Raw genomic sequence first — 576,716 nt, 5'->3', positions numbered from 1 at the left:
AGATCAAAGGTATGTGTGGAGAAACAGGTGCACAGAATTTCGGTAAAAGAATATCTTGCCAACCATTAAGCATGGGGGTGAATCAATCATGCTTTGGGGTTGTGTTGCTGCCAGTGGCACTGGAAACATTTCATGGGTCGAGGGAAGAGTGGATTCAATTAAATGTCAACAAATTCTTGATGCAAACATAACACCATCTGTAAAAAAAAAGCTGAAGTTGAAAAGAGGATGGCTTCTTCAAATGGATAGTGATTCTAAACACATGCCAAAATCCGCAACATACTACCTCAAAAGGCACAAGCTGAAGGTTTTACAATAGCACTCACAGTCTTCTGATCTGAACATCATTGAAAATCTGTGGCTAGACCTCAAAATAGCACTGCATGCAAGACAACTAAGGCTATGTGCACACCGTGCGGATTCTGCTGTGGAATTTTCCGCGCAGATTTTGCTAAATCTGCAGGTAAAATGACCTGCGTTTTACCTGCAGTTTTAGTGCAGATTAAGGCTATGTGCCCACGTAGCATTTTTCATGCAGAATATTCCTGAGCGGAAACGCACACCCTCTTCCCGGGAAAAAAGCATGCGTTTTATGAAGCGCTTTTGTAAGTGTTTTTGACGCTTTTGTTAAGCGTTTTAGCATGCATTTTCCTATGCGGTTTTGCAATACATTTGAATGTATGCGGAAACGCACGCGTTTCCACAAAATTAACGAACATGCTGCATTTTTTTCTGCTAAGCGTTTCCGCAGCGGAAAAAAACGCACCATTAGCACAACATGTGCTGATTCCATTTTGTTTCCATGGGATGCTTTTCTTAAGCGTTTCCGCAGCAGAAACGCGCGTCTAAAAATGATGCGGAAACGCTTAAAAAACGCAACGTGGGCACACAGCCTTAGTGCAGATTTTGTGCGGATTGCCCCTGCAGTTTTCACCTGCAGATTTCTATAATGGAGCAGGTGGAAAACTGCAGCAAAACCACACAAAAGAAGCGACATGCTGCTTCTTGAATCTCACAGAACTGGCAGAATTTTCCAAGGAAGATTGTATGAAAATCCATCAAGCAAGAATTGAAAGACTCTTGGCTGGCTACAAAAATATAAAAGATGATTTTTAAAATACAATGAAAATCTTTAACCTTAGTAAGCCTTTTAGAGATAATTTCATCTTCAACATGCCTAACTGTTCACAATAACAGTAATTTTGACCGGGGTGCCCACATTTTTACATGTCACTGTAGCTCAGTAGTTCTTGCTATATTCTGGCTCAAATCAGTTGTAGAATAGAGCTCAGCACGGTATGAAATTGTGTACTAACTCTGCCTCTGTAAAACACACCTGATGGTCGCAAACTCTTTCTGAAGGCCAGAGATTCTATGATTGACCTCCTAAGGCCTCTTTCACACTTCAGTTATTTGCATCAGTTAAAATCCGCCAAAAAGGCAGACAAACGGATCCGTTCTCAACTGATGTGAATGGATGGCACAGGATCCGTTTTTAGACGGATCCTGAAAATGAGGAAATTTAAAGGAACCGCTGGCCGGGAAGGAGAGCGAGAGAGAGAGAGAGAGAGAAGAGAGAGAGAGACTCCCCGCTGTCCATCGCTGATCGCTCAGCTCCATTTCTCGTCGGGCTCTTCTTGCTGGGCTTCCTGCTGGCGCCGACGAGCGACGCGTGGACGCGGACGGAGGACGTCAGGATCGCCGCGTCTGAAAGGTAAGTATCGTCCGCTGTATCGCTGCTGCATCGCTGTGAGATCTGCCTGTGTGGCAGCTCACTAGCGATCAATTAGCGATGCACCAGCGATCCTGACCGGGTCATATCGCTGGTTGGGATCGCTGGTGCATCGCTAAATGTGAAGGGGCCTTTACACTTCAAATTTGTTCCTTTTGGCATAAGGATTCTCCATGTAAAATATGTTGACATTAAATTTAGATTTACCACTTGCTCAAGGCATGTGAATTATTCCATGAGGACTAGTAAAAAAAAAAAAAAAGCTAAAAGTTCAAATCACCCCCTTTTGCCCCATTGAAAATGAAAGGGTTAAAAAAAAATATATACACACATTTGGTATCACCGCATTCGGAAACACCCGATCTATCAAAATATAAAATCAATTAATCTGATCGGTAAACGGCATAACATACCATGCATAACGTGGGATATGCATGACGATAAATACTAAACAATCATTTAAAACTGAAATATGAGGTGCCATTGAGCAACCAGTAAATGATAACTAATCTTAAAAAAAGAAAATTATAAAGTATCTATGACCAAAAAGGAACAAAATTAGGAGGCAAGACCTTCAAAAACTTGCGACTTAATTTTTACCATGCGTTTCCTTGGCACCCTATTGACCCAGATTCATCATTCGCATTTTTTAATGTCACTTTTCTTTTTACACTATTCGTTGCAAGTATTTGTGCACAATTCTTCAAAATGGAGCATGCGGTTCAAGAATTTTACACAGTCAAAAATCATTTTTTCTTTGTGACTCTTAGGCCTCGTTCATACGTACCGTTTTTTTTCGTGTTTCCGCGGCGGTATTTTCCGCGCGTTTTTGCCGCAAAAGCGCGAAAAATAAGCATCCCATGCATTCCTATGGGATTCCGCAATGCTGTGCTAATGCTGCGGTTTTTACCTCGGCGGAATCGCTTTGCGGTAAAAATCATGCATGCTGCTCATTAATTTTGCGTAATCGCGGTGATCCCGCATCCATAGGAATGCATTGTTCTGCTTACTTTCCGCATGTGGCTGTGCACACCATGCGAAAAGTAAGCAGAACATTTGCGGATGGTACCCACGGTCCGGAGGAGAGGAGACTGTCCTCCGGGCTTTGGGTACCATATCCCTGTAAAAAATAGAATTTAAAATAAAAAATATTGTTATTCTTACCTTCCGACTTCCCACGCAGCATTCACGCCTCTCTCGCCTCTCTCCACGCTCCCGGTCCCATTAAGCCTTTGCGAGCGATGACGTCCGTTCTCGCGGGATCGCGAAGTCTCGCGGTCATTCGCGCGATGTCATCGCGAAAGACCACGAGACGTCGCGATCTGCGAAAACGGACATCATTGCGGTAATTGTCGCAAAGGATTACTGGGACAGGGAGCGTGGAGAGAGGCGGGAAGGCTGCGCGGGATGTCGGAAGGTGAGAATAACAATATTTTTTTATTATTATTTTTTACATTCTATCTTTTAGTAAAAAGTTGGTCACACTCGTCAAGCACTATGTTTGACGAGTGTGACCAACCTGTCAATCAGTTCTCCAAGCGATGCTACAGATCGCTTGGAAAACGCTAGCAATTCTGCAAGCTAATTACGCTTGCAAAATGCTAGTTTTTCCACGGGAAAATCACGGGAATTTAAAATGCGATTTTCCCGCGGAATAGAATTCCGGAATTCTCGCGGTAATTTCCGCGAGAGTTCCGGTACGTGTGAACCCAGCCTCAGTGTACAATAAATAGAGATATATAATTTGCAAAATGTTGCAAAAATTGTTTGAAAAATTATGGCCTACTTACAATCAGTCCGAGGGGGGCTGTAGAACATTTTCGCAAAATTTTTTTGAAGAGTTCAAATGATGAATCAGGTGAAAATTTTAGGAAAGTCTAAACCTCACCAACAATAGCAGACCAAAAAAACAATGAATGCGTAAAAAAGTGACTTTAAAAATAGCTCAACTGAAAAGATGAATATGACACAAATGAAAAGCAGGACAAAAATTACACAAAACTAGACCTAAAAAAGGACATAAGAACTGATGAATCGGCACGTTTTTTCTATATGTGCCCACTTGAGGTTTTGCTGCCTTCAGTCTGTGCACATTACAACTAGGAAAACCATTGCTTGAACATGTCCAAACTTGTATGCTAATCAATTTCACAGTCTTTATATTGGCAGAGACCACTTTTTTAACATATACAGTGTTTCTAATTCATCATTGCACTATATACCAGTTGCTAATATATAGTTATTACAGGTTCAATGCCAATGTGTTCCTCTCAGAAGACCCTTATTTTGTAGTCAGTCTGTGTGCACGTCCAGTCCTTCACAATAAAAATGAGTTCTCTGTGAAACAATGGGCAGAACTTTTTATATTTTGCATGAAGTATCCATTCTATAATGTACCTGCAGTAACACATGTATATAGCTGTACTTTTGCTGGTCGAACAATGTATGCACACGAGTATTATGCTCTTGACCAAGAAATGCATAGCGCTTTTTTTCACTAAAAGAAAACTATATCCCTGGAGAAGTTATAATTTGTAAAAGCTTTAACAAATCAATAGCTGTGATCCACTTAACGCACACAATTCACTTCACCAGGAGAAGCAGTGCCTAGTAAATAAAATGTATAATGTACGAGAGAAGCCAACAAAACCTACACAGTCTGCATGAAGCAGAAATAGCCCACTCTTTTTAATGGATTCTTTGAATTTGTAAACATTACTTTCATCAACAGTATTACCGGAGGGAATGAAGTCAAAGTGGAGCAAGCAGCTGCTCGACAAAAGGCAACAGGAAATATGCCATGTACTGTTTACCGAGAAATCCTTAGCTAACTTGATCAAAAATACAGGAAAATTCTTATAGTCCAGAATCAATAACTCTAAAAGGTGCTGGATTATCTGAAATTATTATCTACTGTGAAGGAAGATGTATATAAAACACGTTTTTTAAAGTGAAAATCCCTCAATAATGTAGCCCAAAATAAAATGCTACGTTGGCGGACATAAACAAGAGTGGCCCCTATTCAAAAACAACATATGGATGGACCCTATGCAGTCCAATAGCTCACCATAATGCACAATTCCACCTTCTTTGAAGGTGGAACTAGACCCCCTTACCTTTTGGTCCCCTCTTGGTTGCATCAATGATATGTCCACTCCAGAAATGTTACCACAAAATCTATTATTGCTATGTCTTTAGTCAGAGGTAATTCCTAACTTTGCTCGGTCTTTAACATCTACAGTAGTTTTGTGAGGTGCTTGTTTGGACCTTCTTTATTGTTGAATACACATTGCCAACAACTAAAACTATATTTAGTTATGACCTGTCCATGGAATAGGTGATAATTTATAGATTGGTGGAGTCTTACCACTTGTACACCCACCAACTGGCATCACAGTACCCTTTTATTACCAGTAGTTCGAGGTTTTTCCCTAGAGGCTTCTTCCTGCTTAACTAGACTGACTGGTCTGTCCCTAGATGTAGGTATTGGAAGACCTATCAGTCAAAGGGATCAGAGCAGGTAGAAGTCACTAAGGACTAGCCTTGGACTGGTCAGTAGAGACACTAAGTCCATAGCCAGTATAATTTCTATGAAATGCCAGAGCGTTCAGTGTAAAGCACACAGGGCTGCAATAATACAGCTAGACTTTTGCTTCATGCTGTCTGTGTTTCAGAAAGCTAGAATCAGATGAAAGGTTCCCTTTTAACTTTAATCGACCAAGCGTTTTAAGCACTTGCATCTTAGAGATTTTTGCATAGATGCAAACCGTGGGAGTAAATATATCAATGCTATATAAATTGGTATTTTTACCTGCTTGATTTTTGCTAAAAATCAGATGATCTACATATAGGAGAATACATCCATGACACAAATAGAGCAAGAAAATGGAAAAGTGGGGGTATGCCAAGCATGGCAGAATGGAAGTTATCATACCTACTGGAACCCATTGTAGAATTTATTTGGATTCCACCTTAGATACAAAAAAGGACAACAGGAATCCTTTTAAAAGAATGTTCCTCTTCCCACCTACTCCATGCACTGGATTCGTTTGAAGTTAGACTTGGTGGAATGAACTATGGGAAGATGTACAGTGGGGGGAAAAAAGTATTTAGTCAGCCACCAATTGTGCAAGTTCTCCCACTTAAAAAGTATTTGGTCTTGTATGTCTTCCACTTTCTTATTATTGCTCCCACAGTTGATTTCATCACACCATGCTGCTTGCCTATTGCAGATTCAATCTTCCCAGCCTGGTGCTGGGCTACAATTTTGTTTCTGGTGTCCTTCGACAGCACTTTGGTCTTCACCATAGCGGAGTTTGGAGTGTGATTGTTTGGGGTTGTGGACAGGTGTCTTTTATACTGATAACAAGTTCAAACAGCTGCCATTACTACAGGTAATGAGTGGAGGACAGAGGAGCCTCTTAAAGAAGAAGTTACAGGTCTGTGAGAGCCAGAAATCTTGCATGTTTTTAGGTGACCAAATACTTATTTTTCACCATAATTTGAAAAATAAATCTTGCCAAATCAGACAAGATGATTTTCTGGATTTGTTTTCTCATTTTGTCTCTTATAGTTGTGGTCTACCTATGATGTCAATTACAGGCCTCTCTCATCTTTTTCAGTGGGAGAACTTGCACAATTGGTGGGTGACTAAATAACTTTTTTCCCTACTGTATTTTACATCTCTTGCTAAAAACCTTGTAATATGTACTTGTAAACTATAATGATAATAAAGAATAGTAAAAAATAAAATCTGCCCAGCCTCATTTCTTCAGAGAGCACCAGGAGGCACTGCAGGTATGACAACTGAGAGTCTTCACGATATTTCAATAACAAAGTATGGAAATTTACTGTTTAGATGTCATAAAATAGCTCCTAACAATGTGGTACCTACAATTATATGGTTTGTCACTCTCCAATTCAGCTATTTCTAATTCAAAGTCAGCTACGAAGGTCTGCATGTCAGCCCATAGGGAAAATGCATGAAATTGCCATTTCAAATTGCTCTGCTATGGAACAATTTGATAATTTAGAGCTGCTATACAGTTGTGGCCAAAAGTATTGACACCCCTGCAATTCTGTCAGATAATACTCAGTTTCTTCCTGAAAATGTTTGCAAACACAAATTTTTTGGTATTATTATCTTCATTTAATTTGTCTTAAATGAAAAAACACAAAAAGAATTGTCCTAAAGCCAAATTGGATATAGTTCCATACCAAACATAAAAAAGAGGGTGGACAAAAGTATTGGCACTGTTCGAAAAATCATGTGATGCTTCTCTAATTTGTGTAATTAACAGCACCTTACTTACTTGTGACACCTAACAGGTGTTGGCAATAACTAAGTCACACTTGCAGCCAGTTGACATGGATTAAAGTTGACTCAACCTCTATCCTGTGTCCTTGTGTGTACCACATTGAGCATGGAGAAAAGAAAGAAGACCAAAGAACTGTCTGAGGACTTGAGAAACCAAATTGTGAGGAAGCATGAGCAATCTCAAGGCTACAAGTCCATCTCCAAAGACCTGAATGTTCCTGTGTCTACCGTGCGCAGTGTCATCAAGAAGTTTAAAGCCCATGGCACTGTGGCTAACCTCCCTAGATGTGGACGGAAAAGAAAAATTGACAAGAGATTTCAACGCAAGATTGTGCGGATGTTGGATAAAGAACCTCGACTAACATCCAAACAAGTTCAAGCTGCCCTGCAGTCCGAGGGTACAACAGTGTCAACCCGTACTATCCGTCGGCGTCTGAATGAAAAGGGACTGTATGGTAGGAGACCCAGGAAGACCCCACTTCTTACCCCGAGACATAAAAAAGTCAGGCTGGAGATTGCCAAAACTTACCTAAAAAAGCCTAAAACGTTTTGGAAGAATGTTCTCTGGTCAGATGAGACAAAAGTAGAGCTTTTCGGGAAAAAGCATCCACATAGAGTTTACAGGAGAAAGAAAGAGGCATTCAAAGAAAAGAACACGGTCCCTACAGTCAAACATGGCGGAGGTTCCCTGATGTTTTGAGGTTGCTTTGCTGCCTCTGGCACTGGACTGCTTGACCGTGTGCATGGCATGAAGTCTGAAGACTACCAACAAATTTTGCAGCATAATGTAGGGCCCAGTGTGAGAAAGATGGGTCTCCCTCAGAGGTCATGGGTCTTCCAGCAGGACAATGACCCAAAACACACTTCAAAAAGCACTAGAAAATGGTTTGAGAGAAAGCACTGGAGACTTCTAAGGTGGCCAGCAATGAGTCTAGACCTGAATCCCATAGAACACCTGTGGAGAGATCTAAAAATGGCAGTTTGGAGAAGGCACCCTTCAAATATCAGGGACCTGGAGCAGTTTGCCAAAGAAGAATGGTCTAAAATTCCAGCAGAGCATTGTAAGAAACTCATTGATTGTTACCGGAAGCGGTTGGTTGCAGTTATTTTGGCTAAAGGTTATGCAACCAAGTATGAGGCTGAGGGTGCCAATACTTTTGTCTGGCCCATTTTTGGAGTTTTGTGTGAAATGATCAATGTTTTGCTTTTTGCTTCATTCTCTTTTGTGTTTTTTCATTTAAGACAAATTAAATGAAGATAATAATACCAAAGAATTTGTGTTTGCAATCATTTTCAGGAAGAAACTGAGTATTATCTGACAGAATTGGCCACAACTGTATCTGGAATAATACTAATAATCACCTACATTGCACATCTGGAGCTGAGGTTCTGAGTTACAGTACACATTGATATTTGCTATGGGATATTTATTTTTACTATTTCTTGTCCACAGTATTAGTAGTGAGCTTTCATCCAAAGCCAAACCCAACAAAGGTTAAGTGCACAAGTGTAAAAGATGGACATATTGCCTACGTTCCCTCTCGAAGAACCATGTGTATTGTTGTAAAAAGTATTTTGATGTATAATGTGAACATGCCTTATGGTGTTGTGTTCTACCAGACAGTAGTGAGAGTTAGAGTTAAGTTTCTGACTAGCCCAGAGTGGGAGGTGCTAAGCTGAAGAGACAGAGTTAGTTTCCTATCAGAAAGTGAGATAGGTCCCAGTGTGTGTAGAAAGAAGATTTAAGGTCTGGTCAGTGAGCAGTGCCACATGACGTGGGTGTCCCTAACATGAGAGGAGACCGTGATGGAAGATAGTGAGATCCCCGGTAGAAGCAAGGGGAGAAGTGACCGAAAGTCAGAGTGACAGATCGGAGATGGGGTCCAGGGGAAGGATGCCTAAAGGTAATGGACAAAAATGGGAAAAGAGTGCACGGGGCGGAAGTTATAAGGCATCTGTGACAGAGAAGTTAAGTACCGGCCATACTGGCAACATAGTTCCCTTGATGTGAAAGAAGACATGGAAGCATGGCTGAGTAAAGGACTCTTGCTAACCAGACTGTCAAGATAGGAATGGGCAAGATAGAGGACCAGTGAGTAAAGAGAAAGGAATTGAAACTATGTACGGAAAATGCTACCCATTGTGAAGAAAATGTTCATCAAGATATGTACCCACTATCTACTGCATCTAATCTCTGCCAAATTAGTGTTCAATAAAGAATTTATTTTTGACTGGTCATCTCCCTCACTGAACTGCAAAACTAGTCCTGGCCAACCAAAGTCATCCGTTACATGCAGCTTGAAAGTGGGTAGTGCCCTCATAGTACAAGTCCACACACCTAGCCAGGACGCCCACTTTCATGTAACATGCTGGGGCATCAGAGATGAGTACCACACCACACCCACGGCAACCGCCCAGCGTGACATTACACATGGTGTAGTTGGCAGGATTGAGTCTTGCTGCCGGAAGAGCTTGATTGACAGCTCAGTTGTCCAGTCTGGTGCTGGGGCATGCTGAGCTGTCCATGCATTGATTGATAGCTCAATTGCCCAGTCTGATGCAGTGGTTTGCTGAGCTGTCTGTGCATTGACTGACGGCTGTCTGTGTTTTAATTGACAGCTTGCCTGTCCAATCTGAGACTGAGAGGTGCTGAGCTCTCATCATGTGCTCCTGATTCCTTTGATTGCTCAACTAATTAATTGAACTGGCAGTCCCAGATAGCTGTCAGCTATAGCTTCAGCTACTGTAAGTGTCGTTGGTTTACTCTGTGCCTTGTATTTTTCTTGTTGCATGGCTTCCTGACCTTGGACCTGGTTCTGACCATCTGTCTATTTAGCCCCTTTACTCTGATCTGCTATCCAGCTGGTGTTTTGACCTCGGATTGTTAGCTGACTAAGGGCCCCATCACACATAGCGACGCACCAGCGATCCCGACAACGATATGACCTTGTCAGGATCGCTGGTGTGTCGCTACATGATCGCTGGTGAGCTGCGAAACAGGCAGCTTCACCAGCGATCAGCACCAGCGACACGCGGGTAACAAGCGGCGCATGTCGCTTAGTTACCCACTGTGTACCTTAGCTACCAGCACGCTGGTGCAGGGAGCTGGTACCAAGGTACACATCGGGTTTCTAAGCGCCGCGCGGCACTTAGAAACCCGATGTGTACCTTGGTTACCAGCTCCCTGCACCAGCGTGCTGGTAACTAAGGTACACATCGGGTTTCTAAGCGCAGCGCGCCGCTTAAAAACCCGATGTGTACCTTAGTTACCAGCACCAGCTCGCTAATCGCTGGTCTCCTGCAGCGATGCGTGCTGGCCAGTGGGAGACCAGCGATCAAAAAAATGTCCTGGCCATTCCAGAACAATCAGCGATACCCGGCAGGGGGGCCGGTCACTGGTAAGTGTCACACACAGCGATCTCACTGGTGAGATCGCTGTTGCGTCACAAAACTTGTGACTCCGCTAGCGAGATCGCTATGTGTGATGAGGGTTTAAGACTTTGTCTCTTCCCTCTGTTTATGATGTACCCTTCCTTAGTATTCACCTCGGCGTCCTTGACTATCCCTGCTTACAACTTGTCCATGAGAAGTGACTAAGCATCACAGTGTGACTTAGAAAAACAGGTGAATGAGATAGAGAGACGGATGGGGAGCCAAGGAGATCCCCATCCAGCAAAAGGTGGAGCCGTGATAAAGGATGCCGAGTGGCGAGAGAACCAACATTTGTTGGTTCGAAGTCAAGGAGAATGAATGAAGACAAAACACCTGCCTCGAAGATTGCTTGACCTCAAAATGGGTACGCAGGTCATGTATCTGAAGACAGATGATCGCCACGGGTGGTACGTGGTCTGTGTGGTTCATGAGGGGTTTTCCCGAGTGATTTTGGAGAGTGGAGAGAGGACCATGGAGGTTAGCCAGCCTGAAGGTCCACTAGTGGAGTATTGAAGAATACCCTCACAGGTATATAGGTCAGTGGTCATCCAGGTCATGGCGGGGCATTTGCATATATCCACATGTCAGAGGCTCTGTTGGCAATTGTGCCATTTCTGGATGCAGCACTGCCTCTAAGAGAAGGCAGTGCAGGGGAAAGAGAAGGATTGTCCCCAATTTCCACAGGAAAGAAGGCAGTAGGGACCTCCCCAGATAAGTAGGTGATGCTTATGGAGTTAGACACTGGAGAAGGCCGTATTGTGCCTGTTATTCCTTCATGTTTGGAGCAGTTCCAAGTTCCTTAAGGCCAAAATTCTAGCGGGTCTAGAACCAGATGGATCCAGGACCAGTGTCGGACTGGGGTGCTAAGGGCCCACCAGTAGCATTGACATTGAGGGGGCCCACTTTTCACTTGCATACAAATATTACACTTCCCTCGTTCACAAATTTTCCTATATCTCTATATAATAATAAACTGGGTAGTTTGGTTAATGAATGATGAATTGCTACTTTTTCTGTACAGAGTGAATCAATTGAATTATACCAAGTACTGCCCATATAGTGGGGTTGGGGGCCCAAATCTGCACAAGGGCCCACCGGGGGGGATTCCCCTGTCACCCTATGGGCCAGTTCGAGCCTGTCCAGGACTCCCCCACTTTAATGGCCATGGATGACCGAAGTTGTTTTATGCACTCCAATTTTGTTGTGCTTTTTGCGCAGTACCCTGAGGGACTAAGAGACGTTGCCGCCGCTGGAGGGTCCTAAATAATAACATAGTAACATAGTTAGTAAGGCCGAAAAAAGACAATAGTCCATCCAGTTCAGCCTATAAAATTCTGTCAGAATAAATCCCCAGATCTACGTCCTTCTAAAGAACCTAACAATAACTGTAAGATACAATATTGTTACGCTCCAGGAAGACATCCAGGCCTCTCTTGAACCCTTCGACTGAGTTCGCCATCACCACCTCCTCAGGCAGGGTAATCCAGATTCTCACTGCCCTAACTGTAAAGAATCCTCTTCTATGTTGGTGGAAAAACCTTTTCTCCTCCAGACACAGAGAATGCCTCCTTGTGACTGTCACCTTCCTTGGTATAAACAGATCCTCGGAGAGATATTTGTATTGTCCCCTTATATACTTATACATGGTTATTAGATCGCCCCTCAGTTGTCTTTTTTCTAGACTAAATAATCCTAATTTTGCTAATCCCTCTGGGTGTTGTAGTTCCCCCATCCCCTTTATTAATTTTGTTGCCCTCCTTTGTACCAGCTCTAGTTCTATTATATCCTTCCTGAGCACCGGTGCCCAAAACTGTACACAGTACTCCATGTGCGGTCTAACCAGAGATTTGTACAGAGGCAGTATAATGCTCTCATCATGTGTATCCAGACCTCTTTTAATGCACCCCATAATCCTGTTTGCCTTGGCAGCCGCTGCCTGGCACTGGCTGCTCCAGGTAAGTTTATCATTAACTAGGATCCCCAAGTCCTTCTCCATGTCAGATTTACCCAGTAGTTTACCATTCAGTGTGTAATGGTGATATTGATTCCTTCTTCCCATGTGTATAACCTTACATTTATCATTGTTAAACTGCATCTGCCACCTTTCGGCCCAAGTTCCCAACTTATCCAGATCCATCTGTAGCAGAATACTATCTTCTCTTGTATTGACTGCTTTACATAGTTTTGTATCATCTGCAAATATCGATATTTTACTGTGCAAACCTACCAGATCGTTAATAAATATGTTGAAGAGAATAGGTCCCAACACCGACCCCTGCGGTACCCCACTGGTCACAGCGACCCAGTTAGAGAATATACCATTTATAACCACCCTCTGCTTTCTATCACTAAGCCAGTTACTTACCCATTTACACACACATTTTCCCCCAGACCCAGCATTCTCATTTTGTGTACCAACCTCTTGTGTGGCACGGTATCAAGCGCTTTGGAAAAATCAAGATATACCACATCCAATGACTCACTTTGGTCCAGTCTATAGCTTACCTCTTCAGAAAAACTGATTAGATTGGTTTGACAGGAGCGATTCCTCATAAACCCATGCTGATATGGCGTTAAACAGTTATTCTCATTGAGAAAATCCAGAATAACATCCCTCAGAAACCCTTCAAATATTTTACCAACAATAGAGGTTAGACTTACTGGCCTATAATTTCCAGGTTCACTTTTAGAGCCTTTTTTGAATATTGGTACCACATTTGCTATGCGCCAGTCCTGTGGAACATACCCCGTAGCTATAGAGTCTCTAAATATAAGAAATAATGGTTTGTCTATTACATTACTTAGTTCTCTTAGTACTCGTGGGTGTATGCCATCCGGACCCGGAGATTTATCTATTTTAATCTTATTTAGCCGGATTTGCACCTCTTCATGGGTTAGATTGGTGACCCTTAATATAGGGTTTTCTTTGTCTTTCGGCATTTCACCTAGCATTTCATTTTCCACCGTGAATACCGTGGAGAAGAAGGTGTTTAATATATTAGCTTTTTCCTCATCATCTACAACCATACTTTCCTCACAATTTTTGAATGGGCCTTTTACTATTGATATAGTTGAAGAACAGCTTGGGACTAGTTTTACTCTCCTTAGCAATGTGCTTCTCTGTTTCCTTTTTGGCAGCTTTAATTATTTTTTTAGATAAAGAATTTTTCTCCTTATAGTTTTTTAGAGCTTCAACGGTGCCATCCTGCTTTAGTTTAAATGCTTTCTTTTTACTGTTAATTGCCCCTCTTAGGCTGGTTTTTGCGCTGTGTTTTAGCGCAAAAAAAGCACGCGTTTTTCCCCCATACTTGGTGCGCATAGGTGCGCATACACATGCGTTTGTACGCGTTTGTATGCGCATGCATTTTTTTGTAGTGTGCGCTCAGGCGCACAAAATGCATCCTGTTGCATTTTTTGTGCGTCCGACTTGCCCCCAAAAAACGCATGCAATGCGTTTTTTTACAGCAAAACACCCATTATAGTCTATGGGTGCGCATACGTACGCATTGTAATGCGCATGTATGCGCAAAAAAAGCATGCATTTTTAAAAAAACGCACCAAAACCCGCAAAAAAAGCACACAAACGCATGATGCGTTTTTTTCATGCGTTTGTGTGCGCAAAAGACGCGCTGCAAAAAAACGCAAGTGTGAAAGTAGCCTTACTTCTTTGTTTAGCCACATTGGGTTTTTCCTGTCCTTTTATTCCCACAAGGTAGTCCTGAGTCAAGGACTGAATCTAATCTAGGATGGACGTCACTAAGGAACTGTGTGTGCCTGTGTGGAATAAAAGGACTGTATCCCCGTCCTAAAGACTGATGAGGGGGCAATGGACTGTGCCCTAAATGAAAATGGCTACAATTAAAGAGTGCAATATCGTGTTCGCTTGAGGTCCTTTGTTTGGAGGTGCCAAATTGACCAGAGAGACTGGTGCCGGGTTGGTAAAAAAACTAAAGAGGACATAGATGGTCGTGGTTCCAGGGTGCAGGCACAGTGGGAACAGGTTCAGTGTGTCTCTCAAGAAAAATAAAAAAGGACTTCCTCTGGTCTGGTCTAACTTATGTGCAAGAGAGTGTATTTGGGTTTTCTAGAAAAACAAAAGAAGCTCATATGGTTTAATATGTTATTTGTGTTACCACTCCTCCTCTCGGTGAGTGATTGCTATGCTGTCTTATGGAAATTGTGTCATGCTGAGTTGTCACTGCTTTGATTGACAGTTCAGCTGTCTAATCTTGTGATGAGCATGCTGAGCTGTTGATGCATGAGGTAAATGATGATAAGACACAATTGCCAACAAATGATGTTGTTAAGACAGGATTCGGATGTGGAAGGCGAAGTGATGGACGATGTCCAATCTGTGACTGATAGGTGCGGGACTTTCTCCAGGTTATTGCCCAAGCTATTTAACTGAGCTGTCTCCCCCTAATCTCTGAGCGGTAGGAAAGATCAGCACAAAAATAGGGTCTTATCCGACAGATACGACAGGCGGTAAAATCAGATTACACTCACCTTCTAGACATATTCAAAAAGCATGTCAAATTGAATTTCAGCTGAGGCAGATCCACGGGTCAGTAATTGACCATAAAGGTACTGTCACACTTAGCGATGTACCAGCGATCCCGACCAGCGATATGACGCGGTCAGGATCGCTGGTACATCGCTAAGTGGTCGCTAGTGAGCTGCCACACAGGCAGATCTCACCAGCGATATAGCTGGGGACGGGGATCGCTACTTACCTGTCACACCAGGCGATCCTGCGTCCTCCCGCCCGGCTCCACGCGTCGCTCGTCCTCACAGCAGGAAGCGCCACAGGAAGCTGACGACGAGAAACAGTCCTAGACGTTCTCGCGCGATCAGCGATAACCAGCGGGGGAGCCGGTCGCTGGTAAGTATCAGACACAGAGATATCGCTAGCAATATCGCTATAACGTCACTAGTTATAGCGATATTGCTAGCGATATCTCTTAGTGTGACATGCCCTTAAGACATCAAAGTATACTTGTGGTCTTTCCTGATGAAGAAGTCATTTGTAAACGCATAGAATAAACCACCGTTTTGTTTTATATCCTGGGATATACGTCTCATTAGCTGTCGGCAAGTGCAGAAACCATCCACAAACTTTTCCTTCCATCTTCTGATGCCCCTAATCTCTGACAGACGTAAGTTTGTGCTTCCTGGTGAGTGTTTGCCTAATTCTGTTATTCTGAGTTCTGATCTTCTGACCCTTCTGACCCTTTGGCCTGTGTTCTGACTATCTCTTCATCTCGTCCTTTTTCTTTGACCTGCTATCTCCTGGTATTTTGATCCTTGGACCGTGACCTGACTTACACCTTTGTTTTTTCTATTGGTTATCTACGTGCTCTCTTGGTAATAAGTCCAGAACGTATGACTTCTGTGCCTCAAAGTCTATCCGTGAGTGGTGACTATTGTCACAATGTGTGGGAGAGTGTCTTGGTGTTTTCTGGGTTCTGCATGGCTAAGGATGGCCATCCTTAAAGGACAGAAAAATGTAATGAGATAGACGTATTGCCTAGGTTCCCCCTTGAAGAATATGTGTATTGTTGCATAAGTATTTTGATGTGTAATGGTGTTGTGCATTATAGTGTTGTGTTCTGCTCGACAGTAGGGAGAGTTAGTTAAGTTTGGCACTAGCCCAGAGAGGGAAGGGCTAAGCTAAAGGGACAGTGATAGTATTATATTACTAAAAGAATAATAGGAAACTAATAGACTTTAGTCTAAGCTGCTGTGACAATCCACCAGCACCCCATTATTGCAATGCAGGTTTGTCAATCTGGTCAGAGAGGACATTTCCCTGGTGGCACACTGGGTGAACTTTATGGAAGCTGAGACCCAGTCAGACCATGGGATGGAACACATGCTACCAATAATAGAAAATACCATGTGCACAACTGAAGGGGTGCCGAGGTAGGTTCCCAAACAATGTATATAGCAAATGAAAACCTGGCACTCAACTTAGTGCTGTGAAGATAATTTATTGTAGTACCAAATCAAACGTTTTGGTCAATTAGACCTTCATCAGTTACTACAAAGTAAAAGTGAGGAAATAATAATCAAATAAAAACAAAAAAAAAAAAATAACAGCTGTGAAGAGGATAAATAATCAAAGTAAGGTATATACAAGCAATAAAGGATATGGTCATATTAATGCTGCAACACAAAGAAAGTATATATCTAATATATGCAGCTGTGGCCAAAAGTATTGACACCCCTGCAATTCTGTCAGATAATACTCAGTTTCTTCCTGAAAATGATTGCAAACACAAATTCTTTGGTATTATTATTATCTTCATTTAATTTGTCTTAAATTAAAAAACACAAAAATAATTGTCCTAAAGCCAAATTGGATATAATTCCACACCAAACATAAAATAGAGGGTGGACAAAAGTATTGGCACTGTTCGAAAAATCATGTGATGCTTCTCTAATTTGTGTAATTAACAGCACCTGTAACTTACCTGTGGCACCTAACAGGTGTTGGCAATAACTAAATCACACTTGCAGCCAGTTGACATGGATTAAAGATGACTCAACCTCTGTCCCTGTGTCCTTGTGTGTACCACATTGAGCATGGAGAAAAGAAAGAAGACCAAAGAACTGTCTGAGGACTTGAGAAACCAAATTGTGAGGAAGCATGAGCAATCTCAAGGCTACAATTCCATCTCCAAAGACCAGAAAGTTCCTGTGTCTACCGTGCGCAGTGTCATCAAGAAGTTTAAAGCCCATGGCACTGTGGCTAACCTCCCTAGATGTAGACGGAAAAGAAAAATTGACAAGAGATTTCAACGCAAGATTGTGTGGATTTTGGATAAAGAACCTCGACTAACATCCAAACAAGTTCAAGCTGCCCTGCAGTCCGAGGGTACAACAGTGTTAACACGTACTGTCCATTGGCGTCTGAATGAAAAGGGACTGTATGGTAGGAGACCCAGGAAGACCCCACTTCTTACCCCGAGACATAAAAAAGCCAAGCCGGAGTTTGCCAAAACTTACCTGAAAAAGCCTAAAATGTTTTGGAAGAATGTTCTCTGGTCAGATGAGACAAAAGTAGAGCTTTTTGGGAAAAGGCATCCACATAGAGTTTACAGGAGAAAGAAAGAGGCATTCAAAGAAAAGAACACGGTCCCTACAGTCAAACATGGCGGAGGTTCCCTGATATTTTGGGGTTGCTTTGCTGCCTCTGGCACTGGACTGCTTGACCGTGTGCATGGCATTATGAAGTCTGAAGACTACCAACAAATTTTGCAGCATAATGTAGGGCCCAGTGTGAGAAAGATGGGTCTCCCTCAGAGGTCATGGGTCTTCCAGCAGGACAATGACCCAAAACACACTTCAAAAAGCGCTAGAAAATGGTTTGAGAGAAAGCACTGGAGACTTCTAAGGTGGCCAGCAATGAGTCTAGACCTGAATCCCATAGAACACCTGTGGAGAGATCTAAAAATGGCAGTTTGGAGAAGGCACCCTTCAAATATCAGGGACCTGGAGCAGTTTGCCAAAGAAGAATGGTCTAAAATTCCAGCAGAGCATTGTAAGAAACTCATTGATGGTTACCGGAACTGGTTGGTCGCAGTTATTTTGGCTAAAGGTTGTGCAACCAAGTATTAGGCTGAGGGTGCCAATAATTTTGTCTGAAATGATCAATGTTTTGCTTTTTGCTTCATTCTCCTTTGTGTTTTTTCATTTAAGACAAATTAAATGAAGATAATAATAACAAATTTGCAATCATTTTCAGGAAGAAACTGAGTATTATCTGACAGAATTGCAGGGGTGTCAATACTTTTGGCCACAACTGTAAAGCTCAGTGTGTGTGTGCATGTCCGGGATTGGCATCTGCACTGTTGCAGCTACAGCCACAAAATTTGGCACAGTCACACGTCTGGATCCCGAGAGCGTCATAGGCTATGTTGTGAGGCAAAATTTTAACCCCACGCGTTCCAATTCACCAAACAATTTTGCCCCTATGTACATAATGGGGAAAAAGTGTATGTACTGTATGTATGTATGTGTGTATGTCCGGGATTGACATCTGCACCGTCGCAGCTACAGCCACAAAATTTTGCACAGTCACACATCTGGACTCCGAGAGCATCATAGGCTATGTTGTGAGGCAAATTTTAACCCCGTGTGTTCCAATTCACCAAACAATTTTGCCTATTCTTATCATTTCTGTCATGATCCAGCGTGGATCTAACAGATTAAATGGATAAGTGAACTTTTTTCCTTTGGCTAGGTGCCAAAGTGATGTGATTGCCCCCGGTGGCTATTAGAATTATTACACATGGTGTCGTTCATTCTAAGTTGCCCCGGTGGTGGTGAGTGGTAGTGCACTTTAGTTTCTTTGGTTTAGTGCACGTAATTATAAATCAGGTGTGAGGCTCTATAAAAGAGAGAGCCAATCACTGTTGGTGAAATTGTGTTCGTCATTTGGGAAGCAAGCCTGGGTGAGGAAGGAGCTGAACATGAGTCCTGCGCAGCCCAGCCAGAGGGGACGATTGGCAGCTATGTGGTCTGCAAGAAGGGCTGGCATGGCGTGGTGGAGTCACAGTTTATGGTGACGGCAGGAAGTGCTTGCATGGCTTGGTGGAGTGGCGACTATGGAGAGAGTTGCACTCAGCATGCGGGACTTGGTTGCTGAGAGCTGGACGCAAGCATGCTTGACTTTTTGGGCAGGAGCTGAACTCATCTTTGGGACTCTGTTACTGGACTTCTGCAATTGGTGGTGGACTCTGCTCCAAGGCTGCACTATGGTAAAGGATCCAGTTATGGTAATGGATCCGGGTGGAGGAGAAGATGCACACAGGTGGTGGGCTCTGTTGCTAGGAGCGTACGCAACAGAGCAAAGCGAAGTGGTGTTTCCCCTGTATTGTCATTTTCCCTCATGTGTGTTTAGTGCAGTGGTGGGATTAGTTTCCGCACCGACCAATTCCCTAGTGAGGGTTTAGGTTCAGGGCGAGCTAGTGTTTTTAGGTTCCTGTTCGTCGCCCGGTGCGGAACCGGCATAGGGAACGTTAGGAGTGCAGGGACACTGGCTCAGGGGAGTTCAGGAGGTCTCCACTTACCTATTCCCTATTGCAGGGCCCACCATTGTTAATGTTACCCTGGTTCCCCTTTATTATTTAAATTCGCCTTACTGGAGGCGGGGTTTCCAGATTACTTTATATATACGTGTAATATCTAAATTCGCCATTTGGAGGCAGTGTATCCAGCTGCACGTCCTATTATTTAAATTTGCCCAACTGGAGGCGATGTATCCAGGGTCACGTGTGTCATATGGGTTCGCCTTGCGGTACTCACTGTCAGTATCACACAGGAGAGGATTAGACACATGGCTCAGCAGTCAGTATCACACAGGATAGGATTTGATACACAGCTCAGCAGTCAGTATCACACAGGATAGGATTAGATACACAGCTCAGCAGTCAGTATCACACAGGATAGGATTAGATACACGGCTCAGCAGTCAGTATCACACAGGATAGGATTAGATACATGGCTGAGCAGTCAGTAACACACATGATAGGATTAGGTACACGGCTCAGCAGTCGGTATCACACAGGCTAGGGTTAGATATACAGCTCAGCAGACGGTATCACACAGGATAGGATTAGATACACTGCTCAGCAGTCAGTTTCACACAGGATAGGATTAGATACACAGCTCAGCAGTCAGTATCACACAGGAAAGTATTAGATACATAGCTCAGCAGTCAGTATCACACAGGAGAGGATTAGACACACGGCTCAGCAGTCGGTATTGTAGTGTCGTGATGTCGGCGATAAAGAATTCAGAGACGTACACTGATGTGCTGGTGCTTGGCTGCTAGGCCGTGCTTTTTTTTTATTCCTTACTTCCTCCTTCCTCTCCAAGTCCCTGCCCCCGACTCCTCCTCTCCCCTACATCACTGTTACTAGGCAAAGAATGCAAACAAGGGCAACAGCCCACAAACAACAGGAGATGTGACAACATCACACCTCTTCTTTTCTCACGACAAAAAAAACTGAAACATTTGAAGAATATTGTCGTTCAAACATTAAGTCTCACTGCAGAACATAGTCTGTAAGGTGGGCAGGTGGTCTGCGATAGGTCCTAGTCGGATAGCGGTGAGACAGCCCATCACCAGATAAGCCCTGAGTATCCCCGGAGACATCCCCTGTTAGGCTTACGGCATCTCCAGTCTCTGGCAGGAAGTCGTCGCTCTCCGCTTCCTCAATAGGCGTGGTTTTTGGGACGTGGCCCCGGAGTTTTTTAAAGTGGGACACATTTCGTGTGACCTGACGACTTTGATTCCGGGCAGTAACCATGGTGCCCTTAATGCCTATAACTTGAAAGGGTTCCGGATGGAACGGTGACGCAAACTTGCTAGTCGCTTTTAACCTTTGTGCCAGGACCCAATCGCCCACCTGTATGGCCGGCTGTCTGCCTCGATGGTTGCGCTTATCTGCATACCGTTTCATCTTTTCCTTTGATATGGAGTCATTAATAGAAATCGGGGTCTGGACGGAGATTGCTGGAATGCTTGGAAGTTTGACCCGTAAGGGCCTGTTGAACAGTGCCGTTGCAGGGGGTATTCCCGTTGTAGAGTGGGGTGTAGCCCTGTACTGTCTGAGGAATGCGTTCAACTCTTGCTGTAAGTCCTTGTGCTCCATGGTAGCAATCCTTAGGGTCTTGTTGAGCGATTGCATGAGTCGTTCGACTTCACCATTGGCCTGAGGCCAGCAAGGAGTTATTTTCCGGTGTGTGAAACCCAGGTAGGTTGCGAAGGACTGAAAGTCTGTGCTATTAAAAGGCGGTCCATTGTCAGATTTCACGATCTCAGGTATGCCATATGCCGAGAAGATCTTGTCTAATTTTGGTAAAACAGCCTTGGCCGAGGTTGTAGAAACATGTTCGATGACTGGAAACCTTGAAAAGTTATCCATGATCACCAGCAGGTAGGAGCTATCTGGTAGACTGCAGAAATCGATGCTAACAGCTATCCATGGGCCGGCTGGCAGGGGTGTCATTTGTAATGGTGCACGTCTATGGGCAACTGTAGTGGCTTGGCACAGTATGCATGTTTCAACGAGTGCCTCCACCTTTTTGTCAAGTCCGGGAAACCACACTTTCTCCCGCAGTAGCTGCTTCGTTTTCACGACCCCTTGATGAGCTTCATGCGCCAGATCCAGTACCCTGCTCTGAAGTTTCTGAGGTATCACCAGGCGATTATCTCTTAAGAGCATATTTGAGTCTGATACTGATAGTGAAAGTCTCGCGTTAAAGAAAACCTCCAGGTACCCAGCTTGATCAGTAGGGTGAAGGCGGGCCTCAGCGAGAAAACTGCTCCAGTTCTTAGACCGAACCATCTCTATCACAAATTGAAGTTGGTGATCGGCATCCAGCGCTTGCTTAATTTCCTGTATGGTCATAGCTTTCAGTACCGAATGGGCGACGACAAAGTTGACATGCTCCTCCGCCAGAATCGTCACGGGGATGTCGTCTGTGGTGGGCTGTGGTGCTGGGTGTCTCGAGAAATAGTCCAGCTCCCGCCTCTTATCTGAACTGGAGATGATAGTTCTGTAAGCGGAGCAACCAGCGTTCAAGACGCAGGGGAGGCTTTGAAGAGGGCTTATTGAAAATTGGAACGAGTGGCCTGTGGTCAGTTATCACTGTGAATTGATGTCCAAAAAGGTATAAATGGAAATGAAGGCACCCCCACACAACTGCCAGGGCTTCTCTCTCAGTTTGTGAATATCGCTGCTCTGTATCCGTTAGTGTCTTGCTGGCATATGAGATTGTGGATATGTCGCCTGCGCTAGACACTTGTGTGAGAATTGCCCCTAGGCCTACTGGACTAGCATCCACCAGTAGCTGTGTGGGTTTTGACGGGTCAAAATAGGCCATGACAGTGTCGCTGGTTAGGTTGGTTTTCAATGCGTCAAAAGCTGCTTGCTGCTCAGTGCCCCATGTCCACGGAGAGTCTTTCTTTGTGAGCTTTCGCAGAGGTTCAGAAATAGTGGCTAGGTCAGGTATAAATCGCCCACAGTATGTGACCAGTCCTAGGAAGCTGCGAACATCTGACACATTTTGCGGTGGGCTAGCCGATTTTATGGCAGCCACTTTCTGTGGGTCAGCTGAAACTCCTTGTTCAGAAAATATGTATCCAAAAAAAGTTAATGATTTTTGGTTAAATTCACATTTTGACAGATTGACAGTGAGATTGCAGGCTTGGAGTCTTTGAAATACTTGTTCAAGGCGATTGTCATGTTCCTCTTGGGTTGTGCCATAAATGAGAATGTCATCACTGACGTTGAGGACTCCTGCAATGCCAGACAGAACCTGGCTGACGATATTCTGAAAAATTTCTGCGGCCAATGAGATGCCAAAGTTCAATCTCTTAAATCTGCGCAGGCCCACATGCGTGCTAAAAGTTGTAATGTACCTGGAGTCTGGATGCAATTCAAGTTGATGATAGCCTGAGTTTAGGTCAATTTTTGAAAATACCTTCGCACCATTCAGGTCTGCGAGAATGTCATCAATAGTGGGCGTGATGTGCCTTTCTCTTTGGATCGCCCGATTGGCGTGGCACATATCCACACATAGTCGGATTTTACCTGGCTGCTTCGGTTTAGGTGCAACAACGATTGGGGAAACCCAGGGGGTCGGGCCTTCAACGCGTTCGACGACATCGGACGCCTCCAGGTCTTGCAGTTCTTGCTCCACAAGCTTGCGGACATGAAATGGAATGCGCCTGTGGGGCTGAATAGAGGGCTGTACTGACCGATCTATATGCAATTTTATTTGAACATCCTTTAGCTTACCTAGGCCTTTAAAGAGATTTGGGTACTTCTGCATAATGTGGTGGGCCGAAGGACCTGTAATGCTGTTGACAAGGTTCACAAGGCCCAGAGATATTGCACTGGTACAGCTGAGAAGTGTGTCCGCAGAGCATTCTACCACATAGAAGGTGTCAGTGATGGACTTTCCTTCAGCTGCTACTTCTGACTGAAATTTTCCGCACAGGGGCAGTGCAGCTGCTGAGCCATAAGGAAAAATCTTTATATTAGTACTTTGTAGAGTAGGTTTGTTTAGGAGCTGGTTGTAGACTGTATGACTGATGACGTTGACTGATGCCCCCGTGTCCACCAGGGCTTCTACTGGATTGCCATTTACTAGGATTACTCGTTTTGGATTAGTAACTGCGTGCACAGTATTAGATCCCTCTTCCGTCACGGAGAATAAATAGGTGCTGTGGGACTCGTCATTAAACTGCAGTGTTTGGATCTTCGGTGACCTAGGTTGTGCGGTGGTATGAGGAGATTGTGGCTTGGATCTACACACCTTTGCAAAATGATTTTGCTTTCCGCAATTATGACAAGTTCCTCCCTTTGCTGGGCAGACATTCTGGTGAGGATACGATCCACCGCAGTTGTAACATGTGGCTGCCTGCGTGTGAGGCACATTTGGTTTCTGTGTAAGCTTTGCTATAGAAGATGTCGCGTCTGGCTCATGCTCGATGTTCTCTATCAGTTTAGCTTGTTTGTCTGCAGCATCATTTATACGCGCTGTATCTAGCAACTTCGCTAACGTCATGGTGGGGTCTCTGAGTGCTTGTCTCCTTAACTTGGAGGACATACATCCTTGTACGATCTGCATTTGGATTTCTTTGTCTACCTCCGCAAATTCACAGTGCGCTGCAAGGTGTCGTAGCCGGACATGATACTCAGCCATGCTTTCTGTTGGCGACTGCTTTGACTGCCTGAACTTAAAAATTTCAAATGCCGGATTTCTGTAAGGGGAGAAGTGCTTGCTTAACGCAGCTTTGCTGAGCTCATAGTCCTTGTCCTCCCCTGTATTCGGCAGAGTAGTGAATATATCGTAAACCTGCTCCCCTGCGTAGTGTAATAGCATGGCTTTTTTCCGGGTATCATCAGAGACATTCATGGCTTGCAGAAATATCTCGAATCGCTTTAGCCATTTATCCCAAGATACTGCCAGGTTTGCTTGGGACTGATGCACATCAAAAGCGGGAAATGCGGGTAGACAAGCCATAGTGAGTGTTGAGAGCCTTGTAGACTGTTCGTGGGACTGAAATACCTGTGGCTGATAAATGAACGCTTCCTCGTCGCCAGTTGTAGTGTCGTGATGTCGGCGATAAAGAATTCAGAGACGTACACTGATGTGCTGGTGCTTGGCTGCTAGGCCGTGCTTTTTTTTTATTCCTTACTTCCTCCTTCCTCTCCAAGTCCCTGCCCCCGACTCCTCCTCTCCCCTACATCACTGTTACTAGGCAAAGAATGCAAACAAGGGCAACAGCCCACAAACAACAGGAGATGTGACAACATCACAGGTATCACAAAGGATAGCATTAGATACACAGCTGAGCAGTCAGTAACACATGATAGGATTAGATACACAGCTCAGCAGAAAGTATCACACAGGAGAGGATTAGGTACACAGCTCAGCAAACATTATCACACAGGATAGGGTTAGATACACAGATACACATGTTGTTTATCAAAAGGCTCTTGAATGAGTTGAAAATAAAATACTATCAATACTTGGGTAATCGTTTAGTTAATTTGTGTTGCAAATCTGTAGTGTTGAATATATGATGTGAAATGTTTTTATGTGCAATATAATCATTATAATTTGTTATAACTAACCACAGTTGGTTACTATGCCCAGGCAACGCCGGGCTCTTCAGCTAGTATATATATATACATATATACAACGCATATAAAGAGACCACAGGTATAGCACAATAGTTGAATAGGAGTCAGAAAAGAAGAGGAAACATGCAGTGCTAAAGGTAGTTTTATTAGGTAGTTTTTGGATTAATGGAGGGCGCTTTAGTAATGTCCCATGTCAGATAGCCTTAAAGGAAAAATAGGTGCAATTACTTATAGGTACTGTACATATAGGGGGTAGTCTGAATAAGATACATACCAGTATTAGTAAGATGCTCAAAGGCAAAATGTATAAGGTATAAGGCTCTATCTGAAACATAAATTATGCCATATAAGGAGATGTAAAGCTGTATATGATGCTGGAGCTGCTGGGGTCTAATATGAAAGAGGCATTACCTTAATGGATAGCGGGGAGAAAGTGCGAGCCTGGTCCTCCGGGACACGGTATCCACCGTTTATCAGAGGAGGCTGAAGCGCGCGTAGCTAAGTGAAGGGTGGGCGAGACTGCGGCTGTGACTAGCACGGGGATAGGGCCAATGGGGGAGAGTCTGGTGATGACATCAGCAGAAGCAAGATGACCATGCGTTCCATCCTGATTAGATATGCGTTCCACTCATAGAGACATGTTGAATGAGGGGAACAAAGGGGGATGTGTGAGGAGTACTGTGTACTGCTGTGATGGAGATAGTGAGCGGTTCATATGGAGATGATATGGGAGACAATATAACACTGTAAAAAAGAAAGCAGAAAGGATACCTAGAGGGATGGAAATAAATCCAGGTTGATAGTAGTGGAGTCCATAGAGGAGGTAAACCAGAATAAGATGAATGAACTCCATAGATAATCGTGAATGTTGATCATATCAGTATAAATGACTCTAAAGCCCCTATCACACACAGCAATCTCGCTAGCAAGATCGCTGCTGTGTCACAAGTTTTGTGACGCAACAGCGATCTCACCAGCGAGATTGCTGTGTGTGACACCTATCAGCGACCGGCCCCCCTGCCGGGTATCGCTGATCGTGCTCGAATTGCCGGGACATTTTTCTGATCGTTGGTCTCCCGCTGGTCAGCACGCATCGTTGCGTGTGGCAGGCAGGAGACCAGCGATCAGCAAGCTGGAGCTGGTAACCAAGGTAAACATCGGGTTTCTAAGCACCGCGCAGCGCTTAGAAACCCGATGTTTACCTTGGTTACCAGCTCCCTGCAACAGTGCGCTGGTATCTAATGTACATTGCGGGTAACTAAGCAACGTGCATCGCTTGTTACCCGCGTGTCGCTATCCTGATCACTGCTGAGATCTGCCTGTTTGGCAGCTCAGTAGCGATCATGTAGCAACACACCAGCGATCCTGACAAGGTCATATCGTTGTCGGGATCGCTGGTGAGTCCCTATGTGTGACGGGGCCCTAGGGAGAAAAAGACAAAAATTAGTCATCATATAAAGATTACTTATCCACAGTTATAATGTTGGCAAATATATAAACAATATATTGGAGTCATGAAATAAGAGCATGATTATGACATTATAAAAATGACAGTAGGTCATAGTCTGGGTTAAGACCTTTAGGTTCCAGTGTCTCCAGAGTAAGTATCCAAAATGCTTCACAGCATTTGAGTATGGCAATCCTATCGCCCCCTCGTCTGGGTTGCGGGATATGCTCGATAACTTGAAATTTAAGCTGAGAGATGTTGTGACCATATGTGACAAAATGATGAGGAATGGGTAGCAAAAGGTTTTTACATCGGATGGTGGACTTGTGTTTAGATATCCTATCACGAATGGCCTGGGTAGTTTCGCCAACATATAGTCGTCCACATGGTCATTTTATCAAATATATGACGAATGAAGTGTCACAGGTGAAGTAATCGTGTATTGGGACGCTCTTGCCTGTTTGAGGATGATGGAAGTTGTTACATTTCAAGACATTGTTACAATGCATACAGTGAAGGCAAGGAAATGTGCCTGCTTTTTATTTTGTAAAAATCGTTGCATGGAAGCTGCATGCTGCAGCGGTGCTGCACTCTGCAGTGTGGTGTAGCTGGGAACTGGAGGAACTGCCGTAATGTCCAGCGGTGGTGGTGGATGATAGTTGACTTGTGCCGTCATCAGTTGTTGGGCTGACGTGTATCCAAGTCCTTGAGATGTGTGCAGTGGTGCTGGCGTATTCTGCCACTGATGCTGTTCTGGCCCTTGTTGCCATGTAAGCAAAGAAATGTGTGACTTCTGGTGATATCCTGACTGCGGGGGGTAGGTTTGGAACTGCTGCATGGCCTCGTTGCAAGCAGCCTGGCACGCTTTCATTGCATACAGCTGGAGTTCAGGTGGCAGGTTCTCCGACACGCCCTGCTCTATTGCGGAGAAAAAAAATGTTGCGTCGGTCTCTGAAGGTCAGTTTCCTGGCGGTCAAGGCATCTGTGCACTTCCTGGAAAAGTGTGTTCACCTGAGTGAACCCACTATCCAGTCTTTCTATTACCGACGTCATCCCATCCTGGAAGATCGAGCTTAAGTGAATAAACTCGGGCATGATTGACCACTCCCAGGCATTCTGCCGCTGGCGAGAAGTCACAACAAAACCAGTGGCAGAGGGCTGTGAGAGGGGAAATCCTGATGGACCAGCTGCCTGTTCCCCAGCCTGTGAAGCCTGCCTGGTTCCTCCATCTCTGGTCGATGATTGGGACTGTTTGTTAGCTGGTCGATGAGAGGCTACTACAACTGAGGACGGTCCAGGTTCTGTGGTGCTGCTCCAGGTTCTGTGTGGAAAATAAATTAAAAACATTACTAAAAAAAGTTTATATAGTAAAAACATTACACATGGCCATGCATACAGTTTATAGTAATACTACTATACAAAAGAATACTCATGTTCGCCGAGCAACCACAGGCCTCAGGAAAGACAGCATGTGATGGTATTTGTATTTCAATATCTTTGGAGCACCACCACTTCAAACCTGAATCTCTTCTCTCATATCCTTATTGAAGCGATCCTTCATTGAACGCCAATGGACTTTTATGCTCTTCACTGTGAAGGGGGAAGAAAAAATAAATTGTAAAACAAGGCACCTACATATACAGGTTCACTGACGCATCAGACCACATTGCAATACTTACGAAAATCCTTTCTTTCTTGTGGCATGGCATGGACCCAATAAGCCAACATCAATTTGGCCACTTGTTCCCAGAGTTGTTGAGTCAATCGTGAGTTGGAATGCTTACGATCACGGGTGGCCCACAATGCTACTCACTCATGCACAAGAGTTATCAGTTGGTCATTGTCAATAAAGGGTTTGTGTTCCTCACGTTGTGGAACCTAAACATCAAAGAAACAAAAAAATAAAGCCAAAAATAAGTTATAAGTCATACAGTTTCAAATATACAAAACTTAAACCAAATTCAATTAAAACTATGATAATGAAAAGACTACAAACACGCCGTCTTTCCTCCTCAGGAACTTGAGCCCGACGACCCTGGGAAGATTCATTTCCACTCAATATACAAAGAGAAGCAAGGCACTCACCGTCCCATCCAATGTCCTTTATTGTGGTTTACATTAAAACAAAGTAGGGGAGCCGCACTGGACGACAGCCGTTTCGCGCAAAAAATGCGCTTCTACAGTGACCCGGGATTCAAAGATAGTTCCAGGGTTCTTCCCCATGGTGTTCCCAATGTAGTGAAACCTCCTCTACGGGGAGCTGGTGAGGGAAGGGAGGTCACACACTAAGCATAGCAACGCTGAGCAATCGCACAGGTGTCACCGGTAATGAGAGAACTGTGAGACGAACCGAGTCAGAAACTATCAGGAGCAGATGTACCAGAAGTAGCAGCAATACACGTAGTCAAAATACCAAGCCGAGGGTCAAAAAGCAAACATGAGCGCGGGGTCCAAAAACATGAGATGGAAGATGTGGTTGGGGTACAAGCCGGGGATTCAAAAGCCAGACAGAGAACATAGCAGCAGAGACGAATACCAAGAGATGGGGTCAGAGGTCAGTCCGGGTCATACACGTGGATACAAGTCAAAGTCAGGAGGATCACCAAGGTACGAGGGTCAGAGGCTTTAAACTGGAAGCTAGAGCTATCACCAACACTGCTCAGCAGGCTGTGTTGGGCTGAAATAGCCCAGATAGCTCCAGAACAAGGCCGAGGAGATTAACCCCCGCATGACCAGTCCAGAGAGAGGACAGCAGAAAATAAACTCTGGACTGGACCATGGCACCCATGCCATTTCAGCATTGTTTCCATCGATTTGAGCAATATTTAGACCCCTCCAGACCTCCGGGGGGGGTGGGGCGCCGGAGAAATGCTCAAGTTTCCCATTGACTTCCATTACACTCATTCCCCAGGTCAAGCACCCGAAAATTGCAATTTGCTCGACTCGAGTAACGAGCACCCGAGTATTTTAGTGCTCGCTCATCACTACACTCCATCAGGGCTGGTTTTAGACAAAGCGGGGCACTGGGCAAAAGTTTAAAATGGGGGCCCCAAATGCTCACATACTGCACCATAACACAGAAACTTTTCTGTTGTATTTACATGCGCTGAGTCCAGGCTGTTAAATGAGCGTGATCAACAATAATGAAGTTGTTCTATGCTTGTTTCTTGGCTTCTTTACTCAGACAGTGGAAGAATGATGGGTACATATAGTCCTCGATACAGTAAAATGCAGGTCCCAAATAGTACATATAGTATAATGCACTTCCTATGGTCCTTGATAGAGTATAATGCAGCCCCCCTCAGTGTATAATGCATCCCCCGAGATAGTAATGCAGCCCCCTCAGAGTATAATGCAGCCCTCACACACAGTATAATTCATTTCCCACACACACACAGTATAATGCAGCTCCCACCTACGCACAGTATAATGCAGCCCACCATTCACACACAGTGTAATGTAGCCCCCACTCACACATAGTAAAATGCAGCCCACCCACTCACACACAGTATAATGCAGCCCCCACCATTATACACAGTATAATGCAGCCCACCCACTCATACGCAGTATATTGCAGCTCCCAAAAACACAGTATAATGCAGCCCCCCATACACAGTATAATGCAGCCCCTCCACACACATAATGCACTCCCCATGGTCCTTGATAGAGTATAATGCAGCCCCCCTCAGAGTATAATGCAGCCCCCGAGATAGTAATGCAGCCCCCTCACAGTATAATGCAGCCCTCACACACAGTATAATTCATTTCCCACACACACAGTATAATGCAGCCCACCATTCAGACACAGTATAATGTAGCCCCCCACTCACACACAGTACAATGCATCCCCCACCATTATACACAGCATAATGCAGCCCACCCACTCATATGCAGTATAATGCAGCCTCCATACACAGTATAATGCAGCCCCTCCACACACAGTATAATGCAGCCACCACCCACACACAGTACAATTCAGCTCCCCACACACAGTATAATGCAACCCCTCCACACACAGTATTATGCAGCCCCCCACTCACACACAGAATAATGCAGCCCCCCACTCACACACAGTATAATGCAGCCCACCCACACACACTATAATGCAGTCCCCACCCACACACAGTATAATGCAGCCCCTCCACACAGAGTATAATGCAGCCCTCACCCACACACAGTATAATGCAACCCCCACCCACATACAGTATAATGCAGCCCCCTACAGACAGGATAATGCAGCCTCCACCCACTCACAGTGTAATGCAGCCCCCACACACAGTATAGTGCAGCCCCCCACACAGTAAAGTGCAGCCTACCCACACACAGTATATTGCAGGGCTCCCCAACTCCAGTCCTCAAAGCCCACCAACAGATCATGTTTTCAGGATTTCCTTTGTATTGCACAGGTGATGCAATTATCACCTGAGCAATACTAAGGAAATCCTGAAAACATGATCTGTTGGTGGGCCTTGAGGACTGGAGTTGGGGAACCCTGGTATAGTGCAGCCTCCCCACACACAGTATAGTACAGATACACACACAGTATAGTGCAGACACACAGCATAGTGCAGACACACACAATATAGTGCAGCCTACCCATACACAGTATAGTGCTGATATACACAGTATAGTGCAGACACACACACAGTATAGTGCAGCCCCCCCAAACACAGTATAGTGCGGCCTCCCCACACACAATACAGTGCAAAGACACACACAATATAGTGTACACACACAATACTTACCTCTCCTCCTCGCTCTCCCGCTGCTCTGGCTTCTGCAGTGCATCTCATCAGCTCCACTGCTGGCACCAGCTGCTGAGTCAGAGGGGGAGTGATGGGAGAGGGAGCGTCATCTGACACTCTGTCCTCCATCACTGCTTTTATCTGTATTTGCATCATAAATGCCGATAAGTTGAATGCGCGATGCAGGGGGGGCTCTGGGCCCCTATTACTCACGGGCAGTTGTGTGCCGCTGTTAGCGGCACGCCACTGGCTGGTGGGGGCCCCTAGAGGAGCAGGGGCCCTAGGCTGCTGCCTGGTCTGCCTGCCCCTAACGCTATCCCTGCACTCCATACAACGTTAGAAAGCATAAACGACGTTGAACATTGTATTTAGCATTTTGAAAGCCAAATCTAGAAGTGAATCCAATCTCTAGAGAGTTCTAGGTGATATATACTGGACACCATTTAATTATCACAGTAGCTAGACTTCAAACCAACAGATAGTATTAGTGCCACCTCTGTGCTTCCACCATGCTAATAATGCCCCCACTGTGTCTCCATATATTAATAGTGTCCCCTCTGAGCCTCCATATAGAAATTGTGTTCCCTACTGTCTCTCCATATACAGTAGTACTAGTGCACACTGCGATGCTTCCTTACAATAGAATTGTCCTCCTTTAGACACTCATGTGCTCTGGCAAGAAACAAAATAAAAACATTGTGGAACCCACTTCATGCCTGTCTCATGATGAGTGGTGGTGGCCTCTTTCTTCTCTATTTTCTGCAGCATGGCGTATGCAGCACAATAGAGTAATGTCATCTCACCACCTTATGTCCCCCTATATGAAAGTGACCTCTGTCAGACTGCAGGTGAATGTCGCTCACCAGAGTGAGTGGCGAAGCGAGGAGCCAATGGGTTTCTACTGTGTCAGTTTTTAATGATATCTGCTTTAAGTGGATGCAGATCCGATGCTGGAAGTCCAATTAAAAAGTAATATTTTCTTGCTGTTTCTCTGCGCTACTATTAGATCCCTGATCATAATAGAGAAGTTTGGATAATGAGCACATTGGGAATTGTTGCTGTATATGTAGTACATTAGTAAGCCTGCAAATTCAAGTTACATTTTCCCTTCATAGGACTTATTATTTAGAGATTTTTTGTACTGTAGCTCAGCTATTCATCATATTAGAATGTTAAACCAAATTAGCATATAATCCACAGTAATAAGTGTATGAACATGCTTCCTATGTTTTCTGATAAATGGATCAGATTTCCAGAAATGATCGCAAACCCACACGTTAGTAGTACAAATATTTCTCATCAGTAATACAAGTCAATCTGTGTCTCGATGGCTTCCTTTACTCATGAATATGTTATAGTTCACCTAAAACTGACCGATAAACAAATTAATCATCCTGATTGTCTTTGTCATGGGGACAGTTGAAATTGTTTTGGTGGTTTGTTTTGTTATGCATATCTATATATATAAACGCCTTGTCGTGTCTGTCTGTAACCGAAATTGCGGGCCGCTGACTGGTCGCGGCCGCCAAGCCCCCGCCAGGCCGCAACCGATCAGTGACAGGCGCAGCTGTTTGTAACGGTAAGCTGCACCCGTCGTTGATTGGTCGCAGCCGGCAGGCCACGACCAATCAGCGGCCAGCGCAGTCGGGGGCAGCGCTCAATCAGCTGCAGGGATTATTAGTAAAAAGATAATGAAAAAAAATTAGTATCACCGAAGGCCTCAGATGTCCTTTCCACCCGCCAGGCCTCGCGGTCCTAGGAAGGCTTTGCGACTTAGACCCGCGATGACGTCACTCTCGCGAGAGCGCGACGTTATCAGCGATATAAGCCGCAAAGCATTACTGGGAACGCGAGGCCGGGAGCGTGGAAAGGACATTGGAGGCCGTTGGAAGGTGGCCATGGGTAACAAAAACAAAAACACAAACATACTCACCTTCCGACAGCCCCCGGACTCTGTCCCTCCTCTCCACGCTGCCGGCATCTTCCGTTCCCAGTAATGCTTTGCGCGAAATACCGCTGATGACGTCGCACTCTCGCAAGAGTGACGTCAGCAGGGGTCTTTGGCGCAAAGCATTACTGGGAACGGAAGATGCCGGCAGCGTGGAGAGGAGGGACAGAGTCCAGGGGGCCGTCGGATGGTAATTATATCACATTTTTTATTTTAATCTGCCGCTGGCCATATTCTAGGGTAACCCGATTCTTTAGAATCGGGCCAGCAGCTAGTGATGACAATATTCATGTGACTCCTAGTGGGATTTGACAGCTATAATATCCACACCTGCTGCTGTTATGAGTGGGGGTTCATGACTATCGTATATAGGACAAAGCATTAGCTTATTCCCCAGCTATGGCCTTGTCTAGACAGTATAGGCGCGATATAGCAGATACATTTTAGCAGTAATAAAAAAAAAATGGTGTGCTACAAATATGGTGAAATAAAGGCTCTACTATACGTATCAGCAAATTCTACCTTACAAAAAAAGCAGATTTATAGTATTCATTCAATGATGTCTTCAAAACCTGCTCACAGATGCACGCGACCTTTTTATGCACCGTTTATCCTTTTATCACTAAGTGTTATCTTTGGTTTTCCATAAGATTACAAGTAAACCTTGGGATGTATCTTAGCGCTATTTGCTATCAGAGTGCAGATGTAAGGCACAGACACATGGAAGATTCAACGCTCTATGTGCTGCTTTAGCAACATTGAAAATGTCATCCTGCTCTTTGATCAGTATAACGACAACTTAATCCCGCCAACGAGCCGTTGATCAGTGGTTGTCCAATTAATACTTTAAATAAAACCTACTGAAACAAGGTCAGGATCATATAATTAATGCTTTGCATATTTATGTCGCCATCATTTGACAGCCTGACACACTTTCTGCTTTGTAGCAGGAGCGCCTTTTTCTAGCAAACAGCAAGGGTTTTTACTATAGAAATTAAGTGGATGCATTTTTTTTTAATAATATTGCTCACTTTGCTAATTTGTATGATCAAGCGCAAGCAGTGTGTGAAACAAAAGTGACACGTTTTATCTAATATAAAGCCAAATTTATAATTGATATTAAACAAACTATACATGAAAATGCTCTAATAGCTGTTACTTAAACAAGCTATGTCTCTCGCCTAACCCATACACATTCACGCTCATGTAAGTCGACCAGTCATAGTTTTAAATTGAAAATTTGTAGGGGAAAAATAATCGGATTTATTAAAATCCATAAAGCTGAAATTTTCCTTTAAAGGTAACCTGTCAGCTGTCCTAGGCCCCCCATAATTGTCACCATATCTTTATTGAATCTTACACCTACTTTCTAACAAGCCCCTTTTCCAGGCTTATTAATTGTTGAATCACCAAAAAATCAATTTTAAAACTGCACCAATTTTATATATTTTTGTATGATTATTAAAACCACAAATGACCCAAAACAATTTTGCAGGATGAAAAAAATCAAAAATAACTAGAACAACCAAAAAAAGAAAACGGTTTGTGAAAATATTTAAACGGTATAGCAAGCCCTAGCAAGAGTTGAAAGTCAGTGGAAATACCATTTAAATACAATTACTCCATTGGGCCTTAATGAGAATTTCGGTTTTGGATCATATTTATAGGGCGTTCATGACTTTTTTTTATGGGGTAGGGGGGTTTTAAATTCACATATGTTATTTTAACTTTACACCATTTTGTGTGTTTTTTACAGTTGGCTTATGATATAGGTTGCTGAGTCTTTACTGGCTGTTTTGTGATATTCTGGTTTCATGAAAAATGGAGTGAGGACCGCTTTTGTACTATGATACAAGCACACTGAAGATTTTTACAAGTTATCACTTCCGGACTGCATTAATTATATGTCCACTATTTTTTATTTTTATTATTTATTTTTTTGTCAATAACTTGTATATATTGTTCACCTATTTATGTCCAGCTATTTTAATAATTATATTAAGGCACATTTGAGAATAATATGCATTGATTACACTATTGAAGTGCACTGCTCCACTTTCTTCTATCCTTAATAAGGTCTATTCATTGCACTTAGCATCTTGATCATCGTGCGCTGCCTTCCCTGACGTTGGATCTTCGGGCTGATGGCACTGGGAGTGCACTGCACATGCGCCGTCTTTATGACGGCCGTGGGTAATTTGCATTCCACTGCCACTCGCCTGATGATCCTGCCAGATGTTCAGGCGGCAGCACATGCGCAGTGTACTTCATGGTCCTATCACACTGCACGGTCCCGTACATCAGCACTCCAATTAGGTGTTTTATTATGTTTTATTAGCCAGCAGACTTCACCGGGTCTCTCATTGGCCAGCTTTTATTTAAATAGTCTGAACCACTTCTCTAAACCACGCCTTCTGAGGGAGTCATGACGAAACGTGCGTTGGGGCGGCAGAGACAGAGTTTCTCCAATTTTTGCCTCTCTTGTAAGCAACTTTACATTTCCTGACATAGCGATCTTTCATGGGTTTCAGCCAGCAGGCTATTAGCCTATATGGGAAGCAGTGAAGCAGTGTACCTTTGCACTTACAGTATGCACTTTATTTATCAGGTTTTGGATTCTGCTTTATTTCGGTCCTCTCATATTAATGGTGTATAACTGGCATTTGCACTTTATGGCCCTTTAATTTATCTATTGCTATTTGCACAAAAACATGTTTAAAATGATCTTGGCTATTTCTATTATGTAACTTTGATAATTGATTATGGCTTTTATGGAGTTAACGTGTTTCTGGTCATTTGGCACTTTGCAGTTCTGATGTAATTTTATTGGTACTATACATTAATAAAAACTATTATTCTGTGGATTATGCTTTTGGTTGTGATATTTTCACAAACCGTTTTCTTTTTTTGGTTGTTCTACTTTTGTATAATTACCGTATATATAATTTTTGCTGTATTCGTGGAAATGGGGTGCACTATGTAGTCTTAGACAATTTCAACTTTAAACCTGGTATTGGCTACTCTGGTACAATGGATTTCTTTCTTTTGTAGCTCGGTTGCCCCAATTCCTTTCTCTGAGCAGCAATCTTGTGACTTCCCCTTGTCTTTCGTTTCAGCTTCATGCAGAAAAATCCACCACCACAGTGCTCCTCTGCCTAGTGTTGGGAAGCTCCACCTGCTCTTCTATTCTATGGTCTCTTCCTCCAGGATGCAGATATCAGAATACAATGTCAATCATGCTAAGGGGAGGAATATCAATGCTAATGTCCCGTCAACGGGTGTTGCTTTGTAGACACTGCACCATGCGACCTGTCAATATGACCTCAGCAAAGGACTGCACAGGTGGTGCCGAGAGTCATGTAACCACTGGTAGCAGTAGGGCAACCAGAGCAGAACAGTGATGAATGGCATTTGCAAACATACCTAGCCTCATAATTAGAAAGCAGTGAAAGGTTAAAAGGTGAAAAGGGACTACCCTGATCAAGGGGAAAAGTTTTTTTAACTTATTTATTTTATGTTAAGGATTTTATAGTGTACATTCACTGAAAAATAACATTTTTACATTATTGTTCATCAGGTGCAATATCTTTCAGAAGCCTTGTGTCACACACAGATTGGGAAAGACTAAGTGCATAACAAAGGGATGAGGGGAAGGAATCCCAGACACTAGGGAAAGGGGGAGTGGAGACCCCATGGCAGATCTAAGAACACCCTACCATCCCTAAATTGGTTCCTCACCAATCGCCGAGCAGGAACCTAAGCCCTGTATTTCCCTAGAGCTAAGCCCTTGATAGTGAGGGGGTGGGATGAGCACTGGTCAGTCCCCACTGTAAACTAAAGACAAAAAGGTAGACAGACAAAGGGAATTAACTTAGCTTGAGCAGACTCAGAGAGGTAACACCAAACGTCTTTAAACTGCTCCAGAGAGGAAGTTAGCCGACTGCTATAGCTTCAAGCCTTCACAAGGGAAAAATGTGAATATCACCGGTGACCCTCTGCAGCAGACTGGGGATTTATAAACACCCAGGTCCAGGTGTGTCAACTAGAGCAGGAGGGAGGTTGCCGCTGGGTTCAAGAGTCAGAAGAATTAGGGAGGCGTCTGTAATGCCAAATGCAGAGACCTTCTGCAGCCATATGAGGAGTCTGTTGCATCTGACACACCCATGACACCTTGACAATGAAAGCTTGGCATGCTTTTCAGCAGACATCTTCTGCAGCTCGATGCCTGTTACAATTTACTAAAAACTGCAACTACTTCTACTCCCCCTCCCCTCTTTTAGTCAGACTGCCTGCTGCAGGCAGTGTCAAGATGCTGAGAATTTACAGGAATTTAGTAGATAGCAGATTCCCGCTGCAGCCACAAGAACAGGTTGTAATTTGCTTAAAGGGGTATTCCTACATCCAAGATCATATACCAATATCCCAATATGCAGTAGGTGTAATAATAATAACATTAGCAAATATCTCCAATTAGAAATGTAGTATAGCTTTTCTGATTCACTAAGTCTCTTTCCTCATGTGCAGGCATTGTAGGATCTTAGGTATCCATGGTTACGACCACTGATATAATGACAATTAGCTAGTTGCTAGTGGTCATAACTGTCATGCCCGCCATGTCAGTTATGCCTGTCATGCTCGCCATGTCTGTTGTGTCACATGACCCTTGGAGCAGTGTGCATGTGCACTGAATTCTCATGCCCGTTATGTCTCATGCTGCAAGATCCCTGGAAGCAGTGTGCACAGGCACCTCGTGACTGTTGTGCTGCAAGATGCCTGGAGTAGTGTGCACTAGGGTGACCGCAAAAAATCGATGTCGGAATTTTGTCCGTCTGGACCCCACAAAACGATTCCCCTTTCCAGATATTGAGAGAGCCAAAATTTGAGCTCGATCAAACGACGTTAAACCGTGCCGCTCGTCGCTCAAAGTTTGAAAAAATCCAAATTGAGGTTTTTTAAGATTTAGGTATTTTGCATAGTCTGTTAGACTATAAAGAATGTGACAACAACATTGCAGAAATAGCCCTGACCAAATTTTCGAACCATTTTTGGTATTTGAATGCAGAGTTGGTGGGATTATCGTTTTTTGATCCCACCATTACAGACAATGAAAAGTTGTTAATGGCTAATAAATTGCTCAGTAGCACAGATGAACCATCAGAGCATGCTAGGGTTGTAAAGCCAAAAGTTAGGAAAGAAAAATTAAAAGAGGTAGGAAGTAACCGACTTTAACGACCTTCTGACAAAAGATGAAGAACAAAAGCAATATGTCCTGCAAGTTGTAAGCAAATGCCGAGCATTATATTCTGACGTTTCAAAAACTACTTTAACAAAAGCTCTAGAATAGATTAGATAACTATGTAAAATTATCAACTCATGTAGGTTAGCGTGCTCTGAAGGTCGTTTTTTCCCCCCCATATGAGATCCGGTCACCCCAGTGTGCACGCGCGCCTTACCTCATGGCTGCACGCCGTTGCTAGGTAACCATCCGTCTCTGCTCTGATTCTGCAATCCTCTCTGTATTCCTGGAGCCCCTGATCATGTGACCTTCCCTATGTTCCAGCACTGCCTGACCCAGCTAACCTCTCAGTGTTTGTGAAGCCCCTGATCATGTGACCTTCTCTATGGTCCAGCCCAGTCTAATCTAGCAACGCTCTCTATGATCCTGGAGGATCTGAACCGGAAGTCCTTCCCTGGTCCTGACCCGGAAGTGCAGGTGCTATGGTGCTATATCAGACCGCCCCTTCCTATGGTCGGGGCCTGAGTATCGTGTTGCTTCCCTGAATGGCTGCTTGGTCTGCTTGGTCGCTACCTGTAATCTGTGCCCCTGCTCTCTGCCCTGTAGTGCGTCTCTGCACACACTCTGTGCTTGTATTCTGCCTCTTGTCCCGTGCCACGTCTTGTGTTGTCTTTTGTGCCATGTTTTGTCTCTGCTATCCTTGGACTTGTAGTACTTCCTATGTTTTCTGCCTTTGCCTGTTTTCGCCATGTCTTGTCCTTGCTATGCTTTGCCTTGTAGTACTTCCTATGTTCTCTGCCTTGCCTGTTTTGCCATGTCTGGCCTTTGCTATTCTGAGTCTTGTAGTACTTCCAAGTTCTCTGTCTCTGCCTGGTTTTCCGTACTCTGTCTTATGGTGCTCTCTTGCACATTCCATGTATAGTCTCAAGGTTCTGCCTTGACCCGGCTCTGGACTTCGGCCTACGCTCCGCTGCTAGACTCTGTCCTATCGTGCTCTCTAGCACATTTCATGGCTAGTCTCACGGTTTTCCCTTGACCCGGCTCTGGGCTTCGGCCTACGCTCCACTGCTAGCCCTTTTCTCTCTCTGACCCTGCTCTGTGCTTCTGCCTACGTTCCGCTCCTTGTTCTGTACCTTGTCTAGCTTTGCCTTGTTTCTTGGCTTGCCTTGCCTTGTTTCTTCGTGTGTCCTTTGCATGCGCCTGGCCTTCCTAGCCTCCTGTTTGTGCCTCAGCCGTGCACGACCTAGCCATGCCCACTTGCTTGTGCCTCAGCCGTGCTCGTCGGCCAGTGACAGCTGTGTCGCCTGTTATGCCCCAGCCGGGTTCGCTGGAGTCTTGCCCGCCTGTCTGTGCCACAGCCCGACCAGCTAGCCAGTGCCCCAGCTGTGCTCTCTGTGCTTCCTTGCACCCACGCTGTCTCTGCACTGTGCTAAGCGTGCTTCTCTAATAGCACATGCAGGCCCTAGCCTGCCCCTTGGCATACCTCCCCGTGCTTCTGTAAAAGTACGCGCAGGTCTTGCCATGTACCCTGTCGTGCCCTCTTGCACGCACAGTCCCTAGCCTATACCCTGCCATGCCCTCTAGCACGCACAGGTCCTAGCCTATACCCTGGCGTGTCCCTCTACACGCGCAGGACTCTGCCTCGAACCCGGACCCTGGCGTGCCCCTCTGCACGCGCAGGACTCTGCCTTGAACCCTGACCCTGGCGTGCCCCTCTGCATGCGCAGGACTCTGCCTCGAACCCTGACCCTGGTGTGCCCCTCTGCACGCGCAGGACTCTGCCTCGAACCCTGACACTGGCGTGCCCCTCTGCATGCGCAGGACTCTGCCTCGAACCCTGACCCTGGCATGCCCCTCTGTACGCGCAGGACTCTGCCTTGAACCTTGACCCTGGTGTGCCCCTCGGCATGCGCAGGACCTTGCCTTGGACATTGAACCCTGGCGTGTCTTTAAACAACCACCCTGTCTTGTATGTTGAACTTTGAACCCTGGCGTGTCCCCTACACACGCACCGTACTTTGCATGTTGAACCTGGCGTGTCCCCTACACACGCACCTTGCCCTGGACCCTGGTGTGCCCCTAGCACACACCCTGCCTGGAATTTTGCCTTGGACCTCGGCGTGTTCCCTAACACACACCATATCTAGAGATCTGTTGTGCCTCCTTGCCTGGTTTGCCTGCTCGATTCCCGGAACCTGCCATCACTGCCAGAGATCGTAAGCATGAAGACTGCGGCCTGATGTCCGAAGCTGGTGTCAACAGCCTGATGCCCTGATCCTTGCCAGCTGTCCGGAGTCCGATGCCATCGTGTCCTTGCCAGTAACCGGGCTTACCTTCTGGCACGTACCATGCCATGGACCTTGGCGTGTCATGCACGCACATTGCTGTGTTTGCCTGTTATCACGTTGTGCACTTAATGTTATCCTGAATTTGCCTTAATGAAGATACCTTGAATTCACGTATTGTCTCGTCTTGTTTCCTGCACATCCCTTGTCGTCAGACACTCGTACCTAGTGTCTACTTGAGCCGGCCGTCTGGTTCCAGCAGTCGTGGTGGCTCACCCCCTTGGTCTTGCCCCTGACACTCCCTGTATAGGGGGTGGTTCCTCACAAGGTCAGCTCACCCTAGGTGGATGGGTGCCACGACCCAGAGGGTCCACTCTACAGAAATCGACTCAGCGTAAGCTGACCTCGTCACAATAACCATGGATACCTAAGGTCCTGCATTTCCTGCACATGAGGAAAGAGACATAGCGAATCAGAAAAATTATACTACGTTTCTAATTGGAGATATTTCATAGAATCATAGAATCATAGAATCATAGAATCGTAGAGTTGGAAGGGACCTCCTGGGCCATCTGGTCCAACCCCCTGCTCAAAGCAGGATTCGCTAAATCATCCCAGTCAGATGTCTGTCCAGCCTCTGTTTGAAGACTTCCATTGAAGGAGAACTCACCACTTCTCGTGGCAGCCTGTTCCACTCATTGATCACTCTAACTGTCAAAAAGTTTTTTCTAATATCTAATCTGTGTCTCCTCCCATTCAGTTTCATCCCATTGCTTCTAGTCTTTCTTTGTGCAAATGAGAATAAAGTTGATCCTTCTACAATGTGACAGCCCTTTAGATATTTGTAGACAGCTATTAAGTCTCCTCTCAGTCTTCTCTTTTGCAAACTAAACATTCCCAAATCCTGCAACCTTTCCTCATAAGACAGGGTTTGCAGACCGGTCACCATTCTGGTCGCTCTTTTCTGAACTTGCTCCAGTTTGTTGATGTCTTTTTTAAAATGTGGTGCCCAAAACTGGACACAATATTCCAGATGAGGTCTGACCAAAGAGGAGTAGAGGGAAATAATGACTTCACGTGATCTAGACTGTATGCTTCTGTTAATACATCCTAGAATTGCATTTGCCTTTTTTGCTGCTGCATCACACTGTTGACTCATATTCAGTCTGTGATCTATTAGTATACCCAAGTCTTTTTCACATGTGCTGTCACTTAGCCCTATTCCTCCCATTCTATATATGCTTTTTTCATTTTTATTGCCCAGATGTAGTACTTTGCATTTCTCCCTGTTAAAAACCATTCTGTTAGTTGCTGCCCACTTCTCCAGTTTATTTAAATCTTTTTGAATCCTCTCTCTCTCTTCTCTAGTATTAGCTATCCCTCCTAGCTTTGTGTCATCAGCAAATTTAATCAGTTTACCCTCAATTCCTTCATCTAAATCGTTGATAAAGATGTTGAACAATACAGGGCCCAGGACAGAGCCCTGTGGTACCCCACTTGAGACATTCTTCCAACTGGATGTGCAGCCATTTACGACCACTCTTTGGGTCCGATCACTAAGCCAGTTATGAATCCACCTAACAGTTGCCTTGTCCATTCCATACTTAGTCATTTTTTCAATAAGGATTGTATGAGAGACTTTGTCAAATGCTTTGCTGAAGTCAAGATATACTATATCTACAGCATTTCCTTGATCCACCCAATCAGTGATACCGTCATAGAAGGAAATTAAGTTAGTCTGACATGACTTATTAGTTACAAACCCATGCTGACTCTGTTTAATCACTTCATTCTTATCCAGGTATTGACATACATGTTGTTTAATAATTTGTTCAAAGATCTTTCCTGGTATAGAAGTCAGACTCACTGGCCTATAGTTGCCTGGGTCCACCTTCTTCCCCTTTTTGAAGATAGGAAAAACATTTGCTCTTCTCCAGTCTTCTGGCACTTCTCCTGTTCTCCAAGAATTTTCAAAGATTATGGAGAGGGGTTCAAAAATTTGCTAATATTATTATTAGTACTCCTACTACATATTGGGATAGGATCTTGGAAATGGGAATACCCCTTTAAGTTATTCTAGATCAACGTATCTCAAATCTATGAAAGTAATAAGTAAAATAGAGCACTGAATTTTAAATTCTTGATTCAAAAGGTTAATTTAGGCAATGAAGATGTCCTCTCCAGGGAAACCAAAAATATACAGTACAGCGGTCATTAAGGTGTTTATGGATCAGTGGTGGTATACCTTGATGTCAATAAGTCAGCTATATGAAGAAAAGCTCATAGCTGATTACTACTGATCCATGCACTTTTTAGTTGTATGCAAAGTTCATATTGCCTTAACTCTTTAATAACAATCTCGTTGTGAGTCAATACATTTTGTAATGTGGCCACTAAGCATCATATTGTGCTGATTGTTGTTGTGCAGAGATCACTTTTCAGTGGTTCTCTAATTATCATCACTAACAGGATTATAATAAAAGATAAGAACTATGAATAGACATAAACAATTGGAACCAAAAGGATCATTACCAGAGCCAAAAAGCCAAAACACTGTGTACATTATGTGGCTTGAAATAGATAGAATGTTCACTTTTTTTTAACTGGGAGTGCAGCCATTCTTCAATATTTGTATTTTATATTGCAGTGGTCCGGACTCTGATAGATAGCCAGGATCACAAAATTCACTATAAGGGATCACAGCTCACCTCCTCTCCTACCAATATGGAAACCCTGATATAAGAACTCAGTGTACCAGATAAATGTGATCCCAAATGTTATGCAAAATGTTCCCAATAAAAGCTTCAACTCAATCCAAAAAAAAACAAGTCCCCACTCAGGTCTGTCATCTGTTAACGGAAATATAGGGGGCTTCCATGTTCCTGGTGGCACAAAGAATCTGGAAAAGCTAAATGGTTCCTCGTCAGCAAAATCCAGAAATTCATCGAATTCTGCACTTCCAAATCCAAATGCCCCCATCCTTCTGAGCTCCACAGTGTGCCTAAACCACAATTAGTGTCCACATTTGGCATTTCTGTAGAAATGAGAGCCCACTTGTTTTACGGGTGCATGTCTCCAGAAGCACGAGCTGGGCATAATGTACTAAGCACTACAATGTACGGGCACTACAATAGAAGATTTACAATTTTCACTCACCAACATCCATTGCTGCTTGTTTCTGGCAAACACACATGGAGTCAAAACCATCACTACACCTGTAGATAAATTCCCAAAGCGGTATAATTTCCAAAACTGGGTAACTTGAGAGGGGATTCTGCTCTTCTAGCTCTTAGGGACTCTGTGTATGGAGTCCGCAAATTGTTCTACGAAAATCTGCTCTACAGGAGGCAAATAGCGCTCCATTCCTCCTGAGCCTCGCTAAGCCGCACTGGCCAGCCACATATGACGTATTTCCAGATGCAGCAGAAATTGTGGGACAAATTTTGGTGCCATTTTTACCCATTTTCCCTTGTGAAAATTTCAAATCTGGGGTTAAAACAAAATTTTAGTGGTAAAAATGTAATTATTTTTTCTTCACAAAAAAGCGAAGAAATCCATCAAAGGGTCCAAAAAATAATTATTCTTTATTTAAACTTAATTAAAATCCATTTTCATTAATAACCGCATACGTGTTTCTGACTGATGTCCTTATTCATTGCATATATGAACTTTAAATAAAGAATTATTTTAATGGACCCTTTGCTGGATTTCTTTGCTTTTTTATAGTGAAACCTTGAAATACTACAGGATTATCCGAGCAACAGGGATCCATCTATCCAAGGGTGACCTGATTCTATGTGGACCCTACAGGGTGTCACACTGCTTTCATTTTATTTTTTCTTCAGTGGCCATTAGTATAAAATTCTGTGACACTCCATTGTGTCAGTATGATCACTGCACCCTTAGATGAATTAATTCAGAGGTGTACTGTAAAATGGGGTCACTTATGGGGTTCTGCTGTTCTGGCACCTCAAGGGCTCTGCCAAGTGGGTTATGGTACCCTCAAACCATAACAGTGAAATCTGCCTCTAAAGTAGTTCCCGATTACATGTAGGGTATTTGCGTACTCAGGAGAAATTGTACAACAAACTGAGAGGTCCATTTTTTACTATTAGCCCTAAAAATTAAAAATATGGGGCTAAAATAACATCTTAGTGGTACAAATGTACTGTACTTATTCTTTCTTCACAGCCACTGGTATAAATTTCTGTGAGGCACATGTGATATCAACATGCTTACAGCACCCCTAGATGCATTGAGACATGTAGTTTGTAAAATGACATAATTTTTCTGCTGTTCTGGCACTACAAGAGGGCTCTGCCAGTGTGACATGGCAATCTAATGTTAAAGGCCGTTCTCCATCCATCACCCTCTCTGATTCTAATCAGATTATAGGCTCCCCAGAGACCAAACTTGGAGAATCATTTAGCACCAACAATGTGATTGCCGTATATACTCGCGTATAAGCCGAGATTTTCAGCCCAATTTTTGGGGTTGAAAGTCCTCCTCTCGGCTTATACGTGAGTCATATACCGGGGTCGGTGAAGGAAGGGGATTGGTCGTGTCAGATCATACATAACCCCCTGGCGCGGTCTCTGCAGCCCCCCCGCTTCTCCCACGGTCTCAGGCACCCTCCTTCAGCGGTCACGTGGTACCGCTCATTAAAGTCATGAATATGCGCATATTTGTGACTTTAATGAGTGGTACCACATGACTGCTGAAGGAAGGAAGAGCTGCCGGAGACCGCGCCAGGAGGGGCTGCAGAGACCGCACCAGGAGGGGGTAAGTATACGCGATTTTCACCTGTCCCCGGTCCACTGCTGCGGCCACTCTGTCCTCCGCGTCCTCTGGCTGTGATGTTCAGGTCAGAGGGTGCGGTGATGTAATCAGTGCGTGCCATACCCTCTGCCTGAACAGTCACTGACAGAGGGACCAGGAAGACAGAGTGGTGCACCGCAGTGGACTGGGGACAGGTGAATATCGCCAGTGTCAGGGTCCTGAGCCAGCGTCTGGCCCCCAGTGACGAGAGGTGAGTATGTCATTTATTTTTTATTTGCAGCAGCAGCATATGGGGCCTAATCTATGGAGCATCTTATGGGGCAGCATATGGGGGCATAATGTATGGAGCATCTTTTGGGGTCATAATGGTCACCTATAAACATGCAAGATTTCTGTCTCACAGACCTTCCATTTCTTCTTTAAGAGGCTCCTCTGTCCTCCACTCATTACTTGTAGTAGTGGCACCTGTTTGAACTTGTTATCAGTATAAAAGACACCTGTCCACAACCTCAAACAGTCATACTCCAAACTCCACTATGGTGAAGACCAAAGAGCTGTCGAAGGACACCAGAAACAAAATTGTAGCCCTGCAGCAGGCTGGAAAGACTGAATCTGAAATAGGCAAGCAGCTTGGTGTGATGAAATCAACTGTGGGAGCAATAATAAGAAAATGAACGACATTCACGACCACAGATAATCTCCCTCGATCTGGGGCTCCATGCAAGATCTCACCTCGTGGGGTCAAAATGATCTCAAGAGAGGAGAGCAAAAATCCCAGAACCACTCGAGGGGGACCTAGTGAATGACCTGCATAGAGCTGGGACCACTGTAACAAAGGCAGTAACACACTATGCCACCAGGGACTCAGATCCTGCAGTGCCAGATGTGTCCCCCTGCTTAAGCCAGTACATGTCCGGACCCGTCTGAAGTTTGCTAGAGAGCATTTGGATTATCCAGAAAAGTATTAAGAGAATGTCATATGGTCTGAAGAAACCAAAGTAGAACTGTTTGGTAGAAACAAAACTCGTCGTGTTTGGAGGAAACAGAATGCTGAGTTGCATCTAAAGAAGACCATACCTAGTGGAAAGCATGGGGGTGGCAACGTCATGCTTTCGGGCTGTTTCTCTGCAAAGGGACAAGGGCAACTGATCCATGTACATAAAAGAATGAATGGGGCCATGTATCGTGAGATTTTGAGTGCAAACCTTCTATCAGCAAGGGCATTGAAGATGAAATGTGGATGGGTCTTTCAGCATGATAATGATCCCAAGCACACTGCCAGAGCAATGAAGGAGTGGCTTCATAAAAAGCATATGGAGGTCCTGGAGTGGCCTAGCCAGTCTCCAGATCTCAACCCCATAGAAAATCTTTGGAGGGATTTGAAGGTCCGTGTTGCCCAACGACAGGCCCAAAACATCACTGCTCTAGAGGAGAGCTGCATGGAAGAATGGGTCAACATACCACCAACCTTGTGAAGACTTACAGAGAACATTTGACCTCTGTCATTGCCAACAAAGGATATATAATAAAATATTGCAATGAACTTTTAATGACCAAATACTTATTTTCCACCATGATTTGAAAAATAAATCTTGCCAAATCAGACAAGATGATTTTCTGGATTTGTTTTCTCATTTTGATTCTCATAGTTGTTTTCTACCTATGATGTCAATTACAAGCCTCTATCATCTTTATAAGTGGGAGAACTTGCACAATTGATGGCTGACTAAATACTTTTTTCCCCACTGTATATCACCAGACCCAGGCTGGGAATATACACTGCTCAAAAAAATAAAGGGAACACTAAGATACCACATCGTAGATATCACTGAATGAAATATCGCAGCTGCAAATCTTTATTCATTACATAGTGGCATGCATTGAGAACAAGAAAACATAAAAATGATCAATGTAAATCAAAATTAATATCCCATGGAGGTCTGGATTTGGAAGGACACTCAAAATCAAAGTGGAAAATCAAATTACAGGCTGATCCAACTTCAGTGAAAATGCCTCAAGACAAGGAAATGATGCTCAGTAGTGTATGTGGCCTCCACGTGCCTGTTTGACCTCCCTACGACACCTGGGCATGCTCCTGATGAGTCGGCAGATGTTGTCATGAGGGACCTCCTTCCATACCTGGATTAAAGCATCCGCCAACTCCTGGACAGTCTGTGGTACAACGTGACATTGGTGGATGGAGCGAGACATGATGTCCCAGATGTGCTCAATTGGATTCAGGTCTGGGGAATGGGCAGGCCAGTCCATAGCTTCAATGCTTTCATCTTGCAGGAACTGCTGACACACTCCAGCCACATGAGGTCTGTCATTGTCGTGCTTTTGGAGGAACCCAAGGCCAACCGCACCAGCATATGGTCTCACAAGGGGTCTGAGGATCTCATCTCGGTACCTAATGACAGTCAGGCTACCTCTGGTGAGCCAATGGAGGGCTGTGTGGCCCTCCAAAGAAATGCCACCCCACACCATTACTGACCCACTACCAAACCGGTCATACTGAAGGATGTTGCAGCCAGCAGATCACTCTCCACAGCGTCTCCAGACTCTGTCACATCTGTCACATGTGCTCAGTGTGAACCTGCTTTCATGTGTGAAGAGCACAGGGCACCAGTGGCGAATTTGCCAATCCTGGTGTTCTGTGGCAAATGCCAAGCATCCTGCACGGTGTTGGACTGTGAGCACAACCCCATCTGTGGACGAGCGGCACTCGGACCATCCTCATGGAGCCAGTTTCTAACCGTTTGTGGAGACACATGCACATTTCTGGCCTGCTGGAGGTCATTTTGCAGGGCTTTGGCAGTGCTCATTCTATTCCTCCTTGCACAAAGGCTGAGGTAGCGGTCCTGCTGCTGGGCTATTGCCCTCCTACGGCCCCCTCCACATCTCCTGGAGTACTGGCCTTTCTCCTGGTAGCGCCTTCAGCCTCTGGACACTACGCTGACATACACAGCAAACCTTCTTGCCACAGTTCGCATTGATGTGCCATCCTGGATGAGCTGCACTACCTGAGCCACTTTTGTGGGTTGTAGAGTCCGTCTCATGCTACCACGAGTGTGAAAGCACAACCAACATTCAAAAGTGACCAAAACATCAGCCAAAAAGCATTGGTACTGAGATGTGGTCTGTGGTCCCCACCTGCAGAACCACTCCTTTATTGAGGGTGTCTTGATAATTGCCAATAATTTCCATCTGTTGTCTATTCCATTTGCACAACATATAAGTACTAGCCGGACTCAAGAACATGGGAAATCGGGTTTCAAGATAAAAGAGCAGCCCAAAATTTATTGTTATTTTAATTGCCAAAAGGTGCACTAGATATTACAAATATATACAGAGTACTTTACTGATATTACAGCCAGAGGTACAGATAAAGGTAGGGTACGGGTATGGGATTGCAGTTAGCTAGATGTCATGTTACCGTTTCTTATAGATTGTGCATGAAGGGAAGCTCTCAAATCCACAGGTACTTTCTTAGTTTCTGGTGCGACTCCACACGTGACGTGAGACGGCTTCCATGGCAGAACAATGACACTGGCTATAGGTGTGTAGCTAGGTTTTAACCCCTAGTTTGCCCCCTCCTATATTTCCCACTGCCCCTCTGGGTTGGACTGAAATCTCCTCCCTTGACCTCGTAGCTGAAAGAATTCCCAATATCTAGGATGAATCATAACTTCCTAGTGGGATGTCCAAACAGGACAGCTGATGTCTCAACGGGTTTGTCGGGGCTGGATCGATATGGAGAGTCCAAACTTGGGTTGGCTAAGTGGTTCTGGAGAGCCAATCTCGATAGCTCAGTGACCAGGACAGCTAGAGAAAGGTGAAATATATGGGTGTATGTGGAGGGCTCCCAGGATTCTGGTGGTATATTGGACTTAACCCTGAGGTGTACGGTACTCTCATAATTCATCTCTAGGTGTCAGTGATATTGATAGCTGGTTGATGTTGGCCGCCTTGCACAAAAGACAGCAAGGGGTCCCGGCTCTGCTCCACCTTTCCTTAACACGTGGCCTCTAATTCTCTGGCCATATGGCAAGGTCCTGTTCTTTTGGGAATTTGTGTACTTATCCCATGGGTGGGAGGCAACAATTCCAGGGGAAGAAGGAGATCTCTGGATAATATATTGGGACTGAATTAATAAATCCAAAATGGAGTCTCCCTTGTCCCTCACACTGGATTATATCAGATTGCAGTATTATTGCTATTATTGACTATTTACATATTTCTAATAAAAGCTTTGTTTACTTCTATAGGTAGTTTGTAGTTTCAGAGATTTTTGTAAAATGTCAAGCATTCCTAAAGAACATGTGGAAAAGAGGTACCAATTATAAGACTAGAACTGGTACAAGAATGCTTATTTAGAATAATATCTTGCTTCAAAAGAATTTCAGAGTTTCTGATTTCGTCTTTGCAAATGTGATTTTTTTGATCTTCTATCTGTGATATTCATTTTCAGCTTTCATTTTTAATTTCTTTTATCTTTTAGTTTTCAAGTATGACTTTTTCAGAAATTGAGTGTTTGGGCTGAAAGCCAGAGGGTTTAGCTGTGATTCAATATAAAGGGTGCTTGTCTGCCTCTATTGGTGTGTCTCCAACATAAATTTTATGCTGATTATTATGATATGTATTTTAGCATTTAATATTGAAAGAAACCTATCAGGTCAGATAAAATGATTAAAGGGAATCTGACAGTAGGTTTTTGCTACATCATCTGAGAACAGCATGCTGTAGGCAAAGAGACCCTGAATCCAGCAATGTATCACTTAGCTTACTGTTTGCATGCGTTGTGACACAATCAGAGTGTGATGGTGTCTGATGTCAATAGCCAGGAGAGGGTTTGTCATAAACAGACGGAAGATGCTGAGGTTTGCTCAAGTAACTGTCCGAGGTCAAAATACCAGAAGTATAGCAGATCAGAGCAAAAGGATTAGTCAAACGGATAGATAAATGATTTAGGCACAAAAAAAATCAAACAGAGCTGAAGTTACGGTTGATGGTTATCTGGAACTGCCAGCTTAGTTAAATAGCTGAGCAATCAAGGGAATGTGGAGCATCTGGCGAGAGCTTAGCACCTCCGAGACTCAGATTGGAAGGCCGAGCTGTCAATCAAAACACAGACAGCTCAGCACTCCTCTGCACCAGACTGGACAACTGAGTTATGTGTACAAATCCACCTTCTAGCGCCATGTCCGAGCCTGGTGGCGATATATTGATGATGTTTTTTGGCTTGGGATGGTAATCTTGATTACTTCTTACCTTTCAGATCGAACTTAACCAGATCTATCTTGAATTGCAGTTCACTCTGACTCACTCGACAGGTCAATTACAATTTTGTGACACTTTAGTGTATAAAAATGATGGGATTTTGCATACAGAGATATTTGTTATGAGTACGGATAGGAATAGTTTATTTCATTTTAAAAGCAACCATCCATGGAGAATGGTCAGTTCCCTCCCTTGGAGTCCACTGATCAGAGTGAGGAGGATAGCTTCATGTGAGGAGAAACTTGATAGTAGATTGAAGGAAATGTGTCAAAAGTTTATAACAAGGGGCTATCCTTAAAGAGAAGTCTTTACGTATGAGGATAAGGCATAAAAATTGAAACGCGAACAAGCACGCATTGGGACACATACGTGACAAATTGAGAAGACAATTCCATTTGCTTCTACATATTGTCCAGGCAGTCAGAGAATAAAGGGTATTTTGAATAAATATTGGCCCTTATTATATCCGGGAATTCCCTCAATAGTGGAATTCACTTCTCGATCAATTTTATCTTATAGGTGGGGGAGTAATCTTCGAGATCAATTAGTAAAATCGAACTTTGGTACAATGAAGGTTTTGTTGCAAAAGACATTGTGCACTCCCAGACTTGGGAATTTCCCTTGTCTGAGGTGTGCATGCTGCAGCAACATGATCAAGAGTGATTAATTTAACCACCCCCAAACAGGCAAAATATTTAAGTTGAGGGAAAGGTACACATGTACATCAAGCTTTGTTATATACATGACCATATGTCCTTGTGCTTAGTCTATGTGGGTGAGACCACGATGGAGATCAGGGCCCGTCTTAGTAAACGCAAAAGTACTATCAGGACTGGACTTACAGATTTACCTGTTCCAAAACACTTCAATTGAGGTTCAGGGTTATCGATAGTGTCCCTGTACAGAGAACAGGTGGGGATAGGCTTAAATTATTGAGAAGAAAGGAATTGAAGTGGATTTCTGAGTTGGGTACTCTACAACCTAGGGGTCTCAATATTGAATATAATATACAAAATTGCCTATCTTAGAAATCTCCTCCCTTCTATGTTCTTTCATCATTAGTATATTTTTTAATCTTACACTATTTTATGTTTATTTACCCTAGATGGCCCAATAGCACAGAGTTGATCAACTTGACGGTGTGGGAATTGAGATCAACTTGAAGCTTTGGTGGAATATATGATTGGATCATTTAATCATGTCTCCACATCTCCTTCCCCCTTCTTCTTGATTCTCCCTTTATTCCCTCTACCTCTTTCTTTACATTTGATCATTATAATAAGAATCGCCATATTTTACACAGCCACTTTAACCGCGATCACAGGACCTGGATGGGTTGTTCCCTTGGCGTCATGGGGGCAGTCTCGATATCATTACAGGGTACAATTCAAAGTACTTGTTCTCACCCACAAAGCTCTCCACAGTGCGGCACCCCCTTACATCTCCTCCCTCATTTCTGTCTATCGGCCTAACCGACCGCTGCGCTCTGCAAATGACTTTCGACTAACCTCTGCCCTAATCCGTACCTCCCACTCCCGACTCCAAGACTTCTCCCGTGCTGCGCCAATCCTCTGGAATGCTCTACCCCAAGATATTAGGATCATCCACAATTTGCATAGTTTTAGGCGCTCGCTCAAAACGCATTTGTTCAGAGCGGCCTATCACATTCAGTAATCAAAGTCATGTTATGTTTGTGTGTGTGTAGCCCATTCACTATCTCCATCTAACCCCCACCCCCTGAAGATGGCTGGACCGTCATTGTAAATACATCATTGTAAATAAAAACCTATGCTTTGTATCTCCCCCACCTCATTGTAGATTGTAAGCTCCACAAGCAGGGTCGTCTTATTTCGCTTTAATTATTGTATTGTTAACGTTGTTACTTATGACTGTTGTGTTTGAAACTGTTCAACTGTAAAGCGCTGCGGAATATGTTGGCGCTATATAAATAAAGATTATTATTATTATTATTACCATGATTACCACTGTGGCATGGATGACGCTCCTTGATGCTGTTAATTACTGCATGACGACCGCGCATGTGCACCTTGCTGGTGCGTCATCAGGCATGTGGTCATGTGACATTTGTCATGTGGCCTCTCCTGTGTGACGCTTGCTGGTGGTGGGTGTGCAGGTCTGCTGCCCAGGTATAAGAGGGAGGTGGCAATTTGATAATGGACCGATACCGATGTCAGGGTATGGTTTTATCAATGGTTATGAGAGGTTATCTTACTGACATGCCTATCTAATTAATAATATGAAGCACTTTCCTTTGCTGGTTCACTATTGGGCTTGCGGAATGTGCATATTGCATATTTATGATCTGTCAACAGGTGATTGGACCTCTTAGCTGATCACCCTTGCAAACTTTTGCAAACAATGAATGTCATAGAGGTATCTTTTTTATCATTCTAATCTTTAAGATGCTGTTTGTTATTTAGTTTTGGATATATGCACTTTATATGAATGTTTCTACTTTGGAGAGTGACATATTAAGCATGCCGAGATGAGGAGACTTAAAGCCGCAATGCTCCTCTGGTAAATATGCAAATAGTCTCTTCAGAGAGGAAGAGGACTAGAACTCTAGTGCCACCTATTGGAAGTAGCAAACCTAAAAGCCGATGTCGACCCTTTAATGAGCCTTGTCACATGACTTAGGAGAAAAGTTATGTGACAAGGCTCGTTAAAGTGTCGACATTGACTTTTAGGATTGCTACTTCAAATAGGTGGCACTAGAATTCTAGTTTGTATGAATAATGTATTTAATATAAGTGGGTTTGGCTTCTGTGGTGTTTGGTGTAGATCTGGTATCCACACTATTTAAGCCAGCCCTTTATGGTTTTTTGTACAGTATATTTGACAAAGACTTACCATAGGTCGAAATGTATTTTGATGGCAGAATAAACACTATTTCTTTGGATTTCATCACCTGGGATTGGATTCTGTTCTTTTCTACTTGATTTTGCTGCTTTTCCAAGTGGGTTCCTTGGAGTCTGAATGGTAATCCATACTTGGTGAGTTCTGTCAACCTTTCTCTTCTGTGCCTGGACAACTGAGCTGTCAATCACTGCATCCTAGAACACACATAGGAGTGTAGTTGTTACAGTAACCCCTCTTCTAGGAGGGCCACCTGAACCTCAAGTTTCCCAGGAAACTTCAGATGGAAGGCTCTGACTAAATGCTCAGCCTTCACATCTGGAGCTGGGACCTAGCTGGGATCTCTCCTCAGGTCTGAATCCCCTCCAATGGATGAGGTACTCAAGGGAATTTCAGACCCTACGAGAGTCCACAATTCTCTGCACCTCATACTTCAAACTGCCATCAACCGCAACCAGAGGAGACAGGGACGAGGGCAACACCACCAATGGGGAAAACTGCTTCAAGAGGGATTTATGAAAGACGTTAGGCATGCAGCGTGATGAAGGAAGCTTCAACCTAAAGGTCATTGGATTGACCACTTCAAGAATTTCATAGGGACAGATGAACTTTTGACCCAACTTTGCCAACGGTACCTTAAGTATAATGCTTTTAGATGACAGCCAAACCCTATCCCCAACCTTAAAAACAGGAACCACTGAACATATTGTATCGGCCTTCTGTTTTTTGGCAAATCTGAGCTGTCCCAATATTCTTTTGAACCTCCCTCCAGACACCCCCAAGTCTCTGCACCCCAGGACATTCAGAACTAATCCTAGAAAACTTACCAAAATGAGGATGAAAATTACATAATTACAGAAAAATGGAGAGGTTACAGTGGACTGATTTTCCCAATTGCTAAAGGTAAACTCAGCAAGAGGTAAAAACAAAGACCAGTCCCCCTACCGAGCTGCTTAAAAATTTGTTCCAAACATTGATTTGTTCTCTCCATCTGACTTTTGGTTTCAGTGCCACCAAAATATCTAGCAATGGCTTTCAGTGTAGCAGTAATCCCAGGATAACACTGAAGATGGAATCATGAAACTCCTGTAACAGAAGCAATCTTACGTACACAGGCACAAATAATTTGGACCCTGGAGCAGCAGACTTTACAGATCTCCTCTTTCAACTCTGAGGTTACCATAGAAGCCACAATATCCTTAGGAAGAATGGAGGACAGAGGTTCTGGAGGAAAAACTGAATCGACACTGCGAGATAATGCATCAGATTCCACATTCTTGGACCCTGGCCTGAAGAAAAACAAGGACCATCTGGCCTGTCTAGGGGTTAGTCATTTAACTAATTCAATGTAAGCTAGACTCTTGAGATCAGTGACCACAGTAACTTGATGAATTACCCCCTTCAAAAAATGCCTCTATTCCTCCAAGGCCAATTTAACATTAAGGAACTCACGATTCCCAACATCATAATTTCTTTCCGCAAACAAGACTTTTTTAAAAAGCACTTAAAAGCAGGTTAGTCAGAGTTTTGTAAATATATTTAAATGTAAGCCCAACTGTTAAATGGTGTACAGTTAAATGGTGTACAAGTAGGTTCCCAAACCGTGCTTGACTAGTAGAATAAACTTGGCACACAGGAAATTGCTTAAGTTGTCATTTAATATGATCCACGTGTTGTAGTAAAAATTATACATACAAACATCAATCAGACCTTCCTCAGTGAACCAACTGCAAATAGAAAATAGGTATGTGGTATAGACACTGTTATCCGGGATCCATGCAGGCTATTATACGACCAGCGGTGGACACCGCATCGCTGCCCCCACTCATCACAGCAAGTTAAGGTATTTTCCTTTTTTGATATAGCCATAGGCCATTCATCACAGGCTTAATAGCCTGCATGGATACCGGATAACAGTGCCTATACCACATACCTATTTTCTATTTGCAGTCGGTTCACTGAGGAATGTGTGATTGACCGAAACATTTGTATGTATAATTTTTACTACAAAACAATTTTTACTACAACACATGGATCATATTAAATGACAACTTAAGTAATTTCCTGTGTGCCAAGTTTATTCTACTAGTCAGAGTTTTGGGCCCCTGCCATAAAAAGGCCCCTACCTCGACCCTCAAAGCATCCACCTCCCCAATGAATGGTTCTTGGAGATTGGGTTGGATTAAAATGAGAGCAGATACAAAATACTCTTTTAAATTTTCAAAAGTCCTGATAGCATCCGGCGACCAAACCTTGAGATTTGCCCCTTACAAGTAAGGTCAGTAAGAGGTTTAGCAATTTGAGAAAAACCCTTGATAAATTTTCTAAAATAGTTGGCGAATCTAAAAAAACGTTGTAAAGCTTTAAAGTCATGAGGTTGACCCCAATCAATTATGGCCTGCAGCTTCCCAGGGTTCATCTTAAACCCCTATGCTGACAAGATAAATCCCAAGAATTAAATTTCCTGAACAGAAAATGCACATTTCTCTAATTTCGGAAATAAAGAGTTCTCCCTCAACCTTTGAAATCATACATGGACATGTTCCTGGTGGGAGTCCAAATTGGGTAAAAAAATTGAATATCATCAAGGTAAATCACAAGAAATCTTCCAATGCAATCAGAAAAAGTATTATTCATAAAAGGATGAAAAACAGCAGGTGCATTGGATAACGCAAATGGCATGACAAGTGTGAGGCAGTGACGCCTGTTACAGCTAGGGGGTGCTGTGTGTTCTCAACAGGATACGCACGGAGGCGTATTGAGGCTATGGGAATGCATTGCAGTCACAGGCGTAGCTGGGATTGCAATGGTGAAGCAGTGACTGATGTCACAGGTAGGGGTCGCTGTGTAGTCTCCCCAGGATGTTCACGGAGGTGGTATGAAGGCCATAGGTGTGCGTGGCAGTCTCGGGCATAGCTGTGACTGCAATGCAGACTGATAATAAAAGTAAGGCCGGAGTCACACTAGAGAAAAATATGGATGAGTGCTATGCGAGAAAAAATCGCATAACACTCGGACCAATGTTAATCTATGGAGCAGCTGCCATGATCCCATCATCTATTTTTTCTCGCCCATATTATACATGCGAGAGAAATCGCAGCATGCTGTGATTTCCACCGTATCTCGGCCAAGACTCGCCAATGCAAGTCTATGGGGGTGAGAAAAAAAGGGATTACACACGGACCATGCGTGTGACTTGCAAGAAATATGCACCGGTGTCCTTTAGAAAAGCCGGCAATTCAGTGCACTATACTGTAAAATCACACTAACAGGGTAAAATAGAATAGATAGAATACATGTATACACAAAGTATAGGTATATATGCTGTATATGCTGTATATGTCAGTGAAACACATATAAATATATATTTCTTAGAGATATAGATAGCAGAACAGGTGAAAATTCATATATGATATGACGCGGTCAGGATCGCTGGTGCATCGCTAAGGCCTCTTTCACACTTCAGTTTTTTTGCATCAGTTCAAATCCGCCAAAAAGTCAGAGAAGCTGATCCGTTCTCAACTGATGTGAACGGATGGCACAGGATCCGTTTTCAGACGGATCCAGAAAATGAGGAAATAAAGGAACTGCTGGCCGGGAAGGGGGGGGGGGGGGAGAGAGAGAGAGAGAGAGAGAGCTCCGTTTTGAAATCTTTGAGGATGGTGACGGACAGCAACTTTTGGCGGATCCTCAAAAAAAAACGGATGCAACGGACAGCAATCCGTCACAATCCGCCATTAATGCAAGTCAGTCAAAACCTGGCGGATTGTGACTGATTGTAAAAAACGGAAGTGTGAAAGAGGCCTAAGTGGTCGCTAGTGAGCTGCCACACAGGCAGATCTCACCAGCGACATCGCAGGGGTTGGGGGTCGCTACTTACCTGTCAGATGAGGCGATCCTGACGTCCTCCCGCCCGCGTCCACGCGTCGCTCGTCTCCACAGCAGGAAGCCCAGCAGGAAGCTGACGACGAGAAACAGTCCAGGACGTTCTCGCGCGATCAGCGATAACCAGCGGGGGAGCGGTCGGAGGTAAGTATCAGACATAGCGATATCGCTAGCAATATCGCTATAACATCACAAAAACCAGTGACGTTATAGCGATATTGCTAGCGATATTGCTTAGTGTGACAGGCCCTTTAAATTAAAGGATTAATTCATGGAAAAAACTGGCATGGGCTCCCGCCCAATTTTCTCCGCCAGAGAGGGCAAGCCAGTGACCGAGGACAGATATTAATAGCCAAGAGAGGGACCACTGTTTTTAGGCCCACTCTGGCTAAAAAAATCTGCCCCCTGCCACCCCAGAAAAGGCACATCTGTAAGATGCGCCAATTCCGGCACTTACCCACTCATTCCCATTGCCCTGTAGCTGGTGACATATGGGGTAATAAGGGGTTAATGTCACTTTGCTATTGTAAGGTGACATTAAGCCTGGTTAATAATGGAGAGGTGTCAATAAGACCCCTATCCATTATTAATCCACTAGTCTGAAAGGGGTTATAAAAACACACACATTAATAATAAAGACTTTTAATGAAATAAATAAACACACATTTTTCCATCTTTATTACACTCCCAATCCATTCGAAGCCATCGTTCTCCTGTAAAAAAAATTTAAAAAAGGAACAAAATCTCATACCTGTCCGCCGTACAGTCATGTCCCATGCTGCAATCCATCTGAAGGGGTTAAATAGTTTACAACCGTGACCGCTGCTTATGCGACTGGTCCGGCTGTAAACCATTGAGGAATGACTGAGAAGCTGCCTGCGCAGCCTCCCCACCTGACCGGAGATTAACTGATTAGCGTGGGAAAGTTTTTGAACATTTTCTCAAGCTGGGGAGTTTTGGATTTTGGATTTTTTACAGGAGAACGATAGCTTCGAATGGATTGGGAGTGTAATAAAGATGGAAAAAATGTGTGTTTATTTCATTAAAAGTCTTTTTTCTTAATGTGTGTGTGTTTTTTTTAAACCCCTTTCAGACGAGTGGATTAATAATGGATAGGTGTCTAATTAACTCCTCTCCATTATTAACCAGGCTTAATGTCACCTTACAATAGCACTTACTACCCCAAATGCCACCCACTACAGGGCAATGAGAAGAGAGTAGATAAGTGCCAGAATTGGTGCATCTTACAGATGCACCTTTTCTAGGGTTGCAGGGGGCAGATTGTTTTAGCCAGAGGGGGCCCAAAAACAATGGTCCCTCTCTTGGCTATTACTATCTGCCCTCAGTCACTGGCTTGCCCTCTCTGGTGGAGAAAATTGGGCGGGAGCCCACGCCAGTCTTTTCCGTGAATTAATCCTTTAGTTTAACATCTACAGCTCCAAAATTTTACACACATACACTACTAGCATTATTAGTGAGGGACATATAAAAAAATAACGGATATGCAATGGTTTATTGTATGTAAACCATTTCTCATATCTTTTCGGGTTCTATAATGATTTTACAGATGCCGACAATTTATTTTTCACCTATTCTGCTATCTAGCTCTGTATGAATATATATATATATATATATATATATATATATACAGTGCCTACAAGTAGTATTCAACCCCCTGCAGATTTAGCAGGTTTGATAAGATGCAAATAAGTTAGAGCCTTCAAACTTCACACAAGAGCAGGATTTATTAACAGATGCATAAATCTTACAAACCAAAAAGTTATGTTGCTCAGTTAAATTTTAATAAATTTTAAACATAAAAGTGTGGGTCAATTATTATTCAACCCCTAGGTTTAATATTTTGTGGAATAACCCTTGTTTGCAATTATTATTATTATTATTATTATTATTTATTGTTATAGCGCCATTTATTCCATGGCGCTTTACAGGTAAGGAGGGGTATACATAAAAACAAGTACAATAATCTTAAACAATACAAATCATTACAGCTAATAATCGTCTTTTATAAGACCTGACCAGGCCGGCACAGGTCTCTGGAGTTATCTTGGCCCACTCCTCCATGCAGATCTTCTCCAAGTTATCTAGGTTCTTTGGGTGTCTCATGTGGACTTTAATCTTGAGCTCCTTCCACAAGTTTTCAATTGGGTTAAGGTCAGGAGACTGACTAGGCCACTCCAACACCTTGATTTTTTGCCTCTTGAACCAGGCCTTGGTTTTGTTGGCTGTGTGCTTTGGGTCGTTGTCTTGTTGGAAGATGAAATGACGACCCATCTTAAGATCCTTGATGGAGGAGCGGAGGTTCTTGGCCAAAATCTCCAGGTAGGCCATGCTATCCATCTTCCCATGGATGCGGACCAGATGGCCAGGCCCCTTGGCTGAGAAACAGCCCCACAGCATGATGCTGCCACCACCATGCTTGACTGTAGGGATGGTATTCTTGGGGTCGTATGCAGTGCCATCCAGTCTCCAAATGTCACGTGTGTGGTTGACACCAAAGATCTCGATCTTGGTCTCATCAGACCAGAGAACCTTGAACCAGTCTGTCTCAGAGTCCTCCAAGTGATCATGAGCAAACTGTAGACGAGCCTTGACATGACGCTTTGAAAGTAAAGGTACCTTACGGGCTCGTCTGGAACGGAGACCATTGCGGTGGAGTACGTTACTTATGGTATTGACTGAAACCAATGTCCCCACTGCCATGAGATCTTCCCGGAGCTCCTTCCTTGTTGTCCTTGGGTTAGCCTTGATTCTTCGGACAAGCCTGGCCTCGGCGCGGGAGAAAACTTTCAAAGGCTGTCCAGGCCGTGGAAGGCTAACAGTAGTTCCATAAGCTTTCCACTTCCGGATGATGCTCCCAACAGTGGAGACAGGTAGGCCCAACTCCTTGGAAAGGGTTTTGTACCCCTTGCCAGCCTTGTGACCCTCCACGATCTTGTCTCTGATGGCCTTGGAATGCTCCTTTGTCTTTCCCATGTTGACCATGTATGAGTGCTGTTCACAAGTTTGGGGAGGGTCTTAAATAGTCAGAAAAGGCTGGAAAAAGAGATAATTAATCCAAACGTGAAGCTCATTGTTCTTTGTGCCTGAAATACTTCTTAATACTTTAGGGGAACCAAACAGAATTCTGGTGGTTTGAGGGGTTGAATAATAAATGACCCTCTGAATAAACTTTTCACAATTTAAAAAAAAATTAAACAAAGAAATAACATTCTTTTTTGCTGCAGTGCATTTCACACTTCCAGGCTGATCTACAGTCCAAATGTCACAATGCCAAGTTAATTCCGAATGTGTAAACCTGCTAAATCTGCAGGGGGTTGAATACTACTTGTAGGCACTGTATATATATATATATATATATATAGTGAGGTAGCGCTGTTATTCGGGTAGGAGATACTCGCTCAGCAGCCACAAAATCAGATCTGGCACAGATTTTCCATAAAGCAAGCATAGTCCATGCGGTTTATTCAACATCATAAACCCACAGCAGCAACAAAACTTCATATAAACAGCAGAGCGTCCATGGCAGAGTTTCACTCTTTAACCCCTTCACCCCCAAGGGTGGTTTGCACGTTCATGACCGGGCCAATTTTTACAATTCTGATCACTGTACCTTTATGAGGTCATAACTCTGGAACGCTTCCATGGATCCTGGTGATTCTGACATTGTTTTCTCGTGACATATTGTACTTCATGTTAGTGGTAAAATTTCATTCAAATAACTTGTGTTTATTTGTGAGAAAAACGGAAATTTGGCGAAAATTTTGAAAATTTCGCAATTTTCCAACTTTGAATTTTTATGCCCTTAAATCACAGAGATACGGCACACAAAAAACTTGATAACTAACATTTCCCACATGTTTACTTTACATCAGCACAATTTTGGAACCAAAATTTTTTTTTGTTAGGAAGTTATAAGGGTTAAAAGTTGACCAGCGATTTCTCATTTTTACAACACCATTTTATTTTTAGGACCACATCACATTTGAAGCCACTTTGAGGGGTGTATATGATAGAAAATACCCAAAAGTGACACCATTCTAAAAACTGAACCCCTTAAGGTGCTCAAAACCACATTCAAGAAGTTTATTAACCCTTTAGGTGCGTCACAGGAATTTTTTTGAATATTTAAAAAAAAATGAACATCTAACTTTTTTTCATAAAAAAAATAATTCAGGTTCAATTTTTTTTATTTTACCAAGGGTAACAGGAGAAATTGGACTGCAAAAGTTATTGTGCAATTTGTCCTGAGTACGCAGATACCTGATATGTGGGGGGGAACGACTGTTTCGGCGCATGGCAGAGCTCAGAATGGAAGGAGCGCCGTTTGACTTTTTCAATGCAAAATTGGCTGGAATTCAGATTGGACGCCATGTCACGTTTGGAGAGTCCCTGATGTACCTAAACAGTGGAAACCCCCTACAATTGACCCCATTTTGGAAACTAGACCCCCCAAGGAACTTATCTAGATATGTGGTGAGAACTTTGAACCCACAAGGGCTTTACAAAAGTTTATAACGCACAGCGGTACAATTAAAAAATCATATTTTTTCCACAAAAATGATCTTTTCACCCCAATTTTTATTTTCCCAAGGGTAACAGGACCCTAAAAGTTATTGTGCAATTTGTCCTGAGTATGCTGATACCCCACATGTGGGGGTAAACCACTATTTGGGCGCATGGCAGAGCTCGGAAGGGAAGCAGCGCCATTTGACGTTTTTGGCTGGAATTGAGATCGGACACCATGTCGCGTTTGGAAAACCCCTGATGTACCAAAACAGTGGAAACCCCCCACAAATGACACCATTTTGGAAACTAGACCCCCTAAGGAACTTATCTAGATGTGTGGTGAGAACTTTGAACCCCCATGGGCTTCACAGAAGTTAATAACATAAAGCCATACAATTAAAAAATCATATTTTTTCCACAAAAATGATCTTTTCACCCTCAATTCTTATTTTTCCAAGGGTAATAGGACCCTAAAAGTTATTGTGCAATTTGTCCTGAGTACGCTGATACCCCACATGTGGGGGTAAACCACTATTTGGGCGCATGGCAGAGCTCGGAAGGGAAGCAGCGCCATTTGACGTTTTTGGCTGGAATTGAGATCGGACACCATGTTGCGTTTGGAAAACTCCTGATGTACCAAAACAGTGGAAACCCCCCACAAATGACACCATTTTGGAAACTAGACCCCCTAAGGAACTTATCTAGATGTGTGGTGAGCACTTTGACCCCCCAGTGCTTCACAGAAGTTTATAACGCCCGGGCGTGAAAATAAAAAATTCGTATTTTTTCCACAAACATGATCTTTTAGTCACCATTTTTTTATTTTCCCAAGGGTACCAGGAGAAATTGGACCCCAAAAGTTGTTGTCCAATTTGTCCTGAGTATGCTGATACCCCATATGTGGGAGAAAACTACTGTATGGGCACACGTCGGGGCTCGGAAGGGAAGTAGTGACGTTTTGGAATGCAGACTTTGATGGAATGGTCTGCGGGTGTCATGTTGCCTTTGGAGAGCCCCTAATGTACCTAAACAGTGGAAACCCCCCACAAATGACACCATTTTGTAAACTAGACCCCCCAAGGAACTTATCTAGATGTGTGGTGAGCACTTTGAACCCCCCAGTGCTTCACAGAAGTTTATAACGCCCGGGCGTGAAAATAAAAAATTCGTATTTTTTCCACAAACATGATCTTTTAGTCACCATTTTTTTATTTTCCCAAGGGTACCAGGAGAAATTGGAGCTTAAAAGTTGTTGTCCAATTTGTCCTGAGTATGCTGGTACCCCATATGTGGGAGAAAACTACTGTATGGGCACACGTCGGGGCTCGGAAGGGAAGTAGTGACGTTTTGGAATGCAGACTTTGATGGAATGGTCTGCGGGTGTCATGTTGCCTTTGGAGAGCCCCCAATGTACCTAAACAGTGGAAACCCCCACAAATGACACCATTTTGTAAACTAGACCCCCCCAAGGAACTTATCTAGATGTGTGGTGAGCACTTTGAACCCAACAGTGCTTCACAGAAGTTTATAACGCCCGGGCGTGAAAATAAAAAATTCGTATTTTTTCCACAAACATGATCTTTTAGTCACCATTTTTTTATTTTCCCAAGGGTACCAGGAGAAATTGGACCTTAAAAGTTGTTGTCTAATTTGTCCTGAGTATGCTGATACCCCATATGTGGGAGAAAACTACTGTATGGGCACACGTCGGGGCTCGGAAGGGAAGTAGTGACGTTTTGGAATGCAGACTTTGATGGAATGGTCTGCGGGTGTCATGTTGCCTTTGGAGAGCCCCTAATGTACCTAAACTATTGAAACTCCCCACAAGTGACCCCATTTTGGACACTAGACCCCCCACGGAACTTATCTAGATGTGTGGTGAGCACTTTGAACCCCCAAGTGCTTCACAGAAGTTTATAACACTCGGACGTGAAAATAAAAAAATCATTTTTTTCCACAAAAATGATATTTTTGCCCCCAATTTTTTATTTTCCTAAGGGTAACAGGAGAAATTGGACCCCAAAAATTGTTTTGCAATTTGTCCTGAGTAGGCTGATACCCTACATGTGGGGGTAAAACACTGTTTGGGCGCATGGCAGAGCTTGGAAGGGAAGGAGCACCATTTGACTTTTTCAACTCAGAATTGGCTGGAATTGAGATCAGACGCCATGTTGCATTTGGAGAGCCCCTGATGTGCCCAAACAGTGGAAACCCCCAATTCTAACTCCAACCCTACCCCAACACACCCCTAGCCCTAACCCTAACCCTAATGGAAAAATGGAAATAAATACATTTTTTTAATTTTATTATTTTTCCCTAACTAAGGGGGTGATAACGGGGGGTTTGATTTACTATTTATGGCGGTTTTTATTTTCGGCAGCTGTCGCACGCTAAAAGACGCTTTTTATTGTAAAAATAGTTTTTGCATCACCACATATTGAGAGCTATAATTTTTCCGTATTTTGACCCACCGGGTCATGTGAGGTCTTATTTTTTGCGGGACGAGTTGACGTTTTTATTGGTACCATTTTTGGGCACGTGAAACTTTTTGATCGCTTTTTATTCCGATTTTTGGGACGCAGAATGAAGAAAAACCAGCGTTTCATGAATTTCTTTTGGGGGGGTGCGTTTACACCGTTCCGCGTGCGGTAAAATTGATAAAGCGGTTTTATTCTTCGGGTCAGTACAGTTACAGCGATACCTCATTTAGGTCGTTTTTTTATGTTTTTGTCGGTTTTATGCAATGAAAACTATTTTATATAAAAAATAATTATTTTTGCATCGCTTTATTCTGCGAGCTATAACTTTTTTATTTTTTCGCTGATGATGCTGTATGGTGGCTCATTTTTTGCGGGACAAGATGACGTTTTCAGCGGTACCATGGATATTTATATGCGTCTTTTTGATCGCGCGTTATTACACTTTTTGTTTGGCAGTATGATAATAAATCATTATTTTTTGCTTCGTTTTTTATTTTTATTTTTTAAAGGGTTCGCTAAAGGGGTTAACTAATGGGACAGTTTTATAGGGCGGGTCGTTACGGACGCGGCGATACCTAATATGTGTACTTTTATTGTTTTTTTTTTAATTATTTCCAAAAAATGGATTTATTGGGGGAATATTTTTTTTTTTCCTAATTTATTTGGCGATTTTTTTTTAATTATTTTTACACTTTTTTTTATTTTTTTTTTTACTTTATTAAATAGTCCCAGGTGGGACATCACTGTCCTGTGACAGATCGCTGATCTGTCACATCACAGATCACTGTGACAGATCAGCGATCTGACACAGGCACTGCAGAAGGCTTCCTCATGCCTGCACTTTGCAGGCACTGAGGAAGCCAGCTTCCTCAGGCCCCCGAAGGCCCCCGTCGCCATCTTGGATTCGGGGGCCTGGAGGAAAGGAGTCCCCCGCAGCAGCGCTGCAAACTGCGCTGCCGTGGGGGGCTCAGGGAAGCACGGAGGGAGCCCCCTCCCTGCCGATGCTTCCCTTTAACTCCCGGTACACCGCAACCAGGTCCCAGCATTCACCCCCTGTGACCTACCCTGGCCACATTATATGGTTCATAGCCACGCCCACTGGGTCACGTGACTCTGACCTCATCACAGGTCCTCCAAGCATTTACGCACTCTTTCCAACAATGCTTTAACCTCTTCGCGACCGCCCACAGTAGATAAACGTTGGCGCTTGCTGGGCTTTGTGCAGCGCCGACGTTTATCTACTGTCGGCGGTTTTGTGCCCCCCGGGACCCCCTCATACCTTATAACGCGGGGATCCCGGTGCACAATGCATGCTGGGACCCCCGACGTCATCGAGACCTGATTGGTTCAGGTCCTGATGACGTCGCGTCACAGCAGCCAATGAGAGAGCTCGCTGGGAAAGCTGCTTGTTTCCCGGCGATCTCCCTCATTATAACGCGACTTCTCCTGATCTCCTCTGAGCTCATGCTGACAGATGAGCAGAGGTGAAGCAGCGTTACAGTGTGACTAGATCGCTGCCTGGCACAGCTGATCGCTGCCTGGCACAGCTGTGTCAGGCAGCGATCTTTTCACACAGTAACGCTGCTTCACCTCTGCTCATCTGTCAGTGTGAGATCCGAGGAGAAGTGGCGTTACTATGTGCCAGGCAGCGATCTTGTCACATAGTAACGCTGCTTCTCCTCTGATCATCTGCCAGTGTGAGATCAGAGGAGAAGTGGCGTTACTATGAGTCAAAAATACAAAAAATAAAAAACACAAAAATAAAAAAAAAGTAAAGAAAAAAAAAAGCAGGTAGGCAGGCTAGAGGCTAGGTCTAGGGTTAGGTCTAGGGTTAGGGCTAGGGTTAGGGCTAGGGTTAGGGTTAGGGCTAGGGTTAGGGCTAGGGTTAGGGCTAGGGTTAGGGCTAGGGTTAGGGGTGTGTTGGGGTTAGGGTTGGAATTCGAATTGGGGGTTTCCACTGTTTAGGTACATCAGGGGCTCTGTAAATGCAATATGACGCCCGCAGACCATTCCATCAAAGTCTGCATTCCAGAACGTCACTACTTCCCTTCCGAGCCCCACCGTGTGCCCAAACAGTGGTCCCCCCACATGTGGGGTACCAGCGTACTCAGGACAAATTGAACAACAACTCTTAGGGTCCAATTTCTCCTGTTACCCTTGTGAAAATAAAAATTGGGAGCTAAAAGATCATTCGTGTGGAAAAAAAATGATTTTTTTATTTTCAAGGCTCTACATTATAAACTTTAGTGAAACACTTGGGGGTTCAAAGTGCTCACCACACATCTAGATAAGTTCCTTGGGGGGGTCTAGTTTCCAAAAAGGGGTCACTTGTGGGGGGTTTCCACTGTTTAGGTACATCAGGGGCTCTGCAAACGCGACATGACACCCGCAGACCATTCCATCAAAGTCTGCATTCCAAAACGTCACTACTTCCCTTCCGATCCCCACCGTGTGCCCAAACAGTAGTTTTCTTCCACATATGGGGTACCAGTGTACTCAGGACAAATTGGACAACAACTTTTGGGGTCCAATTTCTCCTGTTACCCTTGTGAAAATAAAAAATTGGGGGCTAAAAGATCATGTTTGTGGAACAAAAATGATTTTTTATTTTCATGGCTCTACGTTATAAACTTCTGTGAAGCACTGGGGGGTTCAAAGTGCTCACGACACATCTAGATAAGTTCTTTAAGGGGTCTAGTTTCCAAAATGGGGTCACTTGTGGGGGTTTCCACTGTTTAGGCACATTAGGGGCTCTCCAAATGCGACATGGCGTCCTATCTCAATTCCAGCCAATTCTGCATTGAAAAAGTCAAACGGCACTCCTTCCTTTCTGAGCTCTGCCGTGTGCTCAAACAGTGGTTTAGCCCCACATACGGGGTATCGGCGTATTTGGGAGAAATTGCACAAAAAAATTTGTGGTTCATTTTCTGTTTTTACACTTGTGAAAATAAAAAAAATGGTTCTGAAGTAAAATGTTTGTGAAAAAAAGTTAAATGTTTATTTTTTCCTTCCACATTCCATTCATTCATGTGAAACACCTGAAGGGTTAATAAACTTCTTGAATGTGGTTTTGAGTACATTGAGAGGTGCAGTTTTTAGAATGGTGTCACTTTTGGGTATTTTCTGTCATATTGACCCCCCAAACTCACTTCAAATGTGAGGTGGTCCCTAAAAAAAATGGTGTTGTAAATTTTGTTGTAAAAATGAGAAATCGCTGGTCAACTTTTAACCCTTATAACTTCCTAAAAAAAAAAAATTATGTTTCCAAAATTGTGCAGATGTAAAGTAGACATGTGGGAAATGTTATTTATTAACTATTTTGTGCAATATCACTCTCTGATTTAAGGGCATAAAAATTAAAAGTTTGAAAATTGCAAAATTTTCAAAATTTTTGCCAAATTTCGATTTTTTTAACATATAAGCGCAGTTCATATCTAAGAAATTTTACCACTATCCTGAAGTACAATATGTCATGAGAAAACAATGTCAGAATCAGCAGGATCCGTTGAAGCGTTCTAGAGTTCTGGCCTCATAAAGTGACACTGGTCAGAATTGAAAAAATTGGCCTGGTCACGAAGGCAAAAACAGGCTCAGGCGCGAAAGGGTTAAACACACCCCCTGGGTGGGTTTGTAGGTAACTGGCCCGCCCATCTCCTTAGTTACCTGGCGAGTTCTCCCTGTCACATTAAAGCAGCACCTCAGCAGTATCACTGCTGATCAACACATAAGCCAACCACTTTGAGATACATAATGGCCATTCAGTATTCTGCCATTTATCCTTTCTCCTAGGACATCCACACAGCGCCCCCTAGCGGACTCAGTAGTTACTACACCACTATATATATATATGTCTCACTGATATATATATATATATGACAGTATATATGTTTTCACAAATATTTGAGGCTATGGACCCATTATATGTCCATTTTGCAAGCCGGCAAGAAAATCTCACAGTACGGATGCCATATGGATGTCACACGAATACTTTGATGCGAGGAAATCGCATCTTCGCATTGCACATGGATGACATACGGATCACTGCTCAGGAAACATTTCTGCGATTCTCGTCCTTGAAAAATGGACTGCTTTTTATACGTCTAGTGTGACTCCAGTCTAAGTGTTAGTCTTGGACATGTTAGTGTCCAAGACAGAGGTAGAGAAAACCTGCTCTGGATGTTGTTTGTGAGGCAGACTGCAGGATAGTAGTTTGTGCAGTCTGTTCCATTCCAGATCCAGGTTTTCCATGTGGCTGAAAGCCAAAGGTTGCTGTGTTAAAAACCCTGCAGGAAATGGTTAGTGAGATCTGAGGAGTTCTGAGTGAGTCTCAGGTGTGTCAGGGCCAGAGTGCGCTGGTGCTTGTTGCTGTGCAGAGCAGTTGGTGTGCAGAGCACAGGACAGAGTGGAGCCAATAGGCCTGGCACTGACAGCGTACACAGTGATGCAAGTCGTCCATGGTAACTGGTCTCAGATGTGGACAGTCCTGTGCCCGGAGGTGAACTGGAGGTGGATGTCCTGTGCCTGAAAGAGGACTGGTGTGTAACGATTGCAAAACAGATGTATATGATACCTGACTGCGATCAGGAGGATATCCTGGATTGTGTACGGCTGTGAGTAGAGACTGTGATACAAACGGTGCAGGACACCCACAGGAACAAGTCAGAGGAGGACTAGCGTGTGTAGTGACTGCAATCTAAAGGATGCTGTGTATGAACTGAACACTGATAATATGCACTGAAGTTATATGCACTGAAGTTATATTCAATTGTGTGAATTTTGACTTTTATGTGTGAAGACAACACATTAAAAAGACATTTGTGTTTTGATTTTTGTGAGTAACTACCTCTTCACTGCGTACGGTGCTACCGCTGCCTTACACAAGATTTTCTAATAGATCATCTGACGTTAAAAACGCCATTTTCCGCTCATCATACTTCAAGATGCGTATTAAATTGGAAGCCCCTCTCAGACTGAAAGCATCAAAAAAGGCATCCACAGAAGACCATTCTGGTGCCTGTGGGGACCAGGAAAATGCCCAGGTCTGACGGCTGGGGGTTAATATTAATATTCTGGGAAGCGGCCAATAGTCATAAAAGTTCCCAAACTATTAAGATCAGTTCACATCTGTTTCCTTAGCCTTTACTGGTTATTATAGGTGAGACCCCCCAAAAAAATTACATGGGGTCCCCCTTATATTTATTAGCCAGCAAAGGCTTTTCAGACAGCTGTGGGCTTATATTAATAGCCTAGGAGGGTCATGGATATAAGCCCTCAGCCGCCCCAGAAATGGTGCATCCATTTGTCACTTTGAGGGCTCTGCATGATAGAAAATACCCAAAAGAACGGTCGCAAGTGGGGTAATATTTGTTGGGATGATGTCAGCTGTTTTATGGCTGCTGACATTGAGCCAAGGGGTTAGTAATGGAGGGGGCATCTATAAGACATCCTCATTACTAACCCCATAGACAAATGTAAAAAAGACACAGACAAAGTAATTGAAATAAACACAGAGTCCTTTATTTTAAATAACCCCCCTGCCATCTTTTACCAGTTTATTCCACAAAAATAAAACTAAAAAAGCAAAGTTATACTCAACTTTCCACCAATAATCCATTACTGGCCATGTCCCACAATGATTCGGATGGTTTGGTGAGCGGTCACATCAGTAATGTGATCTCTCACCATGCCAGCCAGGAACATATTGAGCATGAGAGCGCAGCTGCGTGTGACCGGCAGTGATGTTATTAAGGAACTGATATTAATAGTCTGGGAACCTTTATGGCTATTGGCCCCTTCCCAGAATATTAACATCACCCCCCAGCCATTTTTTAATATTATTTATTTAATATGCACTAGACAAAGACAGCATGTGCTGACTACATCTGTCATGAGACTCGCCTGGTCTCGCTGATCGCAGAGAGACCAGGCGACAATGATGACAGAAGAATTCAGCATTCGGCGAATGGGAACAGTGAAAACTGTATGCCTTTTTTTTCCAGGGGCCGAAACGTGTCCCACTGTTGACAGACAGATATCATCCATGTGTCATCAGTGTACACGTGAATATCACACTTTTTGTCTGTGCTGTGTTAAAAAAAGAACATGTCTGCGGGTTTTTCACATGGACATCCAGTCCATGTGAAAAACCTGACATGTGCACACCACCATTGATTACAATGAGTGTGCGAATGTCTTTATTTGTGGTCCTTAAAAAATGGACTGCAAATGAACATAAAAAGTGGACGTGTGAAGGGGACCTAATAGAGCTGTCTGATGAATCCCTTTCTGAGCCTCCTTTTTGTACTAAATACTAAAGCTTACACACAGCTGCACTTAGAGTAGAAAAACTACTGACCATAATAATAGTACTGGCAAACAGTTGACATTTTTAAGGAAGGGTTCATTAATTCATATTGCTTAAGCCAAATACTGATGCTCTGATATTACAAAAGAATTCTGGATTCATCTCACCAACCAAAGTTTTTCAACTGCTCAATGATTTAACTTTGGGCTCTTTTACTCACGGTTGTTTCGCCTCTCTGTTTATAATTTTGAAAAAGAAAGTGATTTTCAATAATATATTAAAATATTACTGAATAAAAAATGTAATTTGTATACTCTGTGCTGACAATACATTTTCATGAAAAAATTATTTGTTGCAATGGTAGTGGATTAATAACTATTTGAGCCAATGAACTTATACTGATGCGATATTCATGAACGCCTTGCATAGTGTAGAGTATATTGTTTTGCATAAAACAACTTCTTGATTAACCATTCTAGAATACAAAATTTCATTTTCATGCACATTTGTCTGAAACTTGCTGTGATATGCAAAGTTGCATGCAGGTGGTCATAAGTGTAGACTGCGAGCCAAATTTATTACATTATTCATGAGATCTTTTCCTAAACAATGCATTAGTTTTGGTTCAATAATAAGCTTTGGATGTATAAGTAATGACAACATCGCTTTTTGAGGGAAAAATTATTTTTCATACCTGCAATTTTGAAGGATAAATGGAGACTAGTGCAAACAGTGTTCTGTTTAAATTCTTTGTGCATAGGTTATTAAATAAGCACTCTCATCAAAGTTTTTATCTTAACATATTGCCATCATCATATTATATAGTACCATGCTCTTACAATTGCTCATTTTTCCTTTCTACCCAGCTATTTCATCTCTTTTCTCTGCTCTATGAAGAAGCAGGAAGTATCTTTTGACATTGATTTTGGCAACAATTTATAACTCATACAGCGAAAAGAGACCTCTTTCTACATAAAGCTTAGAAGGATGCAACTAGTCAATTTTGAATCACGTGGTGTCATAGACCTAATGGGAAAAAAAAGAACTAACTGGGAAGAAAGGCAAAATGAACAATTGTAAGTACATAGTATATATAATAGTGTGATGACAGCAATATAGTAACCTTTGTACCCCCAAAAGTGGTTTGCATGTTAATTATATAAACTGACACATCACTCCTTGATAAATGTTGGTGCTCGGATGAGGGTTACCAATCCCTATAACAAAATATATTCAAAAGAATCCGGCACTCAGAAGATAAATGTTGATCATTAATTTATTCAAAAATACATAATCCCGAAAAAAAGACATGTAACGTTTCGGTCTTTTCCTTGACCTTCTTCAGACTGGGATATGCAAGCAAAAGACATAAAGAAAGAATACAGCAAAATCAGTCTAATCCACATATGAAATTGGTATATACAGCAGATAAAGTTCCAATACATAAACACTTGGGCTGAATGAATTTATGATAACGTAAATAAGTCAGTAACAATACCATAAATCATGAAGAAAGATAAATCTCTTATACACAAGTCACATGTTCACATGTTAAGTAGCATGGCATACAAATACGACTCAATGTCCTCAATTAACTTATATATAATGGAGTCTTCTTACCGGATTATGATTATGTAATGGGTCCTATTACATAATCATAATCCGGTAAGCAGGCTCCTTTTTTTCACTGATGTGGGTATCTTGGCGGACCTAGGGCAAGTTATCATTTATACTGCATCTGTTTCTATATAAATTCTTATATATTCATCATTTGAAAGCTTTATATATAAGTTAATTGAGGACATTGAGTCGTATTTGTATGCCATGCTACTTAACATGTGAACATGTGACTTGTGTATAAGAGACTTATCTTTCTTTATGATTTATGGTATTGTTACTGACTTATTTACGTTATCATAAATTCTTTCAGCCCAAGTGTTTATGTATTGGAACTTTATCTGCTGTATATACCAATTTCATATGTGGATTAGACTGATTTTGCTGTATTCTTTCTTTATGTCTTTTACTTGCATATCGCAGTCTGGAAAAGGTCAAGGAAAAGACCGAAACATTACATGTCTTTTTTTCGGGATTATCGTATGTATTTTTGAATAAATTAATGATCAACATTTATCTTCTGAGTGCCGGATTCTTTTGAATATAGTTTGCACGTTAATAACCAGACCGATTTTTACAATTCACACCACGGGAGTCTCACAGAACTTTATACCATTAGGCAGTGAAGAAAAAATAACTACATTTTTATCACGAAAATTTTGTTTTAGCCCCAGATTTTACATTTTCACACAAGAAGTGGGTAAAAATAGCACCATAATTTGTTCCACAATTTCTAATGAAAGTGGCAATACCCCATATGTGGCTCTACAGTGCTACTTAGCCATACGGAGTGACTCGGGAGGAACGGAGCGCTATTTGCCTCCTGGAGCACAAATTTTCCAAGAACAGATTACGGACTCCACATACAGAGCCCCTAATTACTAGAAGAGCAGAATCCCCCCGCAAGTAACCCCAAGTCACAGGTGTAGTGACGATTTTGACTCCATGGGTATTTTCCAGAAACAAGCAGCAATGAATGTTGCTGAGTAAAAATTGCAAACTGCCATTGTAGTGACCAGTACACTGTAATAACTAGTATGTTGCAGTCACCAGTACATTAAGCACAGCCCATGCTTCTGGAGACATGCACCCGCCCGTTAGGTGGGTTCTCTGCTTCAGAAATGCCAAACATGTGGTCACTATATGTGGTTTAGGTACACTGTGGGGCTCAGAAGGGAGGGGGGGCATTTGGATTTGGGAGCGGAAATTTGCTGAATTTCTTTTGGCAGGTGAGGAGCCATTTTGCTTTTCCAGAGCCTTTGTACTACCAGTAATGTGGAAGAAGGGCTGGCGTTAGGGGCAGGCAGACTAGGCAGCTGCCTAGGGCACCCACTCCCCCAGGGGCCCCCAGCAAGTGTAGCGGCACACCACTCGGCGACCATCACCACCCCCTCCCCCGCATTCAACTGTATTGGCATTTCAGATGCCGATACAATTGAAAACAACAGTGGAGGAGGGAGCATCAGATGACGCTCCCTCCCTCATCATTCCCCTCTGCCTCTGACACAGCGGGTGCGCAATCATGTCACTTCATCGTGCACCCGCTGTGTCCTGGGAATTGGAACTGCTGAGACACCCTGCAGAACCTGGAGCAGTAGGGAAACAGAGAAGCGGTGAGCATTTTTTTTTTATATATAAATCACTGAGTATGTGGTGGCCATAATACTGTGGGGCTGCATTATAGTCTATGGAATATGGGGGTTACATTATATTCTCTGGGGGCTACATTATACTCTATGAGGGAGGCTGCATTATACTCTACGAACTGGCTGCATTTTATTTTATGGGGTGGTTGCATTATATTCTATGGGGTGGCTGCATTATATTCTATGGGCTATCTGCATTATTTTCTATGTGCTGGCTGCATTATATTCTATGGGTTGGCTGCATTATATTCTATGGGATGGCTGCATTATATTCTGTAGGCTAGCTGCATTATATTCTATGGGCTGGCTGTATTATATTCTATGGGGTGGCTGCATTATATTCTATGGGCTGGCTGCATTATATTTTATGGGTTGGCTGCATTATGCTCTCTGGGGGGCTGCATTATACTCTATGGAGGTTGCATTATACTTTATGAGGGGCTGCATTATACTTTATGGGGGGCTGCATTATACTCTATCGAGGGGTTCATTATAGTCTATGGGGAGCTGCATTATACTTTATGGGGCTGCATTATACTCTGTTGAGGACTATGGGAGCCTTATACTATTTAGGGGGCTACATTCTACTCTATTGGACTATGGGCAGTTTATTATACTATATGCACTACATGAACCTGCATTAAACTATCTGGAGGACTATGGGGAATGCATTATACTGTATGAAGAACTATGGGGTGCATTAAACTATGGGGTGTGCCTTGTACTACATGGAGGACTATGAGGGATGCATTATATTATATGGAGGACTATAGGGTGCATTATACTATATGGAGGACAATGGGTCACATTGCTATGACTATGGGGTGCATTATACTATATGGAGGACTAAGGGTCACACTATACTATATGGAGGACTATGGGGTGTGCATTATACAATATGAATGTGTCACAGGGTTACCGCGACAGAGCAGAGCCAGAAGACCGCAGCATCTGATGACTCCTGCTTTGCCGCTGAGAAGAAGCACTTCTCGGGTGTATTAAATGTGTTTGTTTTCTTTCAGTGGGACAGGGGTTAATCGGCCATTTGTAAATCCCTGCATTCAGCTGTGCTCGGTTAGCCACTCCTCTCTCCTATAAAAAGCTAGGCCTGCTGGCCAGGTCCTTGTCTGAGTTAGCACTTGCTACATAGATCTGGAGAGGGAGAAGCTGGTGTTTGGAGAGCTGGAGGAGTTTCTTGTGCGACTGTTGCTTGGTTTTTACACTTGGAAATTCCTCATCCTTACCTGCTTTATTTTCTTCCCCCTTCCTTCACACCCCGGTGAATACCTCTGTTATTTGTGAGAGTATATTTTGTGTGAGTGGAATTTTCTTTTATTCTTGTCTTTGTTTCCCTGTCTGTTGGGTTGGTGTACTGCGGTACACAGTAGCGCCTCTCTTCCCCGGGTGGGGGAAGGGGACAGACGCAGGGCAGCAGCTAGGAGACAGGGCAAGGGTGGAGGCCCCGGCATCCTCACCATCTGACGTATCCCGGGGAACAGGGCAAGTTAGAGTGCCCCCTAGTCTTAGGGCCAGGAAAGGTGCCCCTGGTCCCAGTTTACTCGCCAGTCCTATCATGACATTAACTCAGACCGAAAGCCTTTTTATGATCTATGATGGCTCCTATGACAGCGCTGACAGATTTATGCACGGTGGTTTCACAGCACCCTGTTACATCTGGTGTGGGGCTCTCGCGCTCCAGGCAAACCATCGTGGAGCCCAAGGTAGCACTGCCAGACAGTTTCTCTGGCGGGTGGGACAAGTTTGTTGTGTTCCGTGAGGCCTGTAAACTATATTTCCAGCTGCGTCCGGTATCCTCTGGTACAGAGGAACAACGTGTGGGGATTGTTATCTCACTCCTACAGGGGGACCCACAAGCATGGGCATTTTCTCTCCCCTCTGACTCACAGTCACTCCAGACAGTAGAGGGTTTCTCTCAGGCTTTGGGCTTGGTGTATGATGAACCTGATTGCGTCTCCTTGGCTGAGTCATCTCTGCGCCAACTTCAGCAGGGAGACCGTCTGGCGGAGGAATACTGCTCCGAGGTCCGGCGGTGGGCCACGGACACTAGGTGGAATGACCCGGTCCTCCGTTGTCAGTTCTGTGAGGGTCTCTCTGTGAGAGTAAGATATGCGTTAGCTCTCTATGAGACTCCTGACTCCCTTGAGGCGGCCATATCTTTGGCGATCCGAGTTGATAGCCGTCTTCGCCAGAGACATAGGGATTCACCTCTGTGGTCAGTACTGATTCTACTGTGGAACCCATTCAGGTGGGTGCGGCGTCCCAACCTAGTAAACTTGCATTAGTCAGGTGTAAGAGGGGAGTGTGTTTCTGTTGTGGCAAGAAGGGTCATTTTGGATGCTCATGTCCTACCTGTCCGTAGTTTAAACAACCACCGGAAATCTAGAGGGCCCGGGTGTACTCGTAACCTCGGTGGGAAAGACTCATTTTTTCCTTCCAACTATGTTATACGTGGGTGAAAATAAGGTGGATGTTTCCGCCTTCTTGGACAGTGGGGCAGGGTTTAATTTGGTCGACGCTAGGTTCATCCGGGACCAAGGCCTTGTCCCACATACCACATACCAGACCGATACCCATTATAGCTATCGATTCTGGCCCTCTAAAACAGGGGCACTTCATGCAGGTGGTCCATGACTTGCAGCTACAGGTGGGGGCCATACACTCTGAGGTGTTAAACTGCTATGTGCTTGAGGGCCTGCCCACACCTGTAGTACTGGGACTTTTTTGGCTCGCTCTGCACAATCCAGTAATTGATTGACAGACACAGGTAGTGGTAAAGTGGAGTACATACTGTCTAGGACACTGCCTGGGTATCCAGTTGGCAAGGGTGGATACCCAGTCCGTGCCCAATTACTTGTCAGACTTTGAGGATGTGTTTTCTGAACAGGAGAGCCAAGAGCTTCCCCCTCATCGTCCTTATGATTGTGCCATTAATCTGGTTCCTGGTGCCAAGCTGCCCAAGAGCAGACTCTATAACATCACAGGTCCAGAGAGGCAGGCCATGAAGGATTATATTACGGAAAGTCTGGCTAAGGGTCATATCATACCATCCTCTTCTCCCCTTGCTGCGGGGTTCTTTTTTGTCAAGAAGAAGGCTGGGAGGGTTACGTCCTTGCCTGGATTTCCAGGATCTCAATGCGATCACTGTCCATGATCCGTAACGCTACCTCTGATCCCTGACCTCTTTAATCAAATTGTTTTGGCAAAATGGTTCTCTAAGATGGACCTCAGGTGGGTGTACAACCTCATCCCCATTAAGGAGGGGGATGAGTGGATGACTGCGTTCAATACGCTAGAAGGACACTACGAGAATCTGGTGATGCCTTTTGGGTTGACAAACGCGCCCGCCGTCTTCCAGCACTTTATTATTGACATCTTTAGTCACCTAGTAGGCAGGTTTGTTGTTATCTACCTGGATGATATTCTTGTTTATTCACCTGACCTTGAGTCACACCAGCGACATGTTAGGCAAGTCCTACACATACTACGTGACAATAAACTGTATGTCAGACCAGAAAAGTGTATGATTTTGGGTGAGGAGAGCCTTTTACTTGGATATGTATTATCTGCCACTGGTTTTTGCATGGATACGACGAAAGTCCGGGCGATATTGCAGTGGGATCGTCCTGAGGATTTGAATGCCTTATGTTATGATCGTGGATGCAGCGTGGCTTACCCAGCCAATGCTCCCATGTCGTAGAACCATAATGACGACGAGGTATGCGTCCCAGGTGATCGTGGAATGTGGACAAACTGGACCACAGGGGGGACCCGGGCCTACCCAGACTAGGGAAGGGTAGCGACCAGGGTCTGTGGCAGCTGAGCTTGTGGACAGGATGGCCATATACAGGACTTAAAGACACCATACAACTTCAGCTATGAAGAAACATAAAGTTTACTTAAATAAAGCAAATGACATCAAAACAACAGTTTCCGAATTATGCACATCACGAAGGAAACACAACTCAGGTTGACAGAAGAAGCAAGAGGTCAACACGGGTTGACGCAATCCAGGGTCGCCTGGCACGGGCATACTAGGTTGGCCTCTCTCTCAGGCCTCAGGTGTAACACAGGCACAGCAGGAGAACATCAGATACCGACCTCGGGCAGACTTCAGATGATGGCTAGGGTCATCTCAGGTTGATGCAGTCCAGGGTTGTCTGGCACAGGCATACTAAGATGGCCTCTCTCTCAGGCCTCGGGCATAGCTCAGGCTCAGCAGGAGAACATCAGACACTGACATCTGGCAGCCTTCAGACAACGGCAGGAGCCATCACGGGTAGACCCCAGGGAACCGGCAGGACATCAGAACATAAGAAAGCCACGGATAGCACAGGTCCAGGAACGTTGGTGTGATGAGTCAGCTTCAGCTGAGTCGACTTTTTCTTTAGTGTGGACCCTCTAGGTCGTGGCACCCACCCACCGAGGGCGAGCTGACCTTGTGAGGAACCACCCCCTATACAGGGAGTTTCAGGGGCAAGACCAAGGGGGTGAGCCACCACGACTGCTGGAACCAGACGGCCGGCTCAAGGAAGACACAATGTGAGTGTCTGACGACAAGGGACATGCAGGAAACAAGACAAGACAAGACGTGAGTTCAAGGTATCTTCATTAAGGCAAACTCAGGGTAACATCAGGTGCAAGGCGTGATAACACAGGGAAAACACAGCAAGGTGCGTGCAAGGGCACGCCAAGGTCCATGGCATGGTACGTGCTAGGTGGCATGCCTGAGTACAGGCAAGGGCACAATGACATCGGACTCCGGACAGCAGGCAACGATCATCAGGATCAGGGCATCAGGCTGCAGACATCAGCTCTGGACATCAGGCCACAGTCATCAGGCTTACGACCTCTGGCAGTGATCGGCAGGTTCCGGGCATCCGGCAGCCAAAGCAGGGTTCAGGCAAGGAGGCACGACAGATCTCCAGACATGGTGCATGTTAGGGAACAAGCCAGGGTCCAAGGCAAAGTTCAAGGCAGGGTGCGTGCTAGGGACACACCGGGGTCCAAGGCAAGGTGCAAGACAGTGTTCAAGACACTAGGCATAGTGCATGTTTAGGGGACACGCCAGGGTTCAAGGTCCAAGGTCCTGGGCGCACTAAGGAAGCCGCCAAGATTCAAGATTCAAGGTCCTGCGTGTGCTAGGGGCACGCCAGGGGCACGGTACAAAGAATGGTCCTGGCCGTGCTACGAGGCACGCCAGGGAACATGGTTAGTGGCAGGTCCCACACGTGCTAGAGAACACGTTGGGCTTTGAAGTTCAGGACAGATGTCCTGCGCGTGCAGAGGGGCACGCCAGGGTCAGGGTCCAAGACAAAGAACAGAGCACAGAGCAAGGTACAAGCAAGACAAAGATTCAAGACAGGTCATGGAACTCAGAACACGACAGAGAGACAAGGTTCAGGACAGAGCAAGGAAAGTAAAAGACTTGTGCAAGAGTAGCACGAAAACGCACAGTGCGAGAAACAGCGTGAGTGCAAGGGAGCACGGAAAACACGACTGGAGCACTGGCAGGTGGTACCGGCTGGAGGCACAGGCAGGCGGGCACGACTAGAGGCGGCACAGCTGAGGCACAAACAGGCGGGCATGGGGCGACCAGGTGCGTGCAAGAGGGCACGCAGCCACAAGGCAGAGCTAGGCAAAGGTACAGGACAGAGACACGTGCGAAACAGCACGGCAAGGCCTGGTACGAGAGGTGCAAGAGCGCACGAAAAACGGAGACTAGACACAGAGTTCAAGACATGGTCCTGCACGTGCTGAGGGCACGCCAAGGGCAGAATTCAAGGAAAGGTCCTGCACATGCAGAGGGCATGCTAGGGTCAGGGTTCAGGACAGAGAACAGAACGTAGGCAGTAGCACAGAGCCGGGTACAAGAGAAAAGAAGCGGAGCGTATGCTAGAGCCTAGAGCCGGGTACAGAGACATAGAACTAGCAGCGGAGCGTAGGCCGAAGCCCAGAGCCGGGTCAAGGCAGTGCTTTGAGACCAGTCAGGGAGTGTGCTAGAGAGCACCATAGCAGAGACATAGAGCAGAGTACAGAGCTAGCAGCAGAACGTAGGCCGAAGCCCAGAGCCGGGTCAAGGCAGAGCCTTGAGACTAGCCAGGAAATGTGCTAGAGCGCACCAAAGGACAGAGTCTAGCAGCGGAGCGTAGGCCGAAGCCCAGAGCCTTGAGACTAGACATGGAACATAGGACAAACAACAAGGCAAAGAAGAGCTTAGGCAAGACATAGCGAAACAGGCTGAGGCAGAGAACAGAGAAAGGACTACAAGTCTAAGAATAACAAGGACAAACACAGCACAGAAGACAACACAAGACGTGGCACGGGACAAGAGACAGAGTACAAGCACAGAGCGTGTGCAGAGAGGCACAACAGGGCAGAGTGCAGAGGCACAGAATACAGGGAGCGACCCAGCAGACCAAGCAGCCATGCAGGGAAGCAACACGATACTCAGGCCCCGACCATAGGAAGGGGCGGTCTGATATAGGGCATTAGCACCTGCACTTCCGGGTCAGGACCAGTAGAGGACTTCTGGTTCAGATCCTCCAGAATCATAGAGAGGATAGCTGGATCAAACAGTGCTGGAACATAGGAAAGGTCACATGATCAGGGTCTCCAGGAACACAGAGAGGATTGCTGCAGGCAGAGCAGAGACTGTTGGTCACACAGCAACGGCGTGTAGCCATAAGGTAAAACACACATGCGCACTGGCAATGGCAGGCAGCCATGAGATGAGGCGCGCATGCACACTGCTCCAGGCATCTTGCAGCACAGCAGTCATGAGGTGCGTGTGCACACTGCTTCCTGGGATCTTGCAGCATAAGACATAAGGGGCATGATAGTTCAGTGCACGTGCACTCTGCTCCAGTAGTCATGCGGCATACCAGACATGGCGGGCATGATAGTTCGGTGCGCGTGCACACTGCTCCAGGAGTCATGCGGCATACCAGACATGGCGGGCATGATAGTTCGGTGCACGTGCACACTGCTCCAGGGGTCATGCGGCATAACAGTCATGAGGTGCGCCTGTACACATAAGCGAGACCCGCGGGGCGCCAGCAGGGACAGGACATAGGGGCAATGAGGCATGACAGGCATGACAATGGGGATCATGCAGCGCAAGCAGCATGGCTGGCATGACGGGCATGACAGTTGGTAATACAGCACCGGGCATCGGCTGGTCAGGTCCAGGACTCACTGACGGGACCGTCACCGGGGAACAGAGCTGGAGACTCCTGGAAACCATGGAGGAGGAATCCATCCAGGAACATGAGTGGGACCGGCTCAAGAGCACAACTTGGACCACCAGAACCATGGACTGTACATCTGGACACAGGCTGGACATCGGAACACGGATAGGACATCGGAACACAGACAGACATCCGGACTTAGGCAGGACATCTAGACACAGAGGAGACATCAGGACATCAGGATTCAGGTAGGACATCAGAACTCAGGTAAGACATCAGGATACAGGTAGGACATCAGGTCATCAGGACACATGTAGGACATCAGGACATCGGGACTCGAGCCGCACATCAGGACATCAGGGCAGAAGCCCGACATCAGGACATTAGGTCTCATGCAGGACATCAGGGCACCAGGCGGACATCAGGGCACCAGGTGGACATCAGGACATCAGGTCTCAGGCAGGACATCAGGACATCAGGGCTCGGATCTGAGATACAACATCAGAACACTGGCAACGGACTCTGGACATCTGGCAGCGATCGACAGGCTGCGGACATCAGGCTGCGGACATGAGGCCGCAATCATCAGGCTCCGGACATCTGGCAGCGATCGGTAGGCTTCGGGCATCGGACAGAGAAGGATAGGATCCGGACATCTGGCGGAGGACATCAGACATCGGACATCTGGAAGCAGTTGTCAGAAACCGGACATCAGGTCGCCTTCATCAGGCTCCGGACAAGAGGCCACAGTCATAAGGCTCTGGACATCTGGCAGTGACCCAAAAAAGAACTCAAGAGGTCTGATAAAAGCCCCACTGGGTTGAACTGGAGCCAGCCGGGGATTGCACCAAATAACAAGCTGAGCGCAGAGTAGCAGAAACTCAGCGGACACACCGGACTCCTAGTTCCAAGATGAACCCAGGTTAGATCACAGAAAGTCAGTTGGCAAAAAGTCAGTCACTGGGCACAGGGTTCAGGACACAGAAGGACTTCAGGAACATAACACAGCAGGATTCAGGACTAGGACTTCAAAATACAGCAGGAATCAAGACATGGACTTTGGTACCAACACATAAACAGGATAAGTCCAGGAACTCAGACATCAGCTGTCCCAAAGCTGATGACAGACTGAACAGAAATGGATCTGGGCACTCTTCCCTCAGAGCAGGCGGAAGACAGGCATCAGCTCACCTAGAACTGCTGAACACCAAACAGACATAGCAAGACTCAGAAACTTAATGTGAAGCTCTGGCAACACCCCACTGGGCAAGGGAACTTTATATAGGAACTGCCTCACAGCGACAGGCTGGGGCCAGCAATTCAAGCACACACCCATTCCTCATAAAAACAGGGGAGGAGTGGCCACGCGCACCCTAAGCACAGCCATAAAGAAATCAGCACAGCAAAGGACACCTGGCAGCGGCTGCAAGCCTGAACAGATTTGGTAAGTCATGCACAACTGCAGAGGGCCTTGCACAGCGGCAGCCAAGGACCGCACAAGCGGGTGGTCATGCTTCGCAGCGGAGCCACTCACGCATGTACGGCTATGCAGCGGAGTCGGGAACTGAGCAACATCCACACAGGTAACTGACAACAGCATTCCCACTCATTAGAGGGAAAGGAGCGAAGGGTTAAATCAGAGATATGCAGAGTAACACCGGGTAAACAGAGTACAAACACAGCAGCGTTACACCTTACAAAGGTTTTTGGGCTTAGCCAACTACTATCTTAAATTCATGAAAAAACTTTTTGGTAGTAGCCAAGAAGGGGATGGACTTCTCCAGGTGGTCCAGTCCTGCCAGGGAGGCATTTGACACATTGAAAATGTGTTTTGCTTCTGCTCCGATTCTTATTCAGCCTGATGTCACTCAGCCTTTCATTGTGGAGGTGGATGCATCCGAGGTGGAAGTTGGGGCTGTATTGTCGCAGGGGGCGTCTCCTGGTAAATGGCAGCCATGCGCATACTTTTCTAAAAAACTTTCGCCAGCTGAGAGAAATTAGGATATTGGTAATAGGTAACTCTTAGCTATCAAATGGGCATTTGAGGAGTGGCATCATTTTTTGGAGGGAGCAGTTCACCCAGTGATAGTGATCACTGATCATAAGAATCTGGTTTACTTGGAGTCAGCAAAACGTCTTACACCACGTCAGGCAAGATGGGCATTATTCTTTACCAGGTTTAACATTTTTGTTACTTTTAGGCCGGGGAGCAAAAATGCTGATGCAGATGCTTTGTCCCGTTGCTTTCCTGGGGGAGGCGATAAGTGCATACTCGTCCGTCAGGTGCTCTCCAACCATTGGAGATTCCCAGCAGACCTTGGACTGATTTGTCGGTCGATTGAATTACGGATCTACCTGGATCACCTGGAACACTGTAATTCTGGTGGTGGTGGACAGGTTCAGTAAAATGTCTCATTTATTGCTTTACCAGCTTTGCCTAACGCCAAAATTCTGGCGCAAATCTTCGTCAGGGAAATAATCCGACTGCATGGGATTCCTACCGATATTGTCTCAGGTCAGGGGGTGCAGTTTATCTCCAAATTCTGGAGGGCGTTTTGCACCCGTCTGGGGATCCATTTGTCTTTTTCTTCGGCTTTTCACCTGCAGTCTATCCGTCAGACTGAACAGGTTAATCAGAATTTAGAGCCATAGCTTAGATGTTTTGTGTCTGAGAATCAGGAGGACTGGGTTACCTACTTACCATTGGCTGAATTTGCAGTTAATAATCGCTGTGAGGAATCAACCGGTAAGTCCCAGTTTTTCGGGGCATATGGGTTCCATCCACAGTTTAGTTCGTTCAATGGTGATCGCCCTTCTGGTTTACTGGAGGAGGAACAATTTTCTTCTTCTATTTCTACTATACGGCAGGGGGCGACTAATAATTTTTAAAAGATGGGTTCCAAGTTTAAGAGTGTGGCTGATTGGAGATGTTTGGTGGGTTCGGACCTGTGTGTTGATGACTTAGTATGGCTGTCCTCAAGGAACATTAAGCTGAAGGTTCCGTCTTGGAAATTGGGTCCCAGGTTTATTGGTCCTTATAAGATCTTAGGCCTCTTTCACACTTCAGTTTTTTTCATCAGTTCAAATCCGCCAAAAAGTCAGAGAAGCGGATCCGTTCTTAACTGATGTGAACGGATGGCACAGGATCCGTTCTCAGACGGATCCTGAAAATGAGGAAATAAAGGAACTGCTGGCCGGGAAGGAGAGAAAGAGAGAGAGAATTTTTTTTTTCTTGTTTTGTCCAGCACCTAGAAAGAAATTCGGGTTAAATGAGTGTCTGGAGGATCCGCCAGATAAAAAAACGTTGCAAGCTCCGTTTTGAAATCTTTGAGGATGGTGACGGACAGCAACTTTTGGCGGATCCTCAAAAAAAACGGATGCAACGGACGGCAATCCGTCACAATCCGCCATTAATGCAAGTCAATGGGGGGAAAAAAGGATCCTCAAAAGAAAATTGAGGATCCGTTTTTTTCAAAACCTGGCGGATTGTGACTGATTGTAAAAAACTGAAGTGTGAAAGAGGCCTTAGCTGACGTCAATATAGTAGCATTCCGCCTTCCTCTGTCACCTACCTATAAAATCCATACAGTTTTTCACCGTTCACTTCTCAAGAAGTACGTGGCATCTGCAGGGCCTTCACCTCTGCCACCTTCTCCTGTCATTGTCGATGGTAATCTGAAGTTCCAGATAGTAAAGGTCTTAACTCTCATCTTGTTCTTCGGTCACTTCAGTACATGGTACATTGGAAGGGGTACGATCCTGAGGAGAGGATGTGGGTTCCAGCTTCTGACGTCCATGCGGCCAGACTGGTTCGAGCATTTCATGTGGCACACCCAGATAAACCAGGCACTGAGGTTCTGGAGGTCCCTCGTAGAAGGAGGGTACTGTCACGGGGTTACCGCGACAGAGCAGAGCCAGAAGACCGCAGCGTCTGATGGCTCCTGCTTCGTCACTGAGAAGAAGCACTTCTTCGGTGTATTAAATGTGTTTGTTTTCTTTTAGCGGGACAGGGGTTAATCGGCCATGTGGAAATCCCTGCATTCAGCTGTGCTCGATTAGCCACTCCTCTCCTATAAAAGCTAGGCCTGCTGTCTGAGTTAGTACTTGCTACAGAGATCTGGAGAGGGAGAAGTTAGTGAATGTTGCTTGATTTGTACGCTTGGAAATTCCACATCCTTATCTGCCTTATTTTCTTCCCCCTTCCTTCACACCCTGGTGAATACCTCTGTAAAGGTACTGTCACACTTAGTGATGCACCAGTGATCCTGACCAGCGATATGACGCGGTCAGGATCGCTGGTGCATCGCTAAGTGGTCGCTAGTGAGCTGCCACACAGGCAGATCTCACCAGCGACATAGCAGGGGTCGGGGGTCGCTACTTACCTGTCAGACGAGGCGATCCTGACGTCCTCCCGCCCGCGTCCACGCGTCGCTCATCGGCGCCACAGGAAGCCCAGCAGAAAGCTGACGACGAAAAATGGCCCAGGCCGTTCTCGCGTGATCAGCGATAGCCAGCGGGGGAGCCGATCGGAGGTAAGTATCACACATAGCGATATCGCTAGCAATATCACTATAACGTCACAAAATCAGTGACGTTATAGCGATATTGCTAGCGATATCGCTTAGTGTGACTGGCCCTTTACTTGTGAGAGTATATTTTCTGTGAGTGGAATTTTCTTTTACCCTTGTCTTTGTTCCCCTGTCTGTCGGGTTGGTGTACTGCGGTACACGGTAGCGCCTCTCTTCCCCGGGTGGGGGAAGGGGACAAACGCAGGGCTGCAGTTAGAAGACCGGGCAAGGGTGGAGGCCCCGGCATCCTCACCATCTGAGAAATCACAGGGAACAGGGTGAGCTAGGGCGCCCCCTAGTGTTAGGGCCAGGAAAGGTGCCCCTGGTCCCAGTTTACTTACCAGTCCTATTGTGACAGGATGACTGTGATGCACACTATATTATATGGTGGACTGTGGGGCACAGTATACCATATGGAGCACTATAGGGTGTGTATTATAATGTATGGAGGACTGTGGTGCAAAGTATACTATATGAAGGACTATGGGGTGCATTATACAATATGGAGGACTATGGGTTGTGTATTCTGCTGTATGCAGCACTATGGAGTGTGTGTTATACTGTATGAAGTACTATGCGGTGTGTATTATACTGTATATAGCACTATGGGGTGTGTATTATGCTGCATGGAGCACTATGGGGTGTGTAATAAACTGTATGGAGGACTATGGGGTATGTATGATACTGTATTGATGACTGTGGAGTGTATTATATTATGTGGAGCACTATGAGGTGTGTATTATGCTGTATAGAGCCCTACCGGGTGTATATTATACTGTATGGAGCACTATGGGGTACGTGTTATACTATGTGGAGCACTATGGGGTGTGTATTATACTATGTGGAGCACTATGTGATGTGTATTTTAGTATATGGAGCACTACTGGGTGTGTATTATACTATATGAAGCACTATGGGGTCTGTATTATACTATGTGTAGCACTATGGGGTGTTTATTATGCTATATGGAGCACGATGGGGTGTGTATTATACTATGTTGAGCACTAGGATGTGTGTATTGTACTGTATCGAGGACTATGGGGTGTATTATGCTGTATGGAGCACTACGGGGGGCGTATTATACTATATGGTGCACTAAGGGGTATGAATTATACTATATGGAGCACTATGGAGAGTGTATTATACTATGTGGGGCACTAGGGAGGTGTATTATACTGTATGGAGGACTATGAGGTGTGTATTATACAGTATGGAGGACTATGAGGTGTATTATAATACGTGGAGCACTATGGGGGGTGTATCATACTGTAAGGAGCACTATGGGGTGTGTATTATACTATGTGGAGCACTGTGGAAAGTGTATTATACTATGTGGAGGATTATGGGGTGTATTATTCTATGTGGAGGGCTATGGGGTGTGTATTATACTATATGGAGGACTATGGGGTGTATTATACTATGTCGAGGGCTATGTGAAGTGTATTATACTATGTGGTGGACTACAGGGTGTATTATACTAAACAAGCAAAATGCTGCCTATTTATATAATGATTGGATTGTTTATGCCGCAACAGAAATCATTGTTTTCAGCAGCACATGACCCGATTTTTACTGCAGATATGCTGCTTATAACCTGATACTGTATGGGGAAAGACTGATCCTCTAGTGATTGTTCTGTGTCCATAATTGTTCCTCAGCCAGTGTAAAGAGGCCGGGAAACAAGCGCCGACCTACTTCAGTATTGTCAATCACACTCGTTTAATGGCCTGAACTCAGCATATGTAAATGCTACCAAAATTTTCTGTGTTATGGTGCGATATGTGAGCATTTGGGGCCCCATGTTAAACTTTTGCCCAGGGCCCCACTTTGTCAAAAACCAACCCTGCATGGAAGCCCCCTATATTTATATTAACAGATGACAGACCTGAGTGGGGACTTGCTTTTTTTGTGAATTAAGTTGAAGCTTTTATTGGGAACATTTTACGTAAAGTTTGGGATCACATTCATCCGGTGCTCTACGCTGACCACGTAAATTGGGGTTTCCATCCCACTTTAACAGAGTTACTCTGGACTCCATCTGGCCTCTGTTTAGCGGTGACTTTCTTTCAGAGGTTCCGTCTGAATCACATATTTCAGAGATTTACATGGAAACCCGGATGCAAGCGCTCAGCACAGAGTACAGGAAACTTGTGTGCTGCGACTATTGCGATCTTTGGGAGGCAGAATTAAAAAATCAACAGCAAGTGAAGAATTGGCTTTATTTATTTTTTACGCTGTTCCTCGTGCGGTATAAGTGATTAAGCAACTTTATTCTTTGGGATGCTGCGATTACAGCGATAATAGATTTATATTGGATTTTTATGTTTGACTGGTGTCACACACTAAAAGACGCTTTTTATTGCAAAAAATTGTTTTTGCATTGCCATATTTTAAGAGCTATAATTTCCCCATATTTTGGCCCACAGAGTCACGCAATGGCTTGTTTTTTGCGGGATGCGTTGACGTTTTATTGGTACCATTTTCAGACACATGACATTTTTTGAATGCTTTCTATTCCGATTTTTGAGAGGCAGAATTAATAAAACCATCAATTCAGGATTTTTTTTTTGGTTGGGGGGTTTATGTCATTCTGCATGTGGAAAAATTGATAAGGCAGTTTTATTCTTGAGGTTAGTATGATTACAGCGATACCTCATTTACAGTGGGTATGGAAAGTATTCAGACCCCTTTAAATGTGTCACTCTTTGTTTCATTGCAGCCATTTGGTAACTTCAAAAAAGTTAATTTTTTCACATTAATGTACACTCTGCACCCCATCTTGACTAAAAAAAAAAATCAGAAATGTAGAAATTTTTGCAAATGTATTAAAAAAGAAAAACTGAAATATCACATGAAAAATGGAAGAGGAAAAAAAATTCTCCAGCGTGTTATCCACTAAAATCAATTCTTTTATTCAAGACATATTAAAATGTATGTATCAAAAATACAAATGAACAAAGGAAAGGAATTATGGAGTCCCCATAACAACCAACGCGTTTCATCCTCTTGCGGTTTTAGTCATGGTATGCCATTGATGAAATATCACATGGACATAAGTATTCAAATCCTTTGCTCAGACACTCATATGTAAGTCAAATGCTGTCCTTGTAATTCTCCTTGAGATGGTTCTACGCCTTCATTCGAGTTCAGCTGTGTTTAATTAAACTGATACGACTTGATTTGTAAAGGCACACACCTGTCTATATAAGACCTCACAGCTCACACTGCATGTCAGACCAAATGAGAATCATGAGGTCAAAGTAACTGGCCAAGGAGCTCAGAGACAGAATTGTTGCAAGGCACAGATCTGGCCAAGGTCACAAAAGAATTTCTGTAGTACTCAAGGTTCCTAAGAGCACAGTGGCCTCCATAATCATTAAATGGAAGAAGTTTGGGACCACCAGAAGTCTTCCTAGACCTGGCCTTCCAGCCAAACTGAGCAATCGTGGGAGAAGAGCCTTGGTGAGAGATGTAAACAAGAACCCCAAGTTCAATGTGGCTAAGATCCAAAGATGCAGTAGGGAGATGGGAGAAAGTTCCACAAAATCAACTATCACTGCAGCCCTCTGTGGGAGGAACGGCCCCCGTCGAGTGTCCGAGCCGGAACCAAGGGAGCCGTCATCTGGGTTCCGGGGGAAACTGTCCCCGGGGGACAGAATTCGGGGACAGACCGGTGTGACAAACAGAAAGGCTGGGGGTGTGACCAGTATAAAGGAGGCGGGGAATTCCCAGGACAATGAGTCAGCAGACCGGGGCAGAGGCAGCAGGAGACCGTGGGAGCGACTGAAAGCTAGAGCGACTTACCAGTGCCAGGGAAGACGCTCACTGAGGACTCCAGTAGGACGGTGCCAAGGCGATCATCCGAGACTTGCTGCCCCACTCCAGCCCGTGGCCACTGCGGTCCCAGTTCAACCCGCGGCTGCTGCCGCCTCCCCTCAGCCCGCGGCTGCGGCCTACCCCCGGTCGCCCGCGGCCATTGCCGCCTCGCTCCAGCCCGCAGCTGCAGCCTGTTCCCCGCCACCTGCAGCCGCCCTGCTCTCACCAGTGGCCGTGGCAAGTACAGTGCCGTCGGCGGCCACCACTGTCCCGCTCCAGTCCGCAGCAGGGGCCAGGCCTCTGCTAACCGCGGACTCCCCATCGCAGCCGGCAGCTGCGCAGGTGGCCTGTCATTCGCCACCACACATCGCTGCCACTTGCCCCAGTCCGGGGGCTGCGGCCCATCCGTCCAAGGACTCCACCGGGGCCTGTGGGGCTTAAGTGTCATCAGCGCGCCAGAACGCACTGAGACTTCGTCTACGCCTCAGCAACTGGGCCCAGCAACTACTATGCCGAAAGACCACCATCCCAAACAGCAAGGGACGTCTGGACGGCTAAGTTGACTATATAGTTAAGGACCCGTAGTCGGCTATACCGCGGCCCTATAGTGACCGGCTATTGCCGGAAGTAGTCGTGTTCTACCCATTTGTGTTTCCTTGTATAGAGCCCCTGCGCGGGCAACCCGTGTTACCCCTTTTGGTGATCAGGCCTTGACTGAGGAAAGTTCCCTCTAGTCTTATAAACGTTATTATAGAAAGCACCAAATTGTCTTGCGACTCGTCACTGCATCCTGCGTACCTGCAAACACCACATTTGGCGTAGTTGGCAGGATGCAGTCTCCGAGCGCAGACGGCGGTGCGCCTGATCAGAGTGGGGTTGCGGGCGCTGATGATGATGGGGGTCCCTGCTCCAGCATCTCCCTGGGGGCTATGCAAAGTAACTTGCCCCAGTTTGTTGGCTCCAATACGCTGCTGTGGAGCTAGCCAGAACGTATGCGGGGCCTTTTCCGCATGCACCCCATGACCCCCGATTTAGAGGCTGAGATGGCCCTTATGGCGCTAGATGGGGAAGCCTGGAAGTCAGTAATGTTGAGACCCCAGGGGCGTCGCAACACCTTCGCTAGGGTCTTGCAGATCCTGGAAGACACCCACGGGGATCCAACAGACGCGGGGGAGTTGAGAACCCAGTTGTTCAGTGGATGCAGGGGGAGGGGGAGACCATCACCCAGTATATCAAGGAGATACACACCACCATAGAAAGGAAGGACAGAATTGGGGTAGGGCCCTTGGACATTACCCTGCTTAACCTGCTAGTGACTGGACTCCGGGACCCGCTAATCAAGCAGGCATTGAGGGAACAGGTCAAAGTGAACCCACGTTTAGCCTTCTCCGAAGTGGGGAGTCAGGCCCGGGTGCGGGTGCAAGAGCAGGGGATGACGGCTCCTGTGGGGAAGGCCCGGAGCATGGAGTCTTCCGTAAGCATTGTTGAAGAACCTCAATGTATTGAGGAAATGAGACAAGAACTGAAGAGTATCTGGGGCGAGCTGGCTGAAGTGAAGAAAAGAACGGAGCCCGCGCCCGGCCGACCTGGCTACAATTCCGGGCCCAGGGGGCCTCGCAATACCCGGGGTGGCCGAGCCTCACCGCCCCGGTGTTATGAGTGTGGAGAACTAGGCCACTTCGCACGGGAGTGTCCACGGCGTGGGAAATACCCACTCCAGCAGACATTAAACTAGAGGGCTCCGGGCATGGGGGACGCAGCTCGGAGCCGGAAGTCACAACGAGGGGTGGTGGAAGTCCCGAAGAACTGGTCGCTAAGTGCCCAATAGTATGGGCCGAAGTCGAGGGTTGTGCTGTGCGGTGCCTAGTGGATACAGGGTCGCAGGTAACGACTATGCCGGCAACGTACTTCTGGCAGCATTTCCTGGAAGCGGCAAGGCCCCAGTGGGGGCCCATGATACGACTAGTGGCCGCAAGCCAACTGCCGGTACCTGTCGCCGGAGTGGTATGGCTTCAGATGACATTGTGTGGTAAATCCCTTGGCCGCAGGGGAGTGGTCCTAACCCAAGGAGAGGCTAACGACCGTCATCCGATCATCTTGGGCATGAACATACTGCGGGAGTTCGGCAATCTACTCCTCAACGATTCTACGCAGGAGACCCTAAGTCAGTGGGGTTCTCGCACGGCCCAGGGGCAGGTCTTCCAGTGGTTGGTGCGGGAGGCGCGAGTGCTCCAGAAGTGTCAGGAAGGTGAGGCGCTGGGCAAGGTCATCACGCTGGCGGCCCCCCCCGCTCGTGCTTCCTCCGGGGCAGACGGTGGTGGCTCTGCCGATCTGCGCCCTGATACCACTGGAGGGTGTGGAGGTGCAGGTGGAACCCTGTTACTCGGAGCGCCTGCACCCTGGCATCCTGGTGGCCCGCTCCCTGGCCACAGTGCGGGAAGGGACCGTCTTGGTACGTTGTTTCAACCTGGAAGATCAGGATATCGCCCTGAAGCCCCGGGCCAAAATCGCCAAACTAGTAAGGCAATTGGAGGAAATGCTGCCGGACCCCGCAGTCCAGTTGAGGGTGCAACCTGAAGATCCCTGGGCAGTAACGGTACGAACCAAATAGGCTGCCGAATCCGCGGCCCAAGAAAAAGGTCGAGTCATTCTGGAGAGAATGCGGGCTGAACTTTCCGGCCTAGCGCCAGCCCAGCTTCTCCAAGTAGAGACACTTCTTGGACAATTTTACAGTGTCTTCTCCAGCCACGAGGACGACTTCGGATGTACCACGGCCATCACGCATGGGATCCCCACGGCAGGAGCGGCCCCCATCCGGGAGCGATATCGGCAAATACTACCGCAGCTATACCAGGAAGTAAAAACTCTATTAGCCCACATGCTCCAGAAGGGGGTCATACGAGAAAGCCAAAGCCCTTGGGGACCCCTATTGTCCTGGTTCGGAGAAAAGATGGCACTCTGCGTTTTTGCGTGGATTATCGGAAGTTGAACGCCTGCACCATCAAGGATTCGTGTCCACTGCCCCGCATAGAAGAGTCTCTGTCCGACCTGGGGAACGCGACGTACTTTTCAACCCTTGACCTGGCCATTGGGTACTGGCAGGTGCCGATGTCGGAGGAAGACAGAGCCAAAACGGCATTCATCCTTCCCATGGGACAGTTCGAGTTCAATCGGTTGCCGTTTGGGCTGGCCAACGCCCCAGGAACTTTTCAGCAGTTGATGGAGCGGTGTCTAGGAGACCTCAGCTTTGAAGTCACGTTGATATACCTGGGCGATATTATTATCTATTCCGCCACGTTAGAGGACCACCTGAGGCGGTTGGGGCAGGTGTTTGGCCAGCTGCAGAAGTACGGGTTAAAGGTAAAGCCCCAGAAATGCCACCTGTTCCGCACCCAGATCGAGTACCTAGGGCATACCGTCTCGGTAGAGGGCGTCCGACCATCCCTGGAAAAGGTCGCTGCCATCCAGGGGTGGCCTACCACCGAGACGGTGAAGGACGTGCGGGCCTTCTTGGGGTTGGCCGGCTACTACCGTCGGTTCGTGAAGAATTTTGCACGCCGAGCTCGAGCCCTGCAGGACCTGCTGAAGGGGGCTCCCGCCGGGGCGAATGGACGGAAGATCCAGTGGCAGCAACCACAAGAGGATGCGTTTCAAGATCTCAAAGCTGCTCTCTCGGGCGCCCAGGTATTGGCATATGCGGATTTTTCGCAACCATTCATCCTGCATACCAATGGGAGCCTCCAGGGACTAGGAGCTCTGTTGTCACAGGTGCAGGACGGCCGGGAGCAAGTGATTGCCTACGGTAGCCGGTCGCTGCACGATTCAGAACGCAACCCGGACAATTACAGCTCCTTTTAGCTCGAGCTCCTCGCGGTAGTGTGGGCAATGACGGAGCGATTCGCAGAGTATCTGGCAGGCTCCGAAGTAGTAGTGCGGACTGATAACAACCCGTTAGCCCATTCGGAGATTGCCAAACTGGGGGCCCTCGAGCAGCGGTGGGTGACTCGGATGGCCAAATTCAATTATAAGATCATCTACAAATGGGGAGCTGAAAATGTGCACACTGACGTGCTCTCCAATAATCCGACACACCACCCCAGGGCCAAGTCGAGACGACAAATTAGAAGCAGGCGAGACGCCGTTCGCCCTCAACACCACCGTGCCTACAGTCAACACGCAAGAAGCGCCTCATCCGGGGCTCCTAGGAGGGATGCTGGAACAGCCCCGTGACAACTGGATACAGCAGCAACAAGAAGATACAGAAATTGGGCTCCTGCGTCGATGGGTGGCCACCGGTAAATTGCCCATGGGCTCAAAGACACAGACTTTGACCCAAGATATGTTGGTGATATTGTGCCAGTGGGAAAAACTAGTCATCAAAAAGGGACTTTTATATCGAAAAGCCATGTCATGAACCACGTCACCTACGATATGGCAGGTGATCGTGACAGAAGCCCATCTCAACCAACTGGCCCGGGAAGCCCATGAGAAGGGGGCTCATTTTGGTGCTCAAAAGACTTTACAATGGTTGCAGCAGATAGTGTACCACCCACGCTTGCACGCTGCTGTAGAAGAAGTTTGTCGAACCTGCCGCCCGTGTGAGCTCGCTGACCCCCCCGCGCAACGAGCCCGGTGCGAACTATTGTAACATCAGCCCCTCTGGAGCTTCTTACGGTGGACTACCTGACCATAGGTCCTGCCTATCAGGGGTATGAACATTGTCTCGTTATGGTGGACCATTTCACCAAGTTCGCCATGGTCACCCCCACCCGAGACCAAACAGCGGAGTCGGCTGCCTACGCGATTTGTAAGAACTTTATTCAAGTGTACGGCTGTCCAAAACGAATACATTCAGACCAAGGAGCGTGCTTCCTAGGAAAAATCATGGAAGAGCTACACCATCTTTACGGTATCGATAAATCGCGGACTACGCCGTACCACCCGCAGGGAAACGGAGCCTGCGATCGATTCAACCGTACACTAATCCACATGCTGCGCACCCTGGAGAGCGACCGCAAGGCCCGCTGGCCTGAATACGTCCCCAAGCTGGTGTGGGTATATAACAATCGGGTGCATCGAGTGACTGGTTACACCCCCTACTCATTGCTGTTCAGATGGGAAGGCAAAGGAATTACAGAGGTGGAATTGAACCCGGAGGAACCCCAACGCTGGACTGGGGTATCCTCGTGGGTCAGAAACCACCGGCATCAGCTGCAGACCCTCCACCGTATCGTCCATACGAAGCTCCAGGATCTAGAACACCAGAAGGGAGCACTGCCCCCACCCATTGACTTTCAGACTGGGGATCGGGTACTCGTACTGATCAACGTCCCCAAAACAAGTTAGAACCACGGTGGGAGGTGAACTCGTACCGAGTGTTGCGCCGAATAAGCCCCAACGGGCCTGTGTACGAAATACAATCTGAAGGGAACAACGCGCCTCTCACTCGGGTTGTGCACTGTAACATGTTACGATCTTGTATGTCTACCGATCCCCGCTGCTCGAACCGACCCTCCAGGTCCCTGACCCCCTGCCCACGGTCTGGGACCTGGATGACGAAGAGGACTTCCCCATCGCATCTGCGGGTCGCCCCAGCAGTGGCACTACAGTAGACCCGGAAATCCAACCAGAACCAACTATTCGACCACCCCAGAAGACCCCACTACACCCGAGCTTCGACGCTCCGAGCGGTCAAGAGCTGGCAAACCCCCTGAAGGTTACGAACAGGACCAGTTTGTATGGCGACAAGGACTGTCGTCCCAAAAAACGAACCCAAGTCTACAAAAACCCTCGCCCGAGGACTGGCGAGCATACAGGGTGGGGGAGTGTGGGAGGAACGGCCTCTGTCGAGTGTCTGAGCCGGAACCAAGGGAGCCGTCATCTGGGTTCCGGGGGAAACTGTCCCCGGGGGCCAGAATTCGGGGACGGACCGGTGTGACAGACAGAAGGGCTGGAGGAGGGACCAGTATAAAGGAGGCAGGGAATTCCCGGGCCGATGAGTCAGCAGACCAGGACAGAGGCAGCAGGAGACCGTGGGAGCGACTGAAAGCTAGAGCGACTTACCAGTGCCAGGGAAGACGCTCACCGAGGACTCCAGTAGGACGGTGCCAAGGCGATCATCTGAGACTTGCTGCCCCGCTCCAGCCCGCGGCCACGGCTGCCCCAGTTCAACCCATGGCTGCTGCTGCGGCCTGTTCCCCGCCACCTGCAGCCGCCCTGCTCTCACCAGTGGCCGCGGCGAGTACTGTGCCGTCGGCGGCCACCACTGTCCCGCTCGGGTCCGCAGCAGGGGCCGGGCCTCCCCGTCGCAGCCTTTAGCTGCGCAGGTGGCCTGTCATTCACCACCACACATCGCTGCCGCTTGCCCCAGTCCGGGGGCTGCGGCCCGTCCGCCAAGGACACCGCCGGGGCCGGTGGGGCTCCAGTGTCATCAGCGCGACGGAGCGCGCGAAGACTTCGTCTACGCCTCAGCAACTGGGCCCAGCAACTACTACGCCGAAAGATCACCATCCCAAACGGCGAGGGACGTCTGGACGGCTAAGTTGACTATATATTTAAGGAACCGTAGTCGGCCATACTGCGGCCCTATAGTAACCGACTATTGCCGGAAGTAGTCGTGTTCTACCCATTTGTGTTTGATGTATACTGTAGAGCCCTTGCGAGGGCAACCCGTGTTACCCCTTTTGGTGATCAGGCCGTGACTGAGGAAAGTTCCCTCTAGTCTTATAAGTGTTATTATAGAAAGCACCAAATTGTCACGTGACTCGTCACTGCATCCTGCGAACTTGCAAACACCACACCACCACCAATCGGGCCTTTATGGCAGAGTGGCCAGATGGAAGCCTCTCCTCAGTGCAAGACATATGAAAGCCCGCATAGAGTTTGCTAAAAAAAACACATGAAGGACTCCCAGACTTTGAGAAATAAGATTCTCTTGTCTGATGAGAAGAAGATAGAACTTTTTGGTGATAATTCTTAGCGGTATGTGTGTAGAAAATCAGGCACTGCTCATCACCTGCTCAATACAATCCCAACAGTGAAACATGGTGGTGGCAGCATCATGCTATGGGGGTGTTTTTCAGCTGCAGGGACAGGACAACTGGTTGCAATTGAAGGAAACATGACTGCGGCCAAGTACAGAGATATCCTGGATTAAAACCTCTTGTGGAGTGCTCTGGACCTCAGACTTGGCCAAAAGTTCACCTTCCAACAAGATAATGACCTTAAGCACACAGCTAAAATAACAAAGGAATGGCTTCAGAACAACTCTGTGACCATTCTAGACTGGCCCAGCCAGAGCCCTGACCTAAACCCAATTGAGCATCTCTGGAGAGACCTGAAAATGGCTGTCCACCAACGTTCACCATCCAACCTGACTGAACTGGAGAGGATCTGCAAGGAAGAATGGCAGAGGATCCCCAAATCCAGGTGTGAAAAACTTGATGCCTCATTCCCAAGAAGATTCATGGCTGTACTAGCTCAAAAGGGTGCTTCTACTCAATACTGAGCAAAAGGTCTGAATACTTATGACCATGTGATACTTTTTCTTTTTTAATAAATTTGCAAAATTTTCTACATTTCTGGGTTTTTTTCAGTCAAGATGAGGTGCAGAGCGCACATTAATGAGATAAAAAATTAACTTTTTTGAATTTACCAAATGGCTGCTATGAAACAAATAGTGAAAAATATAAAGGGGTCTGAATACTTTCCGTACCCACTGTATATCATTTAAGCAGCCATGTCTGAAGAAGGCGAGGGTGAGGAAAGGCAATTACTGTTTCAAGAGGTAGAGGATGAGACACAGTTCCCAACAAGTGATGTTATTAAGTCAACAAGTCAGGAGGACCAGAGTGCGCAAGTAGAATACAAGGTGGTGGCGAGGGATCCGCAGCACCATAACAGGCAGGAAGAGGAAGTGGTGTTGCCTGAGGGATAACTGTTCCCCAGAGCACCCACACACATTAAGTATCAAGGGCAAGGGTTAGTCGTTCCAAAGTCTGGCTTTTTTAAAAGAAAGTACAGACGATAAACAAATGGTCGTTTGCAACCTGTGCAGAACAAAGATCAGCAGGGGTCTGACCACTACCAGCCTGACCACGACTGACATGCTCAGGCACATGACATCAAAGCATCCAACTAAGTGGACTAACCACCTGGATCCACAATCAGTGTCTGCGGGTGATACCACTGTCTCTTACCCTGTGCTACGTACTTACCAATAACTTGTCCATGGGATTGCCTCCCACCCTGCACTTGTTGTTGCCCATTTGCAAGCACTATCAGTAACCATGTCCAATTCCTTGTCCTAGCACAGCGTTCAGCTGTCCCTACCTCAGGTTTTGGCATAAATATCCAGCCTCTCTCCCTCTCAGAGGCCTAAATACTAAATGGTCACATTTCCTGACTGCTTGCAGTGAAAATGTTGCCATTTAGGTTTGTGGACACTGAGGCTGTCTGTAGTCTCATGGCTGCAGCCGTCCCTTGGTACTCAGTTCTCTGCCGCCACTATTTTTTTGATCTGCAGTCCCAATGTAAGGAGAAGAACCAGGTCAGGCGTACCTTTTCTGTGAAGGATCCGGAACCTTTGGGGCTGTCACCTACGTTGCACGGGGAGAACGCTTAAGGCCTCGGACCGACCTTTGCAGTCAGTGATAGGGGGCGCGGCTAAGCTAAAAAAGCCACGGCGCACGGGAAACCAGTCACTCTTGGCGGGAGCATGCAGCGCGCAGGAGGACAGTGTCAGCGCTCCGACCTCGGGGGATCGCGTCAGAGCAGGCCTAAGTCTGAGGGGCCACAGCGTCACTACCAGAGACTGTTGACAGAGACCTGTACCGACATCGCTGACACCGCTGACTGTGAGTCACGAGGCCCGTGGTAGAGACGTAGACACGCGCCCTTACCGGCAGGAAAGCCGCTGTGAACTGTCCCCTGATAAACACGCATTCTACCGCCGTGTAGCATTAGCCTCTGCCCGGGAAAGAGACATTCTTCTTTCCATCCCTTCATCCTCCGGACCCAGAACCGTCGCCAAGACCATGAGAAATCACCGCCGTCGCCAGGACACCATCTTCTCCAGGACTATGCGGATCCTTACGTGCCACAGCCGTGGCGCCAACGTTAGCATCCAGGACTCCAACGTCTGAAGTCGCTGGTTTGATAAGTTTATTACCTCTGAACTTCTTGCCCTATTTACCTGAACCTGTTTTTTCTTAGTTATAATATTCCTGTTGAAGTAAGCCCTTTCCCCACTTCTCCCTGCTTGGGGTATCCACTGTATTATTAAACCCCTTTAACCCTTGCTCTGCCTCCGGTCCATTACTGCATCCAGCGTTCCTGTGATTACCTACACCTGCATTATACGTCTTTCCCCGAATATAAGACACCCCCGAATGTAAGACGTACTAGGGGAATAATGGGGGATGCCTAATGTAAGACATCCCCCGTTTATAAGACATAGCGGATCAGCGGTGCCCCGAAAGTAAGACGTTGTGCGGTACCGGTATAATGCATTAGGTTTAACATACCGGTACCGGTGCCTGTGTCCCCCTGTGTCCCCCGGGCAGAAGTCAGGGCCTCTCTGATTGGCCCAGCGGCTTCTGTGAGCCCGCCCGCCGGCCGCCGCCCTGACGTCACCGCTCATTGGCCAGTGTCCCCCTGCATGAGGAAGAAGAAGCCTGCCCTGCCCTGTCCCGCACCGCAGAGGAATCGCCATCCGGTAAGCAATGGCTGTGGGATACTGTACCATACCGTAATGGCAGGCTGTGGGATACTGTACAATGGCAGGCTGTGGGATACTGTACAATGGCAGGCTGTGGGATACTGTACAATGGCAGGCTGTGGGATACTGTACAATAATGGCAGGCTGTGGGATACTGTACAATGGCAGGCTGTGAGATACCGTACTGTAATGGCAGCAACCCTTCTGTATGGCAGGCTGCTGTGGGATACTGTATGGGACTGTATGGGTGACTGTGATACGGAACCATAAGCAATGCTTATACGCTATATTTTTGCCCCCAGACATGAGTGGTTCCGGTCCGAGTAAAAGGAAGAGCTACTCTGTGGAGTATAAAAAAGCCATGGTTGAAGAATCTTGGGGCAAAAATGTAGTGGAGTTCTGCAAGGAGAAGATGTTGGATCACCGACTGTTCCAAAAATGGCGTGCAGAATACACTAACCTGAGTGAGAAAGCGGAGAGTGGAATGGCTAAAAGGCGTAAGGTTGGATGTGGTCGGCAGCCAATGTATCCCGAGCTGGAAAGCCTGGTGTGTGAGTGGGTTGCTGACAGGAGAGCGAAGACATTGGTGGTGACCAGGGCTCAGATTCAGGAGTATGCCCTTGCTGTGGCACCACAGTTTGACATTACCCCTGAACAATTCAAGGCGTCACAGCACTGGGTGGATAACTTCATGGAACGCAATGACCTGTCTCTGAGAAGATCCACGACCCTCTTTAGGCTGGAAGATGCAGAGATTGTGAAACGTGCATTTGCCTACAAGAAGTTTGTGGATGACACTGACTTCTCCAAATACAATCTTTGCCACATGATCGCCATGGATGAAACTGCTGTGTTCATGGGCCAAGCAGCTCAAACCACCGTTGATCAACGAGGTGCCTCCTCAGTGTACGTTCCCTCCACCGCTTATGAAAGTGCACGTGTCACCTGCATTTTGGCGATTCGTCTGGATGGCACTAAAGTCACACCTTTGCTGATTTCAAAGGGCAAGAAGGACAAGATAGAGCGGGTTTCTGGTATTTATGTGCTGGAAACGGAAAAAGCCTGGGCCACACAAGCGGTTATAAGGAAGTGGCTTGATTTAATGCTGCCGCTTGTTATGCGAGGGAGCAAAAGAGGGATGCTGATCTGGGATGCAGCCAGCACACACCGGGCTAAAGACATGAAAAACTTCCTTCATGAGCGACGTATCGACCAGATCATGATTCCGGCAGGGATGACGGCTTATCTCCAGACTCTGGATATCGCCATAAACAAGCCCTTCAAGGACAATCTGCGTGCGGAAATCAATGACTACATTGAAAACCGTATGGAGAGGAACGTACGTGGGAACTTTGTTAAGCCAAAACTGCCTGAGATTGTGAACTGGGTGAAGAATTCATGGGATAAGATCAGTGACACCTGCATTGAAAATGCACTGCGAGCTGGCTACCTGGACAAGGCCTGCTCATTTCAGGACAGTGCCATTGCTACCCATGAGAGATATGGGCCAATGATTCAGGCGGAAATGGATTCCCGAGAGTCCCAAGAAAATCCACAGGAACCTCAGAGTGTGGATGTTTACGATGATGTTCCTGAAGATGATGACATGGTTGTCATCGAATAAATCTTGTTTTATCTTCCAGTATAACTTATTCAGACTGTTCATCGTTACCGTTTTTCATTGTTTTAAATGTTTTACATGTTATACATGGAAATACCGTCATGATACGGTTGTAACAAGACATTCTTGGCACTTTCTTGGGCACTTGGTTTAATAAAACTGTTTTGTGGTGAACACCACACTGTTCAGCTTGTTAATAAATGTTATTTTTTGGTTAAAACAAAAATTGTCATTTTTTTTTTTCTAATATAAGACATACCCCGAAAGTAAGACATAGTGGGACTTTTGGGGGTCAAAAGAATGTAAGACACTGTCTTATATTCGGGGAAACACGGTACCAGCATGTCGTGCCACTGACGCTGAGGATTGCGGGACCACATTTTCAACAGGGTTTCCTCCACCTCCTGCGTCAGTCCTACACCCCCTTCTCCTCATCATCTTCCATCTCCAAATTGTCATCCATATCAGCGACAAGCTGGAAGCACTAAAGCACTGCCTCTGTGAAGCAGCAACAGGTATTTTTGGAAAACCTACACAAATTTACCTGAGCTATTTGTGAAGGTACGCCACGTGTACGCCGATTTCCGCAAGTCAGCTATAGCTGCTGCTGGTTTGGCAGTGCTGCAGCAGCACTTGTAAGTGCCAGATCGCCAACTGGTGTGCGACGTGACCATGCACTGGAACTCCACATTACATATGTTGGCAAGGAACTGTGAGCAGCAGAGGGCAATACCAGCTACCACATGCTTGTTGATATACCGGTCAGCCTCTGCATATAACAACCGACGGGTGGGCATGGATGTCTGACATCTGTGAGGTTCTTCAAAACTTTGAGAAATCAACCAAGATGGTGAGCAGTGATGATGCCATAATCAGAATAATCATCTCACTTCTGTGTCTGCTGAAACGCTCGCTGCTCACAATTAAGGAGGAAGCTTTGCATGTGGACTAGGTGGAGATGGAGGAATAAAGTACACAGGGTAATAGTACCCAGTTCAGCCTCATCTCATTTTCTCAGCATGGATTGGGTGATAATGTGGAGGAAGAGGCTGAGGAGGATTAGGAGATGGCTGCCTACGCTACAAAGGGTACTACCCACACCAGTTTCATCTCATCTGTTCAGCATGGTTGGAATGAAGAGGAGGAGGAGGAGATGGAGAGTCGTCGTCCTGGTGGGGACAGGGAAGTCTTGCCTTTTGGGAGTCTGGCACACATGGTTAACTTTATGTCCCAGTGCCTTTCCCATGAAGCCTATTAGTGTTCCCACTCACCACGATACCCACACATTATCATGACCCCACCATGAATTCCCTTGCACTATTTTTTCACACTGTAAAGTCACATTAGCTGTCTGTTTAGCCTTTGCTGGTTAAAGTTTATAGGGGATCCTATGTTACTTTTTTCTAGGGTCCCTAGCAAACAGCTGTGAGCTGTTATTAATAGCCTGGGAACATTCCCTCTGCTGGTTATGAAAATTACGCGGGAGCCCACGTCATTTCTTTTATTTAAAATTAAAAAACAAGTACAGAAAAAAACACAAAGCACTCATTATATAGCACACTGACATATTGCTATCTATTGATTTATCTATCTTTTAATATCTTTAATACATATGTAAAACTCTTTCATTTGTATGCTGCATTTCATTTCATACATGTCACACTGACACACGGATATCACACATTTGGCATACGGACATTGCACATGGACATCACAGATGTCACATGGACATGGACCACGGATCACGCTAGTACTGTTTTTTCCTGTACATGAATCGCAAGGACGTGTGAAAGGGGCCTAAAAGATGCATTTTTTTGCAAAAACACGTTTTTGCATTGCCATATTTTGAGAGCTATCATTTTTCCATATTTCGGCTGATAGAGTCATGTAAAGGCTGTTTTTTTGCAGGACGAGTTAATGTTTTTATTGGTGCCATTTTAGGCACACGACATTTTCATCACTTTCTATTCTGATCAGTGTCAGACTGGGGTGCCAAGGGCCCACCAGTAACACTGACTTTGGAGGCCCACTTGCATACAAATGTTACATTACCCTCATTCACAAATTTACCTATATCTCTATAGAATAAGAAACTGGGTAGTTTGATTAATGAATGATGAGTTGGTGCCTTTTCCTATACAGAATCAATTGAATTATACCAAGTACTTATCACACAGTGGGGTTGGGGGCCCAGATCTGCACAGGGGCCCACCGGGGGATTCCCCTGTTACCCTAAGGGCCAGTTCGAGCCTGATTCTGATTTTTGGAAGGCAGAAGAACAAAAATCAGAAATTCAGGCATTGTTCTCTTTTTATGCTGTTCCGCGTGTGGTAAATTTGATAAGGCTGTTTTATTCTTCTGGTCAGTATGATTACAGCGATACCTAATTTATGTTTTTTTTTTTTATGTTTTGGCGCTTTTCCACGAAAAAAAACAGAAAAAGAAATAATTATTTTTGCATTACTTTATTCTGAGAGTTGTAACCTTTTTATTTCTCCTCTGATGTAACTGTACGTGGCTTGCTTTTTTACGGGACAAGGTGATGTTTTTAGCGTTACCATTTCTATTTACCGTATATACTCGAATATAAGCCAAGATTTTCAGCCCTTTTTTTGGGTTGAAAGTCCCTCTCTCAGCTTATATTCGAGTCATATACACCAGGGGGTCGGAGGGGGAGGGGCGGGGGTGTCAGGTCATACTTACCCGTCCTGGCACTGTCTCTGCAGCCTCCAGCTTCTCCGTGATCTCCCTTCCTTCCTTCAGCGGTCACATGGTACCGCTCATTAAACTCATGAATATGCGCATATTTATGAGTGTAATGAGCGTTGCCATGTGACCGCTGAAGGCAGGAAGGGAGATCGCGGAGAAGCTGGGAGCTGCAGAGACCATGCCAGGACGGGTAAATATAGCGATACTCACCTGTCCGGGGTGCATCGCTGCTTGCTGCTGTCTGGCACGTCATCTCTCAGTGACGTTCAGACAGCAGATGGCACCGTGACGTGGTTAGTGCGCGCCGCGCCCCCTGCAGTCTGAACGTCACTGACAGATGACGTGCCAGACAGCAGCAAGCAGCGATGGACCGGGGGACAGGTGAATGTGTCAGGCCCCAGCAGTGACACCGGCACCTGGCCCCAGCGACGAAGAGTTATGTCAATTTTTTTATTTTTAAATGCAGCAGCAGCGGCAGCACATGGGGGCATAATCTATGGAAAATCTTATGGGGTCAGCATATAGGGGAATAATCTATGGAGCATCTTATGGGGTCAGCATATAGGGGAATAATCTATGGAGCATCTTATAGGGGCAGCATATTGGGGCATAATCTATGGAGCATCTTATTGGGGCAGCATATGGGGGCATAATCTATGGAGCATCTTATGGGGGCAGCACATGTGGGTATAATCTATGGGGCATCTTATGGGAGCAGCATATAGGGGCATAATCTATGGAGCATCTTATGGGGCCATAACCTTTATGGAGCAGCATATGGAGCATATTATTCTATGGAGCATCTTATGGGGCCATTAGTAACCTTTGTGCAGCATTTTATGGGGCATATTTTTTGTATGGAGCATCTTATGGGGCCCATCATGAACTGTATGGAGCATTATGTGGGGCTCCTGATTCAATATGGATATTCAAAAACATTTATCCTACTGATGTATCAATTAATTTTACTTTTATTGGTCTCTATTTTTATTTTTGAAATTTACCAGTATCTGCTGCATTTTCCACCCTAGGCTTATACGAGAGTCAATAAGTTTTCCCAGTTTTTTGTGGTAAAATTAGGGGGGTCGGCTTACACTCATTGTCGGCTTATACTCGAGTATATACGGTAATCTTTTTGGTGACACTTTATTGCACTTTTCGTTCGCCGGTATGATAATAAAGCATTGTTTTTTGCCTTGTTTTCATTTATGGTGTTCACTGAAGGGGAAAGTCCACACACCCAGGCAGGACCCCATCTTCATGTAGCGTGCTAGAGCGTAGAAGACGAGTACCTCACCCACAGATACAGCCCTGCGCCGCCTTACACGGGTGCAGAGATGGAGTACTGGAGTACTTAGTTTCTCCATTGTCTGAGTCTGTGGATGCTGTTGCTTGGCGACTTGGCATTTCATTAATAAGCCTGCTAGCCACTCACACTACACTAACTTCTGTGAGGACATCACCGTGCAGGAGCTCCCGCGCTTTCCTGAGGTGAGGGAATGATGTTCTCCCTTGCACACCAGCAGAACGCGTACGCGCACGGGAGCGAGCCTGGCAGATAACGCGTGCGCGTCCTGTAGGGAGCGCGCTGGAGATGCCGCTGGTCTGAGCTGAGGCTGCAGAGGCGGCGGAGGGAGCGCTCAGGAGGACGGAGCAGCATCTACACCCAGCACAAGCAGCAGCGCAGGTCAGTCTGTCAGCAGCGCAGTGCCATTCTTCCCCCATACTGATGTGCTGCAAGGCAACAGATGCATTTTGCGGTAATCTCTTTAATTCAGCTAAGCTGTGAGTTGTCGCTGTAGTCACGTCCCCCCGTGTTCTGTCCCCTCACTGACGCCCACGGATGAGCCGTGGAATGGGAAGTTTCATGACAGCTCTCCTGCCTGCAGTCAGCGATAACCCTGCCATCGTGTGCACTGCGCCCTATGGAATGCCCAGAGGAAGTTCAGTAATGGACGTGCCCCATGTCGGTGCCCACTGAGCGCTTCCATTCTCCCTGATCGATGGCTGCGCTTTCACAGCTGAGGAGAGATGTCCTCGGGGGGTAGTGACTGGCATTAGGGACGGTGTGCTGGCTGACAGCCCCTCTCCATGTGCTGACTGCAGCCATCCGGCCCTGTCTGCTGCTCTGCTCTTAGGGATTACCCTTGTGCCCAGGCCCCAGGCAGGTGATTGCACAGGGTTTCCTTAAATAGCCACTGACCAATAACAATTTAGATCCCAGTGCCATGCTAGGGCTAGACTCTGATATTATGGCTCCAATGGATGAGTGCAAAGTAATGCATCACACTGATACTGGGGCTTAGCTCTACTTCTGTACTTGCTGTGACTTGTGGTGCTGATGTAGCAGAGATGAGCAGGGATGCCAGCCCTGGCTGTAAGCTGCCATGCTAGGGCTAGATTCTGATATTATGGCTCCAATGGATGAGTGCAAAGTAATAGATCAAACTGATACTGGGGCTTAGCTATACTTCTGTACTTGCTGTGACTTGTGGTGCTGATGTAGCAGAGATGAGCAGGGATGCCAGCCCTGGCTGTAAGCTGCCATGCTAGGGCTAGACTCTGATATTATGGCTCCAATGGATGAGTGCAAAGTAATGCATCACACTGATACTGGGGCTTAGCTCTACTTCTGTACTTGCTGTGACTTGTGGTGCTGATGTAGCAGAGATGAGCAGGGATGCCAGCCCTGGCTGTAAGCTGCCATGCTAGGGCTAGATTCTGATATTATGGCTCCAATGGATGAGTGCAAAGTAATAGATCAAACTGATACTGGGGCTTAGCTATACTTCTGTACTTGCTGTGACTTGTGGTGCTGATGTAGCAGAGATGAGCAGGGATGCCAGCCCTGGCTGTAAGCTGCCATGCTAGGGCTAGATTCTGATATTATGGCTCCAATAGATGAGTGCAAAGTAATGCATCACACTGATACTGGGGCTTAGCTATACTTCTGTACTTGCTGTGACTTGTGGTGCTGATGTAGCAGAGATGAGCAGGGATGCCAGCCCTGGCTGTAAGCTGCCATGCTAGGGCTAGATTCTGATATTATAGCTCCAATAGATGAGTGCAAAGTAATGCATCACACTGATACTGGGGCTTAGCTATACTTCTGTACTTGCTGTGACTTGTGGTGCTGATGTAGCAGAGATGAGCAGGGATGCCAGCCCTGGCTGTAAGCTGCCATGCTAGGGCTAGATTCTGATATTATGGCTCCAATAGATGAGTGCAAAGTAATGCATCACACTGATACTGGGGCTTAGCTCTACTTCTGTACTTGCTGTGACTTGTGGTGCTGATGTAGCAGAGATGAGCAGGGATGCCAGCCCTGGCTGTAAGCTGCCATGCTAGGGCTAGATTCTGATATTATGGCTCCAATGGATGAGTGCAAAGTAATGCATCACACTGATACTGGGGCTTAGCTATACTTCTGTACTTGCTGTGACTTGTGGTGCTGATGTAGCAGAGATGAGAAGGGATGTCAGCCCTGGCTGTAAGCTGCCATGCTAGGGCTAGATTCTGATATTATGGCTCCAATAGATGAGTGCAAAGTAATGCATCACACTGATACTGGGGCTTAGCTATACTTCTGTACTTGCTGTGACTTGTGGTGCTGATGTAGCAGAGATGAGCAGGGATGCCAGCCCTGGCTGTAAGCTGCCATGCTAGGGCTAGATTCTGATATTATAGCTCCAATAGATGAGTGCAAAGTAATGCATCACACTGATACTGGGGCTTAGCTATACTTCTGTACTTGCTGTGACTTGTGGTGCTGAGATGAGCTGGTTATGTGTCTCAGCTGATCAGGGTACCAGTATTATACAGTAGTTTGTGCTAATAATAATGAAGATTATTTTAAGGAGTGTACATTTTACGCTAGTAGGAAGTTGTGTTGTTAGGTATGCTCAACTTGTGCCCAGACTTCTCCGTGAGCGCCAGCTACATGGCCAGCACCACTTATAGACCAGATTCTTGGATCAGCACTACTCATTTCTTGGAGCTTAATCCACTACACCCTTTAAAGTTACCAGGATAAAAACATGGCACCCAAAGACTTCATTGAATTTGGTGTAGAAAGTCAGATTTTGTGGCCCCTTGTTTGGTCTTTTTGATTGTTGATTTTTTATTTTTTTTTGCAAATACTCATGTGCTGTTATAATTGTATATTGTTTCTCATAAAACGTAAAAGAAAAAACTAAAAGATTTTGTTTATTGATTGATGTCTCTGCTTACAAATACTAGTAGAACTGCTTATTTGTGTTTGCCCTTTACTTTATGGCTTGGTAAAGGGTAGGACCGACTGCCCGAGGAAGCCAAGGAACAGATTAAATGTCTCTTTGTATGAAGCATGGTTTTTATGGTAATGAGTACAGGACGTATCCTAAAGATCTGCCCAGCATATGCATGGTGTGCTGATGTCTCAATAATGTCACTTGCATGAAAATAAATACTGAATCTGTTGATTTGTGTGTAGCACATGTCATATGCAGGGTTGCCAACTTGTCTTTTTATTTTTTCTAGACAGTTTATCAAAAAATCACGGGCAGGGAATATTTTTCATGGACATATCAGAAAACCATCATAAATCATTCTGATGATCTACCGCCCATAATTCTGATACGTAGATATCGGTTGCAGTCACTTTGAATTGTAAAATGAGGATAATTATTATTAACATAATATTTAGTTTCTTCAGCTTCACAAAAATCACGAATGCCTTATGTATATATATTTTTTTTTTTACAGAAGGGACAAAAGGTGCCCTATTTTTATGCACCATCCTGGAATTCCTGGATGATTGGCAATCTTGGTCACAGGAAACATTTATGATAAAAAATCACGGAAGCAAAAACAAGTGTTGACATATTCCTTCATAAGAGAGATATGACGTGTGACACGTGATATCTCATCACACCCCTTTCTAATGACAAATGGGAAAACTGACCATGGGGGGGACTCGACTCTGGAAACAGCCAGGTGGGCTGCGCTGCACAGTTTCTGCAGCTCCTATATATGTGGGAATTATGGAAACTAGAGTTGAGCGAAACAGGTCGGTCAGATTCAAAAGTCGCCGACTTTCGCCAAAGTCGGGTTTCATGAAACGAAACCCGACCACAGTGTGAAGTCGGCCATGCGGTCGCCGACCCAAGCGCCAAAGTCGGGTTTCGCCAAATGCTTGCACGTGACTTTTTTCAGCCAATGAGAGAAGCGTAGCGTAGCTGGAGTGGGAGAGAGAGAGAGAGAGGGAGAGGGAGAAGAGAGAAGAAAAGAGAGATTTTGCCGCCTCTAGGGTTAAAATTCATGCCAGGTGTGTTTACAGTCCTCCACTCACTGCCGACTTTTCTCCCCATTGACTTGCATTGGGTTTCACGACTTTTCCCTATAGTCGGCCGATTTCGTTCGACTCAACTTTTGAGAAAGTCGGGTTTCATGAAACCCGACTCGACCCTAAAAAAGGCAAAGTCGCTCATCTCTAATGGAAACAGTAAAGCTTAGTAGTCTGCAGTGTGTCCAAAACTTACGAGTTATGGAACGACATAGCTCACTGTGTTGCACCGTTTCTGTAAATCCATTTCACTTCATTGGGAATTGTGGAAAATGCCTAGAACAGCCCCTTCAGTTGTTTCTGGAGTATCATACTTAGTATTGCCAGCTGTCCAGAAATTCCTGGACAGTCTGTTAAATAGTGCTCCTTTTTTCCTTCTGTCTATAAAAAAAAATTTGATAACATCGTAATATTTTGGAAACTAAGAAAGCTTGTCCAGATGTTTTATGACTGTAATTATCATCATTTTACAGTTTACTATGAATGTAGCTGATGTCTTCATATCAGAATTATGGGCTGTATCATTATCATCATAATGATTTGTTATGGTTTTTCAACTTGTCTATAAAAAAGGTTGGCTTACCATTAATTTTTAATAAACTGTCCAGACAAAAGTAAAAAATTAAGTTGGCAACCCTGCTCATACTACTGAGGTTGGTGCAGTCGCAGAGAGATAGACAGGACTTGCTGAGCCGTCAGGATTGTGAGTGACAGCTCTGCCGCCCAGTCTGCGGGAGAGTTGTGAGTATTGTGAATGGCAGCCGTCCTATCTGATACCGACCTACAGCAACCATGAAGGAGCAACACATGAAAAATGTAAACAAATTAATACATTTTATTAATAAATAAATATATAACAACCAGAGTACAATAGAAAAACTATTAAAGCAATAAAATTAAAAAATCAATACAAATTATGGGACATAGATAAAAAAAAAGACAAGAATAGCCATATTCATCCCCAATAACAACCATTATATACTCAATATTGATATGGGTTCCATGCAGTACATGATAAGGATCCAGTAGGTTTGTATCACAAGATCCAAACTGGTGGCAAAATACCTACAGTATATAATCGACCCTATCTATACTGTATATGATACAAAAAGGCTATTTACGGTAATTTTATGGCATGATAGAAAATGTATTATATAATAAGCCTAATTATTCCCATAACCTGATACGTATTTGCTATCATCATGTAAAAGGTCCCACAACTAAGCTATGAAAATGGTTCACTCAGTTGTATCTTAAGTATACAGCTTTGGCAAAATTAAGAGACTACCACATCACAACCCTGTCATGGGCAGCCCATTCTCCAGACCTGAACCCCATTGAAAACCTCTGGAATGTAATCAAGAGGAAGATGGATAGTCACAAGCCATCAAGCAAAGAAGAACTGCTTACATTTTTGTACCAGGAGTGGCATAAGGTCACCCAAAAGCAGTGTGAAAGACTGGTGGAAAGCATGCCAAGACACATGAAAGCTGTGATTAAAAATCATGGTTATTCCACAAAATATTGATTTCTGAACTCTTCCTGAGTTAAAACATTAATATTGTTGTTTCTAAATGATTATGAACTTGTTTTCTCTGTATTATTTGAGGTCTGAAAGCACTGTTGTTGTTTTTTTATTTTGACCATTTCTCCTTTTCAGAAAAAAACAAAACAAAATTTAGTGCTTGGAAATTGCTTGTCAGAAGTTTGTAGACTAAAAGAACAATTTATATTTTACTCAAAAATATACCTATAAAGAGAAAAATCAGACAAACTGAACATTTGGAAGTGGTCTCTTAATTTTTGCCAGAACTGTATATTACTTGTGGCCAAATTGGAGACAATATATGTGCTGCAATGCACCTCCCTGGACGCACTGGTGAACCAAAAATATGAACCAAAAATATGACACAGTCAATAATCAATTGCATATCAGTTACCTGTAGCTATGGTGGAGAACTGTATATGATGCTAGACACCTCGACACACGTTTCACTGCCAGGAAAATCAATGGCAAGCACGCAAATGCCATCCATGTGTAATCTTTCTACCTTCCGTGATCTACATTGTAAGGATGTGTTTCCACGATGAGTTTAGAGTGACTTTTTGACTCTGAATATTTTTGCTGCGTCAAAAATGCATTGTCTTTGGCTGTGTGACCACGGTGAGTTTTTGGTGAGTTTTTAACGCTGTGTATTTTCGCACTCAAAAATGCAATTAATAATTGCAAGTAATCTAATGTACATACTTAATAGATGCAGAAAATCTGCAACATCAAAAACTCTTAAAAATCTCATCGTTGGAGCGTAGCCTAATGGATAGAAGCTTTGTAATTTATATTTTCATTTGTTAAAATCACTGATGGTAAAAACTGACACACTGGCCGAATACTGATGCAAAGTTCTGATGAAACTATGTAATATGTTTTTGTGTACTTAAAAAAAATCACACATGTGTGAATGAGGCCTAAAAACGTTGTCTCATTAGATACACCCGGCACGTCATCCTGAAGTTACCATGGCTCTCACTCTCAGCACCCATGGAAATTGCTGATTTTGCTAGGGTAAGATCTTGATATATCAATCTTAGACCAACAGAATCATAGACCCCCATCTATGATAGTTTGCCTTCATTGGGCATATGGACGAAGGTTTATTTATCTTTCTAGCATTTATAGCACCCTTAATTCCACAACGCGTTACGGACATTATCATAACTGTCCACATTGGGGCTCACAATCTAGATTTCCTATCTGTATGTCTTTGGAATGTGGGAGGAAACTGGAAAACCCAGAGGCGATGCAGGACAGTTTTCTCCATTCTATAAAGGGCAAGCACCAAATAAACCCCATAATAATCAGTGGCGTTCCCTGCCTCTGTTTTTATGCAGATCACATATTCTGTTTGTTTTTAAAATAGAACAAGAAGTGGACACGTGACCAGAGCATAAGTAGATGAAAGCAGGCTTCCAAAGTTTGAAGACCACTGCAAACCTAGTACTTCTTACAGCTGAGTGGCTACACAATTGTGTCCGGCCTAGGCAGCGTGTTTGCGCTAAATAGCAGCAGTGATTTCTTCCCTGTTGTGAGAGATTTCTACAGTGCATCAGTGTAGGTAAAATGCAGGTACAGACTTGGGCTGAAATTCAGCCCTGGCATATGAAATCACATAGGCCCATGCTGTCCCCGTTCCCAAGCACCAGATGGGATATATTACCCTGGATTGACGAAAGCAAGATTTACTACAAGACCAATATTTCTAATGACACCCATGGCCTGCTGCGGTAAGTGACTTTGTGATCTGTCACAACTCTTAACAGTAAGAGTGTCTTTAGAACACCGATTCTGTTAGCAGCGTAGAAGACAAGGTGGCCCTCGACCAGACAGGCCCTTCTGGCATTTGCAAGATGGCCAGTCCGGCCCTGGTAAAATGTGTCAGAATCAGTCTGAAAGCCTAGCTATTCTGTTCTCAGAGGAACACAAATGCCTCATATAATTGTATACAACAATTGTAAATATTTTATTGTTGTGAAATATATTTGGTGAGGTAGGGTTTTTCATCTAAGGATGTTAATAAAATTGTCACAGTGGTGAGGAATTGAAACACACGGTCATACCACAAAATTTACATAAAACAGTAAAAATATTTGTCTGCCCCAACCTTTTTTGAGACATTCCTCGATAAGGCCTCATTCAGATATTTGTTTATCTGTGGGTTTCACAGAAAAAACACATACACATTATAGTTTACAGAGCTGTCCACATCTCCATGTTTTTTATAGACCGTGTGTCCACAAATTATAATGAAGACATGCCATTTTTGATTGACATATTGGCTCAACATTACCCATACAAGTCTATGGGTCCATGAAACTCACATGGATGTGTAGTGACCCGATCCAGACTGGGTATGTCCCTTTAAGTAAATCTGGACCCGTGAGTAGCTTCTGTACACTGCAACTCACTCCTAAGTTAGTCTTTTACTGTTATAGAAGTGTATATGAATCAAAAACTCACTAATCTCATATATTGCTCAGGTATGTATTTCAGTGTTCTGTTAAGTTCACTTTTCATTTGGTGTGTTCCAGCACTATATGCCGGTGAAATGCATGATTTATAAATTAATCTCACAATGTGAAGTGTGACACAAGAATTGAGAGTTATTCTATTGGTCAGTGACCCTGTCACCAAGGTTCAATGGGAGAAGCTACCTCCACTGTCTAGACAAGACAGGGTTCTGGAAAGTTCCCTGAAGAGTCTGGTTCAAGATGAGTCCCAGAGCAGACCCCTGGAGGTTCATCTTTCTCTTCATCTCAAGACTTACAGCCCGGCCTAATGCCTTGGATCTTCCTCTGACTTCTACAGTCAAGATGGCCAAAGACTTTTAAATCTTTTTACCCTGGGTCCCTGCTGTCCGGTTTAAGGCGTGCTTCTCCAGAAGTAGGTCGCACTAATTGTGTACATAAGAACCTATTGCTCTGCTTGCTGAGGAAATCGAGGGTCTCCCGCCTCATCGCAAATTATTCGTTATTTACTTCAAGTATATTTCTGCATGTACCGTGACCAGCTGAGAAAATGAACATGGGATTTCAGGTGTGTACATATTGCCATATATTCCCTCTTCTGCTTTTATGCCACCAAGAGACTTTGAATCTCTTAGGCTGTGTTCACACGTTGCGTTTTTTTCGCGTTTTCGCAGCAGTTTTAACGCGCAATTTTGCTGCGAAAACGCAAAAAAACAGCATCCCATGCAATCCTATGGGAGTCCGCAATGCTGTGCTAATGCTGCAGATTTTCCCGCGGCGGAATCGCATCGTGGAAAAATACGCAGCATGCTCATTAATTTTGCGGAATCGCAGCGATTCCGCCCACATATGAATGCATTGTTCTGCTTACTTTCCGCATGTGACTGTGCCCACCATGAGAAAAGTAAGCAGAACATTTGCGGATGCTACCCAGGGGGTGGAGGAGAGGAGACGGTCCTCGAGGCTGTGGGTACCATATCCCTGTCAAAAATAGAATTAAAATAAAAAAAATAGGGTTATATTCAACTTCTGGCATCCCGCGCAGCCTTACCGATGCTCCCACCAACTCCCTTTCCCAGTAATGCCTTGCGGCAAGGACCTGTGATGACGTAGCGGTCTCGTGAGACTGCTACAGTATCGCGAGACCACTACGTCATCAAAGATCTCGCAAGGCATTACTGTGAACGGGAGCATCGTGATGATCGGGAACGCTGTGCTGGACGTAGGAAGGTGAGAAAAACATGATATTTTATTTTTTTTTTTATTATTTTTAACATTAGATCTTTTTACTACTGATGCTGCATAGGCAGCCTCAATAGTAAAAAGTTGGTCACACTCGTCAAACACTGTGTTTGATGAGTGTGACCAACCTGTCAATCAGTTTTCCAAGTGATGCTACAGATCGCTTGGAAAACGCTAGCATTCTGCAAGCTAATTACGCTTGCAAATTGCTAGTTTTTCCACTGGAAAATCGCGGGAATTTAAAATGTGGTTTTCCCGCGGAATGGAATTCCGTAATTCCTGCGGTAACTTCCGTGGGAGTTTCGCAACGTGTGCACATAGCCTTATAATTACCCTCAAGTACTACTCCTAACTAATGCAGGTTCTTAAATCTATAGAACCTTAATTCTGTGTCAGAATCCAATCCTGAACTGTATTGGCCGTGGATTCCCCCCGTGAACTGTTACCATTACTCCATGTTACAGTATATCTCCCCGTTCTGCTGAAGTAAAGCAGCTGTTATCCCCGAGACCTGTTGTCTGTGGTTATTCATTCGGCTGTTGACACTGCGTGGGGGTGTATAACAGTGAACCGACTAACCCCATACCAGGGCTGTTGCAGATGACATCAGCGTGGCATCCATGTGTTGTTCGTGATTAACATTGTAATTAACAGAAGCTTTGCAATTTATTTATAGGTTCATGAAAATCATTGGTATGAACTGACACGCTAACGAAATACTGATGAAAGTTTTTTGTGTACATGAATAATCACTGACGTCTGAATGAAACCTAAGTCAAAGAGATTTCTAGCAAAGAGTGGATCATGTTTTGGTGGACCTGACGGGATAGTTTGTTATATGGTCTCCTCTTCATTTGACTTCAAGTCTTTAGTAGCCATATCAGTTAGAGAAGACTATCTTTATTCAAAGAATGGGTTATAGGATTGCACCACTTTTTTCTTGGTGAGTTATTACAAAATCAAAACAGGGAAGGGAGCCCAAGAGCTAAAAGAGTAGTCCTGTTGTTCTTTTGTGCCGAGCAACCAAAATTTCATAGGCTGTGCGACAGTTATTCATAGGAAGTAGCTCTGTATTATGGTAATGATATTTCAATAAAAGGAATAGAAAGTGAACTGTTTGCTGATTCAGATTGTGTCACAAGTGTTTTGATGAAGGCATCTTTGATAGTGATTACTGTTGGAATGTCAGCACCTTCTGTAGCAAAGTGCATTTTTTTTGTCTTGCGTTAATGGAAACCAATACTTGAATCACTTGATTCATCAGTTAATGGGAACCTCTTAGAAACTTCTAACTCCACAAACCATTGGTAAGACAGTGTGGCCCTTTAAAAGATAAGCTAGGTGATCTCTTTATGACTGAAAAGCCTTATTGCTGCAGTGCAAAATCACATTTTGGAGTTAAGCATACATCCGTCTTGAAGTGCATTGGAGCCTGAAGATGTACGTTAAGCTCCTCAGTCTCATGCTGTACTCCCTTTCTAGGGCCACTCTCCTCTGATTGACAGGTCATTTTCTCTGGTACATGGCCAACAACCTGTCAGCACCAGGGAACGCAGCATGAGATTGAGATGCTGGAAGTGCATCATCAGGCCCCCATGCACTTCCAGTCTGATGAATACTGAACTTCAAAATGCGATGTTGCATACCTAGATGTTCACGGACATTCATACCATTTTCATGTAATGGTATAGATAAGTTAAAAGCTAGCATTCATGTACATATTCACGAAGTTGAAAGGCAAAGGAGATGAGCCATTAAGACTCACTTTGCACACGCCAGCCTTAATGAACGGTTTGCTGGAATATGATATGCCAAATTCATTAAAGAATCATTTCCATATTTTTTTCTTCATTAAATGTGCGTATATATCCATGTAATATAGTGTGAGTGTATTAGTATACTCACCCATCGCTGCTCTCTCCTGTCTTCTGCGCCATTCTCCTCCCCTTCTTTGTGAAGTCTCCGCAATTGTGACTAGCCGCCTCACTCTATGTTCTACACATGAGCCTAATTCTGACGCTCCATGGGCTGCCTTTGTAAAAGTTATTTACAGGCCATGCAGAGCGTAGCATGAACTTGAAAAGTCTGCAGAGCGGTGATGTCACCTGAGAAGAGGAAAACCAGCCTGGATCCCAGAGAGAGCACTCACACTACATTACATGCAAATATACACACATTTAATGAATAAAAATCTTAACGGGGTGATCCACCACCAGGATAACCCCTTCCCAAACTAAATGTTTGGCCCTGATAAAATAATAAAGCCTTTACTCACCTCCCTTTCCGTTGCCATTCCAGCGGTGTCGGCACTCGCAGTCCCAGAGCTTTTATGCGGTGGAATGACACGTGATGCCCAGCGCCCAGTCAGCGATGACATCATTGCCTCCACCTTTGGACAAACTGAAAATGAAGTGGAAGTCCGGGATGAGCTGCAGCCCTGGCTTCCTCTTCATGTTCAGTGCGTTCAAAGGCGGAGACAATGACTCCAGCACTGTTTGGGTGCCAGGCATCACGTGTCATTCCACCGAACAGGTGCTATGGGACTGTGAGTGCCGACACCGCTGGAACGGCAACGGAATGGGAGGTCAGTAAAGGCTTTAGGCCGTGGTCACACTGGCGAGGAATACGGACGAGTGAGAGGCGTTAAAAGCACGCATTACACACGGACAAATGATTCTTTATGGGGCACCTCCCAATAGCCGTATATTTCTCGTCCGTATTCTACGGTCCGTGCCAATCGCAGCATGCTGCGATTGTCAGCGTACTACGCCCGTAGTACGCCAATGAAAGTCTATGGGTGCACTAAAAATACGCATTACACACGGACCACACATGTGACTTGCGAGAAATACGCACCCGGTGTCTTTTAGAAAAGCCGGCAATTCACTGCGCTATACAGTAAACTCACACTGACAGGTTTAATAAGAAACGAAAGAATAGATATATACACATAGAATACATTTGATTGTAAGGTGACATTAACCCTTTGTTAGATTAACCCATTCGCCACCGCTACAGGGCAATGGGAATCCCACGCATTTTTTAACAACGAATTAACCCCTTAAAATAACAACTACAACTCCAAAATTTTGCACACAAACCCGCATCTAATTATTAGTCAAGGACATATAAAGAAACATGAAATGAAATGCTTTACTGAATGTAAACCATGTGTCATTTCATGTCGGGTTGGGGAATGATTTGATAGAAGCCGGCAATTTAATTAGCGGCTATTCTGCTATGAAGAACTCTGTGAAATATAAATATATATATGTTTATCTCAATGACTTGTGTATATATATATATATATATATACACTCACTGGCCACTTTATTAGGTACACCATGCTAGTAACGGGTTGGACCCCCTTTTGCCTTCAGAACTGCCTCAATTCTTCGTGGCAGAGATTCAACAAGGTGCTGGAAGCATTCCTCAGAGATTTTGGACCATATTGACATGATGGCATCACACAGTTGGCGCAGATTTGTCGGCTGCACATCCCTGATGCGAATCTCCCGTTCCACCACATCCCAAAGATGCTCTATTGGATTGAGATCTGGTGACTGAGGAGGCCATTTGAGTACAGTGAACTCATTGTCATGTTCAAGAAACCAATCTGAGATGATTCGAGCTTTATGACATGGCGCATTATCCTGCTGAAAGTAGCCATCAGATACCTGTTCTTAGCTGAGAGGAGTGGTACCCAGTGTGGTCTTCTGCTGCTGTAGCCCATCTGCCTCAAAGTTCGACGCACTGTGCGTTCAGAGATGCTCTTCTGCCTACCTTGGTTGTAACGGGTGGCAATTTGAGTCACTGTTGCCTTTCTATCAGCTCGAACCAGTATGCCCATTCTCCTCTGACCTCTGGCATCAACAAGGCATTTCCGGCCACAGAACTGCCGCTCACTGGATTTTTTTTCTTTTTCGGACCATTCTCTGTAAACCCTAGAGATGGTTGTGCGTGAAAATCCCAGTAGATCAGCAGTTTCTGAAATACTCAGACCAGCCCTTCTGGCACCAACAATCATGCCACGTTCAAAGGCACTCAAATCACCTTTCTTCCCCATACTGATGCTCGGTTTGAACTGCAGGAGATTGTCTTGACCATGTCTACATGCCTAAATGCACTGAGTTGCCGCCATGTGATTGGCTGATTAGAAATTAAGTCTTAACAAACAGTTGGACAGGTGTACCTAATAAAGTGGCCAGTGAGTGTATATTCAAACAATGTGAAAAACATATAGCCAGCTCACCATAAAGGAGTTCCTCTTGATGCAGTAAACAGTGTTCACCCTATACTTTGCACGGATCCAGGCAGGGAGTATGCCCCAACAAATAGAAATATGAGGAGACTGGGATCCAGCAAAAGGATGAAAGTTCACCAGAATTGTAAAAACTTCTTCTTTATTAATCCATTATATCATAAAAAGTATGAGGAACTCCAATCAATTGGTAGCATTCCAGCAAGGGACTACATGTTTCAGCACTATGTGCCTTCCTCACGGTCCTTTTGCTGGATCCCAATTTCCTCATATTTCTATATATATATATATATGCATTCTATGTGTCTATATCTATTATTTCGTTTCTGTTATAAACCCTGTCATAGGGCTCCATTATATGTCCATTTTGCAAGGCGGCGAGAAAATCTCGCCATACAGATTGCATACGGATGCCATATGGATTACATACGGATGCAGACATGCGCAAAATACACAACCACACCTTGCTTACGGATGACATACGGAGCACTATTTAGGGGTCATTCATCCGTATTACGCATGTAAACTACGGACCGTATTTTGCGTCGGTTAGTGTGACCCCGGCCTTATTATTTTATCAGGGCCAAACATTTAGTTTAAGAAGTGGTTGTCCTAGTAGTGGACAACCCCTTTAAAGGTAGTGCTTCTTTAAGAGGTGCTAGCCACTAATAACATGCTCAGAATTCATCTGCTCACCTCACCAGAAGCGCAACGTCATATAGGGACTGGATTAACATTTTTGTCGCAAGAAATGGCAGCACTTTTGCTGAATTTGCCGAGTGTGTTGTAGCCATGCTCTGCCCCAACACACTACATTTAGGCTAAGTTCACACTAGATGTTTTTGTATCTTTTTTTAAGCAAATTTTGAGCTGCATTTTACAGTAGCAGCAAAGTCTATAAGATTTCAGAAATCTCATACACACACATTATTTTTTTATCAGGATTTTGTACTCTGCTTGTTTTTTGCACAATAGAGCATGTCACTTTCTTTCAGTGTTTTTCACCAATTGAAATGAATGGGTGGTGAAAAAAATGCCGAAAAAAATGAACCAAAAACGCAGGTGTCAGGTTTCGCTGCGCATTTTGTGCCAAAACCTGATTCTATACAATACAACTTTTTTTTCAACACTTTATCAGCATGCACTGGAGACAAATCTAGCATGCCAAAACCACAGCAAAAAACGCAAGAAAAACCAAGGCAAACATGCTTTTTTCTGCAGCTCCTTTCCTGCCAGGAGATAAGGTTTTGTTGCTGAAAAAACACTGAAAAAACGCCGAGTATGAATGTACGCTTAAACTGGTGTGAACGAAAATGGCAAAAGTCGCTAAATTTTGCACCAATCATCTTTGATCAAAAATATAGCTTTTTACACCAGAAAAGCTTGATGAATGAAGTCTTTCGTAGTAATCTTCATGAAGCTTTCTTTATAGTGTAGATTTTACACAAGTACTCCTACTGATACGTAAATGAAGTCACCTAACACTCTCTTGGGGCCCTTACCTGTTCTAAGGCAAGGGTTATATTGTGTGGAAACTGAATACGCCTTACTGTTCTGTCACCATGGATGCAGATATGGTATAGATGTGCTGCAAGGCAGCTAATTAGAGTGTTTATGCTTAACCTGTATGAACACTGATACAAGATCCACGCTTTTAGTCAAGCAATGACTCAAGTCAAACTTTATTTATATTTCATGTATCAATTAGTTATTATTTTCACTTTATTTTCAAATAAATTATAATAATAAAAGAAAATTTCCATTTAGTTTCACCCCATAGTTTAGAGATTTCTTTAGAAATGTAAAAAAAAAATGCAATATTGGTGGGAAATTAGTGGTATGATTGGGGAGCTGAGGATTTCTGTGTAGATATGCTTATGTGCTGTCTGATAGAGAAGAGAATGTATTAGTATTTAAGGGGGTATTCCCATCTTCAAGATCCTATCTTAGGCCTGTTTCACACGTCCTGATATTTCCATTACTGGAAAAAACAGTACTGTAGTGTGTAGCACTTGTGGCATACGTGTGGCAGCCATGTGCCACCCTTGTGCTGCATCAGTACCACACGTACTTGCACCAGGGAAACAGTGGTACTGTTAGCACTGTTCCTAGGCGCCGCGTGCTGAAGACAGCTCTCAGTATTCTCCCCGGCTCTGCTGGATCATCGCGAGCAGGGAAGAATGTTGAGAGTTATATTCAACTGATAACAGCGAGAGCAGGCGGCGGCTGATGGCACTAATACTCCCATCAGTCTACACCTGGTGCCACTAATAACAGAGCAGGCGGCGACTGATGGGAGTATTAATCAGCCGCCTGCTCTATAAATAAATGAAAAATCCGGCATGGGTTTCCCTGTATTTTTGATAACCAGCCAATCAAAACTGACAGCTGCGGGCTGCAACCCTCAGCTGTCAGCGTTAGCAAGGCTGGTTATCAAGAATAGAGGGGTCTCTATATCTTTTTTTTAATTATTTAAATAAACAATTTAAAGAAAAGGTGTGGGTTCCCCTCCACTTTTGACAACCAGACAAGCTAAAGCAGACAGCTGGTGGCTGGTATTCTCAGGCTGGTAAAGGGCCATGGATATTGACCCCCACAGCCTAGAAATAGCAGCCTGCAGCCACCCAAAAAAAGGCACATCTATTAGATGTGCCAATCCTGGCTCTTTGCCCGGCTTTTCCCACTTGCCCTGTGGCGGTGGCAAGTGAGGTATTTGTGGAGTTAATGTCACCTTTGTATTGTCTGGTGACATCAAGTCCATGGCTTAGTAATGGAGAGGTGTCTATAAGATGCCTATCCATTGCTAATCCTATAGTTGTTTGGTAAATAAACACATAGCAAGTATAAAATCTTTTAGTTGAAATTAAAGCAAAACACATTTTTCCATTTTTATTTAAAAACTAGCTGAAGAGCCCGGCGTTGCCCAGGCATAGTACCCAACTGTGGGTCCCGCTGTCTTCCTTAACATCCCCGCTCTCCACCCGCCTCCGCAGCCGCGCTCTACATCCATGTCCTGGTGTCCCTCCACAGCCCCGCTCTCTTCTTCCACAGCCCCGGTCTCTTCGTCCACAGCCCTGCTCTCCCGCTCTCTCCCTCCACAGCCCCGTTCTCTTCCTTCACCTCCCTGCTCGCCCCGTCTACAGCCCCGTTCTCTTCCTTCACAGCACTGCTCTCCTGCTCTCTCCGTCCACAGCCCCGTTCTCTTCCTTCACAGCCCTGCTCTCCCCATCCACAACCCCGTTCTCTTCCTTAACAGCCCTGATCTCCCGATTTCTCCGTTCACAGCCCCGTTCTCTTCCTTCACAGCCCTGCTCTCCCGCTCTCTCCCTCTACAGCAGGGGTCTCAAACTCGGCAGAGTAAATGGGCCGCACATTAAAAAAAATTTGAGCTGGGGGGGCCGCATTCCTTTCAAACTTAATACACCCCGTACACGCGCGGCTCCGCAAGCCTCGTACACACGCGGCTCCTCTCTGTACACCTCGTACACACAGGGCTCCGCTCCGTACACCTTGTATGCACAGGGCTCCGCTCCGTACACCTCGTACGCACAGGGCTCTGCTCCGTAAACCTCGAACGCACAGGGCTCCGCTCCGTACACCTCGAACACACAGGGCTCCGTACACCTTGTACACACATGGCTCCGCTCCATACACCTCGTACACACAGGGCTCCGCTCCGTACACCTCACACACAGGGCTCCGTACACCTACTACACACACGGATCTGCTCCATACACCTCATACACACAGGGCTCTGCTCCTTACACCTCGTACACACAGGGCTCTGCTCCGTACACCTCGTACACACAGGGCTCTGCTCCGCACACCTCGTACACACAGGGCTCCGCTCCGTACACCTCGTACACACAGGGCTCTGCTCCGCACACCTCGTACACACAGGGCTCCGCTCCTTAAACCTCATACACACAGGGCTCCGTACACCTCATACACACACGGCTCCGCACACCTCATACACACAGGGCTCTGTACACCTCGTACACACATGGCTCCGCTCCATACACCTCGTACACACAGGGCTCCGCTCCTTACACCTCGTACACACAGTGCTCTGCTCCGTACACCTCATACACACGGCTCTGCTCCTTACACCTCGTACACACGGCTCTGCTCCATACACCTCGTACACCCAGTGCTCTGCTCCGTACACCTCATACACACGGCTCTGCTCCTTACACCTCGTACACACAGGGCTCCGCTCCGTACACCTCGTACACACAGGGCTCTGCTCCTTACACCTCGTACACACAGTGCTCTGCTCCGTACACCTCATACACACGGCTCTGCTCCTTACACCTCGTACACACAGGGCTCCGCTCCGTACACCTCGTACACACAGGGCTCCGCTCCTTACACCTCGTACACACAGTGCTCTGCTCCGTACACCTCGTACACACGGCTCTGCTCCTTACACCTCGTACACACGGCTCTGCTCCATACACCTCGTACACACAGGGCTCCGCTCCGTACACCTCGTACACACAGGGCTCTGCTCCGTACACCTCGTACACACAGGGCTCCGCTCCTTAAACCTCATACACACAGGGCTCCGTACACCTCATACACACACGGCTCCGCACACCTCATACACACAGGGCTCTGTACACCTCGTACACACATGGCTCCGCTCCATACACCTCGTACACACAGGGCTCCGCTCCTTACACCTCGTACACACAGTGCTCTGCTCCGTACACCTCATACACACGGCTCTGCTCCTTACACCTCGTACACACGGCTCTGCTCCATACACCTCGTACACACAGTGCTCTGCTCCGTACACCTCATACACACGGCTCTGCTCCTTACACCTCGTACACACAGGGCTCCGCTCCGTACACCTCGTACACACAGGGCTCTGCTCCTTACACCTCGTACACACAGTGCTCTGCTCCGTACACCTCATACACACGGCTCTGCTCCTTACACCTCGTACACACAGGGCTCCGCTCCGTACACCTCGTACACACAGGGCTCCGCTCCTTACACCTCGTACACACAGTGCTCTGCTCCGTACACCTCATACACACGGCTCTGCTCCTTACACCTCGTACACACGGCTCTGCTCCATACACCTCGTACACACAGTGCTCTGCTCCGTACACCTCATACACACGGCTCTGCTCCTTACACCTCGTACACACGGCTCTGCTCCATACACCTCGTACACACAGGGCTCCGCTCCGTACACCTCGTACACACAGAGCTCTGCTCCGTACACCTCGTACACACAGGGCTCCGCTCCTTAAACCTCATACACACAGGGCTCCGTACACCTCATACACACACGGCTCCGCACACCTCATACACACAGGGCTCTGTACACCTCGTACACACATGGCTCCGCTCCATACACCTCGTACACACAGGGCTCCGCTCCTTACACCTCGTACACACAGTGCTCTGCTCCGTACACCTCATACACACGGCTCTGCTCCTTACACCTCGTACACACGGCTCTGCTCCATACACCTCGTACACACAGTGCTCTGCTCCGTACACCTCGTACACACAGGGCTCCGCTCCTTACACCTCGTACACACAGTGCTCTGCTCCGTACACCTCATACACATGGCTCTGCTCCTTATACCTCGTACACACAGGGCTCCGCTCCGTACACCTCGTACACACAGGGCTCCGCTCCTTACACCTCGTACACACAGTGCTCTGCTCCGTACACCTCATACACACGGCTCTGCTCCTTACACCTCGTACACACGGCTCTGCTCCATACACCTCGTACACACAGTGCTCTGCTCCGTACACCTCATACACACGGCTCTGCTCCTTACACCTCGTACACACGGCTCTGCTCCATACACCTCGTACACACAGGGCTCCGCTCCTTACACCTCGTACACACAGTGCTCTGCTCCGTACACCTCATACACACGGCTCTGCTCCTTACACCTCGTACTCACAGGGCTCCGCTCCGTACACCTCGTACACACAGGGCTCCGCTCCGTACACCTCGTACACACAGGGCTCTGCTCCGTACACCTCGTACACACAGGGCTCTGCTCCGTACACCTCGTACACACAGGGCTCTGCTCCGTACACCTCGTACACACAGGGCTCCGCTCCGTACACCTCGTACACACAGGGCTCCGCTCCGTACACCTCGTACACACAGGGCTCTGCTCCATACACCTCGAACACACAGGGCTCCGCTCCGTACACCTCGAACACACAGGGCTCCGCTCCGTACACCTCGTACACACAGGGCTCTGCTCCGTACACCTCGTACACACAGGGCTCCGCTCCTTAAACCTCATACACACAGGGCTCCGTACACCTCATACACACACGGCTCCGCACACCTCATACACACAGGGCTCTGTACACCTCGTACACACATGGCTCCGCTCCATACACCTCGTACACACAGGGCTCCGCTCCTTACACCTCGTACACACAGTGCTCTGCTCCGTACACCTCATACACACGGCTCTGCTCCTTACACCTCGTACACACGGCTCTGCTCCATACACCTCGTACACACAGTGCTCTGCTCCGTACACCTCATACACACGACTCTGCTCCTTACACCTCGTACACACAGGGCTCCGCTCCGTACACCTCGTACACACAGGGCTCTGCTCCTTACACCTCGTACACACAGTGCTCTGCTCCGTACACCTCATACACACGGCTCTGCTCCTTACACCTCGTACACACAGGGCTCCGCTCCGTACACCTCGTACACACAGGGCTCCGCTCCTTACACCTCGTACACACAGTGCTCTGCTCCGTACACCTCATACACACGGCTCTGCTCCTTACACCTCGTACACACGGCTCTGCTCCATACACCTCGTACACACAGTGCTCTGCTCCGTACACCTCATACACACGGCTCTGCTCCTTACACCTCGTACACACGGCTCTGCTCCATACACCTCGTACACACAGTGCTCTGCTCCGTACACCTCGTACACACAGGGCTCCGCTCCGTACACCTCGTACACACAGGGCTCCGCTCCTTACACCTCGTACACACAGTGCTCTGCTCCGTACACCTCATACACATGGCTCTGCTCCTTATACCTCATACACATGGCTCCGCTCCGTACACCTCGTACACACAGGGCTCCGCTCCTTACACCTCGTACACACAGTGCTCTGCTCCGTACACCTCATACACACGGCTCTGCTCCTTACACCTCGTACACACGGCTCTGCTCCATACACCTCGTACACACAGTGCTCTGCTCCGTACACCTCATACACACGGCTCTGCTCCTTACACCTCGTACACACGGCTCTGCTCCATACACCTCGTACACACAGGGCTCCGCTCCTTACACCTCGTACACACAGTGCTCTGCTCCGTACACCTCATACACACGGCTCTGCTCCTTACACCTCGTACTCACAGGGCTCCGCTCCGTACACCTCGTACACACAGGGCTCCGCTCCGTACACCTCGTACACACAGGGCTCTGCTCCGTACACCTCGTACACACAGGGCTCTGCTCCGTACACCTCGTACACACAGGGCTCTGCTCCGTACACCTCGTACACACAGGGCTCCGCTCCGTACACCTCGTACACACAGGGCTCCGCTCCGTACACCTCGTACACACAGGGCTCTGCTCCATACACCTCGAACACACAGGGCTCCGCTCCGTACACCTCGAACACACAGGGCTCCGCTCCGTACACCTCGAACACACAGGGCTCCGCTCCGTACACCTCGAACACACAGGGCTCCACTCCGTACACCTCGAACACACAGGGCTCCGCTCCGTACACCTCGTACACACAGGGCTCTGCTCCGTACACCTCATACACACAGGGCTCCGTACACCTCATACACACACGGCTCCGCACACCTCATACACACAAGTCTCCGTACACCTCGTACACACATGACTCCGCTCCATACACCTCGTAGACACACAGGGCTCCGCTCCGTACACCTCGTACACACAGGGCTCCGCTCCGTACACCTCGTACACACAGGGCTCCGCTCCGTACACCTCGTACACACAGGGCTCCACTCCGTACACGTACACATAGGGCTCCGCTCCATACACCTCGTATACACAGGGCTCCGCTCCATACACCTCGAACACACAGGGCTCTGCTCCATCCACCCTGTAAACCCCTCCTGTCCCCACGCATAAACTTACCTTCATCCAGTACCATGACAACCAGCACACAGACAGCAGCGTCCGTCCTGCACACACTGAGGCCCCTGATCATGTGTCCCTGACTCCTCCCCCTCCTGTGACCTCATCACAGGTCCTGTGCAGTGTGTGCACACAGAACAGCCAATGCCATCGCCGCTCCTGAATGCGTGCCTTCCCCCTGCCTCAGGGAGTGAGACATGTGGTGCACTGCGGGCCGCAGATGCCTACCGCTGCTGGCCGCGTGTTTGAGACCCCTGCTCTACAGCCCCGCTGTCTTCCTTCCTCCACAGCCCCACTCTCCATGCACCACACACGGTGACGCTGGGACCAGGAGAGAGGTGCGCAGATTGTTCGGCTGGAGTGGGCGGAGCTAGAGCGGAGCTGCAGTGCATGTGATTGGGCGGCCTGCGGGGTGTGTGGCCTAGTGTGGGTGGCCTGAGTAGGCGGAGCTAGAGCGGAGCTGCAGTGCGTGTGATTGGGGGGCGTGGCTTAGCGCTGTAGTAGGCCCCAGTAGAAGCCAGGGACTAAATTTAGGCCGGGAAGCTGCAGGGGAGAGGGGGGATAGCGCAGTTGGCGACGGGTAGCGCCGACTGACCCGGGACAGGGCTGGGAGGGTGCTGGCACTGTTCGGCCCCTGTCCTGAAGACTGTCTTCCTCACAGCCCTGCTCTCCATGCACTGTCCTGCTGTATCGTCCTCAGCCCTGCTCTCCAACCGCGTCCCATTCTGCGGCTTCGTGATTGGTTGGTGTCCCACTCTGCTGCTTCGTGATTGGTTGGTGATACACACACACACACATTCAGATTTATATATAGAGATGACAAACAGTTATTCTCGCCTAACACCCATTCCATTGAAGACAATGTTTCCTGTAATAGAACAAAAATAAAAAAACAACAATATCCCTCACCTTTCCGAAGTTCTGTCCCACACAGTAATACAAGTCTGGGGATAAATATTTTTCAACCTGGACGGTGCCAAGATGCGACTATCCAGGCTAAGAATCACTGATGAATGAGCTTCTGCGAGTGTAGTATCAGTGACTACCCGTGACCTCATCGAGGTTACCGCAGGTCACTGAGGCTGCCTTCCCAATCAAGCTGAACTGTGGTGACCTCAGCACCGTGAGAAAAAGTCACTGAGTTTACCGCAGTTCAGCTCAGTGAGTTCACCTCAGATCACCATGAGAAATAAGTTTTGAAAAGAAAACGCAGCAGTAAATTGTATCGAACACAAGTGTATATTGCACTGCATGTCTCCTCCAGTGGAAAATTCATCACTTCTCACATTACATTTATAGAACACAAGCAGTGGCATATCTGCAGTATAGACAATATAGGAGACACTGAGATTACGGTGTATACATCTTATAGGAGACACCGAGAGAGCTGTATACACATCACATTGGAGACAATGAGACTGCTATATATACAATACATAGGAGACACCGAGAGAGCTCTATACACATCACATTGGAGACAATGAGACTGCTATATATACAATACATAGGAGACACCAAGACTGCTGTACATACATTACATTGGAGACACCGAGACTGCTGTACATATAACACCTAAAAGACACCAGGGCTGGAGTATATACAACACATAGGATATACTGGGGCTGAATTATATACATTACAGGCGGAGATATAGGGCTGAAGTATATATAGCTCTGGCAAAAATTAAGAGACCACCACATTAAAACCCTGTCATGGGCAGCCCAATCTCCAGACCTGAACTCCATTGAAAACCTCTGGAATGTAATCAAGAAGATGATGGATAGTCACAAGCCATCAAACAAAGAAGAACTGCTTAAATTTTTGCACCAGGAGCAGTGTGAAAGACTGGTGGCAAGCATGCCAAGACGGATGAAAGCTGTTTTTAAAAATCATGGTTATTCCACAAAATATTGATTTCTGAACTCTTCCCGACTTAAAACATTGTTGTTTCTAAATGATTATGAATTTGTTTTCTTTGCATTATTTGAGGTCTGATTGCACTGTTTCTTTTATTTAATTTTGACCATTTCTCATTTTTTGAAAAAAAATAAATACAAACTTTATTGGAGACATGTTGTCAGTAGTTTATAAAATGAAAGAACAATTTACATTTTACTCTAAAATATACCTATAAAGAAAAAAACAGACAAACTGAAAAATTTTCAGTGGTCTCTTAATTTTTGCCAGAGCTGTACATCACAAGAGGAGACATGAGGCTACGGTATATAGATCACAGGAAGAGACATAGGGCTGCCACTGCAGACTTCTGCAGGACAGGAGTGCATAGCGCACAAACTCTGCTTACAAAGTATGTCATGATGATGGCACTAGCCAGGACATAATCTTTCATTGCACACGCTACATCATGTGTGCGCATGCTTGCACCTGCAGAGCAAGAAGAAAATAAAAAAACCGACACAGCTGCCGGCCCGATCACTTCAGTCCCCGGAACTTGCCTTAAACTGCCCGGGGGCCTGAGGTTCCCCACGTCTGCTGTACACTTTCCAGAATAGAAATCAACAGAATAAGCTTTGTGATCCAGCCAACAATGCTGGAAGACTGCTTGTCTAACACCAAGTGAAATATGAATGCAGGTTTTTTCAATCTCTGTTTGCAATGTACAGTTGATGTACAGTATACTACAGGGTGGGTCATTTTTATGGATACAACTAAATAAAATGGGAATGGTTGGTGATATCAACTTCCTGTTTGTGGCACATTAGTATATGGAAGGGGGGAAACTTTTCAAGATAGATGGTGACCATTTTGAAGTCGGCCATTTTGGATCCAACTTTTTTTTTCCAATGGGAAAAGGGTCATGTGACACATCAAACTTACTGAGAATTTCACAAGAAAAACAATGGTGTGCTTGGTTTTAGCGTAACTTTATTCTTTCATGAGTTATTTACAAGTTTATGACCACTTATAAAATGTATTCAAAGTGCTGCCCATTGTGTTGGATCGTCTGTAGATAATAGATGGCTCTAACCTGAGCTCACAATACTGTAGTAGTACAAAGTTATTTGAGATGTAGGACAGCTGTGGAATATGTTTAGTGAGCAGAAAACACAGAAACAGCAGGCAGGTAGCCCACATCTTGCCACACACTGGCCACCAGGACCTTTGACTAAACTAAAGCTCAGATTCACCTGCCTCCTGCTGCCTTCTTTCTACTCTTGAATGATATCTCTAGTGTTCTCCTGGTTAGATGCTGAAGCCATCAATGAAGAGTCGATAAGAGGTGCTGGGAGTATTCAGGTCAGAGTACCCGTGACACTTTACATGAAGAAAAGGCCATCAGGTTGACTGATTTACCTTATTTTCCTCTATCATGCTACTAGCATGGACATCAACTTAGATTAAACTGCTTTATCTTCCCCATTTATTTTCAGATTTCACTAGGAAACAGGTTTTCTTATACAAATACAGAATGTGACTGAATTTTTATTAGGGAGTTTGAAGAAGTCCGTATTGAAAGAAAAGTTTCTCTTTTAAAAAGCGGCTTGACATTTTCACATTCTGTATGATATTTAGAGAAATGCACATATATTGTGTTTTTGCTCTGCTAGCTAACCCTTGTTCTCCATAATGTATTCTTGTATTAAAACAGAAGACCTTTGTAGTCCTTAACCCCTTCACCCCCAAGGGTGGTTTGCACGTTCATGACCGGGCCAATTTTTACAATTCTGACCACTGTACCTTTATGAGGTCATAACTCTGGAACGCTTCCATGGATCACGGTGATTATGACATTGTTTTCTCGTGACATATTGTACTTCATGTTAGTGGTAAAATTTCATTAAAATAACTTGCGTTTATTTGTGAGAAAAACGGAAATTTGGCGAAAATTTTGAAAATTTCGCAATTTTCCAACTTTGAATTTTTTTGCCTTTAAATCACAGAGATACGGCACACAAAAAACTTGATAACTAACATTTCCCACATGTTTACTTTACATCAGCACAATTTTGGAACCAAAATTTTTTTTTGTTAGGAAGTTATAAGGGTTAAAAGTTGACCAGCGATTTCTCATTTTTACAACACCATTTTATTTTTAGGACCACATCACATTTGAAGCCACTTTGAGGGGTCTATATGATAGAAAATACCCAAAAGTGACACCATTCTAAAAACTGCACCCCTTAAGGTGCTCAAAACCACATTCAAGAAGTTTATTAACCCTTTAGGTGCGTCACAGGAATTTTTTTGAATATTTAAAAAAAAAAATGAACATCTAACTTTTTTTCATAAAAAAAATACTTCAGGTTCAATTTTTTTTATTTTACCAAGGGTAACAGGAGAAATTGAACTGCAAAAGTTATTGTGCAATTTGTCCTGAGTACGCAGATACCTGATATGTGGGGGGGAACGACTGTTCGGCGCATGGCAGAGCTCAGAATGGAAGGAGCGCCGTTTGACTTTTTCAATGCAAAATTGGCTGGAATTCAGATTGGACGCCATGTCACGTTTGGAGAGCCCCTGATGTACCTAAACAGTGGAAACCCCCTACAGGTGACCCCATTTTGGAAACTAGACCCCCAAGGAACTTATCTAGATATGTGGTGAGAACTTTGAACCCACAAGGGCTTTACAGAAGTTTATAACATACAGCGGTACAATTAAAAAAATCATATTTTTTCCACAAAAATGATCTTTTCACCCCAATTTTTATTTTCCCAAGGGTAACAGGACCCTAAAAGTTATTGTGCAATTTGTCCTGAGTACGCTGATACCCCACATGTGGGGGTAAACCACTGTTTGGGCGCATGGCAGAGCTCGGAAGGGAAGCAGCGCCATTTGACGTTTTTGGCTGGAATTGAGATCGGACACCATGTTGCTTTTGGAAAACCCCTGATGTACCAAAACAGTGGAAACCCCCCACAAATGACACCATTTTGGAAACTAGACCCCCTAAGGAACTTATCTAGATGTGTGGTGAGAACTTTGAACCCCCATGGGCTTCACAGAAGTTTATAACATAAAGCCATACAATTAAAAAATCATATTTTATCCACAAAAATGATCTTTTCACCCTCAATTCTTATTTTTCCAAGGGTAACAGGACCCTAAAAGTTATTGTGCAATTTGTCCTGAGTACGCTGATACCCCACATGTGGGGGTAAACCACTATTTGGGCGCATGGCAGAGCTCGGAAGGGAAGCAGCGCCATTTGACGTTTTTGGCTGGAATTGAGATCGGACACCATGTCGCGTTTGGAAAACTCCTGATGTACCAAAACAGTGGAACCCCCCCACAAATGACACCATTTTGGAAACTAGACCCCCTAAGGAACTTATCTAGATGTGTGGTGAGCACTTTGACCCCCCCAGTGCTTCACAGAAGTTTACAACGCCCGGGCGTGAAAATAAAAAATTCGTATTTTTTCCACAAACATGATCTTTTAGTCACCATTTTTTTATTTTCCCAAGGGTACCAGGAGAAATTGGACCCCAAAAGTTGTTGTCCAATTTGTCCTGAGTATGCTGATACCCCATACGTGGGAGAAAACTACTGTATGGGCACACGTCGGGGCTCGGAAGGGAAGTAGTGACGTTTTGGAATGCAGACTTTGATGGAATGGTCTGCGGGTGTCATGTTGCCTTTGGAGAGCCCCTAATGTACCTAAACAGTGGAAACCCCCCACAAATGACACCATTTTTTAAAACTAGACCCCCCAAGGAACTTATCTAGATGTGTGGTGAGCACTTTGAACCCCCCAGTGCTTCACAGAAGTTTACAACGCCCAGGCGTGAAAATAAAAAATTCGTATTTTTTCCACAAACATGATATTTTAGTCACCATTTTTTTATTTTCCCAAGGGAACCAGGAGAAATTGGACCCCAAAAGTTGTTGTCCAATTTGTCCTGAGTATGCTGATACCCCATATGTGGGAGAAAACTACTGTATGGGCACACGTCGGGGCTCGGAAGGGAAGTAGTGACGTTTTGGAATGCAGACTTTGATGGAATGGTCTGCGGGTGTCATGTTGCCTTTGGAGAGCCCCTAATGTACCTAAACAGTGGAAACCCCCCACAAATGACACCATTTTGTAAACTAGACCCCCTAAGGAACTTATCTAGATGTGTGGTGAGCACTTTGAACCCCCCAGTGCTTCACAGAAGTTTACAACGCCCAGGCGTGAAAATAAAAAATTTGTATTTTTTCCACAAACATGATCTTTTAGTCACCATTTTTTTATTTTCCCAAGGGTACCAGGAGAAATTGGACCCCAAAAGTTGTTGTCCAATTTGTCCTGAGTATGCTGATACCCCATATGTGGGAGAAAATTACTGTATGGGCACACGTCGGGGCTCGGAAAGGAAGTAGTGACGTTTTGGAATGCAGACTTTGATGGAATGGTCTGCGGGTGTCATGTGCGTTTGAAGAGCCCCTGATGTACCTAAACTATTGAAACTCCCCACAAGTGACCCCATTTTGGACAATAGACCCGCCACGGAACTTATCTAGATGTGTGGTGAGCACTTTGAACCCCCAAGTGCTTCACAGAAGTTTATAACACTCGGACGTGAAAATAAAAAAATCATTTTTTTCCACAAAAATGATATTTTTGCCCCCAATTTTTTATTTTCCTAACAGGAAACAGGAGAAATTGGACCCCAAAAATTGTTTTGCAATTTGTCCTGAGTAGGCTGATACCCTACATGTGGGGGTAAAACACTGGGCGCATAGCAGAGCTTGGAAGGGAAGGAGCACCATTTGACTTTTTCAACTCAGAATTGGCTGGAATTGAGATCAGACGCCATGTTGCATTTGGAGAGCCCCTGATGTGCCCAAACAGTGGAAACCCCCAATTCTAACTCCAACCCGAACCCCAACACGCCCCTAACCCTAGCCCTAACCCTAGCCCTAACCCTAGCCCTAACCCTAACCCGAACCCTAGCCCTAACCCTACCCCAACACACCCCTAGCCCTAACCCTAACCCTAACCCTAATGGAAAAATGGAAATAAATACATTTTTTTTATTTTATTATTTTTCCCTAACTAAGGGGGTGATAACGGGGGGTTTGATTTACTATTTATGGCGGTTTTTATGTTTGGCGGCTGTCGCACGCTAAAAGACGCTTTTTTTTGTAAAAATAGTTTTTGCATCACCACATATTGAGAGCTATAATTTTTCCGTATTTTGACCCACCGAGTCATGTGAGGTCTTATTTTTTGCGGGACGAGTTGACGTTTTTATTGGTACCATTTTCGGGCACGTGGAATTTTTTGATCGCTTTTTATTCCAATTTTTGGGACGCAGAATGAACAAAAACCAGCGTTTCATGAATTTCTTTTGGGGGGGTGCGTTTACACCGTTCCGCGTGCGGTAAAATTGATAAAGAGGTTTTATTCTTCACGTCAGTACGGTTACAGCGATACCTCATTTAGGTCGTTTTTTTATGTTTTTGTCGGTTTTATGCAATGAAAACTATTTTATATAAAAAATAATTATTTTTGCATCTCTTTATTCAGCGAGCTATAACTTTTTTATTTTTTCGCTGATGATGCTGTGTGGTGGCTCGTTTTTTGCGGGACAAGATGATGTTTTCAGCGGTACCATGGATATTTATATGCGTCTTTTTGATCGCGCGTTATTACACTTTTTGTTTGGCGGTATGATAATAAATCATTATTTTTTGCTTCGTTTTTTATTTTTATTTTTTAAGGGGTTCGCTAAAGGGGTTAACTAATGGGACAGTTTTATAGGGCGGGTCGTTACGGACGCGGCGATACCTAATATGTGTACTTTTACTGTTTTTTTTATTATTATTTCCAAAAAATGGATTTATTGGGGGAATATTTTTTTTTTTTTTCTAATATATTTGGCGATTTTTTTTAATTATTTTTACACTTTTTTTTATTTTTTTTTTACTTTATTAAATAGTCCCAGGTGGGACATCACTGTCCTGTGACAGATCGCTGATCTGTCACATCACAGATCACTGTGACAGATCAGCAATCTGTCACAGGCATTGAAGAAGACTTCCTCATGCCTGCGCTTTGCAGGCACTGAGAAAGCCAGCTTCCTCAGGCCCCCGTCGCCATCTTGGATTCGGGGGCCTGGAGGAAAGGAGCCCCCCGCAGCAGCGCTGCACATTGCGCTGCCGTGGGGGGCTCAGGGAAGCACGGAGGGAGCCCCCTCCCTGCCGATGCTTCCCTTTAACCCCCGGTACACCGCGATCGTGTTTGATCACGGTGTGCAAGGGGTTAACGTGTCGGGGGCGGTCCGTGACCGCCCCTGACACATTGTGCCGGGTGTCAGCTGTGATAATCAGCTGACACCCGGCCGCGATCAGCGGCGCTCACCACGTGGGCGCCGCTGATCGCGGTAGACGTACTATCCCGTCCACGGTCATACGGGCCCGGGTACCGTGGACGGGATAGTACGTCGGATGTCAGGAAGGGGTTAAAAAAGACAATTATGTATGTCTACTGTGAAGACAATAGGCAGAGGTTATTAGTGTGGCAATCCGCGCTGCCGTGTTATAGAAACCTTTGCCACTGAAAGGAGCGAAGTTTGTGCATTAAGTACTGTTGGGGTAGCTATTTTGGGAGGGCTAAATTAACCCTTCACGGTTGAGCCAGTGATGTCCAAATTATTCCACAGAGTGTTGCTATCTACTCAAATGACCACACGGAGACGGGGGTCTCTGTACGGGAGGATCGAGGCAGATCACTAAGCCCCTTTATTTTAGTCACTTTTATAATATTTTGCTTTATTATGCAAAGTTCTCAACTACCAATAACATCATTTCACTTTGTAAGCCAATAATATTGCAAGAAAACCGGAAACTACATATATGTCCGTATCCAAATAGAAAGTAGTATAATGGCATATTCTTCAGAGTTTTACACCCCGCCTCCCTTATTTTGCACCTGATGGGAACAGTCTGGTTTCATGACAGTTTGAACTTTTACCTAATTACAAAATTTATCTTACAGCAACAAAAACGGAGAAACGAAACCTTCAGGAAAAATGGAGAAGTGAAACTTCAGCTCTTATTTTAGTAATAACCCTTCACATTCCCCCCTAGATAATTTTTGTTAACATATGCAGCATCAGAGGTGCTATCCCAAGCTAACAGCTTGAGGAGTACTGGTCTTCACATGACTGATGCCGTGTTACCAGTCATGGTTGTCGCGGTGCATCCGTCCCCCCTGTATACTGCAGTTCACGAATAACAGTTTTTGATGACGGTGGTGGAGATCTTTTGTAGGTAACTATGTGCTTGGCTTCAACATCTTCATGAAGTAGCCTTTTGAGATCGGTGCAGAGAAGAGCATCATTAGCTGTGTTAGTGCAGAATTTCTTATACATACAGAAATACACCAAAGAACAAGTTTTAGTATCACACATACCACAAGGATACAGGCAGCAATGTGTAACAAGCTTTGTAAGATCCCAGCTGTCCAGCCCCCAATTCCCTTAAACCAATTGGCTGGATTGAGAAAGGAGAAGGTGTCTGACCACTAACTGTCCTTATTACGATCATTGTCTTTATCGTATTGATCTCTGAGTCATTGAATATCTTCTAACTTTAACTTTTAACTTCTACCAATAATAATATGGAAAATGCGAAAAACCAAAACATTATGCCCCTTCATTTGCTATTGGCTTGTTTAACCAGCTTGCAGTGCGATGCGCGAATCCAAATCGGTCTTCCTTCTAGTTTCACTGATATAGGGGTGATGAGGAGAACTTGATAGGGACCGTCATACAAGGGTTCTAGTCCGTGCTTCCTGACATGCCTCTTCACGACTACCAAATCACCAGGCTTCAGGTTATAACAGGTGTCGGTTTCTGCTGAATCTGGAAAAGAAAAGAAAACTAGAACATAGGTGTTAGCAATATTTTTACTAAGCTGAATAACATATTGAACAGCACGGTCAGTTTCTTCTGATAACTGCTGAGGCTGGAAATTTGCAACTGCGGCCTAGCACCAAACAATCTCATATGGGGACAGGCCATGTTTTGCAATAGGGGTAGTACGAATATGGTATAGTACAATGGGTAGGAGCTCTGGCCATGGAGCTGTCGTCTCCTGCATCCTTTTGGTCAATTTTCCATTCAGTGTGCCGTTCAGCCTCTCAACTTTCCCACTGGATTGTGGGTGGTAAGGAGTATGGAGGGCTACAGTGGATCCAAGCATTGTCAGAACTTCATGGTACACATGAGAAGAAAAGGCCGGACCTTGATCACTTTCAACAACTTCTGGAACCCCATATCTGCATATAACTTCCATCACCAGTTTCTTTGCTGTGTTCTTTGCAGTCATGTTGGTAACGGGGAATGCTTCCGGCCAACTGGAGAACCGGGGCCCAGTAGAATTTTTGCACCAGTGCGAGGGCCTGATTCTTTCCTCGATGTGTAGGCCCATGTGCCCATGTGGCAACAGCAGGGTACATCCGATTAGGGAGACACACAAGTCGGTCCTTTTTCCAGAGACCATTATCCATACGTACCCCATCAGTCTTCCATTGCTTCACTTCTTCCTTTGGAGACATTCTCTGCATCGTCATTAAGCGGTCTCGCAGGGTCCGACAGAAAACTTCAGTCTGTTGTAGATCATCAGGTTCTCATAGGGTCAATACTTCTTGTAACTGTTTACGCTGAAAGCGTGTGGTCACCATAGTTGGTATGGTTCGTTCAACTGGTAAGAGAGCGGCGGCTTCTGCTTACATATCCGCAAATGGGTTGCCAACAGTCTGTGGACTGGTCCTAGGACCGTGCGCCTTAACTTTGATAATGGCCACCTGAATAGGTAATTTGATCGAGTCCATGAGAGCTTTAACAGCTTCAGCATTTTTCACTGGAGTTCCGGCAGTAGTAATAAACCCTCGATTGGCCCATAGGGCCCCAAAATCGTGAGCAATACCAAATGCATACCGTGAGTCCGTGTATATATTAGCCTGTCTGTTCTTGGCCAAAGTACATGCAGTAGACAGAGCCTGGAGTTCTGCTTCTCGTGCTGACTGTGAGGGCGGGAGTGCAGCTGCGTGCACTACAGTGTCCTCTGTGGTAACAGCTTATCCCGTGTGGAATCTACCAAACTCGTCAGCATATCTTGAACCATCCGTGTATAACACCAGATCAGGATTTGGGAGTGGATTCTCACTGACATTTGGTGGAGTAGCTGTTTCTTCAGTCAGAAGTTGGGAACAGTCATATTGGAAGTAATCCTCATCACTGCCATCTTTCCTTATAGTTCATTATGCCGTCTTTTAAGGCATTGTAAAGGGGTTGCATTATGCGGGATGCATCCGGTATCCACTGACAACAATAAGTGCATAGTCCAAGAACACGCTGGAGTTCAGTTTCATCTAGTTTCATCTTTTGGGAAAGGAAGGGAGCTGACAGCTATTTTTCTTTCTTCTGCGAGGTGTCTGGCACCCTGAAGGAGACAGTGACCCAAAAATATCACTTGACCAAGGCAGAACTGAAGTCTCGAGGCCGAAACCCGACAGTTCAGTGCTGCCAGATACTTAAGGAGGCTAACAGTGGCAGAAATGGCAAGAGACACCTGCTCATATTTTTTTTGCAAACTGGTTGGGACTGTTTTGGGCCCCCTGTGGCATCTGTGGGAAAGGCATGAAAAATACAGATTTCCTCACTGTATTCATCTACATAGGGATTATACAACATAAGAACCATCTGACCATCATCTTGGAATTGTATTCCGGAGCGGAACTGTGATAATGAATCTGCCCCTATTAAATTTACAGGACATGTGGGAAAGATTACAAACTGAATAGTAACCTCGGGGAAGGGTTTTATGGGGTTTATAAAAGTATATTAATTGGGTCTGCCATCTACCCCGATTAAAACAGCGGCCTGTATGACAATCTCTCTGAAAGTGTCCGAATCGGGCAGCGCCAGCATTGGCAGGGAGGGGCTGGGGAGAAAGGTTCTCAGTCATAGGATTAGGAGCTGAAGTCTGAGGGGGGGCCAGAGCTTGCTGTGTGCTCGCAGCCGCGCTGGGCGCGATGGTGGGGGCTGCTGTTAGAGCAGGGGCTGTCACAGCTGCCGCTGTTGATTTATTTTTCTGTTTCCTTGCTGCAGCAGAATGGGTTAAATTCTTCTGAAAACTTTTTTTATCACTTTCAATGCATTGTCCGGAGTGGAATTCTCAACGTCAGGTCTAACTGAAATTATTGCCTCTTGCAATTCGGGTCTGAGGCCGGACATCAAAGCTGCCACAAAAAGATGTGTATGAGCTTCATTATACAGTGAGAATCCCAGATCTCTAAATACTACCATAAGACGCCTATAGAACTTCTCGGCAGTCTCCCCTTTGGCCTGTGTGATATCTGTGAGAGAGAGATAGCTTGGTCCGCTAATTTATCTTGTGCCCAAACCTTTAAAGCATTGCAGAAATCAACACCACTCTCATAGGTTCCCCCATCCAGATTCACATTATACATTATGCCACCCTCAATAATTGGAAAATACCCCTTCCCAACTTTTACTCGAAGTATGTGTAATAGATCTCTTCGGGGAGTGGAATAAATCTCTCGATTTGATGCCATTTGCCTGTAGAAAGCCATGGGGGAAGTCTCTGGATTGGGTAATTGATTGCAAAGAGTGTCTATTTGTGATGGGGTGAAGGGAGTATACTCATAACCACTAGCAATATTAGACATAGCGGGGACTGAGGCTGGCGGTAGATGATAATAGGTACCATCAGCAAAGGTGGGGGCTGCTACTCCCGGTCTCCTTGTACAATTGTCATCTAGCAGGGAGACCTCTTTTTTCAAGTCATCACTTTTAACTATTTACATGCCTGACACATTAGTATCAATCTTAGTCTCAGTTCCTTCTTTAATCACTTCCTCACACCACAGTCACTTTCTTGAACCACAATACATCTAGTCCCTATCATAATTATAGACAATTTTTCCTTCTTCAGCATAGCAGTAACAGAAACAATCAGAATTCACTTCCTCTCTTCTTCCTAACACCTTCGTCACACAATTCATGTGCCAAGCCACAAAATTCTTCTTTTCCTTCCACAGATTCCCTCATTTAGAGCTAAATATCCTTACTTCAGTTGTGCACAGTACTGGCGGCCGTTTCAGTCTCTGTTCCACCGGGTCAATAATCCCCCTCTGGGATTGCCCAAAATTCGCGGTACTCAGTGAAAGGAGGAGGGCGTCTCAAACTATCCCTCTGGACACCTCTGGTTATATATATATATATATATCTATATATACCTGAGTTACATATCCTATCCAGTCTTCGATCACTTCACCACGCCTGATTACTAACAATGATCAGGACTTCAGGATATTTTGACTATAAAGAGAGCCACAATCACTGGTCAATCCGGGGTGTCCGTCCCTTATGAGTTACGGTTCGAGCACTGGGCCCCCAACGGGACTGCACCTCTATATTATTCCACCCATGAATCACCCCACCACGGGGACAAACCTCAGATCCTCTTTGCAGCAACAAGCACAGGAAAACCACACCAACCGTCAGTCTGAACAGTATAACTGCCAACTTACCGTGGTTGTCGTGGGGGATGATCAGTCCCAATTTTCCAGCACCTGTGTCCGCTCCGAGGGTCCTTTGTCTTGTTGTTCTCCGGGGGCAGAAGTGTCCCTATTCGGGGGCCCAACATTGGGCGGCCAGCTGTCGGGGTAGCTATTTAGGGAGGGCTAAATTAACCCTTCACGGTTGAGCCAGTGATGTCTAAATTATTCCACAGAGTGTTGCTAGCAACTCAAATGACCACACGGAGACAGGGGTCTGTGTACGGGAGGATGGAGGCAGATCACTAAGCCCCTTTATTTTAGTCACTTCTTTTATAACATTTTGCTTAATTATGCAAAGTTCTCAACTACCAATAACATCATTTCACTTTGTAAGCCAATAATATTGCAAGAAAACCGGAAACTACATATATGTCCGTATCCAAATAGAAAGTAGTATAATGGCATATTCTTAAGAGTTTTACACCCCGCCTCCCTTATCTTGCACCTGATGGGAACAGTCTGGTTTCATGACAGTTTGAACTTTTACCTAATTACAAAATTTATCTTACAGCAATAAAAACGGAGAAACAAAACCTTCAGGAAAAATGGAGAAGTGAATCTTCAGCTCTGATTTTAGTATTAACCCTTCACAGTACATGCAACTTTGCATCATGATGGGCTCAGAATTCCTATTCCACCATTCTGTTCCTCTGTATTTCTTAAATTTGAGCAATTTGATACACTTGGATATCCAGCAGAATGAGTAAGGTTAAGGTTACGTGTTTGCTGTGAATAGAAAAGAGGATTTTTTTTCAGAAACAGCACCACAACTTTCACTTGGCTGTACTTTAGTATTACAGACTGTTCTCAGTCACTTAATATTTTTTCCTAATCTTGAACAACCACTGTAATAGCTAAGGCTAAAATTCAGTGTTGAGCTGCCCTTCTCCTATCATATCCATGTTTTTCTATATCACCAGTGTAAAAACCTTTAGAAAAAAAGGAAATGCTAGTATTTACAATGAAAGCAGACAAGTGATTGCTAAAATTGTCACTTTAACCCCTTCACCCCCAAGGGTGGTTTGCACGTTCATGACCGGGCCAATTTTTACAATTCTGACCACTGTACCTTTATGAGGTCATAACTCTCGAACGCTTCCATGGATCCCGGTGATTCTGACATTGTTTTCTCGTGACATATTGTACTTCATGTTAGTGGTAAAATTTCATTCAAATAACTTGCGTTTATTTGTGAGAAAAACGGAAATTTGGCGAAAATTTTGAAAATTTCGCAATTTTCCAACTTTGAATTTTTATGCCCTTAAATCACAGAGATAAGGCACACAAAAAACTTGATAACTAACATTTCCCACATGTTTACTTTACATCAGCACAATTTTGGAACCAAAATTTTTTTTTGTTAGGAAGTTATAAGGGTTAAAAGTTGACCAGCGATTTCTCATTTTTACAACACCATTTTATTTTTAGGACCACATCACATTTGAAGCCACTTTGAGGGGTCTATATGATAGAAAATACACAAAAGTGACACCATTCTAAAAACTGCACCCCTTAAGGTGCTCAAAACCACATTCAAGAAGTTTATTAACCCTTTAGGTGCGTCACAGGAATTTTTTTGAATATTTAAAAAAAAATGAACATCTAACTTTTTTTCATAAAAAAAATACTTCAGGTTCAATTTTTTTTATTTTACCAAGGGTAACAGGAGAAATTGAACTGCAAAAGTTATTGTGCAATTTGTCCTGAGTACGCAGATACCTGATATGTGGGGGGGAACGACTGTTTCGGCGCATGGCAGAGCTCAGAATGGAAGGAGCGCCGTTTGACTTTTTCAATGCAAAATTGGCTGGAATTCAGATTGGACGCCATGTCACGTTTGGAGAGTCCCTGATGTACCTAAACAGTGGAAACCCCCTACAAGTGACCCCATTTTGGAAACTAGACCCCCCAAGGAACTTATCTAGATATGTGGTGAGAACTTTGAACCCACAAGGGCTTTACAGAAGTTTATAACGTACAGCGGTACAATTAAAAAATCATATTTTTTCCACAAAAATGATCTTTTCACCCCAATTTTTATTTTCCCAAGGGTAACAGGACCCTAAAAGTTATTGTGCAATTTGTCCTGAGTACGCTGATACCCCACATGTGGGGGTAAACCACTATTTGGGCGCATGGCAGAGCTCGGAAGGGAAGCAGCGCCATTTGACGTTTTTGGCTGGAATTGAGATCGGACACCATGTCGCGTTTGGAAAACCCCTGATGTACCAAAACAGTGGAAACCCCCCACAAATGACACCATTTTGGAAACTAGACCCCCTAAGGAACTTATCTAGATGTGTGGTGAGAACTTTGAACCCCCATGGGCTTCACAGAAGTTTATAACATAAAGCCATACAATTAAAAAATCATATTTTTTAAACAAAAATGATCTTTTCACCCTCAATTCTTATTTTTCCAAGGGTAACAGGACCCTAAAAGTTATTGTGCAATTTGTCCTGAGTACGCTGATACCCCACATGTGGGGGTAAACCACTATTTGGGCGCATGGCAGAGCTCGGAAGGGAAGCAGCGCCATTTGACGTTTTTGGCTGGAATTGAGATCGGACACCATGTCGCGTTTGGAAAACCCCTGATGTACCAAAACAGTGGAAACCCCCCACAAATGACACCATTTTGGAAACTAGACACCCTAAGGAACTTATCTAGATGTGTGGTGAGAACTTTGAACCCCCATGGGCTTCACAGAAGTTTATAACATAAAGCCATACAATTAAAAAATCATATTTTTTCCACAAAAATGATCTTTTCACCCTCAATTCTTATTTTTCCAAGGGTAACAGGACCCTAAAAGTTATTGTGCAATTTGTCCTGAGTACGCTGATACCCCACATGTGGGGGTAAACCACTATTTGGGGGCATGGCAGAGCTCGGAAGGGAAGCAGCGCCATTTGACGTTTTTGGCTGGAATTGAGATCGGACACCATGTCGCGTTTGGAAAACTCCTGATGTACCAAAACAGTGGAACCCCCCACAAATGACACCATTTTGGAAACTAGACCCCCTAAGGAACTTATCTAGATGTGTGGTGAGCACTTTGACCCCCCCAGTGCTTCACAGAAGTTTACAACGCCCGGGCGTGAAAATAAAAAATTCGTATTTTTTCCACAAACATGATCTTTTAGTCACCATTTTTTTATTTTCCCAAGTGTACCAGGAGAAATTGGACCCCAAAAGTTGTTGTCCAATTTGTCCTGAGTATGCTGATACCCCATATGTGGGAGAAAACTACTGTATGGGCACACGTCGGGGCTCGGAAGGGAAGTAGTGACGTTTTGGAATGCAGACTTTGATGGAATGGTCTGCGGGTGTGATATTGCCTTTGGAGAGCCCCTAATGTACCTAAACAGTGGAAACCCCCCACAAATGACACCATTTTGTAAACTAGACCCCCCAAGGAACTTATCTAGATGTGTGGTGAGCACTTTGACCCCCCCAGTGCTTCACAGAAGTTTACAACGCCCGGGCGTGAAAATAAAAAATTCGTATTTTTTCCACAAACATGATCTTTTAGTCACCATTTTTTTATTTTCCCAAGGGTACCAGGAGAAATTGGACCCCAAAAGTTGTTTTCCAATTTGTCCTGAGTACGCTGCTACCCCATATGTGGGAGAAAACTACTGTATGGGCACACGTCAGGGCTCGGAAGGGAAGTAGTGACGTTTTGGAATGCAGACTTTGATGGAATGGTCTGCGGGTGTCATGTTGCCTTTGGAGAGCCCCTAATGTACCTAAACAGTGGAAACCCCCCACAAATGACACCATTTTGTAAACTAGACCCCCCAAGGAACTTATCTAGATGTGTGGTGAGCACTTTGACCCCCCCAGTGCTTCACAGAAGTTTACAACGCCCGGGCGTGAAAATAAAAAATTCGTATTTTTTCCACAAACATGATCTTTTAGTCACCATTTTTTTTATTTTCCCAAGGGTACCAGGAGAAATTGGACCCCAAAAGTTGTTGTCCAATTTGTCCTGAGTACGCTGACACCCCATATGTGGGAGAAAACTACTGTATGGACACACGTCGGGGCTCGGAAGGGAAGCAGTGACGTTTTGGAACGCAGACTTTGATGGAATGGTCTGCGGTTGTCATGTGCGTTTGGAGAGCCCCTGATGTACCTAAACTATTGAAACTCCCCACAAGTGACCCCATTTTGGACACTAGACCCCCCACGGAACTTATCTAGATGTGTGGTGAGCACTTTGAACCCCCAAGTGCTTCACAGAAGTTTATAACACTCGGACGTGAAAATAAAAAAATCATTTTTTTTCCACAAAAATGATATTTTTGCCCCCAATTTTTTATTTTCCTAAGGGTAACAGGAGAAATTGGACCCCAAAAATTGTTTTGCAATTTGTCCTGAGTAGGCTGATACCCTACATGAGGGGGTAAAACACTGTTTGGGCGCATAGCAGAGCTTGGAAGGGAAGGAGCACCATTTGACTTTTTCAACTCAGAATTGGCTGGAATTGAGATCAGACGCCATGTTGCATTTGGAGAGCCCCTGATGTGCCCAAACAGTGGAAACCCCCAATTCTAACTCCAACCCGAACCCCAACATGCCCCTAACCCTAGCCCTAACCCTAGCCCTAACCCTAGCCCTAACCCTAGCCCTAGCCCTAGCCCTAACCCTAACCCTAGCCCTAACCCTAACCCTAGCCCTAACCCTAACCTAACCCTACCCCAACACACCCCTAGCCCTAACCCTAGCCCTAACCCTAATGGAAAAATGGAAATAAATACATTTTTTTTATTTTATTATTTTTCCCTAACTAAAGGGGTGATAACGGGGGGTTTGATTTACTATTTATGGCGGTTTTTATGTTTGGCGGCTGTCGCACGCTAAAAGACGCTTTTTATTGTAAAAATAGTTTTTGCATCACCACATATTGAGAGCTATAATTTTTCCGTATTTTGACCCACCGAGTCATGTGAGGTCTTATTTTTTGCGGGACGAGTTGACGTTTTTATTGGTACCATTTTCGGGCACGTGAAATTTTTTGATCGCTTTTTATTCCGATTTTTGGGACGCAGAATGAACAAAAACCAGCGTTTCATGAATTTCTTTTGGGGGGGGTGCGTTTACACCGTTCCGCGTGCGGTAAAATTGATAAAGCGCTTTTATTCTTCGGGTCAGTACGGTTACAGCGATACCTCATTTAGGTCGTTTTTTTATGTTTTTGTCGGTTTTATGCAATGAAAACTATTTTATATAAAAAATAATTATTTTTGCATCGCTTTATTCTGCGAGCTATAACTTTTTTATTTTTTTGCTGATGATGCTGTGTGGCGGCTTGTTTTTTGCGGGACAAGATGACGTTTTCAGCGGTACCATGGATATTTATATGCGTCTTTTTGATCTCGCGTTATTGCACTTTTTGTTTGGCGGTATGATAATAAATCATTATTTTTTGCTTCGTTTTTTATTTTTATTTTTTAAGGGGTTCGCTAAAGGGGTTAACTAATGGGACAGTTTTATAGGGCAGGTCGTTACGGACGCGGCGATACCTAATATGTGTACATTTATTGTTTTTTTTTTTTATTATTTTAAAAAAATGAATTTATTGGGGAATATTTTTTTTTTTTTTTACTAATTTATTTGGCGATTTTTTTTAATTTATTTTTACACTTTTTTTTTAATTTTTTTTCACTTTATTACATAGTCCCAGGTGGGACATCACTGTCCTGTGACAGATCGCTGATCTGTCACATCACAGATCACTGTGACAGATCAGCAATCTGTCACAGGCAGTGCACAAGGCTTCCTCATGCCTGCGCTTTGCAGGCACTGAGGAAGCCAGCTTCCCCAGGCCCCCGAAGGCCCCCGTCGCCATCTTGGATTCGGGGGCCTGGAGGATAGGAGTCCCCCGCAGCAGCGCTGCACATTGCGCTGCCGTGGGGGGCTCAGGGAAGCACGGAGGGAGCCCCCTCCCTGCCGATGCTTCCCTTTAACTCCCGGTACACCGCGATCGCGTTTGATCGCGGTGTGCAAGGGGTTAATGTGTCGGGGGCGGTCCGTGACCGCCCCTGACACATTGTGCCGGGTGTCAGCTGTGATAATCAGCTGACACCCGGCCGCGATCAGCGGCGCTCACCACGTGGGCGCCGCTGATCGCGGTAGACGTACTATCCCGTCCCCGGTCATACGGGCCCGGGTACCGTGGACGGGATAGTACGTCTCATGTCAGGAAGGGGTTAAATACTTTTTATGAGGTATTAATCAAGGATCAAGAAAATCCTTTTTTACCACTTGTGTCTTTTAAGGATTTTCTATATTCCTGAGACTTTATTCACATGTGAGGTTTTCATGTTAATGTTCTATTCGTTTTTTGATGGATAGAACATCTACCCATCATAGTCTATGGGCCTTGTCCCTTGTCCGAATTATGTCCATGATTAGTCCAATTGGTGGATCAAACATGGGGTTTGTGCTTCAAATATTAAGTTATACAGCAATATATGAAAGATCATCAAAATAAAACTTAATTTGGATATATATTTCGGCTTAGGAAATACTGTCAAATCACTGCAATAATATTTCCTAAAACAGATTTATAACTTATATAGCTTAGGTTTAGTTTATTGCCGACATCACTGCATTAGCGGACTGTAATGTAGAAATCATCCCACCGTTTTAGAAAGTTCAATATTGGCCTCCAGCTGCAAATAAATGATTTTAATGTCCTTCATGGTACATGTGCTTTTGATCCTACTGATTTTAGGCTGTAATTATATTCGTTGTTTTCACCTTTGTCATCCACAACATTTAAAGAGTAACTGTACTTTCAAGTAATGTTTCTGAATAAACTGTGCTGTGTGCGTACTTGAGAAATAACACTATTTCTGGCTATTAGAAGACTTTTCTTCTGAATTTTCACCAATTCTATCCTCTGCAGGTTCTATCTCTTAATTTGTAGTTCACCCTGAGCTGATGAGAGTAGACTTACTGCTATTTCAGAGAGAAGAGTTTCTGCTCTTCATTCCTATTTTTAGTAAACAGAGAGAAGCAGCAGCAGCATATTGAAAATTATACCACAGTACAGAGCTGTGTAGTTGTGAATCCAGCTTTGAAATTAGGTAAAAGACTTGATAGAAAGCTCAGCACAATGTTTCTGTATCTCATTCTGTTTGTGTCTTCACTGTGCACCCCAGTGCTCCTCCACTGTTCTCTTTCAATAGAGTACAATAGGTGGCGTATCTATTCATATAATTGCCTTGTAATGTTTTCATTTCCTGTTCTGTCCAGATGTCACCGTATCCCAGAATTCCAAGCGGAGGAAGTTCACCTACGGCCATATTGGGACACCCAAGTGATGGGTGTCTCAATATGGAAACTGCTGCTAGTACCAACCTATTGCACGGTACCATCAACGGAACACCTTCGCACCACACACACACATACACTCTATACGCCTTATGCACCACACACACACTCACACACACTATATGCCGTACGTACCACACACACACACACACACTATACACCGTACGCACCACACACGCACACACACTATACGCCGTGCGCACCACACACACTCACATTCACACACACACACATTCTCTCACACTCACACTCACATACACACTCTGACAGTCATACTCACTCATACACACACCTGACACTCATACACTCACACACACTCACACTCATTCTCTCACTCACACACTCACACTCATACACTCTCACACTCATACACACACTCACACACACTCACTCACACTCGCTCACACACACTCATACACTCATGTACTCACACACTCACTCACACTCACATACTCACGCAGCCTCTTGCACGGTACCACCAGCGGAACACCGTCGCACTGCGCCTGCGCGAATTCTGCGCAGGCCCAGTGAATCATTCGGCTGATCCCGGCGGCAGATGCGAGATGTGTCTACAGGCAGAGGAAGCCGATCACATTAAAGGGGTTTTCCCACGAGCAAAAGTTCATTTTAAAAATTGTCTGTGTCTGACCTTGTACAGAGCATACCACATCTCTTGGGCAGGGGAGGAAGCAAAAGACAATACTGACATTACAGCAGGGGATCACAGAAGATTCATTTTGTAAGGTAAAATATTTCACTATTTTTAAACAATATTTTACCTCACAAAATGTATCCTCTGCGATCTCCTGCTATAATGTCAGTATTGTCTTTTGCTTCCTCCCCTGCCCAGGAGCTGGTATATTCTGTACATGGTCAGACACAGGCAATTTTTAAAATGAGCTTTCTTTTGTGGGAAAACCCCTTTAAATAGAAATATAGAAATTCCTCCTGATATGTTGCGCACTGACTGTTTAGTGATGGGGTACACAGGTCAAACAAGAGATGACATGAGAGGAGAAGACAGTGTCATGATCCCAGTGCAGGTTTTTGGAGCTGCACACCTGGGGTTAATGTCTGGAGCTCGGTGCAGGTTTTGACCTGCACACCTGGGGTTAATGATTGTGGCCTCTTTCTGGTTCTGGGAGAGCTTCTTAAACCCCTGGGAAGCTTCAATCCCTGCCAGTTATACTTTTGCCTTTGGCCTAGCGTGCTGACCCCTGTGTGCCTGTTTGTTGCTATAGCTTGTTTATATGGTTCTGACCCAGTTCTGTTTCCCGTTGTGAGTTTGCCTGTTGATTTTGTACTGCGTTATTATCTCTGTGTATGACTCATTGCCTGTGACCTGACTACTCTCTGCTCGCCCCTCTTGTACCTTTGCAGCTATCTCTGTGTGTGACTCATTGGCTGCATCTTGACTATTCTCCTTGTCTATGCCCCCTGGTAACTTTGTCTCGCAGTTACCCTGCTAGGAGTTATCTTGCAGCTTCTAGCTCTGTGGAGTTTATGCCACGCTCCTAGCAGTCATGTGCTTCAGATCCTGCGGCTCTGAAGTACGCATTTACTCGGCTGCTGCCCGCGCCACAGGTATCTTTGAGCACTGTTCGCTTTACTCAGGACACGCGCACTGGCTCAGTGAGCAAGTTCAGCGCGGTGTTCCTGACAGACAGCAGATGGGGGAGAGAGAAAGCGCACAGGGGTGAGACAGACAGAGCACAGGGAGAGACAACTCAAATGGGACAGCACATGAGCGGAGAGCACAACACAGGAAGGAGAGTGACAGCAGACAAGGGGGATAGCACATGGGGTAGACAGGTCAAAGAAGAGAGCACAGACGGAAGAAGTCAGCACATGGGAAAAGAGAGAGTGGGTAGGTGGGTGAGCACATGGGGGGACAGATTCTCATCGCTGCAAAGCCTGCCCCCATCGTGACATTACCACCCTCCCGATGCGATAGCATCAGGCCTCCATCTAGTTCTTAATAAGCAGTCATTCCATATTGTCTGAGCAAGACGGAGTTGAGGCACGCACGAGGGAAATAGTGTATCATGAAGGGAGAAGGGAGAAAAAAATCATATTTCTGTATCATGCGGGGAGAAAGAAGCATAAGTCGCTGATAAGGTATATTATACAAATTCTTATATTTGCAAACAAAAACCTCAGTTGCATGCTATATGCAGGGTAGTACCACACAATGGTGGCCTGCCCGCAATAAAGATACACACCAACTTCAAGAAAGTGGAGAAACATAGGAGAATAAGGAGTACACCGGTGAATAAAATAAAAAAGTTTCAATTTTTATTAACCCTTTAAAAACCACCGATACGCTTTTTAATGGCGGCAGTTAAGGGTGCTTAAATCACAGCTCATTCACAGTGAATTCACGGTGCTGTGGAAAAAGTGTATAGCGCCTCCCAGAGTCGGAATTTCTCTGGGGTCTTGGCAGCCGGGGGTAGCCGAGACCCCAGAGAACATGATTCAGGTTGGTTTTATCAACTCCGGTGTTGCGATCGCCGTTATTAACGGTATAACGGCCACCACAAAAAAAGTACGATATGCCATTTAATTTCTCTCTCCTCTGATGTGATTGCACATCAGAGGAGAGATAAATAGGGTCCCCGATCCCCCCGGTATCTCCCTGGGTCCTCCTGCTTCCCTCCACGGCTGCCAGCATCTTCTTCCAGTAAGAAATTGGTGGGCGCATGCACAGTGCGCCCTCCGAGATTGGCCGGCCGGCACCCGGCAACAATAGGGAGATTTTTCCTATTGGTTCATATTGGTCACTGTGATAGACCCTATCACAGTGATGTGACCAAAATAAAAAAAATACTAACTAACCCCCCTTTATCGCCACCTTTGTTAGGAAAAAATAATAAAATAAAGAAAATGTATTATTTACATTTTCCCATTAGGGTTAGAGTAGGGTTAAAGTGAGTTCGGCTAGTTAGGGTTAGGGTTGGGGCTACTGTTAGGGCTCGGGTTAGGGTTGGGGCTAAGATTAGGGTTAGGGTTGGGATTAGGGTTAGGGTTGGGATTATAGTTAGGGTAGGGTTAGAGTTGGGATTAGGGTTAAGGGTGTGTTAGGGTTATGGTTAGGGTTAGGATTAGGGTTAGGGGTGTGTTGGGGTTAGGGTTGTGGTTAGGGTTATGATTAGGGTTGGGATTAGGGATAGGGTTTGGATTAGGGTTGGGATTAGGGTTGGGATTAGGGTTAGGGGTGTGTTGGGTTAGGTTTGTGGTTAGGGTTATGGTTAGAGTTGGGATTAAGGTTAAGGTTGTGGTTAGGGTTATGGTTAGGGTTGGGATTAGGGTTAAGGGTGTGTTGGGGTTATGGTTGTGGTTAGGGTTGGGATTAGGGTTAGGGGTGTGCTGGGGTTAGGGTTGTGATTAGGGTTATGGCGACATGGCGCCACCATTGATTCCTGCCAATTTTGCATTCAAAAAGTCAAACGGTGCTCCCTTCCATTCTGGACTCTGCCGTGCTCCCAAACAGTGGTTTACCCCCACATATGGGGCATCAGTGTACTCAAGACAAATTGTACAAGTTTGAGGGGTCTAATTTCTCTAGTTTCCAAAATGGGGTCACTTGTGGGGGGTTTCTACTGGTTAGGTACATCATGTGCACTGCAAACGTAACATGATGCCCGCAGATCATTCCATCAAAGTCTGCATTCCAAAGCGTCACTACCCTTCCAAGCCCAGACGTGTGCCCAAACAGTGGTTCCCCCCACATATGGGGTTCCAGTGTACTCAGGACAAATTGGAAAACAACTTTTGGGGTCCAATTTCTCCTGTTACCCTTGTGAAAGTAAAAATTTGGGGGTGAAAAGATCATTTTTGTGGAAAAAATATGATTTTTTATTTTCACAGCTCTATGTTATAAACTTCTGTGAAGCACTTGGGGGTTCAAAGTGCTCACCACACATCTAGATAAGTTCCTTAAGCGGTCTAGTTTCCAAAATGGTGTCACTTGTGGGGGGTTTCCACTGTTTAGGCACATCAGGGACTCTCCAAACGTGACGTGGCGTCCAATCTCAATTCCAGCCAATTCTGCATTGAAAAAGTCAAACGGCGCTCCTTCCCTTTCGAGCTCTGCCTTGTGCTCAAACAGTGGTTTACCCCCACATATGGGGTATTGGCGTATTCAAGAGAAATTGCACAACAAATTTGTGGTTTATTTTCTCTTTTTACACTTGTGAAAATAAAAAAAATTGGTTTTGAAGTAAAATGTTTGTAAAAAAAAAAAGTTAAATGTTAATTTTTTCCTTCCACATTGCTTCAGTTCCTGTGAAGCACGTAAAGTGTTAATAATCCTCTTGAATGTGGTTTTGAGTACCTTGAAGGGTGCAGTTTTTAGAATGGTGTCACTTTTGGGTATTTTCTATCATGTACACCCCTTTAAATGTAATGTGGTCCCTAAAAAAATGGTTTTGTAAATTTTATTGTAAAAATGATAAATCGGTGGTCAAATATTAACCCTTGTAACTTCCTAACAGAAAAATTTTGTTTCCAAAATTGTGTAAAGCAGACATGTGGGAAATGTTATTTATTAGGTATTTTGTGTGACATATTTGTCTGATTTAAGGGCATAAAAATTAAAAGTTTGAAAATAGCAAAATGTAAAAAATTTTCGCCATATTTCCATTTTTTTCATAAATAAACGCAGGTCATATGGAAGAAATTTTACCACTAACATGAAATACAGTATGTCACGAAAAAATATTCTCAGAATCAGTGGGATCCGTTATAGCGTTCCAGAGTTATAGCCTCATAAAGTGACAGTGGTCAGAATTGTAAAAATTGGCTTGGTCATTAAGCTGCAAATTGGCTCTGTCACTAAGGGGTTAATGTAGTTCATAACAATTAGAATATAACATGACACCTATCAGGAAACAACAAGACCCATGGAGAGACTACTCACAAATCCATTGCTTCCTGTGATGCTAAAAAGTGCAAGTGTGCATTATAATATATGAGTCAAGGTAAGGAACCACCTAGTAACATTCTTCAGTAGAAAGGTAAATAGAAAGCTCAAATTGGGCAGGTTCTTACTCAGATGAGATGAGTAGAGCCCCTAGCCAGGTGCTAATGCCCCAATGCATGTTTTGCGTGTGTATGACGCCTTTTTCTCAAGGGGATCCACTGTTCTCTTTCCATAGAGTACAATAGGTGGCGTATTCTTAATATTCTTAATAAGCAGGCAATCCATATTGTCTGAGCAAAACGGAGTTGAGGCAGGTGTGAGGGAAATAGTGTATAATGAAGGGAGAAGAAAAAATGAAAAAAAATTTTTTGGCACAGCTTTGAAGAAAACCAGGAATAAGTCCAGCCTGTGGTAGCAGTTCACACGGAAAACAGATTGGGATAAATCCTTGCATTTAAAAGAAATAGTATGGTTTCTCCAGCGATCAGTCCAATGGTGGGGTAAAATATAACTTTTATTTTTCCATTAAAAAGGTTCCATGTTTCTTCAGTAACAATTTTGCATATAGTCAATCCCTTTTGGACGACATGTTTCGACCTGGAGGAAGACACATTTAGTGTCGAAACATGTCCCGATTATTGACTGGGGGTCCCTGGATATTGTTAAATGGGGACCTGGTTGTTCTGAAAATTGTCTTTCTACTGTGTCTGTCATCTGTCAGTCTGGAGGGTATTCCAGAGTACCTGAAGGTCTTTGAGGATGTGTTCTCCGAAGAGGAGGCTGAGGTTCTACCACCACACCGCCCATTCGATTGTGCCATTGATCTTGTTCCTGGTGCCAAATTGCCCAAAGCCCGTCTGTACAATCTCTCCGGCCCTGAGCGGGCTGCTATGAAGGAGTATATCTCTGAAAGCCTCCGTAAAGGGCATTTTCGGCCATCTATCTCTCCTGTGGCAGCGGGATTCTTTTTTGTAAAGAAAAAAGGATAGTGGTTTACGCCCATGCCTCGATTTTCAAGAACTGAATAAGATCCCCATAAGAAACACTTATCCTCTCCCACTGATACCTGATTTGTACAATTGTCAGGGGCCAGGTGGTAAGTTGGACATCAAGGGAGCATACATACAATCTCATCCGTGTGCGGGAGGGGGATGAGTGGAAATCTGCGTTTCTCACCTCTGAGGGTCAGTTTGAAAATTTGGTTATGCTGTTCGATTTGACTAATGCACCAGTGGTATTCCAGAATTTCATTAGCTATGTTTTTTCTGACTTTATTGGACATTTTGTGGTAGTTTATCTTGATGATATACTCATGTGTTCTTCTGATAGACAAAGTCACATGGGTCATCTTCATGCGGTTCTCCAGAGGCTCAGGGAGAACGCGCTCTTTGCCAAACTGGAGAAGTGTTCATTTTTTACTCAAGAATTGTCCTTTCTAGGGGTCATTCTGTCCGCTGAGGGGTTTCTTATGGACCCTAGGAAGGTACAGGTCATTGTGGATTGGGTGCAACCCAGAGATCTCAAGTGTCTTCAACGATTTTTGGGTTTCGCCAATTACTATAGGAAATCCTTCAAGGGGTTTTCTTAAGTGGTCAAACCCCTCACTGATCTCACTCGAAAGGGGGCTGATCTCAAAACTGGTCAGCTTCAGCTATGGCGGCGTTTTCTTTGTTAAAAAACCATTTCATAACTGCCCCGGTACTGGTTCAACCTGACTTGTCTAAACCATTTATCATATCATAGAAGTGGACGCCTCTGAGGTGGGAGTGGGGGCTGTGTTGTCCCAGGGGCCCACCACATTAACTAACTTAAGACCCTGTGCCTTCTTTTTAAAATTTTTTTCCTCTACTGAGAGGAATTATGATGTGGGTAACCTGTAGTTGTTGGCCATTAAATTGGTATTTGAAGAATGGAGGCATTTTTTGGCGGGGGGCTGTCCATCGTATCACTGCCATTACAGATCACAAGAACCTGTCTTACATCGAGTCCGCCAAACGTTTGACTCCGAGACAGGCAAGGTGGTCACTTTTTTTCCCGATTTCAGTTTTCCATTACTTTCAGACCAGGGTTCAAGAATGTGAAGGTGGATACTTTGTCATGCAGTCTAGATCCAGTTTCACCTCCTGAGCCTCCTTCCATTCTTCAGCGCGGGGTGGTGGTGGCTGTGGTGTCCCCAAGATTGGAATAGGAGATTCGTGAGGCCCATTCTCTTGCTCCGTCGTCCATACCTGAAAATAAGCTCTTTGTGCCTGTCCAGTATCAGTTATGGCGCTTCGGGAGTTCCACGATTCGTCTCTGAGTGGGCATCCTGGAATCTCGGACACTCTTAAAGCCATCACAAGGCTGTTCTGGTGGCCCTTGTTGACTTCTGATGTCACTGGGTTTGTGTCCTCCTGTGAAACTTGTGCCCGCACAAAAAAATCTAAAAATCAGTCTGCTGGTACTTCTCCTTTCTTCTGCAACTATGTGTTTCACCCTCATTTTGGTGAGTTTTCCCGGCTGAATTCGGGGTGTCCTGGGGCTGATTCGGGGGAGGTCTGGAGGGAGGTTCAGAGAATCATTGGAGAGGCTCAGGGCAAATATAAATTTTTTGCGGATAAATGACAATCTATGTGGCCGGCTTATCAGGTGGGGGATAAGGTTTGGTTATCCATCAAAAATATAAGGCTGAGAATTCCCTCTGCGAGGTTGGGTCCCAAGTTTATTGGTCCATATGAAATTTTAGAGGTGATTAATCCTGTGACCTTTCGCCTGCATTTGCCTCAGTCGTTGTGGATCCCCAATGTGTTCCATAAGGCGCATCTGAAGCCATTGGTGCCTTCCTCTGGTGTCTCCCGCTACCTGTTGTGGTAGATGGCCAGACCAAGTACGAGGTGGAACAGGTGGTGGATTCTCGTATGCTCCGCTGTTCACTTCAGTACTTGGTCCATTGGAAAGGGTACCGTCCTGAGGTACGGTCCTGTGGCCCCCCATTGAGAGGGAGGTACTGTCATGGTCCAGTCCAGAGTTTATTTTCTGCTGTCTTCACGCTGGACTGGTCATGCGGGGGTTAATCTCCTCGGCCTCGTTCTGGAGCTCTCTGGGCTATTTCAGTCCGTCACAACCTGCTGACCAGCGTTAGTGATAGCTCACGCTTCCAGTGCAGAGCTTCTGACCCTTGTACCTTGGTGATCCTCCTGCCTTTCACTTGTAGACACGTGTATGACCCGGACTGATCTCTGACGCCGTCTCTTGGTATTTGTCTCTGCTGCTACGTTCTCTGTCTGGCTTTTGATTCCCCGGCTTGTACCCCGACTACGGCTGCTGTCTCACGTTTTTGGACCCTGCGCTCATGTTTGGCTTTTTGACCCTCGGCTTGGTATTTTGGCTACGTGTATTGCTGCTACTTCTGGTATGTCTGCTGTCAGGGTCCTGACAGCGCCAGCGTACAGCCTCCGCTAAGCAGGGACTCACCCGCACCGTAGGGACCCCTGGGGACAAGAACAGCCGGAAAATAAAGATGCACAGGACCTGAATGTAGAAGTTTAGCAAGCCGGCACAGGACCTACGGTCATGTGAATGGTCATGTGACTGCAAGGGGCGGTGTCATGAACTCATTTTGTGCTCCACCAGTTGAGAGTTCCCCTTCCGTTCTCCCTCTGGTGGTGACAGGAGGTAGTGCTGTTGGTTTAAGTGGTAGTGATCTGCCACCTGATGAGGAAGATAACGATTGGATCTCTGGAGTATCAGACTGGATATAAGACAGCCGACGCCCTATCCTGGTGCTGGTGATTCAGTCTGCTTCTCAGGTCCTGGACTTCAGCTCTCTTCCAGTCTTCTCAAGTTAAGTTTGTTTTTTTGCTAATGTTCACACTTGCGCTTGTTGGTCAATTCAGTTTTTTGTGTAATCAGCCTGCCCCTGCTGGGGCTATGCTGAATTTCCACTCCTATTAATCAGTATTTGCCAATCTGCTTTTTGTTCCTTATTAGATTAGCCTCTTTTTTGCTCTGTCTCAGAATATTTCAGAGTGCTGATATAGGTTTAGAAGTCTAGTGACTTCAGGGTTAATTTTGCTATCAGAAGTGTTGGACAATATTTTTGTAGGTTTTTTTTGGCAGATTGCAGACAGTGTCTTTCTTTTCCTGTCCTTTTTAGTTAGCCGGGCCCCATCGTTTGCTCAGCCTATTTTCCTGCCTTTGTTTGTATTTTCATCTTGTTTCACCGTCAATACATGTGGGGGGGCTGTCTTTCCTTTGGGGTCTGCTCTGGGGCAGTTAGTTTTCCTCTTTTCCTGCTTTAGGCTTATGTAGTTCTCCGGTTGTGACGAGGCATTTAGGACCATCGTAGGAACGCTCCACGACTGCTGCTAGTTGTGCGGTTAAGTTCAGGGATCTGCAATCTGCATAGTTACCAACTTCTCTAGTTTTCTGAGACTTAGCTTGTTGTCTTTTTTTCCTCCTCGTTTATCCATTTATAACAGGGCGGGGCTTAGCGTCCTGCTTTCAAAGAAGGTAGAAAACTCAAAGTCGGGCAAAGCGGGGGTCATGCACAGTACAGGCAAGCGAGGTACAGGAGTGATAAACAGACAGGAGGTCAGACAAAGCCAAAGGTGATACACAAGATATCAGTACAGTACCAGGGATGAGACAGAACGGATAGTCAGGGCCAAGCAGAGATCAAAACCAAACAGACGTAGAAGGTACCAAGCAGAATCCAAAGCAATATCCAGAGAACAGACCGAGTCATACACAGAGAATCATGCAACCAGAACACAGCACTAACACACTCAGGGGTCACCACACAATGCCAAGGGCGAAAGTATAACTGACGGGGGATGGGAGCTTCCTGAGGCTATAAGAAGCCTCCCCAGAACCAATGAGAGGCCACCATAATAGGTCCTAGGTGTGCAGGTGAGAGTCTGCACTGAGGTCAGAACAATAACCCCAGCAGTGCTGGTCACCCAGCACTGGTATCATGACAGTACCCCCCTCTCAACGGGGGGCCTCTGGACCCCCAGGCTTGCCCGGGTATCTAGCATGGAACGCCGAACCAGACGATCCGCATGCATCAACCGGGCCGGCACCCAAGACCTGTCCTCCGGCCCATACCCCTTCCAATGAACTAGGTACTGTACTGACCGCCGTACCAACCTAGAATCTACAATGTGACCAATCTCATATTCCACATGTCCCTCAACCGAAACCGGAGGATCAGCGGACTCGGATTGTCCCCGGACTGCTTCAAACGGTTTCAGTAGAGATCTTTGGAAGACGTTAGGGATCTTGAAAGAGGGTGGAAGGCACAGCCTGTACGCTACTGGGTTGATTTTTTCCACAATCTTGTACGGGCCAATGAATTTGGGGCCCAACTTGGCTGACGGAATCTGTAACTTAATGTTTCGCATGGAGAGCCAATCTTTCTCTCCAACCTGAAACATGGGACCAGGTGTTTGTTTCCTGTCCGCGAAAAACTTATACCTACCTTGAGACCTAGATATGCACCGCTGGACTTCTGCCCATGTATCTTTTAACCGCTGAACAGAGTCCTCAGCCCCGGGGCACCCCGTATCCAGATGAGAAAACTCACCAAAATGAGGACTGAACCCATAGTTGATCAAGAAAGGGGACATACCAGTGGATTGACTCACCCGACTATTGAAGGCAAATTCAGCCAACGGCAGTATATCACACCAGTCATTCTGTCTAGCAGAAGTCAGACATCTGAGGATCTGTTCCAGAGACTGATTAATGCGTTCCATCTGACCATTACTCTCAGGATGGTATGCAGACGAAAAGGACAGAGATATCCCTAATTTTTTGCAGAAAGCACGCCAAAACTTAGCCACAAACTGCACCACGATCAGACACACCACATTCAGGGGTACCCCATGCAAGCGGACCACATGCTGCACAAACAATCTGGATAAGGTCTCAGCAGAAGGTAATGCGGACAGGGGTACAAAATGAGCCTGCTTTGAAAATCTGTCCACCACTACCCATACCACAGTATTATCCCTGGAAGAGGGAAGATTGGTAATAAAATCCATGGACAGATGGGTCCACGGCCTTTCGGGAACTTCCAAGGGCATCAGCTCCCCCGCCGGCTGGCTATGGGAGCTTTTAGAACGAGCGCAGACCCCACAACCAGAAATGAATTTCTTTATATCAGAACCAAGGGTAGGCCACCAGAAGATCCTAGCCACCGCCAGTCGTGTGGCTGATATACCAGGGTGAGCACACAACTTGGATTCGTGGAACTCTTGCAAGAGTTTAAGGCGAAGTTGCTCTGGGACAAACAACTTGCCCCCTGGCTTGGCCGCAGGAGCCAGTGACTGGGCCCCCTCAATTTCCCATTCCAATTCAGACGAGATCCCTGCTAACACCACCCCAGGGTGCAGGATGGAGGACGGTGGCTCAGGGGCAGACACAGGGTGAAAACTACGAGATAAGGCATCAGCCTTGACATTCTTTGACCCTGGACGGAATGTAATAGTAAACTGGAAACGAGAAAAAAAAAGTGACCAACGGGCCTGTCTGGGCGTTAATCTTTTAGCAGACTCAATGTATGACAACTTTTTGTGATCAGTGATCACAGTAACCGGGTGACTGGCCCCCTCCAAAAAGTGCCTCCATTCCTCAAACGCCAACCAGACCGCAAGAAGCTCTCTTATTGCCTACATCATAGTTTCTTTCAGCAGCAGAGAACTTCCTGGAAAAGAAAGCACATGGCCTGAGGTTGGTTAGAGTGGCGGACCCTTGGGATAACACTGCCCCCACCCCCATCTCGGAGGCATCCACCTCCACCACAAATGGTTTGGAAGGATCTGGCTGTACCAAGACAGGAGCAGACATAAAACATTTTTTCAGCGTCGCAAAGGCCTCTTTTGCGAGTGAGGACCAATTTCTCACATCCGCACCTTTGCATGTTAGATCCGTGAGAGGTTTGACCACTTGCGAAAACCCCTGGATAAATTTGCGGTAATAATTGGCGAACCCCAAGAAGCGCCGAAGACCCTTAAGATCTCGGGGTTGCACCCAATCCGCAATGGCCTGCACCTTCTTGGGGTCCATGCGAAAACCCTCACCGGATACAATTAATCCCAAAAAAGACAATTCTTGCACACAGAATACACATTTCTCCAATTTGGCATACAGATGATTTTCTCTCAGTCTTTGGAGAACAGTTCGTACATGTTCCAAATGAGAATGCTTGTCGGAGGAGTATATCAAAATATCATCTAAGTAGATAACGACAAAACGACCAATGAGATCCGAGAATACCACGTTGATGAAATTCTGAAATATGGCGGGGGCGTTGGTAAGACCAAACGGCATGACTAAATTTTCAAACAGTCCCTCGGTCGTGAGGAACGCGGTTTTCCATTCATCCCCCTCTCGGACCCTTATCAAATTATATGCCCCCCGAAGATCCAGTTTAGAAAACCACTTTGCCTCTGATAGTTGGTTACACAAATCGGGAATCAACGGAAGGGGGTAAGTATTCCGTACCGTAATCTGATTAAGCTCCCGAAAATTGAGACAGGGACGTAACCCACCATCTTTTTTCTTTACAAAAAAGAATCCTGCCGCCACAGGTGAGACTGAAGGATGTATGTGTCCTTTGCGCAGACTTTCAGCAATGTACTCCTTCATAGCCAAGCGCTCAGAACCGGACAAATTAAACAGACGGGCTTTAGGTAATTTAGCCCCCGGGACCAGCTCAATAGCGCAGTCAAAGGGTCTATGTGGCGGTAACATCTCGGCCTCGCTTTCGGAGAATACATCTTCGAAGTCCTTCAGGCATTCTGGAATACCTTCCAGCTCGACAGACGATACAGACACAGATTTAACAGGTTCAACCAGCAGTGCGGATTTATCACATAACTTAAAATCATTAAACCCCTATTGAACAATCTCCCCCATTTTCCAGTTAATAACTGGGTTATGACGTTGTAACCAGGGCATGCCCAACACCAACGCTGCAGGTAGATTGTCCAGAACAAAACAACTTAGGTTTTCCACATGAGTAGCGCCCACTCTGAGCGAAAACAAGTTAGACATAAAGAGAATTCCCTCCTTAGTGAGGGGAGAGGAGTCAATGGCCATCACCTTGATCGGAACCTTGAGCCTAACTGTCCCTATCTTACAGTGTGTGACCAATTGGGAGTCAATGAGGTTAATCGATGATCCGCAGTCCACGAAGGCTGTAGAGGAAAAAGAACTACTGTCCACAAACAGTTCCACATGCAGTAACACTTTAGAAAACGAGGAAAAGGGTACCTGAGGGTCTGAGTAGTCTCCCCGTTGACTACCCAGACCTAGTCATTTCCTGCCGACCGGGTTGAAGACGGGCAATCAGGACACTCCCTTTTCCAATGTCCCGTTTTACCGCAGTAAAAGCATAACTGCTTGTCCTTCCTGCGTTTCCTCTCCGTATCCTTCAGGGAGAGGGCGCCTACATCCATGAGCTCAGGGGCAGTCTCTTTTCCACTGGGGGACAATGGAGTTTCCACCTGCATCACCCCTCTGGCCCGCAGCCTGCGGTCCATCCAGACGGCCTGGATCATGGCTTCCTCTAGAGATTTAGATGGGGGATGTAATGCCAAGGCATCCTGCAGCCACTCGGACAAGCCTCTGCGAAAGAGTCCTCGGAGTGCGGCGTCGTTCCAAGAGACCTCTGCGGCCCAGTGGCGGAATTCAGTACAAAACCACTCGGCTGAGTGTTTCCCCTGACAGACGCTCATCACCATGTCCTCTGCCAGTCGCACTCGGTCAGGCTCATCATAAATGTGCCCGAGGGCCTCAAAGAATGCATTCACAGACACTCTCTCAGGGGCAGTGGGAGGAAGAGAGAAAGCCCAAGCTTGTGGGGACCCTCTTAACAGAGACATAATGACCCCAACCTTCTGACTTTCGTCCCCAGAGGAACGTGGTCTCAAACTAAAAAGAAGTTTGCACCCCTCCGAGAAGACCCTGAACTCCTTTTTGTTTCCAGAAAAAAAGTCAGGCAGTTTAACAGGTGGTTCTGGGGACACCAAAACAACATCACTCGCCCCAGCCCCCAGAGACCCAGCAGCTAGAGCTCCCCGCACTGTCTCAGAAACCTGCTGCTGAGAATGAGCCAGAGCTTGCTGCTCCAGAGATAAACCCTGAAACATCTGACTCAGACTTTTCATCTGGTCAGCCAGAGACTGTATGGGATAAATAACTCTCTTCATAAAACCCCTCCAAAAAACTTAATGGTCAGTTATAATGTCAGGGTCCTGACAGCGCCGGCGTACAGCCTTCGCTAAGCAGGGACTCACCCGCACCATAGGGACCCCTGGGGACAAGAACAGCTGGAAAATAGATATACACAGGACCTGAATGTAGAAGTTTAGCAAGCCGGCACAGGACCTACGGTCATGTGAACGGTCATGTGACTGCAAGGGGGCGGGGCTTAGCGTCCTGCATTCAAAGAAGGTAGAAAACTCAAAAGCGGGGGTCATGCACAGTACAGGCAAGCGAGGTACAGGAGGGATAAACAGACGGGAGGTCAGACAAAGCCAAAGGTCATACACAAGATATCAGTACAGTACCAGGGATGAGACAGAACGGATAGTCAGGGCCAAGCAGAGATCAAAACCAAACAGACGTAGAAGGTACCAAGCAGAATCCAAAGCAATATACAGAGAACAGACCGAGTCATACACAGAGAATCATGCAACCAGAGCACAGCACTAACACACTCAGGGGTCACCACACAATGCCAAGGGCGAAAGTATAACTGACGGGGGATGGGAGCTTCCTGAGGCTATAAGAAGCCTCCCCAGAACCAATGAGAGGCCACCATAATAGGTCTCAGGTGTGCAGGTGAGAGTCTGCACTGAGGTCAGAACATTAACCCCAGCAGTGCTGGTCACCCAGCACTGGTATGACATCTACATAGTAACATAGTAACATAGTTATTAAGGTTAAAGGGAGACTTTAAGTCCATCTAGTTCAACCCATATCCTATCCTAACTTGCCCTAACATGTTGATCCAGAGGAAGGCAAAAAAAACCCATGTGGCAAACAGAAAGCTTCATATTGGGGAAAAAAATTCCTTCCCGACTCCACATACAGCAATCAGACTAGCTCCCTGGATCAACGCAATATTAAGGAAACTATTGTATATACCCTGTAATATTATACTTTTCAAGAAAGGCATCCAGTCCCTTAAATTTTAGTAGGGAATCACTCATTACAACATCATATGGCAGAGAGTTCCATAGTCTCACTGCTCTTACAGTAAAGAATCTGCGTCTGTGAGTATGCTTAAACCTTCTTTCCTCCAGACGTAGAGGATGCCCCCTTGTCCCCGTCACAGGTCTAAGAGTAAAAAGATAGTTTCTGACTCGATTGCCTGACCATTCTCTCATTACCTGTGACACCTGTGCGGTTGCTTAGTGTTGCTACGCTTAGTGTGTAACTCTTCCCTCACCAGCTCCCCCTGGCGGAGGTTTCACTACAGCATCTTTCTCTGTATATGACAGCTGATTTGATCATCGCGATCCATCTGGGGCTGTTAACATCTTAAATGAACAAAAAAACAAGCGCAAGAACGGACAATCGCCCGAGGGTGAACGGGTTAACCTAAAAACAGTTCAGCCAGCTCATTTTACTACTACCAGCCCATATCAGTACCCCACCTCCACCTTGCTGTCGTTTGAATCAAAATGGAAGTTTGTGTCAGAGCAGATTCAGTAATGGACTCATCCATCTGGTCTTCCAAGAGTTACTCTCATCTCATCAGTCCATAAAACCTTTGGAAAATCTGTCTTCAGATATTTCTTGACCCAGTCTTCATGTTTCAACTTCTCATTAATTGAAAATCTGAGAATCTCATTAACTGGAAACTGCAAATATAGATTAAACAACAGCCACAAGATGGATTTCATTAACAGAGGTATCATTTTAATCAGTATTACGGCGCCGACCTAACACTGTTGATTACTGAGCACAATCCTGCTGACAGGTTCCCTTTAAAAAATTTTGACTTTTAGAGTCAGTTAAATCTGGCCTATTTTACCTGAATTCAAGCTGTCTAATAATTCTGCACACCTTGATAAAGAATGTTGATATCCATAGGTCACACCCTCCTCATTGCACAAATACTCATCACCTGATATACTTCATCCAATAAGCATACTCACTTGCCTAATAATTATGCACACAGTGTACAGCATTCTCTCTAAGCGCTTTCATTTTTTCAACTATACAACAAAGCATCCTGGTTGTGGATTGTGTGTCTTTTACAAACATCTCTAATTACAGATTTCTTAGTTAATCAGGTACCACATGCAGGATCCATGTCTATTAACTATAACAGACAGGTCTACAAGAGCATCTGTCCAGGCCCCAATACATACTAGATAAAAGTTAACCGATCCTGCTGATTTTTGTGGATCTGCCGCCTATCTAATGTGAAAGATTGGGCTGTTGGAATTCAATAGCCTTCTACCTTTCCATGAGAAGATAAGCCACTGCCAGAGAATCCAGGAATGTTCAAGAGATTTAAGGTACTGTCACACTTAGCGATGCACCAGAGATTCCGACCAGCGATATGACGCGGTCAGGATCGCTGGTGCATCGCTAAATGGTCGCTAGTGAGCTGCCACACAGGCAGATGTCACCAGTGACATAGCAGCGGTCGGGGGTCGTTACTTACCTGTCAGACGAGGCGATCCTGACGTCCTCCCGCCCGCACCCGCGCGTCGCTCGTCGGCGCCACAGGAAGCCCAGCAGGAAGCTGACGACGAGAAACGGTCCAGGACGTTCTTGCGCGATCAGCAATAACCAGCGGGGGAGCCGGTCGGAGGTAAGTATCAGACATAGCGATATCGCTAGCAATATCGCTGCTGCATCACAAAACCAGTGACGTTACAGCGATATTGCTAGCAATATCGCTTAGAGTGACAGGCCCTTTAGGAGAGATAGCTGTCTGCGAAGATGGTTCAACCAACAGCTATCTAATGTGTATGGTCAGCTTTACACTGGTCGATGAAGTATTACTCAGCTAGTCCACAGTTTAATATAAAGGTACAGTGTAAGGGCAATTTATAACAATGACATTCATTCGAAAAATCCTAAATGACACTCCAGTGACGATGGATTAGATGCCCTGAGTAGGGTTCCAATCCGTATGAGTAGTAGTATTAAGACTTAGCGATCAAGAGGATATGTTGCAAAATTAGGTCCGTAGATCAACAGCTAGTAGATATAACGTTTTGGTCCGTATGGACCTTCATCAGATAAATGCTGTATTGTTGTAGTGGAGGGTGAGTAGTCACTACTGAATGGAGATGAAAAATATACGGACTGAAAGTAGTAAAGGAATGTCTGCGCCTGGGCATGGTGGCTAAAAGCCATTGTCAGGAAGTGCTGAGCCAGATGGGATACGCCTTGATTACCTACAGGAAGCAGTAAGGCAAGTTGGCCCAATATCTATTCTAAATGGGAACATAGGTAAAATAGATTTTAAGAGAATTGAGGAGTAAAGGCATCAGTAGTATTTCATATAGAATCTCATATAATATGATCCAAACATTATTGTAGCCCAGGTAAGCCATTAGTAGCAACACTATGAAATCTTGTCATTCTGAAATTCTAGAATTTGGGAGCAGACGTTCCCAAAGTTACTTACTGTAAATAGCCATGTTACTAGCCATGTTAATAAAGCTACTAGTGTGTTGTACTTATAAATTATTTATGAATGAATAAGGTGGCAAAAAAGAATTTAGTGGAGATTTTGTTTCCACTGTTGCCTGTTCTTCAACATTGCTTATTATTTTTCCTTCCTTCCAACTTCCATCGGAATGCAGAGCATTTTTTTTCTAAAAATGGGTAAAAGGGCGTTATATTTTGGATCAGCCACTTATACTCCAGAACTATAGAACCTTGAGCCGCTTTTCATTCACATGTAAAATATTGCATGTCACATTGATGAGCAAGCAGCTAATTGGTCTAAAGACAACAATATAGTGATTTGCATACCAATGCTTTCGCTGTGCTCCAATGTTTGCAGAAAAGTCTGACAACTGAGTGCAAAAGTTTGCCAGGGAAAGTAAATGGAGGAGCTGTTTTTGTATTCCCCACAGATGCTACCCAAGTGCAAATAACTTTCTCAGATGCTTTTTTTCTGTCTCTTAGTATACAGAGCTGCGCTCATCTTCTGGTAGGTCATTTCGAACAACTTTCGTATGTCTCGCTGGGCAGCAAAAGTTTAGCCTTGTAAATGCCAAGAAATGATAGTCCCTTTCTCTAAAGTCTCTTCATGTCATTATAATTAAAGCATTTATCTCATGTACATGGAAGTATTTGTCATTTGTCCTTGAAGATTTAAACTTTTAGGTTAAGTAAATCCACCAGAGGTCCATATAGATGCCAATTTTGTCCGTGTTATTTTATAGTGACTAATATTTTTAGCATTTCTTTTTTTTTTATCCATCATGTGAACACTTGTCTGGAAAATTCTGATTGAAAAACAAGGTTTGCCTCCAGTGTTTTGCACTCTAGCGAGTAGAAAGGCATCTGAATAGCTATACTGAAGTAAGAGCAGGACAAGAATAAAAGCCATTAGCCCAGTGAAGGCTGCGGAATACTGTGGGAGGTCATGAGCTATGAAAGATGTCATGAATCTGGAACCCTTTGCAGTGGGCTCGCTATTCAAACAATGCAGCATACATCATTTTGTCTGATAATATTTCTCATGCTTTCTCACACTCTTTTAGTAGGGGCCCGGGACACTACTTTTTGTCCTAAGCGATAAGGATAAACAATGATTTCTATTCTTTTGTTCAGGCGTCATGGCGTGTCTTTGATTGCTGCTGCTTACACTTGTAGGTATGCAGCTTGAGGAAGTATATTGTAAATTTTAGGGTTTGCGCCAGGCAGCGTTCAAGGGTCTGACCATGTGTTTCTGTGTGTTCAATCCCCTTCTCCAACCACACGTTTTCTTTATATTATTACGGTCAAGATACAAACTTGCTTGAACTTAAGATGTATAGCTAAGGGATTTGTAACAATATTCTGTGAGGTAGATTAAAGCTGGTCGATGCTTTTTGTCTGTTCCTTAAAGGCTGGGTAAGCCTTTTCATTTATTTACCTCAAAAGAAAAGGGCCCGAGGAAGAAAAAAATTGAACAAAGACTGTCTGTTTTGCGTGTCCCACTTGCTGGGCTGTTGTCTTTCCCCTTTTCTCCGGAGGAAGGGTAGAGTTGGGTCAAAGTTGAAGAAAACTGAAAGGACATTGAAGCCTAACTGTTGAAATCTGAATTATATGGTCCGAGTGCGAGTGTGTGTGTTCACTGGAATTCTTCAAGCAGTGGGTACTTGAGGTGACAGATGGCACGGAAGCAGCATACAGAAATGCACGCTTCATGTTTCACACCGCAATGAGCTTCTACTCTGATGAATGCCATTAGTAAACATATCTTACATGCTGTCCAAGAAGAAAAGGAAATTGTGAACAATGAGTACATATTCTGTATATAGTTGGTGTAAGACGTCAGAGAAGAAGAACAACCAACACCATTACAGCAACAAGTGTATTCACGGGAGACTTATTTATTTTTTATTTATTTAGCTCACTTATATAGCACCATTTTTCTACAGCGCTCATTGCTCTCAATGGGGATCACAATCGAAATTCCCTATCAGTATGTGGGAGGAAACCCAAGAACCTAGAGGAAACCCATGGAAATATGGGGAGTTTTTGCAAACTCCTTGCAGTTGTCTTTGCTTGGATTTGAACCCAGGATCCCAGCACTACAGTGTTAACCACTAAGCAACCATGGCTGCCGAGTGTACCTGTAATTGTCTTTCTGGCTGAAACATCACTCTACGTGTTAAAAAGTAGGTGTTGTATAAAAAGTATTGTCCAAGTTTCTCCTATAGTGTCTCAAAGTATGCCTTACAAATTAGTATTATTTTTTTTATCACCATAATTTTACATGTACAAAGTATACTTACAAGAATATTGAGTTCTGTGGTATTTTCTATCGTGTATAGATATGCCTTGGTATATACAGTTGTGCTCAAAAGTTTACATAGCTAGGCAGAATTTTTGCTTTCCTAGCCTTTTTTCAGAGAATATAAATGATAACACCAAAACTTTTTCTCCACTCATGGTTAGTGGTTGGGTGAAGCCATTTATTGTCAAACTACTGTGTTTCTCTTTTTAAATCATAATGACAACCCAAAACATTCTAATGACCCTGATCAAAAGTTTACATACCATGGTGATTTTGGCCTGATAACATGCACAAAAGTTGACAAAAATGGGTTTGAATTGCTCATAAAGGTAACATCCTCACTTGTGACCTGTTTGCTTGTAATCAGTGTGTGTGCATAAAAGCTGAGTGAGTTTCTGAGATCCAGACAGACTCTTCCATCTGGCGTTTCTGGATTGTAAGTCAAGGGGAAAGCAAAAGAATTGTCAACGGATCTACGGTAAAAGGTAGTTGAACTGTATAAAACGGGAAAGGGATACAAAAAGATATCCAAGGAATTGATAATGCCAGTCAGCAGTGTTAAAACTGTGATTAACAAATGGAAAATTAGGAGCTCTGTAAAAATAAAACCACGGTCAGGTAGACCAGCAGAAATTTTGCCCACAAGTGCCAGGCAAATTGTTCGGGATGCAAAGCAAAACCCAGAAATAACATCAGTTGAAATACTGAACTCTCTGAAAACTAGTGGTGGTTTCAAGATGCACAATAAGGAGGCACTTGAAGAAAAATGGGCTGCATGGTCCAGTCGCCAGAAGAAAGCCATTACTGTGCGAATGCCACAAAGTATCTCACCTACAATATGCAAAACAGCACAGAGGCAAGCCCCAAAACTTCTAGAACAAGATAATTTGGAGTGATGAGACCAAAATTTAACTTTTTGGCCACAACCAAAAACGTTACATTTGGAGAGAGGTCAACAAGGCCTATGATGGAAGGAACACCATTCTAACTGTAAAGCACTGAGGTGGATCGCTGATGTTTTGGGAATGTTTGAGCTATAATGGCACAGGAAACTTGGTCAAAGTTGAAGGAAACATGAATGCAGCACATTATCATCAAACACTAGAGGCAAATTTGCAATTATCAGCCCGTAAGCTGCGCATGGGACGTACTTGGACGTTTTAACATGACAACAATCCAAAACACAAGGCCAAGTTGACCTGTCATTGGCTACAGCAGAACAAAGTGAAGGTTCTGGAGTGGACATCTCAGTCTCCTGACCTCAATATCATTAAGCCACTCTGGGGAGATCTCAAGCGTGCAGTTCATGCTAGACATCCCAGGAATTTACAGGTGCTGGAGGCTTTTTGCCAAGAAGAGTGGGCAACTTTACATCTGAGAAAATAAAGAACCTCATCCACAACTACCACAAAAGACTTCAAGCTGTTATTGATGTTAGAGGTATTGAGAAATGGGGTATATGAACTTTTGATCAGGGTCATTTGCATGTTTTGGGCTGTCATTATGATTCAAAAAGAGAAAACACAGTAGTTTGACAATAAATGGCTTCACCCAACCACTAACCATGAGTGGAGAAAAGGTTTGGTGTTATTCATATTCTCTGAAATAAGGACAGGAAAGCGAAAATTCTGTCCGGGTATGTAAACTTTTGCGCACAACTGTATTTGCTCAAAAAGTTTTTTTTGTTTATCTTTTCACTTATCTAACATTTTATGTCTGGAACCTTTTTTGGATTTATACTGTAAGGTAGGTAACCGGGATTATGGAATAGGATCAACTTTTGGGACGTAAACCTTCTAAGCTTCTAAGCATATGTGCCCATCAGAAGGCACAGATGCATTGTAGACCCAGCCTAAATTGTACTTGGAAATAACAGCTTTGACAACATTTTCTCAAAGAAATCTCACTAACATTCATCTTCTATTTTCATTGCAGCTTCCACAGAAATTCTCAGATTTCTTTACAAGAATAGTTTTACGTTTAAAGTTAGGTGGACTATCTTGGTTTACTTTTGGACCAATTGTACTTTTCATGATAAATTTACTTAAAGCATAAGTGGTGCACAATGGCACTTAAAGGTGTGCCTTCAGATTTATAGAAAAATGAAAGTAAATGACCCTTAAATCACCTGCATTGGCGTTTTCTCCATCAATAATAGCACAGATCACCTACAATTAAGGCCTCCTACACATGTACATGTCTCCGGTACGTGTGGCATTCATTTTTACATTCATCAGGGACATGTATCTACACATACCCATTATAACCTATGGGGCTGCATACATGTCCATGTTCTCACACGGACCATTTATCCTTGTGAACCACACGTAGACATGTCTGTTTTTTTCAGTACAGATGACAAGGGGAAATACAAGTCACTGGAAACTTGTAGATGTATACAGCACACTGATGACATCCGTGTGACATCGTTTGCCGTCTGTGTGATACGTACCTGAATAGAATGCAGAATGGAAATTAGAGATTTTTAAAGATATAGCTACATAGTTAATAGATGGATAACAGATGGATAATATATAGTTCATAGATAAATAGATAATTGTTAGATAGATATATGTTACATAAATAATTAGTGCCTTGCATATGTAGCTTGTATGTAGCTTGTATTAACCTAATACCTGTAGATCTATTAACCTAATAAATAAACAAATAAAAAAATGAACATTTTTTGGTAATCAGCAAAGGTAAAGTAGACAGCTGAGAGCTGATATTATCAGGCTGGCTTGCCTAGCATAGTCCTAGTGAGTCCAGAGAAGTTCAGCGAATCATCCACACAAAGCCCTGTTGGATTCACTTGGACTACGTCGGATTTGCTTGGACTATGTCGGACCTGCATGGAAACTTTTTATGGTGAACAAGGGAAAGTGTATTTGTTTTATTTCTCTGTGTTTTGTGTATATTTTTTTCAGGTTTCCATTTGCTGGACTACGTTTGATTTGCTGGACAACATCGGACATGCGTGGGATTTTTTTAATATTATTATAAAGTGGTAAACCAGGGAAATTATGGGTTAGTGTTTATTTCAATAAAGTATTTGCGTGTTATTCTTTAGTAAAGAGGGTATCTGATACACACCTCTCCATTACTAACACCAGGGCTTGAAGTCAACTGTATTTTTGGACAATTCACAGCTGACATCAACCCCATGCACCATTACCTTGTTTAACAACGCACCAGGGCATCGGGAAGAACCAAGGCGGAGTCCCAGAATTGGAGCTTCTCATGTAGTGCTCCACTTCTGGGGTGACTGTCGGCTGGTATTTTTAGGCACGGAAGGGCACAATAACCATGGACCATCCCAACCTGATAATATCAACTCTCAGCTGCTTGCTTTACATTTTCTGGATGCCAAAAATGGGGGGAACCCCAAGTAATTTTTTAAATGTATTTATGAGGTTATTAGATGTACAGTAAACTACACATGCAAGACACAAATTACCTTATTTTTTCGTACTATAAGGCGCATCGGACCGTAAGACGGACCCCAAATTTTCAGAAGAAAAATAGGGAAAAAATGAATGCGTGAAATGGTGGTTCGTCTTACAGTCTGAATTCAGCTTACCAGGGGAGAACGGCAGCACTGGTGGAGCGGGGTCAGAGGAGGTGTTCGTTGGTCCGGCGATGATCTGACTCCCATTCCAGGCTGGTGCGACAGGTTTGTCGGTGCTTGGTGGTGCGGGGACTCCGCCAACATTTTGTGAGAGCCCGGAGCCCCCGCACATTCATTGCTGCAATACATTGTCCTCCGGGAAATCCCATCCCAGGCTGGTGCAGCAGGTTTGGCGGTGCTCAGTGATGCGGGGGCTCTGCTGACATTTTGTGGAAGCCCGGAGCACCCGCATATCCATTGCTGCAATGTGCTGGCCTTCACGAAAATGGCCGCCGAAGGCGGTGCCTGCGCAGATCGAGATCTCGGCACTGAGATCTCCGGGCCACCACATTGCAGCATTGGATGTACGGGGGCTTCGGGCTTTCACAAAATGTCAGCGGACCCGCACCGCCGAACCTTCCACAGCAGCCTGGGATGGTAGTCAGAGCATCGCCCTGCAGCGTTGGACCACTGAACACCACCTCTTCCCAGCACAGGGCCAGGAGAATCGCCCAACTCCTGCTGCCTCAACATTCCAGGTAAGTACATTCAGACTAGAAGACACACCCTCATTTTCCTCAAAAATTTTTTGGGAAAAAGTGCATTTTATACTTCGAAAAATAAGTTATATATGTGACAGATATAGTTATGTATTTTTCTACTAGATATCTGTCTCTTAATGGTTATCTCCATAGTTACCACTTATTACCTATCATAAGTGTTTCTATTATCTTTATTATCCCTTCTTGGTTTGCTCCGTTCCATTTTCCCATTTTGGTTGCCTTATTATATTCTGGGTGGAGCTTTAGATATTATCCCTTCACTGCACTTCCTTGCTGGCTATACTTCAAGGTGGATTTGTGTTAAAGAGTTTCATTTCTTTAGCTAAGGGATTTTTACTGCTTGAAGCTATTCTAGTTTCATTAATTTTTTAAATTTTCTTTACAATTCCCTCTCTGCTCTTTTAGTAACATGTTTTAAGTTTCTAACTCTGGGTTTTCGTGTTCACCTCCACACCTTCCTCTCCTTTTTTTTGGCAGTGTGTTGTGGCCTCCCTTCTCATTCCTCTGGAGTTATGAGAATCCCCTCAATGATCTTTTAGGGAGTCAGGTCCAAGGTGGTGTTTTTAGTTGTGTGGCTATGGATTGACAAGTCTGTTCAGGGACCAGCAGGGTGTAGGTGTGGCTTCTCTCTGTAATTAGTCTTCCATACTACCTTTACCCGTGAGTGAGTGTCATACATGCATAACATTACCACATTTTCCCAGCAGTTGCCTAGGTTTGAGAAATACCTGGCTGGTGGTGGTTTTACCTGCAAAAATCAACTTACAGATGTGCTGGAAGTTCATTCTTAAGGGGATTGTCTTTAAAAAGGCATAAATCCATGTGTTAGCTTTGAATTTCTGCTGCTGAAAATCTTTTAATTAAACACATGCGGTTGGCAAAGGCTTAAATGAGTTGTCCATTACTCAGACGTCCTCTTCTTAATTACAGTATTCGTCATATAAAATATTACCAGCTTAAACTCACCACCACTTCACTAAACTCACTGTTACTTCCTTTGGGCAAAGGTGAAATCCAGAAGAAGCGAGACCTACTGCCCTATGATGCAATTTGGATGTCAGTTACGTCCGAAGCAAGTGATAGTGAAGTGATACATTAGCAGTCAATGATTGGCTCACATAACATTGTCATGTGAGCTCTGAAAAAACAGGTGCTGATTTTGCTCAAATGGCATCAGCACCAGAAGAGAGTACAGGCTGTTATTATTTTACTTGGGGGAATATAGTGATTGAGTACAGTTTGAGAAGTAGATAGCCTCTTTAAGGTAGCATATTCACAACTTTTTGCACAAGGAGCACAGCAGTGGTGTATCTATTAGTATCTTACAGCAGTCGCTGCTCAAAGACTTAGCTCATCTTCATTTATTGTGAAGAGCTGAACATAACCTATGAGACCTAATGCTCAGCTAACTTCTTCTGCCCCATCATTTTATCAATCAGTAGGAGGTCCCACACTAGACTTCACTGATCAAGACATTTGACTAAAACTTTTCCTGAGGACAGGAAGTATGAGTTTAAAAAACCCCGCAGTGGCACGTGTGAAAACTGCAAGTTTATTTTATATATACAGTCATGGCCAAAAGTGTTGGCACCTTTGAAATTGTTCCAGAAAATAAAGTATTTCTCCCAGAAAATGATTGCAATTACACATGTTTTCTTATACACATGTTTATTTTCTTTGTGTGTATTGGAACAAAGAAAATAAAAATGAGAAAAAAAAAGCAAATTAGACATAATGTCACTCAAAACCTCCAAAATGGTCAGGACAAAATTGTTGGCACTCTCAACTTAACCCCTTCCTGACATCCGACGTACTATCCCGTCCACGGTACCCGGGCCCGTATGACCGTGGACGGGATAGTACGTCTACCGCGATCAGCGGCGCCCACGTGGTGAGCGCCGCTGATCGCGGCCGGGTGTCAGCTGATTATCACAGCTGACACCCGGCACTATGTGTCAGGGGCGGTCACGGACCGCCCCCGACACGTTAACCCCTTGCACACCGCGATCAAACATGATCGCGGTGTACCGGGAGTTAAAGGGAAGCATCGGCAGGGAGGGGGCTCCCTCCGTGCTTCCCTGAGCCCCCCACGGCAGCGCAATGTGCAGCGCTGCTGCGGGGGGCTCCTTTCCTCCAGGCCTCCGAATCCAAGATGGCGATGGGGGCCTTCGGGGACCTGAGGAAGCTGGCTTCCTCAGTGCCTGCAAAGCGCAGGCAAGAGGAAGTCTGCTTCAATGCCTGTGACAGATTGCTGATCTGTCACAGTGATCTGTGATGTGACAGATCAGCGATCTGTCACAGGACAGTGATGTCCCACCTGGGACTATGTAATAAAGTAAAAAAAAAATTAAAAAAAAATGTAAAAATAAATTTAAAAAAATCGCCAAATAAATTAGTAAAAAAAAAAATAAATATTCCCCAATAAATTCATTTTTTGAAAATAATAAAAAAAAAACCAATAAAAGTACACATATTAGGTATCGCCGCGTCCGTAATGACCCGCCCTATAAAACTGTCCCATTAGTTAACCCTTTTAGCGAACCCCTTAAAAAATAAAAATAAAAAACGAAGCAAAAAATAATGATTTATTATCATACCGTCAAACAAAAAGTGTAATAACGCGCGATCAAAAAGACGCATATAAATATCCATGGTACCGCTGAAAACGTCATCTTGTCCCGCAAAAAACGAGCCGCCACACAGCATCATCAGCGAAAAATTAAAAAAGTTATAGCTCACAGAATAAAGCGATGCAAAAATAATTATTTTTTATATAAAATAGTTTTCATTGCATAAAACCGACAAAAACATAAAAAAAGACCTAAATGAGGTATCGCTGTAACCGTACTGACCCGAAGAATAAAACTGCTTTATCAATTTTACCGCACGCGGGACGGTGTAAACGCCCCCCCCAAAAGAAATTCATGAAACGCTGGTTTTTGTTCATTCTGCGTCCCAAAAATAGGAATAAAAAGCGATCAAAAAATGTCACGTGCCCGAAAATGGTACCAATAAAAACGTCAACTCGTCCCGCAAAAAATAAGACCTCACATGACTCAGTGGGTCAAAATACGGAAAAATTATAGGTCTCAAAATGTGGTGATGCAAAAACTATTTTTACAATAAAAAGCGTCTTTTAGCGTGTGACAGCCGCCAAAAATAAAAACCGCCATAAATAGTAAATCAAACCCCCCGTTATCACCCCCTTAGTTAGGGAAAAATAATAAAACTAAAAAAAAGTATTTATCTCCATTTTCCCGTTAGGGTAAGGCTGTGTGCACACGCTGCGGATTAGGTGCGGATTTTGTAAAATCCGCAGGTGAAACCGCAGGTCAAAAGACCTGCGGTTTTACCTGCAGATTGCTCTGCGGTTTTGTCCTGCGGTTTTTCATCTCAATAGAGGAGATGGCAAACCGCAGGAGAATCCGCAGAAAGAATTGACATGTCAATTCTTTCTGCGGATTGAAAACCGCAGATAATCCGCGCGGAAAATTCCGCACCGTCTGCACTGCGGTTTTTGATTCCCATAGGGAATCATGGTACTGGGGTCCGCAGCAGCCAAAACCGCTGCGGAACCGCAGCAAAATCCGCAGCGTGTGCACACAGCCTTAGGGTTAGGGCTAGGGTTAGGGCTAGGGTTAGGGCTAGGGCTAGGGTTAGGGCTAGGGTTAGGGCTAGGGTTAGGGTTAGGGCTAGGGTTAGGGTTAGGGCTAGGGTTAGGGCTAGGGTTAGGGCTAGGGCTCAGATTAGGGTTAGGGGTGTGTTGGGGTTAGGGTTGGAGTTATAATTGGGGGTTTCCACTGTTTGGGCACATCAGGGGCTCTCCAAATGCAACATGGCGTCTGATCTCAATTCCAGCCAATTCTGAGTTGAAAAAGTCAAATGGTGCTCCTTCCCTTCCAAGCTCTGCCATGCGCCCAAACAGTGTTTTACCCCCACATGTAGGGTATCAGCCTACTCAGGACAAATTGCAAAACAATTTTTGGGGTCCAATTTCTCCTGTTACCCTTAGGAAAATAAAAAATTGGGGGCAAAAATATCATTTTTGTGAAAAAAAATGATTTTTTTATTTTCACGTCCGAGTGTTATAAACTTCTGTGAAGCACTTGGGGGTTCAAAGTGCTCACCACACATCTAGATAAGTTCCGTGGGGGGTCTAGTGTCCAAAATGGGGTCACTTGTGGGGAGTTTCAATAGTTTAGGTACATCAGGGGCTCTCCAAACGCACATGACACCCGCAGACCATTCCATCAAAGTCTGCATTCCAAAACGTCACTGCTTCCCTTCCGAGCCCCGACGTGTGTCCATACAGTAGTTTTCTCCCATATATGGGGCGTCAGCGTACTCAGGCCAAATTGGACAACAACTTTTGGGGTCCAATTTCTCCTGTTACCCTTGGGAAAATGAAAAAATTGCGGACTAATTGATCATGTTTCTGGAAAAAATACGATTTTTTTATTTTCATGCCCTGGCATTATAAACTTCTGTGAAGCCCTTGGGGGTTCAAAGTGCTCACCTCACATCTAGATAAGTTCCTTAGTGGGTCTAGTTTTCAAAATGGGGTCATTTGTGGGGGGGTTTCCACTGTTTAGGTACATTAGGGGCTCTCCAAAGGCAACATGACACCTGCAGACCATTCCATCAAAGTCTGCATACCAAAACGTCACTACTTCCCTTCCGAGCCCCGACGTGTGCCCATACAGTAGTTTTCACCCACATATGGGGTATCAGCATACTCAGGACAAATTGGACAACAACTTTTGGGGTCCAATTTCTCCTGGTACCCTTGGGAAAATAAAAAAATGGTGACTAAAAGATCATGTTTGTGGAAAAAATACGAATTTTTTATTTTCACGCCCGAGCGTTATAAACTTCTGTGAAGCACTGGGGGGGTCAAAGTGCTCACCACACATCTAGATAAGTTCCTTGGGGGGTCTAGTTTACAAAATGGTGTCATTTGTGGGGGTTTTCCACTGTTTAGGTACATTAGGGGCTCTCCAAAGGCAACATGACACCCGCAGACCATTCCATCAAAGTCTGCATTCCAAAACGTCACTACTTCCCTTCCGAGCCCCGACGTGTGCCCATACAGTAGTTTTCTCCCACATATGGGGTATCAGCATACTCAGGACAAATTGGACAACAACTTTTGGGGTCCAATTTCTCCTGGTACCCTTGGGAAAATAAAAAAATGGTGACTAAAAGATCATGTTTGTGGAAAAAATACGAATTATTTATTTTCACGCCCGGGCATTATAAACTTCTGTGAAGCACTGGGGGGGTCAAAGTGGTCACCACACATCTAGATAAGTTCCTTAGGGGGTCTAGTTTCCAAAATGGTGTCATTTGTGGGGGGTTTCCACTGTTTTGGTACATCAGGAGTTTTCCAAACGCGACATGGTGTCCGATCTCAATTCCAGCCAAAAACGTCAAATGGCGCTGCTTCCCTTCCGAGCTCTGCCATGCGCCCAAATAGTGGTTTACCCCCACATGTGGGGTATCAGCGTACTCAGAACAAATTGCACAATAACTTTTATGGTCCTGTTACCCTTGGAAAAATAAGAATTGAGGGTGAAAAGATCATTTTTGTGGAAAAAATATGATTTTTTAATTGTATGGCTTTATGTTATAAACTTCTGTGAAGCCCATGGGGGTTCAAAGTTCTCACCACACATCTAGATAAGTTCCTTAGGGGGTCTAGTTTCCAAAATGGTGTCATTTGTGGGGGATTTCCACTGTTTTGGTACATCAGGGGTTTTCCAAATGCGACATGGTGTCCGATCGCAATTCCAGCCAAAAACGTCAAATTGCGCTGCTTCCCTTCCGAGCTCTGCCATGCGCCCAAATAGTGGTTTACCCCCACATGTGGGGTATCAGCGTACTCAGGACAAATTGCACAATAACTTTTAGGGTCCTGTTACCCTTGGAAAAATAAGAATTGAGGGTGAAAAGATCATTTTTGTGGAAAAAATATGATTTTTTAATTGTATGGCTGTATGTTATAAACTTCTGTGAAGCCCATGGGGGTTCAAAGTTCTCACCACACATCTAGATAAGTTCCTTAGGGGGTCTAGTTTCCAAAATGGTGTCATTTGTGGGGGGTTTCCACTGTTTTGGTACATCAGGGGTTTTCCAAACGCGACATGGTGTCCGATCTCAATTCCAGCCAAAAACGTCAAATGGCATTGCTTCCCTTCCGAGCTCTGCCATGCGCCCAAATAGTGGTTTACCCCCACATGTGGGGTATCAGCGTACTCAGGACAAATTGCACAATAACTTTTAGGGTCCTGTTACCCTTGGGAAAATAAAAATTGGGGTGAAAAGATCATTTTTGTGGAAAAAATATGATTTTTTAATTGTACCGCTGTACGTTATAAACTTCTGTAAAGCCCTTGTGGGTTCAAAGTTCTCACCACATATCTAGATAAGTTCCTTGGGGGGTCTAGTTTCCAAAATGGGGTCACTTGTAGGGGGTTTCCACTGTTTAGGTACATCAGGGACTCTCCAAACGTGACATGGCGTCCGATCTGAATTCCAGCCAATTTTGCATTGAAAAAGTCAAACGGCGCTCCTTCCATTCTGAGCTCTGCCATGCGCCGAAACAGTCGTTCCCCCCACAAATCAGGTATCAGCGTACTCAGGACAAATTGCACAATAACTTTTGCAGTCTAATTTCTCCTGTTACCCTTGGTAAAATAAAAAAAATTGAACCTGAAGTATTTTTTTTGTGAAAAAAAGTTAGATGTTCATTTCTTTTTAAATATTCAAAAAAATTCCTGTGACGCACCTAATGGGTTAATAAACTTCTTGAATGTGGTTTTGAGCACCTTAAGGGGTTCAGTTTTTAGAATGGTGTCACTTTTGGGTATTTTCTATCATATAGACCCCTCAAAGTGGCTTCAAATGTGATGTGGTCCTAAAAATAAAATGGTGTTGTAAAAATGAGAAATCGCTGGTCAACTTTTAACCCTTATAGCTTCCTAACAAAAAAAAATTTTGGTTCCAAAATTGTGCTGATGTAAAGTAAACATGTGGGAAATGTTACTTATCAAGTTTTTTGTGTGCCGTATCTCTGTGATTTAAGGGCATAAAAATTCAAAGTTGGAAAATTGCGAAATTTTCAAAATTTTTGCCAAATTTCCATTTTTTTCACAAATAAACGCAAGTTATTTGAATGAAATTTTACCACTAACATGAAGTACAATATGTCTCGAGAAAACAATGTCAGAATCACTGGGATCAATGGAAGCGTTCCAGAGTTATGACCTCATAAAGGTACAGTGGTCAGAATTGTAAAAATTGGCCCGGTCATGAACGTGCAAACCACCCTTGGGGGTGAAGGGGTTAATACAGTCATATGTTAAAGTTTGGGCACCCCTATTAATGTTAACCTTTATTCTTTATAACAATTTTGGTTTTTGCAACAGCTATATCAGTTTCATATATCTAATAACTGATGGACTCAGTTATATTTCTGGATTCAAATGAGGCTTATTGTACTAACAGAAAATGTGCAATCTGCATTTTAACAAAATTTGACCAGTGCAAAAGTATGGGCACCTCAACATAAAAGTGACATTAATATTTCGTAGATCTTCCTTTTGCAAAAATAACAGCCTCTAGTCGCTTCCTGTAGCTATTAATGAGTTCCTGGATCCTGGATGAAGGTATTTGTGACCATTCCTGTTTACAAAACAATTCCAGTTCAGTTAAGTTTGATGGTCGCCGAGCATGGACAGCCCGCTTCAAATCATCCCACAGATGTTCAATGATATTCAGGTCTGGGGACTGGGATGGCCATTCCACAACATTGTAATTGTTTCTCTGCATGAATGCCTGAGTAGATTTGGAGCGGTGTTTTGGATCATTGTCTTGCTGAAATATCCATCCCCTGCGTAACTTCAACTTCGTCACTGATTCTTGCACATTATTGTCAAGAATCTGCTGATACTGAGTTGAATCCATGCGACCCTCAACTTTAACAAGATTCCCGGTGCCTGCATTGGCCACAGAGCCCCAAAGCATGATGGAATCTCCACCAAATTTTACTGTGGGTAGCAAGTGTTTTTCTTGAAATGCTGTGTTTTTTAGCCTCCATGCATAACGCCTTTTTGTATGACCAAACAACTCAAACTTTGTTTCATCAGTCCACAGGACCTTCTTTCAAAATGTAACTGGCTTGTCCAAATGTTCTTTTGCATACCTCAGGCGACTCTGTTTGTGGCGTGCTTGCAGAAACGGCTTCTATTGCATCACTCTCCCATACAGCTTCTCCTTGTGCAAAGTGCGCTGTATTGTTGACCGATGCACAGTGACACCATCTGCAGCAAGATGATGCTGCAGGTCTTTGGAGGTGGTCTGTGGATTGTCCTTGACTGTTCTCACCATTCTTCTTCTTTGCCTTTCTGATATTTTTCTTGGCCTGCCACTTCTGGGCTTAACAAGAACTGTACCTGTGTTCTTCCATTTCCTTACTATGTTCCTCACAATGGAAACTGACAGGATAAATCTCTGAGACAACTTTTTGTATCCTTCCCCTGAAAAGCTATGTTGAATAATCTTTGTTTTCAGATCATTTGAGAGTTGTTTTGAGGAGCCCATGATGCCACTCTTCATAGGAGAATCAAATAGAACTACTTGCAAGTGGCAACCTTAAATACCTTTTCTCATGATTTGATACACCTGGCTATGAAGTTCAAAGCTCAATGAGGTTACAAAACCAATTTAGTGCTTCAGGAGGTCAGTAAAAAGTAGTTAGGAGTGTTCAAATCAAGAAAATGATAAGGGTGCCCATACTTTTTCACCGGTCAAATTTTGTTTAAATGCAGATTGCACATTTTCTGTTAGTACAATAAACCTCACTTGAATCCAGAAATATAACTGAGTCCATCAGTTATTAGATATATGAAACTGAAATAGCTGTTGCAAAAAACAAAATTGTTATAAAGAAAAAAGGTTAAAATTAATAGGGGTGCCCAAACTTTAACATAGGACTGTATTTGGTTGGACACCCTTTGCAAAAAATAACTGCAGTCAATGAGACTTCTGCACCTCTGGACAGGTATTTTGGCCCACTCCTCAAGAGCAAACTGCTCCAGTTGTCTCATGTTTGAAGGTTACCTTTTCCAGACAGCATGTTTCATCTCTTTCCAAAGATGCTCCATAGAATTTAAGTCAGAGCTCATAGAAGGCCACTTTAGAATAGTCCAATGTTTTCCTCTTAGCCATTATTGGATGTTTTAGCTGTGTGTTTTGGGTCATTATCCTGTTGCAAGACCCATGACCTGTGACTGAGACCAAGCTTTCTGATACTGGGCAGCACATTTCTCTCTAGAATCCCTTGATAGTCTTGAGATTTCATTATACCCTGCACAGATTCTAGACACCCTGTTCCAGATGCAGCAAAGCAGCCAGAGAGCCTCCTCCATGTTTCACAGTAGGGACAGTGTTCTTTTCTTGATATGTTTAATTTTTCCTTCTGTAAGCATAGAGCTGATGTGCCTTGCCAAAAAGTTCCATTTTTGTCTCATCTGGCCATAGGACATTCTCCCAGAAGCTTTGTGGCTTGTCAAGATGCAGTTTGGCAAATTCCAGTCTGGCTTTTTTTTCAACAATGGTGTCCTCCTTGGTCGTCCACTTTGGCTCATACAACGATGGATGGTGCGATCTGACACTGATGTTCCTGGAGCATGAAGTTCACCTTAATCTGTTTAGAAGTTTTTCTGGGCTGTTTTGTTACCATTCGTATTATCCGTCTCTTTGATTTGTCATCAATTTTTATCCTGGGCCACGTCCAGGGAGGTTGGCTACAGTCCCATGGATCTTAAATTTCTGAATTGTATGGGCAACTGTAGTCACAAGAACATCAAGCTGCTTGGAGCTGGTGTTATAACTTTTACTTTTAACATGTTTGTCTATAATTTTCTTTCTAATCTCCAGAGACAACTATTTCCTTTGCTTCCTCTGGTCCATGTTGAGTGTGATACACACCATGTCACCAAACAGCACAGTGAGTATCTGTAGCCCTCTCACAGATCCACTCACTGATTCCAAGATTGTAGCCACCTGTGATGCTAATTAGTGGACACTCCTTGATTTAACATGTCCCTTTTGTCACATTATTTTCAGGGGTACCATAATTTCTGTCCAGGCCTAGTATATGAGTTTTATTTTTTAAAAATTCGGTGGAAGCATGGTTAAAAAGCGATGTCTGACTTTCATTTGTTCATTTTCATAGATTTTTGATTATTACTTTTGCAGATTCAAGTTATTTTTGTGACCATTGTGGGTTTTTCTGTCATTAAATGAGGGGTACCAACAATTTTGACCGTGTGTACAGACACACAATGCAAATATTGAGTCAACTTCTTCCCTTTTTATCTGGTTTCAGGTGTGATTTTCATATTGCCCACATTGGTTACTTGCCACAGATGAGTGCGAATGAGCATCCCATGCTGGAAACAATTTTGGAAAGGTGCCAACAATTTTGGCCAGCCCATTTTTCCAGTTTTGTGTGAAATTATGTCCCATTTGCCTTTTTTAATCATTTTTTGGGTTTTCCAATACACACAAAGGAAATAAATGTGTGTATAACAAATCATTTTCTGGGAGAAACTCTTGCTTGCTGGAAAAATTTCAAGGGTGCCATCACTTTGGCCATGATTGTATATATATTGGGAGAAAAAAACATTTCAGAATCGTTAAAAAGTACATGTAACACAAAAACCTAATTTAAACACTCATTTTCCAATGATAGCTACCCTTTAAGATCCATTATCATAATCTAAGGCAAGTCGACCTATAGCTAGATTTATTTGCAATACAGTTTTTACATGTAGCTTAATAATAATAATAATTTTTATTTATATAGTGCCAACATATTCCGCAGCACTTTACAATTAAGCGGGGACACGTACTGTACAGACAAATTCAATACTAGTTAAGACAAATTAAAACAATGACATTAGGAGTGAGGTCCCTGCTCGCAAGCTTACAATCTACAAGGAAATGGGGGGGGGGGACATTAGGTGAAAAGTGCTTGTTATTTCAGGTCTGGCAATTATAATAAATAGGGACTTTCATATAAAGCTGCATGATCCGGTCATCAGCCCGTATGTTTAAGTGCAATAGTCAAGTATCAAGGGCAGTTATCATGTGCATGGAGGGTGTGGAGACAGATGAATAGTAAGGTGCAGATTCAGAATAATATTTGCAAGGAGGGAACAGGGCAAAGTTAGTTTACTGAGTAGTTGATATGGTAGGCTTGTTTGAAGAGATGGGTTTTCAAAGTGCGCTTGAATAGGTCGGGGCTAGGTATCAGTCTGATCGTCTGGGGAAGTGCATTCCAGAGAGCTGGCGCAGCACGAGAGAAGTCTTGGAGACGGAGGTGAGAGGTTCGGATTACAGGGGATGTTAGTCTAAGGTCATTTGTAGAACGGAGAGCACGTGTAGGGCGATAGACAGAGATGAGAGAGGAGATATAAGGCAGTGCAGAACTGTGGAGAGCTTTGTGGGTGAGAGAGATGAGCTTATACTGGACCCTGTAGCGAATAGGTAGCCAGTGTAATGACTGGCACAAGATGGATGCATCGTTGAAACAGCAGGACAGAAATATGACCCTGGCTGCAGCATTCAAGGTGGGTTGGAGAGGAGAAAGTTTGGTAAGAGGGAGACCGAGAGTTGCAGTAGTCCAGACGAGAATGAATAAGAGCGACAGTAAGAGTCTTAGCAGTTTCAAAGGTGAGAAAAGGTCGGATTCTGGAGATGTTTTTAAGATGCAGGTGACAAGAGCGAGTGAGTGATTGGATATAGGGAGTAAAGGAAAGTTCGGTGTCGAATATGACCCCAAGACAGCGGCATGCTGCTTGGGAGTTATGGTTCAACCCTCCAGGGTTATTTCGATGTTAGGTAGAGTGAGGTTATTAAAGGGGAGAAACACAAGTGTTAGGCGTCGGATTTTTGAGACTGCACAACAGGAATCCAGAGCTGTACATCCAGCGGTCTCCCATTCCCCTCCGACCGCTCAGGGACCTACTCAGCAATCCCGGCGATCCAGGCATCCTGTTCAGACTAGATCTGTGAGTCTGGATATTGCTGCCACCTCTGGTGCAGCAATGGTAGCGCAACCTGCTTTGCAGGGAACCGCTCCAGAGGCTAAGTCCTCTCGCCGTGCTACTGGGCATGCCCGCAAGATGACCTCTCAGTGGAGAGCAGGGGTCACGTGCTCAGGTCCTGCATCGGATCTGATTGGTCCTTCCCAGAGTACTGGAAGGTCCCGGAAGCGCATGGCTATAAAAGGCCCGCATGGCGGCTCGGCCATGCGCTAGTGTAGACTAATATTGCTATGTGTGAATGGGATGGATGCATGTGTCTGGTGACTGACTTATTTGAAACCCCTACCCTCTGATAATACGAGTGTGGACAGAGTGAGTGTTTCAGTCAGTGCCAGGTAGTGGCAGGCTATGCGCCACTGTGCTTACCACGCCATACACTAGCGTCTGACGGTGACCGGCTCTCTGGCACCGTCGTTAAGCGGCTTCAGTTACCGCCGTGCTGCAGACAGCAGCACCTCTTGGCGTTCGTGACTGCGACGCCACACGCCGGCAGCCTGTGAGGTTAACAGGTCCGGCGTCTACGCCTTACTTTCTCTAGGGCATCTCTGTGCCTTTAACAGAGACTGACCTAGCACCTCGGGTGACGCTAACCCGAGTGCAGTGCTCCGCCTCCTAGTGAGTCTGCTATTATCCAGCAGCGGTCTTTACATCTACCGCACGGTGGACCCCGGGCGGCGAACTCACCTCCTATTATTTATATTTGGTGCGTTCCGCTGTCCCTAACAACAAGAAGTTCAGTTTTGGAGAGATTTAGTTTTTGATAGAGGGAGGACATGATGTTAGAGACAGCAGACAGACAATCCTTGGTATTTTGAATTAGGGTAGGGGTGATATCAGGGGAAGAAGTGTATAATTGGGTGTCATCAGCATAGAAATGATACTGGAACCCAAATCTGCTGATTGTTTGTCCAATAGGGGCAGTGTATAGAGAGAAGAGGAGGGGGCCTAGGACTGAGCCCTGTGGGATAGTAAGGGGACAAGGAGAGGAAGAGGAGTCGGCAAAAGATACAGTGAAGGAGCAGTCAGAGAGGTAGGAGGAGAACCAGGAGAGTGCTGTGTCCTTGAGGCCTATAGAGCGGAGCTGAGCTGGTGATCCACAGTGTCAAATGTGGCAGAGAGATCCAGGAGAATCAGCAGTGAGCAATGACCTTTTGATTTAGCTGTTTTTAGATCATTAGAGACTTTAGTGAGGGTAGTTTCAGTAGAGTGTAAATAGCGGAAACCAGATTGTAAGGGGTCAAGAAGAGAGTTATCCAAGAGATAGCGGATTAGAAGGGAGTGGACCAAGTGTTCCAGGAGTTTAGAGATGAAGGAAAGGTTAGAGACAGGTCTGTGGTTAGCAGTGCAGTTCTGGTCCAGGGATGGCTTTTTAAGTAAAGGGGTTATGATGGCATGTTTAAATGAGGAGGGAAATATACCTGAAGAAAGAGAGAGGTTAAATATTTTAGTCAGGTGAGTGGTGACCACTGGTGAGAGAGACTGCAGGAGATATTTGCACAAGATAATTGGCACCAAACAGGTCTTCGATTAACTAACTGCTTGGAGCTCCAGTCCCGCATTTTTTTTTATTGCAGCTTTGGAGTGGTGCCAATATTTTACATTCCATGCCCCTAATCTCATACTTACCAGCAGCCGTCATCATCTTTTATCAGTGCTGCTCTTGTCGTCTTATGTAGATTGTGACCTGTCAGATCTTTCCAGTGTTTTCTTACTTAGTATAAAGGCCCTTTTACATTTAGCGATGCACCAGCGATCCGACCAGTGCTACAACCCGGTCAGGATCGCTGGTGCATCGCTAAATGATCGCTAGTGAGCTTTCACACAGAAAGATCTCACAGCGATGCAGCAGCGACGCAGCGCACGATACTTACCTTTCACACACAGCGATCCTGGCGTCCTCCCACCCGCCTCCAGCGTCGCTCGTCTCACACAGCAGGAAGCCCAGCAGGAAGCAGACGACGAGAAAAGGAGCCACCCGATCTCGCGCGATCAGCGATGGAAAGCGGGGGAGCCGGTCGGAGGTAAGTATCACACATAGCGATATCGCTAGCAATATCGCTATAACGTCACAAAATCAGTGACGTTTTAGCGATATTGCTAGCGATATCGCTATGTGTAAAACCCCCTTTAGTCTGAGAGTCATAATGAGGTTAGAATGAGGCTGTCATAGACATACATTTTGAGCTTGTGCCCGTTACCCTTGACTTCCGGTCAGTCAGAAGATAACGGTGCGAGACCGGAAAGTTGCCAGATAGAGCTGGAGACAACGGTTTGTGAGTATAATACTAGGGTCAGAGAACATACATTAATGGTACCACTCCAATGTTGAAATATAAAAAAAACAAGCGTGTGGTGTGAGTGGTGCTTTAAGAGATGACATAAACAACAGTCATTTGAAGAATGGTAAAAAATTATTTTAGCTTACTATTTAGACTTCATAAATTAAGAGAATCACTTATTTATAACTTAAATATTCACTTAATAATTGCAGTAGACAAATGTGAAATTTTCCTTGAGTTACATGGCCTAATTTTAAATTCTGAAATACACATAAAATATAATATTAAGCTTTAAAAATTAAATAATATATTCTTAAAGGGAACCTGTCACCTCATTTTTGGCCTGTGAGATGTGGCCACCGCCATCAGGGGCTTATCTACAGCATTCTGTAATTCTGTAGATAAGCCCCCGATGCAACCTTAGGCTGGTTTCACATTTGCGCTTTTGTGCGCAGTGCATGCGCACCCGTGCGCATGCGCACTGCGCACCTATGTTTAACATGACGTGCGCATGGTCTTGCGCACACTTGCGTTTTCGTGCGCATGCGTTTTTTTGTCTTTCGCGCCAGGCGCGCCAGACGCAACATGTTGCATTTTTTGGTGCGCCCTGTCTCGGCAAAAAAACGCATGCACACGCTTGCGCACGGAATGCGCAAAAACAACACATTGAAGTCTATGGGAACGCATGCGTGCGCATGGTCTTGCGCACGGTTGCGGTTTTTTGCGCATGCGTTTTTGAGTTAAACAAGTCTAGAATGTTCTCTAGACAATGGAAAAAATGACACACCTAAAAACGCATGTGCATAAAAAAATGCAAACGCATGCAAAAACGCATGTAAAACGCAAGCAACGCTGCGTTTCTTTGACGCATCAGCGTGCGCATGACGTTAAAAAAACGCGCGTTTGTTTTGCTTTTTTCTTTGCGTTTTTTATGCGCCCGATGCGCTGCGCAAAAAAACGCTAATGTGAAACTAGCCTTAGATTATACTCACCCGGTGGTCCGGACCGGTCCGATGGGTGTCGCGGTCCGGTCTGGCGCCTCTCATCTTCTAGCGATGATGTCCTCCTCCTTACTTCTGCCGCTTCTCCTGCGCAGGCTTTCTTTATCTGACCTGTTGAGGGCAGAGTAAAGTACTGCACTGCGCAGGTGCCGGACCTATCTGACCTTTCCCAGCACCTGCGCACTGCAGTACTCTGCTCTGCCCTCAACAGGGCAGATATAGCATGCCTGCGCAGGAGCTGCGGCAGAAGTAAGAAGGAGGACGTCATCGCTAGAAGCTGGGTGGCGCCGGACTGGACCCCCGGGTGAGTATAATCTAAAGGCCCCATCTCACTAAGCAATCTCAGTAGCGAGATCGCTGCTGAGTCACAACTTTTGTGACGTAACAGCGATCTCACCAGCGAGATTGCTGTGTGTGACAGCGATCAGCGAGCGGCCCCCCTGCCGGTATCGCTGATCGCTGCAAGAAATCTCTGGACATTTCTTTGGTCGCTGGTCTCCCGCTGGCCAGCACGCATCGCTGTGTGTGACAGGCGGGAGACCAGCGATCAGGTATAAAAAATAATAAAAAAAATAAAAAATATAGTTATTCTCACCTTCCGATGTCCCGTTCAGCCATCCGGCCTCCCTCCACGCTCCGGTCCCAGTGATCCTTTGCACGAATGACCGCGAGACTTTGTTATCCCGCGAGACCGTGACATCTCGCGGTCATTCATGCAAAGGATCACTGGGACCGGAGCGTGGAGAGAGGCCGGAAGACTGCGCGGGACATCGGAAGGTGAGAATAACTATATTTTTTATTTTGATTCTATTTTTTACAGGATGGCCAGCGATGCCGGGCGCTCGGCATCGCTGTGCTGATCGCTGGTGAAGCTGTCTGTGTGACAGCTCACCAGCGATCACATAGCGACTTATTAGCGATCCTGACACCTTGATATCGGTGTCGGGATCGCTGGTAAGTCGCTTAGTGAGACGGGGCCTTAACTCGTTTTTCTTATCTTTCAGGTTTCATCGGGGGCTTATCTACAGCATTACCGAATGTTGTAGATAAGCCCCTGATGGCGGTGGCCGCATCTCATAGCTGAAAATGAGGTGATAGATTCTCTTTAAAGAAAAACGTTTTAAAAAATCATTAAGAAGATATGCTTCTATATTACAGTAGAATAATTGTAGGCATAATACTGTATGTGTGGGATAGTGGCACATGTCATCAAAATATAGTTTTTGTCAGATGTTTTATGTGGACTGACCCTTGAGTCTGATAATGTCATTCTAGCTTTACTTTACTAAGTCGCAAAAAATCCATGATAGAAAATGAGTTCTGTTTATGTGTCAGGTCTTTGGCAATCATAAGATTGATGCTATTGCAATTAAAAGACAATTTACTGTGCCTGTTGTAATAAGGAATATTTCTTTCCTTCAGTTATCACAGAAAATCCATTTTCATAACATAGTAATTTAAGTATCCAGTACAATATACCATAACACAAATCTTAGTTTTGTTATCCTATAATGTTACATGGATCTCTTACCAGGTAGCAAAAACTGGTCGTAATTATATCTGATTCAGCATAACAATTTATTATTTATAATAATAAATATTTGTCATGTTATACTATGACTTTTTACTTCTTCTTATTATTATTATTAGTATTATTATTATTATTATTTACATTGCTGGCCAGGTCTCATCTGAATGGGGAGTGAAAGAATTAAAGTGAACCTAACAATTAAAGTGAACCTGTCACATGAAAAAACGCTATTAACCTTCAGATACAGGGTCAATCTGCAGGTTAATAGTGTTCTGAACCTGCCCAGGAGCGCACCCACTTTGAGCCCTGCTGTAGGGAGGAAATTACGGTAACGTTATTTCCTCTCGGCAGCATTTAACGTTTAGTTATAGGGGTCACACTAGTGCGGGTTCAGTCAATGCTCTGTGTATAGAGAGTGGTGGCTGTAACCGCACTGCACTGACTGACAGCAGCTCAGTGCCGGGAGCACGGTTACAGCCGCCGCTCTCTATAGACAAAGCACTGACTGAACCCATGGCACTGGCAGGGTTGCAGTGTGCTGAAGCATCATGTTTGTGTTTGGATATTGACCACATAGCGTATTTTGCAGCCATACATTAATTTAATACTAAAGGTCTGCAGGCCCAATTTTTTGAGGTTTTTTTTGCAGTATACATTGGGGGGTAGCCCCCTCCATATTGAGGACTAATATGCGAGTGATTGGTGGGAATCCTAGTAGAAGAGCATCCAGTGATGTATTTTATGACACTGTTTCTAAACATAATAATAAATCTAGTCCACTGTTTTTAAATTAAACTATTGAGGAACATACAGTATCTCTTATTCACATAGAATTTTTGTTACTTTCATAATATACTGGTCCTGGTACGTAAATGAGCCTATTCCTGTTGACACTAGAGCCACAGGTAAGACTGATGGTGCAGGATAATATTTTGTGATAGCGCAAGAAATACCCAAAAGGTAAATAAGCCCTAATTAAAGGATGCTTTAAAACATTACTTTTATTATACTTTGTTAAAAAATAGTAGTAAATAAATTAAAAAACATTTGTGCAATTTCACTATTATAATCTCTAGAGTCTATTTGATTCATTGATCAATCTAAGGCTGTGTTCACACGTAGCTTTTTTTTGCGTTTTCGCGGCGATTTTAAACGTGCGATTTTGCCACGAAAACGCAAAAAAAGCATCCCATGTAAAAAATAGAATTAAAATAAAAAAATCGTCATATTCTCACCTTCTGACGTCCCTCGCAGCGTCAGCAGGCCTCAGCAATGCTCCCGGCAACTCCCGTTCCTAGCGATGCCTTGCGACAATGATCTTTGATGACGTCGCGATCTCGCAACACCGCAACGATATCAACTACACACTGTTCCTCTTATGGTACATGCTCTCCACACTGCCCTCTACTTTCATACTGTGCACCCTCATCACACTCCCCCTCCCTGGCTTATGGTCCACTCCTGGCTGGGTGTCACGCTTACCGTGACAGCAGTCAGGAGTGGTGTGCCTGTCAGGTGGCAGAGATCCCTGTTCAGAAAGATAGTGCACTGGAGGCGTGGTAGTCACAGAAGCTGGGCCAGAGAGCAGCGTCAGATGAGAAATCCTGCTCCAGGACCTGCGGGAAGGGAGGAGAGGCAGAGAAGCTCTCAGTGCCCGCAGGACCTTCCTACCATGTGACTGCACATCAGGGGAGTGGGCGGAGCTCACCTCCGAGATGCAGCAGCGCTGGACAGAGGAATCAGCGCTACAGAGATTAATCAATAACCGTAATCAGACGAGCCAAGGGGTCATACACGGGTCAGGCAACTTAGTACAGGAGCGAGAATCAGAGGGTAGTCAGGAGAGGCAGAGGGTCAGAACACGAGATAGCAGCAGAGGTACCAGAGGAGCAAACGTAGAGAGGTCAAGACATAGTCAGGGGGTCTTACACGGGTTGGGCAGACAGGTACAAACTCAGAATCCAAGAGACGTAAACCGAGTCCAAAACAGGTCATACACCAGGCAAACGTACAGGAACAGGCGAGAGGCACAAACGGAGCAGGGTTGGGCACACTCACACAAGGAGTATAAACGACAGGGAGGGGTGCTCACCTGAAGCTATAAAAACCCTCCCTGGCCCCAATGAGAGGCTCTCCCTATTAACCCCTGCACCACCTGTCCAGGGTCCTGAATAAACCATGACACTGGGTTCTTACACTGTCACCCTGTGCTAACCTCCCCCACACTACTCAGTCTTTATTCTGGGCCCACTTACACTGATTTCTCCCCATACTTTCTCCTCGCACTATTCCCCTCAGTAGTCTCACTCCTCACATTTTCCCCTCCCTACTAATGTTATCTCTTCATATATTTACACCTTCACTCTCCATACTGTCTCCTCACACATCCCCTCGACTCCCCATACTGTAACCGTGTCTCCGCACCCATTCCATCACCCTCTCTCCTTATACTGTGTCTGCATACATTTTTCCCCCTCTGTACTCATACTGTACATGCACCCATCCCCTCCCTTGCTCCCCATATCTATCCCCCATTCACCATACTGTGTCTGCACCGATTCCCCCACTCACCATACTGTGCCTGCACCCATCCCACTCATACATTTCCCTCTCGCTCCTCATACTGTGTTCGCACCCATCCCCCACTCATGCTATGTCCGCACCCATCCCCCTACTCACCAAACTGTGCCTTAAATTTTCCCCTCCCCTGTTAAACTAAATCTCCCACACCCCTCCTCCCACACTAAATCACTCCCACACCTCCCTCACACTAAATCTCACCCATCTCTCATCTCCATACTAAATCTCCCCCCACACTAAATCTCCCCATAGTAAATTTTGCACAGTTAATCTCACACACACACACACACACACACACACACACACACTAAATCTCCCCACACACAAAATCCCCCCCTTCCCTGTTACACTTAATCTTCAGTGTCTTCAGCCACACTGATCTGGTCCACTTACCACCAATGTTCTTCGTACCTCTGCTCGCCAGCGAGTGACGTCAACAATGTGATCACATGACCTAATCATACTGCTGATGTCACTCTGTCCCGGTAGTCAGAGCTTCAAAAGTACTTATGTCTGAAAGACGCGAGGAGTAGAATTGTTCATTGGGAGTCAGCATGCTGCACCTTCTCCGAGCTGTCTGTCAGCTTGAAACAATAAAGAGATAGGAGATGTGTCTCAGACTAGCTAAGCTGTAGTTACAGATCCCAGATGTGTCTTAATAAAGGTGAGCTAAAACGCATCCTAGCAAGAACCATGGAGGAAAATGAAGAGTTAAAGAGCAGAAAAGTATCATCTATAGGTATTGACTAACAAATCATTTTTGCTTTAAATTGTCTTGTGTCCAAAAATCTTTGTCAAGAAGTTCGCCACACTAGTCTTAATTCAATAGATCAATGCAATGTCTGTAAAAGTGCATTAGTATGGCCTATAGTATAACATTTGTTCCCTCTTTTCCCTTCTCTGGGCATTGCTTTTTGTTTTCTCTTGTACTTTATTACAATACTTGCCTGTGTTCCCAGTACAGGGGTCTATAGTATCTACAGGAGTGAATGCATTTGTTTTGAATAAGGTCAGGAGGACTTGGACAAAAGCAAGGTTTGCAGGTGCTGTGAGTTGACTGGCATGGTGCCAGGCTGGAATATAAAGCAGGTCTTATGTGTGCCTGAGGACCAGATTAGAGATGAATTCACATGTAATTAGTAGGAATCACCTTGTATTTTTATTGTCCTACTGATTGTTCAGCTGTTCATTTGTACCTCTTGTGGGTTGCTTCAAGTTACACAACTCCTTTCTTCTGGAGTTGGAACATTTGATTAAAATAGCTTTAGTAAAATGTTTGATCCATGTGTGCTGTACAGTATTAAATAGTCAATATGTTGGCAGAATATAAAGTGGCTATACATACAATAAGGGCACAGACATCAACACATCTTACAGCTATCTATGGCATAAACAATTGGTCTAGAATATTTGTAAAATACAATAAAGAAAGTGCAACATTCCAACAGAATTCAATGTACATGCCAGTGTTACCTGATTCTAGCTAGTAGGATCCAGGTGATTATATGATTTTGCTTATGTTACCATGTAATTTTATTTGCTTGCTTAACTGCAAGATTTGTACCTGCCACTCCCTGCCCAGGTAACTGGAGCTGTTAACATCCCTGTTCCGAAGTAACATTACACGGAGGAAACCTGAGCACTGTGAATTGCTTTGTGTTCTATTCATTGTGACCATTATTGAAAGCATAATAAAATGGACTATGTGTACACTACTGTGCTTTGATATCATGAATATCACCGGTTTTCACTAGGATGCGCTTTACAAAGTGCTTTGAATTGTTATTGAGTTGATAGAGCGCCATTCAGATCCTGGAATGTTCTGTATGGCTATACTGTATATCAGGGAAGACTAATACAGCGTTTTCTTGAGAATGAACGTCTACTTTTAAAAGGGATTTTGTTTATCATATATTGTATATTAAGAGACTTGAGGTTAGCAACTCGGTTTCCCAAAGAAATGATTTCCGAAAATGATCTAGAACTTGCCATGGCAGGCAAATAATTAGTGCTATTAAAGGAAACCTGACAGCCTGCCCAAGTCCCTCAAACTGCCACCACAAATTTATTGCTCGGTTTTTACCCTTCTTAAGAATATGTTTTTATTATCTATTTGATTTCTGCGTATTGCAAAAATAATATAACTGTGCTAGTGATATAACAATTAGGACTCGCTCTCATCTGAAAAAAAACCCAACAAAAAACGCTCCGATCTTGATACAGATAAGTTGGGTGAATGTCATGTGAGTACAATGCAATTTTTCTCAACTAGCATTTGTATGACATGCGTATGCAATCTGTCTGCAGTGCGTGTATAGCATCATCTTTTATATACAGTATTTCTCTATGTAATTTAAAGCTAGGTTTCCAACTAATAAAGCAACTTACAGTCATGGCCAAAAGTTTTGAGAATGACACAAATATTATATTTTCACATGATCTGCTGGCCTCTGGTTTTTATGTGTGTTTGTCAGATGATTTTATCACATACAGAAATATAATTGCAATCATATTATGAGTAGCAAAAGGTTATATTGACAGTTAGAATGAGTTAATGCAGCAAGTCAATATTTGCAGTGTTGACCCTTCTTCAGGACCTCAGCAATTCTCCCTGGCATGCTCTCAATCAACTTCTGGATCAAATCCTGACTGATAGCAGTCCATTCTTGCAAAATCAATGCTTTTATTTTGTCTGAATTTGAAGGTTTTTGTTTGTCCACCCGTCTCTTGATGATTGACCACAAGTTCTCAATGGGATTAAGATCTGGGGAGTTTCCAGGCCATGGTCCCAAAATCTCTATGTTTTGTTCCCTGAGCCATTTAGTTATCACCTTTGCTTTATGGCAAGGTGCTCCATCATGTTGAAAAAGGCATTGTTGATCGCCAAACTGCTCTTGGACGGTTGGGAGAAGTTGCTTTTGGAGGACATTCTGGTACCATTCTTTATTCATGGCTGTGTTTTTAGGCAAGACTGAGAGAGAGCCCATCCCCTTGGCTGAGAAGCAACCCCACACATGAATGGTTTCAGGATGCTTGACAGTTGGCATGAGACAAGACTGGTGGTAGCGCTCACCTGGTCTTCTCCGAATAAGCCGATTTCCAGATGTCCCAAACAATCGAAAAGGGGATTCATCAGAGAAAATGACTTTACCCCAGTCCTCAGCAGTCCACTCCCTGTACCTCTGGCAGAATATCAGTCTGTCCATGATGTTTTTCCTGGAGAGAAGTGGCTTTTTGCTGCCCTCCTTGAGACCAGGCCTTGCTCCAAGAGTCTCCGCCTCACAGTGCGTGCAGATGCACTCACACCTGCCTGCTGCCATGCCTGAGCAAGCTCTGCACTGCTGGTAGCCCGATCCCGCAGCTGAAACACTTTTAAGAGACGGTCCTGGCGCTTGCTGGTCTTTCTTGGGCGCCCTGGAGCCTTTTTGGCAACAAGGGAACCTCTCTCCTTGAAGTTCTTGATGATGCGATAGATTGTTGACTGAGGTGCAATCTTTCTAGCTGCGATACTCTTCCCTGTTAGGCGATTTTTGTGCAGTGCAATGATGACTGCACGTGTTTCTTTAGAGATAACCATGGTTAACAGAAGAGAAACAATGATGCCAAGCACCAGCCTCCTTTTAAAGTGTCCAGTGGTGTCATTCTTACTTAATCATGACAGATTGATCTCCAGCCCTGTCCTCATCAACACCCACACCTGTGTTAATGGAGCAATCACTGAAACGATGTTAGCTGGTCCTTTTAAGGCAGGGCTGCAATGATGTTGAAATGTGTTTTGGGGGATAAAGTTCATTTTCTAGGCAAATATTGACTTTGCAAGTAATTGCTGTTAAGCTGATCACTCTTTATAATATTCTGGAGTATATGCAAATTGACATTAGAAAAAATGAAGCAGTAGACCTTGTAAAAATTAATATTTGTGTCATTCTCAAAACTTTTGGCCATGACTGTATATACCTAGAGATAGATAGATAGAGATAGAGAGGTTAATTAGCCACAATAAACCTATTAATTAAATAAATAATTGGTTTCATAACCAGACAAGGTAAAGCAGACATCTGTGAGCTGATTTTCATAGGCTGGGAAGCTCCATGGTTATCTGGCCATTCCAAACCTGATAATATCTGCCCGCAGCTGTCTACTTTCCCTTAGCTGGTTATTAAAAATAGGGGGAACCTCACGTCATTTTTTTTAAATTATTTATTCATTTAATAGGTTAAATAAAGCTATATACCTTTTAGTGCCACATGATAGGCACTAAAGTGTTATGAATGGGTTACCGAGGAGGATGGCAGGAACAGGCTAAGCCACCAGAAGACCAGAGAGGTTGGTAACTAAGCGGATTGCAGACCCCTGATCCTATCCGCACAACTAGCAGTAGCCGTGGAACGTTCCTACGATGCTCTAGATGCTTCGCCACAGCCGGAGGACTAACCAAGCCTAAAGACAGAAAGATGAAATCTAAACTGCCCCGGAGCAGATCCCCAAAGGAATAGACAGCCCCCAAACATATATTGTCGGTGAGACAAGATGAGACACAAACACAGGCAGAGAACAGACTGAGCAAACGGTCGGGCCCAAGCTGTCTAGACAGGACAGGACAGAAAAAGATACTGTCTGCAATTACGAACAAAACCCTGAAAAAGTCCAACACTTCTGATATACAAAAAAGCCTGAGATCACACAATCTCACCCCCGCTAGATCAGGAATCTGGAATAAACTGGCAGCAAGCAAAAAGGTACTAACATAACAGGGGACTGAACAAGCTGCAACATATGAAGCAGGGCACAGCACTGCCCCCAGCAGGGAGCACGCTGAACCCTAGCAGCAAAGGAAAAAACAGGCACAACCAGATTAGATACAAAGGATTAGCAAAAGAATGACATAGCTGAACATGCAGATCAGGCAGGGGACAAAAGAGCTCCAAATGCACACAGAGGAAAAAATCACCAGCAACCTTCAAGAGCAGCTAGCTCCATTATATGCTCCCAGCCAGCAATCCCAGATTCCCAATTATCATCGTCAGGTGGAGAACCTCCAGCCAACTGGCCAGCTCCACTACTCTCAGTAATCACCAGAGGAAGCTTCGGCTCAGAAATCCGAGCAAGGGAGTTCACAACACTAAAGGTTACTAGTTTATTATATGTAGGGTGCATATATCTACAGGATATGTACAGTGGGGGAAATAAGTATTTGATCCCTTGCTAATTTTGTACATTTGCCCACTGACAAAGTTATGAACAGTCTATAATTTTAGGAGTAGGTTAATTTTATCATTGAGAGATAGAATATCAAAAATAAAATCCAGAAAATTACAATGTATAAATTATATAAATTTATTTGCATTTTGCTGTGAGAAATCAGTATTTGATCCCTGTGGCAAACAAGACTTAATACTTGGTGGCAAAACCCTTGCTGGAAAGCAAAGCAGTCAGACGTTTTTTGTAGTTGATGTTTGTGCACATGTGAGGAGGAATTTTGGTCCACTCCTCTTTGCAGGTCATCTCTAAATCATTAAGATTTTGAGGCTGTCGCTTGGCAACTCGGAGCTTCAACTCCCTCCGTAAGTTTTCTACGAGATTAAGGTCTGGAGACTGGCTTCTTTTTAAGCCACTCCTTTGTTGCCTTGGCTGTATGTTTTGGGTCATTGTCTTGCTGGAAGACCAAGCCACGACCGATTTTTAATGTCCTAGTGGAGGGAAGGAGGTTGTCACTCAGGATTTTACAGTACATGGCTCCATCCATTCTCCCTTTGATGCAGTGACGTAGTCATGTGCCCTTAGCAGAAAAGCACTCCCAAAACATACTGTTTCCACCTCCATGCTTGACAGTGGGGACAGTGTTCTTTGAGTCATAGGCAGCATTTCTCTTCCTCCAAACATGGCGAGTTGAGTTAATACCAAAGAGCTCAGTTTTTGTCTTATCTGACTACAGCACCTTCTCCCAGTCGCTCACAGAATCATCCAGGTGTTCACTGGCTAACTTCAGACAGAACTACACATGTGCATTTTTGAGCAGGGGGACTTTGTGGGCACTGCAGGATTTTAAACCTTTATGGCGTAATGTGTTATCAATGGTTTTCTTGGTGACTGTGGTCCCATCTGCCTTGAGATCATTAACAAGTTCTCCCGTGTAGTTTTAGGCTGATCTCTCACCTTCCTCATGATGAAGGATACCCCATGAGTTGAGATTTTGCATGGTGCCCCAGATCGATGTCGATTGAGTCATTTTTTGTATTCTTCCATTTTCTTACTATTGCACCAAGAGATGTCTCCTTCTCACCGACCATCCTTATTTATGGTTTTGTAGCCCATTCCAGCTTTGTGCAGGTCTATGATCTTGTCCCTGACATCCTTATAAAGCTCTTTGGTCTTGCCCATGTTGTAGAGGTTAGAGTCTGACTGAATAATTGAGTCTGTGAACAGGAGACTTTTATAAAAGTGACTATGTAAGACAGCTGTCTTTAGTGCAGGTAACGAGTTGATTAGGAGCTGGTCTGTAGGAGCCGGGACTCTTAATGGTTGGTGGGGGATCAGATACTTATTTCTCACTGCAAAATGCAAATAAATTTATATAATTTATACGATAATAATAATAAAATTTATTTCTATAGTGCCGACATATTCCGCAGCACTTTACATTTCAGAGGGTGTGATTTTCTGGATTTTTTTTTGTTATTCTATCTCTCAATTGTAAAATAACCTACCCTTAAAATTATAGACTGTTTCATGTCTTTGTCAGTGGGCAAACGTACAAAATCAGTAAGGGATCAAACACTTATTTCCCCCACTATATCTATCTATTATGAGGGTTCTGGCTGTGAATTTACTGCACTTAGCTGATGAAATTTCCTTGTTCCTTTGAGATATGTACAAAAAAAACGGATGGCACACGCAAGGTCCGTCTGCCTTCTTTTTTTTTCTTGTACCCATTGACTTTTATTGTCGAGTCTCGTCTGATATACGCAGCCATTCGCAGAATGCTGCAATTTTTTTTCTCGTCCAGAATCCACTTGAGAAAAAAAATTGCAGATCAGCACTGACTCATTAAATAACATCGGCGCGGATCTTTACAGTGGTTTCCACAGAATTTCATTTTGTTCAATATTGAGGAGATTACCCATATGGTGTGCTGCAATGTGTGCTATATGTTTACAGACTTCCCAGAGGAAAATAAAAATTTTACATGTCAGAAAAACAAATTTGTGACATTGTTAGAGGAAAAGGTGCATAGTCTTCAGGAGAGAATAGCTACACTGAAGCTCATCAAAGAAGATGAGGATTTCCTTGACAGAGCAGAATAATCTCTTCAGAATGTTCCAAGAGAAGAACTTCTCAGTGTTCAAGCAGAAGAAGAACATTGGAAGCATGTGACCCAAAAAAGCAGTAGGATGAGGAGGCAGTCAGCACCCATACCGCTGTAGAACCAATACCAGGTTCTCATGCAACACAACTATGAAGATGTACATCAAAAAAGTGCTTTGCCCACACAGAACACCCCAGTAAGAAATCAGAAGTCTCTGGAAGGGAGAAAAAGAAGCATTGTGGTGAAGAAGAAAATAGGAGTGATGGTTGTGGTGGATTCCCTACTCAGAGGAACAGAAGCCGCTTTCTGCCGACCAGATATTATGTCACGAGAAGTGTGCTGTCTTCCAGGTGCCCAAATCAAAGATGTGTCTGATAGGGTATCAAGACTCTTCGGTGCTAAAGAGGAATTTCCATGTTTATTAATACAGGTAGGTACAAGTAACAAAGCAAGAAAGGACCTGGAAACTATAGCCAGAGACTTTGAAGACCTAGGCCTGCAAGTGAAGGAACTGGGAGAGCAGGTCGTCTTCTCATCCATCCTCCCAGTGGATGGACATGGACCAAGGATATTGAACAGGACTGTACAGGTGAACAACTGGCTACATCGATAGTGCCGTGAGCAATGTTTTGGGTTTCTTGATCATGGAGTGCATCATCTGTATGATGGACTCCTTGCTAGAGATGGGTTGCATCTTACGAAAACAGGAAAACACGTATGTGGTAGACGCCTTGCTACATTCATCAGGAGAGGTTTAAATTTGAGCAATTTGGGATGGGAAATATACGGCCAGGAACAAACATGTAGCTAATGAATTATTTTGAGAACCCTGCTAAGAGAAGTGGAAAGGAAGAACAAAAACAACAAACTCTGAATGAAAATAGAGGAGCAAGAGAAGCCAAATACAAACTAAAATGTGTCTATACAAATGCACAGAGCATGGGAAACAAGCAAGGAGAATTGGAGCTACTAACACAGGAAGAGAGATATGATGTCATAGGCATCACTGAAACTTGGTGGGATGATACATATACGTGGAATACAAACCTTGAAGGCTACAACTTATTTATTAGAAACAGGATTAATAAGAAGGGAGGAGGTGTTGCATTGTATGTTAGGAAAGCGTATATCTACACGAGATCCAAGCTTAAGAGACTGGTAGCACTGTAGAAACTGTTTGGATAAGAATTCAAGGAGAGAAGAACAGAAAGGACACTATTGTAGATGTTAACTATAGGCCACCTGGTTAGGCTGAAGATATGGATGAACTCTTTTTATATCAGATGTCTCTGTTTTCAAAAAAGTACGACATATTGATCATGAGAGATAACTATCCAGATATTTGTTGGGTATCTGTCTCAGGCAAAAGTACTGGGTCCAGAAAATTCTTATATTCTCTTGCTGACAACTTTATCTTTCAAAAGGTAGAGATAACAAGAGGATCTGCAATCTTAGACCTAATTCTTACCAACAGGGAGGAAATGGTTGAGGAAGTAAAGCTGGCTGGGATTTTAGGAGGCAGGGATCATGCTGTCCTTGAAGTTTGGATTACAAGAGGAAGAAGACCAGCGAGGACTTAAACTTTAAGGTTGTACTTCAGAAAGGCAGATTTTAATGGACACAGAAAGAGGCTAGTAAAGGTCCAATGGATGGATGTTCTAAAAGACAGAAATGTCCAAGAAGGATGGGAAATTTTGCTAAATGAAATTCTCACCGCACAATCTGTAACAATCCTGAAAAGAGAAAGAATTGGAACCATTTAAAGAGACTAGGATGGATGAACACAGAACTTAATCACTTGAAAAGAAGGAAAAAAGAAATGTATCTCAAATGGAAGGGGGAGGCTTATCTAAATTAAAATATAATACTGTTTGCAGGGAATGCAGGGCAAGAGTTAAAAGGGCTAAAGCCAGTAATGAAGTGACGCTTGCAAGGGAGACTGTTATGAATGAGTCACCGTAGGAGGCAAAAATAGAAATGCTAGCTAAGTCCAGAAAACCAGAGAAGTTGGCAGCTATCGGATTGCAGACCCCTGAACCTATCAACACAACTAGCAGTAGCCGTGGGGGGTTCCTACTATGCCCTAGACCCCTCGATCACAGCCGGAGGACTATATAGCCTAAAGACAGAAAGGGAAATCTAAACTGCCCCAGAGCAGACCCCAAAGCAAAAGGCAGCCCCCAACATATAATGACGGTGAAGCAAGAAGAAAGAACACTAACACAGACAGAAAGATAGACTGAGCAAAGACGGGGCCCAAGCTAACTAGATAGGAAAGGACAGGAAGGCTGCTGTCTGCAATCCGTGGAAAACCCTATGAAAATAAGAGCCAACAATCTGACAGTGAAAAAGGCCCTGAAGACGCTAGGCTTCAAAAAGCTATGTCAGTACTCAGGAATATTCTGAAGACAGAGCAACCGGCAAAAGGAGATTCAGCTCACCCCAGCAGGGAATGGCAGAATCCAGAAAAGCAAGGCAAACAAAAACAAAACACAAATGCTAACAGGCAAAGCAGAAAACTTAGCTTTAGAGGAGCAGGAATCAGACTGGTCTCCTAGAAGTCCACAGAGAAATCACCCGCAGGGCAGAAGGGCGTCGGCAGCCTTATATCCAGTCCGTGACTCCACTCAGCCAGTCATCATCATCAGGCTCAGGTGCCTGATAATCAGACTCATTACCTTCCTTTACCAGAATAGGGAGTTCACCAGACCTCAGTGACGAAGGGGAAAATGAACTCACAACAGGAGACCAAAAGTAGCAAAAAAGGATTTGAAGGTTGTGTCAGAATCAAGAGAAAAGTCAAAGATGCTATAGGATTTTTGCAGGATGATAATGATGAAGTGGTCAAAAATGATGTTGAGAAGGCCGAACTTTTAAATTCCTATTTTGCGTCTGCAAAACGCAATATCAACTAATCTTCACGGTGTCATTGAAGGAATAAAAGAATTCACACTAATCATAAACTGTGAGATTGTCAGGGAACACTTAGCTAATTTAAATGAATTTAAATCTCCTGGTCCAGATGAATTACATCCTAGGGTACTGAAAGAGTTAGCAGAGGAAATTGCAGACCCACTAGCCAGAATGTTTGAAAAATCCTGTAAAACAGGAGACGTCCCAGAAGATTGGAGAAAGGCAATTGTTGTCCCTATCTTCAAAAAAGGAAAGAAGACAGAGCCAGGAAATTACATGCCAGTGAGCCTTACTTCTATACCAGAAAAGATCTTTGAACAAATTATTAAACAGCATGTATGTAAGTACTTGGATACGAATACAGTAATTAATCAGAGCCAGCATGGGTTTGTAGCAAACAAGTCATGCCAGGCTAATCTAATTTCCTTCTATGATGGAATCATTGACTGGGTGGATCAGGGGAATGCGGCAGATATAGTATATCTCGACTTCAGCAAAGCATTTGATAAAGTATCTCATACTATCTTTATTGAAAAAAATGACCAAGTATGGGATTGACCATTCTATGGTAAGGTGGATTCATAACTGTGGCTCAGTGATTGTATTCAAAGAGTGGTAATAAATAATTGCACATCCGATTGGATAAGTGTTTCAAGTGGGGTACCACGAGTCTGTCCTGGCTCCATTGTTGAACATTTTTAGAAATGATCTAGATAAGGGAGCCAATGGTAAAGTAATCAAATTTGCAGACAATGCAAAGCTAGGAGGGATAGCTAATACTAGAGAAGACAGATAAAGGTTTCAGAAGGATCTAGATAAGCTGGAACAATGGGCAGTGACTAACAGAATGGTATTTAACAGGGAGAAATGGAAGATTCTACATCTGGGCAAGAAAAACAAAAATTACATCTATAGAATGGGAGGAATAGAACTAAGCAACAGCAGGTGTGAAAAAGACGGGCATACAAATAGATCACAGACTGCAAATGAGTCAACAGTGTGATGCAGCAGCAAAAAAGGCAAAAATAGTTCTAGGATGTATTGAGAATCATAGAGTCTAGATCACGTGAAGTAATTCTCCTCCTCTACTCCTCCTTGGTCAGGCCTCATCTGGTATACTGTGTCCAGTTCTGGGCACTACATTTTAAAAAAGACATAGAAAAACTGCAGGAAGTTCAGAGAATAGCTATCAGGATGGTGAGCGGACTGCAAAGTATGTCCTACGAGGAACGGTTAAAGGATCTGAGAATGTTTAGCTTGCAAAAAAGAAGGCTAAGAGATGTAATAGCTGTCTACAAATATCTGAATGAATGTCACAGTCTAGAGGTATCATCCCTATTCTCATTTGCACATGGAAACACGAGAAGCATTGGAATGAAACTGAAAGAGAGAAGATACAGATTAGATATTATAAAAACTTTTTGACAGTAAGGATGATCAGTGAGTGGAACAGACTGCCACGAGAGGTGGTGGTGAGTTCTCCTTCAATATAAGTCTTCAAACAGAGGCTGGACAGACATCTGTCTGAGATGGTTTAGTGAATCCTGCATTGAGCAGGGGGTTGGACACGATGACCCTTGAGGGCCCTTCCAACTCTAACATTCTATGATTCTGATTGGTACAAATGCAATGATATTTTTATCGGATTGCACATGTCCGATTTATACACTGATGTACGCAATCTTGCTTCATCAGCGCGCTGCACATGCCCAGAGAGGCTGTGGTAGTACAGCTGGGAATTTTATCGGTCCAAGAATTGGGGCCGCAAACTGTTTGCCTTGCTCCGGGTGGCAATCTACGCTACACCAGTGATAAGGTACACAGGTGAAATAGAGATATGACTTTTTAGATTGAACTCAGGTGCGACAGGAGGAAGACAGGATGCATGTTCCTTTCAAAGTCCATATGGGTTTATTTGCTTCATAAACCCGGAAACACCAACAAAAAGGAAAACAGCCTTCAGAGCAGCCACAAATAAACAATCTGTGTCCATAGCACAGACCTCTAGCTCTTCCGAGAGCTATGTGGGAGTTCCTGCTCTCCAAGACACCAGGCATCGCTAACTCACATGGCCAGGTCACATGACCTAGACGTCACACAGATCCTGGCAGGATTCTGCTCCCTCAGTCCTGGGGTAAGGTTCAGCACTCAGACTCAGTCTGGAGCCACATACACAGGAAGACTTCTCCCTCTCTGCACACAGACCATGCGTCAAACAACAGCCTCCATTGCATAAGCTGTAACCACACCCACAGAGGAGGTATATGAGTAGCCAGACCCGCCCACCATAACTACCCGCAACCCGGACCCATGTGCATTAAACTACATCTAAGGGTTCACATGCACTAAAGCAAAATACGTTGGGTTACATCGCAGGGAGAACCCATCTCTGCGACACATACCTCTCATCGATTACATGGCCATTAGCCTCCTAACAAGATAGGAAATCTGCATATATAATGCATTATATATATACAGTTGAAACAAGAAGTTTTCATACACTATATAAAAAGACACTATACATATTTTTCTCAATATCTGACATGAAATCAAAATAAACCTTTCCCGTTTTAGGTCAATTAGGATTACCATAATTATTAATATTTCCCAAATGCCAGAAAATGAGCAAGAGAGAGAATGTTTTAAGGCATTTTTATTACTTACTGCAAAGTCAAAAGTTTACATACATTTCATTAGTATTTGGTAACATTGCCCTTAAACTGAATGACTTGGGTCAAACGTTTGGAATATCCTTCCACAGGCTTCTCACAATAGTTGGTCGGAATTTGGGCCCATTCACCCTGACAAAACTGGTGTAACTGATCCAGGTTTGTAGGTCACCTTCCTCGCTTTGCCCATAAATTTTCAGTAGGATTGAGATCAGGGCTTTGTGATGGCCACTCCAAAACATTGACTTTGTTATCCTTAAGCCACTTTGTAACTATTTTGGCAGTATGCTTCGGGTCATTGTCCATTTGAAAGACTCATTTCTGCTCAAGCTTTAACTTCCTGGCTGATGTCTTCAGATGTTGCTTCAGTATTGCCACATAATCTCTTATTCTCATGATGCCATCTATGTTGTCAAGTGCATCAGTCTCTCCTTCAGCAACACAACCCCATAACATGATGCTGCCACCCCGTGTTTCAAAGTTGATATGGTGTTCTTAGGCTTCCAAGCTTCTCCCTTTTTCCTCCAAACGTAACGATGGTCATTATGCCCAAAAAGTTAAATTTTTGTTTCATCAGACCACAGGACATGTCTCCAAAAATTAAGGTCTTTATTCCTGTGTGCATTTGTAAACATTAATCTAGCTTTTTTATGTTTCTTTTGGAATAATGGCTTCTTCCTGGCAGAGTGCCTTAGCAGCCGATGTTGATAAAGTACTCGTTTCACTGTGGATATTGACACAGTCTTACCAGCTTCTGCCATCATCTTCATAAGATCTTTTGCTTTGTTCCTTGGGTTGATATGCATATGTCAGACCAAAGCACATTCATCTCTGGGACATAGAACCCGTCTCCTTCCTGAGCGGTATGATGGCTGGACATTCCCATCTTGTTTGCATTTGCGTATAATTGTTTGTACTGATGAACGAGGCACCTTCAGGTGTCTTGGAATTGTACCCAAGGATGAGCCATACTTTTGCAAGTCCACAATTCTCTTCCTAATATCTTGGCTGATTTCTTTAAACTTTCCCATGATGCTACATAAAGAAGCAGTATGTTGTCAAAACATTTCCAAACACATGACATCATCATATGGGCAGTCCAGAATTGTTTAAAGGCATAGTCATCTTAGTGTATGTAAACTTTTGACTTTGCTGTAATTAATAAAAATGCCTTAAAATATTATCTCACATTATCCTGGCATTTGGCAAATATTAATAATTATGGTAATCCTAATTGACCTAAATCGGGAAAGGTTAATTCTGATTTCATGTAAGATATTAAGAAAAACAAGCATATGTGTCATCTCATATAGTTTATGTAAACTTCTGGTTTCCACTGTATTGCATTCGTGTATGAATATTATTGAGTAAAATCATGACAGTCTCTGAAAATGGAACTGTCACATGATTTGACAATACAAACTGCAAACCTTACTAAATCGAGCTCTTAGCATAATGATGCTGTGTTTACTTTGATAATCCATGAGAGAATGGCTGTATATTCAAGTTTAATTAAATGTATTTTCATCAAGCTTCATTGACAGGTCCACCTACTCCTGCTGCTAAAATCTCACACAGCTCAGTATAAGCTTCAGCTATCGGTCAGACTGGGTGGGTGAAGAATGAATACACTATTTCACTTTCATTCTATAGCTGGATTTTTAACTGGATTTTTAAAATGCTCATTTTAATATCAGAAATATAGAGCAATTTTGACACAGATTTTTAAAGTAAATACACCACCCTCATAAGGTCTTAGATCAGTGTAATAATGTATGTACACTTCTCAATGTTGAAATCACGAATCCAAGAAGGAAAATCATGGAGTTACAGAAATCACAAGAGCAGTAGACATGTTAAGGATATACATTTAAGAAATGTGAAGAATATTGGAGATATAATTCCATGTCAATCATTTGTATCCTATTTGGCATGGGATTATAAAAACCCCTTCAGTGTGACGGGGGGGGGAGCAGTGAAGAGCAGCTGCTGTCACACAGCATTACAAGTGTTATAAAGACAATTAAACTGCACTGGGCATCTTATGTTTCTAGTTTATGAGGGCAGGGACAATACAAAAATGTTTTATCTCCCTGGAGTACCCCTTTAAAGCTTATCTACAATCACAAAACAAGTGTCAGGATCCCAGATCAGGTTTTGACCTGTACATCAGGGGTTAATGTCTTGAGCTCAGTGCAGGCTTGACCTGCACGCCTGGGGTTAATTATTGTAGCCTCTCTTTGGCTCAAGGAGAGCTTCTTATAGCCCTGGGAGTTATACTTTTGCCTTTGGCCGAGTGTGGTGACCCCTGTGTGCCTGTGCCTTCTGATTGTCTTCTAGCTTGCTTATATGGTTCTGACCCGGTTCTGTCCCCTGTTGTGAGTTTGTCTCTTAATTCTGTACTGCTTATCTGCTTCTCTGGTTTCTGACTCATTGCTTACGTTCTGACTACGCTCTGCTTGTCCCTCTGGTACCGCGCTGCCCTCTCTGTGTATGACCCTCGTTTGTCTGATTTGAGGATCCCTGTAGTAGAATCCTGCATTTATCTCCAGCAACAGGACGCTAAGCCCCGTCACCCTGCAGTCACATGATCGTAGGTCCTTCACTGCTTTCTACCTTCAGTGACACAGGTCCTGTGAGCCTGGAGCACACATCGTTACCACTGCTGCCCCGCTCCACAGGTATCTTTGGGCACAGGTTTATACTCAGGACATGCGCACTGGCTCAGTGAGGAAGTGCAGTGCGGTGTTCCTAACAACAAGCTTTTAAAATAAGACTATATTTCAGTATCTGGTTGTATTTAGTAAAGAATCTAATGAATAATTCTAATTCAAGAGAACTTGTCAGATAGCTTGAGAAAGCTAGCGCGAAACGCGCGTCGGGGTTTCCTGCCCGTACCCTAAGGTAAACATGCTTTAGCAGCAGTTTTTCATCATTGCTTGGATACATGCTGGGTTTATTCTTTATTGTCACTAGCGCATATTTATTCTATATTGCCCAGTACCTCCAATTTGGCTTGTCTATTGCACTCTTGTAAGCATGTAACAACCGCACTATTATATTTAGCACTTTTTGTACCATTGCGTTTTCACTAGTAATTAGGCCTGCACATTTTTGTGGCTTTACTGCTTGCAAAGGAATTACAAGAGTATTTTAAGCATTATATATACATGTGGCATTGCTGTTTGCCCAAGGTGCGGTTTTTTGTGTGTCACGTCCCCCTTTTATAACAATAGGGATTTTTCTGTGTATTTTTTCTGTGATATTTCATTATGTCATAATAAAGTTTGGAATTTTTAGGCATTGCTTCCTTTTCGTGTTGGATGTTCTTTAGATAATATATTAGCAAATGGTCTAGGTAGAATACACAAAAGAGATGCTGACAATGTGTTATGGTTGCATGGCCATCCTAACTATTTGCACTGTATATCTGCATGATTGTAACCTGTACTGAAATGTAATCACGTCCCTTTTGGAGGCCTCTCAGATTTATGAAGAGGATCAAAAATCCAACTGTTAAGGTACTGTCACACTTAGCGATGCACCAGCAATCCCGACCAGCGATATGACGCGGTCAGGATTGCTGGTGCATCGCTAAGTGGTCGCTAGTGAGCTGCCACACAGGAAGATGTCACCAGCGACATCGCAGGGGTCAGGGGTCGCTACTTACCTGGTCAGATGAGGCGATCCTGATGTCCTCCTGCCCGCGTCCACACGTCGCTAGTCGGTGCAAGCAAAAAGCCCAGCAGGAAGCTGACGACGAGAAACGGTCCAGGATGTTCTCGCGCGATCAGCGATAACCAACAGGGGAGCGGTCGGAGGTAAGTATCAGACATAGCGATATCGCTGCTACGTCACAAAAACCAGTGACGTTATAGCGATATTGCTAGCAATATCGCTTAGTGTGACAGAGCCTTTATTGCATGGACTTACAGTATGTGTGCCAAGGTTAAACTCTCAGATTGGGCCATATATAAACAGATTATCTGTGTCTCATTCGGCTCAGTTAATCAGATTGATGGCCCAGACAAGATAACATTTGGAGATTAAGCAAATTTGTCTGTTTTTTTTCATAGAGTTTTCTTTTTATTCTCTTAGCCCTGTGTGTAGTTATTACGCTGACACTAGGCATTTTGCTGTTTGTGAAGGCCTTTCCAGAGTCAGATTCTTTTTCACTTTCCACAGGTCACGTTTTTGCCCTGACCGATTGTGTATCTGCCTTTGTCCTAGAGATTAGTTTATTAGCGTAATTGTCTGACCCAAAATGCCAGTGCGCGTCTGGCTGGATTGTTTCCTATTCAGTGTACAGGAAATTGGGTTCACAGTAAGTGGACTGCAGTACTTTGTGTGTAATGACATCTGCTGCTGCAGATTTTATTTGTGTGTACAACAATTTTTTCTTAGAGGACCTTTAAATCTGTTTTTCCTATTATTATTTATTGTTAAGTAATGTACAGGTCCCATAAATGATGCACAATGGTCTTTGTTTATTTTTAGATTACTCTGGGGAAGAATTTAGAGCCCCGAAATTTTTTACTTTTAAGGTCCTTTTGCAGATATGTGTTCTATCCATGTTTTTCACAGATACACCACGTACCTAGTAAAGTATATTGGGCTGTTCACATATGTATTTTTTTTCACATGCTAATGTGTCTATACAAAACTCACGGAGGCATGTCCGATTTTTCTTGGCTCACAGATGAAAAGTGGCGCTACAGGTCTGAGAAAAACACTGATGTGACATTGTCCGGTCAGTGATTAACATATCATGTGATTAAACACAAGGGTGTCTCATTTAGAACATAGAATTTCATTCAAAGGTCATCGCGCGATATTTGATACTATAACATGAATACGGGCACTAAAAAAACCCAACCAGAGTATATTTAAGCCTAAATCTTTATTAACTTAGAATTTAATAATGCCAAATTTGCTGCTAGAAAATGCAGGAATAACACTCAGTATTTCATTATTAACCGTAATTACCACTTTAAAAGTATATAGTAGTGGTTATAACAATTGATATCTAATTGTATCAATGATTACATGTATAAAAACTTCATATATTTAAAAAACACTTATTCATATAGTGTACATGAGGAATTACCAATTATAAAGTGGCAAGTGCAATCAATCATAGCATTAGGTATAACAACGACCAAATGATATAATAAGCAGTTAATATCCTGATATGTAGCAGATATACAGTCATGGCCAAAAGTATTGACACCCCTGCAATTCTGTCAGATAATACTCAGTTTCTTCCTGAAAATGATTGCAAACACAAATTCTTTGGTATTATTATCTTCATTTAATTTGTCTTAAATGAAAAAACACAAAAAGAATTGTCCTAAAGCCAAATTGGATATAATTCCACACCAAACATAACAAAGAGGGTGGACAAAAGTATTGGCACTGTTTGAAAAATCATGTGATGCTTCTCTAATTTATGTAATTAACAGCACCTGTAACTTACCTGTGGCACCTAACAGGTGTTGGCAATAACTAAATCACACTTGCAGCCAGTTAACATGGATTAAAGTTGACTCAACCTCTGTCCTGTGTCCTTGTGTGTACCACATTGAGCATGGAGAAAAGAAAGAAGACCAAAGAACTGTCTGAGGACTTGAGAAACCAAATTGTGAGGAAGCATGAGCAATTTCAAGGCTACAAGTCCATCTCCAAAGACCTGAATGTTCCTGTGTCTACCGTGCACAGTGTCATCAAGAAGTTTAAAGCCCATGGCACTGTGGATAACCTCCCTAGATGTGGCCGGAAAAGAAAAATTGACAAGAGATTTCAACGCAAGATTGTGCGGATGTTGGATAAAGAACCTCCACTAACATCCAAACAAGTTCAAGCTGCCCTGCAGTCCGAGGGTACAACGGTGTCAACCCGTACAATCCGTCGGCGTCTGAATGAAAAGGGACTGTATGGTAGGAGACCCAGGAAGACTCCACTTCTTACCCCGAGACATAAAAAAGACAGGCTGGAGTTTGCCAAAACTTACCTGAAAAAGCCTAAAACATTTTGGAAGAATGTTCTCTGGTCAGATGAGACAAAAGTAGAGCTTTTAGGGCAAAAGCATCAACATAGAGTTTACAGGAGAAAAAAGAGGCATTCAAAGAAAAGTACACGGTCCCTACAGTCAAACATTGTGGAGGTTCCCTGATGTTTTGGGGTTGCTTTGCTGCCTCTGGCACTGGACTGCTTGACCATGTGCATGGCATTATGAAGTCTGAAGACTACCAACAAATTTTGCAGCATAATGTAGGGCCCAGTGTGAGAAAGCTGGGTCTCCCTCAGAGGTCATGGGTCTTCCAGCAGGACAATGACCCAAAACACACTTCAAAAAGCACTAGAAAATGGTTTGAGAGAAAGCACTTGAGACATCTAAGGTGGCCAGCAATGAGTCCAGACCTGAATCCCATAGAACACCTGTGGAGAGATCTAAAAATGGCAGTTTGGAGAAGGCACCCTTCAAATATCAGGGACCTGGAGCAGTTTGCCAAAGAAGAATGGTCTAAAATTCCAGCAGAGCATTGTAAGAAACTCATTGATGGTTACCGGAAGCGGTTGGTCGCAGTTATTTTGGCTAAAGGTTGTGCAACCAAGTATTAGGCTGAGGGTGCCAATACTTTTGTCCGGCCCATTTTTGGAGTTTTGTGTGAAATGATCAATGTTTTGCTTTTTGCTTCATTCTCTTTTGTGTTTTTTCATTTAAGACAAATTAAATGAAGATAATAATACCAAAGGATTTGTGTTTGCAATCATTTTCAGGAAGAAACTGAATATTATCTGACAGAATTGCAGGGGTGTCAATACTTTTGGCCATGACTGTATATGATTTAACTCTGGTTTCAGAGCTGTAATAGAATATAAAGAGGGATCTGTTACAACTGATTAGAAATTGGCAAGTGCAATCAATCTAAATAATAAGTGTAAGAGTAATCAAACATTGTAATGCATGACTAATTACGGTAATACCCTTGTATGTAGTAAGTGTATATATATATATATATATATATATATATATACACTCACTGGCCACTTTATTAGGTACACCATGCTAGTAACGGGTTGGACCCCCTTTTGCCTTCAGAACTGCCTCAATTCTTCGTGGCAGAGATTCAACAAGGTGCTGGAAGCATTCCTCAGAGATTTTGGACCATATTGACATGATGGCATCACACAGTTGGCGCAGATTTGTCGGCTGCACATCCCTGATGCGAATCTCCCGTTCCACCACATCCCAAAGATGCTCTATTGGATTGAGATCTGGTGACTGAGGAGGCCATTTGAGTACAGTGAACTCATTGTCATGTTCAAGAAACCAATCTGAGATGATTCGAGCTTTATGACATGGCGCATTATCCTGCTGAAAGTAGCCATCAGATGCCTGTTCTTAGCTGAGAGGAGTGGTACCCAGTGTGGTCTTCTGCTGCTGTAGCCCATCTGCCTCAAAGTTCGACGCACTGTGCGTTCAGAGATGCTCTTCTGCCTACCTTGGTTGTAACGGGTGGCAATTTGAGTCACTGTTGCCTTTCTATCAGCTCGAACCAGTATGCCCATTCTCCTCTGACCTCTGGCATCAACAAGGCATTTCCGGCCACAGAACTGCCGCTCACTGGATTTTTTTTCTTTTTCGGACCATTCTCTGTAAACCCTAGAGATGGTTGTGCGTGAAAATCCCAGTAGATCAGCAGTTTCTGAAATACTCAGACCAGCCCTTCTGGCACCAACAATCTTGCCACGTTCAAAGGCACTCAAATCACCTTTCTTCCCCATACTGATGCTCGGTTTGAACTGCAGGAGATTGTCTTGACCATGTCTACATGCCTAAATGCACTGAGTTGCCGCCATGTGATTGGCTGATTAGAAATTAAGTCTTAACACACAGTTGGACAGGTGTACCTAATAAAGTGGCCAGTGAGTGTATATGTGTAACGCTAGGTTATAGGACCATAATAGAGTATAAAGTGGCAAATGCCATTAATCTGACTGCATATATTATAAATGGAGAATCATAACAAAATGTAAGCCTGTTATGCAGTGCATCATGGTAGATGATAGATGTTGCTGAGCAAAACAAAATTCAGAGTAACTAATTGCATTTACATGTATACTGCTCAAAAAAACAAAGGGAACACAAACAGCCTGTTGCAAATGGAATAGTATTCCCTTTATTTTTTTGGTGATTGAGGTGAAGTCACCACCACCCCAACTCGCGTTTTGCCCTTTCTTCATCAGCGGGCGTCAATTTTTACATTCATATTCTACAGCCCATACATGGACTTTAATACCTAGGTTATTTGTATGTCTCCTGACATAAACTTGGCATATAGGAGCCTTTTAGATTGGTCAGGAGACCCATATGGATTGGGTATTGATGTCTGAGTACAGACTGTGAAAAGCAAATTTAATATTTCCCTAATCAAAACCTCTATTTTCTCATTGTTTTTATTTTCAATAATGCTATGTTCTTTCTCCATTAATAGTGGGAGTTGACCGTCTTTCATTGGTTTTACTGTAGATTTCAAATAATCTGTTCCCTTTCTCCTGTTTTTTCCACCACAATTAGGAAGGGATCCCAACATTAAAATATTTATTTGGGATTCTTTTGTTTCCTCTTTAAAGGGAATCTGTCACCCCTTTTTTCGAATATGAGCTGCCGGCACAGACATTCTGTAATGCTGAAGATAAGCCCACAATGTAACCTGAAAGAGAAGAAAAAGGAGTTATATTCTATTCACCCGGGGGGGGTGGTCCGGTCTTGGTCCGACGGGTGTTGCGGTCCGGCGCCTCCCATCTTCATACGATACCATCCACTTCTTTCCTTCCTGTCGTGGCTCCGGCGCAGGCGCACTGCTCTGCCCTGTTGAGGGCAGAGTAGAATACTGCAGTGCGCAGGCGCCGGACCTCTCCCGGTGCCTGTGCACTGCAGGACTCTGCTCTGCCCTCAACAGGTCAGAGCAGTGCGCCTGGGCAGGAGCCACGACAGGAAGGAAAGAAGAGGACGGCATCATATGAAGATGGGAGACGCCGGACCGGACGGCGACACCCATCGAAGGCACCGGATGCCGGGGTGAGTATATTCTAACTCTTTTTTCATATCTTTCAGGTTACATCGTGGGCTTATCTACAGCATTACAGAATGTGTCTGTGCCGGCAGCTCATATTCGAAAAAAGGGGTGACAGATTCCCTTTAAGGCTCCCTTTGTGATTTTGGTGATAGACAAAGAATGCATCATATAATTCTTATTCTAAATAAACACAGCATGAGTCTATACAATGACAAATCTGGTGAAAGATCCAAAGCCAATGTTTATATCGCAGTGAACACTTTCCTCCTTGGAAACTGGAGTCTATTAGGGCTTATTCACACACTGGGTTTTTGCCACCGAAACATTGCAGCATTTTACAGTACCAGCAGCGTAAATGAGATTTCTAAAATCTAAGGCACTTGTTGCTTGTTTTTTCCTTACAGATTAGAACTATCAAAGCATTTTTTCATATCTTCAGGATGTCAATTCTTTAAGCATTTTTTGCAGCGTTTTTCACCCATTCAAATGAATGGGGAAAAATTGTACTCAGAAACACACGTTTAAGGCTGGTTTCACATTTGCGTATGGAGGAGTTGCGTCGGGATGTGGACTTCCTCTGTGAAGCACTGCCCACGGCCGCACCTCCTCTGGTCAGCTCTGCCTCTGTCAGTATTCGGCCTGCGTACCCTATCTTTAGCATTGGGTACGCAGGCCGTGCGGATGTATGCGGATGCCTCCGCATGCGTCGTTTTGACGGTGCGGCGACCTGCCCCGAAAGCAACGTGTTGCGGAGGCATCCGTATACATCCGTACGGCCTGCGTACCCAATGCTAAAGATAGGGTATGCAGACCGCATGCCGACGGAGGCGGAGCTGACCGGAGGAGACGCGGCCGTGGGCGGAGCTTCATGGAGGAAGTTTGCATCCCGACGCAGCTCCTCCATACGCAAATGTAAAACCAGCCTTAGGCTATGTGCACTCGGTGCAGATTCTGTGCAGTTCTGCAGCAGATTTGGCCCTGCAGATCTGCAAGTGATGTACAGTACCATTTAAGGCTATGTAAAACAAAAAACCCTTTGCACATGCTGCAGATTTTTCTGCGCAGATTTGGTGCAGATTTAAAACTGCAGCATGTCACTTCTTTTGTGCATTTCTGCAGCAGTTTTTCATCTGCTCCATTATAGAAATCTGCAGGTGAAAACTGCAGGGGAAATCCACACAAAAACTGCACTAAATCTGCACTAAAACTGCAGGTAAAACGCATGTCATTTTACCTGCAGATTTTGCAAAATCTGCGCGGAAAATTCCACAGCAGAATCCACACCGTGTGCACATAGCCTTAGGCACCGTTTTTCCTGCCAACACTAGTAGTTGCAGCAGATTTTTATGTAGCAAAAACCAAACATGTGCACATAGCCTTTATGCAACTTGGGGAGTACATTCACACATACTGCAATTTAGACTGAAAAGTCAGGATTTTGCGGCAAAACCGGATTTTACCCTGTGTGTTGGAAAGGATCAAATCCGTACTGGAAAGCTGTAGAAACAATTAACTTGTAGGGCATTTTAATTCCATGCCAAAAGTTAATTCAACTGTGGATTTTTTTCTGCAGTGTGCAGATTGATTTGCTGAAATCTCAGCTACTATTATGCTACTGTAATGCTGCAGATATGTTGGACACAGACAGAAAATGAAAAAGTGAATCTGCTGTGTGGGAACACAGTGATTATATCTGTGAGCCCTCTAAGGGGAAATATCGATATTATCTAAAGTGTATTTGTTAAACAAGTCAAAATAATACGTTTGTAACCAGATATTTCTGACTAACGGCCCATTTACACTGCCTTAGGCCTGTTTCACACTTGCTTTTTTTTGCAGCGCGTTTTTCCCGCAAAAAAACGCATTGAAAAACGCATACAAAAGCATACAACTGCTGCGTTTTTTTCAAGCATTTTTATGAGCATGCATGAAAAAAACGCAGCGTTTTTATGCGTTTGTATGCGTTTTTAGTGCGTTTTTACCGCGTTTGCGTTTTTTTCCAACATTAGGTGGCCCCTCACACTAACCCAAACCATGACTTTACTAACCCTTACCCTGACCCTAACCCTAACCCTAACCCTGACCCTAACCCTTAACCAAACCATACTTAACCCTAACCCTGACCCTAACCCTGACCCTAACCCTAACCCTAACCCTTAACCAAACCATACTTAACCCTAACCCTGACCCTAACCCTGACCCTAACCCTAACCCTGACCCTAACCCTAACCCTGACCCTAACCCTAACCCTTAACCAAACCATACTTAACCCTAACCCTAACCCTGACCCTAACCCTAACCCTGACCCTAACCCTTAACCAAACCATACTTAACCCTAACCCTGACCCTAACCCTGACCCTAACCCTAACCCTTAACCAAACCATACTTAACCCTAACCCTGACCCTAACCCTGACCCTAACCCTAACCCTAACCCTGACCCTAACCCTTAACCAAACCATACTTAACCCTAACCCTAACCCTGACCCTAACCCTTAACCAAACCATACTTAACCCTAACCCTGACCCTAACCCTAACCCTTAACCAAACCATACTTAACCCTAACCCTGACCCTAACCCTGACCCTAACCCTAACCCTAACCCTGACCCTAACCCTTAACCAAACCATACTTAACCCTGACCCTAACCCTAACCCTAACCCTGACCCTAACCCTTAACCAAACCATACTTAACCCTAACCCTGACCCTAACCCTAACCCTGACCCTAACCCTTAACCAAACCATACTTAACCCTAACCCTGACCCTAACCCTGACCCTAACCCTAACCCTAAACCCCCTTAACTAACCCTAACTCTAACCCAAACCCCTAAATTCCATGGTTAACAAAAAAAAAACGCATGTGCAAAAAAACGCATACATAAGCATGCCAATGCGCACATATGCGCACCCATAGACTTATATTGGGTGTCTTGCTGTAAAAAAACGCATTGTGCGCGCATGCGTTTTTTTGAGGCAAATCGGACGCACAAAAAATGCAACAAGTTGCATTTTGTGCGCCCGAGCGCATACCGCAAAAAAACGCATGCGCGGTAAAACGCGTACAAACGCATGTGTATGCGCACATAAGCGCATCCCATGCAAAGTATAGGAAAAAAAAACGCATGCGCTATTTAGCGCTAAATTACCGCGAAAAAAAACGCAAATGTGAAACCAGCCTTATCCAAGTCATTAAATGACCTATGATCGGCTATATACAAGCTGAACATCGGTCATTTAATGATCTGTATAGACCAACTATAAGACTGTGTTCCCACAATGAGATTTTAGTGCATTTTTGATTTTGCACAATTTCTGCACCTATTATGTAAATTAGGTAACTTTTTTCATTATATTTTTATGTATGTTTTTTAAGTTGTGTTTTTATAGCGTTTTTGACTCCGCGTTTTTCGTTACTGTTTGGTGTGTCATGCTTTAAATAAAGCTGCTTTGTTCTTGAGACTTCCTGTTTTTTTGCTTTAACAAAACTTTATTGACATGCTTAGGTGCAGATAACACGATTTTTTGATGCGTTTGTGCTGCGTATTTTCCTCATTTCATGTAAGTCTATGGAGAAAATCCGTACAGAAAACTCAACATATCCGCAAGAGAAATTAACATGTTGTAGATTTGAAGCACATACTGCAGGTGAGTTTACACAGTGTTAAAAGCAAGCAGAATGTGCTTGAGATTTTTACATATCTTTTCCACTTTGCTGGAACTGGAGGACGCTGCGTTTTTGATGCAGCAAAAACACGCAGCGTCAAGAACGCACCAAAAGCTCATTGTGAGAATGTAGGCTAACTCTATGTGCACAGAGTGTTTGTTGATCAATTGGTTCTGGAGACAGAATATCATCATTATCAGCAGCGCATCACCTGTGTTCGTCAGATGATGTACTGTCAAGAATTGATTTTTAACTTCTTAACGACCCCCGATACGCCTTTTAATGGTGGCAGTTAAGGGTACTTATGCCTCAGTGCCGCTTTTTAACGGCGCTGAGAAATAAGTGTATAGCGCCACCCAGAGTTAGAATTTCTCCAGAGTCTCGGCTACTGGGGGTAGCTGAGACCCCAAAGAACATGATTTGGGTCGGTTTTAACTGACCCCTGTGTTGCGATTGTCGTTTTGCCAAATTTCCTTTTTTTTCATAAATGAACACAAGTTATATCGAAGAAATTTGACCAATAACATGATGTCATGTCGGACACTGTTCACACCAGGGTGTCCGGCAGACAGCGGTAATACCCTGTTGGGTATTCTGTTCCAGTCGGGATAGGGTTAACCAGGTTGTCATGCTGGCTGAGGGCTGGGCCACGCCCTTGGTCTTTAAATAGTTCATCCTGACTATGGGCGTCGCCGACTATAGCTTTTGCCTAGTGCTAGCAATACCGGTCAGCAGTGGTGGTGTTGGAGCGTCTGATATCTGGTGTAGTATATCCCTCAGTGGTTCTTTCTCCAATCTGTTATATATATATTTGGTTGCCCTTGCACTTTATTGTATCCCTTTGTGTATTAACTGTGTGGTGTTTCTTTTACCCCTGTCCATACGTATTTGTGGGGTCTGGTGTCTGGTCCCCTCACTGGGTGGAGGGAGGTGGGTTCAGCTTAGGGCTGGACAGGAGACAGGGACAGGGTGGAGGCTCAGGCAGGCACACCTTCAGTGTAAACCCTGGGTAGAGGGACAGACAGGGTTCCCCTAGTCTTAGGGACATCGCAGGGGTCCCGGGGTTTTTGCCTAAAGTAACCTAGGCATACCATGACATTATAGTCGGCCCAAATAATAAAGTGAAGAAAAAAAAGAAAAAAAAAAAAAAAGTATAGATAGGGAATATAGGGGTTACTTACTATGGATCCTATACTTTCCCTAACCAAGCAGCTGGAGGCTCTATCCATACAGGTCACTGATCTCAGGGGGGCGGTCCAGCAACAAGGCCTGTCAGCTCCTGCAGTACCTGCTGAGGCTGCAGCCAGGGCAGCTGAGCCCAAGTTTCCCCTTCCTGAACGATTTGCTGGTGATCGTGGTAAGTTCACGGTGTTTCGTGAATCATGCAAATTGTATTTCCGTATGCGTCCACATTCCTCAGGTAATGAGGCTCAACGCGTGGTCTTGGTGATTTCTTTGCTGAGTGGTGATCCACAGGCTTGGGCCTTTTCACTCCCTTCAGACTCACCGGCATTTGAATCTGTAGATTTTTTTTTCTCTGCTCTGGGTTTGATCTATGACGATCCGGATAGATTAAACTTAGCAGAGTCTAAGATACGCTCACTGCTACAGGGTGATCGACCAGCTGAGGATTACTGCACGGAATTCCGGCGCTGGGCGGTGGACACGCAGTGGAATGACCCTGCGATTAGAAGTCAATTTTTGCATGGGGTTTCTGGAAGGGTTAAACAGACTCTCCTAATGTACGAAACTCCCGCCTCTCTGGAGGCTGCGATGGCACTTGTAGTACGCATAGACCGACGTCTCCGTCAGGGGGCGCTGGTTTCGTTGCCTCCGGGAGGTGGGGGAGTGGTCGGTGAGGTTGCCGTGGGTGAAGCCGTGGAACCCATGCAGATCGCTGGTATAGCACAGTCACCGAGTAACAAGCCTAAACGTCCTTGGCACAGAAGGCAGGGGCTCTGTTTTTTTTGTAGCAAAGGAGGACATTTTATTAACGCTTGCCCCCTGGTACCTAAGAAGGGCGCGCCGACGGAAAACTGATAGGCTCAGAGGGTTTGGAGGAGTCTAGTCTGAGCCTTTGTGTATCCTCCGTCATGGTTTCCCAGTGTATGCTCCCTGCTAGGGTGGTACTTGGGGGGCAAATGCTCTCTATTACAGTATTTATTGATAGTGGCTCAGCTGCCAATCTCATTGATGAGAGGTTCGCGCATACAGCGGGATTTCCGGTGGAGAAATTGCCGAACCCCATCCGGGTGGTTACCATCAATGCTTCCCCGTTGTCTCAAGGGGAGATCAGAGTGTGTGTTGGATATACAACTCCACATCGGAGTATTACACTCAGAGCGGGTAACTTGTAAGGTGCTTAGTAACTTACCGGCTCAGATGGTTCTGGGCTTTCCATGGTTGTCAATGCATAATCCTGTTATTGATTGGAAGACCCAGGACATAATTCAGTGGAGCAGGGAGTGTCAGGAGAGGTGCCTGGCTACATGTATTTCCGCTTTGACCCCCAGTATCCCGGAGCCGTTGCTGGATTATGCGGATGTATTTTCTGAGAAGGGTTGTTCGGAACTACCACCGCATCGCCCCTATGACTGTGCTATTAGGTTGAAACCAGGGGCCAAGTTACCTAAAGCTAGAATGTTTAATATCTCAGGTCCCGAGAGGCTAGCTCTCAAGGAATACATTGCGGATAGCCTGAGCAAGGGTCATATTAGACCTTCCTCTTCTCCTCTGGCTGCTGGCTTCTTCTTTGTTAAAAAGAAGGATGGCGGTTTACGCCCGTGTCTGGATTTCAGAGAACTCAACCAGATTACTGTCCGTGATCCTTACCCTATGCCACTTATACCCGATTTATTCAACCAAGTGGTTGGTGCCAGGTGGTTCTCCAAACTGGACCTCAGGGGGGCGTACAATCTTATAAGAGTCCGTCAGGGGGATGAGTGGAAGACAGCGTTCAATACCCCTGAGGGTCACTTTGAGAGTTTGGTAATGCCGTTTGGGTTGACTATGGCACCGGCGGTCTTTCAACACTTCATTAATGATGTCTTCTCTCAGTTGTTGGGGAGGTTCGTTATAATTTATCTTGACGACATCCTCATTTTCTCTCGCGACCATGATACACATATAGAGCATGTTAGACAGGTTCTGCAGTTGCTCAGAGAGAACAGGCTCTATGTCAAGCTTGAAAAATGTGTGTTTTTCGTACAGGAGCTACCGTTCTTGGGTTATATAATCTCCGCCTCAGGTTTTAAGATGGACACCGCAAAGGTGCAGGCGGTACTACATTGGGATCGGCCTGATAATCTTAAGGCGCTTCAGCGATTTCTTGGCTTCTCCAATTACTATAGGAAATTTATTAAGAACTTCTCTATGATTGCCAAACCACTGACTGACATGACTAAGAAGGGTACCGACTTTTCTGACTGGTCTGAGCCTGCGGTACAGGCGTTTGAATTCCTCAAGAATAGTTTTGCCTCAGCGCCCATTCTGGTGCAGCCCGATGTCTCCTTACCGTTTGTCGTGGAGGTGGATGCGTCGGAGGTTGGAGTGGGGGCTGTACTGTCTCAGGGCCCTTCTTGGGCCAAGTTGCATCCGTGTGCCTTCTTCTCCAAGAAGCTGTCGCCTGCGGAGCGTAATTATGATATTGGCAACAGGGAACTATTGGCCATCAAATTGGCATTTGAGGAGTGGCGACACTTCTTGGAGGGGGCTGTTCATCAGATTACTGTGATAACCGACCATAAGAATTTGCTTTATTTAGAATCTGCGAAGCGCCTGTCCTCCAGACAGGCTCGCTGGGCATTATTCTTCACCCGGTTCAACTTCATTGTTACCTATCGACCTGGGTCGAAGAATGTTAAGACAGACGCTTTATCCAGGTGTTTTCCTGGTGGAGAGTTAAGTGAAGAGCCGGTGCCTATTCTCCAAAAGGGTGTGGTGGTATCTGCCATCACGACAGAGATTGAGGCAGAGATTGCGGAGGCTCAGGAGGTGGTACCGCCGGGGTTGCCTGCTAATAAATCTTTTGTGCCGCTACATCTACGCTCTAGAGTGTTGGGCGAACATCACGACACGGTACTGGCAGGTCATCCAGGGGTTAAGAGCACTCTGGAACTGGTATCGCGTTGTTTTTGGTGGCCTAAAATCCGGCAGGATGTGGCCTCATATGTGGCTGCCTGTACCACGTGCGCACGGGCCAAGACTCCTCGTTCCCGTCCCGCTGGTAGCTTGCAGCCTCTCGGGGTGCCCAGTAAGCCATGGACTGAGATTTCCATGGATTTTATTACTGACTTGCCCGCCTCGGCAGGGAACTCGGTCATTTTGGTAATTGTTGATAGGTTCTCCAAAATGTCACATTTCGTTGCTTTACCGTCTTTGCCCAATGCTAAGACTCTTGCTCAGATATTTATTCGCGAGGTGGTCAGACTTCATGGTGTCCCGTCTGACATTGTGTCTGATCGAGGTACACAGTTTGTGGCAAAGTTTTGGAGAGCTTTTTGTTCTCGCCTTGGAATCAAATTATCTCATTCATCGGCTTTCCACCCTCAGTCGAATGGACAGACTGAGCGGATGAACCAAAACCTGGAGCAATACTTGCGCTGCTTTATTTCCGACAATCAGGAAGAGTGGTCAGCGTTTCTTCCTCTGGCAGAATTCGCAATAAACAACCATTGCCAGGAATCGTCTGGGGAATCTCCTTTTTTTTGTGTGTATGGTCAACATCCTCAATTTTGCACCTTGCGTCAGGGGTGCTCAGTTGGCGTCCCTGAGGAGGACCAGTTGGGAGCTCAATTGTCGTCTGTTTGGAGGAGAGTCAAGCAGCGCTTGTTGAAGGTGGGTTCCAGGTACAAACGGGTGGCTGACTGCAGACGTGTGCCAGGTCCGGACCTGTGTGTGGGTGATTGGGTGTGGTTATCTACTAGGAACATTAAGCTCAAGATATCGTCACTTAAGTTGGGTCCCAGGTTCATTGGCCCATTTAGAATCTCCGCAGTGATCAACCCCGTGGCATTTCGTTTGGAGTTGCCGGCTGTGTATAAGATTCATAATGTATTTCACAAAGCATTGCTAAAGAAGGTCGTGGGTTTGGTGGATGGTTCCCCCGGGCCACCACCTCCCGTCTTGGTGGATGGCACGTTGGAATTTGAGGTGTCCAAAGTGGTGGACTCTAGGGTTGTGCGTCGCACTCTACAGTACCTGGTCCACTGGCGTGGCTATGGTCCTGAGGAGAGGACATGGGTGCCGGCCTCTGACATTCATGCTGATCGACTGGTTACTATGTTCCATCGTCGCCATCCGGACAAGCCAGGTCCTCGACATGGTGAGGTTCCGGAGGTCCCTCGTAGAAGGCGGGGTACTGTCATGTCGGACACTGTTCACACCAGGGTGTCCGGCAGACAGCGGTAATACCCTGTTGGGTATTCTGTTCCAGTCGGGATAGGGTTAACCAGGTTGTCATGCTGGCTGAGGGCTGGGCCACGCCCTTGGTCTTTAAATAGTTCATCCTGACTATGGGCGTCGCCGACTATAGCTTTTGCCTAGTGCTAGCAATACCGGTCAGCAGTGGTGGTGTTGGAGCGTCTGATATCTGGTGTAGTATATCCCTCAGTGGTTCTTTCTCCAATCTGTTATATATATATTTGGTTGCCCTTGCACTTTATTGTATCCCTTTGTGTATTAACTGTGTGGTGTTTCTTTTACCCCTGTCCATACGTATTTGTGGGGTCTGGTGTCTGGTCCCCTCACTGGGTGGAGGGAGGTGGGTTCAGCTTAGGGCTGGACAGGAGACAGGGACAGGGTGGAGGCTCAGGCAGGCACACCTTCAGTGTAAACCCTGGGTAGAGGGACAGACAGGGTTCCCCTAGTCTGAGGGACATCGCAGGGGTCCTGGGGTTTTTGCCTAAAGTAACCTAGGCATACCATGACACATGAAGTATAATATGTCACGAAAAAAACAATCTCAGAATCAGTGGGATACATTGAAGCGTTCCAGAGCTATAACTTCATAAAGGGACAGTGGTCAGAATTGTAAAAATTGACTTGGCCATTAAGTACCAAATTTTCTCTTTCACTAAGGGGTTAATGCTAGCATAAGTGATACAACCAAACCATGAATAAACATTCTACTTGTTCATCCGGAAATTCATGGCATGTTTACTTAGGCTGATAATAACAAGACTCTTTCAAAGTTATCTGGTCATATAAGTGGGCCTTAAAGGCCCCGTCACACACAGCGAGATCACTGATTTCGGGCCGCAACAGCGATCTCGTCAGCTATATCGCTGTGTGTGACATGCATCAGCGAACAGGCCCCCCCGCCGGGTATCGCTGATCGTGCAGGAGTGTCTTGGGCCATTTTTTGATCGTTGGTCTCCCACTGGCCAGCGTGCATCGCTGCGTGTGGCAGCGGGAGACCAATGATCAGCGAGCTCCTAGCCCTGTAAGCAGATGCTGGGAGCTGTTATCCAAGGTAAATATCTGGTAACTAGGCACGCGCGTCACTTAGTTACCCGCTGTGTACCTTGGATACCTGCGTGCTCGAGCAGGGAGCTGGTATCCAAGGTACACAGCAGGTAACTAAGCGACGCGTGCGCTTAGTTACCCGATATTTACCTTGGATACCAGCTCCCAGCGCGAGCACGTAGGTATCCAAGGTCCACAGCGGGTAATTAAGTGACGCACGCACTTAGTTACCCGATATTTGCCCTGGTTACCAGCGTCCTTGCTGGTCCTAATCGCTGGTGAGTCTGCCTGTTTGGCAGCTCACCAGCGATCATGTAGCAAGACACCAGCGATCCTGACAAGGTCGTAGCGTTGTCGAGATCGCTGGTTCATCGTTTAGTGTGACGGCACCCTAAGACACGAAAGAATCTGAGCATAGTATGCTTAAATTTATTTATTGGCATCAGGTCAAGAAAAATGTCTGCTTCCATTGTCACTACATTACATATACTAAGAATAGAATGCCTGCCCCGAAATATTTGAATTTGTTTTTTCTTTTTATTAGCTGTCCCATCCTTTTAGAATTGATTGGTGGTCCCTTCAATCAAAAAGGGCAGCTGCATTCCTGTTCATAGGACTACACCTCAGTACCTCTTCAATCCTTTGAAATGTTATATTTACAGCTTATTTGCTTTGTTGTCTTCTAAAGGTGTGCCTACTCTTTTAACAACTTTCTCTTGCATGCTGTAGTCCTTTGTAGAAAATAGAAATAAACTTGTACTTGTTGTCTCTCCAACAGCACTGTAGCAGTGATGTCTTCTACTGGTCTCCTTGTGCTTATCTGACTTTGTTATACTATGTTCTGCAGCTTGTTCAGCTTATTATACTGTTAATGTGCAACACTGTGACAATTACATTGTAGCAAATAAGACATTATGACATTATGTAGAGAATAAGACATTTTGAGATCATTAAAACCGAAATACAGGCGCTTCTCACAAAATTAGAATATCGTCAAAAATGTATTTCAGTTCTTCAATACAAAAAGTGAAACTCATACATGAAATAGATCACTCTGTTTGTAATGATTCTATATAAAGTGTTTATTTCTGTTAATGTTGATGATTATGGCTTACAGCCAATGAAAACCCAAAAGTCATTATCTTAGTAAATTAGAACTAGCTTGGCCCGTGTGAAATTTTCGCACATTGGTCGTTGGGGGCGCATGCAATTTCAGAAAAAGCAAGCTTGTCAAATGTAAATTTATTTCATGAGCTGATGAACACAGACAGGTATTTATGTATGTAGATTGGTAATACCATAAATTGGTTTGATAAGTAGAGGCCAAAAAATGTTTTCCGGTTGAGGTGCCACCTGCAGGACATTGTGATCAAATCGTGGATGTGTGGTTTGTTTGGCTCTTTTCTTGCTGAAGGGGGCAAGTTTACCTTTCACATGGTGTATTATTTGTGTGTGTGGGTGCAGTATGAACGGGGATACAAAGGAATCACCGAAAAACAGTGTTTAGAAATAATAGAATAGATACTTTATAACACCAGCTTGAAAAATTATTTTAAAATCTGAAATGTTGGCCTACTGAAATGTATGTTTAGTAATTGCACTCAATACTTGATCGGGGCTCCTTTTACATCAATTATGGCATCAATGCGGCGTGACATGGAGGCGATCAGCCTGTGGCACTGCTGAGGTGTTATGGAAGCCTGCTTTGATAGCAGCCCTCAGCTCTTCTGCATTGTTGTGTCTGGTGTCCCATCTTCCTCTTGACAATACCCCATAGATTCTTGATGGGGTTAAAGTCAGGCGAGTTTGCTGGCCAATCCAGCACAGTGATGCTGTTGTTTTTAAACCAGGTATTGGTACTTTTGGCAGTGTGGACAGGTGCCAAGTCTTGCTGGAGAATGAAATTTCCATCATCAAAAAGCTTGTCGGCAGAGGGAAACATGAAGTGCTCTAAAATTTCCTGGTAGATGACTGCGCTGACTTTGATCTTGATAAAACACAGTGGACCTACACCAGCAGATGACATGGCTCCCTAAACCATCACTGATTGTGGAATCTTCACACTAGACCTCAAACAGCTTGGATTGTGTGCCTCTCCACTCTTCCTCCAGACTCTTTGGGCTTGATTTTCAAATGAAATGCAAAGTTTACTTTCATCTGAAAGCAACACCTTGGACCACTTGTCAACAGTCTAGTTCTTTTTCTCCTTGGCCCAGGTAAAACGCTTCTGGTGTTGTCTATTGGTCATGAGTGGCTTGACACAAGGAATGGAACACTTGTAGCCCATGTCTTGGATACATCTGTATGTGTCATGATCCAAGGTGGATCTGACAAGTAAATGGACAAAGTGAACTTTTTTCCTTTGGCTTGGTGCCAAAGTTGGTTGATTGCCCCCGGTGGCCATTAGAATTATTACACGTGGTGTCGTTCATTCTAAGTTGCCCCGGTGGTGGTGAGCGGTAGTGCACTTTAGTTTCTTTGGTTTAATGTGCACTTAATTATAAATCAGGTGTGAGGCTCTATAAAAGAGAGCCAGGTGTGTTCAATCACTGTTGGTGATATTGTGAGTTAGTCATTCTCAAGGAAGCCTGGGTGAAAGGAGGAGCTGAATGAGAGTCCTGGGCAGCCCAGCCAAAGGGGTTGAGTCAGCTATGGAGTCTGCATGGAGGGCTGGCATGGCGTGGTGGAGTCGCAGTTTATGGTGTCAGCAGGAGGTGCTTGCATGGCTTGGTGGATTGGCGACGATGGTGAGAGTTGCACTCAGCATGCTGGACTTTGTTGCTGAAAACTGGACTCAAGCATGCTGGACTTTTTGTCAGAAGCGGTACTCATCTTTGGGACTCTGTTTACTGGGCATCTGCAACTGGTGGTGGACTCTGCTCCAAGGCTGCACTATGGTGATGTTTTCGGTTATGGTGATGGATCCAGGTGGAGGAGAAGATGCACACAGGTGGTGGGCTCTGTTGCTAGGAGCGTACGCAACAGAGCAAAGCTAAGTGGTGTTCCCCCTGTATTGTCATCTTTCCTCATGTGTGTTTAGTGCAGTGGTGGGATTAGTTTCCGCACTGACCAATTCCCTAGGGAGGGTTTAGGTGCAGGGCGAGTCAGGGTTTTAAGGTACGCGTGCGTCGCCCGGTGCGGAACCGGCATAGGGAACGTTAGGAGTGCAGGGACTCTGGCTCAGGGGAGTGCTGGAGGTCTCCACGTCCCTATTCCCTATTGCAGGGCCCACCATTGTTATTGTTACCCAGGTTCCCCTTTATTATTTAAATTCGCCTTACTGGAGGCGGGGTTTCCAGACTATTGTATAAATACATGTAATACCTAAATTCGCCAGTTGGAGGCGGTGTATCCAGCTGCACGTCTTATTATTTAAATTCGCCCAACTGGACGCTGTGTATCCAGGGTCACGTGTGTCATATGGGTTCGCCTTGCGGTACTCGCTGCGTCCAGACACACGTGACCGTGACAGTATGTGGTGGCTCTTGTAGCAATGACTCCAGCAGCAGTCCAGTCCTTATGAATCTCCCCCAAATTTTTTAATTGTCTTTTCTTAACAATCCTTTCCAGGCTGTGGTTATCTCTGTTACTTGTGTACCTTTTTCGACCACACTTTTTCCTCCCACTCAACTTTCCTTCAACAATTTTTCCGTTACAAACAGATGAAACATGGAAATATGAAGCACAAATATTCAATATTTTATCCGTGTTTTGCGGAACTCCATAGACTTTATTGACAGATTCTAATTCACAAAATCTCGTGAGAATAGAATGTGCTCAGTCTCATGGACCCTTTTTTTGAAACTGCTGTACAGTATAGTGCATATGCCTCAATGGAACTCTATGACCAGGTTCACACGACCGTCTAAGTGGTGTCTGTAAAATGGGCAACACACGGTCAGCAGTACGACCAAGGCTATTCATTGGGCTAATGCAGATGAGCAGTTTTTTTTCTCTGACCGATTCTGCGTGTGAAAAGAAATTGCAGCATGCACTAGTGTCTTCTGTAAATCGGATAAATTGATCAATTCAAGTGTATGAATGCATGAGAAAGATCGGATGCCATGCAGAGTCACAATATAGTGTCCATTTTTATGGATAAATTGCAATTCTGTAGCATAAGAGATTGTAAATGGTCTTGTAAATGATTAACAAACAAATTGCACATGGATTGCACACATGAGAAAAAAATGAAGTTTTCTGGATGACGCTCTTATGGTTTTTTATATGCTTGTGTGAACCTGGCCTATGGGTCAGTGTACTGTCCAAGAAAAAAAACAGACCGCTCTAGGACGTGTCACTCAGATCTAAACAAAGACTATTACTACATGTCTTCTTTTTGAAATGTACTGACAAGTAAAATGTTTTATCTATTATTACTGCAATGAGAACTAAGCAGATGTTCTGCAGGGTTTTTTTCTGCTCACAGTTCTGTAGAAAATCTTCCACTGACCTAATTGTTCATGTATCATGTCTGTGCTTCTAAATATTTAGGCTCAGAGCACAATATGAAGTACGCACACATGGAGTATGGTGGATCGAACAGCAGCACAACATGTCATTGTGGAGAGAATCTGAGAGGTAGCACTGATATTGATTGTTGGCCGTTGTGATGAGTCTGCCAATTGAATTAGGGGGAGCTTCAATACTAGGCACAATCCATGGACGGAATATTGCTATTTTAGGAAAAAACATACTAACAAGAAAGAAAAATAGGTCTAAGATCCCAAAATATTAAAATATGCAAAATCTTCCTTAGAAATAGAAAACAATAGTGAAATATAAAAGACAGGTAGCTGGAGACAATAGTAAATAAATGGGCAACACCCAGAGCAGGAGAGGACAAAATATACATACTGTATATTTGCAAAGGTATCTAAAAGGGCACAGTGAAAAGAAATATAGTATAAGGTAATCCAAAGTATATATAATAATAAAGGAGGCATGAAGGGAGAAAATAGGTCTAAGTACAAATACAAAACACTGTACCCATAGAAATAAAGTCCTCTCTCGCTGGGATGGCACCGACCCCGATGGAGTATTTCTTAATATGTTTTGCGGAAAAAGCAAATTGATGTGCCATTTGGCCATCCTGTAGTTGTGATTAATCATTTAATTTTATACCTTCTTTTATGTGTCAGTATGGGTCCATATCATGAATATAATATTTTGGGTTGCTAAATTAAGCTATGATTTATGAATGGTTTACTTCCATTAAGGTCTCATGCAGACGACCGTATTTTTGGTGCGAGTATGATCCGTCAAACCATTGGATCACACTTGGACCAATGTTATTTTATGGGGCCTGGCACGTGTCCAATTTTTTTTTTTTCGATTTGCATGCGATATTAGGATCGCACTCGTCCATGCAAATCAGTAAGTCTGTAGAAAAAAAATCGGACTGCATTCGAATGACATCTGAATACAGTCTGATTTTCACAGACTGACAGAACGGAGAAGGTAGAGAATTTTTTACCATCTTCTCATATGAGAAAATTTGATTACAATATCATTACACTCTGATCAATCTCTGATCAGAGTGTGATTAGCATAATTGACCTAATTCTCTCAGATGAGAGAAAATACGGTTTTGTGACTCTAGCCAATAAGTGATATAGACTGGTAAGCAATATACATACTGTGTATATAGACTGGTACTTGAAAATGTAGCCAAACTGTATGACATAGTTATCATTAATGTACTGCGTACTGAAATGTGTCACGTCTACTAGATCTGGTGTTGGGCGCTCCGTCTTCCTCCTGCCGTGGATGACTCTGCTCCTCTATTACTATGATAACCCAGCTTGATCCAGTGATATAATGCTTACTGGTCTCAAAAATCTGCTCAGTATTCTGGTAGTTGGCATACACGCCACTACTCTGAACATCTAGACTTTGAAATTTGCGACAAACCAACCTCTTCTACATTGCTGGTTACTTCTCTAACCACTGGCCAGTTCTGCTACATTACTGGTTACTTCTCTAACCACTGGCCAGTTCTGCTACATTGCTGGTTACTTCTCTAACCACTGGCCAGTTCTGCTACATTACTGGTTACTTCTCTATACCACTGGCCAGTTCTGCTACATTGCTGGTTACTTCTCTATACCACTGGCCAGTTCTGCTACATTACTGGTTACTTCTCTAACCACTGGCCAGTTCTGCTACATTACTGGTTACTTCTCTAACCACTGGCCAGTTCTGCTACATTGCTGGTTACTTCTCTAACCACTGGCCAGTTCTGCTACATTACTGGTTACTTCTCTAACCACTGGCCAGTTCTGCTACATTGCTGGTTACTTCTCTAACCACTGGCCAGTTCTGCTACATTGCTGGTTACTTCTCTAACCACTGGCCAGTTCTGCTACATTGCTGGTTACTTCTCTAACCACTGGCCAGTTCTGCTACATTACTGGTTACTTCTCTTTACCACTGGCCAGTTCTGCTACATTGCTGGTTACTTCTCTAACCACTGACCAGTTCTGCTACATTGCTGGTTACTTCTCTATACCACTGGCCAGTTCTGCTACATTGCTGGTTACTTCTCTAACCACTGGCCAGTTCTGCTACATTGCTGGTTACTTCTCTAACCACTGGCCAGTTCTGCTACATTGCTGGTTACTTCTCTATACCACTGGCCAGTTCTGCTACATTACTGGTTACTTCTCTATACCACTGACCAGTTCTGCTACATTACTGGTTACTTCTCTATACCACTGGCCAGTTCTGGCACATTGCTGGTTACTTCTCTATACCACTGGCCAGTTCTGCTACATTGCTGGTTACTCCTCTATACCACTGGCCAGTTCTGCTACATTGCTGGTTACTTCTCTTACCACTGGCCATTTCTGCTACATTGCTGTTTACTGGGCCACACTGTTGGTTAGAAAAGTAGTCTTTTCCATCTGGGCATCAGTCAGCAGTCTTTGCCTTGTCTAATAATAGAGCCATGTCTGTAACAGAATATGTGTAGTCCGTGAAGGCGTGTGATTGCAACAGTAACTTGAAATAAAGTTTCATGCAGGCAGCTGTGAATAGACGCAATGTTTTTTGAAAGCAGAGAGAAATTGTGGGAATTCCATTTCTTTATAGTGGTAATTGCACCCACAGCAAGCTCTGGCAACATGAAAATAACTGTGCTGCACAGAGCTTTATAAGATAATGAGAATCCCAAAATCCTTTACTTCTGTGATATGGGGACATCAATTATATAAATATATTAGGGCGCACCACTGAATACACAAGATATCAACAATAGGATGTTACATCATGTAGAGTAGCCGACTAGTAATAAAAAGGAAGAAAAAGACAATGCATATCGACGAGCACCCTCTTCTCCCACTCTTGACACACTGATAGCAACACCACAGAAGAATTGCTAGCATAAGCTTCCAGTATCCATTGTTTCAGATGCTGCACATCTCGTATCTTCACAGCATAGACAATTGCCTTCAGATGACCCCAAAGATAAAAGTCTAAGGGGGTCAGATCGGGGGACCTTGGTGGCCATTCAACTCGCCCACGATGACCAATCCACTTTCCAGGAAACTGTTCATGTAGGAATGCCTGGACCTGACACCCATAACTGATGGCATGGTGTGGTACATGGGATACGAAGATAGTTGGGCTATTCTTCATCAATGGAACCCTCAATGCCACTGGATATCTGAAATTGCTACATGATGATGTGTTGTCCTCTTTATGCACTGCCTATGGCACGTTCCCTGAGTTTTTCCAGCAAGATGGTGCACCACCACATTATGGGTGTCAGGTCCAAGCAGTCCTACAAGGAATCTGACCCCCTTAGACTATAATTTCTTCTGCGGTGTTGCTATCAGTGTGTCAAGAGTGGGAGAAGAGGGTTGCATTGACAATCCAACACAATGGCCAGCACTTTGAACACATTTTATAAGTGGTCATAAACTTGTAACTAACTCATGAAAGAATAAAGTTACGTTAAAACCAAGCACACCATTGTTTTTCTTGTGAAATTCTCAATAAGTTGGATGTGTCACATGACCCTCTTCTCATTGGAAAAAATAAAGTTGGATGCAAAATGGCCGACTTCAAAATGGCTGCCATGGTCACCACCCATCTTGAAAAGTTTCCCCTCCCCATATATTAATGTGTGACAAACAGGAAGTTGATATCACCAAACATTCCCATTTTATTTAGGTGTATCCATATAAATGACCCACTCTGTATACAATGTTGTCAAAGCCAAATGCCAGGAAGTATAAAAACAAAGCAGCTTTATCTAAAGTATACAAGTGTAGAAAAGTGGGCACCACATAAAATGTAAGAGAATACTGATATTAGATATTATAGCTGGGTGCAACACATGTGCTGACTGCACTGTAAAAAAAAAGAAAAGAAAAGCAAGAAAATAGTGCACACACAGCCTGTACTATGAATAAGAAAGGCTTTATTATGACAGAAATGCCAAGCAGACAGACAAATAACCATTAAAACACCATTAAAATCATGTTCAAAAAACATGCAAGGAAATTGAGCAGAGAGATTAAAACGATATGCTCATATGTATTAAATGTTTAACAAAATATACCCATACATATACATAAAAGTACATGTGGATACACCACCGAATAAGCACAATACAGAGCAGACTCACAGGAGGTGGTGCAAAGGAGTGCTCATCGGCAATATAATAATTTAGGATAATCAAATAAGGCTGTGTGCCCACGTTGCGTTTTTTAAGCATTTCCGTCTCGGAAATGCTTAAAAAACGCTTAAAACCGCATTCCCATGCAATCCTATAGGATTCCGCAGTTGCTGTGTCCATTAACTCTGCGGAATTGCGGCGATTCTGCTGCCATAGGATTGCATTGAAACGCTCACTTTACGCATGTTGCTATGCCCACCATGCGTGAAGTGAGCGCTTCATGTGCGGATGGTACCCTGGGTCTGGAGAAGAGGAGACTCTCCTCCAGGCCCTGGGTACTATATTCCTGTAAAAAATAGAAGTAAAATAAAAAATAGGGATATACTCATCCACTGTCGGCCCCCAGAGTCCTCCCGCCTCTCAGCCACGCTGCCAGCATCTTCCGTTCCCAGGGATGCATTGCGCGAATGACCTCTGATGACATAGCTGTCAAGACAGAAGTTGCTGCCAGCACCGCTAAGGGCCGGGAGATCTCCGGGGGCCGACAGAGGGCAAGTATATCTCTATTTTTTATTTTTTTTTATTACTTTTAACATCCTATCTTTTACTACTGATGCTGCATAGGCAGCATCAATAGTAAAAAGTTGGTCACACTTGTCAAGTAAAAAGTTGGTCACACCTGTCAATCACTTTTCCAAGCGATGCTTCAAATCTCTTGGAAAAGCGCTAGCATTCTGAAAGCTAAAAACGCTTGCAAAACGTTTCTGTTTTGCGGGAAAACGCATGCGTTTTACCCGAGGCAGGGAGTTGCGGAAATGCGGACAATTCCGCAGCATTTCTGCAACATGGGCACATAGCCTTTCAAGTAAAGTCATCTAGATTGATATTTATGATATTTGCGATATTCATGATACAATCTGACTCCTTTACTTGTAATTTGATTATCCTAAATTATTATATTGTGTGATAAAACACTCCGGGATCGCCTTTGCTGGGGTCAAAGGTCACGTGCGTTCAGCATGAAACTCAGGCGCACAGCTGGGGTCTGGGTATAACTGACGCTGGGTCAGGTTTATTAAAGGTGAAAGTAATGCATAAAGAAAAAAAACATAAAACAAATCCTTGCCTGTCCGGCACTAACTAAACAAAGTACAACCTAGCTACCAACTGGCGGGCTTCTCCCATCCAACCAAACCACAGATGCAGTGGGCACTGCTTTCACTCACGTGTGTCTCACACAGACAAGCTGTCTGTATTCCCAGGCTGAGACACTCACACACCCACCTGGCATCCTTTTATATCCGCCCTCCCATTATTCATTAGTAACCAGGTGAGATACTGACCAGACTAGGCCACATAGGAAAGATATCTGGGCGAGATATACCTGCGCTCATCCACTATTCCCACATGATTCTCACAATTGCCGATGAGCATTCCTTTGTACCACTTCTCCTGTGAGTCTGCTCTGTATTGTGTTTATCCGGTGGTGTATCCATATGTACTTTTATGTATACGTGTATATGGGAATATCTTTTTCATCTGTCTGCTCAATAATGTCCTTGCATGTTTTTTTTGTACATGATTTTCATGGTGTTTTTTTGGTTATTTGTCTGTCTGCTTAGCATTTCTGTCATAATAAAACCTTTCTTATTCATAGTATAGGCTGTGTGCACTATTTTCTTGCACTTCTTTTCTTTTGGTTTTATTTTAAGTATGACACACCAAAGAGAAACAAAAAACACGACATCAAAAATTCGACAAAAACTCATATAAAAAGCGCATTGAAACACAATGAAAACAAAAACACAAGTAACTAATTTACTTAATATGTGCAGAAATGCTGCACAAAATTTGCAACATCTAAAAATGACCAAATACTCTGCTTGGGAACCAAGTATAAACATCAATAGCTTAACAAGCTATTTGAAAAGTGTGCCGTTTTGCAGGGAGCTTGCACATTGGCACAGTTTTTGTCCTTATCACTGCTATGTCTTTACCACCTGATAATTGTAACCCATGGCCTTTCCATTACTATGTCTTTGCAGATGGCAGTACGGAATAATGATATATATCCTTAGCTCTGGCAGGGCTTATTTATTATTTAACGCTCACTAGCACTAATCTTGTAATGCAGAGCACATTCTGCACAACTGAAAAGAAGAAATCTTAGCAAGATGAAAGTATCTTACATGCACCTGTGCTTTGACGCAGAGGGGCACAATGTGACTCTTGTGTCTTGTACTCAGCATATTTGAAGGTTGTGTCATCACCTTTGTTAACGCAACCTGCAAATCTACGTAATAATCTCACAGGGAATCATAGACCCTGTGTCAGAGCACTGAAACCTTGTTTCTTGTTGTGTATCTTCCACCTCACTACCAGGATTTCTTTGATGTTTTGTTGCTTTAACATACCTATTGTTATTCATGTATATAAGATTAGGAGCAGACCTGTGAGCAATAAATAGTTTCAAGGACCAATAGCTCCTCAATAGCTGCTGGTGGCTTTCTATTTCTGTTTTACATCCACGTTTTGGCTCTTGGAAATTCTCTAGACTTTTTTGTCTATAGACTATCATTAGACAATATACATACAGTATACTGTATGCAGCTACATGTCTTCCAAGACCTGGGACATTTGTTTCTATTGCTAGTTGCCGTTGTATCCATCTTGCAGGAGGTGCTGCTGATTGAGGAGATGCTATGGCCAATATCACTTGGCAGCACAGGTTCTGTCCAGCCAGGTATACTAGTACCAGTGTGGCAGGTACCAGTGATGCTGCCCAGTCAGACAGAATGGGTGTTTGCCTGCCAAAAAGCTCTGCAGGGGTAATAAGCTCCCAGCTGTGGCCATTGTGGCAGTACCACACACTACTGAAACTCTTAACAAACTCATAACGGGTGTCTGTTATGATTGGGTCACCGAGGAGGAAAGCAAGACCAAGCTAAGTCACAGAAAACCAGAGAGGTTGGTAACTAAGCTGATTGCAGACCCCTGATCCTATACACATAACTAGCAGTAGCCGTGGAGCGTACCTACGATGGTTCTAGATTCCTCAACGCAGCCGGAGAACTAAATAAGCCTAAAGCAAGAAAGGGGAAATCTAAACTGCCCCAGAGCAGACCCCAAAGGAATAGATAGCCCCCAAACATATATTGTCGGTGAGACAAGATGAAAACACAAAAGCAGGTAGGAAAATAGGCTGAGCAAACAAAAGGGGAAATCTAAACTGCCCCAGAGCAGACCCCAAAGGAATAGATAGCCCCCAAACATATATTGTCGGTGAGACAAGATGAAAACACAAACGCAGGTAGGAAAATAGGCTGAGCAAACTAACTAGACAGGAAAGGAAAGACACTGTCTGCAAGCATGCAAAAAACCCTGCAAAAAATGCCCAACACGTCTGATAGAAAAAATACTGAAGTAACTAGACTTCGCCCACTATATCAGCACTCTGGTATATTCTGAAAGCAGAGCAAAGAGAGGCCAGTCTAATAAGGGACAAAAACAAACTGGCACAAACAATAACATAAGGATGGAAATTCAGCATAGCCCCAGCCAGGGCTGGCTGACCACACAAAACTGAAATAGACAAAACCAAATCAAATGTGAACAATAGCAAAATAACACTTAGCTTGAGTATGCAGGGACTGAGGTGGATACTAAGACCTCAGGAGGCAGGAAAAAAATCACCAGCAGGGATAGAGGGAGTCGGCTGTCTTAAATCCAGTCAGAAACTCCCAATGTCCAGTCGTCCTCCTCATTATCAGGTAGCAGGCCTCAGTTAATTAGATCAGCTCCATTACCTCCTGTAACCACCAGAGGGAGCCCGGAAAGAGAACTCGCGACCCCTATGAAGCTGTGCACACTCGACCTCCACTCCATTCATTTTCTATGGAACTGCCAGAGAAAGCCAAGCACTATATTCGGCTTATTTCCTGTAATTCCTTTGATAGTGGGTAATTTGTTTTTCTGTTCATAAGCCATTAAGAGTTTTATCACACCAATATTTTTTGTGCTTTCAGCTGTAAGTGCAAAATGAATTTTACACACAAGTAGAGTGGTAGGAAAATTAGGATGTTATAGCGTTTAAAGTGGAATAACCATATCAGACATATATGGCATGTTCACAGAATATTCCATTAGTGTTAGAAAAATGGATGTTTAATCGCCTATAGAAGGGAATGGAGAAATTATGGCTACCTCTCCATTCTCTGTAGCCTCAATATACGGCTCCACTTTCAAGAAAGGTGTGTATCCAAGATGTGGGACTCTTGTTTATCTGGTAGATGTGCCATGTATACCTGATAGATAAGAGTCCTGTGGATATGTTATAAATGTCTGTGATGGGATACTACTTTAACACTGTTCTTGATAGTGCCTTTGGATACTACAATGGCTGTCTTTTGTAATTTTGGCCGTTGCCAATATTGGTTTGCAACTTGTTATGGATTGTGTAACAACTCACACGGGGAAATAGGTAAAACATTAGAAACTGCAATTGACCCAGCCAGTTCCTGTACAGATGTGAGATTCTGAACCCACCGACCTTAGTGGTTCCTACTTGGGCTGGAATAGCCCTAACAGAATAAAAGAGAGCAGCTCAGACTTATGCTGACAAAAAGGCTGTTGAGTGCTTCACGTTCCTCTTAAGGAACCAGAGGGCAAAGCAGTGTGTGATGTGCCTACTGAGGGGAAGGAGTGCTGAGATAGAAAGAGATGCCAGAGTGAGTTAAAACAAACCACAAATTACCTAATTATTATTTATATAGCACCATTGATTTCATGAGAAATTAGAAGAAAAGGTACGTACTGCTAGAGAGTATGCCGCCTGCTTCCCAAACAAGAAACAGACGATATGTGGAGGATGAAAAGCATAATCAGCAGAGAGATAAATGCTAGCTGGTCTTTCACTGACTGGCATAAAGAACAGCAGTATGGCTGGACATCAAAATTAAAATATCACCAGCAGGAAACACCAACAGGGGGAAAGTATATATTTAGCCGCACCCGAAAGGTGATTGGGCTGACAAATGAATAAATGAAAATACCTGTTAACTTAAAAACTAAAGCAAAGATAACTGATAATAAACACCCAGAGAAAAGGTGTAACTTCTGTGGCTCCACGGATAGGAGCTGACCACAAAGCACAGGTTGAAGGGTTCAAACCCAAACGCATGGCACAACCTTGATATCTTTAGATTGGTTGGAACCAGTATAGCATCTGCATGGAATTTGTATGGTATCTCATCTTACCGCAATTGCCTCCTATATAAAAAAAAAAAAAACTTTTGTAGATTGGTGCATATCTTAAAAAATTGATTGCGCTTAATGGAGACATATTTTGTACACTGCTGATAGTCATGGCCGAAAGGTTTGGCACCCTTTAAATTGTTCCAGAAAATGAAGTATTTCTCCCAGAAAATTATTTCAGTTATACATATTTTTCTAAAGATATGTTTATTTCCTTTGCGTATATTGGAACAACGCATACAAATAGAGAGAAAAAGGAAAATTGTAAAAAAAAAGTCACACAAAACCCCAAAAGTGAGGAATTTTGCACCATTCTTCTTTTGCAAACTGCTCCAGGTAATTGAAGGGTGCCTTCTCCCAACAGCAACAGAAATTTTAAGATCTCTCCACAGGTGTTCAATGGGATTTAGATCCGGACTCATTGCCGGCCACTTCAGAACTCTCCAGAACTTTGTTTCCATCCATTTCTGGGTGCTTCTTGACATATGTTTGAAGTCAATGTCCTACTGGAAGACCCATTACTTATGATGCAAACCCAGCTTTATAACACTGGGTACTGCATTGCGACCCAAAATCCTTTGGTAATCTTTAGATTTCATGACGCCTTGCGCACAGTCAAGGCACCAAACACCAGAGGCAGCAAAGCAACCCCAAAAACATCTTTGAATCTCCACCATATTTGACTACAGGTACTGTGTTCTTATTTTTGTAGGCCTCATTACATTTTCAGGAAACATTAGGATGTTGCTCTTGTCCAAAAAGCTCTACCTTGGACTCATCTGTCCACAAGACCCTTTCCCAGAAGTATTTTGGCTTATTCTCCTACATTTTGTCAAACTGTGGTTTAGCTTTTTTGTGTCTGTGTCAGCAGCGGGTTCCTCCTGGGTGTTCTGCCATAGCGTTTAATTTAATTTAAATGTTGACGGATAATTCGAGCTGACACTGATGCACTGTGAGCCTGCAGGACATCCTGAATTTCTTTGGAACTTGATTAGGGCTGCCCATCCACCATGCGGACTATCCTTTTTTGCAACCTTTCATCAATTTTTCTCTGCTGTCCACATCCAGGGAGATTAGTTACCTTGCAATATGCTGTAAACTTCTTGATTATGTTGCACACCATGGACAAAGGAACATCAAAATCTCTGGAGATGGACTTGTAACCTTGCGATTATTGATATTTTTCAATTATTTTTGATCTCAAGTCCTCAGACACAGTTCACATGCTTGAAACAAAGTTGCTTACTCACATTGTTTGAAAGGTGTCAACAATTTTGTCCTGCCTATTTTGGGGGTTTTATGTGAAATTAAGTCCAATTTGCCTTTTTTTCTCAGATTTGGTTTGTCACTCCAATACACACAGGAAATAAATATGTGTATAATAAAACATGTGTAATTGCAATAATTTTCTCGGAGAAACACTTAATTTTCTAGAACTATTTAAAGGGTGCCAATACTTTTGGCCATGACTGTATGTCGCTGCTATTTAAACCTTGAGGAAATTTTTTAAACATGTTACTTTTTTATACTATATAGTATACCTCTTTAAAATGATAAATTGTGGTCATTCCTAATTCTAATTATAAAGGTAAAAAGACTAACAGTTAAGTTATGCTGGTAAATGTTGTTGTGTGTGCCAAGATTCATATGTTCAGAGTCAGCCTGTTATGCTGTGCATTTTTTGTCTGGACTCAGACAGTTGGAGAAGAGTAGGACGATGTCACTCAAAATCAGTCTGGTGTCTTCACACGCTGGCATCAAGCTGAAATAATGGGAGTTGGTGGTACTTGTATCTCTGCCTCGTTTCACTTAGGATGTGATTGTGTGAATGCTGCCACTACCAATCTCATCACTTTAACAATATTCACTCTGTGAGCATGAGGTTCCATGAAGTCTATAAAAAGAAATGACTTTAATTCTGTTTTCTTTTCAATGTTTTTATAAAAAAAAAAAAAAAAAAAAAAATGAATGCACCAAGGTTCATTCACAACCTGAATAATAAAATAAAAGATGAAACAAGTGATCTTCCGTGACTGGCTAAAATATTATCCTGCAAGATATGTCACAGTTAAAGGGAACCTGTCACCTCATTTTTCACATATAAGCTGCGGCTACCGCCATTTGGGGCTTATCTGTAGCATTCTGTAATGCTGTAGATAAGCCCCTGATGTAACCTGAAAGAGAAGAAAAACAAGTTAGATTATACTCTGGGGGGCGGTCTATTGCGGTCCGGGTCCGATGGGTGTCACAGGTCCGGCACCTCCCATCTTCTTGCGATGATGTCCTCTTCCTTGCTTCTGTCGCGGCTCCTGCGCAGGCGTAATTCTCTGCCCTGTTGAGGGCAGAGCAAAGTACTGCAGTGCGGAGGTGCCGGGAAAGGTCAGAGAGGCCCGGCGCCTGCGCACTGCAGTACTTTACTCTGCCCTCAACAGGGCAAATCAGTACACCTGCGCAGGAGTCGCGACAGAAGCAAGGAAGAGGACGTCTTTGCTTGAAGATGAGAGGCGCCGGACCTGGACATGCGGCACCCATCGGACCGTTCCGCCCCCCCAGGTGAGTATAATATAACTTGTTTTTCTTATCTTTCAGGTTACATCGGGGGCTTATCTACAGCATTACAGAATACTGTAGATAAGCCCCAAATGGCGGTGACCACAGCTTATATGTGAAAAATGAGGTGACAGATTCTCTTTAAGGTCTGACCTTCATCACTCACAAGTGCTATCACCACTGCAGCAGTCCTGGGTTTCTCCTGTATCGTTTTATCACATCTTGATCCATGTCTTTCTGCAAAAACCATCTGTACACCTGAGAGAGGTTAGCGTCAATGACTGAAACGTTGTACACTTACTTTTGAATTGCAAATAAATTTCCTTTTCTCATATTTTTGATTACCTAATTCACTCTACTAGTGCACCATCCAGTCAGCAGTTTTGTGGTGTAAGCAGAAATTGTCAACTCATTAATAAAGACCATGGTCTTGGAATGGGATGGCTAACATGCTCATATTTGTGTAGTGATCTGGTGTACACATACAGTCATATGTAAAAGTTTGGGCACCCCTATTAATGTTAACCTTTTTTCTTTATAACAATTTTGGTTTTTGCAACAGCTATTTCAGTTTCATATATCTAATAACTGATGGACTCAGTACAATAAACCTCATTTGAATCCAGAAATATAACTAACAGAAAATGTGCAATCTGCATTTAAACAAAATTTGACCGGTGCAAAAGTATGGGCACCCTTATCATTTTCTTGATTTGAACACTCCTAACTACTTTTTACTGACTTCCTGAAGCACTAAATTGGTTTTGTAACCTCATTGAGCTTTGAACTTCATAGCCAGGTGTATCAAATCATGAGAAAAGGTATTTAAAGTGGCCACTTGCAAGTAGTTCTCCTATTTGATTCTCCTATGAAGAGTGGCATCATGGGCTCCTCAAAACAACTCTCAAATGATCTGAAAACAAAGATTATTCAACATAGCTTTTCAGGGGAAGGATACAAAAAGTTGTCTCAGAGATTTAACCTGTCAGTTTCCACTGTGAGGAACATAGTAAGGAAGTGGAAGAACACAGGTAGAGTTCTTGTTAAGCCCAGAAGTGGCAGGCCAAGAAAAATATCAGAAAGGCAGAGAAGAAGAATGGTGAGAACAGTCAAGGACAATCCACAGACCACCTCCAAAGACCTGCAGCATCATCTTGCTGCAGATGGTGTCACTGTGCATCGGTCAACAATACAGCGCACTTTGCACAAGGAGAAGCTGTATGGGAGAGTGATGCGAAAGAAGCCGTTTCTGCAAGCACGCCACAAACAGAGTCGCCTGAGATATGCAAAAGCACATTTGGACAAGCCAGTTACATTTTGGAAGAAGGTCCTGTGAACTGATGAAACAAAGATTGAGTTGTTTGGTCATACAAAAAGGCGTTATGCTTGCGCTGTATTGTTGACCGATGCACAGTGACACCATCTGCAGCAAGATGATGCTGCAGGTCTTTGGAGGTGGTCTGTGGATTGTCCTTGACTGTTCTCACCATTCTTCTTCTCTGCCTTTCTGATATTTTTCTTGGCCTGCCACTTCTGGGCTTAACAAGAACTGTACCTGTGTTCTTCCATTTCCTTACTATGTTCCTCACAGTGGAAACTGACAGGTTAAATCTCTGAGACAACTTTTTGTATCCTTCCCCTGAAAAGCTATGTTGAATAATCTTTGTTTTCAGATCATTTGAGAGTTGTTTTGAGGAGCCCATGATGCCACTCTTCATAGGAGAATCAAATAGGAGAACTACTTGCAAGTGGCCACTTTAAATACCTTTTCTCATGATTTGATACACCTGGCTATGAAGTTCAAAGCTCAATGAGGTTCCAAAACCAATTTAGTGCTTCAGGAAGTCAGTAAAAAGTAGTTAGGAGTGTTCAAATCAAGAAAATGATAAGGGTGCCCATACTTTTGCACCGGTCAAATTTTGTTTAAATGCAGATTGCACATTTTCTGTTAGTACAATAAACCTCATTTGAATCCAGAAATATAACTGAGTCCATCAGTTATTAGATATATGAAACTGAAATAGCTGTTGCAAAAACCAAAATTGTTATAAAGAAAAAAGGTTAACATTAATAGGGGTGCCCAAACTTTTACATATGACTGTACCTTTGGCCTTATGGTGTAGAATAAACACATAAAGAAGCAAATATGTAAAAAGAAATCTTATAGTGCACAGGCAGATTTACCTCTAAATAATAAGCCATAAATTCACAATGGCAGCCCCGGTTTTGCCAGACTGATTATATTATTTCTCTTATTTATGTTTATGACTCAGTCACATTATATATGACACATTCATTCCAGGAATCATAAGCCGGCATGTTTAATGCACAATTTTCTTGAGTTTGAAATGCATGAGCTGAACTCTTTTGCTGTATTCTTTGTTTCTAGACAAGCTGTCTCTATTTTTATGTATATTTCTAACATTGCATCTGCAGCATTATCAAATGTCAAGAACAATTATGTTTTGTCATTGGATGCTTGCTTAACAGTTCATTAAAAAAAAGAAAAGCTTTTTAATGTATGCATTTTCCTTGGCAATTGGGTCACACTGCATAAACTTCCGGAGAGAATCATCATTATCAGCACAACTTTTATCAAAAGAAAATGTAAAATAATCGGGACCAGACCTTCATTAGAAAATATAATTATGAACACACCTACAGTCATATGTAAAAGTTTGGGCACCCCTATTAATGTTAACCTTTTTTCTTTATAACAATTTTGGTTTTTGCAACAGCTATTTCAGTTTCATATATCTAATAACTGATGGACTCAGTTATATTTCTGGATTCAAATGAGGTTTATTGTACTAACAGAAAATGTGCAATCTGCATTTAAACAAAATTTGACCGGTGCAAAAGTATGGGCACCCTTATCATTTTCTTGATTTGAACACTCCTAACTACTTTTTACTGACTTCCTGAAGCACTAAATTGGTTTTGGAACCTCATTGAGCTTTGAACTTCATAGCCAGGTGTATCAAATCATGAGAAAAGGTATTTAAAGTGGCCACTTGCAAGTAGTTCTCCTATTTGATTCTCCTATGAAGAGTGGCATCATGGGCTCCTCAAAACAACTCTCAAATGATCTGAAAACAAAGATTATTCAACATAGCTTTTCAGGGGAAGGATACAAAAAGTTGTCTCAGAGATTTAACCTGTCAGTTTCCACTGTGAGGAACATAGTAAGGAAATGGAAGAACACAGGTACAGTTCTTGTTAAGCCCAGAAGTGGCAGGCCAAGAAAAATATCAGAAAGGCAGAGAAGAAGAATGGTGAGAACAGTCAAGGACAATCCACAGACCATCTCCAAAGACCTGCAGCATCATCTTGCTGCAGATGGTGTCACTGTGCATCGGTCAACAATACAGCGCAAGCATAACGCCTTTTTGTATGACCAAACAACTCAATCTTTGTTTCATCAGTTCACAGGACCTTCTTCCAAAATGTAACTGGCTTGTCCAAATGTGCTTTTGCATATCTCAGGCGACTCTGTTTGTGGCGTGCTTGCAGAAACGGCTTCTTTCGCATCACTCTCCCATACAGCTTCTCCTTGTGCAAAGTGCGCTGTATTGTTGACCGATGCACAGTGACACCATCTGCAGCAAGATGATGCTGCAGGTCTTTGGAGGTGGTCTGTGGATTGTCCTTGACTGTTCTCACCATTCTTCTTCTCTGCCTTTCTGATATTTTTCTTGGCCTGCCACTTCTGGGCTTAACAAGAACTCTACCTGTGTTCTTCCACTTCCTTACTATGTTCCTCACAGTGGAAACTGACAGGTTAAATCTCTGAGACAACTTTTTGTATCCTTCCCCTGAAAAGCTATGTTGAATAATCTTTGTTTTCAGATCATTTGAGAGTTGTTTTGAGGAGCCCATGATGCCACTCTTCATAGGAGAATCAAATAGGAGAACTACTTGCAAGTGGCCACTTTAAATACCTTTTCTCATGATTTGATACACCTGGCTATGAAGTTCAAAGCTCAATGAGGTTACAAAACCAATTTAGTGCTTCAGGAAGTCAGTAAAAAGTAGTTAGGAGTGTTCAAATCAAGAAAATGATAAGGGTGCCCATACTTTTGCACCGGTCAAATTTTGTTTAAATGCAGATTGCACATTTTCTGTTAGTTATATTTCTGGATTCAAATGAGGTTTATTGTACTGAGTCCATCAGTTATTAGATATATGAAACTGAAATAGCTGTTGCAAAAACCAAAATTGTTATAAAGAAAAAAGGTTAACATTAATAGGGGTGCCCAAACTTTTACATATGACTGTATCTCCACTGCACTTTTATTTTAAATTACATTTCTGCAATGCTGTTTTACTGTAGTAAGGCTAGTTTCACATTAGCGTTTTTTTGCGCAGCGCATCGGGCGCATAAAAAACGCAAAGAAAAACGCAAAACAAACGCGCGTTTTTTTAACGTCATGCGCACGCTGATGTGTAAAAAAAACGCAGCGTTGTTTGCGTTTTACATGCGTTTTTTGCATGCGTTGGCGTTTTTTATGCGCATGCGTTTTTAAGTGTGACGTTTTTTCCATTGTCTAGAGAACATTCTAGACTTGTTTAACTCAAAAACGCATGCGCAAAAAAACGCAAGCGTGCGCAAGACCATGCGCACGCATGCGTTCCCATAGGCTCCAATGTGGTGTTTTTGCGCATTCCATGCGCAAGCGTGCGCATGCGTTTTTTTGACGAGACAGGGCGGAACCAAAAATGCAACATGTTGCGTCTGGCGCGCCTGGCGCAAAAGACAAAAAAACGCATGCGCACGAAAACGCAAGTATGCGCAAGACCATGCGCACGTCATGTTAAGTATAGGTGCGCAGTGCGCATGCGCACGGGTGCGCACGATGCGCTGCGCACAAAAGCGCTAATGTGAAACCAGCCTAATATGGTTGCATAGATGTAAACTGGATAAACATTTGATAAGCGTATGGTTCATCCAATTTTTATTGTTTCTTGTAGTGCCCTTGACCTTATGTAATTTCCTGTATTTTCAAATCGCTCATTTCAGCTCAGATCTCGATCTGCACATGCGCAGCCTCCAGCGCCATTTTTTTTGAAGACTGTGTGTTAGGCATCGGGTTCCTGTCACTGCACAGCAGGAATCCCGAGCCTTGCATTCATCTGTCTCTCATTCCTCTCTGGCCACAGAGAAGGCTGCTCAGCAGACTCGTCGATCCAGGTGCTCTGCTGAGATCAGCTCTGTAGGTTTGGTTGCTGCTGCTACCACCTCTGGTCCAGCTATAGCAACGCATGCTGGTCAGCAGCGAGCTACTCCAGGGACTAAGTCCTCCTTTCGGTCCACTGAGCATGCCCGTGGGACGATCTCTCATTGCAGATCGGAGGTCACATGCTCAGGGCCTTCTCCAGCTCAGATTGGACCATCAGGAAGGTCCCGCAAGGATGCGGCTATAAAAGGTTCAGCCATGCGCTAATATAGAGAAAGATTTAGACCATGTGGAGTGAGAGTTGTATGCATGTATGGATGTCTCTGGTGAATGACTCATTGGAAATCGCTACCCTTGGTACGCATGTGTTGTGTAGCCTAGCCTGTTAGCGCCCAGGCTGAGGAGCAAGTAGGAGGCAGAGTCAGAGACTAGCATCAACGCCAAGTGGTGGCTTGGTCTGTACGCCACGGTTCACTTGGTCGACACTCCATGGTCGCCAGCGTCACTTAGTGGCGTCCGCAGATGCGACACCGCACGCTTAGTAGGTCTAGAGGGACTCTGACCCTGTGTCCTTGGGGCTGAGTTCTGTGACCTGATACTGAGCATTTACCTTGCTCAGCTCTGTGAGCTTTAACAGTCTTCGGCATTTATGTTCAGCGGTAGTGTGGCTCTGTGAAGCAACAGAGTCCGCCCCTGTACACACCGGGTGACGTTAACCCGCATGTGTTCCTCTATTATACCACCATATTTCGAATCCCCTGGCCCCAGCGCATGAACTGTGCACTGCGGGGATTTGCCAGCTACTGAGCTAGAGACGGCGGGTATGTATGCGTTATACATACTTCTAGTCAGAGTCCTTCCAGTAGGCGCGACCTTGCTTCCTTATACTTTTATGGAGAGAGGCCAATCCCTCTAGTCGGCCACGACCACTGGACCTCCTTGTCACTAGACAGATAAGGCATAGCCTCTCTCAATACAAGTGTATGGGGCAAGGCCGCACCCACTAGATGAGCCCTGGCCGGGAGTATGTATAACGCATACGTTCCTTCTGATCCCAGCTCAGAAACCGGCGAATTCCCACTGCGCTGGGGGGATTCAAAAGTCTGCTCTGGTGGTCTTTCAAAATTTCATAAATGAAATTTTTTGCCCTCTGGTAGGTAGATTTTTTGTAATTTATCTGGTTGACATTGATTTTCTCGTGTAGTCAGGAGGAGCATTGTGAACATGTCAGACAGGTTTTCCAGATTCTAAGTGACAACCATTTTTTTGTTAAACTATAGAAATGTCAATTTTAAATTCAGCAGGTCCAGTTCTTAGGACATTATTATCTGCATCAGAGTTTCTGATGGACCCCGTTAAGGTGCAAGCCGTCCTTGATTAGGTCCAGCCAAGAAATTTGAAAGCATTTTAGAGATTTCTTTGCTTTGCAAATTTTTATTGGCAATTCAGTACAAACTTTTTGGTCATAGCCAATACTTTAACTGACATGACCAAGAAGGGGACAGATTTTTCTTGGTCAGCCGAGGCAGTAATGTTTTGTCGGCTCTCAAGACAGCTTTCTCTAAGGCTCTTGTTCTCAGTAAACCCAAGGTCGATCTACATTTCTTTGTCGAGGTTGACTCTTCAATAGGGATGGGAGCTGTTTTTTCACAGAAAAAAGAGGGTATCTATGTGATTTTTACTCCCAAAAGTTCACTCAGGCAGAATTCAATTATGATATGTGACTGAAAACTTCTAATGGTCTTTGAGGAATGGAGACATTGGATGCAGGGGGCAAGACATAAGGTGATTATCTTTAGGGTGTGTGCACACGCTGCGGACCTGCGGTTTATCTGCGGATTAGCCTGCGGTTTTGCCCTGCGGTTTCACCTCTACAATGGAGATGATGATAAACCGCAGCGGAATCCGCAGAAAGAATTGACATGTCAATTCTTTCTGCGGATTAGAAACCGCAGCAAATCCACGCGGAAAAATCTGCACCATCTGCACTGCGGTTTCCATATCCCATAGGATATTATGGTACTGTACACCGCAGCAGAAACTGCTGCGGATCCGCAGGGCCAAAACCGCTGCGGATCTGCAGCAGAATCCGCAGCGTGTGCACACACCCTTACAGATCATAAGAACCTGTAGTATACTGACGCTGCTAAGTGCTTAAACACTTTTTTTACCCGGTTAGATTATGTTTCCTTTAAATCCCCAGATTTAAGAATGTCAAAGATGATGCTATGTCCTGTAGCATTGTGCCAGAGTTGAGGGACGAAAATCCTGTCAAGATTCTTAGTGAGGGGTTGGTGGTTGATCCTCTGGGGGAAGAGCTCAAGCAGCGCATTCAGGATGCTCAGGACAGAGCTTTATGTCCCACCCTCTTTATGCAAAGCTCTTTTTAATTAAGTGTATGAGTCCATTTTAACTGGCATCCGGATTTGTTTTCCTTTTGTAGGTCTCTTTCAAACTTTTTTTTGTGGCAGAATACTATTATACTAGAATAATAACTATAATACTATATAATATAATAAGAATATAATATAATGCAATAACTATAATACTAGAAAACTATAATATTGCAGATTATGCCCCTAAAATTCAGAGTCTGTGCCAGGGCTAAAGCCTATCATCAAACTCCAGTGGGTTATCTCCCTCCTTCCGTAGCCCTGGACCTACATGTCCATGGACATCGTCAATGATTTGCTTAACTCTGGCGGTAATACAGTTGTGTGGATGATTGTGGACCGTTTTAGCAAAGTGGTTCATTTGTTCCCACTTCGAAAGTTGCTAACATAGAACAAATTTTCAAAAAAACCACAGAAAACAGATACAGCCTTACCATCGCCAGGCTAGATTACCAATACACTTAGCAAGGTGCAGCAGAACCCCATGATAAACGTGGGAGCAGCACAGGTTCAAAATACTGATGCAGACAGCCACCCACTCGCAAATCTACCAATTCATGGAGGAGGTAGCTGTGTAGTATTAAACATATACCAAGATGAAGCTTGCATAGGGTGCCAGTTACACAGATATGTGTGATGCACAGTGTCTGGCTTACAGCCTATTGATGATGCCCATTCTTTTAGATTAAGCATGCTGTTCAGCACTATATCAATGCACTCCACAAGGACAGACACACCAGTATACCCAACCAACACTAAAGGGCCTGGCTGCATCCTGCATAAAAATGAAAAAAGTTCAAAGAAAAAGATGAATAATGTATAAGATAAATACATTACATGGGTAATGGTCGATATTTTGGTCAAAATAGGTAACCTTGCAACTTGCATCAATAGAGAGAAGTCACAAGTCACACTTGTGAGTCCTAACACTAAAATTAAAAATGGCTGCATCCCGCTAAGTGCATTGGTAATCTAATCTGGTGTTAGTAAGGCTGTATCTCACTTCAAAGGTTTCTGGCAACTAAGACCCTAGCAACTTTGATCGTTCTCATATTGTTAAATCGCTTGGTGTTCACAAAAACATAATTTTCTGATTGAGTGGTTCAATGTCTGGCTAACTTTTGGCATAGCTTTTGCTCCAGATTGGATATCAAGCTGTATTTTTCCTCAGTTTATCAACCTGATATTAATGGGGAAACTGAAATGATGAACCAAGAGGTGGAGCAGTATTTAAGATGCTTTGTTTCTTCTACTCAGGAAGACTAAGTGGAGTTTGCCAAGTTTTCTCTGAATAACCGTACCTCGACGACTACCTGGACCTGGTCTTTTATGTTTGCTGCAGAGGTTTTCATCCAGTGTTTGGGAACTTTTCAGGTTTACAGTTCTCTGTAACAGAGATTTTCTTCCCTTTTAAGTAAGGTACAGAAGGAGTTCCACAAGCATCTTTTGGTAGCTGGTCAACGGGCCAAAAGGCATGCTAACCGCAGACGTAGGAAGGCTCCCGTATTGAATTGCAGCTTTCTGTGGCCTGGAGGATCAATAATTCTTTCCATTCTTTTAAAAAAATGTGAGGTGACACCTAGTCCTTAAAACATAATTGAGGTGGAGTTGGAGGAGGATTGGGAGTATGAGGTTGAACACGTTGGTGTCAGACGCTGTCTGCAGTATCTTGTTAAGTAGAAGGGTTATGGATCTGAAGATAACTCCTGGGTTGACTCAGTGGATATTCTTGCTGATCACCTGGAAGTTCTATCAGTGACGTCGGATGATGGTGGCATAAGAGGGACCGTCTGCTCCTCATAGGCGGGGGGGTACTGTCATGGCTCAATTTGGGAATTCGTGACCTGTTGCTTCGTAGTCAGTTCTTCTAGCTTCCGTGAGGACTCGCCATCCAAAATTCATTCAGGACTTTTGTGATGTTTTTTTCTGAGACTGTGATGTTCTTCCACTTCATAGGTCATGTGATTAACTTCAAGATGGATTTTTGCTAAGGAGTTCCAGCCCTTTAGCGAGGGGTTTTACCCTGCTAGATTTACACCACTTTGTGTGCCTGTTTGTCTACCTTCCCAACACATTTTCCTTTTACCACTGTTAGGTTTCTGGGAGGTTATTCTAGTTTCATTTATCTTATGGTTCTCCTTACTATCCCCTTTCTCCCCTTTTATGAACGTGCTTTAAGTTTCTTACCCTGAGTTTCTTACCTTTCTCTCCCAATGTTGGCAGTTTGTTGCGGCTTCCCCTTTCATACCCCAGGAGGCACGAGAAAACCCTTGATGATCTTTTAGGGAATCGGATTCGATTTGGAATTTTTAGTTGTGTGGTTAAGGATTTACTAGTCTGTACAGAGACCAGCTGAGTGTAGTTGTGACTTCTCTCTATAGTAATTCTTCCTTACCTTTATCCATATGTGAGTTTGGTTTGACAAAATGGTTGGGACAGGATCGTGATTCCACGGTACCTCTATTTGATGACGAGCTGTGGCATTCCCTATGCCTGAAATCTTACAACAGTTATGGCTTGGAATAAGTTTTCTGGAATGTTGTATGGAATTTGCTCCCGATTCATTTGCAGGAGTTCATCTCTTCTTCAATAAGGAGCACCTAACTCCCACAAGCCCCCTCATCAAGGCCATCAAGAAAAATGTCAGTCTTGATGAATCCCAGACTTTGTTTTCATTGGTTCCTATGTGTGCTTAATTTTCCTTTGAGAAATTGCACACTTGGTATATTTCCTTAAAATTACACCTGAATGCTAGTGACCTCATCAGAAGGACTTCATGTATGCAGCTTATTTTCATAAGTCCATTTTAACACAAAGGTATTGTTCAAACATGGCAGCTACTCTACCTATTAGTTGACTAAAATTAATTTTAACTAAAGCTACATTTACACTGAAAGATAGTCATGAACGACAGTTCTTAAAAACGCTTGTTTCATGATCATCTTGCAGTGTAAACAGGCTGCTGATCACCTGATGAGCGAGTAATATGCTCGATGATTAGGTGAAATGATCTTTTTCCCAGCACAAAAAAAAGAGTTATTCTCTGTGGTGCATCGTCTTGTGTAAACAGGATTACCTCTTCCGTGAACCATGGCGGCCTGTGCGTTCGTAATGACTTATTGCACACCACTCAATGTACATTGTATACTTTTGTTTGCCTGTGTCATCAGGCTATTAAACGACCACCGATTGGTAACCGTTTACTGATCATTGGTCGTATTGTCTCACCCGTTGGTCCGTGGTAACGAACCTTAACACTTTAAAGTCTTACCACATTTTTGTTATCATGAGTTGTATTGCAGCTATCATATGGTCCTTCTTAATTCTAAATTATTTCTAAACATTTCCAATTTATCTTCCCGAGTAATATGCATACGTTTTTTAAAGAAAAGAGACAGATGCAACAATGCTAGAAAACTAATATCCTGTTCGGTAATTAGTTTTTCTCTTTACGTTTTACACAAAATAGTACAATTATTCTGTTCTTTCATTATCTTCAATAGAACAGATTGAAGAATAAAAAAAATAATTTGGAAAGAATGTCTCTTGTCAGCTATAACTAAAATGAAAGATAACAGATTTATACATTTTGAATTCTTTTTTGTCAAGCCCAATCATCATCAATGGATCCTCTGATGTAACATTCAGAAGTTGTTTTTTTTTTAAATTCATGTGAAATATATACCTTTTAAAGCACATAAAGCATTTTCAAGTGTCTCTTGTGGATTTATTTGGGTTGGCTTTTATTTGTGATCAATATAAATTGCCTTATGTACATCCGGGAACTGAACACAGTGGTAGGATTTTGCTGTCAAAATAACATTATGGTTGAATAGACATCTCACCATTTCTGTTTCACACACAAATTACAGTATATACCCTGTGATTTAATTTCAGTGATAGAATGCATTGGCAACCACACGCAGTTCTTAAAAAAAGATGTTTATTTCATGCTGCAAAAGTACGGTAGAATATTAGAATTCTAAAAACACACACTTTGAAACCCACACATTACTTTTTAGAAAAGTAATTTCTGATTTAAACAATTAATTAGGTAGTCCCCTTTTTCCAGCTCTGTCTTTGCTAGACACTGCAGTTGTGATAGAAACACTGATTTATCTGCTACAGATCTAGCAAAACTTGGAATGTTGAGCTGTGTTAACCCTGGCCACACCACTGATTGGTAGCTTTTTATGTACATTGTATAGTGACAGAGAGCTGCTAATCAGTGGTGGGTGGTTGAACTAGAATGCACAAGGCCAGTTGTCCGGTAGTGATAATCTCCTGCTGATTAAACACTGATTGTTATTAAAAAAGCAAAACATAGCCTAGTAAGTGACACATCACTGAAATCAGACCCTCTTTCCCTACATCATGGTGCTCTCAAATTACATAGCACATCCCTGTTGACAAATTCCCTTTAGAAAAATTAGAAAATTCACGGTTCTAAAAAATGCCTACTCTTAAATAAAAGGGGGAGCTCCAGATTGGTGATAAGTATGCTTTAAAAAAAATTATTTTCAGCCTATCATGATGCAGTGGGAATTGATCTTTTAGGGCTGTGCAACAAGAGCGTGAACCCATAGCCTTAGCAATGATTCCTAGTTGATCGTCATCCAGCACTGTTAGGTTCCTCTGTCGATCACTAAGCTTCCTTTTTCTACTGATTAGTTGCAGTGTTCATAAGTTTGTGCGGCCAGAACAGGATACAGTGAATTGTTCCTGTTCCTGTTTTACAGCCATATGACTGCTGCAGCCAATCACAGGCCACAGCTATGAAATGGACAGTTACTCGTTGCAGCAGGGAAATGCCTTCCCTGTTGGAAAAGGCTAGCAGGAGTCCCAAGGAGCATTAGATTAGGGAAGGGATAGAGTGGGTATACATGATTATTCTTTTTGGGATTTGTGCATTTTGGGACTTTTAAAAAAATGGAGAGGATGGGGATGGTGGGTAGGTGAACCCTTTTAATATCTCTACAAGAATATTGCATATTTTTATTCAGAAAAGTTAGATCTTTGTTAATTAGGGAAATACATTCACAAGTAACTATCTGCTCCGTTCCCTCTGTAACAGTTCTGCGGGCACATAGCATGTCAGAGTTTCATTTTGCATTCTATCTGTGAAGGAAACACCAGGCAAATTTACAGAACAGAGAATACTGTTTTATTGAAGAAGTTGGCATGAAACATGAAGAAAACATGAAATGCCCATTATTGCCAGGGTATTTAGATTTTTGGCTCAGCTGGCATCTTTTTAGAATGCAGTTACTTGGGAAAAAAACAGATTTGATGGCACATAAAAATACATGGATACTATTTTTCTATTTCAGGCCAGGGATGAATCAGTCATTGATCCTTCTACGTGTGCCTAGCAGCCTGATAATGAACATTTATTGTAGACCCAGACCTTCTTTTCATGGCTGCATTTTCAGGGTTGATTAATTTCAAATTAAAATGGAGTCTCTTCTGGATGTAGGAAATTTCCCCCTCCTTGCCTCTTATTTTCATCATTGCCTTGAAACCACTTAACAATTTATAGATACATTAGCTGGAATTTTAGGAGAAGCAAGAGCAGAGAGGACATTTTTGAAGATGACATTTGCTTTTTTTATGGCAAAAGCCACGTCAGCACCTACCAACATTCTTCTCGATCTTACATGAATTCTGGATACTAAAACTGATTTATTACAGTACCTCTCTGTCACTTGAGGGCACTTTGGGAATTGGGGAATCTAGCCAACAACTGCTCATAGAAGAAACTAGCATAACATATTTGGGCAAAAAGATTGGAAGGAAGTATTTGTAGAGCCTTATCGACCATTAGTATGAAAATAAAATGAGAGCTATCTCTTGGGCATGTGCTCCCATTTTCCTTGTTTAGCAGGTTTACTGTAATTTTACTAAATTCATATGAACTTGAGAGAAACTAAGAAAATCATCACACAAGGTCATGGTGCATGAAGGGAGGAGAGGTGTAGCGTATTTCCCAAACATTTGAAGTTACAGGTTAGCCTTTGTAAGCAAAAATTTTTTTTACTGGTTTCATGGGATATAATGTAGTGGCAGCTAGCACATCCATGGGATCTAGTGGCATTATTAAATGCTAGATTGCACAGATTTATACAAATTAGAACGGAATACATTATTCCTGCATCATAAACGGTCCTCTAAAATTGTATCGTAAAGGGACAAAGAAAATTTCCAACTTGGAACACTCACTGAATAATGATGTCATGGTCACGTGTGTCAGGACGCAGATGATGCGTCCCTGGATACACCGCCTCCAGTGGGGCGCATTTAAATAATAAAAACGTGCAGGTGGATACGCTGCCTCCACCTGGCGAATTTAGGTATTACACGTTATACATACAATATCTGGAAACACCGCCTCCAGTAAGGCGCATTTAAATAATAAAGGGGGACCTGGGAAACATTAACAATGGTGGGCCCTGCTATAGGGAAAAGGGAATTGGAGACCTCCTGAGCTCCCCTGAGCCAGTGTCCCTGCACTCCTAACATTCCCTATGCCGGTTTCGCACCGGGCGCCGCACGCGTACCTTAACGCCCTTGCTCACCCTGACCCTAAACCCTCACTAGGGAATGGGTCGGTGCGGAGACTAATCCCACCACTGCACTAATAACACACATGAGGAAAGAGACAATACAGGGGAAACACCACTTAGCTTTGCTCTGTTGCGTGCGCTCCTAGCAACAGAGCCCTCCACCTGAGTGCATCTTCTCCTCCACCCGGATCCATCACCATAACAGGATCCTTCGAAAACAGAGTGAACACACTCTCACAATATCACAGGCAGTGATTGCACCCCCTAGCACACCTTTATAGGGTGTCACACCTGATCCCTAATTAAGTGCACAAAAACCTAAAGTGCAATACTGCTAACCACCACCGGGGACAGTCAAGACACCTTGGAACTTTCCAAAGTAAAAAAAGTTCACCCAGTGATTTAAAACTGTCAGATCATGACAAATGACATACAAAACATCAGAGTGTGGATCCAAAAATAGAGGTAAAAATTCAATATTTTATTCAGATATAAATATTACCACATAAAATTTCATGTAAGCAAAAAATACAGGGTTCAAAAAAGAAGGGAAGGAGCAAGCAAACAAGTACTGTATATACTAGTGTATAAGCCGACCCGTGTATAAGCCTACCCCCCTAATTTTGCCACAAAAACTGGGAAAACTTATTGACTCGCATATAAGCCTAGGGTGGAAAATGCAGCAGCTACTTGTAAATTTCAAAAACAAAAATAGATACCAATAAAAGTAAAATTAATTGAGACATCAGTAGGTTACCGTATTTTTTGGACTATAAGACGCACCGGACCATAAGACGCACCACAATTTTCAGAAGGAAAATAGGGGAAAAAATAATGTGTCAAATGGGGGTCCGTCTTACAGTCCGATTTCAGCTTCCCTGGGAAGGGATCTGGCACAGGTGGAGGAGTGGTCACAGGGGTAATTCAGTGGTCCAGGCTGGTGCAGTGGCTCTGTGCTGGTGCAGTGGCTCTGTGCTGGGGCAGGTGGGCTGTGCTGGGGCAGGTTGGTTGTGCTGGGGCAGCTGGGCTGTGCTGGGGCAGCTGGGCTGTGCTGGGGCAGCTGGGCTGGGCTGTGCTGGGGCAGCTGGGCTGGGCTGGGGCAGCTGGGCTGTGCTGGGGCAGCTGGGCTGTGCTGGGGCAGGTGGGCTGTGCTGGGGCAGGTGGGCTGTGCTGGGCTGGGACAGGTGGACTGTGCTGGACTTGGGGCAGCAGGACTGGGCTGGGGCAGCTGGGCTCTGTGGGATGAGGGTGGGGGCGGACTGTGCTCCGGTGCAGGGGCGGCGGCTCCGCCGCCATTTCCTCGAAGCCCGTAGGCCCCTGCACATCTGTTGCTGGCTGCTGCCATGTTGCGGTGGCCTCCGGGAACATAGATGCCTGGAAGATGGCCACTGGTCCGGGGACGGCGCATGCGCAGGTTCAGATCTCGTCCCCCGAGATCTCAGGACGAGATCTGATCCTGCGCATGCGCCATCCCTGGACCAGCGGCCATCTTCTTGGCGTCCATGTTCCCGGAGGCCACCACAACATGGCCGCAGCCAGCAACGGATGTGCGGGGGCCTCCAGGCTTCGAAGAAATGCCGTCGGAGCCCCCCACGAAGCACAGAGAGCCGCTACCCCAGCACCGGAGCACAGCCCACTGCCACCACCGCACCACAGAGCCCCGCGGCATCCGCACCAGCCATGGACGGATGTAAGTATATTGCGACCATAAGACACACCCCCCACTTCCCCCAAAATTTTTTGGGGAAAAAAGTGCGTCTTATGGTCTGAAAAATACGGTAAATGTTTTTGAATATCCATATTGAATCAGGAGCCCCATATAATGCTCCATACAGTTCATGATGCACCCTGTTATGAATGGGTCACCGAGGAGAAAAAAGCAAAACAAGCTAAGCCACAGAAAACCAGAGTGGTTGGTAACTATGCAGATTGCAGATCCCTGATCTTACCACACAACTAGCAGTGGCCGTGGAGCGTGCCTACGATGAAACTAGACGCCTCGTCACGGCCGGAGGACTACATAAGCTTAAAGCAAGAAAAGGGAAAACTAACTGCCCCAGAGCAGACCCCAAAGGAATAGATAGCCCCCACACATGTATTGACGGTGAAACAAGATGAAGGCACAAATACAGGCAGGAAAATAGGCTGAGCAAATGATGGTGCCCAAACTAACTAGACAGGAAAGGAAAGGGAAGACACTGTCTGCAACCTGCAAAAAACCCTACAAAAATAATGTCCAACACTTCTGATAGCGAAATTAACCCTGAAGTCACTAGACTTCTCCCACTATATCAGCACTCTGAAATATTCTGAGACAGCGCAAAAAGAGACCGAACTAGTAAGGGACAAAAAGCCAATTGGCAAAATACTGATAAATAAGAGTGGAAATTCAGCTCAGCCCCCAGCCGGGGCTGGCAGACCACACAAAAAACTGAATAGACCAACAAAATCAAGTGTGAACATTAGCAGAAAAACTTGGCTTTAGATGACTGGAACAGAGCTGAAAACCAAGAGCTGACAAGCCAGAAGGAATCACCAGCAACTGAATAGGGCATCGGCTGTCTTAAATCCAATCTGAGAATCCTGAGATCCAATTGTCATCCTCATTCTCAGGTGGCAGATCTCCACCGATCAAACCAGCCGAACCACCTCCCATCACCACCAGAGGGAGTCCAGAAGGGGAACTCACAACTGGTGAACCCGAGAATGAACTCACAACAGCGCCCTATAAGATGCTCCATACAAAATACTCCCCATGTAATGCTGCACAAAGGTTAATAATGCCCCCATAAGAAGCTCCATAGAATAATATGCCCCATATAATGCTCCATAAAGGTTATGGCCCCATAAGATGCTCCACAGATTATGTCCCCATAAGATGATCCATAGATTATTCCCCCATAAGATGCTCCATAGATTATGCCCCATAAGATGCTCCATAGATTATGCCCCCATAAGATGCTCCATAGATTATGCCCCCATAAGATGCTCCATAGATTATGCCCCAATAAGATACTCCATAGATTATACCCCAATAAGATGCTCCATAGATTATGCCCCCATAAAATGCTCCATATACAGTGGGGAAAAAAGTATTTAGTCAGTCAGCAATAGTGCAAGTTCCACCACTTAAAAAGATGAGAGGCGTCTGTAATTTACATCATAGGTAGACCTCAACTATGGGAGACAAACTGAGAAAAAAAAATCCAGAAAATCACCTTGTCTGTTTTTTTTTCATTTTATTTGCATATTATGGTGGAAAATAAGTATTTGGTCAGAAACAAAATTTCATCTCAATACTTTGTGATATATCCTTTGTTGGCAATGACAGAGGTCAAACGTTTTCTGTAAGTCTTCACAAGGTTGCCACACACTGTTGTTGGTATGTTGGCCCATTCCTCCATGCAGATCTCCTCTAGAGCAGTGATGTTTTTGGCTTTTCGCTTGGCAACACGGACTTTCAACTCCCTCCAAAGGTTTTCTATAGGGTTGAGATCTGGAGACTGGCTAGGCCACTCCAGGACCTTGAAATGCTTCTTACGAAGCCACTCCTTCGTTGCCCTGGCGGTGTGCTTTGGATCATTGTCATGTTGAAAGACCCAGCCACGTTTCATCTTCCCACTGTATTATGCCCCATATGATGCTCCATAGATTATGCCTTCATATGCTGCTCCATAGAATATGCCCCCATATGCTGCCCCATAGACTATGACCCCATATGCTGCCCCATAGCATATGCCCTCTTATGCTGCCCCATAAAATATGCTCCCATATGATGCCCCATACGATATGCCCCCATATGACCCAATAAGCTGCTCCATAAAATATGCCCCCATATGTTGCCCCCATAAGCTGCTCCATAGAATATGCCTCCATATGCTGCTCCATAGAATATGCCCCCATGTGCTGCTCCATAGGATATGCCCCCATGTGCTGCTCCATAGAATATGCCCCCATGTGCTGCTCCATAGAATATGCCCCCATATGCTGCTCCATAGACTATGCCCCCATATGCTGCTCCATAGACTATGCCCCCATATGCTGCTCCATAGAATATGCCCCCATATGCTGCTCCATAAAATATGCCCCCATATGCTGCTCCATAGAATATGCCCCCATATGCTGCTCCATAAAATATGCCCCCATATGCTGCTCCATAAAATATGCCCCCATATGCTGCTCCATAAAATATGCCCCCATATGCTGCTCCATAAAATATGCCCCCATATGCTGCTCCATAGAATATGCCCCATATGCTGCTCCATAGACTCTGTCCCCATATGTTGCCCCATAGAATATGCCCCCATATGCTGCTCCATAGAATATGCCCCCATATGCTGCTCCATAGAATATGCCCCCATATGCTGCTCCATAGAATATGCCCCCATATGCTGCTCCATAGAATATGCCCCCATGTGCTGCTCCATAGAATATGCCCCCATGTGCTGCTCCATAGAATATGCCCCCATGTGCTGCTCCATAGAATATGCCCCCATATGCTGCTCCATAGAATATGCCCCCATATGCTGCTCCATAGAATATGCCCCCATATGCTGCTCCATAGAATATGCCCCCATATGCTGGTCCATAGAATATGCCACCATATGCTGGTCCATAGAATATACCCCCATATGCTGGTCCATAGACTATGCCCCCATATGCTGCCCCATAAAATATGCCCCCATATGCTGCTCCATAGAATATGCCCCCATATGCTGCCCCCATAAGATGCTCCATATATTATGCCCCCATATGCTGCTGCAAAAGAGAAAAAAAAATGCCATACTCACCTCTCCTGCTCAGGACCCGGCACCTGAGATATTCACCTGTCCGGGGTCCATCACTGCTCACCGCTGTCTGCCCTTCCTGTGTCAGTGACTGTTCAGCCAGCAGAGGGCGTAGCGTGCACTAACCACGTCATTGCACCCTCTGCTGCCTAAACGTCACAGACAGAGGACGCAGCAGACAGCGATGAGCAGTGATGGACCCCGGACAGGAGAATATCGCTATACTTACCCCCTCCTGACGCGGTCTCTGCAGCCCCGCTTCTCCACGGTCTCCTTTCCTGCCTTCAGCAGTCACGTGTTACCGCTATTCATGAGTTTAATGAGCGGTACCACGTGACCGCTGAAGGCAGGAAGGGAGATCGTGGAGAAGTGGGGGGGCTGCAGAGACCACGCCAGGGGGGTAAGTATGATCTCTGACACCCCTGCTCTCCCTCCCCCGCCGACCCCCAGGTATATGACTCATGTATAAGCCGAGAGGGGGACTTTCAGCCCCAAAAAATAGGATGAAAATCTCAGCTTATACACGAGTATATACAGTATGTAAACCGAGCCTTAGGTATACATATATAGAGGTGGGGAGGTGGCAACACTATTACTGTATGTGTTATGAGCTAAGCCCAGAAAACCGGAGAGGTTGGTAACTAGCGGATTGCAGACCCCTGATCCTATCCACAACAACTAGCAGTAGCCGTGGAGCGTGCCTATGGTGGTCCTAGATGCCTCGTCACGGCCGGAGAACTAAATAAGCCTAAAGAAAGAAAGGGAAAATCTAAACTGCCCCAGAGCAGACCCCAAAGCAATAGACAGCCCCCAACATGTATTGTTGGTGAAACAAGATGAAAACACAGACACAGGTAGAAAGATAGGCTGAGCAAACGATGGGTCCCTCGCTAACTAGAAAGCATAGGAAAGAAAAGCTGCTGTCTGCAATCACGCAAAAAACCCTGCCAAAAAGAATATCCAACACGTCTGAGAGAAAATGGCCCTGAAGTCGCTAGACTTCAAATCACTATATCAGCACTCAGGTATATTCTGAAGACAGAGCAAAAGAGATCAACTGATCAGAGACAAAATGGGGATTCAGCCCAGTCCCAGCCAGGGCTGGCTGAACACAAAAACTAAGTAAACCAGACAAAAACTCATATGAACAATAGCAGAGAAAATTTAGCTTTAGAAAGGCAGGAACCAAACTGGAAACCAGGAGCCACAGTCAGGAAAAATCACCAGCAAGAAACTATCGAGTCGACTGCCTTAAATCCAATCAGAAACTCCTGATGTCCAATCGCAGTCCTCTTCCTCAGGTGGCCGGTCTCTGCCATTTAGATCAGCTCCATTACCTCCCTTAACCACAACAGAGGGAGTCCAGATAGAGAACTCACTACTCCTCTGTCAGCACAGCCAGCTCCATAACCCTCACCAGAAGCCAGAGGCAAACCCGAAAATGAGCTCACAACAAGTATGTCTGAATTGAATACATCCTCTCTGCAGCCTAAAAGTGCAAGTGTCAACATGTAAACCAGTAGTATTATCCCATAAAGGTCAATAGTAAAGTGCAAACATAGAAAAGAGATTTTCTATAAAGGCTGCCTAACCCGCTGTAAACAGCATAAGGTATTCAGAAAATCCTAATGGCTGCAGAAACTTGCTGAAAACAGCATAAGATGTCAGAAAAATCAAGGTAACAAAAGGTCACTCTTACCCATAGTCCCTCTTTCAAAGGATCCTGGAACATGCAGCCCCAACGCGCATTTCGGTTTGGCTTCCCCGGGGGCTGACATCAGGCGATCATGCCTGCATGTTGTGGAGGCCCTAGATCCTGCCCCGCAGTGTGAATACATTATAACACACACACTGCGGGGCAGGATCTGGGGCCTCCACAACACGCAGGCGTGATCACCTGATGTCAGTTCACACACAGCACGCACTGCGCATGCCCGAGAACTGTTTACAGAGCAGGTGCCGGCATAGGAGACAGAAGGAGGCGGGGAACAGAAGCTGAGCAGGGGCATGATGGATGGCTATAGGAGGCGGGGCACAGACGACAGAGCATGGGTATGATGGACGGCTATGGGAGGCGGGGCACAGATGGCAGCACAGGGGCATGATGGATGGCTATGGGAGGTGGTGCCGAGATTCTACATAGACTTGATTGACGGCGGGGAGGCGGCTGCTTCAGGGGGACACACCATACCTATGGGAGGCATTACAGGTATGAGGACCTAATTTATAAAAGTTAATATTTTGGAGTTACTGGGGGTCAGAAACAGAAGAGCCACCTTCACAGAATGCAGTCTTAGTGCTGCTGAAGGTGGTTCTTTTAGTTAAAAACACCCAGGGGGGTTACAGGTTCCCTTTAATCATGCAGAGCCAGGTGGGGAGAAGCCATCGGAGGTCCACATTGATGACTAGTCATCTAGTTCTGGCCACATGTTTAAAGTGTGTATTTTCTGAAATGCCACAGCACTTCATAGTGGAACATCAATATTTGCCTGTGGCTCGGGCAGCATGAATTACATGCTAGCTTCCCTTTAAAGGTCTTTTTTACCATAACAGATTATCAACCTGTCCACAAGACAGATGATTTAGTTGTTAATTAGGTCAGAACTGGCCATTAACAACTTATTACCAATTTTATGGAGAATCCTGTTTGCAGAAATCATTTCTGTATAATTACTGTATTTTGCTATCTCTGTCAATCCTTTAGACATTGTATGCAGCATACCGTAAGTGTGCAAATGGGATTTCAGCGCCCTATTCTTGGCACTGGTGGGCGTGCGAACAGGTGGTCCTTCAGTGATCAACCACATACCACCTAACCTGTAGGTTTATCAGATTGGTGTCTTTAAATTTGCAGAAACTGACTAATTCTTAAGTAATGCATTTATAGTAATTTAAGGATATGCATATTTTAAATACCGTATATACTCGAATATAAGCCGAGATTTTCAGCCCATTTTTTTGGGCTGAAAGTCCCCCTCTCGGCTTATATTCGAGTCATATACACCGGGGGGTCAGAGGGGGAGGGGGTGTCAGGTCATACTTACCCGTCCTGACGCTGTCTCTTGAGCCCCCAGCTTCTCCCCGTGCTCTCTCTTCCTGCCTTCAGCGGTCACGTGGTGCCGCTCATTAAAACTCATGAATATGCGCATATTCATGAGTTTTAATGAGCGGCACCACGTGACCGCTGAAGGCAGGAAGAGAGAGCGCGGAGAAGCTGGGGGCTCAAGACACAGCGTCAGGACGGGTAAGTATAGCGATACTCACCTGTCCTGCGTCCATGGCTGCTTGCTGCTGTCTGTCATCGGTCAGTGACTTCAGACAGCAGAGGGCGTGGTGACGTGATTAGTGCGCACCGCGCCCCCTGCAGTCTGAACGTCACTGACTGATGACGTTGCAGATAGCGGTGAGCAGCCATGGACGCAGGACAGGTGAGTATCTGACACCCAGCGACGGAGAGGTGAGTATGTCATTTTTTTTATTTTTACATGCAGCAGCAGCAGCACATGGGGGAATAATCTTTAGAAGTTTCTAATGGGGGCAGTATATGGGGGATCAATATGGAGCTTCTAATGGGGGCAGTATATGGGGGATCAATATGGAGCTTCTAATGGGGGCAGTATATGGGGGAACAATATGGAGCTTCTAATGGGGGCAGTATATGGGGGAACAATATGGATCTTCTAATAGGGGCAGCATATGGGGGAACAATATGGAGCTTCTTATGGGGGCAGTATATGGGGGAACAATATGGAGCTTCTAATGGGGGCAGTATATGGGGGAACAATATGGAGCTTCTAATGGGGGCAGCATATGGGGGAACAATATGGAGCTTCTTATGGGGCAGTATATGGGGGAACAATATGGAGCTTCTTATGGGGGCAGTATATGGGGGAACAATATGGAGCTTCTTATGGGGGCAGTATATGGGGGAATAATCTATGGAGCTTCTTATGGGGGCAGCATATGGGGGAATAATCTATGGAGCATTTCCCACCCTAGGCTTATACTCGAGTCAATAAGTTTTCCCAGTTTTTTGTGGCAAAATTAGGGGGGTCGGCTTATACTCGGGTCGGTTTATACTCGAGTATATACGGTAGTTCTCACGTAATTCTGTTTTGATAAGAATTAGGATAAATACATTTTTGGCAGCCTATATTCTGTCAATGAACTGTGTTCTGGTGGATTTCCAAGGCCGTAACTAGGGATATGAATTCCTTTGCACTTCTGCTCTTTGTCTTTCTCTGTATTCCCATTACTGATATATCATCATTATGAAGAACATGCAGTCATCGTTGGCCCCTATCTCCTTCCTCTCATGTCCTGATTCTGCACTGAAGCATTACAATGAAACACTTCAAAGTGCCCTGGATGAAACTGAACCTCCTATGCATAGAACAACTAGGCACAGATGGCGACAACTCTGGCACACGCTGCAAACACGCTTCCTACAGCTGTGCTCCAGGTGCGCCGAATGTCTGTGGAGAAAAATTAAATCTGCCCGAAGATTTCATCCATTATAAGTTTATGCTTAAAACATATGATGCAACACTGCCCTTCACTTCTCCAAACAAACCTATTTCAACACCCTCATCACCTCACAATCCAATAACCCGAAACGTCTCTTTGACACTATTCATTCCCTACTCAACCCAAGAGTACAGGCCCCAACCACAGATCTCCAGGCTGACGATCTGGCTAATTATTTCAAAGAAAAAATTGAGCATATCCGACAGGAAATTATCTCCCCATCCCCTTATACCATGCACTGTCCTCCCTCCCACACTGCTTCTAGCTCACTCTCTGATTTTGAACCAGTAACAGAAGAAGAAGTAATCAGGCTCCTTGCGTCTTCTCGCCCTACCACTTGCACCAGTGACCCCATTCCATCACCTCTCCAGTCCCTTTCCTCTGCTGTCACTGTAACAAAAATATTTAGGCTCTCTCTCTTTTCCGGTATCTTTCCTTCCTCATTTAAGCATGCCATTACTTAAAAAAAATCCCTCAGCCAAAACTGTGCCGCTAACTATAGACCTGTCTCTAATCTAACCTTCATCTCTAAACTCCTGGAACGCCTGGTTCACACCCAACTTATCCCCTATCTCTCAGATAAATCTCTCCTCGACCCTCTATAATCCGGTTTCCGCTCTCTTCAGTCTACTAAAACTGCACTCACTAAAGTCTCTAATGATCTTCTAACAGCTAAATTTAATGGTTTCTACTCCATGCTAATTCTCTTGGATCTCTCCGCAGCATTCGACACTGTGGATCATCAGCTCCTCCTCACTATGCTCCGTTCCATCGGCCTCAAGGACACAGTTCTCTCCTGGTTCTCCTCCTATCTTTCTGACTGCTCCTTTACTGTATCTTTTGCTGGCTCCTCCTCCTCTCATCTTCCCCTTACTGTTGGGGTTCCTCAAGGATTGGTTCTAGGCCCCCTCCTCTTCTCTTTGTATACTACCCCTATTGGTCAAGCAATCAGTAGATTTGGGTTCCAGTACCATCTCTATGCTGATGACAACCATTTATACACTTCTCCTGATATCACACCTGCCTTTTTGGAAAACACCAGTGATTGTCTTACTGCTGTATCTAACATCATGTCCTCCCTCTATCTGAAACTGAACCTGCCAAAAACTGAACTTCTCGTGTTTCCTCCCTCTACTGACCTACCTATGCCTGACATTGCCATTTCCGTGTGTGGTTCCACCATTACTCCCCAGCAACATGCCCGCTGTCTTGGGGTCATACTTGATTCCGAGCTTTCAATTACCCCCCACATCCGATCCCTGTTTCAATCTTGTTATCTGCACCTCAAAAACATTTCTAGAATTCGACCATTTCTTACTTTTGACTCTGCAAAAACTCTTACTGTTTCTCTTACTCATTCTCGTCTGGATTATTGTAACTCTCTACTAATCGTTCTCCCTCTTACCAAACTCTCCCCGTTCCAATCTGTTCTTAATGCTGCAGCAAGGATCATATTCCTCACCAATCGTTATACCGATGCCTCTACCTTGTGCCAGTCCTTACACTGGTTACGCACTCCAGAATTTAGTATAAACTTATTACCCTCACCCGCAAAGCACTCCATGGCTCAGCACCACCCTACATCTCCTCCCTCGTCTCAGCCTACCACCTTACCTGTGCCCTCCATTCTGCTAATGACTTGAGGTTAGCATCCTCAATAATCAGAACCTCCCACTCCCGTCTCCAAGACATTTCACGTGCTGCGCCAATTCTTTGGAATGCACTACCCAGGTTAATACGATTAATCCCCCAGTTTCAAGCGTGCCCTAAAAACGCATTTGTTCAGATTGGCCTATCGCCTCAACGCATTAACCTACATATCCCTGTGTGGCTCATTCAAAAATTTATTACCATATCCAGATTCGTCGCATCATGTTCTCACATGCTTTTTGCATTTAATAGCCCTCTGTGTCTGTACTGTTACATATTTAGACTGTTAACTGGTTCATGCAGCAACAGGAACATCCGATTCTTACGCTATGGCTGGTCCAAACAATAAAAGCAATTGTAACAATTCACCTTTCGTGTCTCCCCTTTTTCCTTATAGATTGTTAGCTTGCGAGCAGGGCCCTCATTCCTCTTGGTATCTGTTTTGACCTATGTGTTTATTGGTATGCTTTAATGTCTATTGTCTGTAGAAGTCTCCTCTATAATGAAAAGTGCTGCGGAATATGTTGGCGCTATAGAAGTGAAATTATTATTATTATTATTATTATTATTATTATTTATTATCATTGTTAGATTCATAGATAAAACACAACATCATGCTTTGTGAAGATGACTTATATGTAAGGTTTCAAATTTGCTAAGCAGCAATTCAAGATTTTTTCCATTTCTTTGGGCAAATTTGACGACCTACAGTATATGAAACTACCATCACTTTTTTTGCTGTGAATATCACTTTTCTGTACACATGCCATGGTTTTATTTTCAGCTAAAAAGGAATTACCAAATCTATATATGGTAATTTTCATTCTCTTCTAATTTTGATATATTTGGTAAAGATTTTATTTAGGTCCTCAATTTTCGTTCTTTCAATAATTCATCAGCAAAGAAGTCTACACAATTGCTTCCAGTCTGTGTTCAGAATCAAGAATTATCTTTGTATTGCAAGCTTGTTCTCCTAAACACTACACACAAATGCATATATGCACACACACAAATACACACTAGGTCACCATGGTGACAAGATTGGCTATGGGGATTTGGTCCTCCTGCCCTATGTGCATTTAGCAAGTGGTGCTTTTAACTAGAGCCAAATATATAGAGGCAGACTGTCAATAACCATCCCAATCAATTTTTCTTTCCAAAGTTAACCATAGACAGCTCCTGCTGGGCAGAGAGGCACACAGAAGTTGTGAGACAATGATAATTTAGGAGCCCCATACACAAAAGTTAGTTGTTGGCCGAACTGTTCAGCTTATCGTTCAGCTGGAAACTATTTCCCCCAACTCCTCCATACACGAGCCCTCGCTTTGCTAAGTGCTCCTGTGTTCCCTTATGGAGAGCTGCTGGTGGAGGCTTATATCGCCGAGAAATAAAAGGATTGACAATCTAAAGGTACTGTCACACTTAGCGATGCACCAGCAATCCCGACCAGCGATATGACGCTGTCATTGTTGCTGGTGCATCGTTAAGTGGTCGCTAGTGAGCTGCCACACAGGCAGATCTCACCAGCGACATAGCAGGGGTCGGGGGTCGTTACTTACCTGTCAGACGAGGCGATCCTGACGTCCTCCCGCCCGCGTCCACGCGTCGCTCGTCGGCGCCACAGGAAGCTGTTATGAATGAGTCACCATAGGAGGCAAAAACAGAAATACTAGCTAAGTCCAGAAAACCAGAGAAGTTGGCAGCTATCGGATTGTAGACCCCTGAACCTATCAACAACAACTAGCAGTAGCCGTGGGGGGTTCCTACGGTGCCCTAGACCCCTCGATCACAGCCGGAGAACTATATAGCCTAAAGACAGAAAGGGAAATCTAAACTGCCCCAGAGCAGACCCCAAAGCAATAGGCAGCCCCCAACATATAATAACGGTGAAGCAAGATGGAAAAACACACAGATAGAAAGATAGGCTGAGCAAATGATGGGGCCCGAGCTAACTAAATAGGACGGGATAGAAAAGCTGCTGTCTGCAATCCGCCAAAAACCCTATCAAAACAAGAGCCAACAGACTGATAGGGAAAAAAGCCCTGAAGACGCTAGGCTTCAAAAAGACTATATCAGTACTCAGGTATTTTCTGAAGACAGAGAAAAAAGGAATTCAGCTCACCCCAGCAGGGAATGGCAGAAATCCAGAAAAACAAGGCAAAACAAAACCAAAACACAAATGCAAAAAGCAGAGCAGAAAACTTAGCTTTTGAGGAGCAGGAATCAGACTGGTCTCCTAGAATCCCTCAGAGAAATCACCCGCAAAGCAGACGGGCGTCGGCTGCCTTATATCCAGTCAGCAATTCCAGCCACCCAGTCATCATCATTCTGCTCAGGTGCTTGGTAATCAGCCTCACTACCTTCCTTCACCAGAAGAGGGAGTTCATCAGACCTCAATGGTGAAGGGGAAAATGAACTCACAACTGGAAGTCCAGCAGGAAGCTGACGACGAGAAACAGTCCAGGACTTTCTCGTGCGATCAGCGATAACCAGCGGGGAAGCGGTCAGAGGTAAGTATCACACATAGCGATATCGATAGCAATATCGCTATAACATCACAAAAACCAATGATATCGCTTATTATGACAGGCCCTTAAAATTGGACATGCCGTTTCCTTATCTCATCATCTGATCTAGATTCTGCCAATATTAGTCTAATGTGTATGGGGACATTAAAGTGGTTTTCCAATATCTAAGATCCTATCCCAATATATAGTAGGTGTAATATTAATGTTAGCACATACTTCCAAATAGAAATGCAGTATAGTCCTCCTGATTCGCTATGTATCTTACCTCATGTGCAGGGCAATGCGGTAGCTATTGTGTATAGCAAATTGGTATGGAGATATATGTATACTTATATTAAAACTTAGCTTTTAATGTTATATTAATAAAAACAGTGTGTCAAATTAAGGTGCCAAATAAAATAGTGATAGTGTCTGTGCAACCGTGCCCATAAAATAAAATTGTATTAAGACGCCTCCTATTGTCCAGATATGAGCGGATTACAATCCTCTTTGTTGTCTATATAGGCCAGGTATTAATAATACCAAACACTAGCCAGAGAGCATCTCAATATAAACAACACAACACTTTTTAGAGGTTGTCTTAGGTACCTAAAACATCAGTCCTATACTCATTTCCAATATTTAAGGACAATTGTCATTAGAGTGCGAATCATATAAATAAGATATCTATTTCCCCAATATCAGATATCTAATACATTGACATATTTTTTAGGGTCAAAAGGAACAATATATCGCATCTATGGAGTCCAGTATAGTGTAGTGCCTATATTCCACCAAAATACTGCATATTAACTACTCTCATGATGCATTATTAATATGTCCTTATACTCATCTCATGTGTATTAGTCCTATACACTGATGCCTGTATATGCCCTCTTGTGGAAAAGGCCTCCAGTCTTTAAAAGAGCTTCATGTCTGCATTCATCTGGACTGCCTTAATCCAACGCCGTTCTCCCAACGCGTTTCATCTAATCAGGACTCATCAGGGGAGTTTGTGGAGTTCAAATAGAAACGGTAGCTAAGATATACATGGTTACGACTAGTGATGAGTGAGTACACTCTTTGCTCGAGTTTTCCCGAGCATGCTCGTGTGATTTCCGAGTATTTCGGAGATTTAGTTTCTGTTGCCGCAGCTGCATGATATACTGCTCCTGGACAGGCTGAATACATATTAGGAATGCCTGTTGGTTAGGGAATCCCCACATGTATTCAGGCTGTCTAGCAGCTGCAAATCATGCAGCTGCTTCAACACAAACTAAATCTCCGAGCACGCCAAAATACTCAGAGATCACCCGAGCATGCTTGGGGAAAACCCGAGCAACAAGTATGCTCTCTCATCACTAGTTATGACCACTAATAACTAACTAGCTGTCATTATATTAGTGGTCATAACTATGGATACCTAAGATACTGCAATGTCCTACACATGGGGAAAGCGGCATAGCGAATGAGAACTATACTACGTTTCTGATTAGAGGTATTTGCTAACATTATTATTATTACACCTACTACATATTGGGATAGGATTTTGGAGATGGGAATACCCCTTTAAGTATGTTTCAACTGCTTAGCACAGGCTGATGCAAGCATTGAAATCTTGGAACATCCAAAATTAGACTGTTCATATTCTGCTTGCCCACACTAGTGGAGCATGCTCTAGGTGAGCAGGGGCACTGCCATTACTGATGGATGGATGGATGGAGGGAGACACTGCTGTGGCACTGGGAGGCACAGATAAGGGAGATCAGAATATGTAGATGAGCTGTTTTGACTAAAGAAAGTAGAGGGAAGACATTGTTTTGATTTTTAGGAGTAGCATGGAGCATGTACTATTTCTTCTGAGAGAAGTGTTTTTCCATGAGTTTTTTTGAAAAATACAAATGAAACACAACGGAGTTTAATAATAATAATAATAATAATAAATTTTATTTCTATAGTGCCGACATATTCTGCAATACTTTCCATTTTAGAGGGGACTTGTACAGACGATAGACATTACAGCACAACAATAATCACATAGCTCATAACAGAAACCAAGAGGAATGAATGAGGGCCCTGCTCGTAAGCTTACAATCTATGAGGGAAAAAAGGTAGACACGAAAGGTGGGTGGTAACAATTGCCCTGATTGCTTGGATCAGCCATAATGTTAAGTGTGTAACATTACAGACACAGAGGGCTGATAGATGCATAAAGCATGATACGGGGAACCTGGTTATGGTAAAACTTTTGACTGTGCCACACAGGGATAGTAAGGTTAATGTGTTGAGGCAGTAGGCCAATCTGAATAAATGCGTTTTCAGGGCACGCTTAAAATTATAGGGATTGGGGACTAATCGTATTGACCTGGGAAGTGCATTCCAAAGAATTCGTGCAGCACATGTAAAGTCTTGGAGATGGGAGTGGAAGGTTCTGATTATTGAGGATGATAACCTCAGGTCATCAGCAGAACGGAGAGCGCGGGTAGGATGGTATACTGAAACAAGGGAGGAGATGTAGGGTGGTGCTGAGCCGTGGAGTGCTTTGTGGCTGAGGGTAATAAGTTTGTACTGGATTCTGGAGTTGATGGGTAACCAGTGTAATGACTGGCACAAGGTAGAGGCATCGGTGTAGCGATAGGTGAGGAATATGATCCGGGCTGCAGCATTTAAGACAGATTGGAGGGGGAGAGTTTGGTAAGAGGGAGACCGATTAGTAGAGAGTTACAATAGACCAGACGAGAATAAATAAGAGAAACAGTAAGAGTTTTTGCAGAGTCAAAGGTAAAAAGAGGTTGAATTCTAGAAATGTTTGACACAGCGTTTAGACAATTGCTGTTGTTTTCTAAAACGGCAGGTGTGATGTCAGGAGAGGAAGCGTATAATTGGGTGTTATCAGCATGGAGATAGTACTGGAAACCAAATCTACTGATTGTTTGACCAATAGGCGCAGTGTACAAAGTGAATAGGAAGGGACCTAGAACCAATCCTTGAGGAACCCCAACAGTAAGTGGAAGATGAGAGGAGGAGCCAGCAAAAGATACAGTAAAGGAGCGGTCAGAGAGATAGGAGGAAAACCAGGAGAGAACGGTGTCCTTGATGCCGATGGAGCGTAGCATAGTGAGGAGGAGCTGATGTTCCACCGTGTTGAATGCTGCAGAGGGATCCAAGAGAATTAGCATGGAATAGTGGCCATTAGATTTAGCTGTTAATAGATCATTAGAGACTGTAGTCAGGGCTGTTTCAGTAGAGTGTAAAGAGCGGAAACCGGATTGGAGAGGGTCGAGAAGAGAGTTATCAGAGAGATAGCGGATCAGACGGGAGTGGACCAGGCGTTCCAGGAGTTTACAGATGAAGGGAAGATTAGAGACAGGTCTATAGTTATTGGCACAGTTTTGGTCGAGGGATGGTTTTTTAAGTAGTGGATGTATGATGGCATGCTTAAATGAGGAGGAAAAGATACCAGAAGAGAGATGTTAAATATTTTAGTTAGGTGAGTGATGACAGCAGGGGAAAGGGACTGGAGTAGATGTGACGGAAATGGGTCACTGGTGCAAGTGGTTGGGCGAGAAGATGCAAGGAGCCTGCTTACTTCTTATGTGACTGGTTCAAAATCAGAGAGTGAGCTAGATGCAGTGGGGAAGGGAGGACAGTGCATGGTATGAGGTGATTGGGAGATAATTTCCTGTCGGATATGGTCAATTTTTTCTTTGAAGTAATTGTCCAGATCATCAGCTCGAAGCTCCGTGGTTGGGGCCTGCGCTCTTGGGTTGTGCAGGGAATGAAAAGTGTCAAAGACGTCTAGGGTTATTGGACAATGAGGCGATGAGGGTGTTGAAATAGGTTTGTTTGGAGAGGTGAAGGGCAGTGTTGTATGTTCTAAGCATAAACTTATAATGGATGAAATCTTTGTGTCGATTGGATTTTCTCCACAGACGTTCAGCACACCTGGAGCACCGCTATGGAAACGTGTTTGCAGGGTGTGCCAGGGTTGTCGCTGTCTGTGTCATGTTGTTCTATGTATAAGAGGTGCAAATTCATCCAGGGCACATTGAAGTGTTTCATTGTAATGCTTCAGTGCAGAATCAGGACATGAGAGGGAGGAGATAGGGGCCAGTGAAGACTGCAAGTTCTTCATAAGTTTCTGGGTGTTAATGGCCTGTATGTTTCTATAAGTATGGACAGTGGGGGTGACCTGAGCGGCCTGGCAGTTCTTGATAGAGAATGAAAGAAGGTTGTGGTCAGAGAGTGGGAGAGGGGAGTTTGCGAAATCATCCACTGCACAAAGCTGGGAGAAAACCAAGTCGAGGGAGTTTCCGTCTTCATGCGTTGGAGAATTAGTAAGGTGCGAAAGGCCAAATGAGGAGGTTAGAGATAAAAGGTGGGTAGCAGATGGGGGGGCAGAGCAATGGGGATGTTGAAATCGCCCATGATGAGGATAGGGGTGTCACAGGAGAGAAAATGTGGAAGCCAAGTGGCAAAATGATCCAGAAAATGATGGGAGGGGCCGGAAGAACGATACACCGCCACTCGCATGGAGAAGGGGGTGTAGAGTCTGACAGCATGGACCTCAAAAGAAGGGAAGACAAGTGAGGGTACTTGAGGGATAACCTGAAAGGTACATTTTGGTGATGGGAGCAGACCAATGCCTCCACCTGCTCTTTTGTCTGATCTTGGAGTATGAGAAAAGTGTAATCCCCCATATGAAAGAGCAGCAGCAGCGGTAGTGTCTGACTGCTGGATCCAGGTTTCAGTAAGAGCCAGGAAGTTAAGAGAATTTAAAGGAAGAAGTCATGGATGTAGGAGAGTTTATTACACACTGAGCGAGAATTCCAAAGGGCACAATTAAGAGAGACAGAAGCCATGCAGGGAATATTAATAAGATTAGAGGGGTTTCTGAGTGTAGCAGTTGGGGATTTGACTTTCTATAACATTTGGGACCAGGGTTGGGAGCAATGTCTCCTGCGACTAGGAGAAGGAGGATAGAAAGAGTGAGCTAAGTGATTTGTGGGAGCGTCTCTTATGTTGGATGGTGGGACTGACTGGATCTGTGCAATTCAACAATGTGAAAAGAGCACGAGTGCTATACATAGGAGAGGAAAGGAGTGAGGGGACGATATGGATGGAGTGTAGAGAGTTAATGCCAGGGCGGTGGATGTGTGAGAATGCAGCGGCCAGGATATAAATTATACAAACGCATATGGTATCTACTGTATTTGTTGTAATCCAAATGTACAGGGGATAGATGTATATAAATGTCTTACCTGTCTCCTGCCCTGTCTATCTGCCATGTTATAACTGCCTCATACTTTGATCAAATGTATTTCGATTAAATGTGCATAAATGCCCCCTGCATGAGTTTAAAAGTGTTTCCTATTTAAAGGAATAACTTCACTTCAAGTTCCATCCACTGGAGGTGGCACTACAGAATCGAAATGTCTGATCTACACTGTTATGGTGTCACCCATTGAATTGTTTGAAATTTATGGAAACAGAATAGAATAGCAATATATGCCGTTTCCGTAACACCAGATTATTGTCTATGGAAGTTACAGAATCAGCTGCTCCTGTGCTGCACCTCCCATGGTTGTTGCCTGGGCAGAGTTATTCACATTTAAACAATGAAAGGCTGAGATAGGATTAAATCTTTAAGTGAGTGATGGCATATAGCTAAATAAGCCATCACTTAATGATCAATAGGGGTCCTTCATGCTTGAAATTTGTGGACATCTGACCTCCTACTTAAATAAACAAAGCTTTTCCTTGCTGTCTTGCAATATTTAGTGGTTGGATACTAGGCCAGATATACTGCATGTATGTTATTTGCATGGTATTTCTTAAATTATAGAAAGTAATTTATATCATCACTATTTACATTCCACATTCTTCGAACATTGTAACAGTAAAAAATATATGCCACAATTTAGTATTTTATCATGATGAGTGGCTCACAAATCTGAAAGAAAAAAAAAAGTTTGTAACAATGAAATGTAGCTACTATGTGACTTCAGGATATGATTTGTTATTGATCACATTATACACTCCTACGAGCTTACCTCGTCTTTATTATTTGTGCTCATTTTTCTTTTGATGCTTGTTTTAGGTGGGTTCCCTACTGCCATATCTTGGTTTAAATAATTAATTCAATAAAAAGCTGCTGTTTGAACACTAGCATACTTGCTAACATTTATGGTTACGTTCCCACGATGACTATTGGGGAGATTTTAATGTTGTAGATTTTTTTTTATCATTTGTACACCTATTAGCTAAATTACGGTAGTTTTTTTTTACGTGTATTTATTATGTTTCTGACACTCCGGTTTTTGTCTCTTTTTGGTGTCATATTTTAAATGATGCTACTTTGAATTTGATACTTCCTGGTATTTGGCATTGACGAAACTTTATTCATGCAGTCATATGAGGATTACATGCGTTGTTAGTGTGTTTCCACAGCAGAAATGCATTAAAAACACATGGGTGTTTTTACCTGCAGATTTTCCACATCTAATGCAATTCCATGGGGAAAATCTTCACCTAAAACTCAGCGTACCTGAGAAGAAATTGACAAGGCGATGATTTGATACATGTACCACGGGTCAATTTACGTTGTGTAAAAAAAATAAAATAATAAAGCATCGTGGGCATGAGGTTTTTAGAAATGTCACACATTTTGCTGTAACTTCAAGACGCTTACATTTTTTTTTGCACAGCAAAAATACACAGTGTGAAAACGTAACTAAAAGCTCATCATGGGAAGTTAAGCACACTTCAACTTTGACAAAGCATAGTTTGTTAATAGGGGGATTAATATAGAGCAAGGTCTGTATGAGTGTGACTTGGCATGGGACAAGGTTTGTCAGAATAGTTTTTTTTTTTTTTTTTTAAATAATTATCATATACAGTTCTTACTATAATGACCTTACAGTGAGGATAGTATAGACAGAGGAGATTCCCCACAATAATGATTTGAGATGCAATTTTCTGTGAAAATTACAATTTTTTTTATAAAGCCTGGATGAATTCAGACTGCAACCACCATCATTTAGAACCAATATCACATCCTATGATTTATACCCCAGAACAAGATCCCTTAACTGACATCCAAAACTATAGTTCACATTCCAGAAGAGATACTAGATCAAACCTTATATTTCAGACCCTTAAACCAAAATCTATATTTCAGTTCCTAGACAATGCCATTCAAACCCCAAACCAGATAAAATGTGGACTATCCACAGGCACTCCTGCTCCTACATAAGAGTAGCTATTTTATATAGATTAGATAAAATTGATATATAGAATGCAAATCAATATAAAGCAAAGGAAAAAACTCTTTACAAGTAAAAATTGATATTGTAAAAATAAAACAATTTGGTGAACTATAACGCAGTAACGTAAAAACATAATATATAAATCACTAAAGAAAAGTGAATTTCGCCATGAGTTTTCCAGGTTGGTTCCTGGGGCCCTCATGAAGCCTCTGAGCCGTAATCTAACATTTAGTAACTTCATCTTGCAAATATATGGTACAAATTAATACTCTTAACATTTTGCAAATGTGATTTAAACATCATTTCAAAAGTAACATGTATTAGGCTAGGGCTACATAGTAACGTTGGCCGTAACATAAGCCGCTCGGCCATAGGTCGCTGAGTGCTACTGCTACAGTGCAGCATAGTGCAAGTGAGCACAACAAGCAAGTCGCCAGTTGGAACCAGTTGGTAATTTTACAACTTGCTTGTTGTGGCACCTTGCAGGTAGCAATGTGACCCCATTCCCTAGCACTATCTTGTCTCTATAAATATTGAAGTGTAGCCGCAGCCTGATGGAGAAAAAAGCTGGAACTTGGACAGGAGGACAGTGCAGAACAGAAAGCATTCTCTATTCATATTTTATTTAATAGACATTCTGCTGTTCTACCAGCTTCATCTAAGCAATGAGAACATGTTCTAAAATGCATCCAGATATTCCAGTAAAACTAAGCACAACAGGCTGGCTCTTTGTCATACTTTCCAGTGCGCTTTAAAAGCTGGTGTCACATGACGCTATTATAAACCTTCGTAATCAGACATGTTATTTTCATAAAATAATTCTAAAAAGTTTTATAGTTGCTTTTCTTTGAAAGGAGAATGCCTGCTTTTATTTTTGGACATTAAGGACACTGTCATTCAAAATCTCTTTTTGTATTTGTTGCAGAAAAAAAAAATCAGTTTTATTATGGCAGCTTGACACATTTTACTTTTTATGACTTTGGCTTTAGTTGTCTTTTACATGGGGAGACACTATTTTTTTTGTTAGTTTTCATCAGTCTTGTTTCGCCTGAGCTTTGTTGGCAGCAGTTCTCAGTGGGAGGTCAGGAAGAAATGAGTCTTCAGGAAAATTTAGTGTTTATTAGGTCAAGCGCTGTAGTGAATCACTGTGCAGAATTAATTTAGTTTCGGCTTGGTCAATCAAATGGCATGGTCAGAATAGTTTTCTTTCCTATGATCTTGCCATTTCTTAAGTACACAGAACCTTGACCTACAGATGAAGAATTTGTATTGGAAAAACCTTGCAGGAAAGTTACTCCAGACTTGCCTGAGATATAAGCACTTATGTGATGGACGCATAAGGACTCCGCGCATTATGAGACATTGAGACATAGTCCTAGTCCTACACTCATGTGTTCTTTCCATGACCTGGACAGATTTTTTATCCAGAAGTAAAGAGTGATGGCGAAACTTACCCAGATCTTTCAAATTGTGCAAAGAATATAATAAGGCTCCGTTCATGTGTAAAGCTGTCATCAGTTTGTAATGGGTCCAGAATTAAAACAGCTGGATCTGTTACAAGTGGACCTAAAATGGATGCACACTCTGGTTTCTGCTTTGCATCCTTTTTTGTTTTGTTTGTAGTTTTTGCTAGAAGTGATCTGGCCATGTGCAGTGCTAGTTGACATAACAGATGACCATATGTTATGAATGATCCTTTTCCTATTAACTTCAATGTTAAAAAAAAAATGGATTCAGTTTCTATCTGATTTTTTGGCTAAGCAAAGATTTGTGCAAAATATTTTTTTAATCCAAAATAAAATTGCAGCTGGATTACAGTCAAACAAAGATATTTTAGGACATTTTTATCCCCATTCAAATGAATGGATCATTTTATTTCCCAAAACAGATCCAAAAACGGAAATCCGTACTGGACATGTCAACATAGCTTTAACGGGACTCCGTCAGCAGGATTTCCACCCTCAAACTATTTATATAGGTATGCAAATGAGGTTTAAGTGCTTTCAGCATGCATCCCAAGCCTGTGTCAATCCGACTATTCCCCGCCCAGCGCTGTCTCTTCCTGCTTAGCTGACAGCTTCCTTGCTTGAAGTCACACAGTAAACAAGCTGTCAGATAAGCAGGAGGATGTGCGCTGGGCAGGGAATAGAGCCGGAGTGACAGAGGCTTGAGAAAAGCTTCCACATGTCAGAAACACTTCAACCTCATTTGCATATCGATTCAGACTGATTTCTGCGGAACAGAGAAATGGAATGTCTAGGTAAAGGCTTTGCTGTATTTGTGTTTTAAAGAGACAGGTGTGTATATAAATATTTTTGGGGGCGAAATCCTGCTTACTGGTTCCCTTTAATGCCAGTACTGAATCCATTTCAAGAATACTGATAAATAACGTCTAATTATCCACGGTAACAAATACCGCAGTATTTTGGGACTATATTGAGACTACCATGGAGTACTAGTGAAAAAAAAAAATGTTTTTAAACACATATCCAACTTTGGAAAACCTATTAGGTGTGAAATGTCACCACTATCAACTTCTATAGATAGCGAAAGCAAAGATATACTATAAGTACTTATGAATGACCATGTAAATATAAGAGATGAAAGGATGGTAACCAATTGAGTGTTTTTATATTTGAATAAATGTGATGAATATTTGTTGTCTATTCTGAGGGTATGTTAAACGGAACCTGTCAGCAGGATTTTGCACAGTAACCTACACACTTTCAGGTTGGCACCGTTATACTGAATAAAATGATACCTTTGGATGATGAAATCCGTCTTGTGATTATTTTTTAATCTTTATTTTCAGTTTTGAGTTAAGCAGCTAACGGATCACATCTACTAGATCACCTCTATATACACTGATAGCTGATACTGCGCATGCGCGGCAGGCGCCATTTTCAAATAGATTTTTTTTTGAATATCAGGATATACAAAACCATAATAATTATATGCACATTACAGATGCGATTATGTTGCAGCGCAGATGCCGTGGCTGGCACCTGCCTGCAGAAGTTTTTTTTTTCTTCCAGTAAGTATATATAATATTCATTATGTAAATTAGGGGGCAGGCCAGTGAGGGATAAGTGACCTGTCAGAAACCATACACATGAATGACTAATCAGAGCATCAGATGAAGACCCCCACACACAGGACGTCCCAAAGCACGAGCATATTATTAACTCAAAACTGAAAATAAAGATTACAGAACAACCACAAGATGGTTTAATCAACCCAGGTATCATTTTAATCAGTATAACGGCGCCGACCTGATAATGTCTGTAGGTTACTATGCACAATCCTGCTGACAGGTTCCCTTTAAGATGAACTAAAATCCAACATACCCACTTTGCAATAACGTATTAGGCTGTGTGCCCACGTAGGCGGTTTTTTGTTTTTGAAGCGTTTGTCCCGGTCAAAACGCTTCACAAACGCTTAAAAGAAGCATCTCATTCATTTTAATGCATTTTGCACTGTTTGTGCCAATTGATGCGTTTTTTTCCGCAAAGGAAACGCTTAGCGGTTAAAAACGCAGCATGTTCATTCATTTTACGGAAAAGTCAGCGTTTTTGCTATTTTCTAAGCGTCAGAAGACGCGCGGAAAAAACGCATCAAAAACGTGCGGTTTTTAAGCAAAAAACGTGGAAAACGCGCAAAAAACGTGCGTTTTATTTCCACGTGTTTTCTGGGAAGGTGTCCGGTTTTGAAGCAGAAATTTTCTGCGTACGTGGGCACACAGCCTTAATGTTCTTTGCCAAGAATTTCGTCCAGGGGTTATAGTTGAATATCTGAAAATAATATTCAAGCGTGCCCCCTAGAATATTGATTTACTAAGGCTGGTTTCACATTAGCGCATTTTCAGCGCGCGCACGGCCGGGGGTAGCTCCGCCCCCGATCCGGCTCTCTGCCCGGCGTGCCCGCCCCTTGCTTGTAGCGCCGCCTCCTAGCGGACAGCGGCGCCTGCGATCGGCGCACCCTATCTTTAGCATAGGGTGCGCAGATCGTGCGCAGGCCGTGCGCTAGTTGCGCTTTGACCTGCGCTGCGCACTTTTGACGGTGCGCCGTGCGCGCCAAAATCAAACTTTTCGGATTTTGGCGCGCACGGCGCACCGTCAAAAGTGCGCAGCGCAGGTCAAAGCGCAACTAGCGCACGGCCTGCGCACGATCTGCGCACCCTATGCTAAAGATAGGGTGCGCCGATCGCAGGCGCCGCTGTCCGCTAGGAGGCGGCGCTACAAGCAAGGGGCGGGCACGCCGGGCAGAGAGCCGGATCGGGGGCGGAGCTACCCCCGGCCGTGCGCGCGCTGAAAATGCGCTAATGTGAAACCGGCCTTAGTGAGGCAAATTCAAAAAAATAAAACCCTGAACTCCACCTGACCTGCTTTCTGACCATGTTTGTCTTTTTTGGCAGACACAATAGTATGTTGGGCTGTGCAATTGTGTCCAGAAAAAAGGATGAACACTGTTAGAAACCATGCAAACAATAGGATAAAATACAGTACATGCTATATGTACATCCCTGGTCAATTTTTAACTCGGTACAATAATCCACTGTACTTACCTGTATACGCTTACCATCATAGGATTGTTACTATTAGTCTATGTTTATATGTTTAGTATTTGGTCAATATTTTACCTAAGAATCTGTAAGCCAAAACCAGGAATGGAACAATCAGAGGAAAAGTATAATAGAAACACGGCACCACTTCTGTATTTATCACCCACTCCTGGTTTTGGCTTACAGATACTGATGTAAAATACTGACTAAATATTAAATATGTGAAAAAGGCCTTACAGCGAATAAAATAGCTTTTTGCAAGATAATGGCACCAGTTAAGAGATAGAACATATTAGTTACTAAGTGAACAGTCTATGCTTGAGATTGGTGTTGAAAGCAGGATAAATGGGCAAGCTTAAGAAGCTGGGCTATTTTGTCAAGGGCCAAGTTGTGTTACTGGATTGTGTCAAAGTGTTTAGTACCTACCAAAATTATTCCAAGGAAGGACAACTGGTAAAATGACAACAGGGTCAAGGAAACCCAAAGATCATTTATACATTTGAAAAGCAAGAACTACAGTTATGGCTGAAAGTGTTGGCATCCTTGAAATTGTTCCAGAAAATTAAGTTTTTCTCCAAGAAAATTATTGCAAGTACACATGTTTTATTATACTCATGATTATTTCCTTTATCTGTATTAGAACAACACACAAAAAATGAGAAAAAAGGCAAATTGGACATCATGTCACACAAAACCCCAAAAATGAACCAGACAAAATTGTTGGACCTTTCCAAAATTGTGGGTAAACAACTTTGTTTCAAGCATGTGATGCTCGTTCAAGCTCACCTGTGACAAGTAACAGGTGTAGGCAATATAAAAATCACACCTGAAACCAGATAAAAAGGGGAGAAGTTGACACGACCTTTGCATTGTGTGTCACACTAAGCATGGAGAGCAGAAAGAGAAGAAAACTGTCTGAGGTCTTGAGAACCAAAATTATTGAAAAATATCAGCAATCTCAAGGTTACAAGTCCATCTCCAGAGATCTTGATGTTTCTTTGTCCACGGTGTGCAACATAAACAAGAAGTTTACAACCCATGGCACTGTAGCTAATCTCCCTGGCAAAGAAAAATTGATGAATGGTTGCAATGCAAGATAGTCTGGATGGTGGATAAGCAGCCCCAATCAACTTCCATAGAAATCCATGCTGTCCCGCAGGCTCAGGGTGCATCAGCGTAAGCGCTAACTATCCGTCGACCTTTGAATGAAATGAAGCGCTATGGCAGGAGGACCCCACTGCTGTCACAGACATAAAAAAGCTAGACTGCAATTTGTACGTGAGTAAGCCAAAATCCTTCTGGGAAAGCATCTTGTGAACAGATGATTTGTCAAAGACACTTGCCACTCATTGAATGTTTTCAACAGGAGTATTTTATTAAACGTGTACTAACAAGACCTTCATCAGTCCTCTGGACTATGAGAGACTGCATGCAGCAGCGCTTAGAGGAAGTCTGCGGCATCCACCACTTAGACATGAAGTGCTTATTACATACTGTCCTCTCGTTAGAATTATAATGCAATGGTGTTTGATGGAGTATGGAAAAGTTTTATTTTCTAATGGAGGAGGCTGACAGACTGTTCTTCTAGTCAAATGCTGTTCCATTAGCATTCCTTTTATATCCAACAAGAGAGGACTATGTATTAAAGAGAGGGCATTTTGAATAACAAGAATACACTATGCAAGGGACAGCACTTTACGTAATAGCAGAAGAAGCTATATAACAAGTGAAGGCACCATGTGTAAGTAGAGAGGATGGTACGTAATAAGGGACAGTGTTATACATAATAGAGGAAACTATGTAACTAAGGTAGGCACTGCATAATAAGTCAGTTCACTATATACTAAGGGACATAATAAGGCTACATTCCTGTATTGCTGTGCAGTGTCGGTGTGCTGCATGCTTTTACAGATGCATTGAACATGTGCTATTCTGATCCTCAAAATTGGATCAGAACAGGACATTTTCTTACCCTCACAGATCTCATTTTCAGCTACATGATTTTACAGATAACATTATCACTCTGCATCACACAATGCAGATACAGAGCAATATCTACATCCAGGCACTTACCCCTGATGTCTCGTCTAATTAGAGTCGTTTTCTGCTGTTTCTTCTCCATCAGGTTAGACCCTCATGATGACAGCTTCTAATTACAACTCGTTTTGTCGTGATGATCGTTGCAGCCCTGAAAATAACAAGGTCACTCGCATTATATAGATACCTGTGGCTCCCCCACACTGCACCCCTGAATACAGATATGAACTCCACCATTAATATATTATTTGCCATACACCAATCAAAATATCAAGTGATAAGCAGCACCGTGTCTCCCATTAACTATAATCTCCGCCACCCAATAATATATTCAGTCTGTGACTCTCCCCAATTACCTTTAAGGCTATGTGCACACGGAATGTACACTAGCTTTTACAGTACAAGCAAAGTGACTGAGATTCCCGAAGTCTCATGCACACGTTGCTAATTTTTTCCTTGCAGATTTGCAGCAGATTCAAATCTGCCTAATGTCAATTCTTGCAGCATATTTCACCCATACTAATGAGTGGGGGAAAATACGCAACAAAAACGCATCAAAAACATAGCAAAAAATGTATTTTTGTATTTTATGTGGCGTTCTTCCTGCCAACACATTAGGATATGCAACAAAATTCTCTCCTACAAATCCTGAACGTGTGCACTTAGCCTTAGGGTATGTGCACACGTAGTTTTTAGGTTTTTAGGTTCACCTCTCCGTCCGTTGCCCCGCAGCTTTGTCGTCATCAGCAACTTTCCCTCTGTCACAGGAGCGCACTGCTGTGCATCAAGCCGCGCACTCCTGTGTCAGAGAAAAAGCGCTGGGCAGGAAGCAGAGGATGGATTCCTGCAGCTCCACTGTCATTTTCTTCTGTAGGCAGCCGAGATGCAGTTATCGCTCCTTGCCCGCTGCACATGATGAGGGTAATCTGGCCATGTGCCCCACAGAGCCTTGGGCTCATAGAAACAGCCCAGATTGCCCTCATTATTAACCGCTCTGCAAGGACCCCCCTCCACCTCCGGGCCCTGGTGCAGTTGCACTGGCTGTTTGTCCGCCTCTGATATATATATTTACATAGTGTATCTTTATTTTTTTTTCACATGAATATAGTGTTTTTTGTATTATAATTCCTCTTACAATTAAAACATGACATTTTTTAAACATGATGAGTTGCACACCGATTTCAGCTTCAGTAGGGTTGGTGGGATTAGTTAGTGCCAAGATCTGACACTATTATGTACACCTTGTTTTATTTTTGTTTTTAGTGCTAAACTGTGGGACAAAAAAAATATTTTTTATATACCGCATTCATTATTTTTTTCTTTTTATAGTTATGATTGTTTCCTTTGAACAGTTGTATCTAATTCAAGAAATGTAATGTATGCTGCTTGTCTTTTTTTTTGAGTCATTCTTTATATCACTTTAAGTATAAGTATTGAGTGATTTACTGGAAGATGACATATCTGTGAGCAAGAAAAAATGTGGAAATCCTATGTCAGCATATAGCTGTCACTTGCAAGATATGTCTTATATTTTATTATGTTTTCAAGTTCCAGTAAGAACATAAGTGATATGCATCGTCAAAAGAACCAGGTCACTCTGAACAGTCTTCTGCCTAAGGGATGGTTTAGTGAATAGTCTTCCTATAAATTGTTGATGCAAGTGTATTTTAATGCATCTATTTTTATGGGGAATAGCATCTCTTCTTTTTTCATAGACTCTTTGTAATTGTACCCTAAATAGACAAAGGGTCCCGTTACACATAGCGACGCTCCAGCGATCCCGACAACTATACGACCTGGTAAGGATCGCTGGTACGTCGCTACATGGTCGCTAGTAAGCTGTCAAACAGGCAGATCTACTCAAGGACGCAGCAACAATACGGCGATCCGTATAACGACCTCGGCGGTCGTTGGGACCTTGTCACACAGCAGCTATTCTGACGACTCAGACCTCGATAGGCGTGCTTCAACGAGGTCGCTCGTCGTTGTTATGGCGTCAAACACAGCGATGCATGCTGGCCAGCGGGACGCCATTGATCAAAAAATGGTCTAGGACATTCCAGCATGTTCAGCGATATCCAGCGGGGAGGCCGATCGCCGCTATGTGTCACGCATAGCGAGATCGCTGGCGACGTCGCTGTTGCGTCACAAAACCTGTGACGTTTTAGCGATCTCGCTAGCGATCTCACTATGTCTGACGGGGCCTTTATGCCTCATAGTACTAAACAAACATTTCAACAAATGCAAGGATCCAAATTAAGATTGAGCCACATACAATATACCTTTGTAGCTAAGATGGTCCAAGATAATACATACAGTGAAGGAATAATTATTTTATCCCTTGCTGATTTTGTAAGTTTGCCCACTAACAAAGACATGAACAGTCTATATTTTAAGGGGAAGGTTAACTTTAACATTGAGAGAATATAAAAAACAAAATCCAGAAAATCACATTGTATAAATTATATACATTTATTTTATTTGCATTTTGCAGTGAGAAATACATATTTGATCCCCTACCAATCATTAAGAGTTCTGACTCCTACAGACCAGTTAGATGCTCCTAATCAACTCATTACCTGCATTAAAGACAGCTGTCTTACATAGTCACCTATCACCTTATAAAAGACTCCTGTCCACAGACTCAATTAATCAGTCAGACTCCAACCTCTACAACATGGGCAAGACCAAAGAGCTTTATAAGGATGTCAGGGACAAGATCATAGACCTGCAAAAAGCTGAAATGGGCTATAAAACCATACGTAAGGCACTGGGTGAGACGGAGACAACTGTTGGTCCAGTTGTATGAAAATGGAAGAAATACAAAATGACTGTCAATCGAGATTGAGTTGGGCACCATGCAAAATCTCACCTCGTGGGCTATCCTTGACCATGAGGAGGAGAGAGATCAGCCTAAAACTACACGGGGGGAACTTGTTAATGATCTCAATGTAGCTGGGACCACAGTTAGCAAGAAAACCATTGGTAACACATTATGCCGTAAAGGTTTAAAATCCGGCAGTGCCTGCAAGGTCCCCCTGCTCAAGAAGACACATGTGCAGGCCTGTCAGAAGTTTGCTAATGAACACCTGGATGATTCTGTGAGTGATTGGGAGAAGGTGTTTGGAGGAAGAGAAATGCTGCCTATAACCAAAAGAACACTGTCCACACTGTCAAGCATGGAGGTGAAAACATGTTTGGGGGTCTTTCTCGGCTAAGGGCTCCTTCCCTCCGCCAGGACATTAAAAATGGGTCATGGCTGGGTCTTCCAGCAAGACAATAACCCAAAACATACAGCCTAGGCAACAAAGGTGTGGCTCAAAAAGAAGCACTTTAAGGTCATGGAGTGGCGGCCTAGCCAGTCTCCAGACCTTAATCCCACAGAAAACTTATGGCAGGAATAGAATCTCCGCGTTGCCAAGCGACAGCCTCCAAATCATAATGATTTAGAGATGATCTGAAAGAGGAATGGACCAAAATTCCTCCTGACATGTGCACAAACCTCATCATCAACTACAAAGAATTCTGACTGCTGTGCTTGCCAACAAGGGTTTTGCCACCAAGTATTAAGCCTTGTTTGTCAGAGAGATCAACTACTTATTTCTTGCTGCAAAATGCAAATACATTTATATAAGTTATTCAATTTGATTTTCTGGATTTTATTTTTGTTATTCTATCTTAATATTAAAATTAACCTACCATTAAAATTATAGACTGTTCATGTCTTTGTCAGTGGGCAAACTTACAAAATCAGCAAGGGATCAAATAATTATTTCCTTCACTATACATGTTCCAATCTCAGATTCTAAAATTCATGCCATTCTAAAATTTGGTTATAATTATTAAAATCCTGATTTCACTGCCCTTTACCAGTGTCACGTTATGACATACTGATCGGTGCACTTTACCAACTTATTTCTATTTACTTGGGTTCTGTTCCCCAGTTCAAGCATGTATATACATATTAGGATCATTATTAATTTGCATTAATGATCCCACTGGCAACATGCAAGACAAATGAGCAGAATTAAGGGGTTGTCCAACCCCTTCTATTCTCTTACCAATAGTTTCCAACGCTAAAAATAAACTGTGTAATATCCACCCAACCAATTCACTTTTTGCTGCTACTTTTTCGTTTTGTTGCTTTCTTTTATATATTGACTCCAGCAATTTACTTTTCAGGCAGATTACATTTTGCATAAAATTTTTAAGATAACGTTTGACCAATTTTCGTGGCAAGCTTTAGTCATAAGAGGCAGCCATCTTTCTTTTCTGTATCTGACTTGCTCATATGTATCAGAATTAGGCTAGGGCTGCAGAATGGCTATAGTCAGGAAAGGGGAATTCTCAATAACATTTGTGCGATACGTCTCCATATTGCTTTCCTGCAACTATTTTATCCACATCTTAAAGGGAACCTGTCACCAGGTTTGGCCGCTGGGAAAGGTCAGAGAGACCCAGCGCTTGTGCACTGCACTACTTTACTCTGTCCTCAACAGCGCAGATAAGTACGCCTGCACAAGAGCTCGATGCTGGGGAGCAATGAAGCAACAGGAGGGTGGCATCGCAAGAAAATGAGAGGCGCTGGACCCGGACCTGCGAAACCCATCAGACTGGACTGCACCGGACCGCCCCGAGTGAGTATAATAAAACTTATTTTTCTTATCTTTCAGGTCAGATCGGGGGCTTATCTGCTGCATTATAGAATGCTGTAGATAAGCCCCGAAAGACAGTGGCCGCATCTTATATCGGCCAAAACTGCTGACAGGTTCACTTTAATCAATCAATGCTGAGACTAATAAAGCTTTTTGATATTTTACATTTTGTATGCAGCCATTTTTGTAGTTTTTGTGTATTTTTGTTGCTCAAGACTGCAACAATAAATAATTATGTGGTAATTTGGCCCATTGGCTTGCTGACAAAGCCTGCAAGTTTGTATTCACATCATAAGGAAGTTGCAGCCACATGCAAGTTGTATTGAGGTCTAGGACAAATGGGAGCTCTGACCAAAAATCCAAGAGGTTTGTATTTTTCATGACAGTTGTGTCATAGTCTGTCTCCACATGACCCCCTTTGACAATTATTAGATACCAATGCCACAGTCCAGCATGAAAATCTTCATGCAGACTGTTCAAAGTTACCATATATAATAGAAGAGTAGTAGACATATGTGGAGGCCAAGTATCAATAATATGTGTAATGGCCATAAAAGAGGATCAATAATATAAACCATATATCATGATCCACATAATTGAAACAGGACAAATGCAGGACAACTGCACATTTACTAAAAAGTACCAAACAAAAAAGCAGTCAAAAGATCCATAAAACTATGATATTTATTAAATATAATATTAAAACATTATTGGATATGGACACACAGTGTTTGGACAGGGAAAAGGAACAGCATATAAATGAACACGATGGTCATGAAGGGCCAACAAAGCTGCAAACACCCCGCCAGGATAATAGAATGCAGAGCTAGATGGTATAGCTAATACAAGTCAGGAGGTTATATAGAATGTAATATAACAAATCATACAGCAAGTGCTACAATCCTTCATAGGGAGTATACCCTGACAAGGTGCAAATACGCACATACAAAATTAATGTATAGTACACAACATGATGGTAACATAATAAACTGCATTACTATACCTGAAATACGGGGGGGAGAGCAGCAAGGTCGGTCCTATCCCCGACGCGCGTTTCGGAGTTAAAAGAACTCCTTCCTCAGGGGGCGTGGAGAGTAGTATACCCATCGGGCATTATATTGCACGCCCGCCGGAAGTCATCAAGGCGCGCGCTGTCCGCCATTGGCCAGCTGGTTCAGTGCTACGGCAGAGCCGGAAACACGCGGGCCCACGTGATCCAGCTCTCCGAGCAGAGACCGCCCACCGGCCAACAGACGGACAAAGCGCACGCGCAGAGATGACAGCAGGCTAAAGCGGCCATATTTAAACAGGGCAAAAGATGGGGCAAACAAAAAATAATAATAACAACTGAATATTTTGTGGAATGTGGCGAAATGCAGTGTTAAATGACAAACCAGTAGCCACGTAGTATTAGTAACAAATAACCAAGATTTGCACTAAGTCTATAACACTGACCTATAGAAACAGCAAATGGCCAAAGCCACAAGTAGATGGCCGCATGATAGGTGCATATATATGGGCCAATTCAATGAAAGAAGATTGTTTGGCTCATAATTGACCGGATCCAAAACTAAAGCTGTAGTATACAGGACCCGGTCTCCATGTAAGAGTGCAATTATCAAAATTAGCAAGATTTGAATACAAAAATTCACTGTATGGCAAGATGTAGTAAAATCATCAAAATAAGCCACCCACACACAAGAGGTAAATTATATAGAGAATTACCCCATAGCACGGAATGCCACAAAATACAAAATATATACAATATTACAGAGTAATACAAAATACACTGAGCTGTTATATAGCATAGCCAGTAACAGAAACAGTATCACTGCAGTATTACATATATATAGCCCCATAAACACATATTACATGTAAAAATTATGTGTTTAAATACTCTAATAAATGATACAAAAATCTCAAAATTGTGTCAAATTAAATAAGACAACAAAAATATACAGCATCCATTAAGCAGCTTGATGTTGCCAGACGATCTACGAACTCTTTCCACCGTTACGGATAACATCCAGTCATATTCAGAATACTATAATGATAAAAACAGAATTTAAAAACAAATAATAGAACCATAGTGTCCACAAATACCAACTCAAAAAGGTAACTACAAATATGGGGTATAGGAAATATTTTCATTAAGGCCACGTGGATGGATGGTGTCCAAAGTCCAAATCCATCTCGTTTCAGACCTCGCCAAGCGATTAGATAATTTGCCACCCCTTATGTTAATATTAAGAGCTTCAATGCCCCTTACTTTAAGGAGTGTAGCATTACATTGATGGAATTTCTTAAAATGCCTGGGTAAGGTCTTTAGACTTAGATCGTCATCACACGTGGCAGCAGCCACTATACCTAGGACATGTTCCCTCGTGCGTACCTTTAACTGCCGTGTGGTCATCCCCACATAGATTAGACCACAAGGGCAAGTAGCGTAATAAATCACGTACCGACTGGTGCATGATATATGCTGCTTGATAGAAAATGTCCTGGTACCATCATGATTGGTAAAAAGGGTACTCCTCTCAATATTGGGGCAAGCTATACATCTGCCACAGGGAAAACAACCATTTCTCATTGGTATATCATCCAGAAAAGTACGCAATGGACGATCAACATAGTGACTCGACACCAGCTGATCACGTAAATTCCTTGCCCTTCTAAAAGTAATGGATGGATATTCGGGGAGGAATTTATTCAAAATTGGATCAACCGCAAGGATCGGCCACGCCTTATTCATTGCGTCACGCATCATCTTATGCTGGGGGGTGAAAGGAAGTGATGAATCGAACAACATCACTCCCCTCCGTCTTATTGCGCCACCTATATAATAAATCATTACGACTCATATGTTTGGCACGTTGATAGGCCCTCTTAACACTCCGTCTACTGTATCCACGAGATAGAAAACGAGCTTTCAATTCATTAGCACGATATTCAAAATCCATATCAGTGGAACAGATACGACGGAGACGTAAAAACTGCCCCACTGGAATAGCTTTAATAAGATGACGCGGATGGCAAGACGAGGCGTGAAGTAAGGTATTACTAGATATTTCCTTACGGTGGATGTCCGTCTGGATGGTGCCTTCTGTATCTTTTCTAATGGAAACATCCAAAAAATTGATCCTAGACGGATCCCAGGTCAGAGTAAGCCTAATGTTAAGATCATTGTTGTTCAAATCAGATATAAATTGTAGAAGGTCGATGGAGCTGCCCTGAAAGATAAAGAAGATATCGTCGATATAGCGTGCCCATAATTGGACACGCTCGATCAACCCCTGTTTATCAGACAGGAAGAGGTCCCTCTCCCACAGCCCCAGGAAGAGATTGGCATAGGATGGCGCAAAGGCCGCACCCATTGCAGTCCCCTGAAGCTGCAGGTAGAAGGACCCCTTGAACACAAAAAAGTTGTGTGTGAGAGTGAACTCTAAAAGTTCCAAGATGAGGTCCCTAAGTGCCACCGAAAGTGTGGAAGTAGTTAGAAAGAATTTAACGGCACGTAAACCATCAGCGTGCTTGATATTGGTATATAGGGACTCAACATCAGTGGAAACAAGAAGAGAATCACTCTCCATACAGAGTCCATCGACCTTCCGCAATAAATCTCCAGTGTCCTTGAGGAAAGACGGAAGACTGGATACCAACGGCTGAAGATGATGGTCAATCCATTTATTGATGTTCTCAAGGAAATTCCCTCGACCAGATATAATAGGTCTGCCCGGTGGTGACTTGATGTCTTTATGAATTTTAGGCAGGAGGTACAATGTGGCTATGGTAGGCTCTTTAACAGTGAGTGCTGCGGCCAATTGTTTGGTGACAGTGCCATTGATCACAGCCTTGTTGATGATCACATTCAACTTAGCAACAAAGGCCGAAAGGGGATTATATGTGAGTTTTTTATAACATACCGAGTTGTTTAATTGGCGTAATGCCTCCCTCTCGTACATTGCTATAGGCCAGATCACTACATTGCCACCTTTATCAGCATTCTATTATCCTGACGGGGTGTTTGCAGCTTTGTTGGCCCTTCATGACCCTTCGTGTTCATTTATATGCTGTTCCTTTTCCCTGTCCAAACACTGTGTGTTCATATCCAATAATGTTTTAATATTATATTTAATAAATATCATAGTTTTATGGATCTTTTGACTGCTTTTTTGTTTGGTACTTTAAAGTTACCATATAGCATTAGCATTATTGTTTGTGCCGGTGACCGATAGAAATCTGAAAGGATCACATGTGATTGACACGTGCAAGCAAGGTAAGTGGAGGAATTTGCTGTTGAAATGATTGCTTCAAATGGGAAACATTTTATTGTTGACCTTGGATAAGTAGCATACATTATCATAAATGTTGCAGCAGTTTTGAGTATCCCATAACTAATTTATCAGGAACTAGTAAAGTCCCTGATGGAGGGAATACATCACTTCCTTCATGCTGGTGAGTATTTTAAAATATAACATCAGTAGGAGACCAAGTCTGAAGATGTCTCTCATGTTTGGGAGATTCATTGTGCTGTCCAATAATATTCAACAAAACAGACAAATATGCCAGATCTAGAAATAGGAGCAACACATTTTCTGTATTCCCTGTTTTGGGATACTTTCACTATTGCGACAAATAATAAGGGAAAATCATCTCCCAATCTGAAGTAATGCTAAATTTGTATACCATGGGCTAGTCTTTACACAGCATTTACACTGCAAGATGACCGTGCACATATGTTGTTAGAATTGAGATGTGTTTTTTGCCCTTTATATGTTACTAGCTGAAGAGTCCGGCGCTGCCCGGGCATAGTAACTAACTGTGGTTATAATTATCCTCCATCTCATAGTCTCCCGTGCCCATATACCCATCATACATATCCACGATCCCATAGGCCCGTGCCCATATACCCATCATACATATCCTCCATCCCATAGTCGAGTGCCCATATACCCATCACACATCCTCCATCCCATAGTCCCATGCCCATATACCCATCACACATCCTCCATCCCATAGTCCCATGCCCATCATACTTATTCGCCATTCCATAGTCAAGTGCCCATATACCCATAACACATCCTTCATCTCATAGTCCCATGCCCATATACCCATATACATATCCTCCATCCCATAGTCCCGTGCCCATATACCCGTCATACATATTCTCCATCCCATAGTCCAGTGCCCATATAACCACACATCCTCCATCCCATAGTCCCATGCCCATATACCCGTCAAACCTATCCTCCATCCCATAGTCCAGTGCCCATATACCCATCACACATCCTCCATCCCATAGTCCCATGCTCATATACCCATTATACATATTCGCCATCCCATAGTCTAGTGCCCATATACCCATCATACATATCCTCCATCCCATAGTCGAGTGCCCATATACCCGTCACACATCCTCCATCCCATAGTCCAGTTCCCATATACCCATCATACATATCCACGATCCCATAGGCCCGTGCCCATATACCCATCATACATATCCTCCATCCCATAGTCGAGTGCCCATATACCCATCACACATCCTCCATCCCATAGTCCCATGCCCATATACCCATCACACATCCTCCATCCCATAGTCCCATGCCCATATACCCCTCATACTTATTCGCCATCCCATAATCGAGTGCCCATATACCCATCACACATCCTTCATCTCATAGTCCCATGCCCATATACCCATCATACATATCCTCCATCCCATAGTCCCGTGCCCATATACCCATCATACATATCCTCCATCCCATAGTCCCGTGCCCATATACCCATCATACATATCCGTCATCCCATAGTCCCGTGCCCATATACCCGTCATACATATCCTCCATCCCATAGTCCAGTGCCCATATACCCATCACACATCCTCCATCCCATAGTCCCATGCCCATGTACCCATCACACATCCTCCATCCCATAGTCCCATGCCCATGTACCCATCATACATATTCGCCATCCCATAGTCCCATGCCCATATACCCATCACACATCCTCCATCCCATAGTCCCATGCCCATGTACCCATCATACATATCCTCCATCCCAGAGTCCCGTGCCCATATACCCGTCATACATATCCGCCATCCTGTAGTCCTGTGCCCATATACCAATCATACATATCCTCCATCCCATAGTCGAGTGCCCATATACCCGTCACACATCCTCCATCCCATAGTCCAGTGCCCATATACCCATCATACATATTCTCCATCCCATAGGCCTGTGCCAATATACCCATCATACATGTTCGCATCCCATAGTCGAGTACCCATATACCCATCACACATCCTTCATCTCTTAGTCCCATGCCCATATACCCATCATACATATCCTCCATCCCATAGTCCCGTGCCCATATACCCATCATACATATCCGCCATCCCATAGTCGCGTGCCCATATACCCGTCATACATATCCTCCATCCCATAGTCCAGTGCCCATATACCCATCACACATCCTCCATCCCATAGTCCCATGCCTATATACCCATCACACATCCTCCATCCCATAGTAACATGCCCATATACCCATCATACATATCCTCCATCCCATAGTCCCATGCCTATATACCCATCACACATCCTCCATCCCATAGTCCTGTGCCCATATACCCATCATACATATTCGCCATCCCATAGTCGAGTGCCCATATACCCATCATACATATCCGCCATCCCATAGTCCCGTGCCCATATACCCGTCATACATATCCTCCATCCCATAGTCAAGTGCCCATATACCCATCACACATCCTCCATCCCATAGTCAACCATTATGACATCATAATGAGGGGCAGGGCTTGATACACACACACACTTTTTCCCCATTATGTAGATAGGGGCAAAATTGTTTGGTGAATTGGAACGCGTGGGGTTAAAATTTCGCCTCACAGCATAGCCTAGGACACTTTCGGGGTCCAGACGTGTGACTGTGCCAAATTTTGTAGCTGTAGCTGCGATGGTGCGGATGCCAATCCTGGACATACACATACACACACACATACATACACACACTTGAGCTTTATATATTAGATTAGAAGCGCTCGCTATATGATTTAGTTGCCGTATAAACAGGCTGCCAATCACCCTGAGCCAATCATTCATTGTGTGAAATGATATTTTGTGCAGCGCAAAAAAAATCCCCGTTCTCTGTTATGTCCTGTGTAAACAGGACTCGCATTGCTGAGAGCTGTAGCACTCGCTGAGTACTGAGCGATCTATTCCAGATTGTTCAGTGTATCGTTTCCTTTGATCTGCCTTTGTAAGCTGGCAATTAAACCACTGCCAATCTATAAAAGTTTACCGATCTGCGCCAGTCGATCCATTTACGCTAAACTTTAGGCTATTTTTGCAGCAATGAAAAGTGTAGATTGCTGTATGGAATATAGCTGTATGCCTCACATTATTTTAATGGTAGTCAGTGGCAGATGTATGAATGTGTATATGTTCAAAGATGCAAAATCTAGGCCAAAGCTGCACAGATCTAGACATTACAATGTGCAAACGTAAATGCTTAAAAAATAATTATACTTGGTAGTAAGGTAACAATTCTATCCGCATTGTCGGAATGCCAAGTGTATCTTAGTTGTTGCTTATTAATATCATGCACTGGTCCGTTCTGTAAATCGGAGCAGATTAGTGCATGCTACGGTTTTCTTGTCCCCGCGGATCTGCGGCCGTGTAGTAAATTGCCCAGTGCAGGAGCACCTAGGCTACAATTGGCCTGTGTGCGGTCCCTTATAAACATCTTCATATGAGAGTGCTCGGTGCACGTCTCAACCTCATTTAACATTCCCCTGTGCATCCGACCTTATATACCGAATTATTTTACCCAATCCTATTTATAGGTTATGTAATGCTTTTTTTTAGTTATTGTGTCAGTAAATAGTTTTTTTTAGGTTATGGCTGGATATAATTTGCTCCTGAATACATGGAGCAGATCCATTGTTTTGGCACAGAGAGTGGAAGTTAAACCTCTTTTGTATTGTCACGAACCCTCTGCTGGGAGGTCCGCATGGCCGGCGATTGGCGGACAGTCTCCTCTCTCTGAATGTCATCACACACACTCTGGTGACAGCAGGGATCAGCAGCACACTTGTCAGCAGGATTACAGGCGCGTACCATGCCATCAGTGTTCTCGCAGTCACCGGAGGGAAATCACCACCTATTTCATGGTAATTACCACTCCTAAAATGTGGCTGTAAAGTGAGGAATCACGGTGCCGATTTTAGCATGTGGACCTGTAACCTTTTAGCTGGTTTTGCACCTGAGGATACTCAGGTTACTGTTTTCTATTGCTGATACTTGATGTGTCCATGTTTGCTGTTGTGTATTCTATTATATGGCTACTTATGGAATGAAGTAGATGACGAGGGGTCTGGGTTTTCCTTTATCTCTGTTTCGCAGTGTTTGTGGGGATGATTTCTAGAAACTCTAGTTTGGATACCACAGGCTGTGTGCACAGATGAGCCCGGAATCCTCCAGTGTGGCTAAGCCCCGGCAGCAGCTTGCACATCCCTCATCTGCTCTGCTATGTGCACACATTTGGATTTAGCAGTCCTCCGCAGACCCTCCAGTAGCTCCGTTTCTTCAGATTAGAAAGTCCTTTGTAGGAAAACAAAGACAATAGGATGTCCCCTTTCAGAGGTCCAGTCACAAACTTCTCTAGTATCATCCATCATGGTGCTACGACATCAGGAGGGGACTGTATTCAGTAGCTTTTCTATTATGCCCTCAGTTCTGCTATTCTAAATGGTTGCCATTATCTGTATGGCTTTTATGACCTCCCTTTCAAGTGCAATGCTGGATGAATGTACAGTTCTGTCACAGATATTCTTTTTACAGGATTCCTTTTTATTCCCACGCATTATGTTTTATCACAAGGGGGCTTTCCCCCAATTATTTTTCCTGATGAGGCCCGTATCCTCGGTTAGTTGAATTTTAGACAAGGTTACACTCCTGATTGCCCTGTTTTTTTTAAAGTTCTTTTCTATTTGTAAAGCTACTAATAGGATTTTACTGAAAATAAAAGAGAAAATTAGACAAATGTTTATTTTTGTAATTTGCTTTTTTTTTCTGGCTAACAAGAAAACTCCCTCTAAATTTTCCATTGCTGTCATTTTGAATAGCTGTTTGGTCAGTAAATAAGAACGCTGATCATTTGCTAAAGGTTCACTGACTGTACCCTTTTCCTGCACATTTGTATTGTTTGAGCTGAATGGAAAAATAAAGCATTGTCACTAGGTATTAGTGAACCCGAGCGGTGAAGTTCGGGATTCGTACAGTGCCTAGGTGTCTGGTGCTGAACTTCAAATACGGACTTCTCCTGGAAATTCATTTTACACTTCGGAGAGAGAGAGAGAGAGAGAGAGAGATATTTTCCAGCTCCAAAGTTCAGGTCCCCATTGATTTCTATGGGTTCAGGTTCAAGTTTGGGTACGGTTCAGGAACTCAAACCAAACTTTGGAATAAAGTTTGATTGAACCCGACGAATCCGAACTTCCACGGGTCCAATCATCCCTAATTGTCACGTGTGTGCTTGCCTCAGTACTTACCTGATAGCTGCCAGGGAATGCAGGGTCTTGAAGAATTGTTTAGGCAGCATAAAATGGTGAAGGGAAAAAAAACCAAAACAATAATTTACAACTAATAATACAAAACAACAAGCATCGTAAGACCTGTTCACTCTGCATTAAGGCTGTGTGCCCACTTTGTGGTTTTTAAGCGTTTCCACGGCGCTTTTAGACGCGCGTTTCTGCCGTGGAAACGCTTAAGAAAAACATCCAATGTAATCATAATGGAATCCGCACATGTGCTATGGTGCATTTTTTTCCGCTGCGGAAATGTTTAGCGGAAAAAAACGCAGCATGTTCATTCATTTTACATTACTTACAATTGTATTGCAAAAACGCATAGGAAAACGCTTAACAAAAGCGTCAAACGCTTACAAAAGCGCTTCATAAAACGCATGCGTTTTCCCGGGAAGAGGGTGTGCGTTCCCGTTCAGGAATATTCTGCTTCAAGAAAGCAACGTGAGCACATAGCCTAAGGCTATGTACCCACGTATGCAGAAAATTCCTGACTGAAAACCGTACTCCTTCCCAGAAAACGCGTGTTTTTTTCCGCAAATTTTTTTGCGTGATGTTTGTGCGTTTTTTATGTGTTTTTTTTCCAGAGCGTCCCCAGTCTCATAGAAAATAGTTAGAAATGCGGATTTTTCCACGAAATTAATGAGTGTGCTGTGTTTTTTACCGCGATGCATTTTTTTTCGTGGAAAAAAACGCATCAATATGCACAAAAAGTGCAGAATTCATTAAAATTTATGGGATGCTTCTTTTAAGCGTTTTTTAAGCATTTTTGCCTGTAAAAACACTTAAAAAACGTTTACGTGTGCACACACCCTTAGAGCGTTGTTAACTACACCTAGTTTTCGATCCTCCTACACTGTTTAATGGTTGTTCGTTTGGACTGAATAGGCAAATGTATCCCCACAATATTTTACTAGGTTTACTGTATAATGCACATATGTTAATGTGTTGCAAGGAAATTTATAAAATCTCATCCACTAGTCTGTATTAATCCACGGGTAAATTCTGCAGCATCTTCGTCCCATGTGGACCTAAAGAAATGTTCAACTTTTAGAGTAGACCCAGAACAAATCCTGTAACGTAAAATAATAAAGATAGTGCGTAGAAGAGTACTTTGTGTAGTATGTTGGTTTCAGTACTCGCAAAAGACGTTGGTTTGGCGTTGAAACACATAGAACTGAAGGTTTTTATTAGCATTATCACGTCAAGTGAATTTCATTCCAGAAGTAAAAGCCTATTTCAACATTTTTCTTCTACCTTGGTTAAAGACTGATAGTACTCAGCCTCCCCATATCACAGCCGCTGCTCAGGTCTCTGTACTTTGGCTGAAGCAGTGACATCACATCAACAGCTCACATCACCGCTGCAACCAGTTACCGACCTCAGTAACTCATGGCGTCTACATCAGTAGGCCTGCTGAGCTCAGTGACTGACTGCAGTGGTGTAATCTATCCACCGCAGTCAAAATACAGATGCATGGAGTGGTGCCAAAGTGGTATGGAGTGAGTACTTTTGGCCTTTGTTATTTTACATTACAGGAATTGTATGAGGCCATTTTTCTAAAAATGGAAACCCCCATTAACAATAGGCCTAATTTCGAAGTCTATTTTTCATGCATGTGTTCTATTTTTTTTACATGGACAGAACACATACAACTCAGGCTATGTGCACACGCTGCGGTTTTTGCTGCGGTTCCGCTGCGGTTTTGGCCCTGCGGAACTGCAGCAGTTCCGCAGACATGGTACAGTACCATGTAACCCTATGGGTTTTCAAAACCGCTGTGCTCACGCTGCGGTTTTTTACGCGTGGTTTTGTTGCGTTTTTTTTTCCGCAGCATGTCAATTGTTTCTGCGGATTCCGCTGCGGTTTCACACCTTTAACATAGTAGAGGTGTGAAACCGCAGGGCAAAACCGCAGGTCACTTTACCTGCGGTTCCGTGGGAAAAAACCCGCAGGTGAATCTGCAGCGTGTGCACATAGCCTTATAGTCTATAGTCTATGGGCACAACATAGCGCAAAATTACCACTGACAGGTTATATTCACACGTTCAGTATTTGCTCAGTTTTTTATCTCAGTATTTGTAAACCAAATTCAGGAGTGGAACAATCAGAGAAAAAGCATAAGGGTATGTGCACACGTTGCGAATTCTGTTGCGGATTTTGCTAAATCCTCAGGTAAAATGACCTGCATTTTACCTGCGGATTTAGTCAGATTTGCTGTGGATTTTCTGCAGTTTTTGTGTGGATTTCAACTGCGTTTTTACACCTGCGGATTCCTATGATGGAAGAGGTGTAAAACCGCTGCGGAATCCGCACAAAGAATTGACATGCTGCAGATTCAAAACTGCAGCAAATCTGCGCGAAAAAATCTGCAGCATGTGCACAGTGTTTTTTATTTTACATTGAATATAATGGTACTGTACACCGCAGGAGAATCTGCTGCGGATCCGCAGGGCCAAATCCGCTGCAGATTCGTAGCATAATCCGCAACATGTGCACAGACCCTGATGCAAACCCCTGCAACTCTTCTCTGTTTTTCGCTCACTCCTGGTTTTGGCTTATAAATACTGATGTAAAATACTGACCAAATACTGAATGTGTGACTGTTACAGCAGCCAAGAGGTCGAAACCATGTGATAAAATGGAATAGGAAAAAATGTGGTGTGGTGCGATGTCTGTGTCAGAAGAGAAAATTTACATTAAACTCACATTTTAGGAAACACTTGTGTTTATTTTCCGGAGTGCCGTTCCAATGCTGTTGACTGACCAGAAATATTCATTGCAAAAAAAATGGTAATTTGGGTAGCTTCAGGTTTTTTGGTTTGGAGAAAGTAACTAACCCGAATCGAGATGGAAGTTGGCAAGACCGAGACCCCGGAGAACATGATCAGGGCTGGATTTTCCTGTGCCCGATCACATGAGGGCCGTTAATCAGTGAATAACGATCACACAAAAAAGTGTGTCGGCTGTTTCAATAATTTCTCTATCTTCTGACATGATATACATGGCAGAGGAGAAACAAATGATGACCCTCCCGGTACCTCCATCATCCCCCTGTCACTCCTGATCAGTTCCCTCGGCATGGCATCATCTTCCTGGAAAAAAAAATGGCAGGCCCATACGCAGTGCGCCCACCGAGATCTGTCAGCCAATACCTGGCTACAATAGGAAATTTTTCCTTTTGGTTTCTTTTGATCACTGTGATAGACCTTTGGCACCCATGATATTTGGTGTATACCCGAGCACCCGATTCAAACTTGAGTTGTGAGCACTTGCGGTCAACACTAATGACGACATATTCAATATGACGACCTTATCAAATTCTTTGTCATACCTGTGGGTTAAAAATGCTCACTATACTCCTGCATAAAATCTTTGAGGGGTGTGGTTTCCAAAATAGGGTCACTTGTGGGGGTGGTTTCCACTGTTTAGGCACAACAGGGGCTCTTCAAACGCAACATGGCGTCTACTAATTATTCCAGCAAAGATTACACTGAAACAGTAAAATGGCGCTCCTTCCCTTCTAAGTCCTGACATGCGCCAAACTGTAGAATTCCCCCACAAGTAAGGTATTGGCATATTCAGGAGAAATTGCTCAACAAATTTCGGGGTCCATTTTCTCCTGTTACCCTTGTGAAAATAAAAAAGTTTGGATCTAAAGTAATTTATTTGGGGAAAAAAATTAAATGTTCATTTTCCAGGACGTCCACCTGACAGCACTATGGAGGACGTCCTCCTCCTCCTTACAGGGACAGGAAAGCACATGAGAGGTTAAAAGGCCATGTCCCACCCCCTTTCCCTCAGTGTTTTTCCTGTCCCTGCACGGAGGGACACGCGAGAGCTTACCGGAGGGGCCCAGGGGATCGTGGGGCCGGTCCAATCCTTCCCCTGTCAAGAGGTCCCGGGGCCGAAACTTCCCGGTGGGGAGTCCCTCGGCTCCAAAGGCCAGGAGCAGGACGACGCTCCTGGAGGGAGCCGTTCCTCCCGGTGGGGGGGCTCTCGGCTCCAGGACGGGTCGGCTCCCCGCAGGCGGCTGGCCGTGCGGGCACCGACAGAAGTGGGCGCAATCGGCCGTGGCGGGCCGAGTACCCGCAGGACGACGCCGACGGCTGGGCAGTGGAGGCCGGAGCGCCATAGCAGGAATGGAGGCGGCTCCCTGCACGCGCCGAGCGCGGTCGCGCGCAGATGCCCGGCAGGAAGTGGAGGCGCGGCTTACCAGCGTCACATCCGGTGACGTCAGACGCCGGTTTCAAATCCAGGGCGCGCGCGCTCCTGGACCAAAGCGTTCTCCAGAGTCGTCACAGGTCGTGCCAGGCTGTGTGACTGCATCGGACGCCAGGGGATGGAAGGCAACACTGCATCTGGTGGAGGGGTAAGTGCGCATAGCGCAGACCACCCTCCCCACCCGTCCCCACAGCCCAGATCTGATGAGGTGCCCCTTATGTTATCAGGAAAAGGGAACCCCGGCTGAGTCCCCCTCGGGGAAGGACCCGGCGAAAGCCACCTCCAAATCAGTCAGATGTCCGGTGTGCAGAGTAAAGCTGCCAGACACCTATAGCAAGACCCTATGCGGTCCCTGTACCTCCAGGGTCATAGGCGAGGAACAGCCATCTCTACTTTCCGAAATGAGGTCGCTGATAAGGGAAGAGATTCAGGCCTCTACAACCCGGCGTCAATCCCCCAGCCCTGGGCCAGGTCGCAAGCGTCCGAGGTGGGAACCAGTCCCAGTATCAGAGGCGAGCCCTAGCGAGGAATCCGATTTCCGGGACTCAGATCAGGAGGAAGAAGGCGAGATCCTGGGGGATAGTCAGGAGCAGAACAGAAAGTACCTATTCAGACTGGAGGATACGGACGAGCTGGTACACACGGTCAGAAATACCATGCAGATGGAAGAAGTCCCTAAGCCACAGTCCAGACAGGACTTAATGTTTGGAAGACTGGTGTTCCGCAAACAGGTGGTGTTCCCTGTGAGCGAGCACATCAAAGCAATGATCCTGGAGGAGTGGAAAGAAGCAGAGCGTCGGTTGACAATCTCCCGAAACTTTAAAAATAGACTGCCCTTCGATCCCGAGGAAACTCGGGCGTGGGAAGAAGTCCCTAAGATCGACGTCCCGGTCGCCAAGGTTACTAAGAAGTCGGCTATCCCAGCCGAGGACTCATCCGGTCTTCGAGACCCGATGGATAGAAAGGCGGACGTCTTGTTAAAAAGAGCATGGGAGACGTCGGCGGCCCTGATTAGAGCCAACATAGCAGCCACCTCGGTGGCTAGGTCTATGTTCCTGTGGTTGGGGCAGTTGGAAGAACACCTAACCAACAAGACCCCGAGGTCAGAGATACTAGCATCTCCTCCTCTCTTGAAATCAGCCACGGCGTTCCTGTCGGATACGTCGGCGGAATCCGTTAGGTTTGCGGCCAGAAACAGCTCCCTCTCTAATGCGGCCCGGAGAGCAGTCTGGCTTAGATCCTGGTCGGGGATAACCCTTCTAAGGCAAAGTTATGTGCCATCCCTTTCTCGGGTCTGAGGGTGTTTGGTCCAGCCCTGGATAATATCCTTGAGCTGGTGTCCGATAAGAATAAGGGATTCCCGGAAGAAAAGCCCAGGCGGTCACAGTCCTTTCGGAGAGGCTCCTTCTTCAGAGGACAGTCAGAGTTTAGGGGCCGGGCGAGGTCTAATAGAAGCTCCTACAAAGGCTCCTTCAGCCAAAGTGGGAGGAACAGAGGTCCCCCATTTGCATCGACATCTAGATCGAGGAGACAATGACGCCATAGGCATTGGGGGGAGACTTCGCCACTTTGCAGCAAACTGGTCACGAGTGACCAACAATCAGTGGGTCCTCAGAACCATCAGAGAAGGTTACAGGATAGAGCTCTATTCTCCTCCCCCCGACAGATATATTGCCCCCACTGTCGTCCAGGAGGACTCCGCAATGTGGTCGGATCTTCAGGACATGTTAGACTCAGGGGTCATAATACCAGTTTCACCGTCAGAAAGAGGGAAAGGGCACTACTCTTCCCTGTTTGCAATCACAAAGAAATCCGGCGAGGCCCGCACCATCATAAACCTGAAGCCACTAAATGCTTGGGTCAGATACAGGAGGTTCCGGATGGAATCAATCCGATCCGCAATTCCTCTGATAGACAGGGACGCAGTTATGTGCACCCTAGACCTAAAAAAGGCATACTATCAGGTTCCTATTCATCCCTCATCCCAAGGCCTACTAAGGTTCGCGATCAGTTCACCAGCCCGGACCTGCCATTTCCAGTTCCAGGGTCTTCCATTCGGGCTGGCCTCAGCTCCCAGGATCTTTACAAAGCTGGTGGTAGAGGTGGTGGCCTACCTGAGAGATCAGGGTATTGTGATTGTGCCGTACCTGGACGACTTCTTACTGGTGGCAAGATCCAAAGAAGCGCTCATCCGAGACAGGATCCGAACAACTACTGTGATGGAGTTCCTGGGCTGGGTGATCAACTGGGAGAAGTCGGACCTCACACCAGACACCAGAAAGGTATTCCTGGGAGTCCTCCTAGACTCAGCCGACAGAATATCCTGGCTACCCGAGCAGAAGCAGAAGTCCATTCAGGCCAGAACCAGAGGCCTGTTGAAGCGTCAATGCTCCATAAGGGAAGCAATGGAGGTCCTGGGCCTCATGACGGCCTGCATCCAGTGTGTCCGTTGGGCCCAATTCCACTCGCGGTTGTTACAAAGAGATTCTCGCGAGGTGGGACAGGAGTCAGGCGTCGCTAGACAAACCCCTAAGGCTCTCAGGACGAGTAAAGGAGTCCCTTCGCTGGTGGTTACAGGCCAGGAACCTTCAGGTGGGCGTGCATTGGACAACCTCTCCATACGTGGTAGTCACCACAGACGCAAGTGCGTGGGGATGGGGAGCCCACATAGAAGGGAAGATCTTCCAGGGGAAGTGGCCAGCAAGCATCAAGGCCAGATCCTCCAATTTCAAGGAACTCTTCGCGGTCTGGGAAGCGTTGCGGAGAAACCGGTCGGGACTAAAGAGTCGTCATGTAAGCATTTTATCCGACAATACAACGACAGTGGCATTCCTGAAACACCAAGGAGGAACCAGACATCAACCACTACAGGCACTGGTGGAAAAGATATTCACGTGGGCAGAACGGACAGTTCGATCCGTGACCGCGGTACATCTAGAGGGTTCCCAAAACGAAGTGGCAGACTACCTGAGCAGACAACAGATCCATCCGACAGAGTGGGAATTGAACGTAGAGATCTTCGACCAGCTTTGTCAGCGCTGGGGGAACCCCAGTATAGATCTCTTCGCAAGCCGGAAGAACTCGAAGGTTCCCAGATTCTACTCCCTAAATCCGATGGACCATCCAGAGGGCGTAGACGCCCTGAGTCAGACTTGGGGAGAATCCCTCTCTTATGCGTTCCCACCACTGGCCCTCATACCGGCAGTGCTCAGAAAGATACGCGAGGACCACGCAAGAGTGATATTGATAGTGCCATACTGGCCGAGGAGAAGCTGGTTTTCCCTTCTGGGAGCCATGGCAGTAGAAGATCCAGTCGAGCTGCCCTTGTGGGAGAACATCATCCACCAGGGCCCGATCCACCACCCGGACCCAGCAAGACTCCATTTATCGGCTTGGATCCTGAGAGGGACATCCTGAAGGCAAAAGGATTGTCGGAGCAGGTCATATCCACCCTACAGGCCAGCAGGAAGCCGGTGACGTCAGCAATTTATCGGAAGATATGGAAGAGATTCTGTCTGGAGGGTGGCAGGTCCGAGCTCGTGGCAGGTACCCCTGATCTCCCTAACATACTAGGGTTCCTGCAGGCAGGTTTTAATAAAGGCCTCAAGCCCAGCACTCTAAAAGTCCAGGTTTCAGCTTTGAGCGCCTTCTTCGATTATCAGTTAGCTGCACATCCCTGGGTGATAAGGTTTATAAAAGCCACACAGCGCCTGCGCCCCACGATTAGGCAGCTCACCCCGCCATGGGACCTGGGCCTGGTACTTCGGTTCCTCTGCTCGGACACTTTCGCCCTTAGTGAGAAGATAGCCATCCCTGCTCTCACTCGTAAAACGGCCTTTCTAGTAGCCATTACCACGACCAAAAGAATAGGGGAGATCCAGGCCCTATCCACTAAGGATCCATACCTCCAGATAAGAGAGGATAGTATAATCCTAAGGTTAGACCCGGCATTTACCCCGAAGGTAGCCTCTACAAGAAATCTGAACCAGGAGGTAGTGTTACCCTCTTTCTGCGATAATCCCCGAAATGAGAAGGAGCGGCGGCTCCACTCGCTAGATGTGAGGCGCGCAGTTATAGAATACCTAGAGGCCACCAATAGTTGGCGTGTCGACCCGAACCTGTTCGTTCTCTTTGGAGGTAGGAATAAAGGGAAGAAGGCCTCTAAGGCGTCCATCGCGCGTTGGATTACCTCAGTAATCTCGGACGCCTACCAGGCTGAAGGCGCCAGCCCGCCTGATTCCTTAAAAGCCCACTCTACGAGGGCGGTATCGGCCTCATGGGCCGAGCGGGCGGGGGCGTCAGTTGATCAAATTTGTCGAGCGGCAACCTGGGCTAGTCTTAATACATTCTGCAAACACTACAAACTAGATGTGTTAGCTGGCCAACAAACCGCATTTGGGAGAAAAGTTCTCCAAGCAGTAATCCCACCCTGAGGAGGTGCTTTGGTACTCTCCATAGTGCTGTCAGGTGGACGTCCTGGAAAATAGGTATTAGACCTACCGGTGATGATGTTTCCAGGAGTCCATCCTGACAGCACGGGTAGTTCCCTCCCTGTTATGTTATACTATGTTGTATTATGTTATGTCATATGCTGTAATATGATTGTTTCATTAAACCGTTACTAGCATCATCCACCTTGTGGTACTTGTCAAATCACTGAGGGAAAGGGGGTGGGACATGGCCTTTTAACCTCTCGTGTGCTTTCCTGTCCCTGTAAGGAGGAGGAGGACGTCCTCCATAGTGCTGTCAGGATGGACTCCTGGAAACATCATTACCGGTAGGTCTAATACCTATTTTTCCTTCTATATTGCTTCAGTTCCTGTGTAGCACATGAATAGTTAATAAACTATTTGAATGTGGTTTTGAGCATTTTGAGGAGTGCAATTTTTAGTATGGTATCACTTTTGGGTATTTTCTATCATATAGGCTCCTCAAAGTCACTTCAATTGTGATGTGGTCCCTACAAAAATCTTTTTGTAAATTTTGTTGGAAAAATTAGAAATCGCTGGTGAAATTTTAACCCTTCTAACTTCCTAACCAAAAAAAGTTATGTCTCCAAAATTGTACTGATGTAAACTAGACATTTGGGAAATGTTATTAACTATTTTGTGTGACTATTATGTAACTTTCTGATTTAAGGGCATAATAAAAATATATTTTGAGGGATGTCTGCTGTTTTACTGAAAAACAATAGATTTCACAATTAAAATATTACAGCTATCATAAATATTTTAATGTTCAGAACTACTGCACTTTGGAGGAGCAAAGTGTGAGACTAAACATTAGATATCCTTATTGCCCACAGGTGTTGTCAGCATCCTTCTCTGACAGCTAAGTAGTGGTGAGCCATAAGCCCACACAAAGAGATGCCAATGGAGTGCACATGCAAGGTGCTCTTTGGGGAAGTGAAAAGGAAAATTAATGATCTACGAATAACCTTCCATTCCTTCTGGTAGAAAAAATTATTCTTGTTGCTGCCGCCAAAAGGTTGGTAACCTGCTAACTTCTGGAGCCCATGAATTAAATATAAGGTGCATTTGACTAGCTGAGGGCCTAATTAGAAGAAAGGTTACACAATCTGGAAGGAATGCCATAGGTTCCTTTGGTTCTTCTCTGTGCATGAGGACAATTTGAAGGAATAGTTTGACTGTTTGTATAAAAAAAAAATGTCAATTGAAGATAACAAATCTTTCCTCATCAGTGAAAGTGTAGTCATTTTAGGTAACCTTGATGGTTAATTGGTTTCAACACGTTCTATGTTTTCAAGGCTGAGCACATGTTGCTGGGAAAGAGACACAGTTTTCAAGTTGTATTAGCATTGCGATACATCACGTTAGGCGCATCGTAGGATGTATTTTCAAGCATGAAAAAGTAAGCAGTTTGAAAGCAAGATTGTGAATTTCATAGTGTCACTTTTACTGCTTATCAACCCAGTAAGGCCAGCACACGGAGAAAAGAACTGCAGTAGGGTCACAGTTCCCTGCAGCTCCATACTCTGCTGTAAGAGATCACTGAAATACCTATTATTACTGTGAGTACAATGTGCTGCTGAGATCAAAGGTTGGAGATGTCGTGGCATCAATTTATATGGCTAAATCATCAGTGGAGGGGCAGGCGCCTGTGAATCGATTCCTCTTATATTCTAATTCCATAAATGTTTTACTATTTTTCATAAATTAAAACTTTTTCCATGGTTTCGAGATAATTTCCCCTTCCAGAAACCACCTATTACATGTATTCACGTTCACTAGACATGGGCTGATCAATTCTCGGGACTCCAGTGCATCGAGCAATTAATAGTCACTGGCTGGTAAGCTCGAGACACTCTTAACTTCTGGGATCCCCAGTGCAGCTTTTGCTTAGCTTGGCAGGTGCAACTTTCATCTTTGTGGTATGACACAGATGACGTCACGTTAGCCCAGCTAATCAAGAGCCACCCTGGGTATTTCAGAATGTAAGAGATTTGCCAGCTTCCTGTCCTGCCACCAGAGATTACTGACCTAGCCAATAGAGCTGAACCTAATCAATCTGCACATGCCTATCCTGCACCATGTTTAGGATTTTTGTGCATAAAAGCAGCCTATATAACTAGGCAAAAGAAGAAAAGTGCTTTCAACAAATTGCAAATTATGACTCAGTGCCTTGGCGTACTGGTAAAACGTCTCAAGAAGGTCGTCTGACTTTGTAAAATTATTCCATATGTTCTGAAACACGTCAAACAACCTCTGCTAACCAAAGGATAAGGCGTTCTTCAGACTTCCATTTTTCTCAAGTACAAAAAAACTGACTGTTTACTTTAATCAGACTCTGATCAGAGTTTGACCACAGTTTAATCAAACTGTGGCCCATATGTCATCAGTTTTTCTCATATATAAAAAAAAGTTTCTCTATCGTCTTCTTTCTGATAGTCCGTGCCATCTGAGTGCTGTTCGATTTTTTTCACAAACCCATAGAGTTGCATTAACCATTTTCACCCTTAGATCAAAATCATAAATGTCTCCTTGATTCTAGGTGATTTTCTCTTACTGGCTAGTCACTTCTCATCAAAACCAGTGATGGAGCGCACTGTCACTGCGCATTAAAAAAAAATTGCACAGTGACAAGATCCTACTTGGCATATCTCTGAATTAACACCCGATGTATGTTCAGTAGAAACAGATGTGGCTGATGACGCTTCATTTCAGAATGGGGACAGAGCCTGCGGTAGTCACTCCAGTCTCTGTCCACCAGTTGGCGTTTTGTTTGAGCATCCCAACATGCACTGGGAATTCTCAAAAAATGTCTTAAAACCGGAAGTTGATTAAAACAAAGCATTTAGATAGTAGACAGGGAATGGTAGAGAAATAATTAGATTATTACGATAACTAGACATTTAGGAGTAAATCAGTGTTAGGGCCCCGTCACACATAGCGACTCACCAGCGATCCCGACAACGATATCAAAGTGTCAGGATCGCCGGTGAGTTGTTACATGATCGCTGGTGAGCTGTCAAACAGACAGCTTCACCAGCGATCAGCACCAGCGATACCGAGCGCGCGGCGTCGCTGTGTACTTTAGTTACCAGCGTGCTGATGCAAGGAGCTGGTAACTAAGGTACACATCGGGTTTCTAAGGGGCGTGCGTCACTTAGAAACCCGATGTTTACCTTGGTTACCAGCTCCCTGCATCAGCGCGCTGGTAACTAAGGTACACATCGGGTTTCTAGGTGCTGCGCGCCCCTTAAAAACCCTGCGTTTTCCCTAGTTACCAGCTCCTGCTCGCTGGTCTCCTGCCTGTCACACGCAGCGATGCGTGCTGGCCAGCGGGAGACCAGCGACCCCAAAAATGTCCAGAGGTTTCCACAGCGATCAGCGATACCCGGCAGGGGGGCCGGTCGCTGATAGCTGTCACACACAGCGATCTCGCTGGTGAGATCGCTGTTGCGTCACAAAACTTGTGACTCAGCAGCGATCTCGCTAGCGAGATCGCTATGTGTGACGGGGGGCTTTAGTTTCCAACCATCCCTGAGGCTATGTATGACATGCTTCTTTTCTCCCCTTGTGTTTGTACAAAGTTACAGTAGATGTTTTTGAATGTAAGATATCAATCAGTTTCGGTGGAGTGGGAGGATACATTGCCTTTATTAATCGTAGTAATGGGAGTCGTAGTAAAGAAGTATAACAACATACTGTCTCTGTATGGAGGAAGCAGAAATGTAGAATTATGAATAACCAGATTTTCTGTACTTTGCTTGTGTTATATATATTTTTTTTCTTCCCTGCAGCTTCATGATCACAGCTCCAGTTGTTGGTAGTGAGGAAATGTCTGCTTATGCCAGTTTATATTTTAAGCAGGCTCTTCTCCCATCTAAAGTCTAGATGGAAATGTTAAAGATCAGACTTTGTGGAACTGCTTACATCGTTTCCATGGCAGGTGACTGAAAGATGGACAGTCTATACTGTACAGCTTTTTGTTGTCTCAGGGATAAAATAGTGTCTGGAGAAGAAGGGACAAGACACTCTTTAGGGACCCTGAACAAATCGAAAAGAAAAAGAGATTAGAAAGCTAAGATAAGCGTCAGAAAAGTCTAGGACAAATACTGACTATTGTATCGTGCTTCTTTTATTCTATGATACAGTGAGCGTCAATGGTTATCTTCTTTTTCTTCTTTTCTAATTTATCGTTAAACTTGAATTACTTTGTAAACGGACACACAATCTGCAAGTGCTGATATAAATCTTATTTCTGCTATGAAAATCAGGCATTTAAATTCAATAGCACTGGTAGAATTTCAGTCAAGTCACAGCCGAAATTGGCTCCGTCACTCTACAGTATACAGTATGCTGCACGACTTTCGGATTTGCACTAGTTTGTTTTATTACTATGAAGATTTCTATATTTTGTAAGCTTTAAATATTATCATAGTAACTGTATGTACATCACCAAATAGAGGTATGTTAAACCCCTTTATATCAGAGACTCAGCACACCAGCTTCTTCCCATCTATAGGTTTCACCTGTCTGCTTCTGGGTGGGGCAAAAATATCTTGCCCCAAGAAGAAGCAGACAGGAGAAACCCATGGTTTAGTGGAAGCTGGACTGCTACATGTTTGATATATTTTTCTGTGTTTTTATCGCATCTATTCTTGTGGTCAGTTATAGCATTATAGTGTATGGGTAGTGACAGATGCCATAGTAGTATTTGGCACCCATAGGATAGTATGGCACCCATTTAACAGATTTGTCATAGACTATAATAGCATCCAATTTACAGGTACAGCGTGAGAAGATATTGAAAAGATTAAGGGTGACTGATGCTTAAACGTGGCATTTATTACCTACTAGCTGAAGAGCCTGGCGTTGCCTGGGCACAGTAACTAACTGTGGGTCCCACTCTCTCCCTTAACAGCCATGTTTTCCACCCACCATCACGCGCTCTCTCCTTCCGCAGCCCCGCTCTCCACCCGCCGTCCCGCTCTCACCCTCTGCAGCCCTGCTCTCCATGCGCATCCCGTTCTGTCCCTCCGCAGCCCCGCTCTCTCCCTCCGCAGCCCCGCTCTCTCCCTCCACAGCCCCGCTCTCTCCCTCCACAGCCCCGCTCTCTCCCTCCACAGCCCCGCTCTCTCCCTCCACAGCCCTGCTCTCCATTCGCCGTCCCGCTCTATCCTTCCGCAGCCCCACTCGCCATCCGTGTCCCGCTCTCTCCCTCCACAGCCCTGCTCTCTCCCTCCACAGCCCTGCTCTCTCCCTCCACAGCCCTGCTCTCTCCCTCCACAGCCCTGCTCTCCATGCACCGTCCCGCTCTATTCCTCTGCAGCCCTGCTCTCCATCCGTGTCCCGCTCTCCCTTGCAGCTCCTCTCTCCACCCGCACCCCGCGCTTTCCTTCTGCCACCCCATTCTCCAGCCGCAAGTGGGCGGGGCTATATGGAGTGGGCATGGCTTGATACTAGAGTTGAGCGACTTTTGGTTTTTTAGGGTCGAGTTTCGTTTCGTGAAACCCGACTTTTCCAAAAGTCGGGTCGAGCAAGATCGTCCGAATATAGGGAAAAGTCGGGGTCGTCCCGAAACACGAAACCCAATGTAAGTCAATGGGGAATAAAAGTCGGCAGTGAGAGGAGGACAGGAAACACACCTACAGTGCCCATTTGAATGCCAAAAGCATCAATTCTTCTTACTTAAGCTTGTCAACCTTAATTAACTTCATAATACAAGTTACGCACTGAAAAATGGGGGTTATTTGGCTAAAGTTGTGGGGGGGGAGGGCTGGCTGCAGGTTTTCATGTGCCCTGGGCGAAAGAGCGCCCCTTTAACACATACCACAACTCATCATGCTCCGATACGGCAGAGAAATAGCGGTATAGTACAATGAAAAATACCTCACTTTTTACATCTCATGACGAGGCCCATCTATTTCTCCATACAGAATCATTGGTCCCATATAATGTTTGAAACAGTATATGATGAGCTCCACATAATGCTACAGTATATGTTGGTCCCCATGGATGAAGCTCCACTGTCTTATGGGCCAAAATAATGCTCCAAACATAATGGGCCCCATTTCTAATGCTCTAGTGTATAATGGGCCCTGTAAATGCTGCTCCAGTGTCTGATGTCCACCTTTGGAATGTTCCAGTGTATGGTGGGCCCCATCTATCATTCTCCAGAGTATAGTGCTCCCCAAAAATTGCTGTCCCAACATTGAAAACAATCAAATAAGTCTCCTCGCTAGGGAATCCCTGTACTTGTCTGGACTCCTCGTCGTCCCCATCTTCCATCTCACTGCACAGTATTTCAACTTTGCAAGTGCTGTGATCCTGAGCAAGCAGGGGGGGGCCCACTCGTTGGTGACGGCACTGGCACAGGGCCCCTGATAGTACGGTGGTGTGTCTGATGGCGGGTGGGCCGAACCTGCACTTTCATCTGCAGCTTCCTCTTTGTCACCGTGTAAGATGGAACTGTATATGGGAAGGGTAACCTGAGTTTCATCAGGGTCAGATTCAGGTCGTGTAGCGTGCGAGGGGAATGTAGTTAGTGGTCTGGGTCAATGTACCAGCAGATTCATCGAGCAGTGGCTGGGCATCAGTGCACTTGTGTCGCCCCCAGGAGTACGGTCGCCACAGTGGCATTACCTTCTTCCTAGGGAGTGTGATGTCATGCTTGGGAGCAACGAACGATCTCTCGAGCAGGTTAACTGATTGGGCGGCGTTATTCCCACGAGTCATGACCCTCCAAACAGCGTTCATGAAGGCAAAGTGTTTGTTTTACGTGGGCAGTATGGTTGCAAAGCTGAACCTTAAAGGAATGTCCAGAAGGGCACCACCAGGAGTGGAGCCTACGGTTAAATTCGACTCCACCTGGGAAACCTCAACCATGCCAGCTACAGAACAGATGCACACATTGCAAGCTTAATTCCGTTAACGAATGAGACTCCGTCATGCCCCGCAGTCCGAGTCCGGCTTACTAGAGGGACACGTGAGGCTCTGGCACATGAGATTGGCCAATAACTGGTGTGTCATGCCCTTACATGTCCGTGGCTGCATGTGCGCTACACTGAAAAGGCCAGCGTTTGTCGCTTACAGGTGCAGATAACCCGCTGAACAACGTTAGTGATGGGGATCACTGATTACAATTATTACCCGCGAACAATGATTTCCCAGTAAGTGCAGGTCAACCGCAGTTCCGGAATTAGGCCTAACCGTCATTCCTGAAAAAATGAAAAACTTACGTGTGCAAACCACAGGTGCTGTAGCATGCTTAACAGCTCGCCAGCCGTTCTCACGCGCAGTATGGATTACACGTGATTGCACAAAGGTGAGAAAGGGTACCGTATCCCCAGATAACATGTATGGATAGCGTACACATTCAAAATATATGTCTATACATTAAGAGGCAGGCTCAGACGGTGTTAGGCCCAGTATGGATTGCACGTGATTGCACAAAGGTTAGAAAGGGTACCGTATCCCCGGATAACATGTATGGATAGCGTACACATTCAAAATATATGTCTATACATCAGGAGGCAGGCTCAGACTGTGTTAGGCCCAGTATGGATTGCACGTGATTGCACAAAGGTTAGAAAGGGTACCGTTTCCCCGGATAACATGTATGGATAGCGTACACATTCAAAATATATGTCTATACATCAGGAGGCAGGCTCAGACGGTGATAGGCCCAGTATGGATTGCACGTGATTGCACAAAGGTTAGAAAGGGTACCGTATCCCCGGATAACATGTATAGATAGCGTACACATTCAAAATATATGTCTATACATCAGGAGGCAGGCTCAGACGGTGTTAGGCCCAGTATGGATTGCACGTGATTGCACAAAGGTTAGAAAGGGTACCGTATCCCCGGATAACATGTATGGATAGCGTACACATTCAAAATATATGTCTATACATCAGGAGGCAGGCTCAGACGGTGTTAGGCCCAGTATGGATTGCACGTGATTGCACAAAGGTTAGAAAGGGTACCGTATCCCCAGATAACATGTATGGATAGCGTACACATTCAAAATATATGTCTATACATCAGGAGGCAGGCTCAGACGGTGTTAGGCCCAGTATGGATTGCACGTGATTGCACAAAGGTTAGAAAGGGTACCGTATCCCCAGATAACATGTTTGGATAGCGTACACATTCAAAATATATGTCTATACATCACGAGGCAGGCTCAGACGGTGTTAGGCCCAGTATGGATTGCACGTGATTGCACTAAGGTTAGAAAGGGTACCGTATCCCCGGATAACATGTATGGATAGCGTACACATTCAAAATATATGTTTATACATCAGGAGGCAGGCTCAGACGGTGTTAGGCCCAGTATGGATTGCACGTGATTGCACAAAGGTTAGAAAGGGTACCGTTTCCCCGGATAACATGTATGGATAGCGTGCACATTCAAAATATATGTCTATACATCAGGAGGCAGGCTCAGACGGTGTTAGGCCCAGTATGGATTGCACGTGATTGCACAAAGGTTAGAAAGGGTACCGTATCCCCAGATAACATGTATGGATAGCGTACACATTCAAAATATATGTCTATACATCAGGAGGCAGGCTCAGACGGTGTTAGGCCCAGTATGGATTGCACGTGATTGCACAAAGGTTAGAAAGGGTACCGTATCCCCAGATAACATGTATGGATAGCGTACACATTCAAAATATATGTCTATACATCAGGAGGCAGGCTCAGACAGTGTTAGGCCCAGTATGGATTGCACGTGATTGCACAAAGGTTAGAAAGGGTACAGTTTCCCCGGATAACATGTATGGATAGCGTACACATTCAAAATATATGTCTATACATCAGGAGGCAGGCTCAGATGGTGTTAGGCCCAGTATGGATTGCACGTGATTGCACAAAGGTTAGAAAGGGTACCGTTTCCCCGGATAACATGTATGGATAGCGTACACATTCAAAATATATGTCTATACATCAGGAGGCAGGCTCAGACGGTGTTAGGCCCAGTATGGATTGCACGTGATTGCACAAAGGTTAGAAAGGGTACCGTATCCCCAGATAACATGTATGGATAGCGTACACATTCAAAATATATGTCTATACATCAGGAGGCAGGGTCAGACGGTGTTAGGCCCAGTATGGATTGCACGTGATTGCACAAAGGTTAGAAAGGGTACCGTATCCCCAGATAACATGTATGGATAGCGTACACATTCAAAATATATGTCTATACATCAGGAGGCAGGCTCAGACGGTGTTAGGCCCAGTATGGATTGCACGTGATTGCACAAAGGTTAGAAAGGGTACCGTATCCCCGGATAACATGTATGGATAGCGTACACATTCAAAATATATGTCTATACTTCAGGAGGCAGGCTCAGACGGTGTTAGGCCCAGTATGGATTGCACGTGATTGCACAAAGTTTAGAAAGGGTACCGTATCCCCAGATAACATGTATGGATAGCGTACACATTCAAAATATATGTCTATACATCAGGAGGCAGGCTCAGACGGTGTTAGGCCCAGTATGGATTTGACGGCCCAGATTACACAGCGGAGGAGCAGGGAGAGGTAAAGATTGCAAATGCTGGGGCCCTGCCCAAGCAAGGGGGGCCCACTCGTGGGCGTCGGTACTGGCACTGGGCCCCTCATAGTACGGCGGTGTGTCTGACGGCGGGTGTGCACCACCACCGTCAGAAACACTTGATTGCACTATGAAGGACCCTGTGCCAGTGCCCGCGCCCAAGAGTCGGCCTACCCACCTGTCCAGGGCAACGGCACTTGCACGGTGTCGTGCGCTAGGTGGTGACCCCGGCCATGGGGGGGGGAGGCAGCACAGTTAGGGAGTTTTAGAAAGTGGCATATGTTGATGTTGGACATTCAGCTGATGCAAAAGGTGAAATAGGTCAAGTCCCAGGAAGAGGTGGACCAAAGCAAGCCATTTTTCTGTCACCCTATGTGTCATCAGGGGAAGGTGGGACAAAATCCTTGGAAACCCATGCGTGGTTCATTTTAATGAAGGTTAGATCATCCACATTTTGGGTTGACAGACGGGTCCTTTTTTCTGTCAGGATTGATCCAGCTGCACTGAAGACTCTTTCTGATAGCACACTTGCAGCTGGGCAAGCAAGCTCCTGTAAGGCATATTGTGCCAATTCAGGCCAGGTGTCCAGTTTAGCGGCCCAATAGTCAAAGGGGAATGACCTGTGTGGGAGAACATCGATATGGGAGGAAAAGTAGTTTGTAACCATAGTTGACAACTGCTGTCTCCTGTCACTTTCCATCGATGCAGTATTACCAGTTGTGTGAGCGGTACTTGAAAAATCAGTCCACAACATTGTCATGAAACCCCTGTCTCCAACGCCACTTCTGCTGTGTGCACCACGAACACCTCTGCCAAGCTGCCCCCGGCCCGTACGGCTCGTGTGAGAACCATCACCGCTGCTGTGTGCTGGGAATGCCTCAAGCAACCGATTTACCAGAGTTGCTTGTTTATTAGCCAATATTAGGTCAAGGTTCTCCTGTGGCATGATGTTTTGTAATTTGCCTTTATAGCGTGGATCCAGGATGCTGGCCAACCAGTAGTCGTCATCGTTCATCATTTTGGCAATGCGTGGGTCCCTTTTTAGGATCTGCAAGGCATAATCTGACATGTGGGCCAATGTTCCCGGTGTCAATGATGCACTGCGAGTGCTGGTTGGAGGAGCACTTTCTGGCAAATCCACATCCCTCCAGTCACGCACAAACCCTGTACCAGACCTTGCCACGCCAACATTTTCACTTGCCCCACGAGATGCATCCTCCTCCCCTAAGTAATCATCCCCATCATCCTCCTCCTCTTCTTCCTCCACCTCGTCCAGGAGAGGTCCCTGAGCAGACAATGGCTGAATGTCATCAAGGATTCCCTCCTCCTCTTCCTCCTCATCAACATTGGCTGCAGACGCCTGCTCCTTAAGGTGCGTCAAAGTTTGCATGAGCAGACGCATAAGTGGGATGCTCATGCTTAGGATGGCGTCGTCTGCGCTTACCAGCCGTGTGCATTCCTCAAAACACTGAAGGACTTTACAGAGGTCTTTCAGCTTCGACCACTGCACACCTGTCAACTCCATGTCTGCTCTCAAAGTGCCTGGCCGTGTATCCTCCCACAAATGCATTATGGCCTGCCTCTGCTCGCACAGCCGCTCCACCATGTGCAGGGTGGAGTTCCACCTTGTTGCAATGTCGATAATGAGGCGGTGGTTGGGAAGGTGGAGCAATCGCTGCAGCTTCTGCATACGAACGGAGTGTACAGGCGACCGGCGGATGTGCACGCACAGTCTTCGCACCTTCTGGAGCAGGGCTGTTAACTCCGGATAATTTTTGAGGAAGCACTGCACCACCAGGTTCAAGGTGTGAGCCAAGCAAGGTATGTGGCTGAGTTTTGAAAGGGCTATGGCTGCCACAAAATTACGGCCGTTATCACTAACTACCTTGCCTGCCTCAAGATGTACACTGCCCAGCCATGACTCAGTTTGTCGCTTCAAGTACTCGGCCAGCACCTCGGCAGTGTGTCTGTTGCCCAAACACATCATCTGCAACACAGCCTGCTGACGCTTTCCACTAGCTGCTCGATAGGGGGACACATCGTGTGCAACAGTGGCAGCTGCAGATGGAGTGCTCGTACAACTGCGCTCTGTGGACGAGCTTTCGCTTCTGGAGGAGGAGGAGGAGGGTCGAACGCCTACAGCCAACTGTTTCCTATACCGTGGGCTAGGCAGCACTGTCCCACCACCGCTGTCCCCTGTGGACCCTGCATCCACCACATTAACCCAGTGCGCAGTGATGGACACGTAACGGCCCTGGCCATGCCGACTGGACCATGCATCAGTTGTGAGGTGCACCTTTCCGCTCACTGACTGCTTGAGTGCATGGACAATGCGGTCTTTCACATGATGGTGGAGGGCTGGGATGGCTTTGCGAGAGAAGAAGTGGCGACTGGGTAGGTCATAGCGTGGTACTGCATAGGCCATGAGTTCGCGGAAAGCTGTGCTTTCCACCAACCGAAAGGGCATCATCTCAAACGAGATTAGTTTGGCAATGTGGGCATTCAAACCCAGTGTACGCGGATGAGAGACTGAGTACTTTCTTGACCTACTCATAGTGTCTGGGAGGGTGAGCTGGACTTGAGAGCTGCATATGGTGGAAGTAGCGGTGGACAGGGCGGACTGAGAGAGGGTTGATGATGGTGATGGAGTTGGTGTTCTTTCTGATGGCCTAGAATCAGTCTTTCGTTGATATAACAGTGGGATTCCCTGACTGCTGTGGCCTTGCAACGACACTTCAACATTTGCTGCTGTGCTAACCGGTGGGCTTACAGTGGGGGAAACAATGTAGCATTGCTGACTACCTTCGTTGTGATCAGTTGCACATGTGGCACTTGAGGTTTGGTGTTGTGTCCACGCTTGCAAGTGCATGCTGGTTAAATGTCTAAGCATGCAACTGGTATTCAAATTTTTCAGATTTTTCCCTCGGCTAAAGGTCTTTGCGCACTTCTTACAGATAAACTTGGCCTGATCATGAGGATTTTGGTCAAAAAAGTGCCACACTGCACTCTTCCTACTTTGGCAGACATTTTGCGGCCTAGCACGCTGTGATCTTTTGACCCTCTGGACAAGCTGTCCAGCAACTCTTTTGATGTTTGGAACCTGTCTTTGGAGTGCTCCGGGCCTGCCAGATAACAGCTGTTGCGATGTCGATGTCTGCTGTGGATGCTCCTCATCTGAGCTATTGTAAGCAGCACCCTCTTCCCCCAATGGATGCCAATCTGGGTCAACAACTGGGTCATCCATCACCTCCTCTTCTATGTCATGTGCACCTTCCTCTGTGTCACCGTGTATGGTGGTATAGTGTGCGGGAAGGGGCACCTGAGTCTCATCAGGGTCAGAATCTGTCTCTGTACACTGCGAGGACAATGTAGTGCTCTGAGTGAATGTACCAGCAGAATCATCCATCAGCGGCTGTGCATCAGTGCACTCCATGTCAGATTCATCTTGGCCTGGGTAATTCACCATTTGACTTGATAATCCAGGCATGGTATGTGAAAACAGCTCCATGGAGTAATCAGTAGTATGGCCTGCGTCATCCTTCAATCTTGGTTGGGGTGAAGGACACAAGGAAAGGTGTGGTTCATGAACATGAGCCTCCAATGACGACTCAGTGCTTTTACTTTTTACAACTGAAGAAGAGGAGGCGATAGAGCTGGAGGCTGAGTCAGCAATGTAAGACAAAACTTTTTCCTGATGCTCTGGCTTTAAAAGCGGTTTGCCAACTCCTAGAAAACTAAGCGTTCGAGGCCTTATGTAGCCAGACGATGACGCAGGCTCAACACCTCCTGCATTCGGTCCTATTTTGCTCTTGCCACTATCATCAGATCCACCACCAACACCATCATTACCAGCTGACAACCCCCGCCCAATTCCACGGCCTCTTCCACCAGCCTTCCTCATTTTTGGTAGAAATGTAGACAAAATCCAACAAACTATATAGTAATGTAAAACAAGGTACAAGGTATCTATAGGACAGGGGAGATTTTGAATTTCTGCAGACACTTGTGGACACTGGACACTTTTGGATTGTGTGAGGCCCAATGAATATCTGAGCGCTATGTGACAGGCTCGATGGCACAGCTGTGACCAAAGTGACTAGAGGATAAGGGAGATTTTGAATTTCTGCTGACACTTGTGGACACTGGACACTTTTGGATTGTGTGAGGGCCACTGATATCTGAGCGCTATGTCACAGGCTCGATGGCACAGCTGTGACAAAAGTGACTAGAGGATAAGGGAGATTGGATTGCTGTTAAAAAAGCAGTTTGCAGAGCAGTGGGTAAACAGCAATGCCAGCCTGTCAGGAAGCCTTAAAAGGCAGCCCAACAACCAACACCACTGATACACCACAATATAGCCTCCCCTTGCACTGCACACACAGTGACTGGTGTGTTGTGCAGGCCAAATCGCTAGCAGCAGAAGCAGTTTTTTTTTCTTCTCAGCAGGACAAAAAAAAAAATTGGGATTGCTTTTAAAAAAGCAGTTTGCGGAGCAGTGGGTAAACAGCAATGCAGGAATGTCAGGAAGCCTTAGAAGGCAGCCCAACAACCATCACCACTGATACACCACTATATAGCCTCCCCTTGCACTGCACACACAGTGACTGGTGTGTTGTGCAGGCCAAATCGCTAGCAGCAGAAGCAGTTTTTTTGTCTTCTTCCCTGCCTAACGCTCTCCCTACAGAATCAGCAGCAACCTCTCCCTATACTGAGATCGGCAGAAGTAAGATGGCGGTCGGCGTGCACGCCCTTTTATACCCCCTGTGACGCCCACCAAAGCAAGCCAATCACTTGCATGCCCTTCTGAAAGATGGTGGTGACCCCTGCCTATGTCATCACGTTGCCCACAGTGTCCGTGGATCCTGATTGGCTGAAAAAGAGCGCAAAACAAACTTTTGAAACGCGACATTGGCGCGTAAGTCGCCGACCTCGTGGCCGACCTCATCCTAGGGTTGGGTTTCGTTTCATGAAACCCGACTTTGCCAAAAGTCGGCGACTTTTGAAATTTTTCGACCCGTTTTGCTCAACTCTACTTGATACATACATACACATACGTACACTCAGCTTTATATATAGATAAGAATAATGCATCTGTTAAATGAATACGTCACCCATAGAGTAATAAAGGAACATTTTTTTTGCACATGCCAATGCTAAAGGAAATATGTCATGAAATTCAAGTTGCTTGAACCACCTACAGCACAAATGAGACACTGGGTGACTTATTGCCGTCGTGTATGTTTTACTCTTAAATGGAATACGTTATCAAAATTTTTTTTTTAAAAAATTGAAAATGTTTTAATCAAATAAAAAAAGTATATGCATATTTATATTATATTTTTAGATTTTATTCATAATGTATTGTAACAGTGCTCACTCAGGAGCAATCTTAAGTATTACATGAACCGTTTCTGGTTAAAGTGTGGCTGGTTTATTGCGGTCCTCATAAACCACATTACAGGAAACTCAAAAACAGCCCTTATCCGGCTCAAACTACAACATAAAGCATAAAGTCCAGACAATTCTGCTGGTTAGCAGGCCTGGCTTGGAGTCTAGCGTCTTAGGGGTACTTCACATTAAGCGAGATAGCTGATGCGTCACTGATTTTGTGATGCATCAGTGATCTCGCTGTGTGTGGCACGCATCAGCTACCGGCCCCCCTCTGGGTATCTCTGATCGTGCAGGAATGTCCTTGGCCATTTTATGATTGTTGGTCTCCCGCTGGCGAGCACGCATTGCTGTGTGTGGCAGCAGGACACCAACGATCAGCGAGCTCCCAGCGCTGTAAGCTCATCAGCTGCTCACAATCAATCCGTTATGGCTGCTTAACCCCTTTTAGTCCTATTAAATAATTACTTCAAGTTTATCTCCCAGCCACTTGGTGTCTGATGGCCAACTTACAGTATTAATATATTTTATATAACATTAATATATGTTATAATATGTTAAGCTGGTATAAAATCTTAATAATTTACAAAGTTTTAATATTTTAAACTTTGGAACACTAGGGAGGGCAGTTGGTGAAATTTGCCAGGATCTGCTCGCATGTGTCTGATGCCACTCTTCTTCCCCCCCCCCTTCTGGGCATTTGTAAAAGGATGAGAGAAGTTTAGGATCACAGTGCAGAGACATTTTGCTGAATGACTGAAATCAGGGTCTGTGCCTCAACATTACGCAGCTCTCAAATTATGTGGCAAATGCCTGTTGACAGATTCTCTTTAAATGATGGGTTTCAGATGGCCAATCTGAGGCTAGTCTTTGGGCAGCTTCTCCCCAGTCTGGTCCTCTAGACTGACAGTTGTCTGCCTATATTTGGGTATTTGGAGAGATCCTACAGTCTGGCAGAGCAGGGCAAGGAATAGCCGCTGAGACCTGCTTTTTATGAATCATATGAGAAACCTGGTTCACGATCAGTTTAGAAAGCATGTTGTCTCTGAAACGCTGCATGTTTCAGAGTAAAACACACACAGTTGCCATAACTAAGCCAATGTCTTATTCATGCTGCCTGTGATGCCAAAACTGTAATTATTAGAATAAAGAAAGGCAGTTCAATTAAATTCAGACAAGCATATGGCCATTTAAAGCATGTAGAGGTAATACTGCCTGTTTCCATACTGTATGAAAAAAAAATATATGCGAAAAGGAGCCAAAGATAAAAATGGGGTCACATTTGATGGGTCACAAATTTTTCTTAACACAACTAAATGGTGTTGTGTTAATAACAATGGCAAGTTATTTCTGGATGACAGCACAGGTAAGTTGCTGATTCCTGAAAGCACAGTGAGTTAATCAGTATTCTTATTGGAATTGCTAATGAGCGATGCCACTACGACAGGCATTCTATTGTATTGCAGATGGTTTAAAGACAAGTCTGACAAAGACTTGGGTGTGGAAATGGACATTTTAGGAATTAAGTTCACAACTTCCCAGCATTGCCCTTTCAGACTAAATCCAGTGCTAATAATGCACTTCTTCTACCTAAACAATGCTCCCATGCAAAGTGGAGATAGTTTAACTTCTATAACTCTGTGTGCTTGCTTAACATGATATTCTACTCTCTCTCTCTTCAGTTCATACCATATCATTTTGTAGAGTATCCTTTTCTACGAAAATTAAAAAAAGGCTAGAAATAAGTCACGCACACACACAATTATCGCAAAATTATTCAAATCTTAAATCTAATCAGACCTGAGACTTTATTTCAGACCTACATAGAATTTAATCTCCAGGCTCCAAGAGCTTGGGTTTGAATTCTCTCTTGGCTGCCTTCTAATGTGACAGCACCTCCCCCCTTCATCATTAGAGATGAGTGAATTTGTTCGGATTCGGTTCTGAATACGATCGGACTCGAATATTGTTTTTGCAATATTCGTCGAACACAACCAAACGTCATTAGAGTCAACGGGAGTAGAAGTTACCGAATATGTTCGGAACCGATCATAAGACAAACATTAGGCACGAATAGTGTTCGAATATGGGCCGAATATGTCAAAATCAGATTTGGGGCCAAAAGCCAAACAAATTCACTCATCTCTATTCATCACTAAACATCCCTCCGTGTAACATTTTCTCCATAATACTTGACACAGATGCCTTAGTTAGATAGCTTTCAAAAAAAATCTGTCATTTGTATATGTGAGGAATGATAGTATTTTTGGGCATTATATGAACAAGTTCAGAAGCAGTAGCAGCATTGAGGACATTATGCAGAGTACTGAGCAGTGTAGCTATGAATCTAGCGCTAGGTTGAGGTACAACTTTTACTTGTGTATCTTTGCATTTTTATGACTGCCTTTCCCTCTTTCTCTCTTTCCCTTTTACATAGAGGTTAATAGTCATCTGTTGTCTGATTTTGATCTGATGGCAGTTTTGTATTGTCTTGAGCAAGATGAATTTTAGCTTTTTTTTTAGTGAGTTAGGGAGAAGTGGCTCCATAAGGTGGATGATAACTGGCTTATAATGGAGAAATAAATATATTTTTCTGATAAGAAAAAGCGCAAAGTATTTTTTTTAATTCATATTAGTACCGACACATCTTTTTTACCTGCAATGTTAGTGTGTGGATGAATGGTTATAGATTGATATTTAATTATTTGAACATATGCAGGATGTCTGTGTAGTTGGTCATTAAGTATTTGTTTAGTAGCAGTAGCAAATGTGTTCTAATGATCTGTTTACATACAATCTAATTAAAAACCATCATCAGAATTAATAAGTTGAAGTGTTTGGGCAATCTTGAATGGGGGTTTGGATTCTGTCTTTATAATATATCCCATAGTCTCCTGCTGTCATCTTATGGATCCAGTGCATCAAAGGAACATCAGATGACATCCTGTTCTAGTCGTCAGGATGCTGCCACCAATCACAGACTGCAGCAGTTCTACAACACGGGAAGGGTGATGTCATCACGTCCAGTGCAGACATAGGTGACAGCGCATGACTTTCGCACATTCTGCTATTTTCACAGAATCAAAGCCTCTGGTCAAGATTGTATTTAGGCCACACAAACATTTAACATTGTCTGACACTGTAGTAAAATTGTAATGACAGAAATGACAACAACCCGTCTTCATGCAGTCTGTATGTGGAACGCTAATTATACATTTTTAGGAATGTCTGCTTCTTAGTAATGCGTAAGTAAGACTTTTTATTAGAAGTAAGTGAACTGTAATCAAACTAGGTGAACACAGGGAATACAGTGCCCTAGTTTGAAGAATTACAAAACTGTGTTATTAATATGTGAAAATCATATTTTTCCAATTTGCTTATTTCTTTTTGTTTTCCTGCATAGTGATAATTCTTGATGAAAAAATTATATGATTCTTCTGTGGTCATCTCTCGATGATTATACTATAATAATTGCTATGTATTTTGCAAAAATTATTGAGAGGTATAGCACAGCAGTTTCATAACATATTATTTGTTTTCATTTTCTTCCTTGCCTTCCAAGAGCCATAACTTTATTTCTTTCCTCAGCAAAACTATAAGACAAGTTATTTTAATGACACCATTCACTTTACCATATAATGTTTTTAGAAAAGGGAAAAAAACGTGGAGCGGAATTTAAACAAATACAACACGTTCTCCATTATTATAATTTTAACATCAAATTTTGATTAAAAATCATAGCGGCGGCTTCACTGTCCCCACTTTTACACGTATAAGTAATCAACAAGGGGTGAGAGAGCAGTCGCAGCTCTGACTTCCTCTTGATTACTTATAGGTTCAAAGGCGGGGACAGTGAAACCGGTGCTGATTGGTCGCTGGACTCGCGCAATGTAACCTCCTCTCGTGAGCCCCGGGAGAGCGAGTTTCGACACCGCTAGAACGGTGCCAGCACTGGAGGTAAGTGTCCGTGTTTTTATTTTAACAGGGGCAAACAGAGTGAAAAGGGGTTGTTCTAGTAGTGTACAATCCCTTTAACATTGTTAATAACAAATTTGTATAGGTTTTGTCATGTTTTCCTGCTTTTTAAAAATTGTTTGTGTTCCTATTTTCTAAGAATCATAACTTTTTTATTTTTCTATCAATTTAGTTGTAATATGACCTACATATTGCAGGAAAACTCTAATTTTATTACCTTTTTTTAATCTCTTTTTATCTATTTTTTTGGGTGAGGTGACTTGGAAGTACCACAAATAAGTGGAATAAATATTACGATATTTTGTTAATTTGGACAATTACATACTTAGGCTGGTTTCACATTTGCGTTTTTTAGCGCTGGAAAAAAACGCTAACCTGCGCATGCGTTTTTTCCCCTATATTTAACATGGGTGCGCATACCTGCGCGCTTGTAAGCGCATGTATGCGATTTTCATGCGCTGCGTTTTTTTGGGGTGTGCGATTGGATTTTCCAGACGCATCATGTTGCATTTTTTGGCCCTGCAAAAAAGCGCATGCGCACATATGCGCACGTTTTGCGCTAAAAATGGCCATTATAGCCTATGGATGCGCATATGTGCGCACTGGCATGCTCATGTAAGCGTTTTTTTGCATATGCGTTTTTTTTTTTAACCATGGAATTTAGGGGTTTGAGTTAAAGTTAGGGTTAGTTAAGGGGGTTTAGGGTTAGGGTCGGGGTTTAGGGTTAGGGTCAGGGTCAGGGTTAGGGTTGGGTTTTGGGTCAGGGTTAGGGTTTAGTATGGTTTGGTTAAGGGTTAGGGTCAGGGTTAGGGTCAGGATTAGGGTTAAGTATGGTTTTGTTAAGGGTCAGGGTTAGGGTCAGGGTTAGGGTTAGGGTTAGGGTTAGGGTTAGGGTCAGGGTTAGGGTTAGGGTCAGGGTTAGGGTTAAGTATGGTTTTGTTAAGGATTAGGGTCAGGGTTAGGGTCAGGATTAGGGTTAAGTATGGTTTTGTTAAGGGTTAGGGTCAGGGTTAGGGTTAGGGTCAGGGTTAGGGTTAGGGTTAGGGTCAGGGTTAGGGTTAGGGTCAGGGTTAGGGTTAAGTATGGTTTTGTTAAGGATTAGGGTCAGGGTTAGGGTCAGGATTAGGGTTAAGTATGGTTTTGTTAAGGGTTAGGGTCAGGGTTAGGGTTAGGGTCAGGGTTAGGGTCAGGGTTAGGGTTAGGGTCAGGGTTAGGGTTAGGGTTAGGGTTAGTTAGGGTTTAGGGTTTGGGTTAGGGTTAAGTATGATTTGGTTAAGGGTTAGGGTCAGGGTTAGGGTTAGGGTTAGGGTTAGGGTCAGGGTTAGGGTTAGTAAAGTCATGGTTTGGGTAGTGTGAGGGGCCACCTAAAAATGTTGGAAAAAAACGCAAACGCGGTAAAAACGCGCTAAAAACGCATACAAACGCATAAAAACGCTGCGTTTTTTTCATGCATGCTCATAAAAATGCTTGAAAAAAACGCAGCAGTTGTATGCTTATGTATGCGTTTTTTCAATGCGTTTTTTTGCGGGAAAAACGCGCTGCAAAAAAAAGCAAGTGTGAAACTAGCCTTAGCGATACCAAATGTGTACATTTTTGTTTATTTTTTAAGATTTTAGTTTTGTTTTAGGAAAAGGCTATGAATTCAACTTTTTTTATGTTTTTCAAAATATCATTAACATTTCTTTATAGTTTTGAATAGCACGAATAGGGGACTCAAACCTGCGATTGCTTGAAACAAGGGTTTTCCGTAGTACCCTAGCTAGCATAACAATGCCATTGTCACTGGTGTCATGCTGATTGACAGTTAACTTCCACTGCCTAATTAAGGGAAGCCTGCTGTCAATCAGCATGACACCAGCAGTCCTGCTTTGTCAACAGGAGGAGAAACTGCTGCACTGGTGACAGGGAGTAACTGAATCTCTGGCAGGAGCAGTCAGTGACCGGTGCCAGGTACACCAGGCAGGTAGTTGCCTCTGTTAGCAACTACATGCCTTTTTTATAGTTGTGGATATTCTCTTTAAGATTAATATATTTGTATTACCGTAATCATTCACTTTGTGAGTGGTGGAATTTGATCTGTTAGGTCATCTGTTTTTGCCCTATAAATAAAAGGTTAATTTTATATGAACAAAATGAAGAACATACAAAGCTGTGCAAATGGTGGTTACACTGAAAGATAGCCACAACTAAATATAATCTGAAACTGACATAAATAATGTGTTGTCGTAGTCACATAAATAAGGCAGACACATGGAGAAGAGTGGAAGAGTGTCTGTAAGGACTTTCCTGTGTGCCTATTCGCCCTGATCCAAGATGGAGTCTTGGATCTCGCCCTGTCATGGAACTTCCTGTCTGTCCTGATTATTTAAGTCTGCGTCATCTGCTCTCCTGTGCCTGAGTATTTTTTTGCTGTCTGGTTCCTGAGTTCCTGCCCATCTGCTATTGGACTCCCTATGCGACTGCTGCTCGTTGCTCTGCCTCTTCATGTTCTGCTGCCTACAGCCCTGCTGTGCTCTCTACTGTCTGGACTTCTGATGTGGAGCTAATCTCACTTGGAACTGCTGTGGCTAGTAAGGAATCCTGACTTTGCCATCTCCTTTGGGTCTGTGTCTGTTTGGGCTGCGTTACTGTTACTTTTGCGGGACTTCCAACCCTATAGGTACATATAACGACCTTCTGTTTTTGCCTCTCCTGGTCACTCTGGATTTCTACTTCTAAATTCCATGTGCATTTCACCTATATGTTTGCTAGACTTATGCACCCTAGTGCCGTCTGTATGCTTAATTACTACGATTTGCTAGACCATTATTAATATGGTGTACGTTACATATCTGCTGTTAGACTCCTATGTTCAGTGCCCTGTGCGCACTTGAGTATTAGTGTGGCACCCCAGGAGTCTGGTTGCCACAGTGGCATTGCCTCCCTCACAGGGGGTGATGTCATGCCTGGAAGCAAGGAAGCAGTTTTTTACCTGCATTGTTCCATATTGTGCTGTGTTTCTGTTACAGTTGCAGGAAGTACTCGGTTTAGTTTTGTCACTCTTATGAAATATTCATATTTGCATCCACATTGGTCTCAGTCTCATATTGTCCCTTGTAATCAGATTCCGTAGTACCCATATAATTATTAGTGTCATTGTGCAGGAACTGCATACTGGCACTGTGTTCACCAATATATAATTATAGAGTATCCTGCTCTAACACTCCACAGTCTATTGTGAGCAATGAATTTCATCTAAACTTCAATGATTGCTGCTTACAAAGAAGCCCTCCCATTAACTTTTTTCTCTAAACATGTGTATGTAGTGTAGTGTGTATGTCACTCACCTGACAACGGTTTCTCCGATATCTAGTGCCAATCTGGTCCTCTTCTGAGTGACATCACCACTCTTCAGACTATCTGGATCGCTCTATGGGTGAGCCGGAAGTCTTTTACAATGTAAGTCTATAGAGCCTGGTTCTAATGCTCCATAGGCTTCCGTTGTAAAAGCCACTTCCCGATTATGCAAAGCTCAGTGTGACTTGAAAATTTTGAAGAGCAGTGACTTCAGTCAAAAGAGGAGCGGTGGCTGGATGCAGGAGAAGATGTCAGTAGGTGAGACTAACACTATAATACGTACATATATACACAGGTTTAGGAGAAAAAGTTTGTTTGAGGGCTTCTTTAAAGATAACATTTCCATGCGCACGCGCAAGATACCATTTCCATGCGCACGCGCGAGATACCATTTCATTGCGCACATGCGATATTTACGGAAAATATTGCATACAACAGCCGAGGAAGTGTGGAGTGAGGGAACAGAGACAACGCCTATCGGACCAGATTGAACAGATTAACATACAGCACGGGAGAAATAAAAAAAGTATTGATGGGTGATACATGGGGAGTCAGGGGGTTTCAGGAGTAGTTGGGGAGTGCATTGCTGACACTCAGTTAACTGATATTTTTAGCTGGTAGGCCAAAAAATGTGGTGACAGGTTCCCTTTAAGAGGGAAGTGTACCATTGTACCTTATAGTCCCATGTTCAGCCACACACAGGTTGCACATATTGTATGTCCTCCGAGTATGCTGTTACTGCATGCACAGTAATTAGAAGAAGAGGCGAAACTATGATGAGTACAGGGGTTGCAACTGCGCCCGGGCCTTGGGATCTAGGAATAGCACTACTATTAAAGACCAATGATTGTTGGGGGCCTTGCCAGAGGTTTTACATTGAGGCGCACAAGCTTCAAGTTATGCCACTGATTAGAAGTGTTAGGGCGCATACTCACTTGCGAGAGACTCGGACGATTCTCTTGCGAGTCTCTCGCATAAAAACCTGGCACTGCCGCCGGCACTCGGACCGGAGCGTGCGGCTACATGTATTTCTATGCAGCCAAACGCTCCAGTCCAAGTGCCGGCAGTAGTGCCAGGTTTTCATGCGAGAGACTCGCATGAGAATCGTGCGAGTCTCTCGCAAGTGAGTATGAGCCCTTAATGTGCAGCTTGCATGCTCTGAAAATCAGATCCTCTATCAGAAATGGATGTGACAAAAGAGAATGACACTTGCCAGTTTAGCTTTGCAGCTTCCTAAAGATATGAATGTGAGAAGTTTGTGATTCATATTTACTTGAACACTGTTATGGTATTCATTCATATTTCTCTGAAGTGTGAATTTCCAGGGGTAAGCTTTTTATACAAATTTATTTCATTACTCTAATTATTATTTATAATTATTGAGATTGAATTGTTTGATTTTCTTTTGATTGTATTCATAAATTTATTGTATTTTAAAGACTAGCATGAAAATAAATACAGCTACTTTCTGTGCGTGTTAAGGTATATATCACCATTAGGGCATGTTTCCATGGGCACAAACCGTCAGCACTTGTCTGCTCCGTCTAAAGTGCTGCCGTCTTTTGTACAATCGGTGATTCCGCATGTGTTCATTGAACCACTCGGAATCACCGCATCCTATACATTGGATTGTGATTTTTATCTTGCGGAGACTGAGCGTCTTCGCAAGATAAATAGACATGCTGCGGTCTGGAAAGACGCGCCACATGGCCGGTCACGCTGGGAAGCCGGAGGCGTCCCTGCACGCATAGTGGACATGGGATTTCCTAAAATCCCATCCACTATGCTGTAACATCTGGCCTCTGCGGATGTACACAGCGTCCAATCTGCAGCGTTTACTGACCGTGGAAACATACCCTTAAAAATATGATTTTGAACTGTAATACTACTATTGCTATGCAGACTATATTGCTATGCAGACTATATTTATAAATTTTAGATACTTAACTCAATCTTTGATCAAATTGTGTGAGCCTAATTGCCAGTGACATAGTAACCACTTTAGATGAGAATCTACAAGAGATGAACAGATCATTTACCACAACCCCATGCTCCAGCTTAGTTTTTTTTGGCCATATACAGGAGCTTCTGTGTTCATCAGCATTAGCGGATTCTGTACGATGCACAGACAATGTCTTGTGAGCCCAGCAAAACATGGGTCAAGCCTGGGATCCCTGAGGGTAAGGAAAATTGTGCAGCTCCTGTACACTTTTGGGAACACTGAACTGAATCGTTAACTAAGAATATATGAAGCAATCCGCTCATCTCTACTACCTACACTACCAAATATACCTCTCCTTGGTCTAAGGGCCCCGTCACACACAGCGAGATCGCTAGCGAGATGACTGATTTTGTGACGCATCAGCGATCTCTCCAGCGATATCGCTGTGTGTGACGGGGATCAGCGACCGGCCCCCCTGCCGGGTATCGCTGATCGTGCATGATCGTCCTGGGCCATCTTTTGATCGTTGTTCTCCTGCTGGTCAGCACGCATCGCTGCGTGTGGCAGCGAGAGACCAGCGATCAGCGACGCTGGTTTCCAACGTAAACATCGGGTAACTAAGAGCCGCGCGGCTCTTGGATATCCGCTGTTTACCCTAGATACCAGCGCACGCTGGTATCTAGGGTAAACGGCGGGTATCCAAGAGCCGCGCGGCTCTTAGTTACCCGATGTTTACTTTGGATATCAGCATGCACGCTGGTATCTAGGGTAAACAGCTAGCCGTGCGGCTCTTAGATACCCACTGTTTACATTGGAAAACAGCTTGCTCGCTGGTCCTGATCGCTGGAGGGGCTGTCTATGTGACAGCTCACCAGCGATCAGCCTAATGATGTCCCAGCGATCCCATCCATGTCGGATTGTTGGTGGGATCGCTGGGACACCGTTATGTGTAACGGGGCCTTAAGTCTACAAATGTAAAGGACAAGAAGAATTGACCTTGAACATGTGGGTGTAGTGCATTTTAAAAAAATGACAGCACTTCATTACCTAGTTTCTCTGTAAATTAAGTGACCAGTCAAAGTAATTTCTCCATTCCAAGTTTGTTGCACAGATTAAGATAGCCTGCACTTGATTATTATTCACTCCTAAAGTCAATAAATGGAATAGCAGGGCACCTATTCTCCATTCAAATTCTCCTGGACACAGTCTTATAGTAAGGGCTCATACTCACTTGCGAGAAATACGGACGAGTGCAATCCGATAAAAAATCAGATTACACTCAGACCAATGTTATTCAGTAGGTGACATCTCATTTGCGAGTTTTTTCTCACCCGAAATCTTACTTAAAAAAATATAACAGCATGTTGCGTATTGGTGCGATTCTCGGACGAGACTCATCATTGGGTGCGAGAAATAAATCATACAGCACTCGCACCATGCGAGTACTGTCCGATTTTTATGCACCGGTGTCATTTGAAAAGCCGGCAATTCATATGCGGCTATACAGTAGAATCACACTGACATGTTATAATACAAAAGATAGAATACATGTATACACGTAGAATAGGTGTATATATATATCAGTGACACACACATACATATATATTTATATTTCATAGAGAGATACATAGTAGAATAGCCGGTAATTCATTTATCAGCTTTTGTGAAATCATTGCAGAAGCCGACAGGATAGGATACATGGTTTACATACAGTAAACCATTGCATATCGGTGAGATTTATATATGTCCCTAACTAATAATGTTATTAGTGTGTGTGTGTGTGTGTGTAAAATATTGGAGCTGTAGGTGTTAAATTAAAGAATTAATTCACGGAAAAAAATTGCGTTGGCTCCCGCGCAATTTTCTCCGCCAAAGAGGGAAAGCCAGTGACTGAGGCCAGATATTTATAGCCTAGAAAGGGATCATTGTTATTGCCCCCCCCCCCCCGGCTAAAAACATCTGCCCCCAGCCACCCCAGAAAAGGCGCTTCTGTTTGATGCCTCTCTTCCTATTGCCCTGTAGTGGGTGGCATATGGGGTAATAAAGGGTTAATGTCACCTTGCTATTGTGAGGTGACATTAAGCCTGGTTAATAACGGAGAGGTGTCAATAAGACACCTATCCATTATTAATCCAATAGTATGAAAGGGATAAAAAAAAACACAGACATTAAGAATAAAGTCTTTTAATGAAATAATTAAACACACTGGTTTTCCATCTTTATTAAACTCCCAATCAAAGCGAAGCCATCGTTCTCCTGTAAAAAATAAAAAAGCAACAATATCCCATACCTATCTGCCGTACAGTCATGTCCCACTCTGCAATCCATCTCAAGGAGTTAAATAGTTTACAACCGGGAGCGGTGGTAATGCTACCGGCCTAGCTGTAAACCACGGAGGAATGAATTAAAAGCTGCTAGCCTGACTGGACATGAACTCTGTAGCGTCGGAATGTTTCTGAACATTTTCCCACGCTGCCGAGTTCACCTCAGGTCAGACGGGGCCTCTGGGCAGCCTCAGTGACGTCAGCGCTAGAAGATTATTTTGTTTAAAAATGATGTGTACAGTTTTTTTTTTTTTACAGTGCTATTTTAAAATGAGATTTAACATAGCGAGAACTGCTGTATGTAAAAGCTAATGTTAAAATCGCATTGCATACGGATTGCATACAGATGTCAAATGGATGTTCCGTGGAAAAATCGCACAGAAATCACATGACACTCGCATAGCACTCATCCGTTTTTTCAGTCCAGAAATCGGACCATTATTTTTCTCGCAAATGGGTATGAGCCCTAATGCTATTTCCAGGGGAAAAAACGTATTGAAAGTCTCCTATTTGTAAGTTGGTGGGGTCCTAGTGTTGAGATCTACAGCATTGTAACAAATCACCATTGGATAGGTGATAACTTTGTAGCCTAGAATGCCCCTCGGTTATGTGCACACGTTGAGTATTTGATTAAAGAAATTTCTTCAGCGTTTATGCATTCCTAGTAATTTGTTGTCAGCAAAAACACAACTGTGAAAATGCACGTTTTTAATGCTATTTTGATGGGTTCCTGTTTGTGTTTTTTTGCATGCTTTTTTATGTGTTCTACAGCAGTAAATACTTTTTGGAGCTAAAGATATTTGAAAAAAAGACAAAAAAGTTTTGTGGTGTACAGTAATTTCATTGTTCAACACTTTGTTTTTCATGCTTTGTTGCCCCGTCCCAGGCTAAAAATACCAGCCCTCTGCTGCCTCAAAAATCGTTCATCATATTTGAAGCACCAATTCTGGCACTTAGTGATGCCCTAGTACAGTCACATTGGGGTAATGGGATAAGGGGTTGGTGTCAGCTGCTGTCGCTGACACCAAGCCCTAGGTTTACTAATGAAGAGGTGTCAGCCAGACGCCCTCATTACTAAACCTGTGAGTAAAGAGTTTAATTAACACACACCAAGACTAAAACACTTTATATACCGTATATACTCGTGTATAAGCCAACCCGAGTATAAGCCGACCCCACTAATTTTGCCACAGAAAACTTATTGACTCTCATATAAGCCTAGGGTGGAAAATGCAGCAGCTACTGGTAAATTTCAAAAATAAAAATAGATACGAATAAAAGTAAAATTAATTGAGACATCAGGAGGTTAAATGTTTTTGAATATCTATATTGAATCAGGAGCCCCATATAATGCTCCATACAGTTCATGATGTGCTCCATAAGATGCTCCATACAAAATACACCCCATATAATGCTGCGCAAAGGTTAATAATGCCCCCATAAGATGTTCCATAGAATATGCCCCCATAAGATGCTCCATAAAATGCTCCATAGATTATGCCCAATAAGATGCTCCATAGATTATGCCCCATAAAATGCTCTGTAGATTATGCCCCATATGATGCTCCATAGATTATGCCCTCATATGCTGCTCTATAGATTGTGCCCCCATATGTTGCCCCATAGATTATACCCCCAATGCTGCTCCATAGACTACGCCCCCCATATGCTGCTCCATAGAATGTGCCAACATATGCTGCTCCATAGACTATGCCCCCATGTGCTGCTCCATAGAATATGCCCCCACATGCTGCCCCATAGAATATTCCCCCATATGCTGCCCCCATAAGATGCTCCATATATTATGCCCCCATATGCTGCTGCTGCAAAAAAAATGTCATACTCACCTCTCCAGCTCAGGACACGGCACCTGAGAGATTCACCTGTCCGGGGTCCATCGCTGCTCACCGCTGTCTGCCCTTCCTGTGTCAGTGACTGTTCAGCCAGCAGAGGGCGAGGCACGCACTAACCATGTCACCGCTCCCCCTGCTGCCTAAACGTCACTGACACAGGATGCAGCAATCAGCGGTGAGCAGCGATGGACCTCGGACAAGTGAATATTGGATATACTTACCCCTTCCTGGCGCTGTCTCTGCAGCCCCGTTTTCCCACGGTCTCCGGCAGCTCTTCCTTCCTTCAGCAGTCATGTGGTACCGCTCATTAAACTCATGAATATGCACATATTCGGGAGTTTAATGAGTGGTACCACGTGACCGCTGACGGCAGGAAGGGAGACCGTGGGAGAAGCGGGGGGCTAAAGAGACCTCGCCAGGGGGGTCAGTATGATCTCTGACACCCTCGCTCCCCCTCCCCCGCCAACCCCAGGTATATGACTCGTGTATAAGCCGAGAGGGGGACTTTCAGCCCCAAAAAATGGGCTGAAAAACTCGGCTTATACACAAGTATATACAGTATATAAAATTGAACGTATGTTTGTGTGTGTATAACTAATCACGAAGCATCTTTCACTTCACCAGAGCTGTTTAAAAGCTGAGCTGTGATTGGTTGCTATGAGCAACAGTTTTCCTTGCAACCAATCCTTAAGCATCTTTCATTTCACCAGAGCTGTTTAAAAGAAGCTGAGTTGTGATTGGTTGCTATGAGCAACAGTTTTCCCACTCCACGACACCTCTGCAGACACTAACCGGGTGGGAGAAATCTAGCATCCCAGGAACATAAGCTCCCAGCCATTGTCTGCCCCCCAGAAAGGAGCAGAGAGCACATGACAGAAATGAATCACCCCCGTGCCCATATACCCATCACACATCCTCCATCCCAGTCCCATAGGCACATCTTCCCTCGTAAAGGGATCTCCGGTATGGAAGTTAGGGCAAATCCCTCAGCGCTCTGATTCTGACCCCAGACTTCTATTAAAGGGATCATTGGTATGGAAGTCAGGGCAAATCCACTCAGCGTTCTGATTCTGACCCCATGCCTCTCTTAAAGGGATCACCGGTATGGAAGTTAGGACTGTTCCACTGAGCTCTGTGGTTCTGACCCCAGGGTCTCTTAAAGGAATCATTTGTATGGAAGTTAGGACAATTCCACTAAGCACTCTGGTTCTGACCTCAGGCCACTCTTAAAGGGATCTCTGGTACGGAAGTGAGGGTAAATCCACTCTGCGCTTTGGTACTGATCCCAGGCCTCTTTTAAAGGGATCCCCGGTATGGAAGTCAGGGCAATTGCCTTCAAATGCTCTGGTACTGATCCCAGGCTCTTAAAGGGATTTCCTGTATGGAAGTTGGGGCAAATCCCTCAGCGCTCTGATTCTGACCCCAGGATTCTATTAAAGGGATCATTGGTATGCAAGTCAGGGCAAATCCACTCAGCGCTCTGGTTCTGATCCCAGGCTCTCTTAAAGGGATCCCCAGTATGGAAGTTAGGGCAATTCCACTCAGCACTCTGGTTCTGACCCCAGTCTCTCTTAAAGGGATCATTGGTATGGAAGTTAGGGCAAACACTTTCAGACTCCCTACAATCTTCTCTGTCCCCAATCTCCTCTTTTTCCTGTCCTGATCTGGCTGTTCATCACTACAACAACACTCTTACAACCACCCTTGACCAGGTAGCGCCCCTCACCCTCAGAACCTCCAAACACAGAGTAAAACAGCCCTGGCTCACATCGCAAACTCAATTTCTCCAAATATGCTGAACGCCAATGGGAAAAACCCGCACACCAGAAGACTTCATCCACTTCAAATTTATGCTAAGAACCTACAACTCTGCCCTACACCTCACCAAACAGACCTACTTCACCACCCTTATCTCACTAGCCAACAACCCCAAGAAACTTTTTGACACCTTTCACTCCCTCCTCAGGCCAAAAGCACAAGCTCCTATCTCAGACATTTGTGCAAATGACCTGGCCTCCCGTTTTATTGAGAAAATAGATAATATCCGTCAGGAAATCCGCTCCCAACCACCAAGTGCTGTGACTCCCATCCCTTCCTGCATCTCCCCTGGCTCACTTTCCATATTTGATCCCATCACAGAAGAAGTCTCCAGACTCCTGTCTTCTTCTCGCCCAACTACATGCACTACCGACCCCATTCCCTCACAACTCCTCCAGTCTCTCTCTCCAGTCATCACAACTCGCCTAACTACAATCTTTAATCTCTCCCTCTCCTCAGGCATTTTCCCATCCTCCTTCAAACACTCTATCATTACTCCATTTTTAAAGAATCCTGCTCTCGACCCATCCTGCACAAACAACTACAGACCAGTCTCCAATCTCCCCTTCATCTCTAAACTTTTGGAGCGCCTAGTCTACTCCCGCCTTACCCGTTACCTCTCCACTCACTCCCTCCTAGACCCTTCACAGTCTGGCTTCCGACCCCTACATTCGACTGAAACTGCACTCATCAAAGTGACCAATGACCTTCTGACTGTAAAATGTAACGGTGAACACTCTCTCTGCTCATTCTTCTCGTCCTTTCTGCAGCTTTCGACACTGTTGACCACCGTCTCCTACTCCATAGGCTCCAGTCACTAGGCATTAAGGACACTGCTCTCCTGGTTCTCTTCCTATCTCTCTGACCGCTCCTTCATTGTTTTGTTTTCTGGCTCCACGTCATCTCCTCTTCCTCTCGCTGTCGGGGTACCTCAGGACTCAGTCCTTGGCCCCCTTCTCTTCTCTCTCTACACGGCCCCAATTGGACAGACATCAGCAGATTTGGCTTTCAGTACCATCTTTATGCTGATGATACACAACTATATACGTCATCCCTTGACCTTACCCCCGCTGTACTACAGAACACCAGTGACTGTCTGTCCGCAGTCTCCAACGTCATGTCCGCTCCCTGTCTGAAACTTAACCTCTCAAAAACTGAACTACTTCTGCTCCCGCCATCTACTAACCTCCCTAAATCTGACATTTCCCTCTCCGTGGGTGGCACCATAATAACACCCCGGCAGCAGGCACGCTGTCTGGGTGTTATGTTTGACACCAACCTCTCCTTCACATCCCATATACAATGTCTTGCCTGCTCTTGCCGCCTACACCTAAAGAACATCTCCAGAATTTGCCCTTTTCTCACCATGGAAACAACAAAAACCCTCACTGTAGCATTGATCCACTCCCGCCTGGATTACTGAAACGCTCTATTAATTGGCCTCCCCGCTACTCGACTTTCCCCTCTCCAGTCCATACTTAATGCAGCAGCCAGGGTCATCTACCTAGCTAATCGGTACTCGGACGCGTCCGCTCTTCGCCAGTCCTTACACTGGCTGCCCATTCATTATAGGGTCCAATTCAAAGTACTTGTTCTCACCCACAAAGCTCTCCACAGTGCAGCACTCCCCTACATCTCCTCCCTCATTTCTGTCTATCCGCCTAGCCGACCCCTGCGCTCTGCAAAAGACTTTCGACTAACCTCTGCACTAATCCGCACCTCCCACTCCCGACTCCAAGACTTTTCCAACACTGCGCCAATCCTCTGGAATGCTCTACCCCAAGAAATTAGGACTATCCACAATTTGCACAGTTTTAGGCGCTCTCTCAAAACACATCTATTCAGAACAGCCTATTATGTTCACTAATCAGTCATTTTATGTGCAAGTGTGAGTATGTAGCCCATTCACTATCTCTGTCCCCCACCTTCTCAAGATGGCTGGACCATCATTGTAAATACATCATTGTAAATACACACCTGTACTTCGTATCTCCCCCACCTCATTGTAGATTGTAAGCTCTCATGAGCAGGGTCGTCTTATTTTACTTTAATTACTGTATTATTAACGTTGTTACTTATGACTTGTGTTTTGAAACTGTTAATCTGTAAAATGCTGCGGAATATGTTGGCGCTATATAAATAAAGATTATTATTATTATTATTATTATTAGGGCAATTCCACTAAGCGCTCTGGTTATCACGCCAAGCCCGTCTTAAAAAGATCCCCGGTATGGAAGTGAGGTCAAATCTACTCTGCGCTCTGATTCTGACCCCCGGTCCCTCTTAAAGGGATCCCCGGTATGGAAGTGAGGGCAAATTCAAACTTCGCTTTGGTACTGACACCAGGCCTCTCTTAAAGGGATCTCCGGTATGGATTTTAGGGTAAATCCCTCAGCGCTCTGATTCTCACCCCAGGCTTCTATTAAAGGGATTATTGGTATGGAAGTCAGGGCAAATCCACTCAATGCTCTGGTTCTGATGCCAGGCCTCTCTTTTCAATGGATCCCCGGTATGGAAGTTAGGACCGTTCCACTCAGCGCTCTGGTTCTGCCCCCGACCTGATGGCCTGATGGGATGATGTGGGATATTAGGGGTAGTACAGTGGCTCTGGCTGATGGGATGATGTGGGATATTAGGGTTAGTAGTCCGGTGGCTCTGTTTGATGGGATGATGTGGGATATTGGGGGAAGTAGTCCAGTGGCTCTGGCTAACAGGATGATGTGGGATATTAGGGGTAGTAGTCCAGTAGCTCTGCTGGAATGATGTGGGATATTAGTGGTAGTAGTCCGCCGGCTGTGATGGGAGGATGATGTGGGATATTAGTGGTAGTTGTCCAGTGGCTCTGGCTGACGGGATGATGTGGGATATTAGGGGTAGTAGTCCGGTGGCTCTGTGTGACGGGATGATGTGGGATATTGAGGGAAGTAGTCCGGTGGCTCTGGCTGACGGGATGATGTGGGATATTAGGGGTAGTAGTCCAGTAGCTCTGATGGAATGATGTGGGATATTAGTGGTAGTAGTCCGGCGGCTGTGACGGGATGATGTGGGATATTAGTGGAAGTTGTCCAGTAGCTCTGGCTGATGGGATGATGTAGGATATTAGGGGTATTAGTCCGGTGGCTTTGACGGGATGATGTGGGATATTAGGGGTAGTAGTCCGGTGGCTCTGATGGAATGATGTGGGATATTAGTGGTAGTAGTCCGCCGGCTGTGATGGGATGATGTGGGATATTAGTGCTAGTTGTCCAGTGGCTCTGGCTGACGGGACGATGTGGAGTAGTAGTCCAATGGCTCTGGCTGACGGGATGATGTGGGATATTAGTTGTAGTAGTCCGGTAGCTCTGGCTGACGGAATTATGTGGGATATTAGGGATAGTAGTCCAGTGGCTATGATGGAATGATGTCGGATATTAGGGGTGGTATTCCGGTGGCTCTGATGGAATGATGTGGGATATTAGTGGTAGTAGTCCGGCGGCTATGACGGGATGATGTGGGATATTAGTGATAGTTGTCCGGTGGCTCTGGCTGACAGAATGATATGGGATATTAGGGGTAGTAGTCCGGTGGCTTTGAAAGGATGATGTGGGATATCAGTGGTAGTAGTCCGGTGGCTCTGGCTGATGGGACGATGTGGAGTAGTAGTCTGATGGCTCTGGCTGATGGGATGATGTTGGATATTAGTGGTAGTAGTCCGGTAGCTCTGACTGCCGGGATGATGTGGGATATTATAGTGAATGTGGCTATGCGCAGTCGGCGGGGCTCTACACTCAGCTATGTATGTATGTGTGTGTATATATATATATATATATATTCATTATAATTTGTTATGACTAACCGTAGTTAGTTACTATGCCTCGGCAACGCTGGGCTCTTCAGCTAGTATGAAATAAAACCGACACAGACACTTAAATTAACAATATACTTACTAGAGGTCCGATGGTGATCCAAAGGTTAAAGTGATGTCCCACGTTGTCACCAGGGAGCCTTCACACAATGAACCTACATGTGCTGTAACCAAACAGTGACTAGCAGAACTCTGCACGCACCGCGATACCTGGCGGCAGGGACAGCATGTAGGGTTATTAGGGCTCATACTTCTCTTTGAGAGAAACGGACGAGAGCAATCCAATAAAAAATAAAATTGCACTCTGACCAATGTTAATCTGAGGCACAGCTCATCTGCGATTTTTTATTTTTTTTCTTTCTGAGCAGTCCTCTTATATCGGACGAGGCTCACCAATGCAAGTCTATGGGAGAAAAAAACAGGCGGCGTACGGACCATGCAAGTGCCGTCCGATTTTTACACATCCATGTGCTTGAAAACCTGACATTTCATCAGCTGCATACCATAAAATCACAGCGTGACCCAACAGAATAGATAGATATATATATACACTCACTGGCCACTTTATTAGGTACACCTGTCCAACTGTGTGTTAAGACTTAATTTCTAATCAGCCAATCACATGGCGGCAACTCAGTGCATTTAGGCATGTAGACATGGTCAAGACAATCTCCTGCAGTTCAAACCGAGCATCAGTATGGGGAAGAAAGGTGATTTGAGTGCCTTTGAACGTGGCATGATTGTTGGTGCCAGAAGGGCTGGTCTGAGTATTTCAGAAACTGCTGATCTACTGGGATTTTCACGCACAACCATCTCTAGGGTTTACAGAGAATGGTCCGAAAAAGAAAAAAAATCCAGTGAGCGGCAGTTCTGTGGCCGGAACTGCCTTGTTGATGCCAGAGGTCAGAGGAGAATGGGCATACTGGTTCGAGCTGATAGAAAGGCAACAGTGACTCAAATTGCCACCCGTTACAACCAAGGTAGGCAGAAGAGCATCTCTGAACGCACAGTGCGTCGAACTTTGAGGCAGATGGGCTACAGCAGCAGAAGACCACACTGGGTACCACTCCTCTCAGCTAAGAACAGGAAACTGAGGCTACAATTTGCACAAGCTCATCGAAATTGGACAGTAGAAGATTGGAAAAACGTTGCCTGGTCTGATGAGTCTCGATTTCTGCTGCGACATTCGGATGGTAGGGTCAGAATTTGGCGTAAACAACATGAAAGCATGGATCCATCCAGCCTTGTATCAACGGTTCAGGCTGGTGGTGGTGGTGGTGTCATGGTGTGGGGAATTTTTTCTTGGCACTCTTTTTGCCCCTTGGTACCAATTGAGCATCGTTGCAACGCCACAGCCTACCTGAGTATTGTTGCTGACCATGTCCATCCCTTTATGACCACAATGTACCCAACATCTGATGGCTACTTTCAGCAGGATAATGCGCCATGTCATAAAGCTCGAATCATCTCAGATTGGTTTCTTGAACATGACAATGAGTTCACTGTACTCAAATGGCCTCCTCAGTCACCAGATCTCAATCCAATAGAGCATCTTTGGGATGTGGTGGAACGGGAGATTCGCATCAGGGATGTGCAGCCGACAAATCTGCGCCAACTGTGTGATGCCATCATGTCAATATGGTCCAAAATCTCTGAGGAATGCTTCCAGCACCTTGTTGAATCTCTGCCACGAAGAATTGAGGCAGTTCTGAAGGCAAAAGGGGGTCCAACCCGTTACTAGCATGGTGTACCTAATAAAGTGGCCAGTGAGTGTGTATATATATATATATATATATATATATATATATATATATAGAATAGATAGACATAAAGATGTCAGTCACATATATTATCACTAAATAAATTATTTTCTGAAAAAAATAGTGTAGGATCTCCAGAAATTTTACTTAGTTGAAGTCAGTGGGTGAAAAACGTGGCAAAAGCGCACAAAGAATTGACATGCTGCGGATTTAAAAGCAGCACAAGTCCAGAAAGGAAAATTACTGATCATGTGCACAGCACTTCAGGATTCTCAATGACTTTGCTGACATAATGATTCCCTAGTGTATGTGGGCCAATTTCGTGCGGAAAAACCGCCGCAAAAATGCACAGTATGTACACAACGTTAGGCCTTTTCTATCTATAGAAGGTATGTGTTCTCAGATAAAGCTGAAGTAAAATGTGTCATAACTTTTAGTAAGAATATAGTGGATAAATTGGGCATTCATTATGTTGCATACGATATATGAAATAAGCAACAGTATTGTGCTTTTAAGTGTTCTAAATATGAGTGTTTTGCCATTAGTTCCATTTTTGCATTGTACGGGTCTCTTTAAACATGTTTCTGGGAGACCAACTGTTCCAACAGTAAATGATTTGATCTTGCATAATGAGTGGATGTCTGGGGACAATGAGTGGGCTAATGCTACCAGAAGGACTTTGAAGTAGAAGAAATGAATGCAAGTTTCATGACCCCAGACAGATTTCTCCCAAGGCACCAAGACTTTATGTTTTCCATCTAAAGCTCAATTGTATCTGTCTGGTATTTTTAAAGCATATTATGTGTCTCACAGAATATTGTTGCTATAATACCAACTATTTGTGTCATAAATACATTACATGTGAAGAGATTTTGAAGTTAATTGTTGTTATGGATAGTTGCATTGTTATATTAGTCCTCTCATCTCGAAACCTGTTTTCATCTTCCTGATCAGGCCAAATTTTACAATTCTGACCAGTGTTACTTTATGTGTTAATTACTCTGGAACACTTCAAGGAATCCCAGTGATTCTCAGATTTGTTTTTTTTTGTGACACACTGTACTTTATCTTAACCCTTGCTGCTTCACAGGAATTATAGCAATGTGGAAGGAAAAATTAACATTTTAATTTTTATCCCAAAAATGTGTTAATTTAGAACCAACTTTTGCATTTTTACAAGGGTACCAGGAGAAAATGAACCATACAGTTTGCTGTGCAATTTCTCCTGAGTACTCTGACCCAACTGTGGAGGGAAACTACTGTTTAGGTGCATAGCAGGGCTCGGAAGGTAAGGAGCACCATTTGACTTTTGGAACTCAAAATTGGCTGGAATAGATACTATGTCACTTTAGCAGCATCCCTGATGTGCCTAAACAGTGGAAACCCCCCACAAGTCATTCCATTTTGTAAACTACACCCCTCGAGGAATTTATCTAGCAGTGTGGTGAGTACCTTGAACTCACAGGTGCTTCACGGAATTTCTTAAGGTTGAACTGTGAAAATGAAAAAAATAAATTTTTCCCACAAAAATGTTTTAGTTCCAAATATTTAGTTTAATTTCACAAGGGTAGCAGGAGAAAGTGTACCAAACAATTTTTTGTGCAATTTCTCGAGAGTACGCCGATACCCGATATTTGGTGGATAACTACTGTTTGGTCGGTGTCCATTTTTTTGGACTCAAAATCGGTTTAAAATGGACTGAATCAGACTCCTAAAATATATAATAACTTGGGTACAGTAATTTAATGCTGTATGTACTGTAATTTTTTTTCATAAGAATTTAGGAAAGTTATGAAATGTCCTATAAATGTCTGTTCTATTCCTAATTAAAGAATATAGTTTTTTAGTTGAGATGAATCTGTGCTGCACTTAATGCACATGCTCTGTAGTGAGGCAGTGCTGTGAAGTTGGAGTTGGGGAAATCGAGGCGTTAGAGGTTTGGCTTACCCACTCCACAGCTCTACCCCTGATGTAAGTTATCTAGTGCTGTGATGAGCACCTTGAACCCACAGATGCTTTTCAGAAAGTGACTATGTTGAGCTGTGAAAATGAAAAAATACATTTTTCCCACAAACAAGTTTCTTTTGCCCCAAATTTTTCATTTTCAGAAATGTAACAGGAGAAAATGGACCTTGCAAATTGTTGGGCAATTTCTTCTCAGTTCGCCGATATCCCATATGTTGTGGAAAACTACTGTTGGGTGTACGGCAGGTCTCAGAACGGAAGGATTGCTTAGTTTTGGAGCACAAAATTGTTTGGAATAGATAATGGAGGCTATGTCGCGTTCGCAGAGATCCTAATGTTTCTAAACAGTGCAAATCCTCCACAAGTGGCCCTACAACCCTCAAGATACTTATCTATATGTGTATTTAGCATATTGAACCCACAGGTACTTCACAGAATTCTTCAATGTTGATGTGTAAAAATAAAAAAATACATTTTTCCTGCAAAAATGTTGCTTCTGTCCCAAAGTTACAAATTTGCACAGAATGAACAAATGAACAGCAGGTAAAGAATTGTTTTTTTTTTTTTTACTCTGTTCCTCGTGCGGTATAAGTGATTAGACTGCTTTATTCTTTGGTCAGTGCGATTACACAGATACTAGATTTATATCTTTTTTTATGTTTGGCTGCTGTCACACAATAAGAGACGCCTTTTATTTGCAAAACAAAGTTTTTGCATCGCTATATTTTGAGAGCTATAATTTTTCTAGATTTCTGCCAACAGAGTCATGTAATGGCTTGTTGTTTGGGAGTCGAGCTGACATTTTTATTGGTACCATTTTCAGACGCATGACAATATTTGATTGCTTTCTATTTTGATTTGGGGGGGGCTGAATGAACAAAAACCAGGAATTCAGGATTTTTAAAAACTTTTTTATGCTGTTCACATTGTGGTAGAAAAAGTGATAAGGCTGCTTTATTCTTTGGGTCAGTACAATTAAGATACCACATGACATTTTTTATGTTTTGGTGCTTTTACACAATAACTATTTTTTAGAAAAAAGATTTGTTTTTGCATTGCTCTATTCTGAGAGCTATATATTTTTTTATTTTTCCACCTATTGAGCAGTATGGCAGATTGTTTTTTTTTTTTTGAGAGACAAAATGACATTTTCGGCAATACCATTTTTATTTACTTTCGACTTTCTGATCTTGTTATAGTCCCCTTTTTGTTCAGTGGTATTGTGACGACTCCTGGAGTGGACCCTCTGGGTCGTGGCACCAACCCTCCCAGGGCGAGCTGACCTAGTGAGGACCACCCCCTATACAGGGAGTGTCAGGGGCAAGCCCAAGGGGGTAAGGTACCACGACTGCTGGCACCAGGTGGCCAGCTCACAGGAGACACGAGTGAGTGTGTCTGCAGGAACGTGTAAAGCGTGGACACAGGGACACGTGGTGTACCGGACGGTACAGGGTGAGTGTAAAGAGGCACAGAGAGTACTCGAGAGCACAAGGCGTGTACACGGGAGTGCGATAGATACAGGATAGTGCAAGACAGGTACACGAGAGCACGTATGGAGTGCAGCAACTAGTACGTCCGGGTGTGAGCAAAGCAGGATGCGTGCAAAGCAGCACATCAGAGTACTGAGTTAGGCAGCAGGTGTGCCAGGAGGTGTAACAGAGTACAGGAACAGAGTGTGTGCCAGGAGGCACAACTGAGCATAAGACTGAGCACAGGATCAGAGTATGTGCCAGGAGGCACAACTGAGCATAAGACTGAGTACAGGATCAGAGCATGTGCCAGGAGGCACAACTGAGTATAAGACAGAGCACAGGATCAGAGTGTGTGCCAGGAGGCACAACTGAGCATATAAGGCAGAGTGCAGGTTCAGAGCGTGTGCCAAGAGGCACAGCAGAGTACAAGGCAGAATACAGGTTCAGAGCGTGTGCCAAGAGGCACAATAGAGTACAAGACAGAGGACCCAAATACAGCGCACAGCCAGGCTGGGACACGGCAGACCAAGCCAGGAAGTACAACAATAATCAGGCACCTCCCATAGGAAGAGGTAGCCTGATATAGCACATGATCACTGGGGCTTCCGGGTCAAGTCCTCCAATACTATAGAGAGGACAGACCTGGAGACAGAACTGAGAAGAGTGCACGTGCGCACACAGAACATAGTGGACACAAGAACCTGAGCACGAGAGGTGCGCTTGCGCACCCGACGGGACCCCCGGAGCGGCCGCAGCTCCGGAAGAGGTGACGTCGGGGCCGAGGTCCTGCCCCCAGGTGAGCGCGGCGTGACAGGTATGATAAAAATGCATAGTTTTGGCCACATGTTTTTTTTTTGCTTACTGAAGGCGTTAACTAGTGGGACACTTTTATTGGTCAGGTCGTTGCGGCAATACTAACTATGTGCACTTTATTTGTTTATTTTTGTTTTTATATACATATATGTATTTATTAGATTAATATTTGTTCTTTTTTTTGGTTCTTTATTTTGTAATTTTTTTTTTTTTTAAATATTTTTACGATTTTATTAAAACTTTTTTTTTCTTTTTTTTATCTTGTCCCAGGATGGGACATCAGCTTTCCTTGCCCCGATCACTGATCTAAAGGGGGTTTTACACATAGCGATATCGCTAACAATATCGCTAAAGCATCACCGATTTGGTGACGCAGCAGCGATATCGCTATGTGTGATGCTTACCTCCGACCGGCTCCCCCGCTGTCCATCGCTGATCGCGCAGCTCCATTTCTCGTCTGGCGCTTCCTGCTGGACTTCCTGCTGGCACCGACGAGCGATGCGTGGACACGGACAGGAGGACGTCAGAACCGCCGCTTCTGGAAGGTAAGTAACGACCGATTGATCGCTGCTGCATCGCTGTGAGATCTGCCTGTGTGGCAGCTCACTAGCGACCATTTAGCGATGCACCAGCGATCCTGACCGCGTCATATCGTGGTTGGGATCGCTGGTGCATCGCTAAATGTAAAGGGGCCTTAATACTCTGCAATGCTTTAACATTGCAGGACATTAGATCATGCGCAGGGAGGAGGTGTGTCAGCTTCTGCTCTCTGTACAGCTCCAAGCCACTCTACTTTGGTGACCCCGAGGACATCTCGGCCAAAGGTCACAATGGAGACTATCAGCACAACGCAATTTCAGTTGCATTGTTTCAATCAGAGTAGAGCGGGAGCTCCCTTCTTCTGCTATGCCAACTGATGTCGCTGTCACTATTGACAGCGGCATCAGAGGGGTTAAACGCTTGCCATCGGCGCTAGCACCGATCGTGTGTGTTACCTCGGGTTTTCTGCTCTCCCGCGCTTTTGATCGCATCGGCACTCGGAGAAAGCTTGTGCAAGCGTCACGCACATGTACGGCAGTTTGTGGGAACGCACCTCCTGAAGTGCCGAAAATGTACAGTGGATGTCGTGAAGGGGTTAGATCTGTTGTGCTTTTTTGTATAGATTTTTAAAAGTGGTCAGGGCATATTGTTTGTTCTAGGATGTCTATTTACTAGCGATGTCTTTTTACATTTGTTATGGTCCAAATTTTAGAGCTTGCCTGGGTGGTTGGTATGGATCAGCTTTGTATAAACTCTTAATGTCTGCTGAAAGTACAGATAATTACAATAGGCCATTTTAGACTGACAAATCATTAAAAAGTTATTCCAATTCTGTTTCTTTTGTGAAAAACACAGGATATGAGCCAGGTGATCTTGTATATAAAAGAGTAGGGAAAGATAGCTGTCGTCAATCGCTTCTTCGGCCAACACCTATCTAATGTGTATGGGAGCCTCTAGGATATTTAATGCTGCATAGTATCTACTGTAATTTATCTACATTTTGGATTCAACAGCTAGAGATTGAATAGGCTATCACTGGAAGAAAACCTAGTTGGGACAGATTTATCAGCGTACTTATGCCAGACGGTTAACTGACAGAAGAGCACTGAAAAATATAGCGTCTTTTCCCCCAGACAAACAAATGTGTCATAAATGTGTATGGGGCTGCAGAGTTGTACCGAGCATATCTCACTTAGCATACACAGCAGTGCCTGCTCATTGTGTCAGAATTGATAGCTCAGTCTAAATGATAAAAGAATTCCCAGTCTAACTTACTTTTAATTTTTCTGCATAGATGTTTCACATAACTTTTTGGCGTTAAAGGAGTTAAGTCTGTAATCCCTTTTAAGATGAAATGAAAAAGAATGAAGTTAAAAGAGGTTGATTGTGGCTGACAGACTCCTCTCTCAATATGACATGTGGCAGCAGTGAGGTACACCACACCAGAGCCCCTAATGGTATCTGGAGGTAACACCTTCCATTTTTGGAGGCTAGAAACTTCTTTTAGCATTTTACTCTGTGGCTTTCTAGTGTAAATTGTAAAGTGCTCTCATGAAAACCCTTGTGATCATTTTTGGACAGAGAGACCCAAAAGGTCTAAAAGGTTGTGTCCCAAGTGGACAACAACATTCAATTGCTTAGGTATGAGAGATAAAATAAAACCAATCTTATTGATGTTGTAACCTTGTAGCATCATTACTTTGGTAATGGTTCTCTTGGCCTGCTTTCTTCTCATGACACCTGAAATGTATCTTAAGGTTCACCAAGTGATCTGTACTAGAGAGTGATGCGTCTGCTGTACACTACCGTTCAAAAGTTTAGCGTCACTTAGGCTGGGGTCACACTGTGTTATGGCACTCCGTTTAACGGACTGCGTTACACCGCGGTATAACGCGGTGTAACACAGTCCGTTAATGCTGCCATTGACCCCCATTATGTGGCGCATCGCGACGCATGCCGTAAAGTGGCACGCATTTGCGATGTGCCGTCATTCACTGACAGAGCCTCGGACACGGGCTGCAGCGTCTGAGGCTCTGTCACCATTAGCGCTGATGAATCATCAGTGCTAGCGGTATAGCATAACGCATATCTCGTTATGCTATAGCGTTAACGCAGCCCGTCAACGCTATGCGTTGAACAGGCTGTGTTAACGCGATGTGAACCTGGCCTTAGAAATTTCCTTATTTTTGAAAGAAAAGCACAGTTTTTTCCAATGAAGCTAACATTAAATGATTCAGAAATACAATCTATACATTGTTAATGTGGTAAATGACTCTTCTAGCTGCAAACGTCTGGTTTGTAATGCAATATCTTCATAGGTGTATTGAGGCCCATTTCCAACAACCATCACTCCAGTTTTCTTATGGTACTTTGTGTTTGCTAACTGTGTAAGAAGGCTAACGGATGGTTAGAATACCCTTGAAAACCCTTGTGCAAGTATGTTAGCACAGCTGAAAACAGTTTGGCTGATTAGAGAAGCTATACACCTGACCTTCCTTTGAGCTAGTTGAGAATCTGGAGCATTACATTTGTTGGTTTCATTAAACTCTCTAAATGGCCAGAAAAAAATAACTTTCATGTGAAACTCGACAGTCTATTCTTGTCCTTAGAAATGACGGTTATTCCATGTGAGAAATTGCCAAGAAACTGAACATTTCCAACAACGGTGTATACTACTCTCCTCAGAGGAGAGCACAAACAGGCTCTAACCAGAGTAGAAAGAGAAGTGGGAGGCCCCGCTGCACAACTGAGCAACAAGACAAGTACATTAGAGTCTGTAGTTTGAGAAATCGACACCTCACAGGTCCTCAACTGGCAGCTTTATTAAATAGTACACGATAAACTCCAGTGTCAACGTCTACAGTGAAGAGGTGACTCCGGGATGCTGGCCATCAGAGCAGAGTGGCAAAGAGAAGCCATATCTGAGACTGGCTAATAAAAGGAAAAGATAAATATGGGCAAAAGAACACAGACATTGGACAGAGGGAGATTGGAAAAAATTGTTATGGACAGACGAATCCCAGTTTGAGGTGTTTGGATCACACAGAAGAACATTTGTGAGAATAACAGAAAAGATGCTGGAAGAGTGCCTGACGCCATCTGTCAAGCAAGGTGGAGGTAATGTGATGGTCTGGGGTTGCTTTCATGCTGGTAAAGTGGGAGATTTGTACAAGGTAAAAGGGATTTTGAATAAGGAAGGCTATCATTCCATTTTGCAACGCCATGCCATACCCTGTGGACAGCGCTTGATTGGAGCCAATTTCATCCTACAACAGGACAATGACCCAAAGCACACCTCCAAATTATGCAATAACTATTTAGGGAAGAAGCAGGCAGCTGGTATTCTATCTGTAGTGGAGTGGCCAGCACAGTCACCAGATTTCAACCCCATTGAGCTGTTGTGGGAGCAGCTTGACCATATGGTGCGCAAAAAGTGCCCATCAAGCCAAACCAACTTGTGAGAGGGGCTTCTGGAAGCATGGCGTGAAATGTCTCCAGAATACCTCAGCAAATTAACTGCCAAAGGTCTGCAATGCTGTAATTGCTGCAAAGGGAGCATTCTTTGACGAAAGCAAAGTTTGAAGAAAAAAATTATTTCAAATAAAAATCTTTTTTTCGAACCTTGTCAATGTCTGGACTAGATTTTAAATTAATTTGGCAACTCATTTGATTAATAAAAGTATGAGTTTTCATGGAAAACACAAAATTGTCTGGGTGACCCCAAACTTTTGAACGGTAGTGTATATTAGGCCTGACTCCGCCTAACAAATGGGATTTAGTTAAATCTCCAACAGAGCCTTAGGCTGTGTTCACACGTTCAGGTTTTTGCAGCGGTTCTTACCGTGCGATTTTGCCACAAGAACGCAAAAAAAACAGCATCCCATGCATTCCTATGGGATTCCACAATGCTGTGCTAATGCTGCGGATTTTCCGGCGGCGGAATCGCATTGTGGAAAAATCCGCAGCATGCTCATTAATTTGCTGAATCGCGGCAATTTCACCCACATAGGAATGCATTGTTCTGCTTACTTTCCGCATGTGGCTGTGCCCACCATGCGAAAAGTAAGCAGAACATTGGCAGATAGTACCCACTGTCCGGAGGAGAGGAGACTGTCCTCTGGCCTGTAAAAAATAGAATTAAAATAAAATAATCGGGTTATATTCACCTTCCTGCACAGTGTCCCTAGGCTTCAATGATACACGCGGCAGCTCCCTTCCCAGTAATGCATTGCGATGACCTTTGCTAACGTCGCGTCTCGCGATGCTGTAGCGATCTCGTGAGACCGCGACGTCATCACAGGTCATTGCCGCAATGCATCACTGGGAATGGGACCTGCCGGAGCATTGCGGAGGCCTGGGGACGCTGCAAGGGACATCGGAAGGTGACTATAACCAGAATTTTTATTTTATAATTTTTAACATTAGATCTCTTTACTGCTGACGCTGCATAGGCAGCCTCAATAGTAAAAAGTTGGTCACACTCGTCAAACACTATGTTTGACGAGTGTGACCAACCTGTCAATCAGTTCTCCAAGCGATGCTACAGATCGCTTGGTAAACGTTAGCATTCTGCAAGCTAATTATGCTTGCAAATCGTTAGTTTTTCCACGGGAAAATCACGGGAATTTAAAATGCGATTTTCCCGCGGAATGGAATTCCGGAATTCTCACGGTAACTTCCGCGGGAATTCCGGTACGTGTGATCCCAGCCTTGGAGTGCAATGACATGAATGGAATTCAAATAAAAGCACTTTGAGCTTTTTTTCTGAAAGTGTTTTTTTTAGATGGGTACAGAAATGTAGCCCACCAATGTGAGCAAGTGAAAAGATGGAGACTTTCAGAAAAAAAAATCCACAGTTCATCTGAAATCCATTTGTGTCATTGTAGTCATAGTCTGTGGCACCTTTGGAGTTCCCTCTAAATCCTATTTTTGGTGGGCTTCAGGTAAATCCCTGAATGCACTGCAGAAACAAATTGTGAGCGGGCTAAGATTATACAACATTTGTAGTATTTATTTAGGGTGGAATATTTGTAATGATGTGGCTCTCATAATTCTTTTTTGCTATTAGTACTGCAAAATGGCCTTGTTATGTTATGTTATGGCCTTATTAGGCAATGTTATACAACTGGTGAAATAAGTGTGGAACATGTCACCAATTTTCTAAGTACCAAAAATATATTTCTAAAGGTGCTTTTGACCTGAAATTATTACCAGATACTGGAAGCAACCCATCCAATCCACAAAGGCCAATTAATCAAACCATTGATGTCCATAAATTAAGCTACATGTAATAATGACAAATGACCCCCCCCAGCTATTAGTGGCACTCGATGATAAAATAGGCCATCAAGTGTGCGGAAAGATGCGGGCTCCACATGTGAGCCTGCACGAAAGGCAGGGAAACAGCAACACAACCTTTGATGTACCTGAACATCAAAGGTTATGAAGGGGTTAAATAGCCATCTGTTTTTCTTTGATCCGTTTTCCATTGACTTCAATGTACAAAAAAAACAGATGCAGTTGAAATCATTTTTTTTAACTGGACGAAAAGGTTGTGTCAGCACAACTTTTTTGTCAACAGATTTCTGCTGGATCCGTTCTAACAGTTGATTACTGGAATATGAACATAACCTAAAATAAAGTGACCAACCCTTAAAAGGGGTTATCTACTGTAGGTGTAGCTCTTCCTTTCCGACTTGTGCCATAATGATATACACATGTCAGAATCCCCCCGTTTGTGACAGGTTCAGGCGTTGAACCCGCTCCTTTCCATGCACATGACAGCTGATCTATACAGCTGACATGTGCCCACAACATCCACAGTTGGAATCACTGGCTCCGCTCATTGGTGACCCCGTCACATGATCACGGGTCACCAATGGGTCTGCATAATAACCAGAGAAATGCAGCAGACCTCTGTGGTTGTCATTGCCAGATTGCTATGAGCGCTGCCTGGGGTCTGCACTCTTAGAAAGTGAGCATTTCTGCTACACACAGGCGATCTGATCATTGCCTGTATGTAGCAGAGGCGATAAAAGTACTGCAGCTTCTAGTCTCCTATGGAGACTATTGAAGGATGCTAAAAGTAAAAAAAAAAAAGTTTTTAAAAATATTAAAAAAATAACAAAATATAAGTTCAAATCACCCCCCTTTCGCTCCCATTCAAAATAAAACAATAAAAAAAATCAAATATGCACATTTGGTATTGCCACATTCATAATCACACGATCTATCAATATAAAAAAAGAATCCCATCACTAAACGGTGTAACGATAAAACAAATCAAAACGCCAGAACTACGATTTTTTTGGTCGCCGCCACATTGAAATAAAAGTCAATAATGGGCAATCAAAACATTACATCTATACCAAAATTGTATCAATAAAAACGTCAGCTCGGCACACAAAAAATAAGCCCTCACCCAGCCCCAGATTATGAAAAATGGAGACGCTCCAGGTCTTGGAAAATGACGCCATTTTTTTTAAAACAAATTTTGGATTTTTTTTTCAGCACTTAAATAGAAAAGAACCTGAACTCGTAATGACCCGGTGAATCATAATGGCAGGTCAGTTTTAGCATTTAGTGAACATGGTTAAAAAAACAGCAACTGTGGAATTACACTTTTTTTTTGCAATTTCACCACACTTTTCTTCCCATTTTCCAGTACACGATATGTTAAAACCAATGGAATTGTTCTAAAGTACAACTTGTCTCGCAAAAAAACAAGCCCTCACATGGCCGTATTGAAAGGAAAAATAAAAAAATGTATGGCTCTGGGAAGAAAGGGAGCAAAAAAGGAAAATGAAAAAACGGAAAGTGGCCAGGGGGTTAAAGGGTTAATGGTCAACGCAACATGGTTCCCATAGTTCACACTCCACAATCAGATCATTGCATGTCAAACTGCTTTTGCAATAAAGGCTTTTAGGTGGTAAACGCCTTTTAAAGAATGAGTTTTTGCATATTGAGAAGCATAAATAATGATACAACTATTAATAAATTTGACCGTACAAAGTAACGATTCCCTGATGTTTCATGTTTGATTGGGTATCACTTTTTGCAAGAAGAATTATGCTCTCGACACATGTATGTGTTTCATACTAGAATAATCACAACAGAATAATTGTGCGGAGACTAATGTTCAGTGTAACAGGATTTTCTTGCGAAATAAGGATTTGTCACAGAAATCAGTTACACCTTGCTGTTGTTCAGGTTTTCGAAATCTTAGCTGGATTTCTTGTTTTTTCAATTTTGTGTACGAGTGGATTTATTCTCCATAAATCTGTGCCTCATGACTTGGTATTCATCTGCTTTGATCACACTAGGAGACTAAGATAATATCTTAATTTGGTAATAAATGCAAAGCTAGATTACAGTGCACTGAGTAAAAAAGAATCTCATATCAAAGTATTGTTTTTGGTCTATTCCAGCATATACAAAGAGAAGTATACGAGACATTGCTATATACTGTATACTCCTCAAAATTGAAATTACAAAACCAAGAAGGAAAAGTCATGGAATTATGGAAATCACATACTGTATGTTAGTGACATGCAAATTATGAAAAAATGGAAACAACATTTTCAAAACATCTCAATTTATTCAGTATTGAGTAAGAACACGAGCTCACACATCTTGGCAAGCTATCAATGAGGTTATTAATGGTCGTCTTAGTATTTTTCTGCTACGCTGAATGCTCTTGGGCTCTCAGATCACCAAGATCCACTACTGGCAGCTCCCCTTTCAATTGTTCACCAATGATGTCCTAATTGTGCTCGATGGGACACAAGTCCTGAGACTCTAGAGTCATTTGGTAGCACGTTTAGTCTACAACTTGCTGCCTTTCATTGTCATTTTCAAAAATGGCTCCTGAGACACTTAAGAAAAATGGTAATATCAATGGTTCCACGATTAAATCAATGTAATGCTGATCTGCTAGTGTACACCAAACAGCATAACCCACAATGTAATCCCACTAGTAGGACCTATGTGTCATGATCCAGGTTGGATATCACAGATAAAAGCACATGAAACCTTTTTTTCCCCTTAAGCTGTGTGCTTAAGTTTGGTTTTGCCCCCGGTGGCCATTAGGGTCATTGCACTGTGGTGTCTTTTGTTCTAGTTTGCCCCCGGTGGTGGTGAGCGTTATTGCACATGATTATAAAGCAGGTGTGATTGCTAGCTCTTTCCTATAAAAGAGTGTCAGGTGTTGCAATCACTGTTGGTGATATTGCTCATTCCAACCAAGTCTGGCGGAGGAAGGAACAACTGAGAGGAGTTCCTTGCAGCTCAGGCAGAGCTCTGGTGTAGTAGCTTCAGGTGGAAGCTGAATTCTGGTGGTGGACTCTGTTGCTTGGAGCAATAGCAACAGAGCAAAGCTAAGTGGTGTTACTCCTGTTTTGTGACTTTCTTTTTGTGTGTTTCAGTGCAGTGGTGGGATTAGTTTCTGCACCGTCCATTTCACCAGTGAGGGATAGGTGCAGGGCGAGCTAGGGTTCTTAGGTTCCAGCTCGGCGACAGGTGTGGAACCTGTATAGGGACTGTTAGGAGTGTAGAGACTGGCTCAGGGGAGTGCAGGAGGTCTCCACGTCCCCGTTCCCTATCGCAGGGCCCACCATTGTAATTGTTTCCCTGGTGTTTCCCTTATTATTTAAATTTGCCCTGCTGGAGGCGGTGTATCCAGTTTTATGTGTAATTCTGAAATTCGCCTGCTGGAGGTGGTGTATCCAGCTGCAAGTTTTATTATTTAAATTTGCCCTACTGGAGGCGGTGTATCCAGGGTTGCGTGTGTCATATAAATTCGCCCTGCTGGAGGCGGTGTGTCCAGTCACACGTGACCATCACATTATCATCAACCCAACATTTTTCTCTAGTGAGCCATGGGCCAAGTTCAGACCAGTGAGCAGTTGCTGCTGGCCCTCACAGAGATGAGTGAGGAGCTGAATGATGTGCTTCAGCAGCACCTGCAGCGGAATTATGGGTCTGAGGCCTATCCTCTGCCTCAACTAGAGGGTCCATATATGGCTTTGGCAAGGATGTGCCATGGAGTCCCTGCTGGGGAGCAGGACTTGCTTATACAGGCAGACGTACCCAGGCAGGTGGGTGGAGTCGGTGTCCCCATGGTGCTGCCTGGTGTTCCCCAAGGTGAAGGGGTACGTCCCTGTAGTGAGCAGACTAATGATTTAGTCCGTGGCACTGACGCCAAAAATTCTGTACTGTCAGAGAAGCCGTGCCCCCCTGGTCATGTGGAGGAAGACGACCTGGGAGTGTATATTTCCTCCTCGCCCTCAGAAGGTACTATGTCAGCAGAGGTGATGGTTGGCGAGATACCTGAGGGCATACCGGTGCTTGTTAACAGTGGAGCAGAAGTCAGTCTGGTGGATGCTCAGTTTGTCCAGACTCATGGTCTGAGGTGTGAGACGCCGGACAAACCCATAAGCGTCCAGGCCATTAACTCTGTCCCACTGAGCCAGGGGGGGTTAAACCAAGTCGTAGAGGACATTGTGCTGCATAGTGGACATCAACATGAGTCCCAGTCATACTACGCCTTGGAGGGAAAGCTAGCACCTATCGTTGTGGGTCCCCCTTGGTCTAAAAAACACAACCCGGTTTCAGATTGGCGGACTAGGGAAGTTGTCAGCTGGGAGCAGTCGTGTGAAGGCTGCTGCCTAGGGGCTACTGTCCCTGCCATCTCTCTACAATCATTCCCTTCCTCTCCAGTGAGTACAGCGGAGATGCTGCAGGAGAGTAGGGGCAAGGCTCAACCCTCGCCATTAGCCAACCCTGAGAGACGCAGACCTCGTAGTAGGAGGGGTTGGAGGGTGGAGTTTCCCTTGGTGAATTACGGGGCTGTGAGTATGGTGACACAGGGGGATGCCTCTGTTGTCAGTTCCAGAAAGTGTTCACCCTATTTTGACAAACGAATGTGTGGCAATAAACGTTCAGGTCCGGACCTGTGTGTGAACGAGCATGTATGGGTGGCCACCAAAAACATCCAGTGGAAGTGTATTGCGGGGGTCTGGAATTCTCAGGTGATCGGGCCGTATCTGGTGTCGGCTATCCAGGGCCCAGAGTCTTACCAGCTCGAGTTACTCCCAAACATGCACATACACAACTTGTTCCCCAGGTCAGCGCTTCGGAGATATGTGGTGCCTCCAGAACATACATTGCCAATACCAGCGGTGCTCGTTTGTCATAAACCTGAAGTGCAGGTAGTTGCAGGTGTGAACTCTGGATCTGGGCGTCCCCGCTGTAGGTGGTTCCATGATGAGGAGAGGTCTTGACGGTCCAGAGGCCCCTCATTGAGGGAGGGTACTGTCATGATCCAGGTTGGATATGACAGATAAAAGCACATGTAACCTTTTTTTTCCTTAAGCTGTGTGCTTAAGTTTGGTTTTTCCCCCGGTGGCCATTAGGGTCATTGCACTGTGGTGTCTTTTGTTCTAGTTTTCCCCCGGTGGTGGTGAGCGTTATTGCACATGATTATAAAGCAGGTGTGATTGCTGGCTCTTTCCTATAAAAGAGTGTCAGGTGTTGCAATCACTGTTGGTGATATTGCTCATTCCAACCAAGTCTGGTGGAGGAAGGAACAACTGAGAGGAGTTCCTTGCAGTTCAGGCAGAGCTCTGGTGTAGTAGCTTCAGGTGGAAGCTGAATTCTAGTGGTGGACTCTGTTGCTTGGAGCAATAGCAACAGAGCAAAGCTAAGTGGTATTACCCCTGTTTTGTGACTTTCCTTTTGTGTGTTTCAGTGCAGTGGTGGGATTAGTTTCTGCACCGTCCATTTCACCAGTGAGGGATAGGTGCAGGGCGAGCAAGGGTTCTTAGGTTCCAGCTTGGCGAAAGGTGCGGAGCCTGTATAGGGACTGTTAGGAGTGTAGAGACTGGCTCAGGGGAGTGCAGGAGGTCTCCACTCCACGTCCCCATTCCCTATCGCAGGGCCCACCATTGTAATTGTTTCCCTGGTGTTTCCCCTTATTATTTAAATTTGCCCTGCTGGAGGCAGTGTATCCAGTTTTATGTGTAATTCTGAAATTCGCCTGCTGGAGGCGGTGTATCCGGCTGCACGTTTTATTATTTAAATTCTCCCTACTGGAGGCGGTGTATCCAGGGTCGCGTGTGTCATATAAATTCGCCCTGCTGGAGGCGGTGTGTCCAGTCATACGTGACCATCACATTATGTGATGATTCCTCTTGAAGGCCTCCTCATAGGGTTGCCCACATGGTCTTGTCAGATTTAAACAAAAGCATGTAATGATCCATTTGGTGAAGTTAAATATCCCATGCGAATCCTATGACCTCATTGTATACATAAACTTCCACAACGTCCGGAAGCTTTCATGTCCAGCGGAAGCCTGCATGGGTCGGCCTCTCAGGAACTGAAGAGATCCAATTTCCATTATCCCAGTCGAACGACCCAGACTGAGTTGGTGACTGAGAGACGAGAGCAGGCAGAGAGGCTGGAGCAGGCAGAGATGTAGGAGCAGGCCGGGGAACTGGAGCACGCATAGGGGCGGGAGCAGGCCGGGGAACCGGAGCACGCAGAGGGGCGGGAGCAGGCCGGGGAAGGGGTACAGTCAGGGGAATGACTTCTTCCTCTTCAACGCTCTCCTGAGGAGAAACGGGCGGCCCAGGGGGAGTGTACCGACCTCCTGAAGTGAAGTGTTCTAAGGCCAGCAACTTCATCTCCCTGTCCACCTGGCTCCAGAATACCAGGTGGATTTCATGCTGGATGAGGCCCAGCTCTGGGCACAGAGTGGCTTCCCAGTGAGCCACGGTCATCACGAGTACTTCCCTCCTTCCTCCATGGAGAATCTTCCCTGTGGTGGCCCCTTTGGTAGTGAGGAGGAACACCTCATCGGAAGAGCAGTCTCGGGGCATGAACACATCATCTGATCATGTCGTCTCTTACCAGGTAAGATGTCCCTCTTCCTGGCTCGTGCCTTCTTCCTTTGCGTAGCTCCACCTTTTTTGGGATGATCCCAGGATGAGACACCTCTTGGAGGCCGTTTCTTCAGTGAGCCAGGCATAGGATTTTCGCACTTTCTGACGCTGACCACTCCCATGATGGACCGGATCTCCCCTCTTTGAACCCCTGTAATCACCATTTTGGAATTCAGGTTGCCATCCGCAATCTTGTGAATCGGGCCAACATCCGCCATTTTGGAGTTCAAGTTGTTGTTCTCTATCTTGTTTGCCTTTAAGGTAGTTAACTCTCCAGTTGCTGGTTCCTTCTTTTTCTTTGCTTTCTTTGGCTTCTCAGCGTTTCTTATTTTCTTAAGTTTCCTAATCTTCCAGGACCGTACCCTGCACGTGTTTGCCTCTGCTGTAGGCCAGAACTGAGTTCGAAACAGGAGGGAGAGTGATGTGTGCTGTGTCATGGAGTTGATTCTGTACTTACTTTTACTTCGAGTCCTCGTTACCTGTTTGTCCTTGGGACCGGATCCAGCTACAAACAATAGAGGAGACCTTGGGTCTGGGTTAACAGGTTCGGCTTACTGTGCATTTTGGTTACACTTGGCTGCAGCATACAGAATAAGACATAGTCTCTTGTTAGTGATGTTCCCTTGGTTTTGTGATCTATCAGTCCTTGTCCCCATCCTGTCCTGAGACCTACCATCTTCACCTCACTCTGCAACCCGGCTGACATCTTCCTCTTCAGGGAGGTAGAGGCATGACTTTCTATACCTCTTCCGAACCTTAGGTTCAAGACTGTCCCGGGGTCCAGAGGTGACCGAAGCTGTGGCCTCATTCTTCTAGGAAACTAATACTGACCAAACACTCCAAGGTCTGCTGCATCTGCTTCTTGGAACCTGTTTCCCTGTCTGTTCAGCCTTCCTTCTCTCCATTTCACTCCTTCATTGAAGTTGAACCTCTGCTGTGTGAGTCATGGACTCTGGCTAGACTGTCTGACTGACAGTCTGACTGTTCTTGTACTAGATCTGACTGACTATATAACCCAGAAAACATTTTCTATAAAACTGCTCTTACCAATTGATGATCTAATTCCAATGTTAACTATCTAGTGTCCTATGCAATGTAATGCAAACTGTATCCCTATCTGCTGTATTTTGTATGGTTCCCCTATTGGACAGACCTACCACATTCCCAGGGATGGTCTTACAGGCAAACCTGCAAGAGAACCAAAGTACAACTCCGGCCATATAGATAAAATATAACATAACTTTTTATCACACAAAACTATTAACACAACACACTTAACTCTCGTCTTGACTTGGCATCTTCTTCAGCCCGCCAACCTACTTCAAGCACTTGGACCAATGCATTACTATAGGACAGTGCAGCTCAGCATGCTGAGAGTGACTCCGGAAGTTAGATCATACGCCCCTATACAAGTCTATGGGTGAGTGTGTCTGAGTCCGATGTTTCAATGGAGAAGAATTAAGTTCTCTGTCTTCTCCACACCTGGGCTCCTATTCTCGCATGCAAGAGAATCAGATCACACTAAGATGACACTCAGCTCAAACTCTGACAGAATTTGATCATAGTGTTATTTGCATAATCGAGGTAATTCTCTCTCATCAGAGAATTATCGCACGTGTGACCACGGCCTAACCCGTGATATTTCGGGCTGCGTTGGGATTTTAGCTTTTCTGATCGTGTTTTCAAGCCATTTTTCCCCATTTACTCTCAGTGATATTAAAAAACAGGGCTAAAACTACATTGTAATGGAAAAGAATTTCATTTTATTTTCCACTTTTCATTAGTTCTTGTAAAGCGCCTGAAAGGTTATCCTACAGGATATGCTATTTTGTATAATATAAAGGATGCTCTTGAGAACTGAATTTAGCCTAAAACATAGGTTTCTGAGTGTGTCTTGTAAAGCTGAAAAAAACATTCTCTTCAGTTCTGTTTATTTTATAAAGATATATAAAAGGTAGACATTTTACTAGGTGATATGTATCGACTCTTCACATATAATACTTCTATTTTAAGGAGGTGTGGTGTATCTAGGTTTCTGTTTGTGTCGTATTTTTATCCACTAATATAAATTTGTGATGCATTTTTTTTCTACAAAAAGTTTTACTTTGATGCAAAATTGCATCATCGTACCTATATAAAAGTGGTCAGTGGCATTTTGACAATGTACCAGGTACTTACTTTCAGAAATATGTAGCTATTGGGTGTTAATAACAATTTTTTTATTTTTCTATTTAGATTTTATTTGTTCATGTCAAAAGAATGAAAATTGACTTGGCTGCCAGGTACACAATATGTTAAAAGCTTTCTGGCAGCAAAAGGGTTAAAGAGGTTGACAACTACACTTTTATTAATGACATATTCTTGGAATTGACCAATGACATATCATTGGGATAAATCAATGTCTGATCAGTGGGGATGTGACACCTGGTACCCAAGCTGATCAGCTGTTATCGCCAGCGACGGTAAGGTTTCTGATGATGCCTGAACACAGTAGGTGCCCTCTGTTAAGCTTATATTGGCCGTGACTGAGTATTGTAGATCTCCCCATTCAAATGATTAAGGGGTGAATCTGCAGTACCCGGCCATGGCCACTATAATGATGATGGAGCTATTGTTATCTGGCAGCATCCAAAAACTTCCAGACGATCAGCTGTTACCATCAGCAGCCAGGGTACTGCAGAAACAAAGCAGATCTAACAAACTATAGTGGCCGCAGCACGGTACTTCATATCCACCCCCTATTCTAAAACTTCTTGCCAGCACAAGTGGGGGAGCCGTGTATCGCATCCCCACTGATCTGATCTCAACATTATAGCAACTTTTATCTGTATAATCACTGCCCTTTTGGGAATAAATCTTAAAATTATCAGTTTGTCTCCATGCTCTAAGAAACGAACTATGCGCCTCTTTTAGATAATCGCTACTGATTTCAGGGGTTTGCCACGGACCCTCTTAATTTAACTCTGTGAATTAAGAAAAGCGTGGATGGTGGCAGCGTGGTGTGTGCGATTGATTAGGCTAGTTTGCAGGACAGAAGGGTCTTATATTGCTAAAGGGGGGCTGCGGCCACAGCATTGATAATTCCCTTACTGCGGTAGCCTAATTGTCCGTGCACAACAAGCAGCCCGTCCGGCGACTAATTATCCGAGGTGCTGTTCCCTGACTGACCTGAGGGTAAGGGGGGCGCCGGAGAGCTGCGAGTTCCAAAGTGGAACTGAGAAAGTGGGATATACATAAATCCCCGCAGTTCTAGGAAGGTTGTTAGCAGTGGTGGGGCGTCCAAAATACCCCCTGCGGTAAATTGTTAGAGCAAGATTAGCTTGCTGTATTTTTTGTCACGTGGTGCCGGTGGTGGGATAACTAAGATAAGCCCCCACTGTGCCTGTGATAGCCGTGTGCCGGCAGTGTGTCGCGTTCCTCCGTCCGCTGATACACCCGTGTCAGTGGTGGGATTGTGACATATTGGTGACACAGGGTCCGCTGTCCGTCGCGTTTTGGTTGCAGCGGGACCCCCGTTCGTCACATATTGCGTCACATAGTGCGTCTGCATTGTGATTGCTATAAGTGTGTGCTAGAAGTGTGAAGATTAATTTAAGAATTAAAACCAGAAGGATGTATACAGACTGTGCCCTGCTACCTGCCACCATCGCACTCTAACAAGCATCTCTATTCTTCCGACAGGTATGTCCATCCACCCAGCTCTCCTGCTCTCCTGCTGTCTGTCTATGAAGGACACACAGTGCGTCACCCAGCTTTGCACATAGACTTGCCTCTGCACCTAGCATTCACATGGTATGTCCATCCACCCAGCTCTCCTGCTCTCCTGCTGTCTGTCTATGAAGGACACACAGTGCGTCACCCAGCTTTGCACATAGACTTGCCTCTGCACCTAGCATTCACATGGTATGTCCATCCACCCAGCTCTCCTGCTCTCCTGCTGTCTGTCTATGAAGGACACACAGTGCGTCACCCAGCTTTGCACATAGACTTGCCTCTGCACCTAGCATTCACATGGTATGTCCATCCACCCAGCTCTCCTGCTCTCCTGCTGTCTGTCTATGAAGGACACACAGTGCGTCACCCAGCTTTGCACATAGACTTGCCTCTGCACCTAGCATTCACATGGTATGCCTTTCAGCTAACCCCAGCTTACCCCAGTGTTATTTATGACCTTGTTTACTCTGGCTTGATCATATACATCTGGTCCACTCTTAATTGTCTGGCCAAGATGAGCAGAGACCACTCCTCTCTGCTTCACACCTGACTGCACTTAGTTGTACATATATTGCAGAGTACAAGTCTGCATAGACTTCAGTCTGCATTGTGATTGCTATAAGTGTGTGCTAGAAGTGTGAAGATTAATTTAAGAATTAAAACCAGAATTGAACCAGAAGGGAACTGAAGGTAACTGGACACAGTCACTGTAAACAATGTTTCTGTTTGTTTTCACTTTCACCCCAATAATCCTTCACTTACTGCTAATTCCCCTAATCCCTACTCCTAGTAAGGAACTGTTCATCTCTTCTTCAATCCTCCCCATCCACCTCACCTCCGCCTCAAAACTGTTCCTTAACATACAATCCTCTGTCTCCAAACACAGACAGCCCCCTCATGCCCTCTCCTGCTCCCACCTGCTAACACTTTCTCTGCTCCTTCTCACTGCTGGTGATATCTCTCCAAATCCTGGTCCTCCTCACCACATTCCCACAGTCATTTCTACCTCCCATCCACGCTCTATCACAACCTTCCGTAACCTCTCCAACCTTATACCCATTCACCCAGCCCCCGCTTCCCCAGTCCCACTAACAGGAGCTCTGTGGAACGCTCGCTCTGTCTGCAACAAGCTTTCCTACATCCATGATCTTTTTGTTACTACCAAACTCTCCTTCCTCGCCATCACCGAAACCTGGCTCACCCCTTCTGACACAGCCTCTCCTGCTGCACTTTCGTATGGCGGCTTCCACCTTTCTCACACCCCCCGCCCCAGCAGAAAACATGGTGGAGGAGTTGGTTTTCTCCTGTCAGATACCTGCTCCTTCACCCCAATCCCACTGCCACCCTCTGTTACCCTCCCTTCCTTTGAGGTGCACTCTGTGCGCATCTACTCCCCCTCCAACTGGCTGTCATCTACCGCCCCCCAGGGCCAGCCACCACCTTCTTTGACCACTTCACCACCTGGTTACTTCATTTCCTTTCCGCGGACATCCCTACTATCATCATGGGCGACTTCAACATCCCCATTGACACTTCCCTCTCAGCTGCCACTAAACTTCTATCTCTCACTTCCTCCTTCGGCCTCACTCAATGGTCTTCTACAGCCACCCACAAAGATGGCCACACACTGGACCTCATCTTCACCCGCCTCTGCTCCCTATCTAACCTCTCTAACTCACCTCTTCCTCTCTCTGACCACAACCTGCTCACATTCTCTTCCCTCTTCACTCCATGTCTACAATCCCCACCCCACAAACTTTCACACCCTCGCAGGAATCTTAAACACCTTGACCTACACTCATTCTCTGAATCCCTCCTCCCTCTTACAGATATAAGTTCCTTACACAATGCAGATGACGCTGCCGCTCTATATAACACCACAATAGCTGTAGCTTTGGAATCCGCTGCCCCACTTACACATACCAAAACTCGCAAAATCAACAGACAGCCCTGGCACACCAGCCTGACCAAAGAGCTGAGGCGAGCTTCCAGGGCTGCTGAGCGCAGATGGAAAAGATCCCACTCCAACGAGCATTTCATCGCATTCAAACAGTCCCTCACTACTTTCAAGACCACACTCGCCACAGCTAAACAAACCTACTTCTCATCTCTCATATCCTCCCTGTCTCACAACCCTAAACAGTTATTCAACACCTTCAATTCTCTCCTCCGCCCCCCAGCACCTCCTCCCTCCCCACTCATCTCAGCTGAAGACTTTGCCTCATTTTTCAAGCAGAAAATTGATAACATCAGGGACAGTTTTGGTCAACAACCCCCAGAGCCCTTCCTCCCGACTTCCCAGCCCTCCACCTTCAAAACCAACTTCTCCACCATTACAGAAGATCGACTCTCCACTCTACTCTCAAGATCACATCTCACCACCTGTGCACTCGACCCGATCCCATCCCACTTCATCCCAAACCTCACCACAGTCTTCATCCCAACCCTAACCCATCTCTTCAACCTATCACTAACAACTGGTGTTTTCCCCTCAAGCTTTAAACATGCCTCCATCACACCTATCCTCAAAAAGCCCTCTCTTGACCCATCCTCTGTATCTAGCTATCGCCCTATATCACTTCTCCCATACGCCTCCAAGCTACTGGAACAACACGTCTACCTTGAACTGTCCTCCCATCTCTCTTCTTGCTCCCTCTTCGACCGCTTACAATCTGGCTTCCGGTCACACCACTCCACTGAAACTGCCCTTACTAAGGTCACCAATGACCTCTTAACTGCCAAGAGCAAGCGACACTACTCTGTCCTCCTCCTCCTGGACCTGTCGGCTGCCTTTGACACAGTGGACCATTCCCTATTATTACAGACCCTCTCATCCCTCGGCATCACAGACTTGGCCCTCTCCTGGATCTCATCATACCTAACAGACAGGACATTCAGCGTCTCCCACTCACACACCACCTCCTCACCTCGCCCCCTATCTGTCGGAGTCCCACAAGGTTCAGTCCTAGGGCCCCTGCTGTTCTCTATTTACACCTTTGGCCTGGGACAGCTCATAGAATCTCATGGCTTTCAGTATCATCTTTATGCTGATGACACACAGATCTACATCTCTGGACCAGATATCACCTCCCTACTAACCAGAATCCCTCAATGTCTGTCCACTATTTCATCCTTCTTCTCCACTAGATATCTGAAACTCAACATGGACAAAACAGAATTCATCATCTTTCCCCCATCTCACGTGACCCCCCCTACGAACCTATCAATTACAGTAAATGACTGCCCACTCTCCCCAGTCCCACAAGCCCGCTGCCTCGGAGTAATCCTTGATGCTGATCTCTCCTTCAAACCACATATCCAAACCCTTTCCACTTCCTGCCGACTTCAACTCAAAAATATTTCACGCATCCGTTCATTCCTCACCCAAGAATCTGCAAAAACCCTAGTCCATGCCCTCATCATCTCTCGCCTTGACTACTGCAACCTCATGCTCTGCGGCCTCCCCTCAAACACTCTCGCACCCCTCCAATCTATTCTAAACTCTGCTGCCCGACTAATCCACCTGTCCCCCCGCTATTCCCCAGCTTCTCCCCTCTGTCAATCCCTTCACTGGCTCCCAATTGCCCAGAGACTCCATTACAAAACCCTAACCATGACATACAAAGCCATCCACAACTTGTCTCCTCCATACATCTGTGACCTCGTCTCCCGGTACTTTCCTGCACGCAACCTCCGATCCTCACAAGATCTCCTTCTCTACTCCCCTCTTATCTCCTCTTCCCACAATCGCATACAAGATTTCTCTCGCGCATCACCCCTACTCTGGAACTCTCTACCACAACATATCAGACTCTCACCTACCATCGAAACCTTCAAAAAGAGCCTGAAGACCCACCTCTTCCGACAAGCCTATAACCTGCAGTAACCACCGATCGACCAAACCGCTGTACGACCAGCTCTACCCTCGCCTACTGTATTATCACCCATCCCTTGAAGATTGTGAGCCCTCGCGGGCAGGGTCCTCTCTCCTCCTGTACCAGTTATGACTTGTATTGTTTAAGATTATTGTACTTGTTTTTATGTATACCCCCCTCACATGTAAAGCGCCATGGAATAAATGGCGCTATAACAATAAATAATAATAATAATAATAATAATATTGAACGTCAACATCAGAGACACTCTCACAAATCACTTAACCATCTGCTCACTCTTTCTATCCTCCCAGCTGCAGGAGACATTGCTCCAAACCCTGGTCCCCCATGTTATAGAAAGTCAAACCCCCCAACTGCTACACTCAGAAACCCCTCTAATCTTATCAATATTTCCTGCCTGCCATCTGTCTCTCTTAATTGTGCCCTTTGGAATTCTCGCTCAGTGTGTAACAAACTCTCCTTCATTCATGACTTTTTCCTTTCTAATTCTCTTAACCTTCTGGCTCTTACTGATACCTGGATCCAGCAGTCAGACGCTACCGCTGCTGCTGCTCTTTCATATGGTGGACTACACTTCTCTCATACCCCAGGATTAGACAATAGAGCAGGTGGAGGCGTTGGTCTGCTCCTATCATCAAAATGTACCTTTCAGGTTATCCCTCAAGTACCCTCACTTGTCTTCCCTTCTTTTGAGGTCCATACCGTCAGACTCTACACCCCCTTCTCCATGCGAGTGGCGGTGGTATATCGTCCTCTCGGCCCCTCCCATCAGTTCCTGGATCATTTTGCCACTTGGCTTCCACATTTTCTCTCCTGTGACATCCCTACCCTCATCATGGGCGATTTCAACATCCCCATTGCTCTTCCCCTCTCCCCATCTGCTACTCACCTTTTATCTCTAACCTCCTCATTTGGCCTTTTGTAGCTTACTAATTCTCCAACGCATGAAGACGGAAACTCCCTCGACTTGGTCTTCTCTCTGCTTTGTATAGTGGATGATTTTGCAAACTCCCCTCTCCCGCTCTCTGACCACAACCTTCTTTCATTCTCTATCAAGAACTGCCAGGCTGCTCAGGTCACCCCCACAGTCCATATTTATAGAAACATACAGGCCATTAACACCCAGAAACTTATGAAGAACTTGCAGTCTTCACTGGCCCCTATCTCCTCCCTCTCATGTCCTGATTCTGCATTGAAGCATTACAATGAAACACTTCAAAGTGCCCTGGATGAATTTGCTCCTCCTATACATAGAACACCACAACACAGACGGCGACAACCCTGGCACACCCTGCAAACACATTTCCTGCAGCGGTGCTCCAGGTGCGCCGAACGTCTGTGGAGAAAATCCAACCTACTCAAAGATTTCATCCATTATAAGTTTATGCTTCGAACATACAACACTGCCCTTCACCTCTCAATACAAACCTATTTCAACACCCTCATCACGTCACTGTCCAATAACCCTAAACGTCTCTTTGACACTTTTCATTCTTTACTCAACCCAAGAGTACAGGCCCCAACCACGAAGCTTCGAGCTAACGATCTGGCCAATTACTTCAAAGAAAAAAATGACCAGATCCGACAGGAAATTATCTCTCAATCCCCTCATACCATGCATTGTCCTCCCTCCCCCACTGCATCTAGCTCACTCTCTGATTTTGAACCAGTTACAGAAGAAGAAGTCAGCAGGCTCCTTGCATCTTCTCTCCCAACCACTTGCACCAGTGACCCATTTCCGTCACATCTACTCCAGCCCCTTTCCCCTGCTGTCACCCCTCACCTAACTAAAATATTTAACCTCTCTCTCTCTTCTGGTATCTTTCTCTCCTCATTTAAGCATGCCGTCATACATCCACTACTTAAAAAACCATCCCTCGACCAAAACTGTGCCGTTAACTATAGACCTGTCTCTAATCTTCCCTTCATCTCCAAACTCCTGGAACTCCTGGTCCACTCCCGTCTTATCCGCTCTCTCTTTGATAACTCTCTTCTCGACCCTCTCCAATCTGGTTTCCGCTCTTTACACTCTACTGAAACTGCCTTCACTAAAGTCTCTAATGATCTACTAACAGTTAAATCAAATGGTCATTACTCCATGCTAATTCTCTTGGATCTCTCTGCAGCATTCGACACTGTGGATCATCAGCTCCTCCTCACTATGCTCCATGCCATTGGCCTCAAGGACACCGTTGTCTCCTGGTTCTCCTCCTATCTCTCTGACCGTTCCTTTACTGTATCTTTTGCTGGCTCCTCCTCCTCTCACCTTCCCCTTACTGTTGGGGTTCCTCAAGGATCAGTCCTAGGCCCCCTCCTCTTCTCTTTGTATACTGCCCCTATTGGTCAAACAATCAGTAGATTTGGTTTCCAGTACCATCTCTATGCTGACAACACCCAATTATACGCTTCTCCTGACATCACGCCAGCCTTTCTAGAAAACACCGGCGATTGTATAAACGCTGTGTCTAACATCATGTCCTCACTATATCTGAAACTGAACCTGTCAAAGACTGAACTCCGTGTGTTTCCTCCCGCTACTAACGTACATATACCCGACATTGCCATTTCCGTGTGTGGTTCCACTATTACTCCCCAGCAACATGCCCGCTGTCTTGGGGTCATACTTGACTCCGAGCTTTCCTTTGTTCCCCACATACGATCACTGGCTCGCTCTAGTTATCTGCACCTCAAAAACATTTCTAGAATTCGACCTTTTCTTACTTTTGACTCCGCAAAAACTCTGACTGTTTCTCTTATTCATTCTCGTCTCGACTATTGGAACTCCCTTCTAATCGGTCTCCCTCTTACCAAACTATCCCCCCTCCAATCTGTCTTGAATGCTGCTGCCAGGATCATATTCCTCACAAATCGTTACACCGATGCCTCTACCTTGTGCCAGTCATTACAATGGCTACCCATCCACTCCAGAATCCAGTACAAACTTATTACCCTCACCCACAAAGCTCTTCATGGCTCAGCACCACCCTACATCTCCTCCCTTGTTTCAGTATACCATCCTACCCACGCTCTCCGTTCTGCTGATGACCTGAGGTTAGCATCCTCAATAATCAGAACCTCCCATTCCCGTCTCCAAGACTATACACGTGCTGCGCCAATTCTTTGGAATCCACTTCCCAGGTCAATACGAGTAGTCCCCAATCCCCACAATTTTAAGCGTGCCCTGAAAACGCATTTATTCAGACTGGCCTATCACCTCAACACATTAACCTAATCTATCCCTGTGTGGCACAGCCCAAAGTTTTACCATAACTAGGTTCCCCGCATCATGTTCCCACATGCTTTATGCATCCATTAGCCCTCTGTGTCTGTACTGTTACACACTTAACATTATGACTGGTCCATACAATCAGGGCAACTGTTACCACCCACCTTTCGTGTCTCCCCTTTTTTCCTCATAGATTGTAAGCTTGCGAGCAGGGCCCTCATTCCTCTTGGTAATCTATGTGATTATTGTTATGCTGTAATGTCTATTGTCTGTACAAGTCCCCTCTGAAATGTAAAGTGCTGCGGAATATGTCGGCGCTATAGAAATAAAATTTATTATTATCTGAAGTTGATAGCCTATCCTGAGGATAAGCCATCAAAAAAAAAATAGTGATTTATGCTGTTTAATAAATTTGGCACATCTATAGACTGTTCAGGCAAACATTACACCACAAATTAGTTGGTTTACTTTATGCCAGAAAGTTGTGGCAAAATTTTGGTGCATATTCCACCACATTCCTTTGCATGTGCATCCACACCTGTTTCCCCTAAACCAGGCTTTCTTGCCAGACGAGTTGGAAAAGTTGCCTAAAACACGTGATTCAAGCCATGCTAGAAAATGTTTTGCTGCAGAAAAGCTCTATTACTGCCATATTTAGCTTCAGAAATGTCTCCCAGCGAATTTCAGTTTTTGTAACTAGTAACTCGGGACAGAACTAAGTTTTCAAGTTTTAGTTTCCGTACTAATGGCTTCTGGATTAGGAGGGGACCTCCAGTGTTGAAGATTTACAAGCTGTGGCAAATGGGACACATTCCTAGTCGCAACTGTGACCAGATTACGAGAATATATCATTTAGAAATGCTTATATCCATGCTACTGGTATATTGTAAACTACTTACTTAGAGCTCAAAGTGAATAAATAAAGCTTTTAGGATTCACATTAAACATTGCCTATATTTAACATTTCAGAGTTTCGCTTAGGGGCTAAAAATACATTAGGCTCCAAGCACTTTGGCCTGAAGTTCATAAATTAGGTCTAGAAATATACTGCTTGGCTTAACTTCTTTGAGATTGGGTGAATGGATTGAAAATGAAAATGAAATTGAAGTTAGAATAGCTAAATAAATTAATATATATAAATGATCCTTTCAAGATGTAAGGTTCATAAACCTACAGTAACAAAATATTTGAGGTGAATAGTTCTTTGTGCTTAAATCATCTTTCAGGTTTATTGGTAAAGGTTGTTATATGCACTCATCAACAGTGAAATTACAGCATCAAGAAGGCAAAGTTGTGGTATTATGAAAATCACAGGCTTGATAGACCTGATAAAGATATGCAAACAATAAAAAAATGGAAGCACAATTTTCAAAACATCTCAATTTATTCATTATCGATGAGATTTTCGTAATCTCACGACTTTACCAGCTTAGTCTTGCAATTTAAGTATTGAGGAGAGGACAAAAATCTCTGACAGGCCATCTTTCAATTAGTTGTGGAGCTGGTGAACATTGGAGTTCCAGCTCACAAGCAGAGAGGGAGTTGAGCTGCCATGACAAGTATAGTCCCTGATTGAAGTTGGAGCTATTTTGAATAAAAAGTAAATAAAATTACAAAAATTATCTATTAAAAAATATTTCCACAATTCTTTACAAATGAGTCTTCATGAAGGAAGGCGGACATTGATATTTATGATTTTCACTGGGAATATCTTCAAGTCACGGTAGACATTAAAATGGCATTGGCACCTACCTTCGCAATAAGGCAAGCTTCTGGGAAAACATAGAGTGAATTCTATTAAGCTTTTTGGACACTGGCTTATTACATCTTTGGGCTGGAGCCTTGTAACTTGTGTTTAGGATCAAATCAGATCAAATTCGATAGTTACCATGGTATTCCTGCCAATTGAATTAGTCAATTTAGCTAGATACTGCACTGTGCTCTATTGCGGTATACAATAAAAGCAATCATGTAATTGCGGATTCAAGTATCCTCATCTTCATAAACATTAGATCTAGAAAATATTGTAGTTTTGTTATTTCAGTCATAACACTTACACCAAAATGCAAAACAGGCAATTAAAATGTATGTACCCCCAAAAATGGTATCAATGAAATCTATAGCATGGGATGCAAAAAACAAGCTCTTATAAGGCTGCGTTCACACTTTGCGGTTTTTTCGCGTTTTTGCGGCAGTTTTTAACACTCGATTTAGCCGCAAAAACAGCATCCCATGCGATCCTATGGGATTCCGCAATGCTGTGCTAATGTTGCAGATTTTCCTGCAGTGGAATCGCATCGCGTAAAAATACGCAGCATGCTCATTATTTTGCGGAATCGCGGCGATTCCGCCCACATAGGAATGCATTGTTCTGCTTACTTTCCTCATTTGGCTGTGCCCACCATGTGAAAAGTAAGCAGAACATTTGCGGATGGTACCCACGGTCCGGAGGAGAGGAGACTGTCCTCCGGGCTCTGGGTACCATGTCCCTGTAAAAAATAGAATTAAAATAAAAAAAAATCGGGTTATATTCACCTTCCGATGTCCCACACAGCGTCCCCAGGCTTCAGCGATACACGCAGCAGCTCCCGTTCCCAGTGATGCATTGTGATAATGACCTTTGCTGACATCGCGGTCTTGCGATACTGTAGTGGTCTCGCGAGACCGCGACGTCATCAAAGGTCATTGCCGCAATGCATCACTGGGAATGGGACCTGCCGGCAGCATCGCGATGATCAGGGACGCTGCGCGGGAGGTCGGAAGATGAGAAAAACACGATTTTTTATTTTTTTTAATTATTTTTAACATTAGATCTTTTTTACTACTGATGCTACATAGGCAGCCTCAATAGTAAAAAGTTGGTCACACTCATCAAACACTATGTTTGACGAATGTGACCAACCTGTCAATCAGTTTTCCAAGCGATGCTACAGATCGCTTGGAAAACGCTACCATTCTGCAAGCTAATTATGCTTGCAAATCGCTAGTTTTTCTGCGGGAAAATCACGGGAATTTAAAATGCGGTTTTCCCGCAGAATGGAATTCTCGCGGTAACTTCCGCGGGAGTTCCGCAACGTGTGAACTTATCCTTAATGTCCATTGATGTGAAAATTAAAAAACATACATTTGGTATTTTCACAATCATCCTACTCTACATATTAGATGTCAAAGTCATTTTTATGGCACAATTAATGCCATAAAAACAAAATAAACCTTCACAGAATTGTGTGTTTTTTTTCATCATTTCATACCATTTTTAAAATTTTCAGTTCATTGCATAGTAAAATGGATTCAAAATTACAATTTATCCTGCAATAAGCAAGCCCTCATGCGGCAATATTAATGAAGAAATCAAAAAAGTTATGGCTTTTGGAAGAAGAGAAGGAAAAAATGAACTAATTAGTTTAACAAGAAGGAGTTAAAAATCCTTTCATCTGTCTTATTTAGAGAATTGTTTTCTCCAAAGTCATCGGCTTCAATTCAACAAGACTGACGTGAACAATGCCAATCTTGTTCAGGGGCCGCGTTGGAGCCAGATGCTCCTGATTCATTAAGAGTTACGTGCATCTTAATGAATCTGGCATGTTTGAAAAGTTCAGGGACTGGAGTAAGATTTCTCGAGTAAGGTACGCCACAGCTCGTGGTGAATTTGACGAGCTGTAGTGTCACACCCCATTCCACCCCATCCCACCCAAGGTCTATCTGTTGTGGCAGAGCTGAGCAAACCTTGCATGAAAATCAACTTTTTTGTGCAACATTGAGATGTGCAAACATTTTGGGTGTTATCTCAATATTTTACATCAGATTTCTGGTGAAAATACTTTGAATCGGGGTATTAATAAGTCTCTTACTTTCAAAGGCCATACTCTGTTGTTTGTGACAGGTGCAGACACTATTATTACAGAAACTATCTGTAGCAGACTGTATTAGGCGATTTCTTGTACGTTTAACATCATCATAACGACTTATCCGAGCATGCTCGGGCATTATCCCAGTATCTTGGGCGTGCTCGTATATTGTGTCTGAGTCCCGAGGCAGCATGATTTGCGGTTGTTAGACAGCCTCAACAGGTGGGGATTCCCTAACAACCATGCAATCCCCACATGTGTTGAGGCTGTTAACAGTCGCGAATCATGCAGCCGCAGGGACTCGAACATAATATACTAGCACGCCCGAGATACTCGGATAACACACGATCATGCTCGGTTATCCAAGAACGTTCACTCATCACTAGTGTTGAGCGATACCATCCGATATCCAGAAATATCGGAGTGGATTGGATCGGCCCGATAAACAAGAAGTATCAGGTATCGCCGATTCCGATACCGGAAGTCCCATTCAAGTCAATGGGACAGAAATATCGGATTAAAAAAACCCCCTTTCTTTCCTTGTACGTACAGTTCGGGAGGGGGGAAGAGTGTGGGCGGACACTGTGCGTGTCTGTGTGTGCGGGCGGTCTCTGTGTGGGCCTCTCGGGGGTCTGTACGGGCCTAACGGGGGTCTGTGCTGGCTGCCGGCGGTCTGTATGGGCCTGCCGGGGGTCTGTACGGGCCTGCCGGGGGGTCTGTGCGGGCCTGCTGGGGGTCTGTGCCGGCTGCCGGGTGGTCTGTGCTGGCTGCCGGCGGTCTGTACGGGCCTGCCGGTGGTCTGTACGGGCCTGCCGGGGGTCTGTGCCGGCTGCCAGGGGATCTGTGCTGGCTGCCGGCGGTCTGTAGGGGCCTGCCGGGGGTCTGTGTGTGTGTGCAGGCATCGTCCAATGGGACTACAAGTCCCATCGGGCGATGCCTGCTACAATGACAGTGATTGACACATTAGCCAATGATGGGACAGTAGTAGTCCCATCATCTGGCTAATGTGTTGAATGTAAAAAAAACCCCACAAACATACATACTACATACATACAACATTCATACAACATACATGCTACATACATACTACATACATACATACTACATACATACTACATACTACATTCATACAGCATACATACATACTACATACTACGTACATACAACATTCATACAACATACATACATACTACATACATACTACATTCATACAACATACATACATAAAACATGCTACAGATATACTACATACATACTACATACAATACATTCATACATTCATACATATAGACATACGGTACATATAACATAGAGTACATACTCACCATTACTTGTCACATTGTTCCCCGAAGCCAGTGTCACCTGTGAAAAAAATATGAAAAAAACAAACCACCAAATACTCCCTGTTCCGCAGAAATCCACGAGTATCCCACGACGATCTCCCATGGAGAACAGCAGTATCAGCTGATGCGACCGTTCTCTAGGGGCTCCAGGAATCCTATGACTGGAGGTAGGTATCCTTCCGCACTGTATTCCTCTGCCACTGTAAAAAAAAATAGTCCCTAGTCTCACTTTTGGCATTGCTGTGTGAGAAAGTTCCCACGCAGCTTTTGCCATAAAGTGAGACTAGGGACTATTTTTTTTACAGTGGCGGAGGAATACAGTGCGTAAGGATACCTACCTCCTGTCATTGGATTCCTGGAGCCCCTAGAGAACGGTCGCATCAGCTGATGCTGCTGTTCTCCACAGGATATCGTCATGGGACACTCGTGGATTTCTGCGGAACAGGGAGTATTTGGTGGTTTGTTTTTTTCATATTTTTTTCACAGATGACACTGGCTTCGGGGAACAATATGACAAATAATGGTGAGTATGTACTCCTATGTTATATGTTAAATATGAAATATTTGCTGCCTAGTTCCCCTTCAGATTATCAATGAGCTTTGTCAGCGGACTAGTTTTTCTTATATTTTACTCAACTTTAGGAAACAGAAATTAACCATTTCTTTAACACCTCTGCATTTTTGCATTCTCTCATTGCTTTCTATGACAATTATTTATTATTATTTATTATGCTTTGCTTATATAGCAATATCATATTCCACAGCTCTTTACAGACATTATCATCACTGTCCCCGCTGGGGCTCACAATCTAGATTCCCTATCAGGATGTCTTCAGAGTGTGGGAGCAAACCAGAGAACCCAGAGGAAACCCACACAAACACGGGGAGAACATACAAACTCCTTGCAGATGTTGTCCTTGGTGGGATTTTAACCCATGACCCCAGCGCTGCAAGGCTGCAATGATAACCACTGAGCCACCATGCTAACCACAGAGCCGCCGTGATAATCACTGAGCCACCATGGTGCCCTCTGTTCATATGCAACTTTTTTGCAGCATTTTGTTATGCAAATAAAAAGCTACTTTTTACAGTACCAGCAGCACAATGAGATTTCAGAACCTCGATGCACACACTTGATTTTTCCTCACTTACTTTGAGAGCTGGAGTATTTTTTTTTTTAATCTGCGGCACGTCAATTCTTTCAGCGTTTTTAATTTTTTTTTCATCCTTAGAAAGCAATGACAACGTGATAAAACACTGCAAAAATGCAACAAATGTTTTCGAAGCGCTTTTGAAGCATTTTGGTGACCAAAACTAAACTTTATTAACCCCTTCATCACCCAGCCTATTTTGACCTTAATGACCTGGCCATTTTTTGCAATTCTGACCAATGTCCCTTTATGAGGTAATAACTCAGGAACGCTTCAACGCATCCTAGCGATTCCGAGATTGTTTTTTCGTGACATATTGGGCTTCATGATAGTGGTATATTTAGGTCAATAATTTTTGCGTTTATTTGTGAAAAAAATGGAAATTTGGCAAAAATTTTGAAAATTTTGCAATTTTCAAATTTTGAATTTTTATTCTGTTAAACCAGAGAGTTATGTGACACAAAATAGTTAATAAATAACATTTCCCACATGTCTACTTTACATCAGCACAATTTTGGAAACAACATTTTTTTTCGTTAGGAAGTTATAAGGGTTAAAAGTTGACCAGCAATTTCTCATTTTTACAACAAAATTTACAAAACCATTTTTTTTAGGGACCACCTCACATTTGAAGTCACTTTGAGGGGTCTATATGGCAGAAAATACCCAAAAGTGTCACCATTCTAAAAACTGCACCCCTCAAGCTACTCAAAACTATATTCAAGAAGATTATTAACCCTTCAGGTGCTTCACAGGAACTAAAGCAACATGGAATGAAAAAATGGACATTTTAATTTTTCCAACCAAAATTTTATTTTAGCATCAGTTTTTTCATTTTCACATGGGTAACAGGATAAAATGTATCCTAAAATTTGTTGGGCAATTTCTCCTGAGTACACTGATACCTCATATGTGGTCATAAACCACTGTTTGGGCGCACGGCAGGGCTCAGAAGGCAAGGAGCGCCATTTTACTTTTTGAATGTAAAATATGCTTGAATGTTTAGCGGTTGCCATGTCTTGTTTTAAGAGTACCTGTGTGCCTAAACATTGGAGCTCCCCCACAAGTGAGCCCATTTTGGAAACTAGACCCTCCAAAGAACTTATCTAGATGCATAGTATGCACTTTGAACCCCCAGGTGCTTCACAAATTGATCTGTAAAAAAAAAAAAGTACTTTTTTTTTTCACAAAAATTTTATTTGGCCTCAGTTTTTTCATTTTCACATGGGCAACAGGATAAAATGGATCCTAAAATTTGTTGGGCAATTTCTCCTGAGTACATCAATATCTCATATGTGGTCATAAACCACTGTTTGGGCGCACCGCAAGGCCCGGAAGGGAAGGAGCGCCATGTGACTTTTTGATTGGAAAATTAGCTCCAATCGTTAGCGGACACCATGTCGCATTTGGAGAGCCCCTGTGTGCCTAAACATTGGAGCTCCCCCACAAGTGACCCCATTTTGGAAACTAGACCCCCGAAGGAACTTATCTAGATGTGTGGTGAGCACTTTGAACCCCCAAGTGCTTCACAGAAGTTTATAACGCAGAGCAGTGAAAATAAAAAAATAATTTTTTTTCCTCAAAAATGATTTTTTAGCCTGCTATTTTTTATTTTCCCAAGGGTAACAGGATAAATTGGACCCCAAAAGTTGTTGTCCAGTTTGTCCTGAGTACACTGGTACCCCATATGTGGGGGAAAACCACTGTTTGAGCGCACGGCATGACTCAGAAGGGAAGGAGCGTCATTTGACTTTTTGAATGGAAAATTAGCTCCAATCGTTAGCGGACACCATGTTGTGTTTGCAGAGCCCCTGTGTGCGTAAACTTTGGAGCTCCCCCACAAATGACCCCATTTTGGAAACTAGACCCCCTAAGGAACTTATCTAGATGCATAGTGAGCACTTTGAACCCCCAGGTGCTACACAGAAGTTTATAACGCAGAGCCGTTAAAATAAAAATATTTTTTTTCCCTCAAAAAATAAATTTTTAGCCTGTTATTTTTTATTTTCACAGAGGTAACAGGATAAATTGGACCCCAAAAGTTGTTGTCCAGCTTGTCCTGAGTACGCTGGTACCACATATGTGGGGGGGACCACTGTTTGGGCACACGTTGGGGCTCAGAAGGGAAGTAGTGACGTTTTGAAATGCCGACTTGATGGAATGGTCTGTGGGCGTCATGTTATGTTTGCAGAGCCCCTGATGTACCTAAACAGTGGAAACCCCCCACAAATGACCCCATTTTGGAAACTAGATCACCCAAGAAACTAATATAGATGTGTGGTGAGCACGTTGAACCCCCAAGTGCTTCACAGAAGTTTATAACGCAGAGCCGTGAAAATAAAAAAATATTTTTTTTCCTCAAAAAATTATTTTTAGTCCACTATTTTTTATTTTCACAAGGGTAACAGGATAAATTGGACCCCAAAAGTTGTTGTCCAGTGTGTCCTGAGTACGCTGGTACCCCATAAGTGGGGGGGACCACTGTTTGGGCACACGTTGGGGCTCGGAAGGGAAGTAGTGACGCTTTGAAATGAAGACTTGATGGAATGGTCTGTGGGCGTCATGTTACGTTTGCAGAGCCCCTGATGTACCTAAACAGTGGAAACCCCCCACAAGTGACCCCATTTTGGAAACTAGACCCCCCAAGGAACTTATCTAGATGTGTGGTGAGCACGTTGAACCCCCAAGTGCTTCACAGAAGTTTATAACGCAGAGCTGTGAAAATAAAAAAATATTTTTTTTTCCTCAAAAAGTGATTTTTAGCCCACTATTTTTTATTTTCACAAGGGTAACAGGATAAATTGGACCCCAAAAGTTGTTGTCCAGTTTGTCCTGAGTACGCTGGTACCCCATATATGGGGGGGACCACTGTTCGGGGACACGTTGGGGCTCGGAATGGAAGTAGTGACGTTTTGAAATGCCGACTTGATGGAATGGTCTGTGGGCGTCATGTTACATTTGCAGAGCCCCTGATGTACCTAAACAGTGGAAACCCCCCACAAGTGACCCCATTTTGGAAACTAGACCCCCCAAGGAACTTATCTAGATGTGTGGTGAGCACGTTGAACCCCCAAGTGCTTCACAGAAGTTTATAACGCAGAACCGTGAAAATAAAAAATCTTTTTTTTCACAAAAATAATTATTTTAGCCCCCATTTTTTTATTTTCCCAAGGGTAACAGGAGAAATTAGACCCCTAAAGTTGTTGTGCAATTTTTCCTGAGTACCCTGATACCCCATAAGTGGGGGTACACCACTGTTTGGGCACACGTCGGGGCTCGAAATGGAGGGAGCACCGTTTGACTTTTTGAACACAAAATTGGCTGGAATAAATGGTGGCTCCATGTCGCGTTTGGAGAGCCCCTGATGTGCCTAAACAGTGGAAACCCCTCAATTCTATCTCCAACCCTAACGCCAACACACCCCTAACCCTAATCCCAACCCTAATCATAACCCTAACCACAACCCTAATCCCAACACACCCCTAACGAAATCCCAACTCTAACCCTAACCACAAGCCTAACCGTAATCCCAACCCCAACCCTAATCCCAATTCCAACCCTAACCCTAAATTCAACCCTAACCCTTAGTCCAACCCTAACCCTTAGTCCAACCCTAACCCTTAGTCCAACCCTAACCCTTAGTCCAACCCTAACCCCTAGTCCAACCCTAACCCCTAGTCCAACCCTAACCCCTAGTCCAACCCTAACCCCTAGTCCAACCCTAACCCCTAGTCCAACCCTAACCCTAGCCCTAACCCTAGCCCTAACCCTAGCCCTGGACCTAACCCTAATGGAAAAAAAAAAAATATATATTTTATTATTTGTCCCTACCTATGGGGGTGATAAAGGGGGCGGTGATTTACTTTTTATTTATTTTGATCACTATGAAAGTTTATCATAGTGATCAAAATAAATGAATGAATCTGCAGCGTTGCAGATTCGATTCGGCGCACTGCGCATGCGCCCGCCATCTTGCAAGATGGCGGCGCCCATGACGCTGGACGGCAGGACACCGGGACAGATAGCGGGAGATCGGAGGCACAAAGGAGGGTGAGGGGGTGATCGGAGGGTGAGAGGGGATGATCGGAGGGCTGGGGGGGCGGAGAGAAGGCGGGGGGGCAGATCATGACGGCGGCTGCCGATCGGTGCCGTCAGAAGGTGGCGGCAGCCGATCGGTGCCGTCAGTCGGTGTGGGGGGGGTCGGGTCTCGGTGTCCAGCCATGTCCGATGCTATTTCAGCATCGGCCATGGCTGGATTGTAATATTTCACCAATTTTCATTGGTGAAATATTACAATCGCTCTGATTGGCAGTTTCACTTTTAACAGCCAATCAGAGCGATCGTAGGCACGTGGGGGCTAAGCCACACCCCCCAGGTGTTAACTCTGAAGGGTCCTTTGTGTGCGGGTCGGGTGACCTTTCAGTGACCCCGGTCACCCGACCCGCAGGGGGGCTATTTATAGCATGACGCCTACGTAGGCGTCATAGGTCGTTTGGGCACTGCTTTTCATGACGCCTACGTAGGCGTCATAGGTCGTGAAGGGGTTAAACATGTACTATAAGCAAAGTACACATGTAATCTGCACCGCAAAAACATGTAAAAATGCAGCAAAAATGACACGAAATAAGCATTTTCAATGTAGTATTTCTGCTGCCAAGAAAGGTTTTGACTGCAGCCATAAAGCAGCAAAAATACTGCTTTGTGAACATAACCTGTGGGTGAAAAAAAAAAAGCTGCAAAAACACTTAAAGAATTGACATGCTGAAATTTTAAAAATGTTCCAATACTCACATTCAGTCAGGAGAAGCAAAGCTGTGTGTGCATGAGATTTCTGAACTCTCAAAGTTTTTATTAGTACTGTAAAATGCAGAAAAAAACAGCAAAACATGCAGAAAAAATGCCCCGTGTGAAAATATCCTTAGGTTATGTGCATATATTACAGTAGTTCTTGCAGCAGATTTTTCTGCTGCAAAAACCAGAGTTTTGGCAGGAAAAACGCCGTGTAAAGCACAAGCTGGGTTTTACTGTGTTTTCAGCATCTTTACTTTTTCCCCATTAGTTGGGTCAAAAAACATAAAAAGAATCGATATGCTGCAGATTTTTAAAAAAGCTCTTTAAAGGCTTATGGTATATCGCGAAGGAAAAAGAAGCAGCATGTTCACGGGATTTCAGAAATCTTTCACGTTGCTGATACTGTAAGGCTATGTGCACACGCTGCGGATTCAGCTACGGATTTGTAAAATGACCTGCGGTTTGACACCTGGAAAATGGAATAGGTGGCAAACCGCAGCGGAATCCGCAGAAAGAATTCACATGTTAATTCTCTCTGCGGATTCAAAACGGCAGCTTTTCCGCAGTTGAAAATCCGCAGCATGTGCACAGCGGATTTTAAATTCCATAGACTTACATTGTACTGTACACTGTCTGCAGAACTGCTGCGGATCCGCAGAGGCGAAATCCGCAGCAAAAACCGCAGCGTGTGAACATAGCCTAAAACTCTGCATTTTTTTCCCCCGCTGCAAATACATGGAAAAACTGCAGCAAAAATCTAATGTGTTAACAACCCCTTGTTCATTTTCACAGCACGTTCATATGTAACAATCTTCATTATTTCGAGATATTCACTGTCATATAGCACATTTTGGTCTCAAGTTGTATCCTCAAACCAAAAATATTAGCTTTGTGTTTGAACAACATGTGCTATTTTCACCATTAGTTTACCGTTCTCTTCATAAAAAGTGTTACTTCTGGAAAAGTCATGAAATCTTTCCAGAATTTCATACAATTTGTTGTTGGCTCAGGAAGTTCAGCAGTGCTAATTTGAATGCACACGATATCGCTGGAGTCAGCTGTCGTAGAGATGCAGGCAAGTAAAGGATCACTGTCGGACCTCTAGTAACTTGATGTTTGCCTCCCTGGTACAATTCCGGGCACTGCCCCCAAGGAAAATGACAAAATTGTTTCCTTACAGTGCATACAAACATCAGAAAATGTTCAGGGTTTACACCAATGTTCAGCATTATGTTTGTAGAAGAAATGAATTTCAATCACTTTTATGCAAATTGTCTCATCAGAGAGGAACAGGACTTGACCTGTCGTGCCACCTGTTAATTTCACTTACACATTTGTGTTTTGGGGGGGATGTACATAATTTTTGGCTTTGTTCTTTGAGGCTGTGTTCCATATAATTAAATATGAATGTGTTTTTTCTGTTTCAGCTGCTATCTTTATGACACTTGGATTCATATTGTGAAGGAATCTGTTGTGCTAAGAAGAAAGACTTCTGTCTCAACAGGAGTAGATCAAGACAGTTTAAAATAATGCAGAAAAAAAGATTATTCCCAAGCCGAGCACCTCTGATACTTGTCTTGTGCCAAGTAATTACAGCACTGGAGGTACCACTTGACTGTAAGTATCAGCTGACTTTTTAAGATTGTTGTAGCTCTCAGTATGCGTGTTGTAGACTCTCATAGGCTCCAGCTTAGCAAAAATTGGTATTTCTTAAAGGGAACCTGTCAGCTGCCCTATCCCCCATACACTGCCACCATGTCTCTATAGCAAACTATTTTTTCATTTTAAGAAGCTTTGTCCTGTGCCTTAGCGATTGATTTATAATTTTCACATCAAGCTTTAATACACTCTGGCACCATGCAAATCCATGAGGCTTAATAGTCTCTGGATTTTGATCCCCCTGGAATAAACCTCCTTAAACACACCTCACCAGCTGTGAAAGTGTGACTGAGGGTACCGTTACACTTAGCTATGCACCAGCGATCCCGACAACGATATGGATCGCTGGTGCATCGCTAAGTGGTCGCTAGTGAGCTGCCACACAGGCAGATCTCACCAGCGACATAGCAGGGGTCGGGGGTCGCTACTTACCTGTCAGACACGGCGATCCTGACGTCCTCCCGCCCGTGTCCATGCGTCGCTCGTCGGCGCCGCAGGAAGCGCCCGACGAGAAATGGTCCAGGACGTTCCCGTGCGACCAGCGATGAGCAGCGGGGGAGCCGGTCGGAGGTAAGTATCAGACATAGCGATATTGCTAGCAATATCGCTATAACGTCACAAAATCGGTGACGTTACAGCGATATTGCTAGCGATATCGCTATGTGAAACGGGGGCTTGACTTGACTAAAAGCAAACAATAAAGCTGGAGAGACAAAAAGCACAAATAGGGTCTTATCTGATAGCCAAGTGGTATAAAATATTGTAGGTACGCTCACCTGATAGGGTTGTGATAGTCACAACACCTATAGCAACATGTAAAGGCTGCAGCAGGACCACCAAGGAGATACGATGCAGTGAATGAGGAATACGGTGGTTCAAAGTCCGTCCTGCACAAGGTTTCAAAAATGTGATCACACATGGATGTGAAGCATTAATGCGGTTTGTCAACGAGTTTCAATGTTTCCAAGTGTCTTCATCTGGTCCAAGCTTTTCCTCCTTGTGTGATTGTATGATTGTAATTTTGGAACCTTGGACAGCCACACTTTGAACCACTGTATTCCTTATTGACTGACATGACTTGTGTGTGTGTGTGTGTGTATGTGTATGTGTGTGTGTATATATATATATATATATATATATATATATATATATATATACATATTTACATATACGGAAGGTGAAATAGGTATTGAACACAACACCAGTTTTTGAAATATATTTCTAAAGGTGCTATTGACATGAAATTCTCATCAGTTGTCATTAACAACCCATCCGATAGACATCAGCAAAGAAATCAAACCAAAGATGCCCATAACTGAATTTATCTGCAATAAAGTGAAATGACATAGGGAAAAAGTATTGAACACGGTTAGTAACATTTGATTACTACTTCGTACAAAAGACTTCGTTGGTGATAACAGCTTCAAGATGCCTCCTGTATGGAGAAATTAGTCGCAGGCATTGCTCAGCTGTGATTTTGGCTCATTCTTTCACACCAAAACTCTTCAAATCATAGGAAAGAGAAGTACGGCTGATTATGGCGCTCAGACCAAGACAGACACTTGTTTTGGATGGAAAAGAAACTTCTTTACTTGGTCATTATGTCCTCACAAAGCTTTTCGGCTGTGAATCCGCCTTGCATCACCTGTATCACCAACAAGTGTCTGTCTTGGTCTGAGCGCCCTAATCAGCCATACTTCTCTTTCCTTGTATTTTACACCCTTCTGGGTGAGCGGCTTGGTGCAGCACGGACCCAGCAGGCTTCCAGCCATCCTGCAAGACCTGAAAGACGGAGGACCTGTGGTGACATCATCATCACATGACGCCCTTGTGACCAGCTAACCTTGGAACCTGGAAGCCAGGATGACGAACGGTGCACGATAAGCACTGCAGGCTCTGCAAACGTGGTTATGCCAGCATCATAACCACGGTAGGTTAGTGTACTTTGTCCGTAACCTACTCTATTTGCCCAACAGGTATCACACCAGGTGCGCCCCCTCCTCTCTTCTATTTTGTTTCTACTCTTCAAATCCTGACTGTTCCATGGGCTCCATCTATGAACTCTGAGCTTTAGTTCCTTCAATAAATTTTCTATTGAATTCAGGTCAGGTGGCTGGGCCATTCTACCAGCTTTATTTTCTTTCTCTGAAACCAATTGAAAGTTTCCTTGACTGTGTGTTTGGGATCATTGTCTTGCTGAAATGTCCATCCTCATTTCATATTCATCATCCTGATAGATGGCAGCAGATTTTTATCAAGAATGTCTCTGTATATTTTTCCATTAACCCTTCCTTCACTTATATTTAATGTTTACCAGTGCCATATGTTAAAGAACAGCCCCACACCATGATGTTCCCACCTCCAAACTTCACTGTTGGTATGGTGTTTTTGCTGTGATAAGCAGTGCCTTTTGGTCTCCAAACATGGTGTGTATTATGGCATCCGAAGAGTTCAATTTTGATCTCATTGGACCAGATTATATTCTCCCCGTATTTCTTAGGCTTTTTTAAATCATGTTAAGAAGACTTTAAATGGGCTTGAACATGCTTTTTGTACAGCAATCTTGCGTGGTGAAACGTGGATACAGGCAATGGAGATTGAGTGCATTACTTATAGTTTTCTTTGAAACAATAGTACCTGCTGATTTAAGGTTATCCTTGGCTCTTGGACAAGTCATCTGATAATTCTTTTCACTCCTATGTCTGAAACCTGGACATGACCGGTTTATGGTGAAATTATGTTCTTTCCACTTTCAGATTATGGCCACCTCAGCAGTTATTGCTATAACCTTTAATAGTTGAGAAATTCTTCTGTAACCAATGCCATCATTATGTTTTGCAACAATAAGGTTGCAAAGGTCTTGAGACAGCTCACTGGTTTCACCCATCATGAGAGGTTTCTTGTGTGGCACCTTGGTATTGAGACACCTTTTTTTAGGCCAGCAGTTGAACCAGCTGATATTTTTTTCACTAAGTAGCAGGTTGCTTTCTAATTACTGATAGATTTCAGCTGGTGTCATGACTTTCCATGTCTTTTTGCACCTCTTTCTTCATGTGTTCAATACTTTTTTCCTGTGTCATTTCTCATTATTACACATAACTTAAAAGGAATCTGTTGATAGGATTTACCCTCTTAAACTGTCTATGTGGGCATGCAAGTCATAGGAACCCGAGTAAACTGATACCTTGATATCTGCGATCTGATGTCTTATTTCTGAGAAATGCTTGTTTTTCTTATATGTAAATGACCTCTTCCAGGCCGTGGGGGAGGACCTTGTCTGCAAGAAAACTCAGTCTCCTGAGCTTATTTTAAGTAAAAGGGAGAGTTACCTGTGTGATATGTAATACCGCTCTCTGCTCGCTGACATCTGGTGTCAATTTCATGTCAATAGCACCTTTAGAAACACATTTACTTAGAAAATTGGTGACATGTTCAATACCTGTTCCACCTGATTTATGTGTGTGTGTGTGTGTATATGTATGTGTGTGTGTGTGTGTGTGTGTGTGTAAATATATATATATATATATATATATATATATAGAGAGAGAGAGATATATACCTCACCATTGAAATTACAACACCAAGAAGACACGTATTCAGGGGAATTTGTAGTTATATTCCGCGCTGCCGCAAGAAAGTATTCCAGGAGATAGATGTCAAAGATTCACAGTGGTTTATTCTACGCGTTCCGGGGGTCTCATGCCCCCTTCGTCAGGAAATACCACATAGTATGTGCAGGCATCACACAAAGATATAGTTGAGACAGGACGCTGGGAATCCCAGTGTCCTGTCTCAACTATATATACGTGTGATGCCTGCACATACTAAGTGGTATTTCCTGACGAAGGGGGCATGAGACCCCCGGAACGCGTAGAATAAACCACTGTGAATCTTTGACATCTATCTCCTGGAATACTTTCTTGCGGCAGCGCGGAATATAACTACAAATTCCCCTGAATACGTGATTTCTTCTGGTCGTTGAGGACCTGTGGATCTGCAGCAGCCGCCAGACTATATGCTTTCTCTCATCCTAATCAGGTGAGCAAATTTCTTAGTGTAATCTCTCTCTGTAACACGGATAAGACCTTATTGCGCTTTTGTGTCTCCTTTTCTCTGCAATAAACACCAAGAAGACGTCATAGATTTATGGCCACCACAGAACTGTAAAATTTTAACATCTCAATATATTGATTATCAATTATGAGCGCAACATGCAGAAAAGCACTCCCTTTTACACACCTTTTCCTGCTATTAGTGAGGTTATTAATGGTTAACTTTAGCAAAAACTTTCCAAAGACATCTTGTTTTTGCAAGATTATGCGCCCGCCCATAAATCATGTCTTGTCCTGCTAAAACGCAATGAAATTGGCTTTTAAATTTGGTCTCATATGATTATTATCGCTTTCGGAAACTCAAAAAAATAATTGAAAAGATGAAAATTTATGAGAAACGAAATGGTAATTGATGCTGTGGAGTGTTTTGCAGCACAGGATAGCAATTTATTTTCTAAAGGGCTAGAATTAATGTTTGATGCACTAAATGTATAGAGTTGAGAGGTGGTTATGTTGAATAAAATAGTGCTACTTGGAAAACATGTGTTTGTTCTAGGCTAGGCAAGCTAAATATTAGTGTATGTGTGTATATATGTGTATGTGTATATAATATATAGCTCTGGAAAAAATTAAGAGACCACCACATCAAAACCCTGTCATGGGCTGCCCATTCTCCAAACCTGAAGCCCTTTGAAAACCTCTGGAATGTAATCAAGAGGATGATGGATAGTCATCAAACAAAGAAGAACTGCTGAACTTTTTGTGCCAGAAGCAGTGTGAAAGACTGGTGGCAAGCATGCCTAGACGCAAGAAAGCTGTTTTTAAAAATCATGGCTATTTCCTAAAATATTGATTTCAGAACTCTTCCTGAGTTAAAACATTAGTATTGTTGTTTCTAAATGATTATGAACTTGTTTTCTTTGCATTATTTGAGGTCTGAAAGCACTGGCGTTTTTTTTTTTAAATTTTGACCATTTTTCTTCGTCATAAAAAAATTACTAAATTTATTGCTTGGAAATTTGGAGACATGTTGTCAGACGTTTATAGACTAAAAGAACAATTTACATTATGCTCAAAAATATACCTATAAAGAAAAAAAATCAAACTGAAAATTTGAAAGTGGTCTCTTAATTTTTGCCAGAGCTATAAAGAGACCACTGCAAAATTTTCAGTTTGTCTGATTTTTCTCTGTATAGTTATATTTTTGAGTAAAATGTAAATTGCTCTTTTATTCTATAAACTACTGACAACATGTCTTCGAATTGCCAAGGACTAAATTTTATATTTATTTTCAGAAAATGAGAAATGGTCAAAATAACAAAAAATGCAGTGCTTGCAGACCTCAAATAATACTAAGAAAGCAAGTTCATAATCATTTAGAAACAACAAATCTAATTTTTTAACTCAGGAAGAGTTCAGAAATTAATATTTTGTGGAATAACCGCGATTTTTAATCACAGCTTTCATGCATCTTGGCATGCTTTCCACCAGTCTTTCACACTGCTATTGGGTGACCTTATGCCACTCCTGGTACAAAAATTTAAGCAGCTCTTCTTTGTTTCATGGTTTGTGACTATCCAGCTTCCTCTTCATTACATTCCAGAGGTTTTCAATGGGGTTCAGGTCTGGAGATTGGGCTGGCCATGACAGGGATTTGATGTGGTGGTCCTTCATTGATTGACCTAGCTGTGTGGCATGGGGCATTGTCCTGCTGGAAAAACCAGTCCTCAGAGTAGGGGAACATTGCCTGAGCAGAAGGAATCAACTGTTTTTCCAGGATAACCTTGGATGCTGGTTGATTCATACGTCCTTCGCAAAGATTAACCAGCCCAATTCCAGCCTTTCTGAAGCATCCCCAGATCATCACCGATCCTCCATCAAATTTCACAGTGGGTGCAAGGCACTGTAGCTTGTACGCCTCTCCAGGTCTCTGTCTAACCATTATAGGTGTTGGGCAAAGCTGAAAACTACACTCATCAGAGAAAATTACCTTACTCCAGTCCTCTATGGTCCAATCCTTATGGTCTTTGGCAAACTTCAGCCTGGCTCTCCTTTGCGTCTCATTGATGAAAGGCTTTTTTCTAGCTTTAGGGTATGTGCACACATTGCATTGCAGATTCTACCGCGGATCCGCAGCAGATTTGGCCCTGCGGGTCCGCAGCAGATTCTGCTGCGTTGTACAGTACCATTAAAGTTAATGTAATTTGAAAAATGCGTGCACATGCTGCGGAAAAATCAGTGCGGATGAGCTGCGGGTTCATTTCTGCAGCATGTCACTTCTTCGTGAGGATCTGCAGCGTTTCTGCACCCATTGACTTCCATTGATCTGCAGCAAAACTGCAGGTCTCAAAAAGATCTGCGGTTTTGCTGCGGATAAAACGCTGCAGATCGGGAGGGGGGGAAAGTGTGGACGGGGTGTGGGCAGTGACTGTGTGCTTGTATGGTGCGTGGGCGGTGACTGTGTCCGTGTATGTGTGTGCGAGCTATGTGTGTGCTGGGGTCTGCGGGGCTCTCTGGGAGGTTACTGGGGCTGTGCGGATCTCGGGGGGGGTCTGTGCAGGGGGTTATCGGGCCTGTGCGGGGCTTGGGGGGGGGATCTGTGCGGGGGGTTACCGGGCTGTGCCCGGGCTCGGGGGGTCTGTGCAGGGGGTTACCGGGCCTGTGCGGGGCTCGGGGTCTGTGTGGGGGGTTACCGGGCCTGTGGGGCTCAGGGGGGTCTGTGTGGGGGGTTAGTGGGGCTCAGGGGGTCTGAGCAGGGGGTTAGCGGGCCTTTGCGGGACTCGGGGGGGGGGGGGTCTGTGCGGGGAGTTACCGGGCCTGTGCGGGGCTCGGGGGGTCTGTGTTGGGGGTTACCGGGCCGTGTCCGTGGCTCGGGGGGGTGGTCTGTGTGGGGGGTTACCGGGCTGGTCCGTGGCTTGGGGGGGTCTGTGCGGGAGGTTACCGGGTCTGTGCGGGGCTCAGGGGGTCTGTGCGGGGGGCTAGCGGGGCTCATCGGGTTGTCAGGGGGTCTGCGGGGCTGTGTGTGTGTATGTACGCAGGCATCATCCGATGGGACTACAAGTCTCATCGGGCAATGCCAGCTACTCTGTCAGTGAGTGACACTTTAGCCAATGATGGGACAGTAGTAGTCCCATCATCCGGCAATTGTGTTGCATGTAAAAAAAAACCCCATACAGAATATACAACATATAGAACATACAGCATACAACATACAGAACTTACAACATACAGAACATTACAACATACAGAACACATAACATAGAGTACATACTCACCAATCACCTAATTCCCCAAAGCCATCGATCACCTGTAATAAAAATAAAATAATAAACCAACCTATACTCACCTTTCTGCCGTAGTCCAATTAATAACAAGGGTCCCATGACGATCTCCCGTGGAGAGCTACCACAACAGCTGATGCGACCACTCTCCAGTGGCTCCTGCACTGAAATGACAGGCGGGGGTAACCCTCCACTGTGTATCCCTCCGCTGCCGGGAAATAGTCCCATAACCCTAAGACAATCCCTAGCCCATGCCCTAGCCCTAACCCTATCCATAATTCTCACGCAGCATTGCTGTAAAGTGAGACTTTGAACTCAGGTAACCTCAGTGATGGACTGCAGGAGCCTGCGGTCACATCACCTGATGTCACTGTTCTATAGGGGAGATCGTCGTGGGACCCTCGTTATTAATTGGACTGGGCAAGACAGGGAGTATAGGGTTGGTTTATTTTTTTTCTTTTTATTCTAGGAGACCGAGGGCATCGCTTAGATCTGAGAGAACAATAAAAATATGAAAACCGTGTTTTGCTTTATTTAATTAAAATACTTTATTCTTATGTGTCTTTTTTAACCCTTTATTAATATAAGATTAATAATGGATCGGTGTCTTATTGACGCCTCTCCATTATTAACCGGGCTTAATGTCACCTTCCAATGGCAAGGTGACATTAACCCCTTATTACCCCATAACCCACCGCTACACGGGAGTGGGAAGAGAGGGGCTAAGTGCCGGAATTGGAGCATCTTATAGATGCTCCATTTCTGGGGCGGCTGCTGGCTGGTATTTGTAGCCGCGGGGGGGCAATATCCATGGCCCCTTCCTAGGCTATGAATATCAGCCCACAGCAGTCTGCGTAACCTTTTGGCTATAAAATATAGGGGGACCCCATGTAATTTTTTGGGGGGTCCCCCCTTTTTAATAGCCAGTAAAGGCTATGCAGACAGGTACGGGCTGATATTCATAGCCTGGGAAGGGTATTACCCTCTTCCCAGGCTACAAATATTGGCCCCGGGCTGTCGGCTTTCCCCCCTAGCGCAGAAAATTGTGCGGGAGCCCACGCCATTTGTTTTCCATTTTTAAATATATATGGCGATATATCTATAGATATATCTATGGATATGTCTATACATATATGTATGAAAAGATCTATGGAAATATCTATAGATAAATCTATGGAAATATCTAAGGAAATATCTATAGATAGTTAGATCCATATATCTATCTATCCCATATCTATCTATCTAGCTATCTATTATCATCTGTCTATCTGTGTGTGTAATGGAGTATGGGTTGGACAAATGTAAAAGAGGAGGTTGGACAGAAATGACATCACAAATCTTTTTTTTTTTCTTGTTAAATAACATATCTTTATTTAGCTTACTAAAACGCATACAAATCCGCAGTCAAAATCGCACTGAAAAACCGCATCAAATCCACTGCAAAAACGCATCAAAACCAGGGCAAAAACGCATTAAAAACGCACCTGCGTTTTCTGCCAAGAGCTGGGGTTTTTGTGCGGAAAACTCCGCGGGAGAATCCGCAACAAGTGCACATACCCTTACATGACTTGAACCCTGCCTCTAGGAGCCTGTTACAACCTGTTCTTGCCGTGCACTTCACCCCAGCTGCCATTAGCCATTCCTTTTGTAGGTCACTTGATGTTATCCTGCGGTTGCTGAGTGACATTTGAATAAGATGATGGTCATCCCGGTCAGTGGAGAGTCGTTTTCGCCCTTTGCCGCTCTGTAGTTTTGTTGTCACCAATGACTGTTGCTTGACCTTGTTGTAATGGACTGCTGTCTTAGAAATTTTAAGGATGAATGCAACATGACAGTCACGGTATCCCCCTGCTAGTGAAGCCAGAATTGAGCCCTTCTTTTCCTCACTCAAGACTTTTCTTTTCAGCTCCTTTGACATGGTTAAAAGTTATTTTTTCATTCCTATTACTTTTGGGATATTACTAGCCCTTGTTTTGCCATCCAGCTTGTCCTATTGCAAGAGGATTGTGAACACCACAGCAGGATTTTTTATACTTTCCTTTGTTAAATAAGATTTGGTTCAGGTGATCACCTAATCAGAAGCACTTTAAGTAGATTGAGTTGTACTCTGGTTGTAATTCAACCGAGACTGGAATGGAATGGCTGTCAGACATGTAGAGAAGCAGATTTTTATAAAACTGTGCAGTGGTCTCTTAATTTTTACCAGCGCTGTATAGATCTACCCTGTTTCCCTGAAAATAAGACACCGTCTTATATCAATTTTTGCTCCGAAAGTTGCACCATGTCTTATTTTCGGGGGGGTGTCTTATTTTCATGAGAAACATTCCAGCGCGCTCTACCCTTACATAAGGAACGTTCTGTAGCGTAAAACCAGTAGTCAGACATATAGACCGTTCAGCAGAAAAGTAGACGACAAATCAAATTAACACACTACGGTACGGTACTGTAATTGCCTGACTCTCACACAGGGCCACAAAACATAAGGGCTCTAAAATGGCTCCCACACACTTTCTGGACACTGTACCCCTACTGTAACAATCACCCACAGCAGTTCCTTTACCGTAGCAGCCCCATCATCATTTTGCAGCCCCAAATATTCCCATCATCCCATTGCAGCCCTCATCATCCCTTTACAGTCCCCAATACAGCACCCCCATCATTCCATTACAGCCCCCATCATTCTACAGTACAGTATTGCAGCCTCCCATCATCCCACATCATCCCACTGCAGCCTCCCATCATCCCGGTATCCCACTGCAGCCTCCCATTATCACAGTATCCCACTGCAGCCTCCCATGTGTGTACCGTACACACACACCCTTATACAGACACAAACACACCCATACACACACACACACTTTCACTTTCTTACTGGTTTCCTCCGCGGTGCTGCTTTCAGTGCTTTGGTGGTGCAAGAGCCCTGGGCCAATCAGAGCGCAGGAGCCCAGGGCCAATGACAGCCCAGGAACAATCAGAGGCTATGGATGACGTCAGCTGGCCCATGGTTCCTGCGCTGTGATTGGCGCAGGGCTCATGGGCGGAGATCGGCACACAGCTCCGAGGCTGTGATTAACTCCTGCGAACAGCGCGTCTGCAGTGGCGGGCACCGGACAGCGGGAGTGAGACACAACTGCATGCCCCATGCACAGAACAAGTTATGCCTTATTTTCAGGGGGGTGCCTTATATTAACAGGCACAGTGCTCCCCCTAGCATGCCTTACTTTCGGGGGCGCCCTATTTTCAGGGAAACGGTATATTTGTATATATTATATAAGCATAAATCAGCAGTGTCCAGAGACTGAGGACTTTGGGAATGATGGCAAGTATGCATCAAATTCCCGTGCAGTATTATTAATGTAGTAATATTGCAGTTCAGAAATCATGCATAGTATATCAATATTGATAATAATCCAAGCAAACTTGTAACAATTTTATTAATCTATCTTCGTCTACAAATCTCTGATTAATTTAACCTCTATAAGGGTCATAGCTTCACTTTTTTGTGTCTTTGCTCTAAATTCCTTCTAGGAACTTGTCCCTATCTGTTTTTTTTGTACCTGCATTGTACCATACAGAGTTTTATCTCTGTATGTGCTGCGCAAATGACTTACTAGTAGTCATGAATGTTGAGCTTCTCCAATAAATAATATTGGTGCCCATACTATAAATGCACCAACATCTTAGGTTAGGATACATAATGTCAGAGCCAACCTTGGTGGCTTCTTGTGCATATGCTAATGAAGCATCTGTGAGCTGCCCATGTGTCAGTCTCCGCTAGAGCTGGCTTGAGATTATTTATCCTGGCCTACTGGACACCAATCAGCCTAGAGTGGCAGTGTTTTCATCCCAATGGCTCCATTTGATTATAAGATAGTGATTTGCTTACAATACGTGCAGGGATAAACTTATTTTATTTCTAATAGAAAAATAGGTGTATTTTAGAAATACTACAGTATAAGCCTTTGGTAGGAGAATAGAGTATAGGGACCAACGAAGTTCCCTTAAATTTCTTTCACCTAACTAGAGGTAAATTTTAGTATTCTGTCTATCTGGAATATTGAGTTCTGCATTAGGGCCCCTATCAAAGAATATTATGACATTTTACATTACATTTTAGATCTTTAGATGTTATCAGTATAGGTAAAAAAAAATGTATATTTTATACTCACTAACAGTCAATTCTCTTGATTTCTGTTTATCTTTACAAATACTGATTCTCTTTTGGATAAAAGTGCAAGCCAAATGTAAGTTTTTGTCCTTTGAATTGACTTATGCAGCATGTTGAAGAAGTAGTTTGTTTTGCTGCTTTTTCTTTGTGTTTACACTGGACTTGTGATTGCTGTGGTTATTCAGTTATTCACCGTATATGTTAAGCCTTTTTTTTTTGCCCTATTGTTTTCCTTGTGCATTGATTTTTTTTTTTGCAAAATATTACTATTCTTGAAAATTTGTTCTTTCTCTTCAAATGAAGCTCATTCACACTCTAATGGCCCATGTTAACAGTCTGAGAGGCTACAGGCTAACATTCATAATATTCTCCTGAACGTGTGCCATTTCTAATTCCTTGTAGCCTTGAAACTATTATCTGAATATTGAGTACCTCCATTTACTTGTCAATTCTTATTTTTATTAACATTTTCAAAGGTTGAGATTCACTTGAAGAAAATTTGCTTTTTTTGTCATTATTTTAGGCACTATTATTGTTTATTTGTATGCTATATTAATAAGGCTATATTGTTATTATTATTAATATGCAATTTTACATTACAGTGCCTCAGCCTCCAACCATTACTCAGCAGTCACCAAAAAACTATATTGTGGATCCAAGAGAGAACATTGTGATTCAGTGTGAGGCAAAAGGAAAGCCTCCACCAAGGTATGTTGTCTTTGTATGGTCCATGATGGTGTTAGAAGAAGTCAATAGCTCCTGGAGTCTGTAGATCTGCTATATATTAGTCATTCAGCCTTGTGCATTCTTTCAGCAAGGTAAATGTGAAATTGAATGTCCAGCATTAGTCCGAGCTTCACATTGCGTTATTCCATCAGAACACATCACATCACCCTAGTGGGAATAGGAGTAGACATGAGGCCTTCGGACATGACTATGTTCACTGAGATGATCGTTCACAGAAGATGAAAGTCATTGAGCTAACAAGAACGAGGAAGACCAGGATGTCGTTTTAACGTATATTATTTACTTGCATCTCTTATCTAGCTTAGTTTTGGCAAGTATTCAGGCTATGAATGTTATAAATAGGCTAGGAAAGTTGGATTTATGGGTTATTCAGAAAAAAAAACTTGTTCAACTTCAACATCTGAATTATTAAGATAAATCATATGAGAACTCATTGCACTTTATGGCCATCTTGGTATAACAGAAGTTCACAGTTAACTAATGTAAACCCCTTCAGTGCGCCCTCTTTATGTTTTTTCAATACATTTTTCTTATTAATTTCAATACAGAAAATCTGAGCCAATAAAATATGTGCAGCGTTATGTACATGTTTGGCAGTTGAACAGTTATTCAACGTCTTTGTACATCTATATACTGAATGGGTTTGAAGATTATGATTGGGATACCCCTTTTAATGATTAAATAAAAACGGTCAATCTTTTCAGTGATTTTTTTGGGGGATATTACTATATCTGTGCTATACACTCCCTGACAGAAGTTATGTCGCTTATCCATGTTATGCAAATAAAAGCTTATAACCTGACGTTAAATTCATCCATTGGTTGTATTAATTATTCTTTTGAAAGCTAAAACACTCCGAAATGTGGTTTAGGTTAAGAAAATAAATTGCCATCAATGCAGAAATATTGATCATTTAATGGACACAGAATGGTCAGATTTTGGCAAGACAAAACTTTTGTTGCCTGGTCATATAATGCACCCAATCCTAGTTTACATCCTCACCTGTGCTCAGTAAATGATCGGTTAATTAGTGGGTGTGCATAAAAAGAAACCCAGCACCCCAGACCTTCACTTGAGCTGCATCTTGACCTCTGACAACATGCCAAAAATCTACCCTGCGACCAAAGCCTGGATTATCAAGAGGCTGAAGACCAGATCCACTGCAGAGGTGGCTGGCACCTTTAATGTGTCTCAGCATCAAGTAAAAAGAATTAAAAAAAGATTCTAAGAGACTGGAGATGTGTTTGACAAGCCCAGGTCCGGCAGACCCCGCAAGACAACTGCTCAGGAGGAACGTTTGTTGGTTAGAAAATCCAAAGCAAGCCCCTCTTCCACTGCAGCAGAGCTCCAACATGCAACATATATTTGTATTTTAATTTAATTATTTGTTTGAATATCACATTACTTTCTGTGGCTGACAAAACTTTTGTCTTGCCAAAATCTGACCATTCTGTGTCCATTAAATGATCAATATTTCTGCATTGATGCCAATTTATTTTCTTAACCTAAACCACATTTCGGAGGGTTTCAGCTTTCAAAAGAGTAATTTATACAACCAATGGATGAATTTAACGTCAGGTTATAAGCTTTTATTTACATAACATGGATAAGTGACACAACTTCTGTCAGGAAGTGTACATATAGATAATATGGAATAATATCTGTGGCATAGGTACTGAAGATGGTGCTTACACATGGCGCATACCTAGTGCAGCTTTACAAGTATATTCCATTGTTAGAACAGTTAGAATAATCTAACTTTATTTTTCATTGAAAACATGTTGATAGCATTAACACTGTGCCCTGCAGCTTCACCTGGACTCGCAATGGCACACATTTTGACACGGAAAAAGATGCACTGGTGATAATGAAACCCAACTCAGGAACTATTGAAATTAACATCATGAATGGTGGAAAGGCAGAAGCTTACGAAGGGGAGTACCAGTGTACAGCTAAAAATGACCGCGGTACTGCTGTATCAAACGTTATCATTGTCCGTCAGTCGAGTAAGTTACTCATGTAATCCATCATCTCGTGCGACAATGTACTTTATGTTAATTCATCTTTTAATTGACCACCTCAATTTATTGTTACACATTTTTACACATTTATTGCTTCTTACTTTTTATATGATGCTGTTTTTGCTTTTTGTCATTATCACTTTTTTCCTGGTTAATATGTGTATATATTTACAGGGATTGACCAGCCAATTACAATTTATTTAAAAGGCATCATACATGAATAAGAAAAGAATCTATACTGTATGTAACGAGTGATGGAAGTATCCTGCGCTGCTGGATAAATGACAACCCACGATGGAGAAAGAAATGTTGGTTTAATGTCAACGCATTTCAGAGTTATCAGACTCCTTCAGATCGACCAAACCATTTGTGGTTGTCCTAAAGAAGGAGTCGGAGTGACTCTGATACGCATTGACATTAAACCAGAATTTAATTCTCCATCGTGGATTTTCATTTATCCAGCAACACAGCTACTGAAAGCTATGCATTTTTACTTGGTGTGTCTTACACAACCCTATAAGATGAGCATTATTACCTGTTGAACCTATTTTACTATTTGAATAAGACCCTATTGAGCTTTTGCCTCTTGTATCTAAGAATCAATGCTCAGCCTCTTCGATCCTCTGCTGCTTCCGTCTCTGCGCTTATCCAGTTTCTGCTCTTCTCCTCTTCCTGGTCTCATCTAACCATACCAGAAATGCCCTCTGTCAAGCACCAGCCTGTTGGGCTCAACAGACATTCCCTGCTATTCTTGGTGTGTTGCGATAGGACCAGGTAACAGAGGTCAGCAGGAACCTGGTAAAAGTCTGATCTACAGGTGTTGGGGGTTGGTAAGGAAAAGTATTGCTTTTATCATCTGGCCAACCTCTATGTCACAATTCATAGTCATTTTTGCTGATTCTTTTCTTTATTTTAGCTCTGTATTTAATTTCTGCTTAATTATCTTGCTTTTCTTTTCTTTGATTAAAGACATCTTTAAATTCCTCAAAGCCATCTTATTAGAAGGTAACGGCAAACCACAGCCCTGGTTATGTACTGCATGGAAGTACAAACTTATCCTCAAATTTTCCTGTTTGTTGGACCCTAAAATAATACAATCTCATTGCTGAGATTGTAGAACACAATGCCACCAGAATGTAAACCTGGGTAATGCGTCATAATAGACAAGGAAAATATGCTGCACTGCCCACGGATCCACACCGTACGCTGATTGATGTGCTGGGTTTGATTCCAACACAATTATTTTGCCAAAATTGGAATCAAATTCTGAAGACTTTCTTTTTTTTTTCTCTTTTCAATAACTGTCAGATCACTGTCATGACTTTGCATCATTGATATAATTTTTTGAATATTTTGGAGAAAACCTTACCATTATTGGTGCAGTAGATGTTAGTTTATGGAAATGCCCGGTGTATACAGTGCTCTTGTACGTTACCCAGTGTTTATCTCTGACAACTATAATACCTTTTCACCCACTGCACAAATTCCCTGTGTGTCATAAATGCAAATCCTTTTTATTCTCCTTTATTTAAGCCATTTACTGTTCCACCCAAATGTTCTGTTATTGACCAAAGTTCTTGATCATTAATGTTGCCATTTCCAGAATTACAGCTACTCTGAACATATGAGTCTCATGTCTGGCCTACAAGTAACTTGGAGAGTTAAATTAAACATTGCCAACTGTGCGGCAATTTGTTGTGCCATTATTTGGTGGTATATGGGCACGGGGAAGAGCTTCTTCTGTTATTGGTTATAGTCCGTCATAGATAGCTTTCTCAGCATGGCCTATGTGATGCTTACCCAGGATGTTAGCAAGTTCAAAATGCTTATATTGTATTCTCCACACAACCGAGAGAAAGATTTAAATGGGAAATCACAGTTTGAGGACTTTCCTCACAGCGAGACATGAACTTGTTGTACAATAATAGAGTGCACAACAGTCCGAATTATTCCAAAGTGCACATTACAGAAGTCTTTCCTATATCACTCTACATAAAGTGAGGGATGTGGGAAATATTCTTTTCACCTTCATCTTAGGTCCCCTTTGTATAGGCACATGTTAGGATAAGAGATGAAGAAACAGTCAAAGGCAAACCAGATGTCACAAATTGACTGGCCCTGTGTGACACGACCCAGCAATCGGTCGGTCACGAAACAGAAAAACAAACAAGGGAACACCGGGTACACAATTACAATGGTGGGCCCTGCGATAGGGAATGGGGAAATAGACACCTCCTGCACTCTCCTAAGGCTGTGCCCTGGTCTATCCTGACGTCCCTATATGGCTTCTTTAAAACCATCGCCGAGCAGGATACCTTAGCCTTCACTTGCCCTGCACCTATCCCTCAATAGGGAATTGGTAAGTGTGGACACTGGTCCCACCGCTGCACTAATATAATACCAAGGGAAGATATACAAACGATATACAAACGAGGTAAGACAAACACTTAGCTTTGTCTGCTGTAATGCACCGAACAGCAGAGTTAGACACCAGATCGCAGCATTCAGCTGAAGCACTACTGCACTCAGCCAGCTTCTGACTCCAGCTTGGTTGGTCTCCAAAGAGAAAGTGTATCACCAACAGTTAGCTGAAGCATCAGGTGACCTTTTAAAGGAAGATGGGAGTGGTCACCAACTGCATCAGCAAATTGACCAGCCATGTAATTATACCAGTGGCCACTGGGGGTAAAAACTGATGTTAACCCCCGATGGCCTGAAAGGAAAAAAATTTATATATGAGAATCCTAGATCTGACACAGATTCAAAAATGGATCGTGACACCAGATCACCAATTGCAGAGACATACTTTGACCATGGCTTGGGCAGAGCTTCCTTCCATGGGTATGTGCATAACAGCACCTTTTAGATGCTTGTGTATCCATAGAGTTTTTCCTGAAGCGTCTTTTTTGACATGTTCTCCCTCATTTTTGCAACATCTGTCACTGGCGTTTTTTTCCTTTAATTTAAATAACAAGCGGCTTGTAAGTGGATGCCGCCCAAAGAATGAGCATGGTACTTCTTTTAACTGCATCTTGTCTTTCAAAGCCTGAAGTGGCTAAAAGAATTGACAAAAGACCCTACACAGTAGCAGAAGAGATCAGTGAGGAGAGGAGGATGTGTTCTGTTTTCACCTGTAGGACACCTCCTTCTTATGATTGGTCATCCTCATGCAGGAGAATAAATACATGTCCCAGGACAGAAATCACTGGTAGCGCCCAATTGAACGTAACATAAATTATAACCTAAACTTTACAAGCTAATATCTCCACAATGGAGAGGACTAATTATAGAATAAAATATGTTAAATTCATCTCTGCAGATGCTATCCCATGATATGGCTGGTTTAACATGCTTAAACTGGTGAAAGGTACTCTTTAACGACCACAGTTTTTGAATTTCTGTTTTTGCTCCCCTTCCCAGAGTCATAACTTTTGTATTTTTAGGTCAATATGGCCATGTGAGGGCTTGTTTTTTGCGGGACAAGTTGTACTTTTGTACATCGCCATTGGTTTTAAAATATCTTGTACTGGAAAACAGGGAATACAAATCCAAATGTGGTGAAATTGCAAACAAAGTGCAATTCCGCATTTTTTCTTACCATCTTCACTAAATGCTAAAACTGACCTGCTATTATGATTCTCCAGGTCATTCCGAGTTTACAGACACCCAACATGTCTAGGCTCTTTTTTATATAAGTGGTGAAAAAAAATCCCCAAATTTGTTTAGAAAAAAAGGCATAATTTTTCAAGACCTGTAGTGTCTCCACTTTTTGTGATATGAGGCTGGGTGAGATCTTATTTGTTGTGCTCCGAGCTGTCGTTTTTATTGATAAAATTTTGGTGTAGAGACGATCTTTTGATTGTACGTTATTGCATTTTATTTCAATGTAGCGGCAACCAAAAAAAAGTAAATTCTGGCGGTTTTATTTTTTTTCTCGTTATGTCATTTAGCGTTTTTTTTTCGTTGCATTAATTAGGTGAATTCTTTTTTTGTATTAATAGATCGGGCAATTCTGAATGTGGTGATAGCAAATATGTGTATTTTATTGTTTTATTTTGAATGGGGCGAAAGGAGGGTGGTCTGAACATATATATATATATATATATATATATATATATATATATATATATATATATATATATATATTTTTTTTTTTTTTTTTTTTTTAATATTTTTAAAACTTTTTTTTTACTTTTTACATGCTTCAATAGTCTCCATGGGAGACTAGAAGTTGCAATACTTTGATTGCCTCTGCTACACAGACGATGATCAGATCGCCTGTGTGAAGCAGAAATGCTCACTTGCTATGAGCTAACTAGTTTATGGTAATCGATTGGCCGGGATTAGTGGCGCTTCCTGTAAGAGCAAGATAAATGCAGCTGTCAGAGATTGACAGTGGAATTTAACTAGTTAACAGCCGCGGGTGGATCGCGATTCCACTTGCGGCTGTTGCGAGCACATGTCATCTGTATGGATCAGCTGTCATGTGCCCGGAAAGGTACAGGCTCAGTGCCGGAGCCCTCTACAAACAGGGGAGTCTGACATGGGTGTACTATTACACCAGATGTCAGAAAGGGGTTAAAGACATCCAGTGCACATACCACAGAGCTTTTCTAAGAAAATTTGGAGCAGAAACTGAGCAGACACTCTCCAAATCCTCCTTCATTAAAACTTCTCAACAACTTGTAGGTTGTGTTCAGTTTTTGCTTCAAAAACTCTGCAGCACATATGTTTGAAATAGCTCCAGTCGTATTCATTAGCCTCCCGTTACCCACTGTAGATGTACATCCTCCAAGTACAATAACACTGTGGGACAGTTGTTATGTTGATGGCTGATATGTTTGTAACCGTTTGTTATGTCATATGATAATGGATCTATGGGTAAAGGATGCTACAAGCATCCATTTTTCTAATGGCATCTGGTAAACATAAACATTCTTTTGCTTGATACTATGACAAAGAATAGTATTTTCTATACTATACTGTACCATACCATTTTTCATAGTAACATACACCGGGCTGACAGACGTAAAGGGGAAACTCTGGGACATTTTGACAAAAGAATCATATTGACATGTCACAAGCTTTCCTAGTTCTATAGTCATGAAAAACTAAGTACATGCTGTTTGAATTCTATGGTTTTACACATCAGGACATAATAAAAGACTCCTGTTCTTGCTAAGGTCTTAAAACGTAATAAATCCAACAACACATAATTATTTACACCGTGTCATAATTTAGTTAACAAAAAGTTAGGCCAAAATACCAAACCAATGTGTGTATACCTTTACTTCATCTATATAAAAAGAGTATGTAGCAACCATGTACTACTAATCCAATGCCCTTGATTAATTGCTCACCAAGTGTGACCACTAGAGATTACTAGATCTGTCAAAAACCAATGTTGCCATATTGCACAGATTTTACAGGGAAATTCAATTTGCAGCAAAGTTATTTACCACAAATTGAATGTTCGTTATTTTGGTATGGGCTCCCTTGTTTAAAAAATTAATACTCCCCTCACCGCTCACCTGCCCCCCTGTCCAGTCCTTGGTGCCTCTTTTACCATTCCCCAGTGATGCGCATTCTCTTAAGCAGATGGCCAATGAGCATGCATGTGATAGTCGAAGTAGTAAAGAAGGGTTGCTTTTTTAACAGTTTGCCTGGTCCACTGTGGCTGATCAAAATAGCTGCCACAGCTGGTCACCATTTAACCTCAATTTCCATGTAACAAATTGTAAAAGAAATATGAATTATGGAGAATACGACTGTTTGTAAAATGCAAGTAGAATTCATTTGCACTCAAATAAGTATGCTCATGTCTAATGACCGCTTTTATATAAGCAGAATATCTAGCAGATTACTGGTCTGGAGCATTCAGGCATTTGTTAACACACTGCCAGGGAAGAAAAACGTCAGCAATGGCCTCAGACAAACAATTATTGCTGCCCATCAGTCTGGGAAGAGTTACAAGGCCATTTCCAAACATTTTGGAATCCATCATTCTACAGTGAGAAAGATTATTCACATGTAGAAAACATTCAAGGCAGTTGATCATCTTACAATGAGTGGACATCCCAACAAATTTTTCCCAAGATCGGGCCATTCAATGCTCAGAGAAATTGCAAAATTCTCAATAGCTTCTGCTAAAAATGTTCAAGTTTGTGATAGTACAATTACAAAAAGACTGAATATGTATCCCTTGATTGGAAGGTTTGCCAGGACAAAGCCGTTTCTTTCTAAAAAAGTTGCATGAATAATGTTTTAAAACAGCATCTTAACAAACAGCAAGACTCCAAGAGCAATGTCCATTGGACAGATAAAGCCAAAGTGGAGATGTTTGGCAATAATGCTCCGTGTCATGTTTGGTGAAAGCCAAACCCAGCATATCAGCACAAGCATTATCATACCAGCTCATACCCGTGCGGTGATGGAGAGGTTATGATTTGGGGTTGTGTTGCAGCTAAAGACCTAAGCACCTTGCTGTCATTGAGCTGACTTCTTTGTATAACAAACTCTTCTAGAGTAAAATGTGAGGTCATCTATCCAAAAGCTAAATCTTGAGCAAAACATGACAATGGTACCCAGCACATCAGGAAATCTACATCACAATGACTGAAAATAAAATCAATATGTTGCAATGGTCTAGCCAAAGTCCACACCTCAACGCAATTGAAATGCTGTGCCGCGGACCTTAAGAGCCTTGTGCAATAACCTATGCCCACAAAACTCAATGAAATTGGGCAACATTGTGAAGAAGAGTCAGCCAGAATTCCTCCAGATTGATGTGAGAGACTGATAAGCGTTTTAGTTAAATAGATAATGACACGGTGTAATTTGTGATATGGTGTTGTTGTTCATCTGAGATTGTATTACATGATTTTAAGACCTTGTAAGGACCAGATGTTTTTATATCCTGATATCTAAATCCATAAAGTTTGAAGAAGGTGTACTTAGTTTTTCTTCACTAGTTATATGCAACAACCAATCCCATATATAGTATACCGGTATATAGGAAAAAAGAAGAGATCCCAACAATGAAGATAAAAAACAGTATTTTATTAATCACCATTAAAATTACATATAAAAACTGAAGTACGTGGCGAAACACACGTCGGGGTGAGGGGATGCCACGAGCACTACTATTACAAGGTAATGGTTTGCCATGATAATTCATCGATTGCATATTTGGACAGGGTATATACACTGTGTATCATATGGTGACATTGATTTCACTTATTCTATTTATCCTTTATGTGTTCCCTAATCACCTTGCTTAGGGACATCGTATTCTTACTTTGGCAATCTGTGTTATACCTTACCACTTTGTGCAACCTGGAGTTTTTTTTTATTGTTTCTGGAGAGTTTTTTTACTGGTTACTATTACACCTATGCCGATATATCTTTAGTTATATTAATTGATACGTCATTATATAATTTTTGGATTATACGTATATTCAGGTCTCTTTCTATTTATTTCAACATTTTTTGAGTACTTTATTGTAGTTCAGTTTATATTCCCCCTTGAACATATTTTTCTTGTGGTGTTCTCTGGCGTCCCCTAACGGCATTTTGCTTTTTTATATGAAAGGTAAGTTTAATGGTGATTAATAAAATATTGTTTTTAACTTCATTGTTGAGATCTCTTCTTTTTCTTATATATACTATATATGGGATTGGTTGTTGCATTATTGTGAAGTGCCCCGGGTACAATTGGAAATATGTTGATCTGATTTCACTAGTTATATATTGATATTAACTCCGCACCTTTATTCATGACTTTGTAACCATTACTGACAATATAGTAGACCCATACCTAAAGTATGCTACAGGAAGATCATTTATACCACCATTTCTCAAAGCTGAACCACCTGATGATGTAGCTATATGTGTGCAGTCACTTTATTTTCAGACTTTTCACTGGATAGTGAAATGATCTTGCAAAAGTGACAACTTTGGGGTAGAGAAATATACAGTATATGATACTTGTATTATTTTGGGTAACTTAAACAATAAAGGTCTGTAGGTTTCTTTAGTTAGTATTTGTATTTAAGATATAATGGAATATTACAAAACAATTCACTAAGTTTCTTTTTCACAGGATCACCACTGTGGACTAAGGAGAAAATAGAACCTATTGTTATTCAACAGGGTATGCCTTTGGTTTTGCCATGCAAACCTCCAAGGGGACTACCTCCACCTATCATTTTTTGGATGGATAACTGTAAGTAATCTTATTGCTTATAGATTTAAATGTGTTTACTGTGTTTCAAAATAGCCATACTACCCTTAGTAAAAATGTTGGTGTCTGTAATCCACTACTATAAACATTGTTAATCTTAAAAAAAAATGTTCCTTGTATAAGTACCAGGTACTACTTGGTTTCAAGTAATGCATTTGGTTTGGTCAGCATGATCAATAATGCAGGGAAATCTGGACAAATAGCGCTTCATAAAAAAGGGAAGAAAAATTGAGGCGTGCCGAGTTAGAATTCGTCAAGAGCAATTATCAAAAAGATGCTCCGTCACCTGAGCGAGTTGTGCAAGCAATAAGCACAACTTTCTATTGCACTTTTCCGTTCTTAGACCAGTGAGATAGGAATCAACAAATGTAGAATTTTAAAAGAAGTATTCTCCCAAGGCAATGGAAAGCATCTGAAATAGTGAATGCTTAGGGTCAAAATATGTTGCGTTGCTATATAATTAAAATACCTATCTTTATTACCACTATTTCGAGTGTTCTCCACTGGTTTGGGGGACTACAAAAAGCACTCTCAAGAAATTGCATTTTTCTTAAAAAATCTGCACATGATAAACATAATATACAATTTTACTGCAATTCAAAACTCATACTGTGTATGCAAAGGCAAAACCAAACGTAAGACTTGATTGGTTTTCTTTTATTGTCATTAGTTCTCGTTGTACTTTTTCCTTTTTACTGATTTTCCTATGTTATAAAATGTAACATTAAGAAAGTGGGCATAGCGCAGTAATTCACAATATTCTTTTTATCAGTTTTTCAGCGGTTGCCTCAAAACGGTAGAGTTTCCCAAGGTCTCAATGGTGACCTCTACTTCTCCAATGTTCAGCCAGAGGACACACGAGATTTTTACATCTGTTATGCCAGGTTTAACCTTACTCAGACTATCCATCAGAAGCAGCCCATTTCTTTGAAAGTTCTAACAAGTAAGAATATTCTCTATGTTGTATTTTCCTTCACTTTTAAGGTATGTCCAGGGCTAGGTTTATCAATTTCAGGTGTAAAAAATGGTGTGATAAATTGTATTGAAATATTTTATTAAGACTAGTTGCATGGATCTGTTGTTCTCTGTATTTCTCACGGATGCCCATTACCCTCTTCTGGTGACTTTCTGCAATATTCATTTCATCACCACAGATCTGCCATACACTGGCAGGCTGTGAAGGGTTCCTTTTGACAGTGCACAGGCAAGTAAACACACTCCAGATTTAGTAGTCCCAAAATCTACTTTTTGGAATTTCAGTACATTCTAAAGCTGTACCTAGATTACTGAGAACACTTACCAAAGTACCCCTAGGTTTCCAAAGACAATAGAACCTCAAAGAGAACCTGTCACTATGTTTTGGGCCACTAAGCAGCAGTAAATAGATGAAGACTGAGGGTTGAGTATTGCAGTCATGCCCAGGTCAAGAACAGCCATTTTGACATTAAGGATTAAAAGAGTTAATGAATTACCAAAGATGATTTTTGGACTCTCCTCCACTAGCATTGATCACATACATTTTTTTGCTAATGAAGCCAAGTACAGTACCCTTTCTTCACTCCGTAGAAACCCCCAGTTTTGATACACCATCCTGCCATGTGGCCTAGAACCCAGTGAACGGTTCTATTTGAGTCATAATATTTCTTTAGCAGCTTAAAGATACAACATTTTTATAAATGCAAAAGAAAATAGTAGGGACATTAAGTATCAATGAAGTCCATTTTGTTTATCGTTTTTTTCCTGAAATTAATTGAAAATTATTATTTTAAAGCTAAAATAATATTTTATATAAGGAAGTTTCTGATTCCTTCAAAGTATTTGTACTTTTTCATACACTGTGTTGCTGAGAAACATTTGTGCTGTTTTATTTTTTAGTGGATGCTATGAATGAGAGTTTAGCTGCTAATTTAACTGAAACTGATTTTTATGGTGGTGAGTTTTGGTTAAAAAGAAAAGATCTTATTTTGTATCTCCTTTAATATTATAATGAACCCCCACCTTAACCATCTATATAAATTCTTCTTTCTGCCTTGTCCATGTCTCTATTCCCCTTTTTACTATATTACTTTGTATTTCTGTCATCTAGAATTATTTAGAGTAATACCAGTGATGAAAGAGGATACAGAGTACGCATTTTGTGCTTCTGGAAAGTAGTAGATGATTCTCCAATTCATATAGTTGTACTTCTAAATGCGCCTATAGCTGAACTCCTCAGGCTGTAATCAACATAATGGAGCGAAAAATACACATTTAAAAATAAAACGGCAATCTTTTCATGACATTTGAATTGGTTTTAAATATAGCAAATTTCCCAGGAAGATTATTCACCGAACGTAAAGTACAAAATGTTGTAAAAGTAGCTGTTAGGGATTACGACACCAGTTATTATATTGTATTTTTTGCTAAAAATAAGGCGTGCCACAGTTCATTGACTATGACACACACTATTTTAACAGACTTCATAGCAGTGATCCTGCAATCAGACAAAAATACGTGTTTTCATAGGCGTACAGTCATGGCCTTGAGATTAACTTGGATTTTGGTTTCCTGTAGTGTTTTTAGATCTTTTACGCAGAATTTTTTCATACTTTTATTGACAAATTCACCGAGAAGTTTATGTAAAGGCTCTATTTCTAATGTTAACCCTTATTTCAAGAATTCTTCAATTTGCCCTGGCATGGTGGAAATCAGCTTCTGGGCCAACCTCGACTGATAACTCATTCTAATCAGTGCTTGGAGTTCATCACAATTTCTGTGGTTTCGTTTTTCCACCTGCATTTAAAGATTGACCACAGGTTCTCAATGAGATTGAGATCTATGTAGTTTCTTGATCACAGACCTAAAATTTAAATGTTTTGTTCATTTAGTTTAGTTATCACTTTTGCCTTGTGACATGATGCCCCATCATGCAGGAAAAAGCATTGTTTATCTTCAAATTGCTCCTGGATAATTGGAAGAAGTTGCACTTGGACGATGTTTAGATACCATTCTTTATTCATGACAGTGTACTTAGGCAAAATTATGAGTGAGACAATTGCCTTGGTGCACCCACAATGAGGTGAAAGCTTTTGGGGGATGGTCTGGTGTCAAGAAGAGCAACAAAGAGATTACTTCTCTTTAAGAAAAACCATCAAAGCAGATTAACATTCTGCAGAAGGAAAAAGGATTGGATTGCAGAGGACTGGGGTAAAGTTCCTTTCACTGATGAATCCTGTTAGGGAAATCTGGAATAATGATTGTCTGGAGAAAAAAATGTGAGGGCTACCATGAGTCCTGTGCAGTGCTAACAGAAATTAACCTGAGACCATTCATATGTAGGGTTTGCTTTTCAACCAAGGAAGTGTGTTCACTCACAATTTTGCCTGAGAACAGAATATGGGATGGTGTCTAAACATCCTCCAAGAGCAAAATATTCCAATGATTCAGAAACAATTTGGTGAAGAACAATGTTTTTTCAAGCATGATAGATTACTATATCAAAAGGCAAAAGTGATAACTGACTCAGTGAAAAAAACATTTAAATTTTGAGTCCATTGGTAAGAAACTCCATAGATCTGAATCCTATTGAGAACCTGTGGTCAGTCCACAAAAAGATGGTGGACAAACAAAAACACAGAAATTGTGATAAACTCCAAGCACTGATTAGGATATCAGTTAAGATTTAGCCCATAAGCTAATATCAGGCATATCAGGGCAAATTGTAGAAGTCTTGAAAAGTAAGGGTCAACACTGTAAATGTTGAGTCTTTGCATAAATTTGATGTATTTGTCAGTAAAAGTGTAAACATTTCTGAAATGCTTATAGTTGTACTTCAGGAACCATAGAAACATCTAACTAAAAGATGTAGAAACAACGAAGGAGCAAAGTTTGTGAAAAACCAAAATTTTGTGTCAGTCTCAAAACTTTTGCCCATACTGCACATAGAATAGAGAATGTTCACAGAGAAAGAAAAAAATCGGTGGATCAAGGAGCCTAGTGCTTGTTTCCCCCTTTTTAGTCATCCATTGTTAGTGCCAATGCCAAAGAAACCGCGTAAGTCTAATTACAGGGTGGGTGGACGGACCGACGTGAACTGGAGCCCTACATGAAGTCCATCGCAGCAAAAGAAGTATATGGTGCATAAGCCCTTGCTTTTTCCATTTATATTATTCTTGCTAAAGCGGTAAAAGTTCACTAATGACCCACACGCCACAGTAGTGCTCTCATTTTCCAAACACTGTAGCATGATTTGAATTCTGCTACACCAGTTAGCTCGGCTAATTGTAAATCATTTTTTCAACTTCTGAATAGAAGCAAAGAAAATAAAAGTGCTAAGTAACAGAAGCTGCATGAGACCATACCTCCAAAGAGTGCACATTAGGACACGTCTTGATTAGGTCTGACCTTTAGTTAGAAATCCATTTAGACCAGTAGGTATTGTGCTATTAGACTACTGTAAATTACGGTACATAGCTCTGTGAGATTTCTTTGGACACATTTTTACAATTAAAGACAAACACAAGAAAACACTGCAACTTGGATACAAGTGCATTAAAGGGAACCTGTCACCACTTTTTTGGCCTACCAGCTAAAAATATAATGTAATTGAGTGTCAGCTATGCGTTCCACAACAAGTTGTGGAACCCCCTGACTCCCCATGTATCACCCATAAAACCTTTTTTATTTGTCCCGCGCTGTATATAAATCTGTTCTGTCCCGTCCGATGGGCGTTGCCTCTGTTCCGTCACTCCACCCCTCCTTGGCTTGCTGTACGCATTCTTCGCTGTGAAGATCACAGATCGCGTACAGATTTTGCGAGTGCGCATTGAAATGTGACCTCACGCGTGTGCAGTATGCTTTGCCCAACTGAGGGCAAAGCCGAAAATCAGTAGTGCGCATGGCCGCAAAATACTTCCGGGACATAAGAACCAACTGCGTATGTCGGCACATGCGCACGACTAATTTTCGGTTTTGCCCTCAGTTGGGCAAAGCATACAGCGCACGCTCGAGGTCACATGTAATGCGCACATGCAAAATTTGTATGCGCTCTTCACAGTGAAGAATGTGTACAGCAAGCTGAGGAGGGTTGGAGTAGCGGAACAGAGGCAGCGATCATCGGACTGGACCGAGCAGATTAACGTACAGCGCGGGACAAATAAAAAAGGTTTTTATGGGTGATACATGGGGAGTCAGGGGGTTTCAGAACTAGTTGTGGAATGCATAGCTGACACTCAATTAAATGATATTTTTACCTAATAGGCCAAAAAAGTGGTGACAGGTTCCCTTTAAACTGTATGGATAGCATACATTATATTTAAAATGTATACATACTGTACTACTTCACATTCTACATCTGCGTGCATCTTTTCACCTTTGGCACATGACTACTGTAATTGGTATCACTTCATTAACAGATTAATATTTTATTGTGATCCCAGCTGGAAATATTTGGGGCAGGAGCTTAATCTTAACTTTTAAGTTTCAGGGCTACAAACTTGAATTCCACCAGGGTCATATTTCAGCTTTCTAACTTAGGCAAAAAATGTCCCAAGGTTTGCATAATCAAGCAAAACTGTATGTTATATTCCCTCGTCAAGCAATTGCATGGAAGCTAACATAAATAAGACATGAAGCTCCATGGGGTGGTTATGTTAATCATTCGATGGTGCGCACTTGTGAGTTTTCATTACAGTAAAGCTACTTCTGGCCTGTCACTAGAATTTCTTCATTTTCTTAATCATTTTCAAAAATAGGCATTAATCCAAATCAGTTAAGAAATAAAACTTAGACGGGTGAAGATGAGTAAACGTAATCCTCATTTCTGTAACTGTCTCTTTCTATCCCCGTAGTGTAATTTGCATTACTAAAATTAAAAAAACACATTCAAAGACGAAATTTGCATGCTGTGTGTAATAACATTAGTATATTCCCTGCTAGAATTCATTTCCTATCTGTCTCATTTTGAAACTATGTGTTATAACCATCGAATTTTGTCCTTTATCTTATTTTTTCTTTTTACCATCTAGATAGCCCTGTGGATAACAGACCTCCAATATTTTTGACCCCCAGTGGCCAGACAACTAATAAAACCGTGCTAAAGGATGATGTGCTCTTGTTGGAATGCATCGCTGAAGGACTGTAAGTTGTTGCCTGAATGTGCTACTTTTCTGGGGTTGTGGTCGGTCATCGGACTTGTAAGCTATGCAGGCTCCATAGTTGCAGTCCATTGTGTCATAGATTTCTGTAGAGGTATAATTTTAAGCTTCTGGGCCCAAATGCAAAATCTATCATAGGGTCCCCTCCTACCATGAACCAGTTACAATACTTATGTGGGTGTAGCTTCAATCTCAGAAACACTTTATTGTACTTCACTATTAATCATCGACATCTCCCATTTGTGGCTATTGTGGTGAAATGGGGAAATTTGATTTATTTCATGTATGAAAAAAAATTTTGGGACTCATATTCACTTTTTAATGCTCTGAGAAATGCTTCATTGCTACCTAGATACTAACATGTAACCGTATAGATAGACAGCACTAAATCTTAAATAGTGTATAAAATGCACACTACTTAGGCCGGATTCACATCACGTTTTTTGCGACTAGTGTTGAGTGATACCATCCGATATTGAGAAATATCGGATCGGATAGGATCGGCTGATATCCAAAAAGTATCGGGTATTGCCGATTCCGATCCCGGAAGTCCCATTCAAGTCAATGGGGCCGAAATATCGGAATTAAAAAAAAACCTTTCTTTCCTTGTAGGTTAATTCTACATGAAGAAAAACAACTAAGAATAATGTAGAATGTATTGGGGGAGGTGGAGGAGACATTAAAGGCATAGAGGTTTAGCCCAATCAAATGGAATAGCAGGAATAATTTATTTTTTTTAAGACGTTCGGAGTTACAAAGATATTGACTATGTTAACCTCTTTTATATTTTGTCAGATTTGTATGTTTCACTACTTCCATGCTCTTCACCTTCTTTTTTACTTCTCTCACACTTTCTCCTTCATCAGCAGCAGCATCATTTTCATCAACTTCTTCACCTTATTCATCTTATTCTTCTTCACCTTCTTCCTATTATTCTTTTTTTTTACATTCTTCATATTCTTCTTATTCAACTATTATTCTTCTTCAAATTCTACTTCTTCATCTTCTTCCTATTCTTCTTCTTCATCATATTCTTATTTGTGACAGTCATTCCTGTAGTTGTTATCTATAAAAGTTTGAAGATTACACCTTCCGTTCTGCCTGTCACAAAAGATTTACAACAGGATTTGTCCACGTTCAGTTTGGCCTGCAGCAGCAGGCATTTTCCAGGGGCACCACAAGGAGGAACGGACTCACCCCCATACACTGCTTAGTCTTCTTCTGCTTATAATTTAGATAATATAATTTGCTCTGATTTTTAGTCTTATGCTTAATGTTCTTCTGCTTTTGGTTTTTCTGCTTCTTGGTCTTCTGTCTCTTGTTGTTCTGCATCTTGGTGGTTGTCTTCATGTTCTTTGTCCTCTTGGTCATCTTCAGGGTCATCTTTTTGGTCTTCTTCGGTGTGGTCTTCAGGGTCGTCGTCTTCAGGGTCGTCGTCAGGGAGATCCAGAGTGAGATCCAAAAACCATTTCCACAAGCTCGAACTTGGAAAAGTAGCAGAAGATACAAGAAGGCTGAGGAACTGCTGAGAACCAGCTGACGGTACTGGAACCCGGATGGTTAGCAGAAGGAACAAGAGCAAATGGAACTAGCGAGGACCAGCTGACGGTGCTGGAACCCGGAGGGGCAGCATAAGGAACAATAGCCAATGGCACAACCGTGGACCAGCTGACGGTGCTGGAACACGGTTACTAAGCAGGAGGTACCTGTGCTAAAAAGCACTACCAAGGACCAGCAGACGTTGCTGGAACTCGGATACTGAGAAGGAGGCACCTAGGCCAAAGGCACTGCCGAGAACCAGCTGACGGTGCTGGAACCCGGATGGGTAGCAGAAGCTGCAAGAGCAAATGGAACTAGCGAGGACCAGCTGATGGTGCTGGAACCCGGAGGGGCAGCAGAAGGAAGAAGATCCAATGGCACAACCGTGGACCAGCTGACGGTGCTGGAACACGGTTACTAAGCAGGAGGTACCTGTGCTAGAAAGCACTACCAAGGACCAGCAGACGTTGCTGGAACTCGGATACCGAGAAGGAGGCACCTAAGCTAAAGGCACAGCCGAGAACCAGCTGACGGTGCTGGAACCCGGATGGGTAGCAGAAGGTACCCATGAAAAACAAAGTTGCAAGGCCGCGAGCCGGCCGCAGTTACCGAAACCCACAGTCCTTACAGGGGGTGCTTGTCCTATTGGCACTATGGAACCAGCCTTTATTACCAGAAACCGCAGCCCACATAGGAAGCACCTAAACTGCAGGCACCATAGACTCGACTAACCCGACCGCAGCATGACAGGACAGCGAGTTGGTGGCAAAGTGACGTTGACACTACCCGGAAACAGCAGGCATGCTGGAACCAGGATGGGCAGGAGGGAGTACCCGTGCCAAAGACACTTCTGAGGAGCAACTGGCGATGTTGGAGCCCAAGGTCAATCAGGGTGTAGGCTGAGGCCTAATTTCATCAAGTTTAATATCTGTTGTAGACTACTACTGATTTCTAACGTGCTCCAACTAGGCCTCTGGCTCCACTCTGTCTCTAGTATTTCCCCTGGCCTCCAACCCCGCCAATTGCTGCTCAGAAGTGGCGTCTGCACAATCAACACTTGTTCCTGTGTTACTGGGGTTCAGTAACGTCAGCTGTTCCCCTGATGTGTGTCCGGCAATGTCTCCTGCTCTGTCCACATTCCCACTAATAGTAGTGGGAATGTGGACAGAGCAGGAGACATTGCCGGACACACATCAGGGGTTGAGCTGACGTCACTGAACCCCAGTAACACAGGAACAAGTGTTGATTGTGCAGACGCCACTTCTGAGCAGCAACTGGCGGGGTTGGAGGCCAGGGGAAATACTAGAGACAGAGTGGAGCCAGAGGCCTAGTGGGAGCACGTTTGAAATCAGTAGTAGTGTGAATGTGGAGGCAGCAGGAGATATTGCCGTCCACACAGCAGGGGAGCAGCAGGCATTACTGAACCCCACTAACACTGGAGCATGTGTTTCTCTCTGTGCAGATGGCACTTCCGAGCAACAACTGGCTGTGTTGAAGCCCAGGATGAATCATGGAGTAGGCTGAGGCCTAATTGCAGCAAGTTTTATATGTGATGTAGTTTGATTGTGGAGGCAGCAAGAGATATTGCCGTCCACACAGCAGGGGAGCAGTAGGCATTACTGAACCCCACTAACACTGGAGAATGTGTTTCTCTCTGTGCAGACGGCACTTCCGAGCAACAACTGGCTGTGTTGAAGCCCAGGATGAATCATGGAGTAGGCTGAGGCCTAATTGCAGCAAGTTTTATATGTGATGTAGTTTGAATGTGGAGGCAGCAGGAGACTTTGCCGTCCACACAGCAGGGGAGCAGCTGACGTTACTGAATCCCACTAACACAGGAGCTGGTGTTTTTTCTGTGCGGACAGCACTTCCGAGCGACTACTGGCTGTGTTGAAGCCCAGGATCAATCATGCAGCATGCTGGGGCCTAATTGCAGCAAGTTTTATATAGTTTGTAGACTACTACTGATTGTAACCGTGCTCCACTTACGCCTCTGGGTCCACTGTCTCTAGTATTTCCCCTGGCCTCCAACCCCACCAGTTGCTGCTCAGAAGTGGCGTCTGCACAATCCACACTTGTTACTGTGTTACAGGGGCTCCGTCACGTCAGTTGATCCCCTGATGTGTGTCCGGCAATGTCTCCTGCTCTGTCCACATTCCCACTACTAGTAATGGGAATGTGGACAGAGCAGGAGACATTGCCGGACACACATCTGGGGATCAACTGACGTGACTGAGCCCCAGTAACACAGGAACAAGTGTGGATTGTGCAGACGCCACTTCTGAGCAGCAACTGGTGGGGTTGGAGGCCAGGGGAAATACTAGAGACAGTGGAGCCAGAGGCCTAAGTGGATCACGGTTAAAAATCAGTAGTAGTTTGAATGTGGAGGCAGCAAGAGACTTTGCCGTCCACACAGCAGGGGAGCAGCTGGCGTTACTGAACCCCACTAACACAGGAGCTAGTGTTTTTCTCTGTGCAGATGGCACTTCTGAGCAACAACTGGCTGTGCTGAAGCCCAGGGATTACAGTTCAGGTGGGAGAAACATGAATACAACAGGAGACCTGGATACTGTTGCCAACCAATTATTTATTCTGGAAGAGGACTGGCAAATTCTGGCGAGATCCAGGCCTTGTTCATTTTCAGAAAAGTAAGCCGGTCAATGTTATCGGAGGATAGTCGCGTGCGACGGTCTGTTAGTACACCAACTGCGGCACTAAAGACGCGTTCCGATAATACACTGGCAGCAGGGCAAGCCAGCACCTCCAATGCATACTGGCTAAGCTCTGGCCATGTATCCAGCTTAAAGACCCAAAACTTGAAGGGGGAAGAGCCGTCTGGGAGTACACTGACAGGGCAAGGTCACCTTCTGATGGAAACGTTGCCTCCTGCTGACTGGAGCCGTCTGTGATGGTGTAGACATTTGTGGCGGGCACACAAAACTTTGCCACATTTGGGCCATACTGGTCTTGCCATGTGCTGAGGCGCTGCCTCTGCTCCCTCTTTGTGCAGAGCTTCCTCCACTTCCTCGATGCACAGAGCTGCTTTGTAAAGCACTAGCAGCACTGCTCTCAGGTGGAATGGAGAACATGATGGACTGCACCAGTGTGTCTTGGTACTCCCGCATTTTACGCTCCTGGTTCAATGGTGTTATGAGGCTTTGTAAGTTGTCCCAATAGCGAGGATCTAGGAGGGTGTACACCCAATAATCAGCCGTGTTGAGAATGTGGGCGATGCGGCGGTCGTTTCTCAGGCACTGCAGCATGAAATCAACCATGTGCTGCAGACTCCCAACTGCCCAAGAAACGCTGTCCCCTGCTTGAGGCGTCAACTCTGCCTGCTCTGCATCACCCCACCCTCGCTGTACATACTGACTAGAGCACTGTGTACCTCCCTCCTCTGGAGAGATGTCTTCCTCCTCCATTGACTCCTCCTCATCCTCCTCACAAAGTGTCCCCTGCCTAGGCCTTTGTGAGGAACCACGTAGCGCAGACTGTCCAGAAGCAGATGGCATTTGTGACTTCTCATCCTCCACCTCTTCCAAAACCTCCTCCCTTAGTGCTTGCAGTGTTTTTTGAAGCAGGCAGATGATGCACTAGTCAGCATGACTGTCCCCCTTATCTGCACTCGCCATCCACGTGGAATCATCGAAGGCACGCAAAACAAGGCAGATGTCCTTCATAGAGGCCCACTCAGTGGTGCTGAAGTGTGACCGGCACACAGTGCGACTTGTTTGCGCCTGATGCAGCTGGTACTCCATTACTGCTGCCTGCTGCTCACATAACCGCTCCAACGTATGTAGCATTGAATTCCACCTGGTGGGTAGGTCACATATGATGCGATTTTCCGGAAGGCGTAATCGGCGCTGCAGAGCAGCAAGGCGCGATCTTGCCGTGCTGGAACCAGGGCTGTGGAGTCGGTAAGCCAAACCTGCAACTCCGACTCCGACTCCTCAATTTCTCTTACACCGACTCCGACTCCAACTCCGACTCCGACTCCCACACATATTGCTTATATTTAAGTGAAAAATTTATTGTAGTACAATGTGAACCTCAGACATTTAATCATTTTTATGATCCCATAATCAAGATATTTAGATAGAACAGAATATATATTGGTGTACTACCCGGTTTTCATTCTTTTTGGTACAGATACGATATGGATAGACAGATATGGATAAATGGATAGATAGAGCAGATTTCTAATCTGCTTTTGCTATTGAAAACATTATCTATGAGCTCAAAAACCTTTCAGGTCATGCGGTTTTTTAAAAAGATGATCAGCTTTTGCAGCTGAAAAACGTATCCTCAAAAAACACAGGAAAAACGCTGTGTGTGAATGTAGCCTTAGATCAGGAATAGAATAGCCATTTATAGGACATTTCATAACTTTCCCAAATTCCTATGAAAAAATATTCAGCACATCCTGCATTGAATTACTGTACCCAATTTATTATATATTTTAGGAGTCGGAGTCGGTCCATTTTATACCGACTCCAACTCCGACTCCGACTCCACCAAAATGAGCACCGACTCCGACTCCACGACTCCGACTCCGACTCCACAGCCCTGGCTGGAACGCCGCAAGTGAGTGCACTCTATGCGGACCTTGTGCAGCAGTGCATCAATATCCGGATAGTCCCTCAGAAAGCTCTGCACGACCAAGTTCAGCACATGTGGCAGACATGGGATGTGAGTGAGGTTGCCTAGGCCCAGAGCTGCCACCAGATTTCGGCCATTGTCACACATTACCAAGCCTGGCTGGAGATTCGCTGGCAGAAACCACACGTCGCTCTCCTGCTTGATGGCATTCCAGAGCTCCTGCGCTGTGTGGCTTCGATTCCCCAAAGAAATTAATTTCAGTACGGCCTGTTGACGTTTGGCCACGGCTATGCTCATATCGGTCGTAACAGGCTCCTGCAGCGCTGATTCTGAGGAACTGGAGTATGAGGAGGAGTCAATGTGTACAGACTGGATTCCTGCAATCCTTGGAGTTGGCAGAACACGTACAGCGCCACTCTCAAGATCTGTACCCGGCTCCACAACATTGACCCAATGGGCAGTGAGGGAAAGGTATCGTCCCTGTCCATGGTTACTGGTCCATGCATCGGTGGTCAGGTGGACCTTGCTACTGATGGCGTTTAGTAGCGCATGTTTAATTTTTCCCTCCACATGCTTTTGCAGGGCATGGACGGCTTGCCTGCTGAAATAAAAGTGGCTGGGCACGTTGTATTGTGGGACTGTCAATGCCATGAAGTTCCGGAAGGTGTCAGTCTCCACCAGCCTGAATGAGAGCATTTTAAGGGCCAGTAATTTGGCAATGACAGCATTCAGAGCCTGTGCTCGGGGATGGTTTGCCGAGTATGGCCGCCTTTTCTCCCATGCCTGTGCTACAGATGGCTGTAGAGTGGCCTGGGAGTGTGAGGATGAATGGGAACGTGGTGCTGTGGGTGGAATGTCACTGGGTCTCTGGACAACAGTGCCAGAGTTTCTTCCATGGCGATCCTGTGAGGAAGCCGAACCAGCTGTGTGAGCTGGAGGAAGAAGCTACAACACGAGCTGAAGAGGTGGTAGGTGGTGCTGTAGGTTGGCCTACGTCTTCAGTGTGTCTCTGTAACTCCACCACGTGCTTGGTCCGCACATGTTTCCACATATTTGTGGTATTGAGGTTGCTGACATTTTTTCCTCTTTTGACTTTCTGATGACACAGCTTGCATTTGACAAAGCAAATGTCATCTGCAACTGTGTCAAAAAAGGACCACGCACTGCAAGTCTTGGGCGCGCCCGTTTTGGCTTTTGGAAGAGGAATGCTCCTAACGGGTGCCGAAGTGGAGGCTACAGGCAACCAAGTCTGCCCCCTCCCTCTCCCTCCTGTTTTGGCCGTTCAGGGAATCTCTTCCTCAGAGCTGCTCCCACCACCTTCCTGTTCCTCACGCCATGATGGGTCAAGGACCTCATCATCTACACTCCCCTCTTCAAACACCTGCTTCTCCTGGGTAGTCTCGCCAGCACCGTACGCACCAGAAAGTGGCACCTGAGTCTCGTCATCATCTGATGCGTACTGAGGTGTGCTGACCATAGGCACTGGCCCACCCGCCTCTTCAGATTCAGAGGGACAAAGCAGTTGCGCATCACTGCATACTCCCTCTTCTTCACATTCTTGAATGCTGCTTAGCTGGCCCCCTCTTTCCAAGCCAACAGATTCAGAGAACAGAAGTAGAGACTGTGATGGCTCCTGTCCAGGGCTCTCTGACTGCCTGGGCACTTTGTCAGGTGGTGAAGAGACAGATGGTTGCTCTTCAGTGCTCTGGCCCTGAGAGGACGTGGAAGTCATTGAAGTCGATGCGTTAGCTGCCATCCATCTGACAACGGCTTCAATTTGTTCCTCCTGCAGCAGTAGGGTACGGCGAGGTCCTACAAAGCTGCACATAAAGGACTGTTGCCTGCTAAAACTGGGGGATGCTGACTCACTGGTGCCCGCAGCAGGCACAGAATCCCCACGTCCTCTCCCTGCAGAATCCCCACGTGCTCTCCCTGCTGAAACTCCACACCCACGTGCCTTACTCCCTGCCTTCTTCATCTTGGTAGACTGATAAAGATAGGCAGAAAAGTATAAAGGGGGGGCTTAGTGTGCTTATTCCTGAACAGCTGCTAACAGGTATAAGAAACACTAATTTTATAAAGTGTGTGTGGACTACACTTTAATATGAGCTAATGTGGCCTACACAGCTGTCAAATGGAGTGTTTGGTGAACTTTATTTTGTTTTTGTTTTATCAAAAAACAAAGGATGTGACCAAAGATTTGAAAGCGATAGTATCACAAACTTTTTGGAGCTATTACAATGCAGGAAGGTAACCTACAATGCAAAAGATGAGGCTCCAAAAAATAGGGTAATACTAATCTGGCTGAGGCTGAAGGGCACAAGCCAGAAGAAAGGCTCCTCTATCTACTCCTATATAGTGTTTGCAACCAACCAATGTAGATGGATACAGATGGATGCACACTAATAGGAGAATTAAAAATTAGCTGCAATAAAACAAAAATATGTATGAGGCAGTGACGCACGCTGAGCGGCCTACAACCAGACGTAGCTGTAGGACACAATACAGCGTGAGCTGTACTCACACACAGAGACCTCTCAGACATCCGTGAACAGTGCAGATAAGTGGGCACTAGCACTGAAAGGCTGCAGAAAGGCTCCGCTGTCTACTCCTGTAGTGTTTGCAACCAACGTATATGGATACGGATGGATGCACACTAATAGGAGAATGAAAAATGAGCTGCAATAAAAGAAAAATGTGTGAGGCAGTGACGCACGCTGAGCGGCCTACAACCAGACGTAGCTGCAGGACACACAACAGCGTGAGCTGCACTCACACACAGAGACCTCTCAGACAGACATGAACAGTGCAGAAAACTGGGCACTAGCACTGAAAGGCTGCAGAGAGGCTCTGCTGTCTACTCCTATAGTGTTTGCAACCAACCAATGTAGATGGATGCAGATGGATGCACACTAATAGGAGAATGAAAAATGAGCAGCAAAAAAAGAAAAATATGTATGAGGCAGTGACACACGCTGAGCGGCCTACAACCAGACGTGGCTGCAGGACACACTACACAGCGTGAGCTGCACTCACACAGACCTTGCAGACAGCTGTGAACACTGCTGCAAGGCAAAAGAAAGCTACAGTGGTTGATTATGTAGCCTGGGTAAAGCACAATATGATTTGGAAAATTGTTATCTCTAACTGTTCCTCACAGTCTTGAACACCAGCCTGTCCCTAACTGAATTCACAGCAGCGTGAACCCGAAATGGCGGCCGCTTTTATAGTGCATCATGACATCATTTCAGCAGCCAATCACAGCCATGCCATTAGTTAACATGCCTACATGCCTAACAGGATGTGCCCACACGTCTGAGGATTGTCATTGGCTGAATCAAATCAAACTGGCTCATAGCATTATGAGAACTTCCAATTCCGGTATTCGATATGCTAAAAGTATCGGAACTCAGTATCGGAATTCCGATACCGTGAATATCGGCCGATACCCGATACTTGCGTTATCGGAATGCTCAACACTATTTGCGACTTGTCAGTGGCTCCTTCGAAGCTTCTGTTTGAAGCCCTGAAAAATGGTATTCTGATGTATCTGCCATTGGGACATTGACTTTAATGAACCAGATGGAGTCACTTTGTGCTCTGACTAACCTCTTTCCCTTTTTGAGGTCGGCACAAAACTGTGGGTAACTGTGCTTTTGTGCCCGCTTGAAAAAGGCAGACACTGCCAAAATTGAGGTCAGAGATAACACAGTGACCCCATCTGCTTCATTAAATTAAAGTAAAAGGCCCTGTTGGTGGTGTGGCATGGCTAAGGGTTGTATAGTTGATGGGAGGTATGTGACTCACAGATGGGTGCGCTCTGTAATGTAAGCCCTAATTAATATCATTCTATTTCTGATGTTTTACAAGGACCTGTGGTGAGGTCACAATCACGTAACCAGTCAGCTGCTGGGTTCGTGGATGTTTCTAGAACTTTATAAGCTAGACTACTCTTGAAACCCAGAGCTGTATGTGGGGAGAACTAAGCCTCCCGTGTGTGCTGAGGCTCCAGGACTGAGTCTGAAGTAATGGACATTTGTGTTATCTTTTTGCCTAAGCTAAAGGCTATCTCTTTTGTTATGTGCTGCTTTATGGGTTTATGATGCAGTAAACCCCATGAACTTTAAAGGAACCTGCCTCCTCATTGTCTCCCGCTGCACCTGAGCAAGTAGAATCCCTACAATTGGTGCTAGACGTGGGGCAGCGGTCCCAGCAGAGACTTGAGACAGTTGCTGCATGTCCTGGCTCAAGTTTTCAGCGAAGCAGCAAGCTCTACCTGGATTAATGGAGGACCTGCTGAAACACCTGGTCCAGTCCCAGGCACAGCAACAGGAGACCAACAGGCTGTGGTTCCAGCAGAGCCAGCAGGAGCAACGGCAGCAGTTCCAGCAGAGTCAGCAGGAGCAACGGCAGCAGTTCCAGCAGAGCCAGCAGGAGCAACGGCAGCAGATGCAGCTTCTGGCAACCGCCATCCAGGAGGGCAGGACGAGCGCCCCAACCCCAGGTCTGGCTGATGACACCCACGTCAGGAAGGCGGTAAGACGCGCATTAGAAAAAATGACCCCTGAGGATGATGTTGAGGCCTTCCTGACAGTGTTTGAGAGGGTGGCTGAGAGGGAAAAACTTCAGCCAGAGCAGTGGGCAGAGGTACTGGCCCCATACCTGACGGGGGAGCCCCAGAAGGCGTACTATGATTTGACTTTGCAAGATGCCAAGGAGTATCCCAAACTAAAAGCTGAGATTCTCGCACGTTTGGGGGTGACAATGACTGTCAGGGCACGGCGAGTTCACCGGGATTTCTGCCTGTTTTCGGCACTGTGGGGTAAGGGTTCTGAGTTTGCTAGCAAGAACAGGAAACCAATGAACCCTAATAAGGTATCGCCACCACCAGAGGCAGACGGGTTTCGTTTGTGTCCTTGTGGGGGATGAGGAGGAAGGGTCCCCTGTATCTGACATTCCGGAGTTAGGGGTGGCCGGTGAGAATTTTGGGACTGTCCAACATAGGGACCCAACGCTGAGAGATGCCTTCAACAATGTTACCGTCATTAATGGGGTTGCACAAGAGCCGGGAGCAGACACCAGATTCCCCTATTTTATGATGAGTGGGGACTTGTTATACCGGGTCACGAAAATAAGGGAGGAGTTGGTAGAGCAGTTAATAGTACCAGGCCCCTATAGACGGAAAGTGTTGAACATGGCCCATTCACACATCTTGGGGGGGGGACACCTGGGGGTGGAAAAAATGCAGGAACGGGTTGTGCAGAGGTTCTATTGGCCTGGGTGTCACCAGGAAATAGTAAACTAGTGCAGGTCCTGCCCCACATGTCAGTTAACGGCCCCACCCCTCATTTCCGGAGCCCCCTTGTGCCATTGCCCATTATTGAGGTGCCATTTGAGAGAATTGCCATGGACGTGGTCGGTCCCTTAGTTAAGTCAGCCCGGGGCCATCAGTATATATTAGTCATCCTGGACTATGCCACACGTTACCCTGAGGCAATTCCCCTGAGAAACTCCTCCGCGAAGAGTATAGCCCGCGAGCTGGTCCATGTGTTTTCCTGGACGGTTTGCCGCAGGAGATCCTGACCGACCAGGGGACACCTTTTATGAACAAGGTGATGAGGGAGTTGTGCAGGGTTCTGCAAATATCCCAGCTGAGGACCTCAGTGTATCATCCACAGTCAGATGGCCTTGTTGAAAGATTTAACAAGACACTGAAGAGCATGCTAAGAAATGCCATAGAAAAAGACGGTAGAGACTGGGATTGTCTCTTACCGTATCTACTGTTTTCTATCCGTGAAGTTCCCCAGACCTCCACAGGGTTCTCGCCCTTCGAGTTGCTGTATGGCCAACATCCGCGAGGTCTCCTAGATAAAGCCAAGGAAACCTGGGAAGCAGAAGTCATGCCCCACAGAAGCATTATTGAGCATGTGGCACTGATGCAGCAGAGGATTGCAAAGGTGATGCCCACCGTAAAGGAACACCTCCACCAGGCACAAGAAGCTCAGGCCAGGGTCTACAACCGGTCAGCCAGAGTGAGGCAGTTCAACCCGGGTGACCGAGTTCTCGTGCTGGTTCCGACAGTAGAGCAAGTTCTTGGCCAAATGGCAAGGGCCATATAAGGTCATAGAGAAACTTGGGGAGGTAAACTATAAGATCCATCAACCCGGAAGACTTAAACCATATCAGATTTACCATGTCAATCTCATCAAGCCGTGGCAAGATAGAGAGCCAGCGGTAAATCCGTGCTTGCTGGGCAACCTAGAAGGTGAGGTTGGAGCAGTTACCATAGCGGAGAAGTTATTGAAGGCCCAGAAACAGCAGTGCCGGGAGTTACTCCAGAGAAACAGGGACCTGTTTTCAGAATTGCTGGGGTGTACGAAGGTCGTGAAGCATGAAGTTCTGACCAAGCCACATGTACGGGTGAACTTGAAGCCTTATCAAATTCCTGAGGCCCATCGAGAAGTAATCTCCAAGGAGGTGCAGCGTATGTTGAAGTTCGGGGTCATTGAGGAATCCAAGAGCGGCTGGTCGAGCCCGATTGTCCTCGTCCCAAAACCAGATGGTGAATGGAGGTTCTGCAATGACTACTGGAAGCTGAATGAGGTCTCCAAGTTCGACGCATATCCCATAGCACGCGTTGATGAGCTCATTGAAAGACTTGGACCTGCCAGGTACATCACCACCTTGGATTTGACCAAGGGATATTGGCAGATCCCCATGGCACAGGAAGCCAAGGAGAAGACTGCATTTTCTACACCAGATGGGTGCTTCCAGTATGTCCGGATGCCGTTTCGCCTGCAGGGAGCTCCGGCAACCTTCCAGAAGGCTATGGATAGAATCCTTGCGCCTCATAAGCTAATGACCTGGCCTCCCACTTTACATAAAAAATAGATAATATCCGTCAGGAAATCTGCTCCCAACCACCAAGTGCTGTGACTCGCATCCCTTCCTGCATCTCCCCTGGCTCACTTTCAACATTTGATCCTATCGCAGAAGAAGAAGTCTCCAGACTCCTCTCTTCTTCTCGTCCGACTACATGCACTACCGACCCCATTCCCTCACATCTCCTCCAGTCTCTCTCTCCAGTCGTCACAACCCACCTTACTACAATCTTTAATCTCTCCCTCTCCTCGGGTATTTTCCCATCCTCCTTCAAACACACCATCGTTACTCCATTACTAAAGATACCCGCTCTCGACCCATCCTGCACAAACAACTACAGACCAGTCTCCAATCTCCCCTTCATCTCTAAACTTTTGGAGCGCCTAGTTTACTCCCGCCTTACCCATTACCTCTCCACTCACTCCCTTCTAGACCCTTCACAGTCTGGCTTCCGCCCCCTACATTCGACTGAAACTGCACTCATCAAAGTGACCAATGACCTTCTGACAGCAAAACGGTGACAACTCTCTGCTCATTCTTCTTGACCTATCTGCAGCTTTCGATACTGTTGACCACCATCTCCTACTCTCTAGGCTCCAGTCACTAGGCATTAAGGACACTGCTCTCTCCTGGTTCTCTTCCTATCTCTCTGACTGCTCCTTCAGTGTTTTGTTCTCTGGCTCCACTTCATTTCCTCTTCCTCTTGCTGTTGGGGTACCTCAGGGCTCAGACCTTGGCCCCCTTCTCTTCTCTCTCTACACAGCCCCAATTGGACAGACCATCAGCAGATTTGGCTTTCGGTACCATCTTTATGCTGATGACACACAACTATATACATCTTCCCCCGACCTTACCCCCTCTGTACTACAGAACGCCAATGACTGTCTGTCCGCAGTCTCCAATAACCAGGGCCGGCCCGAGAGATTACGGCACCCTAGGCGAAACTATTTTGTTGCGCCCCTACTATTCTTGGCAGTAAAACTTGGGATATAAATTTAGGAGCAAAATAAACCACAACAACAATGATTAATTAACTCTCTCCTAACTCTTTAATCTTCTGAGAAGTTGTATAGGACAAATATATACAAAGTAATCAATAACACAAAACAAAAACGACCATAGGTAATTAAAATTTTTGGTTCCTTGCCTTTTTTTGAAAAGGATGACACTAAGTCACCGAGATTAATTTGTTTAGCAACTTCAGATTCTATCGAAATTGTTGCCAAACCAACCAACCTCTCTTGCGTCATATTTGCCCTTAAATATGTACACTTTTCTTTCCATCCCTAAAACTTTTTGCCTTTTGAAAAGATTTTTTATAATTTTTTCTATTTTTTCTCTGGCGCCCCCTATGGGTCGGCGCCCTAGGTGGCCGCCTAGTTTGCCTATACGTTCGGGCCGGCCCTGCCAATAACATGTCAACTCTCTCTATCTGAAACTCAACCTCTCCAAAACTGAACTTCTTCTGCTCCCGCCGTCTACTAACCTCCCTAAATCTGACATTTCCCTCTCCGTGGGTGGTACCACAATAACACCCCAGCAGCAGGCGCGCTGTTTGGGTGTTATGTTTGACACCAATCTCTTCTTCACATCCCATATACAATCTCATGCCCGCTCTTGCCGTTTACACCTAAAGAACATCTCTAGAATCCGCCCTTTTCTCACCATGGAAACATCAAAAACCCTCACTGTAGCATTGATCCACTCCCGCCTGGATTACTGCAACACTATATTAATTGGCCTCCCCGTCACTCGACTATCCCCTCTCCAGTCCATTCTTAATGCAGCAGTCAGGGTCGTCCATCTGGCTAATCGGTACTCGGACGTGTCCACTCTTCGTCAGTCATTACACTGGCTGCCCATTCATTATAGGATCCAATTCAAAGTACTTGTTCTCACCCACAAAGCTCTCCATGGTGCGGCACCCCCCTACATCTCCTCCCTCATTTCTGTCTATTGGCCTAGCCGATTGCTGCGCTCTGCAAACGACTTTCGATTAACCTCTGCACTAATCCGTACCTCCCACTCCCGACTCCAAGACTTCTCCCGTGCTGCTCCTATCTTCTGGAATGCTCTACCCCAAGAAATTAGGACTAACCACAATTTGCATAGTTTTAGGCGCTCCCTCAAAACACATTTGTTCACAGCGGCTTATCACGTTCACTAATCAAAGTCATTCTATGTGTAAGTGTGCGTGTGTACCCCATTCACTATCTCCATCCATCCTTCACTCCCTCAAGATGGCTGGACCTTCATCGTAAATACATCATTGTAAATACACACCTGTACTTTGTATCTCCCTCACCTCATTGTAGATTGTAAGCTCTCACGAGCAGGGTCGTCTTATTTTGCTTTAATTATTGTTTTGTTAACGTTGTTACTTATGACTTGTGTTTTTAAACTGTTAAACTGTAAAGCGCTGCGGAATATGTGTTTTCTGCACTAGCACCCGAGATCTCGGGGTTCAGCCTCCATGAGCAGTATGGACATGACAGTCTCACATCGGCAGTAGTATTGGCAGTGCCGACTTGCTTTTTCTTTACACGTTTATTAATATCTGACCATGCCCCACTCAGATGGATGAGGGAAACAAAGGGTAAGAATGCTAGGGTTACCTGCTGGTTCTTAGCCCTGTAAGACTTCAGCTTTCATGTAGAACATAGTGCCGATCCCCTCTCACGAATCCCTTGTCTAGTAGGTGAAAGTGCCAAACCCCATGGCTTTAGGCAGAGGTGGGAGGTATGTGGCGTGGCTTGGGGTTGATGGGAGGTTTGTGGCTCAGAGATGGGTGCGCTCTGTAATGTAAGCCCTAATTAATATCATTCTATTTCTGATGTTTTGCAAGGAACTGTGGTGAGGTCACAATCACGTGACCAGTCAGCTGCTGGGTTCGTGGGTGTGGCTAGAACTTTATAAGCTAGACTACTCCTAAAGCCCAGAGCTGTATGTGGGGAGGACTAAGCCTCCCGTGTGTGCTGAGGCTCCAGGACTGAGTCTGAAGTAACGGACATTTGTGTTCTCTTTTTGCCTAAGCTAGAGGCTATCTCTTTTGTTATGTGCTGCTTTATGGGTTTATGATTAAATAAACCCCATGAACTTTAAAGGAACCTGCCTCCTGATTGTCTCCTGCTGCACCTGAGCAAGTAGAATCCCTACAGCAGATACCCCTGAACCTACCTTTCATGGCTTCACATGGAAGCATCGACGAAACCGATGACGTGTGACTAGAACATGATGTGAACATAGCATTAATGTCTCTAAAAGGAAAACAGCACAACTAAATAATGCAAATAACTTTCACATAAAACCCATCAAAATAAAAAAGTGTATGGAAATAGAATTTCATTAAATGGAATATCTCATGAAGGCAACACCTTCTCTTTAAAAAAAAAAAAAAAAAAAAAGGCTGTGAAGGTCCTCTGCCTAGATACTATTGCCATGGAGGTTTTTCCAAGTAGTAACACAATTCACCTGCACTCCGGAGAGGGAGTTGCTTCCAGGTCTTTCATCTGGTTATCGGAGAAGGAATCCCAATAGGGACTGTCTTTTAAAGTCTTTAAATATTATATTTGGTTGCTTTTATGTTATTTCAGTCAAAAAAATTTTGAATGTTGACTCCTTCATGCCGCAGCCCTTTTTCCTTTTTTTGTGTTTCTGGTTTTTGCTCCTCTTCTTCCCAGAGCCATAACTTGTTTATTTTTCTGTCAATATGTCCGTTTGAGGGCTTGTTTTTTGTGGGACAGGTTGTACTTTTGAACGACACCATTGGTTTTATCATAATCTTGTACTGGCAAATGGGAAAATAATTCCAAGTGCAGTGAAATTGCAAAAAAGTGCAATTCCACAACTGTTTTTTTTTATTTTCTTTTTTACTATGTTCACCAAATGCTAATATTGACCTGTCATTATGATTCTCCAAGTCATTAGGAGTTCATAGATACCAAACATGTATAGTATCTTTTTTATTTAACTGCTGAAAAAAATATCCAAAGTTTGTTTAAAAAAAAAAAAAAAGCGTGATTTTCTGAGACCTGTAGCGTCTCCATTTTTTGTGATCTGGGGCTGGGTGAGGGCTTATTTTTTGTGTGCCGAGCTGACGGTTTTATTTATTGTTACCATTTTGGTGTGGATACGATTTTTTGATCTCCCGTTATTGCATTTTAATGCAATATTGCACCGACCAAAAAAACATAATTCTGGCGTTTTGACTTTTCTTTCACTACAATGTTTACCGATTTGGATTAATTATTTTTATGGATTGGGCGTTTCTGAACTCGGCAATAACAAATTTGTGTTTTTTTGTAAATTGTTTCATTTTGAATGGGAGGGTGATTTGAACTTTTATACTTTTTTATATTGTAAAAAACTTTTTTTTTAACTTTTCTCTTGCTTCAATAGTCTACATGGGAGACAAGAAGCTGTGATCTTCTAATCACCTCTGCTGCACACAAGCGATGATCAGATCGCTTGTGTATATCAGAGATGCTCACTTGCGCTCATAGCAGTCCAGCAATGACAACCCACGGTCATATGACATGGGCGCCAATGGGCGGGATTAGTGATGCGCTTCCGGCGCAATCACATAAAATGCTGCTGTCAGAGATTGACAGCGGTATTTAACAATTTAACAGGTTAACTCTGCGGGTGGCTCGCAATTCCACCCGTGGCTGTTAGGGGCACATGTCAGCTGTTTAAAACACCTGACATGTGCCGGGAAAGATGCAGGCTCAGCACCAATGCCCACATCAAAAGGAGGTACATGACATGCGCTGTACATTTACGGCGCATGTTGTGAAGGGGTTAAAGTAGTACCAGCTTTACAGAGCCTATAGGAGTTACCTGACTGATCTAAATCTGCAAAGTAATGCAACATTGCATCTCTCTATGAGAAATATAGGGTTAACATTCCTATAGGAGCCTTACAGATTTTTTTTAAAAAGTGATACCCATCAGTAAGCAAAACTGCATTTGTAATGAGAGTCTAAGGACCTCATGGATTAACTCTTGGAAATCTGCATCTTCCACAGACTAGGCTATAATTACATATATAAAAATCCATATTACATCTTATTCGGGAGGATGTAAACTTACCACTGAGGACCACTATAATGATGCCAGAACATCCTTTATTCCAATGATGACCTACCCTCCTATTATAGCAGAAGAATGTTTTTCTATATGAAATATGTGGATAAATAAAACAATAGCCGCCTTTAAGATTAGTCACTTGAAGGCCAGCTTAACCTCATACTCTGATCTTCTTTACTGTCATGGTAACCACAGCCCTATTGACAGGCGTCTGCTCTGAAATATTAGTCTGTTCCCATGTAGAGATAGAAACACAGATGCTACATTAGAGCAGAAAAATATTCAGGATTGAGAGTCCTCAGTGGCTAACACGGTACAAAGATATACATCTTTCCTGTATCACATTAGAGCAGGTCATCTCAGTTCTCTTCTTAGTCCACAGTCTATTGTTACACTTGTTGGCATCAGTCGTGCAAACTTTTCAGTCTTGTGCAACCTACTGGCCATGGCGTGGACTGTAAATGAAATATTTATATTTCAGTGGACACATAAAAATTGTGACCCACTGGCCTATTTTTCAATATTTTGGCAGCTGTAACATGGGGATTATAAGCAGAACAGTAAAAAGGATTAAAAGCTGACATTGTGTAAATGCACCCAGACCCCCAGAGCAGCGACCTCATATTGTGCACTGTGAATGCTGCTACGTCATTGTTTAAATGTAGCTTGGCATTTTTAACATTCAGATTTGATTTTTTTTTTTACATATTGATACTAAGTATTAACCTATGTAATGTTTGCAGTGGACTATGTATAGATGTGAAACGCAGATGACAATAATGGAACTCTTTCAGCACAAATGTCAGTTCTGAGAACCGATACATCTAATGCAGTGTAGTATTTTTTCTGTATCAGATGGTCTTGGTAAAAGAAAGCTTTGTATGCCTCCTAATAATATGCACTTAAAAATGCTCTAACAGACCGCAGTATGGATTTAAAGACTATTGAAGCACCTCAAATTATTATATAAATTAATTTAATAACATAATATTACTAGGAAATAAATATTACATATACCATAATGTCATATACAATGGGGAAAAAAGTATTTAGTCAGTCACCACTTGTGCAAGTTCTCCCACTTAAAAAGATGAGAGGCCTGTAATTGACATCATAGGTGAACCACGACTATGAGAGTCAAAATTGAGAAAACAAATCCAGAAAATCACCTTGTCTGATTTGGCAAGATTTATTTTGCAAATTATGGTGGAAAATAAGTATTTGGTCACCTAAAAACATGGAAGATTTCTGGATCTCACAGACCTGTAACTTCCTTTTTAAGAGGCTCCTCTGTCCTCCACTCATTACCTGTATTAATGGCACCTGTTTGAACTTGTTATCAGTATAAAATACACCTTTCCAGAATGCCAAGAGTGTGCAAAGCAGTAATCAAAGCAAAAGGTGGCTACTTTGAAGAACCTAGAATATAAGACATATTTTCATTTGTTTTTTTCAGTTGTTTCACACTTTTTGGTTAATTATATAATTCCACGTGTGTTAATTCATAGTTTTGATGCCTTCAGAGTGAATCTACAATTTTCATAGTCATGAAAACTCTTTGAATGAGAAGGTGTGTCCAAACTTTTCGTCTGTACTGTATATTATCACGCAGGATAGATTTTAAGTATGATTTTACATATAAACACACGCCTTCCCCTCGTTTATTTGTACGGTCACTTCTGAACAGACGATAGCCCTGTAAATTAACCGCCCAGTCATGGCTCTCGTCCAGCCATGTCTCAGATATTCCCACCATGTCATAATTATGTTCTAACAAAATTAATTCTAATTCCTCCATTTTGTTGGCGAGGCTTCTGGCATCAGAATACATGCACTTTATGTATCTCTCTATACCTCTATTCTTTCTTAAATTATTAACTGTTCCAACCCCACCCCCAATTTCATTATTTGTGCCCAGGTCTCCATCTGCACTGTTTCCCTCCTATAAAAGGAATACCCTCCCCCCCAGTCCCTAGTTTAAACACTCCTCCAACCTTCTAGCCATTTTCTCCCCCAGCACAGCTGCACCCTCCCCATTGAGGTGCAGCCCATCCCTAGTATAGAACCTGTAGCCAACTGAGAAGTCAGCCCAGTTCTCCAGGAACCCAAACCCCTCCTTCCTACACCAATTCCTGAGCCACTTATTAACCTTCCTAATCTCCCGTTGCCTCTCTGGTGTGGCACGTGGTACAGGAAGTATTTCCGAAACTACCACCTTGGAGGTCCTTGTCACGTGCCCCGTCCTGAGTGACACGGCCAGCAGGCCGGTAACTGATACAACAGGGCGCTGCACGTGTGAATTTTCCTATGTGACGTGGCCAGCAGGCCGGTAACTAATACAATAAGACATTGGCGGAAAAGGGGTAAAACCTGGGTAACAATAACAATGGTGGCCCTGCGATAAAGAATAGGGACGTGGAGACCTCCTGCACTCCCCTGAGTCAGAGTCTCTACACTCCTAACGTTCCCTAGGCCGGTTCCGCACCGGGCGCCGATCAGGAACCTCCAAACCCTGACTCGCCCTGCACCTAAACCCTCACTAGGGAATTGGTCGGTTGGAGCAACCAGAGTCCACCACTTCCATGCAGCTGGCCAGAAACTGAGTCCCGCAAATGGGTCCAGCCTTTCTGCCAAAAAGTCCAGCATGCTTGAGTCCAGCTCTCAGCAACCAAGTCCAACACCGTGAGTGCAGTTCTACACCGCAACTGCCACTCCACCAAGCCATGCAGGCAAACTCACAATGGGGAACAGAACCGGGTCAGAACCATATAAACAAGCTATAACAATGAACAGGCACAGGCACACAGAGGTCACCACACCAAAGGCAAAAGTATAACTGACAGGGATTGGAGCTTCCCAGGGGTTTAAGAAGCTCTCCCAGAACCAAAAAGAGGCCACAATCATTAACCCCAGGTGTGCAGGTCAAAACCTGCATTGAGCTCCAGACATTAACCCCTGACGTGCAGCTCAAAAACCTGCACTGGGATCATGACAGTCCTTGCTTTAAGCTTGCAGCCTAATTCCCTGAAATCATCTTTAAGGACCTTCCACCTACTCCTAACTTTTTCATTTGTGCCAATGTGCACCATGACCGCTGGATCCTCACCAGCCCCTCCCAGTGATCTGTCAACCCGATCAGCGATGTGTTGGACTCGAGCGCTAGGTAGGCAGCACACTGACGATCCCTGTCTTTGTGACAGATTGCCCTATCTGTTCCCCTAATAATTGAGTCCCCCACTACCAGCACCTGTCTGGCCTGCCCTGCTCTCCTATTTCCCCCCTTACTGGAGCAGACACTCCTCCAGCTTTCAGAGGACATGCCATGCTGCAGCAGTGCTACTCCTGCACTGACACTCCCCTCATCTGCCAACTTAGCAAACTTATTGGGGTGTGCAGATCAGGACTAGCCTCCCTGGCACTCTTCCCTCTACCTCATCTTCTAACTGTCACCTAGCTAGCTGCTTCACTGTCCTGCAGCTCCAACCTAGCATCTTCCCCCCCCCCCCATCTATCCCATTGAGCGTCTGCTCAGTGAGCAGAAGACTCCTTTCCATATTGTCTATGGATCTCAGTCTTGCCAGCTGCACATTTAGATCCAGTATCTGAGCTTCCAAATGCACAACGTGCTCACATCTCGGACAGCAGTATACCGGCTGGTCAAGGATTTCATACATGTGGCAAGACGTACACTGGATGGCATTGCCAATAGTGGAGCACATCCTAATGGGGATTGCAACAGACAGAAAAGATAAATAAAAATAAATAAAAAGTATTAATAAAATATAACAGTAATTCAGTAATACCTCCCTTGGAAACTCCCTGAATCCAAAGTCACTGAATCACCAGTCACACACTTACCACAGTTCGCACTTACACTCAGGTCACACTCAGCTCGTTTACACTCGCTCAGGCAGAAGATTTAAAAGATTTTTTTTTCTCCCTTTTACCAGCAAACCACCCTGCTGCACTTCCAAAAGGAGTTGAGCCCCAACCAGCTGCCCCTTATAAACCCTTAATTATAAACCCCCACCCTTAATTAACCCCTTGTGAATATAGTTACACCTCAAGATTTAAATACAATATAGTTAACCCTTAAAAACACAGATAGTAAAATAAGAGATTAACCCTGTAGAGAGAAAAAATAGGTTAAACAAGCCCCCCAAAATTGATCAGGTAGAAAAGCACTCAGCAACCCACAATTCAGCAACTCACACCAATTCACATAGGTATTTGTTAAAGGTTTTCCAAATACCTCTTCACTGAATCACAAGTCACACACTTACCACAGTTCACACAGTTTACGCTCAGGTCACACTCAGCTCGTTCACACTCGCTCAGGCAGATTTAAAAGAGATTTTTCTTTTCCCCTTTTACCATCAAATCACCCTGCTGCTCAATGCACTTCCAAAAGGTGGGAGAACTTGTACAATTGGTGGCTGACTAAATACTTTTTTCCCCACTGTATGCAGGAACAATACAGCCTTGCCGTATACTTCCCTGTGTATATTTATTCTTAAAAACCATTGTATTGCAATGTGCAATCACTCCTATCCAATAGGGTTAGGTCTGCGAGGTTCAGTATACTGGCCAAACCAATCCTATTAGGGCAGATTTTTTCCATGTGCCCACTGGAAATGAACTATGAACATGGTGTGAATTAAGCCGTGTGTAGTTTTATCTGGAAGCATGTGATCTACAGTGGTTATGCAAAGTATTCAGACCCCTTTAAATTTTTCACTCTGTTTCATTGCAGCCATTTGATAAATTCAAAAAACTTCATTTTTTTTTTCTCATTAATGTACACTCTGCACCCCATCTTAACTGAAAAAAAACCCAGAAATATAGAAATTTTTGCAAATTTATTAAAAAGGAAAAAACGAAATATCACATGGTCATAAGTATTCAGACTCTTTGCTCAGTATTGAGAAGAAGCACCCTATTGAGCTACTACAGCCATAAGTCTTCTTGGGAATGAGGCATCAAGTTTTTCACACCTGGATTTGAGGATCCTCTGCCATGCTTCCTTGCAGAGAGAAAATAAATATACCGGTCCAAGGGAGCGCAGAAAGCCAAAAATATATTTAAAGATGCTCATTTATTAATAAAATTCGTCCACAACGCTTTTCGACAGATAAATCTGTCTTCATCAGGTGGCAATTTTTTTGGCTTTTTGCGCTCCCTTGGACCGCTATATTTATTTTCTCTCAGTCTCTTTCCTCATCCAAGGTACCCGGTGGGAGCAGCATTGCTCTTATATCCAATTTGGAAACGTGCAGCTGGCGCTCCATCTGACCGTCCTTTCCACTTTCTGCATGCTTCCTTGCAGATCCTCTCCAGTTCCGTCAGGTTGGATGGTGAACGTTGGTGGACAGCCATTTTCAGGTCTCTCCAGAGATGCTCAATTGGGTTTAGGTCAGGGCTCTGGCTGGGCCAGTCAAGAATGGTCACAGAGTTGTTCTGAAGCCACTTCTTTGTTATTTTAGCTGTGTGCTTAGGGTTATTATCTTGTTGGAAGGTGAACCTATAGCCAATTGTGAGGTCCAGAGCACTCTGGAATAGGTTTTCATCCAGCATATCTTTGTATGTTTGTACTTGGCTGAATTCATGTTTCCTTCAATTGCAACCAGTCGTCCTGTCCCTGCAGCTCACTGCTTAGAATTACCACCCAAAAGTTCTATCTTTGTCTCATCAGACCAGAGAATCTTATTTCTCGTATAGTCTGAGAGTCCTTCATGTGTTTTTTTTAGCAAACTCTTTGCGGGCTTTCATATGTCTTGCACTGAGGAGAGACTTCCATCAGGCCTTTCTGCCATAAAGGCCCAACTGATGAAGGGCTGCAGTGATAGTTGACTTTGTGTAACTTTCTCCCATCTCCCTACTGCATCTGTGGAGCTCAGCCACAGTGATCTTGGGGTTTTTCTTTACCTCTCTCACTAAGGCTCTTCTCCCGCGATTGCTCAGTTTGGTTGGACAGCCAGGTCTAGGAAGACTACTAGTGGTCCCAAACTTCTTCCATTTAAGGATTATGGAGGCCACTCTGCTCTTAGGAACCTTGAGTACTGCAGAAATTCTTTTGTAACCTTGGCTAGATATGTGCCATGCCAAAATTCTGTTTCTGAGCTCCTTGGCCAGTTCCTTTGACCTCATGATTCTCATTTGGTCTGACATGCACTGTGAGTTGTGAGGTCTTATATAGACTGGTGTGTGCCTTTAAGAATCAAGTCCTATCAGTTTCATTTAACACAGCTGGACTCCCCTGAAGGATTAGAACCATCTCAAGGAGGATCACAAGGAAATGTAATGTTGCAACTAATCCTAAATTCAACTCTACTTTGCCGCTTGTTGGCACCACATCTACACTGTTTTCTTGACCAACCAGAAAGAAACCAATAAATTCAAAAGTCAACATATACATAACATTCTGTTCTTTCTAGCTTACCAAAAATAAACATCTGGTTTATTAAGATACAATGCTGTGTCTCCAAATTGGTCTCCGTCTTAATTAGCCAGACGTGATAGGATTCTGATCATCCTTCTTTTCTTATGGGGAACAGTCCACAACATGTCTTTAAGAAGAGTCCCAAATGTAAGAGGTCTCACCTTTATGACAACAAAACTTTGTATCATCTACTTTCCTCAGAGCATGTTCCATGTTTCTTTGCTAAAATAAACTCCACACGTAATTGAGGAGAAATGACTCATATCCAATGTGTCTACTCATGGCGTTCTCCGCATTCCATAGTTCCTTGACTAAATCTCATCCAATCAGTCGAAGCTGACACAGCTCCTGTAGTTTCCATTTTTTGTTGCGGTCATATATCCACCCTGGTCTTCTTCCCAAGACCGAGTTGGTGGGGTTGAGCATAGTGGCATCTGAAACCTGCTGTGCATGCCTCATCAATGGTCTGCTGGTCTATCTGTATACCTCTTTGGTTGTGGAGTCCTGGATGGTGTGTTAGAACACCAATCCCCTGCAGCTCCCCTGGTTCCGCCAGCTGAGTAATATCCCATCACTGCCACCATAATGTGGAGACACAAGGGGTCAGTAGGCGACGCGGTCTGGTAGCCGAAACCAAATGGACCATGGATTGTCCCACTGCACGCCAGCTCTCCTTTTACCATGGGCATAGCGCTACTCGGACAACACAGGGAGAGAATAAAAGTGTGGCAATACTTTATTGAACCAAAAAACTGGCAGACAACACAGAACAGTCCCAGCAAAATACCCCAAGATGGTGCACATTACAGAGTCTCACCCGTCTGCTGACTCACCGGGATAATGGCAGCTGTTGCTTCAGATCTTCCAAGGTTGATTCATCTTCCAGGGTCAAATACCCCACCTGTTGCACGCACACAGAGGGGAGGAAACGACAAGCTTAGAAAGATGATAATCCAATAATAACACCAGAAGCACAAAAAAAGAATAACCCCTAAAATTTAGCTTTTAATTCAATGACTAAAAACATTAGTGAAAATGACTAAAAGAAGGAGTAGTAGAGGACAAAAAATGAAGGGAGAAAAAATACTGTTTTTAGTTCTCTTCAGTATTCAAATAATGGGCCAATGGCTAAGTTACCCTAGTCAGCCCTAATTTCACCCTTCCTAGCCGCAGAGGTTGGCACCCTAGTTGTAGACGATATGGCGCCCCCGCTCAATGTCGGTATCCCTAATAGCCCCTACGTCTCCCTGCATATACAAAAAGGGACACAAAAAAGAAACACACACACACACTTATAGTACCGAAAGAATAAAGAGACAAAAATAGTCTCATAGATAATACTAAATTGCTATGAACTTATCTCGTAGTATTTCTAATAGTATAAGAACCCCAAAAAGACTTATCTCGGAGTCAAAAAAATATAATGGGGTTAATATCCAGCAGCTTAGAGAGGGACTTATCTCATAGTCACAAAAATGCTAATAAGCTGCAAATGGCAGACCCAATTACCAGATAGCAAAATTAAAAAACGGCTACAAGAAAAAGCACATCACATTGAATAAACATTGCACACTAGAGGCAGTGAAAAAAAGCCTATATAGCACATGCGGCAGCCATTACCTTGCAAGTGAGGGTAAAATCACCCTAATTCACAAAAATACAATAAAAAATAATAAGGCTACCATATTCATCTCTGATTATACAGCGTGGTACACCAATATTCAAGTAGCAATGCATACAAAGTCACATAGCATAATTAAAATTATTACAACTAGGGTGCCAACCTCCGCGGCTAGGAAGGGTGAAATTAGGGCTGACTAGGGTAACTTAGCCATTGGCCCATTATTTGAATACTGAAGAGAACTAAAAACAGTATTTTTTCTCCCTTCATTTTTTGTCCTCTACTACTCCTTCTTTTAGTCATTTTCACTAATGTTTTTAGTCATTGAATTAAAAGCTAAATTTTAGGGGTTATTCTTTTTTTGTGCTTCTGGTGTTATTATTGAATATATAATCCCACTGATTAATTTTGAGGTCTGCCAAAGATGATAATCCATTCAGGTACAAGGCCAGTTGACCGGAGGGTCACAACCTGGCTTATCTGAACATCTCCATGGAGCCAGACGACTGGCAGGACCCAATCCTCGCTTTCTCCAAATGTATCCATGGTTCAGCGATGGTCAATGGAGCATATCTGTATTCTTCCAACCAGGGCCGAGATCCCCTAGTTTGTCATCCTGTAGAATGATAAATCTATGTCCCTTGTGATGGAGCCATGATATCTGCAGTCCTGTAGAGTCCCTGGATGTTTGGATGTCTTGGCTGAATCTCTGGCTGTCTCTCTGTCTCCCTGTCTCTCTATAAAGAGGCATGTAACCTCTTTTTATAATTAAAAAGTGTCCTTCATTCAGTATTTACATAAAGGGTAAAAGTGGAGATGAGATCAAGCATTATTTGGTTAATTAATCTATTTGCATAGATTTTCAACCACTGTTATCAAAGTCAACAAACTATCTGGCCTAGACAATGCATAATTAGCATATCAGTAAATATCACTAGTCATCAAGGATAAGAGCACAATGCTATATTAAATGTCAACTTACAAGTCAATATTACAGGCTTACACAAGCAAAAGTCTTCCTGACCAACCAGAAAGAAACTATAAATTCAAAAGTCAACATATAGCTAACAGTCTATTCTTTCTGGCTTGCTAAAAATTGACGTCTGTGTCTCCACAACTGCGGATGCCGCTGAGCAACATATACACGCTTCAGGGAGACATTAATATGAGGCCACATTTACACGTTTGGTATTTAATCAGTATCAATATCTGTAAGCCAAAACCAGGAGAGGAACAATCAGAGGAAAAGTATAATATAAACTTGTCAACACTTCAGCAGTCTGATGCAAGTTGCAAGCAAGTTATAGTTTATTTCTTACCTGGTTTGCATTTGGTGATATATTTGTCGCCTGATGCTTGATTTGTTCTTATTTTTGTTTGACTGTTTCACTTGAGATAAAAAATTGTCCTGCCATGACTTATGACCTAAAGGACCAGTATGAAGCTGTAAGGTCAGACGCATGGCTATATATCATGACTATGCTAGGCTCTGCATACTTCCTTTTTACACCTGTTTTATTGACTCCATATTGTTGCAGTCCCTAAACAACCCTTTAAAAATGACAGAAAAATACCAAACATAAGACATCTTTATATAATGAGGCATGTTATTGTGGCAAGGAACAAAAGAAAGCTTTGTTTAGTCAGTAATCAAACTATTGTATTTCTACAATCTGGCTGCACATTCATCTATTATGTGCTGTGTCACTCCGTGGCCTTTTGTGTCTTCTGCCTCATTTCATTTAGTGGAAAGCAACATTTGTGTGTATTGCGAGAACACACAGATAGCATTTTATGACATGGTAATTGCTCATTTTCCTATAACAAGAAATTGCCAGAAGCGCCTTTCAGTGAGTTGTTTTTCAAATTCCTGATTTACAGCTTGCATGACTTCTAATAAATTAGCACACTGGTCATTTGACTAAATAATAAAAGCTTTAAGAAGTCTTCTATATCACAGTAAATGTGACAGTTATGTTTTTTTTGCATTTTGAATTGAACTAATAGAACGAATAATACAATAAATGTGTGTATGGATTTTTAACCACTTGAGTCCCCCAAGAAGCATAATTTAAGGAATACTTTCCCTGGTAGTGCTGCTCAGCCTCATTTATTTGAGGGTCAGCGTCGGGCATGGTCACATTACTAATTATGTGAATAAACTTAATAGGACTAATTGGTAGGACCCAGTAGAAAGTATCAGACAGCCCCATTACGCTCACCTATAAAGAGTCTTTTGTGATAACAAGTGAAATTGCAGAAAGTCTTCTACAATATTATAATTATAATCAATGCAGATAAATACACCACATTCCACCTTATTATGCAATTGGTATTTTTCTTTGATTTTCTTACATGGTCAATTCAAGTGAGTCGGTATAATGTTCAAATCACAACCATTAGAGCATATATTACATTTTATTGCAGAAAGCTCCCCAATGACAACAGTATTTTTTAAACTAAAAAAACTCACAATGCACTGCTCCAAATTATTACACACAGCAGGGTTTCCAAATATTTTATAGGTTGTAAAGAATTGAAAATGGTCATTTGTTGAATTTGCAGCATTAAGAGGTCACAGTTACTGAAATCAAAAGCTTTTTCAATAAAAAATATCTTAACAGGCCAAGTTACGTATTAACATTGGACCCCTTCTTTGCTATCACCTTCATAATTCTTGCATCCATTCAACTTGTGAGTTTTTGATTAGTTTCTGCTTGAATTTCTTTACAGGATGTCAGAGTAGCCTCCCAGAGCTGCTGTCTTGATGTAAACTGCCTCCCGCCATCATACATCTTTTCCTTGAGGATACTACAAAGGTTATCAATAAGGTTGAGGTCAGGGGAGGATGGAGGCCACATCATGAGTTTCTATCCTTTTATGCCAATAGCAACCAATTACTCAGAGGTATTCCTTGCAACATGATATGGTGCATTGTCATGAATGAAGATTATTTAGCTACGGATGGCATAGTTTTTTTTGTACCATGGAAGAAACTATGTACTTAGCCGAGGTCTTTTCACACTTACAGGGACCCTAAAGGGGCCTACACGCTCTATCCCTATGATTCCGTCCCAAAACATGACTCTGCCACCTCCTTACCTGTTGTCAGGGCCGGTTTTAGAGAAAGTGGGGCCCTGGGCAAAAGTTTAAAGAGGGCCCCCAAATGCTCACATAATAATAATAACAATAATATTAATGATAATAATCTTTATATATTCATCCACTCAATGCCGACTTTTATTCCCCAGTGACTTGCATTGGGGTCGGGTTTCGGACAAAACGCCGACTTTTTTTTTTTGCTTTGTCGGACCAGTTTCATCCGGCTCAAATTTTGTTTCATGAAACCCGATCTGACCAAAGTCGCTCAACTCTATTAAAGATGACACATTTCTGGCAAATATAGTGGGAATGGAAAGTATTCAGACCCCTTTAAATTTTTCACTCTTTGTTTCATTGCAGCCATTTGGTAAATTCAAAAAAGTTCATTTTTTTCTCATTATTGTACACTCTGCACCCCATCTTGACCGAAAAAAAAAAAACAGAAATGTAGAAATTTTTTAAAATTTATTAAAAAAGAAATACTATAATATTGCATGGTCATAAGTATTCAAACCCTTAGCTCAGACACTCATATTTAAGTCACATTCTGTCCATTTCCTTGTGATCCTCCTTGAGATGGTTCGAATCCTTCATTAGAGTCCAGCTGTGTTTAATTAAACTGATAGCACTTGATTTGTAAAGGCACACACCTGTCTATATAAAGGGGGCTTTACACATAGCGATATAGCTAGCAGTATCGCTGAAGCGTCACCGATTTTGTGACGCAGCAGCGATATTGCTAGCGATATCGCTACATGTGATACTTACCTCCGACTGGCTCCCCCGCTGGCTATCACTGATCATGCGAGATCGGCCTGGTCCATTTCTCGTCATCGGCTTCCTGCTGGCGCCGACGAGCGAGCCATGGACGCAGGCGGAAGACGGACACCCTCGCCGCGTCTGAAAGGTAAGAGCCCCCGCTGCTGCATCACTAGTGAGATCTGCCTGTGTGGCAGCTCACTAGCGACCATTTAGCGATGCACCAGTGATCCTGACCGGGTCATATCGTGGTCGGGATCGCTGGTGCATCGCTAAATGTAAAGGGGCCTTAAGACCTCACAGCTCACAGTGCATATCAGAACAAATGAGAATCATGAGGTCAATGGAACTGACCAAGGAGCTCAGAGACAGAATTGTGGCAAGGCACGGATCTGGCCATGGTTACAAAAGAATTTCTGCAGTACTCAAGGTTCCTAAGAGCACAGTGGCCTCCATAATCCTTAAATGGAAGAAGTTTGGGACCACCAGAAGTCTTCCTAGACCTGGCCGTCCAGCCAAAATGAGCAATAGTGGGAGAAGAGCCTTAGTGAGAGAGGTAAAGAAGGACCCCAAGATCACTGTGGCTGAGCTCCACAGATGCATTAGGGAGATGGGAGAAAGTTTCACAAAGTCAACTATCACTGCAGCCCTCCACCAGTCAGGCCTTTATGGCAGAGTGGCCCGACGGAAGTATATATATATATATATATATATATATATATATATATATATATATATATATATACAGGTGCATCTCACAAAATTAGAATATCATCAAAAAGTTAATTTATTTCAGTTCTTCAATACAAAAAGTGAAAAAGTGAAACTCACTATATAGTCATTACAAACAAAGTGATCTATTTCAAGTGTTTATTTCTGTTAATGTTGATGACTATGGCTTACAGCCAATGAAAACTTAAAGTCATTATCTCAGTAAATTAGAATACTTTATAACAGCTTAAAAAATGATTTTAAAATCCGAAATGTTGGCCTACTGAAATGTATGTTCAGTAAATGCACTCAATACTTGGTTGGGGCTCCTATGGCATCAGTTACTGCATCAATACAGTGTGGCATGGAGGCGATCAGCCTGTGGCACTGCAGAGGTGTTATGGAAGCCCAAGTTGCTTTGATGGCAGCCTTCAGCTTGTCTGCATTGTTGGGTCTGGTGTCTCTCATCTTCCTCTTGACAATACCTCATAGATTCTCTGTGGGGTTAAGGTCAGGCGAGTTTTCTGGCCAATCAAGCACAGTGATACTGTTGTTTTTAAACCAGAAATTGGCACTTTTGGCAGTGTGGACAGGTGCCAAGTCCTGATAGAGAATGAAATTTCCATCGCTATAAAGCTTGTCAGCAAAGGGAAGCATGAAGTGCTCTAAAATCTCCTGGTAGATGGCTGTGCAGATTTTGGTCTTGATAAAACACAGTGGACCTAGACCAGCAGATGACATGGCTCCCCAAACCATCACTGATTGTGGAAACTTCACACTAGACCTCAAGCAGCTTGGATTGTCTGTCTCTCCACTCTTCCTCCAGACTCTGGGACCTTGATTTCCAAGGTCTAGTGTGAAGTATCCACTAGGTCGACTCTTTGGCCACAATATTCAAAGATATGTGTGGAGGAAAAAGGGTACAGAATTTCAGGAAAAGAACATCTCGCCAACCATTAAGCGTGGTGGTGAATAAATCATGCTGTGGGGTTGTGTTGCAGCCAGTGTCAAGGGAGCATTTCATGGGTATAGGGAAGATTTAATTCAATAAAATTGCAATAAATTCTTGATGCAAACATAGCACCATATGTAAAAAAAAGCTGAAGTTGAAAAGTGGATGGATTCTGCAAATGGATAATGATCCTAAACACGCGGCAAAATCCACAATAGACTATCTCAAAAGGTGCAAGATTAAGGTTTTACACTGACCTTCATAGTCCCCTGATCTGAACATTATTGAAAACCTGTGACTAGATCTCAAAATAGCAGTGCATGCAAGACTACTCAGGAATCTCACAGAACTCGAAGAATTTTTCAAGGAAGAAAGGATGAAAATCCCTCAAACAGGGAAAGACTCTTGGCTGGCTACAAAAAGCGTTTACAAGCTGTGATACTTTTAAAAGTGGGTGCTACTAGGTACTAACAATGCAGAGTTCAAAAACTTTTGCATAAGCTTAGTTTCCTTATTGTAATTTTTAAAATGTAAAAGATGACAATATATATTTTTTTCCTAATATGCTAGGGAAATGTGTCATCTTTAACTTTAGGCCTTTTAGAGACCATTTCATCTTCAACATGCTTAACTGTCACAATAACAGTGATTTTGAACAGGAGTGTCCAAACTTTTACATGCCACTGTAGGTTAAAGCACAACCTAAAGCCTCTGAATGATCATACACCTTAAGGTTCTCGGGACTCCAGAGGCACCAGCAGCTTTAAATACCTGTTTGCTGGTTTGTAATGCTATTTTACCAGCTGCTCTCTTAATCCGACGAATTTGACTGGCAGAAACCTTCCTCATTATGCCTTTATCCGCACAAACCCGAGATTATCACGCTTAAGATTTCGTTAAATATCTAATGTTTTCAGATCTTCTCCAAGGCAGCTTTTTAGCAGCAGAGATAATTGGACTCACCTGGCAAACTAATTATCACTGGTATTTGAGATTTATTTAAGTGATCCAAAGAGCCCTGAGACACAACACCATCCAGAGTTTATTTGAAAAACAGAAAGTTGCATCTTTATAACACAGATCCAATTTGCATAATCATTTGGAACACGATGTAGTAGTGTTTCAGTAAAACCTTTATAGAGCCCTGCAGAAATGGAGAGACTTGTGATCTATCAATGAATTCTGATCAAATGTGTCCTGTATCATTGTTGAGACTGGCGTCATTTACTGCTCTTGCTTAATCCCAAATAACTGTGTCATTAAAGAAGACACAAAAATGATTAGAATAGCTTTACAAACAAATAAGTTGTTCTCTAGCATTTACTGGTCATCACAGTCCAATTGCCCTAGTCATTTTGGAGTTAGACTGCCTGCAGTGCCTGATACATTATTAGAGAGGGATGTCATTGAAACCATACAGTATAATTTGCTATAATTTTCAGAGTCCAAATATTGGGACTGAGAAAAGCTCATGTGCATAATAACCTTCATACAGTAAATATTCTTTCTGTAGTTGTTAGTCCAGCCCTACATTAAATACTAGTTTTCTGTCCACCTACAGGGCTTTTCTACAGCCCAGGGCGTGCATCAATAATCACTGTTAGTAGCTCATCATGAATTCAGTCTGCAGTCGGTTGTAATCAATGTTTTGAGGCATTCTGGGAATTTTTTTGTTCCTAATTTATGTCTAGGGCTGTCAACAAATTATTGAAATTTTGAAATAGCATGGAAAATAATGTGATTAACTCCTGGTCTACTGGTTACATTTTTATACACTTGACAGTGTTTTTTTTTTTCATTTTATCTTTTCTGATGGGAAACTTTTCCTGCTTATACATGTAAATAATGATTCTGTGTTGGTACTAAATAGTAGAGAAGTGTAAATGCAACAATAAAGGGGTCGTCTAGTTCAAATAGTCTGATATTTTCTAATATTTTCTAATATGGGATTCTGAGACAACAAAAGTGGGCTCTCTGTTCAGTATCCTCATTTCTGGGCTAATGTGGAGAGTGGTCTATACCTTTGAATATCCTCTCCTGTGTTGCTTTAAATGAGCACTGGTTAATGTTTTATTTTCCATGTGATGGTGCTGCAGGGAAATTGAACACTTATTACCAGGGTTCCATATAGATTACAGCTGAGTGCCGAGACCCCAATGGAGGAACACTTGTGATCAATGTTTTTTCAAGGGACCCTTCTATCAAGTACGAATTATTCAACCTTTCTAATGCCATAGATCTGATATTGACCCTGTACATTGACACACAGAGTCCTATTGGCATCTCATGAGGCACCATGGTCTTCTCTAAAAGCACAACTTCTTATGAAGAATGCAAAACATGTGTAATATGACATACATTTAAGCCTGCTCCAGGATGGATGTTAAAACAAACCTCTAGTATCACTTTGTATATGATTAAAGACACAAAGAAAAAAGAGTGGCCAATTAGGGGCTATAATAAGGGTGTGTGTTATATTAAGTTTCCCAGTGGTGGGACCCCCTAATGATGAGCAAGTTATCACCCATTTCGTAAATAGGTGATAACTCTTTCTACCTTGGTACAACCCCTTTAAATGAAAGCTGTACTTTCAACAGACTTTACATGACTCAATTATTCAGGTGAATATAAGAAGCTTTGTAATACCGTATTTTTCGGACTATAAGACTTTTATGCAAAAAGTTGGGGAAGAAAATGGGGGGGTGTCTTATAGTCAAAATCTACTTACCAGGAGTGTGGTGGCAGCAGTAGTTGGGCGATTCTGCCAGCCCTGGGCTGAGAAGAGAGGGTATTTGGTGATCCGACGCTGCAGGGCAATGATCTGACTCCCATCCCAGACTGGTCCGGCAGGTTTGGCAGTACGGGGGTTCCTCCGACATTTTGTGAATGCCTGGAGCCCTCACACATCCATTGCTGCAATGCGATGGACTCCGGAAAATGGCCACTGAAGGCGGCCCGTGTGCAGATTGAGATATCTTCCCAAGATTTCAGGAGACTACATCTCAATCTGCACATGCGCTACCTCCAGCTGACATTTTCCCAGAGGCCACCGCTTTGCAACAATTGATGTGCAGGGGCTTTGTGCTTTCACAAGATATCGGCAGAGCCCCCATACCACCGAACACCGCTGAACCTTCCAAACCAGCCTGGGATCAGAGTCAGATCATTGCTGGACCACCAAACACCCCCTGTGACCCCGTTCCACCAGTACTGCTTATTTCCCCCCCAGTAAGCTGAGTTTGAACTGTAAGACAGACCCCCATTGTTAGGTGTTGGGTTCCTGCCTTTGCACAGGAGGGAACTCGAGCCTTGCCTTCTGCCGTCTCCCATTCCTCTCCAGCCGGAGAGGAGGCTGCTCAGCAGAGATGTCGGTCCCAGGGCCTTGCCCAGGCTAATGCTAGGCATCTGGTTGCTTCTCCTGGCTCTGCTATTGTATCATGCGTGAGTCAACAGCAAGCAGACGCTCCTGGGACTAAGTCCTGCTTTTCCCCTACTGAGCATGCCCGTGGGACGACCTCTCATTGGAGGTCGGAGGTCACATGCACAGGTCCCGTTCCTTCTCGGATTGGTCCACTGGGAAGGACGCCGCTATAAAAGAGTTGCATGGCTGCTCAGCCATGTGCTAGTATAGACAGTTTTTATAACTTGTGTGTGTGATGATGGATGCATGGAACTGTTGAATGACTCATTATGAAACCCCTCCCTTTGATACGCATGTTGTAGGGTTATCTTAGTTTGAGTCAGCGCCTTGTAGTGGCTAAGCCTAGCGCCACAGTGCTTCCTAGTCACAGCACTTCTCTCAGCGCCATATTGTGCCATCCAGCACAAGGCACCTAGTGGCTGCATCTGCCAGCGCGTCGCCGTTCGCAGGTCTAGTGCTTTCCTCCTTAGTCTGGGTGGTTAGTGGCTTCTGCCAGAGCGGTGCAGTGCACACTAGTGCGTTATTTCTTTGTTTGTCTCTTGCTGGCTCGGCTGCAGCGGCGCCGAGCGCTAGTGGGCTAGAGGGACTCCAACCCCGTGTCCTTGGGGCGCAGAGTCCTGTGTCTGTATACTAGCGCTCATCCGGCCGAGCTCTGTGAGCTTAACAGGCTTCGGCATTTACATTGTGCAGCACCGCGGTTCTGTGAATCAGCAGAACTCGCTCCTGTACACACCGGGTGACGCTAACCTGCATGTGTTCATTTATTATTTGCTGTATAACCTCCGCCATTATTGAGCAGCAGCTCTACATCTCTGCACGGTGGACCCCAGACTGCGAACGCATCTCATTATCATCTTTATTGTTTGGTGCGTTCCGCCAGCCTAACATCCATGTGGCGCATTCATTTTTTTCCCCTATTTTTCTTCTAAAAATTTGGGTTGCGTCTTATGGACCGTTGCGTCTTTTATAGTCCGAAAAATATGGTACATCTTATCAGAGAATTCCATTTCTTTCACCACTTAAGACCCCCATACACATTAGACAATCTAATATTTATGTGGTGCCAGACAACTGAATGTCATGGAAGATGTCGATCGGGCATATTCGATTTTGTACTGCCGATTGCAAGGTTCTCCTGGAGATAAGTTACCAGCCAACGTTTCAGCCGGCATCTTTCTCATAGGGAACACATGAGCACTCGTCCGAACAAGCTCTCCTGTGTATGGGAGAGTCGGCTGAAATGGCTTTCAACTGAACAATCAGCCATATGTGTATGGCGACCTTCACTAATCATCTATTGAATTCCGTATTGGCATAGACAAGACGCACTGCCAACACAGTGAGATGTCAGGTTACAGCTTCTGTCATACCTCCTAGAGTTGGGAGGAGTGAAGAGCAGAGTAAGAAAACAATAGTGTACAAAAATGAACAATTAGAAGAGACATTACTCCTCATGTCACAAGTTATATATGGACATATTAGTGTAAACTATCTTATGTGGTGTATTTATTCTGCAGACCTACACCTGAGATCCGCTGGAATAAGGAAGGAGCAGAATTGCCCAGCAACAGAGTTTTTTATGAAAATTTTAATAAAACTCTAAGAATAATTGGTGTTTCAGAAGAAGATGCTGGCAAGTACAGATGTTCTGCCCAAAATAACAGAGGGTCCATTCACCATGTCATTACTGTTATTGTAAAAGGTAAGTGATACCCACACTGAATAAGCACGCACACTGCTGTAGGATCAGAACCCAGTAGAGCCTCACTATCCACACGATAGATTTAATAGAAGATACTGTTTCAGCAGAGATTTTTTAGGTGCTTGATACATTTACTTATAACTCTAGAATAGAAAATGGCCCCTTCTGGGAGCTTGAGCTTACTCCATTGAAATCGGACGTCATGTTGTAGACTGAACACTGGGATAAGGGGACAGGTCTCGGCTTCAGACAGGAGGAGGAGAGAAGATGGAGGACGATCAGAGTGCGGCAGACCGAAATGTGGAAATATGGAAGTGATATGGCGCTTGCAGGCCATGGTTGCCATGGATATGGCTCTCTAACCCCTCGCATCACATGGGGAGCTATGTGGTGAAGCAACTTCCGGCGCTCGTGTTGCGTGCGCATGCACCGTGATGTTTGTCCCCGATGTGGAACAGCTGATGTAGGCATATATATAACACCATTGACACACATCATGTCACGGCCCTTCGAGGAAGCCCACACAAAACGCGTGTAGGGACTGTGAGTCTTGAGTCACACTGGGATCCATATGGGTAAGGATCACTCCTGAGCTAGCCATTATACTTATAGCCTCTCAAAGGTGTATTAATACATTTTATCACTTTGGGTCTATTCTTCAGGAACTCTAATATTTTGTGTTGACTCCTAGATTTTTTTTACCTGAGTCTTTTACAAATGTACCTGTTACTTAATATTACTATTTATATTGGTGAAAAATATTTTACTAAATGTTGTTGTTTCATGTAGTAATAAAAATCATTTTGTATTAATTATAGACACACTTGACTCTATCTTTGTAGTCGACAAAGATATCTAGGAGTGTCCTGTCGCCCTATAATAGTTTTGAGGTGGCCAATTGGCCCTGTATTACATTCTATATATTGAATATTGCTGTGATGTATTTGTTTGCACACTGTATACAGAAGCATTTATTAAAGTTTCTTCTAGGTATGTGACTTGAAAGGTTTTTCAGTTAGTAATGACTTGAAGCATTGTGCACCTTTAGAGGTGTGCAGGTCCTGGCAGCTTTCTTTCCTGCCCTGCACCAATCAGCTAGATCAATGTTGAGCTGATGAATAGCGGACAGTTCTCCCAGTGGTTGGGAGGATCGCTGTGTCAGCATTCTCCACAATCATAGGATGTTGCCTCCTTGCTACTGGTTTAAAAAAACTCTAAACTTTGTGATGAAAAAGTTCATTTTGTTTGTCTCCTCTTTCTGAAACCCATAACTTTTTTTTCTTGTTGAGCTATATGATGTTTTGTTTCATTTTAGTATTACATACAATGTTTGATTGCTTTTATTTCATTTTGGGGATATGAGGTGACCAAAAAAGGGCAAATGATTTTTTAATAGAGTTTACTGTATGGGCTAAATAATTTCATATTGTGATAGGCTAGAGTTTTATGGATGCCGCAATACCAAATATAAAGAATGGGAAAAGTGGGTGATTTAAACTTTTAAGTACATGTACTTCATATATCAGGAAGAGGTTAGCCTTAATTTTTTCTTTGTTTTTCTTTTGGACAGAGGGGTGTGGCTGAGGACATTTTATCAGATTTTAAAAACAGTTACAAGTATTCATTAAGATATGGTCTAAAGTTACAATATTCCGTAACAACTTAATATCCACACTTGAGGAGCCAATGTACTTTGTCTAAAGGGCTTTCTTTTATTTTTTGCCTATTCTGTGCAAAATTCGTACAAGTATGTCATTTTTGTGAATTTGGCACACTTTTAGCATTTTGTGATTCTTGACGATGACAACCCCTTTTTAAATAAAGTACCGTAGCCCCCTTCATAATATAATAGCATATACTCACCTCCCATACTGGCGCCATTCCAGCAATGTCATCTTTGGGTCTCCCAGGGCTCTCGTGACATTGGCTTCAACGCTCTCGTTATATTACAATCATGGGCCACTATTGGCTGTAGTGCGCTCACCTCTTTGGTCCGAACCTTGGACAAATGGAAGTAGTGAAATCGCAAGAACCTAATAGTTGCTCATGTGACTTAATAGTGTCTCAGGAGGCCCGGCACTGGCATTGCCGGGTCCCGATATGAGAGGTGAGTATATGTTATTTTCATTTTATAAGGGGTTCTACTTTATTTAAAAAAGGATGGTCTTTGATAACCTCTTTAAGGAAGTCTATACGCCTGTGCAGGATGAGCTGTATATAGGATGATGCTAGAAATAGTAGCAGTAATGTCTTGGTGGTTGTGTTTAGTGTATTTCTGGGTGGTAAGAAGAGATGTGATTGATGATCTGCAGGCATGCACAAAAGATTGAAATTAATCTATTTTTACCATCTACATTTTCAAGTTTTTCTCAAAAGCTGATAAGATATATTAAGCTCTCTAAACAGAGCGGGGCTTAAAAGACTCATATTTTTCCAGCGTTATTATCCTTTTTTTTCGAGTAATGTTGGAGAAGAAGCTGGTTACCATGGTAATCGTCAGTAATGCTTTCTATTCTTGTCCGAGCAATTTACTCTACAGAAAAAAGCACAGAGCTTCCTATGCCATTGCCTTGCCTGTGCAAACAGAGCAGATATGTGCCATGTACACTTGACCCCGTCCAGGAAGTGTCTGACTTGAATTAAATATAAGTCTTATTTTCTAGCTTGCTTTGTAAGTTCCCTTTTATTGTACATGAGCAATACAGATGTGTAGATGCTGATTCTGCATAAATAATGCTGATTATGTGTAAAAAAAATAACCTTGTCACAGATTCAGAAGGGATAGGGCCACATGTTGCACTTTTAAGAAACAAGGGTTTTTTGAAAAGAGCGTATGACATCACTGGGTAAGGGCCCCATGCACATTAGACTAATGTCATCTATCAACAGGTTCGGCTGACGCGCTATTGTGTATGGGGTCACCGGCCAACTGATGGTCAGGAGTGATGTTGATTGTGCATATCCAAATTTGGTCTGACATTGTTCTTCTTGAGATAGTTGAAGTGTCAGCTGGCGGCTTTCTCATATAGAACTCAAGAGCACTCGGCCAAGCGAGCGCTCCTTTGTGTGGGAGTTTCGGCTGAGATGTCTGTCAGCTGAATGATTGCCCGAAGCATGGTTTCGCCAACACCCATTTATATGGCCAGCCGTATTATCATCTTGGCACATTATTACCTATCTACAGTATGCGTGATAACTTGCTGATTGCTGGGAGTTCCATTATTGGCACCCACACCAATCCCTAGAATGGGGCTAGTAAGGACTGTTTGAATGAAGTGATGGAGATGCCTGCCACTTTTCCGCTCATTGTGTTTCCTTTCATTCCTATAAGAAATGAATGAAGTGAATGTGCATTCTCAATGCTCCATTTAAGAGGCACATCCGACCACTGTACTTGAGTCATGACTCATTGGGACCCCCAGCAATCAGTAAGTTATCACCTATCCAGTATGTACTGTAGGTGATAACTTGCTAAGATGGGAGGAATCCTGAGAGGCCACATTCACATGTTCAGTATTTGTAAGCCAAAACCAGGAGTGGGTGATAAATCCAGAAGTGGTGACGTGTTTCTATTATACTTTTCCTCTGATTGTTCCTCTCCTGGTTTTGGCTTACACATACTGATGTAAAATACTGACCAAATACTGAATGTGTGACTGTAGCCTAATGGTATTGCCCTTTAAAGGCGTTACTGTATGAATTTCTATGCGTAAAGAAACAAACAAATCTCCAAGTATGATTAACAAGGAATACATTAAATAATTATGCACATTCCATTCTGATGTCAACCTACCGTACACTCAGTGGCAGCCCCAACATCACACACAAGATGTTTCTGATCACAATTTTGTAGACTATAGAATAAGTACTGTAATGATATAGCATGGAGCCATATTGTCCTCTCTCCCTGAATTTCCATTTCTCTGCCCCAGTGCTCCAGTCACTAATGAAATATTCATTTCTTTTCTAGCTGCACCTTACTGGATCACTAAACCTGAAAATCTCATACTGTCACCAGGAGATGATGGAACATTGATCTGCAGGGCTCATGGGAATCCCTCCCCAAGCATTACATGGTTAATAAATGGAGTTGCAATTGAATGTACGTAAATAATTCCTTCAGATTCCTATAAGATAATAAAACATACATAAAGAACATGGACTCACGGTATACGACATCTTCAGAAAAAATGCTGTGTTCCCATCCTATCCCTAATTTATATGTACAGTTTTCATGTAGCCAGACTAAGGATGATGCAGATGTGCATATTTATGCATTGTATACAATAGAGTATGTCTTACTGAGAACAGAAAGACCCCCTAATGTAATATTCAACAGCAATTTACAATCGTCATAAGTGATGCCCTTGTCCCGTAATATTTAAACTTATGAAATGAACACACTTTATGTTGTCCCAGGCAATGGCTGCATAACCCTTCTGTTGTATTTGCAGTGGCTCCTAATGACCCAAGCCGAGTGGTAGATGGTGATACTGTTATTTTCACAAAAGTGCAAGAACGGGCCAGCGCTGTCTTCCAATGCAACGCTTCAAATATTTATGGATATGTACTGGCAAATGCATTTGTGAACGTACTTGGTAAGTTTTTTTTTTTTACTTTTTAAAAATTATTTTAAAGGGAACCTGTCATGTCACCAAATGCTACTGATCTGAAGATAAGGGGTAAATCTGCAGGTTAATAGCATTCTAAAGCTGTACGCGCACCGCACTGAAAGCAAGGCTTCAGGGAGGAAATTAACTTTATTCCTCCTGGCAGGCTTTGGCTTTCAGTCACAGTTCAGTACATAGTGAGTGGCGACTGTAAGCACAGCCCAGTACCGACTGACAGCCAGCCTACATTGATACGCTGCATAGAAGGTTGTCAGTCAATGTGCTGGGGCGTTCTTACAGCCACCACTCACTTTGTACTGATTGGTGACTAAGCGGCATACCTCTATGACCATAAAGTCATTCCTTCCTGGTAGCCAAGCTTTCAATGTGGTGGGCGCACATCTTTAAGCTGCAGGTTAACCCAATATCTGTTTGTTAATAATTGGGGATATGACAGGTTCCCTTTAATGTTACTAACTGATAGTTACTTTAGAAGTTGCAAATGATGTATTATTGTGTGTGTTTAGTTTATTATTTTGTAGTTTGCATTAGAAGTTGTATATAACTTTATATGATGTCTCTACTCCCCTCTTCTAAATTGCGTCTTTCATAACTTTTATAGTGCTTTATAAAATGTAATATTTACCATAATGTATTTATTTCATTTATTAGCTGAGCGGCCAAGGATTCTTTCATCACAAGTGGTTTATCAAGTCATTGCCAATAGACCTGCCTTGCTGCACTGCAAATCTTTTGGTTCTCCTGTTCCAAATATAGAATGGTAACAAAGACAGATTACTTATGAGATTGTATCAATTTCTTTTAAAGACTGTGCAATAATAAGACTTGTGTAAAAAGCAGAGCGATTACGGCAACATAGACACTATTTTGTTTTCTTCTGCTGAGCCTTATAAGACTCCAATTGTAGAATATGGAACTATTACTGTACTCTTACTCTACTGTCACTACTTCAAGAGGACTTTTCATCAAATTTTTAGTGGTGCACTGGACACAGAATGTAATAGTGGTTGCAAATCGGAATAGAATGGATTTTTTAAAATTATTTTTAATTTTGCTTCTCTGTTGTGGAGATATTTATTAGTATGTGAAATTTATAATGATGAACAACCTGATCTCGTGGTCCAAACTCCTGCATGAATCAATTGGGAAGGAGGGGTAACGCAGCTGAGTTTAGATGTGTCACATTACAAACCCTTATATCAGCTTTCCTAGCACTGTCAGCTCTGCTATACTGTCTCTTCCCCACACTGCCTGTCCAGAGATATATCAGTAATCTCACTCATATCTGTTGTGCTCAGCTTACAATCATTATGCTGTAAGAACAGAGCAGGTTCTCATTGCATCTCACACCATGAGGATCTCATAACAGGCAAGAGTGACATGTGTGAGATGTAATAATCTTTGTTTGACATGATTAAGGACCTTAACCTGTTTGTTAGAAAACTAAAATGGCACAAGTTTTTTAAACAAAATGATAAAAAAACTTGCATTGAGTATGACATTCCAACAGATATGCTTCGGGATGTTCAACTTCTGGCAGATCTTGATAATGTTCCGGCAACGGACAGGGGTTTGGGTCTGTTCACTCTCACTTAAAAAATCCCAGTAAAAAGATGGCTCCAGTTGGAGGTGATCTGTCAGCTATAGATGTGTTTTTAAATCTAAGCACCAAAGATTTAAAGGAGTACACTCAGAAACAATGCAGGCACAACCTCACAAAAAGTCAAATGAATGCCCTTCGGGGTTTAGAAATGGATAAATCCCTGATATTCAAGCCCTCCGATAAGGGGGGGAATATTGTTTTGATGAATGTGGAAAAATATGAGAACATGTGCCTCTCTCTCCTTAATGATGAAACTACATATGTACAGGTGTCACAGAACCCCACATCCAGATGTATTGTTGATCTAAAGACTATTCTATCTAAAGCTAGAACTGATAATCTGATTAGTCATGATGAATATTCCTTCCTTCTCCCCCAGCACCCGGCGATGGCTACTTTCTACGCTCTACCCAAAATCCGTAAGGGCCTGGACCCCCTCAGGGGAAGACCCATCGTGTCTGGAACTGGGACCTATGTCAGAACATAGGGGTATATATTGACAATATTCTTAGACCACTTGTCATCTCACTCCCCTCATATATCAGGGACACGATGGATCTTCTCCGAAGGCTGGAGGGTATCTCCCTTGAATCGGACATCTATTTGGCTAGCATCGATGTGGAGGCCCTGTATTCCTCCATTCCATATGAAAGTGGTATAAGGGGAGTTCAACACTTCCTTGCCACAAGAGGGCGCCAATTTCAGGCCCATAATGAGTTGGTGGTGACCCTCCTGGATTTTGTTCTCCACAATAACTATTTTTGTTTTGATCAGCTCAGGGGCACCACTATGGGCAGCCCTTGTGCGCCCAGTTATGCAAATTTGTTCCTGGGCTGGTGGGAGGATAACTTGGTGTTCACTGAAGTCCATGAGAAATATATGGCCCACATTGATATGTGGGCCAGGTTTATTGATGATATCTTTATCTTGTGGAGTGGCACCAAGGAATTATTTCAAGAATTCATGCTGTCGCTGAATTGTAACAACATTGGGCTCAAGTTCACTTCTGATATACAGGAGAGACAATTACCATTTCTGGATGTAATGATTACAAAATCCACTAGGGGTGACAGTTTGGAAACATCTGTCTACAGGAAACCTATCGCCACCAACTCACTCTTGAGGTGGGAGAGTCACCACCCATACCCCCTCAAAAGAGGAATTCCTAAGGGTCAATACCTTAGGTTAAAACGTAATTGCTCTGATAATGCTGATTTTAAGGTCAAGGCAGACGATCTAATACAAAGATTTCTATCCAGGGGGTATCCAGACCGGGTGTTGAGGGAGGCATATCGATTTGCGAGCCATCAACCAAGGACTACGTTGTTAACTCCCCACAATAGAGAAGAGAGGGTACCAAAAGAAATTAGACTAATTTGTTCTTTTGATAATGGGGCACCGGCAATGAGACAGATCATTAAGAAACACTGGGACATTCTTAAAATGGACGAGGACTTGAGAGATGTGATTGGGGAAAGTCCCCAAATCATGTATAGGAAGTGCCGAACCCTGAGTGATCGTTTGGTACACAGTCAATTTGCCCCACCGAAACAGGAAATGTGGCTACCAAGGAAACCGGTAGGCTGCTACAAATGTGGGAACTGTGTGGCATGTGATTCTGTTGAGGTGGGGAGGGAATTTTTCAATTCTAGTACACAGCAACACTATCAAATTAATGAATTCATTAACTGTAAAACTAAAGGTATTATTTACAGGGCTCAATGTGATTGTGGAATGACCTATATTGGGAAAACGATCCGAGAATTCAGAAGGCGTATCGGTGAGCATTTGGGGGATATTCGTAACCAGTGGGATACCCCCATCGCTAGACATGTAAATGGCACACATGGAGGGGATACTGGCACCATCCGCTTTATGGGAATTGATAAACTCAAGATACCTCCACGGGGGGGACGATTTTGATAAAATGCTGCTACACAGGGAAACAAGGTGGATTTTTCTATTGAATACATGCCATCCCCTTGGTTTGAATGAGCAGTTAAATTTTGGCTGCTTTCTATATTATATTCCTTTTCTCATCTACTTGGTGGATCTTTTGGTCTGCCGAAAAGTCTAGTACATTGTGGAAAGTTTGCTCCGTGCCCTGCGAGCTATAGAGTCAGACTAAAAAACAGGATTGCTTAATTATCATATATGAAGGGAGATTATCTCTTCTATATCTTTTTGACACTCCTTTCTGTTTTACTGTATCCTGGGCTAAACTTGAAAGTAAGTCTACACAAGGACAATTCTGAAGGGAGTGTATGTCAACCATTAAATCATGTACTGATGTGGAGTTCCTCTGGGGATACTAAGTGTACATTCTGTATACCTACTTATCATTATATATTTTTTTCTGATATTTTGGCCCCTCTTGTCGATTCGCCCAGATAATTGGTTCACGAATTCTATTGATTCTTGAGTATAATTTATAATTATACTCGGTGGATATTAAAAAATCTTCCATCCCACAGTCATGTAATTGATAACTCATTATAATATTTATAGGACGGTATTTTTCACCCTGTTCATTTTGGACTTTTAAATATAAGATCAGTGCAAATGATATACACAATTTGCGTGAATATCCCTGATTGCCTGACATCTCTTTAATGGGATTGCAGTGCTTTCCTTCCAAAGTCATTCATTTAGTGTGCGGTTTATGCTTAGCGTATCGGGGAGACTTGCTGCATTTATTGCCCTAGGACACCATTCACACTCTGATTGCATTAAATGCGATTATGGTAATTATATGCACAGTGGCAGTCCTGTGTTTTGGAACATAGGAGGAGGCTGCATTAACCTTTTTATGATACCATTCACACTTTGGATGCATGAAATATGATATTGGAAACAATGGGTAATATGGCTGTTTCCCTGCATGCGTCCTGTATTTTGGAAAACAGGTTAATATCGGTAGCAGCTGATGGAATGCAGGGGGCTAATATCAGTAGCAGCTGTATTTATTGCCCTAGGACACCATTCACACTCTGATCGCATTCAATGCGATTTTGGTAGTTATGTACACAGTGACAGTCCTATATTTTGGAACATAGGAGGCTGCATTAACCTGTTTATGATACCATTCAGACTTTGGACGCATGAAATAGGATATTGGAAACAATGGGTAATATGGCTGTCTCCCTGCATGCATCCTGCAGTTTGGAAAACAGGTTCATATTGGTAGCAGCTTATGGAATGCAGGGGGTTAATATCAGTAGCCGCTGTATACAATATATTGCCCTAGGACATCATTCACACTCTGATCGCATTAAATGCGATTCTGGTAATCGGTAGCAGCTGATGGAATGCAGGTGGTTAATATCAGTAGCAGCTGTATTTATTGCTCTAGGACGCTAATCACACTCTGATCGCATTAAATGCGATTCTGGTAACTGGTAGCAGCTGATGGAATGCAGGGGGTTAATATCAGTAGCAGCTGTATTTATTGCTCTAGGACGCTATTCACACTCTGATCGCATTAAATGCGATTCTGGTAATCGGTAGCATCTGATGGAATGCAGGGGGTTAATATCAGTAGCAGCTGTATTTATTGCCCTAGGACGCTATTCACACTCTGATCGCATTAAATGCGATTCTGGTAATTGGTAGCAGCTGATGGAATACAGGGGGTTAATATCAGTAGCAGCTGTATTTATTGCCCTAGGACGCTATTCACACTCTGATCGCATTAAATGCGATTCTGGTAATTATGTGCACTGTGGCAGTTTCTGTTTCACGCGTCCTGTATTTTGGAACATAGGAGGAGGCTGCATTAACCTGTTTATGAGACCATTTACACTTTGGACGCATGAAATATGATATTAGAAACAATAGGTAATATGGCCGTTTCCTTGCATGTGTCCTGCATTTTGGAAAACAGGAGGTTAATATCGGTAGCAGCTGATGGAATGCAGGGGGTTAATATCAGTAGCAGTTTGCGTTCTGACGTCAGACGCTGGGGTGGAGCATACCAATAATGGAGTCTTTATCAAGAGTCCATGTGCTTTCCCCTCCAGGACTCCACTTGGTAGTGACAGGGACAGTCACACTAGTTTGTTAGGCACCTCGCCACTGCAGGGCCTGTGGACTTAACGTACAACACTAATTCTATATATCCTTTCCTACTGCTTTATATCTATCTGACTCCCCTGATGAATCCCCACCATTGGGGAAGAAACGTGTAGGGAGCTTCAGTCTGTTTTTCCCCTTATAAGTGGGGGTGTCCACTACAGGATCCACTTGGGGCCTGTCCTTGTTAGGACAGGAGTATTGCTGGGGCACGACAGGGAGTGCAGGGGAATACTTTACATTAACACTGGTTTTCCCATGTCTCAGCTCCCCATGAGTGGATCGTCTCTCCAGCAGGATATGCCCTGATGCTGGAATGCTATATCTAATACCAATTGTGAGACCAAACCATTTTTTATTGAGCACTGGTTCACATGAGCACTTTTTTGTAATGTTTTAGTGTGTTATGTCCTTTTAATGGTTCATTAAAGGTTATGTTTTAATTGAATTTATGTGGGATACTCTCTAGGCTGTGTGCGAGATGTAATACAGCCCTGATCTCATTGCACAGCGATTAAAAGTTGCTTTAGCACAGCAGACATAAGTGTGGTTACTGACATGCGCCTTAATTAGGCGAGCTTATTAGGATAGTTTGTAATGTGATACAGCTAAACTCAGCTGCACTGCCCTTCCTCCCAACCTGACTCATGCAGAGGTTAGACCAGGAGATCAGAGCTGTATCATTAGGCCAGGAGATCAGAGCTGTATGCCATGTATCTCACATGCTGAGAAATCTTCTCTAAGCTATTGTAGGACGTGTTCTTCTTTCCTTTGGGTGTTGCTGCCTGCTTATGATTGGTCCGCATAATACAGGGAGAAGAAGTGCATGATAACACCCAATGGACTTGAAAAAAGTTAACTCATTAGTTTCCAAATACTTTGCTGATATCTCATCAATGGAGAAATAAAAACGAAAACAAAAACATTTTATTCTGCTCTGCAGCCGCAACTTATATCATGTGTCTGATTCAACATGAAATATTTATGTGATAGGTCCTCTTTAAGTTTCATATAGACAAACCCTAGCTATTGCTGTGTGGAGCATTTAGAAATGACATGCTGATATTAGCAGGGTGTAGAATAAAATGAAAACATTATTGTTGCTAATATTAAACAAAGGTTTATTTTCATTCTTTGCCTTGTTCCTCACCATTTCTGAGATGACTGTTAATGTTGAATTGACCCAGCTATGGGGCTGGTAAAAGACAGGCCTTGTGTGTGTATGTATGTACATATATATATATATAGCGCGAGTGATGGGTCCGATTTGGTTAGTCATGACCTAAACAAAGTCTCCAAATTAGTGAAGGCTTGAAACACATACTAAAGTACAAGGTCTTTTAGTAAAAGCAAAGTAACTCAACAACTGTAGACTTCATACGAGCAACACAGCACTGATCCTTATTAGCACATCTATCACCACTTGTAGTGCAGTGAAGAGCACAACATTTTATTAGCGTGTAAGATGAGTGGATCTGTTTATAACACTTGCAATTATTCCCTTTATATCCAGGTTTAAGGGCGTACAGTCCAGTGTTCTACATGGAAGTGACTACGTCTTCCATAATAACGGGACACTGGAAGTCCCAGTGGCACAGAAAGATAGCAGTGGCACATACACGTGTGTAGCAAGAAACAAATTGGGTACAGACCAAAAAGTCATTACCCTTGAAATTAAAGGTAAGAGTTACACATCAGGTAATGTATACATTGGGCCTTCAACTATGTTGTCACATTTCTTATTAATATTCTGTTTTATTTCTAGATCCAACTATGATAATCTCCCAACCTGAATACAGGGTTGTGCAGCGATACGGCAATGCTTTCTTTGAATGCAAATTCAAGCACGATCCTACGTTAGTAGCGGAGGTGATGTGGCTGCGGAATAACAGTGAACTGCCGGTTGATGAAAGGTATTTTTGAAGCTCTATAACAGCATACTCTATGTTTGCCTTTTTCGTTGCCTTTAAATGATGTACCGTCGTAATTTTGGCTAGATGTATTATGTAATGTTTCCTTGTATACAAATATGCACGCATCCATACATTATACACTACATACAGGGTTCTAACACCATTCATACAAGCTGTCTTACGATTCACAGATACACTTTTGAGAAAGAGCGGCTGATGATCAGGAACGTCACTGAGAAGGATAAAGGCTTGTACACGTGTGTTGCCAACACTACGCTGGACCGAGTTTCAGCTAGCGCAGAACTTTCTGTTGTTGGTAAGATATTTTATCTCTTTTTTAGTGAACTGATTTGCTTTTTTCCTTTGATTTGTTTAACAGCACAGCCTTTCTTTAGCTACAGGTTATGTGTGCTGTGTTCATGTGACTTCCCAATATATTAAAGTGTTGGCATGTTGCTAAGACTGTTGCTTCCCCTCTTTCTTTTCTGAGAATGGAGAAGTGACACCACTGTTTAAAGGATACTTTTATAATTTACCCATCCTTACACGTCATGCAGATCACTGGACATATAGGTCATGAGACCCCACTGATCGCTCAAAAATAATCTCAAGCACAGCTCAGCTGTGCTCCTGCACTAGCAATAACACTGCGTGGTGTCTATAGACTCCTTGTAGAGGTCTCAGTACTTCTGCGAAGTGCACTCTAGATTGTTTTTTGGGGCGATCAGTGGGGGTCTGAGGAGCACAAGACCACATCCTCACTGATGTGCAGGACACTTAAATCAATGGATAGATTAAAAAAAGAAGATAGGTGCTGTTTCAGAACTGCAACCACTTCACTGTCTATCCTTGGATAACAGCACAACTTACCACTTGCTGTGCAGGGAATATTGACATGGCCTCATTAACGTGACGTGGGCCACGCTTAAATTTCCTGTACAGCCAATTGCTGGAAACTGAAATATTATTTCTGATTGGGTATATTGCCCCAACATATCCCGAAGCATCATGTATCGATATACTATATACAGTATATTTATAAGGCTGTAAAGGAATTTGCTTAAAAATACAGTGGGTACAGAAAGTATTCAGACCCCTTTACATTTTTAACTCTTTCTTTCATTGTAGCCATTTGGTAAATTCAAAAAAGTTAATTTTTTTTCTCATTAATGTACACTCTGCACCACATCTTGACTGAAAAAAAACAGAAATGTAGAAATTTTTCCAAATTTATTAAAAAAGAAAAATTGAAATATCACATGGTCATACGTATTCAGACCCTTTGCTCAGTACTGAATAGAAGCATCCTTTGAGCTAGTACAGCCATGAGTCTTCTTGGGAATGATACAAGTTTTTCACATCTGGATTTGGGGATCCTCTGCCATTCTTCCTTGCAGATCCTCTCCAGTTCCGTCAGGTTGGATGGTGAACGTTGGTAGACAGCCATTTTCAGGTCTCTACAGAGATGCTCAATTGGGTTTAGGTCAGGGCTCTGGCTGGGCCAGTCAAGAATGGTCACAGAGTTGTTCTGAAGTCACTCCTTTTGTTATTTTAGCTGTGTGCTTAGGGTCTTTATCTTGTTGGAATTTGAACCTTCGACCAAGTCTGAGGTCCAGAGCACTCTGGAAAAGGTTTTCATCCAGGATATCTCTGTACTTGGCTGCATTCATGTTTCCTTCAATTGCAACCAGTCGCCCTGTCCCTGCAGCTGAAAAACACTGCTATAGCATGATGCTGCCACCACCGTATTTCACTGTTGGGATTGTATTGGGCAGGTGATGAGCAGTGCCTGGTTTTCTCCACAGATACCGCTTAGATTTATCACCAAAAAGTCTTATCTTTGTCGTCTCAGACCAGAGAATCTTATTTCTCATAGTCTGGGAGTCCTGCATAAGTTTTTAGTAAACTCTATGGGCGCTTTCATATGTCTGGCACTGAGAAGAGGCTTCCGTCGGGCCACTCTGCCATAAAGGCCCGACTGGTGGAGGGCTGTAGTGATCGTTGACTTTGTGGAACTTTCTCCCATCTCCCTACTGCATCTGTGGAGCTCAGCCACAGTAATCTTGGGTTTCTTCTTTACCTTTCTCACTAAATCTCTTCTCCCACAATTACTCAGTTTGGCTGGAAGGCCATGTCTAGGAAGACTTCTGGTGGTCCCAAACTTCTTCCATTTAAAGATTATGGAGGCCACTTTGCTTTTAGGAACCTTGAGTACTGCAGAAATTCTTTTGTAACCATGGCCAGATCTGTGCCTTGCCACAATTCTGTCTCTGAGCTCCTTGGCCAGTTCCTTAGACCTCATGATTCTCATTTGGTCTGACATGCACTGTGAGCTGTGAGGTCTTATGTAGACATGTGTGTGCCTTTACAAATCAAGTCCTATCAGTTTAATTAAACACAGCTGGACTCCAATGAAGGAGTAGAACCATCTCAAGGAGGATCACAAGGAAATGGACAGCATGTGACTTCAATATGAGTGTCTGAACTAAGGGTCTGATACTTATGACCATGCGTTATTACAGTATTTCTTTTTTAATACATTTGCAAAAATGTCTACATTTCTGTTTTTTTTCTGTCAAGATGGGGTGCAGAGTGTACATTAATGAGAAAAAAAGAACTTTTTGCAATTTACTTAGTGGCTGCAATAAACAAAGAGTGAAAAATTTAAAGGGTTCTGAATACCTTCCGTACCCACTGTATATATTGCTGTGTGTGTATGTGTGATATATATATATATATATATATATATATATATATATATAATATATATATATAATATATTGTAGCATGATGGTTATTATGGTGAGTTGCCATTAAGGGGAATCTGTCAGCAGGTTTATGCAATGCAATCTGAAGACATCAGGTGATAAAGGCTGAAACAGAGTTCAGGGATGTGTCACTTGTCAAAGTGCTGCTGTTTACTAACTGTGAAGGATTGATCACTAAGAGATTATCATTGCTGGACTAGTCCAGTAAGGCCCCCTCCTGTGATAAGCACCAAATTAGACTTTGTACACAGAGAGCCTGGTGTGGGGACGGGGTTAAATTTCTCAGCTCTGCTTTATTCTAAATCTAAAAGATCTGATTGTGTCGGAACGGTTGCATCAAGTAATCTAACTGATACATCGTTGGATTCAGTTTTTCTTTTCCTATATCAGGCTGCTTTCAGATGACGTAGCAAAAACTTGCTGACGGATTCCCTTTTATGTAATGAGAAAATAGCTTGAGTCTACCACAGTGGCTGTACATTCGACTCATTTGGGGAATACCTCTATGATTTTCATGGCTGGGGGTTGCCTTTATGAGACAACCATTTTAAATTTCAGAGTTTTGATTGTCTAGGAATTAAAGCACATAAATTGACACTTGTCAGAATAGTCCAGAAGGTCAATGTATAAGCTCTTTCCATCTGCTTATGTAAGATTTATAAAGCTTAAGTACATATTTACCAAATGCCAAGTTAATCGCTCACAGATGTTAGCAACTGTTTAGCTTTTATACAGCATTTAAGACTTCCATGGGTCTCTTGTATAAAAACTAGCAAAGTCAAAATATGGAGGAGCTACCCTCTGCAACAAATCATGTAAGTGGAATCTGCCACCAGGTTTTTGCACCCTAACTTGAGGGTAGCATCATATAGAGACAGAGACCCTGATTGCGGCAATATGACATTTACAAGGCAGCTTATTTTAGTTTAGTTTATATAAAATCACTGTTTTATCACCAGGAGATTATCACTGGAGGACTAGTGAACCTGCTGCCAGGTAGTCGGGCATATTCATGAGCTCTGTATAGCCCCGTCCCCACCACTGATTGGCAGCTTTCTATATACACTGCCAATCAGTGGTGTGGGAGGAATGATACAGAGCTCAACATTCAGAGTACTGGTAGATCTGCAGCAGATAAAACTGTGATTTCAGAATATGGACTTGGTATATTACTGAAAGTTTCTTGGTTCTGACTAGCGTTTGACTCTTTATACATTATAGGGTCCATGTAAATGTGTTCTCTTATCCCAAAAGTACTCTGGATGGCACAGATGACAGGGCAAATATACAAGAGTTTGGTACATGGATACACATAGTGGCCAGAACAGCACTCATAGACAGGAGTATGGTAACCTGATCAGGCACCACCAATCATCTCTACATACGTCATATCAGATGGGTGGGAGATTTCATATTTACAGGACAAATTCATTTAAAAGCCCAATGTGTTATTTATGGACTAGTCGGCGTTGCTGTAATTCTGCATGTTTAATAATACGCTACTGTCAGCTCAGTAGGTGGTGTCACAGTGTGAATGTTATAAATCTGACGAAGGGTTACTGGAGTAAGGACCAGAAACAACCAGTCACATTGCTGCTTCCAATTTTCATTCTGTGTTTGAGAAATAACATTTGGAATATAATTGACTTTTCAATGGAACAGTTTTGTCTCTGAATGACCGATGTATATGAATACATTTAGTGGTGTAAAACTTCTTTTTTTGCAACACCGGCGAACATAAAAGGGGTTGTCTAAGAAAAAATAAAAGGCCACTGAATACCTGACGACCAATTATTATGTCCAGGGGAAGCCACCTTTAGCTCAGCGTGAAACTTTACATGTTGACCATTCTAATATAGTGATGACCATGTAATGCATGGAAATGGTGGTTCCACCATAATAGGAACTACCCCATTCTGTGGCTGCCTTGTTTCCTAATTAGAGGGAATCTGTCAGCAGGAATTTTGTGTGACTTCAAGCAAAGAAGGTGTCAGACAAGCAGGAGGAGGCAGCACTGGGGAAGGAATAGAGCCGGAGTGACACAGGCTTAAGAAGAGCATTCCTATGCTGAAGTCTCATTCGTATATCGGTTCAAACGATGAGTTCTTAGTAATAGACAAATGAACTGTTTAGGCAAAGGTATTGGTAGATTTGTCTTAGAAAGAACTACATTTTAATATAAGTAAATTAGGGGGAAAAACACTACTGACAGATTCCTTTAAGCACATGGACCTGGCTTGACATCAGGAGACAACCCCTTTTAAAGGCTGTCGTTAAACACTGCGATTGCGGCACACTGTCACTTCAATAAGGTAAAGTTCATGTTGTGTATGGATGATGCTCTCACACTACCCTTCACAAATATTTCCTAGGATGCCAGATACCTCAGTTTTTTCTAGCTGTTGGGTTTAAAAGACAGAGACTAATGAAATTACATTGATTAATTTGTCACTCGTGTAGTCACCAGTATGAAGATTTATACCCAAGGCTATTCAGCCTTCCTGAGAAATGATGAGTCAGTGACTTATGCAGAAAATCAATGGAGTTCTAAGAAGTAGCAATACATTTTTAGTTTTATTTATTTGGTCAGTTCATATTTCCTCCCTGATGTAGAGATAGATAGATAGATAGATAGATAGATAGATAGATAGATAGATAGATAGATAGATAGATAGATGTGTATTTAGACCAAGGCCACACTTAGAATTTCTGTTCCACAAATGATTGATTTTAAAGGGAACCTGTCATCTGATTGCAGCTGCCCCAACTATAGGCAGGATGAATCCGAGCTTGGCTGTATGCAGGTTTTATATACTTTGTATATACTTTAAAGCTCTACCTGCAGAGCAGACTAGACTGGACCGGTACTGCCCCAGCCGGCTATTCCCAGCACCGCTGCAGGTGTTTAACAAGTCTCTCCTTCATGTGCACATAAAGACCTGTCAGTCACCTGCAGTAGCGCAGGGAAGAGTCGGTCACATGCTGCGCTGGACTAGTTTAGTCTCCGGCTATGGTCCTTGGCCAGATCCTTAAAATATATTTTCTCTGAAACGCGGGTGTGTTTCATATAGAATTCTACCTAGCTGAAATCGTACAGCCAGGCTGATTCATACTGCCTGTAGTATACAATTATTTACTTAAAGAGCTATATCAGGAGTGGTTTGTGGTCTCTGTAACTATTGATCGACAGGTGCATTTCTCAAGATTGCATGTAGCTCCATATATTCCTTTGGATTGCAGTTGCTGCTCAATTGTTAAAGGGGTATACCCATCTCCCAGATCCTATCCCAATATGTAGTAGGTGTAACAATAATGATATTAGCAAATACCTCCAATTAGAAATATAGTATACAGTAGTTCTTCTGATTAGCTATGTCGCTTACCCCATGTAGGCCATTGCAGTAGCTTAGGCATCCATGGTTACGATCACTTATATAGTGACAGTTAGCTGTTAGTGGTTGTAACCATGGCTACCTAAGCTGCTGCTATGCCCTGCACATGGGGTAAGCAACACAGTGAATCAGAAGGACCCTACTACATTACTAATTGGAGATATTTGCTAATATTATTATTACACCTACTACATATTGTGATAGAATCTTGGAGATGAGAATACACCTTTAAACTCAATCAATAGCACTACAAAAAGTAACAGTGTAGACTAGGACTTACTCCAGGGTACAGAATAGTTCCACAAGACTAATATATTAATCATTGCCTTACCCAAATATATTAAATAGAAAGCAGTTTCAGGAAAGAGGAAGCAACTATATATACTGTATATTTATATCTCCGATAAAGTCTCCAAGTGATCTGCATGATCATGATAAGGCAGCCATTGTTTATTACTAACATGTTGTTAATATCCCTTACAGAACCTACTCCACCACCTCCAGTAAAGACGGGTAAACTGGCAACCCTATCCATATATACACTGACGCACGTCACGCTCCACCATGTGCATCTTCCATGGATGATTATGCTGCATGAATGTTCCCGACCTTAGAGGAACACTCCATGCGGAACTCATGCAGTGATGTGACCAGTACAGGGGCTGAGCTGCCTATCATGGAGTCCACCAACACTAACGAGAATGTATCATCCATAAACATTCCCTTCAGGTCCTGTACTGTTCACAGCAGTGTATCAGTTTTGGCTATAGTGTTTCTTTAATTTACATGTATATTTTAAAGGGGAAATATACTTTTCACAAAGTGCATGTGGTGTAGTCCTATTGGCAAAAGAGGCGTAAATCGGGAGTTTAAATTATACACATTTAAAAGCCTCTATTATGGGTGCTCAGACTATTACAGCGAGACCAAACTCATCAGAAATGCCTGTAACATCCCAAATTGTTCCCATATGTTGGACTACATCATTTCAAATGAAAACTAATAATTCCCCTTCATCTCAGACAGTATTTTTTTTGTTATATGCTGGTTATTATCGTGCATGGCCTATGCTGCAGTCAATTTCCCTTTTCCTTTTTTAAAGTATCCATTGTATGTAGGCATTTTTAGTTCTAGTGGGAGTGATGTAGTACATGTGTGTACTGTGTACGTATTAGATGTGTGGTGCAAATGTTTCTGGTCATACTATGTGTTTGCGGTCATCAAAGGGTTACAAGCACTCAAGCCTAATTCACTGTCTTGGGATGGAAAGGGTGCGCCCCGTCATCTAATAAACCAAATAAAGTGAAGGCATTTTACTGACCAACTGGACCACCCACTGATCCTCAGGATAAACACTTAAAAGGTTATTCCTTTCTTCATAGATGGATAATCTCAAATAGTACATTTGCATTTTCCTCCCCATTAAAACTTTCCATCGTTTTGAGACGTTAGCACTTTTCTTTTTGTTTACATCCCATTGCCTAGGAAACCGACCACCGCTGCTGTTTCCTTTGTAAGCACTGCACTGATGCTGTCTGGGATTAGGAGGTAACAGCACTCTCCAGCGATCTTGACCAACTTCAAACAGTGCTTACAAGCTAGAAAAGAGCTTGTAAGCACTGTGTATGTTCTGCGGTCTGTGGTCGGTCTCCAAGGAAACGAGATGTAAACAAAAGAAAAGTGAAAAGTAAATTTTTAATATCTCAAGAACAGCTTAAAATTTGAATACGCAGGAAAATGTAAAACTGCGTGTATTTATAAGCACTATCTGAGAATACAGTACCTTTTTCTGAAAATCGGAATAACACCTTAAAAACTGTGAAAGGGCCACAGTACACAATCAGCACTGCAGCCCCATCATTCTCCGGATCAGTAAGGGACCAAGAAGATGATTGAAAGGTGACTGCATATTCTAGTGATATGTCATTAGAATATTAGCTGGGCATACCCATTTAGGATTAACTGCTATAAAAGAGCCCTATTGTGTGCCCTATAGTGAAGAAATTTCAGGATATTGCCTTAATTAACCAACAGGCTGAAAACATTCTTTTTTCTATGGCTTCTCTAACGTCTGTTATAGGTGGATGCATTTTATTTGTTTTCATTTTCTCCTGCTCTATAGAAAATCTATGCTTATATCCTAGCATCATGCATCCTTGATTTCCACTGCCGTCATGTGTAATTGTATTTTCAGCTGCATGTCAATACATTTACGTCTTGCTCCACATGAATTAACAGATTTGCTTCAAAGATCTGGCTGGTTGCATATTTCAGAGCTGAAGAGGAGTACAATTTGCTTCACCTAATAGAACATTTGACTTTCAGATCGTCCGGATCCACCAGATGATTTAGAATTGACGGATCGGCTTGATAGAAGTGTGCAGCTCTCTTGGGTACCAGGGGATGATAATAACAGCCCCATTACAGGTAACATACTGTAGCATACATGAATGTACATAGCTCTCATTTAAGGGAATCATTGGTCACCTGGTTTCTGCTACCTAATCTGAGAGCAGCATAATGTAGTGGCAGAGCCCCTGATTCCAGCGATGTGTCACTTACTGGTCTGCTTAGTTTAGTTTTGATAGTATCCCAGTTTTATCAACAAGAAATTATCACTAGAATAAAACAAAGGGGTGTTTCCAGCACGTCCATCCGGTTTAAACAAAACTTTATTGGAACAGTTTAACATTCATTGCTAAAAGTGAAGTAGGCACTCTCAACCTGATGCCTTTCTGGCACAGGTACTGGAAACACCCCTTCATTTTCTTCACTTGGCTGAGATCACCAGCAGGTACAACACCCACCATCTACATTTGTTTGCAACGATTTTGATAATCTTGTGACGTGTCTGACCTTCTCCCCCTCCACACACAGAATATCACAAGAGGACTAGTAAATCCGCTGCCAGGTAGTCCTTCATATTCATGAGCTCTGTATAACCCTGCCCCCACCACTGATTGGCAGCTTTCTGTGTGCAGTGTGCGTGGGAAGAGACCTGCCAATCAGTGGTGGGGGCAAGGATATGCAGAGCTCAGCATTCAGAGAATTGGTAGACCTAGAATCATAGAATGGGTCATCTGGTCCAACCCCCTGCTCAAAGCAGGATTCTCTAAATCATCCCAGACAGATTTCTGTCCACCCTCTGTTTGAAGACTTCTATTGAAGGAGAACTCACCACCTCTCGTGGCAGCCTGTTCCCATCATTGATCACCCTAACTGTCAAAAAGTTTTTTCTAATATCTAATCTGTCTCTCCTCCCATTCAGCAGATAAAACTGTGATTTTATCAAAATGACAGCAAACATCTCAGTAAGTGACACATCATTGGAATCAGAGTCTCAGCCCTATATTATATTGCTATCAGATGGGGTCTTTAGGCAGATTATATTTTAATCCAGGACTGTTTTCAGTTGGTTTTAAGCTTCAAAAAGAATTAGTCTTAAGGGGGTTTTACACATAGCGATATCGCTAGCAATATCGCTAAAACGTCACCGGTTTTGTGACGTTATAGCGATATCGCTAGCGATATCGCTATGTGTGATACTTACCTCCGACCGGCTCCCCCGCTGTCCATCGCTGATCGCACGGCTCCATTTCTCGTCGTCTGCTTCCTGCTGGGCTTCCTGCTGTGTGAGACGAGCGACGTGTGGAGGCGGGTGGGAGGACGCCAGGATCGCTGTGTGTGAAAGGTAAGTATCGTGCGCTGCGTCGCTGCTGCATCGCTGTGAGATCTTTCTGTGTGAAAGCTCACTAGCGATCATTTAGCGGTGCACCAGCGATCCTGACCGGGTCGGATCGCTGGTGCATCGCTAAATGTAAAAGGGCCTTTAGACTTCCAGTTGATTGTTAGATGAAAAGCATCTACAATCAGATGGTAGTATCTGATAGCATTATTCTTTTTTTTTACATCAGAAATGAATTATTTCATCCAGAACGTAAGGGTACCATATTCCAAAGATTCTAGATTACTATTCACAGATGATGAGAAACCAAGTTCACCTGCAGTCAAATAATTCCAAAATAAAATACAAGGATATTGCTCATTTTAAAACAATATACCGTAATCTTTTTTTTCCATAATTTCGTCTTCATTTTTTTCTTGTTTAATCTAAAGCAAGACCTATTAGGAACACTTGTTCATAATAATCTTTCAGTATAAATGCACCTTTAATTTATAGGTTAGACAACTTGGTTTTTTTTTAGCCTTTCAACTATTCAGTTATAAAATGGGTGAAATAAATGTCTTGTCCTTAGAATTTATCATTGAGCATGAAGATTCAATACATGAACCTGGAGTATGGCGCGTCCATTCTAAAGTCAGCGGTACACAGGCCACAGCAACGTTGAGCCTCTCTCCATATGTCAACTACTCCTTCCGCGTGATAGCGGTCAATGAAATTGGTCACAGTGACCATAGCCAGTCATCAGAACGTTACATGACAAAACCGGCAGGTATGTAAGCTGGAATAAAACACATTTATCTTAGCGGAAAACAAAGCACACCGTGATAAATAGGATATTTCTCTTTCTCAGAGCCTGATACCAATCCCTCAGGTGTAAAGGGTGTCGGTACAGAACCAGACAACTTGGTGATCACATGGAAAGTAAGTGTAACACTTTTTTTTTTAGATATATTCTTTATAGTGTTATCAATATGACGTTTTATCTTGTCTCCTGAACCTTGTAGCCTATGAAAGGCTTTGAATCCAATGGACCTGGTCTTCATTATAAAGTGAGCTGGAGGCAGAAAGATTTTGATGAAGATTGGACATCAGTCAATGTAGCAAATGTCTCTAAATATATAGTGTCTGGCACTCCAACCTTTGTACCATATGAAGTAAAGGTTCAAGCTTTAAATGACCTTGGATATGCTCCAGAGCCGGCTGTTCTAATTGGACATTCAGGAGAAGATCGTAAGTATCCTAAAAGTTTTTAGGTCTTAAACAAAAATAGTTATAAATCTCGTATTCTTTCATGCCACATACTAATTTCTTTGTTCTCCTTCATCAGTTCCAATGGTTGCTCCAGGTAATGTTGAGGTGGATGTCATTAATACTACTTTGGCAAAGATTTGGTGGGATTCTGTCCCTTTGACGTCTGTTCGAGGTCATCTTCAGGGATATAGGGTATGAGTTTGATTTTATTTGATACTGAAAATATACATAGAGATGTAGTTAGATATATTGATAGACACACTGGCGCATTTTCCTACAAACATTGAAAAATATTTGGTTGAACAGCATATTACATCCTGTCATCGGCACTTTGAGTATTTCTAGTTTTTTAAGGTAATACAAAAAACTGCATAATTTACAATTGTAGTCAAGATTCTTTAATTAAGCATCTATGAATCTGGACTTGTGTTTCATATGTATGAAATATATATGTAATTGAAGTCATATGAGTATAATCTGCCTAAAGAAAAATTCATGGCAAAAGGAAACTTTGCCCGGACCCTGTTCATAGAATCATAGAATCGTAGAGTTGGAAGGGACCTCCTGGGCCATCTGGTCCAACCCCCTGCTCAAAGCAGGATTCGCTAAATCATCCCAGTCAGATGTCTGTCCAGCCTCTGTTTGAAGACTTCCATTGAAGGAGAACTCACCACTTCTCGTGGCAGCCTGTTCCACTCATTGATCACTCTAACTGTCAAAAAGTTTTTTCTAATATCTAATCTGTGCCTCCTCCCATTCAGTTTCATCCCATTGCTTCTAGTCTTTCCTCGTGCAAATGAGAATAAAGTTGATCCTTCTAAAATGTGACAGCCCTTTAGATATTTGTAGACAGCTATTAAGTCTCCTCTCAGTCTTCTCTTTTGCAAACTAAACATTCCCAAATCCTGCAACCTTTCCTCATAAGACAGGGTTTGCAGGTCTGTTGACCTATTCAGTTCGAGATCTAGCTACACTGTTTCCTTGTGTAAACTTTTAGACTGGCACATGGCAGAGTGGCAGGGGACATTAAACCTTCACCTGATAGACACACTTTTCTGGCATTAATGTTTTGTAAATGGAACAGTAAAAGCTAAATTTGTACACCGTGTAATCAGGACCGGGACTATGTATTTTGGTGTCCTAGGCAGATGAGGCCAATGGTGTTCCCACCCCCCAGCAAAGGGGGTCAGAGAGTAAGGTTACATAACCAGTGGTGCCCACCATAACACCAAGTGCAAAGGCAACAGGACCCCTAATGCACCCCCCTCCCCTATCTGCTGCTAATAACAGAAACGATAACACAGCACTCGGGGTAGCTTACTATTACCTGGAGACCTACAGGCGGGTATTTTCCTCTCATACAGCCATTAATCAGAGGATTGCATCCAGTGCATCCTACTGCTGGTCAGCATCATGAGTACTCAGAGCAGAAGAGGACCAGGGAGAGAGCAGCATTGTTAAGCTACCAACTGTGCACGTCTCCCAAGCCCTCCTCTACCCATTAGTGCTCCATCAGTCTAAGACGCTCATAGGTCAATGTATCCTGCTGCCGAGCAAGGACACCCCACAAGCAATGATAAGTGGCACATTGCTGCATGGATGGTTCTTATATTTTAATAAATACTAAAAGATTTTCTCCCTCCTGCTGTCGCCAGTTGGCATCCTGGCAAGTCACCTTTCACTACCTACCCGTTATACCAGCCCTGCATCTACTCACTCTCCCACTAGGCAGAAAATAATAGAGTTTTGGTGACAGTTTCACTGTAAGCATATTGATATCCTAAGAAGACCAGTTGCCTGCAAAAATCAGCGTACAAACGAAAAGAATAACTATAGAGTAAAATAGATGGTGTTTTACTTTGCTTGTGATTAGATAGTGTCGTGTCATGGCCGGCGCCCTTGAATGGTGTCCCCTTACCCCTCCATGCAGGGACACCGGCTTACTCACCACCCCAGGGGCACCAGCAGCAGCGCTAGAGATAGCGTTTGTAAATGTTTTTATTTCTACCTGCTCTTCTTGCATTTTTAAAGTGTATTAATTGCTCCTAATAAAGCTCACCATAGATAGTGCTTAATATAATAGTTGCATGCATGCAACCTGACCGGTCAGCAGCAGGTTATAGAGCAGGAGGAGATAAACAGTGTTACATTGCTTGGTTGGAAAACATTCAGTCTGCTTCCCCCATGCACAGCCATACATGAGAAGCTGTTCGTCTGATTGAGACCACCCTGGGGCCTGCTACCCCAGAATGAGCAGAGATTTCTATGATCGAGTAAAATATAGGTTATGCCGGATTTTTCACAACAATCCTACATGTTTAGCTTGTGAAGCAAGTAGAGTAGCCAGCTCACCTGGAGGTGGGTGCATGGATTCGATGCAGCATCACTCAAAGCAGAATAAAAAGGGAAAAATTCCGGCACTATCAAGGGGATGAAAAAATATAAAAGCACCTTTATGTTTTGCAAGGAAAATTAAAATAATTCAAAACATCAAAAAAGGAACAAACTAACACATTTCGAACACGATATGCAGTCTTAATCGCAGCCTGAAGTAAGTAAGTAAACGACCATGATGCATAGGTAAGAGAAACAAAAAAAAAAGCAAAATCAGGTGAGAATTTAATCCCTTTCGTCACAGAACAAATTACAGCATACATATGCCAACATGCAACGGATTCTTAATCACAAGAAATACAGTTGTGGCCAAAAGTATTGACACCCCTGCAATTCTGTCAGATAATACTCAGTTTCTTCCTGAAAATTATTGCAAACACAAATTCTTTGTTATTATTATCTTCAATTAATTTGTCTTAAATGAAAAAACACAAAAAGAATTGTCCTAAAGCCAAATTTGATATAATTCCACACCAAACATAAAAAAGAGGGTGGACAAAAGTATTAGCACTGTTCGAAAAATCATGTGATGCTTCTCTTATTTGTGTAATTAACAGCACCTGTAACTTACCTGTGGCACCTAACAGGTGTTGGCAATAACTAAATCACACTTGCAGCCAGTTGACATGGATTAAAGCTGACTCAAACTCTGTCCTGTGTCCTTGTGTGTACCACATTGAGCATGGAGAAAAGAAAGAAGACCAAAAGAACTGTCTGAGGACTTGAGAAACCAAATTGTGAGGAAGCATGAGCAATCTCAAGGCTACAAGTCCATCTCCAAAGACCTGAATGTTCCTGTGTCTACCGTGCACAGTGTCATCAAGAAGTTTAAAGCCCATGGCACTGTGGCTAACCTCCCTAGATGTGGACGGAAAATAAAAATTGACAAGAGATTTCAATGCAAGATTGTGCGGATGTTGGATAAAGAACCTCGACTAACATCCAAAGAAGTTCAAGCTGCCCTGCAGTCCGAGGGTACAACACTGTCAACCCGTACTATCCATCGGCGTCTGAATGAATAGGGACTGTATGGTAGGAGACCCAGGAACACCCCACTTCTTACCCCGAGACATAAAAAAGCCAGGCTGGAGTTTGCCAAAACTTACCTGAAAAAGCCTAAAATGTTTTAGAAGAATGTTCTCTGGTCAGATGAGACAAAAGTAGAGCTTTTTGGGCAAAGGCATCAACATAGAGTTTACAGGAGAAAAAAAGAGGCATTCAAAGAAAAAAACACGGTCCCTACAGTCAAACATGGCGGAGGTTCCCTGATGTTTTGGGGTTGCTTTGCTGCCTCTGGCACTGGACTGCTTGACCGTGTGCATGGCATTATGAAGTCTGAAGACTACCAGCAAATTTTGCAGCATAATGTAGGGCCCAGTGTGAGAAAGCTGGGTCTCCCTCAGAGGTCATGGGTCTTCCAGCAGGACAATGGCCCAAAACACACTTCAAAAAGCACTAGAAAATGGTTTGAGAGAAAGCACTGGAGACTTCTAAGGTGGCCAGCAATGAGTCCAGACCTGAATCCCATAGAACACCTGTGGAGAGATCTAAAAATGACAGTTTGGAGAAGGCACCCTTCTAATATCAGGGACCTGGAGCAGTTTGCCAAAGAAGAATGGTCTAAAATTCCAGCAGAGCATTGTAAGAAACTCATTGATGGTTACCGGAAGCGGTTGGTCGCAGTTATTTTTGCTAAAGGTTGTGCAACCAAGCATTAGGCTGAGGGTGCCAATACTTTTGTCTGGCCCATTTTTGGAGTTTTGTGTGAAATGATCAATGTTTTGCTTTTTGCTTCACTCTCTTTTGTGTTTTTTCATTTAAGACAAATTAAATGAAGATAATAATACCAAAGAATTTGTGATTGCAATCATTTTCAGGAAGAAACTGAGTATTATCTGACAAAATTGCAGAGGTGTCAATACTTTTGGCCACAACTGTACATTGTATGATGGATACATTAGAAAATCACGGAAGATCACATTAAGGGAGCAGAACACAGTGGAACGAAAAATAGTCTCACTACCTAATAATGAAAGAATAAATCTTGTGTTATATTCACTCCTAACGGGACTCTTGGATCCATTTTAAATATACAGTATACTTCCCAACAAAACAATATGCTGCAGATTTTTTCCTCTTTTTCTACTTGTTCAGCTTCTCCTCCACTATTACTTGCTGCTCTTAGATTTTGCAGCATCTCCACACTACCTGGTGTTTTATTTAACCTTTACAACATGAGATGTCTTCTTCTCTACACGTGCATTATAGGTCTACTACTGGAAAGCACAGAACAAAACCATCAGAAATCGGAGGCACATAGAAAAGTGGATGCTGCCATTTGCTGGAAATAGAACGCATGGAATGCTTCCTGGTTTACAGCCCAACACTCACTACTTTCTCAATGTCCGAGTGGTCAATGGCAAAGGCGAAGGTCCTTCTAGCAAAGATAAATACTTTGAAACTCCGGAAGGAGGTAAGGGCGTCTTCGATACAGTTATGTTGAAAGTGAGATCGATTCATTAAGACTGGAGATTATCTCTCTGGTCTTGATGAGGGGCATGTGAGAGCAAACGCTCCTGATTCATTAAGAGGAGTGAGCCTCTTAAAGGGGTTGTCCACTACTTGGACAACCCAATCTCAATCCGTATGTTTCCCCCTTGTAAAATAACAACACTTATACTCACTGCCCTGCCGGTGCCGTACCAGCAGCACCATTGTTGCGTCGCCGGTGGTGAGTTGGTATTTTACAAGGGGGAAACATACGGATTAAGATGTGGTTGTCCAAGTAGTGGAAAACAAATTTAATGAATCAGGCGAGGCACGTAGTGGCATGTACCTCTATGTGCGCCTTTCTCCAGTCTTTGCTGCAGTAATATTTGTGGCATAGCGAACGTCGTCGCTCATCATGGGTTTGACAAGTGGGGGTTTTCATGCCCGCAGCTAAGCTCTGCCCACTTTTCAAATGATGGGCTGAGAATGGTGTGAAAACTCTTCAAGTCACGTTTTTTTTCGCGCAAACACACGTGCGAAAAAAATGCGACTTTTCAAAGTGTTTTTCCAGAAATCTGGTGAAAAAGCTTTGATGAATTGCTCCCCTATGTGTTAATCAATTGGTTAAGTTCGCAATATTAGTACAAACTCTATGAAATTGTTACTATTAGCCAAACATTTAAAAAAAAAAACAAAAAAACATTTACTGTACAATTATTTGATTATAAAGGATTGGATTATAATAACACTTGATACCAGTGATAATAGGGGAAATCATACCCACTAATATAATGGGGTGCCCTACTAAATTACTGGAGACTGTCAGACTTAAAGGGGTATTCCCATCTCCAAGATCCTATCTTTCCCACCCATCTTTCCTGAACCCCCAGTCACCCTGTATCTCTCTATCACTGGTATGTGTTCTGGCTGCTGCAATACCATCATCACCCATCTTTCCTGAACCCCCAATCACCCTGTATCTCTCTATCAATGGTATGTGTTCTGGCTGCTGCAATACCATCATCACCCATCTTTCCTGAACCCCCAATCACCCTGTATCTCTCTATCACTGGTATGTGTTCTGGCTGCTGCAATACCATCATCACCCATCTTTCCTGAACCCCCAATCATCCTGTATCTCTCTATCACTGGTATGTGTTGTAGCTGCTTTCTCACCTTATTTTTTTGATTGTAACACACAATTTGGCCTTATCTGTCCATTCAAATCTATCTCCTTTTGCATTTTCTTTCCTGACTTCTAATTAATCGTCTCCTGTGTCTGTCCAGTCTCCCTTGCTGCTCCTCCCTTTCTGATCACACCTGGGCCCTTTCATGTGCTGTTAAGTTAGTATAAATTCAGACTCAGAGGTCTGTCTGGACCTCGGTCTGGCTGTCATTCCAAGGATGTCTTCTAAGGATAAATTCTGAAATATGCCTGAAGTGAGCCTGAAGTGACCAGACGGTACGACTAACCACTGCGTTTAGATGTACTAAATTTCTTTTGCCTTCTAAGTTACTCTCACCATGCTGACAAATGCTCTAACCGTTTTGGCTCCATTAATCCTCACTCTCCTTCGCTATCCACAAACCCCAGCACCCGCTAACCAAATAGTAATCTCTCCTTCCCTCTTGCCTCCCCACCTGACCTCCTCTGCTGAACTGCTCCTCAACCTCAGAGCTCTACTAATAAAATACAAAACAAGCCACCCACCCTCCTTCTCCCACATGCTCTCCCTCTCTCTGCTTCTCCTTACTGCTGGCGACATATCTCCCAACCCTGGACCCCCACAACTCATACCTTCCATTATTACCCCCTTCTATTGTTCCAAAACAAACACAAACACCAGAAATCTTTCCCACCTCAAATCCGTGCCCATCACAACCACCACCCTGCTCCCACTCTCTGGATCACTCTGGAATGCCCGCTCCGTCTGCAATAAACTCCATGTGATTCACGACCTCTTTACCTCTCGTAATTTTTCCTTCCTTGGCCTCACCGAAACATGGCTGACACCCTCCAACACCGCCTCCCCTGCTGCGCTTAGTTACGGCAGCCTCCACTTCACCCACACTCCTTGCTCTGGCAACAGACATGGCGGAGGAGTGGGCCTTCTCCTTTCTTCCAACTGCACCTTCAACCCAATCCCACCTCTTCCCTCCCTTGTCCTCCCCTCTTTTGAAGTCCACTCTGTCTGCATATATTCTCCCTCCAACCTCCAAGTGGCCATCATATACCAACCTCCGGGCCCGACCACTGACTTCAATGACCAATTCTCTACCTCTCTGCTGACATTCCCACCATCATCATGGGTGACTTCAACATCCCCATTGACACCCACCAGTCAGCTGCCTCCAAACTCCTCTCCCTTACTTCATCTTTTGGACTTACTCAGTGTTCCTCCTCAGCCACCCACAGAGTCGGACACACATTAGACCTGGTCTTCCCCCGCCTCTGCTCTCTTTCTAACTTCACCACCTCCCCTCTCCCTCTATCTGACCACCATCTACTCACTTACTCATTCCTGTCCTCCTCACCTGTCGCCCATGTCCAGCAGTATGTGCACCCCCGCAGAAACCTTGCACATCTAGACACTTGCACACTCTCTGACTCTATCCTACCACTGTCCTCCATATCTTCACTCCACGACACAGACGCTGCCACTACTTTCTACAATGCCACTCTTGCATCAGCCATCGACTCTGTCGCTCCTGTCATGCATAAGAGAGTGCGACGAATCAATAGGCAACCCTGGCACAATAACATCACTAAAAAGCTTCTGCAAGCATCCAGAATTGCAGAACAGTGCTGGAAGAAAACGCATTCGAAAGATGACTTCACGTAACTCAAACAAGCAACACTTGCATTTAACTCTGCCCTCACCTCTGTTAAACAGGCCTACTTTACATCCCTTGTATCTTCCTTATCCCACAACCCCAAACAGTTGTTCAATACTTTTCACTCCCTCCTCCGCCCACCACTGCCCCCTCCGACTTCCCTAATCTCTGACGATGACTTTCCCGGCCATTTCAAAAACAAGATAGACCAAACACGGCAAGTCTTTATTGCTCAACCACCACAACCCCTTTGCATACCAGACCAATGCCCAAACCCCATAACCTCCTTATCTAACATCACTGAAGGGGAGCTTGCTCATCTTCTCTCCAAATCACACCACTCTTATCCCATCCCTAACTCACCTCTTCAACCTATCACTAACTTCTGGTACTTTCCCTTCTGCTTTCAAACATGCCACAATCACGCCTATCCTTAAAAAGCCAACCCTCGATCCAACAGCCACGTCCAGCTATCGCCCAATACTGCTGCTCCCATTCGCTTCCAAACTCCTGGAGCAGCATGTCCACGCTGAACTTTCCTCCCACCTCTCATCTACCTTGCTCTTTGACAATCTACAATCTGGCTTCTGCCCCCATCATTCCACTGAGACAGCCCTGACCAAAATTACCAAAGACCTACTTACAGCCAAAGCTAACGGACAATACTCTATACTTCTCCTTCTAGACCTGTCCTCTGCTTTCGACACAGTTGACCACTGTCTCCTACTACAGATCCTTTCTTCCTTTGGCATCAAAGACCTCGCCCTATCCTGGATCTCCTCATACCTCTCCAACTGCACATTCAGCGTCTCCCACTCCCACACTACCTCCTCATCCCACTCTCTCTCTGTTGGAGTCCCCCAAGGCTCTGTTCTAGGACCCCTACTCTTCTCAATCTATACACTTGGCCTGGGGCAACTCATAAAGTCCCATGGATTCCAGTGCCACCTTTATACCGATGATACTCAGATCTACCTCTCTGGCCCAGACATCACCTCTCTGCTCTCCAGAATCCCAGAGTGTCTATCAGCCATATCCTCCTTCTTCTCCCCTCGCTTCCTCAAACTCAATGTAGACAAATCTGAACTAATCATCTTTCCCCCATCCCACAGATCTTCCTTACCCGACCTTTCTATGATGACATCACGCTTTCCCCCGTAACGGAGGTCCGCTGCCTCGGTGTAATCCTTGACTCTGCCCGGTCCTTCAAACCGCACATCCAAGCTCTCTCCACCTCCTGTCGCCTCCAGCTCAAAAATATCTCCAGAATCCGTCCCTTCCTCAACCCTCAATCTACTAAACTACTTGTGCATGCCCTCATCATCTCCCACCTCGACTACTGCAGCATCCTTTTCTGTGGCGTGCCTGCTAACACCCTTGCACCTCTCCAGTCCATCCTCAACTCTGCCGCACGACTAAATCATCTCTCTCCTCGCTACTCCTCCCTTCTCCCCTCTGCAAATCTCTTAACTGGCTCCCATTCCCTCAGCTTATCCAATTCAAATTACTAATACTGACCTACAAGGCCATCTACAACCTGTCTCCTCCGTACATCTCTGAACTAATCTCCCGATACTTCCCCTCACGTACTCTACAGTCCTCCTAAGACCTCCTTCTCTCCACCACACTTATTCGCTCCTCACCCAACCGCCTCCAAGACTTCTCACGAATAGCCCTCATCCTCTGGAATTCCCTGCCCCAACACGTCCGGCTATCATCCACACTCGGATCCTTCAGACGGAACCTGAAAACCCACCTCTTCAGGATAACCTACAGCCTGCAATGATCCCCGCTGCCTCCTCACCACTACTGGAGCTACCGCCTGTGATTGTTAGTTTGTTTACTGTAAGTGATATCTGTAATTCGTATGTAACCCCTTCTTATGTACAGCACCATGGAACCAATGGTGCTTTTTAAATAAATAATAACCCTATCTCAATATGTAGTAGGTGTACTAATAATAATATTAGCAAATACCTCCAATTACAAATGTAGCATAGTTCTTTAGATTTGTTGTCTCTTTCCTCATGTGCAGACATTGCAGGACCTTAGGAAATTATGGTTACGACCACTGATATAGTGACAGTTAGTTGCTACTGGTCATAACCATGGATACCTAAGGCCCTGCAATGCCTGCACATAAGGAAAGAGACAAAGCAAATCTGAAGAACTATACTACATTTCTAATTGGAGGCATTTGCTAATATTATTATTATTACACCTACTACAAATTGGGATAGGATCTTGGAGATGGAAATACCCCTTTCAGTCCCTCGTACACTTTAGATAGCTGTTGGTCGAGCGATGTGTGGTCCTATCATTTGGCCGACAGCCATCACAGCCAACTCTCCTATACAAGAGAGCACATTCAGCCAAGCCCTCCTGTATTCCTATGTGAAAGCCCCTGGCTGACACTTCTGGTGGCTTATGTTCAGGAAACAATGGGATTGGCAGTCCGAAATTGGACCTGCCTGATTTACATCTTCCTCAACCGTCATTTGGCTGGCGCCCCCATACATTGAATTAGGGGCCTAACCCATTGATATGAGTGGGTAGGTCAGACATTATTCTAAGGCGTATGGGGGCCTTGATACATAAAATTATTGAACGATGGATAGAGGTTGAAACCGTATGTGGTACAGTGGGACGGGAGAGGCTTTTAGTTTACAAATTGCAGCACTAACCTGGAGTCCCGATACTGGGGACTACAGCCACTTTTCACATGCCAACAAGATGAGGGATAGCTATAATATGTACACAGATTCATCTCATCAGGAGCTTGTCATATACCTGTTCAGTCTGTGCCATGTCCCTGAGGGGTACTTATGCTGTGTTCATACTGTGCTGTTAATCAGCAGCACAGTGTATGATTTTAGCTTAAGGAAAATATTCAGAATTGAGAGTCCTCAGTGGTTGATACCTTTTAATGGCTAACTGAAAAGATGGTAATACATTGCAAGCTTTTGAGACTACTCAGGTCTCTTCATCAGGCATAGACTAATACAAAATCTGAAGGGTCACATATTTATGCACAATACAGCACAGAAAAAATGCAATAGATGAGACAAGTGACGTGAAGCAGAATTATGATTATGGGAGAGGGAGAGACATAAATATTGCTCCAGTTCATAGATAAGGAGTCTGGATGTTTTATTGTCCTCTGATTGGGGTCTCCTAATGTGTTGTGATGCCCCCACAAGGTCTTAGAAGCAAATTCCTTAATTGATGTAAAAAGACATAAATCCATGCGACACATTCATTCCAGCATTGAGAGTGTCAAAGGTCTTCAGGATTACAAACCCAATTCTTCATACCTACAATACCCATTATGCACAAAACCTTTGTCACAAGACTTCTGAGAGACTAAGGAACCACCTTTTACATGTCTGCTACAGCATAAGGAGTAAAGTCCAGGGGCAATTTGAAACTCTGAGGAAAACACTTACAGAAAGCACAGAGCAAAAATTACAACAATACAACAACAAACTACGGACCTTTCTGGTTCATTACAAAGAAAAGAAACTACACAGATTGCGCCTCAATTCAGGACTCTATACAAACAGATACAAAACAAATACAAAACCTGACAACTTGGACAACCACTCCATTCCAGACACAAAAGCATCTAACTGTGTCATCAATCTCTCAGATTATAAACCCAACAAAGTGGAACTGGCCGTACTTTCTAGAGGACTCTCATTTTGTCCCACTAAGGCCCTAGATAAAACTGAACTCTGCAGTGATATGGAACATTATTTCAGGAGACTGCGCCTGAGGGAATATTTCAATGATACAGAAGATTCAGAAAACACTCAGACCGAAGGAAAAGGGATCCTAACAACTAGGAAAAGGTCAGACTGGACACCTCCACCTGGACGCAACCCTGATTTAGATAAATATATAAACTCCTTCAGACATTTGATAAAATCCAAAATCATAGACACCAACAGGAGACAAGCATCCAACATCAGTGCCCGGGAGAGAAAGGCCATACGGTCTTTAAAAACCAACAAAGAAATCATCATTAAACCTGCTGACAAGGGAGGTGCAATAGTCATGATGAATACGTCAGACTACATGAAGGAAGCAAACAGGCAACTTATGGACACACGCTACTATAGAAAATTGGAGTCGGATCCTACACAGTACTATTACAAGGAACTAAACAAGTTGGTATCTTGTCTGCCTGACCAGTCCATAAGAGCCGGTGATGACCTGATACCAGAGAGTCCAAGAATAGGGACATTCTACATGCTTCCCAAAATCCACAAATCTGGAAATCCAGGAAGACCAATTATTTCATGTGTGGGCACCCTCACTGAGCAGGTATCTGGATGGGTAGAGGGTATTCTTAAACCACTGGTGAAGGATACACCTAGCTACATTCAGGACACAACTGACCTATTGAATAAACTAGCAGCACTAGGTCCTCTACCAGAAGGAACAATCCTGGCCACCATGGATGTGGAATCTTTGTACTCTAATATCCCACACCAAGATGGATTAAATGCCTGCAAATTCTTCATGGAAAACACAGGGGCTGATGCTGATGCTGTGGTGAAACTTATAAAATTCATCCTCACCCACAATTACTTTGAATTTGACAACAAGATCTATCTACAGGAGACTGGCACAGCTATGGGAAGTAAAATGGCTCCATAGTATGCAAATCTTTTCATGGCCAAGCTTGAAAGTGAATTTTGTCCTCATGCCCCATCAGGCCCCTGGCCTACTACCGCTTCATTGATGATATTTTAATCATCTAGACGGAGTCTGAGCAACAGCTAAAGATGTTCCACGAACAGTTTAATCAATTTCATCCCACCATCAATTTAACACTCAACTACTCCAGCACTGAGATTAACTTTTTGGACACCATCATTAAGCTAAAAAACAATGAAATGGAGACATCCCTGTATCAGAAGCCAATCGACCGTCCAACATACCTTAAATGGGACAGTTTTCATCCAAAACTCATAACGAACTCTATTATCTATAGCCAAGCCATCAGATGCAATCGTATATGTTCCAACCCCATGGATAGAGACAAACACCTTGGTCGCCTCAAAAAGACCTTTTTGAATCAGGGCTACCATCCAAGAACAATTGAAAACCAAATTACAAGAGCCACCAGAATGTCAAGGAATTACCTGCTACATTACAAAGCTAAAGAAGAAAATAACCGGGTGCCTCTAGTAGTCACCTACAACCCAAATCTGGAAGTGCTAAGGGGAGCTGCACGGAAATTACAACCTTTACTACAAAAAGATGCCCGATTACAATCCATTTTTCCAGACCCCCCACTACTGTGCTTTAGGCAGCCCCCAAATCTAAGAAGCATCATTGTCAGAAGCTCCCTGTCCTCTCCAACAGCTGGAGGAACCTTTCCTTGCAACCAGAAAAAATGTAAAACCTGTCCATCTATAATGACCACGGACAAGATAAAGATCCCCAATTCATATCAGGACTACAAGATCCCAGGTACTTTCAGCTGCATTACATCTAATGTGGTGTACTTAATTATTTGTACTAAATGTCCAACTGGGGGTCTGTATGTGGGGGAGACAGGGCAAAAGCTTATAACAAGGATGAATGCTCAACCTCACACAATAAGAGAAAAAAGAATGGATCTACCTGTGGCAAAATATTTTTGTATGATGAACCACAACACCAGGGATATGAAATTACTGGTATTGAAAGGTAACTTCACATCTCAGGTAACTTCACCTCCAGATTTGGGTTGTAGGTGACTACTAGAGGCACTTGGTTATTTTCTTCTTTAGCTTTGTAATGTAGCAGGTGATTCCTTGACAATCTGGTGGCTCTTGTAATTTGGTTTTCAATTGTTCTTGGATGGTAGCCCTGATTCAAAAAGGTCTTTTTGAGGCGACCAAGGTGTTTGTCTCTATCCATGGGGTTGGAACATATACGATTGTATCTGATGGCTTGGCTATAGATAATAGAGTTCTTTATGTGTTTTGGATGGAAACTGTCCCATTTAAGGTATGTTGGACGGTCGATTGGCTTCTGATACAGGGATGTCTCTATTTCATTGTTTTTTAGCTTAATGATGGTGTCCAAAAAATTAATCTCGGTACTGGAGTAGTTGAGTGTTAAATTGATAAATTGATGGTGGGATGAAATTGATTAAACTGTTCGTGGAACGTCTTTAGCTGTTGCTCAGACTCCGTCCAGATGATTAAAATATCATCAATGAAGCGGTAGTAGGCCAGGGGCCTGATGGGGCATGAGGGCAAAAAATCGCTTTCAAGCTTGGCCATGAAAAGATTTGCATACTGTGGAGCCATTTTACTTCCCATAGCTGTGCCAGTCTCCTGTAGATAGATCCTGTTGTCAAATTCAAAGTAATTGTGGGTGAGGATGAATTTTATAAGTTTCACCACAGCATCAGCATCAGCCCCTGTGTTTTCCATGAAGAATTTGCAGGCATGTAAACCATCTTGGTGTGGGATATTAGAGTACAAAGATTCCACATCCATGGTGGCCAGGATGGTTCCTTCTGGTAGAGGACCTATTGCTGATAGTTTATTCAATAGGTCAGTTGTGTCCTGAATGTAGCTGGATGTATCCTTCACCAGTGGTTTAAGAATACCCTCTACCCATCCAGATACCTGCTCAGTGAGGGTGCCCACACATGAAATAATTGGTCTTCCTGGATTTCCAGATTTGTGGATTTTGGGAAGCATGTAGAATGTCCCTATTCTTGGAGTCTCTGGTATCAGGTCATCGCCAGCTCTTATGGACTGGTCAGGCAGACAAGAAACCAACTTGTTTAGTTCCTTGTAATAGTCCTGTGTAGGATCCGACTCCAATTTTCTATAGTAGCATGTGTCCATAAGTTGCCTGTTTGCTTCCTTCATGTAGTCTGACGTATTCATCATGACTATTGCACCTCCCTTGTCAGCAGGTTTAATGATGATTTCTTTGTTGGTTTTTAAAGACTGTATGGCCTTTCTCTCCTGGGCACTGATGTTGGATGCTTGTCTCCTGTTAGTGTCTATGATTGTGGATTTTATCAAATGTCTGAAGGAGTCTATATATTTATCCAAATGAGGGTTGCGTCCAGGTGGAGGTGTCCAGTATGACCTTTTCCTAGTTGTTACGATCCCTTTTCCTTCGGTCTGAGTGTTTTCTGAATCTTCTGTATCATTGAAATATTCCCTCAGGCGCAGTCTCCTGAAATACTGTTCCATATCACTGCAGAGTTCAGTTTTATCTAGGGCCTTAGAGGGACAAAATGAGAGTCCTCTAGAAAGCACGGCCAGTTCCACTTTGTTGGGTTTATAATCTGAGAGATTGATGACACAGTTAGATGCTTTTGTGTCTGGAATGGAGTGGTTGTCCAAGTTGTCAGGTTTTGGATTTGTTTTGTATCTGTTTGTATAGAGTCCTGAATTGAGACGCAGTCTGTGCAGTTTCTTTTCCTTGTTATGAACCAGAAAGGTCCGTAGTTTGTTGTAGTATTGTTGTAATTTTTGCTCTGTGCTTTCTGTAAGTGTTTTCCTCAGAGTTTCAAATTGCCCCTGGACTTTACTCCTTATGCTGTAGCAGACATGTAAAAGGTGGTTCCTTAGTCTCTCAGAAGTCCTGTGACAAAGGTTTTGTGCATAATGGGTATTGTAGGTATGAAGAATTGGGTTTGTAATCCAGAGTCCTTTCGGAATTAGATTCTCGTTTTTGCATTTAGATAAGAAAAAAATGTCGCCGTCCATTTGTGCACGTTTCTTCAGAAGTGGTTTTAGTTCCATAAAGATGCGGTACATTCTGATATCCTCCATTTTGATACAGGAAAGATGTATATCTTTGTACCGTGTTAGCCAGTGGATAGAAAAATATTCAGGATTGAGAGTCCTCAGTAGTTGATACCTTTTAATGGCTAACTGAAAAGATGGTAATACATTGCAAGCTTTCGAGACTACTCAGGTCTCTTCATCAGGCTAGACTAATACAAAATCTGAAGTCACATATTTATGCACAATACAGCCTAGAAAAAATGCAATAGATAAGACAAGTGACGTGAAGCAGAACTATCAATATGGGAGAGGGAGAAACATAAATATAAACATTGGACCAGTTCATAGATAAGGAGTCTGGATGTTTTATGGTCCTCTGATTGGGGTCTAGTTCTTTGTTGCCCCGCAAGGTTTTAAAAGGAAATTCCTTAATTGATGTAAAAAGACATAAATCCATGCGACACATTCATTCCAGCACTGAGAGTGTCAAAGTTCGTCATAAATTTGTACTCCCAAACTCGTCTCTCTCTCTGAGATGTGAAGTTACCTTTCAATACCAGTAATTTCATATCCATGCTGCTGTGATCAGGGATACAGAAATGTTTTGCCACAGGTAGATCCATTCTTTTTTCTCTTATTGTGTGACGATGAGCATTCATCCTTGTTCTAAGCTTTTGCCCTGTCTCCCCCACATACAGACCCCCAGTTGGACATTTAGTACAAATAATTAAGTACACCACATTAGATGTAATGCAGGTGAAAGTACCTGGGATCTTGTAGTCCTGATGTGAGTTGGGGATCTTTATCTTGTCCGTGGTCATTATAAATGGACAGGTTTTACATTTTTTCTAAAGACGTTCCACGAACAGTTTAATCAATTTCATCCCACCATCAATTTAACACTCAACTACTCCAGTACCGAGATTAATTTTTTGGACACCATCATTAAGCTAAAAAACAATGGAATAGAGACATCCCTGTATCAGAAGCCAATCGACCGTCCAACATACCTTAAATGGGACAGTTTCCATCCAAAACACATAAAGAACTCTATTATCTATAGCCAAGCCATCAGATACAATCGTATATGTTCCAACCCCATGGATAGAGACAAACACCTTGGTCGCCTCAAAAAGACCTTTTTGAATCAGGGTTACCATCCAAGAACAATTGAAAACCAAATTACAAGAGCCACCAGATTGTCAAGGAATCACCTGCTACATTACAAAGCTAAAGAAGAAAATAACCGAGTGCCTCTAGTAGTCACCTACAACCCAAATCTGGAGGTGCTAAGGGGAGCTGCACGGAAATTGCAACCTTTACTACAAAAAGATGCCCGATTAAAATCCATTTTTCCAGACCCCCCACTGCTGTGTTTTAGGCAGCCCCCAAATTTAAGAAGCATCATTGTCAGAAGCTCCCTGTCCTCTCCAACAGCTGCAGGAACCTTTCCTTGCAACCAGAAAAAATGTAAAACCTGTCCATTTATAATGACCACGGACAAGATAAAGATCCCCAACTCACATCAGGACTACAAGATCCCAGGTACTTTCACCTGCATTACATCTAATGTGGTGTACTTAATTATTTGTACTAAATGTCCAACTGGGGGGTCTGTATGTGGGGGAGACAGGGCAAAAGCTTAGAACAAGGATGAATGCTCATCGTCACACAATAAGAGAAAAAAGAATGGATCTACCTGTGGCAAAACATTTCTGTATCCCTGATCACAGCAGCATGGATATGAAATTACTGGTATTGAAAGGTAACTTCACATCTCAGAGAGAGAGATGAGTTTGGGAGTACAAATTTATGACGAACTTTGACACTCTCAGTGCTGGAATGAATGTGTCGCATGGATTTATGTCTTTTTACATCAATTAAGGAATTTCCTTTTAAAACCTTGCGGGGCAACACAGAACTAGACCCCAATCAGAGGACCATAAAACATCCAGACTCCTTATCTATGAACTGGTCCAATGTTTATATTTATGTTTCTCCCTCTCCCATATTGATAGTTCTGCTTCACGTCACTTGTCTTATCTATTGCATTTTTTCTAGGCTGTATTGTGCATAAATATGTGACTTCAGATTTTGTATTAGTCTAGCCTGATGAAGAGACCTGAGTAGTCTCGAAAGCTTGCAATGTATTACCATCTTTTCAGTTAGCCATTAAAAGGTATCAACTACTGAGGACTCTCAATCCTGAATATTTTGGTATTGAAAGGTAACTTCACATCTCAGAGAGAGAAGAGTCTGTGAGTATAAATTTATGACGACCTTTGACACTCTCAATGCTGGAATGAATGTGTCGCATGGATTTATGTCTTTTTACATCAATTAAGGAATTTGCTCCTAAGACCTTGTGGGGGCATCACAACACATTAGGAGACCGCAATCAGAGGACAATAAAACATCCGGACTCCTTATCTATGAACTGGAGCAATATTTATGTTTCTCCCTCTCCCATAATCATAATTCTGCTTCACGTCACTTGTCTCATCTATTGCATTTTTTCTGTGCTGTATTGTGCATAAATATGTGACCCTTCAGATTTTGTATTAGTCTATGCCTGATGAAGAGACCTGAGTAGTCTCGAAAGCTTGCAATGTGTTACCATCTTTTCAGTTAGCCATTAAAAGGTATCAACCACTGAGGACTCTCAATCCTGAATATTTTTCTATCTACTGGCTAACACGGTACAAAGATATACATCTTTCCTGTATAGCTTAAGGAGTAATTTCACCTAATTTATTTCAGTATGGGGAACTTGGTTTATTAACATTGGGAAACACTGATTTAATAGACTACAACAAACTTTCACACTTACAGAAGTATCCAATGCACCAGAGTAAGCCGAAAAGTACAAGCAACTTTCTACTGACTGTTTTGTGGCTGCAGTGTCGTGTTATTTTGCCTAATACATGTATATATTATGAGCAATAAGGAGTCCTTTGAGGAATATCTCTGGTGCCTGGGATACTTCTGTTAGATCTACTGGCAATCGGTTTGTGAGTTGCCCCAAGTAAGCCGGGAGCTGGAGGCATGCAGCATGGGATCCGTATAATAAAATGTTCACACTTAGCTTGTGCTGTCTCTATAATGATAGGATAATGGAATGATGAGTGAATAAGGTTAGGTAGTAATTTTGGAACTGGAGAATCAGTGGGAACCGCAAGGAAGGTTGAATTTCCCCTGCCACTCCATAATGGATAGCATAGGATAGTAGGTGGTGGATGCTTGCTCCATAACCGTTCAATAGAATCAATACTTGTACACTAAATGGACTATACTGTTGTGTGTTCACGGATCATTTCTAAAAAAGACGAAAGGTAAGAATGAACCTTATTGGGCGGTGTATGCTGTCAATTTTGCATTGCAGTACTTTAACAGCGTCCGATTCTGTAGTATTTAGTTGCAGATGTATTTTATGTCCATGTGCTTTTTTTCGCCATTGAGGTTCAGATCCATATTAAATGTTTCATGGTAAAATTATTAGTAACTGTGAATAATTTAACCATCAAAAAAGTAAACTTGTTTTTGTTTTAATAGTTCCTAGTGTGGCATTTTTACATATATCGCACCGAACTCCTGATTCATTAACACTGATGTGGAACCCACCGGCACATCCAAATGGGGTCTTGACTCAATATACTTTAAAGTACCAGTCAAGTAAGTCTTGTACCTGAGAACAGACATTTTTTGTATTTATATTTGCAGTGCTCTACACCTTTAAAACCTCATATCTGTACATAAAATTGCTCCATAAATACCTATTGCAGCAGTCTTATTGTCAAGTTTCATAGTCATATTCTATCATCATCCTACTATTCACTCCATATGTTATTGGATCTGGTCTTTAGGAATGAGGATAGGTACATTGGATTGTTGAAGAAGATAATATGGAGGGGATAATATTTTTTAGATCCTAGGACAGCTATGGTACAGTTTATAGGTACCGGAATACATCTAGGCTGTGATGTCCCCTGTGTGTACAGTATACAGACCTGTGTGTGGACTCAGAAGTGACTTTACACCCACTAATGATTCTTGTTTGCCTTTCAGTAAATGCCACACATGAATTAAGCCCGCCAGTAGAAATTACAATCCTTGCAAATGAATCAAGTTATATTCTAAAAGATTTAGTGCAGAATACAAGATACAAGTTTTACTTCTATGCGCACACTGCTGTTGGACCGGGAAGTCAGAGTACTCAGGAAGCAATAACTGCAATGGATGAAGGTAAGATGGGTATGTACCTGTATAGACATACTCTCCGAGCTTAATTTATTTGTTTGCTATTATTATTTTACTGTCCCATCAGGAGAGAAGGGCAGGGATGAGCACTCAGAAGTCCAGAACGCCTCTGGAAGAATAGTGTATTGTCTCCCCTCTAGTCATGAGTGAGCGTGCTCCGGTAAGGCGTTATCCGGTCATGCCTATGTGTGCTAATAGATTATTAGCGTTCTCGAATACTATGTTCCAATCTACACACCTGTATGTCTCACAGCTGTTAGACAGCCTGAACATATGCAGGGATTACCTAACAAACAGGCAAGCCCTTCATGTGTTGCGACTGTTGAACAGCTGTGAGACATGCAGCAGCGGTGACTCGAACATAGTATTCGAGCACACCTAAGACACTGAATTAGCACATGAGCATGCTCAGATAGCACCTTATCCGAGCACGCTCGCTCATCTCTGCTCCCCTTATAAAATGACACACAACATGCACACCTTGTACACACAGCCGACAAGCGCACAGGGTTGTTAACTTCACTTTTTAGTTTCTCTGGATGGCTTACTAAAAAATCATGGACAGACAATGTTTTTTACAGACACATTGGAAACCCATAGTAACTCATTATGATTATAAGAGATCCATGCCTATAATTCTAATATAAAGATATAAGCTGCAGTCACTGTAAACTGTAAAACACAGTAATAAAAAAGATGTATAAGATTCTTCAGCTTCAAAAAAATCACAAACTGGGCAAAAAAATGTCCAATTTTTATTGACTGTCCTGGAATATCTGGACAGCTGTCATCCCAGCAAGTGCCGCACATACATGCCAAAAACTTATTAACAATTTATACGTATTGTCTCTCACATCAAACAAGCTCAGTACACACCATGGTCTCACATATCAGACAAGCGCAGTACACACCATGGTCTCACATATCAGACAAGCGCAGTACACACCATGGTCTCACATATCAGACAAGCGCAGTACACACCATGGTCTCACATATCAGACAAGCGCAGTACACACCATGGTCTCACATATCAGACAAGCGCAGTACACACCATGGTCTCACATATCAGACAAGCGCAGTACACACCATGGTCTCACATATCAGACAAGCACGGTACACACATTGTCTCACACATCAAACAAGCTCAGTACACACCATGGTCTCACATATCAGACAAGCTCAGTACACACCATGGTCTCACATATCAGACAAGCGCAGTACACACCATGGTCTCACATATCAGACAAGCGCAGTACACACCATGGTCTCACATATCAGACAAGCACGGTACACACATTGGGCTCACACATCAGAAGCGCAGTACACACATTGGGCTCACACATCAGAAGCGCAGTACACACATTGTCTCACACATCAGAAGCGCAGTACACACATTGTCTCACACATCAAACAAGCTCAGTACACACCATGGTCTCACATATCAGACAAGCACGGTACACACATTGGGCTCACACATCAGAAGCGCAGTACACACCATGGTCTCACATATCAGACAAGCTCAGTACACACCATGGTCTCACATATCAGACAAGCTCAGTACACACCATGGTCTCACATATCAGACAAGCGCAGTACACACCATGGTCTCACATATCAGACAAGCGCAGTACACACCATGGTCTCACATATCAGACAAGCGCAGTACACACCATGGTCTCACATATCAGACAAGCACGGTACACACATTGGGCTCACACATCAGAAGCGCAGTACACACATTGGGCTCACACATCAGAAGCGCAGTACACACATTGTCTCACACATCAGAAGCGCAGTACACACATTGTCTCACACATCAAACAAGCTCAGTACACACCATGGTCTCACATATCAGACAAGCACGGTACACACATTGGGCTCACACATCAGAAGCGCAGTACACACCATGGTCTCACATATCAGACAAGCTCAGTACACACCATGGTCTCACATATCAGACAAGCGCAGTACACACCATGGTCTCACATATCAGACAAGCGCAGTACACACCATGGTCTCACATATCAGACAAGCGCAGTACACACCATGGTCTCACATATCAGACAAGCTCAGTACACACCATGGTCTCACATATCAGACAAGCGCAGTACACACCATGGTCTCACATATCAGACAAGCGCAGTACACACCATAGTCTCACATATCAGACAAGCACGGTACACACATTGGGCTCACACATCAGAAGCGCAGTACACACATTGGGCTCACACATCAGAAGCGCAGTACACACATTGTCTAACACATCAGAAGCGCAGTACACACATTGTCTCACACATCAAACAAGCTCAGTACACACCATGGTCTCACATATCAGACAAGCACGGTACACACATTGGGCTCACACATCAGAAGCGCAGTACACACATTGGGCTCACACATCAGAAGCGCAGTACACACATTGTCTCACACATCAAACAAGCTCAGTACACACCATGGTCTCACATATCAGACAAGCACGGTACACACATTGGGCTCACACATCAGAAGCGCAGTACACACCATGGTCTCACATATCAGACAAGCTCAGTACACACCATGGTCTCACATATCAGACAAGCGCAGTACACACCATGGTCTCACATATCAGACAAGCGCAGTACACACCATGGTCTCACATATCAGACAAGCGCAGTACACACCATGGTCTCACATATCAGACAAGCACGGTACACACATTGGGCTCACACATCAGAAGCGCAGTACACACATTGGGCTCACACATCAGAAGCGCAGTACACACATTGTCTCACACATCAGAAGCGCAGTACACACATTGTCTCACACATCAAACAAGCTCAGTACACACCATGGTCTCACATATCAGACAAGCACGGTACACACATTGGGCTCACACATCAGAAGCGCAGTACACACCATGGTCTCACATATCAGACAAGCTCAGTACACACCATGGTCTCACATATCAGACAAGCTCAGTACACACCATGGTCTCACATATCAGACAAGCGCAGTACACACCATGGTCTCACATATCAGACAAGCGCAGTACACACCATGGTCTCACATATCAGACAAGCGCAGTACACACCATGGTCTCACATATCAGACAAGCACGGTACACACATTGGGCTCACACATCAGAAGCGCAGTACACACATTGGGCTCACACATCAGAAGCGCAGTACACACATTGTCTCACACATCAGAAGCGCAGTACACACATTGTCTCACACATCAAACAAGCTCAGTACACACCATGGTCTCACATATCAGACAAGCACGGTACACACATTGGGCTCACACATCAGAAGCGCAGTACACACCATGGTCTCACATATCAGACAAGCTCAGTACACACCATGGTCTCACATATCAGACAAGCGCAGTACACACCATGGTCTCACATATCAGACAAGCGCAGTACACACCATGGTCTCACATATCAGACAAGCGCAGTACACACCATGGTCTCACATATCAGACAAGCTCAGTACACACCATGGTCTCACATATCAGACAAGCGCAGTACACACCATGGTCTCACATATCAGACAAGCGCAGTACACACCATAGTCTCACATATCAGACAAGCACGGTACACACATTGGGCTCACACATCAGAAGCGCAGTACACACATTGGGCTCACACATCAGAAGCGCAGTACACACATTGTCTAACACATCAGAAGCGCAGTACACACATTGTCTCACACATCAAACAAGCTCAGTACACACCATGGTCTCACATATCAGACAAGCACGGTACACACATTGGGCTCACACATCAGAAGCGCAGTACACACATTGGGCTCACACATCAGAAGCGCAGTACACACATTGTCTCACACATCAGAAGCGCAGTACACACATTGTCTCACACATCAAACAAGCTCAGTACACACCATGGTCTCACATATCAGACAAGCACGGTACACACATTGGGCTCACACATCAGAAGCGCAGTACACACCATGGTCTCACATATCAGACAAGCTCAGTACACACCATGGTCTCACATATCAGACAAGCGCAGTACACACCATGGTCTCACATATCAGACAAGCGCAGTACACACCATGGTCTCACATATCAGACAAGCGCAGTACACACCATGGTCTCACATATCAGACAAGCTCAGTACACACCATGGTCTCACATATCAGACAAGCGCAGTACACACCATGGTCTCACATATCAGACAAGCGCAGTACACACCATAGTCTCACATATCAGACAAGCACGGTACACACATTGGGCTCACACATCAGAAGCGCAGTACACACATTGGGCTCACACATCAGAAGCGCAGTACACACATTGTCTAACACATCAGAAGCGCAGTACACACATTGTCTCACACATCAAACAAGCTCAGTACACACCATGGTCTCACATATCAGACAAGCACGGTACACACATTGGGCTCACACATCAGAAGCGCAGTACACACATTGGGCTCACACATCAGAAGCGCAGTACACACATTGTCTCACACATCAGAAGCGCAGTACATACAGTAGACTCACACATCAGAAAAGTGCAGCACACACTATGGACTTGCACATTAGACAAGCGCAGCACACACATTGGACACAGACATGATGCACACCGCACACATGAGACATGTGCAGTGCTCCCATCAGGAACACATTACATACATTGGATTCACACATCAGACAGCAGCATCACGGACTGGACACGGATGGTGATGGAGTTGCAGTGGGTAGAAGTACTGAAGACTATAATGACCCATCGTTATTTTTATAGCATTTCCTTACAGGAGTTAGATTGGGTAACAAACATGTTTCTCGAAAATGGCTAAATTTCTAAAATGTATTTTCCCTCAGAGTGCATACACCATGTCCTAAGTATAATTTATTTAGTCTCCTTCTATTTCCATTTAAAGCTGGTTTTCCCCCACCTGCTGTGGGTGCAGGCAAAGGTAAAATGTAATGTTGCATGTTTTTCTACATTTGTGAAAACCTTCCATCAAAATGCTAAGAGGATCAGCCTTGCATTAAAAGAAGCCATTTGTGCGGATGTGATCGAATGTAGAGCTAAGAGTCCTTGGCTTATAAATGTGATGTTTGAGTTATAGCATCTGAGGATGTAGACGCTTTAGTTATCGAGGACTTGCCACCATTTTTTCATCTTTTTTTTTTTGTACCTGTGCATATAACAAGCAAGGACAGCATAACAATACTATGCGATTGTGGATAAAGTCTATCTACTACTTGCGTCTTTGGCCATATGACATCTCACACTTTAGCATCATGCTGGGATATTTTTTAAGATTTGTATTTCATATGCCAGTGTTAATCTAATTTGTGCTGGACACTAAGATGTTAATCTTCCTCCTGATAAATTTGTTTCATCCTTCCCTGTACTTGCTGCAAGTTGTAACTCAAATCTACACTTACTCATTCATACATTGATCTAAATGACAGGCGCAAGTTTCCTTCCATTTTTAATAATTCCATTGAACTAATTGTGGCCCCACTACATCAGGATGTCACCGCTCCCTTTTATTATCACTTTTATAAATGTTAAGCCACAAAAAAAGTCTAAAACTTTAATGCAGATATTTGCTGAGTCAAAATCTGCAAATTTTTTTATGGCAAAAAAACTGATTCAAAGCTAAAGATAAACATCCTCCAATTATCCCCAGTTATTTTTACAGATACTAGTGAGCATCAGGCAAAATATTTGCAAAATGTAATATCTGTAGTGTGAAACAAGGCTCTAATCTCCAGTTTTAAGAGTTTCAAAATGTGCAAATATGCACCACCAGATGGCAGCACACGCACAGGAGAAAAAGCTGATGAAGGAATTAAGTGTTAAAATCAAATTTTCTGCAGACTAACCTAATACCATCTTGGCGGAATTGCCTGCATTTCAGGTGCCATGTCACCTCTGATTAATTAGGTACATGATCAAAACAGCGTCTGGTGAGCAGGAGACTGGATAGTTGGAAACACATCAGGGAATTACTGTAATTAATGCTTAATGATTACCCAGATATTAGGATTCCGTTTATAAGGTAATTCACTAATTGAACTAGTTGAAATTCAAAGAATGTAATTTCCCTTTGCAGACAATTCAAGGATTTTCTATATATTGTATGCAAAGCTCAACATTGCTGGGTGAAATGGTACCGAAATTGTAGATCTATTGTTTAAGACATTTGTGATGAACATCTATAGAGTGTCTGGTTTGGCTTTTATCCTAAGTCGTGTGGCAAGGCTCTTTAAAGGGTCAATATTGATTTTTAGGATTGCTAATACTTATAGGCAGTACTAGAGTTCAAAATCTATTCCTCTCTGAAGCAGCAATGTGCATAATTAATTTCCCAGAGGAGCATGCATGGCCTATAAGTCTCCTTACGCCACCTTGGCACTCTCCACAAGGAGATACGTGACCCCTTAGACACCCGTCAGAAGTCTCTCATCCAGCCAAATCGGACATCTTGGATTGCACTGATGAGGGGCAAGCACCCTTAAATATGTAAAACAACTATATAGAAGAAAAATGCCATGACTATATTGATCATAAAAAAACTAAAAATACCAAGCAAAATATATAACGCAGAAAGATATTCAAAGTACTGATAAAAAATCAAATATGTGTCTGCAGATAGAATGCCTGGATTGGTCATGTGGCAAGGCTCATGTAAAGGTCTTTATTGACTTTTATAATTGTCACCCCAATAGGCGGCACTACTGTAGAGTTCAAGCCCTATTCCTCTTTGAAGAGGCTTTTTGCCTACACTTCCATATTCAATTTCACGTTTTCTTGATTTCCTAAGTACACACAGATCATACAATGCTCTGTAGTGTGATGGATGCTGTAAATGATGTTGTATTCCTACACGGTAATCTGGATATATTGTTTGAATGAGCATCAGTTGTAAAATATGGAGTATGGCTAAGTAGTTGAATGTATGATGTATCATGTATAGAGTTGAGCGATACCGTCCGATACTTCAAAGTATCGTATCGTATGGTATCGGCCGATCTTTAAAAAAAGTATCGGTATCGCCGATTCCGATACCGGAAGTCCCATTCAAGTCTATGGGACTTCCGGTATCGGAATAAGAAAAACCCTTTCCTGCCCTTGTACAGCCTCTCTGGGGTCTGTACGGGCCTTTCGGGGGGCTGTGCCGGCCTGCCAGGGGGTCTGTGCAGGCTCCGGTGGTCTGTGCCGGCCTGCCGGTGGTCTGTGCAGGCTCCGGGGGGCTGTGCCGGCCTGCCGGGGGGCTGTGCCGGCCTGCCGGGGGGCTGTGCAGGCTCCGGGGGGCTGTGCCGGCCTGCCGGGGGGCTGTGCCGGCCTGCCGGGGGGCTGTGCAGGCTCCGGGGGGCTGTGCCGGCCTGCCGGGGGGCTGTGCCGGCCTGCCGGTGGTCTGTGCAGGCTCCGGGGGTCTGTGCAGGCATCGTCCGATGGGACTACAAGTCCCATCGGGCGATGCCTGCTACCATGACAGTGATTGACACATTAGCCAATGATGGGATAGTAGTAGTCCCATCATCCGGCTAATGTGTTAAATGTAAAAAAAAAAAAAAAAATTACATGCTACATACATACAACATGCATACTACATACATGCTACATTCATACTACATACTACATACATGCTACATTCATACTACATAAATACTACATGCAACATACATACTACATATATACTACATGCATGCTACATACATACTGCATGCTACATACATACCACATATATACTACATACATACTACATGCATGCTACATGCTACATACATAACACATATATACTACATGCATGCTACATACATACTACATGCTACATACTACATATATACTACATGCATGCTACATACTACATGCTACATACATACTACATGCATGCTACATACATACTACATACATACTACATATATACTACATGCATGCTACATACATACTACATGCTACATACTACATGCATGCTACATACATACTACATGCTACATACTACATATATACTACATGCATGCTACATACATACTACATACATACTACATGCATGCTACATACTACATGCTACATACATACTACATATATACTACATTCATACTACATACTACATATATACTACATACATACTACATACATACTACATACATACTACATGCATGCTACATACATACTACATGCATGCTACATACATACCACATACATACTACATGCTACATACATACCACATATATACTACATACATACTACATATATGCATCATACATACTACATGCTACATACATACTACATATATACTACATGCATGCTACATACTACATGCTACATACATACTACATATATACTACATTCATACTACATACTACATATATACTACATACATACTACATACATACTACATACATACTACATGCATGCTACATACATACTACATGCATGCTACATACATACCACATACATACTACATGCTACATACATACCACATATATACTACATACATACAATACATTCATACAATACATACATAGACATACAGTACATATAACATAGAGTAACATACTTACCAATACTTGTCACATTGTTCCCCGAAGCCATTGTCTATTCCGGGATAAATATTAACATAACAAACCACAAAAATACTCACCCACGATCCGAAGCAGTCCACGAGTGTGTCCCACGACGATCTTGGGTAGAGAACTGCAGCATCAGATGATGCTGCCGTTCTCTACGGGCTGCAGGAATCCAATGACGGAAGGTAGGTATCCTTCCGCACTGTATTCCTCCGCCACTTAAAAAAAAAAAAGTCCCTAGTCTCACTTTATGCCATTGCTGTGTGGGAAATTCCCACACAGCAATGGCATAAAGTGAGACTAGGGACTTTTTTTTTTTAAGTGGCGGAGGAATACAGTGCGGAAGGATACCTACCTTCCGTCATTGGATTCCTACAGCCCGTAGAGAACGGCAGCATCATCTGATGCTGCAGTTCTCTACCCAAGATCGTCGTGGGACACACTCGTGGACTGCTTCGGATCGTGGGTGAGTATTTTTGTGGTTTGTTATGTTAATATTTATCCCGGAATAGACAATGGCTTCGGGGAACAATGTGACAAGTATTGGTAAGTATGTTACTCTATGTTATATGTACTGTATGTCTATGTATGTATTGTATGAATGTATTGTATGTATGTAGTATATATGTGGTATGTATGTAGCATGTAGTATGTATGTGGTATGTATGTAGCATGCATGTAGTATGTATGTAGCATGCATGTAGCATGCATGTAGCATGCATGTAGTATGTATGTAGTATGTATGTAGTATGTATGTAGCATGTATGTAGCATGCAGTATGTATGTAGTATATATGTAGTATGTATGTAGTATATATGTAGTATGTAGTATGTATGTAGCATGCATGTAGTATGTATGTAGCATGTAGTATATATGTAGCATGCAGCATGTATGTAGTATGTATGTAGTATATATGTAGTATGCATGTAGTATGTATGTAGCATGCAGTATGTATGTAGCATGTATGTAGTATGTATGTAGTATATATGTAGTATGTATGTAGCATGCATGTAGTATGTATGTAGTATGTATGTAGCATGCAGTATGTAGCATGTATGTAGTATGTATGTAGTATGTATGTATGTAGTATGTATGTAGCATGCAGTATGTATGTAGCATGTATGTAGTATGTATGTAGTATATATGTAGTATGTATGTAGTATGTATGTAGTATGTATGTAGTATGTATGTAGCATGCAGTATGTATGTAGCATGTATGTAGTATGTATGTAGTATATATGTAGCATGCATGTAGTATGTATGTAGCATGCATGTAGTATTTTTTTTTTTTTTTTTTTTTTTTTTTTAACATTTAACACATTAGCCGGATGATGGGACTACTACTGTCCCATCATTGGCTAATGTGTCAATCACTGTCATGGTAGCAGGCATCGCCCGATGGGACTTGTAGTCCCATCGGACGATGCTTGCACAGACCCCCGGACATCAGCACAGCCCCCCGGCAGGCCGGCACAGCCCCCCGGCAGGCCGGTACAGACCCCCACAGGGTGCACAGACCACCGGCAGGCCGGCACAGCCCCCCGGCAGGCCGGTACAGACCCCGGGCAGTCCACACAGCCCCCCGGCAGGCCGGCACAGCCCCCCGGCAGGCCGGCAGAGACCCCCGGCAGGCCCGAAATGACGGCGCATCATGATGCGCACACACCGCGCATCATGATGACGTCAGGCCGTCAATCAACTGAACTTCCGATTCCGATGCCGAATTCCGATATTGAAAAAATATCGGAAGTCGGTATCGGAATTCCGATACAGCAAGTATCGGCCGATACCCGATACTTGCGGTATCGGAATGCTCAACACTAATCATGTATGAGCATCAATTATTACTGCCTTCAGTATCCACACAAAAGTGGTATATGAACAATATTACTTCTCGTAACGAATTATAAATATGCATTATCCTCAAAATAATATGTCTTGTTTTTCCCATCCACTTTTTGGGGGCTATTTTATTGAGTAAAATTCCCGGTCAGATGCCTCTCACCCAGCAGTACCTCGAAACACAGTGTCTGCAAGTTGAGATTTTGATTTTGGCTTTGTGAGAATCATGTGGGAATAGTGGATGAGGGCAGGTATATCTCGCCCAGATACCTTTCCTATGTGGCCTAGTCTGGTCAGTATCTCACCTGGTTACTAATGAATTATGGGAGGCGAATATAAAAGGATGCCAGGTGGTTGTGTGAGTGTCTCAGCCTGGGGACACAGAGAGCCTGTCTGTGTGAGAGACACAGGTGAGTGAAAGCAGTGCCCACGGTAACTGTGGTTTGGCAGGACAGGAGAAGCCCGCCAGTTGGTAGTTAGGTTGTACCTTGTTTAGTTAGTGCGGGACAGGCAAGGATTTGTTTTATGTTTTTTTTCCTTTATGCATTGCTTTCACCTTTAATAAACCTGACCCAGTGTCAGTTATACCCGGAACCCGGATGTGCGCCTGAGTTTCATGCTGAACGCATGTGACCTTTGACTCCAGCAAAGGCGATCCCGGAGTGTTTTATCACATTGTGGTGGAGAATCCGGGCATCATGTTGGACGCATGAACATGGAGGACGTGGTGAAAGCGCTGGTACAGTCCACCGCCGTCCAGCAAGAAGCTAATCGGGTGATGATGGCCCAGCTGAAGGAGTTGGTGGACTTGACAGCTACCGATCGTTCGCTTCTCCAGCAGGTGGCACAGCGCCTGGCAAGCTTGCCTGAGGTTGACCTGGAAGCCGAGTCGAGAGTGATTCACGTGAGTCGGTACTGGCAGAAGATGACGACCGAAGATGACGTCGAGGCATACCTGACCTCGTTTGAACGGACGGCGGTGCGGAAAAAAGGTCCGAAGGCCCGCTGGGCCGGCCTGATTGCCCCGTTTCTTTCCGGTGAGGCCCAAAAGGCTTATTATAACTTAGAACCTGAAGCCGCGCATGACTTTGACAAACTGAAAGCTGAGATCTTGGCCCGGCTGGGAGTGACGACCGCTGTCTGTGCACAGAGAGTGCTTCGATGGACTTATCAGCCGGATAAACCACCGCGGTCACAGTTGTTCGACCTGATCCATGTGACGAAGAAGTGGCTACAACCCGAGGTGCTGACAGCGCCAGAGATAATCCAGAGAGTCGTCCTGGACAAGTACCTGAGAGCTCTACAGCCAGCTCTGAGGAAGTGGGTAAGCCATGGAAATCCTACGACTGCAGATCAACTGGTGGATCTGGTTGAACGTTACTCCGTGGCAGAAGGACTCCGAGACGACGCTACCCCACCTCGTTCTTCATCATCTCCACGTGGAACTGGTAAGACTGTTCCAGGGAGGAGGGGAGAAGGAAAAATCCCTAAGACAGTGGGGGAGGAAAACGGGACTGCCTGCACAGCAAGGCCGAGAGTAACGAACTATGGTCTAAGCAAGGGGCCCGTTAGGTGTTTCCGCTGCCAAGAGATGGGCCACATTGCTGTGAACTGTCCGGTCACTGCTGAACCCATGCAGTGCGACGTCACAGACTCTAAAAACCGCATGTCTATGGTTGCACGGGTAGTGAGTGTGAATGCCGGTCAAAAGGATGTGGAAAAACACTTGTGTGATTTAACTGTTGATTTGCAAAAATGTGGTGGCATTGTTAGACTCAGGAAGTGTGGTGACTCTGGTGAAGGCTAGTCTGGTGTCAGCCCCGACTGGACCATCAGACAAATTTTCTGTAACGTGTGTGCATGGAGACACCTGTTCATACCACACCACGGTCATATGCATTACTACTTCCTATGGGTCTGCACAACATAAAGTGGGACTGGTCCCTGCATTACTGCATGATGTTGTCTTGGGCCGGGACTTTCCCCACTTCTGGCAATTGTGGGAGAATCAGTTGATGCCCCAGGGTAATAGTGTACATGGTTCTTTTCCCAGGGCGCGTGTGGGTCCCGAACCCCTGGATGAGGTCCCCCCGGAAGACTCAGGGAAAGATTCTGCTGGAAATGACCTGCAGTTCCCGTTTTCAGTCATGGCGGGTGATACGGAGGAGACCGGGGAAGAGGAGGACGCCGACAGCCGTCCACCTCCCCGTATGCTGGATTTGGAAGTTCAGAAAGATGACTTCCAAAGCGAGCAAATAAAGGATCCTACCCTTTCTCAGGCTAGGACAAATGTAAAAGGGATAAATGGGGTACCTGTAGAACCTGGCTCTAGGCTGGCATATCCTTACATGGTCCTAGAGAATGATTTACTATATCAGATAGAGAAAAAGGGGGAAGACACGGTGCAACTATTAGTTGTGCCAAAACCCTACCGGCGGCAGGTGCTGGACCTGCCCCACGGACATGTGATGGGAGGTCACCTGGGAGTCCATAAAACCACTGAACGGATATTACACTGTTTTGTTTGGCCAGGCATGCATCACGATATTCGTGTATATTGTGAGTCTTGTCCTGACTGCCAAGTCTCTGCGCCTAAACCCCGGTTCTGTAGCCCTTTGGTACCCCTACCTATTATTGAGGTCCCGTTTGAGAGGATTGGGATGGATTTAGTTGGGCCTCTTCCACGGTCTGCACGTGGACACCAACATATCCTGGTCATCTTTGATTATGCCACTCGTTACCCGGAGGCCATCCCTTTGCGTAACACGGCCACCAAGACGATGGCCAAGGAACTGGTGCATGTGTTTAGTCAGGTCGGTATACCAAAACAGATACTCACCGACCAGGGGACTCCCTTTATGTCCAGGGTAATGAAGGAGCTCTGCCGGTTGTTACAAATCGAACCGTTACGCACATCTGTGTATCACCCTCAAACAGACGGGTTGGTCGAACGGTTCAATAAAACTCTGAAGCAGATGCTGAGAAAGGCGATAGACAAGGACGGGAAGAACTGGGACTATTTACTTCCGTATTTGCTTTTTGCCATCAGGGAAGTGCCCCAGTCTTCCATGGGATTCTCGCCTTTCGAGTTATTGTACGCCCGACGTCCTCACGGACTGTTAGACGTTGCCAAAGAAACCTGGGAGGGTCAGGTCACTCCGTTTAAAATGGTAATAGATCACATATCCCAAATGCATGACTGTATTGCGGCTGTTATGCCTATCGTCAAAGAACACATGATGCAGGCTCAAGGAGCCTAAAAAAGAATCTATGATAGGGGCGCCAAGATCCGTACGTTTGCACCCGGAGATAGGGTGTTGATCCTGGTCCCCAGGGTGGACAGTAAGTTCCTAGCAAAGTGGCAGGGCCCCTTTGAGATTAAGGAAAGAGTTGGTGAAGTAAACTACAAGGTATACCAGGCAGGTACATGATAAACCTGTTCCGGTTTCCGTTTAAATCTGATAAAACCCTGGAAAGATCGGTCTGCTTTGTCAGTGGAGCTGGCCCGTCCCGTCTGCTCGCATACTGTACCGGAGGTACGGGTTGCAGAGACTCTCTCGGAGCCGCAAAAGACAGAGGTCAGGCAGTTTCTACTTCACAACCAAAAGTTTTTCTCAGAAAAACCCAGGCAGACTACGCTAATGAAACATGACATCGTAATGGAACCTGGTGTCACAGTTCACGTGAAACCCTACAGAATTCCGGAAGCGCGCCGTGAAGCCGTTTCCCGAGAAGTGAAGGCAATGTTAGAGTTAGGTGTCATTGAGGAATCGCACAGTGCTTGGTCCAGCCCGATTGTGTTAATTCCTAAACCGGACGGCACCATCCGGTTCTGCAATGACTTCAGGAAACTGAATGCGGTCTCAAAATTTGATGCCTACCCTATGCCCCGGGTCGACGAGTTAATAGATCAGTTATGAAAAGCCCGGTATATTACGACCCTAGACCTAACAAAGGGGTATTGGCAGATCCCTCTGGTGGAAGCGGCCAGAGAAAAGACGGCATTTGCTACGCCGGAAGGTTTATTTCAATCTGTGTATATGCCGTTTGGACTGCACGGAGCAGCGGCGACCTTCCAGAGACTGATGGATCGAGTCCTGAGGCCACATAGGCAGTACGCTTCGACCTATTTGGATGACATTGTCATTTACAGCTTGGACTGAGAGACTCATCTCCAGAAAGTACAAGCTGTGATTGACGACCTGTGGGAGGCAGGTCTAACCGTGAACCCCAAGAAATGTCACATCGGGCTAGAAGAAGTCCGGTATTTGGGGTATGTAATTGGGAGGGGTATTGTTAAACCCCAGGTCGATAAGATTCAAGCGGTTCAGGACTGGCCGCAACCAGTCAACAAGAAGCAAGTGCAAGCCTTTCTGGGGATCGCCGGCTATTATCGCCGGTTCATCCCCAATTTTGCAGCCATCGCTACCCCCTTGACGGATCTTACCAAAGGGAAAGATTCCATCATGATTAATTGGAATTTAGTGGCTGAAGAAGCCTTCCATAGCCTAAAACGGGCACTTTGCTCTCAACCCGTACTGGTGACTCCGGACTTCCGCAGCGAGTTTGTGGTACAAACTGATGCCTCTGATACCGGTATCGGGGCCGTACTGTCACAAGTGAGGGACGGAGTGGAACACCCAGTCCTCTATCTCAGCAGGAAGCTGAATAAGCATGAGCAAAAGTATGCGGTAGTGGAAAAAGAGTGCCTAGCCATTAAGTGGGCTCTAGAGGCCCTCAAATATTACCTGATGGGCCGAAAGTTCAGGCTGATCACTGACCATGCCCCTCTCAAGTGGATGCACTTGCACAAGGAACGGAATAGCCGGGTGACCCGGTGGTTCCTTGCCCTGCAGGCCTACACTTTTACGGTGGAGCACCGCCCAGGGGTACAGATGGGGAATGCAGATGCCCTGTCCCAAGTGCATTGTTTGGTGGGTGTCATTGCTCGACCGGAGTGGTCTGAGCAGAGGGGGGATATGTGAGAATCATGTGGGAATAGTGGATGAGGGCAGGTATATCTCGCCCAGATACCTTTCCTATGTGGCCTAGTCTGGTCAGTATCTCACCTGGTTACTAATGAATTATGGGAGGCGAATATAAAAGGATGCCAGGTGGTTGTGTGAGTGTCTCAGCCTGTGGACACAGAGAGCCTGTCTGTGTGAGAGACACAGGTGAGTGAAAGCAGTGCCCACGGTAACTGTGGTTTGGCTGGACGGGAGAAGCCCGCCAGTTGGTAGTTAGGTTGTACCTTGTTTAGTTAGTGCCGGACAGGCAAGGATTTGTTTTATTTTTTTTTTTCCTTTATGCATTGCTTTCACCTTTAATAAACCTGACCCAGTGTCAGTTATACCCGGAACCCGGCTGTGCGCCTGAGTTTCATGCTGAACGCACGTGACCTTTGACCGCAGAAAAGGCGATCCCGGAGTGTTTTAGCACAGCTTTTATCCTAAGTCATAAATCACTAGTGAGGCCACATCTAGAATATGGGATCCAGTTTTGGGCTCCACATTTTAAAAAGGATATTCAGAAGTTAGTGTCAGTTCAAAGGCAGATTATTACAAGGGATGGAAGGCCTCTCATATGAGGAGAGGTTGGAAAAGTTGAGCTCGTTTAGCTTAGAAAAAAGACACCTCAGAGGAGATCTCATTTACATGCATAAATATATGTGTGGCCAGTACAAAACACTATTTATAGCACATGACTTATTCCTTTGAAGTATCATACTGAAGACCACAGGGCACTCATTACGGGTGGAAGTAAGGCAATTCTGGCAGCTGAACAGGAAAGGGTTATTTACAGTTGGAGCAGTCAGACTGTGGAATGCCGACCACAAGAGGTAGTAATGGCAGACACTATAACAGCTTTTAAAAAAGGGCTGGATAATTTCCTCGATACACATAACATTGTGGGCAATAGTTAAATTAATGACAAATGTAAAAATGGTGAAGAAAGGTTGATCTTGATGGAACTAGGTATTTTTTCATCCTATGCAGCTATGTAACTGTGCCATGTAACAAGGCCCGTTAGAGAGTCAATATTAACCTTTAGGATCGCTACTTCCTATAGGTGGCACTAGAGTTCTAGTCCTCTTCCTCTCAGAAGAGACAATTTGCATATTTCTCAGAGGAACATTGCAGCTTAAAAGTCTCCTCATCATGGCATGTCAAACTTGACATGTCAGTTTCTGCAAGGAGAAATGTTACCTCTTGGATTGGGTAAAATGTAATATTTTATAGAGGGAACCTGTCATCAATTTCATGTTGCCATATCCATGGGCAGTGTAAATAAGTGGCTATTGCAGTGGATATTGTTTTACACGGCAAGACTAAGGGAGAAGTGTTTACAAGGTGGCTCCGTTCCCACTTCTCCATGCCCAGGTTATGTTGAAGAAACAGAAGGGCACCACTAAGCGGGCACATCTACCCATTCCTGGCTCTTTCTCCAACTGATTCTCAGAAATGCTGCAGTGATGTGGCATGAAAGATTAACCATAACAATGAAGAAGGCTTTCTGCATCGTTAGGGCAAAATTGGGACAAAAAATGTAGCCCCTTTTTTTCTAATCTCATACATACTCATTCAAGTGAATAAAGATTAGCAGCCATAAAATACAAAGCTCATGGACAATAGTCATTCCGTTTCTAGCCAAGAAAAAAAAATCATTTCTTAAACTTCATTAGATTGCATTTGCAGGCCTCTTCAAAATAAAAGCATCTGCTATTGGTCGTTATTTTAATTGAGTCCTGAATGAGGAATGGGACAATTAGGGGGGTAAACCCCCTAATTGCTGCGTAAAGCAGCACTGATTTGTACAGATTTTTACATCTCTTATCAAATTCAATAGTAAATCTGTCTTTTAAGTATATGTATTATAAATTACCGTAATTAAAATAGGACACTAAAACAAATGTGAAACAAAACACAATACAATGATGTCACCAATGATGTCTGATTTCTGCAATAAACGATAATGTTTGTGAATGCTGTCAAAAATAAAGTGTTAATAGTTTATTTTTTATTAATTAACAAAATGTAAAGTGAACAAGCAAAAGAAATCTAAATCAAATCAATATGTGTCGTGACCACCCTTTGCCTTCAAAACAGGATCAGTTCTTCTAAGCACACTTGTGCAAAGTCAGGGATTTTGCAGGAGTTCCTAACTTAAGTGTATGAGCCACCAATTATACAAAACAAGGTGATAATGATCACCATTTTCATTTTGTTAGTTAATATTCTGCAATATTCAAGCACAGAACATGGGCTCTTCTAGTCCAGCGCCAAAGTTAGGGTTCAGCAGTCCAGCCAACTAGCTTTGTGCAAGTCTTAGTGAATTTAAATGGGAAATATACTACATATTTGCAATTATTGCCGTTTTCACATGGAAAATGTTCTTATTCTTAAAACCAGACTGTCCTGAAAGATTATATGGCATAGGCCATATTATGTTATTTTTCTCCATGAGCCTGGTAAATAGGAATAGGAAATGGTGACAAAACCGAGTGAAGTGCTCTTCAAATCATGTGGAATAGGCTGGCCCATCCAGCTTACAGGGCCTTACTTAACTACTTTAATACTTTATTGTTAAACTGAGGTCAGGAGACACAGAGCTTTGACCACAAATAAGGTCCACACATCACCACATTCTTTGCTAGTGAGACCCTTGATAAAAAAAACTTCAGAAGGCCTGGTCTCGTATGATTGCTTTACTCATCTAGTACTCCGTGATGTATTTGACCACTATGATTTCACACGGTGGCTGTGTACCCGTTGTTGTTTTACTGTTTATTGGTTTTCATCCTTTATCACTTCTCTGTTAATTTGCTTGTTGAAAACCTTAATGAAAAATGTAATCCTTTCTTTATAACACATGCAAATGAGACAGTAATTAAAGTTACATCATTATGTATACTTCTGGGACTATGTATTTAAAATAGAGATGAGCGAATTTGTTCTGATTTTGGCCCCGAATCTGATTTTAACATATTTAGGCCATATTACAACACTATTTGTGCCGAATGTTTGTCTTATGATCGGTTCCGAACATATTCGGTAATTTCTACTCCCGTTGACTCTAATGACGTTTGGCTGTGTTGACGAATATTGCAAAAACAAAATTCCAGTCCGATCGTATTTGGAACCAAATCCGACCAAATTCTCTCATCTCTAATTTAGAAAGCACACTCAGTGGTATTCATGACACATGCCAATAGCAAGCAGAGGAACCTTCCTAGTGTGCATGAATAATCTCTGCCTCAAGGCTATGTTCACACAGATATATTTTCAGTCTGAATATTGTCTGTGGAAAAATATGACATTATACGGACAGCACTAGGACCAATGTTAAAAATGTGGCTGTTCAGTTGACAGTTTTTTTTCAAGCAAACTAAATGTCCAGGAAAATCACAGAATCAAAGCACTATTTTGTATTTCTAATGGAACTTGCCTTTTCAAGTCTATAGGTGCATAAAAAGATTGGATCCCATACAAATCATCGATATAGCATCCGATTTTTACAGATACATTTCAATTCTTAACATAAGAAACTGTAAATTTCTTTAAAGCAAATCTGTCACCAAGTTTGTCTCATATGAGGTTAGACCAGTACCTTTCTGCCCTGATATTCAGCATTCTAATATGTGGTATATATGCCCCCAATCCGGACTGCGAGACAAGGAAAAGACCTTTTATAATATTCACCTATGGGGCGGTTGGGTCCGATGGGCGTCGCTGTCTTGGTCTGGTGCCTCCTCTCATCTTGCAATGCCATCCTCCTTGCTTCGTGTGGATGACGCATCCTACATCAACCGCACCATGTCCCCCTGCATCGCGCTCCTGCGCAGACGTACTTCTGTCACGTCAAGGGCAGAGCAAAGTACTGCAGTGCACAGGTGCCAGGAAAGGTCCAAGAGCCCCAGAGCATGGGCACTGCACTACTTTACCCTAGTCAGAGAAGTACACCAGTGCAGGAGCACGATGCCGGGGACACTTTGTGGATGATGTAGGACACGTTATCCACATGAAGCAAGATGAGAGGGGCGGATTGGGGGTTAATATACAGCATATTAGAATGTTATTTATCAGGGATGAAAGCTGGTGGTCTTATCTCATATGGTCCAAACCTGGTGACTGGTTCCCTCTAACTGTTGATGTATGAAAATAAATGTTATTTGGTGACATATGGATAATCATGAAAAATACTCAATTTTATTTTCATGCAGTAAAAACTATTTTTATTTTCTCGTAAGAACTTAGCCTTAGGGCTCGTTCAATCAGGCATATGATCGGTCAGTGTGCACCACTCACGCACACGAACCCATTATAACTCAGTGTGCCGATTTTCCACAAAATTCGATAGTGAAAAAAAATTAGAGCATTCACTACTTTGGCCCATTTACAGCTTAGAATAATGTATGCAATAAAAGAAAGCTCCAGCATCCATCCGCAATGTATGAGCTGACAAAGCTGCAAACGGAGGCAGTCACGGCCGCTATTTGCAGTTGTGATATGTCCGTCTACGTCTAAACCTGGCCTTACACGTATGAATGAGAATTTACCTAGCAATATTTAGCAGTCTACACTAATACACATCGCTGCCATCTAGGTGTACAATCATTTGGTGAATGTGCTGTGTATTTTTATTTAATTTGTCATTTATTGTGATAGTTATAGATACAAATACAATTCACACAAAAGAAAGGTGGCAATCATTACAATTGGGTGTTTCTTGATGTTAGAGGCAACATGTGAATAGTCGGGATACGATGCATGACTAGGTGCCTTGCTAGCAGCTGTTACAATTCACTTCACAGCTTTCTAACACTTTCCTTCCACTGGAATAAGCATGAATTGCATGAATATGTGTATTAACAGGTAATCGAGTGATGTCATTGACAGTAACCAGTGCATTTCTCTCTCTGCTTCTCTCTCACTCTCCATGCTGGTGCTGGATAATCGGCAGAATCCTTTTTTGTCACTTCCACTGTTACGTACACTGTCCATCCAACGCACTTCAGGGGTATTGTCTTTCTTCTTCTTGTGTGGTAGATTCTATTGTAGATATGCACTAGTTCTGCAGGTAGTATGCATGCAGTATTACCTTATGAAAAAATTCAGTCCACTAAATTAGACCGTGTCATATGTAGAGAAGCTTATTACAAGCCTGTGCTGTGCATGTTACTGGGTATTGGTTCTGCCGCCTTTTGCTTGCATGGGGCTGCCGTGCCAGGAGAAAGCACATGCTGTTACAGCTTTATTCTAGATGTGCAGCTTCAGTATCTGCTTTCTGTCTCTTCAAGGTGCACGGCAGAATATAGACTTTATATCTGTGATAGTAGAGTGGGCAAAAGAATGATTTACAGCTGTATTCCATGCATTAAAAGAAACCAGTATATGAGGAAATGCATTATTGTATAATCCACTAATGAACTTCTCAGTCCCTATCATCACATACAACTAGAGTTATGATTACATTGCTAATGGTTCTTATTGTGTCATCGGAAAATGAACAATTGTTTAATCCGGGATTTCTGTTTCATGTATTTTTTTAACAAATTTTTAGCACTGTGTTTTTTTTTTTTCATTTCATGATCTTAATTAGGCTAGTTTCACATTAGCGTTTTTTTGCGCAGCGCATCGTGCGCATAAAAAACGCAAAGAAAAACGCAAAACAAACGCGCGTTTTTTTAACATCATGCGCACGCTGATGCGTCAAAAAAACGCAGCGTTGCTTGCGTTTTACATGCGTTTTTGCATGCGTTTGCGTTTTTTTATGCACATGCGTTTTTAGGTGTGACATTTTTTCCATTGTCTAGAGAACATTCTAGACTTGTTTCACTCAAAAACGCATGCGCAAAAAAACGCAACCGTGCGCAAGACCATGCGCACGCATGCGTTCCCATAGACTTCAATGTGTTGTTTTTGCGCATTCCGTGCGCAAGCGTGCGCATGCGTTTTTTTGCCGAGACAGGGCGCACCAAAAAATCCAACATGTTGCGTCTGGCGCGCCTGGCGCAAAAGACAAAAAAACGCAAGTGTGCGCAAGACCATGCGCACGTCATGTTAAACATAGGTGCGCAGTGCGCATGCGCACGGGTGCGCACGATGCGCAGCGCACAAAAGCGCAAATGTGAAACCAGCCTTAAAAAAAAATCTTTGAGTTTTCACTTCAACCACTGGGGCTCTTTTAGTCTCATACTACATGGAAGAGTTTTTCAACAGGCTCGTTCACCAGGCTCTCCCAAAGAGTTAACCCCTATATACACCGCTAACAATGCAATATTTACCATTCACAATATATGATATTGTAACATGGCATGGGGCAATAGCAGGGATCGAGGTACAGGTCTCTCGTGCCCCGGCACGCTACATGAAGGTGGGGGTCAGGCCGCATGTAACTGATGTTGTTGCTGGTTGGTCAGGACCAGATGTTTGACAGTTCAAGGAGGGAGAGCACCAGTTTAAAGTGAACTGTTTACTGAACACTAACTTGGGGAGAGTTATATACAGTAGATAGAGGGTACATATCTTTACAATGCATAACATTATGCTCACAAATGCAGTCCTTTTCTATTCTTTTTTCTTTACTTGTTCTCTGTCTTCAGAATTCCTCACTACATCACCACAACCCAGCTCAACAATACAGTTCAACTAGCAAGAGTCCTAAACTCAACCGTTCTTTCCCCATAGGGGAGCAACTTCGTGCCAGTGTGGCTGGTACTTATCTTTGATGCTGACGCTGTGAAACTCTCACCCGGGTCACTATCTTCGTTTCGCAAACTATGTTCTGTCTAAGCCCTTTACTTATAAACTCTGGGCCTTCCTGCTAGATGTCTCCTCCCAGGAACAGTCTCCGATAAATTGTTATGTCTCTCAGTTACTCTTCCTCGTTTTTTCTCCGGATCATGCTATCCCTCTCCCAGTCTCCTCTCACTTCTAGAGGCACACAAAAATTGTAGCAGTACTCACACCAGACCTTAGGTCTCTTCTATATGCACTCTGGTCCCTATGTTATTTTCTAACAGGAACTGTCTCATGTTGCTTCAGCATAGCCACATCCCACTCTGGGATAGTCCCAAACAAACTGTCTAACTAACATAAACATCATCAACGCATATCACTATTCACATTATAACAATATAATTGTCTCTTTGCATCCTAATGTGGGCAATATGTCCATCTCCTTACAATATCAGAGCTGACGCTGATCTCCCTACCTTCACAATGAGGATGAAACAAGACTTCAGTCCAGCTAGTTTAACCTTACTCCACCAGTTATTCATTTCCTATTGCTAAATTGTTTATAATCCTTAATGCATTTAATGACATTTATTGTGGTTAATGTACATGGGGATTTTCTGAAGTAACAGAAAAATAGTCTTAAGTAATCCCAATGACCAGCGTAAAAAATGGAACGTTTCTAAGTTTTACTTTAATAAAAATTGTAAAAGGATAGAAAGGAATTTGCCATTTTTATTACATGTTAAACAAAAACCTAATTTAAACAATTGGTTATTTCTGATGACACATTTCCTTTAATTTCATCTTGGAGACTTGACCACTTCCAAAATAATATCAGGGTTATTTGTACCCAATTGCCTACTAAGTGGATTAACTTTACATAGTCATATGCCTGGAACCTGTTAGATGCTCACACAAAGTTCCTTCTATTCCACATTATGCTACCATATCTAACCTCGGAGGCAATGGCTAGGATCAATATCTCCTCATGTGGGCTAGCTGCAGTGCTCTTAACGGTTAAGCAAAATAGATAGAATGCATTTTTAGTAATGTGACTACCAATATTCAAATATAATGCATATGTAAGGAGAATAAAAACCCAGCATGTTAATAAGCATTTTTAAAAAAAAAAAAATTGCAGCTTAGTATCTTAGGCTGAACAGAGTGAAATATGCATGCAGTATGAGATGGACAAGTCTGAATTTTTGGAGATATAAAATTTATTTTAATTAAATAGTATTGAATAGTAAATAGTAACCTAAAAGCTAAGGATACACAGTAGACATTCATGTCACTGGTTGGGAAACCAGTGAATTTCTGTAACAATATATGTAGACATATTATAGGTTATAATAAAAGATGAATAAGGTCAAACATGTCATGACCAAGTCAAACTTCATTATTAGCCACGAGGTTGGCCTTTACACAATTTTTAGTTGTAACAATGGCTGTTAAAATAACTCTTTTGGTTGTATGTAAAAAAATGCAACATTTCTGCATACTTTATATATCAGTTTTTTACTGTTTTCTCTGCTCTGTGTCATTGGGTGGAGATATTTTCATTTCCTCCAGAACTGGTTATTACCATATGTAATTATTACTTTTTCCCTACATTAAGTGGAACCTGTCATATAAAATAACATATGAACCTGCAAGTAAGGGGGTTATTCTGCCCGTTAATAGCATTTCTACACTGGCTGCACTGAGAGCCCCACTGCCGGAAGTAAATTAACTTTATTCCCCTAGCAGCCTTGCTCTTTCAGTCATAGAGGTGTCGCTGGCCTGGTTTCAGTCACCGCTCATTGCTTAGAGAGCGGTGGCTGCAACGAGCCCCTGACACTGACGGACAGCTGGCTCTAATGCTGAGCTGGCTGTCAGTCCGTGCTAGGTGTGGTTACAGCAACTGCTTTCGAATGAGCGGTGACTGAAACCATCTCTAAGACTGAAAGAGCGAGGCTGCCAGGGGAATAAAGTTCATTTAGTTCTGTGTTATGAATGGGTCACCGAGGAGGAAAAACTAAACAAGCTAAGTCACAGAAAACCAGAGAGGTTGGTAACTATGCAGATTGCAGACTCCTGATCCTAACCACAACAACTAGCCGCAGCCGTGGAGCTTTCCTACGATGATCCTAGATGCCTCGTCACGGTCGGAGGACTAAATAAGCCTAAAGCCAGAAAAGAGGAAAACTAACTGCCCCAGAGCAACAGTAGGTACTGTTGTGAACTCATAATTGGTGGAGATCTGCCACCTGTTGATGAGGATGGCGATTGGATCTCTGGAATCTCAGACTGGATTTAAGACAGCCGATGCCCTATTCTAGGGCTGGTGATTCTGTTATGAATGGGTCACCGAGAAGGAAAAACTAAACAAGCTAAGTCACAGAAAACCAGAGAGGTTGGTAACTATGCAGATTGCAGACCCCTGATCCTAACCACAACAACTAGCAGCAGCCGTGGAGCGTTCCTACGATGATCCTAGACGCCTCGTCACAGCCGGAGGACTAAATAAGCCTAAAGCCAGAAAAGGGGGAAACTAACTGCCCCAGAGCAGACCCCAAAGGAATAGACAGCCCCCACACATGTATTGATGGTGAAACAAGATGAAAACACAAACACAGGCAGGAAAGTAGGCTGAGCAAACGGTGGGGCCCAAACTAACTAGAAAGTATAGGAAAGGAAAGATACTGTCTGCAATCTGCCCAAAACCCTACAAAAATAATGTCCAACACTTCTGATAACAAAATTAACCCTGAAGTCACTAGACTTCTCCCACTATATAAGCACTCTGAAAAATTCTGAGACAGAGCAAAAAAGAGGCCAATCTAATAAGGGACAGAAAGCAAATTGGCAAATACAGATAAATAAGAGTGGAAATTCAGCACAGCCCCAGCTGACGCTGGCTGACCACACAAAAAACTGAATAGACCAACAAAATCAAGTGTGAACATTAGCAAAAACACTTAGCTTGATATGACTGGAACAGAGCTGAAAAGCCAAGACCAGAAGCTAGAAGGAATCACCAGCACTAGAATAGGGCGTCGGCTGTCTTAAATCCAGTCTCAGATTCCAGAGATCCAAATCGCCATCCTCATCAACAGGTGGCAGATCTCCACCAATTATGAGTTCACAACAGTTCTGGCAGTGGGGCTCTCAGTGCAGCCAGTGTCAAAATGCTATTAACTGTCAGAATAACCCCCTTTACTGCAGGTTTATAGCGTTATTTTTTTTGAATAACTACTTTAATATTGCCACAATAAAGTCTACTGAGTAGTCCTATGCTCAAGTAATACTAATATTGAAGGAATTCAGCGCAAACGATTGTTAATTCCGCGCGGTCCTTTCTAAGGCCAAACAGTTCAGTGCAGCTTCCCACCTACTTGTTTTACATCTTTCATAATGGCTGTAATGCCAGAGCTGTCAACTGAGGAGGAGGAGCATGGAAAAAGAAGGAAAACAAGTAGGTTGGAAGGAGTACTGAAGTTCATGGATTACCCAATGGTGCACCAAGCTCCTGCGCTTGGTTTGAACAGTCACTTTGTGCTGCATTCTCACTTTAATCGACATGTGTTGATTAAGTACAATACATTAGAGTCATATATAGCATGCTCTAAGATGGATGGAGCTCTGGTTGGAGTCAGGATGACTAGATTACCGTGATAAAATCTCTTTTCTTCTCCAGAAATTGAGCACTAAGTAGTGATGCATGCCTGCAATGTAGAAATGTTGTACATTTATGAAGATTAATCTCTGTCTCCTTACTCAATATTCAGCTCAGCCCGTTATTCCACTGATCAAGAATATCACTGCTGCGGAAACATCAGCTACTGTCCTGTGGAATTTTGAGAACGTAGATACCAGGCTCTTTGTTAAATATGTAGAATTGAGTAAGAACCTATTTAGATAAAAATGACCATACATTAAAGTAAAACCCCTTAAAATCGATTCCAAGTACATTGTATTGCCACTCAAGCTAAATCCTACGTATAAATGATTGAATTTCATAATTTGTGTGAAGATTACTTGCCAATTTTTCAGAGTTTCCCTAGAGAATATCTGATCCTTAATGGGAATACACTAGTGGTGAGTGTTCTTCCTATAAAAGAATGTCCCCTTATGTTCATTATTCTACCCAAAAGCCTAAACTGATGCATTGGGTGAAGTTTATATTATTGAATTAAAATCCATTTACCCTAAGTCCATACATTTGAATCCCAATTGATTGGACCCATGGCTTCAAATCCATTATCATAATGTCTAATAATAAAGATTTCCTCGCATGCTTACGTTAGTGCAATTGATCAGAACCTACATTTTCTTAAGTTATTCCTATGTTGTCTGAAATTCTCCTAGACAAAGAAGATTGGAAAGAGGAAACTATAAATGGTACTCGGAGCGCCTTTGTATTAAAGGGCTTATCTCCTGGAACATCATATAAAGTTCAAGTTTATTCTGATGATCATACAGATTTGTATTCAGAAGAAACTTTTCAGACAGGTCCAGGTGAGGCATTTGTGCAGCAACTCATGTGCCTCACATCTTTTAGGGAAATCTCCATCTTTGTAAAGGAGAAAAGCTGGCAGTTTTGTAATTTTCCATCATAATTTCAATGAGAGAACATTCAATAAAGTGTTACATACTTCCTCTTTGTTCATGTTATATATATTGTCATCTGAAAGCGTATACAAATAACATTAGATTTGGGGTTCTTCTTATTGTTATTTAATTGCATTATCACCCATCTGTTTATCACATATTTTGTGCATGCAATAATGAGGAAGTACATGGGGCCAAAGTATTTTGGAGTAGATCAGAGGTCTCAAACTGCATTCCTAAAGGGCCGCAAACAGGTCATGTTTTCAGGATTTCCTTGTATTGCACAAGGTGCTGGAATGATTATCAGTGCAGGTGATTAAATTATCACCTGTGAAATACAAGGAAATCCTGAAACCATGACCTGTCTGCGGCCCTTGAGGAATGCAGTTTGAGACCTCTGGAGTAGGTGATGTAACATACATTATGTGGACAAACGTATTGGGATACACATACTAATTATTAAATTCATTTTTTTATTCAGTCCTTTTGTCACATGTGTAGGATATCCAGCAACTAGCCATACAATCTGGCTTTACAAACATTTGCGAAAAAATGAGTCCTTCAAAAAAGCTTGTGTAGTAGGATGCCACTATTGCATCATGAAATTTCTTCTGTTCTAAATGTTCCATGATCAACTGTGAGTGGTATTTGTAACAGTCTGGGTAGTGGAAGCAATGTGCTGAGGCACAAGCAAAGCCTAGAGGGTTGTAACTAGGTGCCTCACCAAATCCGACCTTGGCTACACGATGGCATACGATACCACGAACCGAGGAGAGATGGCAGGGGGACCAGGTGCTACATGAGGACTAACCTCAGGTAGATGGCATGGCAGCTGATCCCCTAGGGGCAGGAACCAGGGGCGGCCCGAAGGAAGGAACAGTAGATGCCGTTAGGATCTGTAAGAATGCAGGAACCACAGCTGCAGACGGGGACTGGTTGAAATACAGATGAGCACTGACAGGTGCGGGCTGGACCGGCTGATGTACAGATAAGCACTGGCAGTTACGGACTGAGCCAGCTGATAAACAGATGAGCACTTGCAGGTTTGGACTGGACTGGCTGATGTAAAGATAAGGACAGGCTGATGTACAGATGGGCACTGGCAGGTGCAGACTGGACCGGCTGATGTACAGATGCGCGCAGTCAGTTGTGGACTCTGGACAGGCTAAAACTGAGAAAGACAAGCTAGTACAGGCAGACAGGTATGGGACAGATAGACTGACGGGTACTGGGGACCTGATAACTAGCAAGTGTGCATAGGACTAACTAACAACGTTGCTCGGGCACCTCCATCTTGGAGGAGGTGACTTAAATATAAGATGTCTACCAGCTTTTGGCTGAGGACACATTAGGACAGCGCGTGGCCCATTGAAGAAGGAGGGAGCGCAAGTGCCTAGAAATCTGCACGTAGTACGTGCATACCGGGCCTCAGGAGGGAAGAAGGAGGAAGTGCAGGACAGGGGCTACGGTGCTGAGTAAGTTGTCGTCTCTCCCAAGGAAGAGGGGCAGCATGCAGAGACGCCGGCGCTACAGTATTATTCAAAAGTGGATGTATCTAGGAAGCATATGAACTCAGCCATGATGTGACAGGTCACTTAAAGTTATGGAGCAGGATCACTAAGTGCTGAGGCGTATAGAGCATAAAAGTCACCAACGCTCTGCTGACTCAATACCTGCAGAGTTCTAAACTTCCTCTAGTATTAACATCAGCACAGTAACTGCACTGGGTGCTTCATGTTTTCAAGTGTTTTTTTCAAGTGGCAATCATTGGATGAAGTGGTGCAAAGCGCACTGCCACTGGAGCAGTCAAAAATAATTTGGTGCAGTAATGAATCATGCTTCTTTATCTGGCAGAATCCAAAAAAAAGGAAGTGTAGACCCAAGATACAATAAAATAAATTTTATTTATCACATAAATATAAAACCAGTGATAAAAAACTGCATACACATAGGGGAACTGAAACTGAACAGAATGAAGTCCAAGCGGTCTACATCAGCGAAAACTAAATATAATCTCACATAAAATTAATAACAGGTGTAGGGCAACATAGCCACATCACATATAGATTCAAAACTTGGCATACTAATATAAAAGAGTAAAGTGCCAAGTGCAAAAAATAAATTAGGACTTAAACTGATGGGTCATGTAAGAAATGAAAAAGTGCAGGTGCCTGATATACAGCCAAATTGCTGCATAGTCATCAGCAGACCATCATTTATAACTGACTGTCAGTAAATTATAAAGTGTCATAGTGCAGAGATGGATTAGGTCATAAGCTAATAATTCATATGATACTGAAAGATTGCAAAGTGCCCAATGTATCGCCAATTAGCTACATAACCATTAAGCTGGACATCCACCATAACTGACTGTTAATGCATAATCATAATTACCGTGGTCTAGACCGAACAGGGAGGAGGCCCCGACGCGCGTTTCGCTTGCCGCTTCTTCCAGGGGGACATGTTTCATTTCTTACATGACCCATCAGTTTAAGTCCTAATTTATTTTTTGCACTTGGCACTTTACTCATTTATATTAGTATGCCAATTTTTGAATCTATATGTGATGTGGCTATGTTGCCCTACACCTGTCATTAAATTTTATGTGAGATTATATTTAATTTTCTCTGATGTAGACCACTTGGAGTTCATTCTGTTCAGTTTCAGTTCCCCTATGTGTATGCAGTTTTGCATCACTGGTTTTATATTTATGTAATAAATAAAATTTATTTTATTCTATCTTGGGTCTACAATTCCTTTTTGTGACGACTCCTGGAGTGGACCCTCTGGGCCGTGACACCAACCCTCCCAGGGCGAGCTGACCTAGTGAAGACCACCCCCTATACAGGGAGTGTCAGGGGCAAGCCCCAGGGGGTGAGGCACCACGACTGCTAGCACCAGGCGGCCGGCTCACAGGAGACACGAGTGCGTGAGTGTGTCTGCAGGAACGTGTAAAGCATGGACACGGGAACACGTGGTATACAGAGACTTCGTTCGTCCGGGTGTGAGTGAAGCAGGATGCGTGCAAGGCGCACGAAAGAGCACTGAGTCAGGCAGCAGGTGTGCCAGGAGGTGTAACAGAGTACAGGAGCAGGTGTGTGCCAGAGGGCACAACTGAGCATAAGACAGAGCGCAGGATTGGTACATGTGCCAGGAGGCACAACAGAGTAAGAGACTGAGTACAGGATCAGAGCATGTGCCAGGAGGCACCACTGAGTATAAGACAGAGCACGGAATCAGAGTGTGTGCCAGGAGGCACAACTGAGTATAAGACAGAGCACGGAATCAGAGTGTGTGCCTGGAGGCACAACTGAGGATGAGACAGAGTACAGGGTAAGAGCGTGTGCCAGGAGGCACAACCGAGTATGAGACAGAGTACAGGGTCAGAGCATGTGCCAGGAGGCACAACCGAGTACGAGACAGAGCACAGGGTCAGAGCGTGTGCCAGGAGGCACAACCAAGTACGAGACAGAGCACAGGGTCAGAGCGTGTGCCAGGAGGCACAATCAAGTACAAAGCAGAGGACTTGAATACAGCGCACAGCCAAGCAGGGACACGGCAGACCAAGCCAGGAAGCACAACAATAATCAGGCACCTCCCCGAGGGAGAGGTCGTCTGATATAGCACATGACTACTATGGTTCCGGGTCAGGACCTAGCCAGAAAGCACATGACCACTACAGGTTCCGGGTCAGGTCCTCCATTACCATAGAGAGGACCGAGCCCTATACAGCACTGACAGGAGCGCACAAGCGCAAACGTGACATGTAGGAGGAGACCCGGGGACGAGAGCTGCGCGTGCGCACCCGACGGGACCCCCGGAGTGACCGTGGCTCCGGAAGAGATGACGTCGGGACCGAGGTCCCGCCCCCAGGTGAGCACGGCGTGACAGTACCCCCCCCTTTACGCCCCCTCTTTCTAAAACTGGAGAGGAACTTAGACAAAATCTGGGGTGCGTGGATATTCTCCCTGGGTTCCCATGACCTCTCCTCGGGGCCAAAACCCTTCCAATCGACCAAGAACATGGTTCTCCCTCTTACCTTCTTCATGGCCAAAATGTCATTCACCTCAAACTCATCCCCCAAGCCAACAGGCTGGGGTGTGTGGCCTGGAGAAGGATGAAATCGGTTAAGAACAACAGGTTTTAGGAGAGATACATGGAAGGAATTGGGAATACGGAGTGAAGGAAGCAGCTTCAATTTGTAAGCAACATCATTAATCCGCCTGAGGACCTCAAAAGGACCAATGTAACGGGGACCCAGTTTGTAAGATGGTACCTTAAGGCGGACGTATTTGGTGGAGAGCCACACCTTGTCACCAGGGAGAAATGGAGGAACGTCCAGGCGCCTCTTGTCAGCGTGTAATTTCATTCTGTCCCGTGCTTTCTCGAGAGCGGTTTTGGTCTCCTGCCATACCCTGGAGAACTCCACAGACAGAGAATCAGCAGCAGGTACCCCCGAGACAGGAAGTACCGGTAGAGGCACATTGGGATGCTGTCCAAAGACGATGAAGAAAGGAGACTTGGTAGACGATTCACTGGAGTGATTATTGTAGGCGAACTCAGCCCAAGGAAGTAGACCGACCCAGTCATTCTGATGAGCATTAGAAAAATGCCAGAGGTAGGATGTAAGGATCTGGTTGGTACGTTCCACCTGCCCATTGGTTTGGGGGTGATAGGCGGAAGAGAAATCCAATGACACTTTCATGAGTCCACATAGAGCTCTCCAGAATCGGGAGGTGAATTGGACCCTCTGTCTGACACGATGTGCTGGGGGAAGCCGTGAATCCTGAAGATATGGGAAATGAAGATCTTCGCCAAGTCAGGAGCAGAGGGTAGTCCGGGAAGAGGAATGAAGTGGGCCATCTTTGAAAATCGGTCTACAACCACCAAGACCACAGTACAACCGGAAGAACAAGGCAGATCAGTAATGAAATCCATGGCTATGTGCTGCCATGGAGCCGACAGAACGGGAAGCGGGAACAGAAGACCGGAGGGTGGTTGTCTGGGTCTCTTGATCTGGGCACAGGACGGGCAAGATGCTACAAAGCCTTTAACATCCTGGGAGAGTGAAGGCCACCAATAATGGTGAGAGATTAAGTCCAAAGTCTTTTTGACACCAACGTGGCCGGCAATCTTGGACGAATGTCCCCAATTTAGCACTCGTTTTCGGTTATTCTCAGCCACAAAGGTTCTTCCCGGAGGTAACGTGGTTAACTTGACAGGAGCCACAGTAATCACTTTGGATATATCAATGATATGAGAGGGTTCTTCCTCTGCATCAGACGACACGAATGATCTTGACAACGCATCCGCTCTAACGTTCTTATCACCGGGTCGAAAATGTAGCTCAAAGTCAAAGCAGGCGAAGAATAGGGACCACCTGGCTTGCCGAGGATTGAGCCTCTGTGCGGACTGGATGTACGCCAGGTTCTTATGGTCCGTGAAGATCTTGAATGGATGTATGGCACCTTCCAGTAAGTACCTCCACTCCTCCAAGGCCAACTTAATGGCCAATAGCTCTTTGTCGCCAATCGAGTAGTTCTGCTCGGTGGAGGAAAATACTTTAGAAAAGAAGCCACAGGTGACAAAACGTCCAGAAGAGGATTTCTGCAGAAGGACTGCGCCAGCCCCAGAAGAGGATGCGTCCACCTCGAGAGTGACAGGTCTACTAACCTCAGGTCGGTGAAGCGCCGGAGCAGCGGCGAAGGCTTGTTTCAATGACTGGAATGCCTCTTCAGCCTCAGAGGGCCAAGCCTTTGGGTTAGCTCCCTTGCAGATAAGGGACGAGATGGGGCGAACCAACGAGGAGAAATGAGGAACAAACTGTCGGTAGTAGTTCGCAAAACTAAGGAAGCATTGGATTGCCTTCACCCCATGGGGCTGTGGCCAATCGAGGACGGCGGACACCTTTGCCGGATCCATGCATAGACCTGATTCTGAGATAATGTACCCCAAGAATGGCAGGGACGTTTGCTCGAAGGCACATTTCTCGAGCTTGGCATAAAGGCGGTTCTCCCTCAAGCGCTGGAGGACTTGACGCACGTTCTTTCTGTGGGCGGAGAGGTCTGGAGAAAAAACGAGGATGTCATCCAGATATGCTGTACTCCTGCGTGGTAGTCTATCCCGGAAGACGTCATTCACGAACTCCTGGAACACCGCTGGGGCATTGCAGAGGCCGAAGGGCATGACCAAGTACTCATAGTGACCGTCTCTGGTGTTAAAGGCGGTCTTCCACTCATCCCCGGAACGAATGCGGATCAAGTTGTAGGCCCCACGAAGATCCAGTTTGGTGAAAATTCGAGCTCCTCTAAGTCGGTCAAAGAGCTCCGGGATCAATGGCAATGGGTACTTGTTCTTGACCGTGATATCATTCAGGCCTCGGTAGTCTATGCAAGGACGGAGGGAGCCGTCCTTCTTTTTTACAAAGAAAAATCCCGCTCCCGCGGGCGAGGAGGACTTACGGATAAAACCTCTCGCAAGGTTCTCCTGGATATAGTCAGACATAGCTTGGGTCTCAGCAGGGGATAGCGGGTATATCCTACCCCTGGGTGGTGTAGAACCAGGAATGAGGTCAATCGGACAGTCATATGGCCGATGGAGGGGCAGAGTCTCGGCCTCCTTCTTGTCGAAGACATCTGCAAAGGACCAGTAAGCCGACGGCAGACCTGTAGGTGCCGGGGATGGACCGGCAGAGTTCATCGGACAGACGGGCAACAGGCACTTCTCCTGACAGAACGGTCCCCACCGGAGTATCTCGCCCGACCGCCAGTCCAGGGTTGGCTCATGAGTCCGTAGCCAAGGGAGGCCTAGAAGAAGTGTTTAAGACATGGTAGACAAGACGAGGAAGGAGATCTTCTCCAGGTGCAGGGCTCCAGTCTGCAGCTCGATCTCTTCGGTGGCCTGGGTAACAGTCTCCTGCATGGACGTACCATTGACCGAAACAATCGACCGAGGAGTCTCCAGGGATCTGACAGGAATCCGGTATTTTTTAACCGCCTCAAGTGTGATAAAATTCCCCTCCACGCCAGAATCCAGAAAAGCCTCCTCAGAATAACGCATGGCACCGAGATTCAATAATATGGACACGAGCAGGGGAGGAGAGGAATCACGTACACCTAGGGAGGCCTCTCCTATCAACCCTAGGCGGAGAAGTTTCCCGGCTTCTTGGAGCAGGAACGGAGGAGGTGAGAGGAGCTCCTCTCTCTGGCTAATTCAAGGGCACGTTCCTGAAACCGCAGGTCAATGCGTGTCGCCAGAGAGATCAGATCCTCTAAAGAGGTGGGGGTATCCCGACCTGCCAGTACATCTTTGATCCGACCGGACAGGCCACGCCAAAAGATCCCTACGAAAGCCTCGTTGTTCCAACCGAGTTCGGAGGCCAAGGTACGAAAACGGATGGCATACTGTCCCACCGGTAGCGTACCCTGATGGAGGTTAAAGAGGGACTCGGTGATAGAGGCCAGCCGACCCGGCTCGTCGAACACCTTGCGGAAGGTGTCCAAAAAGGTGGAAAGCTGAGAGACGAGTGGGTCATTGCGCTCCCAGAGGGGGTTCACCCATGCTAACGCCTCCCCCTCTAAGTGTGAAACAATAAAGGCAATTTGGGCGCGCTCAGTGGGATAGTGCTGCGGCAAAAGCTGAAAATGTAACTGGCATTGGTTCAGAAATCCTCAACAAAACTTGGGGTCCCCGCTATATCGGGGTGGCTTGCCAAGGCACGGCATCGGGTGCGGGGCCGAGGACTGGGCAGAAACGGATTGTATGGCCGACAAACGGGACTACATGGATTTCAAAAGGGCCATAAACCTGGTCTAACTCTCCCGTAGGAACACCAGTTCCTTTTGGATAGAGGTGGTGGTACCAGTGGGGTCCATGGCCTGATTATACTGTGACGACTCCTGGAGTGGACCCTCTGGGTCGTGACACCAACCCTCCCAGGGCGAGCTTACCTAGTGAAGACCACCCCCTATACAGGGAGTGTCAGGGGCAAGCCCCAGGGGGTGAGGCACCACGACTGCTAGCACCAGGCGGCCGGCTCACAGGAGACACGAGTGGGTGAATGTGTCTGCAGGAACGTGTAAAGCGTGGACACGGGAACACGTGGTATACAGAGACTTCGTTCGTCCGGGTGTGAGTGAAGCAGGATGCGTGCAAGGCGCACGTCAGAGCACTGAGTCAGGCAGCAGGTGTGCCAGGAGGTGTAACAGAGTACAGGAGCAGGGTGTGTGCCAGAGGGCACAACTGAGCATAAGACAGAGCGCAGGATTGGTACATGTGCCAGGAGGCACAACAGAGTAAGAGACTGAGTACAGGATCAGAGCATGTGCCAGGAGGCACAACTGAGTATAAGACAGAGCACGGAATCAGAGTGTGTGCCAGGAGGCACAACTGAGTATAAGACAGAGCACGGAATCAGAGTGTGTGCCAGGAGGCACAACTGAGTATAAGACAGAGCACGGAATCAGAGTGTGTGCCAGGAGGCACAACTGAGGATGAGACAGAGTACAGGGTAAGAGCGTGTGCCAGGAGGCACAACCAAGTATGATACAGAGTACAGGGTCAGAGCATGTGCCAGGAGGCACCACCGAGTATGAGACAGAGCACAGGGTCAGAGCGTGTGCCAGGAGGCACAACCAAGTACGAGACAGAGTACAGGGTCAGAGCATGTGCCAGGAGGCACAACCAAGTACAAGACAGAGCACAGGGTCAGAGCGTGTGCCAGGAGGCACAACCAAGTACAAACCAGAGGACCTGAATACAGCGCACAGCCAGGCAGGGACACGGCAGACCAAGCCAGGAAGCAGAACAATAATCAGGCACCTCCCCTAGGGGGAGGTCGTCTGATATAGCACATGACTACTACTGGTTCAGGGTCAGGACCTAGCCAGAAAGCACATGACCACTACAGGTTCCGGGTCAGGTCCTCCATTACCATAGACAGGACCGAGCCCTATACAGCACTGACAGGAGCGCACAAGCGCAAACGTGACATGTAGGAGGAGACCCGGGGACGAGAGCTGCGCGTGCGTACCCGACGGGACCCCCGGAGTGACCGTGGCTCCGGAAGAGATGACGTCGGGACCGAGGTCCCGCCCTAAGGTGAGCACGGCGTGACACTTTTTTTTTGGATTCTATTATAGTTTGAAGTGTACCCTTAGTAATTTTGGTCTATTTTTGGGATTTGATTTCTTTATCTGGCAGTCTGATGAATGAATATGGATATTGCAGATACGTACCTGACTACATTGTGCCACTTATAAAATTTGGTGAAGAAGGATTAATGCTGTGGTGTTATTTCCCAGGTGTAGGACTAGGTCCCCTTAGTTCAGTGAAGAGAGAGCTTAATTCTACAGCTACAAAGCACCAATATATTTGGGACAATTGTATGCTTCCAGCTTGTGTGAATTGTTTTGAGAAGGCTTTTTACTGTTCAAGCATGACTGTGCCCCAATGCACAAAGCAAGGTCTATAAAGGCATGGTTGGATGAGAACAGTGTGGAGGACATACTCTGGTCTACACAAAATACTGATTTCAATCCTTCTAACACCATTGGGGTGAACTAGTATGTAGATTAAAGGCACCGTCTCACATAGCGAGATCGCTAGCGAAATCGCTGATGCATCACCGATTTTGTGACGCAACAGCATTCTCGCCAGCGATCTCGCTACATGTGACACACAGCGGCGACCGCCCCCCCCCGCTGGATATCGCTGATCGTGCTTGAATGTCCTGGGCCATTTTCTCATCGTCGGCGTCCCGCTTGGCAGCATGCATCGCTGTGTTTGACGCCGACGAGCGACCTCATTGGCGACGCAGAACTCAGGGCAGCAGGCTGGAATCGTTCAGAATAGCTGCTGTGTGACAACGTACCAGCGATTGTTACCAGGTCATATCGTTGTCGGGATCGTTGAAGACATCTGCCTGTTTGGCAGCTTACTAGCGACCATGTAGCGACACACCAACAATCCCTACCAGGTTGTATCATTGTCGGGATCGCTGGTGCGTCGCTATGTGAAATGGGACCCTAAGAGCCAGACCCTCTTTTCCAACATCAATGTCTGACCTCACTGCTCTTCTGGATGAATGAGCAAAAACACACTCTAAAAAGCTGGAAGCTGTTTTAGTTGCAAAGAGGGGACCAAATCCATACTATTGCCTACGGAATTTGAATAGAAAGTCATAATTGGTTCCTGTATATGTAATATGTAGGTGTCCCAATATTTTTGTCAATATAGTGATTTCTAATGCGTGGGGGATTCATCCTCCGTTAAGCATTTCATACACAATACACAGAACACTCCTTTCATGTATGGTTAACAAAAGTAAAATTTAGGGTGACAATATATGAAGATTGTTCCCCCAAGTTCATATGCAAAATACAGAATGTACAATCTGAAGCTGTAAACAGTTGAAAGAATTCAATAGGTTTCAGTATCTGATATTTATATTACTCTCTTATATAGCTCCATCATATTCCTCAGCATTTTACATGCATTATTATCACTGTCCCCATTGGGGCTCACTGTCTATATTCCCTATCAGTATGTCTTTGGAGTGTGGTAGGAAACAGGAATATATGAAGGAAACCCACGCAAACACGGGGAGAACATACAAACTCTTGCAGTTGTTGTCTTTGGTGGGATTTAACTTAGGACACCAGTGCTGCAGGGCTTCAGTTCCACTAAGCCTGCTGGTCTACTGGGATCAACATCCAACAGGGAAGGTACAGGAGCACTGCCACCAAACCCACATAAATGGTTTTAGAAGTAATTGGGTCTAGATGCCTTTCTTGATAAATATAATATTACAGGCTATAAATATTAGATTCTGTTACGTGCCATTGATCCAGGGATCTAGTCTGATTACTGTATGTGGAGTCGGGAAATAATTTTTCCCCTAATATGGAGCTATCAGTATCTGACCCATGGCTTTTTTGTCTTCTTCTGGATCAACATGTTAGGCAATAGAGAGAACTTGAAGGACACAAGTCTACCTTCAACCTTATGAAACTATAAAATACGTTTAGGTTGCTAACTTTCCTGATAAACTTCCTCTGCTCTGATGCACCCAATTCAAGGGCTTTGAGAACAGTGGATTCGTTTTCGGGTGTGCAGAGATTGTAGCCATCTCTTTAGTGGAACTAGATGGAGGTCAAGAGTGATGTTAATGAGCAGTACTAGCTTGAAATTATTTAATTGATCAATTAAGTATCAATCTACTAATTGCTGACAGAATTTGCATTAAAAGGCTAACACCGAACCTTTGGTCCATATTTTGCACTGGGGCACAGGATTGTCAAAAACTGGCCCACAGCCTAAAAATTGTATTGAAACAAGAATATTCCATTAAAAAAGCAATTGTATAGGCGTCTTTTTAGCGTTTTTCTCAAAGGCAAAGGTTAAAACAGGCTGCAGCTCCCAGGATTAAATATATGATTTCACACTGGAAAGTTCTGCAATGTGTACGGATAGGTCGACTGCTATGAGAGATACAGTAAGCCTTTGCTGTTCACAAAGTCGAGATTATTCTACAGTCATTAGGGTTCAACTTTGTCCACAAAAGCTAATTTTCCTTACTAATACGCAATTACCATAAGTAACAATTATTTCTTTGTTGGAATGAAAATATATATATTTTTACTATGTGTAGAACACTAATATGTGAGGTTCACTATTGAACATAGTTTGGATACATTGACCTCTACAGAAGACTTTTTTTTCATAATATTAACTTGCCCTTATACAAGCCATGGAAATGACTTATTAATTAAGATTTTCTGAAATCTTACAAATTAGCTTCCGATAATAATCATAAAGCATCACAATCTTTTTGTAAACTGTGTAGCCTTAATGGCATAGTACAAGGCTGTCAATGGACTGTGTAGTGGTCTTGTAGTCCTCTTTGGTAATTTTTATTCCACGTTGTGTGTTTTTATGTTTTTCTGTACAGTAAGGCTAGTTTCACACTTGCTTTTTTTTGCAGCGCGTTTTTCCCGCAAAAAAACGCATTGAAAAAACGCATACAAAAGCATACAACTGCTGCGTTTTTTTCAAGCATTTTTATGAGCATGCATGAAAAAAACGCAGCGTTTTTATGCGTTTGTATGCGTTTTTAGTGCTTTTTTACCGCGTTTGCGTTTTTTTCCAACATTAGGTGGCCCCTCACACTAACCCAAACCATGACTTTACTAACCCTAACCCTGACCCTAACCCTGACCCTAACCCTTAACCAAACCATACTTAACCCTAACCCAAACCCTAACTAACCCTAACCCTGACCTTAACCCTGACCCTAACCCTGACCCTAACCCTTAACCAAACCATACTTAACCCTAACCCTGACCCTAACCCTTAACCAAACCATACTTAACCCTAACCCAAACCCTAAACCCTAACTAACCCTGACCCTAACCATAACCCTAACCCTGACCCTAACCCTTAACCAAACCATACTTAACCCTAACCCTGACCCTAACCCTGACCCTAACCCTTAACCAAACCATACTTAACCCTGACCCTAACCCCAACCCTAACCCTAACCCTAAACCCCCTTAAGTAACCCTAACTCTAACCCAAACCCCTAAATTCCATGGTTAACAAAAAAAACGCATGTGCAAAAAAACGCATACATGAGCATGCCAGTGCGCATGTATGCCCATCCATAGGCTATAATGGCCATTTTTAGCGCAAAACGTGCGCATACGTGCGCATGCGCTTTTTTGCAGGGCCAAAAAATGCAACATGCTGCGTCTGGAAAATACAAACGCACACCCCAAAAAAACGCAGCGCATGAAAATCGCATACGTGCGCTTACCAGCGCGCAGGTATGCGACCCCATGTTAAATATAGGGGAAAAAACGCATGCGCACATATGCGTTTTTTTCCAGCGCAAAAAAACGCAAATGTGAAACCAGCCTAAGAAAACAATAAGCATTTGATAATAAATTCTGCATTTGATGGGAAACTCATATAGAAATGTCTGACATTTCAGTCTGAAAGTCGTAAGTGACGGTTTCTCTTGTATCTGATTCTTTCTTTTTTTCTCTCTTTAGTTATTTTGGGTAGAGTCTAATCTTCATTTTCTTTTAACCATGAATTTTTCTATACTTCTAATTTTTTTTAGCCATGGCCAGTCGGCAAGTTGACATAGCCACACAGGGATGGTTTATTGGTCTGATGTGTGCTGTAGCCCTCCTGATTTTAGTCCTGCTGATAGTTTGCTTTATCCGAAGAAATAAAGGTGGAAAATATCCAGGTAAAACAGGAAAATATTTTTTAAAGATTTGGAGAATTGGTTCCATATAATAATTTAACTTTATGGATGTGATCATTGATCTGGATAGTCACACAATCGTATGACAATGCTGAATATTCAGAACGCTGGTAGTGGGAGAGAGGCAAGTCAAAAACATAAGGGACAATAACAAACAGGACAATCGTTCATACGGGTGGTTTTCCTAGGGACGGGCATACCGCACAGGGGCCCAAGAGTTTCTGTCACAGACTCATAAAGGGGCCCATGTACTGTTCTTACACAAGGGTGGTCTTCAGTCTATGTCCACTACTGGTTTTTCCTCAACATTTTCCAATGCAAACATGGCCTGGGCCAGCATTTAAGTAGGGAATATTTTGCCAACAATAATGTAAAATGTGTGAGAGGAGGGAGAAGAATGATTACAAGTCCTTGATATGTAAAAATGAAAGTGAGTGAACCCCAATCAAATTCCTGTATTGGCAATGGGCGTTCATTACGGTATTTTATGTGTCCTTGGAACAGGGTAATCAAAATCCACATCTAATGATATAGTGGTAATAGTAGGACATTCCCAAAGAATCCTTAAATTCCACTTCATGAAAAAAAGAGACAAAAAGTCTGTATATTTCTGCTAATTCTTTTTTTGTTTTCCAGAGTAAAAAATGAAAGATATTGTGATTAGAAATGTGCTCATTGTGGTAGCATGCCGTAGATCATTCTCATCTGTTTGCCTCTAATATAGCTTCGGACACTATTGTAAGCGAGATCGTGAGAAAGCTGTTGTTACCTTACGAATTATGGAATTGGCCTTTGAACATTAATCCGTGTAGGTGCTATATATTGTGTTCCTGTTACCTGTTTATAATTGCCTAGGGCCGACACAAGCTATTCCTGAAATGACTTTAGTGTCCACAATGCAAATAACATGGCAGAGCAGTCAGTGGAGCCAAGTGATTCATGGCAAACGACTTGTTTCTGGATAGATGTCTCCATTTAATAAGCAGTATGCTACGTATGCAATCATTCATTCGTTCCTTCATTCATTTGTCTTACGCTCCATCTTTTTTATTATAAATAGTAAAAGAAAAGGAAGATGCCCATGCAGACAATGAGATACAGCCCATGAAAGAAGATGATGGAACATTTGGTGAATACAGGTAATGAATTTTTCCGGGCACAAATATATGCTTTAATATTTAGCCTTTATAAGAAGATGTAGACAAACAGAAACCTGTTGATAGAAACTAGCCTTAAAGGGGTTTTGCACTACTGTGATAGTGATGACCTTTTCTTTTGGATAGGTCCTCAGTGTTAGATCAGTATTGGTCCAACACCCTGCACACCTACTGATCAGTTGTTACCAGGTCCAGTAGTGACTGGATGTAAACAATTTACTGAGAATATCACAACTGCTTAGAGTTTTTGGTGGCTGCTCCCATGTAGTGCAGATCAAGTCCTATTAGTACCCAGCTGTAGTAATCAACACCGGCCACTATACAGTATATGGAGATGTGGTGTTCTGTTCCATACACTGTTGATATATCCGGCCACTGCCACTGCCAAAGTTGGTAACAGCTGGTTATGCCAGTTGTAGGATCCACACTGATGTGATATTCATAACCTATCAATAGCATAGGTCATCAGTATCATAGTCATGAATAACACCTTTAAAAATAAATTAATCCACCAGAGGATGGACACATGATTTGTAAAAAGCTTTGACAGCAACATTTTCAGAAAAATGACTAGTATGTGCAAAGGAAATGTAGCATTCTGTAAAGTGCGCAGGGCGGTAGTCATGATTGAGGGACTGTGTTGCCACGCCCTTACTCACAAAATACAAGAACACCACCTTACAAACACATTTAAATATACTCCTTTCAGACATTGTCTTTAGGGGGAGAGTCGTATGACATTTCCGGTCACAACCTTACTATTCCTCTGGTATTATTCAAGGAAAAAATAAGGATCTTAGTAAAAAATTATAGATGTGCATACATAATTTACTGCAGACATTTTCTCTTGGTGAAAAAAACACTGCATAAAAAATGCACGTTTTTACCACATTTTTGTTGGCGTGTTTGATGATGATTTTGATTTTGTTATGCTATTTTACTATTAATTAGAATGGGTGAAAATTGCAAGCTGTGCATGAGATTTCAGAAATCTCAGTCACTTTGCAGGGACATTAAAAATGCTGCATTTTTCATTAAAACCATAATGTTTGAACATACAGCTTATTGCAATTTCTCTTTCTTGGGTGATTACGGTATGTATTCTTTGCTATTTATAGGATATTTAGGTTACTTGGAAGGAAAGTGTGAACAATAGCAATCTTACAATACAGTGGCTTATAAAAATAGAATTTTCCTTTACATACATGTGATCCTGTAAGTGAAATTATACAGCGTCTTGGCATCACACAATCAATGGAAATCAGAATTAGAGAGAATGGAAAAAATGCCTTCTCTTTGTGCTTCTCTGTGAGCTTGCGGACAGGTTTCGGAAAATCAGGTCATTCTTTTCGTGAACTTCCAGCAGTTGTCAGACCAGTAACATAGCCCATAATTACCTTTTCACATTTTATCTGGACAGTGTTAATATACAAGTCCAGTTGTTGCAAATTGGAATAATTTTTTGTGTTTAATCGTGATCTGAATAATTACCACATTGCTAAACTCAGATTCTTGTCTAACAGTGATGCCGAGGACCACAAACCTCTTAAGAAAGGAAGCCGGACCCCGTCAGACAGAACCGTGAAAAAAGAAGACAGCGATGATAGCTTGGTGGATTATGGAGAAGGAGTAAATGGGCAGTTTAATGAAGATGGCTCTTTCATTGGACAATATAGCGGCAAAAAAGAAAAAGAACCCGTAGAAGGCAATGAAAGTTCAGAGGCTCCATCTCCTGTCAACGCTATGAATTCCTTTGTGTAGTCATCTTCAAGTGGTCATATTCTCTTTTGCAAGCTGCCACGTTCCATTCGATGCACTCAGCTTCCATTCAATGGTCCACGCGACGTAGAGATATCCATGCGTTGAACAGTACTTTCTAAATGCAAGGACTTGTAAGTGGTCCTGGATGTCGGTGTCATGGTACAACATATTCATCCTTTTTTTTGTTCAGGGTGTATTGTTTTTCTACAGAAATGTGCACAGAATCTACAATGTAGCAAAATGAAGTAAGCATAAAGTCCTGTTTCTTTTCTGAACCTCTAATGCATGAAATGGTCCACCTGTCACTTACGAGCCAGTGTATGTAAGCCATGGTATGGTCCTTTGTTATACAGTCCTTGGTCAGACACTCGGGTATAGAGTCCGTTTCTTTTGTCAGTATTCTAGTAGTGTGACAATGTGTAGAACGTCAATGTCTACGTGGACATTGCTGGTGAAGTTGGTGAACTTATTGTATACTCAACCATGTCTTTACAAAAGACTGGAACGTAAATATATCTATATGATGGCTAAATGATTTAAGTATGACACTTACATTCGCTGATGCTTACCCAGACCCAAATATATGCGCTCTGCTCCCATTATTTTATAGCCCTTTCAACATATAAAGTATTATACGTACAGTGTTGTATTTTGTACACCGTGTATAAATCAGGCTATAATCGATTCCATAAAATGATTAGCTTTGCAATGCATTCTGGGATTTGTATTTTTCACAGTCACTGAGGGGACGTTAGAAGACCACCTGGCTTCATGAAACCCCCCTGCATATTGTTCAGTGCCTTTATTTGATATGCATTCCATGATGCACTGCTCTGCTGGGTATGTTAGCACAGACTGATGAACTACAGTATCGTTTTTGCCAAAAATGTAAATTGTGTAAATGATAAAGACGTTATAAAAGCATTATTGGAAAAAGATTTAAAAAAATCTCTATAGTACACTGTAAAATGAAATTGTCTGTATGCTGCTGCAGGTCCATTGTTTACTGACGTCGCTATGAACAGCAAAGTGTCCATAGCACCAACCGCGATCATATGAGAAAGGAAAGCACAGCATGCGCTGGGATCCATCTACACGAGCCCATTGGCTTCTCCCAAAGTCTCAGCGAATATCGGCACCTAGGACTTGTACGCAAATGTCTCCTTGTGATCCCATTAGAGCTAAAGCGCAAAACGCTAGAATGAAATCCTGCAAAAGAGAACAGTCCTCTCAATGATAAAGGAGGGATGTTATCCATGAAGAGTCCTATCCCTGGTGACTACGCAACCTATTCCAATACTGTGGTTTAGCTTCATATGAAATTATATAACAGCCTATGGTTGAAGCAATGCTCAGTTTCATTTGCCAATATATTGCATTTTCATAACTTGCATCAAGTTTAATTTTAAGTGAGCTTTTATATGTAGATATTTTGTTCAATTTGTATATATACAGAAAGATTAGACGCTTCTATGCTTGTAGATGTGACAGAGAAATAAAGTAAGGTTATGTAGTTATGTACTGTATAAGAAGAAATATAGCCAATGGAGTGCATGGTAATTTTCAAGGCATCTACTTAAATGCATATATTTTGCTGTGAAATGACATAGTGAACTATTGTATTTACTGCAGACTTCTGTAACTTGTGCCAGTATGTTACATTTACCATTCCTCCTCTCAGATACTATAGGAAAAAAAGCACAAGTTTGGCAGCTGGGTATACACTCCTGACCCTTCCTCAGCTTACATTCTGTATCAGCCCTTTAACCTCTAGAATTGCAATATATTTTAGTGTCTTAAAAAGGTTGTCCGGTCTAAAATGAAAAGTCTGCAGTCACTCTGTGTGACTGCCGACTTTTGAATCACCCCCACTGTGCGCTTCGAGGATTTGACGGTTTCTGAGTCAGGAACGGCGGTGATGTATGCAATATGCATACTCCCGGGCAGAAGCCTTAGAGTGAGCACAGCCTCGCTCCATACAAGTGTATCGAGCATTGTGCGGCAGTCTAGTGGCCACCGCCATCCAGTGAGTACCGCCATCTAGAGGAATCTGCCTTGCTCCATACACATGACTGCATCCACTAGATGGGTTCTGCATAGGGCATACATCACCGCCGTTACTGGCTCCAAAACTGGCCAGTCCTCGCAACTGAGGGGGTTCATTTTAGACCAGACAACCCCTCCTGGAGGAGTGCAAAGAAATGATACAATTCTTATTTCAAAGCACAACTAGGCAGTATCCGGTGATAAAGAGACTTCAGTAGCTTATCGGTGGCTGTAATGGTCTTTTATCAAGGGGAAATCACTGTGACATAATTCTGTGTTGTGTCAATTTATATAGCAAAAGATGTGTCTGCTTGTCAAGGTTACCTGTCTGCGTCCTTAAAAGTAGCATATTCTTCATAACGTGACTCTGCCACGCTTTAGAATTGACACAAGAGAGCATGAGAATTGTGCCTTAGTCCTTGATCAATGACCTCCAGACAAGTAACACATGCTAACACAAGCTGTGCATGTTGTGGTTCACCTGCAGACTCTCTTGTGTAAAAATAACATTTTATATATTAATAAATGTATTCAAGTTTCAGCTGTTGTGTGATTGTCATTTTACATTTCTTCTGATATGAATTACACTGTAAAATGTAAAGAATGGGATACTTGGATATCTGCCACGTCTTCTCTAGCCTTTGGTTCTTGGCATCAGTCAAAACTCTGCAAATTACACCTATTTTCTGACACCAGTATATGAAATCATAGACAGATGAAGCAAAACTGACTTGGGTTAAATAGATATTCCAATAATTCAGTATGCCATAAATGTCTGATAGGTACTTTAGAACTCGCACTGATTATAGTGGAGTAAATGGGAAGATATACTTATAAAATGACCTATTGTTTTTGTGTTAAATTTATTATTTTAAAAAATTAGGCAATTTTTTTCATATCACATTCTATATAAAAAAAATAAATATCTTGTAATTTTCAGACTGGCAACTAGGGATTTTTTTTACACTCCTACTTCCTGTTCTTCATGTAGAGTTTTCAGTTGTCTCATAATCATCAGAGGCAGGATTACAATGGCAGGTAACTCCCCTATACTCAGCTGATAAACCAGGATCCACCATTCACAACAGTTGATGTCTTATCTGACCTTGCTCCCCCTTCCTTCACAATGACTTTTGCAAAGGCTCATAAGACGCTTTAATACAGAAGACTAGTTCTGAGTCAGTCTTTTGCTGGTAATATAAATCTGGATTTTCTTTTTTAAACAGATCATCATGTGAAAAGTAAAAACAAATATCAATAAAAAAAAAATAAAAAAATTAATATTAACAGATTTAGGACATGCTCACACTGGCGTATAAAAATCAATCCCATTCTCATCCAGAAGAGTTGGACGAATGGAATCCACATGATTTATCTTTTGTCATGCAAGTGCTATGCGAGTGTGCGATTATTTTCTCGGCTCACATCCATATGCTATCTGTATGACATGCAATCTGTATGCAGTGTATTTTTAACATAATCTTTTATATAATATAATGCTTTCATATAATATAATACTAACTTAAAGCGGGATACTATTGAAGAGAAATAGCGCAATAGTGCATTATCCAGAGTAAGTATATCAATCTAAAAATAATACACTCACCAGGTGGAGCTTGTAATAAGCATGGAGGATTCCCTGCTGCAGGAACCACAGACCCACGAGGGACCGATGTAGAAGATGCAGGATAGGAAAAAAAGTGGTCAGACAATCCGCGCTGCAAATCACTATGAACAATTATTATTACAGTGGTCTTTATTCAACGCGTTTCAAAGTTTCACAGAACTTCCTCAGGAAAAAAACACATGCAAGTATCATGAAAAGGTTCTTAATTAGAAAAAACAGTACACTTGTCATTCATGTGCTCGGCATCTAACAGGTCACCTGATTCAAAAGGATGTCAAAGTTCATTGCTTGAACACATGATAGACACTTAATAAACAAAATATATATAAATTTCTGTTATAAAATTATTATAATACTTGCATTATAAAATGACTAATATATATTAATTCCTTTATTAACAGTAATCAGCGGAAAAAAATATTAAAAGAAAATTTAAAAAGAAAGGGATTAGAACCTCCAAAAACAGGGAAAAAAAGGAGAGATGCCTTATATATATATTATCTTCCAGCAAGAACTGTGCAATAATATATATATATATATATATATATATATATATATATATATATAGAAATAAGACCAAAAAATGTCTTTTGAAAGAATATTTTATTCAGAAATTTCATGGTATAAGTTTGTTTTTCTATACATGTTGTTGGATTTGGCATCGTTTGTGCAGTTTCATGGTGGCTCTCTTGAGAGGATGTTCTCCTTGTAAGGCAGTTCTTTTTTTTTTCCCCCGTTTTTGGAGGTTTTTATCCCTTTCTTTTAAATTTTCTGTTAATATTTTTTTCGCTGATTACTGTTAATAAAAGAATTAATATATATTAGTCATGCAAGTATTACAATAATTTTATAACAGAAATGTATATATATTTTGTCTATTAAGTGTCTATCGTGTTCAAGCAATGAACTTTGACATCCTTTTGAATCAGGTGACCTTTTAGATGCCGAGCACCTGAATGACAAGTGTACTGTTTTTTCTATTTAAGAACCTTTTCATGATACTTGCATGTGTTTTTTTCCTGAGGAAGGAGTTCTGTGAAATTTTGAAACGCGTTGAATAAAGACCACTGTAATAATAATTGTTCATGGTGATTCGCAGTGCAGATTGTCTGACCACTTTTTTTCCTATCCTCCATCTACTAACAAAGCGAGTTTACAAAAGTAATAAAGCACTCTAATATACAAATATAGATCAATAGATTATAGAAAGATATTTGATATATACCTTATTTTTCAGATTATAAGAAGCACCCCAAATTTTGAGGAGAAAAATAGGGAAGAAAACCTTTTTTTTTAATAAAATGGTGGTGCTTCTTATAATCCATGCGTCTTATTGCTTACTGGGGGTGTTGGCTGTGGTGAAGCGGGGTCCCAGGGTTGCTGCTGGAGGAGGCAAGAGTGGAGCGTTGCTACACGCTGGGAAGAGGGGGTGGTCCGATGTGTGGCTCTCCGCTGCGGGTGTCCGGTGCCGCTGCGCTGTGTGCGCTGCTGCCGCTGCCCTGTGTCCGTTGCTGCCCTGCCCTTGGCGGTGCTGCTGGGGGCTCTGCCGATATTTTGTGAAAGGCCATAGCTCCCAGCAGTTCCATGGTTTCCTCCTGTGTGGTGGACTCCGGAAAAATGGCCGCCGGGGGGCGTCACCTGCGCAGATGGAGAACAAGGCACCAAGATCTTGGGAGATGAGATTTCAGCACTGAGATCTCATCTCCCGAGATCTTGGTGAGCTACTTTAGTTGAACAGAGGAACACAAAGACGTCACTTTCTGCCGACAGACTGAAACTTCACTTCCTGTCTCTGGATTGAAATTCTGGCCGCAATCTCTATTTAGAGCAGACGCTTTAGCGTGGCATATCACGCCCAAAGGAATTTCCTCTGACATGAATTGGATGCACTACTCTTTTTCAACATGTGCTTATCGAGGACAACTTCCTACTAATAACAAGCTAAGTGTCGTGGGTACCTGGGATGTTATTCCAGGTACAACCACCAGAAAGCGAGGAAGTGAGGACAGAAGCTCACCGTAAGCGAGGTGTTATGAATGGGTCACTGAGGAGGAAAACAAGACCAAGCTAAGTCACAGAAAACAAGAGAGATTGGTAACTACGCGGATTGCAGACACCTGATCCTAACCACACAGCTAACAGCAGCCGTGGAGCATACCTACGATGATTCTAGATGCCTCGTCACAGCCGGAGGACTAAATAAGCCTAAAGCAAGAAAAGGGGAAATCTAAACAGCCCCAGAGCAGACCCCAAGGGAATAGACAGCTCCCACACTTGTATTGACGGTGAGACAAGATGAAAGCACAAACACAAGTAGGAAAATAGGCTGAGCAAACAATGGGGCCCACACTAACTAGAAAGGAAAGGAAAGATACTGTCTGCAATCACGCCAAAAAACCCTGCAAAAATGTCCAACATTTCTGATAGCAAAAAATACCCTGAAGTCACTAGACTTCTCCCACTATATCAGCACTCAGGCATATTCTGACAACAGAGCAAAAAGAGGCCAATCTAATAAGGGACAAAAAACAAACTGGCACATACAATGACATACAGCTGTGGTCAAAAGTATTGCCACCCCTGCAATTCTGTCAGATAATACTCAGTTTCTTCCTGAAAATGATTGCAAACACAAATTCTTTGGTATTATCTTCATTTAATTTGTCTTAAATTAAAAAACAAAAAGAATTGTCCTAAAGTCAAATTGGATATAATTCCACACCAAACAAAAAAGAGGGTGGACAAAAGTATTGGCACTGTTCGAAAAATCATGTGATGCTTCTCTAATTTGTGTAAATAACAGCACCTGGAACTTACCTGTGGCACATAACAGGTGTTGGCAATAACTAAATCACACTTGCAGCCAGTTGACATGGATTAATCGTTGACTCAACCTCTGTCCTGTGTTCTTGTGTGTACCACATTGAGCATGGAGAAAAGAAAGAAGACCAAAGAACTGTCTGAGGACTTGAGAAACCAAATTGTGAGGAAGCATGAGCAATCTCAAGGCTACAAGTCCATCTCCAAAGACCTGAATGTTCCTGTGTCTACCGTGCGCAGTGTCATCAAGAAGTTTAAAGCCCATGGCACTGTGGCTAACCTCCCTAGATCAGGACGGAAAAGAAAAATTGACAAGAGATTTCAATGCAAGATTGTGCGGATGTTGGATAAAGAACATCGACTAACATCCTAACAAGCTCAAGCTGCCCTGCAGTCCAAGGGTACAACAGTGTCAACCCATACTATCCGTCGGCGTCTGAATGAAAAGGGACTGTATGGTAGGAGACCCAGGAAGACCCCACTTCTATCCCCGAGACATAAAAAAGCCAGGCTGGAGTTTGCCAAAACTTACCTGAAAAAGCCTAAAACGTTTTGGAAGAATGTTCTCTGGTCAGATGAGACAAAAGTAGAGCTTTTTGGGCAAAGGCATCAGCATAGAGTTTACAAGAGAAAAAAGAGGCATTCAAAGAAAAGAACACGGTCCCTACAGTCAAACATGGTGGAGGTTTCCTGATGTTTTGGGGTTGCTTTGCTGCCTCTGGCACTGGACTGCTTGACCGTGTGCATGACATTATGAAGTCAGAAGACTACCAACAAATTTTGCAGCATAATGTAGGGCCCAGTGTGAGAAAGCTGGGTCTCCCTCAAAGGTCATGGGTCTTCCAGCAGGACAATGACCCAAAACACACTTCAAAAAGCACTAGAAAATGGTTTGAGAGAAAGCACTGGAGACTTCTAAGGTGGCCAGCAATGAGTCCAGACCTGAATCCCATAGAACACCTGTGGAGAGATCTAAAAATGGCAGTTTGGAGAAGGCACCCTTCAAATATCAGGGACCTGGAGCAGTTTGCCAAAGAAGAATGGTCTAAAATTCCAGCAGCGCATTGTAAGAAACTCATTGATGGTTACCGGAAGCAGTTGGTCGCAGTTATTTTGGCTAAAGGTTGTGCAACTAAGTATTAGGCAGAGGGTGCCAATACTTTTGTCTGGCCCATTTTTGGAGTTTTGTGTGAAATGATCAATGTTTTGCTTTTTGCTTCATTCTCTTTTGTGTTTTTTCATTTAAGACAAATAAAATGAAGATAATGATACCAAAGAATTTGTGTTTCCAATCATTTTCAGGAAGAAACTGAGTATTATCTGACAGAATTGCAGGGGTGTCAATACTTTTGGCCACAACTGTAAGAGTGGAAATTCAGCACAGCCCCAGCCAGGGCTGGCTGACCACACAAAAAACTGAATAGACAAAGCCAAATCAAATGTGAACATAAGCAGAGAACAATTTAGCTTGAGAAGGCAGGAACTGAGCTGGAAACTAAGACCTCAGGAGGCAGGAAAAAATCACCAGCATGGGAATAGGGAGTCAGCTGTTATGAATGGGTCACCGAGGAGGAAAAAACAAAACAAGCTAAGTCACATGCAGATTGCAGATCCCTGATCTTACCACACAACTAGCAGTAGCCGTGGAGCGTGCCTAAGATGTTCCTAGATGCCTCGACAAGGCCGGAGGACTAAATAAGCCTAAAGCAAGAAAAGGGAAAACTAACTGCCCCAGAGCAGACCCCAAAGGAATAGATAGCCCCCACACATGTATTGACGGTGAAACAAGATGAAGGCACAAACACAGGCCGGAAAATAGGCTGAGCAAATGATGGGGCCCAAACTAACTAGACAGGAAAGGAGAGACACTGTCTGCAACCTGCAAAAAACCCTACAAAAATCATGTCCAACACTTCTGATAGCAAAATTAACCCTGAAGTCACAAGACTTCTCCCACTATATCAGCACTCTGAAATTGGCAAAATACTGATAAATAAGAGTGGAAATTCAGCACAGCCCCCAGCAGGGGCTGGCTGACCACACCAAAAAACTGAATAGACCAACAAAATCAAGTGTGAACATTAGCAGAAAAACTTAGCTTTAGATGACTGGAACAGAGCTGAAAACCAAGAGCTGACAAGCCAGAAGGAATCACCAGCAACTGAATAGGGCGTCGGCTGTCTTAAATCCAATCTGAGACTCCTGAGATCCAATCCTCATTCTCAGGTGGCAGATCTCCACCGTTCAAATCAGCCTCTCTACCTCCTGTTACCACCAGAGGGAGTCTGGAAGGAGAACCCACAACTGGTGAACCAGAGAATGAACTCACAACAGTCGGCTGTCTTAAATCCAGTCTAAGACTCCAGATGTCCAATCCTCATCCTCATTATCAGGTGGCAGGTCTCTGTTAATTAGATCAGCTTCATTACCTCCTACCACCACCAGAGGGAGCCCAGAAAGAGAACTCACAACTCCTCTGTCAGCACAACCAGCTCCCTCACCATAAACCAGAGGCAGACCAGAAAATGAGTTCACAACACGAGGACTTGCAGTAGCAGCGCCAACACCATTAGGTTGCAGTAGAGAGGTCGAACCCGCCGAGTCATTAACAGCCGAGAACACAGTACCAGAGAGGAAGACAAGAGCAGAGTCTGAGGCAAGCCAAAAGGTCAAAAATCTGGTTGGGAGCGCTTTATCAAAAGGTTGAGATGGGAGCACAGTCGAAAACACGCCAAAAGGTCAGAGCCGGACAGGACCAGAGAAAACACACGGAAAACAGCGGGGCAAGTCAGAGTACAAATCGGGACATACACTGTGGGGAACAGGCACACGGACACCCGCTAAGTAGGAGGTAGGGAACGGGGCAACACTAACACGGCTAGTCATGAAACAGAGGATACACACTGGTTGCACTGCGTCAGCTGCTCTAGCCGAAGACCGGAACTATCACTGACATGGACTATCGGCAGTCACATCAATACCCACCCCCATACTAGAGAGAGGCAGAGAAGGTTAACCCCCACATGACTAGGCTGGGGAAAGAAAAGCAGAACGCAAACCCCACCCTGGATCATGACACTAAGAATGATTCTGTGTTATATGCCTAATGAACCTTTGAGACCATCAAAGGGGAAACACATTGAGATTTCTTAATCAGTTTTATTCACTTAGACTGTTTTTCATATGAGTTTCTTAATTAGCTTTATTCTCTTAGACTGAGTTTTCATATATAGCTGATAATATCAGCTGTCTGCTTTACTTTTGTTGGTTTCATAAACTAGGGGGACCACACATTGTTTTTTTTTTCATTTATTTATTTATGTTCAACATGTCTAGAAAGCTGAACAATAAGCTCTACATGAAATGCACCAAAGGGCCCAACTTCCTGGCAATGTCTTCTGTGGTTTTGCCCAACTTAGATATATTAAGTCCCCTTCCCAAAAGTTATTAACCCCTTCCTGACCTGTGACACAGCGTATGCGTCATGAAAGTCGGTGCCAATCCGACCTGTGACGCATATGCTGTGTCATGGGGGGATCGCGTTCCTGCGGGTCGGGTGACCGGGGTCACTGAAAGGTCACCCAACCACAGGTACAGGACCCTTTGTACTTCACCCCAGGGGGGTGGCTTTGTCCCCCCCATGGCTACGATCGCTCTGATTGGCTGTTAAAAGTGAAACAGCCAAACAGAGCCATTGTAATATCTCACCAATGAAATTTGTTGAAATATTACAATTCAACCATGGCCGATGCTGCAATTTGATTGGCCATGGCTGGAGACCGAGATCTGACCACCCCATACTGACGGGGCTGATCGGCCACCGCCGTCAGCATCTGCTCCCCCTCCCATTCCCTCCACTCCCCCCTGCCTTCCGATCCCCCTACACCCTCCCAGTACCTCCTGAGTCCTGGCATCCCTCCTGGTGTCCCTGCTGAATCCTGCATTGCGCCACCATCTTCCAAAATGCCGGCCGCATGCGCAGTGCGCCCGCCGAATCTGCCGGGTGGTAGACCCTATCACTGTTATGAATGGGTCACCGAGGTGAAAAAAGCAAAATAAACTAAGTCACAGGAAACCAGAGAGGTTTGTAACTATGCAGATTGCAGATCCCTGATCCTACCACACAACTAGCAGCAACCGTGGTGCGTACCTACGATGTTCCTAGATGCTTCATCACAGCCGGAGGACTAAATAAGCCTGAAGCATGAAAAGGGGAAAACTAACTGCCCCAGAGCAGACCCCAAAGGAATAGATAGCCCCCACACATGTATTGATGGTGAAACAAGATGAAGGCACAAACACAGGCAGGAAAATAGGCTGAGCAAACAATGGGGTCCAAACTAACTAGACAGGAAAGGAAAGGAGAGCCACTGTCTGCAACCTGCAAGAAACCCTACAAAAATCATGTCCAATACTTCTGATAGCAAAATTAACCCTGAAGTCACTAGACTTCTCCCACTATATCAGCACTCTGAAATATTCTGAGACAGAGCAAAAAAAGACCAAACTAGTAAGGGACAAAAAGCCAATTGGCAAAATACTGATAAATAAGAGTGGAAATTCAGCACAGCCCCCAGCCGGGGCTGGCTGACCACACAAAAAACAGAATAGACCAACAAAATCAAGTGTGAACATTAGCAGAAAAACTTAGCTTTAGATGACTGGAACAGAGCTGAAAACCAAGAGCTGACAAGCCAGAAGGAATAACCAGCAACTGAATAGGGCGTCGGCTGTCTTAAATCCAATCTGAGACTCCTGAGGTCCAATAGTCATCCTCATTCTCAGGTGGCAGATCTCCACCGATCAAATCAGCCTCACTACCTCCTGTTACCACCAGAGGGAGTCTGGAAGGAGAACTCACAACTGGTGAACCAGAGAATGAACTCACAACAATCACAGTGATTAAAATAAAAAAAGTAAATTAACCCCTCGTTTATCACCCCCATAGGTAGGGACAAACAATAAAATAAATTTAAAAAAAAATTCCATTAGGGTTATTGTTAGGGTTAGGGTTAGAATTAGGGTTAGGGTTAGAATTAGGGTTAGGGTTAGAATTAGGCTTGGGATTAGAGTTGGGGTTGGAATTAGGGTTAAGATTAGGGTTAGGGGTGTGTTGGGGTTGGGATTATGGTTAGGATTGTGGTTAGGGTTGGGACTGGGTTGTGGTTAGGGGTGTGTTGGGGTTAGGGTTGAGTTCGAATTGAGGGGTTTCCACTATTTATGCACATCAGGGGGTCTCCAAACGCAACATGGTGCCACCCTTGATTCCAGGCAATTTTGCATTCAAATAGTCAAACGGTGCTCCCTCCCTTCCGAGCCCCAACGTGTGCCCAAACAGTGGTTCCCTCCACATATGGGGTACCAGCGTATTCAGGACAAACTGGACAACAACTTTTGGGGTTCAATTTCTCCTGTTACCCTTGTGAAAATAAAAAATTGCGGGCTAAAGAATCATTTTTTGAGGGAAAAAATGATTTTTTTTATTTTCACGGCTCTGTGTTATAAACATCTGTGAAGCACTTGGGGTTCATAATAGTCACCACACATCTAAGGAACTTATGTAGCTGTGTGGTGAGCACTTTGAACCCCCAAGTGCTTCACAGAAGTTTATAACGCCCGGGCGTGAAAATAAAAAAATGATTTTTTTCCACAAAAATGAAATTTTTGCCCCCAATTTGTTAATTTCCTAAGGGTAACAGGAGAAATTGGACCCCAAAAGTTGTTTTGCAATTTGTCCTGAGTAGGCTGATACCCTATATGTAGGGGTAAAACACTGTTTGGGCGCATGGCAGAGCTTGGAAGGGAAAGAGCACCATTTGACTTTTTCAATGCAGAATTGGCTGGAATTGAGATCAGACGCCATGTTGTATTTGGAGACCCCCTGATGTTCCCAAACAGTGGAAACCCCCCAAATTATAACTCCAACCCTAACCCCAACACACCTCTAACCCTAAACTCAGCCCTAACCCTAGCCCTAACCCTAGCCCTAACCCTAGCCCTAATGGGAAAATGGAAATAAATATATTTTCTTTTAATTTTATTATTTTTCCCTAACTAATGGGGTGATAAAGGGGGGTTTGATTTACTATTTATGGCGGTTTTTATTTTTGGCAGCTGTCATACGCTAAAAGACGCTTTTTATTGTAAAAATAGTTTTTGCATCACCACATATTGAGAGCTATAATTTTTCCATATTTTGACCCACAGAGTCATGTGAGGTCTTATTTTTTGCGGGACGAGTTGACGTTTTTATTGGTACCATTTTCGGGCACGTGACTTTTTTTATCGCTTTTTATTCCGATTTTTGGGACGCAGAATGAACAAAAACCAGGGTTTCATGAATTTCTTTTGGGGGGTGCGTTTACACCGTTCCGCCTGTGGTAAAATTGATAAAGCGGTTTTATTCTTCGGGTCAGTATGGTTACAGCGATACCTCATTTAGGTCTTTTTTTATGTTTTGGCGCTTTTATGCAATGAAAACAATTTTATATAAAAAATAATTATTTTTGCATCGCTTTATTCTGAGAGCTATAACTTTTTTATTTTTTTGCTGATCATGCTGTATGGTGGCTCGTTTTTTGCGGGACAAGATGACGTTTTTAGTGGTACCATGGATATTTATATGCGTCTTTTTGATCGCGCGTTATTGCACTTTTTGTTCGGCAATATGATAATAAATCATTATTTTTTGCTTCATTTTTTATTTTTTAAGGGGTTCACTAAAGGGGTTAACTAAAGGGACAGTTTTATAGGGCAGGTCGTTACGGATGTGGCGATACCAAATATGTGTACTTTTATTGTTTTTTCTTTTTTATTTCCAAAAAATGAATTTATTAGGGAATTTTTTTTGGTTTAATTTATTTAGCGATTTTTTAAAAATTATTTTTACACTTTTCTTTTTAACTTTATTACATTGTACCAGGTGGGACATCACTGTCCTGTGACATCGCTGATCTGTCACATCACAGATCACTGTGACAGATCAGCAATCTGTCACAGGCACTACACAGGCTTCCTCCTTGACTGCGCTTTGCAGGCACTGAGGAAGCCGGCTCCCTGCAGGTCCCCGTCGCCATCTTGTATTCGGGGACCTGCAGGGATGGAGCACCCCGCAGCAGCGCTGCACATTGCGCTGCTGTGGGGGGCTCAGGGAAGCACGGAGGGAGCCACCTCCCTGCCGATGCTTCCCTTTAACCCCCGGTACACCGCAATCGTGTTTGATCACGGTGTGCAAGGGGTTAACATGTCAGGGCGGTCCGTGACCGCCCCTGACACGTTGTGCCAGGTGTCAGCAGTGATAATCAGCTGACACCTGGCCGCGATCAGCGGCGCTCACCAAGTGGGTGACACCTATCGCATTAGACGTACTATCCCGTCCTTGGGAATTAAGTCCCAGGGCACATGGACGGGATAGTACGTCACATGGCAGTAAGGGGTTAAGTACAAAACTGGTGATCAGCTATGGGTGGTGATAACAACAAAGTCGGTCTCACTCCCTGGAAGGACTTAGGTAAATACTAAATGTACTTGTTAATTAATAAATTAATAAGCAAATGAATGAAAAAAATTACCTGAGGGAAAGCAGACAAAAGGGGGCTGGTGTTTTTATTCAGGGAAGTGGCCAATATCAATAAAGGTTCCCAGCCTATTAATATCATCTCACAGCTGTCTGTTCAGCCTTTACTGGTTATTAAATAGTGGGGACCCCCCAAAAAATACTTCGGGTCCCCCTATTTTTAGTAACCAGCAAAGGCTAAACAGACTGCTGCGGGCTGATCTTAATAGGCAGGGAAGGGGCCATGGATATTGCCCCCCTCCCAGACTAATAACAGCAGCCCTCAGGTGCCCCAGAAATGGTGTATCCATTAAATATGCCAATTCTGACCTTACACATGTTGTCAAAATTGTTGGTACCCGTCATTTAATGACAGAAAAACCCACAATGGTCACAGAAATAACTTGAATCTGACAAAAGTAATAATAAATCAAAAATCTATGAAAATGAACAAATGAAAGTCAGACATTGCTTTTCAACCATGCCTCCACAGAATAAAAAAAATAAAACTCATGAAATAGGCCTGGACAGAAATGATGGTACCCCTGAAAACATCAACATCAAACAACATCACAACATCAGACAACATCAAACTTGAACAAATGCTTTTCAGCAAAAAAAATTATATATACATATATAAATATACATACATTCATTTTAATGGGTTTTTCAGACTCCACATACATGACACCATATGCGACAGCAGCTTGCTGAATCCTGACCGTGTTGGATCTGTCGCTCTTTTCCCAGCTTGAGGGTTCGTCAGGGGGCTACAAACATGCAATTTGTTGTTCACGTGCTGACAAGCTTTCCATCCGCTTCTCTCAATAGAACATTGAGAGAATGTTCTTTTGAGAGCATTAGTAAAAGTTCCTGGACAAACATGATACATTGCCATCAACTAAACGCTGCGAAGGTAGCGAAATATTACACAATGGTGACTCATGAGATCTAAAATCAATTGTATTTTAAGTCCTTCTTACTGTAATAGTTTCCTCCAAATGGATGTACTTAATTCCCTGTCATTAAAGGGAAACTGAACAAGTAGGACTAGCCAATGCCAGTGATTGAGATTATAGTCTTAATTCCAGGCATAGCGAATAAAGCAGATTACAAACATATAGGATTAAAGTTTCATATAAGTCAGAGGTCAGCGGAAACTAATGTTTGCATAAAATTTGCGTAAATAGTTTAAAAAGAAAAAAAATATATACTGTACAGTGTATGTTCATCATCATGATTCATCACCATGTTTAGCGACAATTGTATACAATAATATAAATAATTAATGTTTATTCTTGAAACACAGATTATAACTTTTACAAGCCGCACAATGGAGGAAAATGCATTCATTCTTATGTGCTGCTCATTTATACAGCACCCTCAGGTGTAAAAGATATAATTCCAACTTCATAAGAACTGCGCTTTTCATAGAGTTTTGGAACTTCACTGCATAAATCAACTACAAACTCTGAAATCCTTATATTTAAGATTACAGAAGAAAAAAAAAGACTATTTATTTACTGTTAGTTTTATTTGTAATAGATACAGTATACCATTGTAATCAAACTAATTCACCCCTATGCCTGATGAATATTAGCTTATCTCTTATAGACAACTGCCTGCATTTCACTTAAGGGGCCTTTACAAATAGCGATATCGCTATGTGTGATACTTACCTCTGACCGGCTCCCCCGCTGTCTGTCCCTGATCGCGCAAGATCGCGCAACTCCATTTCTCGTCGGGCGCTTCCTGCTGGCGCCGACGAGCGACGTGTGGAGGCGGGCGGCAGGACGTCAGGATCGCCGCTTCTGAAAGGTAAGTAACGACCGCTGCTGCGTTGCTACATCGCCGTGAGATCTGCCTGTTTGGCAGCTCACTAGCGATCATTTAGCGATGCACCAGCGATCCTGACCGGGTCGTATCGTTGTCGAGATCACTGGTGCATCGCTAAATGTAAAGGGGCCTTTACAGTGGGGACAATAAGCATTTGATACACTGCTGATTTTACAAGTTTTCCCACCTACAAAGAATGGAGAGGTCTGTAATTTTTATCGTAGGTACACTTCAACTGCGAGAGACTGAATCTAAAAATAATAAACAAAATCACATTGTATGAGTTAAAAATAATTAATTTGCATTTTATTGCATGAAATAAATATTTAATCATCTAACAACCAACAAGAATTCTGGCTCTCACAGACCTGTTAGTTTTTCTATAAGAAGCTCTCCTACTCTGCACTCATTACCTGTATTCATTACACCTGTTTGAACTCGTTACCTGTATAAAAGACACCTGTCCTCATACTCAATCGCACTCCAACCTCTCCACCATGGCCAAGACCAAATAGCTGTCTAAGGTCACCAGGAAAAAAATTGTAGACTTGCACAAGGCTATTATGAACTACAGGACAATAAGCCAGCAGCTTAGTGAGAAGGCAACATCTGTTGGCAACTTGGCACAATTATTAGAAAATGGAAGAAACACAGGATGACCGTCAATCTTCCTTGGTTTGGGGCTCCATGCAAGATCAAGGGGTAAGGATGATTCTGAAAAAAGTAAGGAATCAGCCCAGAACTACATGGAAGGGAACCTGATCAAGGACCTGAAGAGAGCTGGGTCTCAATTCCCTCACCGTGTTAGGAGAAAGAAGAAGGATGAGTACAACCCCAAGAACCTCTGTCCCAACCATGAATCATGGTGGTGTGGAACATCATTCTTTAGGGTGGTTTCCTGCAAAGGGGACAGGACAACTGCACCATATTGAAGGGAGAATGGATGTAGTAATGTGGAAATTCACCACATTCTTTCAGTAAGAGCATTGAAGATGGATCATGGCTGGGTCTTCCAGCATGATAATGACCCGAAACATACAGCCAGGGCAACTAAGATGTGGCTTCGTCAGAAGCATTTCAAGGTTTTGGGGTGGCTTAGTCAGTCTCCAGGCCTGAAACCAATAGAAAATCTTTGGAGAGAGCTGAAACTCAATGTTGCCCAGTGAGATGGAGAATGGTTGCCCAGTGAGATGGAGAATAATACATATAGGAGGAATAGAACTCCCACACACCACAAAGAGCATAGAGGAAGGAGTTTCTCCAACAGCTCCAGGAGGGGTAAGACCCCTGGTGAGAGAGATACAAGAAATAACACTAGTAATAGTCAAGACAGTCAAAATACTATAGATTTTAGGAAGAATAATACGGAGATAGCACCTATTGGGAACAAAATGCAGACAGAGACAAAAACAGTGTCTAGGCACGGTCCTGAAAAATCCAGCACACAGGGACTGAACCTAAGATCTACGGTGACTGTGAGCACTAATGAAATTGAGACAATGGATGAGGAGGAAATAGATAGCAAAGAGGAGTCAAGCCTTTTTCCAGATGAAATATTGGATGATGAGGGTTTCATCGTGATAGAGAAATTACCTAGCAGCATGACAAGATTAATCAATGGGGATAGGAATATAAACAAAGAAGCATCCAATAACGAGCCAGCTAGCAGCAATCAAGTCATTACTGTAGCACAAGTACATAATAATGCAGAGGATCCAAAACCTGTTGGAACTGGAACAGTTAATGTTGATGAACATCTTAACAAAATCAAAGAACTCATCGATAGAATCAACAGAGAGAGGCCCCTAGACCCAATCATATTACATGACAATAATAAGCCATTGAAAAACAATAAAAACTCTGTACCCGACTTAATGATTATTACAGAAACTGATCAGAACCAGGAGGATTTAATCAGTATAGTAACACCAACACCTATAGAAACAGGTAGCAATACCCCTACACAAAAGGTTATATTAGACAACTCAAAAAATCAAAATAATGGCATAGTTCCTTTTTTAGCTGCTGTAAACGTAACAAATCAAAATATAACAAAATTTTTCAGTCCCGCTCTTGGAAAAAGAAAAAAAGAGGAAAAAGAGGAAGAGGAAATAAAGAAAAAAGCAAAGATCACTTTCCGGGATTGAAACAGATAACGGTAACTAATAATAATGTCATTAATTTATCAGATTATTCATTGACAGAAGAAGAAAAGGAGCTTCTGAATAAGGGCTTACTTTTCTGCCCCACAAACCAACCAGACGATTTTAAACTTTTTATAGATGTGCATCAGTATATTAGGAGGTTGACTCTCAAAAGGCATTTCTTATTAAAGCCAGATGACACGAAAGATAACAAAAGTGAAGCACCATCTGATCCTACTCTGAAAACAAAATCCAATTTCTATCCCTTGGAAAGTAGGGGTCATATACTAGAGACGTTCCAAGACTTACTATTAAAAGATCTTAAAAAGGACACCTTAATGAAGAAAGCCGGCAACTTAAGGGGGGATAAGAATAATCTCACGAAGAAAGAGAGAGAAGCCCTGAAAAATTTGGGTAAGAATAGTGAAATAGTAATTCGGGCAGCCGATAAGGGGGGCGGCATAGTGATACAAAACACCAATGATTATAAAAAAGAAGCATTAAGATTATTGTCGGACACTAAATACTATGAGAAAGTAAAAAATAACCCGTACCCCACATTAACAAAAATACACAATCAAAAAATAAACATGGCATTCCAACAGGGGATAATTAATAAGGACTTAAAGAAGTTTCTAATAAAAAGGCAACCCCCCATTCCATTCCTATACCACTTGCCCAAGATTCATAAAAGCTTGGACAATCCCCCTGGGCGACCAATAATCTCAGGAATTGATTCCCTGACAAGTAACCTTGCCACCTATATTGATAGAAATTTACAGAAATACGTGGTGAAATTAGAAAGCTATATTAAGGATTCTACGGATATGATCAGGATTTTGGGAAGAATCACATGGAAAAAATCATATAGATTTGTCACCATGGATGTTACATCATTGTACACGAATATAGGTCATGAAATAGGATTACTCTGTATTGAATACTACCTAAAAAGAGACATACAATTGGATATAAGGAACATCAACTTCATTCTGGATGGCCTAAATTTCATATTAAACAATAACTTTTTCACCTTTGATGGTGACATGTACCATCAAAAGTATGGTACAGCTATGGGTTCGAAAACAGCTTGTTCGTACGCTAATCTTTTTATGGGTCTTTTTGAAGACATACATATATATGGAAACAAATACAAGAATGGCTTGGTTTTATATAAAAGGTTTATTGATGACTTATTCCTGATCTGGGACACGGAAGTTGGTGACATGGAGGAGTTTTTCAGTGACATCATTAATAACCACTGGGGGATAAATTTTGAACGAACAATACATGAAGAAAGCATCAATTTCCTGGACCTAACAATTTTCTCTGATGGCACAAGGATACATACAAAAACATACTTTAAGCCTACGGACAGGAATTCATATATTGACTTCAGGAGTGGACATTACACAAAATGGCTGCGTAATATACCGGCCAATCAATTTAGAAGGATTAAGAAGAATTGCACTTCCAAGGATGACTACGCTTCTCAATCTGAAATACTCAGAAAAAGATTCCTAGAGAAAGGATACCCAAAAAAATTGATATCCAGCACACAAAAGCACAGTGGAGAAATCCCGCAAGAAACCCTCCTTATACAGAAAGACAGAAAAGGGACAGAGAAGAATAAAGCATTTAATTTTATAACGACTTATAATAATTGTCACAAGTCAATCAAAAAATGCCTTCATAGACACTGGCACTTACTTCTAAGTGATCCAATATTAAAATCCATTGTACCTGACCAGGAATTACTTTCCGCAGGGAGCCAAACATTAAAGGGATAATAGCTCCTAGTAGGCTCAAACAGAAGACAACCACGAATTATGCCAAAGTACTGCAGAAAAAGACATCAAAATGTAGAAAAAATAGATGCCTTTGTTGTCGGAGCATCCAACAGACAAGCAGCTTTAAATCCGCATCAACGAATGAATCCTTTACCATTAAACATGACATGAATTGCTCTACAGAGTTTGTAATTTACCTGCTTGAGTGTCCATGTGGCATGCAGTATGTTGGCAGAACTATCAGACCACTTCATGAGCGGCTAAACAAACATCGTTCAAATATAAAGAGTGGGTATAGAGCACATGGAGTGTCATTCCATTATGACACGTATCATAACAGAGATGCAACAGCAATCAAGATAACCCCGATCGATCATATAGCAGTGAATATACCCAACAGATTCGAGCTGCTCAAAAAACGTGAAAAAAGCCGGATTACTTACCGGTAATGCTCTTTTAATGAGTCCACGACAGCACCCACTGGAGGTATCGGATCCGCCCATTTGGAACAGGAAACCCTACAGGAAAGATAAAAGGGGCGGTCCGCCTTTCCTCCTCAGTTTTACGTTTCAGAGTACCAGAAGGACCGCCAAGGATTAGGCAATGTTCTCTTATTTTAACATCTTTCTTATCCATTATTTGGTAATACTTTAACTATTGATATCTTTAGGGGGGGAAGTGAACGGGTGCTGTCGTGGACTCATTAAAAGAGCATTACCGGTAAGTAATCCGGCTTTTTACTCTTCGCCACGACAGCACCCACTGGAGAGATTCCAGAGACCATCACCTGGGTGGGACCACCGTGCCAAGGATAGTCCTGCCAAAGCTTAAGTCAGAGGTTGACGAAAGATCAAGTCTGTAGTGGTTATAGAAGGTAGAAGGGGATGACCAAACTGCCGCCTTACATATAGTTTCAATCGGAACATCTCCCTTTTCCGCCCAAGAGGTTGCCATTGCCCTGGTGGAATGCGCCCTGATGTTCCCTGGAGGATCTTCGTTTTTTGCGGAGTAGGCTAAACGAATGGCCTCTCTGATCCACCGGGAAATGGTGCTCTTCGTGACTCCATACCCCTTCTTACAGCCCTGAAATGAAACAAATAGGGCCCTACTCTGCCTCCAACTGTTGGACCTCTCAATACATTTTAGGACAGTTCTTTTGACGTCCAGAGTATGGAACCTCTGCTCTTCCGGAGTAGAGGGATTTTTATAGAAGGTTGGGAGGAGTATCTCCTGAGATCTATGATATTTTGTTGCCACTTTTGGCAGGTAGGCAGGGTCTGGTTTTAATACCAATCTGTCTTGGTATTCTTGAAAAAAAGGTGGATCTATTGACAAGGCCTGAATATCACCCACTCTTCTAGCTGAGGTTAGTGATACTAAGAGGGCCATTTTAAGTGCTAAGTATTTGAAGGGTATTGTGTCGATCGGCTCAAAGGGGTCTACCGTTAGGGCGTCTAAGACCAGATTTAGATCCCATGTAGGGACGGAGGGTATGTGGATTGGAGTTATTCGTTCACATGCTGTAATAAAACGAGTTATCCATTTGTTGCCTGCTATATTATGGCCATATAGTGCTCCTAATGCCGATATTTGTACTCTCAGTGTATTTACTGCTAAGCCTAAGTCTTTCCCCTTCTGCAGAAATTCCAAGATTGGGATTATCGGAACTTCTGTTGTATGAGGTACTGTATGGAATTGAAGAAATTTTTTCCATATTCTAATGTAAATCTGGGTCGTGGACTGTTTTCTACTTTGTAGTAGTCTAGCAATTAAGGACTCCGAGAATCCTCTTGTCCTCAATAACTGCCTCTCAAATTCCACGCCGTCAAGTGCAAGCTGAGCACTTGAGGGTGGAAAAAGGGGCCTTGGGAGAGTAGATTGGCAGTCGGAAGGACCCAAGGATCTGTTATCGACATAATCTGCAGCCACGAAAACCACGGTCTTTTTGGCCAGAACGGTGCTATTAAGATTATTCTTGCTTTGTCGTCTCTGATCTTCCGAATTACTTGAGGTAGGAGGATCAATGGAGGGAACGCATACGCTAGGTTGAAATTCCATGGAACTAGAAAGGCGTCCAGTATGTTTGGGTGATCTGACGGAGATAGGGAGGCAAAGGTTTTTATCTGCCTGTTCTCCCTTGTGGCAAAAAGATCCACCTCGGGTTGTCCCCATGCGGCTACTATGTCCCTGAAGACCTTCCGATTGAGGCACCACTCTCCTTGTCGTAGAGTGTGACGGCTTAGGAAGTCTGCCTTTTGATTGCTCTCGCCTCTTATATGAAGGGCCGAGAGGGACAAAAAATAGTTTTCTGCTAAGTTTAAAATTTTTGCCGCTGAAGACATCAGAGTCTCTGATCGAGTTCCTCCTTGTCTGTTTATATATGCCACTGTGGTGGTATTGTCCGACAGGATCCTTACATGCTTCTGTTGGAGCTGCGGAAGGAAGTTGTATAGAGCATAGAACACTGCAGTCAGTTCTTTTAAATTAGATGAGTAATCACATTCCTCTTTACTCCACCTTCCCTGATAAAACCCATTCTCCATGTGGGCTCCCCAGCCCTGGGGACTGGCATCGGTGGTTACAATACAGGATGGAACTATAACCCATGGGACTCCTGAACATAAATGGTCATCGTCTAACCACCACTCTAGGGAAGTCAAGACTTCTTGTGACAGGGTTATTTTGCTCTGTAAACGACCACTATGTCGCTTATCCTCCTGGAGGATCTGGTGTTGTAGTGTACGGACATGGTACTGGGCCCACCGGACTGCCGGGGTGCAAGAATTTAGTGATCCTAATAGTGACATTGCTCCTCTTAAGGATACACGTGGTTTATCTATAGCTGCTTGTTTTTTTTGTTTTGTGAGGATGATTTTTACCTGGGCTAGTAGACATCTCTGGGTCAAGGAATCTAGTTGAAATCCTAGAAATGTCTGGAGAGATTGCGGATCGAGTCTGGACTTTTGGATATTGATGATCCAGCCAAGGCTCTGAAAAGAGGAGACTGCGTCAGTCACGCGTTCAGTACATTGTTTGACTGAATTCCCAATTACTAGGAAGTCGTCTAGATATGGTACAATTAGTGTGTCCTTTTGGCGAAGGTAGGCCATCACTTCTGCCATCACCTTGGTAAATATTCTTGGTGCCGTGGAAAGCCCGAAGGGCATGGCCGCGTATTGGAAATGACGAATCCTGCCCTCGACTTCCACTGCGACTCTTAGGTATTTCTGGAATCTGTTGTGTATAGGGAGATGATAATAAGCATCTTTTAAATCAATCCCTGCCATTACGCAATTTGGGAAAAGAAGCTTTATAGTGGATCTAATCGATTCCATTTTGAACTTATAATTTTTTATAAATGAATTTAGCTTCTTTAAATTAATAATGGTTCTAAATGTACCGTCTGGTTTAGACACCAAAAACAGGGGAGAGTAAAAACCTCTACCCTGTTGTTCCTCAGGGACGTCAACTAAAACTTTTTTAGCTAGCAGGACTCGAATCTCGTCTTCGAGAGCCTTTTGCTGAAGTGAGGAATTAAGGCGAGTTATAACAAAGAACTCATAGGGGATTCGAAGGAATTCAATCTTTATTCCTTCCTTGATTATATTCAAAATCCATGGGTTTAACGTAATTTGTTCCCATTTGGTAAAAAAAAATTTTAATCTGCCCCCAACCGGTGGGTCTAAACTTTTAATTTTTTTCTCTCCTATATGTTGGCCCTCTGAAGATGGTACCCTTCTGCTTTTCGTCTTTCGTGGCCCATCTCGTTCTGTCCGATTGTCTTCTTCTCCCGAATGGCCGTCTTTTAAAGGTTTTCCTATAAAACGGAATGGGAGAATCACTGAAGGCCTTTTTTCTTTCTTTTGCCTTGGCGAGAATTTCGTCTAAGGCTTTTCCGAAGAGGAACTCACCCTCGCATGGGGTTGCACTAATTTTGGATTTTGATTGTGCATCCCCTTTCCAGCTTTTTATCCAAAGCGCGCGTCTGGCGTTATTCACCAGGGCTGCCGACCTTGCTGCAAGTCTTAGGGTGTCCGCTGAAGCGTCTGCCATAAAGGCAGCTGCCCCTCTTATCAACGGGATGGCTGCACGCAGTTTCTCCCTTGACACTCTTTGCTCAATCTGCTGGTCTAATTGATCTAGCCATACCAGCATTGACCTAGCAGTACATGTGCTGGCTATTGCGGGTTTGAATACCCCAGTGGTGGACTCCCAGGACCTTTTGAGCGAGGATTCAGCCTTTCGGTCCAATGGGTCTGCTAACAATCCTGCGTCCTCAACCGGGATCGAGGTTTGTTTGGAAGTGGAGGATATGACAGCGTCCACCTTTGGTATTTTAGACCATTTTAATAGATCTTCATCAGTGAACGGGTACTTCCGTTTTGAAGCGGATGGGAGAAAACCCCTCTGGTCGTGTTTTTCCCATTCCCTTTTGATGAGATCTTTAATTGCCGGTATTACTGGAAATGATCTCCTCTTTTTTTCTGCCAATCCCGCAAACATAATGTCCTGCGCGGTCTGGGCTCCCCTTTCCTCTTCACACCCCATAGTATTCCTAACCGCTTTTACCAGGTTATCTACGCTGTCCAGAGGAAAACATGCGCGTCCTTCCGCCTCCGAGGATGATGATGAGGACGTGGATGCGGAGCCTGAGTTTAACCCCTGTTCTTCCTCTGACTCTGAACTGACAATAACCTGTTTTCTATGCCTGGACTCTGCGGGAGTGCTGGCGCGGTTGATGGCTTGTATTTCCTCCCTAATTATGGCTCGGATATCCTGAGAAGATATCGTCGGCCCCTGCCTGGTCTCTTTCATGCATTGTTTGCAGAGTTTTTTGGGGTAGGAGTCAGGGAGAGGCTCTGAACATAATGCACATTCTTTATGTTTTGTTTTTCCTTTTTTCTTTGACTGAAACGGGAGGTCAAAGGTAAAGAAAGGGGGGAGGGGGGGGGAGGAGAGGAGGTTAGCTTAATAGGTAGAGCATATGCTTTGCACACTCACCCAGTGAAGCTTAATACCGGTTCAGATGGCTGAGACGGTTTGGATCGGGTTTCTGCTGCCTCGCTCCTGCGGGCAGTCTCCGTCCTGGCGCTGCGGTCCCTGGTGGAGTTGCCCCCAGCTGAATCCCCTGCTGGGGTTTGCGACTCTGCGGGGGACGACATGTTCCAATGTTGCAGCGCTGCAGCGCTGTTTTATCTGTATCGTTGCCCCGGAAGTCGCCCTGTCACAGGGCGCATGCGCCGCGTCATCGCCATCTTACCCCGGAAGTTCAACCATTACTTCCGGGGTATGGGAGCGTCGGGCGCCGGCCTGCTCCCGCGCCACCGCTATTAACACACGCGGCTCGCGCGCACATGGCCTCACCATCCACGCTATACCCCCACCGATGGGAATGGGGGGGGGAAAATCTCCCGGATGCCAGACCGGCGCGCTCCCTGGTAAGACCGGGCGGCCCTCCCCGGACCCGGCCATTACCACTATGCCACCAGACGAGGGGGGAGCCGTCAAACGGAGTCTCCCCCGACGCTGCCTCCGGACCGCAGCCCCTGCCGTTCCCGAAGAGACCGCACAGGCGGATGCATGGCCCAGGTAAGATCCTGCAGGATCCTGCTCCATTTGGAACAGGAAACCAAAACTGAGGAGGAAAGGCGGACCGCCCCTTTTATCTTTCCTGTAGGGTTTCCTGTTCCAAATGGGCGGATCCGATACCTCCAGTGGGTGCTGTCGTGGCGAAGAGTAAAATATTGGATGTTTAAACTGGACACATTAAAACCGAGAGGGCTAAACATAATTTCAGAACTAATATAAATTATAATCCCCCAACCCCCCCCCTCTCTTGGTCACATCCTGAGTGGGTAAGAAAGGCGCACCATAGTAGGAGGAATTCCTGCATCCTTATGTCACACACTTAAGCAAACCTCACTTTATTTTTTCATTCTATCTTTTTTCATTTTATTTATTTTTTCATCTGACTACTTTTTTGATCGCACGGGTATATCTAAACACTTAATGTCTCACATACACCTAATGACACATTTATTTTGTTTAAATATATATCAAAGTTGGTATCCTATCTAGAATTTCACAATTCCCTAATTTAATATGCATAAGCTCATAACAATTTATAATTTTTCCTGATATTACAAAAGACAATGTCATTTATGCCTGCATGGAGACCTGTGACTTGAACCCAGGTGTGCTAGACCAAAAGACACACGTTTCATGGGTGACACCACCACAATTAATATATAAAATAGTGACCATAACTATACGGAAGATGATAGATACTTTCTTCAGGCCATTTTTAATAATACGATTATATAATAGTAATTTTTAGATAATTCTTTATTGATAATAAATAATAAAAATAAAAATGAAAATAAAAATAAGTTTTTTAAAAGCAGTTAATTTTAGAAATAATCCATTTTATTTAATAGTGGCATCGCTCCTTGATTCCCTCCTACAAAACAAAAATAAAGAAAATTGTTCATTGCAATTTTTTATAATAATTTTTTAACAAACCATAGTATCACATATTTAACAGGATAGTTTTGTGAAAAAATAGTTCATAGAACCTATGTTCCAAAGGCACTGATACCAGCAGAACGGTGGCGCTCAACATAAGTCACAAGAGAAAAAAATGAAACCAGTAAACACATGGGTTCTACTACCCTGAAAGTCGGGAGATAATATTTTTTAAAAAAAATTTTTTTGTTTTTGCATTGACAGTCTGGATACTTTGGCAATGTTTCCGCTGCAATTTTTATGAAGGTCTTTATATCATTTTACTGGTAGGATTTTTATGTACATTTTAGCAAGTATTTTGAAGGATTTTCTTGTTTTATTATGTTATTTGTGTGAAATTGTGCCAAAAATGCTGGCCCCTCCCCCAGTGATGACCATTATGACATCATATGTAAACAGAACACACCCATAATTGCTAATGGAAGGGGCTATAAATTCCCTGCTCCTATGGCTGGTGTAATATCCCTGAGGAAGGTGCCAGGAAGGGCGCCGAAACGCGTAGGAAGGAATAAAGCAGTACTTTGTTACTACATCTTGCATCCCAGGTGATTTTGTGGATTCAGCAGCGCGGACTGTGGCACATCTTGCTTCCCATATTCTCTGAAACATACAGCCAGGGCAACTAAGATGTGGCTTCGTCAGAAGCATTTCAAGGTTTTGGGGTGGCTTAGTCAGTCTCCAGGCCTGAAACCAATAGAAAATCTTTGGAGAGAGCTGAAACTCAATGTTGCCCAGTGACAGCATTGATATTTGAAAGACCTGGAGAAGATCTGTATGGAGGAGTAGGCAGTGTCTGCAAACTTGGTCAAGAACTAAAAGAAATGGCTAACCTCGGCAGTGTATCAAACACTTATTTTCCTCACTGTATGCTCTTTGATTTGTATGCTGAAACCTCTTTTTTCATCTCCTTTCAAAGATTTTCTATGGCTTCAAGTCAGACAATTACGTTATTCACTTTAGAATCGTATGGGATTTCTTATGAAATCCATCCATGTTGGCGTTTTTGTGGAATGCTTGGAATCATTTTCCCAACCTTCCGCTCTCTCACAGAAGGCATGATGACTTCTCCTACATTTTCCTGATTTTTTCTGGAATCCACCTTGCACTCAAAAAACTGCAGGTTTTCACTGTCAGGACGTAGTCCCAGAGCATCAACCAGCCAACACCATGCTTCACCGTAGACCGAATGTTCTTTTCAGTATACACTCAAGATGTCAAATGATACATACTAAAGACCTAAATTAATAAAACAAGCCAAAACAAACATTTTAAAAGATACATACAAAACATACAAATAGTATATCAACGATATATTGAATAAAAAACAAGCATTATGCTTGATTTCGTATGCGGGAACCTTGTTGTATCTTACAATACCCTGATTTAATCCAAAAAGAATAGACTTAATCCTGCCATACACATTAGATGGCTGTCTGCTGAATGATATTTCAGTTTATCATTTGGCCAACAGCTATCTCAGTCGACTCTCCCAAACACAGGAGCCAGTAGCGTAGCTACCGGGGGACAGAGGGGGCGGTCGCCCCGGGCCCTGCGGTCTAAGGGGGCCCACCCCTAGCTACACTACTGTAACTGCATTGGTGTGCGCAGCGCGCTGATACAATTACATTCTGCGGCAGAGCAGGGAGAATCGATCTCCCCGCTCTGCCGCTATGGGCCCCTGAGCAGGCGGTGGGGGGCCCTGTGCCAGGAGTGGGCCCCCCGCCTGTCATTGTAGGGTCAGCTGTATCGGCATCTAGCCCATACAGCTGACCACAGTGCTGAGAGAGGGAGCGAGCACTCCTTCTCCCATCATCCCCCTCTCCCTGACAGCGGGCGCGCTGACGTCAGTGCCCGCTGCCAGGAGATGAGCGGGAGAGCAGGGAGCAGCGCAGGAGCCGAGAGGAAGAGAGGTGAGTATTAGATTTATTTATTTTTGTAACGGGGTGCATTATAATACAGAGGCTGCCTATGGGGGCACAGAGGCTGCCTATGGGGGCACAGAGGCTGCCTATGGGGGCACAGAGGCTGCCTATGGGGGCACAGAGGCTGTATATGGGGTTACAGAGGCTGTATATGGGGTTACAGAGGCTGCCTATGGGGTTTCAGAGAATACTGAATGGGGGTATTGTGGGAACCCCTGGATCTCAGTGTGATGCTTTGGAATGATTTATGTGGAAAAGCATTGGTTATCACTATACCTGTAATGGGGGTTTTGAGTGACACTACTTTGAAGGAGATGGGAGCTGAATGTGGCTCATGACCCTCTGTCTAAGCTGAATGTGGCTCTCAAGGTCAGAAAGGTTGGAGACCACTGTGCCATATGGATGCTATCTGGGGGGCCATCATACAGTGATTATAGTGACGGGGCCATCATACAGTGAGGGGGCATTATACTGTGTATAGAGGAGCTGTACAGGGGGGAGACTTTGGACATTACTAAATGTAAAGTGGGCACTTATTATAGGGGAACTTGGGTTACTGTGACTCAAAGGGGCACACAGGGCACTATTACTTTCTAGGGGACAAAATGTGGGTACTGCTTTCTAGGGCACTTGCATCCAGCATCACTATATTGTAGAGGGTTGCTTTAAAATTTAGTGGTCACACAGAACCACACAGCAGTTGCAGTAATAGGGACACATACGGCAGCAGCAGCAGCTCAGTATTGAGGTATCATGTGCAGTAATAGGGACACATACGGCAGCAGTGGCTCAGTATTGGGGAATCAGGCGCAGTAATAGGGTCACATATAGCAGCAGCTCAGTATTGGGGTATCAGGTGCAGTAATAGGGACACATAAGGCAGCAGTGGCTTAGCATTGGGGTGTCAGGTGCAGTAATATGGACACATATGGCTGTAGCGGCTCAGTATTGGGGTATCAGGTGCAGTAATAGGAACACATACGGCAGCAGCGACCCAGTATTGGGGTATCAGGTGTAGTAATAGGTGACAAGATATAGAGTAAACGGGCACCAACCACAATATCAGTTTAGGTGGGATCACCTGGTGCATATAAATGGATTAGAGCACATGAAAAGGGAAAAGTATATGCACACAAATAGGGATCACCACAAAGATATGAAAAAAGTATCAATTTTATTAATGGACACAACAAACAGACACTTTGTGGTTAAAAACAATTAAAAAGTCTGAACAACCAGACATTGATAACAAAACAAAGACAATGGGTCATTTTAATAAATAGTTAAATGCTATGGGTCCCAAGACCAACCATACAGTATAATGCCAGGTATCTGCTAGTTACCATAACCTAGGGTCTATCAAATCAATTGTTATGACAATCATGACCTCAAATCAAAAAAATACCATATTATCAATAACTACTATGGTTACATAGAAATTCTACATATACCATGGACAGAAAATTGAATACTTATCATGTTGCCAACACAAATAAACATACATTAATAAGTCCCTTTCCCTAGCATGATATCACCTGGTTTCTGAGGATGAACAAGCTACCAGGTAGGTTACATGGGACCCCAAAACCCACACGTATCAACACAGTGATGTGTCTTTCTCAAGGTCAGTGTGATGTTCTGTTGAAGTCCTTTATATACCTATCCAATTAGTAATCACTCTTACCAGCTGAGTTTCAGAGTGGGGGAGAAAGGTAGATCGGATCTGAGTTTAATGAAACAGCGTCCTGCTCCCATCCGTGTGCAGGAGCTTATATTAAGATCATATATCACATCAATACATTCAAGCACAAGAACCAAAACATAAGGTGACGCATAGTGTGAACACGGCCACAGTTTGATGTGTCAAAAAACAATCTGGACACTGGCACAACATAACAGTAATAATAAACTTTATCTGTGCACTCAATATAATGCGCTAAAAGCGCTACCATAAGATGACGCATAGTGTGAATAAGGCCACAATTTGATGTGTCAAAAAAAAAAAAAATATAGTCTAGACACTGGCACAACATAACAGTAATAATGAACTTTATCTGTGCACTCAATATAATGAGCTTTTATCTGTTCACTCAATATCACGGCACCCAGATTGAATCCTTGCTGGAAGCATCTTGGGGATATAGCAAAAATCATGTATCACATCAATACATTCAAGCACGGGCACCAAAGCTTAATGCGCTAAAAGCGCTACCATAAGATGATGCATAGTGTGAATACAGCCACAATTTAATGTGTTAAAAAGTTGTCTAAATATTGGCACAGAATGACAGTAAAAATATATCTGTTCATGACACCCAAATTTAATAGCCCTTGCTAACACCATGGCTTAATGCGCTAAAAGCGCTACCATAAGATGACGCATAGTGTGAATCCGGCCACAATGTAATGTGTCAAAAAAGTGATCTTGACACTGACGCAGCATGACAGTAAAAATATATCTGTTCACTCAAAATAACGAGCCCCAGATCTAACAGCCCTTGCTAGCACCACGGTTTAGTGTGCTAAAAGTGCTACCATAAGATGACGCATAGTGTGAATACAGCCAGAGTGTAATGTGTCAAAGAATGGTCTAAACACTGGCACAGTTTGGCAGTAAAAATATATCTGTTCACTCAATATTACGACACCCAGATTTAATAGCACTTACTAGCACCACCGCTTAATGCGCTAAAAGTGCTACCATAAAATGATGCATAGTGTGAATGCAGCCGCAATATAATGTGTCAAGAAGTGGTCTATACACTGGCACATCATGACAATAAAAATATATCTACTCACTCAATATCCAGATTTAGTAACCCTTGCTGGCACCACGGCTTAATGCGCTAAAGGCGCTACCATAAGATGACGCATAGTGTGAATACAGCCACAATATAATGTGTCAAGAAATGGTCTATACACTGACACAGCATGACAGTGAAAATATATCTGTTCACTCAATATAACGATATCCAGATTTAGTAACCCTTGCTAGCACCACGGCTTAATGCGCAAAAAGCGCTACCATAAGATGACGCATAGTGTAAATACAGCCACAATTTAATGTGTCAAAAAGTGGTCTTGACACCGGCACAGCATAACAGTAAAAATATATATCTGTTCACTCATTATAATGACACCCAGATTTAATGGCCCTTACTAGCACCACGGCTTAATGTGCTGAAAGTGCTACCATAAGATGACGCATAGTGTGAATACAACCACAATGTAATGTGTCAAAAAGTGGTCTAGACACTGGCACAACATGACAGTAAAAATATATCTGTTCACACAACATAACACCCAGACCCAGTAGCCCTTGCTAGAAGCTCCACGAAAATATAGGGAAAATCATATATAGTCACCAGGTTATTCAAATCAGATATAATTGTGAAGTCTACGTGTTTATATGTTCATAATTTATCTTGATGAAATCAAGCACCCTCCTATATTTTAAGTCACTCAGAAACCAGGCTCTGATATCACGCCATATAGATACAGACTTAACAGGGTTACTTAGCTAATCCTGAAGAAGCTAACCATCTGCACGAAATTCTCCTGCAGATGTTGATGACCAACATATTAAGACACAGAGCATTTGAGTCAGACATGAACATGAGTTATTTTAGTATCAAAGGTACATCCATATGAAGTTCCAATATAATACAAGGACTAGACCACAACTTGTGTACCATCAATAAGAAACATAATCATCACAAGATAATTAGTCTTAAATGTCCAAATATTATCCAAGATGTAACGAATTGGTGGTTGTTCTATCCCAATCAACTTCATCATCACGTATCTTTCAGAAGGTATTCTCCCAGATTTGGATCCCAGTCCTAGAGCCCTACGGACAAAACAAAAGAAAAGAAAACGTCATGGGGCTGGGGGTTCACGGGAGGAATCAGTGTATCTAGACCAACTGTAGACTGGTCATCAAAGGAGATAAGAAGATAGTAAGTTTACTCTCTTTGTAGAACCCTGTATACAGCAGCTCTTCATTTAAACCCCCTGGAGCCAAGCTTTTGAGTTCAAAGATTCATCTGGCTTCACGCCTCAATAGCTCATTTGTAATTTTACCTCCCCTGATGCTTGTCTGAACTTCTTCCAGCCCCATGACTCGAAGGGACTTTGGACTACCACCATGACATTCCAAAAAATGAGCTGCCACAGACGTGATCTGTTTTTCTTTAGTTTTATCAACTCTAGCCGTGGCTATATTAGAGAGATGTTGTTGAACTCTCCTGCGCAACTCTTGTGTGGTTTGACCCACATACACCTTATTACAACCACAAACCAGTGCATAGACCAAATTGCGTGAACGACAATTGAAATATGCCCTAGACTGGACCTGTATAGGTATACCTGGTATTGAAAGCCCCCTAGTCGCAATCATCAGTGGGCATACTGTACAATTACCACAAGGGAATGATCCCTTGTTGGAATTACCACATCTGATTTTGGTTTTGGAACGTCTGAAATGGCTATTCGTAAGGTAGTCCTTAAGGTTTGTTGCTCTCCTTGCTATCATCCTAGGCCTCTCAGAGATAAAATTCTTTAGTTTATTCTCACTACAAAGAATATCCCAATTGTTGTTCAAAATTCTATAAATATCACCCCATTGATTATTAAATTTGGTTATTAAATTTATTGTGCTTGGATTAGTTCTCACCCTAGGTCTCAGGGTGTCTTCTCTCGTGCAGTTCCTTGAATATTGATACGCTCTAGACACCGTATTTCGTGGATAACCACGTTCCAGGAAACGCTCTGTTAGAGCACGAGATTCTTTTTGGAAATCCTCCAGTCGACTGCAGTTCCTCCTTAATCGTAAGAAATGTCCCTTCGGGATCCCATTACGCAGGTGGGCTGGGTGAAAACTCTTGTAATGAAGAAAGTTATTCGTCGCTGTACTCTTCCGATGAAGTGTCGTGTTTATCTTATTATCTTGAATCATAACTTTCAAGTCAAGGAAATTCACCGAACTGTTGGAAACACAGGAGGTTAAACGTATATTCCAGCTGTTGTTATTAAGTTCCTCAACAAAAGAATCAAATTCTACCCTCGAGCCTGTCCATAGGATGAGGATATCATCAATAAAGCGGTACCATCCATGCACATGGCACTGGAAGGCTGATTTTGTCCGCACTTGAGTATTTTCCCACCATCCCATGTACAGATTTGCATACGATGGTGCACATCTGGCACCCATAGCGGTACCCGAGACTTGCCTATAAAAAACTCTATCAAAAATGAAATAGTTTTTTTCAAGTACTTCCCTCAAAAGATCCAAAACAAAGGTATCATGTCCCCTGTGCCCTGTTGAGAACAAATCCAAAAAATACTCTACAGCCGAAATACCTATGTCATGCTTTATGCTCGTGTATAATGCCTCGACATCTAAAGTTGCCAGAAGGATGTGGTCCGGAAGTTCCAGGCACTGGATAAGATGTGCCGAGTCACGAATGTAAGAGTCCAGTCCCTGTACTATAGGCTGCAAGAAAAAGTCAACATATACACATGACCTTTCGTATAATCCTCCTATACCCGACACAATCGGTCTCCCAGGTGGTTTTTGCAGGGATTTGTGAACTTTGGGCACCATGTAAAATGTTGGTACTACTGGATGTTTTACTGTTAGAAAGTCCTTCTCTTTTTTATCTATTATCCCATATTGATATGCCCTACAGAGTAGTCTATCTAGATGAGATTTGAAAATCTCTGTGGGATCAGAGGGAAGGGCTTGATAATGTTGAATATTAGTCAATTGTCGCCTGGCCTCATCCATATACATATCCTTAGGCCATAGGACCAAATTTCCCCCTTTGTCAGCCTGCTTGATCTCAAATGTATCATTATTCCTTAAAGCAGATAGCGCCCTCCTCTCTCCCTTTGAAAAGTTATTATGACCATGTTTATTTAGTTTTAATTTTTGAATGTCTCTACTAGTCTTCTCAAAGAAGATTTGTATGGCTGGGAAGAGTGCAAATGAGGGAGTTGCCTGAGAAGGCAACCTACCTGTAAATTTTCACCTCCCATCATTATGTTCATTTTCTTCCAAGAGATCAAGGAGGTCCCGAAGTACTTGTCTATCATTATCAGATACATCATTAATTTTTGACGGATTTTGATATAGCATTTTAAAAGTCAGCTGCCTACAAAAGAGGAAAAGATCTTTAGTCAGTTCAAACTTATCCAGCATGTTCATAGGTGAAAATGAAAGACCCTTTAACAGTACTGACCTCTCCATGGTTGACAACACATATGAAGTAAGATTAATGATCCTCAACTCACCCAGTGCCATGTCTTGTTCTGGCCCCTGCTGATTATGCTCTCCCATCACCATCGGTTGTTGTGTCGAGTCACTCGCTTGAAGCTCGGTGACCACTCTCTGTATCGTCCCATATTCTTCTTGCGTCTTGGTGTGTTTCCTTCTGCCCCGTCTGTGCCGCTTTCGCGGTCGCTCGTGTCTGAGGATAAAAAATCACTAGAGGTGTAGTTGGACTTGTCTACCAGTTCCTCCCTTCTCTTGGTCTGTTGTTTATAGCCACTTCTATTGCGTTTATTTCCATGATGTGTCCATCTATACGCCTTCTGATCCTCATAGTCCATTTTATCCCTATGGAATTTGGACTTTTTACCTCGTATGATGTCTTTTTCAAATTTATCTATGTTCACTTTTAATCGCTCCTTAAATGGATCAACCTTCTCTCTTTTATCATAGGTAGCAAGAGTATTTTCTTTAGTCCTAATTTCATCCTTTAACCGAGAAAGGAGAACCCGGTCATGCTCTATTAACATGTCCATTATTAAAAAAGAGCATTTTTGAAGGCCCTGCTCCCATGTTGTCCTGAAGTCTGGGGCTACTTCCCAAGCAGGGAAGATCTGCACCCTCAATCCTCGAGGTACTAAATTTAATTTCTTGTACTCCTAGCGTTTTGGCATTCCAAAATGTCTTAGTAAGATTTTTATGCAAATTGGTAATGTCCGAAGTTAAACCCAAAAAACCGTCATCATTATTTGCACCAATCCCAGAAACAGTATCCACTGAATCAAATATATCCGTCACTTGCTTCCCCCAAGCTAACTCTCTGGTATTTAAATCCATAATCAATAATAATCCAAAATGTGCCTCCGTTTAAGAAAGACTAACCACTGCAGAAAGCCACAAAAACCAATGTCTGACAAGATATAGAGTAAACGGGCACCAACCACAATATCAGTTTAGGTGGGATCACCTGGTGCATATAAATGGATTAGAGCACATGAAAAGGGAAAAGTATATGCACACAAATAGGGATCACCACAAAGATATGAAAAAAGTATCAATTTTATTAATGGACACAACAAACAGACACTTTGTGGTTAAAAACAATTAAAAAGTCTGAACAACCAGACATTGATAACAAAACAAAGACAATGGGTCATTTTAATAAATAGTTAAATGCTATGGGTCCCAAGACCAACCATACAGTATAATGCCAGGTATCTGCTAGTTACCATAACCTAGGGTCTATCAAATCAATTGTTATGACAATCATGTCCTCAAATCAAAAAAATACCATATTATCAATAACTACTATGGTTACATAGAAATTCTACATATACCATGGACAGAAAATTGAATACTTATCATGTTGCCAACACAAATAAACATACATTAATAAGTCCCTTTCCCTAGCGTGATATCACCTGGTTTCTGAGGATGAACAAGCTACCGGGTAGGTTACATGGGACCCCCAAACCCACGCGTATCAACACAGTGATGTGTCTTTCTCAAGGTCAGTGTGATGTTCTGTTGAAGTCCTTTATATACCTATCCAATTAGTAATCACTCTTACCAGCTGAGTTTCAGAGTGGGGGAGAAAGGTAGATCGGATCTGAGTTTAATGAAACAGCGTCCTGCTCCCATGCGTGTGCAGGAGCTTATATTAAGATCATATATCACATCAATACATTCAAGCACAAGAACCAAAACATAAGGTGACGCATAGTGTGAACACGGCCACAGTTTGATGTGTCAAAAAACAATCTGGACACTGGCACAACATAACAGCAATAATAAACTTTATCTGTGCACTCAATATAATGCGCTAAAAGCGCTACCATAAGATGAAGCATAGTGTGAATAAGGCCACAATGTAATGTGTCAAAAAACAATCTGGACACTGGCACAACATAACAGCAATAATAAACTTTATCTGTGCACTCAATATAATGCGCTAAAAGCGCTACCATAAGATGACGCATAGTGTGAATACAGCCAGAGTGTAATGTGTCACATTACACTCTGGCTGTATTCACACTATGCGTCATCTTATGGTAGCACTTTTAGCACACTAAACCGTGGTGCTAGCAAGGGCTGTTAGATCTGGGGCTCGTTATTTTGAGTGAACAGATATATTTTTACTGTCATGCTGCGTCAGTGTCAAGATCACTTTTTTGACACATTACATTGTGGCCGGATTCACACTATGCGTCATCTTATGGTAGCGCTTTTAGCGCATTATATTGAGTGCACAGATAAAGTTTATTATTGCTGTTATGTTGTGCCAGTGTCCAGATTGTTTTTTGACACATTACATTGTGGCCTTATTCACACTATGCTTCATCTTATGGTAGCGCTTTTAGCGCATTATATTGAGTGCACAGATAAAGTTTATTATTGCTGTTATGTTGTGCCAGTGTTCAGATTATTTTTTGACACATCAAACTGTGGCCGTGTTCACACTATGCGTCACCTTATGTTTTGGTGCTTGTGCTTGAATGTATTGATGTGATATATGATCTTAATATAAGCTCCTGCACACGGATGGGAGCAGGACGCTGTTTCATTAAACTCAGATCCGATCTACCTTTCTCCCCCACTCTGAAACTCAGCTGGTAAGAGTGATTACTAATTGGATAGGTATATAAAGGACTTCAACAGAACATCACACTGACCTTGAGAAAGACACATCACTGTGTTGATACGCGTGGGTTTGGGGTCCCATGTAACCTACCTGGTAGCTTGTTCATCCTCAGAAACCAGGTGATATCACGCTAGGGAAAGGGACTTATTAATGTATGTTTATTTGTGTTGGCAACATGATAAGCATTCAATTTTCTGTCCATGGTATATGTAGAATTTCTATGTAACCATAGTAGTTATTGATAATATGGTATTTTTTTGATTTGAGGTCATGATTGTCATAACAATTGATTTGATAGAACCTAGGTTATGGTAACTAGCAGATACCTGGCATTATACTGTATGGTTGGTCTTGGGACCCATAGCATTTAACTATTTATTAAAATGACCCATTGTCTTTGTTTTGTTATCAATGTCTGGTTGTTCAGACTTTTTAATTGTTTTTAACCACAAAGTGTCTGTTTGTTGTGTCCATTAATAAAATTGATACTTTTTTCATATCTTTGTGGTGATCCCTATTTGTGTGCATATACTTTTCCCTTTTCAGGTGTAGTAATAGGGACACATACGGCAGCAGCGGCTCAGCATTGGGGTATCAGGTGCGGTAATATGGACACTTACGGCAGCAGCGGCTCAATATTGGGGTATCAGGTGTAGTAATAGGGACACATATGGCAGAGGCTCAGTATTGGAGTGTCAGGTGTAGTAATAGGGACACATACGGCAGCAGCGGCTCAGTATTGGGGTATCAGGTGCAGTACTAGGGACACATACGGCAGCAGCAGCTCAGTATTGCGGTATCAGCAGGATAAGCAGTTTGTGCTGGTTGAGAATAGTCCAATTGGTGACAGTGCTGAAAATGTGAGAAGTGAAACGTGTCTTGTATTCTCTGTAGTCGAGTCCTGGCTGGAGAAGTCATGTCGGTCTGGGCTAGATGGAAAAGACGTGAAAAATGAATGACTCCATCAGAAAAAACGTCAGCGGTAAGTCACTATCTGTAACTCTGCTGTAATCTATTATATGTTCTGTAGGACTGGCATTATTTACCACTGACCATATAGCGGTAATATCAATATTGGTCTTTTTATATATAGATTATTTTTGGCAGCGGCGCGGTTATCTGTTGAGGTTCTCTGGTTAGGGGCCCACTCAGAAGTTTCGCCCCCCCCCCTGAACCAAAACCCTAGCTACGCCTCTGTGTAGTGCACATTTTTATGGTTCAGCAGTAATAAAAAAAAAAATGTCCTCACTAAGTCAGGTTTTTAACACTGAAAAATTTACAATACAAGCATTTACAATACAATCGGAAATAACAGAGCGTCACCAATTTTCTTATCCAGTATTGCCTTATTGATCAACAGGGTAGCAAGAATGAAGACACACTGGGAAGGAGATGCAACATTTTATGGATCATTTTCAATATCCATTTTTTAGTCACCATAGAAAATGTTACACATTACGAACATACTTATTGTTCCTCATGCAAACTTTACATTAATTTTAGTGTGATTAGAGATACAATTGGGAAGATTTCATATCATTAGTTGGATCCTTTGTTTAATTCCAAATATGCTAGGAATAATTTCAGAAAAAATAAAATCCATACACGTTGTGCTCATTTTCTTATCAAGGAGATGTATGAGCATTTTGACAGATGGCTTTCAAAAGACAAAATTTGTATAGTACAAGAATGTTTCAGAGAAGGAAATGACAGTTAAAGCCAAGATATGACAGGACATTACCATGCAGATAAATAAAACGCTCTCAATATGTCTCTGTAGACTTTGATTGAAGCTGTAAAGCTTAGACACAAACTTCTGATGCAGAATATTAACGACAGGGAAATAGGACAAAAACCATAAAGAGAATGTACACAGGCTGACAAATTACAGTCTGTTTTATCAAAATGGTTGAGACTTAAGTAGAGTTGAGCGATACCAGCCGATACTTGAAAATATCGGATCGGAATGGATCGGCCGATCTTAAAAAAAAGTATCGGTATCGCCGATTCCGATACCGGGAACCAATGCAAGTCAATGGGGCCAAAATATCGGAATTAAAAAAAAACCTTTCTTTCCTTGTAGGTTAATTCTACATGAAGAAAAACAACTAAGAATAATGTAGAATGTATTGTGGGAGGTGGAGGAGACATTAAAGCCATAGAGGTTTAGCCCAATCAAATGGAATAGCAGGAATTAAACTTTTTTTTTAAAGATGTTAGGAGTTACAAAGATATTGACTATGTTAGCCTCATTTATATTTTGCCAGACATGTATGTCTTCTTCTTCTTTCTTCTTCTTTCTTATTCTTCTTCCTTTTTTTTACCTTCTTCTTCTTCTTATTCCTTTTTTTACATTCTTCTTCTTCTTCTTCCTCCTTTTTTTACATTCTTCTACTTCCTTTTTTTACATTCTTCTTCTTCCTTTTTTTACATTCTTCTTCTTATTCCTTTTTTTACATTCTTCTTCTTCTTCCTTTTTTAAATTCTTCTACTTCCTTTTTTTACATTCTTCTTCTTCTTCTTCTTCCTTTTCTTACATTCTTCATATTCTTCTTATTCAACAATTATTATTCTACATATTCAACTTCTTCATCTTCTTCCTATTCTTCTTCATCATATTCTTGTTTGTGTCAGGCATTCCTGTAGTTGTTATCTGGAAAAGTTAGAAGTTTACACCTTCTGTTCTGCCTGTCACAAAAGATTTACAACAGGATTTGTCCGCGTTCAGTTTGGCCTGCAGCAGCAGGCCTTTTCCAGGGGCACCACGAGGAGGAACGGACTCACCCCCATACACTGCTTAGTCTTCTTCTGCTTATAAATAAGATAATATCATTTGCTCAGAGTATTAGTCTTATGCTTAATGTTCTTCTGCTTTGTTTTTTTTATGCTTCTTGGTCTTCTCTCTCTTGTTGTTCTGCATCTTGGTGGTTGTCTTCCTGTTCTTTGTCCTCTTGAGCCAGCTGACGGTACTGGCACCGGGAGGGGCAGCAGAAGGAACAAGAGCCAATGGCACTACCGAGGACCAGCTGACGGTGCTGGAACCCGGTTACTAAGCAGGAGGTACCTGTGCTACAAAGCACTACCAAGGACCAGCAGACGTTGCCGGAACTCGGATACCGAGATGGAGGCACCTAGGCCAAAGGCTCTGACGAGAACCAGCTGACGGTGCTGGAACCCGGAGGGGTAGCATAAGCTGCAAGAGCAAATGGAAATAGCGAGGACCAGCTGACAGTGCTGGCACCCGGAGGGGCAGCAGAAGGAATAAGAGCCAATGGCACAACCAAGGACCAGCTGACGGTGCTGGAACCCGGTTACTAAGCAGGAGGTACCTGTGCTACAAAGCACTACCAAGGACCAGCAGACGTTGCCGGACCTCGGATACCGAGATGGAGGCACCTAGGCCAAAGGCTCTGACGAGAACCAGCTGACGGTGCTGGAACCCGGAGGGGTAGCATAAGCTGCAAGAGCAAAAGGAAATAGCGAGGACCAGCTGACAGTGCTGGCACCCGGAGGGGCAGCAGAAGGAATAAGAGCCAATGGCACAACCAAGGACCAGCTGACGGTGCTGGAACCCGGTTACTAAGCAGGAGGTACCTGTGCTACAAAGCACTACCAAGGACCAGCAGACGTTGCCGGAACTCGGATACCGAGATGGAGGCACCTAGGCCAAAGGCTCTGCCGAGAACCAGCTGACGGTGCAGGAACCCGGAGGGGTAGCATAAGCTGCAAGAGCAAATGGAAATAGCGAGGACCAGCTGACAGTGCTGGCACCCGGAGGGGCAGCAGAAGGAATAAGAGCCAATGGCACAACCGAGGACCAGCTGACGGTGCTGGAACCCGGTTACTAAGCAGGAGGTACCTGTGCTACAAAGCACTACCAAGGACCAGCAGACGTTACCGGAACTCGGATACCGAGATGGAGGCACCTAGGCCAAAGGCTCTGACGAGAACCAGCTGACGGTGCTGGAACACGGAGGGGTATCAGAAGTTACCCCTGAAAAGCAAAGTTGGCATGCCGCAAGCTGGCCGCAGTTACCGAATCACACAGTCCTACAGGGGGTGCTTGTCCTACTGGCACTATGGAACAAGCCTTTCTTACCAGAACCCGCAGTCCACATAGGAAGCACCTAAACTGCTGGCACCCTAGCCTCGGCTAACCCAACCGCAACACGACATGGCAACTTGGGGTGGCAAACTGACATTGACACTTCCCGGAAACAGCAGGCAGGGCTGGAACCAAGCTGGGCAGGAGGGAGTACCCGTGCCAAAGTCAGTTATGAGCAGCAACTGGCGATGTTGGAGCCCAGGACAAGCACTTAGCAGGCTGAGGCCTGATGTGCTGTCAATTGGGAGGCAGCAGGACAGATTGCCATCAAAACAGCAGGGGAACAGCTGACGTTACTGAACCCCACAAACACAGGAGCTAGTGTTTTACTCTGTGAAGACGGCACTTCCGAGCAACAACTGGCTGTGTTGAAGCCCAGGGACAAGCACGGAGCAGGCTGAGGCTGCATTGAAGAAATTTTAAGATCGGTTGTAGACTACTAATTTGAACCAAGCTCCACTTAGGCCTGTGGCTTCACTGATTTTCGTATTTCCCCTGTCCTCCAACCCCGCCAGTTACAGCTCCGAAGTGGCGTCTGCACAATCCACACTTGTTCCTGTGTTACAGGTGTTCAGTCCGGTCAGTTAATCCCCTGATGTGTGTCCGGCAATGTCGCCTGCTCTGTCCACATTCCCATTATGCAGGACACACATCAGGGGATTAACTGACCGGACTGAACACCTGTAACACAGGAACAAGTGTGGATTGTGCAGACGCCACTTCGGAGCTGTAACTGGCGGGGTTGGAGGACAGGGGAAATACGAGAGACAGTGGAGCCACAGGCCTAATTGGAGCACGGTTAAAAATCAGTAGTGGTATGACTGTGTAGGCAGCAGGAGACTTTGCCATCTACACAGCAGGGGATCAGCTGACGTTACTGAACCCCACTGAGACACGGGAGCAAGTGTCTCTTTCCGTGTGGACGGCACTTCCGAACTACAACTGGCTGTGTTGAAGCCCAGGAAATAGGAGGGTGTAGGCAGAGGCCTACTGTATTTTGAATGAGGTGACAGCAGGAGAGACTGCCATCCACAAAGCAGGGGATCAGCTGAAGTTACTGAACCCCACTGAGACACGGGAGCAAGTGTCTCTTTCCGTGTGGACGGCACTTCCGAACTACAACTGGCTGTGTTGAAGCCCAGGAAATAGGAGGGTGTAGGCAGAGGCCTACTGTATTTTGAATGAGGTGACAGCAGGAGAGACTGCCATCCACAAAGCAGGGGATCAGCTGACGTTACTGAACCCCACTGAGACACGGGAGCAAGTGTCTCTTTCCGTGTGGACGGCACTTCCGAACTACAACTGGCTGTGTTGAAGCCCAGGAAATAGGAGGGTGTAGGCAGAGGCCTACTGTATTTTGAATGAGGTGACAGCAGGAGAGACTGCCATCCACACAGCAGGGGATCAGCTGACGTTACTGAACCCCACTGAGACACGGGAGCAAGTGTCTCTTTCCGTGTGGACGGCACTTCCGAACTACAACTGGCTGTGTTGAAGCCCAGGAAATAGGAGGGTGTAGGCAGAGGCCTACTGTATTTTGAAAGAGGTGACAGCAGGAGAGACTGCCATCCACACAGCAGGGGATCAGCTGACGTTACTGAACCCCACTGAGACACGGGAGCAAGTGTCTCTTTCCGTGTGGACGGCACTTCCGAACTACAACTGGCTGTGTTGAAGCCCAGGAAATAGGAGGGTGTAGGCAGAGGCCTACTGTATTTTGAATGAGGTGACAGCAGGAGAGACTGCCATCCACACAGCAGGGGATCAGCTGACGTTACTGAACCCCACTGAGACACGGGAGCAAGTGTCTCTTTCCGTGTGGACGGCACTTCCGAACTACAACTGGCTGTGTTGAAGCCCAGGAAATAGGAGGGTGTAGGCAGAGGCCTACTGTATTTTGAAAGAGGTGACAGCAGGAGAGACTGCCATCCACAAAGCAGGGGATCAGCTGACGTTACTGAACCCCACTGAGACACGGGAGCAAGTGTCTCTTTCCGTGTGGACGGCACTTCCGAACTACAACTGTCTGTGTTGAAGCCCAGGAAATAGGAGGGTGTAGGCAGAGGCCTACTGTATTTTGAATGAGGTGACAGCAGGAGAGACTGCCATCCACACAGCAGGGGATCAGCTGACGTTACTGAACCCCACTGAGACACGGGAGCAAGTGTCTCTTTCCGTGTGGACGGCACTTCCGAACTACAACTGGCTGTGTTGAAGCCCAGGAAATAGGAGGGTGTAGGCAGAGGCCTACTGTATTTTGAATGAGGTGACAGCAGGAGAGACTGCCATCCACACAGCAGGGGATCAGCTGACGTTACTGAACCCCACTGAGACACGGGAGCAAGTGTCTCTTTCCGTGTGGACGGCACTTCCGAACTACAACTGGCTGTGTTGAAGCCCAGGAAATAGGAGGGTGTAGGCAGAGGCCTACTGTATTTTGAAAGAGGTGACAGCAGGAGAGACTGCCATCCACAAAGCAGGGGATCAGCTGACGTTACTGAACCCCACTGAGACACGGGAGCAAGTGTCTCTTTCCGTGTGGACGGCACTTCCGAACTACAACTGTCTGTGTTGAAGCCCAGGAAATAGGAGGGTGTAGGCAGAGGCCTACTGTATTTTGAATGAGGTGACAGCAGGAGAGACTGCCATCCACACAGCAGGGGATCAGCTGACGTTACTGAACCCCACTGAGACACGGGAGCAAGTGTCTCTTTCCGTGTGGACGGCACTTCCGAACTACAACTGGCTGTGTTGAAGCCCAGGAAATAGGAGGGTGTAGGCAGAGTCCTACTGTATTTTGAATGAGGTGACAGCAGGAGAGACTGCCATCCACACAGCAGGGGATCAGCTGACGTTACTGAACCCCACTGAGACACGGGAGCAAGTGTCTCTTTCCGTGTGGACGGCACTTCCGAACTACAACTGGCTGTGTTGAAGCCCAGGAAATAGGAGGGTGTAGGCAGAGGCCTACTGTATTTTGAATGAGGTGACAGCAGGAGAGACTGCCATCCACACAGCAGGGGATCAGCTGACGTTACTGAACCCCACTGAGACACGGGAGCAAGTATCTCTTTCCGTGTGGACGGCACTTCCGAGCTACAACTGGCTGTGTTGAAGCCCAGGAAATAGGAGGGTGTAGGCAGAGGCCTACTGTATTTTGAATGAGGTGACAGCAGGAGAGACTGCCATCCACAAAGCAGGGGATCAGCTGACGTTACTGAACCCCACTGAGACACGGGAGCAAGTGTCTCTTTCCGTGTGGACGGCACTTCCGAGCTACAACTGGCTGTGTTGAAGCCCAGGAAATAGGAGGGTGTAGGCAGAGGCCTACTGTCTTTGTAATGCGGAGACAGCAGGAGAGACTGCCATCTCCACAGCAGGGGAACAGCTGGCAGTGCTGAACCCCACTAACACTTGAACGAATGTGTTTGGCTCTGTGGAGACGACACTTCTGAACACCAACTGACGCTGTTGGAGCCCAGGATTAGGCGAGGAGCAGGCTGGGGCCTACTGGATTTTGGCAGGTGAATGCAGCAGGAGACTTGCCATCTCCACAGCAGGGGAACAGCTGACAGTGCTGAACCCCACTAACACTTGAACGAATGTGTTTGGCTCTGTGGAGACG

The 576,716-nt window shown here is 43.7% G+C and overlaps 1 protein-coding gene across 15 annotated transcripts; it reads left to right on the top strand.

Moving 5' to 3' along the window:
- Positions 1 to 105,361: 105,361 nt before the first annotated feature.
- NRCAM (neuronal cell adhesion molecule) lies at positions 105,362 to 534,396 on the top strand. 15 transcript variants are annotated; one of them, XM_073573263.1, is made up of 31 exons: positions 105,367 to 105,530; positions 380,173 to 380,362; positions 392,508 to 392,613; positions 394,462 to 394,658; positions 402,775 to 402,897; positions 403,688 to 403,858; positions 404,791 to 404,847; positions 408,921 to 409,032; positions 445,680 to 445,864; positions 449,835 to 449,966; positions 450,319 to 450,462; positions 451,147 to 451,255; positions 457,683 to 457,849; positions 457,935 to 458,082; positions 458,274 to 458,398; positions 464,726 to 464,755; positions 466,568 to 466,669; positions 468,499 to 468,696; positions 468,778 to 468,848; positions 468,932 to 469,157; positions 469,255 to 469,370; positions 473,841 to 474,045; positions 488,204 to 488,323; positions 488,717 to 488,902; positions 493,797 to 493,832; positions 509,248 to 509,304; positions 514,796 to 514,909; positions 515,376 to 515,525; positions 528,742 to 528,873; positions 529,952 to 530,030; positions 531,572 to 534,396. In XM_073573263.1, the coding sequence occupies exons 2-31, from the start codon at positions 380,275 to 380,277 to the stop codon at positions 531,807 to 531,809; spliced, it is 3,924 nt and encodes a 1,307-aa protein (XP_073429364.1). In that variant the 5' UTR covers positions 105,367 to 105,530; positions 380,173 to 380,274; the 3' UTR covers positions 531,810 to 534,396. The 15 variants fall into 15 exon arrangements, with proteins under 15 accessions (XP_073429375.1, XP_073429373.1, XP_073429376.1 ...); XM_073573266.1 differs by having other exon boundaries at positions 105,369 to 105,530; positions 488,717 to 488,893; XM_073573264.1 differs by having other exon boundaries at positions 105,516 to 105,603.
- Positions 534,397 to 576,716: the final 42,320 nt, after the last annotated feature.

This window comes from Dendrobates tinctorius, unplaced genomic scaffold (genome assembly GCF_039654945.1).
Source record: "Dendrobates tinctorius isolate UK_male_01 unplaced genomic scaffold, ASM3965494v1 ptg000035l, whole genome shotgun sequence".
Lineage (NCBI taxonomy): Eukaryota > Metazoa > Chordata > Amphibia > Anura > Dendrobatidae > Dendrobates > Dendrobates tinctorius.
The sequence above is the reverse complement of the archived record's forward strand: the minus strand, read 5'-3'. Positions and strand labels throughout refer to the sequence as shown.

Coding starts and splice junctions, on each gene's coding strand:
- NRCAM (XM_073573263.1), top strand. CDS start 380,275: ATGCAGAAAAAAAGATTATTCCCAAGCCGAGCACCTCTGATACTTGTC. Junction 464,756..466,567: donor ACCACCTCCAGTAAAGACGG/GTAAACTGGCAA, acceptor TTTGACTTTCAG/ATCGTCCGGATCCACCAGAT. Junction 514,910..515,375: donor TGTTAAATATGTAGAATTGA/GTAAGAACCTAT, acceptor AAATTCTCCTAG/ACAAAGAAGATTGGAAAGAG.